Here is a 485,383-nt window from a genome sequence, read left to right as displayed (position 1 = left end):
ATCCCTGGTCAGGGAACTAAGATCCCACATGCCGTGGGGCAACTAAGCCTGCACACCACAACTAGAGAGCCTGAGTGCCACAACTATGGAGCCCACGCACTCTAGAGCCCGCACGCCACAGCAAGAGAGAAGCCCACGCACCACAACGAAGGGCCGCTAAGACCCGACACCCAACACAGGCAGTAAATAAATAAATAAATAAATATTTTTAAAAATAAATAAATAAATATTTTTAAAAGAAAAAAGGTCCTGGGGCCAGAAATTTTAAGAACTGCTGCTAGAGGATATATCCAAGAGAAGAATTGCTAGATTGGATTTTATCTTTGCTAAATATTTCCAAATTCTCCAAAATCATTATCAATTTAAACTCTCATTTGCAGTATATGAGGATGTCCATTGCTCACATCCTTCTCAGAATCCTGGAATTGTTTCAGACTTGAAGTTTTGCTATATCTAATAGGTGCCAAAGTGGTGATTGGGGAGACTATACACTTTCCATGTATTTATTGGCTCTACAGATTTTCTCTTCTTTGAAATTTCTGTTTACACTTTTTGCGCATTCCTCTATTAAGTTGTCTTTTCACATGAACTTTTAGGGACTCTTTACATTTTCCAGGCATGTATCCTAGCTGCTTTCTCTTTTTACACTTTTTAATTTTTAATATTTTTCTTTTATATAATGGATTTTATTAGAGATTACGTAAAGTGCACAATAGTTATGGGTAACATTGATGGAAAACTCCTTCTATAATTAATTTCCCATAGTACCAGTTGATTTATCATTACAAAAAAATCTATTCATGAACTTCCCTTGTTAAAATCTTTCACTGATTTTCATTGTATGACATCTAGGCCACCTGTTGTTGGATACCACTTATCTTTTCAGAATTCATTTCCCAGAATACTCTCCCAAGAAGCACATGGTTTAGTGCAGAATTTCCCAAACATTTTTGGTCACATAACACTCTTTATTTTTAAGTATTATAATGATAAAACACTAGCAGGGGCACAAAATCAAAGGCTCTCGAATTAAGGAGAGAAGTATAACTGATTTAATTATAGTAAAATATTATTGAAATTTGATGTATGATTTTATTTTTTAATTTTTATTTTATATTGGAGTATAGTTGATTTACAATGTTGTGTTAGTTTCAGGCATACAGCTAAGTGATTCAGTTATTCATGTACATATATCCATTCTTTTTCAGATTCTTTTCCCAGATAGGTTATAACAGAATAGTGAGTAGGGTTCCCTATGCCATATAGTAGGTCCTTGTTGATTATCTGTTTTATATATAGTAGTGTGTATATGTTAATCGCAAACTCCTAATTTATTCCTCCCCCCCACGTTTCACCTTTGGTAATCATAAATTTGTTTTTGAAGTCTGTGAGTCTGTTTCTATTTTGTAAATAAGTTCATTTGTATCAATTTTTTTAGATTCCACATACAAGTGATATATGATATTTGTCTTTCTCCTTCTGACTTATTTCACTTAGTATGGTAATCTCTAGGACCATCCACATTGCTGCAAATGGCATTATTTCATTCTTTTTTATGGCTGACTAATATTCCATTGTATATATGTGCCACATCTTCTTTATCCATTCCTCTGTCAATGGACATCTAGGTTGCTTCCATGTCTTAGCTATTGTAAATAGTGCTTCAGTGAACATTGGGGTGCTTATATCTTTTCAAATTATGGTTTTCTCTGGATATATGCCCAGGAATGGGATTGCTGGATCATATGGTAGCTCTGTTTTTAGTTTTTTAAGGAACCTTCATACTGTTCTCCATAGTGGTTGTGCAAATTTACATTCCCACCAACAATGTAGGAGGGTTCCCTTTTCTCCATATCTTCTCCAGCATTTATTACTTATAGACTTTTTGATGATGGCCATTCTGACTGGTGTGAGGTGATACCTCATTGTATTGATAGTTTGTTTGTTTTCCACCATGCAGCTTGCATCTTAGTTCCCCAACCAGGGATTCAACCTGGGCAGCGGCAGTGAAATTGTTGAGTCCTAACCACTGGACCGCCAGGGAATCCCCAACCTCAGTGTAGTTTTGACTTGCATTTCTCTAATAATTAGTGATGTTGAACATCTGTTCATGTGCTTTTTGGCCATCTGTATGTCTTCTTTGGTGAAATAGCTATTTAGATCTTCTGTGCATTTTTGGATTGGATTGTTTGTTTTTTCTGATACAGAGCTGCATGAGCTATTTGTATATTTTGGAGATTAATCCCTTGTCAGTTGCTTCATTTGCAAATATTTTCTCCCATTCTTTGGCTTGTCTTTTCGTTCTGTTTATGGTTTACTTTGCTGTGCAAAAGCTTTTAAGTTTCATTAGGTCCCATTTGTTTATTTTTGTTTTTATTTTCATTACTGTAGGATGTGGATGCAAAAAGATATTGCTGAGATTTATGTCAAAGAGTGTTCTGCCTATGTTTTCCTCTAAAGGTTTTATAGTATCTGGCCTTACATTTAGGTCTTTAATCCATTTTGAGTTTATTTTTGTGTATGGTGTTAGATAATGTTCTAATTTCATTCTTTTACATGTAGCTGTCCAATTTTCCCAGTACCACTTATTGAAGAGGCTGTCTTTTCTCCATTGTATATTCCTGCCTCTTTTGTTGTAGATTAATTGACCAAAGGTGCATGGGTTTATTTCTGAGCTTTCTATCCTGTTCCATTGATCTATAGTTCTGTTTTTGTGCCCATAGCATACTGTCTTGATTACTGTAGCTTTGTAGTATAGTCTGAAGCCAGGGAGCCTGATTCCTCCAGCTCCATTTTTCTTTCTCAGGATTGCTTTGGCTGTTCAGGGACTTTTGTGTTTCCATACATATTTTTAAATTTTTTGTTCTAATTCTGTGAAAAATGCCATTGATAATTTGATAGGTATTGCACTGAATCTTTAGGTTGCCTTGGGTAGTAATAGTCATTTTGACAATATTGATTCTTCCAATCCAAGTACATGGTATATCTTTCCATGTGTTTGTGTCATCTTCAGTTTCTTTCATCAGCGTCTTAATTTTCAGAGTACAGGTCTTTTGCCTCCTTAGGTGGGTTTATTTCTAGGTATTTTATTCTTCTTGATGTGATGGTAAATGGGATTGTTTCCTTAATTTCTCTTTCTGATCTTTCATTGTTAGTGTAAAGGAATGAAAGAGATTTCTGTCTTAATTTTGTATCCTGCAACTTTACCGAATTCATTGATGAGCTCTAGTTTCCTGGTAGCATTCTATGTATGATATCATATTATCTGCAGACAGTGACAGTTTTACCTCTTCTTTTCCTACTTGGATTCCTTTTGTTTCTTTTTCTTCTCTGCTTACCATGGCTAGGACTTCCAAAACTATGCTGAATAAAAGTGGTGAGAGTGGACATCCTTGTCTTGCTCCTGATCTTAGAGGAAATGCTTTCAGCTTTTCACCGTTGAGAATGATGTTAGCTGTGGGTTTGTCACATATGGCCTTTATTATGTTGAGGTAAGGTCCCTCTCTGCCCACTTTCTGGAGGGTTTTTATCATAAATGGGTGTTGAATTTTGTCAAAAGCTTTTTCTGCATCTATTGAGATGATCATATTGTTTTTATTCTTCAATTTGTTAATGTGGTGTATCACACTGATTGATTCGCGGATACTGAAAAATCCTTGCATCACTGGGATAAATCCCACTTTATCATGGTGTCTGATGCTTTTAATGTATTGTTGGATTTGGTTTACTAGTATTTTGTTGAGTATTTTGCATCTATGTTCATCAGTGATATTGGCCTGTAATTTTCTTTTTTTGTGGTATCTTTGTCTGGTTTTGGTATCAGGGTGATGATGGCCTCATAGAATGAGTTTAGGAGTGTTCCTTCCTCTGCAGTTTTTTTGAAGAGTTTCAGGATAGGTGTTAACTCTTCTCTAAATGTTTTATAGAATTCTACTCTGAAGCCATCTGGCCCTGAACTTTTGTTTGTTGGGATTTTTTAAAATCACTGTTTCAATTTCATTACTTGTGAATGGTCTGTTCATATTTTCTATTTCTTCCTGGTTCAGTCATGGAAGGTTGCACCTTTCTAAGAATTTGTCCGTTTCTTCTAGGTTCTCCATTTTATTCCCATATAGTTGCTTGTATTATGATCCTTTGTATTTCTGTGGTGTCAGTTGTAACTTTTTTATTTCTAATTTTATTGATTTGAGCCCTCTCCCTTTTTTTCTTTTTTTTTTTTAACATCTTTATTGGAGTATAATTGCTTTACAATGGTGGGTTAGTTTCTGCTTTATAATAAAGTGAATCAGCTATACATATACATATATCCCTATATCTCCTCCTTCTTTCTTCTCCCTCCCTCCCTCCCTATCCCACCCCTCTAGGTGGTCACAAAGTACTGAGCTGATCTCCCTGTGCTATGCAACTGCTTCCCACTAGCTATCTATTTTACATTTGGTAGTATACATAAGTCCATGCCACTCTCTCACTTCATCCCAGTTTACCCTTCTGCATCCCTATGTCCTGAAGTCCATTCTCTGCATCTGCGTCTTTATTCCTGTCCTGCCCCTAGGTTCTTCAGAACCTTTTTTTTTTTTTTTTTAGATTCTATATATATATGTGATAGCATACGGTATTTGTTTTTCTCTTTCTGACTTACTTCACTCTGTGTCACAGACTCTAGGTCCACCCACCTCACTACAAATAACTCAATTTCATTTCTTATTATGGCTGAGTAACATTCCACTGTATATATGTGCCACATCTTTATCCATTCATTTGTCAATGAACACTTAGGTTGCTTCCATATCCTGGCTATTGTAAATAGAGCTGCAATGAACATTGTAGTACATGACTCTTTTTTTTTTTTTTAAATTTTCTTAACATAAGACAGCTCTTTTTTTAAAAAATTTATTTATTTATTTATTTTTGGCTGTGTTGGGTCTTCATTTCTGTGCATGGGCTTTCTCTAGTTGCGGCAAGCGGGGGCCACTCTTCATTGCGGTGCGCAGGCCTCTCACTATCATGGCCTCTCTTGTTGCAGAGCACAGGCTCCAGATGCGCAGGCTCAGTAGTTGTGGCTCACGGGCCCAGTTGCTCCATGGCATGTGGGATCTTCCCAGACCAGGGCTCGAACCCATGTCCCCTGCATTAGCAGGCAGATTCTCAACCACTGCGCAACCAGGGAAGCCCCCATGACTCTTTTTGAATTATGGTTTTCTCGGGGTATGTGCCCAGTAGTGGGATTGCTGGGTCGTATGGTAGTTCTATTTTAATTTTTTAAGGAACCTCCATACTGTTATCCATAGTGGCTATATCAATTTACATTCCCACCAACAGTGCAAGAGGGTTCCCTTTTCTCCACACCCTCTCCAGCATTTATTGTTTGTAGATTTTTTGATAATGGCCATTCTGACTGGTGTGAGGTGATACCTCACTGTAGTTTTGATTTGCATTTCTCTAATGATTAGTGATGTTGAGCATTCTTTCATGTGTTTGTCAGCAATCTGTATATCTTCTTTGGAGAAATGTCTATTTAGGTCTTCTGCCCATTTTTGGATTGGGTTGTTTTTTTTTTTTGATATTGAGCTGCATGAACTGCTTGTATATTTTGGAGATTAATCCTTTGTCACTTGCTTCATTTGCAAATATTTTCTCCCATTCTGAGGGCTGTCTTTTCATCTTGTTTATGGTTTCCTTTGCTGTGCAAAAGCTTTTAGGTTTCATTAGGTCCCCTTTGTTTATTTTTGTTTTTATTTCCATTTCTCTAGAAGGTGGGTCAAAAAGGATCTTGCTATGATTTATGTCATAGAGTGTTCTGCCTATGTTTTCCTCTAAGAGTTTTATAGTGTCTAGCCTTACATTTAGGTCTTTAATCCATTTTGAGTTTATTTTTGTGTATGGTGTTAGGGAGTGTTCTAATTTCATTCTTTTCCATGTAGCTGTCCAGTTTTCCCAGCACCACTTATTGAAGAGGCTGTCTATTCTCCATTGTATATTCTTTCCTCCTTTATCAAAAATGAGGTGAACATATGTACGTGGGTTTATCTCTGGGCTTTCTATCCTGTTCCATTGATCTATATTTCTGTTTTTGTGCCTGTACCATACTGTCTTGGTTACTGTAGCTTTGTAGTATAGTCTGAAGTCACGGAGCCTGATTCCTCCAGCTCTGTTTTTCTTTCTCAAGATTGCTTTGGCTATTCGGGGTCTTTTGTGTTTCCATACATATTGTGAAATTTTTTGTTCTATTTCTGTGAAAAATGCCATTGGTAGTTTGATAGGGATTGCATTGAATCTGTAGATTGCTTTGGGCAGTACAGTCATTTCACAATGTTGATTCTTCCAATCCAAGAACATGGTATATCTCTCCATCAGTTTGTATCATCTTTGATTTCTTTCATCAGTGTCTTATAGTTTTGTGCATACAGGTCTTTTGTCTCCTTAGGTAGGTTAATTCCTATGTATTTTATTCTTTTTGTTGCAGTGGTAAATGGGAGTATTTCCTTCATTTCTCTTTCAGATTTTTCATCATTAGTGTATAGGAATGCAAGAGATTTCTGTGCATTAATTTTGTATCCTGCTACTTTACCAAATTCATTGATTAGCTACAGTAGTTTTCTGGTAGAATCTTTAGGATTCTCTATGTATAGTATCATGTCATCTGCAAACAGTGACAGTTTTACTTCTTCTTTTCCAATTTGGATTCCTTTTATTTCTTTTTCTTCTCTGATTGCTGTGGCTAAAACTTCCAAAACTATGTTGAATAAGAGTGGTGAGAGTGGACAACCTTGTCTTCTTCCTGATCTTAGAGGAAATGATTTTAGTTTTTCACCATTGAGAACGGTGTTGGCTGTGGGTTTGTCATATATGACCTTTATTATGTTGAGGTGAGTTCCCTCTGCCTACTTTCTGGAGAGTTTTTATCATAAATGGGTGTTGAATTATGTCAAAAGCTTTTTCTGCATCTATTGAGATGATCATATTGTTTTTCTCCTTCAATTTGTTAATATGGTGCATCACATTGATTGATTTGTGTAAATTGAAGAAGGCTTGCATTCCTGGGATAAACCCCACTTTATCATGGTGTTTGATCCTTTTAATGTGCTGTTGGATTCTGTTTGCTAGTATTTTGTTGAGGATTTTTGCATCTATGTTCATCAGTGATATTGGCCTGTAGTTTTCTTTCTTTGTGACATCTTTGTCTGGTTTTGGTATCACGGTGATGGTGGCCTCGTAGAATGAGTTTGGGAGTGTTCCTCCCTCTGCTATATTTTGGAAGAGTTTGAGAAGGATAGGTGTTAGCTCTTCCCTAAATGTTTGATAGAATTCGCCTGTGAAGCCATCTGGTCCTGGGCTTTTGTTTGTTGGAAGATTTTTAATAACAGTCTCAGTTTTAGTGCTTGTGATTGTTCTGTTTATATTTTCTGTTTCTTCCTGGTTCAGTCTTGAAGGTTGTGCTTTTCTAAGAATTTGTCCATTTCTTCCAGGTTGTCCATTTTATTGGCATAGGGTTTCTTTTAGTAATCTCTCATGATCCTTTGTATTTCTGCAGTGTCAGTTGTTACTTCTCCTTTTTCATTTCTAATTCTATTGATTTGAGTCTTCTCCCTTTTTTTCTTGATGAGTCTGGCTAAAGGTTTATCAATTTTTTTTATCTTCTCAAAGAACCAGCTTTTAGTTTTATTGATCTTTGCTGTTGTTTCCTTCATTTCTTTTTCTTTTATTTCTGATCTGATCTTTATAATTTCTTTCCTTCTACTAACTTTAGGGATTTTTTTGTTCTTCTTTCTCTAATTGCTTTAGGTGTAAGGTTAGGTTGTTTATTTGAGATGTTTCTTGTTTCTTGAGTTAGGATTGTATTGCTATGAACTTCCCTCTTAGAACTGCTTTTGCTGTAATCCCATAGGTGTTGAGTCATCGTGTTTTCATTGTCATTTGTTTCTAGGTATTTTTTTATTTCCTCTTTGATTTCTTCAGTGATCCCTTGGTTATGAAGTACTATATTGTTTAGCCTCCATGTGTTTGTATTTTTTACAGTTTTTTTTCTGTAATTGATATCTAGTCTCATAGTGTTGTGGTCAGAAATGATACTTGATACGATTTCAATTTTCTTAAATTTACCACGGCTTGATTTGTGACCCAAGATATGATCTATCCTGCAGAATGTTCCGTGTACACTTGAGAAGAAAGTGTATTCTGTTGTTTTTGAATGGAATGTCCTATAAATATCAATTAAGTCCATCTTGTTTAATGTATCATTTAAAGCTTGTGTTCCTTATTTATTTTCATTTTGGGTGATCTGTCCATTGGTGAAAGTGGGTGTTAAAGTCCCCTACTATGATTGTGTTACTGTTGATTTCCCCTTGTATAGCTGTTAGCATTTGCCTTATGTATTGAGGTGCTACTATGTTGGATGCATAAATATTTACAATTGTTGTATCTTCCTCTTGGATTGATCCCTTGATCATTATGTAGTGTCCTTCTTTGTCTCTTGTAATAGTCTTTATTTTAAAGTGTATTTTGTCTGATATGAGAATTGCTACTCCTGGTTTCTTTTGATTTCCATTTGCATGGAATATCTTTTTCCATCCCCTCACTTTCAGTCTGTATGTGTCCCTAGGTCTGAAGTGGGTCTCTTGTAGACAGCATATATATGGGTCTTGTTTTTGTATCCATTTAGCCAGTCTATGTCTTTTGGTTGGAGCATTTAATCCATTTACATTTAAGGTAATTATGGATATGTATGTTCCTATTACCATTTTCGTAATTGTTTTGGGTTTGTTATTGTAGGTCTTTTCCTTCTCTTGTGTTTCCTGCCTGGAGAAGTTCCTTTAGCATCTGTTGTAAAGCTGGTTTGGTGGTGCTGAATTCTCTTAGCTTTTGCTTGTCTGTAAAGTTTTTAATTTCTCCGTAGAATCTGAATGAGATCCTTGCTGGCTAGAGTAATCTTGGTTGTAGGTTTTTCCCTTTCATTACTTTAAATATGTCCTGCCACTCCCTTCTGGCTTGCAGAGTTCTGCTGAAAGATCAGCTGTTATCCTTATGGGGATTCCCTTGTATGTTATTTGTTGTTTTTCCCTTGCTGCTTTTAATATATTTTCTTTGTATTTAATTTTTGATAGTTTGATTAATATGTGTCTTGGCATGTTTCTCCTTGGATTTATCCTGTATGGTACTGTCTGCGCTTCCTGGACTTGATTAACTATTTCCTTTCCCCTATTAAGGAAGTTTTCAACTATAATCTCTTCAAATATTTTCTCAGTCCCTTTCTTTTTGTCTTCTTCTGGGACCCCTATAATTCGAATATTGGTGTGTTTAATGTTGTCCCAGAGGTCTCTGAGACTGTCCTCAATTCTTTTCATTCTTTTTTCTTTATTCTGCTCTGCAGTAGTTATTTCCACTATTTTATCTTCCAGGTCACTTATCCGTTCTTCTGCCTCAGTTATTCTGCTCTTGATTCCTTCTAGAGAATTTTTAATTTCATTTATTTTGTTGTTCATAATTGTTTGTTTGCTCTTTAGTTCTTCTAGGTCCTTGTTAAAAGTTTCTTGTATTTTCTCCATTCTTTTTCCAAGATTTTGGATCATCTTTACTATCATTACTCTGAATTATTTTCCAGGTAGACTGCCTGTTTCCTCTTCATTTGTTTGTTCTGGTGGGTTTTTACCTTGCTCCTTCATCTGCTGTGTAATTCTCTGTCTTCTCATTTTGCTTAACTTACTGTGTTTGGGGTCTCCTTTTTGCAGGCTGCAGGTTCGTAGTTCCCATTGTTTTTGGTGTCTGCCCTCAGTGGCTAACGTTGGTTCAGTGGGTTGTGTAGGTGGAGGGGACTAGTGCCTGTGTTCTGGTGGATGAGGCTGGATATTGTCTTTCTGGTGGGCAGGTCTGCGTCTGGTGGTGTGTTTTGGGGTGTCTGTGACCTTATTATGATTTTAGGCAGCCTCTCTGCTAATGGGTTGGGTTGCATTCCTGTCTTGCTAGTTATTTGGCATAGGGTGTCCAGCACTGTAGCTTGCTGGTCATTGAGTGGAGCTGGGTCTTAGAGTTGCGATGGAGCTCTGTGGGAGAGCTTTTGCTGTTTGATATTACGTGGAGCTGGGAGGTCTCTGGTGGACCAATGTCCTGATCTCGGTTCTCCCACCTCAGAGGCACAGGCCTGACACCCAGTCGGAGCACCAAGACCCTGTCAGCCACACGGCTCAGAAGAAAAAGGAGAAGGAAGGAAGGAAGGAAGGAAAGGAAGGAAGGAAGGAAGGAAGGAAGAAGGAAAGAAGGAAGGAAAGAGGGAAAGAAAGAAAGAAGGAAGGAAAGAAGGAACGAAGGAAGGAAAGAAGGAAGGAAAGAAGGAACGAAGGAAGGAAAGAAGGAAAGACAGAAGGAAAGAAGGAAAGAAGGGGGCTTCCCTGGTGGCGCAGTGGTTGAGAGTCTGCCTGCCAATGCAGGGGACACGGGTTCGAGCCCTGGTCTGGGAAGATCCCACATGCCACGGAGCAACTGGGCCCGTGAGCCACAGTTGCTGAGCCTGCGCCTCTGGAGCCTGTGCTCCGCAACAAGAGAAGGCCGCGATGGTGAGAGGCCCGCGCACCGCGATGAGGAGTGGTCCCCACTTGCCACAACTGGAGAAAGCCCTCGCACAGAAACAAAGACTCAACACAGTCATAAATAAATAAATAAATAAATAAAAGAACATGAATTTCTAAAAAAAAAGTTTAAAAAAAAAAAAAGAAGGAAGGAAAGAAAGGAAGAAAGGGGAAAGTTATTAAAATAAAAAATTATTATTAAAAATAAAAAAATTGGGCTTCCCTGGTGGCGCAGTGGTTGAGAATCTGCCTGCCAATGCAGGGGACACAGGTTCGAGCCCTGGTCTGGGAAGATCCCACATGCCACGGAGCAACTAGGCCCGTGAGCCACAGCTACTGAGCCTGCGCGTCTGGAGCTTGTGCTCCGTGACAATAGAGGCCGCGACAGTGAGAGGCCCACGCACCGCGATGAAGAGTGGCCCCCGCTTGCTGCAACTAGAGAAAGCCCTCGCACAGAAATGAAGACCCAACACAGCCTAAATAAATAAATAGCGTTCCCTTTAAAAATAAAAATAAAATGAAAATAAAATTAAAAAGTATTTAAAAAAGCAAAAAAAGCAAATAAAAAGAAAGAAAGAAAGAAGAGAGCAACCAAACCGAAAAACAAATCCACCAATGATAACAAGCACTAAAAACTATACTAAAAAAAATAAATGGACAGACAGAACCCTAGGACAAATGGTAAAAGCAAAGCTATACAGACAAAATCACACAAAGAAACATACACATACACACTCACAAAAAGAGAAAAAGGAAAAATATATATATATCGTTGCTCCCAAAGTCCACCGCCTCAATTTTGGGATGATTCATTGTCTCTTCAGGTATTCCACAGCTGCAGGGTACATCAAGTTGATTGTGGAGATTTAATCCACTGTTCCTGAGGCTGCTGGGAGAGATTTCCGATTCTCTTTTTTGTTCGCACAGCTCCTGGGGTTCAGCTTTGGATTTGGCTCCGTCTCTGAATGTAGGTCCCCTGAGGGCATGTGTTCTTCACTCAGACAGGACGGGGTTAAAGCAGTGGCTGATTTGGGGGCTCTGGCTCACTCAGGCGGGGGGGGGAGGGGTACGGAGTGCGGGGCGAGCCTGTGGCTGCAGAGGCTAGCGTGACATTGCACCAGCCTGAGGCGCGCCGTGCGTTCTTTTGGGGAGGTTGTCCCTGGATTACGGGACCCCGGCAGTGGCGGGCTGCACAGGCTCCCGGGAGGGGTGGTGTGGAGAGTGACCTGGGCTTGCACACAGGAGTCTTGGTGGCAGCAGCAGCAGCCTTAGCGTCTCATGCCCGTCTCTGGGGTCCGTGCTGATAGCCGTGGCTCGCACCCGTCTCTGGAGTGCGTTTAGGCAGTGTTCTGAATCCCCTCTCCTCATGCACCCCGAAACAATGGTCTCTTGCCTCTTTGGCAGCTCCAGACTTTTTCCCGGACTCCCTCCCGGCTAGCTGTGGTGCACTGGCCCCTTCAGGCTGTGTTCACGCCGCCAACCCCAGTCCTCTCCCTGCGATCCGACCGAAGCCCAAGCCTCAGCTCCCAGCCCCCGCCCGCCCCAGCGGGTGAGCAGACAAGCCTTTCGGGCTGGTGAGTGCTGGTCGGCACCGATCCTCTGTGTGGGAAGCTCTCCGCTTTGCCCTCTGCACCCCTGTTGCTGCTCTCTCCTCCGTGGCTCCGAAGCTCCCCCCTCTGCCCCCCACAGTCTCCGCCCGTGAAGGGGCTTCCTCGTGTGTGGAAACCTTTCCTCCTTCACAGCTCCCTCCCACTGGTGCAGGTCCCGTCCCTATTCTCTTGTCTCTGTTTTTTCTTTTTTTCTTTTGCCCTATCCAGGTACATGGGGAGTTTCTTGCCTTTTGGGAGGTCTGAGGTCTTCTGCCAGTGTTCAGTAGGTGTTCTGTAGGAGTTGTTCCAGATGTAGATGTATTTCTGATGTATTTGTGGGGAGGAAGGTGATCTCCATGTCTTACTCTTCTGCCATCATGAAGGTCTCCTGTCCCTTTTTCTCTTGATGAGTCTGACTAAAGGTTTATCAATTTTGTTTATCTTTTCAAAGAACCAGTGTTTAGTTTCTTTGATCTTTTCTATTGTTTTCTTCCTCTTTAAATTTTAAATTTTTTACTGAGATATAATTTACATACAATAAAACTTACACATCATAACTGTTTCATTTATGAGTTTTGACAATTGTATAAGCCCACAATATCAACACCCAAAACAAGCTATAACATATTACTGTCACCCCAGAAAGTTCCTCATGCTCCTCCATAGCAGCAACCACCATAGATTAGTCTATTTCATAACTTCACATGAATGGGATCATACAGTTTGTATTCCTTTGTGTCTAGCTTCCTCTCTTACCATGTTTTTAAGATTCATTCATGTGATTATGTGTATCAGTAAATAGTTCATTCCTTTTTATTACTGAGTACAATTTTGTTATACAAATATACCAACATTTGTTTATTCACTCTCCAGCAGATGGACATTTGAGTTGCTTCCAGTTTTCAGCTATTGCAAGTAAAGCTGCTATGAACATTCTTGTCACGTTTTTGTATGTGTGACATATGTTTTCATGTCCTTTGGGTAAAACACCTAGGAATGGAATGAAACACCTTCTAAATGTATGTTTGACCTACACATTTTATCTTCCATACGTTTTAATTCATCTCTCACATTTTTTGTCTCTTTGTACTACATTATATATAATCTCTTTAGATTTATCTCCCAGTGCACTCATTCTTCCTCCAATGGTGTCTACCCAGCTGCTTATCCTATACACCAAGTTTTCATTTCAATACTTTTATTTTCATCTCTAGGATTTCTATTTCATTTATTTTTTAATCTTCTAAGTATTTGTAAATAGTATCGTATTCCTTTATTGTTTAGTCCATATTTTACTGCCTTAATTATTTTAAATATCTTGTATGTGATATTTTTATTATCTTTTGGGGGGTTCTAATCACATTGCTTCTTGTTTCTATTTGTTCTCACTCTTAGTAACTTATTTCTTCATGTGTTTATAATTTTGGTTTGAGTTCATGTTATGAGGTTTATTTGTGGGATTTATGCTGTGGGAGTTATTTTGATCACATATGTATGTGTGTGTGTGTATATATATATATATATATATATATATATATATATATATATATATATATATACACACACATACAGATCTGAATTCTTTTTTTCTACTCAGAGCCCAGAAGCAGACAAATTCTCCTGTCATTCCTCTTTGCCTGGACATCTTTTTTTTCTAGTGGCTAGCCTTTTGAGAGTCCTCCATTTATGCAGAGCCTCAGTTCTACCTCCCCACCATTCATAATTCAAGGCCTTGCCTCTGTCCCTACATGTCAGAAACCCAAACCTCTTGACTACCAAGCTCACCAAATGTTCCAAAGCAGGGTTGGGGCTGGTATCAGCACCACCTCACCACCGTTGGTGTCTGGAAGTTTCTCCTGTGTTCAGGAGCTCAATATCTTAAAGACTACTGGTTATATTCAGTCCCTCAATTTCTAGGTGTTTTCTATTGAGACTTTTTCAGGGTATCTAGTCTGTTAAGATGACAGAAACAGAAGTCCACAAGCTGTTGTTTCCTCCCACCAAAGTCATCAATGAGTAACAGCCACTATTCTGTTTTTCTCCAAGTCAGAGGTCAACTGCTTAGTGCTTAGAAAAGGGATATTATCCAGTTAACAAACAGACATACAGAAACATCTTCCTATCTAAAAAGTTCTTACCTAATCCCTTTATCAGGCTGTAAGAGTTCCTGGATTACTTAAAAAGTTGGTGAATATGGAGAGCTTCCTGGAAACTTGCCCTCTGCACCCCTGGGAACATTCCAGGAAGTTTAATTGGGAATAGGAAATATGGAGGCATTTGAAGTGATCCAGGGCTCTCAAGAAAGTTCTGTGTTCTTACAGTGTAAGGACACTACACTGTAAGTGTGTCCTTACATGTTTGCTTTCTTTTGCTTTGTTTTCAATCAAAGAAGCAGCTGCTCCAAAAATAATTGAATCCTAAACTTAGCAAAAAAGACAAAATTTTCCCAGTGAATCTCATGAGGCAGGATTTGAGAAAGAGTATTATTAATCTAGAGAAATTGCAATTTGCTGAACTTGCTTGTTTAGCAACTGGACTGTAGGTCTGAGGAGAAGACTGTGCCATTTCCCCGTAGTCTCCAGCCCCCATATGAAGTTTTTTCTTTCCTAATTACTGTTTCAAAATCAAAACTTCTGTGTTAAAGGCCTTTTACTGAAAAGCAAATAAGAGAACAACATAAATTAGTGGTCAGAGAGGAATGATTTATTTTAATTGAGTGTAGTTGTGATTTACAATATTAATTTCAGGTATACAACAGTGATTCAGAATTTTTATAGATAATACTCCATTTAAAGTTATTATAAGATATTGGCTATATTCCTTATGCTGTACAATATATCCTTATAGCTTATTTATTTTATACATGGTAGCTTTATACCTCTTAATCCCCTGCCCTGGTCTTGCCCCTCCCTCCTTCCCTTACCCCACTGTAACTACTAGTTTGTTCTCTATATCTGTGAGTCTGTGTCTGTTTTGTTATGTTTGTTCATTTGTTCTATTTTTTAGATTCCACATATAAGTGATAACATACACTTTCTCTGTCTGACTTTTTTCACTAAGCATAATACCCTCCAGATTCATCCATTTTGTTGCAGTGGTATTATTTCATTCTTTTTTATGGCTGAGTAGTATTCCATTGTATATATGTACCACATCTTCTTTATCCATTCATCTGTTGATGGACACTTAGGTTCTTCTGTATCATGGCCATTGTAAATAATGCTGCTACGAACATTGGGGTGCATGTATCTTTTTGAGTTAGTGTTCTAATATATACCCAGGAGTAGAATTTCTGGATCATATGGCAGTTCTATTTTTAGTTTTTTGAGGTGCCTCCATACTGTTTTCCATAGTAGCTGTACCAATTACATTCCCACCAACAGTGTACAAGCGTTCCCTTTAGAGAAGAATGAGTTTTTAAAACCCCAGCCATTTACACAATTCCAGAGAATAAGATCAAGCTACTGATGGCACAAAAAAACAAAAAAACCTGTGACAATGGCTACCCCCGATATGAAGGAAGTAAAATCCCTATGATGACTAAATACTCAGAGTTAGACCTGAAGAATATTCAGGGGTAGGAGATGAAATGGGAGGGAAGAGGGTAATGTCATGAAAAAGAGTCACTAACTACAGAAATACACCAAAGCCCTAATCCATAAGGACTCACAGACTAGACCTTTCAAGCAACATTATGATGCTTTGTTCTTGGCGACCCACCTTCTGTCCCTGCAGCCTTTCTTGCAGTAATTCTCTTTGGTGCCCTTGTCACATACAGCCTCCTGCAGCCACCTCACACCCCCCCATCCCCACCTCCCATACTAGAATACTCTGGTGCCCTCCACCCTCCTGCCGAGCAGAGTGGCTGGGTGAGGTAGGGAGGTGATCTGGGAAGATCCAGCAGCTGCACCAGGAGGCAGATGGAGGTTCCCAGAGGAGAGAGTAGGTGAAAATCTGGAAGGCAGACAGCTCTGCGGTCAAAATGATGGTCTAGCCAAAGAGGGTAGATTCTGAGACTCTGGTCCCTGGGAGGATTGGTGGTGAGGGAAGCCAGGCAAGACTCCAGTTCAAAAGGCAGTAGGGACTAAGAAAGAGCAGAGGAAAGGAACTGAGAGGACCAGGGAGCTGTTAGTTGAAATAGATCCCATAACCAGTGGAGTGATCACAGGGATGGAGACAGGAGTCTACAGGCCAGATCAAGGACTTGGTGTTGCAGATAATTTTGAGATATAAACAAAGGCTCTTCCCATGCATCCTTCTCCTAGCCTTCTTTGTGTCCATTACTCTTCCCTATTCAGCAAGAACAAAGAATCATATTCTTAGCCACTAGCTCCAAAACATGCTCTTAAAATTCATAACAGAAATGAGCTTATTAAAAGCCAAAATATTTTGATTTGTATGAATTGAGCTTTTGAGCGACAAAAGATTGTTTTGGTTCCAGAAGCTTGGCTTTGACTATCAGAATCCAATGGACTGAACACAAAGTTTATAATATAGTCAAAGTTTGTACTATAAACAAGGGAGTTGGAAAGTGCAGGGTGATGATTATGCCATTTTTTTCCTCCCCCAACAGCCACTGCCCCCTCCCCAAGACCAGAGGAAAATCTCACAGATTTGAGGAAAGAAGGTAGTTGGGAAAGGAGAGCAGGGCAGTGAGTAATTGATATGAATTCCTGAGAAAGGCATCTCCACATCCTGCGCATTCCAGCTTCAAACGCATGGTGCTAGAGTGGGAGCCTCTAAGAGAAATCCCAGCTGGGTTTTTAGCAGGACCTGAGAGCACAGGAAACTTCTACCTCTCATCTCAGGGTACAGCCCAGAGACACTGAAAGCCTCTTGGAGAAGCCCATATCCAACATGAGGCTAGAGCGGAGAAGTGACAAAGGCTAAGAGATGCCCATGTAGATGGGCCTGAGCACAGCTTCATAGAGTTCATAGAGACTCAGCACCTCGAGGTGGTGCAGGAAAAGCAGTCAGGGGTTCCCTGGCCTCCCCCTGAAAAGGGCTCAGATGAGCTAAGAGAGGTCCTGGAATGGGGAAGGAGGGCACAGGGCCCTGGAACTAGCAAATGGAGGCCCATTGGCCAGTGTGCAATGATAAGAACCAGCGAGATTGAATTACATTTTGTAGATGCCAGGAAAAGATATGAAGATGGCTATTAAACAGATTCATCCCCTTCACAAAAGCCTGGATAAGAGAGAAGATGTCATCATCCCCAACCCCCAGAGCTTAGATTATCCATGGGAGACAGAGATACCTTGAATTAGCTGAATTAAGTGTTCTGCCACAGAATGGACATGGAATCTCAAGGGCTAAATTAAATTCAGTTGTAGAGAAGTAAAGATACATCTTTTGCACATCTGAACTTTGCAATTGTGAAATTTACACCTGTTAGGCAATCTAGATCCAGAATAACACTGGTTTAATACTGGAGCTCCTGAACTAGTGGTTTAGGGCACCATAAATTTTCTCTAATTAAAGTTTACAGAGTTGAGATATACACCTAACTATATACCAGAATTTAGTATAAAAGCTACGTTTCAGACCAGTGAGGAAAAGATTATTCAATAAGTGGAACTGGTATAACTAGGAACAACTTGGGGAAAAAATTATGCCAAATCCTCATCTTCTTATATGAAAGTAAATTCCATATAGATCAAATATTTAAACTCTAAAAAAGAAACTATAATAACACTTGAAGAAAACTGGGTTTATTTATTTACAATCTTAGAATGGAGAAGACTTTCCTAAGAATGACACAAAACTCAGAAGCATAAAGAAGATTGATAAACTTGACTGCAAAAAAATTTTTAATTTATGTATAATAAAAATTAATAATGAACAAAATCAAAAGACAGTTGGTAAACTTGGAAAACTATTTAAAACCCATACTGTAAACAAAGAGCTAGTTTCCTAAATTTACAAGGAACAAGTATAATCAGTAAAGAAAAAGATGACCAACCAAATAGAACACTGAACAAAGGATAAGAACAGGGAAAGCAAGAAAAGAGATACAAATGACCAATACACATATGAAAAGATGTTAAACCTCATTAATAATTATGGAAATGTAAACCAAAATAACATTTTTTTAATCTTTAAGATTGGCAAAAATCTAGGTTTGCTATTATTGGTGAGGGCATGGAAACCAGACATCTTCATACACCTTTGAATAAGGGTAGTTGCTACACTATGGCAACATGTATCAGATGTTTTAATCCATGTGCTTTTTATTCAGCAATTTCATTTTTAGGAACTTACAGTACAGATATTTCATGGTCTACTTTTTCAAGTATATGTTCATTGCAACGTTGTTTTTAGTAGGAAAATATGGAAATTCTCTTTAAGTAGGGATGTAAGGAAAGATTGTTCAAGGCAGGCCACACCAATGGCAGGAGCCTGGGGGGAACAAGGGGGTCATAGACAATACATTCGACTCACATTGAAGTTCAGTTATATTTCTCGGCTAATGAAATAATCCCTCATCCTTTATTCATACTGTGAAGTTTTGGTATCTTCTTTTTCACTTAATTTAGCCCCAAAATATTTGAGTCCTACTATGTTGTAAACATATTTTATTATGTCTTTCTAATGGAGCTGGACCTTGAGGGACTGGTAAAATTTGACCAGGCAGAAAAGGCAGGAAGGGTGTTATAGGAGGACAAACAAACACAAGGCTGTGGAAGTTTATGGTGGCTTGATGAGCAAAAAACAGCACATGTGAATTACAGGGTGTAGATGGGAGAAACAGTGAAGCCAGAAAATGAGGCTGAAGCCAGACTATGCTGCAGCAACCATTGCTTTTTGGCAAAGGATCGTTATTATTAGATTTGTGTTTAGAAAAACAACTCTGGCAGCCACATGCAGGATGGAATGAAGAGGGAAGGAGGCAAGGAGGCCAGTTAGTTGATTGATGCACTAGGTGATGAGGTCAGAACAAGAACAATAGAAGCCAGAACGGAGAAGGGAGAAAGGAATTGGCAACATTTTAGGTGATGTAGAGGGAATATGGCTACTTATCAGAAATGAGGGTGAAGAGGTTGTCTGAGACAGCATTGACAGGACCTGGGCGTTAATTGGAAGTGGGAGGCAAAGGAGGTGAAAACATTTCCAGTTTCATAGACTATGAAAAGGTGACACTGTTTATCAACAGGAGTCTGGAAAGGAAGGCATTTTAATGGAGGGCTGGAAGACATGCTAAATTCTGGAGGTGTTGGGTTTGAGGAACCTAGGGGGCACCCAGGCACAGATGTCTGATAGATATTTGGAAATACGGTTGGAACCTCCAAAGTGGAAAAAGACCACTCCAGCACAGAGGTAATGCAAGAGGAGAAGAGGGTGAAGATAGAACTTTGGAGAACCCTTGCATTTCAGGGCCGGGTCAAGAAAGGGGAGTCAGCAAAGCAATTGAAGGAGCAACAGTGAGAGAGGGTGGAGAAAAAGTCATGCTCCGGAAGCCACATGTGGAGCCAGCCCTGAATTCGGGACTGCAGGGCAAGCCCTGCAGAGCCCCATAGAAGATCAGCAGAGCAAGCCACCCCCTCAGCCCCATTCTGATTCTCTCCAGCTGCTATATGGTGTTCGAAGTATTGTTCAGCTTTTCACATAAAACCTCTCAAACACTTTCTAAAAAGTAAGTGGTATAATCCCCTTTGTCCCAGGATTCACAAATATGAAAAGATGCAATTTCCCTATGCCACCTGGCAAGTCAAGAGCACTGGAGCTCAGGGTTCTTCAGGCCTTAGTCCAAGAACCCAACAGCCAAAACCTTCCAAGCAAATGAACCAAAGCAACAAGATAAACCAGAGTTGGCAAAAAGTCATGCAGATCAAGTTACATTTCTTTTCCATTTTTATGAGGAAACTTGCTACTCACAAAAATATTGAGTTCCTTTCCTACGTTTTATAGCATGGTGTTCCTGTTTCTTTTAAAATCTTGTAAGAATTTCCCAACAATCCTCATGTTCCTTAAATCCTGACGAAGCCAAGGACATTTCTCAAGGCTGACTTTAGTTAGAATACTGAAGGAATTTCTGGACATTTTACTACTAAATGTTTAAGCCTGTAATTAATCCTAAAGCCCTTCTGATTATCTGTTTGCTCAGAAAAAAATTGATCCTGATTGCAGTGACAGACTCTTAGACATGCCTAGGAATTTATATAAGAAACCAGTGAGTTATTACAAAAATAATTCAGATCTGTATATTGTGACTTAAAGCTGCCAAAACAAACTTAAGATGCAAAGATGTTTTTAATAAAGAGTGTTTAAGAAAACGGCTACACAAGATGTATCCAAAATAAGAATATTTTATTAAATAGTATTTTTTAGAGTAAGAATACAAACCAGGCACTAGAAGTGAGCTCAACAGGTGAAGGAATAGTTTTTTTCCTAAAATAGAGTACTAAGGACTCCGGAGCATAACTTGGAAGAATTATAATAATTTTGTTTTATAAATCCAGTTTTTATATATGTAAAGAAGAGTTCTCACATTTTCACACTGTCAGATATTTTAATAACTTGAAATTTTAATTCTGAATTAATCTAAATGAAAATTGACTTTATTTGGTACCAGCGTGGTAAAATCCACTCTCTTGGTGCCAAGGCAGCTGTGTCTATCCTATAGTGGAAGGAGGACTTTTTCTAATTTGCCCAGAAACTTCATGTAGGCTTCCAATGGTCCTGCTTGCTTCTCCTACAAATGCAAACTATATAGACATGTACAAAGCAGAAAACCAAATCCTATCATCCACTCCCCAGGAAGTACCCACTATTAATATTTGATGTATATGCTTCCAGATGTTTCTTTTTACTGCTCAATTATTATCTGGATAGGTAGATTTTTAAAAGTAGAAACATACCATAGTATTCTTCAACTCATGCTTTTTTTGCTGTTAAGAATATATCAAGAACATATTATCTTTCCCAGCAACCTGTTTTTTTTTCTTTTTTTTTTAAGTTTATTTATTTATTTTTGCCTGTGTTGGGTCTTCGTTGCTGTGTGCGGGCTTTCTCTAGTTGCGGCAAGCGGGGGCTACTCTTCGTTGTGGTGCGTGGGCTTCTCACTGCAGTGGCTTCTCTTGTTGTGGAGCACAGGCTCTAGGTGCGCGGGCTTCAGTAGTTGTGGCACGTGGGCTCAGTAGTTGTGGCTCACAGGCTCTAGAGCGCAGGCTCAGTAGTTGTGGCGCACGGGCTTTGTTGCTCCGCAGCATGTGGGATCTTCCCGGACCAGGGCTCGAACCCATGTCCCCTGCATTGGCAGGCTGATTCTTAACCACTGTGCCACTAGGGAAGCCCCCCCAGCAACCTGTTTACATGAAACACTATACCAGGCATTCTTCTAGAGGCTAGGGATAAAAGTGAAAAGTAAAAAGAAAAGTTCTTGGAAAGCTTACTTTTTAGGAAAGAGAGGAGGGGGCAGAAGATAATAAATTTCAGTGAATAGTATGTACTTGAGGAAAATAGTTAAAGGGATAAAAAGTGGAGATAAAGGCTATTTTATGTAGGGTAGTATGTTGATCAGTGTGCCAGCAGGAAAAGAACTTCACTCTCAGATGATTCAAATGAAGTGGCTGATGAAGGAGCTGTTTACAGAGGCATGGAGAGGGATGCAGGGCAAAAGAGGGAAGGTGATACTATCCCAAGGGCTGAAGTGGCAAAGAAAAGAGTAAACAGGGTCACAGAAGTGCCCAGCACCAGTGGGGACATGGAGGAGGTTCCTCTGGTGTTGTGGGGATACAGCTACTGCTAGAGATACAAGCCTGAAGCAAAGAGGGAGTGGGGAAGAAATACCTTGACCTTTCTCTGGTCCCTTTCTCTGCTGTCCTGCTGGTCTACTCGTTGGCAGAACCCAAAAGGAAGCCAGAAGGCATGGGAGGTGGTGAGAAGTCGTCAGATTTCAAATAATGTGAAGGTAGAGCCAGTAGGTTTTGCTGATTGGTATGGGGAGTGAAGGAAAGCAAAGTACCAGGGATGACACCTACGTTTTTAGCCTGAATTACTGATTGAATAGTTACATTATTGAGATGGAGATGGCTGGGGAAGAAGCTGGTTATGGAAGTTAAAAGTTTCGGTTTTGGACATGTCTGGTTTGAGATGCTTGTTAAAGATACAAGTGGAGATGACTAGTGAGCAGATAGGTGTGTGAGTTGGGAGTTAGAGGAGATATAAATTTGGGATTAATCCACAAATAGATGGCCAATGGGGCTGATCAAGATCACCTGTAAAGGGTATGCTAAATAAGCAAAGAAAGCCAAGGACACTGTCCCTAGGGTCCTCCAACATTTAGAGGTCCAGAGATCAGATGAAGCCAGCAGAGGAGATGGGGAAGTGTCCAGCAAAGTAGAAAGAAACTGGTAAAAGATGGAGAACTGGAACCCAAGTGAAGAGAGATTTTCACAGAAAAAGGAGTAATCAGCCGTATTAAATGCCATTTACCAGGGAGTTTGGCAGCACAGAAGACCCTAGTAACCCTGATGAGAATAGCTGCATTGAAGCAGGAGGGATGAAAGCCTGACTGCAGTGACTTATAGAGAGAATGAGGACGTGAGAACAGCAAATCCAGGCAACTGTTTTGAAGAAATTTTGCGATGAAAACAGCTATAACGGAGGAGAATTTGGAGGAAGAGAAGACATTACACATTTGTATGCTGATGGGAATGATCTCTTAAGGAGGTGGAAATTGACAGTGTAGGAAGGACAGGGCATGACTGCAGAAGAAAAGTTCTCAAGGAGGCAGGACAAGCTGGGCTTCAGGGATGTGGTGCCCAGTGGAGAAGTTGTCCCATATGGGCACAGAGACTGTTGGAATGATGTAATAAGAGGGAAGACAGAGTCAGGCAGAGCTGGACGTAGGAAGGTAAGACAGACCTCTCCTGATTGCTTCTATTTTCTCAGTAAACTCAGAAGCAAAGTCATCAGCTGAGAGTGAAGCTAGGGGAGAAGGTGCTGGAGGGCTGAGAAGAGACTTTGTGAAACGATCCCTCTTGAAGAGAGGAAGCATACCACGGAAGTGTGGTTTGACTGTATGACAGCAGTAACAATAAATCTTAAGTGAGACTAGCCAGCAGAGCAGCATTTCTCCACCTGCTTCCTTTCTCCACAGTCAGCAGCTCAGGCGCAGGTATGGAGTAGGTAGAGAATTGAGTTGTCCTAGGGTTTGGGGATTCTCTTTATAATGGCTACAAGGTAGTTTTATTTTTGTGAGTAAAAGGATTTCAAGTTTTGAATTTGGGAGTCCAGTTATGGTTTATCTATCCATCACATTAAGTGAGCCAAAATGTTTAAGCAATACTAAGTATAACTTAATCTAGGATTCAATTATATTTTTATATTTGGAGACTTTGAAGCAATTTATTTTGAAAGAACATTAGAAATACATAGGGATGATGAGGCCGTTTGTAATGTCATTTGATCATTAGGATTTATACTAAGAAGTAAAGTTTGAAAGCCAGCTTGTGAAGGAGTTTATTAGTCAGTGGCTTACCAACACACCTGTATATATCCCCACATGGGTCTGCAAGTTGGCTGGGTGCAGTCAGGGGGGCCAGGTTCAACCTGAGGCTCTCAGTTGGGCTCAGGTCTGCTCCTCAGGTCTTCTTTCTAAGGCCCAGGCTGAAATGGCTGTATGTTTTTCTCATGGAGATGGCAGAATACAAGAGGTGGGTGCAGAAACCTGCACTGTCTCTTAAGATCTTGGCTCAGAACTGGCACTGTCACCACTGCCCACATTCCATTGGCCAAATGAAGTCACATGGCCAAGCCCAACATCAATAGGGTATGAAAATATTATCCACCCACCTTGGGAAGCCCTTCAAATTTCCATAGCAAAGAACATGGATGTATCTTTTTATTATAGGAGAGAACTGGGAATCATAATCCTGATTCCTGCTGGTAGGATAAGACTTCTTAACATCATTGAGATCTTCAAAGACAGATGACTGGGGTTTCATATGTACGAGGATTTGATATTATACACAATACAATCTATTTGAAACCTCAGAAGCTCTCTGGACTTCTGGGTTCAGAATGATTAGTCAGTGGTCTGAATCCCCATCTATCCCTTTCTTAATCTCCTAAACTGGTATTGAATTGTTGTCAGATGGGTCCCAATGATTTTATATTTATGAATTGAATACAAGCTAGCCGTCAGAAAAACAGCCCTTCCCATCCTAATCTGGTTTGTGCTAGGAAAATTTCCTGCTTTAAGAACCTTAAGGTCTATAAATTTAAAAGAACTGTTTTCTCAGGCAAGCATTTTTTAATACAGATAGAGTTTCAGAATGGGGTCTGTCTGGAAATGGTGGGAGAAGGGGGACTGATAAGGGCTATTGCAAATGACTGACTTAAAATACTGGGCATAAGACAGTAGTGCCCAAAGTCCACTAAGCCATTATCAGATACAGTTCTACCACTGAGTTCTTAAAGATTTAAACAAAAAGAAATGAAAAAGGAAGACAGAAAAAAAAGGTTTTCTTTGAAGTCTCAGAGTTGTTTGCCTCTGCAAACAGAAGTGTTGTTCTTTCCTCTTAGCAAAGTACTTTTCCTACTGATTCAACATTTCATTGCTTTTCTGTCTTCTCAGGACTTGCATGGGGGTCTTGTTCAGTGCTCAGGAATCTTTTTACTTAACTATTTCCAGAGACTTAGATCCTTTCATCTTTGTCCACAATTTCCTTCAGTTTGTTTCTTTTGATTCTGTTATTTGATGCTCTTCAAAGATTGTTGAATCCTTGAAGCCATATTCCAACTCTCTTTAATGTTTTTAAACACATACACACATTCATTTAAAGAAAAGTGAAATGTAGTTTGAAGATCATGATGAATCACTAAACATATTGTTGGGTATTTTGGTCATCTTTCCTTTTCAGTGAGAAATTTTAGCTTCCATGTATTCTGCAGAGGCACTTAACTTACTCGCAATAACCCCTTCAAACCCCTCAGTGCATTACCAAGTGCAAAGCATCTCACTTCTTTTTTGGTCTGAATTTATGAGACAACAGTTCCAGAATCATGCCTTGCATTAAGGCCCCAAAATTCTTCCATGTTATAGTTAGTACGAATCCTGAGGCAGAATCATGGAACAATGCAGTGTTAGGCCAGTCAGGGACAGAAAACCTGTATTTTATGCTCTATCATTATTTAAGCAAATTGCTTGGCTTCTTGAGTTTTAAGAGAAAAAGAAAAGCATAGTCTTGTGGCCATGTTTAGGTCTTTTACCTTTAAGTTATTTACCTTAATTTGATCTTGTTACTACTTTTTACATAAGAAAATAGACAACTGACTATACAGACACATTTTTTAATCCAGTTTATTAACTAGGTATTAAAATTCTCAGTCAAGGCACTGGATTGTCCACCTTTGTTGATTAATTTGAGATGTTTGCCATATTAAGAATTTGCCTAAATAAAATTATTTTACTACCCTAAGCCACCCCAGCTCCCAAATATTACAAAAATGTTTCATTTAATGAGGATTTATTAAGTGTCTTTTTATTTAAGTGAAAAAGAATTATTCCTTCTCTATTATCTCCCTCAGGAAATAATTTCTTTAACGTAGATAGATACATTATATTCAATTAATTCCCAGTATAATATCCTAAGACAGTTTTATTAACCCAGTGGTTATTCAGTTAATAATAATTAAAAGCATTTTTTCAGGCTCAATCACTGATCACTTGGTAATAATTACCTCAAGAGAATAGCAAAATGGAGTCATAAATAATTGTTTGACTTCATCTGGTTTAAATTAATAGTATTTACCATGCCTTTCAATGGTTAAAGACAAGAATAAATGCCTTTGGGGTGAAATTTCATGAAGTGATTAGAGGGAGCAATGCTGACCCTTATTTTATACTATAATAACTTTACAATCTAGTCTCTTCACCAATAATTGTTAATTCCCACTATTTTCCAATCCTTCTGGGCATATTAAAAAAGGAAAGATTGTATATTAAAAGAGACTTCCCTTCTGGCCCCAAATAAGAATCTAAATAAGGAATCTGAGTCTAATTATCCAGCATTACATTAGTCCCCAGAAGAAAAAACATGTTTAATCTTTTCATCTTTTTAGAAGACCTAGAGAAAGCCTCACTTATCGTTGGTATGGAAAACAAATATGTAGTGTGTATTGTTCCATTTCTTTTAAATTTTAGAATTTCAAATAGACCTTACTCTTCTTTTCCGTTTCCTCCCTCCCCTTTTCCCTCGCTTTCCCTCCTCCAAAACATAGTCCCGAAGTCGCCAAATGTGGCAGATTAAGGCAGGCATCTGCCCTCGAAGGAGAGGGCCACAGTGGCCCAGAGCAGGGTGTCAGAGCTCAAATCCAGCAAGACAGTGACCATCCAGGATGGCTGCCCTACGTGGAGGTCAGAGCCGGAGCTGGGTAAGGAACATGTCTGCAAAAGGGCAACCTGGTGTATGTAGCCTGTCAGAGCCCAGACAGGGTGAGGAAGACATCCAGGCATTGGGCTGCCCACCACAGAATGCTGAAGCCCAACCAGGGTAATCAGGTGTCCCTGAGGTGAGGACAGCCCAGGACAAGGCATCTCAACTCGAGTGAAGTGAGTGTCCATGTGGGCAAGAGGGTGGCAGCAGAGATGGGTTACATACTAGGAGATTGATGAAATAAGTAAATAAATTAAGGACATTAAGAGTCAGGTTCCCCATGGTTGGAGAAGGAAGGTACAAATATGAGAAGGAAGAAAACTAGAATGGACCCCATGGTGTTGGACTGGAATTGGAGGTATCAGTGTAAACTCATGATTTTCAATATAAATGGGTATAGAGACATAGAAAAGCATATAAATGCAAATGTTTCTTTATACATGCATGTAAATAAAACCATATTGTTTAAAGATACATTTGCATCTATGTTTGAGATATAGATATAGATGCAGATATAGATATAGATATGTATAGATATACATAGATATAGATATAGGTAAATATAGATATAGATATGGATATAGATATAGATATGGTTATGGATATGGATATAGATATAGGTATGGATATAGATATGGATATGGATATAGATATAGATAGATATAGATATGGTTATGGATATGGATATAGATATAGGTATGGATATGGATATAGATATGGATATGGCTATAGATATAGATATGGATATAGATATGGATATGGATATGCATATAGATATGGATATGGTTATGGTTATGATATATATAGATATAGATATGGATATAGATATAGATATGGATATAGATATAGATATGGCTATAGATATGGATATGGATATATATAGATATGGATATGGATATGCAAATGGATATAGACATGGATATGGATATAGATATTGAGATAGATATGGATGTGGATATGGATATAGATATGGATATGGCTATAGATATAGATATGGATATGGATATGCAAATAGATATAGATATGGATATAGATATAGATATAGATATGGATGTGGATATAGATATAGATATGGATATGGATATGGATATAGATATGGATATAGATATGGATATAGATATAGATATGGTTATTGATATATAGAATTGAATATAGATATGGATATAGATGTAGATATGGATATCTATCTCTTTCCACTGACAGGGCTTGGGAACAGCCACACTCATAGCAATGAACACACCTAACACCCAGATCTTGAGTTATAAGTATGATTTTCCACTAACAGCAACCTAGATTTCTTGGAGAAATGGATGATTCTGGAACTGGGTCAGAGAGAGTATAAGATGAGCCTATAACATCTTATTATATCAGGAAGCAAGGAAGTGCTTCAAGAATGATGGGGAAATGTCAAAAGGACAGAGAAGCCAGCTGGAGGGGGCTGCCACTGGCCAAATCAGGGATAATTTGAGCATGAAAATAAAAATAATAATTATAACCTATTGAATAAAACAGGAAACCGTGACTCCAAACAGATTTAAATCATGAATGAATTAAAAGTTTCGTGAGAAACAGTTTCAAAGTACCAAAGAGAGTAAGAGTAACTTTCAATGGAAAAGCAGATGCCACCTTAACTAGGTGATCAAAGTGAACTTCATTAGCAATGGGACAAATCTAAACTGTACATCACCTGATAGGTGTAGCAAAGAGAATGTTGTGGCAGTCCTACCAAAGATTCATGGCCTGAATATAATCATGAAGAAATGTCAGATGAGCCCAAATTAAAGGATATTGTACAAAACAACTAGCATGTGATTATTAAGTGTCAAGGTTGTGAAAGTCAAAGAAAAACCGACTTCAAGACTGAAGGAGACTAACATGACTGCTAAATACCATGTGTGATTCTGAACCAGATCCTTTTACTATAAAGTACATAATTAGGATATTGGCAAAACTGAAATGGGGGCTGAGGATTAGAAGTTAGCAATGATTCAGTGTTAATTTCCTGATTTTGATGGTTATTCTGTGGTCATGTAGGAGAATGTGCTTGTAGGGAAATGAACACTGAGGTATTTAAGAATGATAAAACATCGGGTGAGCAATGTGCTCTCCAGTTGTTCAGGAAAACAAAAAGTTTTCTGGCCTGCACTGTGCTTACAACTTTTCTAAGTATTTACTACTGTTCCAAATTTTAAAATAAAATATTATATTTATAAAATATAATATTTATTTGAAAAATGAAATAAATCTCATTATTTAATTTGGATTGTTCCCACCTTTTATTTTGTACTCTCATTATTACCCAAAATGCATCTGGAGCTCCTCAAAGGTAAAGACTGCATCTTGATTGGCTTTGTACTGCCAAAGTACCTGGAACACAATAGTGTTGCTGAACTGAGAATGGATACATCTCTGTCACCTTCCTTATTCATAGTTGCAATTGTTACTTTTTCCTGTCAACTTTAATGATGCTTCAGGGAAAATATATTAAAATGGCAATGCCTCTGAGAAATATTTCTCACTTGTCTCTTTTTGCCTCAACACACATCTCATTTAACCCCATCCCACCCCCCAAATAAAATAAAATAAAATAATAGAAATGCATGTCTTAAACAATCAAAGTCTTTATTATGCTTACAACTTAGTCATTTCATTGTTGTTGTTGATGATGATGATGTTGTTGTTTAGATTTTACCTTTAGGCTATTTTTTTCCTACCTTATCCACTTTTTAATATACAGGTCCTATATTTCCCTCAATACAAATTCCGCATAACCCACATTTTTTTTTTTACACACATCATACATTAGGGCCCTTTAACTGACGTTTGTTGGCCACATTCTGAATTTTTTCTTGGCTTCCAAACAAACAATTCGAGCCATGATATGGGGAGCTACCTAAGGCCAGTCAGCCACTTACTTGTCCAACACAGCCATCTTTATGACAGGGCGGTGCTGTAGAAAGAATTTGACCGCTTTATTATATTTTGCCATTAGCATTTTATAAAATGTAGTGGAAAATAGGAAAATGAAATGGTTGATATTGGTGAAAAATATAGGTTTCATAAAAGTAATACTATTGAGATGAAGATGAAAATCAGTGGACATGCCAAAAGCTGTGGATTGCATTCCTATTCAAATGTTTTCATTGAACTTAACCCAAGTGACAGAGTGTTCTATTACAGGGGGAAAAAAGATCAAAATTACAGCACATATCGTATGATATGTTAGAAATACATCTTTAAAGATTGTGTTTAAGTTGGTATAATTAGACTTACCTTATATGTTTGATATGCAATTTTCATTTATGCTTTCAAGAAGGCTTTATATACGAAAGTAGCAGACTTCCTATAGGGTTCATGAGAGAAAAAGTCCACTCCTATCCTAAAAGTCAGATAACTTTTCCAGGGTTTTAATTTCAGCAGCTGTGACTGAGAATGGAGGGACGGTTGAGAGCAATCATGTTGGTGGCCAAGATGATCACCTCCACCCTCAGCAGTGACGCTGGAATTATAGATTCCCCCACCCACCCATAAATCTCATATATGAGTGTCCAGGAGAAATGATCACCTTTTTTTAAGCTGTGGGCTTGGTTAAAGCCAAGATTGTCATAGATTTTATATAAGTTTTTCACTGGGATTCAAAATTCAAACTCAATTCTAAGGACTCTGTCCTACTGTTCTTTTCCTATTTTAACAGAAAATGTCTAGAATGCAGGTCAATTAAACATAGAGAAGGGAGAGGAGTGGAGTGGAAGGAGATGAGGAAGAGGAAGAGAAAGAAGAAAAGAAAGAAAAGGGAACAAGAGAAAAGGAAAGTGGTAATTAAGCAGAGAAAAGAAGGAAATGCTGATAAGAAGGACAACAAAGAAAACAAGACTAGCTCAGAGGGGTTCAGATTTGACTTCATGATCTCTGGTGTCCATAAATCATGGACGCTAGATTCAGAGTGTTCCTTCTAACTTCTCCTCTTTTTCCTCATTATTGTCAAGAGCACGTGGTCAGGACCCCCGTCACGGGGCTCTTATACAACTTCCAAGCCACCAGGTTAGTTAACAAGGGCTATAACACTTGCATTTGCACAGTGCATCCCACTTTCTGTATTTTTTTTTAATTGAAGTATAGTTGATTTACGGTGTTGTGTTAATTTATGCTGTACAACAAAGTTACTCAGTTATACACATATATACATTCTTTTTTTATATTCTTTTGCATTATGGTTTATCCCGGGAAACTGGATATAGTTCCCTGTGCTGTACAGTAGGACCTTGTTGTCTATCCATTCTAAATGTAATAGTTTGCATCTACTAACCCCAAACTCCCAGTCCATGCCTTCCCCAACCCCCTCCCCCTTGGCAACCACAAGTCTGCTCTCTATGTCTGTGAGTCTGTTTCTGTTTTGTAGGCAGGATCATTTGTGCCATATTTTAGATTCCACATATAAGAGATATCATATGGAATTTTTTTCTCTTTCTGACTTATTTCACTTACTGTGATAATCTCTAGTTGCATCCATGTTGCTGCAAATGGCATTATTTCCTTCTTTTTATGTCTGAGTAGTATCCCATTGTATATATGTACCACATCTTCTTTATCCATTCATCTGTTGATGGACATTTAGGTTATTTTCATATCTTGGATCTTGTGAATAGTGCTGCTATGAACATAGGAGTGCATGTATCTTTCCGAATTATAGTTTTGTCCAGATATATGCCCAGGAGTGGAACTGCTGGACCATATGGTAATTCTATTTTTAGTTTCCTGAGGAACCTCCATACTGTTTTCCATAGTGGCTGCACCAACCTACATTCCCACCAACAGTGTAGAAGGGTTCCCTTTTCTCCACAGCCTCTCCAGCATCTGTTATTTGTAGACATTTTAATGATGGCCATTCTGACTGGTGTGAGGTGGTACCTTATTATAGTTTTGATTTACATTTCTCTAATAATTAGCAATGTTGAGCATCTTTTCATGTGCCTATTGGCCATCTGTATTTTTTCTTTGGAGAAATGTCTATTTAGGTCTTCTGCCCATTTTTCGATTGGGTTGTTTTTTTGTTGTTGTTGAGTTGTATGAGCTGTATGTATATTTTGGAAATATACATACATACATAAGCCCTTGTCAGTCGCATCATTTGCAAATATTTTCTCCCATTCTGTAGTTTGTCTTTTCGTTTCGTTTATGGTTTCCTTTGCTGTGCAAAAGCTTGTAAGTTTGATTAGGTCTCATTTGTTTATTTTTGCTTTTATTTCTATTGCCTTGGGAGACTGACCTAAGGAAACATTGGTACTATTTTTTTTTTTTAATTTATTTATTTATTTATTTTTGGCTGTGTTGGGTCTTCGTTCCTGTGTGAGGGCTTTCTCCAGTTGTGGCAAGTGGGGGCCACTCTTCATCGCGGTGCGCGGGCCTCTCACTGTCGTGGCCTCTCTTGTTGCGGAGCACAGGCTCCAGACACGCAGGCTCAGTAGTTGTGGCTCACGGGCGTAGTCGCTCCGCGGCATGTGGGATCTTCCCAGACCAGGGCTCAAACCCGTGTCCCCTGCATTGGCAGGCGGATTCTCAACCACTGCACCACCAGGGAAGCCCCATTGGTACTATTTATGTCCGAGAATGTCTTGCCTATGATCTCTTCTAGGAGGTTTATGGAGTCATGTCTTATGTTTAACTCCAAAACTCAAAACTTCATTTTGAGTTTATTTTTGTGTATGGTGAGAGGGTGTGTTCTAACTTCACTGATTTACAGGCAGCTGTCCAACTTTCCCAGCACCACTTGCTGGGGAGATGGTCTTTTTCCCATTTTATATTCCTGCCTCCTTTGTTGAAGATTAATTGACCATCAGTGTGTGGGTTTATTTCTGGGCTGTCTATTCTGTTCCATTGATCCGTATGTCTGCTTTTGTACCAATACCACACTGTTTTGATTACTGTAGCTTTGCAGTATTGTCTGAGGTCTGGGAGGGTTATGCCTCCTGCTTTGTTCTTTTTCCCCAAGATTGCTTTGGCAGTTCTGGGTCTTTTATGGTTCCATGTAAATTTTTGGATTATTTGTTCTAGTTCTGTGAAAAATGTCATGGGTAATTTGATAGGGTTCACGCTAAATCTGTAGATTGGGGACTTCCGTCATGTCCAGTGGGTAGGACTCCATGCCCCCAATGCAGGGGGCCTGGGTTCGATCCCTGGTCTGGGAGCTGGATCCCGCATGCATGCTGCAACTAAGAGTTCATGTACCGCAACTACAGATCCTGCGTGCCGCAACTGAACATGCTGCAACAAGGATCCCGCATGCAATAACTGAGACCTGGCGCAGCCAAAATAAATAAATAAATAAATATTTTTTAAAAATCTGTAGATTGCTTTGGGTAGTATTGCCATTTTAACAATATTAATTCTTCCAATCCAAGACTGTGGGCTAGCTTTCCATTTCTTTGAATACTCTTTAATTTCCTTTATTAATGTTTTATAGTTCTCAGCATATAGGTCTTTCATCTCCTTAATCAGGTTTATTCCTAGGTTTGGTTTTTTTTTTTTGGTGCAATTTTAAAAGGTACTGGTTTTTTACATTCCCTTTCTGATATTTCATTGTTAGTGTAAAGAAATGCAACCGATTTCTGAATGTTAATCTTGTATCCTGCTACTTTGCTGAATTCATTTATAGCTTTAGTAGTTTTTGTGTGGAGTCCTTAGGGTTTTCTATATATAGTACATGTCATCTGCATATACAATAAGTCACCTACATATGAACCTTCAAGTTGCGAACTTTCAAAGATGTGACTGCATCGCTCATCCAACTTATGGACCAGGGAGTTATAGCGACTTTCAAGAAATATTATTTACGTCACACTTTTCATCAGTAAAGGTGAATGACGAATCAGGAATAAACTTGCAACAATTTTGGATGGACTATAACATCTACAAGGCCATAAAAAACATTGACTTTGCTTGGAGTAAGGTTACGGCCATCACCATGAATGGGGTTTGGAAGAACCTTTGCCCGCAGTTTGTTCACAAGTTTTGTGGATTTGAGAAGGTGGATGAGGAGTCCAAAGAGGTCTTCAACAACTTACTGACCCTCATCGAGAAGCTGGAGCTAGATCTGCAAGAGGACGACTTCATTGAACTCCTTGCTGTGCAACATGAGGAGCTTACTAATGAAGGCCTGATGGAATTGGAGGCCCAGAGAAAGGACAAAGAGAAAGAAAAGGAAGAAGCAACTGAAGAACTGAAGAGATTCATGATGCAGGAAATGGCAAGGGGATTTTCTTTATTTGAGGAGGCACTGTTAGTTTTTGAGGCACAGGGCCTGAACATAGAATGGTACACAAAGGTTGCAGCAGCCATTCAGAATGCAATCCAGTGCTACTGTGTCATCTATGATGAGATAAAAAAGAGCTACTACCCAGACATCACTGGATCTTTTTTTCAAGAGGGTAGATAGAATTGAATCCAGCAAGGAACCAGAACCTGTGCTGACAACGTCAGGTGTGAATGAAATTGCAACTTGCCCTCCGTCTCCTGTTGGTGGTGATCCTTCAGCTCTGCCATGTCCCACCTCCACTTCCTCCTCCAGTCAGTAACTCTTCTTGCCTGTTCACTCGTTGCCAGCCCCTGTATGCCAGCTGTTGTACTGTACTACTGTACTTTTCAAGGTACTGTACTGTAAGATTAAAAATGTTTTCTTTATTTTTTGTGTTTGTTTTTTATGTATTACTTGTGTGAAAAGTATTAGAAACCTATTACATTACAGTACTATATAGCCGATTGTGTTAGCTGGGTAACTAGGCTAACTTTGTTGGACTTACAAACAAATTGGACTTACGAATGCACTCTTGGAACAGAACTCATTCGTATGTAGAGGACTTACTGTAGTGACAATATTACCTCTCCCCTTCCAATTTAGATACCTTTTATTTCTTGTCTGATTGCTGTGGCTAGGACTTCCAACACTGTGTTGAATAGAAGTGGTGAGAGTATGCATCCCACCTTCTGAAGCACCAGCACTTTGGTAAAATTTTTGCTTTGTGGAAGCTGAGACCTGAAAGGATTTATTTTTTTTAAGAAAGGGGTAGGTGCCAGTTGTGAATGTCAGACTTTATCTCAGGTTTTGGCCTTATACTCAAAGCTCTGTTTTTGTGTTTTTCTTCCCATTCCACATTACTTGTGTGTTCAAAGTAAATTCAAAGTAAATAGAAAATCAATAGCCTTGCTTAGTCATAAGTAGAGAAACTATGGTGTTTAGTTTCTATGGCTGTGGTTAGGTAACCCACATAAAATTAGGAAACTAAGCCAATGCATACACCACATACATAAAGACATACACTATATAACACCTCAAAGGTATTTCTAGATGGTGAGATTTTAGACCATTTGTCTGTCTTGTATTTTCTAAATCTTCTACAATGAACATGTATCACTTTCATAAAAAAATTTGAGTCTAATGCAAACACAGGAAACATGTAAGAAATTTTATTTGAATCTCTTAACCTCTGCCCCCTTTCCTCTATACACATGCTAGAAGGTATAGGAGGAATATTCAAATAAATAGCATTGAATGACCGTAAGCAATAATAATAATAACTACTCAGTGAAATTAAGAAAAATTGTATTTACTTCTGAGATTAAAAATATATATGTAGTTTGTTTGATTCTACATTGGCTATACATCAGCTACCAAAGTATTGTTGCCTATTTTAATCTAGAAAAACAATAGCATTTTGCCATCTTCCCTTCCTCAAAGATTCCTGAGCCATAGTAAACTATATGCAGCTCACAAATGAAAAACAACTATTTCTGGAGAAGTGAGTATCAGCCAGCCTCAGGGCACTCTGGATCGTGGAACAACCAAATAAAACTCATCACTGCACTTACTCGGGGGATATTGCTGAGGACTGTGGTTATTATCTTACTATACCCTCTATGAGAAGTTCTCCTGTTCTTCTTAGTATCAGAAATGGCTTTTCTCCTGCTAAGTCAGTTTTGGGCCTATGTCTCTTTTTATATTAGCTGCTGAGCAAATATAACCCAACATGTAGTGAAGAGACATGTAGCAAAGAGCCCATGTAGCCCAACATGAGCAGAGACCCATCCTTACAGCACACACTGCAGGTACTTATATCACTCCTAGCTGCATCTGCATCTTTCCTACCCTCTTAGGGCCTTAGGTACCCCCATCCACTTGCTTTCTATTTTATTTATCTCTTTATATCATGTATATTTTGGTAAATAATCTTAAATCCTTTGGAGGATAAGAAAGGCCATAAATAAATATATGTATGTATTTATTTATACATACATACATATACATTCTTATTGTGAATATGTGAAGCATTGATTTTTGACTGTCAGTTATATTTTTCATACCCTGTCTACCTACTACAGGTAATACTCAACAAGTATCTTAAAATATACTACCCTAAATTCTTGTTATTTATAATCTTTGCAGCCCATAGCCCTTAATATGTCATGAGCAATTAGTGGCAAAGCCATTTCTATCCAAAGTAACTGCTTCAGGATCTGAATTCAACTATATGATCCCCTTGGCCTTGCTGTAGTGATTCACACCTCTTAGAGTGTTAGCAGAATTTTCTAGATTGCCCTCAAGAGGAAATAGAAGTATTTCCTCCCTCAAGGTACTCTTTGACTGTAAAAACATCCATGACTTGTTTCTAGAGTTGGAGATGGGAGAAGAGGGGCAAGAGTAGGAGGGAAACAGGGAGAGAGAATAATTTTGACATAATTTTAACTATCTGATCATAGAAAGACATGTATAACTATTTCCAGTTTTTGAAAAAGAAAATCAGATGCACATTAGGTAATGGTAAAAGTTATACAGCGGTTTACCATATTAGTGAATCAATAAATGTTGACATGGGGGCTGATGGCAGGGAGACCACATTTTCTCAAAATATTCCAAATAGAAACAAACAAACAAAAAAGTGTGTGTGTGAGAAAGAGAGAGAAGGTGAGGCCAGCCAGGGAAAACCAGGACCACAGGAGAGTCAAAATGTGCTTCAATGCAAAGCCCTCCCTTTGATTATAAACAAAATTAGGAAGATCCCCAGCTTGATACTCATGAAAAACATATTTTCTAAGAAAAATATGGTTTTGATTTCTTAAGCTCTGATGATTACTTCTCTGTGGAGCTAACAGTCGGTGAATTTCTTTCTAATCAGTCATCACTTGCAACAAGTATGTTTTCAAAATGCTTTAGCTAACAGGAAATATAAAGTTGTGGTTCCAAAAAAACCCTCTCGAGATGTGGCTTAGGAAAGATTTCAAGGGAAGCTGCAGGTAGTGACATTTTCTTCTACTTCCAAATCATTTAAAGCTGTCATTGTTTTGTTGGTGGTCATGGTGGTGTTTTGGGTGTTTTGGGTTTTTTTTTTGGTGGAGTCCGCCCCTGACATCATGGCTCTAGGACAGGTAATACAGACTGAAGTCTCAAGAGCTTGGCATGCAGATTCCCGAACTTCCACAAACCTTGAACAGGCACAACCAAACCAAACTTCCTAGAATCATAAACAACAGGGTGCAGAGGGAAATTGGGATCCTACAATTCCCAGTCAAAGATATTATTGAAATATTCCAGAAAAATGTCAAAAGTTATTTTATACAAAAATTTCACATCTTGTTCCACTAAGCACAGGATGAAATGAGTTTGGGGTTTCTTTTCAAGTTTTTAAATATTTAGCTGCATTGGGTCTTCCACGTTGCTGCTTGCGGGCTTTCTCTAGTTGCAGTGAACGGGGGCTACTTTTCCTTGCGGTGCTTGGGCTTCTCATTGCGGTGGCTTCTCTTGTTGCAGAGCACGGGCTCTAGGCACGTGGGCTTCAGTAGTTGTGGCACGCGGGCTCAGTAGTTGTGGTTCTCGGGCTCTAGAGCGCAGGCTGAGCAGTTGTGGTGCACAGGCTTAGTTGCTCCACGGCATGTGGGATCTTCCCAGACCAGGGCTCGAACCCGTTTCCCCTGCATTGGCAGGCGGATTCTTAACCACTGCTCCACCAGGGAAGCCCCAGGATGAAATGAGTTTAAGATTCCTCTAGCAATTAGAGGTCATGGGCTGTTTACATAGAGAAGGTGACAGGGTGATTAAGGGGGTAAAACTCGGCCCAGGCACACAGTCCTAGCGACTTCCACCCTCTCTGTAAAGAGGGTTAGCCAACATTTGCTGCACCGTTATTGTGTACCTGGCCCCATTCTAGGCTGGAGGGACACAGAGATCAATAAAACTCTGTCCTCAAGGCCCTAATAGTCTAGAGAAGAAGAGAAGTTACCCAACAATTACTGCAAGAGGCAGTAAACATAGTAATTTAGAAGTCAGATATCTGAGTTTGAATTCTGGCTCTGGCTTGTAGCCTATTAGTGGCTGTGTGACTTTGAGAAAGTTATTTGACTTCTGTGCCTCAGTGTTTCATACACGCACGCACACATGTGCACACACATACACACATATCTACAGATACCCTTGAACAACACAGGTTTGAACTGCACAGATCTCCACTTAAATCCAGTTAAATGGGGATTTTTGTCAATAATAAATACTACAGTACTACACAATCTGTGATTGGCTGATAACTCCTCAGATCCAGAGAAACTGGGGATATGGATGGCAGACTATAAATTACACGTGGATTTTCAACTATGTGGAAGATCAGTGCCCCTAACCCCTGTGTTGTTCAAGGGTCAACTGTACCTACATACACACACATACACACACACACACACGCACACACACACACAAAGCAGTTCCTCTTTCATATGGTGGTTGTGAGAGTTAACATATATTCATCACTTAGAAGATTGCCTTGCCCTTAGTAAGTGCTGCATGTGTTTATTAAATAACTAAATAATAAAATTATAAACAAAGTCCATAAGAGAACCCTGTACGACTCTGAGAATGAAAAAGAGGCATCTCTGCTAGCCAGACAACATCAGGAATGGCCTATCAGAAGATACCGTGCTGGAACAGGTTCTATATGAGACTCAGCAAGAACAAGTCCAAGTTAACCAGAGGGGCAATTGAGAAAAGATGTGCTCCTTACCTCTTCCCCCAGTGTATCCACACAGCAAAGGAAATCAAACTAGAAACAGAGCCAGAGTTCCACCCAATTTATAGAAGAAATTTTCTTGTAGTTCTAGATTTAAAATTCAAGAGGATTTACATTCTATTCCCTAATGTGTTTATGTTTGTTCCAAAATAAAAAATAATAGTTTTTATTTGTCACCATTGAGTAAAATTGATGGTGGGGCAGATGTGCCATGCCCCTCCTTGCTTCCCAGATCAGGTCAGGGGGTGACCTGATCTGGGAAGCAAGTGGCAGAAGCATTAGAAGATATAAAGGCATGAAATTATTAGAAAGGGTGACATATTCAGGGTCAGTATTAGCGGGTAAAACAGCTGGAGTATTGGTGGTTATGGAGTAAGCAGCAGGATAGCCCACACCAGGCTATGCCAGGAGGAAACGCCATAGCAAGTATCCTACAAAAACCTCAGGAACTGCTGTGGGGAATAGGACAAGGGAGCCTGCTAGAGATAACTAAGGACAACCCCCAAAATCCAGATAGATAGACACATATATACTCTGCCCCAGGGCTCTTAATATTGAAAGCCCAGCTAAGATCAGAAGGAAAAATATGACTGAGCAATTTCACCTCAGAGACGACTGTCCCCAAGATGTGACTTCACAAGGTGGTGTTTCTAAGTGGTTTCTAGGTAGTCTTTGTATATGCAGACCCAGAAATGTGGTTTTATCAACACTCTGAGTATGAAGCAGCCTCTCTGACTTTGGCTCGCATTAACCAAACTCACAGAAATATATAAAGTGGGACACTAACTCATCCACTTACAGTGAGAAAAACAACTTTCATCAAAGTAAAAAATAACAGATAATTATTGAGAAAACTATCTACCAAGCACTGACCTAAATACTTTACAAATGTTATCGTATATAATTCTCAAAACAATCTTACAAGGTAGATGTCAGAGAAATTATTAATGCCCGTGGATATCTCTGTGTACATCTACATTTTTCTGCTTCTCTTGCAGCTCTACTGGACAATAGAATGTAAGCAGAAGTGATTGATGTGGGTCACTTCTGAGCAGAGGTAGTTACGTATATGATGTGCTTTCCCCAGGCTCTCTCTTTCCCAAACATGAAGCTGGGAGCAAAGGGTATTGGTGGGCCCACAGACCGGAAGAAGAGGGAGGGAGGTGTTAAGGGGAAGGACATCACAATGAGATCAAGGCTGTTCTCCTTCCTAAATACACATTCTCAAGAACCAAGTCTGGTCTAGATGAGATTCCAGGACCCAAGTGAACAGAGAGAGACAAGAGGCTAGAATGGGCCTGTCGCAGGCTACATGGAGGCGTGCCAAGGGTGAGATTGAAAGAACAACCATTTCAGAGGGGTTGAGAAATGGGGGAGGTTGAGGAAAAAGTTGTAGTCAAAGGGAAAAAAAAGTTCAGTGGTAAAGTACTTCCATGTGATGATGAAGTCTAGGGTATGAACATACCAAGGGTTGGCAGAAGTGGAGAAGTAGAGGCTTAGGGATAGTCAAGGAATGATGATGAAAGGGTCTGGATGGGTCATTGAAATATCAAAATCTTAAAACCAAGACAAGACCTTAGATTTGTGAAATCGCAAATCCATTATTTAATATATATCATACACAAACATAGACATCTGATATACTTGGAATCCTGCCTTATTTTCATTAGTGATTTTCTGCATCATACCCATGTGTCATCCAGACTGGTTTACTTTAAGTCCTATAGGACAGAAGTTTGATATAAAGCTTTAATTCAATATATTGGCCCTTGTTAACAAGAATAAATCATATGCAAACTGACAAATCCTTGGAATGAACTTAATGAATTTATATTTTGATTTTGAGATATGTGATCATGAAGACATGAACTCTGCTCTTGTCTTCAACCAAGTATTTCCTTTTTTATTTTACCAGACAGAATATGGGTGATGTTTCACAGGTGTAATAGAGTCATTCTTTTAAAACATTGTACTTAAATAGCCCAGATTTTTAGTATATTCTATTTTACAAATTTGTTATTTTTTTTCTTTAATTAAAAGTCTCTCAAAAAAAAAAGTCTCTCCCAATACTCTTGGGGTAGATGTATTGGGGAAGAACTGTTACTAACTTGGTAACATATGCTGTTGCAATATTTCCAGAAAACACACCAGTGAAGACTTCTTGGCTTATGTCAGGGAACGGCCAAAAAATTCTATTAATAGTATGACCATCTCCAAGTTACTTGATGAGTTTCCACTTAATCAACTGGGACTCTCTGACTTTTTGTACCTTACTTACGTGAAGAAATATTTATAGACAAAAACTGTCAATACATACAGATGAGGCAAGCAGAACTGTACTAGCAAGGACTCCCTACTTCAAAAAAAAAAGTTCTTCATCACCCTCTGTTGACTCTGAAATTCCTTTTACTGAGGACAAAGCTCATCTTTCAGAAAGAAAGAAAAGACTTAAAATATAATGTATCTCTAAAGGAGGTAATATACTGGCTGAAATTCACAGACTGGATTCTAGAACATTCTTAATATCAGGTTTAATTAACTATAAGAATGTTGAGCTGTTGGGAAGGAAAGAGGCAAAAAATGAAATAAGGTGAAGACTTGTTGGAATTACATTTCCAGATTTATTTTGGCTAATGTTGTTATATACATTTCTCCTTAATTTTTATACTTCTTACCCACTCCTGGCCTCACCTAGCAGCTCAAATTTTTACTTTGCTTTGCACCTATAACACTGACTTAAGCATAGCTTTATTTTTCTATTCTTTTGGTCAAAAACAAAATAAAGTACTTGACGTTTCAAAATACCTTTGACCTTATCCAAAAAATTTCAACAGAGCCTCCAGAAAGCCTTTAAAACTACATCTATTACTTCATGCCTGGGATCATGTGTACTGAAGTATTTGTTAATATTCTCGAACGTCACAGGACTATCTCCACATAGTCTTTGACTGTGAAAGATGCTCTCAGTATAACTAATCCAATTGGCTATTGCAAACATTATTTTCAAGCCTTAAAGTGGACCACAAAATTTACCCTGAGACACAAAGTCAATATATTTTAAAATTCTATAACCCCTTCCCCTACTTTTCTATACAGAAAAAAATTCTTTAATTTTTTTCCCAGAAAATTACAAACTTACCATTTCCTTCTTCCCGTCTCCTCTTAATTATATGGAATTTTCCCATTTTCTTGGACTGAAATTTAATCCTTCAGAATTCCCAGTTTGTCCCACATGGTTGAATGGAATGTTCAGCATTTTTAAAGTAATATGCCTCATTAGGCAAGTAATCAACCAAAACAGACATTTGTGGTAGACTTAAAGTTCTCTAGTTTTAAGTAAACATGTACTCTAAACGTTTTAATAAATCATACTTCTAAATATTCACTATGAGTTTTACATTGAAAATAGACTACCAGAAAAAAACCTCATATAACACCAGTCTCGACACTCCAGCCAATGTTGTTGCAAAAGGCAGTGAGATCTAAGTATGAAGGAGTTAGAATAACTCAGCTGATAGTTGAAATCACTGGGACCATTGTAACTAAAACTTGGCCTTTTATTTAATTAAGCAAATAGTCTGAAGAAATATAAAGTCATTGAAAGAGATAGAGCATGGCTCAGAAATACACAAGCCAAGCACTGTTTGTGGTGTTTGCTAATCCTCCTCCAGGCTAATTAGCTGAAGAAGCCCACGGCAAATCCAAAGAAGGCTAAAGATGATTAAAGGACTCAGAAGGAAAGCCTACAGCAACCTAGGAGGAAAGAATAAAGAAACTGAGGGACTTCCCTGGCAGTCCAGTGGTTAAGACTCCACCCTCCCAATGTAGGGGGCACAGGTTTGATCCCTGGTAGGAGAACTAAGATCCCTCAGGCCGCACAGTGCAGCCTAAAAAAGAAGAGAAAGAAAAGAAATTGAGGTATTCCAGTGAGGAAAGAAAAATTGGGAGGCTGATTTCCAATAAGACTTCAGTTTAAAATGGCTGTTAAACAGGTCAGGGACAGACGGCTCTCCAATAAGACAAAACAGGAAAGGATGTCATGAATGTCAACACAAGGAATTAGACATAAGTCAGACAGAGTCTGACTGTTAAACTTTAGCCCGGATCACCACTGTGAAGAGCGTGTGACACTGAATCCTCCAACACACTCAAGTATCAAGATGGAAACAGGAAAGCAACTGGAAGAGAGGGGAAGAGGAATGGGTTTCTTGACAATAGGTCTTGAGATCAGGAGGGTGTCACACCACACATTATAGAGCAAGACTCCCTGCGAACCCTCTCTAATTCCTCTTTCCCCCGAAATTCCAATCCTTCTGGCAAATTCCACTACTCCGATCATCTCTGAGTCCCTGTGCCCCCTCGGGTCTCTCCTTCCTTCCCACTATCTCTCTCCCCCTTCCTCAGGACACTCCCTCTCTTCCTCCTCGTCTCCCTCTAATTTTCTTTTTCTCCTTCCCAGCCTGTTTGTACTTCCTCCTCTCTCCTTCCCTCCACCCCTCCCTCTCTTTCTCTACCCACCCCACACAAACACCTTTCCCACAGTAGGAAGGGGGGGAACTAAAAGCACTTGTGGTAGAATTTCTTTTTTTTTTTTTAATTTATTTTATTTTATTTATTTATTTATTTTTGGCTGCTTTGGTTCTTCGTTGCTGTGCACGACTTCCTCTAATTGTGGCGAGCGGGGGTTACTCTTCCTTGTGGTGCACGGGCTTCTCATTGCAGTGGCTTCTCTTGTTGCGGAGCACGGGCTCTAGGCACGTGGGCTTCAGTAGTTGTGGCACGTGGGCTCAGTAGTTGTGGCTCGTGGGCTCTAGAGCGCAGGCTCAGTAGTTATGGTGCACGGGCTTAGTTGCTCCACGGCATGTGGGATCTTCCCGGACCAGGGCTCGAACCCATGTCCCCTGCATTGGCAGGTGGATTCTTAACCACTGTGCCACCAGGGAAGCCGTAGAATTTCTTTTTCTTTGTTGATTTTTAATCAAAAATCTCTAGCTTTATTGAATTTATTCAACAGTTAAATGAAAAGAAAACTTATTTATTTACTTCTTTAATGAATATTTATTGACTGCTACTCTCTGGCAGTCATTGTGGTGGTAGGCTCTTGATTTAGCTCACAGCAGTGAGCTAAATCAAGTCTCTGCCCTCAGGAGGTTTACAAGGAATTTGTTTTTTAACGACACACTATAATTTAGGCACACCAAAAGATGGTGGTGTCCTGCTTTTTCTATAAATGATATAAACTTCCTCACAAGCCCACTGCTATGGGCTGAATTGTGTCCCTCCTCCAAATTCAGATGTTGAAGCCCTAACTCCCAATGTGATGGTGTTTGGAGATGGAGCCTTTGGGAGATGGTTGGGTTCAGATGAAATCACGAGAGTGGGGCTCTCGTGATGGGACTAGTGCCCTTGTTAAGAAGAGGGAGAGACACGAGAGCTCGCTTTCTCTGCCATGTGAGGACATAGTGAGAAGGTAGCCATCTGCAATCCAGGAAGAGGATTCTCACCAGGAACCAAATCTGCTGGCACCTTGATCTTGGACTTCCAGCCTCCAGAACAGTGAGAAAATAAACTTGTGTTGTTTAAGCCACCCAGTCTGTGGTGTTTTGTTATGGCAGCCCCAAAAGTTTAATATATCCCCACTCCCACTTTTTGAGGTGGTGGGATGGGATGGGATAAAGGGAGATACAAACTTACCAGTTAAGAATCAATCAGTTACTTTGGTTTAAACAGTCCCAGATAAATACGCAGTCAGTTGAAGTTCAAACTCCCTCTAAGACTTTTCTCTCCTCTCTTGTTCCTCCCTCCTCCCAAGATGGGGAATTAACAGGTAGGGCAGAGATTGCATATCCTTGGGCGCAGCTGAAGGGGGTGGTTGACTCCAGGACTGGGGTTCTCATAGATGTCCCCTGCACCACCTGCTCGTACCCTGCTGCAGACATTTGTGGTCAGATCTTTTGGCAAAGCTGGGGGTCTCGAGGGTCTTTTCCTCTTAACTGGCTCCACCTTATCCCAGGCTGGCTCTCTAAATCCTCTGAGTCTATCTCCACCTCATCTTCCAGCAGCGCCTAAGAGAAGCCTGCACTGGGGTCCTACCCATTGCTACCACAGCCCAAGCAGGCTTCTGGTTTCTCCCTTCATCAGGTCAAGTAGGAACTTCTGGATCCTTCCACATCACATAGAGGCCAAGGGATTCTTGGGACTCTGTATTTAACCCTGTCTATGTTTAAATGCTACCTTCAGCCATTTCTACTTTGCTGCTTGGGTGGTTCCATATTGGATATGGTGATTCTCTTAGAAGTCTTGAAGTTTTTCCAGTCTGTTTCTAGGGAAGCTAGACCCACTGGAACTGGTGATCAGAACTGTACCTGCCTTCATCTATACTCCACATTTCCCTTTCCTATCACTCCATGACATCCTGGCCAGATTGCATCCCTTTCTATTCACTTTTGGTTATTCAAAAATGTATGAAATTTCAATTTCAAACTCTATGTAAATTCTCTCTCCTCCCTAGCCCACCACTCCAAAGAAGGCATGAATTGGAATCTTGACTGCTTGGCCTGAGATGGAGTTGGAGGGAGTCTTGGCTGCAAAACACCCTCTCCTACCTGTCCCAGGCTAGGCTTCTCTCTCTCAAGTGTTGGAATCAGGAAGAAGGGGAAGGAAAGGGGCAGCCGTAGCCATCTCTCTGTTGGCTGCTCTGCTTCTCCAGTGAGCCCTGAGTGTGCATGTCAGTATCCAAAGTCCACCTCTCTGGGAGCACAGGTGAAAATTATCCAGAGCGATCTTCCCATTGGAAGGTTCAGCTCTAGCTGGACGTCTCCCACCCACGCCCTCAGTTATCTCAGTAATATAACCCAAGTCGTGGTGCATAGTCCTGGGCGGGGGGGGGGGAAGTTGTACAGCAAGGTGGCTCAAGAATATTTGCCTTCCGTATGTTCCCTTGTTCCAAGGAATTTCTCACACCCTGGCCATGCCACATAAGGGTGGGCAAGATCACTGTTCCACTGTCACTTCTTCCACATGGCCAGCCAGCTCTCCCTGGCTTCCGTCTTCTCTGCTCTGGTAGGAATGGGATAGCCTAGCAACTCTGCTCTCCAAGCAGAGGTCACCAGGGGTAGACCCTAAAAGCCATTGTCTTGGAGCCTCTTTCTTCATTTGGCAATGGGAGTCAGGAGAAATCCCTCCCCAATATGAAGGGGAGGAATCACCTACTCCCCTCATCTTTTATAGACCAGGGACTGAGTATTAAGGGGCAGGGGGTGTAGGTGGGGACTGATGCCCAGTTCTTCAGACCCTTAGGAAAACTTTGGAGAAAGTGGCAGACCCCAGTTAGTGTTTTGAGCTCTGGACCCTTTTTGTCAAACACAGGGCAATAGAAAAAGTCCCCCTTGCCATCCTGTCATTCTCATAATTGCACTTCCCCTATCATATTGGAATCCCTTTCTTCCTAATTCTTTGAAAACAGATAGACGCACTTCCCCAGATGGGTGAAATGAGTTCTAACCAGCAATCACTGAAATATGTCATGTGAAATTTCAAGGTCCCTTCTAAAGATCCTGTGATTCTATGAAAACAAGGAAAGAAAAAGCAAGTTACATTTATGAAACTAGATAGATGATTAAAACTAATTCATTATCCTTATTTCTGAATGAATTAAAGGGTTTTTTAATCTAAAGTTTATATTTTATTGATCAAATACCTATTTTCTACAAGTTTCCACAATAATCGAACCATTCATTTTCCCTTTCTTCTACTCCAACTTCTGTTCAACTCTATATTTTGATTATTATCTTTACTGAAAAACAGTTCCTATCAATGGATTTGCTACTTGTAATTTTAGATGTGTTTAATCTGAGCAGGATTTGGATTTTATAACTGTTCAATATGAAAAGCTCTGGTGATATCCAAGAATCTTTGCCCTGAAAGATTTTTGGATGTGTGTGATTTAGGTAGTCTACAACTTTAAAGAAAAGGAGAAAAAACAACTTGTTAGAATCTTTGCAGAAGCATCAGTTTAATAGTAAAATGCTGCCTCCTTCTGGATAAATCGTGTTAGGCATAAAAGCTTTTAAAACTGCCTATTTGATACAAGTAAAACAATTTTTAAAGAATTATAATCCTACTTTTTTTCATTAAAAAATAAAATTAGAGGACTAGAGTAAGCCTTGAAAGATTACCTAGATTCTGCCTATGAGAGAGAGTATAAAACATCTAAATTATCTAACCTATAGCACTGGTTTAATTGTGACTTTCTTTCAAAGATCTCTAACAGTAACTGAGAAAGTAGGAGATGGCAGATAAAATTGCAGTTATCATGGTTTCACTTTTATATGAGGCTACCTTACTTAACATGCAGTTGGCATTGTCATTTATTCATGCATACATATTCATCTGCGTGCCTGGAAAAATGTGTGTGTGTGTTAATAAATGCAATGAAATGCCTAGGTGTTCTAGTCTTAATTTTATGCCGGCAGTCATGTGTATTTTGGCAAGCCACTTAATCTCTCTGAGTCCCAGTTTCCTTATCTGTATACTGAGGATAATGGAACCATTGTTATCGACCTCAAAAATACTTTGTGAAGCTCACTGAAATCAACAAAGCACTGTGTGAGGTATTAACTTATTTATTATCGTTAAGGTTTTAACTGGTCACATGCCAGAAGTGAAAGAATAGAACCAGATTTGTGACCAACAAGAAGAAGAATGCTTAATGATGTCCTATGTATTGCATAAACACAGACAGCTAGTTTGGTTACACTCAATCAACTCTCTACTATCTGGAGTAAAAAGCTGAAGAGGAGGTTATAAATAACCTCAGACCACAATCATACAAAAGTCAAATTTACTCTCAATTCTCCAGGGGCAGTTTACCCCCACAGAGCCAAGAGAGCAGGTAGGTCTAACCAAGGTATATCAAGGACCCAGCAGGTAGTTCAGGGGCCAGAGCGAACCCTGTTTGTTCCACCTCATCCCTGAGCCAACATCTCCAACCCTACGTGGAGCCCCAGCCCAGGATGATCAAGGCTGACTGTGCCCTGGTTCTATTAAAGGGACTTTCATGATTCTCCAAAAATCCTTCAACCAAAGTAGTACTAACCAAAATCCAAAGCAGAGACCAAAGGACACTCCAAATATTCTGATCCCTACTCAGCCTTTCACTAGTGGGCATTCTGTGCCTCAATTTTGTCTATAAAATGGGTATAACAATAGTACCTATTTAATTAGGTTGTTGTGAGTTAATACAAGTAGAGCATTCAGAATAGTGTCTGGCACTTAAGCATTCATTATGTTAGCTGCTGCTACTACCACCACCATTATTATATCACACTAATTTGCTTGCCCATGGCACTCATTTATGGGCAAATGATATGTCTCTCTCATAGCTCTTCAATTTTCTGAGACTGAAAATTGTTGATCCTTTAAACCCTTTGGCCATCATTATTTAGAATTTTGTTCCTATACTAGTTACCTCACAATACATATAATACTTCTTTTTACTTATCAGTTACAAAGTAATAAATTATAACTACTGGTGCTATTTAATGACCTAGTAGCCAAACCAAGCAACAATTCTTTGTTGTGCCGCCATACAAGCAGGTGCATCTGGAATAAGAGCTAGGACTTAGGCACGTTTCAAGCTGTTAAACATTTTTTATGGTCAGGAAATATTCCAATTCCATTTCACTCAAAGAGCAGAAGCAGCTATAGTATTCCTAATTCAAAACTCTCTGGTAAATCACTCTAAGAAAAATACTAGAAGGCACCAAAACTGTTTTGATTGAGGACTAAAAATGACATTTGGCCACTAGATGGCATTTAAATTATGTAGCAAGTTTCAGCTCATACTTGATCTATTTAAAATCCTAATTAGTTTGCACTTGGCTCAAGCACTGGCTATTCATATATTTTGACACTGTGGGAACTCTCACGATTTGGCTGAATGGAGGCTTAGGAATATCTACAGCAGGTCCTGCAGCTATGGACATAAAATCATAAAATCCTTTTGAGTTATGAAAAGAGAGAAGTAATTTTAAATTTTTGCCTGAAATCTCCAGAACAGGGTTTTTTGGTTTTTTTTTTTTTTAAAGTAAATTATTGAGGGTAAGATTGAGAGACTGGATAACTTACATCTTTTCAATTCACGGGTGTAACATGAAGTCTTAATAACCACAGAGCAGCATAATTCACAGGCAGCTTGTCTCAGCTAGCCACAGGTACCTCCAAGCCTGGCCTCTAATGTTCTGCTGGGTCCAGCAGCTTAATCCTATCTGCCATTTCCTTTTCAATTAATTCCTAGGAAAGGCCAGCCATAGACTAGTGAAATATCCCAGAGGAGAAAGAAATAGAATCTAATCCTCATTGAATAAAAAGCCTGTTATAAAGAAAGGAGAACAGTCAGGTCAGTTATTTTTTCATCTCCCACAAGGATATTAGTAGAGAAACATTTTAAATTTCAACAATTAGACTTTAAGATAGCCATAAAGATGAAATAAAATATGTACTAAAATAAACTACAAAATAAATGTGTGTATGTTCTTTCCATATAATAGAGGAAACACTTCTGTTTGGGGAGATTTTGCATACAGACACCAAGGTAAGTGATGGTAGTAAGTGATGCTTTCTAGCTCTTCTCCTAGGTTTCAGAAAGTGCCCTGCTGCATTTAAAGCCTTTGGTGCTAAATTAAAGTTGTCCACTAGATGTCCCTAATACATATGAGTTCCTTTAACCGGTGGAACATTTAATCCCATGATAAAATAAAGTACTGACATATTTAATTATATTTGTGATTGAAGAAGTCCTCTTCTAAGGGAAAACCATGCAGTGATCATCTACAAAGTTTAATAATGAATTATTAATTACCTAAAAGAGAATTGAACATATGCTTTTTATCTCCTCTCAAACTCCCCTCAAAAGATGGAAAAGGAAAGTAAAAGTTATAAATCCACAAGGAAATAAAGAAAAATGTAAACAGCAGACCAACTCACATTTTTAGGAAGCTGGCAACCCAATAGCTGAATGTGACTAACCTAGGGAAAAGCTGAAACCAAAGCACCAGCAGAGCAGGGAGCAGTGATTAGCAAGCCTATCCCATCCCAGGATTCTGGAGACTCGGAGATCAAAAGTGCCACTCCCCCTTGCCAGTGGAAAGGCAGGGGCCAGAAATAAATTGAAAATAGAATAGTTTGGGGGGAAACCTACATACTGGTCTGCAAGACTTCCCATCCCCTTTGCCCACTCATTTCCCTGAAAGCTTTCTGACCAGGCCGACTTACCCCCTCCAAAACTAGAGAGCCATAGATCCTCCTGTGCTCTAACAGAGGGCAAGGCTTCCAGAGATTGGCTCACTCCCGCTCACTCCCGCCTTAATCCTCCATGCATCAGGCTTCCCCTTCCCACCAAATCAGCTTTTTCCATCCTCATTCTTATGTACAAACAGACAGCCAAGGATCACCAAACATTTTAGGGAAATCTCCAACATAAGAGACACAGAGCAAGGCAAAAAGGAAAAAAAAAGAAAAAAATTGAAGAAACAGAGACAATGCAGACAACAGAAGAAAATTTCAAAGTAACTAGTGTCCTCTGAAAAAGAAGAAAAACTGTTGGACCCATGACACAAGAATAAAGTGCTACTTAAAAGTTTTTTTAAAGAAGAAAGAAGCAATCAGAGAAAAAGAAAGGGCTTTTGAAAACTAACCCTAACCCTAATTAGGGTATAGTATAATAACCAGAATGAAAACTATTTCAAAAGAAAGGTTAGAAGAGAATTTTAAGGAAACTTCCCATAAAATAAACAAAAAACAAAAAAGGGAAAAAGGATAGGAACATTAGGAGAAAAATCCAGGCTCCCCAACATTAGACTAATAGAAGTTCTGGAAAGAAATGAGAATAAAGCAAAGGGAAAAAATTATTGAATAAATAATAAAAGAACATTCCCTCAAACTTAAAGAAATGAGTTTCCAGATTGAAAGCATCTACTTAATACCCAGCTTACTGAATTAAAAAAAAAAAATCTAAGTTACATCACTGTACAATTTCAGAACATTTGGGATAAAGAAATGATCCTAAAAGCCTTGGAGAAGGGGGGTATAGTATAGTTATATGCATAGAACAGGTAATCAGAACATACTGGAGGGGCTTCCCTGGTGGTGCAGTGGTTAAGAACCCACCTGTCAACGCAGGGGACACAGGTTTGAGCCCTGGTCCAGAAAGATCCCACATGCTGCGGAGCAACTAAGCCCGTGCTGTACAACTACTGAGGCTGCGAGCCACAACTACTGAAGCCCGCGTGCCTAGAGCCCGTGCTAGACAACAAGAGAAGCCACCACACTGAGAAGCCCACGCACCACAACAAAGAGTAGCCCCCGCTCACCGTAACTAGAGAAAGCCCGCACGCAGCAATGAAGACCCAACACAGCCAAAAATAAATGATAATAAATAAAATATTTTTAAAAATCTTATCTATAAAAAAATAAATAAAAAATTAAAAAAAGAACATACTGGAAACCAGAACTCAGAAAAGTAGCAAGGCTGGAGAGATAGATTTCAGAGTCATCATACAAGTATGTGGAAGCTGAGGCAGGTGAGTAGGTGAAAGTTGTCAGGAAGAACACACACAGCCGCCTTCTAAGTCTTGGACCACAAAGCTGAGGTAATAGCAGCTCACTGGGCAGTGGCCAGCCTATGCTTGCTACTAAAATGGGGGAGACCATGCTGAGTCATATTAGATCCTGAGGCAAAAGTGAAAATCAGTAATACTGATCCTGTCTACAGTGTTAAATAGTGTCTCCCCAAAATTTATGTCCACCGGAGCCTCAGAATGTGACCTTATTTGGAAATAGGGTCTTTGCAAATATAATTAGATTAAGATGAGATGAGATCATACTGGATTAGAGTGGGCTCTAAATCCAGTGACTGGCGTCCTTAGAAGATGAGGAAAGACACAGAGACACACGGGGAAGAAGGTCAGGGGGAGATGGAAGCACAGATTGGAGTGGTGCAGCTACAAGCCAAGAAAGTCCAAAGACTTCAGCAATCACCAGAAGCTAGGGGAGAGGCATGAGGTTTCTCCCTGCAAGTGGCCAGCCTCCAGCACCGGGAGACAATACATTTCTGTTAAGCCATCTAGTTTATGGTGCTTTGTTACAGCAGCCCTAGGAAACTGATATGGCTTTATTTAAAATGTTGACATTTTATTATGGATTGCTTGGCATTAATTTTGATTTTTTTTTAAAATACTACATTAAAATACCTTGATAAATGAGTTTTTTGGCACCCCCTTAAATTTTGCCCCTGAAATCCAGGCCCTGGGGCATGTTTTAACTACTTTTTTTGAATTGCTAACACATAACGTTCTCCTCAGTCAGTCATTTTGCAGAGACATATACTATCTATCCAAAGAACAAAGAGTAAAAGCAAGCAAGCATGAATTTTTTTTGAATTTTTGAATTTTACTTTATTTTTTTATACAGCAGGTTCTTATTAGTTATCTATTTTGTACGTATTAGTGTATATATGTCAATCCCAATCTCCCAATTCATCACACCACCACCACCACCCCCGCCATTTTCCCCCCTTGGTGTCCATACGTTTGTTCTGTACCTCTGTGTCTCTATTTCTGCCCTGCAAACCGGTTCATCTGTACCATTTTTCCTGGCTCCACATATATGCGTTAATATATGATATTTGTTTTTCTCTTTCTGACTTACTTCACTCTGTATGACAGAATCTAGATCCATCCACGCCTCTACAAATGACTCAATTTCGTTCCTTTTTATGGCTGAGTAATATTCCATTGTATATATGTACCACATCTTCTTTATCCATTCGTCTGTCGATGGGCATTTAGGATGCTTCCATGACCTGGCTATTGTAAATAGTGCTGCAATGAACATTGGGGTGCATGTGTCTTTTTGAATTATGGTTTTCCCTGGGTATATGCCCAGAGTGGGATTGCTGGGTCATATGGTAATTTTATTTCTAGTTTTTTAAGGAACCTCCATACTGTTCTCCATAGTGGCTGCATCAACTTACATTCCCACCAACAGTGCAAGAGGGTTCCCTTTTCTCCACATCCTCTCCAGCATTTGTTTTTTGTAGATGTTCTGAAGATGCCCATTCTAACTGGTGTGAGGTGATACATCATTGTAGTTTTGATTTGCATTTCTCTAATAATTAGTGATGTTGAGCATATTTTCATGTGCTTTTTGGCCATCTGTATGTCTTCTTTGGAGAAATGTCTATTTAGGTCTTCTGCCCATTTTTTGATTGGGTTGTTTGTTTTTTTTAATATTGAGCTCCATGGACTGTTTATATATTTTGGAGATTAATCCTTTGTCTGTTGATTCGTTTGCAAATATTTTCTCCCATTCTGAGGGCTGTCTTTTCATCTTGTTTGTGGTTTCCTTTACTTTGCGAAAGCTTTTAAGTTTCATTAGGTCCCATTTGTTTATTTTTGTTTTTATTTCCATTACTCTAGGAGGTGGCTTAAAAAAGATCTTGCTGTGATTTATGTCAAAAAGTGTTCTTCCTGTGTTTTCCTCTAAGATATTTATAGTGTCTGGCCTTACATTTAGGTCTCTAATCCATTTTGAGTTTATTTTTGTGTATGGTGTTAGGGAGTGTTCTAATTTCATTCTTTTACATTTAGCTGTCCAATTTTCCCAGCACCACCTATTGAAGAGACTGTCTTTTCTCCATTGTATATCCTTGCCTCCTTTGTCATAGATTAGTTGACCATAGGTGTGTGGGTTTATCTCTGGGCTTTCTATCCTGTTCCATTGATCTATATTTCTGCTTTTGTGGTACCATATTGTCTTGATTACTGTAGCTTTGTAGTATAGTCTGAAGTCAGGGAGTCTGATTCCTCCAGCTCCGTTTTTTTCCCTCAAGACTGTTTTGGCTATTCGGGGTCTTTTGTGTCTCCATACAAATTTTAAGATTTGTTGTTCTAGTTCTGTAAAAAATGCCATTGGTAATTTGATAGGGATTGCATTGAATCTGTAGATTGCTTTGGGTAGTATAGTCATTTTCACAATGTTGATTCTTCCAATGCAAGAACATGGTATATCTCTCCATCTGTTTGTATCATCTTTAATTTCTTTCATTAGTGTCTTATAGTTTTCTGAATACAGGTCTTTTGTCTCCCTAGGTAGGTTTATTCCTAGGTATTTTATTCTTTTTGTTGCAGTGGTAAATGGGAGTATTTCCTTAATTTCTCTTTCAGATTTTTCATCATTAGTGTATAGGAATGCAAGAGATTTCTGTGCAATAATTTTGTATCCTGCAACTTTACCAAATTCATTGATTAGCTCTAGTAGTTTTCTGGTGGCATCTTTAGGATTCTCTGTGTATAGTATCATGTCATCTGCAAACAGTGACAGTTTTACTTCTTCTTTTCCAATTTGTATTCCATTTATTTCTTTTTCTTCTCTGATTGCCATGGCTAGGACTTCCAAAACTATGTTGAATAATAGTGGTAAGAGTGGACATCTTTGTCTTGTTCCTGATCTTAGAGGAAATTCTTTCAGTTTTTCACCATTGAGAATGATGTTTGCTGTGGGTTTCTCATATATGGTCTTTATTATGTTCAGATAGATTCCCTTTATGCCCACTTTCTGGAGAGTTTTTATCATAAATGGGTATTGAATTTTGTCAAAAGCTTTTTCTGCATCTATTGAGATGATCATATGGTTTTTCTTCTTCAGTTTGTTAATATGGTGTATCACATTGATTGATTTGCATATATTGAAGAATCCTTGCATCCCTGGGATAAATCCCACTTGATCATGGTGTATGATCCTTTTAATGTGTTGTTGGATTCTGTTTGCTAGTATTTTGTTGAGGATTTTTGCATCTATATTCATCAGTGATATTGGTCTGTAATTTTCTTTTTTTGTAGTATCTTTGTCTGTTTTGGTATCAGGGTGATGGTGGCCTCATAGAATGAGTTTGGGAGTGTTCCTTCCTCTGCAATTTTTTGGAAGAGTTTGAGAAGGATGGGTGTTAGCTCTTCTCTAAATGTTTGATAGAATTCACCTGTGAAGCCATCTGGTCCTAGACTTTTGTTTGTTGGAAGATTTTTAATCACAGTTTCAATTTCAGTGCTTGTGATTGGTCTGTTCATATTTTCTATTTCTTCCTGGTTCAGTCTTGGCAGGTTGTGCATTTCTAAGAATCTGTCCATTTCTTCCAGGTTGTCCATTTTATTGGCATAGAGTTGCTTGTAGTAATCTCTCATGATCGTTTGTATTTCTGCAGTGTCAGTTGTTACTTCTCCTTTGTCATTTCTAATTCTATTGATTTGAGTCTTCTCCCTTTTTCTCTTGATGAGTCTGGCTAATGGTTTATCAATTTTGTTTATCTTCTCAAAGAACCAGCTTTTAGTTTTATTGATCTTTGCTATTGTTTTTTTCATTTCTATTTCATTTATTTCTGCTCTGATCTTTATCATTTCTTTCCTTCTACTAACTTTGGGGGGTTTTTGTTCTTCTTTCTCTAGTTCCTTTAGGTGTAAGGTTAGATTGTTTATTTGAGATTTTTCTTGTTTCTTGAGATTGTATTGTATTGCTATAAACGTCCCTCTGGAAGGTTGCCTATCACCACTTCATTTAGTTGTTTTTCTGGGGTTTTATGTTGTTCCTTCATCTGGTACAAAGTCCTCTGCCTTTTCATTTTGTCTATCTTTCTGTGAATGTGGTTTTCCTTCCACAGGCTGCAGAATTGTAGTTCTTCTTGCGTCTGCTCAAGCAAGCATGGTTTTTAAATAAAAAGTTGATTTCTTCAACAAGGGATGATTACATGTTTTCCTCCCTCATTGCAGAAATGCAGCCCATCTCTCAGGAGGGACATACAGATATTGGCAGCCTTGTTTAAAAACAGTAAGCACAGTCTGATAATTCCATCTGCTTCCCCTGAGAAAGAAAAATCATTACATGGCAGTTTCAGTGGCCTTGGATCCCATGTAGGGAATTTTACTAATACATTGTATTCACTTTGAGAAAACATCTGAAGGAAAATTCTTTTAGAATTGCATGGGAGAGAGTTGGGTATTGGAGTAAGTGGCAGTTTTAGAACATGGCCCCAAGTCTTTCGACACTCCTTTCATGGACAGGTGATGGTGGGTGGGGGTCCTATGGGCACACTTCTTTTTTTTTTTTTTTTAATTGAAGTATAGTTGATTTACAATGTTGTGTTCATTTCTGCTGTACAGCAAAATGACTTATTAGTTATACACATATATTCATTCTTATATTCTTTTCCATTATGGTTTATCCCAGGAGATTGGTTATAGTTCCCCGTGCTATACAGTAGGACCTTGTTGTCCATGCATTCTAAATGCAATAGTTTGGGCTTCCCTGGTGGCGCAGTGGTTGAGAATCTGCCTGCCAATGCAGGGGACACGGGTTCGAGCCCTGATCTGGGAAGATCCCACATGCCACGGAGCAACTAGGCCCGTGAGCCACAATTACTGAGCCTGCGCGTCTGGAGCCTGTGCTCCGCAACAAGAGAGACCGCAATAGTGAGAGGCCCACGCACCGCAATGAAGAGTAGCCCCCACTTGCCACAACTAGAGAAAGCCCTCGCACAGAAACGAAGACCCAACACAGCCATAAATAAATAAATAATTTTTTAAAAATAAATAAATAAATAAATGCAATAGTTTGCATCTACTAACCCCAGACTCCAAGTCCATCCCCCCCACCCCCCTCCCCCTTGGCAACCACAAGTCTGTTCTCTATATCTGTGAGTCTGTTTCTGTTTCGTACATAGGTTCATTTGTGCTGTATTTTAGATTCCACATATAAGTGACATCATATGGTATTTGCTTTTCTCTTATTTCACTTAGTATGATAATCTCTAGTTGCAAAAAATATGGAATGCTTCACAAATTTGCGTGTCATCCTTGGGCAGGGGCCATGCTAATCTTCTCTGTATTGTTCCAATTTTAGTGTATGTGCTGCTGAAACGAGCACTGGACACACTTCTTGAATCTGGGCAGGCTTATGACTCCTTCAACCAAGAGACTACAGTGGACACAATAGTGAGGCTGGGTCATAAAAGGTAATGCAGCATCAGCCTTACACACTAGAACACTCAAGCTTGGAGCCCTGAGCTGCCATGTAAAAGTCTAACTACCCTGAGAACATTAGCTGTAGGGAAGTCAAGCCACATAAAGAAGAGAAGTGCAGTTACTTCTGTTGGCAGTCCCAGGCCCTGAGGCAGCCCAGCCCAAGGGATGAGACCTGAAACCTCAAGGAGGAGAGGTCCACCATCCCTGCTGTGCCCAGTCTGATTCCTGACCCACAAAACCTGTGAACATAATCAAATGGTTGTTTCAAGATGCTGAATTTGGGTCAATTCATTATGCAGCAAAAGTAACTGCAAGAGAGTATGAGGGTCAAAGACATATCAGTATGAATGGGTAGATACATTATCCAAAAATATTCCAGTCATCTGCAGAATGGAAGTTTACAATACTTTGGAATAAAAGTTTTTCCAAAATAATCTGGAGTAATCTTTGCACTTGTTTTCTATTATAGCTTCAGAGCAATGAAACATATAAAGCCCATCCCTTGCTCATGCTTTCTGTTCAAATTGCTTCTTAATTGTGAAAACCTCTATCTTAGTCATAAGACAGAAGGATAAAGTTAGTCAACCTTGCTGTTCGAACCCCCATTTCAAATTTTATCCCATGAATGCAGATGTGAGTAAACTGCATCCTCAAGCTTCCTAATAAGAGAATGGATTAGCATAACTTCTCAGGTGATAATGCTATTTCATGTCTATATGTTTCACAGTTCTAGCAGTAAAAATGCTAATACTGTTGCTGACATTTTAAAAACTAATATGATCCTTATTTTTGTTTGTATTTTAAAGCCACAAAAAATAAACCCCCAACAATGCTCCTGCTTTTTTTTTTTTTGTCCTTAAAACACAGTATATGATAAGGATAATGATAAAGTCCTATAAATATATAAAATGCTCATTAGAATAAGCAAGCTTTGTGTTTCTACCATCCTGGAATCCAGGTTCTCAACTGATGGTAAGGTACAAGATATACAAGTTGAAGAATTACCACCCTGGAATGTAGAATTAAAAAAAAAAATGTAGTGAGGTGGATGGACATAGAATCTGTCATACAGAGTGAAGTAAGTCAGAAAGAGAAAAACAAATACCATGTGCTAACACATATATATGGAATCTAAAAAAGCGGTACTGATGAACCTAGTGGCAGAGCAGGAATAAAGACGCAGACGTAGAGAATGGACTTGAGGGCACAGGGAGGGAAGGGGAAGCTGGAATAAAGTGAGAGAGTAGCACTGACGTATATATACTACCAAATGTAAAATGGATGGCTAGTGGGAAGCAGCCGCATAGCACAAGGAGATCAGCTCGATGCTTTGTGACGACCTAGACGGATGGGATAGAGAGGGTGGGAGGGAGGCTCAACAGGGAAGAGATATGGGGATATATGTATACATATAGCTGATTCACTTTGTTGTACAGCAGAAACTAACACAACACGGTAAAGCATTTATACTCCAATAAAGATGTGAACTGTATAAAAAACAAATAAATAAGATAAAATTCAGAAAAAGAAAGATGTGAAAAAAAATGTAGAACAGTGCTTCTGTGAATTGTTGAATTCAAGGTAGACATATAGTATTAAACAAATATTATGGGAATAATAGAATTTATCATTTTTTCTATTTTTACTATTCAGCTACCAAATGTCATTGAAATGAATAATTCTTTTTATTTTTCCTCCAACTCTATCGAGATATAATTGGCATATAATATTACATAAGTTTAAGGTGCACAATGTGATGATTTGATACAAATATATATTGCTAAATGTTTACCATAATAAGAGTAGTTAACACATCCTTCACCTCACATACAGTAATTACCATTTTTTGTTGTTGTTATTATGTTGAGAACATTTAAGATCTACTCTTACTGGGAAAACTGGATAAGCACATGCAGAAGAATTTGACCCTTATCTTACACCACTCAAAAAAATTAACTCAAAATGGATTAAAGACTTAAACATAAGACCTGAAACCCTAAAACTCCTAGAAGAAAACATAGCTGAAAAGCTCCTTGTCATTGGTCTTGGCAGCAATTTCCTGGATATAACACCAAAGGCACAAGCAACAAAAGCAAAAATCAATAGGTGGGACTACATCAAATTAAAAAGCTTTTGCACAGCAAAAGGAACAACCAACGAAATGAAAAAGCAACCTACAGAATGGAAGAAAATATTTGCAAACCATATATCTGATAAGTGGTTCCAAAGTACTTAAAGAATTCATACTGAATATAGATGCAAAAATCCTCAACAAAATACTAGCAAACAGAATCCAACAACACATTAAAAGGATCATACACCACGATCAAGTGGGATTTATCCCAGGGATGCAAGGATTCTTCAATATACGCAAATCAATCAATGTGATACACCATATTAACAAATTGAAGAATAAAAACCATATGATCATCTCAAAAAAAAAAAAAAAATTCACATACAACTCAGCAAAAACAACAAAAAACCTTATTAAAAAGTAGGCAGAGGAGTTCAATAGAGTTTTCAAAAACAACATACAAATGGTCAACAGGCACATGATAAGGTGCTCCACACCACTAATCATCAGGGAAATGCAAATCAGAACCACAAGATATCACCTCATTCCTGTTAGAATGGCCATAGTTAAAAGACAAGTGATAACAAGTGTTAGCAAAAGGTGTGAAGAAAAGGGAATCCTTTTGCACTGTTGGTGGGAATGCAAACTGGTGCAGCCACTATGGAAAACAGTATGGAGTTTCCTCAAACAAAAAATAGAACTACCATATGATCCAGCAATCCCACTTCTGGATATATATTCAAAGGAACTGAAATCAGGATCTCATCAAGATATCCACACTCCCATGTTTATTGCTGTATTATTTCACAATAGCCAAGATCTGGAAACAACCTAAGCATCCATCAATTGATGAATGGATGAAGAAAATGTGGTGTATATATAATGGAATACTATTCAGACATGAGAAAGAAGGAAATTCTGCTGTTTGAGACAACTTAGATGAAACTTGAGGGCAGTGTGCTAAGTGAAATAAGTCAGACAGAGTAAAACAAATACTGTATGATCTCACTTATATGTGGAATCTAAAAAAGCCAAACTCAGAAAGCAGAGTCACCAGGAGCTAGGGGGTGGGGGAAATGGGAAAGTACTGGTGAAAGGGTACAAACTTCCAGTTAGAAGATTACCAAGTTCTGGGGATTTAATGCACAGCATGGTGACTATAACTAATAATACTGTATTATATTTGAATGTTGCTAAGAGAGTAGATCCTAAATATTCTCACCACAAAAAAAGAAATGGTAATTATGTAACAGGAGGGAGGTGTTAGCTAACTATGGTGGTAATAATTTTGCAATATATGAATGTATCAAATCAGCACATTGCACACCTTATACAGTGTTGTCAATTACATCTCAATAAAGCTGGGGGAATAAAAAAATCTACTCTCTAAGCAACTTTCAAGTATATAATACAGTATTGTTAACTATAGTCACCATCCTGTACATTACATGCCCAGAATGCATTCCTCTTACAACTGTAGTTTGTACCCTATGACTAATAGCTCCACATTTCTTCTACCAGCCCCTGGTAAACACCATTCTACTGTCTGTTTCTGAGTTTGACTTTTTAAGGTTCTACGTGTGAGATCATACAGTATTTGTCCCTCTTTATTTGACTTATTTCACTTAGCATAATGCCCTCAAGCTTCCGATTATTTTTAAATGATGGAATACAGAGCAGTGTATTTTCTTTCATGAAGGGAACTAAGACATAAACCAAACTTCAGGAGTACCTTTGAATGTTTTAGCAAAATACAAAATATGTTTCCAACCAACTTCTGCAAGTTATTGTTAACCAAGCAGAATAAGACAGACACCAAAGAGAGAAATTGATAATAAGGGAGCATACTTCAGTCAGTTGGCAATAGTGTACTTTAATGAGCTCTATTATTCATTTTAAATTAGATGTTAATTCCTTACTATTATACATAATCACTCAGAGACTATGGAATTGGAAATGGCAGCAGAGGTTCTGCCTCCTATAACACTGGGCAAGGGATTCTCTGGGCTTTAGGTTCCCCAAGTGTAAAGCAAGGATAACAAGAACCACCGGCAGGACTGAGCACAGGGGCCAACACGTTGAGAAGCCTACGGGGTGGCATGTAGTCTGCAATCACTGGTATATTATTTTGTTATTTCACAGGTAGAACCCCTGTGATTGTTTCTTCTGGGGCAGCTAAAGCTACAGGTTTATTCTGTGAAAGACACAACTCATCTGAGGCAATGCATCACAGAGGCATGTGCAGGGATTGATCGAAAAGTGATGTGTTTCTTGAGTTTTATAGAACCTACCTACAGCTATGTTGTTATTTTACGTTGAGTTTTGTATAATTTAGAGCATGTCTCTGTTTGTATATATTTTTTCTCCTCTTTCTGATTCTAAACAGCTCACCACACACTCCGTCCTCTCTCCTATCTCTCCCCTCTCTTTTCTTTCCTTCACTACTCTGTCTCTTACACACTCCTACTTTCACTGAACATCTATGGAAAGAAGTAGGAGGCAGCCTTTAGAAGAGGAAATTTTATATCTAACTATATACATACTATATATCTAACTAATCCCCCCCCCAAAACAAAACACCCTTAAAACAAGAAAATAAACTTTAAAAATTCTTCTATTTCCTTTTATGGTCATTTAAGGGAGAGGCATTTAAAGGAGGAAGGAAAGGCTGGCTCAACTATCACAAAAAAAACCAAAAAACAAAAAAACAGAGGCAGTTAAAGAAATAGAGAAAGCAAAGGGGGGGGGGCGGGGAGAAAGAGAACCCAGGAAGAAAACGAAAATCGTCGAAAGTGGAAAAAGACAAGTGAGGTAGGAAGACAAGAAAAGAGGCAATAAAAGCTCAAGCTCAGCGGGTTCTAAAGACAGCCTTAGTCACGCTGGCCAGAGTACTGGCATAGTGAAAGCAGTGGCCTGAATTCCACCCCTCTCAGGCAAATCACAGAAATCTTGGGTCAATTTCATTGCCTGTAAAAGGTAGACAAAACCTTTGCCCCTTATAAGTTTAAATTCTCATTTTATTTCTGATACCTTTTCACGTTGTCTTTAAGCAGCTTACAAAATGATTAACCACGGCTTCAAGTTCTTTAACAGCTTTTTATACCCAGCCTTTCAAAATGCCACCCCTGGATTATTCAAATGGAAACTAAGTTAAAATCACATAAATCTCATCAAGCCGGACTAGGTACTGCTTATTCCAGCCTCCATACACAAAGTCGTCATTTTATGGATGTCACTCTTCCACTTTACGCACTAAGGGCACACATAAAAACGACAAGCGAAAGCCTTCAAATAAACCCAAATAACAACACATTTTACAGTTCCCTTTTAACAGAACTCCCAGTTCGGAAGATCAACTAGGGTGAGAGGTCGTGTTCACCCTTATTAGGAAACGGGCACAGTTTAAAGGCTTACTTCGAAGTCTTAGGAAATTACAAAAGAGGTTTCCTTTCCAAGAGAGGTTCAGGCCAGGGAAGGAGCAGGCGACCTTCCTACCCACCCCGCCCTGCACTCGACATCAGATTAGGACTAAGCGGTAGGATTCTGCCGCTGACGTCAAAAGAGGCCGGCTGCTGCGAGGGGCGGAGGGAAGGGCGGGCGACGACGCGACTGCGCAAGGGCGGAAGGCCTGCGGCGGACGGAGAAGGCAGGCGAGCTAGATCCGGCAGCTGGCGGAGGGAGCCGCACGACCGCGGTCACGCGAGGGCAGGGCGCGCCGCGCGTGCGCGGGGCGTGGCTCTAGTTATGCAGTTTTTCCCGCATGTGAGCGTCTCTTCCCGGCTGCTCTCGCGGCCTGGCCGGCTCAGGCCTTCCTAGAAATGATGCGGTTGGCGCTCTCCTCCCTCATGAGCGTTGTGAAATCATTACGCCCCCGGAGTCCACGGCAGCCTAGCCAGGTCTTGTACGTGTTCATTGTCCCCGGGCCGAGTGAGGTCAAACTTTGCGGGGGTAGCGGGGCCTGGGGCGGGGCGGGAGTGGGGTCTACACTCCGGGCACTTGTCTCGCGGGGTGTGGGCCCCAGGCTGACGCCGAGTTGGTTGAAGGGCTTTCCAACTGACCACCCACTTCGTTCACTTCCCCCACGGTAGAGCCCTCCGGGAAACCCGCCTCTAGATCTGGGATGGCCCTTTAGCAGCTGGAGAAGGGAGTTACCGCCAGAGTCCTTCCGTAAAAATTGTAAATGCCGTAATAACTATCTGATTAAATTCATTTCCGCAAAGCAGGCAGAATGTTGTGAGGTTCTTTATTGAGAAGGGTGAGTAAAGGGCAAGTGATGCTTGGTCTTCGCATTTAAAAACAGTTCCTGAAACTATTGAGGGGATACAGTGGAGCTTTTCCAGCTTGTCTCTTCCCTGCAGCCACCTATTTCTCCCTGAACTCTCTCAGCCCAGGGAAGAGAGAGACCAGGTTGGGATTTCCGGGTCTACAGATCCAAAGCAGCCTAGAAGGAATCACATGAACAATGCCTAAAACAGACCACCTCCAGATCCTTTTTTAAATTGGAAGCCGAGATGGTCCTGCTGGGACTGAATGAATAAATATACACTAGTGATTAAACGTATGTATAAGACTATGTCTGTTACGTTTCTATTCTGAAAATTAGGTATGCACTAGATATTTTTAAACCTAAAGGCAAAACACTTAGTAACCCAGCAGACATCTCCCACTGATTCATGCTTCCCACCTTAAGGAGTAACTGGATTGCTTTTGAGATTCCAGTGATATGTATGAAAACACTGTACGCTCAAAAGCAATTATATGTCAGCTCTAAGCAGTTGCTCTCAGGATGTAGGATTTAGATACCTCTGAATTGTTTCCTGATTTGTGAATAGAGAAATCTGTGGTAGTTTTAAGGTGTGGCAGAGGAGCGATAGCCGGTTCGGTAGTGTGCATGTGTCGCTGTCACTATGAGGAAACATTTCCCTGAGACAAAACTAGACTATGGCTCCAGTGAGTTTAATGTCACAGTGTATATAATTTAAATCAATCCAAATAACAATTCCTCTAAAGCACCTTATGGTGGGCCTGGAGAAAGCTTGTTCTTTTAGTTACATAGTAAGATAAGTTATTTTCACTGTAACAACAAATGTTACACCGGTCCAGGGAGAAACAGTGTTACAATAGAGCCTTTGGCTGCAGTCATGGAAAGAACACTGGATTGGGAATCAGAAAAACCAGAGTTCTAATGTCACCCTGCCACTCAATCTAAAATCGTCTAAAATCTTTTCGTTTCTCTGGATTTCCCTTTCCTCTCATTTAATGTGGTGTTTGTCACTCTCCTGAATTCTCCTGTTTGCTGGTCAGTCTTTCCTTCTTTGGTCTTAGCACCTTAGCATAACATAGTTTAGTGAGTACTCACTAGAGGTTTGTTGAAATAATTCTTTCCAACTCTACAAAGTTTGGTGTTGAGCCATTTTTATTCTTTGAAACAATACATGTAAGATCTGTTATTAAGAATGCTATTTATTGTCAAAGAATCACTCCATAGATGACTTATTACAGAGGTGTACAGTTACCTTTACAGAGGGTAAATCTTGTGGACACCACCTTAACCAAATAATCAAAATTAGCCAAAAATTGGACAATAATTGGACATCATGTGCCCCTTGCTGTGAAGCCTAGAGAAAGATTCAACATCATCTATGGAGTAGTCCTGGGAAAATATTTAACCTGAATCTAATCATAATCTAATCACTGACAACTCCAAATTAAGGAACATGCTGCAAAATAGTTGACCTGGAATCATGAAAGATATCATAAAAGACAAAACCCTAGGGAATTGTTCTAAATTAAAGAAATGTGACAACTGTATGCAGGGAACTTGATATGAGGCTCATTTTTATTTGATTTGATTATTTTTTAATGAGGCTTATTTATTTTTATTTCATAATGTTCAAAATGGCTAATGTGGTCCTGAGATTCCCAGAAGTTACCTCCTGTTCCCTCTGAGAAAACTAATTAAATGTGTAGGGAGCTTCAGAAAAGGTGATTCTTATTATTCCTAAAAGTTTCTTCTGTGAAAGACCGCTCGTGTTAAACACTTATTGGAAACAGAACACACTACTAAATGAGGTCAGCTACTTCACTGCTCAAAATTATAACTCCATCCTCAAAAGGAAAATGGAATCATATTTAAAATGTCATTTTTAGGGACTTGCTGGCCCTTTCTATTTTTAATTGCCTAGGCCCAGTTAGAGGGAAACAAAGAGTAATAAAAATGAAACTACTAGAAAAGCTTGAGGAAGTAAATGTTCTTAATATTTTTCTTTTATTTTATTATTCTTAATATTATAGCTCTTGATTTTCTTGAGGTAATCACTGCTTTACACCCTGCAGAGGTCCTGAGAGCCTCTAGAAATGAGGGCCTGTTCCTGAGTCCTTCACCTTCCAGCCCCTGCCTACCTCTGCAGACTCATCAATTCCTGGTGTACACACACACTGTATTCTCACACACCAGAACATTCCTTGTGTAAGTCTTCTTTCAATTAAGATAGGTTTAAGATGAAATGAATAAAAGGGAAGTTATCTGTTCACATAACTGAAAATCCCAGGGGTAGCATATAGGATATGACTACAAGGAGGGGCCCATATGAAGTCTTGGATTGGGTTTCTATCTCTGGTCTCTGCTATTTTTCTCTGCTGACTTCATTCTCAAACTGGTTCTCTTCTGCAGCTCCAGGCTTACGTCCTCCTTTCAGCAGTCCCAGCAGGAACAAGCACCTCTCTCCCCTCCCCTGGCCAGGGTACAGCCAAAGCCCCGGTCTTGGCTGTTGTCCTGAACCAGTCACTGGAAGGAAGTGGGGAAGAGGTCAGCCCCACCTCAGCCACCTACAGCGAGAACGGAGAAGTTGTGGGTCCCCCAGGGAAAATGAAAGAAGGGAGACTGAATGCTGGGCAGGCTGAAACAACAGGTGTCCACTGTATTTCTCAACACACGCAGCAATCTCATACCTCCCTGCCCTGGCCCCTGTTTTTCCACTGCCTAAAATGCTCTTCCACGGTTATCCTTCTGACAAATGCCTATGTAGTCTTTAAAAGCCAGATCACACGTCACCTCCTTCTTGCCACCTTCTTTGTCCGTAAAATTACTCCATCCTTGGAACCGTTTCTGTGCCTCATACCTATTTCTATTATTATCAGACTGAATTGGATTTTCTTTAGAACAATTAATTGCAATTATACAAGTAATATATATTCATTATTAAAAAATTTGAAGAGTAATATCACTCAAAGAGTGGCCCTTGGACTGTCACCAAACTCTGAAGTGTTTGTTACGGTCCTCAATAAGTACAGAAATTGGGAGTGAGTCTAAAACTTGTTTTGGCAATTTGACAGAACCTTATGTCTGTTGAATCTAACAATAAACAATTCACGGGACTTCCTGGTGGTGCAGTGGTTAAGAATCCGCCTGCCAATGCAGAGGACATGGGTTCGAGCCCTGGTCCGGGAAGATCCCACATGCCGCGGAGCAACTAAGCCCGTGCTGTACAACTACTGAGCCTGCGCTCTGGAGCCCGCAAGCCACAACTACTGAGCCCGCGTGCCACAACTACTGAAGCCCACACACCACAAGTACTGAAGCCCGTGCGGCTAGAGTCCAGCTCCACAGCAAGAGAAGCCACCGCAATGAGAAGCCTGCGCACCACAATGAAGAGTAGCCCCCGCTCTCTGCAACTAGAGAAAGCCCACGCGCAGCAGCGAAGACCCAATGCAGCCAAAAAAATTAATTAATTAATTAATAATAATAATAATTTGCCTATATTTGCATGGCTATTGAGTGACAGGATTTTTTTTCCCAGTAAGTCAACTCCAGAGCCTCCAATACTTTCAGCCGTTGGGTTCCACTTCCTCCATACTGAGATTATTAAAAGAGATAAAATCATCTAATGTGCTTTAAAGCCTTGCCACTCAGTATAGCTCTTAGACTAGCAGTATCAGCATCACTTGGGAGTTTTTTTGGAAATGGGGCTCTCAGTCTCCACCCAGGTAATTTGTATACATCTTAAAGTTTGAGAAGCACTTCTTAAAGAATATCAGGAAATGTCAACTCTCACTGCACTGGTTTTCTATAACTGCTGTTTAAAATTACAATAAATTTCGTGGCTTAAAGCAACACAAATTTATATTATCTTACAGTTCTGCAAGTGAGAAACCCTAAATCAGTTTCAATGCGCCAAAACCCAGGTGTTGGCAGGGTCACACTCCTTTGATGTGGTCTGTTTGGAAGTCATGCCAATAAGCTCTTCTTACTCTTGAGCTGCTGACTAAAACTAAGACTGGTTGGCCAATTTTTTTGTTTTTTAAGATAATATAGATTGTCTCCTGTTGTGTATGTTTTCAAATTACTGTGTTTAAATGAACTTCTTTTTTTTTTTCTTTTTTTAAAATTTATTTATTTATTTATGGCTGTGTTGGGTCTTCGTTTCTGCGCGAGGGCTTTCTCTAGTTGTGGCAAGCGGGGGCCACTCTTCATCGCGATGCGCAGGCCTCTCACTATCGCGGCCTCTCTTGTTGCGGAGCACAGGCTCCAGACGCGCAGGCTCAGCAATCGTGGCTCACAGGCCGAGTTGCTCCGCAGCATGTGGGATCTTCCCAGACCAGGGATCGAACCCGTGTCCCCTGCATTGGCAGGCAGACTCTCAACCACTGCGCCACCGGGGAAGCCCTTTTTTTTTTCTTTTAATTAATTAATTTATTTTTATATTTTATTTTTGGCTGTGTTGGGTCTTCGTTTCTGTGAGAGGGCTTTCTCCAGTTGCGGCAAGTGGGGGACACTCTTCGTCGCGGTGCGTGGGCCTCTCACTATCGCGGCCTCTCTTGTTGCAGAGCACAAGCTCCAGACGCGCAGGCTCAGTAGTTGTGGCTCACGGGCTTAGTCGCTCCGCAGCATGTGGGATCTTCCCAGACCAGGGCTCGAACCCGTGTCCCCTGCATTGGCAGGCAGATTCTTAACCACTGCGCCACCAGGGAAGCCCTGGTTGGCCAATTTTTGACATGAAGTACCATAAAGAATAAATCCATCCAAGGACCAGCTTGACTGGATTATTTGCAATCAGCTGATATTTACTGAGTAGCTATTTGCAGCCTCATCTTTGGACCTTAATTTCCTTGCTTGAATAAAAGAGATGAGAGTAGATACTAACTTTAATCTAGCTCCAAAAGCAAACCTGTGGTTTTGTTAGCTTTACAGTTCAGTTTATCAAATTGGCACTGGCCTTAACTCTTGGTCACACATGCCCAATTTCTGGAAACACCTCCAAAAACTGTCTCAGAGCTTCGCTCCATACTCAGTCACCAAACGACTTCACTATATTGTTTCTGTGAGCTCCTGTCCCCCCACTGCAACTCTCTGGGTATAGCAATTCCAACAGGCCTCCTGTTCTGCAGTCCAGGCCTATACAGAACAGAGGTTGTGGGCTATTTAAGTAGCCCACTGTGAGGACACAGAATAGAGCAGAAGTGGAAACATGGCTGATCTGCTACAAAGTGCTGCAAAAATAACGGTAAATTGGGACCTGTAGCTCTCCGTTAGGGAGAGAGGGCTGTGGTGATAGGACAGGCACTTGAAGATGGAACTGACTTCTGGATGGAAAGGAGAAGGCAAGACCAGGCTGCCTATGGAAGGCCCTCGGAGAAAAACATGCAATTCAGTCCACAAGTTCTGATTAAGTATCTACCATATACACAGTGTCTATCAGGTTCTGTAGAGAACGCAAATAAATGCAAAAATGGTCCTATTTTTAAGGAGTCAATGAATTCACCCATGAACTAATCAAGTAACAACAATGCATGATAGTATGGAATCATGTGTCAAAATATATACTAAAGGTCGTAAATGCTAGGTCTTGGTTCAAGTTGAGACATAGAGGGGAATAAAGTGAGGTGGTAATGGGGTAAGGAAATGAGTGACAAGGTAAGTTAAGATTGTGGAAAGCCTCAATTGCCGAAAGGTGTTTGATCTTTATCTTTTATCTTCAGCATTTTTTTTTTTTGAGGAAGTGGAAGAAGTAAACTGATATTTCAAGAGCAATTTAGAGATGTCCCAGGATGAACAAGGGATGGGAGAGACTGTAGGCAAGAAGACCATTTAGAAAGCTACTGTGATGGTCCAGGCATGAGATAACAGCAGATATAGTAGAATAGAACAGGCAGATTCAAGAACAATTTCCTTCCTTGAAGGAAGGAACAACAGGACTTAGTGACTAAAATACAATAAAGAAGAAATAACCAAAGATGAGTCTGAGGTTCAAGATGTCTGGATGACCAGAGTCAAAGAATTTTAGACCTGAAAGGGGTCCAATTGGACTCCCTCACTTTAAGAAATGAGAAAACGGTGGTTAAGTGTCAGAACTAGTTCTCTGCAGAGCCAGCAGCAGAATGCCCAGGCCAGTGCTATTATGAGATTTACCAAGCAGTATATGCCTAAGTGTTAATTACATATAAATCACGTTCAGTCCCAACCACTGGACCACCAGGGAATTCCCCAGAATGGCTATTTCTAATGATGAGAGCAACCAGACCAGAATGCATTGTCATATAACTGCCACAGGACTAAATGAAAAAGTCATGTAACTACATGAATAGTTCATGTGTAAAGTCAGACAGTCTCTGATTTCTGCCATAAATAGAAACTTGATGAGCAACTTCTTAAGGTTCTAAGTGCTCCCTGTTGACATTAACCGTAATGACTTATACCTTCTCTGACTGCTGTTTGCACTTACTAGTCACCTTGACATTTGTCTTTGTGTGTACCATTCCCTTTATTAAGAGTGTACCTCCATCTAGGCGGGGGACTTACATTTCATTTGTCCTTAGCCTAAATTACAGTGTTGTGTTATTAAATTCTGCTGGTCTAACCAATTGCTGAAGAAATTAATGAAATTATGCCAATTGTAATTTTAGGATTAAAGAACCTGAACGTTTAAATATTAATGAAAAACATGCTCCCCTGAGAGGCTGCAGAGACTAATGGAATGAGAACTGATTTAAGTATCAGGAATATGATTCTTCAGTAGCCCCCAGGAGGTCACAGATAATTCCATTTTTCTCTTCAGTCATCATCTGAAGCCTGCAGGTCTTGGTAAGTAAAAATGCAACTTTAATTATCATTGATTTCCTTTTAGATATGGGTGAACTCAGGGCCTACTAGTACTAGGACCTCTGTTTGTTGAGAAAGAATATACAAAATATATTATAGACTTACCATTCTATTTTTATTTCGAATGACAACTCAGTCATTTACCTTCTTTTTAAAAAAATTTATTTTATTGAAGTTTAGTTGATTTACAATGTTGTGTTAATTTCTGCTGTAGAGCAAAGTGATTCAGTTATATATATTTTTCATATTCATTTACCTTCTTAATGGAACAGTCCCACTTGTCTGAACTCATTGCTACTAAAGATTTTATGCAATTAAAACATATGCTTTACCCCTCCCAATTCTGGATCCTTTATAACTCTGAATAGGTCTTAGTCGTTCCACATTTTAATGGTGGTGTTTTGGAAGTAGGTACATGGAAAAGCAACTTTCTTCAAAATAACTCAGAAATAATGTAACAACCTTTTCAAACCATGATTTTTCTGGAATTTGATTCTTAAAAGGATAGTCAAAAGTTTTTTTTCAACTCCGGTCCTTAGACAACCTTGTGGAGCAGAGCCACTAGACCCGTTACTTTCCATCTTCTGGATTAGTCATGAATTTTTTCTTTTAAAGTTAAAATTATAAGTATCAATAACATCACAGTTTAGTGAGTTAATGCTAAGCATATAAAATGTCGGCCCACTTCCTCTACCACCGTTGTTGAGCCTGAAGGGAGGAACAGTGAAAATTGTCATGTCTATTGGATATAATTTGGGGTACAGTCAGAAGGGAGTGGGAAATGGGCACAAAGTTGTGGAATAGTTTGGGTGGTTCTGCACTTCTGGAAATGATTGCCAGACACAGGAGGTGTGGGGAACAGGGAGGTCCGCTGGGAAAAGATACCAGGAGTAGAGCAAGTAACCCCTCCTTCTCCCAGAACTTCTCACTCCTATGCTTGTGAACTTTTTTAGATTAATCATAGACCTAGAGATTTAAAAAAAATTATAAAATATATCAAGACATCACCAAATCAGCCTATTGGAGAGGCATGGTGGGAGATCCTCTAAATATTAGAAAAATGTTCCATTAAGAAATTAAAAATAAATTATATTACTCTCCAGTCATTACAAATATAGGTGGTGATTTCACTGAAGCTCAATGTTTCAATGAAGCATATCACCAATTAGGGGTTTTATTCCCCTTTTTATTTTGAAATAATTGAAACTTCCCCCACTGATACTATCTTACACAACCATACTAGATGATCAGAACCAGGAAAATAGCATATCATCAATTAGTTTTTAAAGATTTCAAAGTTTGTTAAAGCATTTTAAATCCCTGCTGAATATTGGAGAGGGAAGTTTCCCTGGAAGCAGCCTAGTCAGAAAGGTGAACATGACATGCAGAGAGGTCAGGTATCTCTATTGGAGCAATGTTTCTCAATCCTGGCTGAACATTCCAATGTCTGGAGGATGGGCAAAATTCAACCACTGGCTGGGCCCACCCCAAATCAATAAAATCAACCCCTACAAGTAAGACTCAGGCATCAGTATGTTTTAAAAAGCTCCTCTGGGGAATTCCCTGGCAGTCCAGTGGTTAGGACTCTGTGCTTTCACTACCTAGGGCCTGGGTTCAATCCCTGATCAGGGAACTAAGATCCCACAAGCCACCGTGGCTCGACCAAAAATAAATAAAAGCTCCTCTGAAGATCCTTATGTGCAGGCAGAGTTCAGAAATACTGATGTAAGGTTGATTTAATGCTTTTTTAAAAATGAGGTTTTTGAATTTTTTTTTTTTTTTTTTTTTGGCTGCATCGGGTCTTAGCTGTGCCACACGGGATCTTTCGTTGTGGCATGCGAGATCTTTCGTTGTGACGCGCAGGTTTCTCTCTAGCTGTGGCGCACAGGCTCCAGAGCGTGAAGGCTCACAGGCTCCGTAGTTACAGCTTGGGCTCTAGAGCACATGGGCTTAGTTGCCCTGCAGCACGTGGGATCTTAGCTCCTCGTCCCCTGCATTGGAAGGCAGATTCTTAACCAGCGGACCACCAGGGAAGTCCCTTGAATATGTTTTGCTTTAGTGACATCACTGACAAATATTTCAATGTATTCAAACTCCCTTTGTTCTATAGATCCAGGCTTCAACTTTCTATAATTAAACTAAGCCTTAAAACTGAGCTATGTAATAGAAAGGCAGTGGGACTTCTCATCCCTGCGTCTCGGAGGTTCAGGCAAGGGACAAAAAATGGCTGGAGTAAATCAAGATCTACTCCTTTTCCTCCCACTCTAGCTTCTAGTAGTCTGGATCAGTATCATTGTTTTTACTTCAATTTTGAGGAAATTTGGAGAACTGCTAATATCACAGAGGGAAAAATATGTACACAAAGGAGATTTTATTTCTCCCATACTACCTAATTGGAGTAACCACGCAGGAATACATAGACCCCAGGCATAATCAAATTACCTCTGTAAAGTCTCGCCCTAAGACTATTTTTGGAAACTAGGGATTTTCCAGATTAGCGAAAGCTGTGGCGTTGTCACTGGCTCAGGCCTGAGTTTCGCAAGCGAAGCTGCTAAAGCAGCCGCCCTCCCAGTCAATACGAATCCCTCGCCTTACTTCGAAACCCCTGTGAACCACACGCTCATCGGGGAGGTTTTTTTTTTTTTTTTTTGAGCCGAAGTAGTTCACATTCCTGTTTTCTAAAAATACTGTAAAGCACCCTTCTCCAGATTCCTTGCGGGTCACTTTAAATTACAAGTTCGTCCGTACACGACATCGGAGTAGCCACTTCCACCCGCCAACGCAGGCGAAGGTCGACCCAACGCCTCCCTTTGTACTCGCCGAAACTACGCCACCTAAATGCGAAAAGTTAGGACAGGAAGAGAGATGGGAGCATAGGGACGCACGTTCTAGACAAGTTGTCAACGCGCAGGGGTTACAGTAAATTTTGCAGACTCGAACTTGGGGATAAGGTATCTTGTAAAGCTATCTTGTTAGCCTCCCTTATTATACTTGTGGTTAAAAATATTACAAACGAGGCGACTTGGGCTTGTTTTAGGAGATAGACCACCTCCTCGACCACTCTGGAGGCCCAGCGGAGAGGGAACCCAGGTCTCCCGAGGGCCCCACCGCTCCCTGGCCAGCACAGGGTTGAGGCGCCGCGGGCGGAGTCGAGGCCTGAAGGGACTAGTTGGCGCACGCCGGAGGGGCGTGGTGACGTCAGGGCGGAAGCGCACGCTGCGTGAAGCGGCCAGAACCCGGCGGTCACGGGAATATCCGTCGCGCCGAGGACGCTGGTTAGTCTCTCTCCGGGTTCCGGCTGCGTTGGGCGTGTGTGCAGCTCGCTGAGACCATGGCGTCCGGGCCTCACCCCACCGCGACCGCTGCCGCCGCCGCCTCCTCGGCCGCCCCGAGTGCGGGCGGCTCCAGCTCCGGCACGACGACCACGACGACGACCACGACGGGAGGGATCCTAATCGGCGACCGCCTGTACTCGGAAGTTTCGCTCACCATCGACCACTCGCTGATACCGGAGGAGCGGCTCTCACCCACCCCGTCCATGCAGGACGGGCTCGACCTGCCCAGCGAGACGGACTTGCGCATCCTGGGCTGCGAGCTTATCCAGGCCGCCGGCATTCTCCTTCGGCTGCCGCAGGTCAGTGCTCCGACCCCGGGCCGACCTGCTGCGCCTCCCTCTCCGCTGCGTCCTGGTACCACCAGGTTCCGGCCGGGTTGGGGTTGTCCCCCTGGGGCTCTCCAGCCGCGGGTCCCAGCCGGATCCCGGGCATGCCGAGAGCGGGAGGGCGCCGGGCGACGGGAGGACGGGGACGGGAGCTGTTGGCGGCGGGGAGGGGGAGGGGAGCGAGCGGCGGCGGCACAAAATGGCGGCGGCGCCTGGTGCGGGCCCGCCTGACCCCTGCGCTTCCGTTCTTCTCTCTTGTCTGCAGGTGGCGATGGCAACGGGGCAGGTGTTGTTTCATCGTTTTTTCTATTCCAAATCTTTCGTCAAGCACAGTTTCGAGGTAAGCAGAGCGGGGGCGGGTGAAAGGGGATTTTTTTTCATCCGGAAATGGGAAGGAGGGCGGAGGTGGTGTCAGCAGCCAGTCTTTCCAGAAAGGGAGTGGTTAGTTTCAGGCTTTTGTACCTAGCTCTCACCCACCGGGAAGTAGGGACTTTTGGAAAGTGTTTCAGAACCAGAAGATGGATCCTGAGCCCAGGTGCCCTGTTATCAAGAATTAGAATTTTCAACCAAATGCAAAATTCCTGTGAGGTTGAGCTTGGCTCTCGATTCACAATTAAGGGGGATTAAGCAATAAAAAGAAAGCATTGCACTAGCATAGGCGGTAAGTCTATGGCCTAGAAATGTCAATTGCGATTTCATTTCGCCAAAGGTCCTAAAGTTCCCAGCTGTGTCCTAAAGTTTCTTCAACAGGATAAGTTCCTTAGACTTTGAGAGGGGTACTTTTTTCTAGCAGTACTCTGTAGTCCCATAATCTAACAACTTTTTATTGGATCATGGTTCTTTCAGATTGTTGCCATGGCTTGTATTAATCTTGCATCAAAAATCGAAGAAGCGCCTAGAAGAATAAGAGATGTGATTAATGTATTTCACTACCTACGCCAGTTAAGAGGAAAAAGGTAAGATTGGCATTACTGAACACAGATCTCTTGATACTACTGTGCTGTGCACAAATCATCAGATCAAAACATTCTTTCCTCTCAAGTTAAAACCGATGCAAGGGAAAACTGACTTTAATTTAGGTGTTAAAATTCACATAGGAACACGCTGGTACTGAATTTGAAAAGTCAATTAACCAGTTATCTAAAGTTTGTAGAGGCAGTTGCGTTTATGGACAATCCTGACAGTGCTGTGAAGCCAGTCCTGTGGTTTAAGATTAAACAAGAAAGGGAATACGTTTGACTCAAGTGTGAGTGTATTCTGTAAGTTATTTTTCCCCTCCTTTCTCTGGAAGACTGAAGGCTGGAAGTGTAAATACTGCAGTTCAAGTTAATACTGTGGCAAAATTTTGTGTAGATTGTTTTTCTACGGGAAGTCCCAGTTAATTCCTTACCACTTGAGGTTGGCTTTTGTTAGAATATTTCTCAACATTGAACTACGATATATCCTATAATACCGGATCTGAAAGGACTGCAGGATGATAAAGTTTGGAGTCAAAGGGATTAAACAGGTATTTTGTTTTGCTCAGATGACAGTTGCAGTGAGTGGGTTGCATTTAGGTAAGGCACATCTATCTGATCTTGTAAGAAAACAGAGACCAAAATAGTGTTGTGTTTTAGGTGTCGTGGATGCCTGCTAACACTTTATGTGTTCGTGTGAGGCAGTACCAAAAAGTTTTAGTTGCAGTGCTTTTGTCTATAGACGATCTCTAGTACATGCTACAGAAGGATATGCTTGGTGTAGATTAGTTGGGTTCACTTTTTAAGGAATTGTGTGTTAGATAAACTTGTACTGAGTTTGAAAGGAAGTTAGTTATAAAAGGATTTTCAGTCGTTTTGGGGTTGGGTAACGGTTAGTACGCAATTAGTATCTTACGTGAGTGGTCTTTATTTGCTGAGTCTGTAAGAGTTGGTAGTAATGGAATTATTCAGAGACAAGCCAGTAGTTATCTTAAAATCTGAAACATGGCTCCCCAGATAGTTTTCACAGCATTTTTCAGTTTTCTACATTCTTTATTCTGCCATCTTTTCTCATTAACCGTAACCATTTCCAGGGATAGACGGATTTTTTTTAGTTTTCATTTAAAAATGTCTTTTAGCTTCTTAGGAATTCCTGAAAATTGGGACGTTTTCAAATTGGTATTTAGCATGGTCTGAGCTAAAACTTATATTTAGATCTAGGTGATTCTTCAGGGTGTTTAAACAAAATGACACTAATAAAAAGGATTTTTATCTTTCGTCAAAGGATTCTGTGTTTGCTTAAAGGAAGTAGTTTTCTGTTAGTATTCTTTGGACCATTGAGCTAATAACTATTATTTAGTATCATCTACTTTGAAATTTTTCTTTGAGTATTCTTCCTTGATTTCAGAGTAGGTCTTCTTAACTATAAAAACCTTGGAATTTAAAACATCTCACGTGATTTGACTGTCGTGTCTGATGTAACAGTGTGGTTTTTTTTTTTTGTTTTTCCTTTTCTTTTGGTCATTATCGCAGAGAAATTGATTGTGTCTCAATCTCAGAAGTCTGATTATAGCATGAAATTTAAAAGGAGTTGTTAATTGCATGGAAGTGTCTTTTTTTTTAAGGCAGGATGTAAAAGTGTTCTATGCATATTACAAGTTTACTCAGACAGGTAGCTTGTATATGTTATTAACTTCAACTCTTTTTTCCCTTGCAACCGACTATACAGCGACCAGCTACATTTACCAAAGCCTGGGTGATGTGGAGTGGTACATAGCGATGAAGCTGTCGTCATGGCAACAGTGAGTGAAGTATCGAAAATCCCCAAGGAGAAGCCAGTGCTCTGAGAATAGGTCACTGGAATCGGGGACTAACAGGTTGGCCACTGGTGAACCATTTAGAAAAACTCCTGTTTCTTGTTATAAGCGTTTGTCTTTGCTGTCCAAGTTATTAGAATGATAGTTTAGTAATGTTTTGTATAGGTTAATGTTATTAGAAAGTACTATCAATATCACACTTTAGTTAGGTAAAGTATGTATCAGTTTGTCTTATTGGTGCTATTTAATTTAGTTTATGAATAGCTTTAAATTGAAGTGTGACCTTGGTAATAACAGAGGCATCGTTTTTGTAGACTTTAGGTCACTGTATTTAAGTTCTGACTACATATTAGAATCACCAGAGGAGCTTTTAGAAAGAACTAATGCCCAAGCCCCATCCTGGATTTTTTTTTTTCTCTCTTCAATTTTTTGTAGTTTGAGAATGGTTTTTTAAGCTCAGAATAAATGGCTGAATTTAAAAAAGTAAGATTGCTTTTTTCCAGTAGTTTCCAATTATAATTTGCTTTTGAGATGTAGCATACTCCCAGCAAATTAAGAATTTTATGTAGTTTTAAGGCACCTACCTTCATACTATAAGGCTTCTCTGAAAGATATAGTTTTAAGGCACCTACCTTCATATTATAAGGCTTCTCTAAAAGACAAATATTCAAAGCCTGGTGCAACCCACTCATTGGTGAATATGGTGTGGTATTTTCAACATGCATATAGATCATGGAGTTGGAAGGGAAGAGATCTTGTCATTTAGTCCAGCCTTCCTCTGCAGTTTATTTTGGTGGCTCTAAAAGTGTTTGTTTGAACACTGCCAAAGAAAGAACATTCTTTTGAGGTAGGAATTACGAATTCCTGTAGGTTGAGTAGCAGTCTGCCTTCTTGTAAACTGATCTCGTTTAAGTATAGTCTCTTAAGGAACTTGTTCTTCATTTTCTTGGTCCTTTGTACCACGTGAGTGAGACAAACCATGTTTGGATCTGCTCCTAAATTTGTTGTTGTGGTTGTATTTCAAGATCATGCCGAAGGAAGGATAGCTATTCTGAGAGACCAGATAATAAACGTCAAATGACCAGAACCCAGAATTTCATACTAAGACTAAAATTTGAAAATTGTTCTTTTCATATAAATTAATCTGAAAAATCTGACCAAGTTAAAAGCAGAGGAGGTAGGTAGAGTTAGGTTTGGGTGTTTTTTGATCATGAAAGTTTTTTTCTGAACAGATGGTTTCTTTTAAAAAGATTTTAAAATGTTAGCTGTTCAAACTTTTATTGGAAAGGAAAGTTTACCTAATTGCGGAGGAAGAAGTTCTAGCAAGGCTTAATTCAATTTGATGTACTTGTTACCATGTAAGGTACTAATTGATACTTTAAAGAAACCATTTGCTTAGGCAGTTTGAATCTTTCCTTACTGCTGTTATATGGGGACACATTTTTCTACTTTTTAAAAAAAATTTTTATATTTATTTATTTATGGCTGTGTTGGGTCTTCGTTTCTGTGCGAGGGCTTTCTCTAGTTGCGGCGAGCGGGGGCCACTCTTCATCGCGGTGCGCGGGCCTCTCACTATCGCGGCCTCTCTTGTTGCGGAGCACAGGCTCCAGACGCGCAGGCTCAGTAGTTGTGGCTCACGGGCTTAGTTGCTCCGCGGCATGTGGGATCTTCCCAGACCAGGGCTTGAACCCGTGTCCCCTGCATTGGCAGGCAGATTCTCAACCGCTGCGCCACCAGGGAAGCCCACATTTTTCTACTTCTGATACAAAATAGTCTTTGTAAGTAGTGTAAATTATATTCATCGCGCCTTCTTTGATTTGTGAGGTAAAACCAGTTCTGAACAAAAAGAACGTATCAGATTTTACACCTACAAAGTTAACTTTGAAGACTACAGGTAATAGTAGGCCTAAGCAATAAGCTGCGTACCTAGTGGAATTATAGTAGATAGTAGTTTGGTTTCCTTAATTGGTTTAATGTTGGGATTTTGACACAAGAAAATGGGAAAGTAAAGATTGTGGCAGAATGGATGGAAAATAATTCGCTTAAGCAGAATTAATGATTAAACCTGATTTGGGATTAATAGCCATAATTCAAGTGTTTAGTTGGTTGATTGCAAGAAAATGAATTTTAACAGAATTTGAAATCAACTCTTAAAGCAAGTTTAGTAAGAGGTATAATGAATTTGTTCAACATAAGTGGGAAAAAATGAGACAAAACTGCTTTTATAATAATTTTATAAGGATTCTAATGGTGCAGTTTACTGTTTGAGTTGCACGTTAAGGGTTAAGGTGATGCACAACTATAACACCAGAGGTATTCTGTCTCCTAATGAATGCCTGATGAAAGGGCCATCAGATAACTAGTCCATCGGTTAGAGTCTTAAGTAGATTTCACTTTTTTTCCAAATTTCCTGTTTTAATATCTGAAAAATCATAAACCTTAAGATCTTTGGAATATGCTTTCATATGTACATTAATTGTTTTCATTTGAGTTAAATTTGATTTTTTTCCAAAGAACAATGAACTTGTAGCCCATTTGTCCTGATAAAAATGGGTTCATTATTATGTTTTTATGTTAGAAATCAGCTCCCTCCCCAGCTGGTGGCCGCATTTCTCACACCTTTCAAAGCTGTTAAGAATAATTGAGTGAAGGCCATTTTAAATACTGTTAACATGCTATTTTCCATCTTGTCAGCTTTGCCAACTTTTGTCTTATATCCAACTTGATAGAAATCGTATAGTATAGAATAACTAAAAATAGTTTAGTTAAGCATTCCAGGTTTATAATTTGAAATAGGAGAAAGAATGGAAAATAAATATGGTAGCTGATTGTTTTTACTCTGGTAGCATATCACTACAGGGTAATGTAGCTTATTTCAGATTCTTTTCTGATCTTCAAATGGATATGTAGGTTTTTGGCTAACATGGGCTTAAATTTTTCTGGATTTGGTGTGCATGGTAAAATGAGTTATAAGTGGAGGCAGTGTTCAGAATGACTGTCTTTAAAATGTTGTGTTCTGCCCAGAGCAAAAACTCTTGAATCTTTTGGCTGAAAATAAATTGAGTATGGGGAAAAGTATTTAATTGTTCTACCCAGATACATACCTTATCAGGTCTTAATAAAAACGTATTTTTTGTTGGTTAGATCTAAGAATGTCTCAAATGAAGGACATTGGGACATTTTATAGGCTTTAAAGTGAAAGTCTAAGTCCTGACTGACTTCTCATTAAGAAACTAGTTTTCAATTTTAAGACTTAAAGATGTTTTAATTGAAAGCATTTTTTCCCAAAGCATTGAACCACTGATATATCGCCTTCTGCATCATAACTTTTGAAGCTATCGTAATTTAGTCTGGCACAGAGACCTTTGAGTACTCTTCTAGTTTCTTCATTATGGTTGGTCTTCCCATCTCTTTCACCATTGCATACTAAAGTTACTACCTAATAATGACAACTCTGACCAAATTTTGGCCTGGTTTTTATTGATCACTTCGAATTTTAAATCTGATTTTTAAAACATTTCTTTGGTAATTGAGCTGAATCTATAGTTTCCAGATTATTTTCTTTAACAGAGATTCTTAGATCAGTTTATTTAAACAAATTGCCCATTTAGGGGAATCTGAATTAGCTACCCACCGTTTTTTTCCAGAATTTTAATTTTGGCCTTAAACTAGCCAAGAGTTGATATTTTATAAAATGAGTAAAATCACTATAATCTTATGAGGTCTTTATAATACATATTTTCAAGAGCACATTAGTTTTGTTCCTGGAGTCTGTGGAGACTAACGAGGTTTGTGGAAATAAATCAGGCTATCACCTAATACATATACCTAAAATATCTGGATGAAAAAAATCAACAAGGATGTATCTAAGAGCATTAGAGTGAATTTTTTTCATTGCAGGGTTTTGTTAGTAAACTAGGAACTGAGTCGAGAAAGTATATATTTAATTAGCATAACTTGGACAGCACAAGATTAATGCTTTTAACTTGTTTGCAGGAGTTTAAAAAGCTGGTTTCTGTTGCCAATAGTTGGTTGGAAGGGAAAATGGAGATGCCACAAGTAAAATTTTTTGGATGTGCAAAACAGTTTTGATTTTATTTCTTACAAACTATAGGACTCCAAGCCCCCTGATCCTTGATCAGAACTACATTAACACCAAAAATCAAGTTATCAAGGCAGAGAGGAGGGTGCTAAAGGAGTTGGGATTTTGTGTTCATGTCAAGCATCCCCATAAGGTGAGTTGTAGAATACAGAAATTAACGTTCGTAAGTATTAGGGGTTTTCTTAAAATTTCATTTTACATGAATTTGTATTTGAGAGTTGGTTTTAAAAAGCAACTTTTTGGATATTGATATTTATCAGTAAAATGGGAGTTGAAAGGACTTGGGTTCAAATCTTTACTCTTTATTTTGTTCTTTTTGTTTCTGAGGTAACCCAGTTTCCATACCTAGAAAACGGAGATTTTTAGATATTAGCCAAGGAATAAATTACACGTGTATCTGCAGAAGTACCTGGCAGTACAGTGCGCTACCCTGTTGCGTGGTGAAATGCTGCGTGTGGCTGCTCACTGTTAGCGTTGTTGAATGTTCTTAGGTTTCTCCAGTGTCTCTTGGCTTCCATATGCTCAACATAAGCTGTAGCACAGTGGTTAAGAGAACAGGTGCTCTGCGGGCAGGACCATCTGTGCATAGAAACTTGTTTCTACCATTAGCTGTGTGACCTCGGCAGATATCTGTTTCTCAGATTCCACATCTCTAAAACTGTAAAATGAGAGTGATGATAATACAGGTCCAGAAAGATCAGAACTGAGGTAAACTCATTTATATGAGTTTTTAAATTTATCACACGTTAGTGTGATAAGCTTCACTGTAGAAATATTAGTGTTTGATTACTTACCCAGTCTGAGTTGTACATAATATGTATCATGCCCATTGTGTAACTTTAAAAACATAGCAGTCTCTAGGGTTTTTGTACCTTGGGAAAGTAAATGAAATAATCAGTTTCTGTCACGTGAAACTTAGATACTGTTCTTAACTGATTTAACTTCCATTTTTTTTCCTGCACAATTTTGGAACATTACGTCTCCGTATGAACTCTAGTAGCATAATAACCTACATTGACTCTCGGGTACATTTTAGTTGGTCTGTATTGTTTATACAGTTTATAGAAGAATTAAAACTTGCACCTAACATTTTCAGTTACTTATGTTCATTGAACTCTGTACTCTGAAAGAACCACCAGTATGCTAAACTGAGTTTTTTTCCCTTGTCCTTCAGATCATTGTTATGTATTTACAAGTCTTAGAATGTGAACGTAATCAAACCCTGGTTCAAACTGCCTGGTAAGTTGCTTTTTTACATTTCTTTCCTAGCCAGGAAAACAGAAGCAGAAATAAAGTAAGTTTCATTTTCCCTTTCCAAAATAATGAGATGAGTTTGTTTTGGTGCTTTTTGTTTTTTTGTTTTTTAATGAAAAGGTAAATAATGCTTATTTCTGCTTCCTGTTTTCTTGGCTTGACTAATTACTTTTAATGGAGAACTCAATTTAACTTTGTTCTTTTTTCTACTCTTTAATTAAAGGGTAGTCCATGATGGTAAGTCATAGAACTCTGCCCTCTGCACTTCAGCCCATGACCTCAGGATGGCCTGATTGGCTGCCCTGCTCTCCAGCCAATCCAGTGCAAGCTCTCATCCGAGATTCACTGAAGTGGTCCATATCCATCTGGCAGCATCTTCTAGTTCTGTCGGGGTGTCAAAAGGATTTGTATATTTGCTTCTAGAAGTAACTCTTCAACATGCCTATGTATTTAATGTATACCTGTAACTATCAAAATGAATAGTTCATTTTTGATAGATTTGTTGTCCAGCCATTATGAATTAAATGATTTTTGTTAGGAGTTTGACTAGATTTCTATTTTTTTTTTGGTATGTATAGCATGAATTCTACCAAAGGAGACGGCAGCTTAAAATGGGCACCATTACCATACTTGATGAATTCATAGCTGCTGGGCTATTGGAGGCAATAGTATTAGAAGAAAGAAGTATTTCATTTTTAAGAGATGTTAATATTAACATAGCACTTTAGAACTTACTTTGTGTGATTTGCAGTGCTGACTTATTTAAAGTTAAAACAAGGAGTTCGTGGTTCAGCCACAACTACTGTCTTAAGACTGTTGATGATGTGCAGTACTTAAGTGATGTAATTCTTATGTTCTGGACTTATGACTGCCATGCTTCTTTTTGGGCTCAATAAATACTAGTAATACTAGAAAAGTCTCATTACTTTTATAAAATGCATGCCATTTTTTAACATATGTTCTATACAACAGATTTTTAGCAGTTTCACGGGTAAGGAATTTTAAGAAATAGTCTTTTAGTTTAACCTTTTGAACTATTTGTAAAATTTCTTCAATACTTTAGGAATTTTGTGGGGAGGGTTCACTAATATAAAAGTCCAGTAATTTATTAACTGAAGTAGTTACTGCTTTTATTTATACTTAGACACAAAAAGGTATGTAAACAAGGCTGTTGTATGTGTTTTTTGCTCTTCACTTCCCAACCTAGGTTTTCTGAAGTAGCTTACTTAGCTTTCTTAATATAATTTGGTGAGTGCTTACTGAAAATGCCTTTTTTACCCCTCTCACAGTATTGAGTTTTTGAAAGAACTTGATTGACACTGCTTTTCATTGTGGATAAAGGAGAGAGATGGTCAGTAATTAATGGCTTGAAGTATTGTTGGAGTGGTTTATTTCTGAAACTAGTCATGTCAGAACTGACTCTCATTGCTTTTCATAGAAATATGTTTTTAAAAAACTTTACGTTCTATTTGGAATAATAAGGAATTATTTTAAAGGACTTTGCTTATATATAGGAGACATGAAGAATGATTCTAGTGTTAAATTCTTATCTCTTACTGATTTTTGAGTTAAGAATTGTTACATGCTAGAATATTGAAGATAATATGAGAAGAAAAAAGAATAAAGTAGATTGAGTCTCCAATTTTATGTAAGCTTCAGAAGAACTGGTTTATTTACATACAAAGCTTATGGTTGAAATATTTTTCAGGAATTATATGAATGACAGTCTTCGAACCAATGTATTTGTTCGATTTCAACCAGAGACTATAGCATGTGCTTGCATCTACCTTGCAGCTAGAGCTCTTCAGGTAGGTTATATATATATAGCCTGATATATATATTCTATAGTCCTGTAGGATAAATCACAAGAAGTATCAGTTCTCCTAATAAAAACAGTGAAAATTTCATCTAAACTATACTTTTTTTATGGTTTAGATTCCATTGCCAACTCGTCCCCATTGGTTTCTTCTTTTTGGTACTACTGAAGAGGAGATCCAGGAAATCTGCATAGAAACGCTCAGGCTTTATACCAGAAAAAAGGTAATTCTGTTTACTAGTGTTTGTGTTAATATTTTGTCAGTGCTAAGAATCTGAACTTCTGTAAAAGAGAAATACTAACTTCACTTTCTTCAACAGCCAAACTATGAATTGCTGGAAAAAGAAGTAGAGAAAAGAAAAGTGGCCTTACAAGAAGCCAAATTAAAAGCAAAGGGATTGAATCCCGATGGAACTCCAGCCCTTTCAACCCTTGGTGGATTTTCTCCAGCCTCTAAACCATGTAAGATTAATTCAGGATTGAAATGACTTGAGTACTGAAGATGTTTGGTTATTAGAAAGCTTTAGCACTTAACAGTTGCATAGAAACAAAGATGTTAAGAGGCTATTACTGTTTTCTCTCATGACAGCCAACTGAGGACTGATACTTGGATGGTATTTGGAGTCACATTTAGAAACAGAATTGGCCCTCTGTAAAATCTAATAGTTAACATGCCTTATTATGTTTTTTTTTTTTTTAACAGCATCACCAAGAGAAGTAAAAGCTGAAGAGAAGTCCCCGATCTCCATTAATGTGAAGACAGTCAAAAAAGAACCTGAGGATAGACAACAGGCTTCCAAAAGCCCTTACAATGGGTGAGTATACTTGAGTTAGAAAAATGGCCTGAGGAATCTTTCTATGTGTTTAATTTCTAACATACTTAGTATGCAACTAAAATATTGTGTGGGTTTTTTTTTGTTTTTTTTTTTTTAAGTGTAAGAAAAGACAGCAAGAGAAGTAGAAATAGCAGAAGTGCAAGTCGATCAAGGTCAAGAACACGATCACGTTCTAGATCACATACTCCAAGAAGACAGTAAGTAAATACTCTCTTAGGGAAAGCAGTCTTATTTGGAGTAAAGGTTCTGGCTTTTTTAAAAAATTGCACATAGACTGTTTTCAAAGTTAGGCTAGATTTAGTCTTTTAATATGAGGTAAATTGTGAGAAATGAGTTTGTAAATATGCTCTGTAGGCATGTGGCTTTTTTGTTTTGTGGTGGTGTATGGCATTCTATTCTGTTTTTGTCCACGTTTTTTGAAGTGTAGGGCCTGGCTGACCACTTAATAATTAATAACCAATAATCAGGTCAGCCATAGCCAAAGAATCTTCACTAATTAGCTTTATAATTAGATGGCTAGCTACTTGTGGCTCTTCAGTGGGTCTTTTGAGCATGTGGGAGATAATTCAGTAAATAGCTATCTAGGGCACTAAAAATTAATTACTCCCCTCGGAATATAGACATATAGTAAATTTGTTCAAGATTTGTCTAATATGTGAACAGGCTGGAGGAGAGGTAGCGAGGGGTGGGGAAATACAATAAAAGTCTTCAGTCTGGCCTGTCACTGACACCATTCGATAGTTTTGTTTTGAACCTGCTGTGATGAGCACCACCAAAACTAATCTGTTCCCAGTAGAAACTGAATCTAAACCTCAAATTTTTATTATCTAAGTTATAATAATAGGCGGAGTCGATCTGGAACATACAGCTCGAGATCAAGAAGCAGGTCCCGCAGTCACAGTGAAAGCCCAAGAAGACATCACAATCATGGTTCTCCTCACCTTAAAGCCAAGCATACCAGAGATGATTTAAAAAGTTCAAATAGACATGGTCATAAAAGGAAAAAGTCTCGTTCTCGATCTCAGAGCAAGTCTCGGGATCACTCAGACGCTGTCAAGAAACACAGGCATGAAAGGGGACACCATAGGGACAGGCGTGAAAGATCTCGCTCCTTTGAGAGGTCTCATAAAGGCAAGCACCATGGTGGCAGTCGCTCAGGACATGGCAGGCACAGGCGCTGACTTTCTTCCTTTGAGCCTGCATCAACTTCTGATTTTGGCTCTCTACAGTGTGATGTATGGACTCATAATTGAAACAAACATTAAAAGCAAACCGATTAGGATTTGATTTCTTAAAATTCTCTAGGTCTCTAGAAACACTGAGGACATTTTCTTCTGGAAAGAACTATGTTTGGTTTTTTTTTTTTTTTTTTTTGCACATAAAATGCCCTAGCAGTATCTAATTGAAAACCTTGGTCAGGTTCAATTGTAATTATTATAGTTGTGTATTGTTTATTGCTATAAGAACTGGAGCGTGGATTCTGTAAAAATGTATCTTATTTTTATACAGATGAAATTGCAGACACTGTTCTATTTAAGTGGTTATTTGTTTAAATGATGGTGAATACTTTCTTAACACTGGTTCGTCTGCATGTGTAAAGATTTTTACAAGGAAATAAAATACAAATCTTGTTTTTCTAAACTGCTTCATACATCTTATTTAAATAAATTATTAAAAAGAAAAATTTTAATAGTAAAATGGCTGTACTGATTTTCTGATAGACCTGTTCTTTCCTCCGTTACATAAAGTTGGAGATTATTAAAATGTAATTCTTACCTGCATTGGGAGCTAGCGTAGAAATATTCTCTCTATATATGGAAAAAGCAAATGGGTGTGGCCCAACAATATAACATTAAATTTTTTATTGTAGCATGAAACTAAGTCAAAACTTGATTTGCACATAAATGGCAGCATAAGGTTATTTTAAGTCTGTTTTAAGTACTGTTGCAAAGGTGAGCAAACCAGAACTTTCAACATGACAGCAAATTAGAGACAACTACTGAGCGTTAACATTTTTCTTGAGGTATTTAATGACGCTTTTTGTCTAAGCTAGGAGAACTAATAAGGTGAGCCGCCCACCCACCGCCCCCCCCCCCCCCCCCCCGCCGGCTGGCTGTTAAAGTCAAGTCTGACCACAAAGAAAGCCAGAAGTCATAGCCAAAAGAATATTTTTAGAATTATTCACATGGAGAGTTATTTCCCCAATATTTTAGAAGTCAATTTAGAGATTGTAAAGGCCATAATAAATAAAATATTGCTTTATAGTTAAAATTTTCCATGAAAATTTTCACCCATCTTGGTTACTTACCTTGTCCACTAGACTTGGCTCCAAATGACTTGTTGCTGTTTCAAAAAATCAAATACATCCACAAAGAGATGAAGATTTACTGCCACTAAGGATGTTTAAAAAGAATAGTTACAGCTTCTGAAGAGAATTCCAAAGATTTCCGAACACATTTCAGCAGTGGCGGGCAGTGGGGCTGGAAAAAGTAGAAAGCCTCACAGGGAGACAAGATTCATTTGGATATAAAAATGTCGGGTATGATAATCAGTTACATTTCTGACTATAAAAACTAAAAACTAACGGCCTAGTATGAATGAGCAACTTCTGGAAGGATAAACAGTTCATTTAGAGTGTTCTTTCTACATGTGCTTTTATGATACAATTGCTGAACTGTAACAGTATTTGTGCAGAGCTTAAACTGCCTCTAAATAGCAAACAGTTTCTTTACAAGACTGGCATGAAGAAAGGCACAGGCAAATGTCAAGGCCCTGTTTAACAAATTAATCCTGAATTCTTAATAGTGTAGAAATTTTTACCTACCCTATCCTTGTTTGGAAATAGTACGCAGGTGAAGGGGTTTTGTGAAGATGGAAGATACGGAGGATACATCTGCGTGTGAGGTGAGGGTTTTATGTTAGACGTTGCTTTGGGATGATAACTTTTCCTTGTGTCCTAATTTTTGTCTTGTGCTGTTACTGAATCAGTTTTCTAGGTTGTCAAGAGCTTGACAACCTTATGCTGCTGTACCCAAATTGAAAAACTTAATTTTCAGATTTTTATTATGGGGAAAGTCGGGTACCCACCTCTTGGCTCCGAAAGTAATGATCAGTTCTAGGTCAGGCAACGTTGTTTATACCTCACCAACTCACCATTCCACCTCCCACCCTTACTTGGAAGAAAATGCCAGACAAATGATTTCATCACGTATTTCAGTCCAAAAGGTAAGGGCTTTTTAAACGTCCATAATATTTCTATTATACTTAAAGTAAGAGTAATGTCTTACTATTCAGATTTCCCTTACTATCTCTCATTTGTTTTTATAATTGGTTCAAACAAGGTCTATATTTGGTTTAAATCACAGATTGTCCATCTTTTTTTTCCCTTGAAATTTAGAGAAATTGGGTCATTTGTCTTGGAATTTTCCGTATTCTGGGTTGGCTGATTGTAACCCTATGGTGTCCCTGAACACATTTTTCTGTTCCTTGTAGATCTCAAGGCTTGGTAACTTTAATTTTTTTACTGAAGTTCAGAAGTCTGGGAACCCAGGCTATGTGTTATTCTGAAAAGTACTAAATTGCGGCCTCATTCACCAGGTATCTCACCAAGTTCCTGATGTTAATACATTACTGCTTGTACCTCAACAGCCTTGTATGTATGCGCCCCATTTGTGTCTGTCCGCTCACCTTTGTTTCCCACTGCAGCTGTAAATCTACATATAAGATATTTAGTATTCATCCTAATGATTCTTAATACAAGCCCTTTCATGGGGAAAGTCGAGTACCCACCTCTTGGCTCCAAAAGTAATGATCAATTCTAGGTCCAGCCTTGATCCCCTTGTGTCCCTTAGAGTAGCCACTCCTGTGGCTGGAAGACACAGCTTGACTTTGTAACCATTTGAACTTTGTCCACTTCTGGAATAAAAGGAACATGGGCTTCCATGTCAGCTCTGCATTCAAGTCATTCCTCTACTAAGGTGATGTGGCAAGTTATTTAACCTCTTGTCTGCAAACTGGCCCTTACCTCCCAGCATTGTGCAGAGTATGTGTGTTAGACATAAGGGGGTTCTATTTTTACCCCTGCAATACAAACAATTCATGTTAGAAAGCACCCAACTACTTAGAGAAGTTTGAATTCTGCATTTCCTATGAACACAGTTCAAAATACAGCTGTTTCAGAATGCTGCCTCACTGAGATTAGCTCTGAATCTGAACAGTACAAGATTTTAATAATTAAAGCATGAAATAAACACCAGCCTCCTTGATTCCAGCTGTCCTTTTGACCCTTCTGCTTTTGCCACCTCTGCTCAGGATAATTCTAACCCAGTTCTAAGGACAGGAAATTCCTACCCTGCCTGGTTCTATGTCATCAAATTCCTTTCCTCTATCAACTATCATCTCAATAGTAGGTGTAGTAGCATTTCTATCTGTATGTCTTTGCCACGGTCCATCAAACAGTTGATGTATTGGAAACGTTAATCCCATGTTGTTCTAATACATAAAACTTGCAGTGGTTACTCATTTCACTCTACAAACCCCTGACTCCAGCTGTATGTGATCTGACCCCTGCCAGCCTCTTCCATCAACCAACCTCTCCTCCTCTTCCTCAAATGTGCACATCTATTCCTGGTCCTTCCCACTTGCTGTCCTCCCTGCTTGGGATGCTTTTCTTCCATATCTTGTGTGATAGGCTTCATCATTCAGGTCCCCTCTCCAGAGTCATCTCTCCAGAAATAAGCCCCTCTTGACAACCCCCATCAACGTTCTACTCCTTGCTAACATTAACTTTTTCATAATGCTTGCCACTATCTGAAATTACCTTATTTTACTTTATCATTGACTCTCTTATTAGAATATAAGCTTCAAGAGAGCAGCAGAAATGTGATTTATTCATTACTGTATGGCCCTTACCTAATCCTACAACAGTGCCTGGCCTGTACTAGGATATGCAATAAATAATGAGGAATGAATGAATTTCATATACACTAATTTGCTGAATGGGACTTTTAAGCCCTCATCTTTCAAGTTTGAGTGCATGTTCTTATTCCAACTGCCCTTCAGTGAATGTGTATATTCCTTTTACCAGGTTCTAGGGTCCTGGAGCTCACAGACAAAAGGGGGCAGATAGATAAACTACAGCCCAGGGGTAGCCAATTGGTGGGCCATGGGCCGAATCTTAGCTTGCCATGGGTATTTGGTTTGTGCAATGTTTGTTTTAGTGAACTAGCTGCTAACATTTTTAAATTGGAAATACATAAAAACCTAGACCTCCAACTTTTTTATAAAAATTAGAATACGTGAGATCTATAATCCCTCAAGGCAACAATTGACTAGCACCAAGCAGCCCTCTGGTTGGGGTGTGCACACTACAGTGCGTTACAGTTCTGTCTACTCCCTCTTAATTGCAACAGCGAAGCAGGTGTCAGTTTGCATTTATCACTGTGTGGACGGTGGTATCTTTCTTGGATCCTACGCCTTTTGCTCACTGATGTTACCTGCCTGAACCTTGCAGTAGACCCCTGACATCTCGAAAGATATCCAAGACCTATATGAATCTCCCCATCTGAATGTGGCGTTGTTTGTATAGGCTCCTGGGTCAGGTGAAAATCAGATTGTTTACTGTGCCCAACATCTCTCCACTAGTTACCCGCAGTATAATGTGGTTTACCTTTTCAAACTGGAATTCCTCACTCGAGCAGCTGTTTCATTGCTGGAGCACTTATAGAAAAATTCCACAAGTGGATTCTTCCTGTTTTTACACAGAGCATATGACACATCAGATCTTTGAACAAAGCACAAGGCACATCATAACGCTAAGCCACCCTGAGGTTCAGTATTCCACCCTAAATTACAAAACTAATTTTCCGCTCAAAATATATTCTTTTCTTGGGCTTTTTCAAATAAACCAAGTTTCATTCTTTGGACAATATCACACACACACGTATGTATATGCACATATATATGGGGGGGTGGTATAGTTGATTTATATTAGTTTCAGGTGTACAACATAGTGATTCACAATTTTTAAAGGTTACGTTCCATTTGTAGTTATTATAAAATATTGGCTATATTCCCTGTGTTGTACAATATATCCTTGTAGCTTATTTTTTTTATACATAATAGTTGGCACTTCTTAATCCCCCACCCGTCTTGCCTCTTCCCCCTTCCCTCTCCCCACTGGTAACCACTAGTTTATTCTCTACATCTGTGAGGCTTTTTTTTTTTTTTTTAAAACATCTTTATTGAAGTATAATTACCTTACAATGGTGTGTTAGCTTCTGCTTTATAACAAAGTGAATCAGTTATACACATACGATATGTTCCCATATCTCTTCCCTCTTGCATCTCCCTCCCTCCCACCCTCCCCATCCCACCCCTCTAGGTGGTCACAAAGCACCGAGCTGATCTCCCTGTGCTATGTGGCTGCTTCCCACTAGCTATCTGTTTTACATTTGGTAGTGTATATATGTCCATGACACTCTCTTACCCTGTCACATCTCACCCCACCCCCTCCCCATATCCTCAAGTCCATTCTCTAGTAGGTCTGTGTCTTTATTCCCGTCTTGCCACTAGGTTCTTCATGGCTTTTTTTTTTTTTTTCCCTTAGATTCCGTATATATGTGTTAGCATACTGTATTTGTTTTTCTCTTTCTGACTTACTTCACTCTGTATGACAGACTCTAACTCCATCCACCTCATTACAAATACCTCCATTTCATTTCTTTTTATGGCTGAGTAATATTCCATTGTATATATGTGCCACATCTTCTTTATCCATTCATCTGTCGATGGACATTTAGGTTGCTTCCATGTCCTGGCTATTGTAAATAGAGCTGCAATGAACATTTTGGTACATGACTCTTTTTGAACTATGGTTTTCTCAGGGTATATGCCCAGTAGTGGGATTGCTGGGTCGTATGGTAGTTCTATTTTTAGTTTTTTAAGGAACCTCCATACTGTTCTCCATAGTGGCTGTATCAATTTACATTCCCACCAACAGGGCAAGAGTGTTCCCTTTCCTCCACACCCTCTCCAGCATTTATTGTTTCTAGATTTTTTGATGATGGCCATTCTGACCGGTGTGAGATGATATCTCATTGTAGTTTTGATTTGCATTTCTCTAATGATTAATGATGTTGAGCATTCTTTCATGTGTCTGTTGGCAATCTGTATATCTTCTTTGGAGAAATGTCTATTTAGGTCTTCTGCCCATTTTTGGATTGGGTTGTTCGTTTTTTTGTTATTGAGCTGCATGAGCTGCTTGTAAATCTTGGAGATTAATCCTTTGTCAGTTGCTTCATTTGCAAATATTTTCTCCCATTCTGAGGGTTGTCTTTTGGTCTTGTTTATGGTTTCCTTTGCTGTGCAAAAGCTTTTAAGTTTCATTAGGTCCCATTTGTTTATTTGTGTTCTTATTTCCATTTCTCTGGGAGCTGGGTCAAAAAGAATCTTGCTGTGATGTATGTCATAGAGTGTTCTGCCTATGTGTTCCTCTAAGTGTGAGGCTTTTTTGTTATACTCACTAGTTTTATTTTTTAGATTCCACATGTAAGTGATATACAGTATTTGTTTTCCTCTAACTTATTTCACTTAGCATAATACCCTCCAAGTCCATCCATGTTGTTGTAAATGGCAAGATTTCATTTTTTTATGGCTGAGTAGTATTCCATTGTGTGTGTGTGTGTGTATATGTGTGTGTGTATATATATATATATATATATATATATATGTCACATCTTCTTTATCCATTCATCTGTTGATGGACACATGTTGCTTCCATGTCTTGGCTATTGTAAATAATGCTGCTGTGAACATGGGTGCATATATCTTTTCGAATTAATGTTTTCATTTTCTTCAGATATATGCCCAGGAGTGGAATTGCTGGATCATGTGGTAGTTCTATTTTCAGGTTTTGAGGAACCTCTATAATGTTTTCTACAGTGGCTGCACCAATTTACATTCCTACCAATACTGTACAAGGGTTCCCTTTTCTCCACATCCTCCTCAGCATTTATTTATGGTCTTTTTGTTGTAGCAGACTACATTTTATACACGATTGAAAGTGAGAGTCAGCAAACTTGAAAACAGTCAAATTGCAAATGTCGTTTCTACCGTAATTGCATATACACCTGATGATAGCTTTCATGATAGGTTTCTACCTAGAGAAATAAGAGTAGCGAAAGTCTTGATGTTCAGGTATGTGGCAGATAACCTGCATATAATTAATACCTGCTTGCAGGATGCTTGCTATCCGGGTGGAGACAGTTTTTTTAAAAGCCAAGTAACATCCAAAGTAATCCTGAGTATATTTTAGGTCCAAGCAAGCAGTACACTGAGGGCTGAGTTCAAGAAGGAAGAGGGACCGCTGTGGCCTAGGCGCCTTGGAAAGTTCATAGAGGATAGGGAGCATGGGCTGGGCCTAGGATGGGAAGGATTTAAAAGGATAAGAAGGAAGAGGCAGTGTAACCTTGAGGCAAGGTTCGAGTTATAGACTCAGGGCAGCTTGGAGTGTGCCCCGAGAGGGCACACTAGGCTTGTTTGCTCTGACAGGAGGGGCTCATTTGGGGCATAATGAACTAATATTGGAGCAGAAATGGTGAGGCTTATGGAGTCAGACTGCCTGGGGTCTACTGTCTAATTTTGCACATACTACTTAACCACTCTAATCTTCCATTTTCCAGCCGTGAATTAGTCGTTGAACCTGCTGTATTCAGATAAGCATTAAAGGAATCGTGCATATAATACACTTAGTGCAGTGTTAGGCTTGTAGTAAGTGTTAAATAAATAATGGTATTGTCATTAACATCATCGGAGGCTTGGGGATGCCAGAATAAGGTGCCTTGTAGACCGGAGAGCCGTTTTAAGCAGATGGGTGGCTATTATTTTCCTAAGATTGCCCTAACAAATTACCACAAACTTGATGACTTAAAACAAATATCTTCCCCCTCACAGTTCTGGAGGCTAGAAGACTGGAATCAATGTGTCGGCAGGACCATGATCCCTCTGAAGATTCTAGGGAAGAATCCTTCCTCGATTCTTCTGGCAATCCTTGGCAATCCTTGGCTTGTAGCTGTGTCACTGCATTCTCTGCCTCCGTCTTCACATGGCCTTTTTCTCTGTATGTGTCTTCTTCTCTTCTTATAAGGACACCAGTCATTAGATTTAGGGCCTACCCTAATCCAGCATGACCTCATCGTAACTAATTACATCTGCAAAGACACTACGTCCAAATAAGGTCACATTCTAAGGTTCTACGTGGACGTGAATTTTGGGGGGGACACTATTCAACTCACTACAGGGACATAAGAAAAAAAATGTTGAAAGAAATTGGAAACATTTTAAAAAACATTTTCATTTTGAAATAAAATTTGGCAAAAATACTACAAAGAATTCCTGTATATCCTTCATTCACCCAGGTTTCCCAAATATTAACATGTTACCACACTTGCTTTACCACTCTCTCCCTCATACACACGTGTGTGTGTATGTGTATGTAATGGATCTTCTGATTATTTATTTATTTATTTATTTATTTATTTATTTATTTATGGCTGTGTTGGGTCTTCATTTCTGTGCGAGGGCTGTCTCCAGTTGCGGCAAGCGGGGGCCACTCTTCATCGCGGTGCGCGGGTCTCTCACTATCGCGGCCTCTCTTGTTGCAGAGCACAGGCTCCAGACGCGCAGGCTCAGCAACTGTGGCTAACGGGCCTAGTCGCTCCGCGGCATGTGGGATCTTCCCAGACCAGGGCTCGAACCCGTGTCCCCTGCATGGCAGGCAGATTCTCAACCACTGCGCCACCAGGGAAGCCCAAGATCTTCTGATATTTTTGAGAGGAAGTTGTTACAGTCACGATGTCCCTTTACCTGTAAGTATCTCAGTGCATACTCCCTTAAAAACAAGGACATTTCTCTTACATAGTCACAATATAACTATCAAAGTCAGGAAATTAACTTAATTGACCCCAAACTATAATCACTGACATTTTTCAGATATTGCCAATTTTCCTGCCAATGTCCTTTTCCTGGTCCAGGATGCGATCTAGAATCACACGATGCCTTTAGTCCTTTCATCTGCAACAGTTCCTCAGTCTGTCTTTCATCACTTTGACATTTTTGTTTGTTTTTTGTTTGGGGGAGATTTGTTTTATTTTTCCCAATATGATAGTTTGATAAATTTCAAATCTTTATGGAAAATTGTAAGAGTAGTACAAGCACTACCCTTATATTCATTACCTAAGATTCATTAATAGTTGATGTTTTGCTACACTTGCTTTGTATCTCTACATATCTATGTGTAGACGCATATTTTTCTTTTTCTTTTCTGAACGATTTGAGTTACTTCACCCCTAAATACCTTAGCATGTAACACCCAAGATCAAGGACATTTGCCTACATAGCCACAATACAACTGTCCTCATGCTCAGGAAATTTAACACTGATATAGTTATATAATACACAGTTTATGTTTGAATTCTCCAGACAGTTGTAGTAATGTCCTGCATAACTGTGGGTTGGTTGTTTGATCCAGGATCCAATCAAAGATTATCTATTGTATTTAGTTGAGTATCTCTTAGGCCACATTAATCTAGAAAATTCTCCGTGATTAGATTCATGTTAAACAGTCTTGGGAAGCATACTACATAGATGATTGCATATTCTCAGTGTGTCACTAAGAGGGCACATGTCAATTCGTCCCACTATTGGTGATGTTAAGTTTGATCACTTGACCGAGGTGGTGTCTACCAGATTTCTTCACTGTAAAGGTATCTTTAATCTGTACTCTGTGGGGTTATACATGAAGACTGAGTGAATTTCCTGTTCCTTGAGAGTTTTTACCAGTGGCTTTAGCATCCATTCGTGGCCTTGGCTGGAAAATGATTTTTCCAATTCTAGCTTGTTTAAACATTTATTCTTCTGAAAAGAAGAGCTTTCCCTTCACCTCTTCAATTTTTTTTTTTTTTCCCTCTGTGTTGGGTCTTTGCTGCTTTACATGGACTTTGTCTAGTTGCGGCGAGCGGGGGCTACTCTTTGTTGTGGTGCGCGAGCTTCTCATTGCGGTGGCTTCTCTTGTTGCGGAGCACGGGCTCTAGGCGCACAGGCTTCAGTAGCTGTGGCACGCTGGCTCAGTAGTTGTGGCTTGTGGGCTCTAGAGCTCAGGCTCAGTAGTTGTGGCTCACGGGCTTAGTTGCTCCGCGGCATGTGGGATCTTCCCAGGCCAGGGCTCGATCCTGTGTCACCCTGCACTGGCAGGCAGATTCTTAACCACTGTACCACCAGGGAAGTCCCTCCACCTCCTTAATTTTTTAAAGTATCTATGGATTCATAGATTTTTAAAATTCAATGTGTTATAATTCATTCCTATCATTATTCATTATGATGTTGAAATCATGCCAAATTAGGCCAGTGGAAGCTCCTTTAAGCCAGCTCCTTTGACCTTTTGATATGCCCCCATTTGTTTTGGGGCGTTACATTATTATTATTATTTTTTAAAATAAATTTATTTATTTTTGGCTGAGTTGGGTCTTTGTTGCTGCGCGCAGGCTTTCTCTAGTTGCGGCAAGTGGGGGCTACTCTTCGTTGCGGTGCATGGGCTTCTCATTGTGGTGGCTTCTCTTGTTGTGGAGCATGGGCTCTAGGCACACCGGCTTCAGTAGTTGAGGCTCACGGGCTCTAGAGCTCAGGCTCAGTAGTTGTGGTGCACGGGCTCTAGAGTGCAGGCTCAGCAATTGTGGCTCATGGGCCTAGTCGCTCCGCGGCATGTGGGATCTTCCCAGACCAGGGCTCGAACTTGTGTCCCCTGCGTTGGCAGGCAGATTCTTAACCGCTGCGCCACCAAGGAAGCCCTACATTACTTTCTTGTACAACAAGATTATCCAGGCTCACCTGGTACTTTCCCTGCTTTCAACCTGGGAATGAGCCACTCCTCTAAGAAGTATAGGTTCCTTTAAGTGAGGGACCAAATTCTGGCTATTGGGGTGTCATTGTTTCTACACCTTTTTGTATGAAACCTCTGATTCCAATCCATCACTATAAGCTTCTTTCCCTCTTTCCCCCCCGGGGTAAAACAGTGGTTTTGTAGGATGTCCCTTAATTGGGTATTGTCCAGTATTTCCTTGTGGTTAGATCTGGGTTTTGATACAACAGAAGTGAGTGTCCTCTCAGTGCACCCTCTTAGGAGGCATATCATGTCGATTTGTCCCATTACTGATGGTGTCAGCTTTGATCATTGTGTTAAGGTAGTGTCTGCCAGTGTTCTCTACTTAAATGTTACAATTTTTACCTTTGTAATTAATCAGATACTTTAAGATCATATATTTTCATCATAATTCTGCCTGCTAACTTTAGCATCCATTGATGATTTTTGCCAGAAACATTTACTGAAAATAATTTTCTGGGACTTCCCTGATGGTCCAGTGGGTAAGACTCCACGCTCCCAATGCAGGGGGCCCGGGTTCGATCCCTGGTCAGGGAGCTAGATCCTGCATGCATACCGCAACTAAGAGTTTGCATGCCACAACTAAGGAGCCCGCCTGCCGCAACTAAAAGATCCTGCGTGCCGCAACTAAGACCCGGCGCAGCCAAAATAAATAAAATAATTTTCTAATTCTATAATACCATCCTTTCTACATGTATCAGAGTCTCACTGGAAGGAAGAGCATTTCTTCATTTGTAAACGGACTAATTTTGTGGGTTGTTAATTCATTACTATCATTATGTATTTTGTTGTTCAAATTATCCCAAATGTGGACAATGGGAACCCCCTTAAGCTTTGAGATGAACATTTTTAAAACTTTTCTTCACATGTGTGATTTACCGAGATTCCACCATTTGTACGTTCTCTGGAAGTGTAAAACAAGTTCTCAGGCTTTCTCATCAGCACTGGCTTTAGAGGGGATGAAGTGACTTTTGCAGGTCAAGATGACTACACTGCCAGTTCTTAGGGCTTCTCATGGCTGCAATTTCCAGAACAACTGTCCTTCAGTCCAGGACAACCTCCCTCCCTCACGGATTATAATATAATAGTTTCCGTACTCTGACAATCTGTTCTTTCCTGACAGGAGCCTTTTAGTTTGCAGTACGAGGTGGTAATAAGTACTAACGCCACTAGAGGTCACTGTTTGGCTGGAGGCGCTGGAAGATCTCACTCTCATCAGCTGACTCGTAAGCCTTATTCTGAACACAATGAGGACTTGTCTGTTTTTCAAAGGAGCAACAGTATCTTTAGACATGTCCACTTAAGCCTCATTTTGGCCCTTAATCAGACTTGAACCCTTGATAACAACTCTAAGAGTATATGCCTTTGCTAAGCTCTGCTGGCAGAAGAATAGACAGCAACCCCAATATATATGTGCACCGAGTTCCAGGTGCCGTTCTATTTCACATATAGTGACTCATTTAGCATCTTTCAAAAACCCTGTGGTGGTGGTGGGGAACCCATGAGGAGGTGACTTCACCCAGCTAGTAAGTGGTTGAGCCAGGATTCAACCCGAAACAGTTTGTACATATACTTACCCACTGTACTGTGTATCCACCTGCACGGCTTTGCTAGAGTCCCATTTTGATCCCATCTTTCCATATCGAGCCTGGAATCACTGGCCTCTTTATAAACTGCTCACATAATGAGATTTGAAATTGTCGAGTCTTTCAGAGCTTGGCAGTGGATGCCGCTCACCTGCTGTGCCCTGGGAGCTCGTCCAGCAGTCGTGCCCTGGCCCACACCTCAGCCCAGCCTGCCTTCGTGGCGGCAAGCTGGCCAGTCTCGGGGTTGCTCCCAGTAACCCTGTGGCCCTGTTCAGTGTCATGCCCAGAGTATCCGAGGCCACCAGCTTTCCCCCACTTGGCCCTTTCTTCCTAGAAGCAGTAGCAGCCTGCTTTGGAAGCTGCTTCAGATTAAGCCCAAAGAAAGATACCTGATAAGGTTTGAGGTCTTTCCTCCTTGGCAGTGGGTGGTGGAAGGGTCATGGGTTCTGGAATTAGACCAGCCTGCATTAGAAACCCGTTGGTCCTGATCAGTGCTGTGTGGCCTTGGATAGAATTGCTTAACTCCTCTGAGCCTGAGTTTCCTCATCTTTGTGTAGACAGTGATAACATTTCCCTGAATGCTGTGAGAATTAATGATATACATAAAGGACACCGGTACAGGGTAGGAGGTACTTGATAGATTTGACTATTATCACTTCCTTAAAGGCACAGCCCAATCCCCACCAATCAGAAAAGCTGAACCTGAGGTCACAGCCTCGGTGGAGCTCTCCTTTTTACCAAACACGGGTGCTTCCTACTGCCTGTGTTATTTCTTGAGCAATGAAAACACTGGCAAGTGTCATCTCTTGTGCCTGGACTAATTCTCCAACTCGATTCCAATCAGAGCTGGGACGGTCCTTTATACAAACTCTAGACACCTTGTCTTAACCAGGGACCCAAAACAGTGCCCAGCACATGACTGTTGATGACAGAAACTAACTGAAGTCAGTTCACAAGTATTTATGGAGTATTTACCAAGTGTCAGGCCATGGGTGAGCCTCTGGGAACAGGGAGGAGATTAAAACCCAGCCCCCCACTGAAGGAGCTCCTGCTAAGGCTAAATTTTTCTGCAAAGGCCTGGAGTAAGTAGTTCGTGCACTTTTCCAAGCATCCGATTCCCAGGGGAGGGCTTTCTTGGTCGAGGCAGTCTGGTTCACTGCGTTTCAAACAGGAGGCAAAAGCGAAGTCCACAGCCCAGAGCCTTTCATCCTGGAGAGCACATAACATGGCCTTTAGTGCCCGAGGCCCCGGGGGCCACTCTGGACCTTACAAGCTGCTCCAACCACCTGCTCCTTAAGACCCGCCAGCAGTCCCTGCTCTCACGGGGGCAAGAGATGGAGAACGAGGAGATGGCCACGCCCTCCTCACCACGAGGGGGCAGTGTTAGACCGCAGGCGGCAGAAAACTCAGTCAGTGATGGGTTCCCTGGTGACTCACTCCGGCAATGTGGTGTCTGCATGATTTGTTCTTGGGTGGAGTGGGAAAAGGAGAGAGAATGGGTCGGAAAAAATGAAACCATCTGTTGAATTCGCAAGTTGCCACAGTCATGAGTTCAACCAATGTTCAAGTGACTCTAAGTATTTTTAGTGCAAAGAAATAAGGTAATTTGAGAATTTCAGAAAACAAGCCCTTTCCAGAAACCCAAATGATAATTGAAGAAATACTATGCATTAGCAAAAGCTTTACTCTTTCCTTTGCAAAGACAAAATGACATTTTTTTTTTTTTCCAGGAAAAGGAAGGCTTTCAGAAGTTAAAAGAAACACAGTTGACTGAGTAAACCCCTCCCCACCCTTTGCAATTGAATAAGGAACCTTCCCTCTTATCTAGGTTCAGAACAGGCAAGCAACCTCGGTGTGGGCACTTCATAAATATTCATCAATGATGAAAATGTCGAGAGTGCAAAGGTTCTGTCATCTCAAGAACCCTACTGAAATGCCAGCAACTGAAGCAGGATCTCCAGTATCCTTGGCAAATCTTGAACAAGAAAAGCCCAGTTCAGCTGGGTATGTGGGAAGAAACCGAACAAGGACAGTGGATTAATCCCTCCCAGAGTCTGGGGTTGTGACTGTCCTTCCAAAGAGCAGAGCAAACTGAAGCCATGGGTAGGATTTTTTAAACAACCACTCCCAAAACATCCAAGCCATTGGGATTCAGTGAGTCCACTTTGTGGAAAAAACCTGCCCTGCTTCCCTGTGCATCGGAGAAGCAGGCTGTGCCTATGAGCACACAACTAATGTCAGAGCAGGGTGTGGCAGTGCATCTGTCATCTTAAACCATCCCGATCACGCTGTATCCCTTCAGCTGAGGGACATTCAGAGAGAACATGGTGAAACCAATACATTGGTATGTTGTCCGGTCAAGGTCTGCTTGTTTTGGCCCGGGGAACACCTGGCCTTGGCCTGCGTGATCTCGATAAACAGAGATGAATGTACCTCAGTAACCATTGCCCAGACTGCCTGGGTTGGTGAAGCCGGCTTCTGGCGGAATTGTGCCAGCGGGGCTTGGAGTCCTTCCATCAGAGAGCTGGGCTCCGTTGGCCCCTACAGAGCCCTCTTTCTGGTTCTCCATTTGCCAGTCGTTGACTCAGGCCAGGGGTAGGGTAGCCACTGCTTGGGTGTGGGCCTGGCTATCTTAGGCCTGGAACGGAACAGCCCTATTTCCTCACACCAGCCCCCCAGGCTCCACCCACCGCCCACACCGCCAGCCCGAGGAGTAGCCTCTGTCCTCTCTCGGCACTAGAGGGGACAAGTGGCTTCCCAGCTGTTCAGGGCTCCCAGGCGCTGGGGGTCTCTGAGGCTAATGCCATGATGTAAGGGGCAGTAGGAGCCGAAGCCCCTCTCATGGACTTGAACCCGCAGCCAGCGTGGTGGCAGCTGGGTGTGCAGGCCAGGCCCTGCGAGAACGATGGCACCGGCCTCAGCTTCAGCCCTCTGACCGCGGCCTCGCATAGGCACCTCTATTTCTAGCGCTCCCCTCCCCTCCCTCCTGCCACCCACCTTGTCAACACTTGCCCTTTCATTCATCCTTCAGAGACTGACCCAGGACCTACATGTGCAAGGCAGACCTTTGCTGAGAGAGGTAGGCTGTGGCTCCCTCCTCACAAATCCAAAAGGCCAGGAAGGAAAAGAGCATTAACTGAGTTCGTGCTTTGTGCCAAAACCTTCAGATGCGGGATCTCTCTTAATCCTGCCTTCTCACCTGAGCAGAAGGTCTCATTATTCCCATAAGAACCCGAGGCCAAGAGCAGGGCCGCTGCCGCCTGACCGCCTGAGCTCAAAGTCCAGCTTTGCTCCTCACTCTGTGTGACCCTGGGCGGGTGATCTGACCTACATGCCCGCCTTGCCAGGAAAATGGGAATCAGGCCGTTGAAAGCACAGAAGGAGTTAACTTATGTAAAAAAGCACCGGGGTCTTCCCTGGTGACGCAGTGGTTAAGAATCCACCTGCCAATGCAGGGCATATGGGTTCGAGCCCTGGTCCGGGAAGATCCCACATGCCACGGAGCAATTAAGCCTATGTGCCACAACTACTGAGCCTGTGCTCTAGAGCCCGTGAGCCACAACTACTGAAGCCCATGCGCCTAGAGCCCGTGCTCCGCAGCAAGAGAAGCCACCGCAATGAGAAGCCCGCGCACCACGATGAAGAGTATCCCCTGCTCGCCACGACTAGAGAAAGCCCGCGTGTAGCGACAAAGACCCAACGCAGCCAAAAAATTAAAATTATAAAAAAAAATAGCGTCGAGAGCAGCAGTGTTAGTTATCATCATACAGTATTAGCTTTATCATCATACAGTATTAGCTTTATATGTTAAAGATGAGAAAACAGAGGCCATGGATCAGGTGTAAAGCACAGATTCTGGTGGGCTCCATGCAAATGCTCCCCCCAATCCCACGCTGTTTCTCCTTGACAGTGTAAAGTGTGGTCCCATCCCAGGGATGGTTAAGTCTTAAAAGAGTGTTAGACCAGTGTGTGGGAGAGAATTTGGAGAACCAGAGGCACCGGAGTCTTATTTGGGCCCTGAAATTGTATCCCTTGAGCTGAAGGCTGCCAGCTGCCAGCGGTGGGCTCATTCCCCATCTCCGCGCAGAAAGGTCCAGCCTGCTCTGGAGAGGGCTGGCCCTGGTTCCTCCCCTCCTCTACTTGGCAGCCGGCTGAGACCACAGGATTCTGACTCTAACATCCTTGTCCCCATCCGTATCCTAAAATCTGAGTTGTTTTTCCTGAAAATATGGCAGAGGTGGAATTTAAACTCAAGCCCTCCTGGCTCCAAAGCCCATGGACTCTCCATTCTTATCTTGGTCAGCTGCCCATAGCTGCCCAGACATCTGTGGCAGACAGACAAATGAGGCCACTGGGATTGACACAGTCGGGACTCGGCCTTCATGCGTGGTGGAGGAAGGGAACAGGAAACCGGGCCAAAGGCCAAGGCTGCTGGGAGCGGAGCGGGGGCAGGCACAAATGCATAACTAAGTTATCCAATCACTCAACTTATAAATCCAATCAGTGGGGAGACCGTACACATTAACCTAACATGCTTAACATGCTACCAGGGGCTCACTTCGGCCCCAAAGCAGAAAAGTATCCAGAGGTGTCTTGGGTCAGGCAAACTATGGTCTCAAGGGTGCAACATTTTCTGGAGCTAGGGCTTCCCTGGTGGCGCAGTGGTTAAGGAATCCGCCTGCCAATGCACAGGTTCGAGCCCTGGTCCGGGAAGATCCCACATGCCGCGGAGCAACTAAGCCCGTGCGCCACAACTACTGAGCCTGCGATCTAGAGCCAGCAAGTCACAACTACTGAGCCCACGTGCCACAACTACTGAAGCCTGTGCGCCTAGAGCCCGAGCTCCGCAAAAAGAGAAGCCACCACAATGAGAAGCCCGCGCACCGCAACGAAGAGTAGCCCCCATTTGCTGCAACTAGAGAAAGCCCGCGTGCAGCAACGAAGACCCAAAGCAGCCAAAAATAAATATATAAATTTATTTAAAAAACCCAAAACAACACATTTTCTGGAGCTTATCTCATGCCCTGAATCGATACTCTCCTAATTAGCTTTGTGATCCTGGCCAAATCTCTCAGCCTCTCTGAACCTCAATTTACTAATACGTAAAGCCAGGCAGATAATCCCTACCTCACAGGGGTTTCCAATGGTTAAATGATTTGACATATGCAAAAAGGCCAGGGGCTGGTATGCAAGAGAGGCTTATGAAATGTGAGTGTTCCTAGCCTGTGTAAGAACCCACATATAATCTCACTTAGTTCCACCAGAGATGAAAGATCTGGAAGAAGGCTTTCTGCACACTTGCTCGAATTTTCACGCCTCATACGGGTAAAGAAGCAAGTCTTTGTGTCACTTCACTGCACTGTGGGTGTCAGAAGCCCTTCTCAGCAAGCCCAGCACCTATGATGGGTTGTCAACTGCCTTCCTGGGTCCCCGAGTCCTCTGTGACATGGCTGCCCACCTGCCGCTCCACTGTCAGTCCATGTTCTTCAGTGTTGTGCTTAGCTTCCTCAAAGCAAGACGATACTTGGCACCAAACTGACAACATTCTTTCCAGTTCTGCCCATCAGCCTGCCTGTTTAGGAGGAGGGGCTGGAGGGAGCCATGGAGGGAAGCCTCCAGAAGTCCAGCAACCTTTCATCCCTGTCCCAATGCCAGGAGGCTAAGTCTAAAAGGAAGCTCCTCTGAAGCCTGGGAAGAGGCCGGGGAGGGGTGTGAAGAGCTGTCTGGAATGTCCAAGGCTCTCAAGGAATCTCTGTCAGATGAGAAGGGAAAAGGAAATGCTTAACCAGGTGAAAGGGCACGAGACTTCAGCTGATAATTCATCATCACTAGAGGATGGCCGTTGAGATTACTAATTCCACAGGTATGGAGGAAAAGGGCTTGTTGACTTTTGGTGCAGTGTTCTCCTCTCCACCATGCAGAGAGGGGGTGATTCAACTCCCAGCACTCGAGGGCGAGGGGTGTGAAGCCAGAATCCCTGGGTTCAAGCTATGGTTCCACTCTCACCAGCATGTGACCTTTCAGACCCCAAATTCCTCATCTGAAAACAGGGGCAGTTGCTACCTGGGGCTGTTGTGAGCAGTCTGCGAGAACACTTCTCATAAAGAGGGAACCCAACTGTTATTGGTCACTTGTTATTGTTAATATGCAAGAGCCCTAATTTCTCTCCAGGCCAACTAGTGCTGTCTCAATATCAGCAAAGAGAAAGGTAGCTATTTATCAAGGCATTTTGTAATCCTTGGGGATTTTAAAAGGCTTTTTAAAGGCTGAAGAAAAGCAGCCAAGTTGCTCTGGTTTCTCCATCTGTTCCTGCATCTTATCTCCATCATCTTGGGGGAAACACGGGGCAGGCCTCCCCGCGGGCCTGGAGGAGCAGCCAGCAGCCGGGTAGCAGCCTGGGGAAGGGCGAGCTCCAACATGCTTCCCACCTTGGGACCAGGGCTGCATTATGCACTTTTGCCCTCATGGGCCACTTCCTCCATTAAAAAATATTTTAACATATATTTTTATGACTGCATTGGTATGAAAATAGATTGAATCAACGCTGGGTTCATTATTACATATTCATCCTTAATTTTTCTGATGATTTTGAGAGGATTGAAATTTAATTGGAAAGAAACTTATTATGGGCTTCCCTGGTGGTGCAGTGGTTAAGAATCCGCCTGCCAATGCAGGGGACACGGGTCCGGGAATATCCCACCTGCCGAGGAGCAACTAAGCCCGTGCGCCGCAACTACTGAGCCTGCGCTCTAGAGCCCGCGATGCACTACTACTGAGCCCACGTGCCACAACTACTGAAGCCCGTGCGCCTAGAGCCCGTGCTCCGCAAAAAGAGGAGCCACCATGATGAGAAGCCCCCCGCTCGCCGCAACTAGAGAAAGCCGCGCACAGCAACGAAGACCCAAAGCAGTCAAAAATAAATAAATAAATTTATTTAAAAAATAAATAAATAAAAGAGAAACGAATTATGAGGAGCGGTTTGGCCACTAGGGGGCAGCACGAGCTCACCAGATGCTTATGGGACCCGGGGTGGCGGGTAAATCGTGGGTGAGGACCGAGCAACTGGACTCCCACCGCTGACTCACAAAGGCCTTTTGCTTCTCCCAGCGCTTCCTCGGAGAGGGCTGTGTTAGCGCCTCTCGGCCCCAGGGAGCAGGCGGGCGGGGCGGGACTTACTGCTCCCCTCGGGGCAGAGAGGCTCACCCTGGGAGGCGCGGGTCGCGCGAGGTCACACGGTGACAGAGATGGGCCGACCAGAATTTCCTGGCTCCTCCTGCGAGACTCTCCCTCGGAGCCTCAGCGGCCTGGGTGCTCCGAAGACCTGAGACTTCGGTGATGCCGGCGGCCCAGCCCAGCCACGTCCCGCATCCCAACACTCGCCGGGGAGCAGCAGCCCCCGTTCCCATCCCGGCGGGGAGCGGGGGAACCCTGCATTGCGACCCAGGCCCTGCCCCCCACCCCAGCCCCACCCCGCGTGCCTTTGTTCACTCGCTCTGCCCGGCCCCCCCGGGAGCCTCGCAGGTGGGACATGTTCCCTCCGCTCCCCCAGAACTGAGTGCGGACATCAAAGGCGCACACAAGGCGTTTGCTGTGCATAGGGTACAGGACGGACTCAGCGCGGCACGGGGGCCGGGGGGCTGGGTGGCCTGGGCCAGGAGGTACAGCAAAAAAGGAAAGACCAGAAACAAAACCAAACAGAACACCAGGCAGGAGACGATCCGATCTCCCAGCAGCTTTTCTGCCTCCGGGGTGGGGGGTGGGGGGCGGGGGGGGGTGTGGACAGCCAGCACATGGCCGGTGGGAACAATAGGCCTTTCTCCCTTCCCACAGCTGAGCACACGTCCAGGAGGAGGGGAGACCCTCTCCTGGAGGCCCCCTCTGCACGGAGCCTGGACCCCAGGGGAAGCTAGTTTACAACGCACATAATTTGCGTTGTATCCTTCGGCAGAGGTGAGGGTGGTGCCTAAACCCATGACATAAATACATGCTTCTCCTGTTGGATGAGCAGAAAAAGATTGCTCTTTTCTTTTCTTTTAAGGGGAAACATGAGATGCCCGCTGACTCTGAAATGGATGTGGCAAAAGGCAACCCTGTTCTCTTTCAGAGACCCCCTGTTTGGTTCAAAGGGGCCAAGAAGGTTCTGGAACCTTGGCAAAGTGGGGCAGGGCCTGAGGCAGGGGGACGAGGCCTTACACAGAGGCCCTGGAAGGGTGGAGTGGGTGAATGGGGGCCCTGGGTGCTCTAGAGGCTCCAGGGACAGAGGTGACATCCACCCACTGAGCAGTGCCTGCCCTCGGGGTCACCACACAGGCAGGAGTCTCTCCCGTCTCGCACACACGGTGACCCCAGCGCTGGTCTGGTTAGGCAGGCCCGACGATGAAGGAGGAATGATAGGCTTGTCACGTGGATGGAGAATAAGTCCCGGTCCAGTTTCTGGTCTCCACAGTTGCACCTCTGACCGCCTCCCCCACGGGACTGGCACGTAGAGGTGACAGTCTAGCCTATCACCTAGATAGGTTGGCAGGAGCAGGACTGAGAAACCTGCTCAGGAAAGGAAAGGGGCCCTCGGCAGAACGCCTGGGTGCGGAGGCTGTGGCTCAGGAGCTTCGTGGCAGGGGGACAGATGTGGCGGTCAAGAGCCACAGGAAAAGCTAATCCAAGGAAGGCTTGCATTTGGGGGTAGCTGTGGCTTTCCCCAAGCCAAGCCAGACTCACCGTATTCAGGAATTCTGTGACAGAGGATGACTGACTTCCAGAACCAAAGAGGACTTCCAGGATGATCTATTCTGATCCCCTCAGATGGCTGCTGGAAGGGGCTTTGGAAGAAATATCATCAAACCCCTACGTGGCCCGAAGGCCCCAGAGCTGCTCAGAGGACAGGAACGGGAAGCCCTGCTTCCCTGATCTATGGCCCAGAGCTCTTGCTGATAGATGACACTACCTCGAAAATGGAAGGTGTAGGTGGCCTACAGGAGTCCTGAGGACCTGGGGTGCCTCTCTGAGGCCCATGGGGCTGAGGGTGCAAAGTGAACCTTAATTTTAAGGCCAGACCAGGGAGGGAGGTGGGCCACCAAAACAGTACAATTTATCCGAGTAGCTGGAGAGCCAAAACACAACCAGCCCGAGATCACGTGACAGGGAAGGACATCTGTGACATGGTGTCTGAGGTTCCCTCCATCTCCAGTGTTCAGAGACCTGCTGTTCTAGGAGCCTGAGGCTCCAGGGAGATCAGAGGGAGCCTGTGTGCCAACGTGAGAGGAGCAGGCCTAAGAGGGCCGTGACGCGTCCTGCTGGGGCTTCCCTGGACCACTGGAGCAGCTCTGAGTCAGCAGCCATTTCTGAGATTGGCACCATCACCCAAGGCCTTTGATGGTGACTCAACGCACTGCCTTCCTCTGGAGAGGTCTCTCAGCCGGAACCTCCCACCTGTGCCTTCCAGGCCCCTCCTCTGCCTTTGGGAGAGCAAAGGGCTGCCTGCTTTCTCCCAGTCTCCCGTCCAGAGGGCTGTCGGAGCCTCCCCGGCCCAGGGCAGGGCTGTGGGCTGGGCAGCGTGCACTGGAACAACGTCAGTTTGGCTTTTTGAGTTAAGCAACCAGATTTCTTCAAATGCTTATTTTGCCAAAGAAAAGAGAAGCATAGGATTTAGATTTGGAAGGCGCTTTAGAGACCGTTCTATTATTTCACCGATGAAGAAACTGAAGTATGGACTAATTATGTGCTCTTCCCAAGATTACACAGAGGTTATTTCCTCGAGGCCACCGTTTTGCCTGGCTAACCAGTAGGCCAGGGTGAGGGGTCCTCTGAGAGATGAACCACAGGCCAGCTCATGTGCCCAGGCCTGTGCGGTGGCAGGCGGAATAATGCCGCCCGCCCTCGCTCCACAGACGTCCACCCTCTAGTCCCGGGAACCTGTGAACATATCACCTTACATGGCAAAAAGGACTCTGCAGGTGTGATTAAGTTAAGGATCTTGAGGTGAAAGATCATTCTGGATTATCTGGGTGATAATCCCACAGACACAAGGATCCTTATACGTGAAAGGAGGCAGGAGAGGCAGAGTCAGAGAGATCGGAAGATGCCCTGCTGCTGGCTTTGAAGATGGGGGAAGGGGCTCCGGTCCAAGGCGCGCAGGCTCTAGAAGCTGGACAAGTAAGGAGATTCCTCCCTGGCACCTCCAGAAGGAATCAGCCCTGCCTGCACCTTGATTTTAGCGCAGAGAAACCCATTTCGGACTTCTGACCTCCAGAACTGTAAAATAATAAATTTGTGTCGCTATACGCCACTAAGTTTGTGGTAATTTGTTATAGCAGCAATGGGTAACTGACACATGTCTCCTTACCCCTCCTTCCCACTGCTATTCAGTCGGTGGTTTTAAAGATTATGTTTGAAAACTAATTTGCCACCCCTTGAGTTCTACTTAATGCGATATAAACATAATTTGGAAGGTTACAGTAAAAATATGAAGTCCCTTTTCTTCAATAATGAGAGTTGTACATACTTGATCAAGTTGGACTCAGTTGGATATAAAAAATAAACAATTTTCCCCCTCATCAGCACCCTTTTAAGCCCTCTCTGTTGAATTATTTCTTCAACTTTTGGGGGTGAAATGTGGGGCGTATCCTAAAGCTTTTTGGGTCACTTTCGGGTATTAAGAAACATCTCATTTTTAGGTATGGGAAGTCCAGTCCAGTCTCCCATCAGAGCTTTAATCTCTCATCTAATAGGAAGCTTTCCCCATCTGAAGCCTGCAGACGTGTGGAGGCAGGCACTGGCACAAAGGTGGTTGGCTTCCTGACTAGTCTCCCACGTGACTTTCCCACTGTCTGCCACTCACTTTGCCGGCTCCTGCTCCTTCAAGGTGGGGAGGCAAGAGGCAGGTCGATTTCACAGACTCGGAAGTGGCAGACGTCCAAATGACTGCTCCTTGCTCAAGGAGCATTTTGGAGCTCTCCAACCACATGGGTCTCCAGCAAAGTGTCCCAACCCTTGGCTCCCACCTACCAAACTCTTCCCTCAGTCCCTCCACCCACTGTGTGCCCGGAAGGAACCCGACTTTCTATCAGAAGTGTTGCACTCCATCTTCTTGGGTGGGGACGCCTGCCAAGTCTCCACTTGACCACAGCGAACATACTTCTTTGCTTCACCCAGCACTGCACCTGCAGGCCACCCTCACTCGGCCCTTCCTCTCCACTCTCCTGTCCCAGGCAGCTCTAGCCAGGGTCTCACCTTTAGATTTTTCCAGGTCAGTTTCAGTGTTACGAAGCATCCTCGGCCAATCTGGCCTGGCACGACCATTGGGTTGTTTGTGGGAGGTAATAGCAGCTGCCGATCCATAGAAGTAGGTGAGGTTGATTATTTCTTCACAACTCTGCTATTAGGTTATCATGAAAGCTCTTTGTCTTTGCACAAGAGACTCACTCAAGGGAAACGTCACGGTGTCGTAGAGGGAAGATTCAAATAAACTACGGGTTTAGCATCAGACAACCAGACTCCTTCGAACCAACTGCTAGCCACGGGACCCTTTAGGGATCAGACCTCTGGTGCCTTTTAGGGTACAGGCTACAGGCCCCTAGATCCACACTCAGTTCACGCAAGTGTGAGGAGAGTCGCAAACACTTGGCCAATCCACATAACTCCAGTCCTGTTAATTTCACAAAAAATAAAATCCATTTTAAACACTCATTATGCTCATTAGCAAAGCCTCTGATATTGTTCAGAGGTAGAGAGAACTGTATATCCTCCTGTGGTAGCTGCCTCTAGAGTGTGCGGAAGGGCACAGTTTAACACACAGTGTCGCCCTGCCTAGTCAGAAGCATTTCAGTGTATGTTACAGACATTATGACAGTCCGGATCCGGTCCTCCTAAACACCTGGGGACACAGGTCAGGCTCTCCCGAGAAGCCTCTTGCACATTCTGTCCCTGTCCTGTGACAGCATGGGGCACAACCACTTCCACTGCTCTGCTTGGACCAGCCAGGAGACAAGATGTCCATCTTCCCTCCTGGGGGGCACCCCACCTTCTCCCAGTGGTTCTCTGGGAACTCCCTCCGCTTGGCTTGAGGTCAAGAGTCATGTTCTCAGCATCCTGACAACTCACGACTCTTGTCTTCCTCATCAAGCCCCTTCCCTCCTCCCCACACCCCGAGGTGATGGGCTCAGGGTCACTGAGCTCCATTTTATGGGTCACTGCTTAGCAAGTTCTGTGTGGATGGTCTTCTGCCCTCCATAGAATGTGGAATGGCCGCATAATACCCCTTGTTCTTGGCTTTAAGGGATCGGCTGAGATTCTGCAGCAAGAGGAAAAGCCCCCCTTAGCATCCTGCCACAGAGCAACAGAATTTGTCTTGTTTTCCTTTTCGCCTCTATTGCTAAGACTAAGTTTAATACCCGTCTGCAGTAACTTCTCCTTGGCCTAGAGTTTGGATACTCCTAGATACATCTCTCCCCCTGCCTCCGTCTCTCCCCCTGCCTCCGTCTCTCCCCCTGCCTCCGTCTCTCCCTCTGCCTCCTTCCCCTGCTTCCCTGCTAATTCATTCACACCTTCTCTCTTCTGCTCCCCCCCGCCCCACACACACTCTCTGCTGTTGTTCTTTTGCCCTTGCTTTGATGATTCTGTTGCTCATTCACTTGCGAAGCTGAGGCAAAGTTATCTAGAAGTAAATGAATCGTTTAAAAAAAAGTATAAAGTTTTACTGCAAGTTTCTCCGTGGATGGTTCTATGAGGCATGAGAAAAACATGAGTGTTTTTCCTGTGAGAAGTTACACCACCAAAGATGCACAGATGGCATTTGTTTCACTACAAGTTACAATGGCCTTTCTCTTTTAATCAGATGATGAAAGATACATTGTGTGACATTGGAGAGACATCTTCTGATCACAAGTTCCACAGAATCTGGACAAACAATGAAGGCAAAAGTTTAATGCAAACATTTCTTATTTGCAAAAGAGACTAATGATGGCTAAAGGAGAAGGAACAAGACACAGGTGCCGAAGAATTTTGAGTGCTCTGGGAGTTGCTCTATAAGAAAAAGAGGGAAATAGACATCCATGCCTCCGAGAGTGTCACAGCGTCATGTCAGGTGTCAAAACAGAGTTATACAGAGTCACTAGAAGGGACAGAGTAGCTCTATGGACTGCAATATCCAACTAAAACCTTCTGAAGTGTATTAATACAAGACAGACTGCACCGATTATGGGAGAGGGAGCAGGGTGGCAGGAGCAAAGAAAGAGAGTAACCAAGGCAAAGGATAGCAGTACCCATCCCTCAGTGCCCAGAAGAGGGGAGGGAGTTTTAGGGCCACAGGCCTATGGCAGGGCTACTCTGATATGAGGGGAGGGGCTGTAGCCAATGGACTCTGGGTAATGTGGATTCAGAGGAATTCAACATTTTTGGTTCATGGTTTCATGATCCCCATCATGAAATGTGCAAATTGGGTTATTTTAGCTTGATGTCCTTCGACATTTAATAAAGAGACTTCTGTTGGGGGCCTGGCTTTCCTTGGGGCTGGGAGAGGATGGGCTGATAGAGTCACAGCATATTAGGGTTCTAGGGAGACTAGTGTACTAGTGGTTCACTGTTCAGTGTAAACGAATACATAGGTCCTCTAGGTCAGCCTCAGTCTCCAGGCCTTGTATTTAGGATGAGGTTATCTCAGGGCTCTGCCTCCCCTTAGAGCAATGGCTCTCAGACTTTCATGGATGCCAGATCACCCAGAGGACCTGTTTTGCTGAGTTCTACTCCCAAGGATCTGATTCAATAGGTCCAGGGTGGAGCCTGGGAATTTATGTTTTCAACAAGCAAGCTCCGAGGTTATACTGAGCTGCGGGTCCAGGGATCACTCTTTAAGAACCACTAAGAACCTTCTTCCCCCTGCCTAGGCTACTCCCCAGATCAACTGAATCCGGATTTCTAGGGGTGGGAGACAGACATCAATATTTTAAAACCTACCTAGGCAGTTCCAAAGATGACCCCACTATCAAGATCTACCATTCCAAGTAAATGATTTCTTAACATAGGCAGACATAAAAACACCATCATTTGGGCAAGAAAGCAGCAATAAAATAACACTGGGGGTATACCTGGGGAATGACAGATAACACCTATTGAAGGCTGACACTGTGCCAGGATTAACTACTTTGCTTCTCACAACAACTATACCCATTTTGTAGATGTATGAAACAGGCGGCCCGTGAGGTTAAGTAATCTGTCCAAGGTCATGCACCTGGTGACAGGGCTGGGCTTTGAACCCAGGCACCCTGGTCTCTGAGCCCCTGCCTGAGGCCTGCACTATAGACCCTGTGTCCTCAGTTCGTGGTAGTTTATTAACAGTCTTGCTCTCTGAGAGCAGAATTTACAGTGAACATGGAATGAGCCCCATCATCTATCAAACTGGGTTAGAATCCGGGACTCAGCACTTAATAGTGATGTAACTTGAGCAAGTCCTTTAGCCCTTCCGAGCTGTTTTTCTCATCTGGAAGATGAGTATAAATGTGCCTCCCTCAGAGTCCAGCAGGGAAGGTTAAAAAAATTTGCCTAGTATTCGACATATATGGTGTCTGGCACACAGCTGAGGTTCAAGAAATGTTTATTCTCTTTCCCTTCTCCATTAGCCATTCCTCTAAATGTCCTCAGAACCCCAAGAGTTTTTCCCAGTTGCTTCCTGAGTAACTTTGCTAATACTCCTTTCCTCACAGCTGGCAGATACCTTTGTACAAATAAATTCTAGGGAAATGAGAAAGTTTTCCTGCGGTATGGAAGGAAGCACAGATGTCAGGCTTTCTTGAACAATGAGTTGAGCACACTTGAATTAAGGAAATCTGTGATACCACTTGAGGGAAAATAAGGAATGACTCATGAGCTGCGGTGTCCCAGCACATCCCAGATCAGTGGCACTGCACCCAGGGTCCGGGCGCTGGGTGAGGCCCCCAGAGCTGCAAGGTGTGCTGCGTGTCAGTTGTTACTAATAAAAAAAAAAAAGTACTGAAGCTTGTGAGTGACTCACTAGAAACAGTAATACATTCGACTAGCTATCTTTCTTGAGTGAAGAGAGAGTGGGAGAGAAAGGAGCAGAGCCAAGATCGCTGGGACTGTACACAACTCTGGGCAGGCCGTTGGTAATCTTGAAAGTGAATGTCACCTGAACAGACAACAAAACTAAAAAAGATAGCAGATAGTGTCGTAGGCAGATTGAAAGAACACTTTGAGGCAACCTAGAATAACTAATTTTTATATCCTCTCACCTCTGGGAAGTTTTGAGGGGATCATAAAAAAAAGATACAAACAAAGATGGTATAAATAAGTCAGGAAAAGAAAAATCTGGTGGTGGTTGGGGAAAAGGGGTCATAGAATGGGAACTAATCCAGAAAAGCTAGGTTAGGAGGGATTCTTGAAATGGAGCAGAAAATGAAGCTCTGAGATTCCTGGCGCTGAAGACAAAAAGAACTGTATGATGCCTTCCGTGGCTTTCACTAATTGATAAAAGAAAGCACAGCCAAACTTTATCTTAGTACTAAAGTCCAAGTGGAAACTATTTGCAAGGGCTTTTTATATTCAGCAACATAATACAGAGAATTATGTACATACAAGCAGTTTTACAGAGAATTTAAAGTTGTTCTTCACCTGACCATTTCTTTTCTTTTTTTTTTTTTTTTAGCTTTTTCTATTTTTTTTTTTTTTTTTTTTTTTTTTTTACAAACCCTTGTGTCGAGGGCTGACTTTCAATAGATCGCAGCGAGGGAGCTGCTCTGCTACGTACGAAACCCCGACCCAGAAGCAGGTCGTCCACGAATGGTTTAGCACCAGGTTCCCCACGAACGTGCGGTGCGTGACGGACGAGGGGGCGGCCGCCTTTCCGGCCGCACCCCGTGTCCCAGGACGAAGGGCTCTCCGCACCGGACCCCGGTCCCGACGCGCGGCGGGGCGCGCCACTGACCATTTCTTAAAATGACATTGGATAAAAGTTTAGGGGTATGATGTTAAACGACCTGAGAACACATCTCTATTGAGTACCAGAGTAATCTAATCCAGGAAGAGAACCTTGTGATTCCAGAGAAGGAAAAGTTTAGAGAATTGCCAAGTACCTTACATATTACCATTGCTGATTGTCTTGGCAACATCTAACTTCCTTTTTAAATGCAAAGATAAACATTATTTGAGAGCAGCATTTAATAGCTCTTTAATAAGAGTGTTTAATGACGAACAATTTGATGTGTATGCAAGATATCGGAAATGCAGTGTGTGGAAGGAAAGAGAAGTACAGTTTTGTATTTCTATTTGGACAAAAGGTGTTGAGGTGAAAGCCATTTGTGTAAATTCCAAACAGATTTTCAAATCTAGAAAAACAAAACCTCCATTGTGGATTAAGTCCTATTTTGAACAAAAGCTGGAATAGCTTGCTTTGGTTTCTGAAGCTAACAACAGCAAAAAGGGGACCTGTTTTGAATTTAAAAGAAGCTGGGGGAGACAGAAGTTAAGGACAAAAGAATCACCATAGTCTTCCTAAATGTATTACTATCATTATCATCATTAAATATATTTGCTTCTTAAGGCTAAAGAGGGCTTTCAGATGGTCAAAATATACTAGATGGTCACTGAATTGTGGCCCAGGACATCCTTCATTACAAATCTTGGCCTAAGGAAGCTTTAGGAGCCCTCAGAGTTTAGGGCAGGGACCTGGGGTTCAGCTCTAGTCACCAGCTGACTTGAAGGCCTGGAGAGCCCCCAGGACCTCCTGGCATCTGGAAAGCCCTCCACAAACCCGGCCGCCGCCTGCAATTTTCCCGCTGCTGGTCGATTGCTGAACAAACACAGGTCGTTTGCAAAAAGTACAAGGTTCAATTTGTCAGAGAGGGAAAACCAGACACCAAAGCACGGGAACACAGGCACGCGGGGCCCACGACGAGCCCAGGCAAGGTCAAGGCCCGCCTGCGGCCGTCACGGCGGCGACGGGACGGGAGGCCTGAACGCTCGCTCGTCCCTCCCGCGGTGGGTGACCCTCGGGCCCCAGCCCGTCAACCACACGTCCCAGCCGGTTGCGGATTCCTGCCCGCGGGGCCTACCTTGCTTCTGACGGGCTGATAACGTCGAAAGTCCCAGCCGGCAGGAGGACCCCCAGTACAAAGCCGCGGCGGGGCCTCTGCCTTCCTCCCGACGCCCGTCTCGGCCCGCGGTGGCGGCAGAGGATGGAGCTTTGGGCCTGGACCGCGCGCTGCCGCCGCCGTGACACCCAGCGAGTCCCTGCATCTTCCTGAGGCTCTGGCTTCCTCATCAGTGAAATGGGGCCAAGCCCAACACTAAGCGTCCTACCCGCATCAGAGGGATGTGAAAATACTCAGAAAATGGGAGCCTTGGTTGTCCTAAGTTAACTCACCTGTGAATCCCATTTCCTTCTTGACAGCCTTCCTAGATTAGAGTTGATTTTGGCCAGTGGGTTTCCTCAGTTTCTCTTCCCTTATATTGATTCTAATTTTAAATGGATCTTTGCTTCCCTCACCTAAAAGAATTATTTGACCTGTGGTTTCATGTTTCTACTCTGATGTTTGTAAGTCCTGTGTCTACATAGGCCTATAGGCCAAGGGCCAGATGTAAGATGTTCTGGACAGGGCCTGTTTTAGAACTACTGTTTTATTTTACTTTTTTTAATTTTTGCTGCACCACAGGGCATGCAGGATGTTAGTTCCCCCACCAGGGATGGAACCCATGCCCCCTGCATTGGGAGCACAGAGTCTTAACCACTGGACCCCCAGGGAAGTCCCCAGAACCACTTATACTCTCTTCTCCAAACATTTAGAATTGGGTTGATGGTGAAAACAATTTCAGGTATTTTAACCTTTGCCTGAGTATTTTTCTTCTTTTTTCTATGTATAAAAATAAGTACATGTAATAGAGCAGGACCCTATGGGGTCTTCCCAGGACAGACCCCTCCCCCATATCCTCTGCTGTAGCTCCTCTCTGAAGTGCCTAGATAATATTATCTGATGCATGTTTCCTAAGTTGTTCCACAGATGCTAAAACCACCACCAGATGGAAGAAATTAACTAGCTGATGATCATGAGCACATAGCCCCCAGACCTACTGGCCTCTAAGGGTTGATTATACTCACCCCTGTGACTCAGCCCTGTTACCTCACCATCAACCAATCAGAGGATTGTGCACGAGCTGATCAAGTACCCTGGGACTCCCCTCCCTCACCTTGTCTTTAAAAATGCTTTGCTGAAACCCATCAGGGAGTTTGGGCTTTTTGAGCACTAGCTGTCCTGGACTCTGTACAGCACTCTGCAATAAATGCTGCACTTTTCTTCACCACAACCTGGTGTCGGTAAATTGGCTTTACTGCACGTGGGCAAGCAGACCCAAGTTTGGTTCAATAACATAGTTGAGATTACTCAACTCCATGTAATTTAACTCATAGATTAACTCTATGTAATTTGGTACGCCCTACATTTTTGATTCAGTATCATAAGTGTTAGTATTTTTCCACATCATTTACAAGTCTGTATGTAAAGATCATTTGTGATGGCTATTTCACCATTTAGTAGGCTATACCATATTTTACTAACTCATTCCCCTGCTATTAGACGTATGAGTGGTTTCCAATGTTCTACTATAATAAATAATACTGAAATGAACATCTTCATAAAGCTTTTTCTGCTGTTTACCTCCTTAGAATAGATTTCCATACGAGGAACTCTGGGTCAATGTTTATGAACAGTTTCAAAAGACTTTTTGATATAATGATGTACAGAAGTAGCACTAAGATACTTTGGAGCAATAGGGATTTCAACGAATAACTATGAAAATACCTGAAAAGAGGACAGAAAGGGAAAGATGGCATGGGGCATCTATATAGAGTTAGGGCCTTATTCTGAATAACATAAATAAATAAATAGATGAAATTTCAAAAATACATGAAATAATTGTATGCTTTAAAGTCTTATCCCTGGATGTTTAACTAGCTTTACTCATAGCCTACACTGAAGTATAAAGTTGGTGGAGTATCTGGCAGGGTGGGTAACAGCTGCTTACTCCCAGTACATTGGGACTTCTCAAGGAGCAGTGTGTCCGCCACAACTGTCACCACAGTTTTGGTGACTACAGAAGTAGACGTGGCGGCTACAGAAGTAGACATGGCGGCTGCAGAAGTAGACGTGGCGGCTGCAGAAGTAGACGTGGCGACTACAGAAGAAGTAGACGTGGTGACTACAGAAGTAGACGTGGTGACTACAGAAGAAGTAGACGTGGTGGCTACAGAAGTAGACGTGGTGACTACAGAGCTGTCCATCTAAACTCCTTCTTGAAGAAACTGAGGCTCAGTGTACCTCATACAGTGGTTCTTAACCCTAGTTGCATATTATAATCATCTAGGGATTTTTAGAAATCCAGGTTCTACCCCCAGGTATTCTGATGCCATTGGTCTGTGGTGGGACCCAAGCCATCTGTATTATTTAACAGTTCCTTAGGTGCTACTAATACGACCTAGGATTGAGAAGCTCTGGTATAGCAGGAAAAATATGGGCTTTAGAGTCACTCATATCTGGGTCAGATCCCAGCTCTGCCATTTATTAGCTGTGTGATTTTCAGTAGGTTAATGACCTTCCTCCTCCTCAGAGTCCTCATTTGTAAATCATAAGATTGTCATGAAGATTAAATGAAATAACATAGGTAAAGTGTGTTTCAAGGTTCCTGGCACACAGTTGACATTCAAAAATGTTGGGTCCTTTAGAATGTACCTAAGGTCTCAAAGCTAGTTAATGGCCAAACTTAAAGGCCAGTCAGAACCATGCAGTGCAACCAGTAGGCACCCACTGAATACTTGTTGATACTCTTTTGATAGGATAATCTTTGAACATGAATATGCATGTTACTGAGAAGTTCAAAATCCATGTTGGGTTGATATTAGAACAATAAGACCTTACCTCATAGAGAGAGATTAATCTCACTTACTAGGCATTAATTTGCATCCAATTTTCAGATCTTCGGCTAAAAAGGAAACATTTTTATTCTGATAAAACAATTGATTATGATTGAACTCCTGCTAGGAAAGAAATACTTTTATAATTACATGAATGTTTGAGAATGTTTATGTAACTCGTGTAATAAGCTAAGGATATATCAGTTAAAATATCCTTTTTAAAAAATTGACATGACAATTTTAAGACCCTTCAAGCAATGAGCTAATACTATTTCCCTTTTCACTAACTTTAGCCTAAAGGTCTTTAGCATAATATTTTTTGTCTCCATCCTATGATAAATGATAGACAGATAGATAGGACTGGATTTAGTTTCAAAAGACCTGGGATTGAGGCGTGGCTCTGCCACTGACTGTGTGTAAACCTTGGATGACCATTTTTCTTTGCCCTTTGCCTTCTCATGAGTAAAATGAAGGCCTTCATGGCATGATCTGGCTTTAGGACAAAGTGCGTGTAGAACTGCGATGCTGACCCAGTAGGACATAGTTATTAAATATTTATTAAGCACCTGCTGTGTGCCCAGCACTATAGTGGGAGGTCCTAGGGGAATTACAAAGCCTTGGGCCTTATGGGGAGTAGCTTGGAGCCTATCTGGAAGAAAATAAATCCCACATATGAGGAACAGCTAGGGGCCACTTTCCACCTAAGAGCTGTGATAAGTCCAGCCAAGTGACTCATGCAGGAAATAACTGGGAACGTGTAAGAGATGACAAACACGGAGAAATGGAAGGGAGCTGAAATTCAATTTCTGCCTCATAGTACTTTATTTCTCTTTGGTCTCAGACACAAAGTCCTGGATGGTGATAACCTGAAACAAAACTGCGTAAAGCTCGATGGAGCCAGGCATTTCCTAACTGCACACTCCAGCCCTTCGTCCACATTCTACATCCCATTACTTTGCGCAGTTTCCAGCAGCCTCTGCAAGCCCCAGGCTTGGCCCCTTTCCTGCTTAGAACTTGTGTGCCTCCTACAGCTCTCGACAGAGCCCATACTGTGTAGCGGCTGCACAAAAGGGCACAGTATGCAAATGGCCGTGTAGGAAGCGTGGCAGCAGGAATGTTTCAGCTGTGCCATCTCACAGATGGCCCCTGGGAGGGCACGTCCCGAGCTGTGAGTCATAACCCTCGGCAGGGGTGAGCCGCTGATGAGGCTGGTGGGCATTTTTGTCTGACCCCATTCTAAGCAACTCCCCGAGTCCTTCAATCACCCATTTGTAACATTCTCTTCCAGAAGCCTGGGTGGGGGAAAAACAACCGTGGCATCCCATATATAGAACCTCAAAAGTAAAGCTGCCTGGATAATGAAGATAGAAGAGGAAGTTTGAGAAACTCACGATGGAAGAGTTTAACAACAGCTGCCTGTGAGAGTGTTGACTTGGAAGCTCTCGGAGCACTGGAAATGATTTCCTTAACAACGGAAGGAAAATTGACCGGGGGGCATGAGTGTTTCATTCATTTTTCAGATGAGCACAGCAGCATTGCCAGGGAAAGAGAACGTCTGCTCGAGTTCCAGGTTTTTGCCTTTGGCTCAGCCATGGACTCCCTGTGTTTTCTTGTGCAAATCATTTCATCTCCCTGGGTCTCAGTTTATCCATCTGTAAAATGACCGGTTGATCCAGGTAAATTGTAAGGTCCTTCCTGACTGGAACATCCTGATTCTAGGCAAGCCATCTTGAAGGTTGCTAAATTTTGCAATGCTTCACCCAGAGAGCTCTAACTTGTGCAAGAGATGAATAAAGCACATTCATTGACTTTCTGACTCAGTGGGCTGGGGCACCTCCACACTGCTGTGCTGTGCTGTGCTGTGCAGGGATGACGGGTCTCTGCCCGAAGGAAGAGAGAGCTATTTTGAGGCTGGGCTGATTGGAGATAAGGTGTCTCCTTTCTTCACTGGGCTCTGGCCCTGACTCACCCAAAGCTCTTGGGCTTAAAGCTTAACCCTTAATGGAGGATGTAAGCCAACCCCTCTGTTTGCCTAGGAAACTGGCGCCCGGTACCCAGCTTCCCGAGCCCCTGCTTTATCAGTGTCCGTTAAAACATTCTTTGACCTCTCCTTGCTTAGAGAGCGTCTTTGAAGAGCAGCCCTTGCTTATAACCTCTCTCCTTGACATCTCTTATTTGCTCTTTCCTGTTATTCCCAGAGTCTTCTGGATTATATAAAGGAGAACGTCTCAGTAATCCTCTTAACAGCAAAGACATCTGGCCGCCCCTGTTGGGTCGGGGGATGGAAGTGTCACAAGATTCTTGAAAGAAGTACTGGGCAAAGCTGCAAAATACTTTTGCACGGAAAAGCCCAGAACATGAATACATGAGTGACACAAAAGATCACTAGAGTTATGCTGCTTTTTTTTTTTTTTTTGAGTTATGCTGCTTTTAGTGCCAACAAAATTAAACTATAAGGCAAAAATTATCCTAATATTTTAATTTAAAAACTTCTTTAAATCAACATATGTTTTAAAAAAGATATGTTATGAAGTGCTTGAGTTTTTTCCGTGTGTGTGTGTGTGTTTTCCATTTATTTCCACTCTTGGTGTGTTATCTCTGATTGATTTGTTTATTTTTTGGCTTGGGTATGTTGAAAGTGCCCTCGTGACACTTGACATGATAGGACTGTGAGGCTGTGGCTTGGGCTGTGCCTGATTTTATTCAGTTGCTTCATTCCTAACAAGCTGGATGCAGATGGAATTGTTAAAAACTGACTCATGTTTCAAAGACACTTGAGAGAGTTCACCTCTTTAAAAGAAATGTGCACCAAAGCCGTTTCTAATGAGAATAATCACCGCTCTGTTTGTTTTGAAAATTAAGGTTTTTGAATTTTAAGTTTTCTTGAAGTAAGAGACAAAATGCAATGTGGAGAACACTGTTCTGGAGAAAGCTATGGAGTCACAATAACCCAAGACCGTGAGAAAATTATATTTACTTTTTTGAAGTTCTCTTTCTTTACCTGTGAAAATAGAATTGTGGGTATGTGTCAAATTCACAGCTGTGGAGCTGGATGGTGGAACAAAAAGAGGCCAGCCTGGGCTCCAGGAGCCTGAGTTCCAATTCAGGCTCTGTCCCTACCAGCTGTGTGACCTTGAAAAGGTCACTTTCGTCTTTGCACTTTGGTTTCCTCATCTATCATATGAGAAGTTTGTACACAGTGGTCTCTGAGTCCCTCTCAATTCTGACAGTTTAGGATTTGAACAATTTATTGTTTGAAAGCAGCTACAAAGAAGAAAAAGAGGTTGGTAGTATTGATTTCAGTTCAAGTTATAAAGCAGTTTGTGCACCTGTGCCATCTTGGGGCTGCGTTAGGCCTTGTGGAAGATATGACTTCAAGCTTTCATTTGCTCAACAAATGCTTATGAGCACCTATTGTGTGCCAGGCACTGTGCTAAGGGTCAGGGATACAGACATGAATAAAACGCAGCACGTGTAGGGAGCTCTCAGTTACACAGAGGAGACAGGCACATGAAAACCCATTTAAAAAATAATAATTTGCCTATTAAATCCATTAGACTCTCAGATTCTTGATTACCAAGTAATATACCAAAGAGACATTTTTCACCCCACCTGCTCAGCTTTTACCTCATGCCTCCTCAGAGTCACTGGGTTGAGGTGAAGCCAGGGCTCCACAGTGATTGTTTTAAAAATTTTATCATGGAAATTTTAAATGTGTGTGTGTGTGTGTGTGTGTGTGTGTGTATGAGAGAGAGAGAGATGGAAAACCTGTATGTAAACATTACTCAGCTTCAATAATTATCAACCTTGTTTAATCTGTACCTTTCCTCAACTCCAGATTACTTTGAAGCAAACCAAAGACATCATATCATTTCATCTGTAGATATTTAAGAATGTACTACTAAAAAAACAATGTTTCTTCTTTAAAGAACATCCTATAATGCTTGCAGTTGTCTGTTTCTTGATCTGCAGGCTGGCAATTTGGGTGTTTTCCCTTTAAAAAAATTCATCAGCCGGACACATATGGTTTGTTTCAGTGTATACATTATACTTCAATAAAAAGGCAAAACAAAACATAACCACAACACCATTACCATACTTCAAAATGTAACAGCAATTCTTTAATACTAGGTCTCTAACTAGTGAGGAACAAGTTTAAGCAATGCGGGAATCCAGCAATAAAGATAGGTGTAGGGCATGATGAGCGGGAGGGTCAACTAACCCGGCCTGGAGTTGGGGTAGGGGACACAGTTGGATGCCTAGAAAGTGCCACGGTCATGGCCCTCACTTCCCTGTCCTGTAGTGGCCACAGGAGATGCACACACAGGCATTCACAGGCATGCGCACGAAAGCGAGTGAGCATGGCCTCAGAGGGTAGAACCTCTGGTAACTGCCTTTTAGTAGACATTTGGAACAGAGGAGAAAGTTCTCAGGGTTAGCTAGGGCCTCCACAGGACTGTGTAGAGATGGTGAAAGATCTCCCTGTCTGCCCACAGAAGGGAAGCCTGGGGCGCTTAGCATTCTCAGAGCTGCTCCAAGCTGGGGGCCCTCAGAGCTGGGCCCAGACCACGTGGGTGGCTCAAGGTTCACCCTGGGCACACCGCCAGCACACACATGTGGCCATCCTGAGTGATGAAGAAGAGGCAAGGAAACGTACCTTTCTCACTGAGCTATTTTCCTTCGGATGTGCCCATACGCTCTATAATTTTTGTCTGGAATCCCTGGAAAGGCTCCCTTCTTGCTCCCCACCCTCAGAAGCTCCGTACATGGTTCAGAAAGAGCCAAGTATTTTGCACCTCCCCTGCCACCACCAATACCACCCCATCCCTTGGATTTTTCAGCCTCTAGTCCTGCCCACGCTGTGGAGGCAGCTCCCTGAGGCTCCTTTCTTCCCTGCTGTCAGACAGTTCCTCAAGGCCCAGCGTCTCTGCCTGGGGCTGCCCCGTGGGCCCACTCTGCGGGGGACCTCTGCAGCCAGCATCCTCAGGAAGGCCGCAGTCAGGGCGCAAACAGTCCCCGCCTCCAGGGTGGCTGGGAAGGCAAGAGAGGATGTTGCAGCCAATGCTCTCACCATGGAAGTAAGCTTTAATAAGCTTGAGTTTCGGGTATTAGTCCTGTTTTACTTTTATTTAAAAACTTTTCTGTTGCAGGAGATTTCCACATTCACAGAGTAGCAGAACACCATGAGTCTCATTCATTCATCACCCAGCTTCCGCAGTTATCAACTCACGGCTGATCCTGTCTCACTTGTATCTCCACCTCTTCTCTCCCTCCCATGTTTCCTTCAACAACTGGATTATTTCAAAGCTAATCTCAGGGAATCTATTTAAATTTTTAAATTTTTAGTCCTTTTTGAGTAGGGTGTATTGGCATGACTCAAATTTTGAAAGTACGAAAGGCTACAAAGAGAAAGGCGCTCCCTCCCTCCTTGCCTCTGCCTCACTGTATTGTGGATTAATGTCCACTGCATTTTGTAGCTCCTCCCAGTAACACACGGAGTTGGGAATTCCCTGGCGGTCCAGTGGTTAGGATTCTGTGCTTTCACTGCCAAGGGCCTGGGTTCAATCCCTGGTCAGGGAGATCCCGAGAAGCGTGGCCAAAAAAACCCCCAGAAATGAAAAACAAAAACACGGAGTCCATTTCTCTACGTTGAATTTGGGCTTGGTTGTGTGAATTGCTTTGGCCAAGGGGACTTTAGCCAACATCACGCAGGTAAAGGCTTGAAAGTGTTTGCACACTGGGCTCACTCTCTTGCTTCTAGGGACTCTGTTGTCATGTGCAGAAGCCCCAGTCTAGCCGACCCACATAAATGTGAGCTGGGTAAAATGGTGATGGTTTTCAGCTACTAAGTTTGGCCTGGGTTGGTGTATAGCACAAGTCAACTGCTACCTTCCCAGCTCTCCCACCCGCCCGGGGAACATTCCTTCCCAGGGGATATAATACTAGCAGCTCGTGCAACCTTCCAAGACAGTCCGTGCATAAACAAGCATGTAAATACATATTCTCCCTGCCCCACTCCCCTCTTTTTTTAAGCAAACAATAACATGCAGTTCCTAACCTAGTCATATTTGTTGGACGTAACTGTATTTTGGAGATCATTTCCTACCAGTGCGCAAGGAGCTTTCTTTACAGCGTGCCATTGTATACACACACCATACATTTCTTAATCAGGCCTTTGTTGATGGCATTTAGATTGTTTCCAGTCTTCTGCTATGAACTCCATCATCGGCACACATGGGAGTATTTCTGGAGGACAAATTCCTAGCTGTGCTCGCAGGGTGCAAGCACAGTGGGGCACCACACGGAACCCAAGCTGTAGGGAAGGACAAGCTTTCTGTTCCTCGGGCTGCCTCTTTTCTGTGGGCCACAGCTGTGCAGCTGCATATCCCCACAGTGTCCCCACCTGTCTCTTCTGCTGACAAGGGCAAACCTGCCAGGAATGAGCCCTCTTGAGTCTGTCCAGCTCACCTGGCCTTCTACCACCCAGGACACCACGGTGAGGGGTGCTCTGCCCCCGCCTCTCTTCCAAGCACTAGAATGTGACAACACTGACATGAGAAGCTTCCGGGGAGTGCACAGCTGTGATTCTGGGGACAGTTCAAACGAGTTCCCGTTTACTGACAGACACTAACAAGGCCAACAAAGGCAAGAGTCCTGGTACAAACAAACCAGTGTCTGGGGCAGCAGGACACAGGGGCCTGTGTAGAATGAATTCTGCCCTGACGGCACCCCCAGGCCATGAACCCCAGGGAGTGTTCGAGCCACAAACCTAAACAAACCAGAGCGGCCTGGGTGTGAAGTGTCCTTGCTGTGCGGAGTAGGGGCTGACACAGAGCAGTGGCGTCCATGCCGTGGACCCAGCAAAGGCCTCACCACCTCCCTGCTCCCCAGCGGGCTCCTCGCTTCCTGTTCCAGTCCCCCAAGACCCACTTCTCAACAGACTGGGCTCAGCTGGATCTCCCTGCTGCCTGGGAGGAAACAAGTTCCCAGAGGAGACTGAATCCCCACCCTGACCCGCTGCCCTCTGCGTGTTGCCCCCGGCGGAGCCGAGGCGGGAGTCGCTGTCTTTCTCTGCCACCCCGCCCCCCTCCCTCTCTCCTGCTTGGTGGAGCTCAGCATCTGCTCTGTTCCTTGTCAACACTTACGTAAACCTCCCCCTTCCTCCCGACTCTGGGCCTCACGGCTGTGCTCGCAGACCCCTGTGGTCGCTGCCGGTTTGGCAGGTGGCCACTATGTTCAGTGCCAGAGGTGGCTGGTCCTCCTCTGCCTGGGTGTGGGGAGAATCCTGGGCTTGGAGCTCCCGGAGTGGGGAGACGGTTCTGTCCACACCTGATAAGACTGACGCCGAGGTGAGGTCAGAGCCGGGCGAGGAGCCGGCTGGCCCGGGGCAGATAACCTGAGGATACTCGGGGTCCTCGGTGGCTCTCAAGAAGGAAAATACCTGCACAAGCAAACAAGCAAACTCCGGGGAACAGGGAGAAAGGAACAGGGCGTGGAAAGACAGCCTGTGAGGGGGACCTGTGGTGCAGCCTTAGGGGTCTCCTAGGGGCCTCCATCTGCCCACACTCATGGTCTTTATCTCCAAAGCTGGAGACACTCCGGAGAATTTTATCTCTCACTTCCTGTATCTCGGATGCTTGAGCTGCAGGAGAGTTGCACATTGCCATGGGTTTTATTTACTCCCTGCCTGGGTCCCTCACGCCTGGAGAGGGTGGGCAAGGTTTCTCTCGATCTTCCTACTTAAAAAATAGATCTTTAATAAATACTTGTTAGTTCATGGCTTAAAAAATCATGACTCTGCTTCTTGGGTGGAATTTAGTTTGGACAATACTAAATGGCTACTATTGATTGAGCAACAGAGGACTGACGTTACCGCATTGAGCCTCTCTGCAGGGTAGGTATGGCCTCCATTTAGTGGGGGAGAAAATGAAGCCACAGAGAGGCTGAAAGGCTTGCCCAAGCTCACACAACTTGCAAAAGGTTGGGCTGGGGTCTGAACCCCAGTCTGCAGGGTTCCAAAATTCAGGCTCCTTTCCCTCAGCACCTGAATGCTGCTCTGAGGTTGAGGGAAAAAACACTCAAGTTGGGAGCAAAACTTCCTCTCCTCCTGCTCACCGCTGTTGGTTTTGGGCCCATGACCAGCCCTTGCACCAGGGCCATCTCTGGGCACCACGTGGAGGGCAGGCATCAGCAGATCACTGTGAATAAGCAGAGAGCAGGGCCTGGTTGACATTTGGCTTTGCACATAGCAGTGGGAGAGTAAATGAGGGCAGACCTCTTTCCCACTCCCCTGGCATGAAGTGGGGCTTGTTCTGGGCTAGTGAGAGGGAGGCTCACACAAATGTTGGCTGAGTATTTCTAAGGTTACTTAAACGGAGCTAAAATGATAATAAAAATAATAAACTGCCAGATTCTTTCCCTTTATTCTAATCCCAAGTCTCTTACAAACTCTGTGCCTGTGGGCAATTTGGGGAAGTTGTATAACCTCCCCGACGCTCATCTCTCCACTTTTATTTTTTGTTAATTTTTTATTTACTTATTTAATTTATTTTAAAAATTTATTTATTCGGCTGTGTCGGGTCTTAGTTGCGGCACTTGGGATCTTCGTTGTGGCATGTGGGATCTTTGTTGTGGCGTGCAGGCTCTAGAGCGCACGGGCTCAGTAGTTGTGACGTGCGGGCTTAGTTGCCCCGTGGCACGTGGGATCCCCACGTGGCACCTGGTTCCCCAACCAGGGATGGAACCCACGTCCCCTGCATTGGAAGGTGGATTCTTTTTTTTTTTTTTTTGGCTGCGTTGGGTCTTCGTTGCTGTGCGCAGGCTTTCTCTAGTTGCTGTGAGTAGGGGCTACTCCTTGTTGTGGAGCACAGGCTCTAGGCGCACGGGCTTCAGTAGTTGTGGCACATGGGCTCAGTAGTTGTGGCTCACGGGCTTAGTTGCTCTGCAGCATGTGGGATCTTCCTGGACCAGGGATCAAACCCGTGGTGTCCCCTGCATTGGCAGGCGGATTCTTAACCACTATGCCACCAGGGAAGTCCCGGAAGGCGGATTCTTAACCACTGGACCACCAGGGAAGCCCCAGAAGGCAGATTCTTAACCACTGTGCCACCAGGGAAGCCCCGGAAGACGGATTCTTAACCACTGGACCACCAGGGAAGCCCCGGAAGGCGGATTCTTAACCACTGGACCACCAGGGAAGCCCCTCTCCACTTTTAAAACAGGATCATAACTGCAGTGTGCTGTAAAACCCAACGCCTTGCACAGCGTTTGGCACAGAGAACAGCCTCAGTAAAGGTTTGATGTTTGTGTGAATGCAATATAGGGACTGTCTTGACTTATTTTGCTTTTCCTGTAGCACCTAGCATGCTCTGGACTTGTGCATGATTAATGAACATTTGTGACTTTGAGGTTGTCTTTATAGTTAAGAATGAGGACAAGTGCCATTAAAAACAAAAAACAAAAAACAAAAAACCCCCCAAAAAACAAACAAACAAAAAATCAGCTCCACTTAAACACAGAGAAACTCCTGTTAAGAGAGCCCGTGATTTGCTGCAGAACCCATGGGGCGTTGTGGTATTGGAATTAATAATAAAGGTCTGTTAATTCTCTGCCTTTGCTCCGGCTGCCTTCCAAGATGTAATGTGGAATCCTGCTGTTTCTGCTCCAGATAAATCATTGATAATCTTCAACCCAGTGAGGGGCAAGTCATGGGGACGTACTCCCGTGTCCACGTTGCTGATGAAATCAGATTTCTTGGAACCCATTTACCAGCGGCTTTGAATTGGCCAGATTGCTTGCTGAGCCTAAAATATTGCACACATGTGGCGACCTTGACTTGGCTGTTTCCATGAATCCTCTCTTCCCTTAAGCCATGGCTGACGTTTCCAAGTCAGATGGCAGGGATCGGGCTTCATCTTTATCTTTCCGCTAATAATTATTGTCCAGATCTGGCCCACTCTCTGTGCACGCTCACTTCCTGGCATTGATTCTGCTCTGATGGGAGCAGAGAGGTTGGGGAGGGGAGAGGGAGGTGGCTGCAGGTGACTTTGAGGGCTGACACCTTCTCTTCTCTTCTTGGTTCCTCCGCTGGGGCTACTTTTGGGTAGCAGAACTTTTTTTCCCCCACCTTCTGTCCACTCATCCATCTGTTCGTTCCTTTGTTTATCCATCCATTTATTTAAAACACATGAACTGAGACCCTGTTGAAGGGAAGCATTGTGGTGGCTGTGAGGGTACACAGAGAGGAGGGGAGATTTGGACTTGGCTTTTGAAGAGCTGAATGCAGGCAGAGAAAAGAGACATGAACCTAAATAGGGCTAACACCCCCAAATGCCAACAGTGGTTACCTCCAGGTAGCACATTTGAGTGGTTTTTAATCTCTTCTTTGTGAGTGTCTGTGTTTCTAATTTTTCCTTCAATAAGCATATATTAGTATTTGTGTAACAAGAGTTATTCAAAAGGTGAGTACGTGGTAAACAGGTGCTAAGTGTACAGGGAGATGCAGATGAAAACACTGGGTAAGTAGAGAGGAGGAAGGTGGTATTTCCAGCCCAGGTGGATTTGAAAAGGCTTTAGAAGAAGGTCATCGTTAAGCTGGGCCTTGAGGCTGGAGGGAGACCTTGCAGTGGTTGTCTGTGGGGTACCCTGCCCAGCACCTCTCCTCTCCTCTCCTCTGACTAGCTCCCCTCTCTGTGGCCTGCAAGGAGTTACCTCTTTCCCAGCTGAACTTGCCCTCATCCCCATGGTATCATGTGGCTGCTTAAGAAACGCCCTTGGGACTTCCCTGGTGGCGCAGTGGTTAAGAATCTGCCTGCCAATGTAGGGAACACAGGTTCAATCCCTGGTCCGGGAAAATCCCACATGCCGCGGAGCAGCTAAGCCCGTGTGCCACAACTACTGAGCCTGCACTCTAGAGCCTGCGAGCCACAACTACTGAAGCCCACATGCCACAACTACTGAAGCCTGCGTGCCTAGAGCCCGTGCTCCGCAACAAGAGAAGCCACCGCGATGAAAAGCCTGCTCACTGCAACGAATACCCAACACAGCCATAAATAAATAAATAAATAAATTTATTAAAAAAAAAAAAAAAAGAAATGCCCTTATCTGAAAGCTTGGGAAGGCCCATCGTGGGGGCAAGCGGGAAAGCTAGAGCACAGATTTCAAAGGTGAGGGTTAGAAGGCCATGCCCTCTGCCCTCTCGTTCTATAGATTCCCTGAGTAAACCAAGAACAGGCAGCTAGATCCCAGGCCTCGCACAATTCCAGCTATGTGACATACTGGCAGCCGCACACGCAAATCATTTTGATCCCTCAACCTCTGCCCCCCACCCCACCCCGGCTTCAACATCTTGTCTGCTCAAGAACAGTGTTCAGAGAATATTGGCTGCCACCCAGCTCAGGCGTTTCTCCTCGGGGAGGGGTCCCTGACCCCAGAAACACGCTCAGTACAGATCGAATGGCCTGACTGTGACTCTCTGGCTGAGATGGGGGCTGTCTGGACGCGTGGGTGGAGGCAGCAAGGTCACGTGGCTTGTTTCTGCTTCATCTCACTCATTTGCTTTAGCAACAGGAGACAGCAGGAGGCCAAGCACCACCCACCACGGCCTCATCCGTCAGTCCCTGGAGAGGCGCAGGGGGCGGAGGCAGCTCTCGGAAGTCAGGAGGCGAGGGTCCTGCCCAGGCTCTCCTGCGCCCTGGCTGGCTGCTCCCAACGACTTACCTCCTCCCTGGGCCCGTTCTAGACAGAATGGGCGCCAAGCACTCTCTGGACGCAGCTCAAGGAGGCGCAGAGGAGCACGGTCCGCTGGGGAGAAGACCGTACTGTTTCTGCTCTCGGTGGCTTTGGCAACTATTTGTCAGCCAGTCTTCTAAGACTTAACTTGTCCCTCGCCACCTGTGATGCAGAAATGTTTGCTGACCAAACAGGAGATTGAACTCCAAGGAGGCCAGCACTTGGCAGTGCCTGGCCTACCAGGATGGATATTTCTTTAGCTGGGGAAGGAGGTAAACCTGGCTTTGGTTCCTAAGCATGAACTTGTAGAAGAAAAGAGATTGAGATAAAAAATAATTATGAGCAGCTCAACTCTACAAATATCTGTAACAAAAAAAATATATAAAAGTAATACCTTTGGCATGGTCTTTGAAATTCTCAGAAAATTGTTACATCCATTCTCGTGTCATGTTCTCATAACCATCCAGAGAGGCAGGCAGAGGAGATAGGATGACCTCCATGCTGCAGTGGAGGACGCTGAGTTCCAGGGAGGCCGAAGATCCCAGGGTTTCTTGGATAATGGCTGAGCCAGATCTGGACCTCTGCCTTCTTCTGGCCTCAGGACCTTTTCCTTAGACATGACCCAGGAGAGCTATTACAAAGCAGAAGCATTCTCCAGCCTTGTTTGTGGTCATGATTCTCGGACTTAACACACATCAGACATCTTTCTGAAGAAGAAAGAAAACAAAGGTGCATTCATCCAACAAACAATTTTACTGTGCATCTCCTATGTGCCAAGCTCTGGGCTAGGCACCAAGGATTCAAAAATGAACAAGGTGTGGTCTCCACTTCGGAGAAGCTCCATCTATTAGGCACTTACTCTTGCTTAATTAAAGCTCCCATTTTGGTGTTGGATGGAATCACCAACCATGAGATCCTCAAAGTAAAACCTCCCACTCTGCAACCACTTTTGTATCCCAACAGAACTCCAGCAGGCTGCAGCTATGATAAGAAAAGGTACGCTTCTCCTAAAATTCCTGGGAGGATAACCAGGAACAGGGAGCAAAGATGAAAGACTTAAGCAAATGTTAAAGCCACCCCTGGCTCTGGGATGGGGCCTGGGCTGCAGGGAGGTGAGAGAGGCCCCTGGCTTGGTCAGGAAGTGCTTCCAGAAAACCAGTGGGAAGCAGCCCGCTGGCCCAAGGCTCAGGGGCTGACAGGGCGTCGGAGAGGCAGCCTTGAGAACAGGTGCAAAGGGATGCCAAAGGAACCTGAAGTCCTTTCTCTGAACATGCACAGCCATTAAAGTCCCATTTCCACAGATGGGGACTTGGGGGCCACACCCCACCTACAGCAAATCACTTTCTGACTTGATGTGTAGAATCTAAAAGGCAGAGGGGGACTTCCCTGGCGGTCCAGTGGTTAAGACTCCGTGCTTTCACTGCAGGAGGCACAGGTTCGATCCCTGGTCGGGGAAACTAAGGATCCCGCATACCATGTGGCAGCTTTGACAATGGGGGACCTGTCACTGCAGCCTAAGGAAAACTGTTTAGCATTTTACCTCTTTCCCTACATTGGGGCCAACCGTGCCTTGTCCTAGGAACAGAAAAAGTGTTCGACAGCTTTTAGACTCTCTTAAAGCAGCTTTTATCTGCTCAGTGACATGGCAGTGTGAGGACACATTTCCACCTGAAGAACCCAAACTTTCCAGGTCTAAATAGGGTTCCAATGATACACTCTTAACTGACAGGAAACAATCTCTACCTTAGATTTCTGCTTTCCTCTGCAGAATTTGTAGCCCAGCACACACTGTGGGTTAACCTCGGCAGCCCCAAAGACACAAGGGAAAGGGATTCAGAAAAACCCCATGGCTGAGTGAGTTGATGATACAAGCAGGGACATCAGAAGGCAAGTTAGGGCTCAGGGGTTTCAGTTGTAATGTATAGGGATGTAACCGTAACACAGGAAAAGAAATTCCTTGCGTTGTTTTGTTTTGTTTTGCTTATTAAGACCACCTCTCCCATCTTTAAAACAGCAAAGAAATGCTATAAGACCTGGACCATTGGTGCAAGTGACAAGCGGAGTTGAATTATCCTCGTGTGATAATCATGCAAAATTAGACCTGGAAAGTGGAAGAGGCCTTAGACATCATCTAACTGACTGATTATTCTTCTGTGAAGAATCTGAAGCCTCCATCATAAAAATAATAAGAGTGGGGACTTCCCTGGTGGTCCAGTGGTTAAGAATCAGTCTTGCAATGCAGGGGATGCCAGTTCAGTCCCTGGTCAGGGAACTAAGATCCCACACGCCACGGGGCAACTAAGGCCGCATGCCACAAGTAGGGAGCCCATGTGCCCTGGAGCCCACGTACCACAACTAGAGAGGGAAAACCCGCATGAAAAGAGAGAGAAAACCTCCACAACTAGAGAGAAGCCCGCGCACCGCAACGAAAGAGCCCGCGTGCCGCAACTAAGACCCAATGCAGCCAAAAATAAATAAATACATACATAAATAAATAAAGAAATATTAAAAATATAGTAAGCCTGGTTACCTACCATTTATTGGCCTCCCACTCGGAACCCAGTGCTTGTGTAAAGAACTTGTACGAGTTTGCTAGGGTGGCTGTAACAAGGTACCACAAACTGGGGGGGCGGGACTTGAACAACAGCAATTTGTCTCGCGGTTCTGGGGGCTACAAGTTTGAGATCAAGGTGTTGGCAGAACTGGTTCCTTCTGAGCGCTGATTGAGAGAAGCCGTTTCATGCCTCTCTCTCCTAGCTTCCGGTGCTTTGCCGGCAATCTCGGGCATTCCTTGGCTTGTGGAAGCATCACCCTGTCCTCTGCTTTCATATTCACCTGGCGTTCTCCCTGAGCACATGCCTGTCTGTGTCCAAATTTCTTTTTTTAAATAAGGACACAGGTCAGATTGAATTAGGGCCCACCCTAATGACCTCATCTTCATTTAACTAACTGTATCTGCAATGACCCTATTTCCATATAACGTTATATTCAGAGGTACTGGGGTTAAAGCTTCGACAAATGAATTTGGCGGGGGGACACAATTCAACCCATAACAGAACTCTACTTACATTGTATCTGGTCCTCAGAGCAAGGCTGCAAGGTTGGCATGGTCCGTATTCTATGGATGGGTCAGGCCCCGCTCGAGAAGTGGGCAGCACCGAGGGGCACAGCCAGGTGGTTGTGAAGAGCTTGCAGTCTGGAGCCAGGCTGCCCGGGTTGGTGGCCCAGCCTCACCTCACGCGAGTTAATGAATGTGGGACATTGTTTCACCTCCCTGTGCCTCAGTGTCTTCATCTGAAGAAACAGGGAGAATATAATTTCAAAACCTTAAAAGTTCTGAATGCCAAACATTATAACTCATTTGGCAGCAAAACCTGATCTGAAATAAACTCATTTGCTAGAGAAACCTGTCCTGAGTTACATGAGGCTACTTTATTTATGCACTATGTACATCTCACTACAGAAATATGAGTACGTTTGATTACAGGATGCTGTCACAGATGCTACAGGATATTATGCAGCCTACAGTACATGCAATGCATTCGTTTTCTCAAGTCCCCAAGTTCTGACACACCAAACACTGCTCGCCTTGAATATTTTTTTGGGGATACATCTTTACTGGAGTATAATTGCTTCACAATGCTGTGTTAGTTTCTGTTGTACAACAAAGCAAATCAGCCATATGCATACATATATCCCCATATCCTCTCCCTCTTGAGCCTACCTCCCACCCCTCTAGGTCGTCACAAAACACCAAGCTGATCTCCCTGTGCTATGCTGCTGCTTCCCACTGGCTATCTAGTTTGCATTTGGTGGTGTATATATGTCGATGCTACTCTCACTTCATCCCAGCTTCCTCCTCCCCACCGTGCCCTCAACTCCATTCTCTATGTCTGTGTCTTTATTCCTGCCCTGCCACTAGGTTCATCAGTACCACTTTTTTTTTTTTTTTTAGATTCCATATATATGCGTTAACATACATAAGATCATACTATACATACATAGTATACAAAAATAACATACATATTTGTTTTTCTCTTTCTGACTCACTTCACTCTGTATGACAGACTCTAGGTCCATCCACCTCACTACAAATAACTCAGTTTCGTTCCTTTTTATGGCTGAGTAATATTCCACTGTATATATGTGCCACATCTTCTTTATCCATTCCTCTGTCAATGGACGTTTAGGTTGCTTCCATGTCCTGGCTATTGTAAATAGTGCTAAAATGAACACTGTGGCACATGTCTCTTTTTGAATTACGGTTTTCTCAGGGTATATGCCCAGTAGTGGGATTTCTGGGTCATATGGTAGTTCTATTTCTAGTTTTTTAAGGAACCTCCATACTGTTCTCCATAGTGGTTGTATCAATTTATATTCCTACCAACAGTGCAGGAGGGTTCCTTTTTCACCACACCCTTTCCAGCATTTATTGTTTCTAGATTTTTTGATAATGGACATTCTGACTGGTGTGAGGTGATACCTCATGGTAGTTTTGATTTGCATTTCTCTAATAATTAGTGATGTTGAGCATCTTTTCATGTGCCTCTTGGCCATCTGTATGTCTTCTTTGGTGAAATGTTTATTTAGGTCATCTGCCCATTTTTGGATTGGGTTGTTTGTTTTTTTGATATTGAGCTCCATGAGCTGTTTGTATATTTTGGAGATTAATCCTTTGGCTGTTGTTTCATTTGCAAATATTTTTTTCCCATTCTGAAGGTTGTCTTTTCGTCTTGTTTATGGTTTCCTGTGCTATGCAAAAGCTTTTAACTTTAATTAGGTCCCATTTGTTTATTTTTGTTTTTATTTTTATTACTCTAGGAGATGGGTCAAAAAAGATCTTGCTGTGGTTTATATCATGTCTATATTATGTCTGCCTACATTTTCCTCTAAGAGTTTTATAGTATCTTGTCTTACGTTTCAGTCTTTAATCCATTTGGAGTTTATTTTTGTGTATGGTGTTAGGTAGTGTTCTAATTTCATTCCTTTACATGTATCTGTCCAGTTTTCCCAGCACCACCTATTGAAGAGGCTGTCTTTTCTCCATTGTATGTTCTTTCCTCCTTTGTTGTAAATTAGGTGACCATATGTGCATGGGTTTATCTCTGGTTTTTCTATCCTGTACCATTGATCTATATTTCTGTTTTTGTGCCAGTACCATACTGTCTTGATTACTGTAGCTTTGTAGTATAGTTTGAAGCTGGGGCATCTGATTCCTCCAGCACCATTTTTCTTTCTCAAGATTGCTTTGGCTTGGGCTTCCCTGGTGGTGCAGTGGATAAGAATCTGCCTACCAATGCAGGGGACATGGGTTTGAGCCCTGGTCTGGGAAGATCCCACATGCCATGGAGCAACTAAGCCTGTGTGCAACCACTACTGAGCCTGCGCTCTAGAGCCCACGAGACACAACTACTGAGTCCAAGTGCCACAACTACTGAAGTCTGCATGCCTAGAGCCCATGCTCCGCAACAAGAGAAGCCACCGCAATGAGAAGCCCACACACCACAACGAAGAGTAGCCCCCACTCGCCGCAACTAGAGAAAGCCCACACGCAGCAACAAAGACCCAATGTGGCCAAAAAAAAAAAAAAATAATAAATAAATAAATTTATTTAAAAAAAAAGATCGCTTTGGCTATTCGGGGTCTTTTGTGTTTCCATACAAATTGTAAAATTTTTTTTTTCTAATTCTGTGAAGAATGCCATTGGTAGTTTGATAGGGATTGCATTGAATCTGTAGATTGCTTTGGGTAGTATAGTCATTTGCACAATATTGATTCTTCCAGTCCAAGAACATGGTATATCTCTCCATCTGTTTATGTCATCTTTGATTTTTGTCATCAGTGTTTTATAGTTTTCTGAGTACAGGTCTTTCGCCTCCTTAGGTAGGTTTATTCTTAGGTATTTTATTCTTTTTGTTGCAATGGTAAATGGGATTTTTTCCTTAATTTCTCTTTCTGATTTTTCCTTGTTAGTGTATAGGAATGCAAGAGATTTCTGTGCATTAATTTTGTATCCTGTAACCTTACCAAATTCACTGATTAGTTCTAGTAGCTTTCTGGTGGCATCTTAGGATTTTCTATGTATAGTATCATGTCATCTGCAAACAGTGACAGTTTTACTTCTTCTTTTCCAATTTGGATTCCTTTTATTTCTTTTTCTTCTCTGATTGCCGTGGCTAGGACTTCCAAAACTATGTTGAATAAAAGTGGCGAGAGTGGACATCCTTGTCTTGTTCCTGATCTTAGTGGAAATGCTTTCAGTTTTTCACCTTTGAGTATGATGTTTGCTGTTGGTTTGTCATATAAGGCCTTTATTATGTTGAGGTAGCTTCCCACTATGCCCACTTTCTGGAGAGTTTTTATAATAACAGGGTGTTTAATTTTGTCAAAAGCTTTTTCTGCATCTATTGAGATGATCATATGTTTTTTATTCCTAAATTTGTTAATATGGTGTATCATATTGATTGATTTGTGTATATTGAAGAATCATTGCATCCCTGGGATAAATCCCACTTGATCATGGTGTATGATCCTTTTAATGTGCTGTTGGATTCTGTTTGCTAGTATTTTTTCAGGATTTTTGCATCTATGTTCATCAGTGATATTGGTCTATAATTTTCTTTTTTTGGTGATATCTTTGTCTGGTTTTGGTATCAGGGTGATGGTGGCTTCATAGAATGAATTTGGGAGTGTTCCTCCCTCTGCAATTTTTTGGAAGAGTTTGAGAAGGATTGGTGCTAGCTCTTCTCTAAATGTTTGATAGAATTCACCTGTGAAGCCGTCTGGTCCTGGACCCTTGTTTGTTGGAAGATTTTTAATTACAGTTTCAATTTCATTACTTGTGATAGGTCTGTTTATATTTTCTAATTCTTTCTGGTTCAGTCTTGGAAAATTGTACCTTTCCAATAATTTGTCCATTTCTTCATGGTTGTCCATTTTATTGGCATATAGTTGTTTGTAGTAGTCTCTTATAATCCTTTGTATTTCTGTGATGTCAGTTGTCATTTCTCCTTTTTCATTTCTCATTTTATTGATTTGCATCCTCTCCCTTTTTTTCTTGATGAGTCTGGCTAAGGCTTTATCAGTTTTGTTTATCTTCTCAAAGAACTAACTTTTAGTTTTATTGATCTTTGCTATTGTTTTCTTCACTTCTATTTCATTTATTTCTGCTCTGTTCTTTATGATTTCTTTCCTTCTACTGACTTTGGGTTTTCTTTGTTCTTCTTCGTACTGTTCCTGTTCACTGAAGAAATCAAAGAGGAAATAAAAAAATACATAGAAACAAATTACAATGAAAACACGATGACCCAAAACCTATGGGATGCAGCAAAATCAGTTCTAAGAGGAAAGTTTATAGCAATTCAGTCTCACCTCAAGAAAAATCTCAAATAAACAATCTAACCCTACACCTAAAGCAACTAGAGAAAGAAGCCTTGAATATTTTGAATTAAGTGATCGTGAACCTATCTATCTATCTATCTATCTATCTATCTATCTATCTATCACAGGTTTGTAATGAGGACTAAATGAGTTAATATTTGCACAGTGCTTAGAACATTACCTGGCACATAGTAAGCACTATGTGCACATATTTTAAATAAAATAATAAAAAAAATAATGACTGTCTTGTTTAAATCACTCAGGTGGTAACCAGGAGAGAAGGTTCTGGCCACTGAGTGCAGGCATGTCTGACACTGGAAGCTGTGCTTTCTGTGTAGCCTGAGCCACCTCTGACACACCAGGGCTGGGACTCATGTCCTTTGGTCCTTAAAACTAGCCTTGTTTATACAGTAAGCTGAAGCACTCTCTACCTTCTGAGAGGATTATTCAGTGAAACCAGGTCTCCTGTTTGTATTAGTTTGGCAGGGTTGCCATAATAAAGTACCACAGACAGGGTGGCTTAAACAACAGAGATTTATTTTCCCACAGTTCTGGAGGCTGGAAGTCTGAGATCAAGGTGTCTGCAGGTTTTTTTTCTGAGGCCCCTCTCTAGCTTACAGATGGCTGCCTTCTCCCTGTGTCCTCACATGGTCTTCCCTCTGTGCGTGCCTGTGTCCTAATCTCCTTTTCTTATAAGGACACCAGTCATGTTGGATTAGGGCTCATTTAAAGACCTTATTTTAACTTAATTACCTCTTTAAAGTCTGTCTCCAAATACGGTCACATTCTGAGGTCCCAGGGATTAGGACTTCAATATATGAATTTGGGGGTATGGATCACAATTCAGCCCCTGCCACTATTTTAAGACACTAGATGAATTACCTCTCACACTAGCTGTACCCCATACACATGCTGGCTCATTCCTGCCCCAGTGTTTTTCAAAGTGTGGTCCAGGATCACCTAGAGTCCAATCATTTGCGCCCTTAATAAAAATAAGGTTGGCCCCCCAGCCTGTGAATCAGAATCTGGGGGAGGGGATTGCAGGCCCCAGGTATGGAGCTTGCTTGTTTTTTACATTTATATAAAGGCTTAGTTTAATTAAAGAGATTCAGGAAAAGTCAGGTAGCATGGTAGCTCCCACCCCATCCCCATCCCCCCTGCAGTCTCCTCCCCCACCTCTGACACCCCACCCCAAAAATGGGTGAAAGAGGAGCTGGAGAGAGAGGGGCAGCCCTATGGGAAGTTGGAGGGGAGAGCACAGTGCATCCTGATGGCTCCTATAGTGTGGGTCACCCTACAGGGCAACATAGAGCCTACTGTCCCACTCAGAGCCTCGGGGTCCCCTTCAGCGCAGACAAGCAGAGCTTTGCAGTGTAGGTGCCAGCAGGGGAGGCCGTCCTCCCAGGCAGTGCCAGGGTGCAGCCTGACCTCGGGCTCCAGTCATTTCCCGTGCGCAGCACCCCTGCCCCTCTCCCCAGCTCCTGGAGACCTGGAAGCTCTCCCTTGCCCCTCAGATTAGCAGAAGACCTGAGCCTTGGATCGTATTTAAGAGACAGCGATGGGGCATTTTCCAGAGCCACATGCTGAAGCAGGGAGCAGAGAGTGAGGTGGTTCCTGCATCCGCTGACTCTGCTCCAAAACATCCAGTGATGTCGTGGGAGGTGGGGTCATGCCGGCTCCCCGTAAGCTGATGTCGGGCGTGGATTTACCATTTGCACGAGCACAGCCGATTAACCACGACCGAACCAACGTGAGCCTCTAGAGTGGGTGTCTGTCTGCTGCAGGTGTGTGTGCACACACCCTGTCCCACACCTGTGTCTGGGTGGCCACCAGCAAAGCAGCGGTGAGCCGGACCCTAACCGGAAAAGGTTTTCCCAGCACCGTGACAACCATCAAAGAGAATGGCGATAATCCATCCTTCACCTTTCTTTGCTGGTTCTGGCTTAGATTCCTCATGTCTTAAAATACTTGCTTGGCTGGCAGTGACTCACCTGGACTGGCATTGAACAGAACAGGCAGGAGGTGCTTTCTTCTGAAGAACCGTCACAAACCTGCACAGCATCTGAGGTCTTTCACGTCACACATTGTTCCTGTCAAAGCGGAGATGTATTTCCTACTCTCTCGTCAAGGTTGGAGCTGCCAAAGAAAGTAAAGTGATTAGGATGTGTCAAACTTTGGCACTTGTCCTAAACAGCGTTTGAAGAAATCAGGTTTATCTGAGAATCTCTACCACATCCTCTACCCAGTGCTACAGCGGCCCCGTTTTCGACAGGGCACTCTCAAAATTGAAAGTTCATAGGTAGAATCAGTCACCTCCGTGTCGGGTCTTCTACTGGCATCTCAGGCAGTGTCAAGCTCTAATTGTTGGGATTTCATGAATTCTGAGTACTTCACTGATTTAAGAACTCTCTGGAAGCTGCTAATTTTGAAACTGCATTGTTTATAAACTTGAATTAATAAAAAGCAGGGTCAAGAGTTTTACTGTCCATTAAACTGTGTTTATTCGTCCTCTCTTGATTCCACCTGAATTCCACAGGCTGTAAATTGTGGTTTATTGGAAGTCAGACCTGGATTCAAATCATAGGTTCACCACTTATTAGCTGTGTGACTTTGGCCAAATTAACAGCACTTCTCTGAATGTTTCCTCGACTGCCAAAGTGGAATTGATACGATCTTCCACACTGCATAGTAGTGAATATTAAAAGAGATCACGAATGTGACAGTTGCCAGCACAGAGTCTGACCCATAGAGGCGCACTCCTTTTCACGTCTCTCCCTTTCCCCCTGCTATTTGAAATGAGCATCATTTCTGGCTCACTAATGTTCTAATATTGGCACATTTCAGTATGTGGTTTTGCTTTTAGAATGTCATAAATAATCCTCCAGGAAAAATTAGAAATTATCAGCAGACAGAGCCCAAGACCAGCAGTCGCTGAAGTCAGGAGAGGTGGTTTGTACGCTCAGACAGAAAGACAGGAGCAAAGAGACTCGGCAGGAGTGAGTAGCAGCAGTTTCCTCTTGAAAGTTTCCTTAAAAATTCTCTGTGAAGTGTGATAAGTCGGGGGCAGCTCCAGGGGCACAGGCAAGGTCCCTGGGAGCCCAGCCATGCCCACACGCGGCCTCCATCCTACACACCATCCCCTGCCATCCACCCCTGGTCAGGTCCAGCTCCAGTCCCCGCTGACTTCTCCAGCTCTTCCCATCAGAACCTCAGGTTTTATTATTTGCTGGGTTTTCCCCTCATTCTTTCATCTCTTTGGTCTCAGCTTCCCACCAAAGAAAGGATGAGTTTGAGCCCCGCTACACCCTTTATTAGTTGGGTTATTATGGATAAATTACTTAGCCTCTTTGAAACTCAGTCTTCCCATCTGTAAATGGGGATCCTACATCGTTAGGTTGTTATAAAGACCAATGTGAATAAAATGCATGTCAAAGTATTTTGTAAAGTGCTGAGAAAAAAAAGAATTCAAATCCCTCTTAGCATGTATACCTCACTGGCACATAGCAGGTGCTCAAAAATATACATTAGGTTACGTTTTGATTACAAATCTTTGCCATGGGAATGCTGTGCAACACTCCAACGCACCAGGGGTTGTCCCAAACAGTCCTCCAAGGGGCCCAAGTGTTCCTAGGTGGTTTCTGCAGAGAATCTGACATTTGCTGTGCGTTCGCCGTGTCCAGGCTCAGGCCTGGGGACAGCTTGTGCAATCTCCAAGGGATCGGTATTAACCAAGATTCCCTCACCACGTGTGTGGCAAATGGAACCACATCAAGACTAATAATGCAGATATTAGTTTGTTACCACCATCTCTTACGCAGAACTTAATCCCAGCAAAGTGCCTTCCCTCCTGTACATTTGGGGAGCCCCTGGGGTAAGATGTCTTACCCGTTCTCACCAACAAATCAATGGCTGGGTGCCAGGTCCCACCCCTTTCCCTGCTCTGCCTCTTCGCCCAGGCAAGACTGCACCGTGGAGAAGATGCCTTTCTCCCTGTTATGCTCATTTCTGGGGTCCCCATTACGGTGAGCTTGTACCTCTGCAAACAATCTGTTAGCTTTTAGAGACAGCTTTGCCCAGGAATCAGACTTGGGGTAGGGCCCAGAATAGATTAGCCACTGTTAACACAGTGTACTCAGACCTACTCCCTTCTTGGACCTGGATGCTTTGCCCCTTGGCGAGCTCACCATGCTGGGCTTCTGGCAGCCACTCCGACCCCTGGGGTTTCCCCACTAGCTCAGCAGATGGGACTGAATCCCAGTGCAGGCTCCAACTACACCAATGAAGAAAGGAAGGCTCAGAGGGGAAAGGAACTTACCCAAGGTCACGCAGCCAACAGGGGGCAGACAGCCAAACCCAGAGCAAAGTCCAAATCCCATGTTCTCTCTGATCCAAATCCCATGATCAAAGTGGCAACGTGACATGCTGTTCTGACCCTGGCGTCCCTACAGCAGGGCACGCTGTGCCGGTCACTGTTTACTGTACGTACTTTTCTCCTCCCCAGAGACTTCAGTCTCTTTCTGCTTGGTTTCTATTTGGATTTATGCTTTCAACATAAAAAGCTGGGGATTCCTTGCCATTTCACCCTCCTTAGCTCCCCCCCATTAGACTCATAATTTATCTCCATGTTATTTGGCTCGTGGTTAAAAGTACCGTGGTGCTTATACAGATGAGAGAACAAGCAGGTCAACCTTAGCCAGTGTTAGCAGATTTGAGAAAAACGCAAACCCCTTGGCTCGGTTCCTGAAGCCCCTACAACTTGGCCACCCTACACCAACCCTCTGCTCCAGCAGAAAGGTCCTGACCCTGAGTTCTCCTCATTCTGTCCCCAGTGTAGCCTGGTGCCTAGAGGGGTGTGGCCTGCGCCCCCATGTGCTCACACTAACACAGCTGTCCCTCCCAGCCCATTCCAATGACCTGGCGTCTGCCCCCCTTCCTCACTGACACTCCAGTTCCCAGCAGGGATCCACACCCAGTCCTGGCCCCAGCCCCCTTGGCCCAGGACCTTGACTTTCTATCGTGGCCTTGCCAAAGCTCTTCTTGGGGAGCTAGATGCCCCTCTTTCCCAAGATGCTGCCAGGGGACCTGCCTCCTATCTAAGCAAACCTTCTCCTGACCCCCATTTCCTCCCTAAGCTTGAACTCTCTCGACTGCCCTAGACTTGGGCTGTACCAGCTCCACTCATCAGATGAGGAAACTCTTTGGGGGGGGGGGGATGCACACCAGCCTGGCCTCCTGAGCCGGCCACTTCCTGGGGTCAGGCGACTTGTCACTTTCTTTGGTGGGCTCCTAATGTACCAGCAGCCACGGTTCTTGGGTGCTCAGTTCATGCAGGGATGAGGGTAGGGGGAACTGAGTCTGCAGTTGGACTTCTTAAATACCCTATTTTATACCACATACCCCCCACCTCACATTCCTGGTCCTCCCATTCTTTCTTTTTCTCCATAGCCCTTATCACCGTTCTGATATCCTATGTGTCCCCCTCTCCAAGTAGAGAAGTGAGCTCCCTGAGACCTAAGGCTGCTTTGCTTGAGCACCTGGCCCATGGTGGGTGCTCAATAACTCTCTGTGGGACCGATGAGTGGAATGCCCGCGGCCTTGGCAGGCAGCACCTGAGCGCACACACCGAGGCGCTGGGAAGACCAGGAGCTCTCGTTTCTCAGCTGTCACAGAGGCCAGCTGCCTCAGGGCTGCCAAAGAGGATTTCCACACCTCCTCCATCTTAGCCGGGGCAATAAAACGTCTACAAGGGCTTCCCAGCACTGCACTGGGTGTGGGAAAGGCAAAGCCTTCCGGCAGCTTCTTAACCTGGCTGGACTCAGCCATCCACCCCGCTGAGAAAGGGATTGTTCCTGCTGCTCCTGCAAGCCCTAGGCCTGTCATACCCCGAGCGCGCCGCGCCGTCTCTCCTTCCCAGATGCGAGCTGTCTTACCCACCTTTACACCCCAGTGCCCGGCACAGTGCAGAGAAGCTATGAAGCGTGTGATAGATATGTGATGAATGCCTGGATTCCACGGGAGAAAGGCAGCCCCTTCTGAATTAATTATGTGACTCAAAATGCCAGGGCAGGATGAGTTTATTTCTCCTTTATTGTGATTAATGATTTTATTTTTCCAAAGAGTTTTTCAATTCTGAGATTTAAGTTTTATATACCGTAAATTTTAAGATATCCCTCCTTTCAAAAAAGATACAGCATAAATTTTAGAGTAAAACTGATGGTTATGTTTTCTCTCCCTAGACCTTAAATATCTCCTTTTACTGAGGGCCGATTTTAAAAAAAAAATAATGTGGAGCGTTTTATGATACTGAAAATAAAAGTCTGTGAGGAAAAGCTGATGTTGTCTTTACTATCTCTCTTGGAATAATTAAACTTCGTATTTATTACAAAAAGCTTTTTTTTAAAAAAACAAAAAACAGGCAACAACTAATTATCCAGTTTCTCTTGGATTTAGGAGAGGGTGATTTACTTTCAAAAGAGGAAATAATACACAGAGAAAAAGTAAGACAGTTGTTGTCACATCCAAAAGAGGAGAGACCAAACAATTTCTAAATGGAACTATTTATGGATACTAAATAGTACTAAGTTTTAAACCAGACTGGACATTTCATTGATTATATTCCTCAAATTCAATGATCAGAAATTAATTTAGTCAGTGTGGTAAGAAAATTTAAGAAGAGAAAAATTCTGCTTTATGATTTTCTTCTTTAATTTATTTTTGGCTGCATTGGGTCTTCGTTGCTGCATGCAGGCTTTCTCTAGCTGCAGCAAGCGGGGGCTACTCTTCGTTGCAGTGTGTGGGCTTCTCACTGTGGTGGCTTCTCGTGTTGTGGAGCATGGGCTCTAGGCTCGTGGGCTTCAGTAGTTGCAATACGCGGGCTCAATAGTTGCGGCACGTGGGCCCTAGAGCACATGGGCTTCAGTAGTTGTGGCTCGCGGGCTCAGTAGTTGTGGCTCATGGGCTCTAGAGCACAGGCTCAGTAGTCGTGGCGCATGGGCTCAGTTGCTCCGTGGCATGTGGGATCTTCCTGGACCAGGGATCGAACCTGTGTCCCCTGCCTTGGCAGGCGGATTCTTAACCATTGCACCTCCAGGGAAGTCCTATGATTTTCAACATTAGTTATCTATGCCGATCACAGTTTATGGATAAGTGTACAGGTGCCAGTTCACTTCATGTTGTGGAAACACTCCATTCGTCCCTGAGAGTTTTAGAAAGTTAAACCCCAGAAGGCAGCGTGGTGTTCCTCTGTTGTGCCTGCCTACATAACAACCAGTACGGCATTTCTGCTAACAGCATCCAGATTGTTTCTGGGGGGAGCCATGCTCCACCCCACTCTCAGTTCCAGAGGTTAGGAATAGTCATGTGACCTAGGCTTGGCCAATCAGGAATTGACTCAGAAGCAGGGACATGAGTAAAGCTGGGCCAATAGGAATCTGATTTGGGATTGTTGCTGGTGCTATTGAAAAAGGTGTGCTTTCCCTTTTGGGATTGCTAACACTTGGAGCTGCTGCCTGAGAGTGAAGCCAACACAAAGGAAAGCAGACAGATGGTAAATTCAACTCACACTGCAACTTGGATGTATCAACAAACGTAATTTCTCTAGCTTACCCATAATCAATCTGGCCCTCCACTGGTTAGTAAGGGTTGAAACCGGTTTAAATCATGGTGCAATCCAATAATTCCAATATCCTCTTTGAGAACATGCTCAGTTTCTCAGATGGCCTCCCCCATCTCCTGCTCCACCAATAAAGATGATGGTGTCTGGCCAGTATTCACCTGTACCCTTCATTATGGCTGACCTTGTTGATAAAATACTGAGATATGCCTGGAGCAGCTGGTAAACAGGTGCTGCCTTGAGTTCCCTAAGCACCTCCCACTGCCCCCTCCCTGGGACTTTTCCCTAAGCTCCCCACAATCCATCAGTGAAAATGTTAATCCTGGACACAGCAGGGCACTCCGTTCAGACTGGTCAATGCCTGAGCCTGTAAGATTTTTAAATGTTTTGGCCATCATCCCTGTAGGGTATATATAGTGGAGGTAGAAAGGGGGACTGTGCTTCTGCATCCTCATGGTGTTGAGAGAAAGGGAACTCCTGGCCTTGCACCCACCCTTGGGTATAGCTGTCCAGTGTCTGCCCATGTCAGGACAAGGTCCACTTTTGGCCTGGACTGGGTGTGCTGCCAGCCTCTGATGTGAAGTCTGTGGATGGCGAGTTTGTAGTCTATCCACAAGTCTGAGGCAGTGCTCCCTGGCTGACGTAGCCTCTTCTTTGTTCTTCCAGGTGCTTCTGACTTCTGGCCATGAATCCCTATCAGTCCTGGTCCCAGGGGTCCACCCTGCAGCCTGTACCACTGAGTCACCCCACCACGGTGATCACCCTGGCAAGCTGGCCACAGACTTGCTGCTACATCTGGGTAGGGTCCAAGCTACACGGGGACCTAGCATAGCTTAAAAAGTCCATTGTGGGCCTCCCTCTGTCAGACCAAAATCAGGCTACCCAGGCTCTCCCTCTCATACTTCTGGAACCGTGGCAGGGGATAGGGTCTTCCCATGCCTGTGGGGCTAATCATTACTTTTCCACCACAGTTGCTCCTCCCAGGCCTCTGGTCTTGTTCTGCTGCTTCTGTCCTTCCACAATCCCCCTTTCTCCCTCTGTCTAGACCTGTCATACATAAAACCCAAGGTTTAGTCTACCAAACCCAGTCCTTGATCTTCTAAAGAGGAAGGTAATGGAACGTAGAGGCTATTTTCTCAAGGTAAGAGCTTGGGTTACAGGGCTCTCATTTTGCTACAAACTCTATTTTTGAATGTCAGAAGCTGAGTGTTACTTTTTCTTTCTCTTTGCATACCTTCTGGAAAGAATCTTCATCCCCTCCTCCAAACTTGAGTAGACTGAATTCATATGCTCTGAAAGGCAAAAGAGAAAAGCACACTAATAACTTCAAAACATAATCCCTATTCCTTCTGACAACATCTTTCAAGCACCCTAACCTAACCATGCCTGAAGCCAGTAGCCCAGTTTAGCAAACCAATGGATTCCATTTTGGGTTTAGCTGGTTAGAGCTGGGTTTCAGTCACTTGCTACTTGGAGTCCTGACTGACGCGGGAATAACAGCAGCTATTTCACATGATTGTGTAGCATTCGGCACAGCTTCACATGCAAGTGGGGCTGGTTAAATGCATTTGATGGTCAGATTGCTGCCATGGCTAGAACCTGACAAGGACAAAGCTGGTTTTGAAGAACTCCTCAAGTCCATTCCTAAACCTTGCAAATGCATTGCTTCCTCTCACGTGGCAGAAGGAAAAGAACAAAGAGAGAGGAATCTTTCCTTTGGGTTATCTGGGGTCAGAATCCCCTCTCCTCCCATTCATCTCTGTGGAGGCTCTACTGAGACCCCATCCTATTCCTCCTTGTTAACCCTTCCTGCTTCTCCTTACCCTTTAAACATGTTTCAGTTTCCCATAGCAAAAAGACAACGACAAAAAACTCACGCCCAGGGACTTCCCTGGCAGTCCAGTGGTTACAACAATGAGCTTCTACTGCAGGGGCTGGGGGTGCGGGGTTCATCCCTGGTTGGGGAACTAAGATCCCGCATGCCCTGCAGCACAGCCCAAACAAACACACAAACGAACAAACAAAAAAACAACTCACGCCCAGTTGTAACTTCCCCTTGCCTGCCAACCAACTCTCCTGCAGCAGTGGGCCATATCTACTACCCCTGCTGCTCCTCTGCCCTGACTCCATTGACTTCTAACCCACTGTGGCTTGGTTTCTGTTCTCACGTCCCCACCGAAACTGGAGTCACACGTGTCAATAACTTCCTCATTGTTGAGATCAACAGGCACATTCCAGGACTAGTGCGCTGAACCTCTCTGTGTCATTTCCCACTCCCAACCACCTCCTGAGCCTGGATAATGTCTTCATTTGGACTGTTTGATGCCACTTTTTTTCCAGTTTTCTTCTCACTTCTCTGCCCCCTCCTCAGGATCCTGATTTGATCCTTAGAAGCTGGTGTGTGTCAGGGTTCAGTTCTCATCCATCCCATGATCTTCTCGGTCTGCCTGCTCTCTCTGGGTCATCTCAGCCCCGCCCCAGCTTCAGTGACTAGCTGTGTCGACCCTTTCCCAGTGGGCATCTCTGGGCTTCTCTCCCATGCTTGGCACCTATGCTCCTGACTGCCTCCTGGATGTCTTCCCTGGAAGTTCCATAGGCACATTAAAATATATATTCAAAATACGCCATCCTCCTCTCAGACCTGTTTCTACTCCTTTACTTGCTATCACAGTAAATGGTATCATCAGCCGTGAAGCTGCACAAAGTACCTGGGAGTCCTGAATTCCTATTTTCCTTTCCCCTTTCCCTGCTTACTGAGGCAGACCCCTTTTACCTGGCAGTATATAATGGGTCTCCCAAAGCAGTGTGGGTAAATGGATGAATGAACTATGGGGGACACAGAAAACCAGGGCTCTAACTTGAGTCTAAAATTTGATGCCGGTTTACCTTTCACAGTTTTTCACTGCTTCTTCCTTAACAAGAGGGACCATCATTGTACCAGATGGTCTTCACCGCTGGTCATCTATGATTCCAGATGACTCCAATCTGTTACCTTAGGCGCTTGACCACCATTCCTTCTTATCCACTTAACCCCATTGCCCCTTCTTGTGCCTGTCCCGCCTAGGAAAAGAGGAGGGAGGCCCCTGTGATAAAGTAGAACTTCAAACGTAAATTGCACCACCTCGCAGAACACATTTCACCCTGATAAGAGGTCCCGATGTATCCCTGCAGCCACCAGGAGTCACAGTGAGGGTTGGGAGGGGAGGAAGGAAAGAGGGAGGGGGAAGGACGGGGCAGTAGGAGGAAAGATAAACAGAGGTCATTTCCTCCTTTCCCTGTCTTGCCAGGTCTCGTAACCCTGTGTGAGTCTTCCCAAGTGCTGCACGCGGGAAAGTACCTTCCCTCTCTTGCAGCCGACTTCTGTCTGGAAATGAGTACCCTGACTGTCTCATGAAAGCCTGTGTGCCTAGCAATTTCGACTTCTCAAAACATTGCATGAATATCTGTTTGAGTGACTTCCAAGTGCAGGCTTTGTGCTAAGCAATGTGCACCTTATCTCATTTAAGCCCTGCGACCTTGGCAGGTAGGTCCTGTTTTTTATCTCCGCTTTGCAGACGAGGAAACTACGGCTTAGAGAGGTTAATTGCTTCACAAGGCTATCCAGCTAGCAGTGTAGTCCTGCAAATCATCAAATCAAACCCAGGTGTGTATCATTCTATGTGTAAGTCTGGGGTGGCCACAGTTACACTGCTTCTGATGTATTCGTGGTTATCTTCCATACCATACATACATTTAGGACATGGTACATCCAGGCGCTAGATAAATGCTCGGTGAAGTAGTGCCTAAACCACGCCAATAAGAGCTGGATCTGGTCCCAGCTGGCAGAATTCAGAAATGCAGCTTTAGGCGGTTCCCAATGCTTCCTTGTACCTCAGTTTCCTCATCTGTAAAAGGGGGGCACGAAGCAAATGCCCTCCAAGGAGCCTGTAGCATTCCGTGGCTCTATTCCAATAGTGCAGTGTCCCCAGCACGCCGCCAGGAATCTGGACGGAGAGCGTGATCAAACGGACAGGACTCTCTGCGGGCGCTCCCCTACCCTACCGCTGACGCATGCGCCCTCGCCCGCCGCCCTGGCGCGGAGCCCGGAGCAACGCGGCCCCTCTCCGCGCATGTGCAAGCCCTGGTGGCCCGACTGCGGGCCCCGGGTGCAGAGACGGCTCCCTCCCCCGGCGCGGCGGAATCAGTGCCCTCGGTAGGGAAGGGGTGATCCTGGCAGGGACGAGCCGGGGCCCACGTGGGATGCGCCTGGCCCTCGTTAGGAAAGGCGACAGCCTCCCCCAAGGCCCTTGGAAAGCTGTTCCCGTGCGGGAGAGGGTGTTCCAGCCTCCGCGCCCTCGCTCTGGACGTGCTGGGCGGCACAGAGAGGCCGTTCTTTCCCAACACAGATGGAAACGCTCCCCTGGCACTGCTGCCTGGGGTGTGGAGGAGGGGAGGGCCCCGCAGCTCCGCCGACTCGGGAAGCCGGGGAGGACTTTCCTCTCAAAAACCATACTGCTGATTAAAATGAAAACGTCTAAGGTCACCGAGGACATTTATCCAACTAGGAGTGGGGAATGGGAGGTGTGAGACATCACCTGATAGTAGAAGCTCCTAAAGGGCAGCTGGCACTGCAGGGAGGCCCACCCTTCATTGCTGCTTAGGGATGAATAACAGAACCTAGACAGCTATTTTTACACTGGCTGAGAGAGAGAGAGAGAGAGACAGGGAGGGAGGGAGAGAGTTGCGGGAGGAGGTGGGAGCAACAGGGGAGAGGACCTAGGGAGAGAGCAAGTGCAGCCTCTTCCCTACTCATCCCGTGATCTTATTCCTCTTCCCAATGCGGATTCCCTCACCGGAAGTTAAGAATTATTTATTACTTTGAAATCAGAAAAGGAAGAAGGACGCTAATCAAAAAGTTCCCTGAACGGTGAAAATAAATGAGATCTCAACATTCTGAAATTGCCCCTGTCGGTCCCCTCAGTCCTTTCTCCCCTTGTTTGCCATCTTTTGAATGCCCAGGTCCGAGGTTATGGATCTGAATTTTCTTTTCCCTGCTCAGGGATCATGGAATGGCCTCTAGGAGGTTTGGGTCAGTGGGCTGGAGGAGACAAGGAAGGGGAGGCCTTCTACCAGAATGCTATTCAGGTCGTCACTGTTTACTGTATGACTTTGTCTTGAAAGGCCTGCTTCTTCAAACGGGGATTTTCAGGCCATGGTAAGTTCTGGGAAGGCAGAAGGATGTCCAGAAAGGGTGGTTGCTTTCAATGTTCAGCTGATACGAGGCAGCCAGAGCCTGTGCCTGTGCTTTCGTCTGTCAGAATAAATATGGTGCCGAACTCACCAGTCCAAGGAGATGTGCTATGGGAGACAGTCGCGAGCTGCGTGGGGAACCACTGCTGACATCAGCTCACTTCACACCGCTCAGGCTACTTTGATTCCATTGAACTTCATTTCGCTGACTCCCCAAGCCCTAACAAATCTGGAAAAAGGAGGCACAGAAAATAATTTCAAAAGTTAAACGAGGCATGAAATGACCCCTGACATTAAAGGGAGGTTGTAGAGGTTCACCATCTTAAGAGTTTGCTTAGGGGAACCTTTTAGAAGTTTTTGTCTGAGAATTATGGTGACCAAAAACAGAACAAAACAAACCCCTTCACGGAGGAGGAAAGGTTACTTGGAGCTCTTTATTTCATTTGGCACTTCGAAGATTCACCAGATCACAGTAAGGGTATAGGGTTGGGGTTGTGTGGGGGGGAGGATGAAGGTGCTTCATCTGTGACTGATGTCTCCCACAAAGAGAAGAAAGTAATCTTTCCCTCTGCAAAGGGAAGCTGGAAGTCAAAGCTGTGGAGAAGCATCCAACCCAGCAGCACCACAGCCTCCCAGGTTCCAGCACAGCTGGGCTCTTAGATATTCGTCCACTTCTTCCAAAGGCAGTTCAAAGAAGATGGTGTTTTATTAAGGAGACAGTATAATTCAGGGGCTCTTTCATAGCAGAAACCACCCCCCCGCCCCGGCCGCCAAACACTCCCATTATCTGTATTCCAGTTCCTTTTTAGCCGAGGTTGAGGGGAGATGCCCCCAAATGATCATTATTATTGTTTGCATGTATGTTTGTTTATGCTGTTTGGCTTTTAAAAACATAGTAGAACTTCTGTATCCAAATGGATAAAGACCCTGAGAGCTTTCAGATCACTAAAAAAAGTGGGAGCACAGCCATCCGTATCCATCCCAGCGGACGATCCTATGCTGGTCCCCTCTCTTCTGTCCCCAGCAGGTTTAACGGTGGTGCCACACAGTATATTCAAGTGTGGGCAAGTTGATCCCTCCCTCCAGTCACCTTTACCGGACTGTCACTCTGTGTCCATAGCAAGTTAACCCAGGCCTGAAGATCAGAAAACCAGGCTCCTGAACAGATTAGGTCTCACAAGAGATTAGTATTAATAATCTGCCTTTGCATATATCCTATCAGCTATCACATTTATTTGTAAGAAATCTAAACTATTCGAACTCAAAATTCAGTGTCTTTTTCCTGTGATATGGTACAGGAGAAAGGGTTCCGGAAGTGGCAACTTAATTTGTATCTAATTTCAGCAAAATAATTGCAGACTGCTTCCAGCCTGAATAAGCAGTGAGGTATAGCTCCCAGTAGTTACTTATTTTAGAAGCACTCCCTCAGGATGAATGCTAGCTATTTTCAGTTGCATGTGGGAAAACCAAGGGCACTGCCAAGCTGTGGCAAGTTGGCATCATGTATGAGCTGTCAACCTCGATACTTAGTTCCACTCAGATTCATTTCTGATTTTCAGTTGGCGTGTAACCTTTTTCTTTATTCAATTTGGGGTCCTGATCACTTCCTTTGTCTGCCTCCCTACCTTCCCATCTATCTCTATCCTCACAGGCAGCTTTGGCTGAATCCATCTAATAATAACAGCACGAATGCCAAGTGGGTTGTACAAAATCCTCAGGGAGAGATGTGAAATGAAGCACATTGTTCTTCAGGGCTCCTGGGGACCAGAGTGTACCCACTGACAAAAACAAACTAATATGCGGTGAAATTATACGTCTTTCCCTATAACTTATGCAGAACGCAATAATGCTGGGATCGCGCCTGAAATAGCTATGGTACCTACGGCAGGCAGCCTCTAAAACAGCCCAAGGATCACCACCTACTAGTATTCACTCCCTGTGTGAACCGTCCTCTCATGTGGGCTGGACCTAGTGACCCTCTAAACAAACAGAAGATGACAAAAGTGACGGGGTGTCACTCCTGAGATTAGATAACGAGAGATGTCTTTTTGTACATCTCTCTCTCTCTCCCTTGGCTCCTCCCTCTCCCTCTCTATCTCTCTATCTCCCTCTGTCTCTCTGCCATAACTGCCATGTCATGAGCTTCCCTATGGATAGGCCCATGTGGTAAGGAACCGATGTCTCCAGCCAGGAGCCAGTGAGGACCTGAGGCCGGCCAACAGCCACGTGAGCGAGCCTGGAGGGGGAGCCTCCCTCAGTGGACCCTTGACATGACCGTAGCCCTGGCTGACACCTTGACTGCAGCCTGTGAGACCCGGAGCCAGAGGACCACTGAACTATGTCCAGACTGCTGACCCACAGAAACTGTGAGATGATACATGACTGTTGTTTTAAGCACCTAAGTTTTGGAGTAACTTGTTATACAATAGAAATACTAATATTAATACTAATATTCCCTTAAGCAGGTAGTTAGGAGCTTCCAGTGACCTCACCAGAGGTCTGTCTCCAGTCTCACCTCCTGCTATAGCCCCCGCCATCACCTCTGGGCCCACTTTTTGGCCACATCTTAGTCCTAGGTATTTTTGTGTCTTTATATGAGCTGTTTCTTCTGCCTGAAATGAGCAGTCTCCTCTTCTCCACATAAATTCCTGCTCACCCCTTGACACCTGGCTCAGATGTGTCTTCTGGAAAACCTTCCTGACCTTCCTAACTCCGCCAGACAGCGCTCCTGTCCCCTGCCTCAGGCTTTGCCTCTGCTTGTGCTTCGTCACTGACGCTGTGCTGTCCTGATTGGCAGACGGGCTAGATTGCAACTCCTGGAAGGCAGGACACTTTTATTCATCTTCCAGTCCCTGTTACCTAGCACAGCACAGTGATAAAACACCATTTCTGGAACAGATCAATGGCTGTTTTGCAGAAGCAAGGATCCTAGGTAGCTAGTTCCACCCCCAGCTGATGCAGAAATTTTACATAGCATCCTCTAAATGTGTGGTAGAAGAATACTTTGATTAATTGGACAATACATGAATTTTAAGCACTCAATCAGCAGATCCAACGCTGTAGCAGCCTGCAGTGTTGTAAGGCTCTCTTGGTCTGCTATCAACTCCTCAGACCTTCAGTTAAGGTCATGGGAGTTGACAGTCCTGTAATCTGAGTTGTTTTCATTTCAACCCATGACCTTTGATATGTTCCAGGCATCACAGACCTTCCTTCCCTTCATTTCTAGAGGAAGCTAGAAAGAAACCATGAAGGAAGGCATCCTTAGGGATAAACCTGGAAGAGGGGTAAATTGTATTTGTATCTCAGTTGTATTTGTATAGCAATCTAGCCCATGAAGAGAGGGCTCATTGCAGGGGAGGTTGTTGGAAGATGGTAGAGGTGTGGAATACGTTGTAAGCCTATCTACTCCGTCACCACGTCCTGACAATTGTGCCTCCTATACAGAATCTTCCCCCTTTCTCTCCTCCGTGGCTCTTCTCCTAGTCTTGAATTCACCTATAACAGCTTCCTAACTGGTCTCATGACGTCCACTTATGACCCTTTCCAAGCTCTTCTTTCCAAACTCTTGTGGCCAGAGCAATCTTTCTAAAATGCACATTTGATCACATCGCCTGTCCACTTTAACACTTCAGTGGCCCCCTGTGAATGGCCTGGCTCGAATCCAGCCTTGTCATGCATGCTGCCCACCTCCCTGTTTGTGCTGTGGTCACACTCGAGTCTTTCACGACCTTGAGGACACAAGTGCCATGCCACAGGGAGATGCACAGACCCGCCTGCCCTGGTTAATCCTGTTCCTTCAGGTTTCATTTCACTCATCAATTCCTTAGAGATTTCCCTGATATCCCTTATTAAATCAAACCCCTTATTATGTACTTGGGGCACCACACATTGCAATGTCATGTTAATTTGCGTGGTTATTTGATCAAGGTCGTCTCCTTTTCTATTGTGTAAGTTCCATGAGGGCAGGGACCATGTCTGTTTTTGCTGACATTGTATTCTTGGTACCTAGTATAACCTGGCAAAGAGTGGGCATTCAATCCATATTTGTTGACTTGAAGTGAGTGAATTATGGGTGCTATTAAGGGTACATGGAGGAAAAGCAGAAATGCAGGAAGAATAAGGACTTAATGGAACCCAGAGCTGGGGCACAGAATGATAATTTGAATGCACGCCATCCTAAAATAGGATGTTGGAGTTTCTTTAGACTAATTGCAAAAGTTGCAGAGTGCACAACATTTATAGTTATATGTAACTTCCCTTCCCCCAGGCCACAGCCGCCTCAGGGAAAACCAAGGATTTCGGGTCAGTTCCCAGAGGTCTTTGGCTCTGCCTTCTGAACACCTCGCAGGCGCCATCCGCTGCTGACCCGCAGCTCCACCCTTCTCCGCTGGGGGCGTAATGACCGCCTTGCTCTGGCTGCCCTGCGGGTGCTTCTGCGCCCTCTCACCACCGCCCCCCACCCCCGGCGGAGAATTGTCCCCCCACCCGCTCCTCTCCCGTAGGCGATTCCCATCCTTCCTCGGCTGTCATATCTCTCAGTAGTTTCGTAGCACGCAAGTCATTTCCTCTTATTTGTTCAGGAATCTTAAATGGAAGCGTCTAGGGCCTGCCAGTTGGTTTCATTTCCCAGTCCGTGTTTCTTCCAGGGCCTGACAGGGCTGGAGGTGGCAACCATTCATCCCACAAACATTTACTGCATCAGAGAGAGAGAGAGAGAGAGGTGAGCAAATGCGGCCCTGGCCCCAGGAACTTGTCATCTTCCGGGGCTCTTTACAGGTACCTTTACCTCTGGATGAGGCATTCAGCTGTCAGACCGTGGCTGAGAATCCATCCTCGCGACACTAATTTTTGCCAGGAGCCAGGAGTTCAAAAGAACGTTAATCTGTTTTTCTTCCAGCTTTCCTTACACAGATGACAATATTATCACTCTCAGCTTTTACAGTGAAGGTCGATACACAGATCACAGGGTCCAAGAGGGCTCCTGAGTCATTTGAGATAATTACCTTTTTTTCTTTTCTAGGTCTTCCATCTCTGTGAATCAGCGATGTGGAAAACCCAGGCCTCAGAAAAATTAAGGGAGGCTTGAAGTGAGCAAGCCAGAGCAGAGTGTTGGCAGGAGCTGAGGGATGCCACGGTGTGTAAATGGGGCAGGGCGTCATCTGAGGGGCTCCGGGTGATGCCCGCCTCCTGTCAGCACCATCGGATCTCTGTGACTTGGGCAGGGATGAAAATGCGGAGCACAGCCAGCGTATCCTAGAGGTGTGTGGTGTCCGGACAGCCCGTGCCAGCCGCGTTTACTGTTCCGAGCCGTTCGAACAAAGCAGCTGTGGGGCTAAGCTCGCTGTGGCGAGAACCCACAACAAACCCAGAAAGGCTCTGCCCTCACCGCCTTCGCTCCCGCAGCGCCGCACTCTTGTCTTTTTAGAGGTGTGAGCCTCGTCACACGGCAGCTGATGCATGAGCTGTCCCTCTGGGCTGTGTGCTCCTCCAGGCGGGCAGGAACCTTGGCCCGGTTTCGTCCGTGTCTCCAGGGCCCGGCGCAGGGTGCGGCATCTAGTAGGTATCTGATGAATAAATGAATGGCTATAGGGACATATAGGAGGCATAAGAGGCCCCTACAGTGGGAATGGGTTCAATAGCACCGTACTGTGTTGGTTCTCTACAGTTTGCAGGACCCAGAGAAGGAATAATTTGTCCTTTCTAGAAAAGGCATGTCTCGTGTGGGGATTTCACAAGGGAAGGTGCCGGCCAGCGGGGGATCAAGGCAGGCAGAGGTAGAGGAAAATGGGGAAAACGACATAGGAAATGATGGTGCTCATCCTAGGGAGACTTCAGAGCATGCCAGGCGGAACCCTGATTCTCCAGGAAACTGACCGAGAGTGCCTGGGAACAGGGCTGGGGGAGGCCCGCTCTCGGGGAGCCGCATCTCAGCCCCCGCAAAGACCCCCAGGCGGACTCCCGCGCTTTCCCACGGCCGTCCACTAGGGGGCAGGCGGAGGCAGGAGAAGAGGGGAGGCGGCAGCCAGCCGGCTCCTGGGCTGGGCGCCTCAGGCCGCAGTGCACCCCGGCTCACATCCAACACACTGGGCTGTTTGTATTACTCAGACAAGGCCCCGCCTCTCTTCCTGCCTGTCGTGGCCTCTGTGATTTTATACGGTGTGGCCTGTGACATGAGATACCACGAGACCATGGTAACCAAAGTACACAGCTCGGTGTGAATGTTAATAAACAGGAAAAAAAAAGTAATCCTTGGTTTTCTTATTTTACTCCCATTTGTGGTTTTTCTATCCCTGTCTCACATATCCTTTATTATCCTGAACAATCAAGATGTACCCGAATTCCACGACTCTTTAAAATGAAAAGATAAATGGGGAAAATATGCCCTGGTCTCCTGTCATGTAGCCTTGAAAGTAGCGACTCATTTCCTCATGTGCGAGTTATCAGTTCCTCTGGATACCCTGCCAACACTCCTCTTGTGTACCAACACATCATCTCAGGGGAAAATTATGTTCTTGATAATTCCCACATGCCTTGAAAAGTCATTTCCTTCTAAGAAACTCCTGATGATGGGAATTCTTAATTGGTTTAAATTTTTCCTAATCCTCAAAGTATTGAATATAAACAGCACAACTGTCTTCCCATATAAATTATCCTCCTATACATATTATCAGGCCCACAGACCTGGGACTCAAATAAGCATGAAGGAATAAACATTTTACCAGGCCAGATCACAGAAATGAAAGTCTTTGTGTAGAAATGAGCATTGCTTCATACAAAATCAGAGAGTTTGAAAGTTGTTTTCCTGCCTGCTGAGAATGTCCGATTAGAAGCCCATCAGTGCTTGATAACATTAATAGAAAGCCTTGCTTTAATGAAGTTAAAGACTCTTTAATGAATTGCATCTTTAATTGTAATGAGAACAAACCAACCATATTACATGAACCATTTTTTTGGAAAATGGTAAAGCCATCTTAAAAGAAATGGTTTTCTAGTGGAATCAGAATTCTTAAGCAAACCTTTCAGGCTGCAGACTTTCTTGAATGGTTCCCTTGATTTCATTCCAACAGCAATCAATATTGGGAAATATAAAGTATGATGGGAAGCTGGGAAATATAAAGTATGATGTCAAGTTACTTTAATGGTATGCAAAATTCTCAAGAATTTTCTAAAAATATGCATTTCCAATGATACCATAGACCAGTTGGTCTAAAATTGTTTGACTTTCAATTAAAAACATAAACAAACAGGATTGGATATATTTGGACACAATGTTGCTGGCGGTTCCAGATTCCATTGTTTAAAGGTATTCCATAAATACCACAAAAAGTGTGGAGAAGGCATCCATCTGATCCGGTATTCAGGCTTACAAAGAAAGTAATTACAGGGCCAGAGACTCGGTGTCAGCCCTCATTCATCTAAATTCTCTTTCTCACATCAACATAGCTTGACCTTGATTTTTTTAGATGCAAGTAAAGGATACTGATGTAATTTGAATAAACCAGTTTTTAAAATTCCCTGAGGAGTCTGGAATCAGAAATGACAGGCTTGATGGACATAAGCTTGAAGGAGTAACCAACTCTTAAGTAATTATGGTGGTTTTAAAACAGTATCTTCCCTTCTTATTGAGCTAAAATTTCATCTTCTTTCTAGGGAACGTTTATTTGTCCTATTCTTTGGAAAATACCCAAACGCTGGTTTCCACCCCTCCCCTCCCTGACATCCCCACCAGGCCCTTGGTGCCTCCGCAGTGGCCTCTGTGGTCAGTGGCCATCTCTGCTGCTAAATGACCTCCAACCTTCCTCGCCTTTCTCTGAGGGCAGGGGCCTCGCTTCTCTTCCTGACAAAGCACTTTCAGTCAACTCCTGGTTTTCTTCATGGTTGATTAAACTGTCTGTGTTTATTCAGGACCCTTCTCCTCTTTCTGTGTCCGGCTGCTGACCTTTCTGTGGGTTCATGGTAGAGGAGAAAGCTCACAGGGCAGTCCATCTGACTGCTTGTTTGCAGCTCTGGTAAAGATTTGGTCCTGGAAAATGTTTAGGCCATTGAAATATTAGTATGTCTTCAAAACATGTGACTTTTTGCCTGGGTAGGTTTCTGAGTTGCTGTTACTGAGTGAGGTCAGAGGCACGTAAACAACACTAGATGCCCTGTGAGTTAGAACTGCTAACATCTCTCTTGAACCTCACTGATGTTGATCATCTTGCCACTAGGCTCCACAGGGCTTCACACGGTCGTGGTTCCTAATAAGAGTAGGTATGGTCTTAATTGCTTGGAAATGGGAAGGAGAGAGAAACTGAAGCACAGAGAGTTTTGTTGAGTGGCCAAAAGGCAAGCCAGAACAGATACCTTAAATCAGAACGCCCTTTACAGAGATTCTTGTCAGCATGATACCTAATCCCCAGCCTGCATCCCTGGTCTGGGGTTCTCAGGCAAGCTCAGCTCCCCCCAGCGGTACCCAGGCTCCGGGCCCAGGTCAAATGCAAGTTCTACCACGTGCAGGCATCACCCCCTTCACCGAACACTAAAACATCTGCTTGCTGTAATGTCTCAAAGTGACATTTTTGTATTTTGCTTATTTGTGTGAATCTTAGGGGCACAGAGACTGTGCCTTCTGTACTTTTACTGCCTGGAAGCATGCAGTGCATACTTTAGTGAAAGGACAGATAAATGAAGGTACAGGTGGACACTATCTGAAGGTCTTCTTTTACGTTCCTTCAGTGCCACCTTACTCACCTGTGCTGACTCTTACCCTCCCTCACCATCTCTCAGAATATACTCGGCTCCCAGCTTGTGCAATCGGCATGGCCTGACTTCTCCCTTTATTTGTTCATCTCAGCTTTATATAAAGCGCTGCCTAGTTATTACTCTCCATCTCATATTGTAAACTCTTAGAGGACAGTGGTTCCATTGAACTCCCTTTGCCAATTAACTTGACTGTAACACAGTGATAGGCTAGATGCTTAACGGACTTCAGAAGACGATGCTTAAAATCAGAGAAGTGGCTCCCTAGAGCTGACCGCTGGTCTTCTTCAAAGTGTTTGATGGTCCAGGACTTGCTGTATGTTCTCGGTCACCATCGAGCCCTCTCTTGTTATGAATCCCCCGTATACATTTTGTTTGGTTTAGCAGCACATGCATTGGTGAGAGCCCAGGAGAATCATTCTCTGAAGGCAAGGTTTCTCAGCAGTGGCTCTTTGACATTTTGGGATAATTCTTTGTCGGGGGGGAGGGTGGGAGGGGGAGCGGGGGGCGGTGCTGGCGTGTGTGTTGCAGGGTGTTTAACAACATTCTTCATCTCTCCCTTACTAGATGCTGGTCGTGTTCCCCAGTTGCGGCAACTAAAACCGTCTCCAGACATTGTCAAATGTCCCTTTTAGTTGGGGTGGGGGCAGACACGCTGCTGGGGACCCACTGTCTAAGGGATAAAAGCTGGAGGGAAACAATGATCATAACCAGGGTTTCTTCCTTTCTTTGGAGGTTTTCTGGGTTTTTTTTAGAAAATATAACCAGTCTGGTGCCCTGGCCTAGCCAGTTTCAGGGAGAGCCTCCCAAAATGCATTTAAATTATACAGTACTTCACCTCTTTGCCTTTTTTTCCCCTTAGGGGCCACTTTTCCCCCCCAACATTACCACTGGGTTGGGCCCTGCTTTCTGTGGCTTAATCCCATCTTGTTTCAGGAATCCCACTGACTTTCAACAAATTCTGAGGGGCACATGACGAGCCTCTAGGAGACGCAGCTGGCCAGAGGTGCTGGGCAGGGCTGCCTGCTGTCCCCAGCCTGGACACCGCCCTGCTGAGGACATGGTGCTTGGGGATCTGCTCCTCTCTTTTGGGAAAAACTAGATTTCTATCTCTTCCTTGGGAATGAATAAGCCACTGGGGGCAATAACTCACACAAAACAAACTCACCAGAAACCAGGCTGCAAACCAGAGCGCGACCGTATTGCCTTAAAATGCTTACCTCCTCAGAGCTCTACCGAGGGTTTGAGCTCTGAATGTGGGCAGCGTGGATGTGGTCCAGAGTGCGTGCAGGGCCCCCAGGCCACGGGCTCCAGGCCCTGGCTGGGTACCTGGCCCCTTCTGTCTGTCTCAGCTGCCCAGGGATGACCCTTGTGGGCTGACGGGGGAGGGAGGGAGGAGGCTGGGATCTGAGAGGACAGTGAGAGCTGAAAGATGTGCACAATCTTTAGACATCATTTACAGCTTCTGCTTCATTACAGGCCGAGTGCCAGTTACCCCTCCTGCGCAGACACCTTCCCAGTAGACACCGTACCTTCCATTATCGGGAGGCCTGGGAAACAGCAATAGCTGTGATGGATGTGGGATCAGGACAGAGGGACTTGGATGATCTCATGAGATACTCTCTTCGGGCTGTGGGAAAGCCTGATGAAATAGCCCTGCTTCTGAGGAAAGCTCATCTCCCTAGAGAAGGGAACAGTCCCCACTGCCCTGGGGGAGCTGATCACTCGTCAAAGGGGGCCGATGGCCCCTGCAGGCTCTGGTTTTTCTGATCCCCATCTCCCTCCTTCCCTTGAGGACCATCTTCCTCTGTCATCATATACTTTACTCAAGGGTCTGGCCACTGTGTTTGCTAACACCGGGTCTCTCAGGAGTGACCTTTGGCATTCTGTGCACAGCTTTCAGAACCCAGGCATCAGTAGGGGTTTTTCCTGAGTGGAGCTGCAGCCTCATGGCTGCCCTGAGCGATAACCCTGGGTCAGGTGTGTTCTCCAGGCTTGTCACTTGGCCATATCCTGTGGGATGTCTTCTCCTTGACTGTGGTCTGATTTTGATAGACATTTCGGCTAAGTGGACAAGGAATGCCTTTGTGAAGTTCGTATGTCTCCTAATAGAGGGGCAGGGAAAAAAATAAAAGAACACCGCGGTCCCCATGTTTTTAACCAAGGAAAGCAGAAAGCCACCTCTTTTTCCACGCCATCCAGGTACCTGGTGCTGTCTTTGGAGCCTTGTCCATCAGAGGCTCTCTCCAGCTTGGGCTCTGGTGGGAGTGCAGCTCCACGGGACTGGCGGTAGGTCCTCAGCGTGTGGAAATGCATCAGCTCGACCCACTTTTCTGTCACAAACCAAGTGGGGCAATAAGCGAACCACATCAAGAGCCCTTTTTGCCGCTTGAGTCATTCTCACTCCCATTGCTGGGCCTTTGTTGGAGTCCTTTGTCACTTTTGAAAATGTTATTTCTTAGGAAGTAAAAGAACAGTATGGCCATGGTTAGTGTTGCTGGTAAGTTCCGTTACTTGAGGCACATTTACTATAATAGAAAAATGTGAATCTGACCAGTGTGTTACAAAGCTGGTTACTACCACAACCGTCAGCTTTGTCCCCACGGCACCTGCACTTCAAAAGCATGGTCTTCAAAAGCCATTGTGTTAGGGAAACGGGATGAACAGTGCTGTGCGACGCTGACTTCTGTTCAAAAGGAAAGAGAAGAGAATGAAAAAAAGTCGTGTGGTTGCAACAGGGCTCTCTGCAAGTGTTGTTTCCACACTGGTCTGGTTCGTTGGTCAGGGATCTTGGTCAGGGATGCTCTGTATTTTCTCTGTGTATCTAGTTCGCATGACTGCTTGTTCAGCCCTGTCTCAGTCAATATTCTTCGTGCTCATTTAGGTTAAATGTGCCTTTTCTTCCTTACAGGTGTCTCTGCCTCTCAGAGGCTTTCACACTTGGTGTGAGCATCCTCTACAGACATGAAAAGATGTGAGGTCCCGGATCCCTAGGATCAACATGGAGCAGCTTTCTGGATCACTACTTTTACTCACAGACTTTTGGGAAACGTTGTTTTATATGAGATAGTGATCTACCAATGGAGTTCTGTGCTCAGTTTGCGTACATTTTAAAGATAATGCACGATGCTTCAGAAACATTTCGTGCTGGTAGCAGATGCCATAAGCCACACCCCCAAGACTCCTGAAGTGGGTAGTATTATGGGTTGAATTGTGTCTCTCCGAATATGTTGAAGTTCTAACTCCTAGGACCTCAGAATATGAACTTATTTGGCAATAGGGTATTGCAGATGTAGTTCCTTAGGTGGGCCCCTAATCCAGTGTGACGGGCGTCCTTATAAAAAGCAGAAATTAGACACAGACATGCACACGGGATAAGACTGTGTGAACGTGGAGGCAGAGATGGGGGTGATGTGTCTACCAGGCAAGGATGCCAAAGGTTGCCAGCAAACCCCCAGAAGCTAGGGGGAGGACTGGAACAGATCCTTCCTCACAGCCTCAGAAGGAACTAACCCTGCTGACACGTTGATTTCAAACTTCTGGCCTCTGGAATCGTGAGACAACATATTTCTGTTGTTGAAGCCCATGGTACTTCGTTACAGGAGCTCTGAGCAAACTAATCCAAGGGGTCAGTCTTTTCTCTTGCTGGAGGTGCTTCATGGGCGGAGTTTGAGATCCCCTGAACCTTGCCATTTAGGGTTGGACAGACCCAGCTTTGGATTCTGGCCATGCCATCTACAAGTCATGTGGCCTTGGGCACAGATCCAAAAGTCCCATGGTGAGGATTTACTTATTTTTAAAATTTAAAAATTTTTTATAAATTTATTTGTTTTATTTATTTATTTTTGGCTGCGTTGGGTCTTCGTTGCTGCACACAGGCTTTCTCTAGTTGCGGTGCGTGGGCTTCATTGCGGTGGCGTCTCTTGTTGCGGAGCACAGGCTCTAGGTGCGTGGGCTTCAGTACTTGTGGCACGTGGGCTCGGTAGTTGTGGCTCGCAGCTCTAGAGCGCAGGCTCAGTAGTTGTGACGCACGGGCTTAGTTGCTCCGCGGCATGTGGGATCTTCCCAGACCGGGTCTCGAACCCGTGTCCCCTGCATTGGCAGGCAGATTCTTAACCACTGTGCCACCAGGGGAGCCCCTCCATTGTGAGGATTTAAATGAGAGGCTGAGTGTGATAATACCAGACACGGGACCTGGTAACCTGGTGGGTTCTCGGTAGATATTACTCCTGTTTCCTTTTTCCCTTCCGACCTTCTTGTCCCTAGAAGTCATTTTGTCAGAGAGACAGGAGCTCAGGAGCCCTGGAGAGGTAAGATGACATCCTCAGTCACACCATGAGCTGGTGCAAGGCTGGATATCAAATCCAGGCCACCCGACTCCACACCTGTGCTGTGGTTCCCTATGATGTCGTCTTTGGGGGGCTCCCCACCCCCTGTTATAAAAATTCTCTGCACGTTGTCTCCCACAGACAGTTGCAAAGGTGATGAAATAGGTGAGACTCTAGGCCCTGGATGCTCTTTGTACCGTCTAGTGAGAAGTTTCTGCTATGGGTTCTTGCACTGTCCAGAAAGACTTCTTAACAGAAGAAATGCCTGCTACTTTATTGCTTACTTTGTTCTCCTTTTTACATACTCTTTAAAAAAATTTTTTTAGTTGAAGTATAGTTGTACAATATTAGATAAGTTACAGGTGTACACTATAGTGATTCACAATTTTTAAAGGTTATACTTCATTTACAGTTATTATAAAATATTTGCTATAGTCCCCGTGTTGTGCAGTATATCCCTGTAGCTTAGTTTATACCTAATAGTTTGTACCTCTTAATCCCCGACCCCTATATTGTCCCTCCTTCCCTCTCCCCACTGGTAACCACTAGTTTGTTCTCTATATCTGTGAGTCTGCTTCTTTTTTTTTGGTTATATTCACCAGTTTGTTGTAGTTTTTAGATTCCACATATAAGTGATATACAGTATTTGTCTTTCTCTGACTTATTTCACTTGAGCATAATGCCCTCCAAGCTCACTCATGTTGCTGCAAATGGCAAAATTTCATTCTCTTAATGGTTTTAATGGTTGAGTAGTATTCCACTGTATATATATACCACATCTTCTTTATCCATTTATCTGTTGATGGACACTTAGGTTGCTTCTGTATCTTGGCAGTTATAAATAATGCTGCTATGAACAATGGGGTGCATGTATCTTTTCGAGTTAGTGTTTTGTTGTTTTTTTTTTGGATATATACCCGGGAGTGGAATTTCTGGGTCATATGGCAGTTCTGTTTTTAATTTTTGAGAAACTTCCATACCGTTTTCCATAGTGGGTGCACCAATTTACATTCCCATCAACAGTGTATGAGGGTTCTTAACATGTTAGCACAAAGTAATTATTCCTCATGAAAAGATTATATTTTGTTCAAAAGTGTTTTCCATTACAGGAAAAAAGGGCTTGGGCCTTTTAAGAAGAAACCAGTTATAAAGTCGGAGGGCTGATCAAGGTCGTAACAACTGTGGAGGCCTGTCCTGCAGGAACACAGCCGGGTCCATAGTAATAAGCCATTGATAAGCAAGGGATTAAATTAGTTGGTGGTGACTAATTTCAGACGCAAAGTGGCTTGAGTTACATCTTCCTGATAGAGGAGCGTATTGGGGAAAAATCAGTTTGCAGATTTAGGAAGGTTGCTTAAGTTATGACTCAGTATCGATAAAGATCAAGGGTTTGGAGTCAAACCTGCACAGCTCTCACCCTCTGCAGGAAAGCTGGACACCCTCCGGAGGAAGCTACAGTCCCCTTCCCCAGAACATGCCCAGGGCACCTCTCCACACAGTGCTGCCGACAATTGCAGGGGGTACAGGTTTCCTCCTTCCACTCACTCTTAGGCCCCCCAACCTTGGGTTAAGAGCCATCACCCTCTCCCTTTTTGGCCTCTTAAAAAAAAGCTAAGTGCTAGGTTAAAGGAGAGTTTATGATTTCTTTTCTATTTCATGCTAGAGCTGACTTGGGAAAAAAATTGTGTGGCCTGGAGTGAAGGATACTTGTTGGTATAGTAGTGCTGATGAAAGAAACTAAAAATCAAGGTTTACTGAATGAAGAGAACAGAAGAGTTGGGAAGCTGTGGCTGGGTTTCAGGCTGACAGTGTGTGGTCCTGGGGCTTTGAGTCAGTGGCTGAGCCTCTTTCAGCCTCAGTTTCCCTGCCTGCACCCATGGAAGTAACAGTGCACACCTCACAGCTGCCTTGTGAGCAATAGATGGGACAATATCCTCGATCTTAATGCACCGTGTAAACTGTCGTACGAATAGAAGGTGATATTAATATGAAAAATAAAGTTAGTGACAAAAATGCCTAAGCATTTATATTTTTTAGAACTTTGTTCTGAAGTTTGAGGATTTTAATACACTCTAATAAAAAGTATATTTCATGAAAAAAAATAATGGGTCCTGTTCTATCCCATGTTTGAATTTCTATATCTCATGGAAAACCTAACCTGGAAGTTGCAAACCAGCTCCCAAATGTGTTATTTCACTTGCTGGGTGTTAAACAAGTTTTGTTTCGTTCATTTTTTAATCAGTTGCCAACATTTAAAACTAGAAGTTTTCTTATATAAAACAAAAACAAAACCTAGATTTCAGCTGCTTTTGGGGAAACAGAAGCTGAATTACTGGCGCAGCTGTCTGGGATTTCCCATGACTTACCGCTCCCGACCTTGGGTTGTTTGCTACCTCAGGCCAGCCATACCCAAGGCACCCCCATCTCCCTGGTATCATTTTCCCAGTAGTAGGACTAGAGTATCAAATAGCAACTCGATTTGAAAAATCAAACCTGTAAAGAGACAGCAAGTTCTATAAGGATGCTCAAACAGGGGCTGTCTGGTCTCCTACCTTTAGCTGGGTCTACGTGGGTCAGGTTGGGCGAATGTGGCCGGCGTGGACAGAATTCCTTTCTCATAAAGTGAGCACAGGATCCCTGTGAGGATTAAGTTAGATGACATATGTAAACACCTTGCAAGAATCAACGCTTGGTAAATGAGAGCTCTGAGCAGGGCATCAGGGCATCACAAAGATTCTGACGGATAATCTGCTGTTCAAACTCCAGAAGTGATGGCCACAGTCAGGCAGTGGCCGAGCACCTGGGAGGATCAGGCTGAGGAATAAGGTGCCCCCTGAAACCACAGTTTCTGAGAACAAGGATGCAGGCCCCCAGACTCACACAAGAAGACCAGGGATCCAAGGTGGAAACAGACCCTTGGTGTAACACAAATGCCCTTTGCCTTTGGCAAATCACTTCTATGTCACCAGGAGTGTTAGAAAGCTCAGGAGATGTCAAGGGCCACACACAGCAGATTTGATGTGTACCTGCTTCTACTCCAAAGAAATATTAACCAGTGACAGCTCGGTGCCTTTGCCCTAAGCACTCACTTCCAGTGCAAATGCACAACTGACTTCCTGCAGAGAGCCAGTGACCAGGAGCCTGAAAATCCATAGGGCAGCCTGGGCATCTCCTGGGTGGGAGGGAGGCAGCTACTATGACCCTGACTGGCGTTACCTTGGAAGGTATCGCCAATCCCTAGAAGTCATGCCCAGGAATGATCTCCCCACTTTCTTCTCCCTGCCGTGGATTCCTCCCAAGTCTGTTTTATAGGAAGTTGCCTTTCTTCTATTTCTTCTGAGCAGAAGGGGATCATCCCTGGGTTGAGCAAAAGATGAGTAAGTGATTAGTGGCTGCCGTAAAAGGATCTCGTAAAGCATTTATGTTGTCACACAAAAAGGATCTGGTGTTTACACATCTGTCTTTTCAGTTCATTTGTGGCAGGTAGAAGGCTGCCAAAGTCATTTTATGACGCCAGGGGTAAGGCTCGCTTTAGGAAATGGGGTAGCCAAGGATCTGGTGCTTCCCCACACTGTTTCCTCCTTCATCTCATGACCTGACAAAAGCAGCTCTCTGAGTCACACACTGAGTGGCCTACTATTGAGGAAATAATCTATTTGCTATGGTAAACTAGGGATGTCCCTTAGAAAGAAAATCAGGGCTTTTCTTGGGTGGGTCCTGCCCTGGAGTGGGACAAATGATGCAGCAATGAGCCCCACATTGCGGATGTTGACGTGAATAGGGGTGCATTTTTCACAGGAAAATACAAGGTCATCTCAGTTCAAGCTGTAATCAAGGCAGAGCTTCTGAACCAGGGTGGGAGGGTCCCCAGGGAGCCTGGATTCAGGGAAATCTGGGTTGGAGTGCTTCTTGGTAGCCACAGGCACTCAAGATCCCTGGGGAGATCCACCCTCCACCCCACCCCCCCCAAGGGAGGCTGTCTGCTCTGCCAAAAGCCTGAATTTCCTAAAATGGCTCCAGTATCCAAGGAATCCCTGGACAGACACTTTCCAGATGGACTTTGGCTGCTGACTATTAACAGTCTCTACTATTCCCCACATCTGCTTCTAGGAGATCTCACTGGCTCTGCTCCCTCAATCAGTAGAGATGAGGACACCTCACCCCTATAAATCTTGAGATTGGTGGCTTCTTATTGCGTTTTAGCCCTGCATTCACACACACACACACACACACACACACACACACACACACACACGCTAAGATTATCTCCTTGATCTCTGGGCCATCAACTCTGGGCAGAGCCACTTGGACAATGGTTACTCCCTCAAATCTGAAGAACTGTACCCCTTAGCCAATGTTTACAATAAAAAATCCTGCCGTTTAATATAAGCTTATTCTCTGTCTGAAATGTACAGAAATGTAATGGTCTCACGTGTGAAAGGGTGATGATCAGAGCTTGTCTGCTGGACCGGACAAAACTGAACCTGAGCATTTCTTGAGGTTTCTTCCATTCCTAGAATCTCATGATTCTGAGATCCTTCCAAATATACACACTCAAAGTGAGTTTTTCTAAAAACAAATTGGATCTCACACAAAATTAGTAACAACTGAACCAAGTACAGAATCTTACTTGGTTCTGGCCCCAGGAGGAACTTGATCATTTACATTTTAGGTGAAAACTCTTCTCCCCTTTAAATACTGCATAAAAATGGCAAGATTCTCGACTGAATAGTAATGTTACCGTAGCAAACAAAGGGGAAACTATGAAAATCTGACACAGAAATACGTGGCCTGTTATTCCAAAAAAAGTAAATGCAACAAAAAGAAGAAAGTTGGCCTCATCCTCCGTCCCAAAGCACCACGCAGCCCATGCCAGCCACCAGCACAGCCCTCTGGTCCTCTCCCACCAGGCAGGCCCCTGTCTTTGCTCAGGTCTTCCCAAGCCTTCAGTGCTTCCGGTCCCACTTTGAAGTCAGGGGTTTCCTCGTCTGTATTCACAGCGTGAATTCACAGTGTGAATTCTCCTTTCAGAGGACTTCTGAAGGCCGCCTGCCTTCCAGGCCAGCGGGAGTTCATCTCTCTGTCTCAGGTTCCCAGACCTTCATCTCTCCGTCTCAGGTTCCCAGCCCTTCGTATGAGGAGACAACTCTCAACACCGCTGGCTTATCTTCCCTTGTGTAGTTTGTATACGTGTCTGTCTCCTCTGCTGGGATTAGACTTCCGGAAGGCAGAGACGCAATCCTATCTGTGGGCCTTTACACAAGTAGACACATCTGATACATTTTAATGACGTTTAAGTGAATTGAAGAAGGGTGACAACACCTCCACTCTAGATTTCTCTGTATATACCACAGACTACCTGGAATGTCATATGAGAGTGGGGGTGACTTAGCAGATGTTGTCAGGGTTTCTCAACCTTGGCACAAGTGACGCCTGGGCCGGATCGCTCTTGGGTGTGGGGACTGTCCTGTGCATTGCAGCGTGTTTAGCGGCATCCCTGGCCTCCAACCTCCAGATGCCAGTAGCGTTCCCCCTCCTCTCAAGTTGTGACAACCACAAACACCTGCAGACATTGTCAATGTCCCTTGGGGTCAGAATGGCCCCAGTTTAGAACCACTGATGTAGGTGATTCCCGAAGGAGAGGGAGTCTTCCTGAGAGGAAGTATAAGACACCTTGCCCAGTGGGGAGCCTGCCCAGACCTGCTCCCTACTCCTATAATCATCCTTGTTTTAATACAACAGCAGAAGGCAGCTATTTATAGCTTCTGGCCAAATATTTTACTCTGACAGGCTGTCACTGACAGGTTGCCAAACACTGGAATTTTCTTAAGTGGGGTGTGGAAAGAGAGAACAGGGTAAGGCCCATCCTCTGTGAAATACGAATATCTTTTTTTGGGAGGTTGTCGTCTTGGAGACAGCACAACAGCTACTAAGAGGTGCCTGGGGTCATGCCAGGAAGACTGAACAGGCAAAAAATAACAACAACAAAAGCTGAAATGAAAGATGTCTTTTCTCAGCAGGATGTGGGGAACCATCACTCTTAATAAATCAACACATACAAACTCAGGGAAGGTGTTCACCTATTTTGGCACAAGCCACAGAGCTGTGGGTGGAGATGGCTGGAATATTTTCGGTGTGCGGGGAGGTAACCCCACGGGTCATCCCTTTGGCCTCCAGATGCTGGGGCCACCCATCAGCCAGGCGGCAGCCCACAGGCAGGCGGAACTGTGACGAAGTGCGTTGGCTCAAACATGGCAAACAGCGTTCGGTGTTGGCACAAACCACCACCCTCGCTTTTCTTTTACGCTATGACACTTTTTCATGTCGGGGAGCTGAGTCTGAGTGAGGCCCCAGTGGCCGTGAAGGACTCAAGGTCCAGGGCCCGGGAGAACTGCGGGATTGTCTTTTTCCTCGCTGAGGCATTAAAGATTGGTTTGTGAAGCAGTGACTGAGGCATTACACATTAATGGCTGCACAGGGACTTTGATTCCATGTATCTCACGCTGACGTAGAAACTGGAGCTGTTATATAAGGTGTTGACTCGTCGCCCTTTCCCGCAAGCCCCCCTCATCACATCATGTACCTCCCGGGGCCTGGGGGTGGGGAGAGTTGGGGGGTGGCGAGAGGGGGAGCGAGGCCTGCAGAGCTGTAGGGGCGGGACAGCTGAGGAAAGGTCTGAGGTTTGGGGCAGCGCATCTTAGCACAGCTGCTGAGAGGACGTCTGCCTGCAATAGTGATAACCACCTGACTGCTCTCACCTTTGATTTCTGTGGGCTGCATTCAGATGTGGGGAGCCAGCTGGGGGCCTCTGATGAGAAAATCAAAGATTGGAGGCAACAAGCAGGTTGTTGATACCACACGGTCCTCTCTGACACCGAAAGAGAAACTCTGCTGTCCTGGCAAGAGATGCAGTCGGACTTGGCAAGGCCCTGTTGCATCAGGAGCAAACATGGGAACGAGGGCAAGAATGACATGAACTACAGTTTCTGCCCTGATGCACAGGTGCTGAAGGAAGATTTTGCACTTCTAAGGACAAGTCTGCAAAATAGGTATTGAAGGGGACGTGGGATCTGGGTGAGCGCGAGGTGGCCACACCCTGGATGCGGGGACCCTCTGACCAGGACTGAGGGGCCCAGCGGAGAAGGAGGCTACGGGCACAAGTCAGTTCCGGGGTGACAGTCCGCCCTGGATAGCCCTGCAGACTCTTGGCCTGCTCTCAGTCCCTCAGCCTTGCCCCCCAGATGGGGCTGAGGGGCTCCCCTGGAGCAGCCCGGGGGAGGGCAGATCTGGCCAGGACAGACATTGTCTTCCTCGGGAAAGCAGCCCGGTGACTCACGTGTTCCAGGCAGGGAGCGCTGCACGTCTAGACTTAATTCTTGCTGTGATGCATCCAGGCTGCCTCCACACAGTTAGCAAAGTCCCTCCGGTCGGGCCTCATGGGGCCACACCCAGCACTTAGTTACCCCAAAGCACACTAAGCAGACAAAGCCCTGGAAAATGGGAGGAAAAGATTGGAAATAATTTCATATTTCAGAAAAAACTATTGAAGTGTTCATCATGGGAAAAATCAGAACGTTGTTAATGTCTTTACACATCGTATGGCCGGGCAGTTTCTCAATTCTGCGTGTGCTGGGGCCACTGTAACCCCTCCTGCTCCCCCCGTCCTGCTCTGACCCTGGCCCCTGACGATGAGGCCACCCTCCCCAGCTCGGCAAGAGGCCTGGAACAAACGGCCACCTCCCCAGTCCCCTCCCAGGTGCTGGAAGGTCTTTCTAGGGAGGTGTTGGGATCTTGCCGCAGCCCTGCAGATGTGAAGATCCTGTAGTCTTTTCTAGAACGTGCCCTTGAAGGCAGACGTTGACCCTGGCAGCCAGTGCAGGACCCTTCTCCCCACCTTGTGCCCCAACACCCACTTCCCAAGGGAGCAGTTAATTAACTACAGTCCTGATCACCAGAGGGAATATCTTACTCAACAGCATCCCACGGTGATTCTCCTAATAAGAGAAACAATGGGAATCTGAGACCAGGGCTGCTGCCCTCTTCCCAGAAAGGGCAGAGCTGCCATTTGCTGACCACCCTTCTGTCCCAATGGGCCCTCCTTCCCCTTTATGACACTCTCCCATCCTAGGAACACCTCCCTGACCCTGTGACTTTTTGTGTCCCCCAAGTGCAATGAATCTTTGTCACCTTGCTTCTGTGCCTGAGATTTACCCGCCCTCTTTTCCTTCTGTCACTGCCTGGCTGAATGATGGGGTATCTGACAGGGGAATCTGGTCTCTTCTTCCTGTTCCCAAGTACAAGATGCACCTTCAGGGTTGATGACCTTGTTCATCCCCCGGGATGAGGAGTAACTCCCATCAGCTGTCAGGGAAAGACAAGGCTGGGAGATATTGCCCTAAGGGGGAGAGCTCTTGGGGAGAGCCAGCCTCCTAAAGTTAGCGCATGTCCTGATCCGTGTTCAGTATCTCTCCAGCAAAGCCAGGCGACAATATCTTTTGGCTCCTGTGTTCCGCATTGGCTCGGCAGGCGGAGGAGGGGGCTCCAGCCAAGCAGAAGGCAGCATGCGGGTCCCGGCTTTGGCCTCTGTCAAGACTCCTTCCGGTCTCCTTGCTCCCTGGTTGCTTTTAATCAGTCAAAGCCCAGTGTTCCAGATGAGAAAGGAGTGGGGAGGGGAAGAGGCTAAAACTCTGTTCAAGTTAAAGTGGGATTTATTGTAATTGGTTGTTCATACTGACTTCCAGCACAGTGCCTCATACATTGTGGCTCAAATTTAGTATTTCTCATCCATGTCTCATCAAAGCCTGACAGTCCCTGGGTCTCTTTACATTTCCACAGAACCCTACTTTGGTGGGAGCGTGGCAGGGCGGGGAGGCAGGGGCTCAGTCGGGTAAGCGACTCTGGGCTCAGAGATTAACGCTGGTTAAGTATTAGTGTACTTCCCCTGCCAGGTAAAGTGGTATGGTAGATAATTTTTGGTTTGGGCTGGCTGTGCCCTGAGTCACCTCTGGGAATTACTTCTTCCACATACGGGAAGCTGTTAGTCGAGGTGCCTGCCTGTCCCTGGCCCAAGGTCAGGCACTCGAATTTTTTGAGGTCAGTCAGATCTGCCTTCCCTGGAATCCTAAATTGGAGCAAAGTCATCAAAAGACAGAATCCAGTTGGAGCTCATTCCTTATTCACAGCAGTGTACCCAGGTGACACTGGTGAGGGGGTCTTGTGTCTTAGACTCTTGATTCTGTGCTGCTTCCTGCCCATGAAGTTCCTCAGTTCCTGTCCATTTTGTCCGGTTTCTGAGCCTGGTTTCCTAGCCATTGAGAAATTAGCTGTTTTTCCAGTAAATTCCCTTTTTGGTGTAGATTAGCCAGGGTTGGTTTCTGTTGCTTACACCCAAGGAGCCCTAATTCACACACACAATGAACCTGGGTTTCTGAACATCCCTTAAGTCACACTTGGTTTCAGAATGTTGCCCCAAAGTTGAAGCCAGGGAAGTCTTTTCATTTACCCAGACTCCGTAGTAATCATCTCCCAGCATCCATCTCTTTAGTTGCCAAGCCCATGCTGGTTATTAGCTGACTATGGTTTCTAACCTGCCTTTTGGTTTCTTGAAGTATTCTTTTGCTCAGTTCAGACTGGGCCAAATCTTTCCACCCTGTACCTGGGGAACAGACTTGCTTCCCATGTGTTCTGCTGCTTGATGCTCCTCAAACACACACTAGGGAAATGCAAACTGGGACAATATTTTTGCAAACCAAATTGCAAAACCATAATCAAGAGCTTTTAAAACATTCTTTCTTTCTGAACTAGTAATTCAACTAATTGAGGACTTTATCCTAAGAAAATTTTCAGAGAAGCAGAAAGATGACTAAGCATATTTATTACATTATTATTTTGTAGTAGCCAAAACTTGAAGACAACTTAAATGTCTAGGAGCAGGGAAATAAACAATGGTCTGTTCATATGATAATATGTGATACACCCATTCAAAATCATAGTTTTGTGGAATATTTAATACTGTGAGGAAACTCACACTATCTTGTGTACCAGGTGTAAAAAAACCAGGACACCAACCTGTAAGTACGGAATCAACTCAATCCATTTTATTCAAATTGGGAAGGACTGCACCAACATATTAGCAGAGGTTATCTCTTTATGGTTTAGTAGGAAACCCTCTGAGGTAAGAACTATGTCTTACTTAAAGTTATAGCTCTAATTCCTAGCTCAGGTCCAGTCATATAGCTTGCCTGGTGAAGTAATGAGAAAGTTTCTTTTTATTTTTCCATAATTTTCATTTCTTTTACATAATGAATGTGCATTCATGTAGAATCAGAAAAAAACCATTTTAGGCAATAAAGCTTCAGTGCATGAGGTTTACTGAAATCCTATTCATGCTTTAGGGTGCATATGGCAGTTTTAATATTTGATTGCTCCTTCTTAAGAGAGGTGGGGTCTGTGTCCCCTCCCTTGAAGTGGGACTGCTTCAACCAATGGGCATAGTGGCAATGACGCTCTGTGACTTCTGAGGCTGTCATAAAAAGCCGTGCAGTTTCTGCCACATTCGCTGAGGGTACTTGACGCTGCTGCCCTGAAGTGCAGTGTAAGAGCTCAACCACCCGAAGGCTGCCATTTTGGAGAGGCCATCTAGGGTGCTCTGGTCGGCCTTCCAGCTGCACCTGTCCTTCGTTCCAGGTGCCAGGCACATGAGTGAAGAGCCACCTTGGAAGTGGATGCTTCCAGCCCCCTGCTGTTTGAGTCACTGCTAGCCAACTGGGCTCCAGACACTATGGAGCAGAGACAGGCTGTCCAAATTGTGTCTCATCCAAACTCCTGACCCACAGATTTCCTGAGCATGATAAAATGGTGATTGTTTTATGCCACTAAGTTTGAAGTGGTTAGAGAGCAGTAGATACAAAAACAGTTCTCCTTAAACTCCCTCTTTGTGAAGCCTTTCCTGTCCTTCCCATAATTCCATGTCCTAAATTGAAATTAGTCATTCTTGTTTTCCAAAGCCCTTCTCTATACCTATATCGAAGTACTGACTCATCTTGCCTTTGGCTTTCTCCGGATGATGAGTTCCTTAAGGGAAGCAACTGTGTGAGTCACTTTTGCATCCTCAGGCCAGTGTCCAGCCCATGGAATCTAATTGATGGTCCTTCTATTCCTTTTTCTATTAGTATAATGCACAAGAGAGACAGGAATTGACAGAGAAGCCAAATTTGGTGTGTGCATCAGGCTTTCATGGAGTTCTGGCTATCTCCATGCTTCTGGGCTGCAACTCAGTGGGGCAATGGGATGCACTGGGATGGCACTATGCCTGTAAACCATCCCAATTCTTAGTTTACTCGGGCTGCCATAACAACGGGGTGGCTTAAACCACAGAAACTTATTTTCTCACAGTTCTGGAGGCTAAAAGTCCAAGAACGAGGCGTTGGCAGGTTTGGCTTCTTCTGAGGCCCCTCTCCTTGGCTTGCAGACGGCAAGTCTTCTCACTGTGTCCTCACATGGTCTTTCCTCCATGCATGCACATCCCTGGTGTCTCCTCCTCTTCTTATAAGGATACAGTCCTATTGAATTAGGGTCCCACCCTTATGTCCCCATTTATCTTTACCTCTTTAGAGGCCCTGTCTCCAAATCCTGTTATAATTGAAATTGGTGCTTCAACATATGAATTTAGGGGTGGGGAGAACACAATTCAGTCCATAACACAGTGGATTCTTAGTTATTGTTTACACTCCCTGTAGTTGTAGATGTCAGTGAAAAGAATGAATGAGCTCAGTGATCTACATTCTACCCACAGATACTTTCCTGACTGTAAGTTCAGGCTTACGCTGTTCTTGCTCCCATATCCCTTTACATGATGGCCTGCTTAGGGGATAGACGTCTGTGATAACTTGCCCTTCTCCACAGCCAATGGCAAGGTCTGATCTCAGGTAGCTTTTGTTTGTTTGCTTGTTTTCTGTTTGGTGCCCAAGGAAACCTCAGACAAATCTTCAGTATAAGACAGTGCTGACTGCAAAGGGACGCACGACATGTCACTGTGTACAAGTGGGTGCTCTTCTGTTGCAACCTGGTCAGTTTACAATAGCTGAATAAACAGCATCTAAAAAGGGGCTTGGGAGGGAAGCAGTCTGAGGATGATTTAAGGACATGCAGGAATGCCGGGAGCTAGGGTGACTGGCAGCTAGTCTTTAGAACTTTTCTTCGCATATTAATTCCTAGCAATGTCTTTTTTTGTCAATCTCTGTTTTATTGTTTTATATCACATTCCAAAAATGAGAGAGAGAGAGAGAGAGAGAGAGAGAACACAATCTTCTACTGAGTTGAGTTGGACTTGGAACTATTTTACATCCATATCTGTGAGCTACAGGTGCTGAATAAGGCCTGGAGCAAATATTCAAGGTCATACACTTGCCCTTTGCAATTCAAATTAAAGCGCACCTACCTTGCAATTTTTGCCCTTGTTTTCAGCTGGTCTTTGTCATACTACCTCACTGTCACACCAACCCTCTCCCCACCCCTCCTCCCACCTCACATTCACCTCTTAAGGAATGAGAAAACGTTTCTTGTTCTGATTCACGCTATCACTAACGCATGCTCCACAAGAATCAATCAGCTTTCATTTTCACATAATGTAGCATGTTTACACAATTACCAACCACCCTGGCTGCATGGAGTGTTCTAATATTATAAAGTTCTTTATGTGAAAATCAGTTCTGAAATACATTTTTATCTGCCAGTTGAAATTGGTAAGAATTTTGTTCCAGTCTGTAAGAAGGCTTTATCCCTGCTCAGTACTATAAAGCTCTCAAGATTTTATCTTTCTTGAATTATCTAAAGGTAGGAAGAGATTCAATTTGCTAAGAGTCCTTGTTTTTGACACAAAGACAAATATCTGCTCCTGAGCTATACTTCACAAAGCAATGATTCATTTTAAAAACCTCTCAGGATCATGAATTCTCCAGATAGAAAAAATGAACCTAAGTCTTGCTTTCTTCATTAATTTTAGTATGTCCTCTCTCTGCTGCTTCACTTTAGAAAAGAGGTATAATTACTATCTCTATGAGTCAGACTCGTAGCCCAGCACCTGTTAGAAAATTAAAAAATATTTTCCCCACATCACACTACAAAGTGAGGCCATTGTTCTCATGCAGTTGCTGATGTTCATTCATTTGCCAAAATGACTGTATTGGAGGCTTTAAAAGCCATAGTGATAATGAAAAACAATGACTAGAGACTATTCCAAATGCCAATACATAAAGATAGTAACATGAACTTGATAAACTCTGATTTTCATTCTTTTTAAATTATTCGTAGATCAATAAGGGAGAGTCTGTTTCTCCCAGGCATGACGTAGCAGCAGATGCAGGCAGTTCAGAGTTGTCTTCTTAAACCATACCCCAGGTAGTTACTTAGGCGTTAGGTATGGAATTCAGTCAATGCTAATTACAGAAGGAGACTCAATGTGTGTGAATATGTTATTGACGTAAGAGATTAAGGGACAATTGTAAGTAAGGAAAACTGATGTCATGACATAAAAACTATCCAGCTCAGGAAGGAGCAGAGTATAATAAAAAATCTTTACACAGTCCATTTCTTGCCTAAATGCTGTATAAAGAGATAAAGGTCAAAATACTCTTGTTCTTTGGATAACAAATGTAGTGTTTGATCCCAATGCCAAACAAAGACCACTTAGATCATCACTTCTTTCAACTCTGCCATGCTTTTCATGACTTCAAAGGGTGTTTCTGTACAGACTAACTTGGAATTTACTTTGAATGAGAAATGCATGCTGCACAGTCACAGATTGTTTGGGGTAAGCAGGAGAGCTCTGCTAACACTGTCACCCAGCCCAGCGTACAGGTAGCATGTCCAGGCCTTTGCCATGTGCACTGTGGGGGAAAAGCAAATGAGACGGTGCATGCCCTTGGCCAATGGTGATAGTAAGTGAAACAGAGTTTGGAAATGCCTCCAAAGTGAGGGATGCTGTTACTAATTTTTGTCTTAATCTAGGCTTTTTTGATTAAAAGTATTTTTTATATTCTTCTTTTCCTGAAGCCATGAATCTATACTGAATGAATTAGTGGAGAATTCATTCAACAGGAAATATGTAACTTATGTTCTTCACCTCTTAAAGAAATTTCTTTTTTGATCCATTTCTTTGTAAATAATTATGAGTTCGACAGTTTATTAATGACACAGTCATTGGAGCTCCTGGGGTTCATTCAAAATGTGTTGGAGAATTGTTTAGAAGCGATTTGAAATCAGGTAACCAATGCTTTGTGGTCAAACACTGACTTGCTATCTGCAGAAAAGCAGGTTTTCATCTTCCTCTCTAAAATTTTTTACAGTATTTAATGCAAGAAATTAACTATCTGGTACAGATGTTTCTTAATTTATCACCTCAGCATAATGATTGGCACAAAGAACGTAATAAATGTTTGTTGAATGAATGAATGAAGTATGGATAATTAAAAAGTATGGATAATTTTACTTAAAAATCAGCATTTCTTTTCAGGATTAATTTTAGAGAGCAATGTTTGTTCTAATTTGCTATGGACTAAAAATAACCAAAAAAATCAAAATAAATAAAATATATCCTGGGTATTTTCCAAACAGAAAAATATATTCTACATTAAACACTGTGTGGATTTGCTTCTCCCAGAAGCAGATGACTGAGGAAATTTCTAGCTTTGACTGCTTGTATTACAAAAAAAGAGAAAGGTGGTCATTGGAATAATGGTAAATGAGGCCACTTTTGTTTCCATCCTTTGGTCCCCAGACCTCTGTATTCTTCTGACACAGTGCTTTATAGAGGTCTTCAATTCAGCACATATACTGCGGTGGGGGGGGAGATGTCCCCCCATCTCCACAGAATATTTACTGCCTTTAGTTTGCTGAACTAGATATGCTAAAAGATTTACCCAGTGAAAACAACCAGAATGCTAGACAAAATAACAAAGAAAACACTTTTTAAAGGCATCAACAGATGGCACAGAAGTAAGGAATCTGCAGAAATCAAAAACAAGACAGAAGTAGCGACTTTGGGAGAGGAGAACCAAAGCCAGCTCTCTCAGTATTTCTGCCAAAACCTGGAAACCTTGAACTTTTTGGAAAATGTTTGATAGTGGAGGGGAGGAGATGAAGCCTTGGGCCCATGCAAATTGGAAGTTTTATAGGAGACTCTCAGATAAAGCTGGAATCTCAAAGGGCTTTACCTTCAGTTCAAAGGATGAGTAAAAAATAACCTGCTATGCAGGAGACAGCCATGCATCTGATTTGATCTTTATGCTGGAGGAGAGTGGGATGAATTCTCACCTGAGAATCTGTACCTGCACCCTGGCCCTCACGTGACTTTTTGTATGAATTTATTTCATCTGCATCTGAAAAACTGAAAGAAGAGAATTTTAATATAAGTGCTCCAAGAATGTTTGTATAATCAAGAGCAAATGCAAATCTTTTATGGAAGAATGCAATCTCTACCCAGGTCTCAAAGAATTCCTATAGATAAAGTTCCAAGGAACTTAAGCTCACATAAAAACACACATAGGCATATTCTGCCATTCCCCCCCCCCACCCCACACAAGAAAATAAAGCACCATGAGTGAGAACCAGCAGAAACAGGCAGAAAAATCAGATCTGTAAAGATGATCAGACACAATATAAAATAAGCATGTTTGGTATGTTTAAAGAAATGAAAAGTTTGTGAACAAGGAATAAGAGAATTTTTAAAAACAAATCTAGCAGATTGGAGAAAAATTGAATAAAGCTTTTAGAAATGGAAAACTGCTTTATGCAGAAAGATTATGAGGCCAAATGGAGGAAAGTCTGAGATGCAAGAAGAAATGGTGAGCAAAGAAATTGATGAACATTGACTACATATAACAATAATAGTCATGTCTAATTTGTGAGGTTAAACAAACAAGATAGAATTCAAATATGGTCAAAATATAATATAAATTGGAACACCGTGAAAGTTGTAGTTATAATATTCTAAGGTACCTGTATTGTTTGGGTGAAGCATCAAGAGATTAAGTAAGCATGTTAAAATGTCTGGGTAACTCCTGGGACTTCCCTGGTGGTCCAGTGGTAAAGAATCTGCCTTCCAATGCAGGGGACGTGGGTTTGATCCCTGGTCGAGGAACTAAGATCCCACATGCCACGGGGGAACTAAGCCTGTGCACCACAACTACTGAGCTCGCACGCCTCAGCAAGACAGCCCGCATGCTGCAAACTGCAGAACCTGAGAGCTCTGGAGCCTGCGCACCACAACTAGAGAGAGAAAACCCACACGCCACAAGTAGAGAGAAGCCTGCATGACACAATGAAGACCCGACGCAGCCAAAAAGTAAAAAATAAAATAAATAAAATAAAATAAAATATTAAAAAAAAATGTCTGGGTAACTCCTAAAAATTGTTGTAGAGAGAGTTACTTCCAAAGGAATAGAAGTAGGGTGTGATGGTGGGAATAAGAAAAAGAAACGAAAAAAGAAAATCTATTCAGAAGATGGCAGGTAGGAAAAAAAGAGAGAGAGAGAATGGAAAGCACATAATAAGATGGTAGAAATACATCAAAGGAAGAAGAGCAAAGACAGAGTCTTAAGATACTTTGCTCCAAAACAAAACAATGGGTGTCCATACACACTCTAAAATGTTCATTCACTCTATAATTTCATACTGTTAACAATGAAAAAAGGGCATAAGTGACTTTTGAGAACAAAAGGTTTTAATTTCAAGTATCTCAAGTACAGTAGTAGTTCAGCATATCAGAGACCATTCAGCTTATCAGAGACCAATGTTTCCCATAACAGGGCTTTTAATGGGATATTGGAAGGGGCTGCATCAAGGCCTTCTGTTTTATATTAGCTTTATTTAAAGTTAAAAGAAACTTTAACTTTTGAAGATCTATGTCTCAAAAATGGACTTTTATAGACAATTTTTAGGAGCACTTTTATGATTACTAAATTTAGAACATGTTTTTATTCTTATAAATTTTGACCTTTGTCTTTTTAAAATTTATTTATTTATTTATTTATTTTTTGGCTGTGTTGGGTCTTCGTTTCTGTGCGAGGGCTTCCTCTAGCTGCGGCAAGCAGGGGCCACTCTTCATTGCGGTGCACGGGCCTCTCACTATTGTGGCCTCTCTTATTGCGGAGCACAGGCTCCAGACGCGCAGGCTCAGTAGTTGTGGCTCATGGGCCTAGTTGCTCTGCGGCATGTGGGATCCTCCCAGACCAGGGCTCGAACCCGTGTCCCCTGCATTAGAAGGCAGATTCTCAACCACTGCACCACCAGGGAAGCCCTTGACCTTTGTCTTTATCTGGAGAGTTTTACCTTGTGAACAGCTGTATAATTTGTTATTTCTCTCTCCTTCTGTACCAGTCTTAATACTCTTTTCTCCTTTGTCTGTATTTAGAAGAAACTTTTTTAAGGCTATAGCTAGGACACCATATTCTAGAAATAAATCAGGAAGCACAGGACCTAAAGACTTAATATAGAAAATGACATATTTTAAAAAAAGGAATGTGAGGCCTATTATATTTTGCTTCTACAGGATGCTAAATCACTTCCTAGAGGGGCCTCATAAGATTGTGCACTAGATCTTTTCTTAGGTCTGTTTTGTTATTTCCTATATGCTACTTTCTTCCCTTTGTTCTGTAATGCTTTTTTCATAGCTTCTAAGCTGTTCCTTCCTTCCTTCCTTCTTTCCTTCCTTCCTTTTCTGCCTTCCTTCTTGATTGCCCACTCTCAAATGAAGCTAGATCTTTATTTCAACAGATAGGTTACAGAGACATCTCTCAAGTTTGCTCTGGTATGAGGGTAACATCCCTTCTCAGAGACAAAACTTGGGAGCGGGGGGGAAGGTGATGTACCTGGTCCCTGGTCCAGTTTTCAGCTTACAGTACCTATTTGCCAGTCCAGGTTTTGTCACTTCCTAGCTGTGTGACTTGGGTGAGTTACTTAACCTCTCTATGCCTCAGTATTATCATCTGTAAAAGGAAGCTAATAAATATGTCAACCTCATAGGGTTTCTGGGAGCATTAAATGAAATACTTTTAAAGCCCTTAGTATTGTACATTGCCCATGATAAACAATAAATATCTGCTATTATCATTTTCTTTATTATTGCTACTGCTACTGCTACTACTACTACTACTACTACTACTACTACTACTACTACTAGTACTAAACTGTTGTTGTTACTGCTGCTACTACGACTCCTACAAGTACCATCAGGTGTATTTCTCTACCCGGGCTGCTCAGCCTCTCTTATGCTGATCCACTGCTATTTGAGAGAATCCCACTTCCTAGGGTATAGCGCATCACTGCCCATCTCTCCCTCCTCACCACCACTCACACAAGATTCCTCTTTTTCTTTTAGGAATGGCCATCTCAGAATGTTCCCAGCAAAGTAGCTTGGGTGCCTTGAGGGGCAGCACCCATGTGGCACAGCAACGGGGGGCCAGGCTCTTGCTGTGACTTGGTTGTCTGTGTGCTGTGCGTATGTGACCTTTCCTTTTCCATCACAGGGCTTTTAATGGATATTGGAAGGGGTTGCATCAAGGCCTGTTAGATGCCATGCCATTTTACACTGGAAATCTACTTTCTGCTTTTAAACCAGGGACACAAATTGTGGGCATAAGCCTGATGCCTGTGAAGACCTCCCCTTTCACCAGGCAAGGAGGACTCCATGCTTTTTTATTCATGCCCTTTTGGTAATGAACGAAAACCCCTCAATCTAACCTGCAATGAGGCCCTGATCCTAACCTGTGTTAACTAAAGGAGTATAATAGCCTCATTTTTACACACATTTAGATAAGTTAGAAGATCTGAGGTAAATTATTCCCTCAGGAGTACTAGGACTAAATCCAAAGGCAGCTAAGGAAAACTGCTGAGACAACATTCTTATCATATTTTCAGGAAAGTTCAGAACCTTTACAAGAAGAGCTGTCCTGAAACTCATGATATTACATTTAGAGTAAGGTTTGTATTAAACTTTTAATGACTGAGTTTCAATACTGTATGAATATACAATTTCTTCATTAAAAGTTTAGCTGCTTTTACACTAAGGAAGGTCAGAAGAGGCGTAAACAACAAAAATAAATAAATGGACAGTACATAAAGATGTTGTGGTTGAAATACAGTCAGGATTATATACTCAGTCAGGTCACATGCCCTCAGACCCGGACAGATGCTTACCCTTTCTGGTGTCTTTCCAACAGCTGTCCCAATCCTGGAGGGGTTGGGATGGTTGCAGAGACTCTGGGTATCTGGGGGCCATTGATAATTGAAGAGTGCACCTATTAAGTTAGTATTAGAAACATTTGGGACATCAGTAACTAAAGTAGGAATAGCAATATAGATTCTATATACATATGCTACTGAAATGCATTATTACCAGTTTAAAACATCAAATTACAGATGTTTTGACAAACATTTTCAAGGGTCTTTAATACATAAGCAAAATAAGCTCTCATATTGGTTGTATGACTATATTTGATCATAAATAATAAAATCAAAACATGGAAAAATATCTCTTTCCATTAAATAGGGCCATCTTTCCCTACCAATATACTGTGTCCAGGGCACAAATGGTAAAAACAAGTATAATCTCTTTTCCCCAAGTTAATGTAATGTAGATATCAAGAATTTGATAACATTAACAATTATTGGCTCAGAGTTCCAACCATGTAGTTACAAAGAATTTAAGCCCTCCCTGACCCCAAACTTGATCTTTGTGTCTCACATTTCTCTTCACTGCTTCTCCTACTGCTGCCAGCTGGATATTGAAGGAGAACTTTTTCTTCTTGGTGATGGCAGGTCTGCCTTACACTGCATAAAGTGGATGCGCTTGGTCGGTTCTGGGGTCTCTCCGGTTAACAGTATATTAAGAGTTCCACGGGGACATGGTCACAGAGAACCACAAGGACCCCCCCCTGATGCTGCACTCAGAAATTTCCTCTTCTGTGATCTGGGCTCATGACCAGAAGAGGCAGGAGGTGGCTCTCAGGTCCTCTCCTTGACATTGGGAACTCTTGGGTGGAGGCAGGCCCAGGGAGGGAAGCCCAGCCTCTGTCTCGGATCTGAGGTCTGGGAGTCCAACCCTCTGACCTGAGGTACCCTACTAAGTTATGCCCAGAAGGTCTAATGCTTCAATGCAAACAAGATTCTGGTTGACTTGACTTGCTAAGTTAGAACAGGGGCCTTTAACATGGAGTATGTGTACCCCAGGGGTACTTGAAGGGGTTGATGATCTTAAGTTCATAGAGCTTCCTGGATTTCCCTAACTTATAAATATTCCTGTTGAAATAAAGTGTCATGCTAGAAACGATATCTTAGTCCATGCTAGGATTTTCTGAGTTCACATACAAGTAGACTGTAGCCATGGGAATTAGACAATTTTGGACTGATGGGTCTCTTTTTTTTAGGCCTTGGCTTTGTCAAAGTATGCATTTGGAGGACAGTCTCATGAAAGCAAGGCGAAAATAACACTAGTAAGAAAGGCTGACTGTTAAAAATTCCCCTTCCTGCAGTGCATTTAAATATAAGCAGCTCTTTTCAGGTCTTCTTTTTAAAATAAATAAATAAATAAATAAATAAATAAATAAATAAATAAATAATTTTTATTTATTTATGGCTGTGTTGGCTGTGTTGGGTCTTCGTTGCTATGCGCGGGCTTTCTCTAGTTGAGGCAAGTGGGGGCTACTCTTCGTTGCAGTGCGTGTGCTTCTCATTGTGGTGGCTTCTCTTGCTGCGGAGCACGGTCTTTAGGCATGTGGGCTCAGTAGTTGTGGCTCGAGGGCTCTAGAGCGCAGGCTCAGTAGTTGTGGCACACGGGCTTAGTTGCTCCGCGGCATGTGGGATCTTCCCGGGCCAGGGCTCAAACCCATATTCCCTGCACTGGCAGGCAGATTCTTAACCACTGCACCACCAGGGAAGCCTCTCAGGTCTTCTTGATATTTGTCCCCAGGACACTTCCTTATCTGGAAAGAAAAGAAACTTTAAATAGCAAAGCAGTATAGGTTAGTGTCACTAATTATTTTAAATGTAATTAGAACGTTTTCTTAGACTATCAAAATTTTGTAGATATACTAGATAAACTTTCTATGACATCTTTCCACTTGGCACTTATTCTATGAAGTAGTTAAAACAATTTTTTACCAGATACTGTTTCAAATGTTTATTATAATACAGTAAAATCCTCACCTTATTTCATCATAAAATGTTTACTATTTTCTACATCCTACTAATAAAAAGTAAATAAGATCCTATGTACAGATCAATTATTTTTGACTGCATCTAACTTCTTTTTCATTAAATGTAAAGAGAAACATTAGATATTGATTCATGGTATCAAGAAATGCATTGTCAGCAAAACAACTTTTATACTTATTTGTCAAAAATTATAATATATTTATGATATTTTTAATAGTAGTATATTAATAACTGTAGTAACAGATCAATCCAGAAGAACTTTGTAAAGTTATGTACATGCTTTTGTAGTAATTTAATATGATAGGAGAGCAATACAAGGTTTACAATTATAAAAATATATTAAAGTAACAGTTTTAGTTTTAAATGTCCATATTTATAATATACTGGTTATCATTACAATATCCTTTGCAACTATTTAAATTTATGATGAAATGTTTTAGATGTCAACCTAAAAATGTGCAAGAGGTACATATTTAAAAAAATTTTTTTTTCAGGGTACATTGGCAAAAATATTGACAAACAATTCTGGAGGGAACATGTGTATTAAGTCCTTACCTAATCACTGCTATTAAATAAGGTAGTGGATTCTTTTCTCCCTAACTTCACCTCTTCTCACTAACCTCTGTTCTATACTGAGTACCATGTGCCCCTTGGAAGAATAAAAAGATTCTAACTTTGAGATCCCATGAGATCCCAGCTTAAACCTCAACCATTTAAAAAGTCTAGTAATAGAAAATGGAAACCTGGCTGCCCTGGGTTTTAAGAAATTCCGCTTTAAACGAAAGAAGTAGTCACTTGAATCTTGACAGTAACTTTTATTCCCTAGAAATTTAAGGTTCCAGATAGGAAATTACAACTGTAGAACCCACTCACTTTAAGAAGGCAGAAGGCAGAAGGTGTCTCTTTAGATTAATGTGTTAGACCACATCAAGCTCACTTGGGAGAAAGGTGGATGTATCTTTCCTTGGTGCCCAATGCAAAGCCAGATGTTCGTATTTTTCAGAAAACAAATATATTTCCAATGCTAAGTCATATGAAAGCCTCTACTTCAAAGTGCTTCAATATTCTAAATTATATGTCTGTCTAATTCTTGGGTTTGAATTATTATTATTTATGAGAATTAATAGTAATAACAAATAACCATACAAGTTAAATAACAGCAGTATGTTAATAAAAAGTATTCAAAACTTTATAATGGCAAATGAATTCAATCCCTTTCACTATTTTCTGAATTCAAAAAGATTAGAGAATATGGCCACCCTGTGGTATAATGAGATGAGCTGACTTAATGCTCACAGACAAGTGAGCATAGTGCCTTACTGTGTTAAATACAGATTTTGAAATTGAGAATCTGAATCAAATTCTCATTCAGTTCTACCTTTAAAATAAACTGATCTAAGTGTAATACTGCAAGTTACTGTTTTATATTTAAGTGATTGGGAACTACTTTCAGGGAGAATAATGATACTCTAATATTTCCTTCATAATTCTAACAACTTATCTAAGTATTCTATGTTTCACAGGCCTCAAAAGACAACCAGCATTGTCAAATTTTCTTTTGGGAATCAGATATCCAAATATATATCATTATGAGATTAAAATGTAAGGTTATTCAATGACTTGCCAATGGTCAAAATGAAAGTATTTCTATTGGATTTTTTTTTTTTTTAAATAACAAATCTCTAGTTCTTTTCAGGCTCAGAAATTTGGGTGATGATATAAGCTATTTATGAATATTGGCTGAATATTGATTTCTTTTAATTCACTAGTTTTCCTGGAGAGTTACAGATTCACAGTCAATAGGCAAAGAAGTAGAATTGAGTGCACTGGAAGCTGAGATGTTGAATGGGTCCACACGATGTGGGTGGCGGTGGTCTCAGATTAGGCATAGGGAACCGAGTATGGCGAGGCAATTTCCATCTAACACTAACGCACAGCTCTTAGAGGTGGAATATGCCAGGGGCAATGGCACCACTGTGAGCAGTGATTCTCATACTTTAACATGTATACGAACCACCTGAGGGCCTCATTAAAATCTGATTTCATGCAGCAGGTTTGGGTGTGAGGCCTGATATTCTGCATTTCTAACAAGCTCCCAGGAGACACTGATCCTGCTGAGGCACTTTGAGTAGCAAAAATTTAGAGCACTGATACTGTTCTTCCAGTGTAGAAATGAGATGTGTGGCCAAGAGTTGGAGGCCCAGGCTCTCTTGTCAAGTCAGCTGTTAAGCAACTATAAGAATGGAAAATTATTCAACATTTAAGGGACCTATTATCTCCTTCTGTAAAATTACAGGTCTGGACCAGATGATGTGTCAGGTCCCTTCAGAACTATGAAATTTAAGGACTTTAAGATAATCCTTATTTTTATTTTGGCTGCTATCTTCTGTATTTTCCCTCATAAATGGTTAGCAAAAATCGGAAAGAAGTTTATTGCATTGTAACACTCCCAAAGCTCACCACTGAGTTGTGCTTTGCATTCTTTGAGCCAAGATGATAGCTATTTTTAATGTCAATTTCCACATTCTTCTCTCATAATTCTTAGAACACTATTCAGATTTGTAGTTTGCTTTAAGGAGAATTCTTATGAATACTGAATCTGTGGGTTATTTATCTGTTGCCCAAATGAAAAAGTAGTTCCTATTATTTCACATTTTCAGAGAAGCTGTAATATTCTTAAATAAAGGGTAATCCTTTAATTGGAACCAATTTCATACACTGCACCCCTGCTAAGTGGCAATGGCTGGTAATGGTTTCAAAGTGCATTTAACAGGGAACAAATTCTTTCCCTTCTCTGAATAGAATTTGAGTCAGCTGCTTCCTGTTTATTCCCATTATCAGCATCTTTATTCAGAACTTCATTAACTCTTGTTTGGACTACTTTACAAATCTACCGATTGGTGTTCCACCTCCAGCCTTTTCACTCTATAATTATTCCAATACCCCTGCCAGAGCTATGTTCCCAAATTTCAACAAAGTGCATGCCACTTCTCAGTCAAAATCCTGCTACGGGCTCTTATTCAACACCTCCAAGCTCTGGGGTCAACCTACCTTTTTCAGGTTCCCACTACTTCCCTTCACCAAGTATTTTCTACATATCTATGACTCTGTTTATACATGTCCTCTACCTGGTATACCTTCTTCTATAAAACCCTCCTCCCTTCTTCAAGACCTATTGTAAATTCCAATTCTTGCTTAAAGTGGTCCCTGATTCTTCCATCAAAAAGTTGAACTCATATAACACCTTGTTTTTGATTCTTTTCCCAACACCTGCTGCCCTATATTATAATCTCTGCATACACTTCCTCACTGCCCTCTATTATACAATTCTTGGGCATCTGTAGTACATCTTAATTATCGTTGTAACTTTTACAGTGCTTTTTCAATTCTCCATATCTGTTGAAGAAATGAGTGAATATATAATATAGCCTAAGTATTAATCTATGGGTCAAGATGCTCAGAAGCTTAAAATTATTCATTAGTCTTATCTAGTGTTTATTTTGGGCAAATTACTTAACCTCTGTGACCTAGTATTCATATAAATATATATATATAAATATATATATATATATATATATATATATATATATATATATATATGAGGGTAAGGGATTTTTAGTACATTTTTTACTCACTTAATGGATATAAAGCATTATACTATATAAATGCTAGAGCAGAGAGAAAACTTTCAATTTTCTGGATCATGGTAAATATTGCCATAGGATATGTGTGTTTCAGATTCAACTATTGTTAAAATTTTTTATCTGTTAATTCAGAATATACAAAGATGATATAATTTATATTTCACATTCTAAAGATACAACACAATTACACTGGCTTTACAATTTATTATTACACAGGGTTAATATTTTCAAAAGAAAAAGTAGCATTTCTTCCTTAAGATACCACAGACACTGCCTTAGGAATGCTTCCATTATTGTCTATCATGGTTTGGGATCATTAAAGGTGCCCTGCGCAAGCTACAGTATACATTAATTATTTTCTTAAAACATGAAAGTAAAAAAATCCATAATTATTATGGGATTTGTGAACTTTGGACACACACCAAATTGATTTCCTGTGCTCAGTAAGAGTCAACATGATGGTTCGGAATTTTCAGCTACAGAGAATTAACCCTTTTAGGATACTAGGTTGATCTATAAGTGCAATATTATAATAATCATAAGAACTTTAAAAGATAAAGCTTGAGAAAACTTGTTGCATAATCAAAAAGAAATTAGCTATAACTAATCTGTAATATTACAAAAACTTTTAGACTAATAGAACATTAAAAGATCTTAGCTAACATAATTTTCAATATTAATTTCTCTTCTAGTCGATTCTATTGCCAGAAAATATAACTTTTAAGTAGTTCTGACTAACTATAGTCATTTAATTCAATAAACTTTTAAAAAATACTGCTTGAGAAATCTATGTTAACTATAGAAAAATTCCCCCATCTTTGTCTACCAATCTAAGTTTAAGAAACAAATAGTATTATAATTTCCTAAGGAATATTTTCTATGATATTCTTTTCTTTTGACACCTATAAATTCTTCCATTGAAGTCATGGAAAATGTATGTCTATAGGGAAATTAAAACTATTAGACTTAATATCCATTATATGCATTTGAGAGCCCTATTTTGCCATAATATTCACTGGTTTCTTAACATTCCTGATACTCTTTCATGACAGGAGTTAATCAGTGCAAAAATCAAGGAAAGTTTGAATGTGTTCTTAACCCTCAGGTTACATACTCTAATGCTATTCTCTTTTCTAAGTGTCTTTCTTCAAAAGATATAAGCACACAACCTAGACTGCTTCAGATGGTCTAGGTTGAAATAAATGTAAATATTGTCTCTATGTTTATCCATGGAATTACCTCTCTGACATACGTGTAGAATATAATACAGCCTGACTGCAGATCATGATTCTATTCTCAGAGTGACTATTTACCAAATTACTCATTGTAAAGTAAGAGTGTAACAACAAACTGAGAAACCAGGTTTTGCATGGATGGTCTCTATATCACTTTAGAAAAGCTTATGGGTGACGTTCTTTACAAATTTAAATATGTTCATAATTTAGAAAAAATGTATCCCCATGGTTCCTGAAGAGAGAACTGAAATTGCAAGATTGTGGAAAAGCATGTATAATAATGATAACAAAGACTGTTGCCCAAAATATTCTCCTGTGCTTTTACTAGAGTTTCCACTAGCTTTTGCCATCCACCTTATGTCATGAGTATTTGTAATCTGAACATGCAAACACCAGATCAAAAACACTGAGGTCTGGTGGAGTAGTCTCCAGAGTGTGGCACGAGTACTGCTGGCATTATACAAGATAATTTTAGGGGGTATATTAACAACATTTTGTATTTTAATAGATACATATTTATCTTAAAGTATATTAAACTCATTACTTTATAGTTATTCCTCCTTGGGTCAAGCTTCCTTTTTATATAAATTTAAGTTTAAAAATTGAGTGCATTTAAAGAAAATATTAGGTAACCACAGTGTAGATGCTTCTGACAAAAGTCATGATGGAGGTTTGGGACTCTCTGGTAAGCAGAAAAGTGAGGTGGAAAGGTTGGGTTCAGGTAATAGTGGTTCTAGCTCAGTCACTAACTAGCTGTCCCACCTTAGGCAAGTTAGAATTCTTTGAGCATCTGTTCTTTATTTGTAAAGAGACTGTTGCTCTTTCCCTCTAAGAAGCCGGCTGAGGCCGCTTGTACAGCCATGGCCAAGATTAAGCCCCGAGACCTTGGAGGCAAGAAGGAGGAGCTGCTGAAACAACTGGAGGACCTGAAGGTGGCGCTGTCTCAGCAGGGCGTCGCTAAAGTGACAAGAGGAGCGGCTTCTAAACTCTCCAAGGTCCGAGGTGTTAGCAAATCCATCGCCCGTGTTCTCACCGTCATCAACCAGACTCGGAAGGAGAACCTCAGGAAACTATATAAGGGCAAGAAGTATAAACCCCTGGATCTGTGCCATGTGACGCCGGCTGAACAAGCCCGAAGGGAACCTGAAGGCCAAGAGGCAGCTGCGGAAGGAGCCACACCCACCGTGGAAGTGCGGGATCAAGGCCTGAGCATCCAGGCGTCAATAACACACGACTAACTGGCAAAAAAAAAAAAAGAGAGAGATTGTTGGGGTTGGCCTCTAAGATCCACTCCAGCACCACCATTAGATGACGTTATGTTCTCTTGTCAAACGCATTATAGTACTCCAATCTCTGTAAAACAAAAGCAAGCATTGTTAAGACTTTAGACACGATGTGCTCACTTAAACTAGTCAGGGAAGTTCGTGGAGCTAATGTGGAATTTTTTGAGGTTAAAACACCCTAGATTAGATCAATCCTTTGAAAGATTGGATATAAACTTGATTTTGCTTAGTAACTTTACTTTTTTTGCACATGGGAGGGATTCCAAGTACCTTTGGATTCTCTCATCTATATGGTGGCCAAATAGCAGAGAGTTTTATGTGCCATATTTCACATGTGTTAGTATCATTCTAATCTGGGAGTAAGAAGCCTGGATATCTATGATGCAGTCAGATGAAGGATTTGAGTAAAATCAGTCATGGAAGAAAAATACACTATTATTAGATGGATAAAATGATAAATAAATACTAGAGTAAGGTAAAGAGTTGTGTTTTAAGAAACGGGAGGAGCCTGAAGCTTTACGATTACGTAAAATAGCTGGTCTGGTTTCTGGTTTTAATTTTTCACTCTGAAAATAGAAAACATGTTAACAAGATGCCCATTTTCAGGGGTAATACAATTTGAATCCCAAATTAGCACTACATGCATCTACTAAACTGTCTTGAATTAGTTCTCTACACAATGGCTCCAGAATACTAGTTAAAACCAAAATCTGACCTGGAATACCAAAAAGCATTCAATGCAGAAAATCTCTACCAAGTAATATTTTCATGGCCAGGCTCCTTGTTATCAAAAATAATCTCTATAGTTTGAGAAATAAACCACCTTTTTCTTGAATTGGAGTTTCTGTCCCTTTTTCTAGAGGGTCCCCAGACTGCCTTCCTGAAGATTACCTATCATTACTTCTGACCACACTTAAAAAGAAATTAGATTAACCAATTAGATTGTGAGGTGAAAAAGAGGAACTTTTATGATGAACTTTGTGAATATTTGAATAAGCATTTTGAAAATTATCAAATTAAGGATTAAGTCCTTTCATTTTCTATTTGGAATACTAATTACATCTATTTAACCTATTCAGTTCAACATACAAATGAACAAACACCAACAAAACCAATAAAATCTATTATTATTATTATTATTTTGTGGAAGTAGATCTGCTTGTAATGTTGCAAAAAAAGTAGAAAAGATGCTATGGGTGAAAAATTTTACCTATGATCTCTAAAAGGGCATATTCATAGAACACATCGAAACACACAATACATAAATATAGAAATTGGCCCTCTGGAATACCAACAACTTCATTATCTGCTGCAGTTTCAAAGGCCTCTAGGAAAATGTGGTTTCACAATTGGTTAGCTTTTCCAACTGTCTTGTTAAAAATATCTGTAAGTATGCATTCTTAAGCTGTGGTGATAACTTGATCTTCTTCATCCTCGTACAGTGAGTTTCTGGACTCTGGGAAAGACAGGCATGCTGTGTGGAGCTGCTCCTGACTTTGGCTCCATCACTGCTGACTCAGTCTCCTCTGCAGAATGACAGCCAGTCTCTGCCGGGTCTCACTGACTGAAGACGGTCGACCCCCCCGGGGAGGGTGTGGCTGGGGGAATGTGGGCAAACCTGAGCTGCTGACCCCGCTGGGCTGAGTTGAGGCTGGGGAAGTGGTGGGTTTCGACACTCCGTGCAGGCCGGGGATTTTGATTCTCTTTTCGGAGTTCAGTCTTGCGAGCCGCCTCTCTCCCTGACTGCTGCTAGCTGCAACAGAGGAGGTTAGGCTGCCCTGGCTGAGGGAGCATGGTGACAGGGGTAACCGTCCGCCGCGCTTCCTGAGCTCCAGGAGCTGTTCTCTGGCTTGACTCAAAGCCTCCGTCAGTTCAAAGCGTTCTTCACACTCTCTACGCACTGTTTCCTGAAGAAAAGTGTTCTGCAATGAGAAAAAGGAAAGAAAAAGCAGCCCTAGCTTTAAACAGTGTACATACGGATAGTTACTGGCAATGTAAATTGAGAACTGAACTGGAAATCAGAGGTCTATGTTCTTTGACAGGGACAAATAAGTCAAAAATGCAAATGACCTGTGAAGCTGGAAAGAACTTTAAGAGAACATTAGGTTCAACCCTCACAGTTTGCAGAAGAGGAACCAAGAGTCAGGGTCACTCAGATGATAGTGGTGGAGTTGGTACTAGAACCCAGAACGTCCAATGCCTACTTCAGTGGGGTTTCAACTCCTCTGTGCCTGAGACAGTCTGTCCTGCACATGTGACGTCTGTAGTTAATACCTATAGTGCAATTAAGTATGTTATTTTATTTATTTATTTATTTTAAATACATTTATTTATTTATTAATTTTTTGGCTGCGTTGGGTCTTCGTTGCTGTGCGCGGGCTTTCTCTAGTTGTGGCAAGCGGGGGCTTGTGGAGCATGGGCTCTAGGCGCACAGGCTTCAGTAGTTGCAGCACGCGGGCTCAGTAGTTGTGGCTCGCGGGCTCTAGAGCACAGGCTCAGTAGTTGTGGCACACGGCCTTAGTTGCTCTGCGGCATGTAGGATCTTCCCAGGTCAGGGCTCGAACCCGTGTCTCCTGCATTGGCAGGCGGATTCTTACCACTGCGCCACCAGGGAAGTCCCAAGTATGTTATTTTATAATGAAGGGAAACTGCAGTACATGACAGATAAAAATTGCTCGAATTATAAAATTGAAAGAATAAAATATATCAGCTCTAGCATTTAGATAATAAAATCAGTAATTTTATGTGATGCTTTCTCAGTAGAACTTAAATATACTAATGATCTGCTCTTTTGTAAGATATATATTGAAATAAAGAACAAAATCTGCTTTGAACTCCACTCAGCAATCATGTATCAAGTTACTAGAAGCTGTAGTGGATACAGTTCCTGCCCTCAAGAAGTTTGCAGCATCATAAGTTTGAGCAGAGCTGCTTTTTATGTCCCCAGCATTGGTTGGAGCCAAGGGTGGAAGCTATGAGGGTTAAGAGAAGGAAGAGTTTTTTAATAGCCAGAGCTGTCCAAGGATACTCTGACGGGTTGAATCTCACTTGACTGGGAGGTTTGGGAGCAAATTTAAGCTTCAAGCGTGTGACTAGACTAGAGATCATTACAACTTCTTCAAATGATGAGACTCTACATTTCTAGTTGAAGAATGATAGCCATCTTTCATCTATGGAATTCATCAAAATTACTTCAAGCCCCGTGGTAAGAATTAGGTCTTGGATTTCCCTAATGTCCTGACATTCATGTCTGCAGGATGTCAAAAAAGAGATTGAAAAGTAAACACTTCAGAATGGTATCCAAATAAGTAAACACAATTCAAGTGATCGTGCTATAGGATTCTTCAGCTGAAAATGACTTTCCATCAGGTTAGCTTGTTTGTAAAAACAGCCAAGGCATTCCCAAGTCTGAGGCTCAGCGGAAGGCATCCTCCTAAGGGCTTACTGACTAATCTGCTGTCAGTGGAACTACATAACAAAACATCAGGGAAAGTAGCATCTTCCTGTATTTGAGTTTCTTGTGATTACGGTCAGAGCTCCATCCGATTCCAAATTTGGTAATTCAAATTGCAGAGCATGGAGCAATTTCAGATTAACAGTTGTACACTAATATTCTATAAAATCAGTGGCATGTCTGGGTCAAACAAAGCCTCATCATTTACATATATTAGTAACAGACATATATGAGCCACATAGTCACATCTGTTTTCAAATCATGGGGATTAATTACTTGCTTCCAGTTATTCTTATTCTTATTATTTTGGAGGAACAGGAGACCAAGGATGGTGTTTGTGGCTGTATCAGCTGGTTCTCATTAACTCTTCCTGAAATACTTGTTAAAAAGGCAGGAGAGGGAGGGCTAGAGAAGAGGTTAATAAAGTGCCTTGTTAGGTGTCATCTCATTTCTTGCTCCCAACAATTATATTTGACAAAGAAAGACACTGAAGATCACACTGGTATGTAACTTGCTGAGAGTAACCCAGCTTTGAAATGGTGGGGCCCCTGCCTGCCTCCAGAGCCTGGCTCCAAGCTGCCTATTCCTAAATTAATTGCCTAATTAATTATATCAAGCATGCAGGAGCCATTTTGTTCCAGAACATTGAAGCAATAAAAAACAGTAAGACATCACATCTGGTTTTGCCCAACTTTTCTAAACTTAAACTAAACTTTCTTTTAAAAGGAAAAAGCATCAATGCATTTTGTTCCCTGTCTACTAGTAGAGTAAGCAGGCAAAATGTATTGAAGTGATTAGATTTACAGGGCTTTAAATAAGTTAGTATAAAAACTCTCCTGATTAAGAAAGCCATGGGAAAGAGTTAACGTTATGTGAATATATAAAAGAAAAAAATTATAGAAGTTAACAGTGCGGTCAATAAATGGGTGACATGAATAAAAGGTACACAAATATGGAAGGATAAAATGATGGATGATGTAATGACAACGGCTCTCATTAAAAGAAAAATAAAATTCAATCCATTTACTAAAATTAAATTCAGGGACTTCCCTGGTGGCTCAGTGGTTAAGAATCCGCCTGCCAATGCAGGGGACACGGGTTTGAGCCCTAGTCCAGGAAGATCCCATATGTCACGGAGCAACTAAGCCCGTGTGCCGCAACTACTGAGCCTGCGTGCCTAGACCCCGTGCTCCGCGACAAGAGAAGCCACCGCAAGGAGAAGCACGCGCACCGCAACAAAGAGTAGCCCCTGCTCACCGCAACTAGAGAAAGCCCGCATGCAGCAACGAGGACCCAATGCAGCCAAAAATAAATAAATAAATAAATAATTAACTAATTAAATTCAAGTCTCAAAGGAAAGGAGTAGTGCTCTATGGAAAACATCCATAAAGCAAGTCATTTAAAAGCTATTTCGGGCAAGTGACACTACACTGAAGGAGGAAATGAAAAGGTGGAGCGAACCCAAAGATGTCCCCATAACAAGTACAGTGGGAGCACCCACTCTACCTGTCAGCTCCATATTGAATTTTGGAAGGGCTGCTGACCATCTTGGTCTGGGGCCCACTGCTCTGGAATTCATCCTTCTTCAAGGCTATTAGTTTCCAGAACAAAGGACAAATTCTCTTTCTTCTATTATTCCCCAAACCAGGAGAACCTCTAAACTGAGAACAGGATCCAAAGATAGGACTTCTATTTTTATCTTTGTCATAAACACTATGAAATCTCAGATGAGTCTCACAATATCTGTATATCCTCTGCCACCATTAATTCCTCCTTTAAAATTTGGATTATAACTCAGTTTTGTACAACATGTAGTTCAGATGTTAGAATTTATTCAATCATGGAATAAACAAATGGAAATGGAACACATCCAGTTTAGGGGACTGCTATTTCAGAGGTGGAGTGTGTGTGACAAGGCATGACAAGAGCACACGTGGATGTGGCCAGAGTCAGGGAGACACATTAGTGGAAAATTCCATCATATGTGGAAAAGAATCATTCACTCATGGTTAGATTGCTTTCAGCAATTTAGGCAAAATGTTTGTCTTTTGGGGTTGTTGATCTTTTTGTAAGGTTGTGTTGCTGCAGAATTTTAATAGGTGTTTTCACTGAACAACATAGGAAAATGTCTAAGATGGAATATGTTCAGTAAGACTGAAAATCATGGGCAAACATGAGTATAATCAGTGAAGCTATAGCATTCTAAATGTTTTAGGTAAAAGTATCTTGGCCATATTTTAGCATGGTAAAATAGTGTTATCACTGGATTGCAACTAGACTGTAAGTCAAAATGGAAAGGGAGGCATGAGTCAGGTGAAGAGGGGCAGTGAGTACAAATTCCTGGCAGTGAGAGAGGGAGAGTCACGTCTCGGGACAACACATGGCTTAGTGTGACTCAAGGGCAGAGTGCAGAATGGGAGGAGAGACCAGGAGAAACCAGGCAGGGAGGAGTAAGCAGGATGAGATCAAGGACGACTTTGACAACCTGCAAACATTAGAGTTTTAACTTAATTCTGAGGGCCATATGGAGTCATTGAAAGGTTTATTTCAAGCAGGGGGCTGGCATTGTCAAATCTGCAATAAAGGAAGATCGCTTTGTCAGCTCAGTAGAAAGTAGCCCTGAGTGGGGCAGGATGGGAGGCAGGGAGGATAGGAGCCCAGTTTTCATGGAGGAGGTCCCTATCCCGAGTGGCCCTTGGTTAGGGCGGTCTAGGAGAGGGGGAGCTAGCATTCCTGGGTCCTTAGCCTCTGCCAATTGGTTGAGAGCATTATCTATAGATATGTCTACAACATTTTCAGATGAAGGCCACTTTGAATGGACTTAAAACATGGCTTAATTGCACTCCCACTGGGAAAGTAAATTTCGAAATGAAAATATAAATTAGCTCACCATCTGTTTGAAATTTCTAATATTAAAAAATGGCCAATTTCCCCCACTTTTTGCAGTGTAAGAGTGGTTTATTTTTATGTTTGTTTTCATTTTTACCCTTAGAGACAGCTGGATTGCTTTCAATTCCAAAAACATGGAAGAAGCAAGAGAAGGCTTTGCTGGGTAACTTGATCATTCTGAAGGTGAGAATTCCATTTGTGATGGCAATCAGCTGTATTTGGCATAATTTGGGGGGAACACACCAGGAAAGCAAGTCCTCAGTGAAAAAGAAGCACAGATGGGTGTCTTTGTTCATGCTTTATTATACCCAGTTAGGTCTGAACCAGTCAGGCGTTGATCAGATTACAGTTTCCACCAACCCAAACTAGATCTATCCTAGGCTGGCCAACTGGGTGGGGAGCTGAGGCGAAAGGAGACTGTGGAAAAGGTGTGGAAACCAGAAAGATGAGTAGGAGTTAGCAAAGGACATGCCCAAACTTCCATTTAAGGCTTCTGTTCAACTAATCTGATCGGCCCCAAACACTGCTGAAAAACAGTGGAAATGGCCCTTTGGAAAGGCATGAAGGAGAATCTGAATACATTTCCAGGAAAGAAGCAAAACGGATGTCAGGCAGGTTGTTCTTAAAACTGTATTTCTATGCTTGCAAACATAATGGACACTGTGAAATAACTATGGCAGACTTCAAACCAGAAGTAGAAACAGAGGGCAATACTCCCTTGGACTGATAGGCTTCAAGAGCGGATTTTCAGGATGGAGAGGAAGAGCCCATGAAGACACAGTGTTCAGAATTCACTTTCTAAGTCAGTAAGCCAACTTTAATTGAGAATTAATTAGTATTAATTAACTACAACAAAAAAACAATTTCTCCGCATTTTTTTTTCATTCTGTCAAATTTCTGTCATCTATACTCTGCATCAGGGCTGACTCTCCAATATGTGAAAGACAGTCTTGCCTGGATCTGCCTCTCCACGACTGGAGATCCTCAATCTGAGCCCCCTACCCCTGCCAACCAACCCTAGGAATAGCCCCTCCGCACCTACACCCCGTCCTCTCCTGTTCCCTGTGGAGCCAGAAGTTAGAGAACCTCCCATTTACCCCTTTACTCTTTGGAAAAGACTCAGATGTTCTCTTTATTCAGGCCCAAATTGAGAGCTACTCATTTTTTAATTTACTAACTTTGGTTTCTCATAAACAGAGTTACCAGAGAAATGTGTAGCATATTCTCTATATCAAATAAATATAGAAATACAGTAAATGCATATCTTAAAACTAGGCAAATCCCTCTTGCAGAAAAGCTATTTATGTTTTCAAATGTATGTATTCCTAAATTTTAATTAGACCCATCCTTACTAGATGTATTAGTAAACTTTCCTAAGGAAATAGGTTTTCTTTTTTTAAAATAGGCTTTACATTTGTAAAATATTCAGAACACCAAAAAATTTAAAAGTCATCCATAATCCCCCCAATTTTAAAAAGCTATAAGAAGTGAAACCTCTGCCCATCTCTTCTTATCCCCCCGGTGGTAACCACTGTAAATAGTTTGGGGAAGATTCTTCCTTCACTTTTTCCTGTCATTTCTCTATGTATGTGATCCTATAGAGAAACATATATACTCTCCTTTTTTGTTTTTTAAACACAAACAGATCCAAGATGCCAAGAGATGGTCAGGTGAACCAACAGAAACAACAAAAACAGCTGTTGTAAAGAAAGAAAGCAAATACACATCTACAATGCGTTAGCCACAATTCTGACATCCAAAAAGCTCAGTAAAGAAAAATGTGTCTAACTTGTAACATTTGGTAATAAAATCTGACTGGACTGATAATCTTGTTATTTCACTCAGTGGGGCCATTCCTGTGTTTCACTGCAGAAATATTAATGTCACTGCATGGAAGAGGCTACCCTAGATCTCCAGGGGCATATGCATTTTGCTAACTTTCTAAAATTCAAAATTGAATTCCAAAACCTATCTGAAATCAAAGTTCTTGTACAGGAGATTGTGAGCCTAAGTTGCATGCTCCGTTCCTTAGACACTTTCTTTCCTAGAGTCCTTGCTAGTCTCCTCCAGTTTTCCTCCTGCCTCACTAGCTATTCCCTCTCTGTCACCATTGCCGAGTCTCCTCCTCCTCCCAGCCTCTCAGAGTTGGAGCGTTCTCAACCCTCTTCTCTGTTACCTCATGCCCTGGGTGATCTCATTCAGCCCCAAGGCTTAAGTATCAGCTACACATGGACGTCTCCGAAATCAGCATTTCTAGTCAGTCTTCCCCTGAACATACCGCCCATTCAACACCTCCATTTGGATATCTAACAGACATATTAAGGTTAACATGTCCCAAATCAAATCCTTGATATTCCTCCCCAGTTGTATTCCTTGACTAGTGTTTCCCATCTCAGTAAACGGCACTTTCACTCTCAGTTGTTGAGATTCCAAACTCTGGAGTTATCCTTGACCCTTCCTACTCTTTCACATCATCCAACCCATCTCCAACTTCTGTTGCCTCCATCTAGGAGATATATACCAAATCTGGCCACTTGTCACCTCCTTTACCACGATGACCATCAATGCTTTTCTAGACCTTTTCAAGGACCTTGTAATAGGTCTTTCTGCTTTCATTTTTGCCCCCCCCCCCCACCTCGCAACCTATTTTCCACAAAGCAGTCAGAGTTATTCTCTAAAAATAAGTCAGATCATGTCACTCTCTTGTTCAAAATTCCCAGGTAGCTTTTCATCACACTTAGAAAAAAATCTAAAGTCTTTACTGCCTTCAAAGACTCCACATGAACTGGCCCTTCCAACCTTGCTTTCTACCACATCCTCCTTGCTTACTAAGCTCCAGCAATGTTTGCTGACTTCCTTGTGGTTTCTTGAAGGTTCCCAGGATGTTCCTAGCCACAGGGCCTTTACACTTCCTGTTTGCTCTGCCTGGAATGTTCTTTTCCTCACTTCAGGTCTGCTTGAATATTATCTCCTCAGAGAGTCCTCTGACTACCCCATCTAATACAGCACCTCTCCCTCAGAAAGTATGCCTTTACCCAAATTAATATTTCTTCTTAGCATCTATTAAAAACCAACTATTTACATGTTAAATGAGTGCATAAACAACTGCATTAGACCTATAATGAAAAAGGATATATATGTATATTATGTATATATATATATATATGTATATATATAAATAACTGAATCACTTTGCTGTACACCAGAAACTAACACATTGTAAATCAACTCTACTTCAATAAAAAAATAAGATTAAAAAAAACAAAAACAGCTGCATTAGGCACACAGATGTACACCCAAGCTTGCCTCTGGGATTCTGTGGGTTCATGGAGGAGCTCTCCTTTTGTTCAGACTTGAAGAATAAACAGAAGTGTGTCAGGCACCTGTTACTGAAATTTAAGCTAGAATCTGCTTTGTCTTAATTTTTAAATTTCTCATAATCTTAAAAAATATCTCATTAAGCTTCATATTCTGTTGTTTATTTGCTTTACTTATAACTTTCCTGGTTTTTCTTCTATAACCTTGTCCTTTATCCTTTCCTCTGCTGCCCTGTCTATCAGGTCCTCTTTATAATTTACTCCTTTCCATTATTTTAAATTATTTTTTAAAATTAAGGTAATATATTAAGCATAGTTAAGAATTAAAATACTATAAAATTATAATGAAATAAAGTATTCCTTCACACTTACAAGTTCTGCCTCCCAGGAAAAACCATTTTCAGGTTTTTAAGCTGTTTCTTATGATATTTATCTCCATAGTCCTAAATAATATCATTATACAGCTATCTCATGGTTTTCAGTTTTGAAGTCGTTATCTACTGATTTCATAGAATGAAAGATGAGGATTTAACTTCCTATTTCAACTCATAACAGTTGTTTCTCTTCCCCCCATTAGGAGATGTTTCTGCTCCTTTGGGAGAAGCTTCTATCACAATTTTATTGGAAAATCTTCCCAATTTCTATAGCAATTTTCAGTCAAATCTATATTCCACCTTATATGATTATAGTATATAAATATTATGTACATCTTAGCCATGCAGTGTACTATGATTACATTTTCTTTCTTGCAAAGTTTCCTTCTAGAGTTTATTAATATCCCGTTACTTATCTGCTTAATTTTCTAGGTGTTGATAACTAATTTTTCACCAAACCTACTTACAGAAGTGTAAATATCCTCTCAACATGTTTAAGCACTCCATGTAATCTATCAGTTCTCTTTTTTCTCAGTGACATACTTCTAAAAACCCTCCATTCTTCTGCTGAACTCAACCTGGTTATTCTCTAAATCTGTTGCACTGCTGTCATCCTTGGATTTCTTCCCACCATCATCCTGGGGAATCCCTCTACCTCTCTCCTGTGCTGGAACGCTCATTTCCTGATTCCTGTGTCTTCTCCCTTCTTAGTTTACTCCCTCTTTGTGGTGTCGTATATCTTCTAACAGCTTCCTGAGAAAGGCTGCAAGGGAAGTACCGTTTTTGAGAACTTTAATGTCTGAAAATATCCTTGACACTTGCGTTTAATTGATCATTTAGCAGGATATAGAATCCTAGGTTGGAAAAAATTTTCATTCAGAATTTGGAAGCCATTGGCTTCTAGTTTCTACTGCTGTTGTAAAGATGCCGTTTTGATTTCTAATCCTTTTTAAGTGACCCCTCTTTTTTTCCTGAACGCTTTTAAGTACTTATGTTTGTCCTTAAGGTAATGACATTTCATGATGAAGTGCTTTGGTGTGTTTGCTTTGCCATCCATCATGCTGAGTGGACCCTTTCAATATAGAAATGCCCTTCAGTACTTTGAAAAATTATTGGATTAGTTCCTGGATAGTTTTCTCCCTTCCATTTTCTCTGTTCTCTCTTTCTGGAACTCCTATTAATGAGGTATTAGATATCCTGGCTTGATCTTCTAATTTTCTTTTCTTCTCTCCATCTCTTTGCATTTTCCTTCTACTTTCTGGGTGACTTCTTCATCTTTATCATCTAAGCCAAATATTAAATTTTTTATTTCAGTGCTTGTACTTTAATACTCATTCCTGTTCTTTTTTTTTTTTAATAGCCTTCTGTTCATGTTTCATGGATACAATATCTTCTCTTTTCTCTCTAAGGATATTAACTGTGCCCTTTTTTGAAGCTCACTTTCGCTTCCCACATTGTTTTGTATCTGTCTCCTATGAGTTCTTTTTTTGCTTATTTGTTTGATCCTGACTTCTGCCTTTCATGTTAGAGGTGCTCCTCAAATGATTGGCGATTCTTGGCTTTTTGGGTTTAAAAATGAGTCTTCAAAATGTTACTGGAAGCTCTGTGTGCCTGCATAAGGGCTTATTTACCGGTATATGTCTCAGTGGGTAGATTGGACATGGATATAACTTTTACTTAAGAATATACAAACAGCTCACGCAGCTCAATATCAGAAAAACAAACAACCCAATCAAAAAATGGGTGGAAGACCTAAATAGAAATTTCTCCAAAGAAGACATACAGATGGCCAAGAGGCACATGAAAAGATGCTCAACATCACTAATTATTAGAGAAATGCAAATCAAAACTACAATGAGGTATCACCTCACACCGGTCAGAATGGCCATCATCAAAAAATCTACAAACAATAAATGCTGGAGAGGGTGTGGAGAAAAGGGACCCCTCTTGCACTGTTGGTGGGAATGTACACTGATACAACCACTATGGAGAAGAGTAAGGAGGTTCCTTTAAAAACTAAAAATAGAACTACCATATGACCCAGCAATCCCACTTCTGGGCATATACCCAGAGAAAACCATAATTCAAAAAGACACATGCACCCCAGTGTTCATTGCAGCACTATTTACAATAGCCAGGACATAGAAGCAACCTAAATGTCCATCAACAGAGGAATGGATAAGGAAGATGTGGTGTATGTATACAATGGAATATTACTCAGCCATTAAAAGGAATGAAATTGGGTCATTTGTAGAGACGTGGATGGACCTAGAGACTGTCATACAGAGTGAAGTACGTCAGAAAGAGAAAAACAAATATTGTATATTAATGCATATTATGTGGAATCTAGAAAAATGGTATAGATGACCTTATTTGCAAAACAGAAATAGAGACACAGACGTAGAGAACAAACGTATGGATGCCAAGGGGGATGGGGGGGTGGAGTGAACTGGGGATTGACATATATACACTATTGATACTATGTATAAAATGGATAACTAATGAGAACCTACTGTATAGCACAGGGAACTCTACTCAGTGCTCTGTGGTGACCTACTAAATGGGAAGGAAATCCAAAAAAGAGGGAATATATGTATACGTATAGCTGATTCACTTTGCTGTACAGTAGAAACTAACATAACATTGAAAAGCAACTACACTCCAATAAAAAAAAAAAACTTTTAATTAAAAGACCCCAGTTGTCAGTATCCAGAGGTCTTTTCTTTTGAGCGAGCTCATTTCGCCACAGAGGGCTCCTCCAATTTCCTGGATGTTGATAGATAAGCCTGGTTGTCTGTTTTGGGAAGTGAGTGGGCTACAGGGACTGGGAGGTCTCACCCTATAATACACAGACCTTCAATCCAGCTCTTGCCTTATCTCATATTCTGCTGCTGTGTATCCTCAAGACCGAAGCCTCTTGCATTCAGTTTTTCTAGAGTGTAAACCTTTGGTATCCTGCCAGGATGGTAGGTGGGGGCCACTTGGGGGGTTAGAGAGGGCATCTAAGCATCTATTTGCTCCTTTTACAATCATTCAAACAGCCCTGTTTTCAGATCCACTCTTCTCTCCCTCTTTCAGAGATATCTGGTGTCCTCAATTTCTGAGCCTTTCCAGTGTCATGTCACGTGATCGGGTTTGCTCCTTTTAGGATTCCGCATACTCCCACACTCTCCACAGGCCTTAGGTTTCAATAGCCATAGCCTGCTGATTACCTCTCATCCATACCTTACTTTCCATTTTCCAAAATTTAGTCAACGTCTTTTTCATCTAGTGTCACCTCCTTTCTTGTTCTTTTTTCCTTATGGATTTATTCACTTTTTATTAATTTACCCTCCTTTTAGTGGTGTTTGGGGATGGAAGCAGAGATAAACATATGCATTCAATTCTCCATGTTTAACCAAGAGCACTCCCTCCTATTTTTGAATCTTTCATTTTCATCAAATAGCTGCAGGAAGTAGTAGAATTTAAAACTTCTGCCCCTTATTTTTCCTTATCTATATTTTAAGACAACAAAAATATTGAACTCTCTGTACTGGCTTTCCTTTGATAGTTGTACATGAACTGTTTTTTCAGATTTACCACATTCTTCCTCTGGATCACAAGGCCCCTAATATCAGGGTCACACTGTCTTGATAGGACTCATACAGAGCTAGTAGGAAGGAAAACTGGCAGCAAGAAGCATGTGATCTATTTTAACTTGACTTTAAATGATAATGTCCTGTTCTCTAACATATTATGTTTCTTTTCTGACTTCCTACTTTTTTTTTTTTTAATGTTCCAATTTTTATGTCTGTGTCTTCACCCTATATAGAATTTCAGGAGCCCCTTTTTCACATTTACATTTCCCATACAGTTTTACTTCCCATTTTCTTTCTTCTTATTGACCTGCACCTTTTGTTGCCTCACCTTCTTGACCCTTGTCTCTGTGGCAGCTCTCCACTAATCCCTGCTCCATGCAGGAATGTCCATTTTGCCCTTTAGAGGCTATGGCTTTCCTCCTATCCTTGAGAACTTTATACAATTAAAAACAAAGTTCTATCTATTCTCTGGCCTCTTGAATGAGAGCAGGGCTTTCCTCCCCTTAATTAGCTTCCTTATTAGACCATTAATTTATCTTCTTTCTAATGGGAATTTGTTCTCCACTTAAATGAAGCTTTTTTTCCTCCAGAACCTGAGAAATTTCAAGTGTCTGGAATGCATGGTCACAAAAATGTAGTGCTTTTCACTCTACCTGTTAACAACCTTGATTCTTTCTGGCTCATAACTCCTATCACTTTTATTAGCTCATTTCCTATTTTTATAAGAATATTCTGGACTTTAGCATTCTTAACCAGCAAAGCAGCCTTAATTATTTACTCTTACAGTTCAGTCGTAATTATTTAACTTCTAATGGAAAGTCTGCCCTCAGGCATGTCCTTAGGTAACTACTTTTGCACTGATCTCTTTCTATTCCCCAATCGATCATTTATATACCAACTCAGTGTCTTGTATCTTTCAAAAGTCTGCATTTAAAAAAATAAAACTTTATCTCTAAGTGGCTTCCTTTTACAACAAACAAGCAGGAAGAACTCCAAATGTAGCTCCTCTTGTGTGAAAAAGATATTTGCTCTCCACTTTTAGCCTAGCTTTTCTTGCCAAAATTACCTCCAGAGGCCCTGAGATTGGCAGCCTCTAAAATGGCTCCCAGTTATCCCTGCCCTCCTGCTATTCACAGCCTTGTGCAATCCCTTTGTGTTGAGTGTGGGCTGGACTTGTTGTTTCATCTCTAATGAATAGAATGCAGCAAAAGCAGTGGGATGCCACTTCTGAGATTAGGTTACAAAAAGACTGTGGCTTCTATCTTGGGCACCTTCTGTTGCACGCTGTCATTCTCACTCGCTTGTTCTGAGGGAAGCTAGCTGCCACGTTGTAGGCTCTTCTTTGGAGAGGTTCATGTTGGAAGGAACTGAGTGGGGACCTCTGACCAACAGCCAGCGTTGAACTGAGGCTCTCAGCCCAACAGCCATGAGGAAATAAATCCTGCTGACAACTACACAAGTGAGCTTGGAAGCCAACGCTCCCCCAGTTGAGCCTTTAGATGAGACTGCAGCCCCTGACACCCTAACACCAACCTCATGAGAGGCCTTGAGCCAGAGGCATCCAGCTAAGCCCCACATTCAGATCCCTGACACTCAGAAACTATGAGATAATAAATGTTGTTTGAAGTACTGATTTTGATGACAATTTGTTATGCAACAATAGAAAACTAATGCAAGTCCTTATGGCCAATTTTTTAGCTTTTAGTCTGTGCTTTTTATATGATAAGTTTCTTTTTAGGCCATTCTTTCCTCTGGATGTCAATTTAATTGCTCACATAATATTTTCTGTAAATTCCTCTTTGAAAGCAGGGAATGGCAGTTTCCAGTCTTGTTCATAATTGCATATTGATGACTAGCACAGTGCCTGGCACTTGAATAGTTGCCTATTATATATTTACTGGATTTGACCCTTCAGTCTTTTTCTACATGTCCTAGTTTATAAGTTACTCATCACTTTCCATATTGCCATTTTTTTGGGGGATTTAAGAGTTAGAAAACCTGCTGGTCTAGTAACTTGGAGTTTTTTCTCCTTTAATCTGCTGTCCCTCCTCCTCTTGAACTTCAACACTGCTGTCTCATTTGAAGCATCACCTCTCTCCTTCTCCAGCAGAGCTGAATCCATGTGTGCTCGCTCTTGCCACTCCTGCCTGGACTGGTGGAGCAGCTCCCTTTTTCAAGGGAGGCTGTGCTGCTGTGTTCCAACAGGAGACACTCAATCACGTAACACCCTAACCATCTGGTGGAGTAAGCACTAGTGTGTTTGTTGTTATTCTAAAAGTGAGAGAGAGAGAGAGTGTGTGTGTGTGTGTGTGTGTGTGTCCTGGAGATGTTGAGTGCCAAGCCTGAGGTCACTTTGAAATTTGGAAGCAGAATAACTAGAATTCTGGTATCCTAAAAGAGGAAGCATAGAGATTCATGGAGATGAAGTTTGGAGAGTCAAATCTTGGAGGTTCAAATTTGAATCTTCGCTCCACCATGTTGTGTGACCTTACAAATTATTCAAATATCTTGAGTCAGTTCCTCATCTGTAACATGGAAATAATTCCTACTCTATAGGGTTTTAGGCGTTATTCTTGATCCAGTATTCTGTTAATTCTACATTTTAACTTAAAATTTCTTTGCAATAGGTTCACTTCATAATTATAATGATAGCATAAACTTTTAATTTGGGTTGATAATTTAAATACAGGAAGAAAACATGGTATATTTGTTAACAATCAATATTACTACTAGCACTTTCCTTTTATTCTTTTATTAAGATGCCAATAAAACCAAAAAAAATTATCACTAACATTCAGAATCTTCCTCCATTTGCCTTTATTTGCTATACTGTCATAAATGGGATCAAATATTCTAATGTGACAATATTCTAATCCTTGGCTATTGGAAAATTGCCCCACTGTCTTAATAAGTTTGGGCTGCTATAACAAAATGCCAGAGGCTGTGTGGTTCAAACAACAAACATTATTTCTCACAGTTTGGGAGGCTGCGAAGTTCAAGAACAAGGTGCCAGCAGATTTGGTGTCTGGTGAGGGCTTGCTTCCTGATTTCAAGATGACCATCCTCTTGCTGTGTCTTCACATGGTGGAAGGGGTGAGGAAGTTTTCTTTCATAAGGGCACTAACCCCATTCAGGAAATTAGTTCATCTCTCAAGACATAATCACCTCCCACAGACCCACCTCCACATATTATCACGCTGGGGATTAGGTTTCAACATATGAATTTGGGGGGACACACAAACATTCATTCCACAGCATCCACCATTTCTAAACTGCTCAGCAATTCAGAAATAAGATTTTCTTAGGAAAAAATTTCAAATCAAAATAAGTCTACTCCGGTTTAAATAAAAACACTGCTGAAATAATCATGCATACATAGGAAAGAAGACCAATACATGTAAATTATCTTATAACTTTAGATTGACAGAAAAATAAAACCCTAAAGAACAATTGTTTTTAAAATATATTGTCCAAAATATTAACTTAAGCAGCAAGTACTCTAAAAGTTTCATTGGCAAAGATTTAATGTCACAACAAATAAGACATAAATATATAAAGATTTCTAATCTTAGAGGTTTTAAATGGTCATTTGCAACACAGTAGAACTGGCTGAGGAAACCTTAGAGATTATGTAGTTAAATGTGTTATTCATTTTACAGAAAAGGAAGCCAGGTCCAGAGAGGTTAAGTGCCTGCCTGGTTAAGGACAGAGCCAGGATATGACCCCAGATCTCTGATTAATAGTCCAGGACTCTTTGCATGACACCAAGCTACCTTTCCTGTTTTGTTTGTTGAAAGAACATGCACTCTTTCACTAATTGCAATGGTACCATCACCTGCTTCTTACCTCTTCCTGGGACTGGTTGAATTGCTGTATCAGTTGTGCTTGTGCCAGCATTACTCTTTCCAGTTCATCTGACTTCTGTTTCATTTCCTTCCTCAAGTCCTCTGAAACTGAATCATTACTGTCAATTTCCTTCTTCAAGCGTGATTCAAATTCTGCAACCAAATTTTTAAGGTTTTCGATTTCTTTCTCCTTTAACTCAGATTCTTCAGTATATTGAATATGGGATTCATGGAGTTTTTCTTCAAGAGCAGCCACTTTCAGCCTTAGATCTTTAGTAGCGCCTTCAATTAAGTCAGATATCTGTAAGATAAATCTTGCATTAGTTTGTGGGTGATAGTCTCTAGGTATCCACAGAATTCTTGTGGTTTTAAGAGGCTTATTCTAAATAACTGGTGTTCTGATCTGATGAAAACAAATCCTATGACATATATAGGCCTTCAAGATTTTAAAAGTTAGGACTAAAATTTTATTTTTATCAACTAAAATGGAATTGCATTAATCACTTGGGCATACTTGGAAATACATAAATCTCTGTGGCTGAACTGAGCTACCAAGGACAGCTCAAGTCTTGATCAAGTGCCTGTCTGGACTCACTTTAGGGTGGCTTTGGGATCTAGAAATGCCTGATGTTTGGGGATGCATGTAGGAGAGCACCACAGCTATAGTCTACTCAAACCATACCAGTTAAGTTTTCCTTTGATATATATTTTTTCTTTCTTGAATATGATGACTGGAGGTACCCTAGATACTACACCTTCTATAGCAGCCCTGCCCAACAGAACTTTCTATGATGATAGAAATATTCTGCGCTGTCCTATATGGTAGCCACTAGCCACATGTGACTATTGATAGTGGTGTGCTGGTAAATGTTTAACAATGGACTCACACATATACACACACAAAAGCCAGATTTACATCTAATTTCCATGGTGTGAATACTCTCACCATGGCCAATTCCAAGCTATGAAGGTGATATCACTGGTCGCTGAGCTGGGAAGAAATGCACAAATAGGCTCTTGCTTGTTAGTATGGGCTCTTGTGCATTTGAAACGTGGTGAACATGAGTGAGGAACTCAATTTTCAATTTTATTTAATTTTAATTAATTGAAACTTAAGTAGACACATAAGTTACCATATTAGACAGTGCAGTTCTAGAGGATACCAGAATACTTAGAAAATATACTGCTTCTGAAGGTGGTACCTCTAGACAAAGAGAGGAAAGAATAACTTGAGAAACTTCTCCTCAGAGTCATGAAATTCTTTAGAAGGGAAAAGACTACTTATTTTTTTCTCCTTAAAAAGCAAAACAAATAACAGAAAACAGACCAGGAAGAGCAAAGCTCCTTCTGATGAAACATATCCTTATTATTTATGCTATGGATATTGTCACATAAATATTAGTACAAGAAATCAGCCCATGAAGAATCTGGAAAACATTCATAGACCAAAGTTCCAAGGATTTTGTGAACCATTACTTAAGAGTTATGCATCCAAAATTTGTTTCAAATGTTAAATTTACATTAAGAATAACGTTTACAAGAAATCTATTTACCACACTTAGTAATTTTATAAATTAAATTAATATTCCATTTTCTTCAATTAATCCAGGAAGGAAGAGGGCCACTGCTAGGTCTGAACAGTAGTTTCCTTCATCCAGAGGAGAGCTGACACTGAAACAGAGCAGGTTATCCTGAGGAGAGGAGGCTCACATAGCCACAAACATGTTTTGATTTTTTTAAAAGGGAGTCAACATTTAAAAAATCAAGGGACCTCCCTGGTGGCACAGTGGTCAAGAATCCACCTGCCAATGCAGGGGACACGGGTTTGAGCCCTGGTCCAGGAAGATCCCACATGCCGCGGAGCAACTAAGCCCATGCGCCGCAACTACTGAGCCTGCGCTCTAGAGCCCATAAGCCACAGCTACTGAGCCTGTGTGCCACAACTACTGAAACCTGCGCACCTAGAGCCTGTGCTCCGCAACAAGAGAAGCCACGGCAATGAGAAGCCTGCACACCACAATGAAGAGTGGCCCCTGCTCACCGCAACTAGAGAAAGCCCACGCACAGCAATGAAGACCCAATGCAGCCAAAAATAAATAAGTAAATAAAGCTGAATAATATTCCTTTGAAAAAAATAAAAAATCAAGAGAATTCACTCACAAAATCTGGACTTATGATTTCTCTTGAAAGACTGTAGCCCTGGTAAGTTGGGGCCTGCCTTTCAGCATTCTCCTGCTGATGGTCCTGAGCCGCCTGGGGACTGCAACAGCAGTCACAAGGTTAGGGGGAAAGGGGGGTGGGGGGCAGGAGCCAGGAAGCAAGAGGCCTGTCTAGGATAGAATCTGTCCAGAAGGGGAGGGGCCTAAGGTGAGCCAGGCTACAAGTTCCCAGCGCATGCTCCATTGTCCCAATAGGAGTTCACTTACAAAACACAAATTCAGAGATAAAATTACTATTTTCAAAATTAAAAAAAAATTTTTTTTTTGATGTGGACCATTTTTAAAGTTTTTATTGAATTTGTTACAATATTGCTTCTGTTTTATGTTTTGATTTTTTGGCCCCAAGGCATGTGGGATCTTAGCTCCCTGACCAGGGATCCAACTTACATTGGAAGTTAAACCCCCTGCATTGGAAGGGGGAGTCTTAACCACTGGACCACCAGGGAAGTCCCCCCAGAGGTAAAATTATTAAGAATTTCAAGACAGCATTTGCAGAGTGTTAAACCTGAAAGGGCTTTTTGAGTGTGGGGACCTGTGGTGCTACACTCACGTGGCTGGCCCTGCCTGTCGTTCCCAGTGAGCTACTGAAAAGGCTGTACCATACCCTCTATACACCAAAGTAGAAGCCAGTAAGTCTCATTTAAGGCTAATTTACATAGACTCTTAATGAGTTTATTCAAAAATATGACTTCATCACTGGGTCTTGGTTAATACACACACACACACACACACACACACACACACACACACACATTCTACTCTCAGGTCTTATGAAAACAAGGGAACATTAACGAAACCTTGTATTATGTTTAGGACACATTGTTTAAGAAATTATGGGGACTTCCCTGGTGGCGCAGTGGTTAAGAATTCGCCTGCCAATGCATGGGACACGGGTTCGATTCCTGGTCTGGGAAGATCCCACATGCCACGGAGCAACTAAGCCCGTGCACCACAACTACTAAGCCTGCACTCTAGAGCCCGTGAGCCACAACTACTGAGCCCGCGAGCCACAACAACTAAAGCCCGTGTGCCTAGAGCCCGTGCTCTGCAACAAGAAAAGCCACCGCAATGAGAAGCCCACGCACCGCAATGAAGAGTAGCCCCTGCTCACCGCAACTAGAGAAAGCCTGCGTGCAGCAACGAAGACCCAACGCAGCCAAAAATAAATAAATAAATAAAATAAAGTTAAAATGATACTTTAAAAAAAAGGAATTATGGAGGTGTGATTACATTTAAAAAATATTTCCCTTCATTCAAAAATATTTAGAGTTGAAAATATTTGCAGTTAAAGGGGATAGGCTTTAATTGTTGGTAAAATTTTAATTATGTGAAACACCTCATTATCTTTTGTTGGATACTTGAGGTATTGGAACATCTAACCATGCTAATTATTGGCTATATAATTTATGCTGTTTTAAAAATAAGTTTATTTTAGTAGGAAAAAATACCATACATAGCTGGATTGTATGCTTATATTATTTATCTCAGTCATTCATTCTGGAGAATAGCCAAACCAGTCTATCTACCTAAAACTAAGGCACAATGACCATGAGAAAATCTACGGGAGTTATAAATATAGTGGTGTCCTTAGGAGGAAATAACCAACATCTACAGTTTCAAACCCATTAAGTAATGATGAACATCATAATGACAGACCTTCATTTGTAGTTCTTCTTGTTCTTTCTTATACTTTTGGATTATTTCTTGGTGTTTTTCCTTTTCAATATCGAGTTCCAGTTTAACTTCTTTAAAGAGAAGAGCTTGCTCCTGAAATTCAACTAAATGTTGGGCTCTTTCCTTGGCGAGTTCAGCTTCAATCTAGAAAATAGCATTTAACACACAAATAAAGCCATTTTATCTTCAGATAAGTAAATTAAGCCTATTTTCAGACTCATATTTTTTCTCCCAGTTTTATTCAGATATAATTGACATACAGTGCTGTATAAGTTTAAGGTATAAGTTTAAGGTATAAGTTTGAGCATAAAGATTTGACTTCCATATATCCTGAAGTTATTATCACAATAAGTTTACTGAACATCCAGCATCTCATATAGATACAAAATTAAAGAAATAGTTTTTTTTTCTTATGATGAGAACTCAGGATCTAATCATTTTAAAAATTCTAATCCTAATATTAGTTTTTAAATTCTAATGTTTAAAAAATATCTGACTGAGAACTCGGGCCAGAAAAGTTGACCTTAGGTCAAATAGTGTTACATCTTCTAAGACCATCAAAACCTGTAAAATGAGTAGAGAAGTTAGTACAATATATTATAACAGTTTTCAGAAATACTAAAAGCTTAATCTTCTGTACATTTATGGTGTAAACTCAGTCCTTGCCAGCAACCCCATAAGGAAAAAAAAAAAGATTTTGAGGCTCTTACACTAAGTTCTGCTGAAAACTAAGAGTGGATACAAGGTATAAATGTCGATTTTTTAAAATGGTCCTTTCTTGATAGAGATCAGACAGTTTTGGGGTCAAAGATTATCATTTTAATGCGACTGAGGCCAGAAGGCTGATTGAAGGAAAACATAGTCAGTGATGCCCGTATCCAGATTTTGACTCACATAGAATCACAGTGCTGGAAGGGAACTTAGAAATCCCCTAGTTCATTTTCTCAAGCTTCCATGAATTGTGGAAGAATAAACAAAGGCTTTGGATTGAGTTTAAATCCTGGCTCTAAATCCTGGCTCTGCCACTCTAGTTGTGTGATCTTAAATTGTGACTGTAACCTCTCCTGATGTGGTTATAACTAATTCCCTTGGGGGTCGTTATGAGGATTAAATGAGATCAAACATCTGTGTAAAGCTCTTGCACAAGCAGGAATTCAATAGTCAGTGGAGATTACTTCTACACCCTGACTTCAGTCTCTACCATGGAATTTGCACCAAATCATTGTCTGCTCTGTGCCTCAACACCACCAGAAACCATAATTCACTCCTTCCCCAGCAGGCGTTTCCATTTTCAGACAGCGCTCAGCATTAGGAAGTTTTTCCTTTAGTTGAGCCAACATCTCTCTCCCCGTGGTTTTTAACCATTGGTTTTGGCTCTGTCTACTGGAGCAAGAGAACAAATCTATGAGTCCTGGAGTCATTTAGGCCTGGGAGACTATATAGTGGAGTAGAGAAGGGATCCCAGTGACAGGCCGGCTCGAGATTTACATTGTGCCATGATTATAAATTCTAAGAGGGAGTAAATGCCAGATAACTTGGGAGAAAAACCGTCAAACATGACTTTCTGTGACTGTGATTCTCAGGCCACTAAGAGGAGAAGGAGAGAGGTCAACCTGAATTTCTCAAGGGGATACCGAAACTAGGGTACCAGGAAACAGAAAGTTTGCTAAGAAAGTTTGCAGGAAGCCATTTAAATTACATAAAGTCCACATAGAAGACTAGCCCCAGTGTGGGGTCTGTGGGATTTATTGCACTGGGTATAGGACTGATCATTTGCCTCAAGGCAAAACAATTATGTTTATACTCAATGCACGGAGTTATTTTGGCTCTCTCAAAATAAATTTCTGGATTGTTTGGGGGAAAGGATACCGATAATCATTTAGGAACATGATAGAACTGTTCAGATGTGTTGCTAGCAGATTACAAAAGACAAGGAGAGCCTGAGGGCCCTCAGAAAAAAGAGCAGATGTTCTGAATTGCAGGTACTTGTGTTCACTTGCCTCCTGGTAGCCATTTAGATACATCACAGGTGTCTCAAAGAAACTGTCTGAACCAGAGATCTTGATACAATCCCCTCCCCACCTGTTCCTTCCTCAATGCTCCCCATCTCAGGACACAGTACCGTCACCCATCGAGTTATTCAGGTCAGTAACTGGGGTAATCACCTTTCATACTTCTGTCTCCCTTACCCTCCACACCTAATCCAGCACCAAGTCCTGTTCATTTTGCCTCCAAAGATGCATCGAATCCATCCATTTCTCTACACCTCTACTTCCACCACCCTAGTTGTGGTCACCACCACCTCCTGAGTGGCCTCCTTACTTCTATTCCTGCCTCTCTCCAACACCTGATACACAGCAGTGTTCTTCACAAACTATAAATTGGATTATTTTATTCCTTCTTAGTGGTTTTTCAATGCATTAGTGTAAAATCCAAACTCCCAAACATGATCTTCTACAGGACCACCATCAGCCCATATGACACCTTTGTGTAAATCAACAAAGCATGTCTTCCTTAGATGAACACAGCCTTGGGGAGGGCACAAGACTTGGTGAGCAGAGCCCAGGCCGGATTCCAGCTCCCTTCTCTCCCTTGGCCTGTGCTATTAGTCACGATGCAACCTGAACACCATGTATGGCAGCCCTGGACTTCTCCAACCTGACTTTTACTGCTTTTCCCATTTGATTACTGTGCTCCAGCCACACTGGAATAGATAAGTCAGAAACACATGAAAGGAGGAAATCAAATGCAAAACATTCGGAAAACTTCAAGAGTTAATAGCCCACAAGATACCATGACACTACTTAAAAAAAAGAGTAAACAAACATTTTTTGAGAAACTCAAGAAAAATTTGTGCTGAGGTACTAAAATATCAAGTGTTCAAAAAAGTTTCCTTGTGTGGTTAGTTGGTAGAGCCAAAGAGTTATTTTAGGATAAAAAGACATATTTCAAAATATGGATACAAATTAAGAGAACAAGGATGTACATAAACTATGTGGGACAGGACAAACTAAATTCGATGACAGAAGGACTTGAGAAGAACTTTTAAAAACAGAAGTTCTTTAAATTTATTATGGGGAAGAGGCCATTTAGCAAATCAGCAGAGTCCCTTGATGAAGAGGAAACAAAGGAAGCGTTCAGGGAAGGAAAGGGAGTGGCTGACTGGTTGAATGAGAAGAATGTTCGGTTCTACCTGAGTCAGGAAGAAAGGAGATCTTCTTGCCCCTGAACTGTTCCTTGGAGTGAACTAGTGTAGGTAAGGGGAAGGGGAAAAAGGAAGGAATAGATGGAGGGTGGGAAAGAAAAAGCACTGTAGATAAAAAGGAGAAGAGTGATTTACTATTACTGATTTGATTTTTAATTTGCACAACCTAAGAAAGAGAAGCAAAGTGATGAGCTTCAGGTGGGATTTCTAAACATTTAAGGAAGCTGCAGTGGGAAGCCAAAAGCCATCTGAATGTGTTGACTCCGTAGCACAGACAGATGACACTACTGGTTCCTTCATGATCTGAAGAGTCTGAACAAAGTGATGAGCCCACAAACAATGATTTGCTTAAGCTGGTATACTGTCATTGAAAAGATGGATTCATACCAAATTGTCATGTTTACGTTTTTGACATGTTGATAAGAGCTGTTTGTTTAAAATATCTCAGATGGCAGGACTTATGTTTATGCAAAATAAATGAATTAGGTGATGGTGCATACATATATTATGAACTGCTTTATACAATAACTAATAGTACTTTTGAAAATCATGAAAAAATTCTAATCTCTAAAAAACAGCATGAATAATATATGAGTTCAAGAGTTACACAAAGTAAAATCAATTATTGTCTGTGTACACATTCCAGATTTTAATTCATCCATATCTTCCTCTAGCTCAAACTCTTTCTCCTCCCTGAAGGCCTTCTGATGACTCCAGAGCATTCTGAGTATGTTGTTTTTTAATTCCTTTTGTATTTGTTGTTGAAATGCATAATTAGAGTTTTATAATATTTGTGTCTAATACTAGTGTGCAAAATGCTATCTTTTCACTAATTATTTTCCAAGTGAGATCTTTGTGGTTGATTTTGATATCACTTTCTAACTTTTCATGGAGCCAAACACCAAATATAATCACTTATTACTTTGATGATCCCTTTAAAACCAAGGGAGTTTCCGACGTCAAAGTAGAAATCAAACCACTTGTTTATATTTGATGTACATATATCATTAAAGAAAATATATCTCCTAAAAATAAATTATTATACTATTTTCTAAAAGTTTAAAAACAAATACTGGTTGAAAACTAATACTTCAGATTATTTCTAAATTAACCACTGAATAAATATATTATAAAAGTAGATGACTATTCAAATAGTAGGCTTTGTATTGTAGTAAAAAAATACGAATGCTAAGGAGTCAGACTATGCACTGAAGTCCTGCCAAGAACTGAGTAAACTGAGGGCGGAAGGAGAGACTGTTCACCAAGTAACTTAAACAGGCTAGGTGGTATGGTACAGGGCCCTTTTCATCTACTAACTCATTTAATTCTTACAACAACCCTGGAAAGAACATACAATAATTATTATTCCCACTGTCTACAGTAAGAAATAGTCTCAGAGAAATTAAGTGCCTTCACCAAGATCTTAGAGCTACTATGAGGTGGAGAGGGCTGCACACTCAGGTGTCTCTGGTGGACTCCATAGCTCAGCGTGGTGAGTTTTTCCACACAGCTGTCTCCCTACACATCTACATGGCATAGTGGTTAAGGGCATGGACTTCGTATTTATTTAGTTTCAAAATATTGGGGGATTTTTTTCCAGATAACTTTCTGTTAATGAATTCTAATTTGATTCCATTGTGGTTAGAGAAAATACTTTGTATGACTTGAATCCTTTTAAATTTATTGAGACATATTTACTCCCAGTGTATGATCTACTTTAATAAATGTCCCATGCGCACTTGAGAAGAATGTGTATTCTGCTGTTAAATGGAGAATTCTATACATATCAATTAGGTCATATTTGGTAATAGTGTTTACTGTATCTCTTCAAAATAAATTATTATACTATTTTCCATAGTTTATATCCTTAATGAGTTTTCTGGATATTTTTCTATCAATTATTGAGAGAGGGCTATTGACATCTCTGACTCTAATTATAGGTTTGTCTATTTCTCCTTGCAGTTCTATCATTTTTTGCTTAATTTTTAAGTTCTGTTACTAGGTGAAAAACCATTTAGGATTATTATGTCTTCTTGGTGAACCAATCCCTTTATCATTATGAAATGACCTTCTTTATCTTTGGTAATATTCTAAACATTCTGATTTCTTTCTCTGAAATCTATTTTGATTGTAATGTAACTACCTTAGCTTCTTTTGATTTGTTCTAGCATATCTTTTTTCCGTCCATTACTTTTAACCTATTTTTAAAAATATTTCTTTATATAAAAGTACATTTCTTATAGGCAACATATAGTAGAGTCTTGCATTTTTATCCAACATGAAAATCTCTGTCTTTTAATGGGGGTATTTAGACTAGGGCTTGGCAAACCGTGGTCCACAGACTAAATTCAGCCATGCCCATTTATTTGCAAATCATCTATGGCTGCTTTTAAGCTACAATAGTGGAGTGCAGTGGTTGCAACAGAGGCTGTATGTTCCACAAACCAAAAGTATTTTATTTACTAACTGGACCTTTATAGAAAAAGTTTGCTGACCCTGGTTTAGACCATTTATATTTCATTTGATTATTGATATGATTAGCTTTAAATCTATCTTGCTGTGCATTTTCTATTTGGCCCATCTCATTTTTTTCCCCTCTTTTTCTGTCTTCTTTTGGATTATTTTTTAAATTCAATTTTATCTCCTTTGCTGGTTTATTAGCTGTAACTCTTTGTTTTTCTATTTTTGTGGTTGGTTTAGAGTTTATAGAATATATTTTTAACTTATTGCAATCTATCTTCTTGTGATATATCACTTCATATATTGTATAAGAATCTAAATATTCTCACCACCACTACCAAAACAACAAAGGTAATTATGTAACGTGAAGGATATGTTAACTAACCCTATTGTAGTAATTATTTTGCAACATACATATGTGTGTGTCAGATCATCATGTTGTACATACTGAACTTACAGTGTCACATGTCAATTATATCTCTATAAGGCTGGAGGAAAAAGGGGGCTGTGATGGTTGGTTGATGGATAAAACTAAAATGAAAGGACCCCTTCTTCCTTTCCTTAGATCTCCTGCCATTGTTCCGTACTCACCAACCCCAACCAAAAGTCAGAGGGTCCAGGAACTATTACTTTCATCCATTCAATTCAGGCTTTGGGGATAGAAAGCAGGGTTTCAAGGGTGTAGAGTGGCCAGAGGGGGGCAAATGAAAGGAATCTGGCTCAACCCATGAGGCAGATGGAGAAATCCTCAGAGAAGGGTAATCTGCCAGGAAGGTACCCCCAGAAGGGTCCACTGTATTTCCCAGCTCATTGTCAGTTTGCCTACCCATTGCCCTATCTCTTGGCCCATCTTTTAACTGGAAACTTCAGGGGATATTTGTTATTTTCTTTTTTTTTTTTTCTAGGGATTCATTCTTCCCCTATTGTCAGTCAATATGGTTGAGTGGGAATCTGTCCTGCAAGGGTGAGCATGTGACCCAGGTCCGAATGAATCAACATGCCCAGTCTTGCCAGCTGTGGTGATTGGTCCAAGACTAAGCACATGATTCAGTTAGAATCTGACAGCCACAGTGAGTTTTTTGCTAAGAATGCAGAAAAGAGATGGGAGGAGCTACTGTTCCCTTTTTGCCATCAGGAGGGACAACTCTGAGTCTGAAAATGAAACCAATCTGGCAGAAAACCAGCTTGACAGCCCTGAATCCAGCTGTGCCTAAAGGTAGCCCACCACTGAACTTTGCAGTTACGAGAGCCAATAAATTATATTTTCACTTAAAAGAAGAAAAAAAAGAATTTCACAATAGTATACTTCCATCTCTCCCTTCCCAGCTATTGTGATATTGTTGTCATATATTTTGCTTCTACATGTTATAAATCTCATATTAGATTATTAATATTTTTGTTTAAATAGTCCATTATAATTTAAAGAAATTTAAATGATAAAAATATCATATTTATCCATATTGTTACCAATTCTGGTGTCCTACATTCCTTTGTATAGATCCATATTTCCATCTGGTATAATTTTCCTTCTGAATAAAGGACTTCTTTTAACATTTCTTATAGTGTGGGTGTGCTAGTGATACATTTTTTCTGTTTTTTTCATTCAGAAAAGATCTTTATTTCACCCTCATGTTTGAAAAATATTTTCACTTTGTATAGAATTCTAAGTTGACAGCTCCCACCACCACCCCCTCACCCCTGCCCCACCCTCCTTCTTTCAATACTTTCGGTCCCACTGTCTTCTTGCTTATATTGTTTATGATAAAAAAAAAAAATCTGCTCTCATCCTTATCTTTGTTCCTCATATATGTCTTTTATTCTCTGATTGCTTTTAAGATTTTCTTTTTATTAATATTTTTGAGCAATTGGATTATAATGCTTGAGGTGTGCTGAGCTTCTTGAATATGCTTGAGGTTTGCTGAGCTTCTTGAATCTGTGGGTTTATAATTTTCATCAAATTTTGGGTTTTTTAGCTGTTATTTCTTCAAATATTTTTTCTGTCCTCTCTTTCCTGTCCTTTGAGGAGTCCAGTTATACATATATTAGGCCACTTGAATTTGTCTCACAGCTCACTGATGCCCTTTTTTTGTTCTGAGTCTCTTTTCTATTTTATTTCATTGCATAGTTTCTATTGCTGTGTCTTCAGTTTAACTAATCTCTTCTTCTGGAATGTTTAATCTGCCATTAGTCCCATCCAGTATACTTTTCATCTCAGACAATTGTAGTTTTCATCTCTATAAATTCAGTTTAGGTCTTTTTTATATCGTCCACATCTCTGCTTAACATGGTCAATTTTTCCTCTAGTTTTTGGACATACGGAATACAGTTATCATAACTGTTTTAATGTCCTTGCCTGTTAATTCTAACATCTGTGCCTTTCTGAGTCAATTTTTATTTGTTGATTTTTCTTCTCATTATGAGTCCTATTTTCCTGTTTCCATGCAGGGCAATTTTTGATTGGATGCTAGACATTGTGAATTTTATCTCGTTAAATGCTGGATATTTTTGTATTCTTATAAATATTCTTGAACTCTCTTCTGGGATGTAGTTAAGTTTCTTGGAATCAGCTTGATTTTTTAAAATGCCTTCCTTTTAAAATTTGTTGAGCAGGACCAGCTCAGCATTTAGTCTAGGGCTAATTATTCCCTACTACTGATGCAAGACCCTTCTGAGAACTCTACCTAGTACCCTATGAATTATAGGTTTTCCAGTCTGGCTGGTGAGAACAGGCATTATTATTGGCCTTGTGTAAGCATTTGGTACTCTTATCTCTGATCCTTTCAGATGGTCTCCCTTGCTCTGGGTAGTTTCCCCATTTATATGCACTGAGCATACATATAATTAATGGGGATTCTTTGTAGACATCTAATATTCTTTCTCTGTGCAGCTGTCTCCTGAGAACACTATCCTGTGAATTCTAGCCACTTAGATTCCCTGGACTCTTCATAAGGTCTCCTCAACTCAGAGAATCTGCCAAACTCCACCTGGATTCCCACTCCCTGTACCATGGCCTTAAATTTATTTCAAGGCACTAAGTTAGGGCAATCACAGGGGTTATCTTGTTTGTCTCTTATCTCCAAGAATCACTGTCTTTCATTGCCTGATGTCCAGTGTCTTGAAGCCATTGTTTCTATCTTTTCTCCAGTGTTTTAGTTGTTTCAGGAAGGAGGGTAAATCTGGTTCCTGTTAGTCCACCTAAGCCAAATACAGACATTTTGGACTTTGTATTAGCTCTCATTTTTGAAGGGGGTGAGGGTGTTGTATCAGTTCTCATTTCCTGGCTATATAACCATGGCAAATTACCTAACTTCTCTAAGCTTTATTTTTTTCCATGTGCAAATGGGAATAATAATGTTAGAATGATTAAAATTATATTGATGAAAAGCATTTAGCACAAGGCTTGGCATATAGTAAACACTCTAATAATAGAGACTATTTTTATTATGTAGATTAAGGGTTTAAATCAGATGATCTTTGCAGGCTATTCCAGACCTAAAATTTTATGATTTTATTAATTCAATTTTGAAAATTACATGGCATAATTTTAAAAATTAAAGTGTACCATCAATATTCATTTTAACCATACATTAATTACATATAAATGAAAACTGATATTTTTTAAATGACAACTTTATCTCTGTCAAATTGTATTTTACAAGTTGTCTTTTTTAATTCCATTAACAGTACACTGAGGTACATTAGGAATTATTAGGCCATTTGGCTCTTCCATTTTAAAGAAGAATTTGAGTTTTTTTTGCCTCACGCTTCAATGCTGGAATTATTTCTTGAAGTAAACTTTTTCTCCCTGAGTTTTCACTATCAATCCATTTGCTTAGTCAGGAAGTAAGGTTTTGTTTGTTTTAACTACTGGTTTCTCAAAACACTATGTACTGTTTAAAATGAGGTCAGTAATATAATTCTAAGATGTTCCATAATGTGATATCTTAGTAATAATCTAAGAAAATATTTGGTTGGAATTTGTTTATGACACTATAAAGTGATAGTCAATAGGTGACTATCACTTATTGTAAGCAGTCTGGCTGTGGGAAATTTTTTAATTACAACACTTTAACTGAAAAGTAACAACACTGCATTTGGAACCAATTTAAAACGTTCAGCATGCACATTAATTTGCTTTCTTCACATCAAAGCAATACTTGAAATAAACAAAAATCCATGATAATTAGTAAATACTCAGTTATTTTAAAATGTGCCATCCTTGTTGCATAGCAACTATTGATTCTATTATGTGCTTTTTACATACTCTAAAATAATTAAGCAAGGGCATAAATTGCTATCTACTTTTTTTGACTGTTAAAAGCATTTAATTATGAAGTTTATCCTAATATGTGTATTATACATTTGTAAAGGGAACATTTCATTCCTATGCAAAGACACAATGACCCAAGAAAGAGATGACAATGTCATATTAGCGATTCTCCTTTCTCATGAGGACTTTCAGGGAACTTTTAATTCATAGTCTCAATAACTAAGCGTAATTATCATTCGTTGGCTTTACTGGTCTGGATCTTGATTTACTGCTAAGCTAAATTATAAGATTTATTAACAAAAAGTCATGTCCTCTCAAAAGAATGAAATGTCCATTTATATTAAAGAAAATTACACAGGCCAAAATACATCTATGATATAATTAATTTATTAGAAAGATATCATGGTTTTAATAAGAACTTAGAGAATCTCACATATGTTTATTTTCATCAACAAATTAACTTAGCATAAAGCAAGAACATATAGTTTTATATGGTCAGATGCTAACACTAACTTGGTCTGCATGCTGTGTTAGCACCTCAGGGATAGGGCACAGTAAGCAGCAGTACTAGAGTGGATCATGAATGCAGAGACTTCTTTTCCAGTGGATTATATCTGAAGGTCATTGGTGGGGTGTGACCAAAGAGATGAGGAACTTCTACATAAGCAAAGGCAGGAAAGTTCATTTTGTCAATCTAAGAGGAGCTCAGGAGTTTGAGGGAAAGGAAGGATCTGTGAATCTTCATCTGCATTTCACTAATTCCATCAGTGAAATTTCTTTTATTTTTTCAAAGATTTATTTATTTTTTATTTATTTATTTTATTTCTTTTTGGCTGCGTCGGGTCTTAGTTGCGGCACGCAGGATCTTTTTTGAGGCATGCGGGATATTCATTGTGGTGTGCGGGCTTCTCTCTAGTTGTGGCACGCAGGTTTTCTCTTCTCTAGTTGTGGTGCGTAGGCTCCAGGGGGCATGGGCTCTGTAGTTGTGGTGCACAGGCTCCAGAGCGTGTGGGCTCTGTAGTTTGCGGCAAGCGGGCTCTACTTGAGGCATGTGAGCTCAGTAGTTGTGGCATGTGGGCTTAGTTGCCCCGCAGCACGTGGGATCTTAGTTCCCTGACCAGGGATCAAACCCGCATCCCCCTGCATTGTAAGGTGGATTCTTGACCACCAGGGAAGTATCCATCAGTGAAATTTCTGACTCAAAAGATGGGATGTTTATAATATCTCTTTATACGTATTGCCAAGCTGCCCTCCAAAAGGGTGTGTAATTTCCAGTCCCTTAAAGAGTAAGAATGAAAGACTATCTCACTAGACCTTCACCACAAGACAAAGTTGAAGCAGTAAAAAATAATCTCTCCTTGCTTTAATTTGAATTTTTTTGATTGCTAGATAGGTGGATCATCTTTTCATATTTTTAAACATGGATTGGTAAGGGTAGGGGAAGTGAATAAGGATAGACTAACCAACTGAGTACACCAAGGCTAAAAAAAATAGAAGGAATTAAAGAAGTGTGGGCTTTAGAGAAGGAGAAGAAAAAGCCTATGCTGGAGGTTCAGAGTCAAGATGATGGTGTGGGAAGATGCAGAGTTCGCATCTCCCCTCAACTAGGGTGCCTGCCGGATGCTGGTGGGGGACCCTGACGCCCAGGGAGATGGGAAGAATGCCCAAGCACACCGGTAGGATGTGGGGAGACTGAGGGGGGAGGAGAAGTGGAGCCTGGACAGGACCGGCGCCCCTGAGGGGTGACTGAGAGGCAGGAGAGGGAGGGGTTCCCATGCCTGGAGGGACCCTCAGGGGCTCAGATCAGAGGGGGAGCGGGCCCAGCATTTCCCCTGCCCAATCAGCCACGGAAGTCTGCCCGGCTCTCGGGCTGGGTCCTACACCCTCAGTGGTCCCCTCTGGGCCAGGTTGGTCCTGGGGGCATAGGAGGAAGGCCAGGAGAGAACAGGAGAGGCAGTCGAGAGGGGCCCTCCAGGACCAGAGGAACAGGAAATGAGCAGAGGACGTTTGCCCCGCCCACTCGGGCACTGGGAGCCAGCTGAGCTCCCAGACTGGTCCCACGCCCTCCAAAGCACCCTCCAGGACTCATGGGTCCTGGGGGCATAGGAAGGAGGGTGGGGAGATCAGGAGAGGCAGGTGGGAGGGGACCTCCAGACTGGAGGAACAGTAGAGGAGCAGAGGGCATTTGCACCACCCACTGGAGCCCAGGAAGCCTGCTGGGCTCCCAGATGGGGCCCCCCCACCCTCTGAGACCAGAGGCAGGAGGCATGCCTGGGCCCCTTCTGTTCTGTTGAGACTAAGTCCCCCTTCCCACAACCCCCCCACCCACCTGCCACCTTTTCTGGCCCTTTGGGTCCTAAGCATAGGGCCCGCCCACTGCCCAAACTTCACCCCTGCTTAGGCCCCGCCCTCCACAGCCAAGGCTTTTCCACTTTTTTTTTCCCTCCTCCTCTTTTTTTACTATTGTGGTTCTGTTTTACCTTCCAGTTGTTGTTTCATTTATATTTTTATTTTTATATTTTTTTCTAACATAGCTGTTAGTTTCCTATTCTAATTTCAGTTTTTACTTTGTTATTGTTCTCCTTTTTTTTTTTTTTTTTGCTGCCCTGAATGGCTTGCAGGATCATGGTTCACGAGCCAGGAGTCGGGCCTGAGCTCCCGTGGTGGGAGCCCCGAGTCCGAACCACTGGACTAAAAGAGAACCTCAGACCCCAGGGAATATTCATCGGAGTAAGGTCTCCCAGAGGTCCTCATCGCAGCACCAAGACCCAGCTCTACCCAACAGCCTAGAAACTGCAGTGTTGGAAGCCACAGGCCAAACAACCAGTAAGAAAGGAACACAATCCCATTCATTAAAAAAAAGGAAAAAAAGTGAGACAGCAAAAAAATATGTCATAGAAGAAGGAGCAAGGTAAAAACCTACAAGACCGAATAAATGAAGAGGAAATAGGCAATCTACCCGAAAAAGAATTCAGAGTAATGATAGTAAAGACGATCCAGAATCTCAGAAATAGAACGGAGGCACAGATAGAGAAAATACAAGAAATGTTTAACAAAGATCTAGAAGAACTAAAGAACAAACAAACAAAGATGAACAACAAAATAACTGAAATGAAAAATACACCAGAAGGAATCAATAACAGAATAACTGAGGCAGAAGAACGAATACTTGTGCTGGAAGACAAAATGGTGGAAATAACTGCCGAGGAGCAGAATAAAGAAAAAAAAAAGATAAGAATTGAAGACAATCGCAGAGACTTCTGGGACAACACTATGTGTACCAACATTCAAATTATAGGGGTCCCAGAAGAAGAAGAGAAAAAGAAACGGTCTGAGAAAATATAAGAAGAGATTATAGAGCATAACTTCCCTAACATGGGAAAGGAAAGAGTCACCCAAGTCAGGAAGCACAGAGAGTCCCATACAGGATAAACCCTAGGAGAAACACACCAAGACACATATTAATCAAACTAACAAAAATTAAATTCAAAGAAAAAATATTAAAAGCAGCAAGTGAAAAGCAAAAAATAACATACAAAGGAATCTCCATAAGGTTATCAGCTGATTTTTCAGGAGAAACTCTGCAGGCCACAAGGGAGTGGCAGGATATACTTAAAGTGATGAAAGAGAAAAACCTACAACCATACCCAGCAAGGATCTCATTCAGATTTGACAGAGAAATCAAAAGCTTTACAGACAGGCAAAAGCTAAGAGAATTCAGGACCACCAAACCAGCTTTACAACAAAGGCTATAAAGAAACTTCTCTAGGCTGGAAACACAAGAGAAGAAAAAGACCCACAAAAACAAACCCCAAACAATTAAGAAAATGGTAATAGGAACATACATATCGACAATAACCTTGAATGCAAATGGATTAAATGCCCCAACCAAAAGACACAGACTGGCTGAATGAATACAGAAACAAGACCCATATATATGCTGTCTACAAGAAACCCACTTCAGACCTAGGGACACATACAGACTGAAAGTGAAGGGATGGAAAAAGATATTCCATGCAAATGGAAATCAAAAGAAAGCTGGAGTAGCAATACTCGTATCAGATAAAATAGACTTTAAAATAAAGACTGTTACAAGAGATAAGGAAGGACACTACATAATGATCAAGGGATCAACCCAAGAAGAAGATATAACAATTGTAAATGTTTATGCACCCAACATAGGAGCACCTCAATACATAAGGCAAATGCTAACAACCATAAAAGGAGAAATCGATGGTAACACAATAATAGTAGGGGACTTTAACACCCCACTTACACCAATGGACAGATCATCCAAACAGAAAATAAATGAGGAAACGCAAGCTTTAAATGACACAATAGACCAGATAGATTTAATTGACATTTATAGAACATTCTACCCGAAAGTGGAAGAATACACTTTCTTCTCAAGTGTACACAGAACATTCTCCAGGATAGATCACATCTTGGGTCACAAATCAAGCTTCGGAAAATTTAACAAAATTGAAATTGTACCAAGCATCTTTTCTGACCACAACATTATGGGATTGGAAATCAATTACAGGAAAAAACCTGTAAAAACCACAAATACATGGAGGCTAAACAGTGAGCTACTAAGTAACTAAGAGATCACTGGAGAAATCAAAGAAGAAATAAAAAAATACATAGAAAGAAATGACAACAAAAACACAATAACCCAAAACCTATGGACACAGCAAAAGCAGTTCTAAGAGGGAAGTTTATAGCAATTCAATCTCACCTCAAGGCACAAGACAAATCTCAAATAAATAATCTAACCCTACACCAAAAGCAAATAGAGAAAGAAGAACAAAGAAAACCCAAAGTCAGTAGAAGGAAAGAAATCATAAAAATCAGAGCAGAAATAAATGAAACAGAAACAAAGAAAACAATAGCAAAGATCAATAAAACTAAAAGCTGGCTCCTTGAGAAGATAAACAAAACTGATATAGCCTTAGCCAGACTCATCAAGAAAAAAAGGGAGAGGACGCAAATCAATAAAATTAGAAATGAAAAAGGAGAAATGACAACTGACATCATAGAAATACAAAGGATTATAAGAGACTACTACAAACAACTATATGCCAATAAAATGGACAACCTTGAAAAAATGGACAAATTCTTGGAAAGGTACAATTTTCCAAGACTGAACCAGGAAGAATTAGAAAATATAAAGAGACCTATCTCAAGTAATGAAATTGAAACTGTAATTAAAAATCTTCCAACAAACAAAAGTCCAGGACCAGATGGCTCCACAGGTGAATTCTATCAAACATTTAGAGAAGAGCTAACACCCATCCTTCTCAAACTCTTCCAAAAAATTGCAGAGGAAGGAACACTCCCAAACTCATTCTATGAGGCCACCATCACCCTGATACCAAAACCAGACAAAGATATCACATAAAAAAGAACATTACAGACCAATATCACTGATGAACATAGATGCAAAAATCATGAACAAAACACTAGCAAACAGAATCCAACAACACATTAAAAGGATCATACACCATGATCAAGTGGGATTTATCCCAGGGTTGCAAGGATTCTTCAATATACGCAAATCAATCAATGTGATACACCATATTAACAAATTTAGGAATAAAAAAACATATGATCATCTCAATAGATGCAGAAAAATCTTTTGACAAAATTCAACACCGATTCATGATAAAAACTCTCCAGAAAATGGGCATAGAGGGAAGCTACCTCAACATAATAGAGGCCATGTTATGACTAACCCACAGCAAACGTCATTCTCAATGGTGAAAAACTGAAAGCATTTCCACTAAGATCAGGAACAAGACAAGGATGTGCACTCTTGCCGCTCTTATTCAACATAGTTTTGGAAGTCCTAGCTACGGCAATCAGAGAAGAAAAAGAAATAAAAGGAATCCAAATTAGAAAAGAAGAAGTAAAACTGTCACTATTTGCAGATGACATGATACTACTATACATAGAAAATCCTAAAGATGTCACCGGAAAACTACTAGAACTAATCAATGAATTTGGTAAGGTTGCAGGATACAAAATTAATGCACAGTAATCTGTGGCGCTCCTATACACTAACAAGGAAAAAGCAGAAAGAGAAATTAAGGAAACAATCCCATTTACCATTGCAACAAAAAGAACAAAATACCTAGGAATAAACCTACCTAAGGAGGCAAAAAACTTGTACTCAGAAAACTATAAAACATTGATGAAAGAAATCAAAGATGACATAAACAGATGGAGAGATATACCATGTTCTTGGATTGGAAGAATCAATATTGTGAAATGACTATACTACCCAAAGCAATCTACAGATTCAATGCAATCCCTATCAAACTACCAATGGCATTCTTCACAGAATTAGAACAAAAAGTTTACTATTCGTGTGGAAACACAAAAGACTCCGAATAGCCAAAGCAATCTTGAGAAAGAAAAACGGAGCTGGAGGAATCAGGCTTCCTGACTTCAAGCTATACTACAAAGCTACAGTAATCAAGACAGTATGGTACTGGCACAAAAACTGAAATATAGATCAATGGTACAAGATAGAATGCCCTGAGATAAACACACACACATATGGTCACTTAATTTATGACAAAGGAGGCAAGAACATACAATGGAGAAAAGACAGCCTCTTCAATAAGTGGTGCTGGGAAAGCTGGACAGCTACATGTAAAAGAATGAAATTAGAACACCACCTAACACCATATACAAAACTAAACCCGAAATGGATTAAAGACTTAAATGTAAGACCATACACTATAAAACTCTTAGAGGAAAACATAGGAAAAACACTCTTTGACATAAACCACAGCAAGATCTTTTTTGACCCACCTCCTAGAGTAATGGGAATAAAAACAAACATAAACAAATGGGAACTAATTAAACTTAAAAGCTTTTGCACAGCAAAGGAAACCATAAACAAGATGAAAAGAGAACCCTCAGAATGGGAGAAAATATTTGCAAATGAAACAACAGACAAAGGATTAATCTCCAAAATATACGAACAGCTCATGGAGCTCAATATCGAAAAAACAAACAACCCAATCCAAAAATGGGCGGAAGACCTAAATAGACATTTCACCAAAGAAGACATATAGATGGCCAAGAGGCACATGGAAAGATGCTCAACATCACTAATTATTAGAGAAATGCAAATCAAAACTGCAGTGAGGTATCACCTCACACTGGTCAGAACGGCCATTATCAAAAAATCTAGAAAATAGGGTGTGGTGAAAAAGGAACCCTCCTGCACTGTTGGTGGGAATGTAAATTGATACAACCACTATAGAGAACAGTATGGAGGTTCCTTAAAAAACTAAAAATAGAATTACCATATGACCCAGCAATCCCACTGCTGGGCATATACCCTGAGAAAACCATAATTCAAAAAGAGACATGTACCACAATGTTCACTGCAGTACTATTTACAATAGCCAGGACATGGAACCAAGTCAGAAAGAGAAAACACAAATACCGTATGCTAACGCATATATATGGAATCTAAAAAAAAAAAAAAAAAGATACTTATGAACCTAGTGGCAGGGCAGGAATAAAGACGTAGACATAGAGAGTGGACTTGAGGATATGGGGGGGAGGGAGGGGGAAGCTGGGGTGTAGTGAGAGTAGCATCGACATATATACACTACCGAATGTAAAATAATTAGCTAGTGGGAAGCAGCAGCATAGCACAGGGAGATCAGCTTGGTGCTTTGTGATGACCTAGAGAGGTGGGATGGGGGGGGAGGGAGGCTTAGGGGGGAGGGGGTGTGGGGACGTATGTGTGCATGTGGCTGATTCACTTTGTTGTACGACAGAGACTAACACAGTATTGTGAAACAATTATACTGCAATAAAGATCTATAATAAAAAGAAGCCTATGCTATAAAATAAAACAGAAGAATGAGACACTTAGAGCAACTTTAGTCCATATTCTCACATTTTAATTGTTGCCCATATGGAACTGTTGCTATAGAGATCATTTTTGTTATAGCTTGAATGTGCTGTCCCCAAAGGATAAGGGAAGGGGGATTGATTTATAGAGGGCCAGACTGGTTGAGTGTGGCCAACTGTGTGAAGACTGGAAATGAAAGTGACAAATTTAATTAACCTGAGCCAGCAACAATACCTAAAGGATTTCATCTGTGGATGGCAGAGTGGGGAATTCCAGGTGGAGACATTAGTTTGAAGGTGGCCACCAACTGTTGCTTGAGGTTACAAGTTATAAGGTCTAGTCACCAAGGAGAAGCATCTGATGATAACCAAATAGGTTGTTGGGACTTCAGTCAAACAATCTGAATTTCAGTAGCCAGCTCTAGTTCTAGATGCACATGTAAGACATAATCAGAAAACCAAGACAGAAGGCTAGAGCTAGGATTAGGTACTGGTGGGGGAAAAGAAACAGCTTGGAAGGTTTCAGCACAGTATGCATGATAAAGCCAAGGGATCAATCAAAAAGTATGAGAAGTTTATGACAGGGAGATGATGTCTATAGCCTCAATGACTAGAGCTGTGCAAGGCCTGAGAAGGCAGGGGCCAACAATTTTAATAGTATGATTTGTATTCTCTAAAATTATGAAAGCAATACACACTCATTGTTGAAAGTTTGAAAAATATAGAAAAGTCCAAAGACAAAAGTCAATGCAATTTTTTCATACTCTAAAAGCAAACATCTTCTTTGTAAATAGTGAACTAAATACTTATTCAATTTTATTTGCCAAAAGTTTATAACTGAATAATTTTAAGTCATTGTTCATTCTCTTGTATTATCTTCTTAAAAGCAGAGAAATCATAAGAATGAATTAATATTCCCTGCTTTTAAGGATGTAGTCAAATGCAGATTCCATCATTTTATGGGGAAAAGGGTAAATATTTAAAAGTAAAAATTATGCTTTTACATAAGAACTAACAGCTATCTTAATCTTATAAGATTTCAAATTCTCTTCTTATGTTTTAACTTCCTACTTGTCTAATATTTTGCAAAAAACATATATTGTAAGCACGTTTGGTCTAGGAAATTCCAGAAAGAATCAAAGGTGTGCATAGAAGCAAAGAAACCTATCTGAAGTAGTCTGGCAAATGGACAGAATTTTTGAAAAACAAATAAGACACATGCTGCTGAAAGCCACATTATTGTTACCTTCTCCCTCCAGTTATCACCGTCCAGCAGCTTCTGTCTAAGGGTTTCCTGCAACTGCTCAATGCTTTTCTGATGTGAAATCAGCATCGATTCCCTGAAAACCATAAACACAACAAATGAGTCAAGACACACCCTTAACACCCTTCTTAAATTACAGTTCGTGCCTCAGGGATTATTTCACAATTCGGTCTGTTTATTCTTCTCTTTAGAAATATATATATACATATGTGTGTGTGTGTACTGCTACTACATACTATTTTAACTGTTGTTAACAGCAATTTAAAAACACTGGCAACAAGGTAAGTATTTTCTCAGGCTTAATTTTTGCTTAATAAGTAATATTATTATTTTTGCATGAAATAGTAACAACATATGTGTAGTCACAAATATAATAAAATACTATACATTGTGGTTCTAAAGTTTATGACTAAATTCTAACACTAGGTAATATTTTGTTTCTTTAAAAGAGGAAAATGTGCTGGGATATGACACAAAATCAGCACGTTTGTGGTTCCTGCTAGACTTATTTTTCTTTTATTTATCTCAAGTGCTAGTAGGAACAGACTGAATTAAGTAGAGGGTAATATCTAAGATGTGGTATAGTACAAAACATACTAGAAAATAGGAGAGAAAACACAAAGAACATTTTAATATTTTAATCCACGTAATTGGATCTTTTTTTAATAAATTATTTATTTATCTATCTTTGGCTGTGTTGGGTCTTCACTGCTGCACGTGAGCTTTCTCTAGTTGTGGCTAGTGGGGGCTACTCTTCGTTGTGGTGCGCGGGCTTCTCATTGCGGTTGCGGAGCAACCGCTCTAGGTGTGCAGGCTTCAGTAGTTGTGGCACGCAGGCTCAGTAGTTGTGGCACACGAGATTAGTTGCTCCGCAGCATGTGGCATCTTCCCATGTCCCCTGCATTGGCAGGTGGATTCTTAACCACTGTGCCACCAGAGAAGTCCCCACGTAATTGGGTCTTAAAGCTAAGTTTGTGACCCTCTGGGTAGAAGTAAGTGTGGGAGATTCATGAGAACGTTTCTCCAGGGGCCCTGAAGTTAAGACTTTAAATATCACAAGTAGTGGCAAAAGTATGCCTGTTGATCAGGGAGTCCCTCCACCCCCTTCTATAATCATCATAACCCTTCTTATTTTCTGTGTAGGTGATTCTTTTCCATTGCTTATTCCTCTTTCTAATCCCTTTGTTTTCCATCATCACCCTCTTCCCTTTAGTTCTGACCCCTTTTCTCAAACTTGTGACTTTCATTTATAACTGCCTGTTAGACATCTCCACCCTGATAAGCCATCAACACCAAAGATTCCACACATCAAAAAACAAATTCATCATCATCTCCAACGGTCTTGCCTTTCCTTTTGACTTCTGAAACCTTCAACAGTCACAATCTGTAGCCTGAAATCCCTGAGTCATCTCTGACTTTTCCTTCTTCTTGTTCTACCACATCCATTCAGTAACAAGTTCTATGTATTCTGCTCCTTGGTGCACCTCGAACTATTTCCTCCCTTCCTTTATGACTACTAACAGTTAAGGTTCTTGACTTTATTTCCCACCAAGAGTATTGTAATAGACTGTCAATCTATCTTGATCTCTATTCTCATCTCACTCTTACAGTATTATTAAACATTTTTTAATAAAAATAGTGCCTACATTTCTAGGCTAGAAAATGTTAAGGTCATGAACATAAAGACACATCAACTTGGTAGCCAGGATTATGAATATTATTTGAGGGAAAATGATTGAAAAGAACAAAACTCCCCAGACTTTTTTTTCAGAACTGTGTCAGACTAGGTACTTTGACAACTTTCCTATTGAAAATAAGTAAAGTTTTTTTTTCACTTATAAAAAAAATCTTAAAATTCATCAGTGATCTGGACAAAAAGTTAGGAAGATGCAGGAAACACAAATCAAGAGAAAGGACAGAAAAAGGTTATCAGTGGAAAACTAGTGAAATTTGAATAAAGTCTATAGGTTAGTTAATTGTATTATATCCATATTAATTTCTTAGTTTTTACATATGTTCCATGGTTATGAAAAATGGACGAGAGGGAAACAAATTCTCTGTACTGTCTCTGTAACTTTTCTTTAAATACAAAATTATTCCAAACTAATGGTTTAAAAAAATGGAGTAAAAGGAAGAACCCCAACAGTAAGTAGAGCATTGAAGCCAACTCTCACCTTGAAGGTACTTTCCAAATCTGATGTACTTGAGCATTAAATTTCACAGCCATGAAGGGCACTGGAGTCAGGAGAGAAAGGAAGAGCTTGAGAGGAAACTCACCTGCATGAAACTGCATCTCAAAGAGTGACACATGCAGTATGCATTTTTGTCATACTGTATGTCAGAATATGAAATTCTCACCCAGTATGTGTAAAATACAAATAACATCCCCTCTCAAGGAACAAAAAAGAAATTTCCGGCTTTGAAGTTTGGTGCTAGGTAGAGGGGAAAATACAAATCTCCCACAAGAATTTATAAACACATGCCAATCCCAGTGCAGGTTTGTATCCTGAATTCACACTACCTGAGTGGTCCAAAAAGCTTCATATTGAGGAGATATCTTACAACGGTGTTAGGATAACCTTGCCTCCAGCTGCCTAGTAGGAAGAACACCAATATGTTTGGGAGAAACCTATCTTCAACTTGAAACTCAGAGAATTCCTACAGATAAAAATTCAAGACCTATGAGACCATAATTTTAAGAATCCCCAAAATTTTTTTTTTTAAAGCTAGTAAGAGGAAGAATGAGCAGACACAAATGATAGCATAATCAAAGCCACAAATTCTAAAGTATTTTCAGATATTGAATATAAATAAGGATGTACAATATGTTGGAAGAAATGAAAGATTAATTTAAATGACTAATGAAATCTGAAACGAAACAATCAAACTTGTAGAAATGAAGCATATAATAACTGAGATGAAAAACTCAGTAGATGGTCCGATAGCAGATTATTCACAGCTAAAAATGAAGTAATAAACTGAAAGGGAGATTCAAAGAAATTATACAGGGTGCAGTACATGATGTCAAAAATATGTAAAATATAAAAGAGGTTGGGGGTTTCCCTGGTGGCACAGTGGTTGAGAATCTGCCTGCCAATGCAGGGGACACGGGTTCGAGCCCTGGTCTGGGAAGATCCCACATGCCGCGGAGCAACTAGGCCCGTGAGCCACAATTACTGAGCCTGTGCGTCTGGAGCCTGTGCTCGGCAACAACAGAGGGTGCGATAATGAGAGGCCCGTGCACCACGATGAAGAGTGGCCCCCACCTGCCACAACTAGAGAAAGCCCTCGCACAGAAACGAAGACCCAACACAGCCATACATACATACATAAATAAATAAATAAATAAATAAATAAATAAACCCAAAGTTTAAAAAAAAAAACACACAAAGATATTTATAAGGCTGTGATTTAAAAAAAAAAAAAAAAAAAGAGGTTTATATATGGAGGACAGAGTGAAAAGATCTAATATTTCTCTATTTACCATTTCAGAAGCAAATGAGAGAGAAAGGGAGAGGAAGGACATTACAGATTGATGAAAAATACCAACCCATAAATCTAGGAAGCCCAAAGGATTCCAAGCAAGATAAATAAAAATAAATCTCATATCTGGCACCTGGTAGTGAAAATGAAGAATATTGGAGTTAAAAGAGATTTTAAAAGACGGTGGAGAGGAAATAAAACATACTGTCTTCAAAGGAACTCAAACATATTGAAAGCTTATTCTCCAATAGAAAGAAGGAAGGCCAAAACCAGCAAAATAATATATTAAAAATCCCATGAGAAAATAACCATCAATCTGAAGTTGGGTACCCAGCAAAACTATCTTTCAGAAAGAGGCCGAAATAAAATATGCTCAGAAAAATAAAATCTGAGTGTTTACTGCCAGCTAAACGACTTCTAAAAAATATGCTTTGCAGGAAGGATTATGATCTCAGAAGGAAGGTCAGACGATCAAGAAACAATGGTGAGCAAAGGGACTGGCAAACACACAGGCAGGGAGGGCTTCTTGGGCGTGTGATCAAGACAGCTGTACAGGGCCCATGTTCTGAAGGGGGCCCAGGGTTTCAGATTTAATGCTCTGTGGTCACCACTGAGAAATTCTTAATAACTTTATCTTTGAGTCTGTGTTTTGTAAGTGAGGTCTAATGGGACAGTCACGCACATGCTGGGGCCTTGGAACCTCGGCTCACACAGAGTCCTACCTTTCGCCACCTCCCTGTCTCCCCAGGATGGTTCTCAACCTTTTGCTCCCTGACCCTTGCCTAGCATCTGCTGTCATCCTCTGCTTCAGTGGGCACAGGCATGGGGAATGTTGGGTCTGCCATGTGTGTCCTTTTGGCTGAGTCTGGGGCAGGGCCTTGGGTGCCCGTGAGAGCGTGCATCCACGCTACGATTTCTCCATGCCGAAGGGAGCACAAGACTCAATAGCAAACAAACAAAAACAGACCCTGACAAGTTGAGAGAAAGACGGTGAAGGAAAGGAAAAAGCTTCTTTCTTTTTCTGAAGGGGCTCCACGTTTTCATTTTACACTGGGCCTGAAAATTATGTAGCCAGCCCTGTATGTAAGTACTTGTAAATAAATATCATCTGTATAAAATATTAGTTTTGACTGTGTGTAATCAGTGGGGCTAACAAAAGGATAGAACTAGAAAACTAGACAAAAATGTAGAATATAGGATGGCAACTATCAGGGCTCCAGTGTTATTCAAGAGAAGTTTGAGATATTCAAGAGAAATCTGCATTATTCAAGAGAAGTTTGAGATATTAATTTTAGACTTCATTAAGCATGCATGGTAAAATCTCAGAAGTAACCACTAAAAGAATAGAATATGCCATTAGAAGAAGATGCACTAAGAAAATAAAAGAAACTCCAACAATATTGCCCCCGCCCAAGGCCCAAAAGGAGAAAAGAGTGTAGAAAAAGAGAGAGAAATATTGATAGAAAACTTAAAATAACAATCATAATAATGGCAAATAAACTAAACTCATGAGTTAAGAGAAACAGGCTTGATAAAAGCAAGCCCTAACCCTAACCCTAACCCTACATATTGGGTTAAGTAAAATATATTAATTAAGATAACTTTTACCTGTTTATTTTTACTCTTCTAATATGGCAATTAAAATTTTTAAAGTGACATATGTGGCTCACATTATACGTCTACTGAACAGCACTGTCATAATCCATATTCTCTGAAAACAAAGAAACGTCAGTAACAAAAGATAAATATCTCCATGTATTTGGAACTTTTAAGAAATGTGTTTCTTAATAACTCTTGGGTCAAATGAAAAATCATAACTGATACTTCAAAATACTTAGAATTGAACAATAATGAAATTTCTACACATCAAAATTTATGAAATATAGCTAAGCAGAAAAGATAAGTAAATTGTGGTATACTTCAGAATATAATACAGATGAAGAAATGAATAATTTTCAGCTACATGTAACATCATGGACAAAAATCCCAGGGACATAATCTTGAGCACAAAGAAAAAATCACTGAGTAATATATATAGTATAATTTTATTTCTATGTAGAAAAAATATATGCAAAATCTAATTTATTTTTAGGAATACAAACATACGTGGTAAAATTACAGAGTGAAGCAAAGGAATAACAGGTGTTTTCTGTTGGTCTTTGTGGATGCTCTTTATCAGTTTGAGGAAGTTCCCATCTCATCCTAGTTTGCTGAGAACTACAAAATGCAGGTTGGTGGTTACCTCTGAGCAAGGATGCCATGTGGTGGAATAAGGAGAAGCACCAAGGGACTTCAACGCTAATGGTAAGGCTCTTTTTCCTAAACTGAGCGTTCATTGTATTGTAGTTCTTCATACTTTATACCTATCTAAACCTTTTATGTAACTACTCAGTATTTATAAAAACAATTAATGTTAAAGCCTGAGCATAGAGTAGAATGGGCATCTGGAGAAAAGAGAATTAAAGGCAAAGACCAAGGAGAGGGAAATGGCAAGTGAGCAGCAGGGTGGAGTTTACTGCCCACTATGCACACTATGGACAAGGCAGTACCTGGAGAGACAGAGGTGAATGAGGGCACGGTCCCTGTCCAAATGGTGCTCAAAAGCCAGCAATGTTGTAAAAGGAAGATTTATCTTTTAAAATGTGAGGCGGACCTAGCAGGTTCTGATGCTTGCTCAGCAGTCTCTAGGCTGGAGAAAGGAAGTGAAGCAGAAGGAACAAAGAATGAGGACAGTAAAAGTGGGATTACATTAAAACCTCAATTCTGGGCTTTCCTGGTGGCGCAGTGGTTGGGAGTCAGCCTGCCAATGCAGGGGATACGGGTTCGATCCCTGGCCCGGGAAGATCCCACATGACGCGGAGCAACTAAGCCCATGAGCCACAACTGCTGAGCCCGCGTGCCACAACTACTGAAGCCCACGTGCCTAGAGCCCACGCTCAGCAGCATGAGAGGTCACCGCAATGAGAGGCCCGCGCACTGCAGCGAAGAGTAGCCCCCACTCGCCGCAACTAGAGAAAGCCCACGCGGAGCAACGAAGACCCAAAGCAGCCAAAAATAAATAAATAAATACATTAAACAAACAAAAAACCTCAATTCTGGCTTTCTTCCAAATATTTGGCCATTCCTGTCTCCTTTGCAGACTCATCTTTCTCTGCTGTCAATTACATGTTTGGTGTTCCTTAGCACTTTGTTCTGAGGCCTCTTTTTTCTCTCTCTACTCTTTCTCTAAGTGATCATATCCATGCCTATGGTTAAAATGCAATAGTTGCTGACAACTCCCAGATTTTATCTCCAGCTCACATCTATTCTCTGAGTATCTGACTCATGTTTCCAACTCTCACCTGACTGCTCTACTTTTATATTTCAGAGTCATCCAAAACTCAACATGTCTGTAATCCCAGAGGCTAACAAGGTCAGTTTATTTTTTGCTCATGATATATGTCATCTGCTGCTTTGCTTTGCATGTTTTGTTCCAGGATGTAGCCCAAGGAGCAGTTCTTACCTGGGAATGCTGCTTTTGTGATAGAAAAGAAAAATTTCGAAAACATAGGATCTGTTAAAGTTTCTGCTCAGAATCAGTGCATGTCACTCCTCTCCCATTTCAATGGCAAGAACAAATCAAATGGCCAAGTCTGATGTGAATCAGGTGTGGATAGTATAGTCCTCTCACCAGGAGGTGCACAGTTAAGTCACCTGGCATCAGGTGGAGACCATTGCAACTCTGAAATCCTACTGGAAATGACTGTGAGGATTTCTACCCTGGAGGTAGAGAACATTCCTTGCTTAGATTGTGGTTCTTTCACTTGGGAGTGATTTCTCAATCCATTTTTCTCCGTACCTCCTGGCTTTCCTCTCTGAGATGTAATTTTTTTTTTTTTCATCATACAGCCTTGCCACATCAGAAGAGGGTGTTAGAAATTCTGCCCTGTTGAGAGACAGCTTTCTCAACTTCTTTCCTATCCATAGAAGATTTGGAGGAGAAATGGTTCCAAGAGAATTAAAAAAAAAAAAAAAAAGATTTATTGAGAAATAATTGAAAACAGTAAACTACATGCTTAAAGTATACACTTGGATGAGTTTTGACATATGTATAAACATATGTGTGTGAAACCATCACTAGAATCAAAATAATGATATATCTATCATCTCCCAAGGTTTCCCTATGCCCTTTTTAAATCCCTCACTCCTGCCCTCTCGCCCCCAGCAATCAAGAGTTTGCTTTCTGTCATTAGACATTAGTTTGCACTTTCAGAATTCTATAAAAATTCTCTATATATCATACAATATATTCTTTTTTGTGTGTTTGGCATTTTTCATTTAGCATAATTCCTTTTAGATTTGTCCATGTTGTACCATGAATCAATAGTTCATTATTATTATTTTTTGCTGAGTAGTATTTCATCACATGGATATACCACAATTTGTTTATCCATTCACCTGCTGATGGACATTTAGGTTGTTTCACAGGTTTTGGCTATCACAAATATAGCTATTAATATCTGTGTACAAGTATTTGTATGGATATGTCCCTTCATTTCTCTTGGGTAAATACCTAGGAGTGAAATGGCTAAGTAGCAAGGTAAGTGTATGTTAAACTTTTTAAGAAACCTCCATACTGTTTTCCAAAGAGTTGTACTGTTTTACATTCCAACTAGCAGAGTATGAGAGTTCCAGTTTCTCCACATCTTGCCAACAATTGGTATGTTCAGGCTTTTTAATTTTAGCCATTCTAAAAGTGTGTGCTTGTGGGACTTCCCAGGCAGTGCAGTGGTTAAGATTCCATGCTTCCACAGCAGGGGGCATGGGTTCCATCCCTCGTCGGGGAACTAAGATCCCACGTGCCGTGAGGTGTGGCCAAAAAAAAAAAAAATCAATTAAAAAAATAGTAGTGTGTGGTCGTATCTCATTATGGTTTTAATTTGCATTTCCCTATTGACTAATGATGTTGAACATCTTTTTATGTGCTTATTGGCCATCTGTATATCTTTGGTGAAGCGTCTGTTCAAATCTTTTGCTCATTTTTCATTGGGTTGTTTATGGTCATCTGAGTTTCTTAAGTTCTTTATATATTCTGAAGACAAGTCCTTTATGACATATATATTGTGCAAATCTATGACGATGGCTTGTCTTCATTCGCTAAACAGTGCCTTTCAAAGAACAGAAGTTTTAACTTTGATGAAGTCCAATTTATCAGGGTTTTTTTCTTTTATGGATTGGGCTTTTGGGGTTGAATCTAAGAAATCTTTGCCTAATCCAAGGTCACAAAGATATGTCTCCTGTTTTCTCCCATAAGTTTTATAATTTTAGGTTTTATATTTAGATCTAGGATCTATTTTGAATTAATCTCTATATATACATTTCACAGTATGAATCAAAGTTCATTTTTTGCATATGGATATACAATTGTTTCAGCACCAATGGTGAAAAAAACTATGTGTTTCCAATGAACTGCTTTGGCACCCATGTAGAAAATCAATTAACCATACATGTGTGCCTATTTCTGGATTCTCTATTCTGTTCCATTGATCTATTTGTCTATCTTGAGATTAATACCACACTGCCTTGATTATTTGTAGCTTTACAATAAATCTTGAAGTTAGGTAGTGACTTTGATCTTTTGGCTCCTCAAAGTTTTTTCAAAGTTGTTTTGATTATTCTAGGTCCTTTGCGTTTCCATATGAATTTTAAAATTAGCTTGTTAATTTGTACAAAAATGTTTGCTGGAGGTTTGATTGTGATTGCATTGAATCTATAAATCAATTTGGGGATAACTGTTAACAATATTGAGGCTTCTGTTCCATGAACATTGTATATCTCTCCATTTATTTAGATCCTCTTAATTTATCTCAGCAATGTTATGTAGTTTTCAATGTACAGGTCTGGCACATTATTTGTCAGATTCATCCCTAAGTATTTCATGTGTTTTGAAATATTTTGATAAATACTGCTTTTTAAATTTTGATTGTTCTGTGCAAATATATAGAAGTTAATTTGGGGTTTGGATGTTGACTTTTTTCCCTGCAACCTTTTGCCAAACTCACGTATTAGTTCTAGTAACTCCTTTTGTAGATTCCATGGGGTTTTCTATGTTAGTGAGCATATCATCTGTGAATAAAACATTTTATTTCTTCCTTTCCAGTCTGATGCCTTTTATTTCTTTTTCTTGCCTGACTGTACTGACTAAAACTTTCAGCACAATGTTGAACAGAACTGATGACAGCAGGTGTTTTTTTCTTGATCTTGATCTTAGGAGGAGAGTATGTAGTCTCTCACTATTATGATGTTATCTGTCAGTTTTCTTAGATGCCCAGTATCAATCTGAAAAAGTTTTCCTCTATTTCTACTTTGCTGAGATTTTTTTAAAAATTAGGAATGAACGTTCTGTTTTGCCAACTGCCTGTTTTGTTTCTATTGACATAATCCTTGAGTTTTTCTTTTTTACTTTTTGAATAACAATAATTGATTTTTGAATGTTAAACCGATCTTACATTCTTGGGATAAATTCCACACATTCATGATTTCTTTCCTTTTTTATGTTGCTGGGTTCAATTTGCTAAAATTTTGTTTAGAAGTTTTGCATCTGTGCTCATGAGGGATGTTGGTCTGTTAATTTGCTTGTAATGCTTTTGTCAGATTTTGGTATCAGGGTAATACTGGCCTCATGAAGTAAGTTAAGAACTATTCCTTCCTCTTTCATTTTCTGGAAGAGTTTAAGTAGAATTAATACTATTTCTTCCTTAAATGCTTGATAAAATTCACCAGTGAAACCTTCTGGGCCTGAAGTTTTCTTTGTGGGAAAAATTTAAACTATAAATTCAGGTCATCTATTCATATTACTGAACCTGGGTAGTTTATATTCCAAAAAAATGTATCCATTTTTCAGAGTTGTCAAAATTAATGGCATAGTCAAGCAAATGGCTTTGTGGCACCATTTTTCCAACAGCATTTGCTCACTTTGTGTCTCTGTGACATTTTGGTAAGTCTCGCAATATTTCAAAATTTTCATGATTATTATTTTGTAATGATGATTTGTGATCAGTGATCTTTGATGTTACTCACTGAAGACTCAGATGGTGGGTAGCATTTTTTAGCAATAAAGTATTTTTGAATTAAAAAAATTAATGGCATAAAGTTGTTTATAATATTCCTCTATTAATGTATTAATATCTGAAGAATGTAATGTCACCACTCTCATTTCTGATGTTGGTAAATTTTTGTCTTCTCTCTCTTTTCTTGATGAGTCTGACTTGAGGTTTATTAATGCTATTGATCTCCTCAAAGAAACTGATTGTTTAATTGATATTCTATATTGTTTTACTGTTTTCTATGTCATTGATTTCTGCTCTGATCTTTATTATTTACCTTCTTATGCTTATCTTGGGTTCTGTTTGCTCTTCTTTTTCTAACTTCTTAAGGTGGAAGCTGACCTTTTTTCTTTTTTCACATAGACATTTATTGCCATAAATTTTCTCCCTGAAGTTTTGCTTTAGAGATGTTCCACACATTTTGATGTCTTCATTCCCATTTAGTTAAAAAATCTTTGTAATTTCCCCTTTGATATTTTCTTTGACCCATATCTCATTTAGAATTGTGTTATAGTTCACAAATATTTGGGGGATTTTACAGATACTTTTCTGTTATTTAATTCTAAGTTAATTACATTGTGACCAGAGAATACACTTTGTATGATTTGAGTCCTTTTAAATTTTCTTTGGTTTTGTTTTATAGCCAAATTATATGGTCTATCTTGGTGAATATTTTGTATGCTCTTGGAGAAAAAAAAATGTGTATTCTGCTGCTGTTGGGTGGAATGTTGTATAAATGTCAATTAGGTTAAGTTAATTGATTGTAAAGTTCAAGTCTTCTATAGCCTTACTAATTTTTCTGTGTACTTGTTTTATCTATTGTTAAGAGAGAGCTATTGACATCTCTAACGATAATTGTGAATTTGTCTACTTCTCCTTGTAGTTCTATCAGTTTTTGCTTCACATATTTTTAAGCTCTGTATTAGAGGCACAAACATTTAGGATTGTCATGTCCTTCTGATGAACTGGTCTATTTATCATTATGAAATGAATTTATTTATTCCTGGTAATAGTCTTTGTTCTAAAATCTACCTTGCTTGATATTAATAAACACATTCTAGCTTCTTTTGATTAGTGTCAGCATGATTTTTCTATTCTTTTACTTTTAGCCTTTTGTATCTTTACTTTTCAAATACATTTCCTGTAGGCAGTATATGGCCGAATCTTACTTTTTTATACAATCTGAAAATCTCTGTCTTTTAATTAGAATGTATAGACAATTTACATTTAATTGAATTATGATACAGTTAGACTTAAATCCATCATCTTGCCTATTTGCCCCATCTGTTGTTTCCATGGCCTTCTTTCTCTGCCTTCTTTTGGATTTTGCATATGGCTTATGATTTACTTTCATCTGCTTTGTTGGCATATTAGCTATAACTCTTTGTTTAGTTTATTTAATGGTTGCTCTAGGGTTGATAATAGCTAATTTTAACTTGTCAGAGTTGTGGTAGGCTAAATAATTGCCTTCAAAGATATCCATGTCCTAATCCCCACAATCTGTAAATATGGCAAAAGGGACTTTGCAGATGTGATTACATTAAGGATCTTGAGATAAGGAGATTATCCTGGTTCATCTGGATGTGCCTTAAGTATAATTATCAAGGTCTTTATGAGAGAGAGGCAAGAAGGTTAATGTGGCGGTGGCGGGGGGGTGGAGGGGGGAAGGTGGTGATGTGACAATGGAAGCATAGATTAGATTTATGAGGCCAGGATCCAAGGAATGCCAGCAGCTTCTAAAAGCTGGAAGAAGCAAGGAATGGGTTCTCCCCTGGAGGCTCCAGAAAGAGCCAGCCCTATTGACATCTTGATTTTAGCCCCTTAACACTCATTTGGTCTTCTGACCCCCAAAACTGTATAAATTTGTGTTGTTTTAAGCCACTAAGTTTGTGGTAATTGTTATAGCAGAGATAGAAAACGATGCTGGTTTACCTTCAAATGTTATTACACAACTTTCAGGTATAAGAGTAGAATCTTATAATAGTAAACTTGATAAAATAAGGAGCAACAGTCAAGGCAAATAAAGTAGCACTTCACTTGGTTTTCAAAATACCAGTACCATAGAATGGATGTGGCTCGCTATGTGCTTGTTAGAAGTGGCTAGGCAGCAGAGTCCTGGCAATTTGATCCACTTTATTTCTTAAGCCAGGTTTCCTATTTGAAAAGAGGTCTTACTGATTAGAAAATTCCAATGAGCATTTTCATACGGGTGCCTGTGAGTACATTAGAAGTTACCTTTACTATAAAATGGATGGTACTGAATATTTGAGATGCTCAAATTTTAGTCTCCCTGGAGACAGTTATAATTTTGATATCAACAAAAGTAGAATCCATTCCATATACATTCCTCTGATGGACCCAGTACAAAACACTGCTGTTATATGTATCCCTTTAGAATAAAAACTGTGAAAGTCTAGCAGATTATAGAAGCCAAAATATAGTAAGCCAAGGTTCAAACAATGTTAATGAAGTGATAATCATTCACTGAATTGACAGAGTCATAAAGTTCCTTATGACATTTCCACAGAATATAAGGTGTTTTGAGTGAACTGTTATAAAATTTATGAACTTGTGTTTGTGATGATAATTTTGCTTGACATTAAAGCTACAGAAATTAGAACTTTCATATCTCATTGATTCCTGCTGAGCCTCTGTTCTCTACTCTTCAGTGCAATTCTTTAATGAGACAAGGCAGAAAGAATGATTATACATGATGTTACAAACACACTGTCCTTGATTACCATGGAATGGGCACTGCGTAATGTATACAGAGATGATTATATGTGTGAAAAAGATAATCTTGATTCCAAAAATAAAAATCACACTATATAGTAAACTCAAGAAAGAGCTTGCACATTATTCAGGAATGTAAAACCATCTTAAGACATTGATAAAGAAAAAGCAGTCTTGCCTTGAAAGAAACTATAAAGGATCAACTTTGACTCTAGTGAGCCTTTCTGAGAGAAATTTAGAGGATTTCTAGAAACAAAATATTGTTAGAGGCATATTCATATTTTAAAAAGCTGAAAATGTGCACCTGTTTTTGAATATCATACAGATATCCAATTTCCTCTTTACAGCCAGTTCTAGAGGTATTCATGCTTTAGAATAATAAGAAACAACACAGATTCAGGTCCTATATTTGGATTTTAGTAAGAATCTGATAGAGAAGATCATCACTAGAGTCCAGGAGTTTGAATTGATTTTTGGCAAGTCAGAAGCTGATTTGCTACCAGACAATGAGAGCTTCCGAGTTTTAAATCCTGTGATCAGTGGTTTAACTGGGGTTAAATTCATTCTTACTCATCCATACATCCATCCAGCAAATATTTATTGAGTACCCAACTATGTGTCAGGCACTAGGGATAGTCTCTAGGGATATGGTCATTCTTTCTTGCCACTCATTGGAAATATATTAATGCAATTTCCTAATTTTTAGAAGATCCTGAGTGGTAAATGACTATCTAAAGTGACATAATTCACAAGAGGTAAAGCTGGTTCAAGCTTGTACCAGCCTAGGGCTCTCTACCCTGTAATTTCATCAGATTTTTTAAAAAAATAACATTTTTGGAGTTGGCACAATAGGCAAATTAGGATCTACTCACAATTAAGAGTATTTATTTTAAAAAAAACATTAACTTTTAAATTCTTAGACCAAAAAGAAAATGAGAATCTAATTTCTTACATACATGCAAAAATCTAATTCCCTTAATTGTAGTTAAAAACGTAACTGCAAACAAATGTCAAACCATAATGCCAAATGACAGCTTTAAATTCTGTTTCACAAGTTGTTCTTTTAGAGATGTCTTCACATTGTCAATCAAAGAGATAATTTTGATTTTGCCACAACTCCTGCCACTGTTAAAAGCAGTGTCTGTGATATCATAAGAAGTTTGGCAAGTCTCTTGTTCTGAGAGTTGTTGATAGACAGGAAATCAGAGAAAGAGGTATGTCTTGGGAAAAATACCTGATAAGGTTTGTTATTTTAGAATGATATTACTTAGACCACTTCATTCCATAACACTCTAAACTAACAGAATTGCATCCAAAATAAATCACTCCATGGACTAATCTTTACAACTCTAAGAGTAAAGCAGATAACACTGAATTCAACAGATATTTACTGAATATCTACATCACCAAAGCAGGGTATAAAAGATATGTTGCTTTAAGAGGTTAGCAACCTAAATGAAGATGAAAGAAAGGAAATTAATACTTTCTGGGCACCTACAACCTACCAGGCATGATACTAGATGCTTTAATCTTCACAAGAAGGTAGCTATTATTAATATGCCCATTTTACAGATAAGGAAAATGACCCTTAAAGTGGTTAAGCCAGTTGTCCAAACTTGACACTGGATTTAAACCTATGTTTGCCTAACTAAGTCCATTCTTTTTATACTAAGCCACACTACCACGAGGTAACAGAACCCTTGAAACCTTGTCCACATCCCTTTTTATATTCTACACTTCTTATTGCTTCTAGCCTTCATGAAAGTATGACAAGCCTCATCAAAGTAACTAAACACCAAGTTTCTCTTCTTATAGAATGTGTTGTGAAATGTTTTTATTCTACTTTTGTTCTGAAGATATAGCTCCACTTCTAACTTTGCTAAGGCACTAGAGAAAGGAAGACAAAAGTCACCATCTTATATTTATTAAATGAATGGAAGAATCCTGAAAGAGTGGAGAGGTGGGGTAAGAAGGCAAGAGGAGGGGAAGAAGGGGTACTGTGGGATTTTCTGCTTTCTGCAGGGCTGGGAGTCCCCTGAAGACTCAGTGTTACAACATGATTGAGAAAGAGAAGCTGACAGAACTGATCCCTTCAAGACAAATGCTAAGGGAACTGTGTAAACTGTAGTGGAGGGAACACAGTTTATAAAGCTAGATACAACGGAGCTTGATTTCTGTCTTTGCCAGTTATGTAGCCCTGGGCAAGACATTTAACCTTGCTTAACCTCAGTTTCTTCAAGTGTAAAATGTGGAAAATGATACCTGCTTCACAAGAGAGGGTCACGGCTCTGCTAGCCAGGGCCTTTGTGCAAATTTGAAAATGGCTTGCCCTCTGGGTTGGTGAATTAGAAAAAGTGCTCCCTCTGGGTGGGGGCCGACCCAGGTACATAGAGCTTGGTGAGGAAGGAATGGCATGCTTATGCAAGAGAAATAAGCCCCTTCCTCTGTGGCAAGTGGTGAGGAGAGCAGAGTTCAGGCTGGTTTTCAGGCCCCTGACCCTTTCTGATGAGCACCACACAATGATGCATCTCACTCAGGGCAGTGTGAAGACAAGATCATGTCCACAGAAGCACCAAGAGGGCTCCCCACGACTGTGAAACCTGGGGATGGTGTGTGAGAGAGCTTGAGAGCGAGAAAGCAGGGAGGAGAGAAGAAAGGAAGCAGGGAGAAGGGGAAGAGAGAGCCTGAAGAAACAGGTATGTTTGACCATGGGGTTGTGTCATATACAGAACAGGAAATTCCATGAACCTCCTGAAATAATTTGCTAGATTTTATGTACATTTCTCTGAGGTGAGGGTTTAGAGCTGTCAATTAAAGAAGAAAAAACAAAGAGAAAGAGAAGAGGATGAGGAAATTGAAAAAGAAGTTAATGTTGTGGGTGTAGGAGGGGGAATAAAATCATTCCCTATAGCCTCAAAGGTATGCTTCAGGGGGACAGGGAGAAATTAAGTAAATTTCACTTAAGAGAGGTAAAGAGCTAGCTGATAGAGACACAGACAGATAACTGCTTATTTCACAGAACAATTTACACATAAGCCACTTGCCCCCAACTTCGATCACAATGAAGCTTTTCCTCCAACGACATTCTTCACTAATCCTGTCATATTACTGGCAAGTAAATCATAATAAGTATTTTTCTATATTTTTTCTTGGAATTCACCAAGATAGGGCCAACACAGCTCTTGGGGAGGAACACATAGGGTGCGGACTATTACAAACAGCTGTGTGTCTCAGCAGTACGGTTTTAGGCCACACGTTACTGCATAAATGAATTTCTCTGAGCGTTATACGTGGGCAGTCTCCAAGCTTAAACACATATGCCCTTCTAAAATGTATTTGTAAGTTGGTTATAGGAAATTCCCAACATTTTACTATAGAAATAATTTTCCATAAAAAAGGAATTAGGCCTGCAGGCCAGCCCACAAAACCCTATTTAATCCACAATACTTCTGAAGTGGTATCACAAATTCATAGTTCTGGGTAGAGTTCTGGCCCTGGCCGAAGACACCCTGTAGCCCAGAAGCATGAGAGCTGAGGGCTCTCTTTACACAGAATTTTTTAAATAGCCACCCTTTTCTCTGGCACTATCCCTGTGCCCTGCCCCGCTCCTCCCCATCCAGCAAGGAGACCCCTCTCTCCAGGCCCGGTGTGCCTGTGACCAAGCTGGCCAGGCCTTCTCTACCCCCAGCATCCAGGATCCTGAAGGACCTACTTCTCTTCCTTCCAGTGGAGTCTCTTCTCCTAAGAGAGCTTCCTCAGCTGAGTGCGGGGGAGAAAGCAATGCATAACTAATTAGATTTGTGCTAATGTATGAGTTATTTCCTAGTCACTAACTCCTTTCCTGCTCCAAATTCAGAAGTTCTGCCAGTTTTTTTTCCTAGGGTCGATTCTGGCTTTTCATATCTTTTTTTCCTCCTCTTCTGAAACTACATACATTCTAAGCCTCGCATTTTCCACAGTGGTCCCAATGGAAGCACGGGCAAGTGGCTCTGCCATGGGGAGGGGTGGGGGAGGAGGGGCAGTGTGCGGAGGCTGCCTGAATTTGCAAAGCCCACGCTGGCACCTTGAGTGAGTTGGGCTTTGGCCTTTGGAGAGCACATCTGGCAGCCTGGTTGGTTGCTGTCCTTCCACAGCAGTGGTTTGGGACCTTGTTGTGCAGCAGATTCCCAGGCACCGCCCGGTCCTACTGAACTAGAATCTCTGCTGGTCTCATCATGCAACTCTATTTTAAGTTTTTTCCTGAGCCCAGCTTCTTTTTTTCTGGAAGGACTTTCACATCTCCAACTGCTTAAGGACACCTCTATTTAGAGATCCCATTGGTGCTTCAAATCAAAGCTCCTAGAGCAAATTTGCTCAGCTGAGAGACAGTTTACTGAAGGAAAGAAAGTAGAGGGAGGAAAGCCAAGTTCATGCATGAACCTTAAGGAATGTCTGCTGTCAGGTGATGGCAGGAGGGAAGAGCAAAGAACCAAAACAGAGAGAGGAAAGGGGCAGGATAACAGGTTGCCCCTGAAGCCAAAGGAAGACAAAGTTTTAAGGCAGGTTTAGACAATAACGTCAAAGCCTCCGAAAGGTCACTTGTTCTTCAGGATGTCTTTTTAACCTGGCTCTCATATCTCCCTCTGGCTCAACATGGAGTAAGCCCTGGCTGTTTGCTCTCATTCACTTGGTACAGACATTCAAATAACCCAACAGAAACTGGCAGAGGGTGAGAGCTAAAGATTTTCACTTTTCTCATGTCTCTTAGGCTTAGCTATGCACAAAACCCTCTGATGAATATCAGAACAGTAAATGACCTGACTTGCCCCCACTGCCCGTTGCCAATTCCTTCTCCACCCAGCAGCTAGAACCATCTTTCCACAGTGTCGGTACTTGCTTAAATCCCTCCAATGGTTTCTTTTCATTGCACTGAAACTAATACCCAAACTCCTACGGGCCTGTGAGGCCCTGAATGACTTGACCTTCACCTTCGCCCCTCACATTTGCTAGGCCTTGCATCATACTGCCACTTCCAAGAACTTACCAAGCTCATTTTTTACTTGTAGAACTCTTCCCTGGCCCTTGGCGTGGGAACCTCTTACTTGTCTTCCTTTATGTACCATTTTGGAAGTTACTTTTACAACCACCCTTTCCAAAGCAGGTATCCCTTCTATGAGTCTCTACTACAATACCCCTTCACTTAATTTATATCTGTTATCACAATCTAGAATTATTCTGGTTAGTTCTCTACTTTTTTTTTTTTGTTTCTTTAACTGTCTGTCTCTCCTAGAATGTAAACTTCATGAGGACAGGGATGTTTCAGATTCACCATTGTATCCCCAGGGTACGTAGTACCTGGCACATAGTAAATGCTCAACAAATAACTGTTAACTGACTGAATTACCCAAAGTAAGTCATTCATTGACTCAACAAATATTTATTGAGTGAATACATCTGCCAGATTCTGAGGATACAATAGAAGACAAGGCAGGCAAAATCTGAAAGCGGCCTTGGACAAAGAAAAAAAAAAACAATGCTTATATCTAGGAGTAATCCTATGATAATATGATAAAATGTGCTTGCAGCCCAATAAGTTAATTTTTATTATGTGACAGACATCATGTCAGTAAACTTGGTGCCACCAAATGACTAAGTAATACCATGCCTGCTTTTGGATAGACTAAAGTATAGAGAGAAAAGAAAGAAAAAGGGCAAGGATGTAAGAGGAAAAAAAGAGGGGGGTAGAGGGGAGAAGAGAGGAGGAAGTAGTCCAGTGATGTCTCTGTTCTCTGAAAACTTAAAGAAATTATCTTTACCACTTATTATAGAAGGTAAGATTAGAATCATACTAAATTTTTTAAAAATATGGCAAATATAGTGTGCTATTTCAAAGCAATCAATCCCCTAAGAAAGCTCTATATTTATTCGAATGATGTTATTAATCCTCAAAACATTCATGAAACTGCTGTCTTCAAATTGCTGCCAGAGATAATTTATTAAGCATAGAAAAAAGGAAAACATTTTACTTATTTTTAATCCCCAATGATATTTCCCAGATTGATTTCCCATCATTCTCCTTGAACTTGCTTTCACTGGACCTACTGAGATTGTTTTAAAAATCAAATTCATTCCTAAAGGTCAAAGATTCATCATACTAAGGATATTCTAAAACATGCACACTTAAGCCAATCCTCAAAAAAGAGTTCCAGAAATGTTTGAACAAAGATAGGATCTTCTCAATGACCAGTATGAAGGAGACAGAATTTACCTGGATAAACAGCTAGATCTAATTAATCTGACATCACTGGAAATGCGGTATTCTGTACCTTTTATATACATAGAGTATACAGCTGATTTTAATCATTCTGACTCAGTCATCATTATGGCCAACAATTATTAACCCATATTATAAATATAAGGGCTCTCAAGATTACTGATGTGTGTAAGGCTGTTTGTCTCTATTGTATATTGGGCCAAACTGCAATTCTTTTAAAGTTTTTTGTTGGTACTTATAGTTTTTCTTTCTTCTTATGCATGGTCAATCTTTCAGCTGCCATTCCTTCTTGTTATTAGTAAGACTGGCTCTTGCCAATTTCCTGCTTATAAAATTACTGCTTCTAATATGCTATGGGCTTATCAGTGACACAACAGTGGAATGGCAGACGTGGGGGTGGGATGAAGAGTCACGGAACTACAAGATACAACCTCTTAGCGAGAGGCAGGTTATTGGTGTGGCAGGGTGAGGAAGAAATGGTGGATGGCAATAAGCTCTGCAATTGTTCATCTTACTAAACCAAAGAGAAGTAAATGTATATCATCCCGGGGGGGACCAGAGACAAGCCTTGTTTCTCTGTGAACTAGACAGACCTCTGACTAGCCTGGAGTAGAGACAGATGTGATCTAGGGCATAGTGTTGGTGGTTAGAACCTAATTCTAAGCTGCCTGCTACCCACTTCTGTGGCCCCACTCCCAGACTCCTCTGGGAGCAAATAGTTGCCCTTAAAAAGAATGAAAAAAAGATTATAAATGTTCTAAATTAGAAAGCAGTCAAATACTCATAAAATAAAATGAATAAAATAAAACTAGGGCACCTGCTGGACGCTGGGGGGGGGGGCGGACCTTGACGCCCAAGGAGATGGAAGGAACCCCCGAGCGGCCGGGTAGGATGTAGGGGCCAGTGAGGGGGGAGGAGAAGTGGAGATTGGACAGGACCAGCACCCCTGAGGGGTGGCTGGGAGAGGGGAGGGGTTCCCATGCCTGGAGGGACCCTAGGGGGCGTGGAGGATCAGGGGAGGTGCAGTGGGTGTTTCCCCCACCCACTTGGGCCCCAGGAAGCCTGCTGGGGTCCCAGGCCAGGTCCTCCAACTTCTGGGGCCCCCTCTGGCTGTGTTGGTCCTGGGCGGGAGGGGAAGAAGAGGAGAAGTGGATGGGGAGGGGCTCTCCAGGATTGGAGGATCAGGGGGGAGTGCACCTAGCATTTCCCCTACCCACTCGGGCTCCAGGGAGCCTGCTGGACTCCCAAGCCTGGTCCTCTGCCCTCTGAGGCCCCCTCTGGCCGTGTGGGTCCTAGAGGTGTAGGATGGAGGAAGCAGGGGGAAAGAGGACGAGAGGTGGACAGGGGGGCCCTCCAGGACCGGAGGATCAGGGGAAGCACAGCAGGTGTTTCCCCGCACACTCGGGCCCCAGGAAGCCTGTTGGGCTTCTGGTCTGGTCCCTGCATTCCAGGGCCCCTTCTGCCCACGTGGGTCCTAGGGGCATGGTGGGCAGGAAGAAGAAGAGAGGCCAATGGGAAGGGACCCTCCAGGATCAGAGGGAATGCAACTAGCATTTCCCCTGCACACTTGGGCCTGGGGAGCCTGCTGGGGTCCCGGACCTGGTCCTCCACCCTCCAAGGCCAGAGGCACTCCTGGGTCCCTCCTGCCACACTGAGCAAAAGCCCCACTCCCCCCAGGGCCTTTTCTGGCCCTGTGGGTCCTAAACATAGGCCCCACCCACTGCCTAAACCCCATCCCTGCATAAGCCCCATCCTCCACAGCCAAGGACTTTTCTTTTTTTTTTTAATCCTCCTCTTTTTTGCCACTGTAGTTCTGTTTTACCTCCAGGTTGTTGTTTCATCTATATTTTAATTTTTTAAATTTTTTCTAACATATCTGTTAGTTATCTAATATTATTTTATCTTTTACTCTTTGTTATTGTTCTGTTCCTTTCCTTCTTTTCTTTTTTTTTTTTTTGGCTGCCCATGCAGCTTGCAGGATCTTGGTTCACGAGCCGGGGGTCAGGCCTGAGCTCCTGTAGTGGGAGCTCCAAGTCTGAACCACGGGAATAAAAGAGAACCTCAGACCCCAGGGAATATTCATCGGAGTGAGGTGTCCTGGAGGTTCTCATCTCGGCACCAACACCCAGCTCTACCCAACAGCCTACAAACTCCAGTGCTGGAAGCCTCAGGACAAACAACCAGTAAGACAGGAACACAATCCCACCCATTAAAAAAAGAAAAATGAGAGGACAAAAAAATACGTCACAGAAAAAGGAGCAAGGTAAAAACCTACAAGACCAAATAAATGAAGAGGAAATAGGCAATCTACCTGATAAAGAATTCAGAGTAATGATAGTAAACATGATGCAGAAACTAGGAGATAGAATGGAGGCACGGATTGAGAAGATACAAGAAATATTTAACAAAGATCTAGAAGAACTAAAGAACAAACAAACAGAGATGAACAACACAGTAACCAAAATGAAAAATACACTACAAGGAATCAATAACAGAATAACTGAGGCAGAAGAACAAATAAGTGAGCTGTAAGACAGAATGGTGGAAATAACTGCCAAGGAGCAGAATAAAGAAAAAAGAATGAAAAGAATTGAAGACAATCTCAGAGACCTCTGGGACAACACTAAATGCACCAATATTCGAATTATAGGGGTCCCAAAAGAAGAAGAGAAAAAGAAAGGTCTGAGAAAATATTTGAAGAGGTTAGAGTGGAAAACTTCCCTAACATGGGAAAGGAAATAGTCACCCAAGTCCAGGAATCACAGAGAGTCCCACACAGGATAAACCCAAGGAGAAACACACCAAGACACATGTTAATCAAACTAACAAAAATTAAATTCAAAGAAAAAATATTAAAAGCAGCAAGGGAAAAGCAAAAAATAACATACAAAGGAATCCTTATAAGGTTATCAGCTGATTTTTCAGCAGAAACTCTAAAGGCCACAAGGGAGTGGCAGGATATACTTAAAGTGATGAAAGAGGAAAACCAACAACCAAGATTAATCTACCCAGCAAGGATCTCATTCAGATTCGATGGAGAAATCAAGAGCTTTACAGACAGGCAAAAGCTAAGAGAATTCAGGACCACCAAACCAGCTTTACAATAAAAGCTAAAGAAACTTCTCTAGGCGGGAAACACAAGAGAAGAAAAAGACCCACAAAAACAAACCCCAAACAATTAAGAAAACGGAAATAGGAACATACATATCGACAATAAACTTGAATGTAAATGGATTAAATGCTCCAATCAAAAGACACAGACTGGCTGAATGGATACAGAAAGAAGACCCATATATATGTTGTCTACAAGAGACCCACTTCAGACCTAGGGACACATACAGACTGAAAGTGAAGGGATGGAAAAAGATATTCCATGCAAATGGAAATCAAAAGAAAGCTGGCGTAGCAATACTCGTATCAGATAAAATAGACTTTAAAATAAAGACTGTTACAAGAGATAAGGAAGGACACTACATAATGATCAAGGGATCAATCCAAGAAGAAGATATAACAACTATAAATATTTATGCACTCAACATAGGAGCACCTCAATACATAAGGCAAATGCTAACAACCATAAAAGGGGAAATTGACAGTAACACAATAATAGTAGGAGACTTTAACACCCCACTTATACCAAGGGACAGATCATCCAAACAGAAAATAAATGAGGAAATGCAAGCTTTAAATGACACAGTAGACCAGATAGATTTAATTGATATTTATAGAACATTCCACCAGAAAGTGGCAGAATACACTTTCTTCTCAAGTGCACACAGAACATTCTCCAGGAGAGATCACATCTTGGGTCACAAATCAAGCATCGGAAAATTTAAGAAAACTGAAATCGTATCAAGCATCTTTTCTGACCACAACGCTATGAGATTAGAAATCAATTACAGGAAAAAAACCTGTAAAAAACACAAATACATGGAGGCTAAGCAGTGTGCTACTAAATAACCAAGAGATCACTGAAGAAATCAAAGAAGAAATAAAAAAATACAAAGAAACAAATGACAATGAAAACACAACAACCCAAAACCTATGGGATGCAGCAAAAGCAGTTCTAAGAGGGAATTTTATAGAAATTCAATTTCACCTCAAGAAACAAGAAAAATCTCAAATAAACAACATAACCTTACACCTAAAGCAACTAGAGAAAGAAGAACAAAGAAAAACCAAAGTCAATTGAAGGGAAGAAATCATAAAAATCAGAGCAGAAATAAATGAAATAGAAACGAAGAAAACAACAGCAAAGATCAATAAAAGTAAAAGCTGGCTCTTTGAGAAGATAAACAAAATTGATAAACCTTTAGCCAGACTCATCAAGAAAAAAAGGGAGAAGACTCAAATCAATAGAATTAGAAATGAAAAAGGAGAAGTAACAACTGACACTGCAGAAATACAAAGGATTTTAAGAGACTACTACAAACAACTATATGCCAATAAAATGGACAACCTCGAAGAAGTGGACAAATTCTTGGAAAGGTACAATTTTCCAAGACTGAACCAGGAAGAATTAGAAAATATGAAGAGACCTATCTCAAATAATGAAATTGAAACTGTAATTAAAAATATTCCAACAAACAAAAGTCCAGGACCAGATGGTTTCACAGGCGAATTCTATCAAATATTTAGAGAAGAGCTAACACCCATCCTTCTCAAACTCTTCCAAAACATTGCAGAGGGAGGAACATCCCCAAATTCGTTCTACGAGGCCACCATCACCCTGATACCAAAACCAGACAAAGATATCACAAAAAAAGAAAATTACAGACCAATATCACTGATTAACATAAATGCAAAATTCCTCAACAAAATACTAGCAAAAAGAATCCAACAACACCTTAAAAGGATTGTACACCATGATCGGGTGGGATTTATCCCAGGGATGGAAGGATTCTTCAATATACATAAATCAATCAGTGTGATATACCATATTAACAAATTAAGGAATAAAAACCATATGATCATTTTAATAGACGCAGAAAAAGCTTTTGACAAAATTCAACACCGATTCACGATAAAAACTCCAGAAAATGGGCATAGAGGGAACCTACCTCAACATAATAGAGGCCATCCACATATGACAAACCCACAGCAAACATCATTCTCAATGGTGAAAAACTGAAAGCATTTCCACTAAGATCAGTAACAAGACAAGGATGTCCAGTCTCGCAAGACAAGGATGTCCACACTCGCCACTCTTATTCAAGATAGTTTTGGAAGTTTTAGCCATGGCAATCAGAGAAGAAAAAGAAATAAAAGGAATACAAATTGGAAAAGAAGAAGTAAAATTATTACTGTTTGCAGATGACATGATACTATACACAGAAAATCCTAAAGATGCCACCAGAAAGCTACTGAAACTAATCAATGAATTTGGTAAGGTTGCAGGATACAAAATTAATGCACAGAAATCTGTGGTGCTCCTATACACTAACAAGGAAAAATCAGAAAGAGAAATTAAGGAAACAACCCCATTTACCATTGCAACAAAAAGAATAAAATAACTAGGAATAAACCTACCTAAGGAGGCAAAAGACCTGTACTCAGAAAACTTTAAGATACTGATGAAAGAAATCAAAGATGACATAAACAGATGGAGAAATATACCATGTTCCTGGATTGGAAGAATCAACATTGTGAAAATGACTATACTACCCAAAGCAAACTACAGATTCAATGCAATCCCTATCAAATTACCAATGGCTTTCTTCACAGAATTACAACAAAAAAGTTCATAATTTGTATGGAAACACAAAAGACCCTGAATAGCCAAAGCAATCTTGAGAAAGAAAAACGGAACTGGAGGAATCAGGCTCCCCGACTTCAAACTATACTACAAACCTACAGTAATCAAGACAGTATGGTACTGGCAAAACAGAAAACAGAAAACAGAAATATAGAGCAATGGTACAGGATAGAAAGCCCAGAGATAAACCCATGCACATATGGTCACCTAATTTATGATGAAGGAGGCAAGAACATACAATGGAGAAAAGACAGCCTCTTTAATAAGTAGTGCTGGGAAAACTGGACAGCTACATGTAAAAGAATGAAATTAGAGCACAACCTAACACCATACACAAAAGTAAACTCAAAATGGATTAAATAACTAAATGTAAGACCGAACACTATAAAACTCTTAGAGGAAAACATAGGAAAAACACTCTTTGACATAAATCGCAGCAAGATCTTTTATGACCCACCTCCTACAGTAATGAAAATAAAAACAAAAATAAGCAAACAGGACCTAATTAAACTTAAAAGCTTTTGCACAGCAAAGGAAACCATAAACAAGACGAAAAGAAAACCTTCAGAATGGGAGAAAATATTTGCAAACGAAGCAATGGACAAAGGATTAATCTCCAAAATATACAAACAGCTCATGGAGCTCAATATCAAGAAAACAAACAACCCAATCAAAAACATGGGTGGAAGACCTAAATAGACATTTCACCAAAGAAGACATACAGATGGCCAAGAGGCACATGAAAAGATGCTCAAAATCACTAATTATTAGAGAAATGCAAATCAAAACTACAATGAGGTATCACCTAACACAAGTCAGAATGGCCATCATCAAAAAAATCTACAAACAATAAATGCTGGAGAGGGTGTGGAGAAAAGGGAACCCTCTTGCACTGTTGGTGGGAATGTAAATTGATACAGGCACTGTGAAGAACAGTATGGAGGTTCCTTAAAAAACTAAAAATAGAACTACCATATGATCCAGCAATCCCGCTACTGGGCATATACCCTGAGAAAACCACAATTCAAAAAGACACAGGGTACCCCAATGTTCATTGCAGCACTATTTACAATAGCCAGGACATGGAAACAACCTAAATGTCCATCCACAGATGGATAAAGGAGATGTGGTACATATACATAATGGAATATTACTCAGCCATAAAAAGAAATGAAATTGGGTCATTTGTAGAGATGTGGATGGTCTAGAGTTTGTCATACAGAGTGAAGTAAGTCAGAAAGAGAAAAACAAATATCGTATATTGACGCATATATGTGGAATCTAGAAAAATGGTACAGATGAACCTATTTGCAGGGCAGGAATAGAGACGTAGACGTAGAGAACGGACATGTGGACACAGAGGGGGAAGAGGAGGGTGGGATGAACTGGGAGATTAGGATTGACATATATACACTACCATGCATAAAAAATAGCTAGCTAGTGGGAACATGCTATAAAGCACAGGAAGCGCAGCTCGGTGCTCTGTGACGGGTGCTCCGTGATGGGTGTGATGGGGGAGGGAGTGGGAGGGAGGTCCAAGAGGGAGGGGATATAGGTATACATATAGCTGATTCACTTCATTGTACAGCAGAAACTAAGACAACATTGTAAAACAATTCTACTCCAATGAAAAGAATATGATAGAAGAATGAAAAACAAATAGCCAATTGTGCCTTCTATACACAGAGAATAATACAAGACAAAAATTCTTGCCCTTATGGAACTTCTGTTCTTATGGAATATAACAGTTATATCAATAAATGTAAATGGCATAATATGTCCCCTTAAAGACTCCTAGATTTAATAAAAACCAACAAACCCCCAAAATTTGTGCTATATATCAATATGAATTGAAAACAAAAGGACTCAGAAAGAATAAAAGACATATCAGGCAAATTAAAACAAAAAGAAAGAAAGCAGGGTTGAGATACTAAGTACAGATAAGTTTAATTTAAAGACAAATTAACTGAGCAAAAATATCTAGATTGTGTGGAGGAATATGCTTCTTAGTGTCCTTGATACTAACGCAACACCAGAGGTATCTTTGCTTGTGGAGTGTCCCCAATAACAGGTATTGACAAATAACAAAGACAGAAGAAAAGTAGGAGCTAATAAAAGGAAAAAGTGACATAAAAAGATGTTTTTCTATTGGAAAATGGTAGAATCCACCAATTACTGGCTGAGGTAAAGCTCAGCAGTATAAGTACCACACATGATCTTTTTGATTCTTTTCAACAAAAATCTAACACCAAATGCCATGTGGGTTCCATCTCTACTTGCACTAACTGTGTGATGTTAAGCAAGTCATTTAACCAATTTGGGATTCAGTTTAATCACTTGTAAAATGAGGTGGTGGGATGCGATGACCTTTCAGGTGAAATATATCTTTAATCCTGTGATTTCACTGTTATCAAAATATATAGGACCTTGATGTTTCAAATATATATGGAATACTGACTTAAACATAAAATACATTTGGAAGAAATTATTCTTGACTGTACCTTTCACTTTTCAATGTTACAACCTCTTGTTTTGTCTGATTCAGAAGAGTTTTGGTTATTTCCAGTTCATTTTCTGCAAGATTAATTCTTCTTTTTAAGTTAGCTTCTTGCCTTTCTTTTGCAGTCAGTTCTTCCTGTAAAGTTTTATATATTTGTTGACAAGTCATTAAAGAGTCTTCCTTTTCTTTAAGCAATCTGGTGTGCCTAAAATGGAATAAGAAAAGAAAACAACCAATATGCATTAAATACTATATTTTTATGTTTATCAAAGATATATAAATATCTCATTTAAAACTAAAGAGTATAACTTTAATTTTTAAAATAAGAATGTTATGTAAATGAATAGTTCTGCGATTTAAAATTTTTCCCATACAGGCAAAGGCAAAATCAATGAATAGTTTCAATATATTATAAACTTGAATTAGGTATTGTCTATGTAAACAATACAATAAGAAAAGCTAAGTACATTTTAAATGTTATTTAAAATATGGTTTCAAATTCAATTACTAAAACTATTAAATAAAAAATTTGCAGTGTATACCGTGACTCAGAAATAATGGATTCGAACTTCAGTTTTCTAAGTTCTCTTTGACACTCATCAGCTTCATTAGATTTATTCCTAAAATAATACAAAAGAGGTTCAAATATTTTATTTCAAAATAGTTGAAGTGTAATTTTTTTCCCTTTTTTAAAAACAGGTTTTTCCTTTATTACTTTTCCTATCTTCATATTCTATTTGTGGTTACATATGCAGATTTCCTTGAAATTAGAAATATATAGTCAAAGGGTTTTTGTTTGCCAAAAAATAACCTAATCTGTTAGTCCAATTATATGTGCTTTTCCATATCATTATTTTACTCATCCATAAAAAAATTTCTTAGCATCTTCATATTATTATTTCTTTAAAGAAATAAATATTCAGTCCACTTCTATAATGGCCAAGTAATCTCCTATCAGACTGATCTGCATTTAAATAAAATGTCTAAGCTTTAGACAACATTTAAAAAGCAAACAAAAGAAAATACCCCTATGTGAAAGTGACCAAAAGCAGGAAGATTCTGGAGGAACGTTGACACTGAGAATGAGGTGACAGCCATGGGGTCAGGGTTTTTTGTTGTTTTTTTTTTTAATGATTTTAAACCTGAGGGCAGGCCCCAGTCTGCACCATACAGAACCAAAATTCTGATAGAAAACTGGTAGAAAACTCACAGTCATTCTGGCTTGAAGAACTACAAGACAGTGTTTGGGGACAACCACAGCTGCAGGAAAGTGAAAAGTGAACCCCAAATGGGAGTGAGCCAGTGGGAGGGAATCCCAAATACTGCATATAAACTCTGCCCATATGTCTGGCTGAGCCCTGAACTACAGGTGCCCTGGGCAGACTCCAAGCTGCCTAGTTAAAGATGAAAGAACTGAACTGAGATTTGAGCTGTTGCCATAGAGACAGAGTTTGCATTTTGAGGCCAACCAAATTAATTGCCTGCTTAAAGCAACACCACTCCTACCACCACCACCACCACCAACAGTATTTAGAGAAATATAACAGAATCTAGAATTTCCATAACATAACATTCACAATGTCCAGAATATAAAAAAATTACTCAACATAGGAAGACACAGAAAAGCATGACCTATGCTAAAGAGAAAAGACAGTTAATAGGGACTGACTCTGAGATGACCCGGATACTGAAATTAGCAGACAAGGATTTCTGAAGGCACAGTTATAACTTGCTCAAAGACATAAAGGAAAATCTACTTTAACTCGTGAAAAGATAAAAAACCTCAGCAGAGTAATAGAAACCATTAAAAAGAACGAAATGGAAATTCTAAAACTGAAATAGACGTTTGTCTTGATCTTATATGATTGGGTTTTGTAACAATACTCAAAAAGTTAACATATTAAGAAAGATTAATATTCCAGTTTGTTTGTATAGACTTCTCATTAATAATTCATTATATGAATGTACCTTAAAATAGCTTTGAAAGCTATTTTAATAAGTTTATAAATGTACAAAAAATGTTAGATTCTTAATGGGTTTGCCCTACTTGCAGAATAACTTTAATTCCTAATAAACAATAATTTATTTATATCATGAATATGAACAGCATTTATTTTTATTAATTTATTTTTTTTTCTAGCTTACAATGATAAAATTGTAAGCTACAGAAAATTACGTAAACAATTATATAACGAATTATTACAAGGAAGAAACTCTTGCAACTACCATCCAGGTAAAAAAATAAAACCTAATCAGCTAGCCTAGAAGCTTCATGTCCTGGGCCTAATAATAGCCAACTCCTTCCTCCCTAAATTGATCATTCTCATGAATTTTATGGTAATCACTGATTTTCTTTGGAGTTGTATTGCCCAAGTTTTATCCCTAAACACTATACTTTAGTTCTACTTTTTCTTTTATGAAAAAATGTTTTTTAAAACATGTTGTTTCCTTTATTATCCACTTTTTGTAAAATAGCTTTAAGTATTATACTAACATACAGTAAACTGCCCACAATTTGACAGATTTGACATACAAGCCCATGAAACCATCACTGTAATCAAGCAGCACATGAGCATACTTAGAGCCTAGATACTGGTCTCTAATACCATTCCCATTCAAAGGAACAAGGACTCCTCAGAGAAATGGGTGATTCCAAGGCTGGGGCAGAGTAGCTATACCTGAAACAGTTTGTTATACCGAAAGTAAGGAAGTGCTTATAAAAGAGGACGGGATCATGTTCCAACGTCATTAAGAGCCAGCCGGAAGTGGCCCCCAGTGGCTAAGCTTAGAACAATTTGTGTGCCAAAATAATTAAGTACAATAATGAATTATACGCCATTGAACAAAACAGGAGTTCATGAATCCATACCAATAAGGAAATAAATAATGGGAAGAAGGGAGGCTCCTATCTAAAGTAGAATGCTGAGGGCTTACTAATAAATGGTCAGGGAGACTTGGAGTTGGAAAAATCATCATCTAGCAATGACTGTCATAAAGATTAGGTGAGGCAAAAACCATTAATGGATGCTGTATCTAGGGATAAGTGTTGATGAAAAGCAGAGCATGTGTATGTACCTAAAGTGTCTCTTATAGACTGCTTACTGGTTGAAAGGGAACAAAACCCCTCAGTAATAATACAGTGGAAAAACTGAGCAATACCTTGACCAGGTGATCAAAATTAACATCACCAGTGAGAGGCAGATGATCACGTGCCTCCAGATGTGGTGCTCTGAGAAGTGCTCGTTCTCACCTATGTGGCTTTCTGGCTGAGAGTACATATCCTTAATCCAATCAAGAGGAAACCAGAAAAATACAAAATGAAAAAATTTTTATTTAAAAAAGTATGAGGGGTTCTGCATTCTTCAAAAATGTCCATGTCATAAAAAGACAAAGACGGACTGGAAATATTCCAGATTTAAGGAGGCTAAAGAGACATACCAAGTAGGCTGACCCTACCTAGACTATGTGCTAGAGGAGAAAATGCTATAAAGGCCCACTCAGAAAATTAGAATATGGATGCTAGATTAGAATATTATTAATGTAATTATTGTATGTAAAATTATAACATTGATTACCCTCCTGGTTCTATGAAGTATCACTGTCCTGAGGAAAGGCAGGCTAAACTATTGAGAAGTAAAGGGTCGTGTTGTATGTAACTTATCCTCAAATGGTGCAGGAAAATTTGTGTGTGGGTTTCAGGGGGAGAGAGAGAGAGAGAGAAAAGGTTGAGGGGACAGGGGTAGGGGTAAGGGAAAAAAACAAATGGGTTAAAACATTAATAATAGGGGCTTCCCTGGTGGCGCAGTGGTTGAGAATCTGCCTGCCAATGCAGGGGACACGGGTTCGAGCCCTGGTCTGGGAAGATCCCACATGCCGCGGAGCAACTGGGCCTGTGAGCCACAACTATTGAGCCTGCGCGTCTGGAGCCTGTGCTCCGCAACAAGAGAGGCCGCGATAGTGAGAGGCCCGCGCACCGCGATGAAGAGTGGCCCCCGCTCGCCGCAACTGGAGAAAGCCCTCGCACAGAAACGAAGACCCAACACAGCCAAAAATAAATAAATAAATAAATAAATAATTAAAAAACAAAAAAAAAACCACATTAATAATAGATGAATCTGGGTAAAGCCTATTTGTGCGCTCTTTGTACTATCATCATGTTTACAAATTTTTGTAAGTTTGTAAGTTTTGTAATTATTTCCAAGTAAAACATTAGAAAATAAAGAATAAGGAAAAGAGTAACATGCCATTAAAAAGTGAGCAAAGGTTGTACTCAGGTGAGTCACAAAGGAAAGAATACAAAGAGCCAAAGATGCAGGGGTACAATTTTTCATCAAACTAGGATTTTTTTTTTTTCTTAGTTATACTACCCAGTATTAGCTAGGAAGTGGAGAAATAGGTATTTACAAACACTACTGAGATTATAAGTCAATAAAATCTTATTGCAAGGTAGAGTCATTATGAATTAAAAGTCTTAAAAATATGCAAGTTTGAGTCTAGCAAAAATTATCCTAAGGAAATAACTGCATGTGACTAGAAAGATTTATCTCTATGAATTTCAAAATACCTTGCTTATAAAAGTGAAAAATTTGGAAATTTTAAAATACAGGGGATTAGAAAATAAGTTATGATTCATCCACAGATTAGAATACTACATAGCTATTTGATAACTATAAATATATCACGTAATGACATGGGAAAATATCCAGGATATATTACTAAGTGAAAATATGTTTAAAATATGCATGACTTAGAAAAATGGACTATAAGGATATCAAAATATAAAGACGATGTTCTTTTTTGTGGATTTCTGTATTTGCCAAGTTTTATACATTTACTTTTAAATCAAACAACAACGTTCCTTTTAGAAATGCTTTGAGATTCAGCAGCCCCAGCCACAACTTTCACTCTATGTTCAGACTCTTATACACACTTTTCCAAATCTAGAGTCAGGGACAGCAGAACACCTTTAAGTGGTTATTTTACTATGTGGACAATAAATTTTGGCTGCAATTTAAAAAAAAAAAAGCTCCCTGGGCAGTCTACCACCCCAAGAACTCCCCTCACTATGGTCATCTCCCACCCCCATGCCGGTTAAGCCACTCTTTTTATGGTCTGCCCTTCACTGCCCAACTGTTATCTTCCCCTTCATTAGGATGGGAGGAATTGGAAGGAATAGAAAGAATGCCTACATCTCTTTAAACATTGCATTCCTTCTTTTACCCTCAGCAAATAGTGTTAATCCTTTCTCTTCAACTGCTCTGAATAAGCCTTCAGAAAGGCCCCTGCTGCTCCTGCCAATCAAAGCAAAGGAAATAAGATAGAGTAGTTGGATATTTTCCTCTAATGTGAAAGGCAAGGGTCATACCATTCCACTTCTTTATGTGAAATAGCCATTCTTAAACTGCCTCCTTGATATTTCTACTTTGCTGTCCAAAAGGCATCTCAAATCTAACAGATCAAAAGCATTGTTTTGTATTTCTCTCACCCCCATATCTATTTCTTTTACAGATTTTCCCACTTCATTAAATGGCACCAACACATAATGATACTAATAGGTAACACCTTATATATCTCACACGAACCTCAAACCAGCCCTTACTCAGTCCTTGTTACAGTTGAGGAAACTGAAAACAGAGAGGTAAGTAACATGCCCAAGGTGACATACTGCTAAGTAGTACTGCCCCAGCAGTCTGGATTTGGCTTCCAGGCTGTTAGTCACTATACTCTACTGCCTCTCAACTGTCTACCTGATGCTGAAAAGCCCCAAACCCCATCCTTTATTATTTCCTTTCTTTTCCAGTCCTGTTCCTCCCTGGCCACATCTACTCCATCGGTAAATCCTGTGAGAGTGACCCCCGGCATATATTTCTCTCCATCTCCACAATATAGCCTTACACTAAACCAGCCACTTCTCACTTGCATGAACGCTGGGCCTCCCACCTAGTCTCCCTGATCGCTCCTGTACTCCCACTTCAGTCCATTCTCCATGCAGCAGCCATGCCAACCTTTTAAAACAAATCAAACCAGTTCACTCTATTGCCAAACCCTCCAATAGTTTCCCTCTGCCCTCTGCATAAATCCAGAATCCTCACTGGGCTTTGGACACACTGGTATATTCATTTCTTATTGCTGCTGTAACAAATTACCACAAATGTAGGGGTTTAAAACAACACAAATTTATTATCTTACATTTCTAAGGTAAGAAGTCCTAAAATCAAGATGTCTTGAGGGCTGTGTTCCCCCTGGAAGCTGTAGAGGAGAATCTGTTTTCCTCCCTTTTCTAGCTTCTAGAGACAACATGCATTCTTTGGCTTGTGGCCCCTTCTTCCATCTTCAAATCACATCACTCCAACCTCTGCTTCCATCCTCACATCCACTTTTGTGACTTTGACCCTCTTGCTTTCATCTTATAAGGACCTTTGCAGTGATAACACTGAGTCTGCCTGAATAATCCAACATAATCTCCCAAGCTCTATATCCCTAATTTAAACACGTGCAAAATCCCTTTTGCCACATAGGATAATGTACTCACAGATTTCAGGGATTAGGACATGAAAGTCTTTGGAAGCCGTTATTCCTTCTACCACAACTGGCCTTCATGTTTCTTTAACTTGTAAAACTCACTCCCAAGAATTTTTTGTCCTTGATCTCTCTGCTTCCAGATGTTAGGTTATTAGCTCCTTTCTGTTACTCAGATCTTAACTCAGAGGTCATCTGCCCAGGGATGCCACTCTGTCAAAAGGATACCACTCTTCCCCAACACTCACATTCTTTTATGCCTGTTTTATATTTTTGCAGCACTTAACGTTACCTGGAATTACCTATTGTGGCTTGTCAATCTTGTTACTTCAGTATCTAGTGCTTGTACACAAAAGAGTCATGGCACATAACTGCCTCTCCATGAGCATTTTGTATTGAATGAGTCAATGAAGGAAACCTAGCCTGTTAAATCTAGGATCATGTGAAAGTGTATCTGTACTCTGACACTGGATTGCCCAGGCCACCTGCTTTCTAGGCAAAAAATTCTCATGAATGATGACAGAAGAGGAAAATCAGGAGAACATTATATCTTAGAAGGCAATAATAATGTTCCAAGAACATCTCAACTGTGCAAAATGTTGCTGTTATTCGGTCAAGAGCTTTATAAATAAGAAATTTATGCTGGTTATGGCTGACTATTGCTTACAATTATTAGTTAAATGTGGAGGAGGTGGCTGCTAATAACATTAAAGTGTAAGTAGGTTACAAAGGTCCCCAAATTAGAAAGTATATTTCATATCACCACTTTAGACATATTCACTAGTAATTGATAAATTATAAGTCATTTAAAGTGAATTTTGTTCTTTTCATTACATATGTGAAAATGAATATATTCACACTGTAAGCTATTTAAGCAATATATAAGTATATAGAGTAAAATAAGAGTCTCTATACACCCCTGACTCTCACTTCCAGAAGGAACTGTTGTAATCCTACCAATCATTTATTCAATGAATTTGAATCCATATATATTTGTATGTACATTCATATACATTTTTAACATGAATGGAATCATTTTTCTGGAGTCATATTTTTAATCTCTAAAATTCCTAATAGCTTTTTTTTTGGTAACAGCCTGTTCTTCTTTAATGGTTACAATCCTGGACATACTTTGAAGTATATCCTAACTTTAAAAATTTATCTTAACATCTTCTGTTTGCTATTTAACAATTTCTCTAGGTGTTAAAGCTTTTCTGTGTGAATTCAGAGCCATGTGAACAAGGTTGGGGGAAGGTTTTTCTCACATACCTGGTAATCTTTGGTTGGGTGTTCATCCTAAGCCTAAGATTCTGGTTTATTGTCTGCTTTGCTGTTTATTGTTGCCCTAGATTGTTTCTGAAGGTTGTGATGAAGGGGCAGAGTATGGTGGGGGCACTGGAGGTTTGTCTTGGGATGTAGGGACAGTGGCCTCTGGGATTCAGTAGCTGGCAGGCTCCCCAGCTCCAGTCCCCACACTCATTGCTTTATTCTGGGTGCAGATGCCTTGCAAATGCTGCTTCACACAGGACCTGTTGATTGGGGGTGGGGTGGGGCTGGTGAGGGGCCAGTGGCTTAAATGTTCCAAATATGATTCCTCAGAGTGGGCTTCATTGGATCATCTGGATCAGAATCATGTGTGTGTGGGGGGGGCGGGGGGAGTGCATTACAAATGCAGATTGCTCAGGGACACCCCAAACCCAAATTTAAAGCCAGAATGTCTGTGGGAATGGAGCCCAGAAACTGATCCTGGGATTGGGTCTGTGAGGGAGGTCATACTGTAATACACAGTTTCAGTAAACTACCCAGGATTCTTCTGCAGATTGGAGTTTGAGAACCACTGTTCTGATGATTTGCCTTATCCCACTCCCTTCTCTTTGTGTTAACTGATTCCAAGTAAAGTCCTGCCCGTCACATGCCCACCACACAATTGGTTTTCCTCTAGTTTATTCCTCTGCAGAGTTGACCCTTTTTATTATCCTTTCTATGTATTCTCTTTCAGGAATTCCTAAAAATTTCTCACCCTCTATAGCAGCCTTTCTTATTAGTCTTATTTACTTATCTTATCCTATATACATATATATAAAATAAAAGTGTTATTTCCTAGTTCTTTCTCCCTTTCTCTCTCTCTCTCTCTACATAAATATTTAAAAGTAATAAAGTTGCATTTCACAGCATCCATATTTTTCATTACTTCAGGAGGGTCTTCCCTAAATTAATCTAGATATTATGACACAAATAAATTTGTAGAAAATGTCATCAATTTTCAGAGCATCACTAACACTCTACCTCTAGTAAAAATTACTAGTTACCTTCTGGACATGTACTATAGCTGTCTTCCTGGCCATCAGAGCCCCATTATCATCTGTCCTCAGGGTAAATCCTGCCTGACCTCAGCTAACTGTGGTAGTCCTGTTCCCCTTGCCAATGATTCATTTAGGAGAGGGTACGTAAAGGGTTCTAGCCAAGAGATGTAAGGAGAGGGCTGTTTGGTGGCTTTTGAGAAATTTTTATCTCACTTCTAAGGAGACACCAGAAAAACAGGCCCTTCCTGCCTCTGGGGTGGTTACATTTGGATGTGGTACCTGGAATTGCAGCCATGTCATAATCATAGGGGACTTAGCCTTGGGGTGAAGCCAGTGCTGAGGGCAGCAGAATAGAGACAGAAAGAACATCAAGATCCTTGGTGATATTGTTGAGTCACTGGATTGACTAAACCTGAAACCACTCTACCTCTGTTACTTATAGCTCAAAGAATCCTAAGTGATAAAATCTCTATTTTCAAATATACAACAAGTTCTTATAAACTTTGGAAAATATTTTCTTATAAATCTTAGGAAAAAAAGAACCCGAAGTTCATCCATTTAAAAACTGCCTTTTCCCCTTAAGTAAAAACCCACAAAACTTATATCCAAACATTTAAAAATCTTTAAACAAAACAATTATCCTAAGCTGGATGGGTGAAACTCATTCCTCACCCCAGCCCCCACAAAGAGTGAGGATTAAAATTTTTAAAAAAATATGATTTCACACCACCTTCCAATTTCTGGAAGTTCAAACAGGTTTGGGTATATAGAGCAAATCTCCAATTTATTAAGAAATTGCATGTCAAAAATTTTGAGTGAATTATCTTGACTCCAAACTGAATTTATCATAAAACAATAGCCAAGTTGCAAATTTGGTTTTAACCTATAAATAAAATAGTACTTACATACTACTGGGGACTTCCTGAGCTCTGAGTACGCTGAGCAGTGCCAGGCTCTGATCCTACACGCCTGCCCTACTCAACTTCATCCTAGTAGCGAAGGAGGGTAGACGGAGTAGAGATGGAAGAGCTAGGTACAGGCAGCACAGAGAAAGGTCTCCAGCAGCTGAGACCATTTAACTGGCTCTATCTTTCATCAAGTTTTCTAAAAGTGGATGCTCTGCCCATTTTCTCATTTTAAGAAGTTCTCACACAGGTAGGAAGCACCAGTTTTATTATAAACTGAAACAACAGCATCAGTATTTCTACAATTCTACAGTGATTTCCTCCAGGTAATTCATTTGATGGACTTTACTGAGTGGTATTTTCTCCCTCCAACTCCAATCTACTCTGACTCTTATTTCTCAGCACTCATATTATAAATTATATTAAAAATTAACAAAAATATCACAAAGCATGTATTAATATTAAATGGGCTGTGGCCTGATGAGGCAGGCCCTCCGCATGAGACATTCATGAGGTCAAAGCCCTCCCTGATGTAACTAGAGGGTGGGGATTAATGATTTTCTGGCAATTCCCATCTTACTTCTTTTTTACATGTATCTTCTCATCAGAAAGTTCTTGCTGGGTGCAGTGAGTCATGCTAGGACCTCTTGCCCACTTATTCCTTCAACCCCAACTAACATACACAGACGGTTGAACTATTATTTACTGAACTGTTGACCACAGTGTTATAAAGCATGAATATTTGTTTTTTCTTGGATTTTGAAAATAAATTATTTTGCTACAAATAATCAAAGTATACATTAATTTGATAGAGTATTTTGGGAATTTGTTCTTCCTTGTGTTGTTAAGAATTTTGTTGAACACATTGTTCTTAGGAATAGTCCATGGTCAACACAACATTTGGTTGCTAAGAATTTTGAGTATTTATATTTCTTATGAGGTTCATCCTTCTAAAATATAGGAACTGAAAACCAAAGCTACCAGATTACACACCACAAAGTAAAAGAATTTATTTACTTTTCAAAGATTATATAAATTCTATTTCGGTGTTATAATTATAGATGTACTATATTTATACTATCATTTTTGAAATTTCTGAAATAAAATCATTTTTAAAAGAAATAGAGAGGGCAGACAGCAGAAGCAAGAAGAACTACAATCCTGCAGCCTGTGGAACAAAAACCACATTCACAGAAAGACAGACAAGATGAAAAGGCAGAGGGCTATGTACCAGATGAAGGAACAAGATAAAACCCCAGAAAAACAACTAAATGAAGGGAGATAGGCAACCTTCCAGAAAAAGAATTCAGAATAATGATAGTGAACATGATCCAGGACCTCAGAAAAAGAATGGAGGCAAAGATCGAGAAGATGCAAGAAACGTTTAACAAAGACCTAGAAGAATTAAAGAACAAACAAACAGAGATGAACAATACAATAACTGAAATGAAAACTACACTAGAAGGAATCAATAGCAGAATAACTGAGGCAGAAGAACGGATAAGTGACCTGGAAGACAGAATGGTGGAATTCACTGCTGCGGAACAGAATAAAGAAAAAAGAATGAAAAGAAATGAAGACAGCCTAAGAGGCCTCTGGGACAACATTAAACGCAACAACATTCGCATTATAGGGGTCCCAGAAGGAGAAGAGAGAGAGAAAGGAGAAGAGAAAATATTTGAAGAGATTATAGTCAAAAACTTCCCTAACATGGGAAAGAAAATAGCCACCCAACTCTAGGAAGCGCAGCGAGTCCCATACAGGATAAACCCAAGGAGAAACACGCCGAGACACATAGTAATCAAATTGGCAAAAATTAAGGACAAAGAAAAATTATTGAAAGCAGCAAGGGAGAAATGACAAATAACATACAAGGGAACTCCCATAAGGTTAACAGCTGACTTCTCAGCAGAAATGCTACAAGCCAGAAGGGAGTGGCATGATATACTTAAAGTGATGAAAGGGAAGAACCTACAACCAAGGTTACTCTACCCGGCAAGGATCTCATTCAGATTCGATGGAGAAATCAAAAACTTTATAGACAAGCAAAAGCTAAGAGAATTCAGCACCACCAAACCAGCTCTACAACAAATGCTAAAGGAACTTCTCTAAGTGGGAAACACAAGAGAAGAAAAGGACCTACAAAAACAAACCCAAAACGATTAAGAAAATGGTCATAGGAACATACATATCGATAATTACTTTAAACGTGAATAGATTAAATGCTCCAACCAAAAGACACGGGCTTGCTGAATGGATACAAAAACAAGACCCATATATATGCTGTCTACAAGAGACCCACTTCAGACCTAGGGACACATGGACTGAAAGTGAGGGGATGGAAAAAGATATTCCATGCAAATGGAAATCAAAAGAAACCTGGAGTAGCAATACTCATATCAGATAAAACAGACTTTAAAATAAAGAATGTTACAAGAGACAAGGAAGGACACTACATAATGATCAAGGGATCAATCCAAGAAGAAGATGTAACAATTATAAATATATATGCACCCAACATAGGAGCACCTCAATACATAAGGCAACTGCTAACAGCTATAAAAGAGGAAGTCAACAGTAACACAATAATAGTGGGGGACTTTAACACCTCACTTACACCAATGGACAGATCATCCAAAATGAAAATAAATAAGGAAACAGAAGCTTTAAATGACACAATAGACCAGATAGATTTAATTGATATTTATAGGACAGTCCATCCAAAAACAGCAGATTACATGTTCTTCTCAAGTGCGCAAGGAACATTCTCCAGGATAGATCATATCTTAGGTCACAAATCAAGCCTCAGTAAATTTAAGAAATTTGAAATCATATCAAGCATCTTTTCTGACCACAACGCTATGAGATTAGAAATGAATTATAGGGAAGAGAACATAAAAAACACTAACAAATGGAGGCTAAACAATACATTACTAAATAACCAAGAGATCACTGAAGAAATCAAAGGGGAAATCAAAAAATACCTAGAGACAAATGGCAACAAAAACACGACGATCCAAAACCTATGGCATGCAGCAAAAGCAGTTCTAAGAGGGAAGTTTATAGCTATACAAGCCTAACTCAAGAAACAAGAAAAATCTCAAATAAACAATCTAACCTTACACCTAAAGGAACTAGAAAAAGAAGAACAAACAAAACCCAAAGTTAGCACAAGGAAAGAAATCATAAAGATCAGAGCAGAAATAAATGAAATAGAAACAAAGAAAACAATGGCAAAGATCAATAAAACTAAAAGCTGGTTCTTTGAGAAGATAAACAAAATTGATAAACCATTGGCCAGACTCATCAAGAAGAACAGGGAGAGGACTCATATCAATAAAATTAGAAATGAAAAAGGAGAAGTTACAACAGACACCGCAGAAATACAAACCATCCTAAGAGACTACTACAAACAACTCTATGTCAATAAAATGGACAACCTGGAAGAAATGGACAAATTCTTTGAAAGGTATAATCTTCCAAGACTGAACCAGGAAGAAATAGAAAATGTGAACAGACCAATCACAAGGAATGAAATTGAAACTGTGATTAAAAATCTTCCAACAAACAAAAGTCCAGGACCAGATGGCTCCACAGGTGAATTCTATCAAACATTTAGAGAAGACCTAACACCCATCCTTCTCAAACTTTTCCAAAAAATTGTGGAGGAAGGAACACTCCCAAACTCATTCTATGAGGCCACCATCACCCTGATACCAAAACCAGACAAAGATACTACAAAAGGAGAAAATTACAGACCAATATCACTGATGAATATGATGCAAAAATCCTCAACAAAATACTAGCAAACAGAATCCAACAACACATTAAAAGGATTATACACCATGATCAAGTGGGATTTATCCCAGGGATGCAAGGATTCTTCAATATACGCAAATCAATCAATGTGATACACCATATTAACAAATCGAAGAATAAAAACCACATGATCATCTCAATAGATGCAGAAAAAGCTTTTGACAAAATTCAACACTCACTTATGATAAAAACTCTCCAGAAAGTGGGCATAGAGGGAACCTACCTCAACATAAAGGCCATATACGACAAACCCACAGCAAACATCATTCTCAATGGTGAACAACTGGAAGCATTTCCTCTAAGATCAGGAACAAGACAAGGAGGTCCACTCTCACCACTATTATTCAACATAGTTTTGAAAGTCCTAGCCTTGGCAATCAGAGAAGAAAAAGAAATAAAAGGAATCCAAATTGGAAAAGAAGTAAAACTGTCACTGTTTTCAGATGACGTGATACTATACATAGAGAATCCTAAAGATGCCACCAGAAAACTACTAGAGCTAATCAATGAATTTGGTAAAGTTGCAGGATTCAAAATTAATGCTCAGAAATCTCTGGCATTCCTATACACTAATTATGAAAAATCTGAAAGAGAAATTAAGGAAACACTCCCATTTACCATTGCAACAAGAAGAAGAAAATACCTAGGAATAAACCTACCTAGGGAGACCAAAGACCTGTATGCAGAAAACTATAAGACACTGATGAAAGAAATTAAAGATGATACCAACAGATGGAGAGATATACCATGTTCTTGGATTGGAAGAATCAATATTGTGAAAATGACTGTACTACCCAAAGCAATCTACAGATTCAATGCAATCCCTATCAAATTACCAATGGCATTTTTTACAGAACTAGAACCAAAAAATCTTAAAATTTGTATGGAGACACAAAAGACCCTGAATAGCCAAAGCAGTCTTGAGGGAATAAAATGGAGCTGGAGGAATCAGACTCCCTGACTTCAGACTATACTACAAAGCTACAGTAATCAAGACAATATGGTACTGGCACAAAAACAGAAACAGAGACCAATGGAACAAGATAGAAAGCCCAGAGATAAACCCACGCACCTGTGGTCAACTAATCTATGACAAAGGAGGCAAGGATATACAATGCAGAAAAGACAGTCTCTTCAATAAGTGGTGCTGGGGAAACTGGACAGCTACATGTGAAAGAATGAAATTAGAACACTCCCTAACACCATACACAAAAATAAACTCAAAATGGATTAGAGACCTAAATGTAAGACCAGACACTATAAAACTCTTAGAGGAAAACATAGGAAGAACACTCTTTGACATAAATCACAGCAAGATCTTTTTTGATTCACCTCCTAGAGTAATGGAAATAAAAACAAAAATAAACAAATGGGACCTAATGAAACTTAAAAGCTTTTGCACAGGGGCTTCCCTGGTGGCACAGTGGTTGAGGGTCTGCCTGCCAGTGCAGGGGACACGGGTTTGGGCCCTGGTCTGGGAGGATCCCACATGCCGCGGAGCAACTGGGCCCGTGAGCCACAACTGCTGAGCCTGCGCGTCTGGAGCTTGTGCTCCGCAGCAAGAGAGGCCGCAACACTGAGAGGCCCGTGCACCGCGATGAAGAGTGGCCCCCGCACGCCGCAAGTCGAAGAAGCCCTCGCACAGAAACAAAGACCCAATGCAGCCAAAAATAAAATAATTAATTAATTAATTAAAAGAAAAAAAAATTAAAATAGAAAGCTTTTGCACAGCAAAGGAAACCATAAACAAGACAATAAATATATAAATAAATAAAAGAAATAGTACTCTGGATATTTTACAAGGGCATTTTCTTATCATTTGTTTTCCAATATTTTCTTTCTTACTTATATAAGGCATAAGCACTCCAGATCTTCAAAGATACTCAACTGTCTTTTTGAACCTAAAATTGATTATTTATTTATTTATTATACAGCAGGTTCTTATTAGTTATCTATTTTATACATATTAGTGTATATATGTCAATCCCAATAATCTTATGAAACATCTTCAATGCTGTTTCTTCCGGACAGATAATAAAGAGATAATAAGACAAAAAGTTCAGAGAATATTAAGTTACTACATTTGAATAATCAGGGAAAGCTTTAATACCTGGATAGGTAAGTTTCTTACTGAGATAAAAAAACATTTCATATATTTAAAAATATTTACAGGTCCTTCAATATAGGCCAGAAAAGTAGCTGAGAAAAATTGCAGTAGACCATACCAACACATCCAAATTACTGCCCAGAGTCACAGAGAACACATGAGGGTCTTTCTAAATTCTTACAGGTTGTTTAATGTTTACCATCTTACATGAGCTTTTCTTTGTAGTTGTCCATCTCAGTCACTGCCTTCTGAAGTTTTAGCCCAAGTGCTTCAACTTGACACTGTAAATCTGGAATGACATAATGTGTTCTTCTGATTAGTACATCTTAAGTGTCCAGATATTTTCATAGAGTAAACCACATTCTTTTAGCATTGCCACTCACCTCCTGAAGAATAATGCAGCTGTTTATTCCACTTTGCTTGGATGACCATATGTAGCTCGTCTCTACTCTGAAATCCCACAGAATTAATAGGTTTTGACAGACTCAATTTATTGGCCTCTTTCTGCCCCCAACATCATGCTAATTTTCAAACAGCTAATAGGCTAAATTTTACTGATGTTTTCAAAGGAAATTTATGTAGCTGGCACACATATGAATTTTTTATCATATGGCTCACTTCTGAAACACTTGACTGCCTGAGCTAGCTCTTGTGGCCTGGAACTTAGAAGTATTGCTAAGGCCTCCCAGTAGAACTGAAATAGATAAACCATGTGCAAGGCTTCCAGTAAAGAATCTGTTAACTCTGGGTAGTGTCTAATAGGCATTTTAATGACTTTCAAGCCAGGAAAATACAAGCAGGCAATTGGCTTCCACAGAGTCTTGAACTGAGGAATTCAAGTAGTGTTTGAGAAAGATTATTCAGGCAGCCACATCTCACACGTGTGGATGCAGAACTGAAACTAAAGCAGAAAGAACATATGGCTTGAATGATCTGAGACCCACCATTAGCCTGTGTATGTGAACTAAGATCTGAACCCCAGCCCCAATAACAGCCCTTGTTGGTACTCTTTTTGGGAAAAGGTGGAAAACATATTTACACAGGTGGATTAACTGACTTCTATGAAGAAAATAATTTTAAACATTGGAATTTATTAAATTTCCATGTTACATCTGTTCAGGTGTTTTAATAACATATTTTTAATAGTAAACTTTAAAATCTTTTAAAAAAATTTTTTGATAGATCTTTATTGGAGTATAATTGCTTCACAATACTGTGTTAGTTGATGTTGCACAACAAAGTGAATCAGCCATATGCATATACATGTCCTCATATCCCCTCCTTCTTGAGCCTCCCTCCCATCCTCCCTATCCCACCCCTCTAGGTCATCGCAAAGCACCGAGCTGATCTCCCTGTGCTATGCTGCTGCTTCCCACCAGCCAACTTTTACATTTGGTAGTGTATATATGTCGATGCTACTCTCACTTCGCCCCAGCTTCGCCCTCCCACCCCATGTCCTCAAGTCCATTTTCTGTGTCTACCTCTTTATTGCTGCCCTGCAACTAGGTTCATCAATACCACTCTTTTTTTTTTTTTTTTTTTAGATTCCATATATATGCGTTAGCATATGGTATTTGTTTTTCTCTTTCTGACTTACTTCACTCTGTATGACAGACTCTAGGTCCACCCACCTCACTACAAATAACTCAATTTCGTTTCTTTTTTTGGCTGAGTAATATTCCATTGTATATACATGCCACATCTTCTTTATCCATTCATCTGTCGATGGACATTTAGGTTGGTTCCATGTCCTGGCTATTGTAAATAGTGCTGCAATGAACATTGTGGTACATGCCTCTTTTTGAATTATGGTTTTCTCAGGGTATATGCCCAGTAGTGGGATTGCTGGGTCATATGGCAGTTCTATATTTAGTTTTTTAAGGAACCTCCATAGTGGTTGTATCAATTTACATTCCCACCAACAGTGCAGGAGGGTTCCCTTTTCACCACACCCTTTCCAGCATTTATTGTTTCTAGATTTTTTGATAATGGCCATTCTGACTGGTATGAGGTGATACCTCATTGTAGTTTTGATTTGCATTTCTCTAATAATTAGTGATGTTGAGCATCTTTTCATGTGCCTCTTGGCCATCTGTATGTCTTCATTGGTGAAATGTCTATTTAAGTCTTCCACCCATTTTTTAACTGGATTGTTTGTTTTTTGATATTGAGCTCCATGAGTTATTTGTATATTTTGGAGATTAATCCTTTGTCTGTTGTTTCATCTGCAAATATTTTCTCCCACTCTGAGGGTTGTCTTTTTGTCTTGTTTATGGTTTCCTTTGCTGTGCAAAAGCTTTTAAGTTTAATTAGGTCCCATTTTTTAATTTTTGTTTTTATTTTTATTACTCTAGGAGGTGGGTCAAAAAAGATCTTGCTGTGGTTTATGTCAAAGAGTGTTTTTCCTATGTTTTCCTCTAAGAGTTTTATAGTGTATTGTCTTACACTTAAGTCTTTAATCCATTTTGAGTTTATTTTTGGGTATGGTGTTAGGTAGTGTTCTAATTTCATTCTTTTACATGTAGCTGTCCAGTTTTCCCAGCATCACTTATTGAAGAGGCTGTCTTTTCTCCAGTGTATGTTCTTGCCTCCTTTGTCATAAATTAGGTGACCATATGTTCATGCGTTTATCTCTGGGCACTCTATCTTGTACCATTGATTTATATTTTTGTTTTTGTGCCAGTACCATACTCTCTTGATTACTGTAGCTTTGTGGTACAGTTTGAAGTCGGGGAGCCTGATTCCTCCAACTTCGTTTTTCTTTCTCAAGATTGCTTTGGCTATTCAGGGTCTTTTGTGTTTCCATATGAATTGTAAGATTTTTTGTTCTAATTCTGTGAAGAATGCCATTGGTAGTTTGACAGGGATTGCACTGAATCTGTAGCTTGCTTTGGGTACTATAGTCATTTTCACAATGTTGATTCTTCCAATACAAGAACATGGTATATTTCTCCATCTGTTTATGTCATCTTTAATTTCTTTCATCAGTGTCTTATAGTTTTCTGAGTACAGGTCTTTTGCCTCCTTAGGTAGGCTTATTCCTAGGTATTTTGTTCTTTTTGTTACAGTGGTAAATGGGAGTGTTTCCTTAATTTCTCTTTCTGATTTTTTGTTGTTGGTGTATAGGAATGCCAGAGATTTCTGTGCATTAATTTTGTACCTTGCAACCTTACTAAACATCAGTGATATTGGTCTATAATTTTCTTTCTTTGTGATATCTTTTTCTGGTTTTGTTATCAGGGTGATGGTGGCTTCGTAGAATGAATTTGGGAGTTAAACTTTAAAAACTTTATGCATCCATACAAATATATAAAATGTCTATACGTATCTTCAGTCTACCTTCTTAACTTTGTTTCGTGAAAATGAGCCAGTTCCTTAAATCAGAAAATAAATTCACTCTAAACAAATGTTTTAATTAGAATTTACTAGATATTGGTATAAATCTTTATGTTTATTCAGCATGTTCACATATATTAATGTTATCCCTCAAATTGCTACATAAGTGCAAACAGCCCCATTTTTCAGATGATGAGAAATGAGATTTTCTTTGATTCTCTTGCCTAGTATCTTACAGTGAATAAATGAATTAGCCAGCAGTCAAACTGACAAGATTTTAAACTCGGGTAAGGGGATTTATTTGAGAGAATGGCTCCTTGAATAAATAAATAATTCAATATGGACTTACTTGATAGATAATATTTGTATGGTACATCTTTTTCACTTATCAAGTGATATCATTATATGAGAGAACAGATAAAATAACGTACACATAGAGAATTTAGTTTTGAGGGTAACCATTTGAAACAAGGCAATCTCTAATGAATGTTGCATAATGTGTTGCTTTGTTATTAAGTACATGTGGGCTTGCAGAGGGTTCTATTCACACAGGCACAGCTAAAACATTCCTGCCCATCCTCTGAAAAATAAGGAGGGAAGGAAGTTGAGGTTTGTTGATGGTATACTATTCCAGGCACTGTGCAGGGTGCTTTCTCCTATTTCATTTAATTCATAGTCACAACTATCATGAAAAACAGATACACATTTTATTTTTACTAGAAGGCTCTAAGAATCAGAGTAATTAACTAACTTATCAAAGGTCACAGAGCTAGTTAGAAGTGATCCCGTGATTCAAACTGAGGTTGGCTTCATCCCCAAAACTTTATCTTTCTAACTCTCTTACACTGACTGTCGAAAATATAAAAGCTACAAGGAGATATGAAAATGTGGTTAGTGTGGCCATATATTTGTTTAGTATATCCTAGAATATTTAAAGAGGTATAGTTAAGACAAATGAAAAGTATTATTTACTACTGCATAAAATATGTAGTGAATTAGTCTAATGTCTAATTCCAAGAGGTGGTTTAGATTTTAGAAAGTTTAAAAATTAATATAATTAACGAAAGATATTAAGACAAATATGGTATCCTTGTGACTGACTTAATAACACTGACATCAGAGAGAACAATTATGCCTTTCTGTTAAATGTCCCTTGGTGCTTTTGTCAGGATATAATCCTAAACTAGATGAAGCATGGATCTGAGCCCACATGATAAATTCTATGTTATTACTTCTAAATGCAGCTATTGTTAAGAGGAAGAACTGATTATCTTAAAAATAAACTCCAAAGAATTGGTACCTGATATGAGAATTTTATGCTATTAATTCTCAATTACCTAATAACTGGTAGAATAGTAGACAGTAAAAACGGTAGCTAATTCAAAACCCATTTTTACAGCATTGTGAAGTATTCTTAGGATCACATTTGAATATACTTGTGCATCAAAGTTCCAGAATTTACTAGATTTAAAGGAAAATAAACTACACAATCATGACCCAACTCAAGAAAGGAAAAGCTATTATACTTTCCAGTATTATTCTCTCTACATACCCACCTAAATCTCCCTTTCTCCCTATTTCAAGATAAACATAGATCCTTAGTCTTTAAATCACAGTACCCAATGAGTAGGGAAGCCAGTTCCTTCAGATTATTCACTATGTATTTACAGCATCTCTAAGTAAAAACAGGGAAAGCAAATCAATGTTTTACTTTAAAACACAGAAACCTCTGGAGGTTGTTGTGTGGAAATATAAGTAATGTCAACAAATAAATCATTTTACTTAAGGAGAGAAGATACCACGTAGAATCGAGAAAAATAGATTCATTATGAATAATCCATAATGTAAACAGCCCACCAGTGTATAGTTAGAAGCTGGTTAATATATTTTCATAGCTTTTTTTTTTTTTTACCTTTGAATATATTTTCTGTAATAAAGAAGTACTAAGAATTATTTTTAAAATACATAGGACATATCTTTACTGTTCTGAATGAGGTGTAAGCATGTTATTGGTTTATTATTGGTTCTGATAGACCAGTGGGGTCCTTTTGTTTCTGGAAGCAGAGTGCCCAGTTCCTGTCCTTAATAAATAAAGGCATATAGTTAGGCTAAGCAGCAGAGAGATTAAGCCACCTGCATAAGACAGCTCCTTCAGTTCCTGATGCAAGGAGTTCTTAAATAAGTGTATTGTTCTGTGTAGTCCTTCTCTATAGTTAAATAAATTCAACTTCAATTTTCTGTCATTCAGCATGACATTGGATTATGAGGCAAAAGGCCCTGAATGCCTACAAAAAGAAAGGAAGCATTGGCTTTAAACACCGTGCAGATGTAAGGCGGAACCCATGGAAACAATCCAAAATTTACAACAGCAAATTCTACTATAATGTGACTGCGTTCTTTGCAGATATTAAATAAGAAGCAAATGATTTGAAATGAAGACAAAAAGGAGCTCTTAGCCTCTCTTCATATGAAGCCAGCTGCTTGCTGGATAGCATTACATAGGCATCAGATTTGGGGTAATTAGTCATTTAAGAGAATCCTGTTATTCCAAAAGGTTTCTAGGGTCTACAAATACAAAAGGTATTCATAGTTAGCTATTTTATAGCAGGATATAAAACTTTACAGTCACTTGGAGGGTATATTAAGTTAGTATACTGTTTGAGAAAACAATAAACAAAATCTTTATAGTGGAAAGATATTTCAAGCTTAAAACTTTCTGGATAAAGAAAACACCAAAAAATTTAAAAAAAAAAAATCTGATTCAAAGTGCAATATGAAAGAAAATGATTCCAGGTTCAAGCAGCAGAATGGAGGAACAAGCAGGCAGGAGAACTGGCACCCAGAAATCCAGATCCAGGAGAATTTTTTTAATGAAAAGGTGAAGGCTACATATATATTTAAAATGGTACAGATAATTGATGAAAAGGAAAAACAAAAGCTCACTGCTCTTTTAATACACTCCTAAGACAGGGTAACATAGAGGTGGAGTGCAAGAACTCTAAAGCCAGACTGCCTAACTTCAAAGCCTGGCTCTGCTTCCTCCTAACTAACTGACTTTAGGTATTTCAGTTTCCTAATCTATAAAATGGTTATTACAGCATAGGATTGTTCTGGGAATTAAGTTACTTAATATATGTAAAGAGGAGAACAGTGCCAGGCACACATAACTACTGGTTATCATCACTGGGGGTGGTAATAAGGCCACCCCCCCTCCCCCCACTTCTGTTCTGAATCTCATCACTTCTTGCCTGAGGACCTCATTCTTGCGGTTGGGCCTGGTGTCATCAGTGGTTATCTTTGTATGGGGAAGAGTAAAAATGAAGGTTTTAACTACATATTTAAAAATAAATCTACAGAGTAACTATGACAAAATGTTAAAACTTGTAAAATACAGGTGATGGACCCACACACATTTGTTATATTATTCTCCGTATTTTTCAGTGTTTGACTATTTTATAGATGTATTGTTTAGGGAGGGGTCTTGCTTGTACAGATCAAGTATAGTATGTTCTGTACTAAGGAGTCTAATCAACTCAGTTCTGTGTGTCCAGGGTACAAAAGAACACAAGGGGAATAGAACTTGGTGGGGGTGGGGGATGAGGTTGAAACTGTAAAAACAAGTTATCTGATTTTGTGAATAGGGAGCAGAGAAATTCAGTCGCAGTTGAAGGGGGATATGGTAATGAGGAAGGTTCTTTATTTTGTTTTTGGTTTTGTTTTAAGATATCAGGACATATTTATTTGCATTTAATTAGAGAGTGCCCACACTTGTGAATTTAATGTATGCCTTCTAACCTGTACCTATGTGTGAAAAAATAGTACTTTTTGCAGGTGTTTTAAAAAACTACACAAATGATGTGAAGCTATAAATCTCATTTTAAGTCTTACTTTTTTCACTACATTGTTTTTGAGACCTATCCATATAGCTATATGTAGATATGATTTATTCCTTTCTGACTGATATGTAATATTTAATCGTGTGCACATACCACATTTTACTGATCTAGTCCAATAGTGATGAAAACTAGGTTGCTTACAACTTAGTATCACAACAAATAATCCTGCAATAAAAGCTTTTTACCAGAGGTGGGATCAAGATGGCAGAGTAGAAGGACCCTGAGCACTCGGGCAGGAGCAGAACAAGTTCCACAGTGGACACTACCGTCGCCAGCATGGCCGTGAGAACACACACTTGGGGAGGAGTGGAACCAGCTCAGCAGTGTGACTCAAGCCCTCCAGCCCTGACCCAGCTTCTAACCAAGGCGTGCATACCAGGGAAAAAGTGGAACCAGCTCAGAAGTGCAGCCCAAATCCTTCAGGCCACAGCCATGCCCCCAACTAAGTTGGAGACTGCCATCACATGAGGGAGAAGCTGAACTCCCTCGGGGCTCTTGCTCCAGCCCATGGGGCCCTGGCCCAACCCCTGATAGGGCGCTGACTTCCATGGAGCCTAGGAAGAGCCCTGGCTCGCACCTGGTTCTAGTTCCAGCCCCTCCGAATCCAGCCCTACCTGGCACCACAGTGACAGCTGCCAATGCACCCTGGGGGAAGATCTGGCCTGTGCTCACTTCAGACCCAGCTCTCCTAGCAGAGCCACTGGGCACATGCATACTACATAGGGACACTTCCACATAGCAACATGCCTTCAAGACCAGGATAGGTAAATGGTTCACCTAATCTCATAGAAAAAAAAAAACAGAGAAAATTAAACAGAATGAGAAGACAGAGGAATATGTTTCAAATGAAAGAACAAGATAAAACCCCTGAAAAACCCTAAAGAAACAGAGATAAATAATTACCTGGTAAAGAGTTCAAAGCAATAGTAATAAGAACGCTAACTGAACTTCAGAAAAAAAAATAGACGAACACAATGAGAACTTCAACAAAGAAGTAGAGAATATAAAAAAGAGCCAGTCAGAGCTGAAGAATACAATAACTAAAGTGAAAAATATACTAGAAGGAATTAACAGCAAGATTATGTGATACAGAATGCATAAGTGGTCTGAAAGACAGAACAGTGGAAATTGCCCAATCAGAACAGCAGAAAGAAAAACAAAATTTTAAAAATGAGAATAGTTTAAGGGACCTCTAGGACAACATCAAGTGTACTAACATTTGCAGTATAGGGGTCACAGAAGGAGAAGAGAGAGAGAGAAAGGGGTAGAAAATGTATTTGATGAAATTATGGTGGAAAACTTCTCTAACCTGAAGAAGGAAACAGATATCCAAGTATAAAAAGCACAGAGAACCCCATACAATATGAACCCAAAGAGACCCACAATAAGATATATCATAATTAAAATGGCAAAAGTTAAAGAGAGAATTTTAAAGGCAGCAAGAGAAAAACAAAGAGTCACATACAAGGGAACACCCATAAGTTTACCAGCTGATTTTTCAGCAGAAACTTTGCAGTCCAGAAAGGAGTGGCATGATATATTTAAAGTGCTGAAAATAAAAAACCTAAAACCTAGGATACACTACCCAGAAAGTTTATCATTCAGAATTAGAGAGATAAAGAGCTTCCCAGACAAGCAAAAACTAAGAGTTCATCAATACTAAACAGACCTTACAAGAAATGTTAAAGGGTCTTCTTTAGGTAAAAAAGAAAAGGCTACAACCAGAAATAAGAAAACCTAGGAAGGGAAAAATCCCACTGGTAAAGGCAAATAGATAGTAAAGGCAGTGGACCAACTACTTAAATAAGCTAGTATGAATGATAAAAGATAAAAATTGTAAAATCAACTAAAACTGCAATAAATAGCTAAGGGATAGGCATGGAAATGTAAAATATGACATCAAAAAAACAAACTGGGGAGGGGGAGGGAGTAAAAATTGTAGATCTTTTAGAATGTGTTTGAACTTAAATGACTATCAGCTTAAAACAAGTAGATACAGGTCAATATATATAAACTCCATGGTAACCACAAATCAAAAAACCTACAATAGATACACAAAAATTAGAGAGAAAGAAACACAAACATAACACTAAAGAAAATCATCAAACCACAAAGGGAAGAGACTAAGAGAAGAACAGAGAAGAACTACAAAAACGTCTGGAAAACAAGTAACAAAATGGCAATAAGTACATACCTATCAATAATCACTTTAAATGTCAATGGACTAAATGCCCCAATCAAAACACATAGGGTGGCTAACTGGATTAAACACAAGACCCATATATGCTGCCTAAAAGAGACTCACTTCAGAGATAAAAACACACACAGACTGAAAGGGAGGGGATGAAAAAAGATATTTCATACAAATGGAAACCATAAGAAAGTGGGGGTAGGAATACTCGTAACAGACAAAGTAGACTTTAAAACAAAGTCTACAGGGACTTCTCTGGTGGTCCAGTGGTTATGACTCCATGCTTCCACTGCAGGGGGTGTGGGTTCAATCCCTGGTTGGGGAAATAAGATCTCACATGCCACACAGTGTGGCCAAAAAACAAAACAAAACACAAAAACAAACCCAAAGTCTACAATAAAAGACAAAAAGGGGCATTATATAATGATATAGATCAGCACAAGAAGAGAATATAACATTTGTAAACATATATGCACCTAATATAGAAGCACCTAAATATATAAAGCAAATATTAACAGGTATAAAGGGAAAAATTGACTGTAAAACAAAAATACTAGGGGACTTTAACACCCCACTTATATCAATGGACAGATCATCCAGACAGAAAATCAATAAGGAAACACTGGCCTTAAATGACACAGAAGACCAGCTGGACTTAACAGATATCTATAGGACATTCCATCCCAAAACAGAAGAATACACATTCTTTTCAAGTGCACATGGAATGTTCTCCAGGATAGATCTCATACTATGACACAAAACAAGTCTCAATAAATTAAGGAAGATAGAAATTATATCAAGCATCTTTTCTGACCACAACAGTACGAAATTAGAAATAAGTAACAGGAAGAAAAATGGAAAAAACACAAACATTGGAGACTAAACAACATGCTACTAAAAAACCAAGGATTCAACAAAGGAATCAAAGAGGAAATCAGAAAATACCTAAGACAAATGAAAATTAAAAACACAACTTTCCAAAATCTAGGGGATGCAGCAAAAGCAGTTCCAAGAGGAAAGTTTAGAGTGATACAGGCCCACCTCAAGAAATAAGACAAATCTCAAATGAACAACACAACCTACCATTTAAAAGAATTAGAAAAAGAACAAACAAAACCCAAAGTCAGCAGAAAAAAAGGAAATAAATAAAGCTCAGAGTGGAAATAAACAAAATAGAAAACAAAATAGAAAAGATTGATGAACACAAGAGTTATTTTTTGAAAGGCAAACAAAATTGATAAGCCTTTAGCCAGGCTCATTAAAAAAAAAAAAAAGAGGACTCAATATTAGAAATGAAGAGAAGTTACAACTGATATCACAGAAATACAAACAAGAGAAAGAGAATACTACGAACAGTTATATGCCAACAAATTGGGACAACCTAGAAGAAATGAATAAATTCCCAGGAGCATACAAGACTGAATCAGGAAGAAATAGATAACCTGAACAGACCTATTACTAGTATTGAAATTGAATAAGTAATCAAAAAACTTCCAGCAAACAAAAGTCCATAATCAGCAGGTTCACAAGGCAATTCTACCAAACATATAAAGAAGAGTTAATAGCTGTCCTTCTCAAACTATTCCAAAAGATTGAGGAGGAGGGAAAACTCCCAAACTAATTTTATAAGGCCACTATTACGCTGATACCAAAACCAAACAAAGATACTACAAAAAAAGAGAATTACACACCAATATCTCTGATGAATATAGATGCAAATGTCCTCAACAAAGTATTAGCAAAGTGAATTCAACAATACATAAAAAGGATCACACATCATGATCATGGGATTTAACCCAGGGATGCAAGGATGGTCCAATATCTGTAAATTAATCTATGTGAAATTGTGATATACATCAACAACATAAAGGACGAAAATGACACGATCATCTCAACAAATTCAGAAAGAGCATTTGACAATATTCTACATTAATTCATAATAAAAGTTCTCATCAAAGTTGTTATAGACAGAACATACCTTAACATAGTAAGGGCCATTTATGACAAACCCAAGCTAACATTATAGTTAATGGTGAAAAGCTGAAAACTTTTCTTCTAAGATCAGGAACAAGACTAGGATGCTCATTCTTGCCATTTCTATTTAACATGGTATGGGAAGTCCTAGCCACAGCAATCAGATGATAAAAAATAAATAAATAAAAGGAATCCAAATTGGAAAGGAAAAAGTAAAATTGTCACTATTTGCAGATGACATGATATTATATACAGAAAATCCTAAAGTATCCATCAAAAAAGCTATTAGAACTAATAAATGATTCAGTAAAATTGCAGGATATAAGATTAATATACAGTAATCTGTTGCTTTTCTATACACTGATAATGAACTATCAGGAAGAAAAATTAAGAAAACAATCCATTTGCAATTGCATCAAAAAGAATAAAATACCTAGGAATAAATTTAACCAAGGAGGTGAAAGACCAATACTCTGCAAACTATAAGACATTGTTGAAGGACACTGAAGATGATACAAATAATGGAAAGATATCCTGTGTTCATGGATTGGAAGAATTAATATTGTTAAAATGTCCATACTACTCAAAGAAATCTACAGATTTAATGTAATCCCTGTCAAAATACTCATGACATTTTCCACAGAACTGGAACAAATAATCCTAAAATTTGTATGGAATCACAAAAGACCCCGAATAGCCAAAGCAATGTTCAGAAAAAAGAACAAAGGTGGAGGTACCATGATCCTTGACTTTGGAGTATGCTGCAAAGCTACAGTAATCAAAACAGTATGGTACTGGCACAAAAACAGACACATAGATCAATGGAACCAAATAGAGAGCTCAGAAATAAACCCATGCACATATGGTCAATGAATCTATGACCAAGGAGAAAAGAATATACAATGGGGAAAAGTCAGTCTCTTCAACAAGTAGTATTGGGAAAACTAGAAAGCTACAGGTAAAATAATGAAATTAGAACATTTTCTCATACCACATACAAAAATAAACTCAAAATGAATTAAAGATATAAATGTAAGATCAGAAACCATAAAACTCCTAGAAGAAAACAGGCAGTACACTCTTTGACATAGGTCTTAGAGTTTTGTTTTGTTTTGTTTTGTTTTGGATCCGTCTCCTTGGGCAAAGGAAACAAAAGCAAAAATAAACAAATGGGACATAATAAAACTTAAAACATTTTGCACAGCAAAGGAAACCATCAACCAAATGAAAAGGCAACCTACCTACTGAATGGGAGAAGATATTTGCAAAAGATATGTCTGATAAGGGGTTAATATCCAAAACATACAAAGAACTAATATAACTCAATATTAAAACAAACAAATAACATGATTAAAAAATGGGCAGAAAACCTGAATAGGCATTTTTCTAAAGAAGACATACAGTTGGCCCACAGACACATGAAAAGATGCTCAACATCACTAATTATCAGGGAAATGCAAATCAAACAAATGAGATATCACCTCACAACTGTCAGTATGTCTATTGTCAAAATGACAAAAAATGTTAAGTGTTGATGAGGATGTGTTGAAAAGGGAACCCTCGCGCACTGTTGGTGTGAATGTAAACTGGTACAGCCACTATGGAAAACAGTATGGAAGTTCCTTAAAAACAGAAAAATAGAACTGCCATATGATCCAGCAATTCCACTCCTGGGTATATATCCAAAGAAAACAAAATACTAATTTGAAAAAAATATATGCACCCTAATGTTCATAGCAGCATTATTTACAATAGCCAAGATACGGAAGCAACCTAAGTGCCCATCAATAGATGAATGTATAAAGAAGAAGTGGTATATATATATATACAATGAAATATTAGCCATAGAAAAGAATGAAATTTTGCCATTTGCAACAGCATGGATTGAGCTGGAGGGTATTACGCTTAGTGAAATAAGTCAGACAGAGAAAGACAAATACTGTATGTTATCACTTATATGTGGAATCTAAAAAATAAAACAAATGAACAAATAATAAAACAGAAACAGACTCACAGATACAAAGAACAAACTATTGGTTACCAGTTGGAAGAGGTGTGAAGGGAGGGACAAAATGGGGGAAGGAGATAAAACTACTAGGTACAAAGTAAATTAGATGGGAATAAGACACAGCACAGGGAATATAGTCAATATTTTATAATAACTTTAAATGGAGTATATTCTATAAAAATACAGAATCACTCTGTTGTACACTTGAAACTAATATAATATTGTAAGTCAACTGTACTTCAATTAAAAATAAATAAATAAATAATTTTTAAAAAGCTTTTAACCCATCTTCTTGTGTACTTACAGGGGAGTTTTTCTGTAGTATAATCCCTGGAGCGAACTCATGAGGTCATAGGGATACACATACTTAAATAATGCCAAATGGTTCCCAGGATGGAGGCACCAGCTTACACCATCAGCTCACTGAATGAAGGTTCTTGCTTTCCTGATACTTACTAGAAGAGGTATTAAAAAAAATCTATTTTTTAGGGTGCAAAGGTAGTGTCTCATTGTTGGTTTAGTTTGCAGTTCTCTGCTTACTACTGAAGCTGATCATCTCATTTCATACTTCTCAGTCATTCATATTTCCCTTTTCATGATTTGCCTTTTCCCCAGTCTCTTTTCTATCCATTTCAATAGTTTTCTTCTTCATCCTCTGCAGAAATAGCACTTTTCAAGGTTATGAATGACTCTATGTTGGCAATTCCAAAATTTAATTCTCTGTTATTATCTAATTCAAACTTTCAGCAGCGTTTGACACAATTGTTTACTTTTTTTTGCTTTATTTATTTATTTATTTTTAACATCTTTATTGGAGTATAATTGCTTTACAAGGGTGTGTTAGTTTCTGCTGTATAAAAAAGTGAATCAGCTATACATATACATACATCCCCATATCTCCTCCCTCTTGCGTCTCCTTCCCACCCCTCTAGGTAGACAAAAAGCACCGAGCTGATCTCCCTGTGCTATGCGGCTGCTTCCCACTAGCTATCTATTTTACATTTGGTAGTGTATATATAAGTCCATGCCACTCTCTCACTTTGTCCCAGCTTACCCTTCCCCCTCCCCATGTCCTCAAGTCCATTCTCTATGTCTTCGTCTTTATTCCTGTCCTGGCCCTAGGTTCTTCAGAACCTTTTTTTTTTTTTTTAGATTCCATATATATGTGTTAGCATACTGTATTTGTTTTTCTCTTTCTGACTTACTTCACTCTGTATGACAGACGCTAGGTCCATCCATCTCACTACAAATAACTCAATTTCGTTTCTTTTTATGGCTGAGTAATATTCCATTGTATATATATGCCACATCTTCTTTATCCATTCATCTGTCGATGGGCACTTAGGTTGCTTCCATGTCCTGGCTATTGTAAACAGAGCTGCAATGAACATTGTGGTACATGTCCCTTTTTGAATTATGGTTTTCTCAGGGTATATGCCCAAGAGTGGGATTGCTGGGTCATATGGTAGTTCTATTTTTAGGTTTTTAAGGAACCTCCATACTGTTCTCTATAGCGGCTGTATCAATTTACATTCCCATCAACAGTGCAAGAGGGTTCCCTTTTCCCCACACCCTCTCCAGCATTTATTGTTTGTATATTTTTTGATGATGGCCATTCTGACTTGTGTGAGGTGATACCTCATTGTAGTTTTGATTTGCATTTCTCTAATGATTAGTGATGTTGAGCATTCTTTCATGTGTTTGTTGGCAATCTGTATATCTTCTTTGGAGAAATGTCTATTTAGCTCTTCTGCCCATTTTTGGATTGGGTTGTTTGTTTTCTTGACATTGAGCTGAATGAGCTGCTTGTAAATTTTGGAGATTAATCCTTTGTCAGTTGCTTCATTTGCAAATATTTTCTCCCATTCTGAGGGTGGTCTTTTCGTCTTGTTTATGGTTTCCTTTGCTGTGCAAAAGCTTTGAAGTTTCATTAGGTCCCATTTCTTTATTTTTGTTTTTATTTCCATTTCTCTAGGAAGTGGGTCAAAAAGGATCTTGCTGTGATTTATGTCATGGAGTGTTTACTTTTTTGAAACACTCCTCTGGTTTCCTTTACACTATACTCTTTTGTTTCCTCCACCCTTGTTCACTTTTGCATTGGCTACTTCTTCTCAGTCTCTACTGATGATTCTCATTCTTAGGTACACTCTAAATATTAGAAATCACCAGAGGTTCAGTCCTTAGCCCTTTTCTCTACCTGCATTTCCTCCCTAGTTGATCTCATCTAGTCTCATAGCTTTTTTTTTTAATTTTATTTATTTATTTATTTATTTTTAATTTATGGCTATGTTGGGTCTTCGTTTCTGTGCGAGGGCTTTCTCTAGTTGTGGCAAGTGGGGGCCACTCTTCATCGCTGTGCGCGGGCCTCTCACCATCGCGGCCTCCCTTGTTGCGGAGCACGGGCTCCAGACACGCAGGCTCAGCAATTGTGGCTCACGGGCCCAGCCGCTCCGCGGCACGTGGGATCCTCCCAGACCAGGGCTCGAACCCGTGTCCCCTGCATTAGCAGGCAGACTCTCAACCACTGCGCCACCAGGGAAGCCCTAGTCTCATAGCTTTGAATAGCATTTATATTCACGTCTTCCATCATCATCATCATCAGCGTCATCATCGTCATCACCATCACAGATAGTAAGTGTTGAGTATTTACTATGTGCCAGACACTACATTCTAAGTGCATTACATTCATTCAATCTTCCCAATGTAAACTAACTAGAATGTAAGTTCCATGAGAGTGGGAACCTTATCTTTTATACTCATAGTGTCTGAGACAAGGAAGGTGCTCAACAAATTACTGTTGAAAGAATGAATGAAATTTTGGAAATACTAGAAATAAGAATTCCAGCAAATAAACTTTTAAAATTATTTACCTAAGATTAAAGTGGATGGAACTGAAAGAGTTGTGCAGTTTTCATTGGTAACACCTAATATGTATCTTGGCATTAAAAGGCAAGTTTCTTATAAATATGTTATTTTATTTCAATTGTTATTTTATTTCTTATTGACTACCTACTCTGTTTAGGTAGGATCCATGCTAGCTAGATTCAGCGTACAAATATCAATAAGATATATTTCCTTGTCCTTAGAGAAATTATAATCAAGTGCCTCATTTTCCTTCATGAATGATAGATTATGTTTTAAATTACAAATCAATAACTCCTTTAAACTTAAACCTGTTTTACTTTTCTACAATTTTAAATGATTTTATTTAGTTATGTTGTTAGTTAATTATGTGGCTGAAGTTGTGGGATTTCTGATCAGACATAACTGATGTGAATGAACACAATCAGTATTTTGCATTTAGATGTCATCTATATGTATAAATTATTGTACCACAGTTTGATGAGCTTAGCGCTTCACAAAAGTAATATATCACTTAATTTTTTAAATGAGCATTAACAGAGAAAACCTTTACAGATGTAAGAATGTATATCAATAATAGAAGAAAGTTCTTTAATGAGTATTCAACTATATCAATTGCAAATTAACATATTTTAACTTAAGCAAACATTTCATAAAGCTCAGATGGTGAATACAGCCACTTGGAAAGTTCATTTCATTTTAGGGTTTATATTTCAGAGGTTTAATTCACATCTATTCTGAAACAAGTATACTTGAAGTACATTAACATTTTCTGCATAATGCCAGAAGGGACTGAAATAACATTTGGAGATTTTTATAAATCAGATGATAGAACAGGTGTGGCTATACAGCTAATAAGTTATAATTTGGTCCAGATGTAGTTATATTAAAATCAGAAAATTATTTATCTGGGTCTGTGTGGGGAGGGGAGAGTGGATTAAATCAAGCTAAGGAGATAATCAGATATTTAAAATTTGGAAATAAATTTTCTTCTAATACTAAGGATCAAGAATTTGCTTCAGAATGCAAAAAAGATGCTTCTAAACCTCCACTGTATTTTTTTATTCTGAAGATTAAAACCAGCCAAATATAATATAAAGATAATTGTCACTAATGGGGGCTTATAAAATATTACAAATCATGGATGGATAAGATAGAAGGAGTCTTAAATTCTAAAAATCATTTAACCACTCTTTCTCAACTGGCAATCCTCATGATTTAGAAACTTCTGAATACAATAGAACATTACTTTGTTTTCTGATAAATTTGTACAAATAAGTAAATTCACAAAATTATATATATCTCATTATTTTATGTATGTACAATTTTATATATGTATTTATATATTATTTTATATATAAAATAATGAGATTTTTCAAGACTGAAATATATTAGTAATAGATATGGATAGCCTAGAGTGAAGTAAGTGGGAAGGGACAGGGACTTATATTGAACAGAATATTAGCTGAAAACATGTATGGGATTAAAAAAGAAAAAGACAGGGTTAATAATAAAGTAAATGAATAAATGGAACATAGAGAAGTTTAGATCTAAAAATATTTAAGAGATTTTCAAATAGAGTCACATAATCATATAAGCATCAACTTTCTTTAATCAATTAGTGTGTTTTACAATCAGAATGCTTACAGAGATTCCTGTGTGCAGCACTGATTCTGTGCAAACTGGGAAGGAGATGGAGTGCATCTTCAGCCACACAGAGTACTGATTCTTTTTGCTGCTCCCTTTCTCCTTGTTGTGCTGGGATGGCAGCAAAATAGGCAAAGGGCAAGAATTTCTTCCAAATAATGCTTTCATGCTACAAAACTACTTTGTGCTAATTGCATTTAAAAATTCTACCATGGGGACTTCCCTCGCAGTCCGGTGGTTAAGATTCTGTGCTCCCAATGCAGGGGGCACAGGTTCAATCCCCGGTTGGGGAACTAAGATCCCGCATGCCACACAGTGCATACCACATGGGCACGGCCAAAAATAAAATAAAAATAAAATAAAATGCCATTCTACTGTCTCTGGGTAGTTATTAAAAAAAATAAAAAGTCTACCACACAATTACATAACTTAAAGGTAGCAAGCATAAAACCAAAAACATTTTATAACTTTAAGAATGATCTGAAGGCAACACTAACACATATGTGAAAAGATTTAGCTATGGGGATGTTTATTGCAATATTTTAACAGAAAAGAGTATAAACAATTGTCCAAAACTAAGACATGATGAAAAGTTATGATTCATCCACATTCAGAATATTATGAATATTTTTAACATGGAAAGATTTCATAATGGAAGAAATGGAGGAGGTGGATATTATAAAACTCTATTATTCCACTCATCAAAATACATATTTTCAAAACAGAAAGTCTAGGAGGATACACATCAAATGTTTATAAAACTATGCGAATGTTGGAATTTCCTAATCAATAGTGAGCATGGCTTATTTTGGTAATAGAGAACAAAAGAATCATATTAAAGTGGCCTAACACTGAACAACATAATATACATATACCCATCTTACAACCTATTTCATAAACTTTCGAGCATTTGTGTAACCCACCGCCAGGTGTCTACTATTCTCTGGACCTCTTCTGCCTTCCCCTTATAGAAACTTGTTTTTACTACCAGTACTGGAAGTACCTGGTATAGTAGCTTTCTCTGAAGTATAAGTTAATATAACAATGTGTATGCTTTGATGCTCACAAGCAGTGGAGTTCAAGCAGTTAAGAGCCCAAGCTTTGGCAGCATAGTTCTGGACTCAGGTTCCAATTCTGCTGATTAGGGGCTGTTGCCTTGGGCAAATGACTTAACTCCTTTAAGCCCCAGTAATCTCATTTGTAAATTGGAGATAATAAAAGGGCTTAGCCCAGGAGGATTATAATAAAGGGGTACACAGTGGCTTCACTGTGTTTGACATGTGGTTAATGCCTTGTGAATGTTAGCTATTATTTAGACTGTAGTAGGAAAGCTACTTTACTTCATAGGAATGACTTTTTTTTTTTTAAGTGATGTAAGGACAGCATTAGTGATTAGCTAGTAGGAAAGAGATGCCGGTAAGAAGTGAGACATTGAACACGGGGCAGGGAAGGGGGATGGATCATTTATTTCTCATTCAGATAGTGTTGCTATTACTCATGGCCCATAAATGTGGATGATTTGTAAATGTCTATGAACAGCAGGTGTGCTGTGTGCCTGGGTGAATCCATGTGTGAAAGAGTGGCTGTGAGTGTTGTCAGGAGTGTGTTCATATGGGTGTTAGGGATAGGGCAGAGGATCGCTCCCTCCTCTCACTGCTCGGCTGAAGCTTTCCTGAGAATGCAGCATGCTTAGTGTAGAAGCTATGTATAATACAGAAGATCTGCTCCTAATCAAGCCTAGACTTCATGATATAGGTGTCTAATTAATAATGCTGAATGACCAAATCAATTGACTGGTGACTGAATGGGCAGAAGACGACTTAGAAAGAGGACTGCATCACATTACGCTACAAGTACAGAATTGAAGAAAGAATAAATGGGGCAAGGAGTGGCCAAGATGGTGCAGTAGGAAAACCCTGAGGTCACCTCCTACCCATGGGCACACCAAAATTACAACTGTTTACAGAGTAATTATCTATAAGAATGACCTGAAGACTAACAGAAAAGATTTTCCACAACTAAAGATATAAAGAAGGAACTAGAATGAGACAAATAGGAGGGGCAGAGAAACAATATAGCCAAGACCCACACTCTCTGGTAGGTGATCCATAAATGGGGGGATAATAATAATTGTGGAGTTTCTCCCCAAGGAACAGGGGGTCCAAGACACAAACCAGGCTCCCTAGCCTGGGAGGGCCACACCAGGAAGACAAGCCCCAGAACATCTGGTTTTGGAGGCCAGTGCGGCTTGTGTATGGAAGAGCTGGATGGCTCAAGGAAATGGAGACTCCCCTCTTAAAGGGTGCATGCAAAATCACACATGTCCTGAGTCCCAGCATAGAGCCAGTAGCTTGAAAGAAGCCTGGGTCAGACCTACTTGCTCATCTTAGAGAGCCTCCCAGAGATACAGGAGACAACTGGGGCTTCCCCTGGGGATGGAGATGCTGGAAACAGCCATTCTGGGGAGCTTGTTCTACCAGCAGGACTCTGGCAAGCACCATTTGGAGTCCTCCCTGTAGACTATTAGTACTGGGGGCTTACCCACACACCAGCAAGCTGACACCAGCCCTGGGATCCTCATGCCTGGCAGCCAGCTGCCCTGGGACCCAGCTCTGTCCACCACTGTGTCAGTGGCCAGCTCCACCTACCAGTGCACCCACAGTAGTCATCCCCGCCACAACAGAAGGCCCACACAGCCCACATAAGAGCATGTATACAGAATATAGCTCTCATGACCAGACGGGAGTGTGCCTGCTGGGCCCCATAGGACATCTCCTACATTAGGCCACTTCTAGATCGGAAGATGTAATCAACCTACCTAATACATAGAAATAAACATAGATAATTAGGCAAAATTAGTAGACAGAGGAATATGTTTCAAACAGAGGAAGAAAAAACTGAGAAAAAAAGACCTAAATGAAGTAGAGATAAGAAATCTACCCATAAAACAGTTCAAGGTAACAATCACAAAGAAGCTCAAGGAACTTGGGAGAATGGATGAACTCATGGCAAGTTCACCAAAGAGTTAGAAAATATAAAGAAGAACCAAACAGAGCTGAAGAATAATATAATTGAAATAAAAAAATATATTAGAAGGAATCAACAATAGATTAGATGATACAGAAGAACAGATCACTGATCTGGAAGTCAGAGAAGTGGAAATCACCCAAACTAAACAGAAAAAATAAAAACCACTTTTTTAATGAGAATAGTTTAAGAGACCTCTGGACAACAGCAAGTATACTAACATTTGCATTATAGGCATCCCAGAAGGAGAAGACAGAGAGAGAAAGGAGCAGAAAACTTATTTGAAGAAATAATAGCTAAAAATTTTCATAACCTGGGAAAGGAAAAAGACATCTAGGTCCAGGAAGCACAGAAAGGGCCAAACAGTATCAATCCAAAGAAGTCCACACCAAGGCACATTATAATTAAAATGGCAAAAATTAAAGATAAGAGAGAATCATAAAAGCAAAAAGAGAAAAGCAACTAGTTACATACAAGGGAACTCCCATAAGACCATTGGCTAACTTTTTAGCAGAAACTTTGTAGGCCAGAAGGGAGTGGCACAATATATTCAAAGTGCTGAAAGAAAAAACTCACTATTCCAGGAGGAGGAGGAGGAGGAGGAGGAGGGGGAGGGGGGAAGAAGAGGAGGAGAAGAAGAAGACGAAGAAAATTACAGGCTAATATTACAAATGAGTATAGAAGCAAAAATCCTCAACAAAACATTCACACACTGAATTCAACAATATATTAAGAGGACCATACACTATAATCAAGTCGGATTTATCCCAGGGATGCACAAATGGTTCAATATCTGCAAATCAATCAGTATTATAAACCACATTAACATTGATAGATACATGGATAAAGAAGGTATGGTATATATATACAATAGAATATTCCTCAGCCCTAAAATATATGAAATCTTGCCATTTGCAACAACAAGGATGGTCTTAGGGGGTATTATGCTAAGTAAAATAAGTCAGACAAAGACAAATATGCATGATTTCACTGATATGTGGAATGTAAAAAACAAAACAAACAAAATGAAAACAGACTCATAGAGAACAAATGGGTAGTTGCCAGAGGGAAGGGGTAGGGGGTGGTGAAATAGGTGAAGGGGATTAAGAGGTATAGATCTCCAGTTATATAATAAATAAGTCACATGGATATAATATACAGCATTAGGAAGATGGTCCAAAATATTGTAATAACTTTATATGGGGACAGATGGTTACTAGACATTGTGGTGATCGTTTCATAATGTCTGCAATTGTCAAATCATTATGTCATTCACCTGAAACTAACACAATATTGTAAGTCAGCTATATTTCAATAATGAAGAAAGAATGAATGGTCCGAATCTTTCTGAGAGAGGGAGACTTAGGAATTGAGGCAAAGGACAGAGTCCACAGGATTAAAAAAAAAAAAGATGTATAAAATTTAACCCAAGGACCTGAGGGGGATGGTGCAGTTAAGGAGAAGTCAGAGAAAGTGGTAAGGCTAAGACTTAGCCTTAAAAGAGAAAAACCATGCCGGAGGGGAAGAATGAGGAGAGGAAGAAGGTTGCAATGGCACAGGTGAAACATGACTAGATAATAAACCAGAATTACCGCTATCTCAAAGGTGAGAAAGAAGTCTCAGAGAAGAGATAACCACCCTAAGGAGTGGATGCTTAAGATCACTGTAGAACATTCTAAGATTCAAACATTTGTAAAACGGAGAAAATATGTAAAACAGAGATAATCTTTATAGGAAAGCTCAAAGTTGGAAGCAAATGAAAAATAAAGGAAACAAAGATAATCTTATAAGACTCCAGTGATCAAAGATGAAGTGGCTTCTACAGGAGACCCTTGTTACTCTCCATATTCCAGTCGTGACCTGGTTTTACATAAGGACTCTCTGAGTTCTAGTTAAGACCATTTGGTTTGCAACTGGTCTAGAGTCCCTAGGATAACCAAGCAGCCCACAGTATCCCAATATCAAGCTAGCCTCTTTTAAGAGCTGTTGGAATATCCTATGATAAACCATAATGGAAAAGAATTTGTAAAAGAGTATAAATATAACCTCCTTCCCTACCTCTACTCCTACTTCTTTCTCTTTGAGAAAACCTGTTTTTGAAATAAAGAATTTTTTTTCTTTAAAAAAAAAAAAGAGCTGTTGGCTTTAGTAAAACTAAGGATCACTGCAAACCTCCTTGGTTTTCTGTTTGTAAAATCAGCACTTCTTTTTTTGGAAGCCAAGGTTACATTATTCCTTCTGGAGGAGTTCAAGGCTTCAAAAGGAATCATAGGGCTGGTCAATTCACCACAGTGAACTCCCTTTGAAAATCATGCCTGGCAGGTAAGGTCAGAGTGGAACTCTGTTCAGAGACTCTTCCATCTGCCATGCAATAGATGACTCCTGAATTAATCACAGCCACTCCCTTCCTCAGCATCCTGTTCTGAGAGCAGGCAAACTGTTGTTACAACTAACCAATGCTGACTGTAAAATAAATTAGTGGAGGCAAAGGGACATTTGGGTAAACAAATTAAAATTCATAGTTTTCCTTGGTCATTAAAGGAGCATTTAAGGAAATTCTACTACTTTTATCCTAAATATAATCATTTGGTTTGCTATTATACCAGAAAAACCACTTTAGAATGGTGGTTTAATATTTTCTATATGTGTAGTTCTTTTGTGCTCCTACATTTTATCTGTTGATTCTCCTAACACTCCAAGGTAGTTAAGGAAAGCTATTATATTCCCATTTTATAGATGAAGTAACTGAGTCAAAGAAATTGATAATATATCCAGAAGTCCTGTAAAAGGCATAAACTTGCCAGAAAGTGGAAGTGTTTGACTCCTGGATCAGTATTTTTTTTTAAATGAACCATATCACTCACTTTGATTTCTTTCACTTTGAGGAGCTACTAATTAAGGAATGCAGTACTTACACATTCCACAACATGGATAAAACTCAAAAACATTATGGTAAGTCAAAGAAGCCAGACAAGAAAGATCACGTTATATGATTCTATTTACATGAAATGTCCAGAACAGGCAAATCTATAGAGAAAGAAAGTAAATTAATTATTGGTGGGGAGGGGCAGGAGGGCAAAGGAAATGACTATTAATGACTAGGATGTTTCTTTTGGGGATGACAGAAATGCTCTAAAATTAGATCATGGTGATGGTCATACAATTCTATAAATATCCTAAAACCCACTGGGTTGTACTCTTAAAATGCATAAATTTTATGATATTTAAAATATTTCTCAATAAGGCTATTTTTAAAACGTTCAAATAGGATGGTAAAACATTACGTGCAAAATAATTAATATTTATGTATTATTTATTATACCAAAGAGCTTCCTGAAAGAAAAAAAATCCATCCAAAAGTGTTTTCACTAGGAATAAATATGAAACTTGGTCAAATAAATTTTAGGAAGAACGTTAATGCTAAAGTGATTTTTCTGAACTGTGTCTTCCAATATTTGTGACTGCTGACAAAAAGTAAAGGACACTCTTTTCTATCAGGTGGAAGGAAAATCATTTGAGTGGACGGGTTTGTGGGTCACAATGACCTCTAAGAGGAGTACTATCAATTGAGATAAATTATGCATTTTGGAAGTTATATTAGTGTGAGCTAAACATAAAATTACAAAAGTTATGTAAATAAATCTTTAAAAGAGAACCAAGAATTTAGCCTCTAAAATTTCATTTTATAGGTTACTTTCCTATGAAAAAGATGAAACTTTGGCATTAATAGTTAGGCTGCTAATTAGTGTCTATGATACACTCTTAAACCACTATTAAATATATGGACTAGAATTATGATATTACTTAAATTTTCAAGCATCTATGTCTCAAAAGACAAAAGGGAAATGTGGGCAAAACGAAGTTAAAATTTTTATGTAGAAAAGTAACAATCATAAAGACTATATTCTTGAATCAAAGTTGAAATTGTTCAGTGGTGATTTAAAAGAAAAAAGTATCAATGTAGAAATACAAATATTTATGTAATATTGGAAACAAGCAAAAGGCATCAGAGTTAGGATAAGAATTACAGCCTATGAGAGCCCGAAAGGGCCTCCGAGGTCTTAGTCGAACCCATTAGTTACTTAGATGTGGACACACACTCATCAGGGCTAAATGGCATGTCAGAGCCACCTGGCTAATGTATAGAGGGTCATCATCTTCTGATTCTTGGCCTAGCATGATTTCAATTAAGACCACATTGGTGGGGAACGTGGGTGGGGGGTTGAGGCTGGAAGACACAACAGAGAAATAGTTTAAAATGGAGAAAGGTAAATTTATTCGAAAAGTAGGAGGTATGAGATTATGAAATAATAGAACTTTAAATTTTGTTTATAAGTAAACCAATAATGATATAGTATTCAGCACAGGTTTAAAAATTCAGAACATAAAAAATGTTTCATGTTAGTTAAAAGTATGACATGTTAACTCATTTATTAAGAGAGAGAACGTAAGAGAGAATAAGGAACAACTAACAGCATAAATAATAACAAGCCACAGTACAGAAGTTCAAGTGAGATGAATTAAGAGATTGCAGGATACAGGGGAAATAGATAGTAAAGCATTTGAATACTCTGAAAGAAAAAACAGGGGACAGAAGGTGGGACAGAGAATTAGGCTAGGAAAACAGAAGGGGAGATGTTCAACTAGGACTAGAAAAGAAGCCTTATTGTGATGCTTATCACTTAAAGCTGGTTCTGCAACTGTGGAAGAAAGAATATAAACAATGCAAATGCTTAGAATTGGACTTAAGATTATTAATTATAAAAAGCCATTTACAAAGCTCATATTGAAAAGTCAATTTAAATACTTTCTATTGTATGCTTTGAACAAATATGTTTCTTCAAACACGACACAGGGAGAGTCAAGAGATGAGTATTATCAGTCTGCCCTTATTTTCATTTGCCCAAAGAAAATCTAAAATGCTATGCCCATTATGTTAATCCAGTGATTTATCTTGGGAGAAGATATTCATTGTGATGCATGGTTTTTCCTCTTCTCAAATAATTGACATGATTTTGAAAAGATATTAATAAGCTGGAAAAGCTATCGATGATAATTATTGAGATAACAGAAAATCTTAAGCACATTAATTGGCTAGTAATAGATAAATTAGGCATGCATTTAAAAGAAAGCCGACTAAGAAGCAAGATTGTTGAAGTTCATGAAAATTATAAAAGTAAATGTCATAAGATGGTAAAGAAAGTAAAAGTAAAGTAATATGAATGGCAACAAAATTTGAGCTAGAGAAATTTATAGCATATTCTTAATATAGAGGACAAAAAAAAAAAAAAGGCTGTTAAGAATGGCTAAAATTAAGAGTGTTGGCACATGTAACCAGTATGGAGCCAGGAGGTCAGACATCCAATGAAGACCTGTGAACAGGTGGAGAGCACCTGCACACCAGAAGTCAAAGTGAAGTCGAGGCCAGCTGGCTGGCATGCGGTTAATGCTGAATAAATATTTGCTGATAAATGAAGTTATTCTCAGGATATGGTCAGCCCAGCATCAACATATATAGGAACAGATGAGTTGTGGTAAGAGGCTGGTTCAATGGATAGTGGGTAGAGATAAAGGCAGATTATAACAAATAGAAAATAGGTACTGAGAGGAGGGGAGCAGAGGGGCTGGCCTGGACCACTGGAGGTGGGAACACCTCTGAAAGTCCCCAATAGACCCTAGAGGGGAGAAGAAAGTGTACCAAGTATGGAAATACAACACTGCCAAGACCTGAGATGGAAACTTTGCTGTCTTTCCTGCACTTGTAGTTCTATAGCTTTCCTAAACCACTGTAACCACTTGTGTAAAATGAATTGGAGAGAAACAATACATTGGTGCAATCAGTTCTCCAGAGGATACTTGTGGATAAAGTAAGAGGCACATTAATAAACATTTTTCTAAATGGTCTGACATTTCTACTGAGAACTTGACATGGGAATAAGATTGTTGTGGGGTAAAACAACAAAAACAACAACAACAAAACCTGGTGCCCTCATGGATAGGTTCACAGGAAGTGGTACTTGTCATCTTGAATTAAGAGAAACTTTAATGATCCTGTCCACTCTGACCTACCAATTTTCAATGGTTTCAACCAAGAGAGAGGTGACAGATAGCTTTTTAAGATAGTTTCTTTCTCTACTAACACAGTTTGTATATTGCCACCCATGGAGTGAATCTATTCAACACCAGCAGCAGAAACCCTAATTTAGTTTTGAAATTATGTGCCATTTTGCTCTGCAATTACACTGTCCTTTAGATGAATCTGTATTACATCTATAACTACCCAATCTCTACATGTAGAACTGAATAGATCAGCTGCACTTTATGCAGCTGATCTATTTGTAACACCCATTTATGATAAAAACTCTACAGAAAGTGGGCATAGAGGGAACCCATTTCAACACAATAAAAGCCATATATGACAAACCCACAGCAAACATCATTCTCGATAGTGAAAAACTGAAAGCATTTCCTCTGAGATCAGAACAAGACAAGGATGTGCACTCTCACCACTATTATTCAACATAGTTTTGGAAGTCTTAGCCATGGCAATCAGAGAAGAAAAAGAAATAAAAGGAATCCAAATTGGAAAGGGAGAAGGAAAATTATCACTGTCTGCAGATGACATGATACTATACATAGAAAACCCTAAAGATGCTACCAGAAAACGACTAGAGTTCATCAATGAATTTGCTAAAGTTGCAGCATATAAAATTAATACACAGAAATCTCTTGCACTCCTATACACTAACAATGAAAGATCAGAAAGAGAAATCAAGGAAACAATCTCATTTACCATCTCATCAAAAAAAATAAAATACTGAGGAATAAACCTACCTAAGGAGGCAAAAGACCTATACTCAGAAAAATATAAGATACTGATGAAAGAAATAAAAGATGACACAAACAGATGCAGAGATATACCATGTTCTTGGATTGGAAGAATCAACATTGTGAAAATGACTATACTACTCAAAGCAATCTACAGATTCAATGCAATCCCTATCAAATTAGCAATGGCATTTTTCACAGAATTAGAACAAAAAATTTTACAATTTGTATGAAAACACAAAAGACCATGCATAGCCAAAGCAATCTTAAGAAAGAAAAATGGAGCTGGAGGAATCAGGCTCCCTGACTTCAGACTATACTACAAAGCTACAATAATCAAGATAGTGTAGTACTGGCACAAAAACAGAAATATAGATCAATGGAACAGTATAGAAAGCCCAGAGATAAACCCACGCACCTATGGACACCTAATCTATGACAAAAGAGGCAAGAATATACAATGGAGAAAAACAGTCTCTTCAATAAGTGGTTCTGGGAAAACTGGACAGCTACATGTAAAAGAATGAAATTAGAACACACCCTAGGATTTAGGATTAAAGACCTAAATGTAAGGCTGGATACTATAAAACTCTTAGAGGAAAACATAGACAGAAGACTCTCTGACATAATTTGCAGCAAGATCTTTTTCAATCTACCTCCTAGAGTAATGAAAATAAAAACAAAAATAAACAAATGGGACTTAATTAAACTTAAAAGCTTTTGCACAGCAATGGAAACCATAAACAAGACAAAAAGACAACCCTCAGAATGGGAGAAAATATTTGCAGATGAAACAACAAAGGATTAATCTTCAAAATATACAAACAGCTCATGGTGCTCAATATCAAAAAAACAAACAATCCAGTTAAAAAATGGGCAGAAGACCTAAACAGACATTTCACCAAGGAAGACATACAGATGGCCAAGAGGCACATGAAAAGATGCTCAACATCACTAATTATTAGAGAAATGAAAATCAAAACTACAATGAGGTATCAACTCACGCCAGTCATAATGGCCATCATCAAAAAAATCTACAAACAATAAATACTAGGGAGGGTGTGGAGAAAAGGGAACCCTCCTACACTGTTGGTGGGAAGGTAAACTGGTACAGCCACTAAGGAGAATGTTATGGAGGTTCCTTAAAAAACTAAAAATAGAGCTACCATATGATCCAGCAATCCCACTACTGGGCATATACCCAGAGAAGAACATAATTCAAAAAAACACATGCACCCCAATGTTCATTGCAGCACTATTTACAATAGCCAGGACATGGAAGCAACCTAAGTGTCCATCAACAGAGGAATGGGTAAAGAAGACGTGGTACATATATACAATGGAATATTACTCAGCCATAAAAAAGAACAAAATAATGCCATTTGCAGCAATATGGATGGACCTAGAGACTGTCATACTGAGCGAAGTAAGTCAGACACAGAAAGACAAATATCATATGATATCACTTATATGTGGAATCTAAAAAAAGGGTACAAATAAACTTATTTACAAAACAGAAATAGAGTTACAGATGTAGAAAACAAACATGGTTACTGGGGGGTAAGGAGGAGGAGGGATAAATTGGAAGATTGGATTTGACACATACACACTACTGTATATAAAATAGATAACTAATAAGGCCCTAATGTATAGCACAGGGAACTCTACTCAATGATCTGTAATGGCCTATATGTGAAAAGAATCTAAAAATGAGGGGATATATGTGTATGTATAACAGATTCACTTTGCTGTACACCTGAAATTAACACAACATTGTAAGTCAACTATCCCCCAAAAATATTTTTAAAAAACTCTAAATAATGTTCCAAGTGATGGTATATGATAATTTATTACCCATTTCATTAGAGTTGGGAATAAATTATTCCTAATCACTCACTATTAAAAATATGATCGTTGCATGTAAATAATGTTCTTCTGCAGTTTTCTAAACATAAATTCACAAAGAGATTACTTGATCACAAATATTTTTATGGGTTAGAGAAATATAATAACAATTTTTTATCACCAAAGGAAGGGAAACTTTATCACTAAAGTCTTTGTACTAATTTAAAAGGAGGTAAATGTTTTATTTTTGTTTAGTTATTAGTAATTCAATGTTTCTTGCTTGTTTACCAAATTTCCTGTGTTAATTATCTGTTTCTGTTTTTCAACCATTTGCCTGCTTGGGGTCTTGGAGTTTTCTCACACAGTTGAATAAATTCTTTATATGGTATGGATAGTAACCCTTTGCATACCATATATGATACAAATATTTTTTTGTCCATCTTCTATTTTTAGGTTTGGCAGTTTTTGAATTCAGAGATTATATTTTTTTATAGGCAAAATCTGTTAATATTACTCTTTGCAATTTCTGAAGTGCTGCTTTATACCTCTGCGATTAGGGTAAGTTCTGTATTTTTTTTTGGTGCTAGTTTTTCCTGTTATTTTTTTCCTATTTAATTCGAGGTTTATTTGGGTGTATTTTGGGTTATTTTGTTTTAGTTACTCTTACACCACTTATTATATAATTTTGCTTTTCCCATTTGTTAATGATCCTTATATTAAAATAGATTCTACTTCTGTATTTGCTATTCTGTTCTAAAAATAACATTGCCATTTTTACAGCTTCTACACACTCCTATAATAACATATTCAAAATATGCTAGAGCTAGGCAGCCAAACGTGGTTCTTACTTTCCAGACTATTTAAAAAATATGTTTTTTCCAAGATCTGACATGACAGCAATTGACACCAAGCAGCAGAAGCAGTAGAGAATTCATTCCAAGATCAATCTGTGTTCAGGACCATAGGAGGAGGTAGGGGATCATGCAGGGTGTCCAGTGCTTTAAGGACACAGCAGCTGTACCCTCCCAGATGGTTCTTGTGGCATGATTTTGGCTGTGTTTCTGGCAGTTCTAGCTTCACGGTTTTCTAACCATCTTCTAGGCCTGATTCTTCCACCTTCTCAAAGATTCTGAATATCTAAATAATATCCCTTCAGTAAATTTATTTGATGATTAGAGCTAGTTTCTGGTACTTGCAACTAAGAAACCTCACTAATGCTTAATCTATTCTGTTCTGTTGTATTCTATTCTATTCTATTTATTATATATATTTTTTACAAAGAGACGTTTTATTAGCATTGTTACAGCAACGCGTCCCAGGAGCGGACGGATCCTCAGCGCACAGCCCACTGAGCTACGAGCGAGGAGTCAGAGGGAAACAATTATTGTACACAGTGCAGACAAAGGATCATCCCAAGCCTCAAACAGAAGACGTAAAATCACTTTACAAAAAAGTAAATAAAAATAACACCCATTTTTCTATTTTAAAAAGTGCCATCTCTCGAGTGGCAGAGGATGGAAAGCCCCAGGACCCGGCGACCCAGTAGCCCTGATGCTCGAGGGGCTGGCCCCGCCCTGTTTTCTAAAGCTTAATATAAGCGTCCCAGATCGTCATCTTTCATACTCCTTCTCTACAATTTTCGTTCCTACTAATTTCTCCAGTGCATCAGCCTCACAGCTACCAGCCTTCATCAAAACGTTAAGACCAGAGACTCCCTTTGTAAGGCTTAAATCTGAGTAAAGAGTGAAGAGACAAAACACCAAATCTTAAAAAGCCAAAGGATAGTGGAGCCAGTGCCAATGCACTTCTTTTAAATTAAGCCATTTCTTTCTTTTTTTCTTTCTTTTTTACTCTGCTACAATGTGAACATGCTTTTTCCTATTTTCCTTATTCTTATTGTTAAGCTAGTACCAAATTTTCCTCATCATAGGAACCACCTTGAGCACTTATTAAAAGTAGAGAGTCTTAGAATCTCGGAGATACTCAGTATGTTCCGACTGATATGCAAGAATGTACATTTTCAATAGGTTCCTTTATTATCCCCACACATGCATTTCCACAGTCCCAGATGTTCTTGTGGTCAGGCAATTTTGGAAAACACTGTCCTAGCTTTAATTCCTAGAAAACTTGCTAGGCCAATGGTCCATTCTTGTGAGAGGGGTAAAGTCCACCACCTCTTTTTTTTTTTTAAAGGAAAAGGAGTTCAGTGTTTTCATATGCCTTTTTGGAATTGACAGAAATGATTAATGAGTTAACAGGCTTTGTCCCAACAGAGACCTGGGTTTGAATCTCAGCAATGTGACCATGGCCTACATCTCTATGTCTGATAGGAAGAATAAAAGCTTTCACATTAGAATACTGTGAGGATTAGATAAGGGAAAATTAGTCAAATGCTTAGTGCTAGTCAAATGACTGACACAGAGAGAGTTCCTAGTTAGTGAAAATGTTTTCCCTTTCTTCTCATTGTCTTTATTCCCATAAATCACTTTTTTTTTCAAACATAGAAAGGTAGTTACTTGACTTAACCCTTAACTACCTGTTACATGCAATATAAGATATGTTCCCTAATGTCTCACTGTTCTTTTAAGAAACTAAAACATTCAAGGAAATGGCTTATCTTAGAAACCAGATGAAAATGATGAAATAAAAGAGAAATAAGAATAATAATCTTTGGGGCAAATTGCATTTTTGGGAAAGTTATGTATAACTGTGAAATGTATTTTTTAGCAAATCTGTTCTAAATTTGTTCTTCTCTCTGAAGTCTAAAATAACAGCACGGCATAGTAAGAGTTTTATTTTACTTATAACTTCATTAATTTTTTAAATGAGTAATACAGTCAAGTGGTTCAAAATATTTTTTAAAGTATCAAATATACAGTTGAAATTGTTACACTGATATTCATAATATAAATAGGTCTATAATAGTCTTTTCTTTTAATATCTTTGTCTTGATTTTGGTAACAGGGTTACCCTCGCCTTGTAGGGTGAGTTGGGAAATATTTCCAATTTTTGGTTGTTTAGAAAATATTGTGTAAAATTAGGATCCTCTGTTCCTTGAAAGTTGGTAGAACTTGCTTGTTAAATAATCTAGCCCTTTCCTGGTGAGAAGATATTGCTGCAATTTCTTGAATAGTTATAGGAACATTTAATTTTTCTGAGTAAGTCTTGGTAAGATATATTTTTCTAATAATATGTCCATTTCATCTAAGATTTCAAAATTGTTGGCAAAAGTTGTTGGCAGTATTCACTTTTCTTTTTACTTTTTATCTATAGTCACTGTTTCTGTTTCAAGCCTTATATTTTTCATTTGTATCTTCTCTCTTCCTATGATCAAACTTGCTAGAGGTTTATCTATTTTATTTTATTTTTTTATCATTGTTTTGTTTTATTGATCTTCTTTATCATATTTTTGTTTTCTATTTCACTGACTGCTGCTTTTATTTTTATTGTATTTTTTCTTCTACGTTCTTTGAGTTTATTCCCTCCTTCTGATGTAAGTATTTAAAGCTATAGATCTCCCTCAAAGCACCACTTTGGCTACATCCCACAAGTTTTTGATGCATAGTGTTTTTTAATACCATTCAATTCCAGATATTTTATATTCATTATAATTTCTGCTTAAACCCCAAAGTTATTTAGCAGTGTGTTTTTGTAAAATTGTGAATGGTACAAGGATGCCCACTATCCCTATTCTAGTCAAAACTGTATATGAAGTCCTAGCCAGTATACATGTCATGAACCAACTGAGTGATCCAACTGAATAATCCTGAGGTCCAATGAAAAAAGAAAAAAGAAAAAGAAAAAAGAAAAAACGAGAGATAGGGAAATCTAACAAGCTTCTAGGTAAATGAATGAGTTATCTTTAAAGGAAAAAGAATAAGAGCTGTAGGTAGACTTCTCATTTGCAACACTGAAAGCTAGAAGTCAAAGCACTAGCATAAACAGTCTACTGAGAGAAAAGAACTCAAGTATTCTACACCTAGCTAAGTTAGCAATACATCCATCAAGTTGAGAATTATATTTTATTTTGAATTTCTAAGGAACATTTACAAAACTTGATCACGTACTCAACATAAAGAAAAGCTTAACAAATTCAAAGAGGTATTATGTCACATTATTTAATTAGAATATCCCTAAGTTAAATAAATAATAAAAAGTAACTCCCTTGCAAAACAAATTAGAAACTAAGAAATATATTCCTAGATAACCCTTTAACCTAAGAAAAAATAAGAAATACAGAGTATTTAGATAGCATTGAAAAAGAAAATAATATTAAAAGCTATGAGATACAAAGTTTACTCAAACAAAAATTTATACTTTGAAAGCCTCTATTATTAAACAAAAAAGATGAGAAATAAAAGAACTTAGTAGTCCTTTCAGAAGTCTAAAAAATGAAAACAAAAAACAAAAAGAAACCAGGAAGAAAAAATTAATAAACATAGAAGTCAAAGGTAATGTCATGGAAAATAAAAGTAGTAGAAAGCATTAAAAAACCAAACAAAAACCCAGAAGCTAGTTCTTTGAAAGCCTGATAAATAATAAGAGATAAATAAAAGTAGATACCATTAAAAATCAGAAATCAGGTATCACCACAGATAGAGGAGATATTTTAAAAATAAGAGTATTACATGCCATATTATGGATACAAATCTGAAATCTTAGAGAAAAATGAATGATTTCCTGTCAAAATATAAATAATGAAAACTGAGCTCAGAAGAACTGAAGATTTAAATAGTCAAATTACTACAGAAAACTCTGGAAACATTAAATAATTACCATTTAAAGAGGCACCAGAATCAGATGAGTTCATAATTGAATTTTACTTAATAATACTGGGTTCACATTCAAGTTTTATCTAACCTTTAAAAAACAGACAATCAAATGTTATTAAACCTATTTATTAACATCATTTACTTTTAACACAAAACTCTAATTAGTGCCCCTTAATAAAGAAAAATTATAGACCAATCTCATTTATAAATGTAGGTACTGAACTTATAAATAAAATATAACCATGTAGAAAATGATATGTAAAAAAGTAGTATCAGGAAATTTAGTAATATGAATCCATTTTACCAGTTGGTTAAAGGAGAAAAAACATGCTTAACATCAATAGATGCTGAAAAGGCATATAACAAAATCCAAAAGCATTTCTAATAAAACATTTAAGTAAAGTTGGAATAGAAGGAAAATATTTGATTAAAAATAAACAATATTGGGGCTTCCCTGGTGGCACAGTGGTTGAGAATCTGCCTGCTAATGCAGGGGACACGGGTTCGAGCCCTGGTCTGGGAAGATCCCACATGCTGCGGAGCAACTAGGCCCGTGAGCCACAACTACTGAGCCTGCGCGTCTGAAGCCTGTGCTCTACAACAAGAGAGGCCACGATAGTGAGAGGCCCGCGCACTGCGATGAAGAGTGGCCTCCGCTTGCCACAACTAGAGAAAGCCCTCGCACAGAAACGAAGACCCAACACAGCCAAAAATAAATAAATTTAAAAAAAAAAAATGAGTTCTTTGCATTGTCCATAAGAACAAATCTTCTAAAAAAAAAAAAAAAAAAAAACCACCAATATTTACCAAAAACCAAACATCAAATATAATTCCAAGTGGAAAAACACCGAATGATTTCAATTAAAATCAGGAAGTAGACAAGGATGATCACTGTCACCATAATTATTTAACACAGTTTCAGAGGTTCAAATGGATTTAATAAGATATGAACAAGACAAGAAATAAGATAAAATATATAAACATTGGAAAAGAATAGATGAACTCTTTTTGGGGGGCATTGGGGCTGGTCATATAAATGCACAGCTAGAAAATCCAAGAGACACTAAATAAAAACTACTAGAAGTAATATGAGAATTTTGTAAATTTAATGGATATGAGACAAATATATAAAAATCAATAGCCTTTTTTCATCTATCAATACCAGGACATTGAGATAGAGCAAATAGTTCATTCACAGTAGATGCAAATATGATAGTCATAAATTTTAAAAGAATGGCAAAGAAACATTCAAATAAAACTATAAAATTATATTAAAGAACATAAAACAACATAAGGACATACCATATCCTTGAATGAATAAACTTTTATAATATTAAAAAGACTTAGTATCACTAAAAATGTCAATTCTCTAAAAATTAGTGTAAATATAATGTAATCCCAATTAGAATCCCTGTTAATATCAGAATTTAATGATATTATCTTAAAGTTTATGTGGAAGAATACCTGCTGTGAATATGTAATACAAATATACAGACTGGAAGAGAAAAACTTTACTAGATATCTATCAGAGTCTTTGGATTAGAGGTAAATAAATGATCTTAAAGTTCAAATCAAAGAATAACTGCCTTCAAATATATATTTAAAAAGTAAGAACAAAGGAGAGAGAATAAACTTTACCAGCTATGAGAATATACTGTTAAGTCAAATGAATATGATATTAATGGTACATCTAATAAATTAGTGGAACAAAAAAGAGAATACAATAATAGATACTAGCATTTGTGAAATTTTGACATATGACAGGTAGTAGGTTTATTTAGTGGGAGAAGGATGGATTATTTAATACATAATACTGATACAACTGGCTATGTATTTGGAAAGAATAAAACTGGAGCCCCAAATCTCACATCATATAAAAAATAAATTCCATATATGCTACTGACTTAAATGAAAGAAAAACCAAGAGACCATATGTATAATCTAGGAATGGAATGGACTGTTTTAACCAAGACTAACCAGAAACAATAAAAGACATTAATTTGATGATACCCAAAAGAAAAACTTTGATATGGTGCAATTTACTGTGAAAAGTCAATAGACAAATTATACATTAGAAAAAAATTGAATAGAGAAGATAATTACTTTACTATACAAACTGCTCTTAAAAGTTGTTAAGGAAAATTCTAGTAATACAATAGAACATTGGCAAAATCTATGAATAGGTAATTCACAAGAGAAAAATTAAAATATATGATTTTAAAGTTTGTATCTAGTTTCATATTGCTTCTAAATTCATGTGACAACTTCTCTTCTCTTTCAGAATCAGTTCCTCTCCAGATTTCTCTAGTCTGTGGTGTGCTCCCATCATTAAAGACTTCCAAGCAAAGAAGTTAAGAGCCCTCTGTGACTTCTTTCTCGCCCTTGTCTACTCAGCCAGGTGTTTACCTCTCTATTTCTGGGTAGTTCTCTCAACCCTGATTCTATTTGAACCTTCCCAGTGTGGCCATGGAGAGGGCCAAGGAGACATAGTGGGATAAGCATGAGTCTTGGAGTCCAACTAGGTTTGCTTTCACTCCCTGCCATTTACCAGCTATGTGGGAACAAGTATGTTACCTCTCTGGACCTTCATTCTCTCCTCTGTAAGATGGGATAATTATACCTGCTATTCATGATCATTGTGAGAAGTGACAGAAGTAATTTACGTACAGTGCTAACATGGTTTCTAGCACACATTAGGACCTAAAAAATGTTAGTTCTCTACCCTACTTCAGTTTCTTATGGTTAGTCTAGGGACTGGGTTACCAGCAAAGATATTTTCTAAATGGCTACCTGACTCCAATTTCTTGATATTTGGAACACCTCCATACGTTGATAGTAGCTTAATTTTGCTAAAACACTGCTTGTGTTATATCATTCTCCTGATTACCAATTTTCAAAGATTCCTCATTGCCTTCAGGAAAAAGTACAAATCCCATAACATATTCATTGTTCTAAGGTAAAAATTTTAAAGCCTTGCCCAAGGTTTCCAAAACATAATTTTTAACCTTTTCATTTGGGAAAATGAAGGAATGCCTAAAATTTTGGAATCACCTTATATAACAGCATATGCTATATTTTCCTTCAGTATTCTAAACCACCATCCACTGGGAATAATGATATACAAAAGAAAATTCTACTTTGTTTTCCTGAAATCTCACTTTGTACTTGAAATGTCTTTAATATATTCACTTAATACTTGCCACTCTAAATGGCAGAATAGGAATGGATGATAGCAAACATTTATCACAGAAACAGTTATTGGCATTGTTATTAATAATTAGGCATATTTACAACACAAACTAGTTAAAACAAGATTTTGTTGCGATCATGAGAGAAATTAAAATTTAGACATTACTTTTTTATGTCTAGTTGCTAACAACAGCAAAAAAATAATTCTTTTACCTAGTACTTCCTTTTGCAAGTCATGGCATCTGGTTTGCAAGTTTACTTCCTGTTTTTTGGATGTCTCAATTTGCTGAGATCTCAATATGGCTGCATCTGACAACCATTTCAGATTTTTCATTTCCTCTTCAAGGCATACATTATTTCTCTGGGACACTGTCAAACTTTTATTTAGCATCTTTATTTCTGTAAAGAAAATTCAAAGTTTACAAATAGATAACACTGGATCATAAAACATTTCTTAAAAAATGATTATTTTCTTTTAGAAAATGAATAGTTGAAAGCCAACATGACTTCTCTGAGAGTATAGTGACACCTAACCAAAAAGTTAAGTTTTAATTTAGTAGTTATTCTGAAAAAGAAATGAAAAAAGGATTGTATTGCTAAATGATGCATGAAACCTTTTAGTAGTTTTTTTAAGCCTTTAAATTGTATTAAATGGCAATCCTTCCTGCTTTTTAAATACTCACGTGAATGAATAAAATAATATCCATGTAATGTTCTGGGTTTTATTGAAATTAAATTGTTTTCTTGGCAACATGATTCAGAAAAGTAAATTTAAATGTGCTAGCATGAGCTGGTTAGGAAGTATTTCTAGGAGATAACTAGGACATATTCTATACGAATTATGAAGAAAGGTGGTAGGGGTGGAGAGAAATAAAAGGATATAGTATCTAAAACTAATAAATTTATGGGCAGAAAGTATTAGCTAATATATCTTAATGGTTCTAATAACACTCTGTCCCCTCAAAAGAAGAGCAGAATTTCATCATAGCAATCAATTCTCATTATTCTATCCACTTAGATTAAGTTTAATAAAAATATGCCTTCACAGCATTATGTAGATTTAAATGTGCTAATTTTATATAATTTTGTGAGAAATGCATGGAACATTTTATCCTTCAGAATGATAATTATCAAGGTCTCCCTTGCTTAGTGTTTTCAGCACTGCTGCCTTAAGCCACCATTAAAATATACAAACACACATGCAATAATAATAAAAATACTATAAAATTTGTACAACCACAATTAACTGAACTGATGAAGATGTGATCTACATGAAAATCTGGACAGTCTGCTTTTTCAGAGAGCTCACTTGGCATTTCTTCCTTGCTTAGCTCATCCTGGACTATGTGATGGATTTAGCGTGTTATTGGGTGTCAAAGGAGGTTGGCTTGGTTTACTGGTCTTGCAGCCATCACAGCAGAAATAGTAGCCGCATGGGCCAGCGAAGACCAGAAGTAGACATCCATGGGACAGACATGGCTGCAGAGGCAATATGGCCAGTAAATGGTTACAGGAGGGCTTCCCTGGTGGCGCAGTGGTTGAGAATCTGCCTGCCAATGCAGGGGACACGGGTTCGAGCCCTGGTCTGGGAAGATCCCACATGCCGCGGAGCAACTGGGCCCGTGAGCCACAATTGTTGAGCCTGCGCGTCTGGAGCCTGTGCTCCACAACAAGAGAGGCCGCGATAGTGAGAGGCCCACGCACCGCGATGAAGACTCAATTAAGAGTGGCCCCCGCTTGCCGCAACTGGAGAAAGCCCTCGCACAGAAATGAAGACCCAACACAGCCATAAATTAATTAATTAATTAATTAAATTTAAAAAAAAATAGTTACAGGAGAAGTAAAGCAGGACGCTGAACAGAGCACAGAGAAGAGAACATGCCCCAAGGGATGGTGATGAGTAGGATCAGGAATGTGGTCTAAGCAGAGAAAAGCAAAATGCCTTTCTGTGGGAAGAAAGTACATCTGGAAGAAAAAGTGGCATTTAAGGTAGACCTAGGGCATGAACACAAGGGGTCTTGGCACCATCTTCACCTTTAATTCCTACTCAAAATGGAAAACCTAGAGAAATAATTTGTCAGGGATCAAATAAGCGGGGGTCTACTATATTCCAATGGTTCCTTTATATGGGAATCTTTTCCCCTTGGAATAGCTATATGCTTCTAAAATTTTATGGATATGTTCCCATTTGTGTGAGGAAAAGTACTAACACAGTAGTACATAGAATTTTTTTTTTTTTAAATTACACTATACTAGGTGTGCTTTATTTATTTATTAATGGCTGTGTTGGATCTTCGTTTCTGTGCGAGGGCTTTCGCTAGTTGTGGCAAGCGGGGGCCACTCTTCATCACGGTGCGCGGGCCTCTCACTATCGCGGCCTCTCCTGTTGCGGAGCACAGGCTCCAGACGCGCAGGCTCAGTAATTGTGGCTCACGGGCCCATTTGCTCCGTGGCATGTGGGATCTTCCCAGACCAGGGCTCGAACCCGTGTCTCCTGCATTGGCAGGCAGATTCTCAACCACTGCGCCACCAGGGAAGCCCAGAATTTTTTTTTTAATGTAGTTAAAGAAAACAAGGAGGTTGCAATTTTTCTTCAGGCCTAAAAAGTCTTCCCGGGTAATTTTTCTAGCCATAATGGTAGCTTCTTATGGCTGAATAAACTGTACCATACCGTAACCATATCTGTCTATGATTAAGTCAGAATGACATTGCAGAGGAGTGCACACATGCTGTGACCTATTTATCGTTTGCCAGAATGGTACTGCTTAGGTTCACAGGCTGACTCTCTTAGTGTACACTACTATCTGTCTCTAAAATAACTCCTTGTGTCAATGTGACTTTCTATCTGACATTAAAAGAATAAGAATTTGCAATACAAATTCATTTGTGAAACATATTCTAACACATGGAAAAGTACAGTAAGATTTTTAACAGGAGGTTTCTAACATGGAAATAGGAGAGTAAACTCAATGGGGGTCAATTAACTCACCCTTGGCAAATTATACATCCCCTGTACCTATGGCAATCCTGGTGTCAAATACTTAATCCTACTTTCATCATTAATACAACTTCGTAATTGTCACTTATGTGTCCCAATTTGGGTTCATAAATTATGATCAACCTATTCTGGTCATTGTACCCACCATACACTTTCCCTGTCTTTGCACCGCCCCATGAAGAAGGTCCTCCTAGCCTCATACGTTGGACCTACCACAGCTCTTAGGCTACCTCTGCCTGGAAATCTTTCCTGACCAGATCTGTAACTTGCGCCAATTACACCATTTCTATGGCACTGATCATATGCATACATGTGACCTACTATTAGACTGTAAGTTATTTTAGGCCAGAGGTAATATCTCATTCATTTTTTATTCCTCCCATAATTTCTGCCACAACATTCTAGAATTAATAGAAGCTCAATAAATAGCTACTAAATGAGTAAAGGCATTATTGCACAAAGCTTCTAATATACCACTAGTTGAAAATCCTAAATATGTGTTTATCTTAACTCTCCCTTCACTTCAGAGGCAAGCATTTTGAGCCCCAAATTATTTAATGTAAGACTTGATAAGGCAGTAAATACACACATCTAAAAGAAGGAAACATTTTTAATAGGATAAGCAAATAGGCCTATTCTATCCCCAATTTCATCAATTTTATGAAAAATGTGGACTACATTTCTAAGCCTAATTCAGAACTTGAATTTTAAAAGTTCAAGAGCTATTCGGTCAATAGTTATTTTAAGAGTGGAAGCAAATTGATTCTATGCTTGCTAAAATATTCTGCCTTGGTAAAAACATTTTTTTCTGAAATTTCTTCTACTAAAATAGCTATGCTCTGATTTGAGAAAACCTAATCTATGAAAAGTTAGACTTAAAAATATTGATTACATAAAGTGATAACCACTAGTTAGAAGAATAGGAAATACTTCATTTGTATCTTCTACTTAATATTCAGCATACTTTGTCAGCAAGAAAATATTAAACAATGCCTTTTTCTAGAAACTTCCTTCCTATTTTGGACTTTGATTTTAAATGTAAATTAATTTTAATGTGAAAATCTTTCAAAGTATCTGAATAATGTGTGCAGTATATACGGGGTTTACTACATTTATTAGTTTGCTAGGGCTGCCATAACAGAGTATCACAGACTGGGTGGCTTAATCAATAGAAATTCATTTCTCACAGTTCTGTTGGCTAGACGTCTGAGATCAAGGTGTCAGGGTTGGTTTCTTCTGAGGGTCATAAAGGACAGATCTGTTCCAGGCCTCTCTACTTGGCCTGTAGATGGCCGCCTTCTCCCTGTGTCTTCACATTGTCTTCTCTCTGTGTGTGTCTGTTTCTAAACTTCCTCTTCTTGTAAGGATACCAGTTATTTTGGATTAGAGCCCACCCGTTTAAATTTAATTGTTTCTTTAAGAACCCTAACTCCAAATATAGTTATATTCCAAGGTACCAGGGAGTTAGGACTTCAACATACGAATTTGAGAGAGACACATTTCAGCCCATAATGCTGTATTTTAGAATAATTATTGGCATTTATGTTGTGATTATAAATATGCAAAAATAGGTGAGCATGTGGAGTATAGAAGATAAAATGGAAAACTGAAAACAACTGTGTTAGTATAGATGAATTAGGAGTTTATTTTACTTCTTATAAAAATGTTTCAAGTTTTATTTTACGTCAACTTTTCAAATGAAGAACTATGCCGTGCAGAATCAACTCACACCATAAGGAAAAATCCATGTGATCACAAATAAAATCTAGTATAGAAAAAAAGTATGCTATTTAAAATGTTTGTAATATTGTCAAAGTTTATAGCCGATAGATGTTTTTAGCTTTTAAAGTAAGTGTGACAGAATTTGCTAGCTGATGCAAGTATAATTATTAGTATTAATCTCATACAATTTATTTGTCTTGATAAAATTTTTCTGTTGTTCTTAGTCCTGTTAGCTTAGTCAATGAACTTAAAATTATGTTACATCATTAAGTTTTTAGGAAGCCTCTATAACCTTATTACCAAGGCATACTGATATAAAATAATATTAAAAAACTCTGAAACACTAGATTTATTATTTAATGAAGGGATCATAAAACACTATATAGGTTTTTTTAAAAAAAACTATTTTGAAATACTTAGAGATTTACAGGAAGTTGTAAAGAAATGTATAGGAAGGTCCTGTGTTGCTTTTATTCCTCCTCTCCCCATGTTGACATTTTGTATAACTACAGTACTCTATCAAAATGAAGAAACTGCTCTTGGTATAATCCACAGAGCTAATTCAGATTTCACCAGTTATACACACCTTTCTGTGTGTGTGTGTGTGTGTGTGTGTGCATAGCTCTATGCAATTTTATCACATATGTAGCTTTGTATAACTACCAACATGACCAAAACATAGGATTATTCTATCACCACAAACCTACCTCCTGCTACCCCTTTATAGCCACACCTACTCCTATCCCCACCACTATCCCTAATCCCTGGCAACAACTAATCTGTTTTCCTTCTCTATGATTTTGTTATTTCAAGAATGCTACATAAATAGACTTATATAATATGTAACCTTTTTGAGGCTGGATTTTTTTCACGCAGCATAGTCCCTTGAGCATGTATTAATAATCTGTACCTTTTTTATTGCTGAGTAGTACCCCAGTTTGTTCTTCATTCACTGAAGGACATTTGGGTTGTTTCCAATTTTGGTTATTATGAATAAAGCTGCTATGAACGTGTATGTACAGGTATCTGCATGAACTTAGGTTTTCACTTCTTTGGGACAAATGCCTAAAAGTGCAACAGCTGGGTCATGTGGTAAGTGCCTTTTTAGTTTTAGAGGAAACTGAAAAATTATTTTCTAGAATGGCTGTACCATGTTACATTCCCACCAGCAATATTGATTTGGTTTCTCTGATCCTTGCCAACACTTGCTTTGCTCAATTAAAATTTTAGACATTGTAGTAGATATATAGTAGTATCTCATTATGGTTTTAATTTGCATTTCCCTAATGACTAATGATATTGAACATTTTTTTCTTGTGCTTATTTGCCACCTGTATATCCTCTTTGATGAAATTTCTGCTCATTTATTTTGCCCATTTTCCAATTGCACTATTTTTTTGATGTAGAGCTTTGAGAGTTTATAAAAAATAGATTCTAGATACAAGCCCTTTGTCAGATATGTGCTTTGCAAATATTTTCTCCCAGTCTGTAACTTGCCTTTCCATCCTTTTAACAGGGTCTTTCGCAGAGGCAAAGTTTTTAATTTTGCTGTGGTCCAATTTATCAATTTTTCCTTTTATGTATCATGCTTTTAAGTTCAAGTCTAAGAATCCTAGGTTACAAAGATTTTCTTTTTTTCCTAAAAGTTTAATAATTTTATATTTTACATTTAAGTCTATGATCCATTTTAAGTTAAATTTTTTATAAGGTGTGAGGTTTGGATCAAAGTTTTTGATATCCAGCACCACTTGTTGAAAAGGCTAGGCTATCCTCTACTGAATTGCTGTGCACCCTTGTCAAAAATGAGTTGGGCTGTATAAAACATATAAGCTACAAGGATATGTTGTAAAATACAGGGAATATAATGAACATTTTATAATAACTATAAATGGAATATAACCTTTAAATATTGTGAATCACTATGTTGTACACCTGAAACTTATAAAATATTGTACATCAACTATACCTCAATAAAAAAAAAAACCCAGTTGGGCATATTCGTGTGGGTCTAAATAAATATATATACATATATATTTAATTTTAACATTTAATTGTGAAATAATTGACATTCATCACTGTATAAGTTTAAGGGGTACACCATGATGGTCTAATTTACATAGAGTGTGAAATGATTACCACAATAGGTTTAGTAATACCCATAATTTCATATAGATACAATAAAAAGAAAAAAAATTCTCCTTGTGATGAGAACTCTCAGGATTTACTCTCTTAACAACTTTCCTATATCTCATAGAGCAGTGTTAACTATAGTCATCATGTTGTACATTATGTCCCTAGTAATTATTTATCTTATAACTGGAAGTTTGTACATTTTGACAACCTTACTCCAACTCCCCCTCTCCCTCCCCACCTCCACCTCTGATAGCCACAAATCTGATCTCTTTTTCTATGAGTCTGGTGTATAGTTTTTCTTGTTTGTTTATTTATTTATTTATTTGTTTATTTATTTAGATTCTAAATACAAGGAGATCATACAGTATTCGTCTTTCTCTGACTTATTGGGGTGGCCAAAAAGTTCATTTGGAATTTTCCATAAGCTGTAACGGAAAAACCCGAATGAAATTTTTGGCCATCCCAATGTTTCACTTAGCATAACATCTTCAAGGTCAATTCATGTTGTCCCAAATGGTAGGATTTCCGTTTTTATGGCTGAATAATATTCCATTGTATATATATACACACACACACACACCCCCATTCACCCATTAATGGATACAGGTTGTTTCCATGTCTTGGCTATTGTAAATAATGCCACTATGAACATGGGGGTACAGATATATTTTGGAGTTAGTGTTAATAAACTCAGGTAAAAGCTTAATTGAATAGTCAAGACAACAAACTAGAAATAAGAAACAGTAACAAAATAAAAGGGTGTCATTATAACTGACATTAAGCCCTAATAATTTTTGTAAATAGGAAATAAACCAAAATAAAATTATAACATTTTAACAGTTTTAAAGTATAATAAGTTCATTTCACCATTTATACCAGCATTGTCCAATAGAAATACAATGCAAGCCACATATATACATTAAAAATTTCTAGTAGCCACATTAAAAATGTAAAAAGAAACATGTAAAATTAATTTTAACAGTGTAATTTAATTCCACATATCCAAAATACTACCATTTCTAAGACAGGCTAGAGCCACATTCAAAGTGCTCAATAGCTCTGTGTGGCTGGTGGCTACCATATTGGACAATGTAGGTCTATATACTTCCTAGGCTTTTGGTCATCTTTTTGTGTAGGTGTGATAGTTACTCAAGCTTTACAAGAATTAACCTTCAAAAGCATTACACTCTATTTTCTCTGAATCTAAATTTAAGATAAAGATTATTTACTTAAAATTTTATATTGTGAAATTGGCATGTTTATATATTTACTAGAACTGCTGCTAATTTTAAAGTGTGCTCAAATTGATCAGAGATTATAAAAAGGCAAGTATCAGCATATTTGTAGTTTTGCATATACTGGTACATGTTTGTATATATGTACCCTGAGGCTTCGATTGTGCCGATAACATTTAGTAAGAAGAAATTTTTTAAAAAGAGGGGGAAAAACCCTTACAATAATATAGCTTCACTTTCACACACCCCAATTGTTATGGTCACTAAGCTCTTGCCTGGAAATTAAATATACTGTTCTTGTGTATGTATTTCCATCTCCGAGCTTCTGCAATCACCACTGTGTAACTTCCAAACAAAGCCCTCACACTTCTGATATAAAAGCGATATGATTTATTATAATGGTAAATGTTAAAGTTAAGGTTTGAAAACTACCTCCTGTCTTCTCATGTTAGATAAAATGTAATACTACTTGATTCTTCAATACCACTTTTAGGAATTAACTATGTTAAAGAAAAAAATGGGACAACATCATAGAGATTCATGAGTAAAGATGTTCACTGAAACCTTATTTATAAAAGCAAAAACTATGATCAACCTAAATGTCCACAAATAGAAAGCCAGTTAAATAAGTTAAGATACATTCCTACAATGAGATGTTATGTCAACATAGTTTATACAGTTAGTTGGCATGACTGTATATTTCCATGATATATTATTAAGTATATATATCTATGTGGTGAAAATAAAGATTAGAAAGTTCTATATCAAAATGTTAACAGCAGATATCTTTGTGTAATGAGATTGTAGATGATGTTCACTTCCTTCCTTGTTCTTTTTCTGTATTTTCTATGTGTTAACATTGAGGCTATTTTATGTTTATAGTCAGAAAAATCCTTAAAGGCATTTGAATTTGAAGGAAAAAAAAGCATCATCAAGTTTTGCATTTCCCTCCTTAAAGTTCAAAAAATAAGTTTCAAACAAGCTTTAAAAATCAGATTGAGAATTTTACTACTGATAGTAACCCATAGCTTCAGGCAGACATAACTCATAAACAAAGCCTCTCCTTTCTCCTTACTCTCTCTCCCTAGATATAGAAGTAATAAGTGAGCATTATCAAAAACATTTAGAAAATACTCAGAGGTTTTAAAAGGAACATAAAAATTATCAGATTTAATCTGGGTTAAAATTTGGGTGTCCTTTATTTCCATTTAAATTCTACAATGTTCACTGAGCACCTACACTGTGACAGGCAAAATTCTCTCAAAACACTAGGAAGACAGCATTCAGCAAAGCCATCAAAATTCCTGTCCTCCTGAAGATTATAGCCTAGTGTGAGGAGTCTGGCAGTAAACACATAAATCAGTAAATGGATAAGAATATTTCTGACAGTGATAAATGTTATTAAAAATGAAGCAGAAAAATAGGATAGAGAAGTGTAAGGGAAGACTACTTTAACTAGGATGGCCAGCAAAGATCTCTCTGAAGAGGTGACATCTGAAACAAGACGTAAGTCATAAGAAAGGGCAGCTACTTGTTCTGGGAGATCCTTAGCTTTCTTTTTCTTTCATTTTCTAACATGCTTTCTTTTTCTAACATTTAACTATAAAAAATTTAAAATATACAGAAAAGTTGGAAGAACTGTACTGTGAACTCAAATATACACACCACCTAGATTCTCCAATTAACATTTTACTATATTTGCTTTATAACATAGCTATTCCTCTATCCATCTTACATATTTTTGCATTTCAAGATAAGTCAATATATTTGACTCCCTAAATACTTCAGCAGGCACATTGTTAATTAGTGTTCAATATAGATTTCTATTCTTTTTTTTTTAATAATTAGGTCAGTTTTCTTTTTTTTTTTTTTAATTAATTAATTTATTTATTTATGGCTGTGTTGGGTCTTTGTTTCTGTGCGAGGGCTTTCTCTAGTTGTGGCAAGCGGGGGCCACTCTTCATCACGGTGTGCGGGCCTCTGTCGCGGCCTCTCTTGTTGTGGAGCACAGGCTCCAGATGCGCAGGCTCAGTAATTGTGGCTCACGGGCCTAGCTGCTCTGCAGCATGTGGGATCTTCCCAGACCAGGGCTCGAACCCGTGTCCCCTGCATTGGCAGGCAGATTCTCAACCACTGCGCCACCAGGGAAGCCCCTAGATTTCTATTTTTTGAGTGAAATATACCCACAAAGAAATGCATAAATCTCAAATGTACCAATAGATGAGTTTTGAAAAATCCATCACTGTGTAACCCAAACCTCTATCAAAGTAGAGAGCATTACTATCACCAAAGAAAGTGCCCTCATGCCCCCTTTCCAGTCAATCCTCCCCTCTGAGGTAACTTCTGTTTTGTTTTTTTTTTTCCCACTATAGATTAGTTTTGCCTATTCTAGAACATCATATAAATGGAATCTTACAATGTGCATTATTTGTGTAAGGTTACTTTCAGGCAGCGTAATATTTTTGATGTTTATCCAAGTTACTGCATTACTGTAGTTCATTCTATATTCCACTGTTTATTCAGCCGTTTTTTTTGATAATCCATCCTACTGATGTACTTCTGGGCTTTTACCAACTTAAGGCTATTTTGAATAAAGCTTGAATAAAGTTGCTGAATATTTTTATGGACATATGTTTTCATTTGGGGGAGATGGTAAATTCCAAAGAGAAGAATTTCAGAGACATCAGACAGATGTATCTTTAGTTTTATTAAAAAAACTGTCAGATCCTTTTTCAAAGTGGCTGTAACATTTTATACTCTCACCAATTTGTTTGAGAGTTCCAGTTGCCCTCCTTCCTCACCAAAATTTGCTGTTGTCATTTTTTTTCATTTTAGCCAACCTAGTGTGTATGTACTGGTATCTCACTGTGGTTTCAATCTGCATTTCCCTATGACTCATAATGCTGAGCACCTTTTCATGTCCTTATTGGTCATTTGTGTATCTTTCCTTGTAAAGTGTCTATTCAAATCTTTTGGCCATTTTTGGTTGGATCACTTGTCCTTTTACTATTGACTTGTAGGTGTTCTTTATGTAACTCGGACAGCAGTCCTTTGTCACAGATTTTTTGAATATTTTCTCTGTCTGTGTCTTACCTATTCATTTTCTTAACGGCATCTTTTGATGAGCGTAAGTTTTTAACTTGATTAAGTCTAATTCATCAATTTTTGTTCTTTTGTTATTCTTACTTCTGTGTACTATCCAAGAAACCTTCATTTACTATCAATTCATGAAGATATTTTCCTGTTTCTTCTTTTATTGTTTTAGCTTTTATATTTAGCTCTGATTAATCCTGAATTAATTTTTATGGAGTTAAGGAGTCAAGGTATATTTTCCTATATGGCTATTCAGTTGTTCCAGCACAGTTGGTTGAAAGACTTTCTTTTTCCCATGGAATTGTTTTGGTGCCTTGTCAAAAGTGAAATGATCATTATCAACAGGGGTCATTTACAAGGCTATTTTGTTCCATTGATCTATTGTTGATCCATATGCCAGTATTACACTGACTTGACTACTGTGATTTTATAATAAATCTTAGAGTCAGATGATGTTAATTCTCCATTATTATTAGCTTTTTGTATTTTTTTTAGTGGTTGCTCTAGGGATTATACATCCTTAATTTCTTAGTCTACATAGAATGAATGTTGCACCATGTCACATAAAATACAAAAAGCGTGCAACCATATGGATCTATTACCCCATCCCCCTGTCCTTTATGCTCTAGCTGTCATATGTTAAATCAACATACTTTATAACCTCCACCATATGATATTATAATTCTTACTTTAAATGAGCATAGACAGTTTTTCAATTCAAAGGAAAAAATAGTTTCATATTTACTGATATTTATTACTTATGGTACATTTTAACCCTTCCCTGGGGCTCTGTTCACTTTTTTCAGTGTTTATCTCTCTTCTTCAAATTGAATAATTTCTAATGATCTATCTTAAAGTTCATTGATTCTTTCTTTGGTAATCACAATATGCTATAAAAGTCTATCCAGTAAATTTTTATTTTAGATATTGTATTTTTTAATTCTTGACTTTCCAATTTTTAATAGTTTCTTGCTGAGATTTTCTCTCTTTTCATTCATTATTAGCTTATTTTCCTCTATGTCATTGAACATAGTTAACAGCTGATTTGAAATCCTAGTCAGCTAATGATATCATCTGGCCCACCTCAGGGTTGGTCTCTATTGACTGTCTACTCTTTTGAGTAGAAGCCATTTTCCTGTTTCTTCCCAGTTCAAGTAGTTTTGGATTGTATCCTAAACATTGCGGATGTTATGTTATGGAGACACTGGATTCTGTTATGTTCCTCTGGAGTATTGATATTTTTTCATTTTTTTGGTATTGCTTTGTTTTAACAGGTAGTTAACTTGGCTGAACTCAAATACTAAAGACTGTTTCCCCTAGGGTAGGTAGCAGGTAATGTCAATTGCTTTAGCCTTAGATGAGCTACTTAAGAGTCTTCCCTGTACACACATATTCTAGGGATAAGCCAGAGATTTGGGAAGAGTTTATATGCAAAATTTGAGCTCTCACTTTCTCTTTTCAAGGATATCCTCTCACTTCTCAAAGCTGGGGCTGCCTTGATTTCTGTCCTCCAGTCTTAAAGCCAAAAAGACTATAGATTTCTATCAAAGTTCTAGCTTCCCTGCTTGGAATAGATTGTACCCTGCCCTCAATCTAATAGCCATAAAAAAAACACCAAAACAAACAACAACAACAAACAGGGAATTCACCCAGTGCCATCCCCTTCTTTCAATTAAAAAAATAATAGATTTCTTTAGTTCAGTTTTAGGTTCATAGTAAAATTAAGCAGAAAGTACAGAGAATTCCCAGATACTCCCTGCCCCCCACACATGCATAGCTTCCCCCACCATCAACATCCTGCACCACAGTGGTACATTTTTTACAATTAATGAGCCTACATTGGCACATCATTACCATCCCAAATCTATAACTTACATTAAGGGTACACTCTTGGCGTTGTATATTCTATGGGTTTTGGCAAAATGTATAAGGACACCTATCCACCACTATACTATACAAAATAGTTTCACTGCCCTAAAATACTCCATGCTCTACCTATTCATCTTTCCTTCCTACCCTAGCAACCACTGACCTCTTTACTATTTCCATAGTTTTGCCTTTTCCAGAATGTCGTATATTACAGTTGGAATAATCCAGTACATAGCCGTTTTAGATTGGCTTTTTTCAAATAGTAATAGGCCTTCTTTCAATTTTTCTTATGCTCCCTCCATGTGCTTGGTCTTGGTCACTCTCCAGTGTTTTTAGGTAGTTACTTTGTCCAGAATTTATAGTTGTTAACTGTGGGAAATCTGATCTAATTAGAGCTACTCAGCCATTAACAGAAAAGAAGTTTTAAAATACAAATTTGTACATTTAACAGGAATAACCAGACTTCTGGTCACAGTTCAAGATTGATGTATCAGAGCTTATCTTAGATCAGGCCTATAATTATTAAATTTCAGGGATGAAATAGATCTTAATGGTCATCTAGTATACTAACAAATAACAGGTTTAAAATTAATCATAATTCCCATCACATAAAATGAAGTATCATTATTTCATTACTTATGATATACCATTTACCAAAAAAAGGACGATTATGTTCTAAATATATATAACAAACCTGTCAAGGCTGTTTCACTTATGGACTTAATTTGTAGAAAAACTTCTCCTTTCAGTGAAGTCCAGTTTTGAAAATTATCATATAGTTCATTTTTAATACTGGTTAGCTCCCTTTTACTAAAAGTAAGTAATGAAAGAGTCTTATTCCAGAGATACTTGTATTCTGTCAATCTCTGACTGTAAAGAAGTAAGGAAAAGTTAGGATTTTTAAAAATGGCAAGCATAATAAAAAATATGTATTTGAAAAAAGGTTTTCTTTGAAAAATGGTTTTAGAGTGACCATACAATCTACTGTTTAAATGGAGACAGTTATGAAAGTAAAAGTAGGTGCTATCTGCATTTTGCTGAGATAACATACAAACTGGGGTTATCCCAGGAAGACTGAGGTATATGGTCACCCCAACTCATTTCCATTGTGTTATAATATTTTAACTATAATTAAAGATAGCTAACTACTTTCATACACATTTTTCTATTAATCTTTTAAAATTAATTTAACAGCAAACATTTAGTGAAGGAAATTCAGTCAGAAGTGACTTAGTCAGGACTTCCCTGGTGGCGCAGTGGTTAAGAATCCGCCTGCCAGTTCAGGGGACACAGGTTTGATCCCTGGTCTGGGAAGATCCCACATGCCACAGAGCAACTAAGCCTGTGTGCCACAACTACAGAGCCTGTGCTCTAGAGCCCACAAGCCACAACTACTGAGCCCACGTGCCACAACTACTGAAGCCCGCGCGCCTAGAGCCCGTGCTCCGCAACAAGAGAAACCACCGTAATGAGAAGCCCGAAAACCGCAATGAAGAGTAGCCCCCGCTCGCCACAACTAGAGAAAGCCCGCCTGCAGCAATGAAGACCTAATGCAGCCAAAAAAAATAAATAAAATAAATTTTAAAAATTAAAAAGTGACTTAGTCACTGAGCCTAAAAGAGAATCTCAGATTTGTAGACAGCATTCTTCCTGTGCTATAGTCCTACAGGCAGTGTAAAACCTGGGGTAATAATAAATGAAACCTTTTTAAGTGACTGATCCAGTGCTTTTCCTACATCAAATGCCACAGCTCAAAGTAACCACATGTTTTTTACCATCTCAATGATTTTTATTACTTCAGATGTCCTGGGTATCATTTACCTAATAATCAAGCAAGATGCAGACAAGGATATGAGTGTTATCAGCAAAAAGATGATGACTGAAGCCATGGGAGTTAATTATTTGGTTAATATTTATCTACCTAAGTAGACTAAGATCTATTATGCAGAGACTGTATCTGTCTTGTTCATCAGAGTCTCCCTTGCACCTAGCACAGTACCTACCACATAGTATGTACTCAACACATATTGATGAATGAATGAATGAATGAGTGAAAAAAACAGATCACTCTGTTGGAGGAATAAAGAAGTAAGAAATACTGAGGATAAAATACTGTACAACACTAATATTTATGGGAATAAATCAGAAAAGAAACCCTCAAAGGAGATGACAGAGGAGCAACCAGTGAGTTAGAAGAAAAGCCAAAAAGATAACATCGGAAAAGCCAGGGGATAAGAGAATTTAAAGTAGAGAGTAGTGGTCAGTGCCTAAGGCCTCAGACAGAGGCTGAACAGAGTCCATTACATCCGGTATTAAGGAGGTCTTTGGTGACCTCAGAGAGAGGCTTCAGGTAGGAAAAGACTGAGCAGTAAAGCAGAAGTGAGAAAATAGTTATGTGGTACCAGCAATCAAGAACCTTGATTGAGGCAGCAAGGAGAGAAAACGGAAGATACACAGTAGAATGGTTTGTTAGGATGGGAGACACCTGAGTGTTTACAGAGCTGAGCAGACAGTATGAGTGTAGTCACAGAGGCTAAAAAACACAGGCAAGAGATGTGATCATTTCTTGTGCAAAGAGCTAGAAAGAAAGGACAGATGTAAAACAAAGGCTGAAAGATTAGCCTTTGCCGGGAAGAAGAAGGGTGGTGTCATTCTGTGTGGTTAATTAATAAGGTCCACCTGAGTGACCAAAAGCCACAGGGAATCCTCAATCAGCATGCAGACCAGGGAGCTAAGAGAGATGTTGATTTCAAAAAAAAAAAAAAAATCAAAGAAAGGGGTGGGGGTGAGGGAGGGATGGATTGGGAGGTTGAGGTTAGCAGATGCAAACTATTACATATAGAATGGATAAACAACAAGGTCCTACTGTATAGCACAGGAACTATATTCAATATCCTGAGATAAACCATAATGGAAAAGAATATAAAAATGAATGTATATAACATGTATAACTGAATCACTTTGCTGTACAGCAGAAATTAACACAACATTGTAAATCAACTATACTTCAATTAAAAAAAAGCCAAAAAAAAAATCAAATAAAGAGTCCAACAGATAACTAAAGCAAAGGGGAGCAATGGTGAGGATGGGAAGTTTGAATGCGAAGCCAGGAAGTGGTAAGACAGAGACAAGAACTATGAACTAAGTCAAGGTTAAAGGCCTAATGGGCCCAATGTAAGGCAGCTGCTGGGAGCAAGTCATGTACATGGGGGTCAAGGCCTAAAGGGATATTTAATAGAAGAAAGACCAGATACGGATGCATGTGCTTCTGTAGGGAAAAAAGGCAGGAAACAGAAAAATCAAGCCTCTTAGCGAAGAGCAGATCCATCACATTTTGTGCGGCCTAGATCTTATATGATTGGTGTGGATAGAGGGATGGCTTTCTTGTAAAAGATGACTACAAAATTAGGTTTAAAAATGTGCACTTATAGATTGAGAAAAATCATTACAAATAAAATTGTAAAAGTTAATAAATCTCATCAATATCACAAAATACAGAAAAACAATGTAACTTTTTAATAAGTAACAGCTCTACAATACTTTTTTTGTCTACAATTTTTGGCTACATGCTTTACAAGCACTTTTCATATGAGAACCATTTTATAATAATACTTTGTGTGGAGAGAATATAAAAATTATACAGCCTTTCATCTAGCAAGGCCATTAGTTTTATTATCCGTGGTAGTTTAGAAAGATTCTTTTAGCTTCACAGCCCATTATTGGTAATATCATGTAAATATTAAGCATTGTCAAATTTGGGAAAATCCTTATAAAAATTTTTCATATATGATAAAATTTTTGGCATTTCAAGTTTTCTTGGAAAATGACATCTTAAATTGTCTTTGAAATGATGAAACTCATGAACCAGCTTATCTCAGATGTCCTTGAAGTGGTATACTATGATATTTATGTTATATTCAGTGATGTCAGCAGCTTTGGTCAAATCAGCAAGAAACTTAAATCTTTCTCCAATGTATTCAAATAATTAACTCCTCTTCATTGAATGGATTACAAAATAATCCAAGAGATTTTATTGAAAATGTATCTCATATGATGTAATCTGAAAAAATGTTATAATTTGTTTTTTATGACAGAATAATTTCTATTGTTTAAATTGTTCATCTTTATTGCTTTTACTCCATTAATTCAAAAAAATTCATACACATCCCTATTTTTAGTCTGCAATGTCTTGCTTGTGTAATTGAAGCAGTCTAAAATGTCTTTCCAAATGGCAGTTATAATGTATATTCCCAAAACAACTTTCTCAGATTCCCCAAATGCCAGTGACTACTCCAAAGGCATACTGACATCAGAAGTAGGAGAAGGGAAATCAGAGTGCAAAGAGACAGAATTTTTACAATTATAATTTAAAACCGTCTTACTTTTGCCAGGGGCCCTCCCAGAAGCTTGGAAGGGGGTCCTGAGTGCGGGGTTCTGAAACTTAAGTATCATTTGACTCACAGGAAATACACCTGTGTTGATAACTTTAACTCTCTTTGTGAAATACAAGGCAAGACACACAGCTGGTGAGAGATGAGTAGCACAAAGAATTTTAAGCAGAATATTGAGGATTTAGAATAGTATTGAAGAAATTGAGGGCCTGGTGTTTAACAACCTGTAAGTGGGTATAAAAACTGAGGGTTTTAAGGGTAAATAAGCAGAGGTAAAAGTAGCTGGAGTATTGGTAAACTCCTCTATGCAGAAACATACTCTATGAAGAAAATCCTAAAGAATACACACACACACACACACACACACACACACACACACACACAAATACTAGAATAAATGGGTTCATCAAGATCACAGGATACATAAACCATGTGCAAAAACCAATCTGTTTACTAGCAATGATGAATCCCAAAAATAAAGTTAAGAAAAAAATCCCACTGGTCATAACATCAAAAAGAATAAAATATTTAGAAATAAACTTAATAAAAGGAGTGCAAGACTTGTATACTAAAAACAAAACATTTCTGAGAGAACTAAAGATCTCAGTGGAAAGATATATGGATTCTTGGATTGAAAAATTCAACATTTTAAAAATGGCAATTCTCCCCAAATTGATCTATAGGTTTAATGCCATACCTATCAAAATCCCAGTAGGCTATTTTTTCAGAAATTGACAAGACTTTCCTAAAATTTATATGGAAATACAAGGTTCCCAGAATAGCCAAAACAATCTTGAAAACAAAGAAATGTTAAGGGCTTACATTTCTTGATCTCAAAATTCACTAAAAATTATAATATTCAAGAGAGTGTGGTACTGACATTAAGAATAGATATACATCAATAGATGAATAAAATAGAATAGAGAGTCCAAAAATAATTCCTTCCATTCATGGTGAATTGATTTTAGGTAAAGGGACCAAGGCAACTCAATAGGGAAAGAATAGTCTTTTTAACAAACGGTGCTGGAATAACTGAATATTCACATTAAAAAAAAGATGAATTTAGATCCTTACTTTACATCATTCACAAGAGTTAAAATGGATCACAGACCTAAATGTAAGAGCTAAAACTATAAAACCTTTAGAAGAAACTACTGGAAAATATCTTTGTGACCTTTGGTTAGGCAGAGTTCTTAGATACATTACCAGAAGCACAATCCCTAAAAGAAAACATTGATTAAACTGTATTTCACTAAAAATAATAACTTTTGTTCTTCGAAAAGACACAATTAAAAAAACGAAAAGACTTGCCACAGACTGGGAGAAAATATTTGCAAATCATATTTCAAATAAAAGACTCGTACCCAGAACATACAAAGAACTCTTATAATCTGATAACAAGAAAACAAACCAATGAAAAATAGAAAAAAATATTTTAATAGATATTTCACCAAATAACCATAAAAATGGTTCATAAGCACATGAAAAGATGTTCAACACCATTAGTCATTTGGGAAACACAAATCAAAGCACAATGAGGTACCATTTCACAGCCTCTAGAATGGCTACTATAAAAAAAAAGACAAGACAATAAGAAATGTTGTCAAGAACACAGTGAAAGTAGAATCCTCATTCCTGGTAGGAATGTAAAATAGTGCAGCCACTTTGCAAAAGAGTTTTGCAGTTTCTTAAAGGTTAAATATCAATTTACCATATGATTCAGTAATTCTACACTTAGGTATCTACTCAAAAGAAATGAAACGTACATCCACACAAAGACTTACATGTGAATGTTTATAGCAGCATTATTCATAAGTGCCAACAAGCAGAAACAATCCAAATGTCCTTCAATTAATAAATGCATAAATAAAATGTATGTTCAGACAATGGAACACTATTTAGCAATAAAAAGGAACAAAGTACTGATGCATGATACAACATGGATAAACATCAAAAACATTATTGAAAGATGTCAGATATAAAAGACCACATATTGTAGGATTCCATATATTTGAATTGTCCAGAGAAATACAAATCTATAGAAACAGAAAGAAGATAAGCAATTGCCTAGGAATGGTGGTGAAGACAGAGATTGCAAATGGCATGAGGATCTTCTCAGGATGACTCAAATGTTCTAATATTGGATGTGGTAATAGTTGCACAACTCAGTAAGTTTACTAAAAATCATTACATTGTCTACTTAAAAGGGGTGGATTTTGTAGTATGTAACTTATATCTCACTAAAGTTGTTTAAAAAAGACATGAGCTGATTATGGGATCAAGGCTAGAAAACAAAGGCCAGGAAATGGTTGGGAAAATCAGAAAACAAAAAACAAAAAACAAAACTAGAAGCCATAATGTGGCTGAAGAGTTGGTGTGAAAGTGAGAGATTTGGGGAGCTGGCTTGAAAATTTCAGAGATGACAGAGTCTGGATTTACAAACAAGAAAAATTAAAGGATAACTATATTTCAAATAATTTATGAAAGCTTCACAATAGGAATCCTATAAAAGTAAGCACTACCAAAATATTTCAAATATGGACTGATTTGGAATATTGGAGTTATACACAACTTTACATAAAGTGAAGTATACCTATATTCCATATTGTTTTTTAGTATCTATTTTATAGGTTTTCAAAAGTTAATTTCCATTCTCAAAAGACACTTTATTCTGAATAGCAGTTGTGCTGAGCCAACTGAGGCATACCACAGCTACTCCTCATCACCCCCTTGCGAGAGACAGGTTGGAAATGAGGTCAGGGAAAATACAAAGCATGAAGAACACTTTGCTGGAGGCTAGGTGATTAAGCCCTATTGCAATTAAACAAATGAGAGAATAATTTTAAAAGAGCAAAGTGACTCAAAGACATAGTGCATTGACCTCTTGAAAGTTCCTTTTGGACTCCATAAATAAAGATGATTACATCTGAGTAGCTAAAGCTCAAGCTTCTTTTCTTTACCACTTTAAGAGAGAAGATTATAAGCTCCTTTTCTTTATCCACAGCAAACTCGAAGTTTTACGTTCTGGTAGGTATTTTTTTTAAATAATCAGTAAACTAGTTTAAAATGAGCTTTTTGTAATGCAACAAAATCACTGAACTCTACAACTTTTGGTTTGATTTTATTTTCACCAGACTGCCTTTTCCCATGCAATGTACCTACTAGTGAGAGTATTAATAAAACCTGTAATTATTTTTATTCATCTGTCACAAACTTTTATTTATACTGTCTAGTTAAATGGTTACTTCTAAAATTTCTAGTAAGTGTTACTTTTTTATATAAATCAGATCCCAAAACTCCCAATTTGTGGTCTTTTATCTAAAAGTAAACAAAAATCACAGATCTTTTGGAAACATTTGAAAAAATAAGCAGTAAAAGTATAATGCAAAATGATGACAAAATTACAACACAGAATAAAAATAACATTTAAATGTGTATAAATTTCCTCAAGAATTTAAAATACTACAAATTACATGTAAAATGTGAATAATAAAGACTGACTTTATCAGTCCATAATATCCTGAAGCAGCATTAATTGTCTAATCTAGTCCTAGTCTAACCTTTAAAATTTAGTCAATCCTGCCATCCATAATGGCATATCTGGATAAAATAAATGGGACTTCCCGAGTGGACCTGAGCCAAAGCTATTGTTGGGGCCAAGATTGAATACTGATGGTCCTGACTAAAATGGAGAGTTGGGGTCACCTGGGTGATATCCTGCTGGTTCAATACTAGATTTCTAGGAAAGGACAGAGAAGATTTCTGATGACAAAAATTGTCATCTGTTTTGTGAGTAGACTCATTCATTCATTCAAAAATTATTTATTTAGCATCAGTTATGTGCAAGGCATTAATGAAAGGTTAGATGGCTAACAGGTTATCACCAGATATTGCATAAAAAAATTATTAGCCCAGATAATTTTTTTAACAGAACAATATTCCCAATAATAATAAGTAGATTGGAAAACATAAGAACATTAAAAGTATTTACCCTGCATATTTTTTTTAGTCATCCTGAACCTGTGTCTATTTATAATGTTCATTTAACTTATTTCCCTTTTCTAAGAGCTAAAAGTTACTCAATTTAAAAATTAATCATTCTTTCTGATATTCTCAATATATTCAATTCCATTTTTAAAAAGTACTTCCTATTTTCTTTAGAACATTGGGCTTTACCTTTAGTTATTATAAAGCCTTCAAAGATTATATAAAAGCAGATTTAACACCATTTATATTGGAAATTTCTAAATTTAGGAGGTCTATTACTATCCAATTAGAAAGTTTCCCCATTCTATTCTTTTCATGTCACTGGACTGTCAGTCAGGAGATCAAGTATACCAAGAAATACTGGCCAAGAGGAAAATGAATTAGTTATTGTGCTTTCATTCTAAATGTCACTGCAAAATCAGAACAACGTGTTTGCCTAATTTAAATGTTATTGGCAAAACTATTTAGCTGAGATAATAGTTTAAAAAAAAGTGAAGTGTTTCCATTTTTTTCAACAACACTATAATATTAAACTATATAAATATAGAAACTATATTACTAAAACGTGTTTGAATGTTTATAAAGTTAGTATTAAATGAGTGTATATTTTCAATACTATAATTTTCAATTCTTTAAAGATAATCTTACCTGAAGATTTGTGATTGTCTTTGTTTAATTTTTAACTCATGTTGCAACTGACTCAATTCTTTCTGTACTCTCTGAAAATCATTTTGGTGACTTTTAAACTGCATGCTTGCATCTCGAATTCTAAAAATATAAACAAATAACAACCATTATAAGCCTAAATATTTCCTCATGAGTACTTTATCAAAATTTAAATCCACTTTTTTCATTGCAGCACTATTTACAATAGCCAGGACATGGAAGCAAACTAAATGTCCATCAACAGAGGTATGGATAAAGAAGATGTGGTACATATATACAATGGAATATTACTCAGCCATAAAAAGAACAAAATAATGCCATTTGCAGCAACATGGATGGACCTAGAGATTGTCATACTGAGTGAAGTAAGTCAGACACAGAAAAGACAAATATCATATGATACTGCTTATATGTGGAATCTAAAAAAAGGGTACAAATGAACGTAGTTACAAAACAGAAGTAGAGTCACAGATGTATCAATAGAAAACAAACTTATGGTTACCAGCAGATAAGGAAGGGGAGGGATAAACTGGGAGATTGGGATTGACATATACACACTACTACATATAAAATAGATAATTAATAAGAACCTACTGTACAGCACAGGGAGCTCTACTCAGTACTCTGTAATGGGCTATGGGAAAAAAATCTAAAAATAGAGTGGATATATGTATATGTATAACTGATTCACTTTGCTGTACACCTGAAACTAACACAACATAGTAAATCAACTATATTCCAATAAAATTTTTTTAAAATTTGAAATCCATTTTTAATAAAAATAAAAGAAAACTATGGGGGGGGGACCTTCAAGATGGCAGAGAAGTAAGACGTGGAGATCACCTTCCTCCCCACAATTACATCAAAAATACATCTACATGAATTGGGCGATTGGGATTGACATGTATACACTGATATGTATAAAATTGATGACTAATAAAAACCTGCAGTATAAAAAAACAAACAAAACAACTAATACTAAAGTTTCATTGGGTTATTTGTATGGAAATATGTTAATATAAATGTTTCAGACATTACATGAAATTTCTAAAAATCTTATATGTTCTGGTATAATGTTATAAGTCATAATTCTAGTTATTACTTTAAAATGTATATCTCAGCAATAACTAAATTTCCTTGTCAATTGCATCATTATGAACTTTCATCAAGCCTTTAACCGTGGTCACTTTTAAGTGTTTTGTCATTTACAGACAGTTCTGGGTGTACTCTGATGCTTTTGCAAATATGTTCCTATAAAAGGGTTTTATCTTCAAGGAATTCATGGAAAAGACTCTGACAAGTACAGGTTTCTGGTAACTGATTGTACTGCTGAACTGAATGAATAAGCATTTTCAGAACTCTAATGAAAAACTGATGAACTCATAAAAGTGCTAACAAAAGATCAAGATGAAAAAAAAAATTAATTACATGGGACTGAGTGAACTGATGAGGATGATTATAATTTTTGTGACTTTCTGTTTGAATTAAAAAAAAAATCCCACAAGGACTCAGAAGCAAAGAATATACAAATCAATTTTCACTGCAAAGTAAAGGGGCTGTTACAGTGGAGGACTACTGGACTGAATATCAATATTATGACATAGTATGAGTGTGTTTCGTGTTTGGTAACTGCAATCATTGTTGCTTTTGTTGTGGTCATCCATTTACAATGCTTGGTGTCAGTCTATTTATCTCTTGTAAAAATAAAATACAGTGTATGTGTGTGAAAAAAAAATACATCTACATGTGGAACAACTCTTACAGAACACCTACTGAATGCTGGCAGAAGACCTCAGACTTCCCAAAAGGCAAGAAAATCCCCACGTACCTGGGTAGGGCAAAAGAAAACAGAAAACACAGAGACAAAAGAATAGGGACAGGACCTGCACCTCTGGGAGGGAGCTGTAAAAGAGGAAAAGTTTCCACACACTAGGAAGCCCCTTCACTGGTAGAGATGGGAGGTGGGCAGGGGGGAAGCTTTGGAGCCATGGAGGAGAGCACAGCAACAGGGGTGCAGAGGGCAAAGTGGAGAGATTCCTGCACAGAGGATCAGTGCCGACCAGCATTCACCAGCCTGAGACAATTTTCTCCTCACCCGCCGGGGCGGGTGGGGGCTGGGAGCTGAGGCTTGGGCTTCGGACGTCAGATCCCAGGGAGAGGACTGGGGTTGGCTGCGTGAAGACAGACTGAAGGGGGCTAGTGCGCTAAAACTAGCTGGGAGGGAGTCAGGGAAAAAGTCTGGACCTGCCGAAGAGGAAAGAGACTATTGTTTCGGAGTGTGTGAGGAGAGGGGATTCCTTACATATGTGCCCACAGGAGACAGAGCACCACCTAAGCAAGCTCCAGAGATGGGCATGAGCTGTGGCTAGCAGCTCAGACCACAGAGACAGGCATGAAATGCTAACGCTGCTGCCGCTGCCACCGAGAATCCTATGTGCAAACACAGGTCACTACCCATACCACCCCCCAACCCCACAGGAGCCTGTGCAGCACACCACTGCCACTGTCCCCGGATCCAGGGACAACTTCCCCGGGAGAACACACAGAGCACATCAGGCTGTTGTAATGTCATGCTGGCCTCTGCCACTGCAGGCTCCCGCCGCTGCAGGCTCCCATCGCATTCCAATTATGACTACCATACCCCTCCCTCTCCCCGGCCTGAGACAGCAAAAGAGCCCTAATCAGCCGCTGCTTTAACCCCCTCCTGTCTGGGTGGGGAACAGACGCCTGAGGGAGACCTACACACAGAGGTGGGGCCAAAACCAAAGCTGAACCCCAGGAGCTGTGCGAACAAAGAAGAGAAAGGGAAATCTCTCCCAGCAGCCTCAGGAGCAGCAGATTACATTCCCACAATCAACTAGATGAACCCTGCATCTGTGGAATACCTGAATAGACAATGAATATTCCCAAAATTGAGGCAGTGGACTTTGGGAGCAACTGTAGACTAGGGGTTTGCTGTCTGCGACTGATTTGTTTCTGATTTTTATGTTTATCTTAGTTTAGTTTTTAGTGCTTGCTATCACTGGTGGATTTGTTTACTGGTTTGGTTGCTCTCTTTTTTTATTTTATTATTTCTTTATTTTATAATTTTTTAAATTTTATTATTTTTTTTTCTTCCCTTTTTTTTTTCCTTTTCTTCTGAGCCATGTGGCTGACAGGGTCTTGGTGCTCTGGCTGGGTGTGAAGCCTGAGCCTCCGAGGTGGGAGAGCCAAGTCCAGGACGTTGGACCACCAGAGAGATGCCCCAGCTCCACATAATACCAATCGGCGAGAGCTCTCCCAGAGATCTCCGTCTCAATGCTAAGACCCAGCTCCACCCAACGGCCAGCAAGCTCCAGTGCTGGATGCCCCATGCCAAACAACTAGCAAGACAGGAACACAACCCCACCCATCAGCAGAGAGGCTGCCTAAAATCACACTAAGTTCACAGACACCCCAAAACACAAAACCGGACACAGCCTGCCCACCAGAAAGACAAGATCCAGCCCCACCCACCAGAACACAGGCACCAGGCCCCACCACCAGAAAGCCTACACAAGCCACTGAACCAACCTCACCCACTGGGGGCAGACACCAAAAACAACGGGAGCTATGAACTTGCAGCCTGCGAAAAGGAGATCCCAAACACAGTAAGTTAAACAAAATGAGAAGACAGAGAAATATGCAGCAGATGAAGGAGCAAGGTAAAAACCCACCAGACCTAACAAATGAAGAGGAAATAGGCAGTCTACCTGAAAAAGAATTCAGAGTAATGATAGTAAAGATGATCCAAAATCTTGGAAATAGAATGGAAAAAATACAAGAAACGTTTAACAAGGACTTAGAAGAACTAAAGAGCAAACAACAATGATGAACACCACAATAAATGAAATTAAAAATTCTTTACAGGGAATCAATAGCAGAAAAACTGAGGCAGAAGAATGGATAAGTGACCTGGAAGATAAAATAGTGGAAATAAACACCGAAGAGCAGAATAAATAAAAAAGAATGAAAAGAATTGAGGGCAGTCTCAGAGACCTCTGGGACAACATTAAACATGCCAACATTCAAATTATAGGGGTCCCAGAAGAAGACCTGGGTCTGATAAAATATTTGAAGAGATTATAGTTGAAAATTTCCCTAATATGGGAAAGGAAATAGTCAATCAAGTCCAGGAAGCAAAGAGAGTCCCACACAGGATAAATTCAAGGAGAAACATGCCAAGACACATATTAATCAAACGATCAAAAATTAAATACAAAGGAAAAACATTAAAAGCAGCAAGGGAAAAGCAACAAATAAAATACAAGGGAATCCCCATAAGGTTAACAGCTGATCTTTCAGCAGAAACTCTGCAAGCCAGAAGGGAGTGGCAGGATATACTTAAAGTGATGAAGGAGAAAAACCTACAACCAAGATTACTCTACCCAGCAAGGATCTCATTCAGATGTGACAGAGAAATTAAAACCTTTACAGACAAGCAAAAGCTGAGAGAGTTCAGCACCACCAAACCAGCTTTACAACAAATGCTAAATGAACTTTGCTAGGCAGGAAACACAAGAGAAGGAAAAGACCTACAAAAACAAATCCAAAACAATTATGAAAATGGTAATAGGAACATACATATCGATAATTACCTTAAATGCAAATGGATTAAATGCTCCAATGAAAAGACACAGACTGACTGAATGGATACAAAAACAAGACCCATATATATGCTGTCTACAAGAGACCCACTTCAGACCTAGGGACACATACAGACTGAAAGTGAGGGGATGGAAAAAGATATTCCATGCAAATGGAAATCAAAAGAAAGCTGGAGTAGCAATTCTCATATTAGACAAAATAGACTTTAAAATAAAATTACAAGAAACAAAGAAGGACACTACATAATGATCAAGGGATCAATCCAAGAAGAAGATATAACGATTGTAAATATTTATGCACCCAACATAGGAGCACCTCAATATATATGGCAAATGCTCACAACCACAAAAGGGGAAATCAACAGTAACACAGTAATAGTAGGGGACTTTAACACCCCACTTTTGCCAATGGACAAAAAATCCAAAATGAAAATAAATAAGGAAACACAAGCTTTAAATAACACATTAGACAAGATGGACTTAATTAATATTTATAGGACATTCCATCCAAAAACAACAAAATACACTTTCTTCTCAAATGCTCATGGAACATTCTCCAGGGTAGATCATATTGTGGGTCACAAATCAAGCCTCAGTGAATTTAAGAAACTTCAAATTGTATCAAGTACCTTTTCCAACCACAATGCTATGAGACAGGAAAAAAACTGTAAAAAATACAAACACTTGGAAGCTAAATGATACGCTACTAAATAACCAAGATATCACTGAAGAAATCAAAAAATACCTAGAAACAAATGACAATGAAAACACAATGACCCAAAACCTATGGGATGCAGCAAAAGCAGTTCTAAGAGGGAAGTTTACAGCAATACAATCTTACCTCAAGAAAGAAGAAACATCTCAAGTAACCTAACCTTACACCTAAAGCAATTAGAGAAAGAACAACAAAAAAACCCCAAAGTTAGCAGAAGGAAAGAAATCATAAAGATCAGATCAGAAATAAATGAAAAAGAAATGAAAGAAACAATAGCAAAGATCAATAAAACTAAAAGTTGGTTCCTTGAGAAGATAAACAAAACTGATAAACCATTAGCCAGACTCATCAAGAAAAAAAGAGAGAAGACTCAAATCAACTGAATTAGAAATGAAAAAGGAGAAGTAACAAATGACACTGAAGAAATACAGAAGATCATGAGAGATTACTACAAGCAACTATATGCCAATCAAATGGACAACCTGGAAGAAATGGACAAATTCTTAGAAAAGCACAACCTTCCAAGACTAAACCAGGAAGAAATAGAAAATATGAACAACTAATCACAAGTAATGCAATTGAAACTGTGATTAAAATTCTTCCAACAGACAAAAGCCCAGGATCAGATGGCTTCACAGGTGAATTCTATCAAACATTTAGAGAACAGCTAACACCTATCCTTCTCAAACTCTTACAAAATATAGCAGAGGGTGGAACACTCCCAAATTCATTCTATGAGGCCACCATCACCCTGATACCAAAACCAGACAAAGATGTCACAAAAAAAGAAAACTACAGGTCAATATCACTGATGAACATAGATGCAAAAATCCTCAATAAAATACTAGCAAATAGAATCCAACAGCACATTAAAAGCATCATACACCATGATCAAGTGGGATTTATCCCAGGAATGCAAGGATTCTTCAATACACACAAATCAATCAATCAATGTGATACACCATATTAACAAATTGAAGGATAAAAACCATATGATCATCTCAATAGATGCAAAAAAGCTTTCAACAAAATTCAACACCCATTTATGATGAAACTCTCCAGAAAGTAGTCACAGAGGGAACTTACCTCAACATAATAAAGGCCATATATGACAAACCCACAGCCAACATCATTCTCAATGGTGAAAAACTGAAACCATTTCCACTAAGATCAGGAACAAGAAAAGGCTGCTCACTCTCACCACTGTTATTTAACATACTTTTGGAAGTTTTAGCCACAGCAATCAGAGAAGAAAAAGAAATAAAAGGAATCCAAATCAGAAAAGAAGAAGTAAAGCTGTCACTGTTTGCAGAGGACATGACACTATATATAGAGAATCCTAAAGACGCTACCAGAAAACTACTAGAGCTAATAAATGAATTTGGTAAAGTAGCAGGATACAAAATTAATGCACAGAAATCTCTTGCATTCCTATACACCAATGATGAAAAATGTGAAAGAGAAATTAAGGAAACACTCCCATTTACCATTGCAACAAAAAGAATAAAATACCTAGGAATAAACCTACCTAGGGAGACAAAAGACCTGTATGCAGAAAACTATAAGACACTGATGAAAGAAATTAAAGAAGATAAAAACAGATAGCGAAATATACCATGTTCTTGGATTGGAAGAATCAACATTGTGAAAATGACTATACTACCCAAGCAATCTACAGATTCCATGCAATCCCTATCAAACTACCGATGGCAGTTTTCACAGAATTAGAACAAAAAATTTCAAAATTTGTATGGAAACACAAAAGACCCCAAATAGCCAAAGCAAACTTGAGAAAGAAAAATGGAGCTGGAGGAATCAGGCTCCCTGACTTCAGACTATACTACAAAGCTACAGTAATCAAGACAGTATGGTACTAGCACAAAAACAGAAATATAGATCAATGGAACAGGATAGAAAGTCCAGATATAAACCCACGCACCTATGGTCACCTTATCTTTGATAAAAGAGGCAAGAATATACAATGGAGAAAAGACAACCTCTTCAATAAGTGGCGCTGGGAAAACTGGGCAGCTACAAGTAAAAGAATGAAATTAGAACACTTCGGAACACCATACACAAAAAATAAACTCAAAATGGATTAAAGTCCTAAATGTAAGGCCACACACTATAAAACTCTTAGAGGAAAACATAGGCAGAACACTGTGTGACATAAATTACAGCAAGATCCTTTCTGACCCACCTCCTAGAGAAATGGAAATAAAAACAAAAATAAACAAATGGGACCTAATGAAACTTAAAAGCTTTTGCACAGCAAAGGAAACCATAAAGAAGAGGAAAAGACAACCCTTCAGAATGGGAGAAAATATTTGCAAAGGATTAATCTCCAAAATATACAAGCAGCTCATGCAGCTCAATATCATAAATCAAACAACCCAATCCAAAAATGGGCAGAAGACCTAAATAGACATTTCTCCAAAGAAGATATACAGATTGCCAACAAGCACATGAAAGGATGCTCAACATCACTAATCATTAGAGAAATGCAAATCAAAACCACAATGAGGCCATCCTCTCACCAGTCAGGATGGCCATCATCAAAAAATCTACAAACAATAAATGCTGGAGAGGGTGAGGAGAAAAGGGAACCCTCTTGCACTGTTGGTGGGAATGTAAATTGATACAGCCACTATGGAGAACAGTATGGAGGTTCCTTAAAAAACTAAAAATAGAACTACCATAAGACCCAGCAATACCACCACTGGGCATATACCCTGAGAAAACCATAAACCAAAAAGAGACATCTACCACAGTGTTCATTGCAGCACTATTTACAATAGCCAGGACACGGAAGCAATCTAAGTGTCCATCGACAGATGAATGGATAAAGATGTGGCACATATATACAATGGAATATTACTCAGCCATAAAAAGAAATGAAATTGAGTTATTTGTACTGAGTTGGATGGACCGAGAGTCTGTCATACAGAGTGAAGTAAGTCAGAAAGAGAAAAACAAATACCGTATGCTAACACATATATATGAAATCTTTAAAAAAAAATGGTTCTGATGAACCTAGGGGCAGGACAGTAATAAAGATGCAGACGTACAGAATGGACTTGAGGACACGGGGAGGGGGAAGGGTAAGCTGGGACGAAGTGAGAGAGTAACATTGACATATATACATTACAAAATGTAAAATAGATAGCTAGTGGGAAGCAGCTGCATAACACAGGGAGATCAGCTTGGTGCTTTGTGACCACCTAGAGGGGTGGGATAGGGAGGGTGGGAGGGAGGCGCAAGAGGGAGGGGATATGGGGATATATGTATACATGTAGCTGATTCACTTTGTTATACAGCAGAAACTAACACAACATTTTAAAGCAACTATACTCCAATAAAGATGTTAAAAAAAAACAAGAAAAAAAACTATGCTTCTCTTATATGCTAAATGAATGTACAGAAAAAAGTACAGAGAGACACATACCAAATAGCCATTTTCCCTGGGGAGAAGAGTGGAACTCTCAGGCAGGGAAAAGGCAACAAATATTGAAGGGAAGCATAAATTTATATCTTTTGTATTGTTTGAATTTTTGCAATGAATGTGTATTTTTACTTGTAATACTAATTAAAATGTACCTGAACAAATAATTTAACTTTTATCAAAGTAATACATGTACATAACTTAAAATGTCAAATATTTCTAAAAGTTATATGAAAAAATAGTAACCATTTGATTTTACCCCAATTCTCACTGCCCAAAATAACTACTTTCAACTTTTTTTCTTCTAGTATTTAACTCTGTATTATTAAATAACATGCTTATACTGTTATTTCTTAAATTTCATTTTAGATATTGTCTAGTGAATAAATCAGTTAAATCTGGTTCTGCTACTTAATATAACTGAGACCTGAATATGATGACTTAGATATACAAAGGTATCAATATATTATCTTGCATAAAACAAATGTATTGGTAGCCAGTCCAATGCTGATATGATAGCTTTAGAGTGTCATCAGGGCCCCAGGATCCTTCCAACTCTGTGGTCTACTATCTTTGGTGTGTGTCCATTATTCTCATGGTCTATGATAATGGCAGAAATGCCAACTATCACTTTCCCATTCCAGACCATCAGCAGTAGAAGACTCCTCTGTCCCTTTCAAGGAGATTTCCTGGAAGTACCACTGTATACTTCTGCTGAACCTAGATACCTGGCTGTACCTAGCTGCAAGTTAAGCTGAGAAATGTAGTCTTTTAACTGGAAAGATTAACCCCCAGATATATCCATAGTTCTATTTCTAAGGAAAAAAGAAGAATGTATGTTGGGATAAGTACCTTGCAGTCTCTAACACAATTGTAATAAGAATTAACCCTCCTATACATATCTACACATCTATACAGACATACACACACACACGCACACACATGCACACACACAGAGCCTTCCTCCCCTCATCCTCCCAATATAGTTAAATCAATCTTTTTATCCAGTGTTGATATTATTCACTATGGGCTACATGTTATGCCATGATCACATTTCTTTTTTTGTACAACTTTTTGTTGTCCCTGGATTAAAAAACATCTCTTTTTCTTCCTTCTTAGTTTTTTTGTGTGCCTATCACTTCTTCTGAATCTTACAGAGGTGTAATCCTCCTCTCTCGATACTTTCAGCACAGCAAATAATCCTTCCATATCATTTCTTTTCCAGAGGCAGCCTTCCTAGAGCTCTCCACCCCCCTGCTCTAGTCTCATTATGCTCTGGTTTGACTATACAACTGTCATTCTGGGACTTTCCTTCCTTATCATTTCAGCTTCCTTTCATGTCAGATCTCCTGTATCCTGGTTCTAAAGTCTTCCTCCTCCTTGGTTTACTCCTTTTGGTGGAGTAAATCCTCCAAGAGCTTTTTGTGCATGAGAGGTAAATCTGAGACCTTGATAATCTGAAAATATCTTTATTTGATCTCAGACTGAAGAGTTTGGCTGGATGTAGAATCATAGATGAGGAAAGTAATCTTCATCAGAAAATTAGGGCTTTGTTCTACTGTTTCCTAACTCTTAATGTTGCTTCTGAGAAGTCCAATGACATTCTAAGTCCTACTGCTTTGTGTGGTACATGGTAGGTGCTCCCCACCCTGTCTCCACCCCAGTTCAGAAGGTTTAAAAGTTTCTCTTTTCACTTTGTATTCTTAAATTTGATCACAATATATCTTCATGTTAGTCTTTTGTCATTCTCTGTACTGGGCGCATGGTGAATAATTCCTTTGGAAATGGAAGTCTTTGAATTCCAGGAATTTTTCCCTAGGAAGAGGAGAAAGATTCCTTCCCCTCCATTTTCTCTGTTTTCTTTCTGGAGCATCTTTCTATTTTTTTGAATGTGGGGCTTCCCAGAGAGATCTTCTAATTTTCTTACCCTTTCTTTGCCATCATACCACTTTTGACATTTTGTTCTACTTTCATTATCTTCCATCCTGCCTATGAAATTTTTAATTTCTGCTATCATATTTTAATTACCAAGAATTCTTATTCTCCAAAAGGTCCTCTTTTTACTGCACCTTGTTTTTGTTTCATTGATACCATTTATTCTGTTTATTTTTTTGAGGTTATCAATTATAATGTGTTTTTAAAGTTTTCTTCAGCTCACTGCATTGTTTCTGTTTCCTTTGGGTTTGTTTTTTTCTTTCTTTACTTTTTGTCTTTCACATGTGAGGCATCTCTCAAAAGTCTGGAGATCCTTTATTGTCTATTCATATTTAAGAATGAGGCACTTAAAAGGATATTTGGTCCAGTTTCTACAAGTTAATGATGACAAAGGGAGAAAAGGAGGGAGAGAATTTTCAAGATAAAAGAGAAGACAAGTGACAGTCAAATGGGATACATGGACCTTGTACAGAATCAGATTCAAACAAATAAACTGTAAAAAAATATACTTCTTTTTCAAGAATTGAGGAAATTTGATTATGGACTGGGAATTAGATAATACTGAGGAACTGTTGCTAATTTAGGGCTAATAATACTGTTGTTATATAAGAAAATGGCATGTCAAACTGAAGTAGGGACTTCCCTGGTGGCGCAGTGGTTAAGAATCCACCTGCCAATGCAGGGGACACGGGTTCAAGCCCTGGTCTGGGAAGATCCCACATGCCATGGAGCAACTAAGCCTGTGCGCCACAACTACTGAGCTTGTGCTCAAGAGCCCGTGAGCCACAACTACTGAGCCTGCGAGCCACAAGTACTGAAGCCCACGTGCCTAGAGCCTGTGCTCCACAACAAAGAGAAGACACCACAATGAGAAGCCCGTGCACCGCAATGAAGGGTAGCCCCCGCTCTCACAACTAGAGAAGGCCCATGAGCAGCAACAAAGACCCAGCGCAGCCAAAAATAAATAAATACATTTATTTAAAAAAAAAAAACAAACTGAAGTAAGCAGGGATGAAAACAGTATGGAGTCTTGGATCTGCCTTGAATTACTTCAGCAAACAAGAATAGGAACTGATGAAACACATATAACAAAAACTTGGTAATTTTTGAATCTGTGTAAATGGGTATTTATTATACTATGTTCTGTTTAGAAAAATGAATGAATGAGGTACTGAAATGCTGTCTGTAAGCTTGTGCGTGTGTGTGCGTGTGTGTGTGTGTGTGTGTGTGTGTGTACAGCAGTTGTTAAATGATGGGCTTCACTGTGGGGAAATCAGGTGAGGAACTAGCTGTTTTGATAGTACCTGTGCCATCTGCCCGAGTCAGGGAAGAGTAATTATCAGCCTTTGGGAAGTTAGACTGGGAAGAAGTTCTGAAAAGCCTAAATGCACCTTTAAAATATTTTTCATGAATCGTACTATTTCCAGTCCCACTTTGTACCCTGAAAGTATTTCTCTAAGCATACTAAGAGGAAAAAAATCAGCTGAATTTGTTTTCAGGAGTCACACCTTTAAAAAATATTTAACAGAGGAATGTAGAAAAAAGGTTAAGAAAATATATACTGGACAGATGCTTTAAAACAATAAAAGATATATATTAATGCTAATAACTAGCAAGACATTAAATGGAACAACACTTTTATTTTGATAAAAAGCCCAATTTACCACGAAAAATACTAATTATGAGCCTTTGTATACTCAAAACGTAGCCTCAAATTATATAAAGGAAAAATCTGTTAAAAATCCAATAAGAACAAATTAATAATCATAATAAAAGGTATTAACACATTTCTCACAGAAATGGTCACAATGACATGAAAAATAGGTAAAGATACTGAGGATTTGAATAACATAATTAACAAGCTTAACGTATGGCCATAATCGGAACTTATATCTAATAATCGTTTCTTCCAAACACATGGTATAACCACAAAAATTGACCACGTAATCAGCCACAACTGACATTTTAATATATTCATAAAAAGAAAAATATATTACACCCACATTCATTGTCCACAATAAAATAACATGAAAATCGACAACAAACGGTAGTCAAAAACCACATACATGGAAACTTCGACATACATCTGATAAACCTTGGGCCAAAGAGGAAATAGAAGTCGAGTTATAAGCTATTTAGAAATAAATGGTAATGGAAGCTCTATTTATCATAGTATTTAGAAGAAAATTTATAGCTTTAAATATTTACTTTAAAAAAAACAATGAATGTGTACTCTGAATGTCACAATCCAGGAGGAAAGCACAAATGACAAAAAACAATGAATGTTCAGAAGCAAGGCAACCCCAGTAGCAATGAGCACACCCAAAGCCAATATCTTGGTTTCTAAATACTATTCTCCAGTAAAAGACATCAGGAGATCTTAGAGAACTGGTTGATTCCAGGGGTGGGGCAGGAAAAATTTAAGATGAGCCTAGAACATTTTATGATGCCAGAAAGTAAGGAAGAGTTCAAAGGAAGACAGAGGCATGTTGAAAGGGCACAGCTGCCACCTCAAAGAGCTCCTAATGGCCAAACTGGAACAACTGAGCAACAAAATAAATAACTGTAGTATTGGATTATAACCCACAAAATAAAAGTGAATGAGTCCATACTGACATTAACAAATAACTGAATAGTTAAACAAATGGGAGAGAAGGAACAGCTGTTCCTTACAGAGAAATTCCAGTTAATAAACATAGAAGGAATGAGAAAAAGAAAAAATTGTTAGAAGAGCACAGTAATAACTGTTGCAAGCAAAATCTATGCTAAAAAGTAGGTGAAAGTTTGAGGAGAAACAGAATATTTGAATATTCTCAAAGTTTCTACCCCAAGATATTTATTAATTGTAAAGGGAAAAATAATAATTTTACAGTGGAGAAACCTGGCATACATCACCTTAGCCAAGTGATCAAGGTTTAACATCATCTGTATCAAGACATATTGACATCACATACACTCTGACATGATACACTGAGAAGGACATATCACTTCTGTGGTATTCTTGCCAAAAATGAACATCTCTATAAAATTATGGGTAAACATCAAACAAACCCAAATTGAGGGGATTCTACAAAATAACTGACCAGTTCTCTTCAAAAACCTCGAGTCATGAAAGACAAAGAAAGATTGAGGAACTGTCACAGATCAAAGGAGACTAAAAAGATATGAGGTCTAAATGCAATCAGTGATCCCAGATTGAATCCTGGACTGGAAAAAAAAAAAGATGTCAGTGAAAAAACTGATAAAATCAAATAAAGTCTGTAGGTTAGTTAACAGTATTATACCAATGTTAATTTCTTAGTTTTTATAATTGTACCATAGTTATGAAAGTTGTTAGCATTAGGGGAAGCTGGGTATATGGGAACTCTCCGTACTCTTTTTGCAACTTTCTATAAATCTAAAATTATTTCAAAATAAAAAGTTTAAAAAATCACTTGTACATATTTAATGAATAATTTGTACATGTCAAATGTATCTGTTATAAACTATGGTGTAAAAAGGTGGGTATACTTTAAATTTTGGAAGTTATGCATTTTTATATAGCAAAAATAAAAGAAAACACCTTCATGGTCAACATTAGAGAAACCTTAAGTAACCTATATTCCTATGGAATACCATATATATATATATATAAAAAGAATGAAGTAGATCTCTATGTCCTGGCATGGAAAGAATACTAAGACCTAAAAAGAAGAAAAAAGAAAAGCAAGTTGTAATTTACAGATCAACAAGAGTTTTCAAACACTCCTACTGGGAATGTAAATTAACACAACTACTTTGAATAAATAGTAGGATCTACTAAGCCTGGCCATATGCATAATGCCATGACCCAGAATTTCCACACCTGGTACATACCCAACAGAAGAATGTACTCAAATATGTACCAAAGACAGGCACACAAATGTTCATGGCAGCACTGATTTTAATAGCCCCAAATTGGAAACAGCCAAATGCTCAACCACAGTAGAATAGATAAACCCATTGTGGTATATTCATACCATGGAAAACTGAACAGCAATAAGAGTGAACGAACAGCAGCTACCCATAGCAAGATGAATGCTTCTTGCAAACATAATGCTAAGTGAAGTAAACCAGACAAAAGAATACGCACCATATGATTCCATTTACATAAAGTTCAAAAATAGGCAAAATTAATCTATGGTGTTATAATTCAAGATAGTAATTTCCTTTGGGTGGGTGACAGTAAGATAAGTACAAGAGAGCTTCTAGGGGGATGTTAATCTTCAGTTTCATGATCTGGATGCTGATTAATGGGAAATTCACTTTGTGAAATTTAATGTAGTTGTACATGTATTATTTGTGTATTTTTCTCTTATATATGTTATACTTCAATAAAAATTTATAAAAATAAAAATTAAATAAAATTAGAATTAAAAAAAACACCTAGACAGTCTCATTACATGTAAGTACATCTAAGGTTGATAAATAGGGAAAAAAGTCCAGAAATATTAGAAGGATTTTAACCTTATATAGTACATTGTGGGGTTAAATGAAATTTGTATTAAACATTCCTTAATAAGACATGAGGAATACAGCCAATCTTTTGTGATACTTGTAAATGGAAGAAGGAGGCAAGATGGCGGAATAGGAGGATGCAGAATTTGTCACCCCTCACAAGTATATCAAGAATACATCTATAAATGGAACACTTCTCACAGAGCACCTGCTGAGCATTAGGGGAAGACTTCGGACACCTAAAAGCACAAGAAAAATCCCCTCACAACTCGGTAGGACGAAAGAAAGAAGAAAAAAAAGAAAAGAGGAGTCAAAAAAGGGACCAGCAACCCTGGTGGGAAGCTGAAGGTGAGGGGAGGTGCCCGCACTCAGAAAATCCCTCACGGTGGGGAAGTCAGCTGGGACAGAAGGAGACCTTCAGGGGATCAAAGGAGAATGCAGTGGATGGCCTGTGGAAGGCAGGACAAAGTAAGAACTGCGTGCATAGTCTACGCTGCAGCTCTGCACACCCCAGCCTGAGTCGTGAGTCACCTGTTGCTGAGGGGGGCTGGGTGCTGGAAAGTGGGGTTTGGAGTGTGGACGCAGGGAGGGGACAGCTGTTGGCTGTATAAAGACAGCCTGAAGCTACAGGAATAAGGGACTGCACAACCGGGGAAGTTTGTGGAAAAAAGCCCAGAACACCATAGAAGCAAGGCATCATTGTTGAGTGGTGCCCAAGGGGCGGGGCCGCTATTACAACCCCTTTCCCCACCCGCCAGCTTCTTCGGCCTCCATGGGGACTGGAAAGGGCTCCCATCTGGGTAGTTCGCCTATCCCTCAAGCCAAGGCTTCCTCCGCCCGCATAGGCTCTGGGGTCCTGAGTGCCCCTGCATGAGATGGAAATCTGCCAATGCTGGTGGGGGCTGAGTACTAAAGTGAGAGGTTAAGAGAGAGGATCTGGGGAGATGAATGCTATTGGCTGTGTGAATACAACAGAGGGGACGGGAGTGAGGGGCTCCATGGCTGGGAATGCCCCTAGAGGAAGCGTGATCTGCCGAGGAAACGAGGCACCATTGTTGAGAGGTGTGCAAGGGGTGGGGCTGCCACTGCCCCCCACACGCCAGCCCTTTCCTCTGTGGGCACTGGGAGGGACTCCCACCAGACCGAGCATGCCACAGTCTGTTGCAATTGCCTGCTGGTCCCTGCCGCCACAGGCAACTTGCACACACCCCAGTTGTGGCTGCTGTACCCCTCCCCAGGCGGAAGGAGTAAGTGTGCCCTAATCAGCCACTGCTTTCGCTCCCTCTCACCTGGGCAGGGAACAGACGCCTGAGAGTGATGCACATGCAGAGATGGGCCCAAAACCAAAGCTGAGCCCCAGGGGCAGGGAGACTAAGAAAAAGGAATGGAAATCTTTCCGTGAAGGTGCACAAGCTGCTGACTAAATCCCTGAGATCGGCTTGGTAAATCCTGCGTCTGAGGAATACCTGAATAGACAATGAGTGTTCCCACAATTGAAATTGGTCTAGCCTTAGCAGCAGTGGACTTTGGGGACAAGTACACGTGGGAGTTGGGGCAGGGCATTGTCTGAGCTGGTCCCACAGTGCCCAGAGCCAATCCCCACCTCCCCAGGAGGCCCTCCAATACCTCTAGGTAGGTCTTTGGACTCTGCAGGCCAGAAGGGAGTAGCAGGACATATTTTAAGTGATGAAAGGGAAAAACCTACAACCAAGATTACTCTACCCAGCAGGGATCTCATTCAGATTCAACGGAGAAATCAAAAGCTTTACAGAGAAGCAAAAGCTAAGAGAATTCAGCACCACCAAACCAGCATTATAACAAATGCTAAAGGAACTTCTCTAGGTGGGAAACACAAGAGAAGAAAAAGACCTACAAAAAAAAAACCCAAAACAATTAAGAAAATGGTAATAGGAACATACATATCAATTATTACCTTAAATGCAAATGGATTAAATGCTCCAACCAAAAGACAGAAACTGGCTGAATGGATACAAAAACAAGACCCATATATATGCTGTCTATAAGAGACCCACTTCAGACCTAGGGACACATACAGACTGAAAGTGAGGGGATGGAAAAAGATATTCCATGCAAATGGAAATCAAAAGAAAGCTGGAGTAGCAATTCTCATATCAGACAAAATAGACTTTAAAATAAAGACTATTACAAGAGACAAGGAGGGACACTACATAATGATCAAGGGATCAATCCAAGAAGATATAACAATTGTAAATATTTATGCACCCAACATAGGAGCACCTCAATACATAAGGCAAATGCTAACAGCCATAAAAAGGGAAATTGACAGTAACACAATAATGGTGGACTTTAACACCCCACCTACACCAATGGACAGATCATCCAGACAGAAAATAAATACGGAAACAGAAGATTTCAATGACACATTAGACCAGACAATTAATATTTATAGGACATTCCATCTGAAAGCAACAGAAAATACTTTCTTCTCAAGTGCACGCAGAACATTTTCCAAGGTAGATCACATCTTGATTCACAAAACAAGCCTCAGTAAATTTAAGAAAATTGAAATCATATCAAGCATCTTTTCTGACCACAACGCTCTGAGATTAGAAATCAATTACAGGAAAAAAACTGTAAAAAACACAAACACATGGAGGCTAAACAATACGCTACTAAATAACCAGGAGATCACTAAAGAAATCAAAAAATACCTAGAAACAAATGACAATGAAAACATGATAACCCAAGACCTATGGGATGCAGCAAAAGCAGTTCTAAGAGGGATGTTTATAGCAATACAATCTTACCTCAAGAAACAAGAAATATCTCAAATAAACAACATAACCTTACACCTAAAGCAACTAGAGAAAGAAGAATGAACAAAACGCAAAACTAGTAGAAGGAAAGAAATCATAAAAATCAGAGGAGAAATAAATGAAATAGAAATGGAGAAAACAATAGCAAAGATCAATAAAACTAAAAGTTGGATCTTTGAAAAGATAAACAAAATTGATAAACCGTTAGCCAGACTCATCAAGAAAAAAAGGGAGAGGACTCAAATAAATAAAATAGAAATCAAAGAGAAGTTACAACTGACACTGTAGAAATACAAAGGATCGTAAGAGACTACTACAAGCACCTATATGCCAATAAAATGGAAAACCTGGAAGAAATGGACAAATTCTTAGAAAAGTACAACCTGCCAAGACTGAACCAGGAAGAAACAGAAAATATGAACAGACCAATCACAAGTAATGAAATTGAACCTACGATTAAAAATCTTCCAACAAACAAAAGCCCAGGACCAGGTGGCTTCACAGGTGAATTCTATCAAACATTTAGAGAAGAACTAACACCTATCCTTCTCATACTCTTCCAAAAAATTGCACCGGGGGACTTCCCTGGTGGTGCAGTGGTTAAGAATCCGCCTGCCGATGGAGGGGACACGGGTTCGATCCCACATGCAGCAGAGCAACTAAGCCTGTGTGCCACAACTACTGAGCCTGTGCTCTAGAGCCCACAAGCCACAACTACTGAGCCCATGTGCCACAACTACTGAAGCCCGTGCACCTAGAGCCTCTGCTCCACAAAAAGAGAAGTCACAGCAATGAGAAGCCTGCACAATACAATGAAGAGTAGCCCCACTCACTGCAACTAGAGAAAACCCGTGTGCAGCAATGAAGACCCAACACAGCCAAAAATAAATAAATAAATAAATAAATTTATTAAAAAAAAAAAAAAGAACTATACTCTTTTAAAAAAAAAAAAAATTGCAGCAGGAGGAACACTCTCAAACTCATTCTACAAGGTCACCATCACCCTGATACCAAAACCAGACAAACATACTACAAGAAAAGAAACTTACAGGCCAATATCACTGATGAACATACATGCAAAAATCCTCAACAAAATACTAGCAAACCAAATCCAACAACACATTAAAAGGATCATACACCATGATCAAGTGGGATTTATCCCAGAGATGCAAAGATTCTTCAATATATGCAAATCAATCAAAGTGATACACCATATTAACAAATTGAAGAATAAAAACCATATCATCATCTCAATAGATACAGAAAAAGCTTTTAACAAAATTCAACACCAATTTATGATAAAAACTCTCCAGAAAGTGGGCACAGAGGGAACCTACCTCAACATAATAAAGCCTATATATGAAAAACCCACAGCAAACATTATTCTCAATGGTGAAAAACTGAAAGCATTTCCTCTAAGATCAGGAACAAGACAAGGGTGTCCACTCTCACCACTATTATTCAACATGGTTTTGGAAGTCCTAGCCACGGTAATCAGAGAAGGAAAAGAAATTAAAGGGATCCAAATCAGAAAAGAAGTAAAACTGTCACTGTTTGCAGATGACATACTATACATAGAAAATCCTAAAGATGCCACCAGAAAACTACTAGAGCTAATCAATGAATTTAGTAAAGCCACAGGATACAAAATTAATACACAGAAATCTCTTGCATTCCTATACACTAACAACAAAAGATCAGAAAAAGAAATCAAGGAAATAATCCCATTTACCGTTGCAACAAAAAGAATAAAATACCTAGGAATAAACATACCTAAGGAGACGAAAGAACTGTACACAGAAAACTATAAGATAATGATGAAAGGAATAAAAGATGACACAAACAGATGGTGAGATATACCATGTTCTTGGATTGGAAGAATCAATCTTGCGAAAATGACTATACTACTCAAAGCAATCTACAGATTCAATGCAATCCCTATCAAATTACCAATGGCATTTTTCACAGCATTAGAACAAAAAATTTTACAACTTCTATGGAAACACAAAAGACCATGCATAGCCAAAGCAATTTTGAGAAAGAAAAATGGAGCTGGAGTAATCAGGCTCCCCAACTTCAGACTATACTACAAAGCTACAGTAATCAAGACAGTATGGTACTAGCACAAAAACAGAAATATAGATCAATGGAACAGGATAGAAAGTCCAGATATAAACCCATGCACCTATGGACCCTTAATCTATGACAAAGGAGGCAAGAATACACAATGGAGAAAAGACAGTCTCTTCAATAAGTGGTGCTGGGAAAACTGGACAGCTACATGTAAAAGAATGAAATTAGAACACTCCCTAACACCATACACAAAAATAAACTCAAAATGGATTAGACACGTAAATGTAAGACCAGACACTATAAAACTCTTAGAGGAAAACACAGGCAGAACACTCTTATGACATAAATCACAGCAAGATCTTTTTGGACCCATCTCCTAGAGTAATGAGAATAAAAACAAAAATAAACAAAGGGAACCTAACTAAACGTAAAAGCTTTTACACAGCAAAGGAAATCATAAACAAGATGAAAAGACAACCCTCAGAATGGGAGAAAGTATTCGCAAATGAAGCAACTGACAAAGGATTAATCTCCAAAATATACAAACAGCTCGTGCAGCTCAATATCAAAAAAGCAAACAACGCAATCAAAAAATGGGTGGAAGACCTAGACATTTCTCCAAAGAAGATATACAGATTGCCAACAAACACATGCAAGGACGCTCAACATCACTAATCATTAGAGAAATGCAAATCAAAACTACAATGAGGGGACTTCCCTGGTGGTCCAGTGGTGAAGAATCCACCACCTTCCAATGCAGGGGACGCCAGTTTGACCCCTGGTCAGGGAACTAAGATCCTGCATGCCATGGGGCAACTAAGCCCACGCGCCACAACTGCGGAGCTCGCACACCTCAATGAGAGAGCCTGGTGCTGCAACTACAGAGCCCATGTGCTCTGAAGCCGGCATGCTCTGGAGCCCATGCACCACAACTAGAGAGAGAAAAACCCACACGCTACAACTAGAGAGAAGCCCGTGCACCGCAACAAAAGATCCTGCATGTCTCAACGAATAGAACCCGTGTGCCGCAACTAAGACCCAATGCAGCCAAAGAAAAATAATAATAATAATAATAAAGAAAAAAAAAACCTACAATGAGGTATCACCTCACACCGGTCAGAATGGCCATCATCAAAAAGTCTACAAACAATAAATGCTGGAGAGGGTGTGGAGAAAAGGGAACCCTCATGCACTCTTGGTGGGAATGTAAATTGATACATCCACTATGGAGAACAGTATGGAGGTTCCTTAGAAAACTAAAATTGAACTACCATATGACCCAGCAATCCCATTACTGGGCATATACCCAGAGAAAACCATAATTCAAAAAGACACGTGCACCCCAATGTTCATTGAAGCACTATTTACAATAGCCAAGACATGGAAGCAACCTAAACGTCCATTGACAGAGGAATGGATAAAGACGATGTGGTACATATATACAATGGAATATTACATAGCCATAAAAAGGAACAAAACTGGGTCATTTGTAGAGACATGGATGGACCTAGAGACTGTCATACAGAGTGAAGTAAGTCCGAAAGAGAAAAACAAATATTGTATATTAATGCATATATATGGAATCTAGAACAATGGTATAGATGATCTTATTTGCAAAGCAGAAGTAGACACACAGACATAGAGAACAAATGTATGGATACCAAGGGGAAAGGGGGTGGGTGGAAGGGATTGAGGGATTTTGATTGACACATATACACTATTGATACTCTGTATAAAATAGATAACTAATGAGAACATACTGTACAGCACAGGGAACTCTACTCGATGCTCTGTGGTGACCTAAATGGGAAGGACATCCAAAAAAGAGGGGAAATATGTATACGTATAGCAGATTCACTTTGCTGTGCAGTAGAAACTAACACAACATTGTAAAGCAACTATACTCCAATAAAAGTTTTTTAAAAAGTCAAATTACTATGTAGTACACCTAAAGCTAGCATAATATGATACATTAACCATATTTCAATAAAAATTAAAAATAAATAAATTAAAATTTTTAATTTTTTATTGCAGTATACTTGATTTATAATATTGTGTTAGTTTTAGGTGTACAGCATATTGATTCAGTATTTTTGCAAATTATATTCCATTATAGGTTATTACGAGATAATGGGTATAATTACCTATGCTATATAGTATATCCTTTAAATTAAAATTTTAAAAAATAAAACTGACTGGAGCTATCGCCAGTGCTACCACTTAAAAAAAAAACTGTTAGTGGAGTGTAACCTTTAAAAATTGTATAAAAATAAAATTCTTTTAAAAAGCCCACTCCAATTATTAAGATTTACCCAGAAAAGAATTCTAAGCCTGTTTTTTAACAAAACATTTTTCTTTTTATAATTAAAAAAAAAACAACACACATTAAAACCCTTTCCAAGGTCACTTATTTTGATATATTCCCCAAATGAATGTTACATATAAATAGCATCTCAAGCCCTCTGACAACACTCCCTGAGAAGTTAGGTCACATTAGTTCACTCTGTTCTGGCTTTGCTAACTCCACTTCTTTCAAATCAAACTGATACGGTTAAAAATGACATGCCTGAAAGGTCCTTATGTTCACTTCTACTGTATATATTATATTATATCAACTTTATGAAATAAATAATTCACAAAATATTGCAATCCAATATGCACTGTGCAAGCACACGGTTTTCTCTAAGAGTCATAATTCTGCACAGAATTTGAACACCATGTTGACTGACATGAGGACATGCTGTTGTCTAGTCAGAGGGTGTTCCAAAAACAGTGGGACTAACAGCATGTTCTAGCAGACAGAGTCCTGTACTGGAATTAGATGACTTGTATTATAACCCTCTTGCCAACGCAACCATGAGAACAACACATTTATTACTGTTATCTATTTCCCAGTTTTTCCCTTAGCCAACTTGATCAAAATGGATTGTGGTAAGAATCACAGAGTTGTAAAACAAATTTGGGAAAGGTATTATTGTCTCTTCTTAATTATTTTCATTTGGATCATCTATTGACATTATTCGTAATGAAAATATTCTAAAGGAAAATACTTTAAAATGTCCTCTTAACTTCCCTCCACTCTGTAGTCAAACACTTTAGAAAAGACAACCAGAAAGCTGATCGTGTCATTGGGTATTTTACCACCTGAAACCTAAACTCTTTTTTGTTAAGCTCCTGGTTCTAAGGATTCATTTATTTTTAGTCTTTCCATCAAACTGGTTTTGCAGCAATCTGAGATGACAGGTAGAAGTTCAGGGTCTGAAAAAAATAAAGTGGGGGATTTTCAGGATTGTATCCTACCAAGATCTGACAGGCAAAGGCATCTAACTATCAAGGGGAAAATTAGAACTGCAACAAAGAAATCAATCAAAACAAGATAGTACTTCAAGGGTTCTTGGGAAATGGATTTTAGACATTGACATACGACTGCCAAGAAGTGGCTTCTGTAACCACTTTTTTGGAATCAATCACTACCTAAATGCATCCAGAAAATTAAATTACCTTTCTAGAAAATAAAGAATGGGGGTGGGAAGTCCACGTATACAGGTAGATAAATCACTCAGGATTCAATAAAACTAGAAAGAATTCTTATTTCGCAGAGAAAAGTCATAAGTACTTTGTGAAACTCCAGAGGCAGAACCCAAACTTCTTTACCTATTATCAGGACCTATGGCAACTTCAAAAATGTCAACAGGAGATTGCACAGGACCAGAAATGTCACTAACATACAAGTGTATAGAACAGTAGCAATATTTAAGACAAAATTATTTGTGAATACAAACACTTAATTTCCTCTTGAGTGGCATTCTATTGGTTTTATTTTAAAAATTAGCATGATACTTATATCTATCTTCCTACAAAAGTTCTAACTTAGTTACTAAAATATATTATTTTGCTAAAGTAGTTTTAAATTTATCCTGAAGAGTCATTACCCTGTACAATGTACTCCTTTAGTTTGACTCCTTCTAAAACGTGCTTGCCCTATTGAGTTAAGGATCAGGAATATTTAGCTTTGCTAACAGATAGGGGTTTCAAAAGTCTAACATTAATAAGCCATCGCTTGACTTTGATACACATTCATATTCATTCCCTCCTCTCTCTTCTCCCCTCTGTCTCTGTCCCTCCCCACCCTCTCCCAATAAGGCAAGAGAATGGTACCTTGCATTGGACTGAATCTACATTGCTTGTTAAATTAACCTCATTTAATTAACTTCATTTGAGCTTTATTCAGTCTTTGATTATTCACTTATTTCCCCCCGGTCTCTTTAATATGTAGAGAGTCTATTAAAATAATAGATCTTCCCTTGATTAAATACGATAATGTTAAGCTTTACTAGTGCAGAAGCAGAAGTTAAAACCCTTAACCCTGACTTAATAGAAAACCAAGCACACAATTCTGTATTTTAGGGTTGATATATATATAGTTCATAAAATGGAGGCAAAATGTTTTACTGTATTTTTCTTGAAAGTAAAGAAATAAAAGACAATTTAGAGAAAAACTGAAATCTCCATTGTTTTAAAGTGCTCTTAATAAAATCACGTTGTTTATATAAAATACTGTCTTAAATATTGCTACCATCACTTTAAAGTACTCTGAATAAAGATTACCTTACTTATTCTTTAATGCAAGAACTTATGTTTCTTACTTCCCTAATTGTTCTCTCCTGAGAGTTCTAGTAGCATAGTAGGCATTGATAAATATTCTTCTATTGATTAACTCTAAAGGATGAAAAAGCATATAAAATCCTTGGATATCCTCTCTTTTTCATGTAGTAGTTACCTACTATTTTGTCCACCTAACATATTCCTTTTCTTTTGGGAATCATCAATGCTTCCTTCTACCCCACTCTTACAGATCCAACCATTCATATGACTGCCACAGACAGAAGTTTCCATGTTCTATGACCCAACCCCAGTGGCTTAGTGGACGAAACACCTGCCCCAAACTGGGTCACAGCTCTTATCCAGGATTATTTTCTTGGGACTACAGAAAACAGCAGACAGTCCCTCTCAGGCGGCAGTAGATGTAAGAAGTAAAACTTAGGCATTGTGGGCAACAATTTTTCCTTTAGGTAAAGAAAGCCAATCAGCAGTTTAAGAGAATAAAGGCAAAATGCAAAGAAAAGCAGAAATTAAAGACAAAAAAAGGAAAATATTAGGGCTGGTCATGTCCTTTGTTCAGGTTATTCCTGAAGCCTAGCTTCATAGCCCCTTCCACTGTTCAAATTTTTCCTTGAAATCTGTGATCTATTAAACACTTCCTGCCTACGCCAGTTCAAGCTAGATTTTAGTCCTTACAACCAAGAGTCCTAACTAATAGTGTTTGAAGACTGAATGCTTTCTACCAGTCCTTAAGAATGAAAAACATATAGTTAAAGAAGACAATAAATGGGCAATTCAGAGAAAAGAAATATTCTGAGTAAAAAAAAACCCCCAAAAATGTATATCACTAAAATTCAGAGAAATGGAAACTGAATAATATTTTAATCTAATAAATTAACAAAGCTTTAACAAAAATGAGCATATCCAATATTGGCAAGTTACAATGAAACAGCATTCTCTTACATCATTTGTGGAAGAATAAATTTTTATAAACTGTTTTTATAATATATTTTGAAACTATGCATTAAGAAGCTTAAAAGTATTCATATTCTTTGACCCAGGAATTCCACTGCTCGGATCTAGCCCTAATACAGAAAACGTTTTTCTTTGCTTTGGCTTTGAAGAAAGCCAACCACCAAGTAATCTGCAGTAGCAAAATTCTGAGAGTAATACAAATGCTTGGTAAGAAAGTGATTTATTAATTTATTCAATGCAGTATTAGTCATTAGAAATAATTTTATAGTCGGTGTGTGTAATAACACAGAAAAATGCTTATATTATGGTACTGGATTTTTAAAAATCAGAATATCAGATTGCAAAATTAAATGTTTTTAAAACTACATATAGGGCTTCCCTGGTGGCGCAGTGGTTGAGAATCTGCCTGCCATGCAGGGGACACGGGTTCGAGCCCTGGTCTGGGAAGATCCCACATGCCGCGGAGCAACTGGGCCCATGAGCCACAACTATTGAGCCTGCGCATCTGGAGCCTGTGCTCTGCAACAAGAGAGGCCGCGATGAAGAGTGGCCCCCGCTCGCCGCAACTAGAGAAAGCCCTCACACAGAAACGAAAACCCAACACAGCCAAAAATAAATAAATAAATTTATTTAAAAAAAAAAACTATATATATAAACAAAATAAATCAGGCATGTCTTTGACTATGAACGTTTTTATAATATAAGCTAGATATTATTTAATAGGTTAACAGGGAACATAATTTGCATTCTGAAGACTGATTTTACTGAAAAGTTGATGTCTACAGGTATTAGCACCTTGTGTGAAGGGATAAAAGCTGTTGTTCTCCAAATGCAGGAACACACGGCTACTCTGTGTAAGGGGTTGGCTGTTGAGTTGGCTGCCTCCTTTCTTTACTGTTGGTGGTTCTGATGCACAATTCCTAGAAACCCAATTTCAGTACAGTTATACAGGCTGTTCAGGATGTTCTCAGTGATATTTAAGTATATGTTTGTCCCTTAGTTAAACTATATTTATTATTTTTATCCTGCAATAGTAAAATATCTATAGAAGATTTTTAAACTTTTATTAAAATTCTTATAGAAAAACAGTGTTTTGAAAACAAAACAAAACAAAACAAAAAACAGTGTTTTGATTGTGAAATTCTCAGCTTCTAAATCTCTTTTTCTCATTGAAATATATTTTTTTAAATGTGATTTTTAAAGTTTTGGGGGGTAATACAATGAACACATTTTAAAAGAAGAAACTGACTCTAAAAGTTAATATCAGCTATTATAGGAAGTAAAATTAAGGTAATCTTTTTATCTACTTTCTACTTTCTTTTTTTGGTGGGGAGGGTTGGCACGCTGCATGCCTCACGGGATCTTAGTTCCCTGACCAGGGATGGAACCCGTGCCCCCTGCAGTGGAAGCGCAGAGTCCTAACCACTGGACCGCCGGGGAAGTCCCTACTTTCTACTTTCCAAATATTCCATAATGTGTACAGAAAAAATAAGACAGTTAATTTTTGCTAAAGAATAGATACTAGATCAGCAAATCATCTACAAATTAACATTTGAAATAATGAAAAAAATGAGTACATCTGAAACACAGTATGATAACCCATTTATTAATGTGCCCCAAAATATCATTAGATTACATCAGTTGTTTTAAACACTAGTCTAACATCTATTTTTCTTTGAAGAGGTTCAAGGGAGCTGTACGTAAGCTTCTAGAAATAACATATACAACTATAAGATGTTCAAAGAATCATTAAAATTTAAGGTTTCCTTTTCTTCCCACTTTTAGGTTTGAAATAGTAACCTTGGTTCAATAAAAGGAAAAGAGAGGATGTGACAGCTTCAGGTCACTATTTGTATCTCGTGATAAAACTGTGATTACACTAGGGAGAAAAAAGAAAGATGAAAGTCATTCACTTTAAACTATGTATTACATGCCCACGATGTGCATGATACCACACCAGACACCATTTATTTATTTGGATATAAAGGAATGGTACCTGTCCTCGAGGGACTCATGGTTAGATGTGGCAGAGAGCAAAAAAGAAGGTAGTTACATTCCAGTGCTATAAAAATGGTAAAGGAAAAAGGCAGATGAGAGGAGGCAGAGAAAGGCAAGTAACCAGCTGCTCTTTCTGTGTCCTGGAAAGCATGAAGAACTTTCTGATTAGAGAAGTCTCTCTGATTTCATCATAAATGCTGTTGTAAACAGGCAAGGAGGGAGGGTAGAGGAAAAGAGGGAGGAGGTCCGCCAAGCGTAATGGAGGGAAGAAATGAAGATTTGTTAGAAAGACTTAATTTCCTTCTCAAAATATTTAATGATCATCAAAAAAAATGTTATTGTGGTTACTCCCAAATCAAAGGTCATTCAAAGAAGTTCATTAATACTGCAGTGACATTTTAAATGCGTGCAAAATCTTTTTAACAAGCTATTACATGCTCTTCATTTCACCATTCAAAGAGAATAAGAAAAATAGGAAAAAAAAATTTAAGTAGTATTTATTTAAAATTCAACTTATTGCCTGCCATATTCTGAGGAAATAAAGTTAGGAAATATTCTCCAACTGAAAATTATTAAATCACATAACAATATAATAGCCAAAATATTCTTGCAGTTAAGAAAACTATTTTACTTTTGGCCAGTTTTTCTGCTATCATTGTTTTACTAAATATTTTCTAACTCAAATCCTACAACCTTAAATTGAAAGTTTCCTAATGGCAATGCCAGTAGGAAATGTAATGTGACTTTTTTCGATCATCATATAATGGTACTGTGGCCTCAAATTCATTTTAAGCAGATGCTTATAAGGTTCACAAAAGACACCTCAGCTACAGGGTTGGCTAGGAACATTGTTACACTAGTTTCTTTGTAAAGGGTTCAGCTATAGACAGAACAGAGAACTAAGCTGGTGTGAGGACTTGCCCGGGTTCTGCTGTGAACAATCTTACATTTGCCTAATTTAGAAGCTGCAAACCAGTTCCTGAACATGTTTTATTTGACTTGCAGAGTGGGTTTTTTTCTTTTTTTTTTTTAATGAGCACCAGTTGAAAATTTGAGGGATTTTACATAAAGATCCAGATTCTCTGCTTTTTCTGTAAAAATCAAGTAATTCAGAAACAGTGGCCCACATTTCTATCTCCTGGAGCAGCTGCCTCATTTAATGAGCCTGCACTTTTCCAATCACTGTAGTTCACATCCAGCCTGTTTTGTTCACTTACTCTGGATACCTGTTTTGCTCCATAGGAATTTGATTTGCCATTCTGCCTACTTCTAAAATGAGCCCAACTGAATGAGCATTTGGCTACTTCAAATATTTTTCCTCTGAAAATTACAAAAGGTGGTTGCCTGCCATTCACCTGAGGAATTCCGTAGAATAAATGAACTCTATTTTTATTTTTAAAAACAAAAAAGTATATATCTATCTCTATCTATCTAGAGAGAAAGAGAGGAAGAGAAAGAGAGAGAGAGAGACAATGGTAAAACAATAGAGAAAAATCTAAATTTATACTGACAGTTACCAAGATATTAAAACTTGAAGGCAAGGAGAAACCATGACTGCTCCAAAACTGCAGTGGTTCCTTAACTGAAAGACTAGCTGATATCTACCATACTGACAGCAATTTGGTTCAACCACAGCTGGCAAGAATAGGCCTTTTTCATCTCCTTTCCCTTTAAACAATAAAAACAATAACAACTGCAGCAAGAAGTAACCCAGCACCAACTATACAAAAGGCCCATGCAACATGCTTTACAGATGTTCTGACTGCAATCTTTTGGGGTTTAGCTCCAGCTTCTCAATTTCCTTTCAGTTCCAATCAAGGGATTTTCACCAGATATTTAGCAGTTTCTTCACCAGATCAAATGTTTCATTAACCCTTATTTTCATGTTGTCAAGGTGTGTTCTACAGTAAGCCCCCACCACAATTATAATGGTTTCATAGTAAACTAAGATTAGAAAAAACAGATTTCTTTACTGTAAGACTTCTCACAGCTTTTACTATGCTAATGTGTAAAGAGAATCACCAAGAAAGGATAAATGTAGAGAATCTAAACTTAAAATTTGACCATAGAATACTTTTTCAGTAACATTTCTCAGGAATCCCTTGGAACACACTTTGAGCGTGTTCTATTTTCAGTATTAATTTAATAATCATTCTAAGTGGTTACTTTTATTTAAAGTGATGTTCATTTCAATAGGGTACCAGAACATATCAGCAAAAGGCAGAAAGTCGAGCAGATAGCAGCTACTCCCAACAAGAAAAGAGATTCTTCTTTTCCTATTGAGTCCTGAAGAGGACTCACATCTGGCCACATAAGCTGTCCCCTTCACAGGGACTCCTGCCCAGGATGTATTCTGCCCCATTAAAGGCTTCCTTTCCCTACGTACTATTTCAGGGGTGGTCTGAGGCTCTGCTCTCCAAGCTTTCTTGATAATCAAACTGGTTTCCAGTTCTGGATCCTTTGTTTCACCTCTAAATTCACCCTTGGCCCACTGTTTTCAACTTGGGAGACTCCTTGAGAAGGCCAATGTGCCCAATCCTGTCCTCCACCTGCAGGGGGCAATTGGGGCATGTTCCCTACCCCAAAACTAAGTTTCTTCCTCAGACCTAGACACTTTCTTTGATTTTGAGAGAAGAGCTATAGGACCGTATCTAAATATGCCATTCCTGAGATTGGTTCAAGATGGCAGAGTAGAAGGACATGCTCTCACTCCCTCTTTCGAGAATACCGGAATCACAACTAACTGCTGAACAATCATTGACAGAAAGACACTGGAACTCACCAAAAAAGATACCCCACATGCAAAGACAAAAGAGAAGCTGCAATGAGACGGTAGGAGGGGTGCTATCACAATAAAATCAAATCCCATAACTGCTGGATGGGTGACTCACAAACTGGAGAACACTTATACCACAGAAGTCCACCCACTGGAGTGAAGGTTCTGAGCCCCACATCAGGCTTCCCAACCTGGGGGTCTGGCAATGGGAGGAGGAATTCCTAGAGAATCAGACTTTGAAGGCTAACGGGATTTGATTGCAGGACTTCGGCAGGACTGGGGGAAACAGCGACTCCACTCTGAAAGGACACACACAAAGTAGTGTGTGCACTGGGACCCAGGGGAAGGAGCAGTGACCCCACAGAAGACTGAACCAGACCTACCTGCTAGTGTTGGAGGGTCTCCTGCGGAGGCAGGGGGCAACTGTGGCTCACCAAGTGACAAGGACACTGGCAGCAGAAGTTCTGGGAAGTACTCCTAGGAGTGAGCCCTCCCAGAGACCACCATTAGCCCCACCAAAGAGCCCAGGTAGGCTCCCGTGTTGGGTCGCCTCAGGTCAAACAACCAACAGGGAGGGAACCCAGCCAAACCCATCAGCAGACAAGCAGATTAAAGTTTTACTGAGCTCTACCCACCACCAGTCCCTCCTATCAGGAAACTTCCACAAGCCTCTTAGATAGCCTCATCCACCAGAGGGCAGACAGCAGAAGCAAGAAGAACCATAATCCTGCAGCCTGTGGAACAAAAACCACATTCACAGAAAGATAGACAAGATGAAAAGACAGAGGGCTATGTATCAGATGAAAGAACAAGATATAACCCCAGAAAAACAACTAAATGAAATGGAGATAGGCAACCTTCCACAAAAAGAATTCAGAATAATGATAGTGAAGGTGATCCAGGACCTCGGGGGAAAAAAATTGGAGGCAAAGATGGAGAAGATGCAAGAAAATGTTCAACAAAGATCTAGAAGAATTAAAGAACAAACAAACAGAGATAAACAATACAATAACTGAAAGGAAAAGTACACTAGAAGGAATCAATAGCAGAATAACTGAGGCAAAAGAACGGATAAGTGACCTGGAAGACAGAATGGTTGAATTCACTGCTGCAGAACAGAATAAAGAAAAAAGAATGAAAGGAAATGAAGACAGCCTAAGAGGCCTCTGGGACAACATTAAATACAACAATATTCGCATTATAGGGGCCCCAGAAGGAGAAGAGAGAGAGAAAGGACCCGAGAAAATATTTGAAGAGATTGTAGTTGAAAACTTCCCTAACATGGGAAAGGAAACAGCCACCCAAGTCCAGGAAGCACAGAGAGTCCCATACAGGATAAACCCAAGGAGAAACACTCTGAGAAACATAGTAATCAAATCGGCAAAAATTAAAGACAAAGAAAAATTATTGAAAGCAGCAAGGGAAAAACAAATAACATACAAGGGAACTCCCATAAGGTTAACAGCTGATTTCTCAGCAGAAACTCTACAAGCCAGAAGGGAGTGGCATGATATACTTAAAGTGATGAAAGGGAAGAACCTACAACCAAGATTACTCTACCCAGCAAGGATCTCACTCAGATTTGGTGGAGAAATCAAAAGCTTTACAGACAAGCAAAAGCTAAGAGAATCCAGCACCACCAAACCAGCTCTACAACAAATGATAAATGAAATTCTCTAAGTGGGAAACACAAGAGAAGAAAAGGACCTACAAAAACAAACCCAAACCAATTAAGAAAATGGTAATAGGAACATACATATCAACAATTACCTTAAACGTGAATGGATTAAATGCTCCAGCCAAAAGACACAGGCTTGCAGAATGGATACAAAAACAAGACCCATATATATGCTGTCTATAAGAGACCCACTTCAGACCTAGTGACACATACAGACTGAAAGTGAGGGGATGGAAAAGATATTTCATGCAAATGGAAATCAAAAGAAAGCTGGAGTAGCAATACTCATATCAGATAAAATACACTTTAAAATAAAGAATGCTACAAGAGACAAGGAAAGACACTACATAATGATCAAGGGATGAATCCAAGAAGAAGATATAACAATTATAAATATATATGCACCCAACATAGGAGCACCTCAATACATAAGGCAACTGCTAACAGCTAAAAAAGAGGAAATCAACAGTACCACAATAATAGTGGGGGACTGTAACACCTCACTTACACCAGTGGACAGATCGTCCAAACAGAAAATTAAGAAGGAAACATAAGCTTTAAATACACAATAGACCAGATAGATTTAATTGATATTTATAGGACATTCCATCCAAAAACAGCAGATTACACTTTCTTCTGAAGTGCACATGGAACATTCTCCAGGACAGATCACATCTTGGTCACAAATCAAGCCTCAGTAAATTTAAGAAAATTGAAATCATATCAAGCATCTTTTCTGACCACAACGCTATGAGATTAGAAATCAATTACAGGGAAAAAAACATAAAAAACACAAACACATGGAGGCTAAACAACTAAATAACCAAGAGATCACTGAAGAAATCAAAGAGGAAATCAAAAAATACCTAGAGACAAATGACAATGAAAACACGACAATCCAAAACCTATGGGATGCAGCAAAAGAAGTTCTAAGAGGGAAGTTTCTAGCTATACAAGCCTACCTCAAGAAACAAGAAAAATCTCAAATAAACAATCTAACGTTACACCTGAAGGAACTAGAGAAAAACAACAAACAAAACGCAAACTTAGCAGAAGGAAAGAAATCATAAAGATCGGAGTAGAAATAAATGAAAAAGAAACAAAGAAAACAATAGCAAAGAGCAATAAAACTAAAAGCTGGTTCTTTGAGAAGATACACAAAATTGATAAACCATTAGCCAGACTCATCAAGAAAAATAGGGAGAGGACAAAAATCAATAAAATTAGAAATGAAAAAGGAGAAGCTACAACTGACACCGCAGAAATACAAAGCATCCTAAGAGACTACTACAAGCAACTCTAGGCCAATAAAATGGACAACCTGGAAGAAATGGACAAATTCTTAGAAAGGTATAACCTTCCAAGACTGAACCAGGAAGAAACAGAAAATGTGAACAGACCAATCACAAGTAATGAAATTGAAACTGTGACTAAAAATCTTCCAACAAACAAAAGTCCAGGACCAGATGGCTTCACAGGTGAATTCTATCAAACATTTAGAGAAGAGCTAAGACCCATCCTTCTCAAACTCTTCCAAAAAATTGCAGAGGAAGGAACACTCCCAAACTCATTCTATGAAGCCACCATTATCCTGATACCAAAACCAGACAAAGATACTACAAAAAAAGAAAATTACAGACCAACATCACTGATGAATATAGATGCAAAAATCCTCAACAAAATACTAGCAAACAGAATCCAACAACACATTAAAAGGATCATACACCATGATCAAGTGGGATTTACTGTAAGGATTCTTCAATATATGCAAATCAATCAATTTGACACACCATATTAACAAATTGAAGAAGAAAAACCATATGATCATCTCAATAGATGCAGAAAAAGCTTTTGACAAAATTCAACACCAGTTTATGATAAAAACTCTCCAGAAAGTGGGCACAGAGGGAACCTACTTCAACATAATAAAGGCCATATATGACAAACCCACAGCAAACATCATTCTCAATGGTGAAAAACTGAAAGCATTTCCTCTAAGATCAGGAACAAGACAAGGATGCCCACTCTCACCACTATTATTCAGCATAGTTTTTGAAGTCCTAGTCATGGCAATCAGAGAAGAAAAAGAAATAAAAGGAATACAAATTGGAAAAGAAGAAGTAAAACTGTCACTGTTTGCAGATGACATGATACTATACATAGAGAATCCTGAAGATGCCACTAGAAAACTACTAGAGCTAATCAATGAATTTGGTAAATTGCAGGATACAAAATTAATGCACAGAAATCTCTTCCATTCCTATACACTAATGATGAAAATTCTGAAAGAGAAATTAAGGAAACACTCCCATTTACCACTGCAACGAAAAGAATAAAATACTGAGGAATAAACCTACCTAGGGAGACAAAAGACCTGTATGCAGAAAACTATAAGACACTGATGAAAGAAATTAAAGATGATACCAACAGATGGAGAGATATACCACATTCTTGGATTGGAAGAATCAATATTGTGAAAATGACTATACTACCCAAAGCAATCTACAGATTCAATGCAATCCCTATCAAATTACCAATGGCATTTTATACGGAACTAGAACATAAAATCTTAAAGTTCATGTAATTCAAAAAGACACATGCACTCCAATGTTCACTGCAGCACTATTTACAGTAGCCAGGTCATGGAAGCAACCTAAATGCCCATCGACAGACGAATGGATAAAGAAAATGTGGTACATATATACAATGGAATATTACTCAGCCATAAAAAGGAACCAAACTGGGTCATTTGTAGAGACGTGGATGCATCTAGAGACTGTCATACAGAGTGAAGTAAGTCAGAAAGAGAAAAACAAATATTGTATATTAACGCATATAGATGGAACCTAGAAAATGGTACCGATGAACCGGTTTGCAGGGCAGAAATTGAGACACAGAAGTAGAGAAAAAACATATGGACACCAAGTGGGGAAAGCGGCGGGGGTTGGGAGTTGTGGTGTGATGAATTGGGAGATTGGGATTGACATGTATACGGTGATGTGTATAAAATGGATGACTAATAAGGAAAGAAAAAAAAAAGTAAAAATACACTCCCCTCCAAATAAAAAGAACCACATAGCTGATCCAATCAATTCCCAGAACAGTGAGAGATAATAATAAATGATTGTCATTAAGTACAGTTAGTGTGAATTAGTTCCTGTAAAAAAATGATCAATTCTTGGACTCTGGCAAAAAAATAAAATAAAATAAAATAAATAAAATAAAGATGCTGTTCCTATAAGTTTGGTGAAGTTGAATGTTAATATTTTTCTTGTTAAAGATCAGTAAGGCCAATCCAAAAGATACGTGAAGTGAGCTAATGCAGAGTATATTCTCATACCCACAACTTGTCACGTTGTCAAATCCACAAAATCTGATCTATCTGATCTTCAGATATTTCCCAAGCAGCCCACAGCATGAACTTCAAGATCCATGGATAAAAATTATAGCCAAGGAAGGTTTTTCCAATGCCATTCCTTCATCAGGATCTTGAAGACAGAAACTACATTATTTCTTTTAGACTTCTCCACTCTCCAAAATATAGAATCTGAAACCTCCCCTGATAGCAAAGGCATAGTTAGAATTCCTGAGCCCCTCAATAACAGAGATTCTCCTATGTATCTTGACCTAACAAGGATCCAGTGTCCCACAAAGGGCTCTATTGAGAAACAGAAGCCAGCTAAGGGAGACCTCTTGAAAGTTTTTGGGTAGTTCCTTCACTGCAAACAGGAAGCTATCATTAGTAGGCCTGAGGTGCTTCAAACAAGCTGACCATCAAACCAGGCTAAATCTTAGCAATAATTCTCTCCACTCAGTCTCACCTATTCATTTATTCATTCATCAAAGAACTTCAGTTAATTTAGAAGACTGGTTGGTTGGCCAACCTGCACTAAAGGTAAGTACTATAACAGCAGGCATGCACAGAATTTTTTGTGAGCACAGAGGAGGATTCACAAGGAAGTTAGAATGGTAAAGGATGAGTTAGGGTCAGTATGGAGCAGAGGAGGGCATAATAAGCAAGTAATTTCAGAAGGGCATTAGCCAAAGCAGAGAAGCTTGAGAAAAACTGGCATATTCTGGTTAATTCTTAGTGGTTCCCATGGAGTGAAAACAATTAAGGGCAAACTGAAGATCATGTGAGCCATGTTATGGAATGTACACTTTTCCCTCAGTGCTATGGGGCCCCTGGGGGATTTGAGGCAGGACTCAGATTTGCCTTTTAGAAAGATTGCTCTGCCAGAAGTCACCTAAAAAACTTCCAAAGAGACTTAGGCTCAGGAGTATTTGAGGGGACGAACCACCTCCTCTTATCAGTATATCCTCCAATTGAGTCCTCTCCTTTAGAATCTTGTTTCTCCTATACAGCTCAACTTATAGATGCTCTCATTGATTGATAGCATCAGTCAGTGCTTATTCCACTTCACAACTCCTGCCACATGATTTCCCCACTTAGAGACTTGAACTCCTGCCCTCATGCCTTTCTCCTCTCTCCTCCTCTCTTTCCTGCTTGTTAGGACACCAGTTCTGACTCCAGGCCTGAGTTCAACAGCCTTGCACAACTCTCTGCACCAATTCATTCTTGTTGCTGAATTTTTTATGCTCCATTAATAAATAGGCTTCTATCTTGGTTTCTTGTAATCTTTTCTTCTATTGGTAACCCCAACTAAGACTAGATCCTTAATATCCTCTTTCCAGGCCAGGATCACAGTCCTACAATTCAGTTTCTCTAATTGTCACTGACTGAGTGATTAAATCAACTTTTGGATTCCCCAACATGAGCCCTGCTATCTGTTGGGGAAACTTATTAGTTATTAGTACTTTGCCTTGAACTCCTCATGTTAATTTTTATCCAACACATCAACTTAGAAATTCAAGGGATGTGTGTGGAAGGAGAGGAAGTAGTAAAAGTCTATACCTATACAGTACATAAGGCTGAGGCTGTTTTCCTTAGCACCTGTTCTAGCCAATGGATGAGCGTAATTCCAGGTCCCAGCCCCTTCTAGTAAGCTATATGCTTGTCATAAGAAATCAAGCCAACCTTCACTTGAGCTCAGGAAGGTGATAACTGCCATTTATTCTAACTGTTCTCTCAGATGATAACCTAGCTCCTCAGACCGATCCTCACTGACACCTAAGTCTTACGTTGTCTGCCATAAAATAATCATGTTATACTTCCCCTTTGCTACCCTTTAAGTGTTTCTTTCCCTTATCCAGATTTAAAAGATTCATAAATGCTTCAATTCTTCCACTCTTAGAAACTAGGTAGGACTTCCCTGGTGGTGCAGTGGTTAAGAATCTGCCTACCAATGCAGGGGACATGGGTTCAAGCCCTGGTCCAGGAAGATCCCACATGCTGTGGAACAACTAAGCCTGTGCACCACAACTACTGAGCCTGCGCTCTAGAGCCCACGAGCCACAACTACTGAAGCCTGTACACTAGAGCCCGTGCTTTGCAACAAGAGAAGCCACCGCAATGAGAAGCCTGCGCACCACAACAAAGAGTAGCCCCCGCTCGCTGCAACTAGAGAAAGCCTGTACTCAGCACCACAATGCAGCCATAAATAAATTAATTAATAAAAAAAAAAGAAACTAGATAGTATTGGGCCTATGCTATAGGATTCATAATTTATTGAATATGGAATCATGTAATCCAGAAGACAAAAGCAGATACTTTTTCTTACCCTTTAGTAATTATTTCTCAAAATTAAAATTCTCCTGAACAAAGCTGGTGGTATAGTGTTCCTTGATTTCAGACTATATTACAAAGCTATAGTCGAAACAGTATGGTACTGGCACAGAAACAGACACATAGATCAATGGAACAGAATTGAGAGCTCAGAAATAAACCCATAAATATAGGGACAATTAATTTACAACAAGGGAGCAAAGAACATACAATGGAGAAAGGATAGTCTCTTCAATAAATGATGTTGAGAAAACTGGACAGACACATGCAAAAGAATGAAATTAGACTACTGTCTTACACCATACACAAAAAATAACTCAAAATGGATAAAAGACTTGAACGTAAAACGTGAAACCATAAAACTCCTAGAAGAAAACATAGTGGTAACCTCATTGCATTGGTCTTAGCCATGTTTTTGTGGATCTGTCTCCAAAGACAAGGGAAACAAAAGTAAAAATAAACAGATGAGATCACATTAAACTAAAAAGCTTCTGCACAGTGAAACCATTATCAAAATGAAAAAACAACCTATGGACTGAGAGAAAATATTTGCAAACCATATATCCAATAAGGAATTAATATCCAAACTATACAAGAAACTCATACAATTCAATATCAAAAAAACAAATAACCTGATTTATAAATGGACAAAGGACTTGAACAGACACTTTTCCAAAGAAGACATACAAATAGCTAATAATATATGAAAAGGTGCTCAATATCACTAATCATTGGGGAAATGCAAATCAAGATATCACCTCTGCTGACTGAAAAAAAATGCACAACGTGAGAGCTGTGAGTTTAGTTTTATTTGGGGCAAAATGAGGACTATAGCCTGGGAGACAGCATTTCAGATAGCTCTGAGAAACTGCTCCAAAGAGGTAGGGGGGAAGGTCATTGTGTATGTGATGTTGGTGAAGGGGGAGTACATGCAATCAAGCACATATTTTTTGCAGAAGGTTTTTGCTAGTCTCATGAAGGTTACTGCTAGTCACAAGGAGCAGACGTCACCATGAAGGATTTTAGTGCTTTTCTAGGTATGAGGAGATGCAAGAATAGGGCTCATAAAGTCATCTCCTGAAAATATCTAACTATCTGAAGACTTACTCTGCCAGTTTTTCTCAGAGCACAGAGTGCCTCATTCCTGATCTCCACCCTGAACTCCTTTCAGGGGGTGTTGAAGGTCAGCAACTGCAGCGGCTCATAATTTGATTCTTGTAGAGGTAGATGGCAAGTGCCAATTTGTAGGTGACAGGGCCCCCTCATGGCCATAAATTCGACCATGGTTTGGGAGGCATTACATGACCATTTCAAGTGCCAATTTGTAGGTGACACTTCACACCTGTTACAATGGCTAATTATCAAAAAGACAAGGAATAACAGATGTTGGAGAGGATGTGGAGAAAGTGGAACCTTCCTATTCTTTGGTGGGACTGTAAATTTGTGCAGCCACTATGGAAAACAGAATGGAGATTCCTCAAAAAATTAAGAAAACAACTACCATGTGACCCAGCTATTCCACTTCTGGATATTTATCCGAAGGACACAAAAACACTAATTCAAAAAGATATATGCACCCCTATGTTCACTGTAGTATTACAGTAGCCAAGATATGGAAACAACCTAAGTGTCCACTGATGGATAAACAGATAAAGGAGCTGTGGTATGTAGACACAATGGAATACTACTCAGCCACTAAAAGAATGAAATCCTGCCATTTGTGACAACATGGATGGACTCTGAGGGTATTATGCTAAGTGAAATAAGTCAGCCAAAGACAAATACTTACGATTTCACTCATATGTGGATTATAAAACAAAATAAACAAACAAAACAAAAACAAACTCATAGATACAGAGAACAGATTAGTGGTTACCAGAGGGGAAAGAGGTTGAGGGGTGGGCAAAATGAGTGAAGGGGGTCAATTGTATGGCGATGGATGGTAACTAGATTTGTGGTGATGATCACTGTAGTGTATACAGATGTCGAATTATAATGCTGTATACCTGAAACTTGTAAAATAAAAAAAATTCTCCTAGAGTGTCATAGTAAAAACAAGCATAACGATGCTTATCTAGCTTCCCATAAACACTGCTGTCATCTTTGATTAAAAAAAAAACAACACAACTTTTAGAAAATAACTGCCCATGTCCAAGGTTGCTGCCTCTTTTCTTATCCACCCTCTGTCAAAGTAATGCTCTATCAGGGGTAGGCTGATAGTGCTGATCTCAATCAACAGCATAGAGACACTGCAGAGTTGCCTGGTAAATATAATGCAATATTGCAATTTAATTGACTCCAAATATACTAACAGGGAATTTCTGATAGTTGGAACAAAAGACTGGGCTGAAGTTTGTCTGCATTATTTTTGATGGAAATATTAATTTAATAACCACTTACAAACTTCAGAAAAATACTTAAGTATGAACTGTTTACATTTAGAAATAATTAAAAAGTTTAACATTAGGTTTAAGGGTTATTAAATCAAATCGGTGAAGTATTAAATCACATAGTGCTTTGTCATCCTGGTTTTATTACTTATATATACATCAATGAATTAAAACTATATACTAAAATTTCTCTCATTTAGATATTTAGTAATTTAGATTGCTCTTGGCAAACTGCTGAATTTTGAGGTCAATTACCACTTGTGAGATTTTACTTCTCTCAATTTTGGCATTTAAATAAATGAGTTAGTTCAGTATGCTACTTTATATGTTGCTATTTTATTGATAGTAAAACGTTTATTTTTCAAAATCATATTTTCCTACAGTTCAGAAAACTTTTATAACAATGACAATAATAACAACAAAAATAATAATTAACTCTACTGAGTGCCAGACACTGTGCTTAATAATTTACATGAAACATCACAATATTCCTATGAGATTAATTCATAACCAGCCCCATTTGACAGGTAAAGGAATGAAGAGGCAGAGTGGTAAGCAAGCTGAACGAGGCCACACAACCAGCAAGGATGGAGCCAGGATTTGAACCCAGGCAGCCTAACTCTCATCCTGCTGCTAACGTGGAATTGACCATACTTTGCTCTGATCTTGTACATTTGATTATTTATTTGCATATCACTTTAGAAGATGAATTTTTATATGCATATTGTACTTTGACTTCTGTCTTGATTGAATTGATACTTAATGGGGACTGACAGGAATCGAGGAGTAGGAAATGGCCTTATTAAGAAAGGGAAGTGAGCAGCAGCTAAAAATGTTATGCGCATGAAGTTAAGCAGAAGATTAACTTTACACATATTCCCAAATATACATTTTTTTGTTAAATCCCCACACAAAACCCAGGAGTTCACAGAGGGAAAGAGTTCACTGGTAATTCTCACGAACCTTTGTTTCATGGGCATAAAATGTTTTCAGAATCAACCCCAGTTAGTCTCTGTCTTTCAGCACGGTAAGAATTTGGCATGCTGCTCCTTTCCTCCTTAGAGAGAAATCCAAATGCTTGCCAAAGCGCTTAATATTCTAGCTTCCACAGCAAATCTCTTTCATCTCCTTCTAACTCCCTCCAAATTGGCTTCAGATTTGGGCAAAAGAAAGAAAGGCACTGGAGGAAAGAGGCATAAGGGGGGTTGCTGGTGTTGCTATTTTTTTCTACTGCAACAAACAAAACGTGTTTATAATTATGTGAAACATATTTTTTTAGTATAATTCTTGCTATCAACCCTAGAAAGCTCTCGAGCTGCAGCTCCCCTCTCACAACAGCGTAAAACCCCAGGCCAATATTATAGTGTAAATGAGGTACTAAATGATTGGCTTCTAACTCATTGACAATTTTGAGTTTTACTTTCTATAGCTAACTTCTTTTTTCCTCTAAAAGTGATAGGAAATAGAGAAAATTATAACCTATTCTTCTAGATATAAAGATATGAGTGAATAAAATATCTAGCCAAAGAAAACAAGATTAATAAAGAAATCTAGGATTTAACATTTACAAGAAGATAAGCTTTCCATTTCAGAAAATAAGAGCTCTAAAACAGGTTATACTAACGTTTCTTTTTTCAGAGGCATAAACATAATATGTTTTTCTGCTCATATTCTAATTAGCTTTTCATTAAGTTAAAAAAAAAAAAAGGAAAAAAAGACAGGCTTGTGTTTGGAATGTGACGCTGGTGAGAAAGACCTGAAAACACTGGATAAAGTCTGACACAGAACAATGGTGACAAATATTCCAAGAATATTCTGCCTTTAGCAGACACAACTTAAAAAGAAATAAAAGACAGCAAAAGGCTAAAAGCAAAAGATTAAAGAAAGAGAAAACAAATAAATCTAAGCAAAAGGAAAGGAGCAATAGGACACAGCACATTTAATTAGCTATCCCTTTCCTCAGATTAGCAGCCCCCCAGATCTGCTGGATATTCTAACTAGGCATTTTCAATCTTTATATTTTTGTTTCTCTCTCTGTGCCTCTCCAAAATCTTCTGACTTAATATCAAAAGAAAGCTATTAACCTCATTTCACAAAATTACTTATTTTACAAAACCAAGGTTATTAACAAAAGGATAAGGACAACATAAATCACAGATCTATGCACGGCTCAGTGAGAGTGTTGTGAATTTGGCACTAGTTTTTTTCTTGGCCATACTGTATTTCCAGTCTAAGCCTAGGTCTGGGATATATTCTGCTGTTAAGATTGGCCATACATACTACCTTGCCTCCCTATTCCCTGATTGTATCATTATGTTCACTGTTATCACAACTCTATTTGCATGTTAATGACAGAACATGGACTGAACAACTCTGTTGAGTTTGTCAAAATAATAACAGAATGATGCAAAGTATATACAAATGAATATTCATATGTCTTTCTTAAGATATACCACCAGGAAAAAATTAGAAAACGATGAGTCATTCATGAATAAATGAGTGAACAAGTCAACCTAAATCTTTATCTACAGATATTTTTCAAATGGCAAGGGGAGGGTCAGAAGAATTACCCTGATTCCAGCACCTTACCACAATAATTATGTTCCATTTAAAATTTTAAAAAAATTTGCAGTAGATAAAAATGATTCTAAGTTAGATCAACATTAGGATTATAACTCATATAAATTATATGAGTTGCTATTTGAGTGCTCTCCCCTGAGCAATAACCAGGGGACTTTCATTAATATACCAATAAAGCAGAATATAGAAAGTATCATTCAAATATTTTTCAATAGAGAAATCGGAATTCAAAGCTACCATTCTGATGGCCACACAAAACATCTAAAAAATAATCCTAATATTTATGAATACATATTTTTAATTATGAAGTCTTGTCCCCTGAAAAAAAAATCTATATCATTTTACTAACATATAATTTGAAAAAGAATGTTCTCCATGAAAATAAATGTGATTTTCTTTTACCTTTATCTTGTGTACAACATGAGTCTTTGAACACAAAGGGTCCTGACGAAAAAAAAAGCTTTAAAAAAATGTTTAGTTCATCTACATAATTACTGACACATGAAAAATGTATAATTATTACAAAGTAAAATTTTTTTTCTTGTTCTCTGAGCCTTGATTAAAAGCTAATACCACATTTAAATATGCATTTTCCTTCTTCCAAGCTTCCTTGCAACTCTCCATCCCCAATTTGGATAAGGAAAATGTCATAAATCATTTTCCATTTTTCCTTTCTCTCTGTTTCTCTGCTCCCCTTTCTGAACTCAGGCACAGGTATTCCACAAGATGCTGGCTGGTAGCAGGTAAAATACAACCCTCCTTTTCTGAGAGCAGATGATGACAAAACCCAGGAGTAATCATATACAGGTGACAAAACTCAGTATAAAAACTCATGTCCTTAACAGAAAAATGGAATATAAATTCTAGGAAATTGTTATGATTAAATATTTTAAATCATATTGAAAGAAGTGCTTTCCAATGTGTCATTGACATTCATCTGAAACCATGAAGAAGCAAAGCGAGAACATCTTTCATAGCAATCTAAGCATTTATCTGGGCACAAATATCAGAGGATTCAGCATGAGTGAGGTTGCCTGCTGAGAACAGAAACTGAAATGCCAGGAGGCATATTAAAAGCCAGTGTAAATGATGCAATTCATAGCAGACAGCCATCTAGAGGCCTACATGCATTTACTGTTAACAGAAAACAAAGGTGGCAGCAAGAGATATGTTCCATTTCTCCATCCTTGACATGAGTATCATTTATAATACAGAACAACGCATAAGCTTGAGTACTTTCCAGGAGGTGTGTAAACATTTCTTTGTTATGGACAGTGGTAAAATCAAAATGAAATGTAATATGAAAACCTTGGCTTCATGATTAATATCATGCATTTCAATCACTCAGCAAACTAGCAAACACCTCCCATGCACCCACCACTAGGTGCTAGGTCCTATGCGTAATATAGGGGAAGATAAAGACAGTTACTGCCCTCAAGGATTTTGACATATTAAAAAGGCAAGACTTAAGAACAAACACCAACGAAAATACAAAATAAGACAGTACCTATTCAACTGCTAAATGGTTTGCTTGAAAATGTAAGTGCTATATTATATCAAAAAGATTATTATGGGCTGGAGTAAACAGAGGTAACATGATAAAAAAGAAAGATCTTGAAGAATCAAAATAATCTAAGCAAAAAGAAAGAAATGAAATGGGTAGTTTATTTTGGCTTGGGAAAAAATATGTGCAAACACACAAATGAGAATGGCCTCAGAAAGTTTTATATTAATTCATATCTGTATCAAAATTACAGACTTTTTACATATGCAAATAAGTTATTTTCCCAAGATTAATCATAAGTCCTAGGATAGTTCCAGTTTAAGCTTATTATCCAAGAATAATTACTGAGGGAAGGAAAACCTAAATTGCAAATGACAAACTGCTGAAGGCTCACTGTGGACAACTCTGAAAGTGACCTAGTCATAGCACTGCCTCCATAATATTGTGCAATTTACCTCTAGGAACTTGACTGGGTTCCCATAGTAGATATTGAAGAAAAACCCCCTTCTCCTTCTGATTCTAGCAGAGGGAATGGAAAATGAATATGCCAGAGCACTTTGTTCTTAACAAGACCTGCACTCAGGGGAAACCAGCCAACCAGAACCTAACCTGCTGAGGTATTATCAGAGGCCTTGCTAAGGGAGATACCCAACTCTGGCTCACTCCAGCCATCCTGTCCCAAATAAGGGCTGGGGATGGAAGGTGGGCAGGGGTGGAGGTGGGAAACCTTATGAAGTTCACAGGACAAAGGCTCACTACAAGACTGAGACTTAATTACAGGACTACAGATCACTTCCCTTCCCTCAACACCTCACCACTACATTACTAAAGGCCTATTGAGAGCAGTTCCTTTTACCTTGTACATTATGTCCAGCCATCAAGAAAAAATTGTAAGGCATACCAAAAGGCAAAAAAACACAATTTGAGGATACAGAGCAAGCATCAGAACCAGGCATGGCAGGGATATTGGAATTATCAGACTGTGAATTTAAAACAACTATGATTAATATACTAAGGTTAATATGCTTGAAGGTACAAAGTAGAATGCAAGAGCAGATGGGCAATGAAAGAGAGATGGAAATCCTAAGAAAAACCTAAAAAGAAATGTTAGTGACAAAAAAAACTATAACAGAGATGAAGAACACTTTTGATGGGCTTATTAGTAGACAGTACAGTTAAGGAAAGGATCTCTAAGTTATCAGTATATCAGTATATACTTGATATATCAATAGAATACTTGAACCTAAAAAAGCAAAGAGAACTAAGATGGAAAAAAACAGAAAAGAATATGCAAGTATTGTGGGACAACCATAAAAGGTATAACACATGCATACTGGGAATAAGAGAAGAAGAAAAAGAGAAGGAACAAAAGAAATATTTGAAAAATAATGACTGAGAATTTCCCCAGATTCATGTCAGATACCAAAGCACAGATCCAGGAACCTCAGAGAACACCATACAGGGTAAGTGAAAACAAACAAACAAACAAATAAAAAATAAACAAACAAAAAAAACCCCACAATGCATACTCAGGCACATCACCTCCAAACTAAAGAAAATCAAACATAAATTTAAAAATCCTGAAAGAGGCCAGAGGGCAGAAACACTTATCTATATAGGAACAAAGATAAGATTTACATGTGACTTCTGCTCAGAAACCTTTGTGAACAAGAAGAGAGTAGATAAATATTCAAAGTGTTAAGAGAAAAAAACCCACCAACCTAGAATTCTGTATGCTGTGAAACTATCCTTCAAAGGTGAAGGAGAAATGAAGGCTTTCCAAACAAACGTTGAGGAAATTTGTGGCCAGTAGACTTGCCTTGCAAGAAATATTTTAAAAGTTTTTTAGAGAGAAGGCAAATAATATAGGTGAGAAACTAGGATCTACATAAAGACAGGAAGAGCATCAAAGAAGGAATAAGTTAAGGTTAAAAAAAAAACTTATGTTTTTCTTATTCTTAATTCATCTAACAGGTCACAGTTTGCTCAAAATGATAATAGCAACAATGTATTTGATTATGAATGCTTATGTATATAACTTATCAGTATATATATGCTTATGTACATATAAGTGAAATGAATAACAGCAATGATACAAGGGATCGGAGGAAGAAATCAGGATTATTTTGTTATTATAAGGTACACATAATACTACTGATGAAGTGGTATAGTGTTACTTGAAAGTGAACTTGGATTAGCTGTAAATATATATTGCAAACCCTAAGGCAACCACTGAAAACGTAAAAAAAAGAAGTAGAATTGATATGTCAAAAAGAGGAAAGAAAAGAGCATAATATAAAATGTTCAGTTAAAAACACAAAAGATAGGAAAAGAGTAGAAGATAAAAAAAAAAGAGCAAAGAGCAAGGGCAATAAGTAGAAAGCAGTACAAATATGGCAGAAATTAATTCAACTATATCAATAATCACTTTGAATGGGAAAGGTCTAAGTACACCAATTAAAAGACAGATAATCAGAGTGGATCCAAAAAACAAAAAAATAAAAATGAATCAACTATATGTTGTCTATAAGAAACCTACTTTAAATATAAAGACACATGCAGATTAAAGGATTAAAAATAAACAAATGAGACAACATGAAGCTAAAAAGCTTTTACACAGTGAAGGAAACTATCAACAAAACAAAAAGGCCACCTACTGAATAGGAGAAGACATTTGCAAACAATATATCTGATAAACGGTTAATATCCAAAATATACCAAGAACAAACAACCCAATTAAAAAATGGGCAGAGTACCCAAAAAGACATTTTTCCAAAGAAGATCTACAGATAGCCAACAGACACAATAAAAGGCACTTGACATCACTAATCATCAGGGAAATGCAAATCAAAACCACAATGAGATATCACTTCACACCTGTCAGAATGACTATTATTCAAAAAGAGAACAAATAACAAATGTTGGCAAGGTTTTGCAGAAAAAGGAACCCTTGTACACTGTTGGTAGGAATGTAAATTGGTGCAGCCACTATGGAAAACAGTATGGAAGTTCCTCAAGAAATTAAAAATAGGAGTACCATATGATCCAGCAATTCCACTCCTGGGCATATATCTGAAGAAAACAAGAACACTAATTCAAAAAGATACATGAACCCTAATGTTCATAGCAACATTATTTACAATAGCTAAGATGTGGGAGCAATATAAGTGCCCATTAATAGACAAATGGATAAAGAAGATGTGAGATACACACAAAATGCACAATGAAATATTTCTTAATTTCTCTTTTTGATAGTTTGTCGTTAGCGTATGGAAATGCAACAAATTTCTGCATGTTAATTTTGTAACCTACAAATTTACTGAATTCATTTATTATTTCTAACAGTTTTTCTGATGGCTTCTTTAGAATTTTTTACATATAGTATGTCATCTGCAAACAATGACAGTTTTATTTCTTCCTTTCCAATTAGGATTCTTTTCATTTCTTTTTCTTGTCTGACTACGTTGCCTAGGATTTCCAATACTATGTTGAATAAAAGTGGTGAGAGTGGGCATTCTTGTTTTGTTCCTGATCTTAGAGGAAATGCTTTCAGCTTTTCACTGTTGAGTATGATGTGAACCGTGGGTTTGTCACATATAGCCTTTATTATGTTGAGGTATGTTACCTCTATACCCACTTTGGTGAGAGTTTTTATCATAAATGATTGTTAAGTTTTGTCAAAAGTTTTTCCTTTATCTATGGAGATGATCATATGATTTTTACTCTTTGCTTTGTTAATATGGTGTATCATATTGATTTGTGAATATTGAACAATCCTTGCATCCCTGGGATAAATCCCACTTGACTGTGGTGTGTGATCCTTTTAACGTATTGTTGAATTTGGTTTGCTAATATTTTGTTGAGGATTTTTGCATCTATGTCCATGAGTGATATTGGTCTTTAATGCTCTTTTTTTTTTTTTTGGTGGTATTTTTGTCTGGTTTTGGTATCAGAGTGATGATGCTAGCCTCATAGTATGAGTTCAGAAGCATTTCTTCCTCTTCAGTTTTTGGAAATAGTTTGAGAAAAATAGGTGTTAACTCTTCTTTAAATGTCTATTAGAATTCACCTGTGAAGATACCTGGTCCTGGACTTTTGTTTGTTGGGAGTTTTTTCATTTTGTTTTGTTTTTTTACTGATTCAATTTCATTGCTGGAAATCGGTATGTCCATATTTTCTGTTTCTTCCTGATGTAGCCTGGGGACATTGTACATTTCCAGGAATTTATCCATTTCTTCTAGGTTGTCCAATTTATTGGTATATAATTGTTCATAGTAATCTCTTATGATCTTTTCTTATTCTATGTTGCTTGTAACTTCTCTTTCATTTCTGATTTTATTGATTGGGTCCTCTCTCTTTTTTTTCTTGATGAGTCTGGCTAAAGTCTTGTCAACTTTGCTTATCTTTTCAAAGAACCAGCTCTTAGTGTCATTAATCTTTTCTATTGCTATTTTCAGTCTCTATTTCATTTATTTCCACTCTGACCTTTATTACTTCTTTCCTTCTACTAACTTTGTGTTTTTTCTTCTTTTTCTAGTTCCTTTAGGTGCAAGATTAGATTGGTTAACACTGTAATTGTTTCCTGAGGTAGCCCTGTAATGCTATAAACTTCCTTCTAAGAACTGCTTTTACTGCGTCCCATAAATTTTGGATTGTTTTGTTTCCATTTTCATTTTTGTCCAGGCATTTTCTGATTGCCTTTGGATTTTTTCAATCGCCCATTGTTTATTTAGTAGCATATTTTTTAGCCTCCCTGTATTTGTGTTTTTTGCAGTTTTTTTTCTTGTATTTAATTTCTAGTCTCACACCTTTGTAGTCAGAAAAGATGCCGGATATTTCAACCTTCTTAAATGTATTGAGACTTGTTTTGTGGCCTAGCATGTGATCCATCCTGGAGAGTATTCCATGTGCAGCTGTTTTTGGATAGAATGTTCTGTATATGCCTATTAACAAGATTTGAAATAATGTGTCATTTAAGGCCAGTGTTTCCTTATTAATTTTCTGTCTGGATGATCTGTCCATTATATAAGTGGGGTGTTAAAGTCCCCTACGATTATTGTATTACTGTCTATTTCTCCCTTTATGTTTGTTAATATTTGGCTTTATGTATTTAGGTGCTCCCATGTTGGGTGCATATATATTTACAATCGTTATTTCTTCTTCTTGGATTGATCCCTTGATCATTAGGTAATGTCCTTCTTTGTCTCTTATTATAGTCTTTGTTTTGAAGTCTCTTTTGTCCAATATAAGCATTGCTACCCCACCATTCTTTTCATTTCCATTTCCATGGAATATCTTTTTCCATCCTCTCACTTTCAGTTTGTTTCTTTGGGTTTGAAGTGAGTCTCTTGTAGGCAACATATGTATGAGTCTTTTTTTTTTTTTTTAATCTATTCAGCCACCCTATGTCTTTTGATTATTTAGTCCATTTACATTTAAAGTAATTATTGATAGGTATGTACCTCTTATCATTTTGTTAATTGTTTTCTGGTTGTTTTTGTAGTTCTTTTTGTTCCTTTCTTCTTCTTATGCTGTCTTCCCTTTTGATATGACGACTACCTTTAGTGTTAGGTTTGCATTCATTTCTTTTGTGTGTGTGCTTCCATTATAAGTTTTTGTTTTATGGTTACTCTGAGGTTATACAAATATAACAACCTATATTTACAGGTGACTATTTTAACTTGAAACTCTCTTAAGTTTCAACACATTCTAACAAACCTCCCTCCCCCCATATTTAATGTTTTTGATGTCACGTTTTACATCTTTTTATTTTGTGTATCCCTTAAATACTTATTGTAGATACAGATGGTTTTACTTGTTTTATCTTTTAGCCTTCCTATAGTTTTATAATTGATTGATCCATTACATTTACTGTATGTTTGCCTTTACCAATGAGAGTTTTCCTTTCATAATTTTCGTATTCCTAGTTGTAGTCTTTTCTTTTCCACTTAAAGAAGTCCTCTTAACATTTCTTGTAAGGCCAGTTTAGTGGTGCTGAACTCTTTTAGCTTTTGCTTGTCTGTAAAACTCTTTATCTCTCCTTCAATTCTGAATGATAAACTTGCTGGATAGAGTATTCTTTGTTGTAGGATTTTTTTCCTTTTAGCACTTTGAATATATCATGTCACTCCCTTCTGGCCTGCAAATTTTCTGCTGAGAAGTTAGCTGGTGGTCTTACAGGAGTTCCCTTGTAGGTAATAGCTTTTCTCTTGCTGCTTTTAAGATCCTTTCTGTAATTTTTGCTATTTTTTTTTTAATAATTTTTTTTAAAAATTTTTATTTATTTATTTATTTATTTATTTATTTATTTATTTATTTATTTATTTATTTATTTATGGCTGTGTTGGGTCTTCGTTTCTGTGTGAGGGCTTTCTCTAGTTGCGGCAAGTGGGGGCCACTCTTCATCGCGGTGCGCGGGCCTCTCACTATCGTGGCCTCTCCCGTTGCGGAGCACAGGCTCCAGACGCGCAGGCTCAGCAATTGTGGCTCACGGGCTTAGTCGCTCCGCGGCATGTGGGATCTTCCCAGACCAGGGCTCGAACCCGTGTCCCCTGCATTGGCAGGCAGATTCTCAACCACTGCGCCACCAGGGAAGCCCAATTTTTGCTATTTTAATTAAAGTGTCTTGGTGCAGACCTCTTTGGGTTCATCTTGTTTGGGACTCTCTGTCCTTCCTGGAATTTAATGTCTGTTTCCTCCCCCAGGTTAGGGAAGTTTTCAGCTATTATTTCTTCAAATAAATTATCTGCCCTTTTCTCTCTCTTCTTCTGGGACTCCTATAATTTGTATGTTATTAAGATTAATGTTGTCTCTGAGGTTTCTTAAACTATCCTTATTTTTTAAAACTCTTTTCTCTTTTTCCTGTTCAGCTTGGGTGATTTCCACTTTTCTATCTTCCATATCATGGGCCAGTTCCTCTGCATCTTCTAATCTACTGTTGATTCCTTCTAGTATATATATTTTTTATTTCAGTTATTGTATTCTACAGTTCTATTTGGTTCTTTTTTATAGTTTCTAACTCTTTATAAATTCTCTCTTTATAAATTCTTTTTTATAGTTTCTAACTCTTTATAAATTCTCACTGTGTCTATCCATTCTTCTCCTGAGTTCGATAAGCATCTTTATGATCATTACCTTGAACTCTTTATTGGGTAGACTGCTTATCTCCATTTCATTGGTGCATTTTCTGAGGTTTTGTCTTGTTCCTTCATTTGGAACATATTCCTCTGTCTCTTCATTTTGCCCAATTCTCTGTTTATTTCTATGCATTAGGTAGGTCAGTTATATGTCCCGGTCTTGGAGAAGTGGCCTTATGTAGGAGACTTCCTATGGGGCCCAGCAGCACACCCCCTCTAATCACCAGAGGTATATGTTATAGGGATATTACCTATGGGAACTACATGCACCCTTCTGTTGTGGTGGGGCCAACTACTGTGGGCACATTGGTAGGTGGGGCTTGCCCCCAGCCCGGCTAGCTGCAAGGCCCTGCCTTGTGTGGTGGCTGTGGTCCACTGGTGGGTGGGGAAGGCTCCCCACACAGCTGGCTTTGTGGCCCAACAGCACGTGGTTGCTGGGGGCTAACTGGTTCATGAAGCCAGCTCCTTCCATGGCTATTTGTGCATCTTGGTGGCACATGGCAGCTGCCGACCCACTGGTAGGCAGGGCTGGCTCCCTGTGCATCTGGCTGGCCCAGGGGCATGCAGCTGCTGCAGGCCTGCTGATGGGCAGGGCAAGCCCCCAGCACTAATCGGCTAGAGAGAGAACTCCAAAATGGTGCTTCCCAGCACCACTGTCATCACAGTAGGATGAGCTGCCCAAAATGGCTGCTGCCAGTGTCTCCAACACCAGGGGGAGTCCTGCCTCTCTATGAGGGTCTCCAAAATCAGCAAGTGGGTCTGATCCAGGCTCCTTTCAAGCTATTGCCTCTGCACTGGTACTTGGAGCACGTGAGATTTTGCACCTGCACTTTAAAGGGTGGAGTCTCCATTTCCTATATCCGTCTGGCTCTCCCGAATTTAAGCCCTGCTTGTTTTCAAAGCCAGACATTCTGGGGGCTCATCTTCCCAGTGCAGGACCCCCAGGCTGGGGAGCCCAACATGAGGCTCAGGACCCCTTGCTCCTCAGGCAGGACCTCTGCAATTGTGATATCTCTCTCATTTTTGGGTTGCTGACCCAAGGGTGTGGTTCTTCACTATAACTGCATCTCTACCCCTCCTACTCATCCTGTTGTAGTTCATTCTTTATCTCTTTAGTTGTCGAACATCTTTTCTGCTACTCTTTGGGTCATCTCATAAATAGTTGTTCTGTAAACAGTTGTAATTTTGGTGTGTCTGTGAGAGCAGGTGAGTTCAGAGTCTTCCTACTCCACCATTTTGGGGAAGCTCCCAAGACATAACAATTCTTAACATGTAGGTGCTAACAACAGAGCACCAAAGTACCTGAGACAAAAAGTTATAGAACTGTAACGGGAAATAGATGCATCCACTATTATAGTTGCAGATTTCAACACCCCTCCATCAGAAATGAATAGATCCAGTAGACAGAAAATCAGTAAGGAAATAGTTGAACTCAGTAACACCATCACAACTATATAATTGATATCTGTAGACAACTTCATCCAACAGGAGCAGAATACACATTCTTCTCAAGATCAATGGAACATTCATCAAGATACACTACATTCTGGACCATAAAACACATCTTAACAAATGTAAAAGAATATAAATCATACACGAGTGTAGAGTCTGCTCTAAGGCTACAAGAAATTAAACTAGAAATAACAGAAAAATGTCTGGAAAATCCCCCAAAATGTGAAGATTAAATTACACACTTCTAAATAACATGAGTCCAAAAAGAAATCTCAAAAGAAATGTAAGGATATTTCAAACTAAATGAAATGAAAACATACCTTATCAAAATTTGTGGGATGAAGCAAAAGCAGTGTTTAGAAGCAAATTTATAGTATTGAATGCATATATTAGAAAATAAGAAAGATCTACTAACCAATAATCTAATCTTCTAACTTAGAAAACTAGAAAAAGAAGAGAAAATTAAATCCTAAGTAAACAGAAGAAAAGAATTAATAATTAGAGCAGAAACGAAATTAAAAACAGAAGATCACTTGAGAAAATCAATGAAACCAAAAGCTGTTTCTTTGATAACAATCAACAAAATCAATAAGTCTCTAACTAGGCTAACTATGAAAAAAAGAGAGAGGACACAAATTACTAATAGCAGAAATGAAAGAGACTTCACTACAGATAACATAAAAAAAGTAAAAGGATAATAAAGGAATACTATGAATAACTCTATGCCCACAAATTTGATAACCTAGGTGAAACAGACCAATTCTTTGAAAGAACTGTCAAAACTCACACAAGAATAAACAGACAATCTGGATAGGACTATACCTAGATAAGAAATTGTATCAATAATTAACAGCCTTCCAAAAGAGAAACAACAAGGCCCAGATGGGTTCTTTGGTGAATTCTAACAAATATTTAAGAAATAAATTATACCAATTCTTCATGATCTCTTTCAGAGGATAGAAGCAAAGGGAATACTTCGTAGTTCATTTGACAAGGCCAGCATTACCCTAATACCAAAATCAGACAAAACATTACAAGAAAAGAAAACTACAGAGTAACATTTCTCATGAACACAGATGCAAAATTTTTCAAAAAATTATTAGCACATTGAATCCAAAAAAGTTTTAAAATATATAGACCACAGCCAAGTAGGATATATCCCAGGTATACAAGGTTCATTCAACATTTGAAAATCAGTTAATGTAATCCATCACATCAATAGCCTCAAAAAGAAAAATCACATAATCATATCAATAGATGCAGAAAAAAACATTTCACAAATCCAACAACGATTCATGGTAAAAATTCATAGTAAACTAGGAATAGAGGGAAACTTTCTCAACTTAATAAAGACGATCCACACAAAAAAACTATAACTAAATCATACTTAATGGTGAGAAACTGAAGATTTCCTTCTAATATCAGGTACAAGGCAAGGATATCACCTCTCATCACTCCTTTTCAACATCATATTGAAGTCTTTGTTAATGCAATAAGGCAAAAGAAGGAACTAAAAGGTATACAGATTGGAAAGGGAGACATGAAATTGTCTTTGTTCTCAGATGACATGATCGCCTATGTAGAAAATCTGGAACTACTAAGCGATTATAGCAAGGTGACAGGATGCAAAGTTAATATACAAAAGTAAATCACTTTCCTGTATACCATGAACACATGCAATTTAAAATTAAAAAACACATTACCATTTACCTTAGCACCCCTCAAAATGAAATACTTAGGTATAAATCTAACAAGATACGTACAAGATCTATATGAGGAAAACTACAAAACTCTGATGAAAGAAATCAAAGAAGAATTAAATAAATTAAGAGATATTCCACGTTTATGAATAGGAAGACAATATTGTCAAGGTGTCAGTTTTCCCCAACTTGATGTATATAGATTCAATTCAATGTCAAAGTACCACAAGTTAATTTATAGATATCAATAAACTGATACTGAGATTTATATGGAGAAACAAAAGACCCAGAATAGCCAACACAGTACTGAAGGCAGAATAAAGTTGAAAGAGATACTACCTGACTTCCCGGACTTACTATAAAACTATAATAATCAAGATAGTGTGGTACTGGTGAAAGAATAGATAAATAGATTAATGGAACAAAATAGAGAGTCCAGAAGTAGAACTACATAAATATGGATAACTGATATTTCTTTTTTTGGGGGGGTGGGGGGGAGGCCATGCCACACGGCCTGTGGGATCCTAATTCCCAGACCAGGGATCAAATCCCGGCCTCTGGCAGTGAAAGCACCGAGTCCCAACCACTGGACTGCCAGGGAATTCCCTATGGTCAACGGATCTTTGACAAAGGAGCAAAGGCAATACAATGGAGCAAAGACAGTCTCTTCAAGACATGGTGCTGGAACAAGATGTTCACTTGCAAAAAATGAATGGAGACACAGACCTTAACACCCTTTACAAAAATTAACTCAAATGAATCATAGACCTGACATAAAATACAAAACTATAAAAATCCTAGAAGATAACATAGGAGAAAACCTAGATGACCTTGGGTACAGCAGTGGCTTTTTAGATACAACACTAAAGGCAAGATTCATAAAAGAAACAACTGATAAGTTAGACTTCATTAAATTTAAAAACTTCTGCAAAAGGCAATATCTAGATAATTAGAAGAAAAACCATAGAATGGGAGAAAATATTTGCAAAAGACACGTCTGATAAAGGTCTGTTATCCAAAATATACAAAGAACTCTTTAAACTCAACAATGAGAAAACAAACAACCCAATTAAAAAATGGACCACAGACCTTAATAGACACCCCACCAAAGAACTTATGGCAAATGAGCATATGAAAAGATGCCCCACATCATATGTCATCAGTGCAAATTAAACAAAAATGAGATGGCCTATTAGAACGCCAAAATACAGAACACTGACAACACCAAGAGCCAGTGATGATGTAGAGCAACAGGAGCTGTCATACATTGCTGATGGGAATGCAGGCACTTTGGAAGACAGTTTGGCAGTTTCTTACAAAACTAAATATACTCTTATCATATGATCCAGCAATCATGCTCCTTGATACCTACATACGAATATTTATAGCAGCCTTATTCATAATTGCCAAAACTTGGAAGCAACTAAGACTTCCTTCAGTAGGTAAATGGATAAACTGTGGTACATCCAGACAATGGAATATTATTCAGCACTAAAAGAAACCATGAAAAGACATGGAGGAACCTTAAATGAATATTACTAAGTGCAAGAAGCCAATCTGAAAAGGCTACATACTGTATGATTCCAACAATATGACATTCTGGAAAAGGTAAAACTATGGACTCAAGAGAAAGATCAGTGGTGGCTGGGGGGAGGGGTAGATGAACAGGTAGAAGACAGAAAATTTTTAGGGCAGTGTAACTATTCTGTATGATACAACAGATGGATATACATCATTATACATTGCCAAACCTACAGAATACAACACCAAAAGGGAACCCTAAGAAAAACTACGGACTTTGGGCAATTATGATATGTAAATATAGGTTGATCCTTGGAAAAAATAAATGTACACTTCTGGTGAGTGATGTTGATAATGGGGCAAGCTATGCATGTGTGGAAGAAGAGAGGATATGGGAAGTCTTGGTACCTCCCTATTAATTTTGTTGTGAACCTAAAACTGCTTTAAAAAATAAAGTCTCAAAGAATAATTCTTAATAACATCCATTTGACTCTCATAAAGTTCCCAATTTGGATATGAATTTTATGGTCCTCTTACTTATAATGTGCTGTCTCAGCAGAGAATTATACTACTTGACATCCTTTCATTTAATAAAGGTTGTTTTGTTTTAAACACCATTGAGAAGAACCTTTGCCAAGATATATCCTTGATTCTGACTTTTATAAAAATATGTAAATTTCTAAATTATCTGGGATGTACCACCACAAGATTGATCCAAATGCCTATGAGCATATGAAAGTATAGAAGCTACCATTTTAGGGGATTTCATTGTTAGAAACCAAATTAAACCTGATTCATAGCCTTCCCTAATGAAATAACATCTTCAATCCACAATCAACATCATCATCGATGAACATTTGTTGGGCATCTACTATATGCAGGGCAGTATTCAGGGTGGATAGGGTTGGGTGGGGAAAGGGTGACACACAAAACATAAGACATGGTCTTGATTCTCCTGCAGTATAATCTATTGGTTGCTGTTTATCCACCCATCTGTCCATCCATCTCATCCATCCCAACCACCCATCCATCCATGCATTCATCCATCCATTCATCTGCTATCATAAAAGAGTACATGCTAGGTACCAAATAAGTGAGGTAGGTAGCAAGTTTATTTACCAGGGATTGCATCTGGTTACATACAACAGAAAACAGACTACAGTATACTAACCATATAGTGGTTAATTGTTCTCATATAACAAGAAGTCTGGGGAGAGGCATTTCAGGGACAGTAGAAGGGTACTAAGATGTCATCAATGACCCAGACTCCTTCTGTCTTTCTTAGAATGTCATGCTCACCCTCCTCACAGTAACCTCACCATTATAGAAGGCTGATCTGCCTCCAGCCTGTCCTCTGAATTTCAGGTAGGAAGAATAAAAAGGAAACCACAAAGGGGAGGAGGAGTGCAAAATTTCCCACAAACCCCCAGCAGATTTTCACTTACATCTAATTGATAGTATGTTCATAGAAAGTCCCCCTTAATTGCAAGTGAGGCTGGGAAAGTGAGTGTCTAGCCTTTTCAGCATCTACAGAGAAAGGTCAGCTCTACTGCTTACAAGAATCAAAGAGTGGAGAAATTTTCCAACACAGGAAGTCACTATACACTTTTCATATCTGCTTATAAATTAATCAAATCAAAAAAATATTTGGGAGTGTTACTATATGCTAGACACTCTGTTAGGTGCTGGGGATAGATAAAGCAAAGAATAAGACTGGTTTTCACAGAACTCACATTAAAGCCAGAAATGCAAATGTTAAACAAATAACTGTAAGTATGAAGAGCACTATAAAAATGGAAAACAAAGAATATCATGGAGCTCCATCAGGGGTCAGGGAATTCCTGAGGACATGGCATTTTAGCTGAGACCTGCAAAAGGAAATAGAAGAAAGTGGAAGGGGGAAGAATCCCCAGGAGAAAGTGCAGTACATTCAAAGGGTATGGTTGAGAGTATGGTACATCTTAGGAACTGAAAAAAAAAAAAGTCTAGGATGACTGGAACAAAGCAGGTGAGGCTGGGGTGTAACCAAGGGCCACAGATCATATAGAGTCTCAAACCATAAAGAGGATTTTGGACTTTATTCTAAGGAAAATGCAAACCTGTGGCAGGTACAGTGGTAGAGTGTAATGGTCAGATATGTATTTTGACACAACCATCTTGGGTACAGACTAAAGAACAGATTCATTCAGGTCATGTAGGGAGACTACTGTAGATGTCCAAACAGAGAATGGACCAGGATGGTGGCTGTATGGATTGAGAAACATATAGACAGATTGAAGAGATATTCATGAAGAAGGTGATAAAATAGGAAAAATCAAGGAATACCCAGGAATGATAATAATCATAATCTGTTATATAAGTAATTTATGTATTTTATTAAATGCACATATATATAAACACTTCACAACAACTCTATTTAATACTCAGAATAACCTTGTGATATAGGTAGCAGCATTACTCCCATTTTACAGACTAGGAAACTGAAGCAAGTCCATAACATGAATAACCTGTGGAGCCAAGATTCAAACCCAGTCAATCTGATTACAGAACCCAGATTCTCAACACTACCTTAAATGCTGCATAGTAATAATGGGGGAAACATTTCCTGGCATTAAGAAGACAAGAGTAGCAGATGTGGATAGAAGATGACCAGTTCATCTTGGGGCACTGCTGAAGCCTGTGATGCAGCCAGGTAGAAATGTTGATTGGAGAGTTGAATAGATTAGCCTGGAGCTCAGAGGATAAGTTAGAAGTAAGAGTGGAGAGTCACAAGCCCACAACACAAAGAGAGTAACTGAGGCCTTGGGATTGGATAAGAGCAGCTGGAAACTGAAGAGAAAATGTAGAATCAAAATAGGAAACAGCAGGTCTCCAATGACAGTGTCTTCATGGCATCGCTTGCCATAGCCATATTTGTCTGGTTTCTTCAACTAACCCAAATAGTGATGTTACAGAAAAGACAACGAATTTAATCAACTGTGTGAGCACTGTTATTGAATCTTTTTATTTGCGTATCCATCTATAAAATGGATATAACAGGAGTTTCTAATCATACCTCACTCAATGAGTTAATTCAGTTTTCTCCAATTTGAAAGTGTTCCCATTTAGAAATATGTAAATAGTGAAGAATCTAAGAAGAAACAAAAATGCACACTTTGGGCTTCCCTGGTGGTGCAGTGGTTGAGAGTCTGCCTGCCAATGCAGGGGACACGGGTTCGAGCCCTGGTCTGGGAAGATCCCACATGCCGCGGAGCAACTGGGCCCGTGAGCCACAATTACTGAGCCTGCGCATCTGGAGCCTGTGCTCCGCAACAAGAGAGGCCGCGATAGTGAGAGGGTCGCGCACCGCGATGAAGAGTGGCCCCCGCTCGCCGCAACTAGAGAAAGCCCTCGCACAGAAACGAAGACCCAACACAGCCATAAATAAAAAATAAATAAAAATAAATAAAAATTAAAAAAAAAATGCACACTGTTTGAAGATGCATTAATTCGAACCCACAACAAATAAATATCATTCTATTCCTAAGCTAAAATAACATGTCCTGACTTGTTTGTTCAGGCCTGGTGGTGAGGCAGTAAGGAGCTGGGTGGAAAGGTGAGGATAGAAAGAAAACTAACGGAAAGGTAAGCAGGGCTGGGTGGTTTGGAATGGTCTTGCTGCCTCCAGTGTTAGCGGGCAGCTACCTAGCGCCTGATAGGATTGGCTTCAATAGGGCACATAGTGCAGGTTCACTAGGGCCTCACTGCCCTCCTGAATTACTTCCGTAGAGCTCTCATAGATTTCTTCTAGTGCTAAGTCAGCCTTGCTTAAATAAATAAACGTAAAAAAGAAATAAATAAAATCCACCTCCCCAAACCCTTCTTCCAATCCTACTCCTACAAAAAGCCTTTCAGAAATCCCTAAAAGCTCAGGTAGAAGGATTTGCAGGAAAGCTGCACTTAACTGTTGACCCTCAGGATTTACATATTCCGTTTCTTGGATTTTATCCAACAGCTCCCTCTGTTTTTCCCCTATGTTGTTAATTTTATTATGTCCTTTTAAAACACCTCACACCCTTTTTGGAAAGAAGGGGGTATGATAAATAAAAGTAACAATTAAGCTCTAAAGTTATGCTTTCTACAAAATCTCTACTCCACCAAGCAGAAAACACAGGGTATGAACCTAATCAAAGTTGGGCTAGGCATTTTAAACCCCCCAATAAAACTGAAATTAATTGTCATGATAGAGCTGAGATCAGGATATTTCCTAGATACAAGAACTTCCCTTGTGATATTGGGCAATGTTTAGATATCCAACGTAGGTGGGAATGTGATGCTATCTATGGTGGGGGGGAGGGGGCGGGGGACTGTATGCTATTAACCTTAGTTAAAAAACACAGAAAGGAAAAAAAAAGGAAGGGGAGGGAAGTGAAAAGAACTGAATTCCTACGAGGCACAGAGTAATGTATATATCATCCCAGTGAAGTAGCTATGTCTCTGACCATTTTATAGATGAAAAATCAAAAGTACAAAAAGAGGGAATCCCCTGGCGCTCCAACGGTTAGGACTCAGTGCTTTCACTACCAAGGGCCCAGGTTCAGTCCTTGGTCGGGGAACTAAGATCCCACAAGCCCCACATTGCGACCAGAAAAAAAAAAAAAAAAAAAAGCTATATGTTAAAAGTACAGAAAGATTACGAGGCAAGGTCATGGGGCTAAGCAATAGCAGAGCCTCTACTGTTTATACTATACCATACACTGCTCCCCTTCATTTATTCTTATAATCCCACTAGGATTTAGTCCAATACAAACTGTATTTTATATTATAATGATAACTAATTTTAAGTAAAGGGAAATTCAAGGGGGAAAGATAAATAGAAGGAATACTGAGTGTCTGGGACAGAAACTCTAAAGCAGGGGTCCCCAACCCTGGGGACTGGTACCGGTCTGTGGCCTGTTAGGAACCGGGCCACACAGCAGGAGGTGAGTGGCAGGAGAGCGAGTGAAGCTTCATCTGCCGCTCCCCATCACTCCCCATCACTTGCATTACCACCTAAACCATCCCCCCATCTTCCCCCCCAACCCCGCCCGTGGAAAAATTGTCTTCCACCAAACTGGTCCTGGGTGCCAAAAATGTTGGGGACCGCTGCTCTGCGGTGTTGATTAAAAAGCTTGAGGGATAAAAAGACCTCCTTTAAAAACACAAAGCAGAAAAAATGTACTTTATTTTGGTAACCATGTTGCTATAGCAACAACATAATGATACACAGAAGAGCTTTCAAAGTTATACTGGTAATAAAAGATATACATGAATACATAGGTCTATCAATGTTGTTGAGTAAATATCAATCTCCATAACCTTGCCAGATCTAGTAATGAGAAACCCATGTAAATATTATTTATATCAATAGTAAAAACCAGCTGTCAACTTCTAGTATTTACTGTTTGTATGTGTCCACAAGGAAAAGGAATAATGGAAAACAGTATGCTCTATACCTAAGTACTTTGGTCTGGAGCACAATTAGTGCTGGTACAGGAGAAAAATGAAAAGATAATAAAAGGATTAGCTGGTCTTAGAGCTACATGGTATGAATAAAACCTTTTTAGGCTTCTCAAAGTTTAAGTAATGCATAGTACAAATATCAATATAATAAATTCATATCCTTACATCTAGAATAAGAGAAACATGATATAAACATCTAGGTTTAAATTATTTGCTACTAACACCCTGTGTCTATTGGAGTCATTTTTCAGTGGCCTGAAAAAGAACCAATGCTCTTCCAAACGGTACTCAACCTTTTTTTTCCTGCCTTCCCTATGTTCATATGCCCAATCACACTCTCATCAGTAACAGCTTTTATTTCACTGCAGAGATTCCCACTTGGCCCCAAAAGGCAAATCAGAATCTTAGGAGAGAGGTGAAGGTTTGAGAAAGCCCCTAGATATTTGAAATGAATGCCTAGGAAGTATGCCCAAACCATGAGAGCTATAGTTCTGCATCAGTTCTTTGTTCTATAAAATCTTGATTATTCAAAATTCAGTTGTCCCAAACATTTTTAACATGTATGCCTCTTACACTACTTTCATAGACAACAGAGAGTACTGTACAAGTAAAAAAGCTGAGCCTGAATAAGACGTGTGCAAAAGACAAGACCTTTAAAAAAGGGAGCCCTTGATAGATTTCTTTTCTTGAGATAACTATTTTTTTCCCCCTCTTAAGGAACTAAAGTAAACAGCCATGTGTTATTTTCTGGAGGGAAATGTAATGTCCAGAGAGGCAGGCCCTGCTAGTGTCTTCTTCCTTACAACAGACCCTGTTATTTCAGGAAGCAATGAGCCAACTCCCTGAAGTCAGTTCCCCAGACTCCCCTGCAGTTGTGGGAAAGCTTTTGACCTCCTGTCACTGGCATTTCCCCTGACTGCTTCCCCTTTCATATTTCTGCCTAGAAATGTACTTTTGACAGTGCAGAAGCCATCTTGAGATCATGAGGAGATCAGCATGAGACTGAAGGCCTACTCACTGAGAAAGACAGAATGAGAGATGGAAAAGGGCTGGATCCCTGGTGACATTCTGAGCTGCCTACACCCCTTATTTTTGATTCAAGAAACAAATAAAACCTTGTTCATTTAAGCCACTTGCTCCAGAATGCATTCCTAACTGACATAACTGGTCTATGAGGGAGGTAGTTTTGGCAGAGGAAGATAATGACTTACAAAATCTGCCTTGTTTGCCCCATTATCCTCTACTCCAGCCAGGTACATCTATTTCCTCCAATTGTCTTCATTTATAAACTTGTAGACGCTCTGTTAATTTGATCCCAAACTGTGGACTCAATCTGGCTCTCTGAACCCTTGGTATGTAGCTATGCCCCTTCCTTGGGCTGACTGGTCTGGATTTGACTTCTACAGCTCACCTGATTTGTGAGAATGACCAATTATGATCAACAGAACTCTTAAGTCTAGCTCCTCATGGACAGGCCTATCCTTCCGCTGCTTAAATTTGCATGCACCATCTCAATTTGGCATAAGCAAACGAGAAATCAAAAAGGAAATATTTAGCAGGCATGTAGAGATGCATATATCTAACTACTAACTTTTGTGAGCTACCTACTAACATTGTGAAAATTTAATTAATTACTTGAAAAAAATGTTCTTAGTTACTCAAAGCAATATTTAAGTTGACTAAAAAATCAACACAAGGTCACAACCAAGATGGAGTAGCACTGCTTCAGGACTTGAGAAATGCCAAGGCAATGAGATCCCTGAGTTTGCTTATTGTCTCCCATACATCCCACAGAGTGCTACAGAAGTTTCCAACCCAGAACCACCAACAGCCACAGACAAAAAAAAAAAAAAAAAATTAAGAAAAGTCTGATCTACTTAGCTGATCAGGGAAAGCCTGACTAAACAATAGAAAACAATCTTGGTAATAGCTGCCTTCTCTCACCAAATATCAACTGTAAAACTGTACCCCCCCCCCACCTCACGGTTTAAGGGCAGACACAACTGAGCAGAGAGTTGATCTTCCACACCACCAGAGCCCTGCCCCATAGATGCAGGTGGTGCACTCCAGGTCACCTGGCCGGTATAGTATCAGTGGGGTAAGCTGAGGGTCGATCTTCCATTCCCCTCTGTAGAAGCAAGATATGCTCCCATTCCCCCAGACGGTAGTGTCAGTGGGGCCAACGGGGAGCTGAGCCTCCACCCCAACCCTGCACCAATGAATCTGAACAAAGCGGTACAAGTTGTTAGTAGTAAGCACTCACTTTCCTTACACTCCTTGTGTCAGTGAGGCCCAGTGGGGAACTAAACCCAACTGGCAGCAAAGAGACCAAAGGAAGCAGTGAAAAACAGGACTGGTGGCACTCTTATTCTGACTCCCTACCCATATCCTGTGTCAGAAGCCTCCAACCGCACCCAGTATCAGTGAGGTAGAAAAAGGTAGTGAGACAGAGTAGTCAACACCATGCTTCCCTTCCTCTGATGCCAGTGGGACATGCAGGGAGCTGAGCCTCTACTCCTAGCTGGCATCAACGAGGCAGAATCAGGGCTGGTTGGCACCCTACTTCTCCCATCCTTTGGTGTCTGTGGGGCACAGAGAGAAGCTAAGCTTCTGCCCCCACCCTGCTGCAAAAAAGCAGTATGAGACAGCTCTCTGGTTCCCTCCTCCCTGGTGACAGTGAGTTCAGTGGTGAACTGATCTTATATCCCCATGCAGAGACACAAGGCTGTGCAAGTTGTTGACCTACTTTTGCCAGAAAGGTGTGAATGGGGCCAAGGGCAATATGTTAACTTCAACTTCACCAGTCTGATACAAGGCAGTGTGAGTCAAAACCCAACTTTTGCTAAAGTAGTGTCACTGGACCTAGCAGGAAGCTGAACAAACATACCCATTTGGCTTTCACGCTTTATCTCAACAAGGGGAATATGTGCTAAAAAATAAAAAACAAGATTGAATAGGATCCAGAGTCTCACAGTATAACCTCCAGAATAATCAAGGCTCAATGGAAAATCACTCATCATGGAACCAGGAAAATCATAATGTTCATGAGAAAAGATAATCAACAGACCCAACACTGAGATGAATCAGATGTTGGAACTATCTGACAAGGATTATAAAGCAGCCATCATAAAAATTCTTTTAAAAGCAATTAAAAATTCTCTTGAAATGAAAAAAAAGAAAATCTCAAAATTTCAAACAGAAATGATAGAACTGAAAGATATTAATAACTGAAAAAAAAAAGAAAAAAACCTCACTGGATGGGCTCAGCAGCAGAGTTTAAGGACAGAAGATAGAATCAGTGAATGTTAGGATAGATCAACAGAATTCACCAATCTGAACAAGAATGAAAACAGACAGAAAAAATAATTAACAGAGTCTCAGAGGCCTGTGTGACAATAACAAAAAAGCTAGCATTCATATGATCAGAGTTTGAGAAGGAGAGGAGAGAGAGGAAGTAGGATTAAATAATATTCAAAGAAATAATGGTTGAAAACTTGTAATCATGGCAAGAGATATAAACCTACAGATTCAACAAGCTGTAGGGAAGATCCCATTCTATCCTAATAGAATAAACCCAAAGAAATCCATGTTAAGACAGATCATAATTGAATTATGATAAATTATGCATCTATATTGCAATAACTAGAGCAACCACTTAGAAACCTATACAAATCAATATACTTAAAACACTATACGTCAAGATATAATCCTAAAAATACTCAACAAACCAATCTGAAGGTAAGAAAGAGAAACAGAAGAGAACCAGAAGAAACAAACTGAACACAAATAAAACGGCATGTGTAAACCCTAACATATCAACAATTACCTAAATATATATGTAAATCTAAATACACCAATTAAGAGACAGGCAGAGTGGATTAAAAAAAAAGACATACTTTAATAATATGCTGTCTATAAGACCCACTTCAAATTCAATGACATCGGTAGGTTGAGAGTAAAATGGAAAAAATATACCATGTAAACAGTTTTTTTTTTAAAAAGCAGGGGTCGCTATATTAACATCAGACAAAGTAGACTTCAGAGCAAAAAATTTTACTAGAGACAAAGAAGAATATTACATAATGATAAAAGGATCAATCCACCAGGAAGACATAACAATCCTAAATATGTTCACACCAAACAAAACAGCTACAAAATGTGTGAAGCAAAAATTATATTACTCAAAGAGAAACAGACAATCCACAATTAGAGCTGGAGACTTCCAATACTCCACTCTTAGCAACTGACAGAATCATTAGACAGAAGATCAGCAAGGAAATGAAAGAACTCAAAACCATCAACCACCAGGTTTTAATTGCCATATTTAGAAAACTTCACCCAACAACAGCAGTATACACATTTTTTTTTCAAGTACCCATGGAACAGTCACCAAAGCAAGTGCCTATCTTTGGCCATAAAACAAGTTTCAGGGCTTCCCTGGTGGCGCAGTGGTTGAGAATCTGCCTGCCAATGCAGGGGACACAGGTTCGAGCCCTGGTCTGGGAAGATCCCACATGCCGCGGAGCAACTAGACCCGTGAGCCACAACTACTGAGCCTGCACGTCTGGAGCTTGTGCTCCGCAACAAGAGAGGCCGCGACAGTGAGAGGCCCACGCACCACGATGAAGAGTGGCCCCCGCTTGCCGCAACTAGAGAAAGCCCACGCACAGAAACAAAGACCCAATACAGCCAAAAATAAATAAATAAATAAATAAAATTTTAAAAAATAAAACAAACAAGTTTCAACAAAAATTTAAAAGTTGAAATCATACAGAGTATGTTCCCTGACCATAATGGAATCAAACTAGAAATCATTAACAGAAAGATGACAGGAAAGTCTACAAACACTTGGAAACTAAACAGCACACTTCTAAATAATCTGTGTGTCAAAGGAAAACTCTCAAAGGAAATGTTAAGAATTATACACAAACACACAGAACTGAATGAAAATGAAAATACAACATATCAGAATATGTACAGCACAACTAAAGCAGTGAAGAGAGTAAATTTATGAGTGAAATTTTCTAATATCCAAAGAAAAATATACTTGGGCTTCTGTCAGGGGAAGGGGAAAAGCAAATATTCTAAATATGCCAGAGCTTTCTATTATGTTTAACAAGACCTGCCCTCAGGAGAAACTATTTTACCTGAACTTAACCTGCTGGGATATTATCAGAGCCTAACTAACCTGGCAAAGGGAAAAACCCAGCCCTAGCCCAGCTCTAGAAATCCTGTCCCACCTAAGGTCAGGGGGGTGGGGATGGAAGATATGGCAACTGAGAAATATCTGTGTTCACAGTCCACAGGCAAAGGCTCACTACAAGACTGAGACGTAATCATAGGACTGTAGAACACTTCTCCTCCCTCGACACTACCACCACATTACTAAAGGCCTATATACTGCAATTCATTTTACCAGTATTTCATGTTCACCTATCAACAAAAACTTACAGTGTATACTAAAAGGCAAAAAAACAGTTTGAAGAGACTAAACAAGCATCAAAACCAGAGTGAGATATGGCAGGAATGTTGGAATTATCAGACCAGAATTTTTTTAAAATTATGATTAATATGAAAAGGGATTTAATAGAAAAAGCAGACAATATGCAAGAACAGATGGATAATGTAAGCAGAGACATGGAACTTCAAAGAAAGAATCAAAAAATGCTAGAGATAAAAAAACACTGTAACAGAAATGAATAATGCCTTCGATTGGCTGATTAATAGACTAGACATCACTGAGGAAAGAATCTCTGTGCTGGAGGATATGACAATAGAACTGAAAAGATGCTGAAACTGAAAAGCAAAGAAAAAATTTAAAAAACAGAGTAGAATATCCAAGAACTTTGGGACAACTATAAAAAGTATAACGTATACATAATAGGAGTATCAGAAGGAGAAGAAATAGAGAAAGGAAAAGAAGAAATATTTGAAACAATGATTGACAATTTCCTCCAAATTAATGTCAGACACCAAACAACAGATCCAGGAACTTCAGAGAACACCAAGCAGGATAAATGCCAACTAAGACTTAACATCTCCAAACTACAGAAAATCAAGGATAAACTCCAGAAAGAAATGAAAGGATAAAAACACTTTACCTATGGAGGAACAAAGAGAAAACATATCCAACTTCTCCAAAGAAATCATGAAAGCAAAAAATAGTGGAGTGAAATATTTAAAGTTTGAGAGAGAAAACAACCATCAACCTAGAATTCTGTACCCTGAGAAATTATCCTTCCAAGGTAAAGGAGAAATAAGACTTTCTCAGGCAAACAAAAATTGAAGAAATTTGCTGCCTGTAGATCTGCTTTGAAAGAAATTTTAAAAGAAGTTCTTCAGAAAGAAGGAAAACAATATAGGACAGAAATTCAGATCAACATAAAGAAAAAGAGCATAAGAGAAGGAATAAGTGAAGGCAAAATAAAAACTTTTCCTTATTCTTAATTGGTCTAATAGGTAACAGTTTATTCAAACTAATAGGAGCAACAATGTATTTGATTACCTATGAGATATCTATATCTATATCTATATCTATATAGATATTTATGTGTGCTTACTTATAAGTAAAATGCATGGCAGCAGTGATACAAAGGATGGGAGGGAAGAATTAGGAATATTTTGTTATTATAAGGCACTTGCACTATCCATGAAGCAGTGAAGTGCTATTTAAAAGTAGACTTGGATTAGTTTTAAAAATATATTGCAAACTCTAAGGCAACACCTTAAAACAGTGAGAAAAAGAAGTATAACTGATATTTTAAGAAAGAGAAATGAAATTGTATTAAGTGCTGTCAAATCCACAAAAGGCAGAAAAAAAGTGTGGAAGACAAAAATAAGAACAAAGAAAAAGGGCAGCAAATAGAAAACAATAACCAAAAAATGGTAGATGTTGATCCAATAATATCAGTCATTACTTTGAATATCAATGGTCTAAATACACCAATTAAAAAACTGAGACTGTCAGAATAGATCAAAAAGCAAGACCCAACTATAATGCTATCTTCAAGAAACACACTTTAAATATAAAGACACATACAGACTAAAAATAAAGGGGTGGAGAAAGATATATCATGTTAACACTAATCAAAAGAAAATGAGAGTATATTAGTTTCAGACAGAGAAGACTTCAAAGCAAGGAAAGTTATCAGAAATAAAGAGGGGGGGCTTCCCTGGTGGCACAGTGGTTGAGAATTTGCCTGCCAATGCAGAGGACACGGGTTCAAGCCCTGGTCTGGGAAGATCCCACATGCTGCGGAGCAACTAGGCCCGTGAGCAACAACTACTGAGCCTGCGCGTCTGGAGCTTGTGCTCCGCAACAAGAGAGGCCGCGACAGTGAGAGGCCCGCACACCGCGATGAAGAGTGGCCCCCGCTCACCGCAACTAGAGAAAGCCCTCGCACAGAAACGAAGACCCAACACAGCCAAAAATAAATTAATTAATTAAAAAAAAAAAAAGACTGCATTGCTTTAAAAAAAAAAAAAGAAATAAAGAGGGGTATTATATAACGATAAAGGGGTCAATGCTCTAAGAAGAGATAATAATCCTTAACAAGACAGCCTAACAATAGAGCATCAAAATATGTAAGGCAAAAGTTGATAGAGCTGCAAGAAGAAACAGATTAATTCACTATTACAGTTGGAGACTTTAACACCCTTTTATCAAAAATGGACAGATCCAGGAGGCAGAAAATCAGTGAGGACATAGTTGAACTCAACAGCATCATCAATCAACTGATATAACTGACATCTATGGATGACTTCACCCAACAACAGCAGTGTAATACATTCTTCTCAAGTTCACATGAAACATTCACCAAGATAGACCACATTCTGGATCATAAAACACATCCTAACATATTTAAAGGAATAAAAATCATACAATGTCTGCATTTAGACAGCAATGAAATTAAACTAGAAATTAAACAGGAAGAGCTGGGAAATCCCAAAATACTTGGAGATTAAACAACACACTTCTGATTAACAGGTGTGTCAAAGAAGAAATCACAGAGAAATTTTAAAATACTTTGAGATAAATGAAAGTGAAAATACAACGTATTGAAATTTGTGGGATGTAGCAAAGCAGTGCTTACAGGGAAATTTATGGCATTGAAAACATTTAGTTGAAAAGAGGAAAGATCTAAAATCAATAATTTAAGCTTCCACCTTAGGAAACTAGAAAAAGAAGAGCAAATTAAATACAAAGTAAGCAGAAGAAAAGAAATAATAATAATTAGAGCAGAAATCAATGAAACTGAAATAGGAAATCAATAGAGAAAAATCAATAAAACCAAAAGCTGGTTCTTTAAAAAGATCAATAAAATTGATAATCTTCAGGTAAGGTGAACAAAGAAGAAGAGAGAAGATACAAATTGCTAGTATCAGAAATTAAGAGGAGTCATCACTAGAGATCCTTCAAAAAACTAAAAACAAAATTACCATATGATCCAGCAATTCCACTCCTGGGTATATATCCAAAGAAAACAAAAACATTAACTCAAAAAGATATATACACCCCAATGTTCATAGCAGCATTATTTACAATAGCCAAAATATGAAAGCAACCTAAGTGTCCATCAAGAGATGAATGGATAAAGAAGATGTGGTGTATATATATACAATGGAATACTACTCAGCCATAAAAAAAGAATGAAATCTTTCCATTTGTAACAACATGGATGGACTTGGAGGGCATTATGCTAAATGACATAAGTTAGACAGAAAGATGAACACTGTATGATATCACTTATATGTGGAAAAATAAAACAAACTAATACAACAAAATCAAAACAGACTCATAGAGAATAAACTAGTGGTTACCAGTGGGGAGAGAAAAGGGGGAAGGGGCAATATAAGAGTAGGGGACTCAGAGGTACAAACTATTATGTATAAAATAAACTACAAGGATATACTGTACAACACAGGGAATACAGCCAATATTTTCTAATAACTATAAATGGAGTGTAACTTTAAAAATTTAGAACCACTATGTTGTACACCTGTAACATATAATATTATACATCAACTATACTTCAACAGAAAAAAAGTATAAAAAAATTTTTTAAAGAAATACTATGAATAACTCTAGGCCCACAAATTTGATCACCAAGATAAAATGAATCAACTCCTTAAAAGAAATGCCAAAACTCACACAAGAATAAATAGACAATCTGAACATAACTGTATCTATAAAAGAAATATCATCAACAATTAATAAACTTCCAAAACAGAAAGCACCAGGCCCAGATGGATTCACTGATAAATTCCACCAAATTTTTAAATTTCCACCATTTTTTTAAGGAAAAAATTATACCAATTCTCTCTTCCAAAAGATTGAAGCGAAGAGAATATTTCCCAACTCATTCAATGAGGCCAGTATTACCCTAATACCAAACCAGACAAAAATTCAAGAAAAGAAAACTACACATAAATACCTTCATGAACATAGATGTAAAACTTCTCAACAAAATATTAGCGAATCAAATTTTAAAATATATTTTAAAAATTATGCACCACAACCAAATGGGATTTATTCCAGGTATCAAGCCTGGTTCAACATTCAAAAATTGATTAATGTAATCCATCACATCAACAGGCTAAAGAAGAAAAGTCACATGATCATATCAATAGATGAAGAAAAAAATTTTGACAAAATCCAACATTCATTCATGTTAAAAACTGTCAGCAGGGACTTCCCTGGCAGTCCAGTGGTTAAGAATCCGCCTTCCAATGCAGGGGACATGGGTTCGATCCCTGGTGGGGGAACTAAGATCCCACATGCCGTGGGGCAACTAAGCCCGCGTGCTCTAGAGCCTGCGCACCACAACTAGAGAGAGGCCCACGCACTGCAATGAAAGAACCCACATGCTGCAACTAAGACCCAATGCAGCCAAATAAATAAAATAAATAATACTAAAAAAAAAAAAAACTGTCAGCAAACTAGGAATAGAGAGAAACTTCCTTAGTTTTATAAAGAACATTTAGGGAATTCCCTGGAGGTCCAGTGGTTAGGACTCTGCACTTCCACTGCAGGGGGCACGGGTTCAATCCCTAGTCAGGGAACTAACATCCCACATGCCACACAGAGCGGCAAATAAATAAATAAAAGAAATTTACAAAAAATCTACAGTTCATATCATATTTAACGGTGAAAAACTTGAAGGTTTCCTGCTAAGATCAAGAACAAAACAAGGATGTCCCCTCTCACCACTGCTATTTAACACTGTATCTGAAGTCCTAACTAATGCAATAAGACAAGAAAAAAAAACAAAGGTATACAGATTGGGAAAGAAGAAATAAAACTGTCTTTGTTCACTGATGACATGATCACCTATACAGAAAACCTGAAAGAATGAACAAAGAAACAAAGAATCAACAAAGAAACTTGGAACTAACAAGTGCTTATAGCAAGGTTGCAAGATAGAAGGTTAATTACACAAAAGTCAGTAACTTTCCTATATACCGTGAACATATGGAATTCGAAATTAAAACTCATTACCATTTACATTAGTGCCTCCCAAAAATGTAGGTATAAATGTACAAACTCTAATGAAATATGTATAAGAACTATATGAGGAAAACTATAAAACTCATATGGACAAAAACAAAGAAGAACTAAATAAATGAAGAGATATTCCATGTTTGTGGATAGTTAAGATTCAATATTGTCAAGACATCAATTCTTCCCAACTTGATCTATAGATTTAATTCAATCCCAAACAAAAATCTCAATAAGTTATTTTGTGGATATGGACAAACAAATTCAGAAGTTTATATGGAGAGGCAAAAGACCCAGAATAGACAACTCAATATTGAAGGAAAAGAACAAAGTTGAAGGACTGATACTGCCTGGCTTCAAGACTTACTATAAGGCTACAATATTCAATATACTGAGATTTTGTTGGAAGACATATAGATTAATGGAACAGAATAGAGTCCAGAAATAGAACCAAATAAATATAGTCAACTGATCTTTGACAGAGGAGCAAAGGCAACGCAATGGAGCAAAGACATGTGGAGATGGAGACAACCAGACAACATCTACATGCAAAGAAAACAAAAAGGAATCTAGACACACGTCATACACACTTTACAAAAATTAACTCAGATGAATCATAGACCTAATGTAAAATACAAAACTGTAAAACTCCTTTAAGACAACATAGGAGAAAACCTAGATGACCTCGGGTACAGCAGTGACTTTTTAGATACAACACCAAAGGCAAGATTCATGAAAGAAACAATAAGCAGGACTTCATTAAATTTTAAAACTTCTGCTCTACAAAAGAGAATGTCAAGAGAAATGGAAGACAAGCCACATACTGGGAGAAAATGTTTGCAAAAGACATCTGATAAAGGACTATTATTCAAAATATACAAAGAATTTCTAAAACTCAACAATAAGAAAACAAACTATCTGATTTAAAATGGACAAAAGACCTGAATGAACACCTCAGCGAGGAAGATATACAGATAACAAGCATATTAAAAGATGCTCAACCTCATATGTCATCAAGGAAATGTAAATTAAAACAACAATGAGACACTACTACACACCTATTAGAATGGCCAAAACCCAAAACACCAACAACACCAAAGTGTGGTGAGAATTTGGTAACAGGAACTCTCAATTATTGCTGCAGGGAACACAAAATGATAGAGCCACTTTGGAACACAATTTGGTAGATTCTCACAAATTATACATACTTTTACTATATGATTCAGCAATCACAGTCTTTGGTATTTACCCAAAGGAGCTGAAAATGTGTTCACACAAAAACCTGCACATGGATATTTACAGCAGCTTTATTCATAACTTCCAAAACTTGGAAGCAACCCAGGTGTCCTTCAGTTGGTGAGTAGATAAATAAACTGAGGTTCATCCAGATTATGGGATATTATTCAGTGCTAAAAAGAAACGAGCTATCAAGCCATGAAAAGACGTGGAGTAAATTTAAATGCATATTACTAACTGAAAGAAGCTAATCTGAAAAAGCTACACACTATATGATTCCAACACACTATATGATTCCATATGACATTCTGCAAAAGGCAAAACTATGGAGACAACAAATAGAACATTGATTGTCCGTCCTTAGAGGGGAGGGAGGGACAAACAGGTAGAACAGAAAACAGAGGATTTCTAGGGCAGCGTATCTATTCTGTATAATACTACAATGGTGGATACATGGCATTACACATTTGTCAAAACCCATAGAATGTACAGCGCCAAGAGTGAACCCAAATGTAAGCTATGGATTTGGGGTGATAATGATGTGCCAAGGTAGGCTCATTGACTATAACAAATGTTTCACTGTGATGTGGGATGTATACAGTGGGGGAAGTTGTAGGTGTGTAGGGGCAGCGGGTATATGGGAACTCTCTGTACATTCCACTAGATTTTGCTGTTATCCTAAAACTGCTCTAAAAATTAAAGTTTATTGATTTTTTTAAGTCAGTTACCAAAGAGAAGGGGGAGGGGCAAATTACAGTTATGGGATTAAGAGATACAAACTACTATGTATAAAATAGATAAGCAACAAAGAATACAGCACAGGGAATTATAGCCATTATCTTATAATAACTTTGAATGGAGTATAACCTGTAAAAATACTGAATCACTACGCTGTACATCTGAAATTAATATAATATTATAAATCAAATATACTTCAATAAAAAAGCCAGTATAAAACATTTGTGAAGTGTAAGGTTACAAAATATAATTTTAAAAATCAAGTGTTAGAAACGGGCATCATCAGAAAATCTACGAACAGCAAATGCTAGAGAGGGTGTGGAGAAAAGGGAACCCTCTTGCACTGTTGGTGGGAATGTAAACTGATACAGCCACTATGGAGAACAGTATGGAGATTCCTTAAAAAACTAAAACTAGAACTACCATATGACCCAGCAATCCCACTCCTGAGCATATACCCAGAGAAAAACATAATTCAAAAAGACACATGCACCCCAGTGTTCACTGCAGCACTATTTACAATAGCCAGGTCATGGAAGCAACCTAAATGCCCATCGACAGACAAATGGATAAAGAAGATGTGGTATATATATACAATGGAATATTACTCAGCCATAAAAAGGAACAAAATTGGGTCATTTGTAGAGACGTGGATGGACCTAGAGATGGTCATACAGAGTGAAGTTAAGTCCGAAAGAGGAAAACAAATATCGTATATTAATGTATATATGTGGAATCTAGAAAAATGGTAGAGATGAACCAGTTTGCAAGGTAGAAATAGAGACACAGATGTAGAGAACAAACGTATGGACACCAGGGTGGGGAAAGCAGGTGGGGAGTGTGGGTGGGATGAACTGGGAGATTGGGATTGACATATAGACACTAATATGTATAAAATAGATAACTAATAAGAACCTGCTGTATAAAAATAAATAAATTTTTTAAAAAAATCAAGTGTTAGAAAAGTTAAAGTAGGTCAAGAAAAATATTCTATACTAAAACATATGTAATCCAAAAAGAGAGGTCTTAAAAATCCCATCAACCTAACTTTGAAATAGATAGAAATAGACAAACCCACACTCATTTTGGAAGATTTTAATATTCCCCTATGATTTGCCAAGTGAAATAGGCAAGAATAAGCAAAGACATACAGATTTTGAATAGCACAATTAACCAGTGCACTTTAATGGATCTATTAAAAAGTTATATCCCTAATACAAAGAACATGCCTCATTTTCTTTTTTTTCTTTTTTTTTTACCTTATCAAAATAGGTAAGAAGCGGATTTATTTAGAGAAATAGACACTCCACAGACAGTGTGGGCCATCTCAGAAGGTGAGAGGCCCTGAAACACGGGGTGGTTAGTTTTTAGGGACTGGGTAATTTCATAGGCTAATGAGTGTTAAGGATTATTCCAACTATTTTGGGGAAGGGGAGGGAATTTCCAGGAATTGGGCCACTGCCCACTTTTTGGCCTTTTATGGTTAGCCTTAGAACTGTCATGGCACTGGTGGGTATGTTATTTAGCATGCTAATGTATTACAAAGAGCATATAATGAGGCTCAAGGTTCACTGGAAGTCGAGTCTTCTGGCATCTTGGACCTAGTTGAGAACATGCCTCATTTTCAAGTAGTTATGGAGTAGTTCCAAAAACTCACTGTTTTTTAAACTCTCAGTAAGTTCTTCTAAATAAGTCACATTCTCTGTCCACGGTGGAATAAAAAATAGACATAAATAAAAAGATAGCAAAAAAAAAAGGCATCCACTTAGAAAACTTAAAAAATGTTCTGCCAAGAGTCTTAGATTAAAAAGGAAATAAAAACTGAACTCCCATCGTATTTAAAAGTAAATAAAAATAAACCACTATTATCAAAATTTTGTTGTGAAAACTTATTACCACAAGGAAACTTAATAACTTTAAATGTAACTACTAGGAAAAGAGACTGAAAAATTAGCCAAGGCTTTGGTGAGGTAACTAGTAAGAAAACTAGAAAATTTTTAAAGGATAATAAATAAATAAAAATAAGAGTATAAATTAATGAAATAGTAAAGAAACAGATTTGATCAATTAAGCTAAAATCTGGTTCTTTGAAAAGGTCAATAAAATAGACAAATCTATTTCTTTTCTTAGGGAAAAAAAGTTTCCTCTCCCCTCTCTTTATCCTGTCTCTCTCTTAATCAAACACAAATAATCATGCCAAGAAAAGATAAAGGGGGTCATAACAGATACAGAGGAAAATTTTTAAATAAAAGGATACCACATATTACTAACTAACAAGAAACTTGAAATGTAAGTTAAATACTTGTTTTTCTAGGAAAATATCAATTTCTAAAATTGACTCAGGAAGAGGTAAAATCCACAAATAAACCAATAAGTACAGAGGACACCTAATGAGTCATCAAAATTCTACTTCCCTGGGCTTCCCTGGCGGCGCAGTGGTTGAGAATCTGCCTGCCAATGCAGGGGACACGGGTTCGAGCCCTGGTCCGGGAAGATCCCACATGCCGCGGAGCAACTCGGCCCGTGAGCCACAATTACTGAGCCTGCGCGTCTGGAGCCTGTGCTCCATAACAAGAGAGGCCACGAGAGTGAGAGGCCCGCGCACTGCGATGAAGAGTGGCCCCCGCTTGCCGCAACTAGAGAAAGCCCTCGCACAGAAACGAAGACACAACACAGCCAAAAATTAATTAATTAATTAATTAAAAAAAAAAAATTCTACTTCCCAAAAAAGATACAAGCACACTCTTTATGAAGGATATCTGTCAAAGCTGCAAGGAACAGGCAACTCATGTGTTATTCAACATGTCTGGTGTACACAAAAGGTGAAAGGCTTCTTAGCGTTTTTCAAGAGGCTAGTTTAAGCCAGTATTTATACTATAAAACAAGACCTCACCTGTGAATACGGATGCAAAAATCTATGCAAAACATTAGCAAATTAATCCAGCACCATATTAAATATAAATAATTTTCATAAAATTTCTGACACATAACTAGTAATATGGATAATTATTTTAGTGGTACAAAGACATTTTATTTTAATAATTATATCTTTATTTTTAACCTTCTATTTATGGCAAGTGATAATGTTTTCCCACTTACTTTTCTTACAGAAAATTCCCTTTAAACACATATATTAAATGGAGCATTTATGGAAAAATAGTACGGAGTGCTCATAGCTGTAAGCAAATGCATAAAATTTAGGGAACTCTGAAATACACACCATAATCCAAATGGCTTTATACCAAAAATGTAAGTATAGCTTAATATTAGAAAATATATTAGGAGAAAGTGATGTCAACAACATGGTAGAGTGAATATATAGGTAAGTGAAGATAAGATGTTACCTAAAAAAGGACTATTTTATTTATGAGACATTTTATACAAACTTCATGATAACCACAAAACATAAATCTAGAGCAGAGACATGAAATATAAAAAAAGAGGTAACTGAGAAAAACATCATAGAAAACCACTAAACCAAAATGGCAGGCAGAATCACAAGGAAAAAGAAATAATGGAGAAATAGAGCAACCGGAAAACAAGATAAAATGGCAGTATTAAGTCTTCATCTATCAATAATCACCCTAAATGTAAATGGATTGAATTCACTAATCAAAAGACACAGAGTGGCTGGACTGATTAAAAAGCAAGACTCAACTGTATGCTGCCTCCAAGAAACTCACCTCAGCTCTAAAGACAAACATGGGCTCAGAGTGAAAGAATGGAAGATGATACTCCAAGCAAATGGCAGCCAAAAGAAAGTGGGTATAGACATATTCACATCAGACAAAACAGACTTCAAGCCAAAAAAGTTAACATGAGACAATAATGGACAGTATATAATGATAAAGGGATAATTCATCAAGGAGACATAACAGTTATTAATATATATGCACCTAATCTAGGAGCACCAAAATATATAAAACACTTATTAGCAGACCTAGGGGGAGAAACTGATAGCAACCCAGTAATAGTAGGGAACTTTAACACTCCACTTACATCAATAAATAGATCATCTAGACAGAAAGTCAACAAGGAAACACTGGCCTTATGTGAAACATTAGACCAGATGGATGTGATAGATTTGTACAGAAAATTCCATTCCAATGCAGCAGAATACACATTTTCTTTCAAGTGTGCATGAAACTTTCTGAAGAATAGACTATATGTTGGGACATAAAACAAGTCTCAATAAATTTAAAGACTGAAATCATATGAATCATCCTTCCCAATCACAATGGTATGAAAACAGAAATCAACTACAAGAAGAAAGCTGGAAAAGTCACAAATGTGTGAGGCTGAACAACGTGGTACTTAACAACTATTGGTTCAATGAAGAAATGAAAGAAGAAATAAAAAATTACCTGAAGACAAATGAAAATAAGAATACAAAATACCAAAATCTATGGAATGCAACAAAAGCAGTTCTAAGAGGGAAGTTTATAGCAATACAGGCTTACCTCAAGAAACAAGGAAAGTCTCAATGAAACAAGAACAATATTAAACAATCTAACCATACATGTAAAGGAACTAGAAAAAGAAGAACAAATAAAGTCCGAAGTCAGTAGAAGGAAGGAAATAATAAAGATCAGAGAGGAAATAAATGAAATAGAGACTAAAAACACAATAGAAAAGATCAATGAAACTAAGGTCTGGTTCTTTGCAAAGATAAACAAAACTGACAAACCTTTAGCTAGACTAACTAAGAAAAAAGAGAGAGAGGAGGCTCTGTTAATAAAATCAATAAAATCAGAAACAAAAGAGAAGAAATAACAATGGATACCACAAAAATACAAAGGGTTATAATAAAATATAATGAACAGCTATATGCCAAAAATTGGACAACCTAGAAATGGACAAATTCTTAGAATCATACAACTTTCCAAGACTGAGTCATGAAGAAATAGAAAATCTGAATAGACCAATCACTAGTACAGAGATGGAAACAGTAATCCAAAAGTTCCCATGAAACAAAAGTCCACCAGAAGACCAGAGGGCCTCACAGGTAAATTCTACTAAATATTCAAAGAAGATTTAATATCTATCCCTCTCAAACTACTCCAAAAAACTTGAAGGGGAAGGAAGACTTCCTAACTCATTTTTATGAGGTCAACATCACTGTGATACAAAAACCAGACAATGACCACACACACACACACACACAAAATTACAGGCCAATATCTCTGATGAACATAGATGCAAAAATCCTCAACAAAATATTAGATTAATAAAACAATAGATTAAAAGTATAATAACCTTGATCAAGTAGGATTTATTCCAGGGATGCAGGGATGCTTCAACTTCCACAAATCAATCAACGTGATACATCACTATAACAAAGTGAAGGATAAAAACCATGATCTCATCTCATAGATGCAGAAAAAGCATTTGACAAGATTCAACACCCATTTATGATAGAAACTCTCAATAAAGTTAGTATAGAAGGAATGTACCTCAACATAATAAAGGCCATATATGACAAACCCACAGCTAACATCATACCCAATGGTGAAAAACTGAAAGCTATCCCTCTAAAATCACGAACAAGACAAGGATATGCACTCTCACCACTCTTATTCAACATAATACTGGAAGTTTTAACCAGAGAAATCATGCAAGAAAAATAAGTAAAAAGCAACCAAATTGAAAATGAAGAAATAAAATTGTCACTATTTGCAGATGATATGATTTTAGATATAGAAAACCCTAAAGACTCCACAAAAAAAACTATTAGAAATAATAAATGAGTAAAATTCCAGGGTACAAAATCAACATACAAAAATCGGTTGGGTTTCTATACACTAATAATGAGTAGGCAGAAAGAGAAATTAAGAAAATTCTATTTACAACTGCATCAAAAAGAATAAAACACCCAGAAATAAATTTAACCAAGGAGGTGAAAGACCTGAAAACTCTAAGACATTGTTGTAAGAAACTGAAGAAGACACAAATAAATGGAAAGATATTCCATGCTCATGGACTGAAAGAATTAACATTGTTAAAATGTCCATATTACCTAAAGTAATCTACAGATTCAACGCAATCCCCATCAAAGTCCCAAAGACATTGTTCACCAAAGTAAAACAAAAAATTCTAAAATGTATATGGAACCACAAAAGGATTGCCAAAGCAATCCTGAGGAAAAAAGAATAAAGCTGGAGGTATCACACTCCCTGATTTCAAACAATATTTCAAAGCCATAGTAATCAAAATAGCATGGTATTGACAGAAAAAGATACATAGATCAATGGAACAGAATTGAGAGCCCAGAAATAAACCCATGCATATAGGGACAATTAATTTACAACAAAGAAGATAGAAAAGCATTTGTTAAAATTCAATTCCTGATTAAAATATTAACCTTAAGGATCTAGAAAAAAAGGGAAATTCCTTTGATAAAAGTCATCTTTAAGAAACCTATAGCCAACACCCAATTTAACATAGAAACACACTAGATGGGTTCACATTAAATCAGAAACAAGACAATGATGCACTCTACAAGTTTACTGTTCAATACTGTTCTAAAGGTCTAATCCAAGTTAATGAGACAAAAAGGACAGGGAGTGGGGAACTATTAGAAGTTTAAAGGTAAGACAGTTACTATTTGCATATAATGTGATTGTCTTATGTATGTGTACTTGTGTATACATAAAATGAATATATGTAATATATTCAAGAAAATCAACTGAAAAACAAATACAAGTAATAAAAGAATTCAGTAAGTGAGCCAGTTACAAAGTCAATATATGAAAATCAATAGCATTCAGAAAAATTTAAAAATCTAATGAACAAAAAGATCCCATCCCCAATAGCAACAAAAGTTACATGTCCAGGAATTAAACTAATATGGAATGTACAAGAAAATTCTAAAATTTTATTGAGGGATTTAAACAAAGCCTGAATAAATGGGGGAAAAATACCATGTTCCAGGATAAAAAGACTGAAGATTATAAAGATGTAAATTCTTAAGATGTCAAATTGCTCTAGAAAGCAAATGCAACTCCAATCTAAATCATAATATAGAATGTTTTATGGAATCTGATAAGCTGATTCTAATTCATCTAGAAAATATGTTAGAAAAGCCAGGATAACATGAAAAGCAAAACAAACAGTTGCCCTACAAAATATCAAAACATATAAAGCAAAAGTAGTTAAAAGTGTGTTGCTGACCCACTCCTATACACTGGATATTTGTGTCCCCCCAAAACTCTTAAGTTGAAATCTATTGCCCAATGTGATGATATTTGGAGGTGGGGCCTTTGGGAGGTGATTAGGTCCTAAGGATGAAGCTCTCATGAATGGGATTAGTGTCCTTGTAAAAGAGACTCCAGAGAGCTCCCTTGCCTTCTCTGCCATATGAGGACACAGCAAGAAGACAGCTGTCTATGAACCAGGAAGGGGCTCTCACCAGGTAACAAATATGCTAGCACTTTGATCCTAGGCTTCCCAGCCTCCAGAACTGTGAGAAATAAATAATACTGTTATAAGTCACCCAGTCTACTACTTTGTTATAGCAGCCCAAATGGACTAAGACACCCAGTGATAGATAATAGATCAATAGCATAAAACAGAGTCCAGAATAAGACTATAATAGGTGGCATTTCAAATCAAGTGAGAAAGGATGAAGAATTTAAAGAATGATATTGGGACAACAATAAATAAATAAACAAATAAATAAATATTTATAAAACAACAACAAAAAAACCCATGAAATTATAAATCTAACTCATAAACAGATTAAAAGCCTTACCAAAACAACAACACTATAAAAGTTTTAAACTTATGTTGTTTTTCAACTTGCTTGAATCTAGGTTAGCACAAGCCAGAGTAAGTTTCTGTTGTTTGCAACCAAAAGGACTTGACACAGAACCCTTACCAGAATTTGGCATATTTTTAAAAAATTGATACAGAAAAAAAATACAATAAACAATAAGATAAGCAACCATGAGAAAATATTAGCAATATGTAAGCCAAGTATGAGTCCATATTATATTAAAAACTGCTATATATAAACAAAAAATACAAATAATACTGTAGAAAACTGGATAATATATATGAACAAGTAATTCATTGATGAAATATAAATATCTAATAAACATATGAAAATAAGTTCAACCTCACTAGCAATAAAGAAACACAAATTAAATAACAATGAAGTAACATTTTTTCTGAAGAAAAAAGTGAAAATTTGAGAAAAATTAAGAAGACTCCAGTATTAACAAGATGTAAGGAAATGACCACTTTATAAACTATTGGCCAAATATAAATTAACCCTATCTTCTCAAAGGACAATCTGGTTTAATGTCCATCAAAATTTTAAATTGGTATTTACTTTCTTTTCAGCAATTCCACTTCTAGGAATTTATCCTATGGAAAACATATGTACACAAGAATATAAATAAAACTACTATGTGTAATCATAAATACTGGAATAATCTAAATGTTGAAAAGAGAAATGGTTAAGTAAATTATAGCATATTCTTAGTAAGGAAGACTTTGCAGCAGTTAAGAACAAGATAGATCTATATGCATTAACATGGAACAATTTCCAGCATATAAAATTAAGTGGCAAAAGTCACAGACCAATATATTTATTATATTACTTATATTAAAAATGAGTCTATTAAAAAATAGTTTTAAAACTACATGGTATATATAAACATTACATATATTTAAAAGATATATCTATAATAAAGCTTAAGGCAAAATGAAGGATCTAGAAAGATATATACCAAACCATTAAAAGTGTTTTTTTATTTTTTTATCTCCAGTGAGAAAAAAGCAATCAGAAGGATAAAAAAGGACTTTCTTGCCTTTTCTTCTATATATCAATACTTCTTTTATTTCATATGTTTATGTATTATTTATATAATACAATATATTATTCAAGAAAGTGGAAGTAACACCAAACAAAAGAATCTGACAGGCAAAAACCCTCCAAATTTAAAATTTTAAACTAAATATTTTAAATTTTTAATGTTTCCACTCAAACTTTATTAAATACTTTACTATTCAGACTTGAAATTCAAGAAAATATAACAAAATTTTCTTAGCAAAGGACTAAGAATTGACATTTAATGTAATTATTTAAATTTGTAATAAAATTTAATAGAAGTACTTAATCCTAAGAGATTTAAGAAAGTTTCTACTTTATAAGGACAAGCTTTCATTATATTCATTAGTTCATAGTTTACTAACATCAACTGTCGATATTTTAAATGGAGACATATTCATTCAAAGGAAAAGCCATGAAACAACAGCAAAAACTCTTTTGTAGAAGTGTTTGTATAAGCTCAGTGAGGTGTCTTTAGGCAGACTAACTTGCTGATTAGACTCAACAGCATTAGGAAACCAATCTTTAATTTTATTCCAGTTTCAGTGATTTAGAATCATGTGTCAATTTTAATGTTTTGGCCTCCTTTTCATAACATGAAAGCCTTATTCTACAAATCTAAATATTCAAGCACATTTAAAAACAAATGTTAGATATCAAAACTACCAAAATTCACCTGATTTTTGATAGACAAATCTTCCTAATGATAAAATTAAGATATATATCTGGGGAAAAGTTAAATCAACCCATCTCAACTTATAGTTACTGAATCAATTGGTTTCTAATTATTGATAGAAATATACACCTATGTATATAGGAATGCTCAAATTATATTTAAGAAGTATATTTAGTAATCAGTAATAATTAATAAACAAACTCAAATGTATTAAGGTGTAAATTATACTTTATGCAGAGAAATTCTAGAAAAACAAAGTCAAGTCTATATTCTGTACTTTTCTTCCAAACTAAATAAATGACAGAAAAGAATAATATATTCTAACCTTTCCATTTTGGATTCATTGTCAATTCTGTACTGTTCAAAATCTTGGCTAAGAGACTGTAGCATTTCTTGAAGGCTCTTTTCACGTTCTACACTTCCTTGATAAAATTTCATCTCTTTTTCCATCGCTTTCACTTTTTCTTCCATAGCCTTAAACTCATGAAGAATTAGATAGCTGACTCCACAGTACTTACACACTTTTTCTTCAGGAGACATCTAGAAAATAGACATTTACTGAAATGATATTTTTTTAATTCTAAAACATAACGTTCAACTGAAAATGTTATTGTAACCATGTTGGTTAAATGAAATGTATACTGTGCTATGCCATGGAGTAATAATTGCAACATTGCATACATCTGGATAAAATTTTAAAAACTGGCATGATATCGACTGACACAAAATCTTGGAATTAGAATAGGGTTGTTCAGAGTAATAATTTCTCCATGATATCTCTGAGAAAGATTTACTCTCGAAATATTTTCCATAAAAAAAACTAAAAATGATGAAAACATCTTTACAATTCTTATTTTAAGATGAGTTTTCCACGATGGGGGAATAAATCACTGGCCTTTCACTGCCAACTGCACTGTGATCCTGGAGATGCTTCTTAGCTTCTTCAGATCTCATTTCCCTCATTTATAAAATTATGGCATTGGGCCAAATGAACTCTAAGTTCCTGTTCAGTTTTTTAACATTTTAAGATTTTTATAGAATTTAACATTCTGTCATAAAACCAGAAATAGGAGAAAAACTTTGAACCTAATCTCTTCTGCCTAAATCAGATAGTACTTTTCCCCTCAGGTAGGTATGATTATACCTATTTTACACTTAAGGAAATGGGGACTACTGAAGTTAGATAAACAGCTGCTAAGTAAAGAAGTCGGCATTAAACCCAAGTCTATATTAAAATCAGCACTTATGCCTGTAACCATTTGCATCATATTTATCTACCATGTGAATGTCAGCTAAATCCTCTTACTTCCTTCAGATAAAACGCTTACATATCTTTGGCCAGATAGGGACAGTGAAAAATGGAATTTTAGCAAAGTCAAGAGAGAGGTAATTCTTTTTTCTGTCTCAAGTATATAAATATTCTTCAAGTAGCCTCTACTTGTCTTGCTATTCACAAAGATAAGACACAGCTTTGTTTAATATTTGCTCCAGGGCACTAAAACTAAAGCAAAACTTAGATTATACAAGGAATGCTTACTCTTTTTTTTTTTTTAATTTTTTTTTTAATTAACTAATTAATTTATTTATTTATTTTTGGCTGTGTTGGGTCTTCATTTCTGTGCGAGGGCTTTTCTAGTTGTGGCAAGTCGGGGGCCACTCTTCGTCATGGTGCGTGGGCCTCTCACTGTCGTGGCCTCTCTTGTTGCGGAGCACAGGCTCCAGACGCGCAGGCTCAGTAGTTGTGGCTCACGGGCCCAGTTGCTCCGCGGCATGTGGGATCTTCCCAGACCAGGGCTGGAACCCACGTCCCCTTCATTGGCAGGCAGATTCTCAACCACTGCGCCACCAGGGAAGCCCGGAATGCTTACTCTTAATGCAACCTCCCTTAGGACTGTAGAAACTGCTCCTATGACTGAGTGATGCCACCATATCTGCCTATCAATGCCATCCACCATCTGTGCCTATCCATGCCATTATACAAGAGATGGTTGAAACAAACTAATAATAATTTTTGAGAGGGCAGACAGCAGAAGCAAGAAGAAGTACAATCCTGCAGCCTGTGGAACAAAAACCACATTCACAGAAAGATAGACAAGATGGAAAGGCAGAGGGCTATGTACCACATGAAGGAACAAAATAAAACCCCAGAAAAACAACTAAATGAAGTGGAGATAGGCAACCTTCCAGAAAAAGATTACAGAATAATGATAGTGCAGATGATACAGAACCTCGGAAAAAGAGTGGAGGCAAAGATCGAGAAGATGCAAGAAATGTTTAAGAAAGAGCTAGGAGAATTAAAGAACAAACACCTAGAAGAATTAAAGAACAAACAAACAGAGATAAACAATACAATAACTGAAATGAAAAATACACTAGAAGGAATCAATAGCAGAATAACTGAGGCATAAGCACAGATAAGTGACCTGGAAGACAGAATGGTGGAATTCATTGCCACGGAACAGAATAAAGAAAAAAGAATGAAAAGAAATGAAGACAGCCTAAGAGACCTCTGGGACAACATTAAACGTAATAACATTCGCATTATAGGGGTCCCAGAAGGAGAAGAGAGGGAGAAAGGACCCGAGAAAATATTTTATGAGATTATAGTCTAAAACTTCCCTAACATGGGAAAGGAAACAGCCACCCAAGTCCAGGAAGCGCAGAGAGTCCCAGGCACGATAAACCCAAGGAGAAACACACCGAGACACATAGTAATCAAACTGACAAAAATTAAACACAAAGAAAAATTATTGAAAGCAACAAGGGAAAAATGACAAATAACATACAAGGGAACTCCCATAGGTTAATAGCTGATTTCTCAGCAGAAACACTCGAAGCCAGAAGGGAGTGGCATGATACATTTAAAGTGATGAAAGGGAAGAACCTATAACCAAGATTACCCAGCAAGGATCTCATTCAGATTCTACAGAGAAATCAAAAGCTTTACAGACAAGTAAAAGCTAAGAGAATTCTGCACCACCAAACCATCTCTACAACAAATACTAAAGGAACTTCTCTAACTGGGAAACACAAGAGAAGAAAAGGACCTACAAAAACAAACCCAAACCAATTAAGAAAATGGTAATAGGAACATACATATCGATAATTACCTTAAACGTGAATGGATTAAATGCTCCAATCAAAAGACACAAGCTTGCTGAATGGATACAAAAACAAGACCCATATATATGCTGTCTACAAGAGACCCACTTCAGACCTAGGAACACATACAGACTGAAAGTGAGGGGATGGAAAAAGACATTCCATGCAAATGGAAATCAAAAGAAAGCTGGAGTAGCAATACTCATCAGGTAAAATAGATTTTAAAATAAAGGATGTTATAAGAGACAAGGAAGGACACTACATAATGATCAAGGGATCAATCCAAGAAGAAGCTGTAACAATTATAAATATATATGCACTCAACATAGGAGCACCTCAATACATAAGGCAACTGCTAACAGCTAAAAAAGAGGAAATCAACACTACCACAATAATAGTGGAGGACTTTACCACCTCACTTACACCAATGGACAGATCATCCAAACAGAAACTTAATAAGGAAACACAAGCTTTAAATGACACAATAGACCAGGTAGATTTTATTGATATTTATAGGACATTCCATCCAAAAACAGCAGATTACACTTTCTTCTGAAGTGCACACAGAACACTCTCCAGGATAGATCACATCTTGGTCAGAAATCAAGCCTCAGTAAATTTAAGAAAATTGAAATCATATCAAGCATCTTCTCTGACCACAACGCTATGAGATTAGAAATCAATTACAGGGAGAAAAACATAAAAAACACAAACACATGAAGGCTAAACAATACGTTACTAAATAACCAAGAGATCACTGAAGAAATCAAAGAGGAAATCAAAAAATACCTAGAGACAAATGGCAACGAAAACACGATGATCCAAAACCTATGGGATGCAGCAAAAGCAGTTCTAAGAGGGAAGTTGATAGCAATACAAGCCTACCTCAAGGAACAAGAAAAATCTCAAATAAACAATCTAACCTTACACCTAAAGGAACTAGAGAAAGAACAAACAAAACCTAAAGTTAGTAGAAGGAAAGAAATCATAAAGATCAGAGCAGAAATAAATGAAATAGAAACAAAGAAAACAATAGCAAAGATCAATAAAACTAAAAGCTGGTTCTTTGAGAAGATAAACAAAATTGATAAACCTTTAGCCAGACTCATCAGGAAAAAGAGGGAGAAGACTCAAATCAATAAAACTAGAAAAGAAAAAGGAGAAGTTACAACGGACACTGCAGAAATACAAAGCATCATAAGAGACTACTACAAGCAACTCTATACCAATAAAATGTATAACCTGGAAGAAATGGACAAATTCTCAGGAAGGTATAACCTTCCAAGAGAGAATCAGGAAGAAATATAAAATATGAACACATCAATCACAAGTAATGAAATTGAAACTGTGATTAAAAATCTTCCAACAAACAAAAGTCCAGGACCTGATGGCTTCACAGGTGAATTCTATCAAACATTTAGAGAAAAGCTAAGACCCATCCTTCTCAAACTCTTCCTAAAAATTGCAGAGGAAGGAACACTCCCAAACTCATTCTATGAGGCCACCATCACCCTGATACCAAAACCAGACAAAGATACTGCAAAAAAAGAAAATTACAGACCAATATCACTGATGAATATAGATGCAAAAATCCTCAACAGAATACTAGCAAGCAGAGTCCAACAACACATTAAAAGGATTATACACCATGATCAAGTGGGATTTATCCCAGGGATGCAAGGATTCTTCAATATATGCAAATCAATCAATGTGATACACCAAATTAACAAATTGAAGAAGAAAAACCACATTATCATCTCAATAGATGCAGAAAAAGCTTTTGACAAAATTCAACACTCACTTATGATAAAAACTCTCCAGAAAGTGGGCATAGAGGGAACCTACCTCAACATAATAAAGGCCATATATGACAAACCCACAGCAAACATCATTGTTAATGGTGGAAAAACTGAAAGCATTTCCTCTAAGATCAGGAAGAAGACAAGGATGTCCACTCTTGCCACTATTATTCAACATAGTTTTGGAAGTCCTAGCCACAGCAATCAGAGAAGAAAAAGAAATAAAAGGAATACAAATTTGAAAAGAAGTAAAACTGTCACTGTTTGCAGGTGACATGATACTATACATAGAGAATCCTAAAGATGCCACCAGAAAACTACTAGAGCTAATCAATGAATTTGGTAAAGTAGCAGGATACAAAATTAATGCACAGAAATCTCTTGCATTCCTATACACCAATGATGAAAAATCTGAAAGAGAAATTAAGGAAACACTCCCATTTACCACTGCAACAAAAAGAATAAAATACCTAGGAATAAACCTACCTAGGGAGACAAAAGAGCTGTATGCAGAAAACTATAAGACACTGATGAAAGAAATTAAAGATGATACCAACAGATGGAGAGATATACCATGTTCTTGGATTGGAAGAATCAATATTGTCAAAATGACTATACTACCCAAAGCAATCTACAGATTCAATGCAATCCCTATCAAATTCCAATGGCATTTTTCACAGAACTAGAACAAAAAAAATCTTAAAATTTGTATGGAGACACAGAAGACCCCGAATAGCCAAAGCAGCCTTGACGGAAAAAAACAGAGCTGGAGGAATCAGGCTCCCGGACTTCAGACTATACTACAAAGCTACAGTAATCAAGACAGTATGGTACTGGCACAAAAACGGAAATATAGATGAATGGAACAGGATAGAAAGCCCAGAGGGATAGATAGAAAGCCCACGCACCTGTGGTCACCTAATCTATGACAAAGGAGGCAAAGATATACAATGGAGAAAAGACAGTCTCATCAGTAAGTGGTGCTGGGAAAACTGGACAGCTACATGTAAAGGAATGAAATTAGAACACTCCCTAACACCATACACAAAAAGAAACTCAAAGTGGATTAGAGACCTAAATGTAAGACCGGACACTATAAAACTCTTAGAGGAAAACACAGGAAGAACACTCTTTGACATAAATCACAGCAAGATCTTTTTTGATCCACCTCGTAGAGTAATGGAAATAAAAACAAAAATAAACAAATGGGACCTAATTAAACTTCAAAGCTTTTGCAAAGGAAACTACAAACAAGACGAAAAGATAACCCTCAGAATGGGAGAAAATATTTGCAAATGAATCAACGGACAAAGGATTAATCTCCAAAATATATAAACAGCTCATGCAGATCAATATTAAAAAAACAAACAACCCAATCCAAAAATGGACAGAAGACCTAAATAGACATTTCTCCAAAGAAGACATACAGATGGCCAAGAAGCAAATGAAAAGCTGCTCAACATCATTAATTATTAGAGAAATGCAAATCAAAACTACAATGAGGTATCACCTGACACCAGTTAGAATGGGCATGATCAGAAAATCTACGACAACAAATGCTGGAGAGGGTGTGGATAAAAGGGAACCCTCTTGCACTGTTGGTGGGAATATAAATTGATACAGCCACTATGGGGAACAGTATGGAGGGTCCTTAAAAAACTAAAAATAGAATTATCATATGACCCAGCAATTCCACTACTGGGCATATACCCAGAGAAAACCATAATTCAAAAGGACACATGCACCACAACGTTCATTGCAGCACTATTTACAATAGCCAGGTCATGGAAGCAACCTAAATGCCCATCAACAAACAAATGGATAAAGAAGTTGTGGTACATATATACAATGGAACGTTACTCAGCCATAAAAAGGAACGAAATTGGGTCATTTTTAGAGACGTGGATGGATCTGGAGACTGTCATACAGAGTAAGTCAGCAAGAGAAAAACAAATATCGTATATTAACGCATGTATGTGGAACCTAGAAAAATGGTACAGATGAACCGGTTTGCAGGGCAGAAATAGAGACACTGATGTAGTGAACAAACGTTTGGACACCAAGGGGAGAAAGTGGCGGGGGGTGGGGGGTGTGATGAATTGGGAGATTGGGATTAACGTATGGATAACTAATAAGAATCTGCTGCATAAAAAAATAAAATAAAATTTAAAAAAAATGTTTTATACAGTAACATTTTTCTCATTTAAACTTAAATAATAAAAAATTCAAATTAAGAACCATAATATAATACTACGGGATACAGATGAATGACTATATCAATCACCTAACTGTCACTGACACCAAATTTACAGATTTATATAACAAGTTTGAAAGAAATCATAAAGATAACCTGGTTCAAGCTCTGGATGGGTTCATTGAGACTATTCCAAGCTAGATAAGTTGTTATCCAGACTCTATTTCAGCATCCCAAGTGATGGGAAACTACTTTGTAAAGCAGCCTGTTCCATCCTCTGATGCTTTTGTCTATGAGGAAATTCTTTCTTTTGCTGACCCCAAATCTTCCTCCCTGCAGCATCCACAGGTCCTAGACCACCTGGCAACCATGAGGAATAACCCAGGCCTTATTCTAATATTTAAAGACAGCTATTAGGAACACTCTGTATCTGCTAATTCTCCAGGTCAACACTTCCAATTTCTTCAGCTGTTTCCCATATGACATGGTTTTGAATTTCTTCCTCATTCTAGATAATTTTCTCTGAACTCCTTCCAGTGTTTTATATCTGTTTCAAGGTATGGTGCCCAGAATTGAATACTTCAGCAGTCTCACTAAAGCAGAATAAGAGAGGACTCAAACTTTCCTCATTATAATATCTCATTAATAATACCATTAGTAACATCATCTTACGCAACCTTAGATCACAATGGTCTTTTGTATTTTTGGCAATTATATGTTGCTATTATATACTATAACTGGCTTTTATGTTAAATAAAGCCCCTATTTAAAAACACACTGCACTGTAAAACCATGTCTCATTATACTGAATATACCAATCCATTCCTTCCCACTTATTTCCCCTTTTGTAGAGAATCCACCTTCCACAGTCCTGGCTGCTCTGTGTGGTTATATGACTAAAACCCCCTCCACCCATCCACCCTACCATGGTTGAGTGGTGGATGAGGGCTGGACATAAGACCTAGAAGAACCAAGCCCTGAGCTGGGATGAGCCAGCTAGGCCTGTAAGTGTTGAAGACCAGGCAATTTGGACACCTTTAGGGTGGCCATAATAAAGAAGGGTCACGTGCAATGTAAAGAGTAAGCCACATTATTGGGATGAGAGAGAAGAATGAGCAGATACACAGAGAGAAGATGAGAAAAAGACATTGTGGATCCAGAGTAAGAGAGGAAAAAATGGAACCAGTCAGTGTCTCATACTCAGTGAACTTCCAATTCCTTACTTCAGTCCCTGATGAGACCTAGTTGCCCTACTTGCCCTTCGGGATCCATGCCCAATCTTCCTCCACTATTCTCTCTTTTTCCCCTAAAGCTACCTATTCCTTACAAGCAATAACCCTCATTCTATTATGTGAGCATTTGGCTTTTCAGATGCAAGTGCAGAACAAGAAATATAACTGCAAATATAAATAAATAAAATATAGTTTTTATGTATATATACACATACATATGTATGTTTTAAACTCAGACTTTAGTGACTTCAGTACCCAGAAAATTCTAAGTTTTGTATCTTCTGCAAAATTGATCCTTGCAAGTTGTTTTATCCATCTAATTTGTTGATAAAAAATGTTGAATATGACAAAGTTGAGGCTATGGCATGTCATATCTGCTTGGTTGATACTAATCCACTACTCTGCACATTACAGATACAGTGCTTCAGCTAGTTATTAAACTATACAATTATTTGTGTAACCAGTTTGTATTTATTCATATTGTCTTTAGGAATAGTAAGACAAACTTAGTCAAATGCCTTCATAAAGTCCATATATTATATGTCAACTACAGTTCCTGGATCTAGTGACTTTACACAAAATGGAATGGCAAGGCCTACGTGCTGGTTCTCTTCAAGAACATAAAGTTGGCTGAAGGGTTATTATTTTCTCTAATATCTCCTCACAAATCACCTTTTTTCTTTTTATAAATATATTTATTTTATTTATTTATTTTTGGCTGTGTTGGGTCTTCATTGCTGTGCACGGGCTTTCTCTAATTGTGGTGAGTGGGGGCTACTCTTCGTTGCGGTGTGCGGGCTTCTCATTGCAGTGGCTTCTCTTGTTGCGGAGCACGGGCTCTAGGCACACAGGCTTCAGTAGTTACAGCACACGGGCTCAGTAGTTGTGGCTCACAGGCTCCAGAGCACAGGCTCAGTAGTTGTGGCACACGGGCTTAGTTGCTCCATGGCATGCGGGATCTTCCCGGACCAGGGCTCGAAACTGTGTCCCCTGCATTGGCAGGTGGATTCTCAACCACTGCACCACCAGGGAAGCCCACAAATCACCCTTTAATATTATATTCTAGAATCCTGTCTGGGAGTTCACTGGTTGTAATTTATGGTCATTCTATACATGGAATGGTATTTGTACATTATCCTCTTACTCTCTACGCATTCTCAAAGATCATCAAGAGTGGCTCTGCAATCCCACTGAAAGGTACTATCAGTCCCCAGGAATATAATTCATCCAGGTCAAGAGACCTGAACTAATGCAGAGCATATGGGTATTTTCTTACAATCCCTTTGCCCATCATGAGTTTTGGTTCCTTCTCATCAATTTGAAAATTATATTCTTACTCTAAGGAAATTTCATCCTTAACCTATTAATCACAGTTCTTTCCCTGCTCCTGGGAAAGTGCCGTATCCTTATTCTAAACAAAACTCTTGCTGGATGGAGCTTATGTGCAGCCTGATGTACAAAATACAAACAGTATAAACTTCACAATTGTGAAAGCTATCAAAATGTTATTACACCATAGCAATCATGGTGGGGAAAGCTGAAAATAAGTGAAATATACATTTTGTAGAACGGGTCTTCTAGAAGTTCAGCAAAGGAAGCCAAAACATGATACTCATTATGATCTAGGAAACAAGACAAATTATAAAGTAATAGGTCCATAAGAGTAGACTCTATACTTCACTTAGCACAACCTGAATCACTGTGTAAAACAAATATATTGAACAAAAGTTTTCAATGCTATTAAATTGTAAATAGTTTTCTGTAAGTAAAACTGCAACAGGAAAATATAATAACGCTTTCAAATTCTTTGTATCTACATAGGCTAATTACTTAGGACATTTCTGTGAAACTTGAGAAGATATGAAATACTAAAATTATGTTCCCAGATGAGGTAAGTAAAACTTAGATGTTTTTTGTGAAATATAATGTGTGCTTCATTCTTATAACTTGGTGTTATATCACCTCGTTGTGTAAGTAAAATAAGAACATGCTGTCATTCTTGAGAAAAGAGCTATCATTAGCAGGATGCTTTTGCTTTTTACAAGATGCACTTTGGAGGAGGCATCAACAAATGCAGTATATTAAACAAATGCAGAGCCATTTAAAAATAAATTGTAAAATAAACTTCTCAAATGTAGTATCTGTACTTTTAAAATTATAGTTATTTAATATAAAAATGATGCAAATTTTTTAAAAGGTTAAATTAGGCTTCAGATCCTTTTCAAAACTCCTGCCTGTGCTTCAAGTGGAAAAAGCACTCAGTAACCTCCTGCTGCGCAAGTGAAGCATTCTCTGATCCAAAAATTGTTCTTCCTTCCTTTCCCCACCCATCCCATGCTTTTTGTGCTTGCGTAAGGAGGAAAGAAACAGAGAAACTATTCCACTGCTGTAAAAATGACAGCAGTATAAAATGTTAACCTTTCTAAGAAGTTTTACATTAAAAAAAATATGCCTTTACTCAAAACAATGAGTGTCTAGCTAGTGAATTTCATTCAGGTTGGGAGAAACCTTTTGAGACAGGACAGTGGACCTTCTGAGTCATTAGCAACACAGACCACCTGACCATTTCATAAGGCCATCAAGACCCTTCCTTTCAATAAGTCAACTGGCTGCACCACCAATTTAAAAATCAATTTGGTAAAGACCATCTACCCAAAACCCCTAAACCTACATTTCCAGCAATACGGGTTTTTTTAGATACAGACAGTATTCTTCTCAAATTTATATGAAAAGGCAAAGGAACTAGAAAAGCTAAAACTGTCTTGAAAAAGAAGGATAAAGTGGGATAAGCATTTTACCTGATTTCAAGCCATACTATTATACACTAATCAACACTATGTGGTATTTGTCAAAGGATAGACGCATAGATCAATGGAATAGAATAGAGAACCCAGAAATAGATCTATATAAATATGCCAAACTGATTTTTGGCAGAGGTGTAAAAGCAATTCAGTAAAGGAAAAATAGCCTTCTCAGCAAATGGTCCTGGAACAATTAGATATCCATAGGTTTAAAAAAAAAAAAAAAAAGGACCTCAACCTAAACCTCACACCCCATACAAAAATTAACTTACAGTGGGTCAAGGACTAAAATGTAAAACATAAAAATTTGATTTCAGAAGAAAAAAGCTTAGGAGGAAATCCTCAGGATCTAAACTAGGCAAACAGTCTTTACACTTGATACCAAAAACATGAACCATAAAAGAAAATATTGATAACCTGAATTGCACCAAAATTTAAAATTTTGCCCTGTAAAGAGGATGAAATGACAAGCTACAGACTGGGAAAAAATATTTGCAAGCCACATATCTGACAAAGGACTAGTATCTAGATTATGTAAAGAATTCTCAAAACTCAACAGTTTAAAAAAAATCCAATCAGAAAATGGTCAAAAGATATGAAGAGACATCTCACCTAAAAGTATACACAGATGACGGGACTTCCCTGGTGACACAGTGGTTAAGAATCCACCTGCCAATGCAGGGGACATGGGTTCAATCCCTGGTTCGGGAAGATCCCACATGCCACGGAGCAACTAAGCCCATGCACCACAACTACTGAGCCTGTGCTCTAGAGCCTGCGAGCCACAAATACTGAGCTCATGTGCCACAACTACTGAAGCCCATGTGCCTAGAGCCCAGGCTCCACAACAAAAGAAGCCACTGCAGTGAGAAGCCCATGCATGGCAACTAGAGAAAAGCCCGTGCGCAGCAGCAACGAAACCCCAATGCAACCAAAAAGTTAAAAACTTTTTTAATTAAAAATTTAAAAAAAAAAGATACACAGATGCCAAATAAGCACATGAAGAGATATTCAATATCACTAGCCATTAGGAAAATGCAAGTTAAAACTTTAATGAGCTATCACTTCACACCTATCAGAAAGGTTATAATAAAATCTATTGACAGTGGTACAATATATTTAAAGTTATAAGAGAGAAAAACCTACAACGAAGAATACTCTACCCAGCAAGATTCTCATTCAGATTTGATGGAGAGATCAAAAGCTTTACAGACAAGCAAAAGCTAAAAGAGTTCAGCACTACCAAACCAGCTTTACAAGAAATGTTAACAGGATTTCCATAAGCAAAAAAAAAAAAAGGCCACAACTAGAAACATGAAAATTACAACAGGAAAAAGCTCAGGCAAACACATAGTAAATATAGGAAATCAACCAGGCACAAAGCTAGTAGGAAGGTTAAAAGACAAAAGTAATAAAATCATCTATACCCACAATAAGCAGTTAAGGGATACACAAAACAATCAGATGCAAAATACTATGTCAAAAAGAATAATCGTGAGGGGAGCAGAGTACAAATGCAAGGTTGTTAAAATACATTTGAAATTAAGAGATCAACAACTTAAAACAATCAAATATATATATATATATATATATATATAGCTATATATAAATCTCATGGTAACCACAAACCAAAAATCTATGATACACACACAAAAAAGAAAAAGGAATCCAAACATAGCACTAAAGACAGTCATCAAGTCACAAGAGGAAAGAACAAAAGAAGAAGAAAGGAACAAAAAAGACCTTAAAAAAATTAACAAAATGGCAATAAGAACATACATATCAATAATTACTTTAAATGTAAATAGACTAAATGCTCCAATCAAAAGACACGGAGTGGCTGAATGGAAACAAAAACAAGACCCGTATATATGCTGCCTACAAGAGACTCACTTCAGATCTAAAGACACACACAGACAGAAAATGAAGGGATGGAAAAAGGTATTCATTGCAAACAGAAATCACAAGAAAGCCAGGGTAGAAATACTTGCATCAGACAAATAGACTTTAAAACAAAGAATGTTACAAGAGGCAAAGAAGGACATTACATAGTGATCAAGGGCTTAATCCAAGAAGATGTAACAATCGCAAATATACAAGCACTTAACATAGGAGCATCTAAATACATAAAGCAAATACTAACAGATATAAAGGGAGAAGTTGACAGTAATACAATAATAGTAGGGGACTTTAACACCCCATTTACATCAATGGACAGATCATCCAAACAGAAAATTAATAAGGAAACACTGGCCTTAATGACACACTAGACCAGATGAACTTAATAGATATACATAGAACATTCCATCAAAAAGCAGCAGAATACACATTCTTTTCAAATGCACGTGGAATATTCTCCAGGATAGTTCATGTACAAGGCCACAAAACAAGCCTTGGTAAATTTAAGAAAACTGAAATCCTATCAAGCATCTTTTCCAACCACAATGCTATGAGACTAGGAATCAACTACAAGAAAAAAAAACCGTAAAAAACACTAACATGTGGAGGCTAAACAATATGCCACTAAACAAGCAATGGTTCACTGAAGAAATCAAAGAAGAAATAAAAAAAATACATGGAGACAAAAGAAAATGAAAACACAACAATCCAAAATCTACAGGATGCAGTAAAAAAGCAGTTCTAAGAGGGAAGTTTATAGTGATACAAGTTTACCTCAGGAAACAAGAAAAATCTCAAATAAACAATCTAACATTACACCTAAGGGAACTAGAAAAAGAAAAACAAACAAAACCCAAAGTTAGTGGAAGGAAAGAAATCATAAAGATCAGAGCAGAAACAAATTAAATAGAGACTTTAAAAAGCAATAGAAAAGATCAATAAAGCTAAGTGCTGGTTCTTTGACAAGATAAACAAAATTGATAAACCTTCAGCCAGACTCACCAAGAAAAAAAGAGAAAGGACCCAAATCAATAAAATCAGAAATGAAAAAGAAGTTACAACAGACACCATAGAAATACAAAGGACCATCAGAGACTACTAAGAACAACTGTATGCCAATACAATGGACAACCTAGAAGAAATGGACAAATTCCTAGAAATGTACAATCTCCAAAGAATGAACCAGGAAAAAATAAAAAATATGAACAGACCAACTACCAGTAATGAGACTGAATCAGTTTTTTAAAACTCTCAAAAAATGAAAGTCCAGGACCAGATAGCTTCACAGGTGAATTCTACCAAACATTTAGAGAAGAGTTAACACCTATCCTTCTCAAACTATTCCAAAAAATTGCAGAGGAACGAATGCTTCCAAATTCATTCTATGAGCCCAGCATAACCTTGATACTAAACCAAGACAAATATCACAAACAAAAAAAGAACACAGATGCAAAAATGCTCAACCAAATATTAGCAAACTGAATCAAACAATACATTAAAAGGATCATATACCATGATCAAGTGGGATTTATCCCAGGGTTGCAAGGATTTTTCAATACCTGCAAATCAATCAATGTAATACACCACATTAACAAATTGAAGAATAAGAACCATATGATCATCTCAATAGATGCAGAAAAAGCTTTTGACAAAATCCAACACCATTTATGGTAAAAACTCTCCAGAAAGCGGGCATAGAGGGAACATACCTCAACATAATAAAGGCCATATACGACAAACCTACAGCTAACATCATACTCAATGGTGAAAAGCGGAAAGCATTTCCTCTAAGATCAGGAAGACAAAGATGCTCACTCTCACCATTTTTGTTCAACATAGTATTGGAAGTCTTAGCCATGGCTATTAGATAAGAAAAAGAAATAAAAGGAATTCTAATTGGAATGGAAGAAGTAAAACTGTCATGGCTTGCAGATGACATGATACTATACATAGAAAATCCTAACGATGCCACGAAAAAATTACTAGAGCTCATCAATGAATCTGGTAAAGTTGCAGGATACAAAATGAATGCGCAGAAATCTGTTGCATTTCTATACACTAACAATAAACTATCAGAAAGAGAAATTAAGAAAACATTCACATCAAAAAGAATAAAATACCTAGGAATAAACCTACCCAAAGAGGTAAGGAAAACTATAAAACACTGATAAAAGAAACTGACAATGACACAAACAGATGGAAAGATATACTGTGTTCATGGACTAGAAGAACTAATATTGTTAAAATGACCATACTACCAAAGGAAATCTGCAGAGTCAATGTAATCTCTATTAAAATACCAATGGCATTTTTCACAGAACTAGAACAAATAATTTTAAAATTTGTATGGAAATACAAAAGACCCCCAATAGTCAGAACAATGTTAAGAAAGAACAGAGCTGGAAGTATCATGCTCCCTGACTTCAGACTATAATACAAAGCTACAGTAATCAAAACAGTATGACGCTGGCACAAAAACAGAAAAAACAGACACACAGATCACTGGAGCAGAACAGAGAGCCAGAAATAAACTAACACACCTATGGTCAATTAATCTACGACAAAGGAGACAACAATATATAATGGAGAAAAGATAGTCTCTTCAATAAGGGGTGCTGGGAAAACTGGACAGCTACATGTAGAAATGAAACTAGATCATTTTCTAACATCATATACAAAAATAAACTCAAAATGGATTAAAGACCTAAATGTAAGACCAGAAATCATAAAACTCCTAGAAGAAAACAGGTGGAACTCTCTTTGACATAAATTACAACAATATTTTTTTGACCTTTCTCCTGAAGCAAAGGAAATAAAAGCAAAAATAAGCAAATGGGACATAATCAAACCTTTTGCACAGCAAAGGAAACCTTTGACAAAACAAAAAGACAATCTACTGAATGGGAAAAATATTTGCAAATGATAATATTGATAAGGGGTTAATAATCAAAATATAAACAGCTCACACAACTCAATATCAAAAAAAAACCCAAATAACTCAATTTAAAAATGGACATAAGACTTGAATAAACCTTTTCCCATGGACAACAGGCACATGAAAAGATGCTCAACATTGTTAACCATTAGAGAAATGCAAATGAAAAACCACAAGGAGATATCATCTCACACTTGTCAGCATGGCTATCATCAAAAAGAACTCAACAAATGTGGGTGGGGATGCAGAGAAGAAAAAACCCTCATACACTGTTGGTGGGAATGTAAATTGGTGCAGCCACTGTGGCAAATGGTATGGAAGTTTCTCAAAAAAACTAAAAATAGAACTACCATATTATCTAGCAATTCCACTCCTGGGTGCATATCCAAAAGAAATGAAAACACTAATTCAAAAAGATACATGCACCCCAATGTTCATAGCAGCATTACTTACAATAGCCACAAGATATGGAAACAACTTAAGTGTCCATCAACAGATGAATGGATGAAGAAGATGTGAATGGAATACTACTCAGCCTTTAAAAAGAATGAAATTTCGCCATCTGCGACGACATGGATGGACTTGGCAGGTATTATGCTAAGTGAAGTAAGTCAGACAAAGACAAATATTGTATGAAATCACTTATATGAGGAATCTAAAAAATACAACAAACTAGTGAATATACCAAAAAGGAAAAATAATCACAGATAAAGAGAACAATCCAGTGGTTACCAGTGGGTAGAGGGAAAGGAAGACAGGCAAGATAGGGGTAGGGGATTAAGAGGTACAAACTACTATGTATAAAATAAAGAAGCCACAAGGATATATTATACAGCACAGGGAATATAGCCAATATTTTACTGTAAATGGAGTATAACCTCTAAAAATTGTGAATCTGTTGTACACCTGAAATTATATAATTTTGTACATTGACTATACCTCAATAAAAAAATTTTTTTTAACTAATGACAACATCAACGCTAAAGATGCAGAGAAACTGGATCACTCATACACTGCTGGTGAGGATGTAAAATGTTATAGCCCTCTGGAAAAGTTTGGCAGTGTTTTAGAAAACTGAACATGGAACTACCAAACAACCTAGCAATTGTACTTGGGCATTTATCACAGGAAAATAAAAACATATGTTCACATTAAAACCTATACACGAATATTTATAGCAGCTTTATGCATAATAGCCAAAAACTGGAAAAAACTCAGATGTTCTTCAACAGGTTAAACAAATTGTACTACATTCATACCATGGAATGCTACTCAGCAATAAAAAGGAATAAACTACAGATAAACACAACAACAACATGTATAAAACTCCAGAGAATTACAGCTGAGAGAAAAAAAGTAATCTCAAAGACTACATATTGCATGATTCCATTTTTATAACATTCTTGAAATGACAAAATTATTGGAGACCAGATCAATGGTTCCCAGGGGTCATAAATTGGAAGAGGGAAAGTGGAGGTAAAAGGGGAGGCTGAGGTGAATGCAGCTATAAAAGGGTAACATGAGGAATCTTTGTTGTGACAGAATCCTTAACTGTGTAAATGTCAATATCCTGGTTGTGCTATTGTAGTATAGTTTTGCCAGGTGTTACCACTGGAGGAAGCTGGGGAAAGGGTACATGAGATCTCTTGGTATCATTCCTCACAACTGCTTGTGAGTCTACAATGATCTCAAAATAAAATGTTTGATTTAAAAATAATAAAATACTGTAGGGGACTTTAACATCCCACTTTTCATCAAAGGATAGATCATCCAGAGAATCAACAAGGAAACACAGGCCTTAAATGATACATTAGACCAGATGGCCTTAATTGATATTTATAGAGCATTCCATCCAAAAGCAGCAGAATACACATTCTTCTCAAGTGCACATGGAACATTCTCCAAGACTGACCACATGCTGGGCCACAAAGCAGGCCTTGGTAAATTTAAGAAAACTGAAATCATATCAAGCACCTTTTCCAACCACAACACTATGAGATTAGGAATAAACTACAAGAAAAAAACACTGTAAAAAACACAAACATGTGGAGGCTAAACAATATGCTACTAAACAACCAATGGATCACTGAAGAAATCAAAGAGGAAATAAAAAAATACCTAGAACAAATGAAAATGAAAGCACAACGACAAAACCTATGGGATACAGCAAAAGCAGTTCTAAGAGGGAAGTTGATAGCAATAAAATCTTACCTCAGGAAACAAGAAAAATCTCAAATAAACGACCTAACCTTACACCTGAAGCAATGAGAGAAAGAAGAAGAAACAAAACCTAAAGTTAGTAGAAGGAAAGAAATCATAAAGATCAGAGCAGAAATAAATGAAATAGAGACAAAGAAAACAACAACAAAGATCAATGAAACTAAAAGCTGGTTCTTTGAAAAGATAAACAAAATGATAAACCTTTAGCAAGACTCATCAAGAAAAAAAAGGGAGAGGACACAAATCAGTAAAATTAGAAATGAAAAAGGAGAAGTTACAACTGACACCACAGAAATAAAAAGTATAATAAGAAACTACAAGCAACTGTATGCAAATAAAATGGACAACCTGGAAGAAATGGACAAATTCTTAGAAAGGTACAAGCTCCCAAGACTGAACCAGGAAGAAATAGAAAATATGAAGACACCAATCACAAGTAATGAAATTGAAACTGTGATTAAAAAACTCCCAACAAACAAAAGTCCAGGACCTGATGGCTTCACAGGTGAATTCTATCAAATATTTAGAAAAAAGCTAACAACTAGCCTTCTGAAACCGTTCCAAAAAATTGTAGAGGAAGGAACACTCCCATACTCATTCTATGAGGCCACCATCACCCTGATTACAAAACCAGACAAAGATACCACAAAAAAAGAAATTACAGGCCAATATCACTGATGAACATAGATGCAAAAATCCTCAACAAAATACTAGCAATCTGAATCCAACAATACATTAAAAAGATCATACACCATGATCAAGTGGGATTTATCCCAGGGATGCAAGGATTTTTCAATATCTGCAAATCAATCAGTGTGATACACCACATTAACAAATTGAAGAATAAAAACCATATGATCATCTCAATTGATGCAGAAAAGGCTTCTGACAAAATTCAACACCCATTTATGATAAAAACTCTCCAGAAAGTGGGCATAAAGGGAACATACCTTAACATAATAAAGGCCATATATGACAAACCTACAGCTAACATCATAGTCAACGGTGAAAGGCTGAAAACATTTCCTCTAAGATCAGGAACAAGACAAGGATGTCCACTCTTGTCACTATTATTCAACAGTTTTGGAAGTCCTAGCCATGGCAAACAGAGAAGAAAAAGAAATAAAAGGAATCCAAACTGGAAAAGAAGTTAAACTGTCACTATTTGCCGATGACATGATACTATACATAGAAAATCCTAAAGATGCTACCAGAAAACTACTAGAGCTCATCAATGAATCTGGTAAAGTTGCAGGTTACAAAATTAATACACAGAAATGTTGCATTCCTATACACTAACAACAAAAGATCAGAAGGAGAAACTCAAGAAACAATCCCATTTACCATCGTATCAAAAAGAATAAAATACCAAGGAATAAAGCTACCTAAGGGAGACAAAAGACCTGTATTCAGAAAACTATAACAATATAAGATGCTGATGAAAGAAATCGAAGATGACACAAACAGATGGAAAGATATACCATGTTCTTGGATTGGAAGAATCAATATTGTCAAAATGACTATACTATCCAAGGCAATCTACAGATTCAATGCAATCCCTACCAAATTACCAATGGCATTTTTCACAGAACTAGAACAAAAAATCTTAAAATTTGTATGGAGAAATGAGAGACTCCAAATAGCCAAAGCAATCTTGAGAGAGAAAAATGGAGCTGGAGGAATCAGGCTCCCTAACTTCAGGCTATACTACAAAGCTATAGTCATCAAAACAGTATGGTACTGGCACAAAAATAGAAATATAGATCAGTGGAACAGGACAGAACACCAAGAAACAAACCCCTGCACCTATGGTCAATGAATCTACAACAAAGGAGGCAAGACTATACAATGGAGGAAAGACAGTCTCTTCAATAAATGGTGCTGGGAAAACTGGACAGCCACATGGAAAAAAATGAAATTAGAACATTCTTTAACACCATACACATAAATAAACTCTAAATGGCTTAAAGACCTAAATGTGAGACTGGAGATTATAAAACTCTTAGAGGAGAACATAGGCAGAACACTCTCTGACATAAATCACAGCAATATCTTTTTCGATCCATCTCCCAGAATAATGGAAATAAAAATAAAAATAAACAAATGGGACCTAATTAAACTCAAAAGCTTTTGTACAGCAAAGGAAATCACAAACAAAACAAAAAGAAAACCCACAGAATGGGAGAAAATATTTGTAAATGATGTGACTGACAAGGGATTAGTCTTCAAAATTTACAAACAGCTCATGCAGCTTAATATCATCAAAGCAAACAACCCAATCAAAAAATGGGCAGAAGACCTAAATAGACATTTCTCCAAAGAAGACATACAGATGGCCAAGAAGCACATGAAAAGATGTTCAACATCACTAATTATTAGAGAAATGCAAATCAAAACTACGAGATATCCCCTCACATCAGTCAAAATGGCTATCATCAAAAAATTCACACACAACAAATGCTGGAGAGGGTGTGGAGAGAAGGGAACCCTCCTACACTGTTGGTGGGAATGTAAATTGGTACAACCACTATGGAGAACAGTATGGAGGTTCCTTAAAAAACTAAAAATAGATCTACCATATGATTCTGCAATCCCACTCCTGGGCAAACATCTGGAGAAAAACATGGTTCTAAAGGATACACGCACCCAATTGTTCATTGAAGCACTGTTTACAATAGCCAAGACATGCAAGCAACCTAAATGCCCATTGACAGAGGAATGGATAAAGAAGATGTGGTACATATATACAATGGAATATTATTCAGCCATTAAAAAGAATGAAATAATTCCCTTTGCAGCAACATGGATGGACCTAGAGACTGTCATAGTGAGTAAAGTAAGTCAGGCAGAGAAAGCGAGATATCTTATATCGGTTATATGCAGAATCTAAAAAGAAATGATACAAATGAACTTATTTACAAAACAGACACAGACTCACAGACTTAGAGAAGAACTTTTGGTTACCAGTGGGGAAGGTTAGGGGGAAGGGATAGTTAGGGAGTGTGGGATTAACATGTACACACTGCTATATTTAAAATGGATAACAACAAGGACTTACTGTATAACACAAGGAACTCTGCTCAGTATTATGTAACAACATAAATGGGAAAAGAATTTGAAAAAGAATAGATACATGTATATGTATCACTGAAAAAAAAATAATGTTGACAATAAAGATAATGGTTTAAAGCTCTATCTATCTATCTATCTATCTATCTATCTATATATGTAAATCTGGGACTAAAATACCAGAGATTAATCCATAAAGAAATTTTATTGAGCAATTTTAAGAAATGTTGTTTTCATACACAAATTATACATGACACACCTATGTTTCTTTTGTCATTAGTTTCAAAAGCACAATTGCTTAAAAAGACAACACATATACCCGCACACACATCACTACTTTTCCAGGATGCTAGCGCTAATGTTTCTAAGACAATTTTCTCTTTTTTCTCTACTTTAACTGAACACAAAATCTGACCCTAGCCACAGTGGCCCAAAATGACCTGGAAAATTAAGTTTATTTTTTCTGGCAATGACAATCTGTGCTTGGAAATATAAAACTGTTATTCTGAATAAATTTCAAAGTTCCAAAGTACTAAAATTACTTTACTGAAACAGGACAAAATGAGCTGTTACTGGTAGGGAAAGGGATTGTTATCCCAGAAAGCACAGTGTGCTCTCCAGCCCTTGCACTGCCACTTCTGTTTTGTAAAATAAATAACTCCGGTCTCTTTATTTTACTTTGTGTCCTGTGGTAATAAATATCTCCTGAAGCTGAAATCCTATTACAAGTGCTCATTTTGTCACCATTTAAAAAAACAAGAGATCAGTTCTACTTTTGCAAAATAACTGATTTTTCCACTGATTTGTTGAGGTTGTTCTGACTTCTGTATATGTCTTCTAGCAAAAACAGCAAAAAGGAAAGTTATTCATTGCTTTTTTTCTAAAAAGAGGAGTCCATATGCCTCTGAGATAGGTGGACATTCAAGAGCGGAAGAGATATAGAATTATTACTTTGCTGATCTATAAATGCTGTTTTAGTTTTAAACTGTGGCAATAAAACCCCAAACACAGAACCATACTATCATTACAGGTACATTCTGCTTTCAGAATGCTAGATGAAAATTCTAGCAAAGCTACTGCTTATCGGAGGTCAGAGACAGGTAGGAGTCAGCTCAGTCTAGAGAGTAGATTTACAGATATGATCTAAGTACATATAGAAGTAAGCTGTGGAGTCTAGCAGCAAAGGGGATAAGTATGGTCTTGCCGTCCAGCCCATGGGCCTGTTTTACATTTTCTGCCAGTTGGGGAAATGGGAACCTGAAACATGTTTTATGCTCAATCAAAAATTGCGATAAAAAGCAAAAAGATTAGGGAGTGATAGTCAAAAGATTATCTTATTCTTTCTTCCCTAAGATTCCCTAAGATGAGACCAGGCAGGAAGGGGTGGGGGGGGCATGATTTAACAATCTTCGCTTTCTAATCAGGCAACAGACTCTCTAACTAGAGCTTATTATCATCAGCATTCTTCTCCACACTTTTCCTTTGGTGGCCATCTCCCCCCGCCCCACACACACACATTTACTTTTTCTTGCAACTCTTTCTACTGCTACCTATTTTACTATTAGCAGTACAGTGTAGTACAGCCATTTTCATTTCCTTTATCACATATCTTTCATCAACCATCCCATTTCCATATCATACAGCAAAAGTACAGAAAGAAAGAAAGAAAGAGGAAACACTCCCCTTACCTTCCCTTCCTTGATTTCTACACTAACCTTCCTTGACTACACACAGAAAAAAAGGAAACACAGCAGGGCCTTCTCTAGAAAGAATAGCCAGCATAAAAACTAACATAAAAAGTTAACAAAAGAACAAGAAAAAAAAAAAAGCCTTTGAAAGACCTCTCTGTCACTGTACACTGATCCACCCACCTCATGTCTTTTTCTATCCAATAAAGAACTGTAGCACAATTTCCAAGCCATTATTAAACACAAAGATTTGTTTTATCTTAATAATGAAATAGGGACTTCCCTGGTGGCGCAGTGGTTAAGAATCCACTTGCCAATGCAGGGGACACGGGTTCAAGCCCTGGTCCGGGAAGATCCCACATGCCGTGGAGCAACTAAGCCCATGCGCCACAACTACTGAGCCTACGCTCTAGAGCCTGCAAGCCACAACTACTGAGCCCGTGAGCCACAACTACTGAAGCCCACGCACCTAGAGCCCGTGCTCCACAGCAAGAGAAGCCACTGCAATGAGAAGCCTGCACACCGCAATGAAGAGTAGCCCCCGGGCTTCCCTGGTGGCGCAGTGGTTGAGAGTCTGCCTGCCAATGCAGGGGACACGGGTTCGAGCCCTGGTCTGGGAAGATCCCACATGCCGCGGAGCAACTAGGCCCGTGAGCCACAACTACCGAGCCTGCACGTCTGGAGCCTGTGCTCCGCAACAAGAGAGGCCGCGATAATGAGAGGCCTGTGCACCGCGATGAAGAGTGGCCCCCACTTGCCGCAACTAGAGAAAGCCCTCGCACAGAAACGAAGACCCAGCACAGCTATAAATTAATTAATTAATTAATTAATTAAAAAAAAAAAAGAAATGGTTAGAAAATGTGTTTAAAAAAAAAAAAAAAGAGTAGCCCCCGCTCGCCACAACTAGAGAAATCTCGTGCGCGGCAATGAAGACCCAACGCAGCCAAAAATAAATAAATTTTAAAAATAATAATAATAATAATGAAATGGTTGTAACCTGAAGTACTCCTATTACTATTATAAGCTATATATCTATCTAACATGATTGTGTATAGAATGATGTACGCAAGCTGACTAAATAGATATACTGGCTGATCACTAGACAATTTAACCAGTTACATTACGGACAATCTAGAGGAATCAAATATAGGTAAGAAGTTATGGAAAACAAGTAACTGACATGCTCAGACCAAGCTTTAATAGGCTGTGGGATGCATGTACATATTTTTGGTTGCTTTATCATCAAGTACCCAAAACAGTGTCTGGCACATTATAGGCACTTGATAAATATTTGTTGTACAAATGTATCTAACTTAGGTCTGAAAAAGTGCAAAGCGGCACTTTATACTCTAAACATTTAGCAGGCCAAGGGCTACTATCAGCTCACTTGTCCAGGACCTTAGGCAACTGAGCTGCTCCTGGCCTCCTCACCTCTCTGCACTATATGGACAGCTGCCTGCCATTCGAGCTTTAAGAATATAACCATATTTATAAAATGCTTGGTTTTAGCATTTTTAAACAATTTACTTAAACATTAAAAAAAAAACGCATTCTTCAAGTCATAAAACCTCTGTTAAAATAAATATATACTCTTTCACGCATTTGAAACACTTATGTTGTTAAACATTCTCTAACCTGGCCAGTTTCTTCTCACCAGTAAGCTTTTGTTCTCTAGGCCCAGAATGCCCTATTCCCTGTCTGTCTCTAGAAATATTTAGCTTTCAAGGGCCAATTCCAGTTCTATCTCCTGCATAAAGATCCTCCCTTGACCATCCTAATACTCAGGGATTCCTCTCCCCACCTTCTCCATTTTCAGAGAAGATACTATCTTATGTGACATTTAAATCAAACAGTATCTTTTAAAGGGTTTTTTTTTTTTTCATGTCATTATATATCTGCTTCCTGACAGATGACTGGTATCTGAGTATGGGTATTGTTTCTTGCAGATTGTTTTGTTTTGTTTCTTTTAATCTCTACCACACCAGGCTAGTACACGGAAGTAACTCAGTTGAGGGAGAGATAGGACACTCCATGTCTTCAAACACATCTAGGCACCATTTCTCAGGTAAGCATAGCAGAGCTGAGTTCCCTCTGTGCTTACTCTCTCATACTTAAAAGGTGAAGCAAATTAAATGCAATGGTTTAAAAGGTCTTTTCTGGTAACTGGACTTCCCTTCCAGTTCCTGCTAGATTGCCATTTACATAAATCTAAAGGACATGCAGTAGAAGTAAGCATCAAGTTAAATCAATGGCATGATTAATGTTAACAGGCAGCCCAAAACAACATGCACAAAGGATAAAAGCATATCTGAGAGCTGACTGCAATTTTTAATTAAAAACTAACGACTGGTGATTAATTAAGAGCTGACTATAGATTTACTTTAAAAACTGAATGATTAATGACAGTTAAGGTTTGAGGTTTTAATTCATAATTTGTCAATCAGTTTCAAAGAGATATATTTTTAATTATGCTGTTAGCAATGTATGCATTGCCAAACTAAACATGGGAGAAATGCTTTTGCCTGAGGACAGCTATAAATTAACAGGGAGGAAAGTGGCATAGCAACGGTGAAAAAGAATTGATTGTTAACCAGATTAAATGAGTTGATATCTATGTAAGGCCTTAAAACATGGTAAAATAAGAATTAAGGTGAAACTGAAACAGACCCTTATAGAGAGACACACTTAAAATTTTTGCATCATAAAAAGTTACAAACTAATTATAATTTCTGTAGTGGTTTACTACTAATTATTTGTTTTGCAAATATAGAATAAATATCACTTAAAATTTTAAACAGACCCATTTATGTCCGTTGGTTTTTTTTTTTTTTAATTAGTTTTTTTTTGTTTGTTTGTTTTCTGAAAAGCTGCTAGAAAAATATCTAAATATAGTATTTGGCCATTGCTGGAGCCCTCTTTTCACAAGAGCTCCACAAACACCTGGTCAAATACCATGCCGGAATTATATACCTGTCTTCTTTCACAGGTCGAACATTCTTTGCACTGAATTCTACAGTTTTGACCATTACAATTACTCCCTTCCCTACCCCACCAATTCACTGCAGATCCTCTGGCTAAAATAAATATAAAACCTCTGAATTCAGTCTCCCATGTTTTAGAATTATCTGTTAAAATGCTCCTAATGTTGTGCTGTAATAACATAATATCATACCTTTTGGATTTCTTCAGGTAATGCATGCATGGGAATGTGACGACCCGTAATTCTCAGGATATACTGAGGGAGCTCTGAAGTAAAATAATCTAAAAACATTGATGGTGATAGTCAGAATTAAAACAATGTGAAGAAAATTCAAATTAAAAGAAATAAATTCCTAGGAGTATTTGGGGATCAAGGGTGATAACTGTTTCAACAGATGTTTGTTTCATCAACTCAATGTTCAAAGGTACAAATGGGTTTTTTTCAGTTAGTTACGAGGCCAATAGAACAGGAAAGATCTCGAGAGAGACTACTGGATTAGAGAGAATACTTTCTCTCTTTGGAACTTTACAGTCTAACTGTAACTTCTGTGGTGGTTTACTACTAGTTATTTGCTTTGCACATACAGAATAAGGATAACAAAATTGTAAACAGATCGATTTATTTCATTTAAAAGAAAGTTTTTTTTTTCTGAAAAGCTGCTAGAAAAAATATCTAAATAGAGTATTTTAGTTCAGCAGATAAGAAAAGCAATTGTGACATGAATGCTGGTTTGAATGATGAAGTACAGAAAAGGATATTTAGAGTTACCAGGTTAAGTATGATATGCAGGCATTGAACAGAAGAGTCAACAAAGCATGAGAAGCCAAGTGCCAATTTTACCACAGATGGACATTTATATAATTTTTATGCAGATGTTTTACTTTTAGTAGATTTTCATTTTCTAATAAAACAATTCAAGACAAAACTCTATCACTACTTTCATAAAACCACACAAGATGAATGAAGGGGCACTTTGGGTTCTTTTTTGTAAATCTTTCCCAAATATGGAGAAAGAATAGACAGTCCAGTTTCAGGAGTGAGAGATATGTATATATAGAAAGAGAGAGAGAGAGAGAGACAGAGGAGTAGTGAAGGGGGACAGCAGAGTAAGATGATACAGGCACAATTCCATAGCAGGAAAGAAGGCCTGAGGGCCAGGAGTTGTAGACAAGGAACAATCTAGAAGTTCAGGAAAAAAAATGTCTTATCTTTCTCATGGGAGTAGGGAACTAGTGAAGGCTGCCTGAGGTGGTTTACTTTTGATCAGGACAAGATTTTGACAAAGAGAGACTGAAGAGGCATAGTACTCTATCAGAGACAGTAACCCCAGCAACATAGCAAGGTGCCAGGAAAATTGTAGTTGACAAAAATTCCTGTACAGGCAGTATTTTTTTTAATTGTGCAAGTATTGGTGGAAGAGAGGATTTCCCATCCCCTGTGGTAGCACAGAGTTCCACGTTTTAATGAGCTGCTGTTTAAAACAAATAGCTAGTGGGCTGTCTTCTGACATCAACATAATGTGTTTCTGCGTGCGGGGATGGGGGGTAAAGTTAACTGATGTAGTTAACATAGGCCCACATGGCCAAGTACATAATCATCTGATGTTTGGCAGACTGTCATGGTGATGTGGCAAGAGCTCATTCCTCACAGAAAGCTCATTATTCTCATTTCTGCCATTTTACAATGGGCTCACCATCGGTAAAATAAGATGGCATCATCTTAATTAAACTCTATTGGGAGCAGAATTTTTCCTAAAATTACCAACTAAATCTCCTTTTTAAATTTCATGCATAAATTCATTTGAGAGCATGGATCTAGAGACACTATAAACAAGGTATAGTAGAACAGTATCGTTATTCTAAATCTATTCCAATTTTGTGGCCTTACTATACAGAGTGGGAAAAATTGGTGGGTCTGATTATTGAGGAAAAATTAAAAATAAAATATCCTGCCAATCCAGAAAATCTCTCCATGATGCAGAGAGAAAACAATTTTATTACTGAATAAGCATTTAACTAGACTGTGATGCACAGCACAGCTAATCTGCTAATGAGATTACAAAGACAGAAGGAAATCCCACTCTTTTTATACAGCCACACTCCATTACATACAATGTTCTCAAGATAAATGATAACTTGTCCTCAACACAGCTTGTTATACTCTCTTTCATAGTTTGTTTTAAATTCAACTGGTAATTGAAGTAGCCACCTGTGCTAGCTAAGAGCGTTTGTTCTAAGGAATACATATCTCTATGACAAAGCAGGTGGTTACTAGAAGTACGAAACTCTCAAGGTAATATGGAGATAGGGGCCTTATCTTCCTTGATGTTTACATTTTAAAGAAATGGCTCCCAGGTGCTCCAGAAGAACATTCTGGGTCTTTAAAATATGTGCATACATATTAAAGGAATAGAGGAAGCCCTCACAAATAAGAGGTTTCCCAAGAAAGGGAGAGGAGAGGTCTCTTTCCCTTTAGGCAAGAGGGAAATTTTTAATTTACTCTTGCATTGTTTTGCGTTTTTTATCAAAAGAGACTCTTTTATTCTCTCACATTACACACTTTGTAGACTGCCCTTAGACAGGAGGTAAGGTGATAACCGGCAGCAGCCGCGTTAGGTATTTGTGAACGTCCTCTCTGACAGGATCACGAGGCAGATGTCAAAAATACAGACACGTCCCCGATTGCCTTCCTGACACCAGTGTCACGTTGGGCCATTAACTCACGTTCAGCTCTCAGGCCCTTCCCTAAAGAACTATTCCCTTGGTGTGAATCACCCACAGATGAGTAGGTCAGGGTCAGGTGAAGCGGAAGTTCACGTCCTAAGACTTTCTAAAGCGGCGGGATTTTCCAAACAGAAACCAACTGCAAGTCCAGCCAAAACGGCTGCAAGCGTTTTGAAATCTGTCCCTTTCTAACCCCGTTCCATCGGGACCTGCGGTGGCAGTTAGAGGAGAAGGAGGAGGAGGAGGAGGAGGAGGAGAGTGCAGGGTGAGGCCGAGCCGCGCACTCGCGGGGAGAAGAGGGCGTCGGGCCCGGCGGGCTTGCGGAGACACGACAGGGGCTGCAGCTGGGGTCAGAGGGTAGGCGCCGGGCCCATCCCCTGGGCGCGAGACCACGCCTCGGCTTTCCGGCCCTCTCCCCGGGTGCCAGCACGCCTCCGCTCCGGAACTGCTCCCGGGAACCGGGTCATCCCAGGGCTCAAGGAAGCCTTCCATTGTCTCTCACCTAGACTTCAATTCTGCCGGGTACGAAAGGGCTTTCCCGGTCTCCCAGGAGACCGTGCTGCACGTCGGCCTGACGTCAGGGCGCGATGACGTCACGCCCACGCCGCTCCCCAACGCAGAAGCGGGGCTCCCGGGCGCCGCCCGGGGTCCCGAGTGCTGCGCGGAAACGGGAAATCTCGTGGCGGGGCTCGGAGAAAGGGCTGGGCTTACGCTGGGGGCTGTGAGAGGGAGGCAATGGGTGAGAAGGGCGAGGCAGGGGAGGGCGGGCTGGAGTCGTGGGGGCGACTGCTGGGATGGAGGGAGACGTTCCCAGCCATGCGGCGGGTTGGAGAGACGCTGGTTGAGGTGGAGGCCAAAGTCCGTCTACCTCTCACGTCAGGCCCCAGAGTCCTTGTGGCGGACGCAGCAGTGGGCAATTATTGTTCTTGAGCAGAAAGAAGAGAGATGCCTGTAGAGGCCATGGGTATAAAGGGAAGCTCTGGTCTCAGTCATTGCAGGGAGGGCAAGTTAATTGGGAAGGTGTTAGTAAAATTTTCATACTAGTCCAAAAGTAGTCAAGATGAAGGGCTTAGTTCAAAAGATATCTTGAGACCCGCTAGTCCACAATTTATAGAAGGCTGCCCACCCTTACACGTGACTTACTTTCCTTTCGTCGTTCAAATGAAAGTGTTTATGGATGACCTACTACGTAATAAGCAACTGCATACCAGGCTGGGGTGATGCTCAGTGACTGAATCCATGCAGGGAACTCGTTCATAGTCCAGATCTGTCCTTTGAGGATTTTATGAGGTCCGAAATGCAGCTCTTCCAAGAAATAGAACATTCGCAGCTTGCTAGCCGGTTACGAGACTTACTACTATTGAATGAAATAAGGTTGAGTAAATACAAAAAAAATACAAAATACACTTAACCTGATTGATATTTTTGCCCCAACGCCTACCAGTGACTTTCTGTTTCCACTCCCTAAAAGAGAGCATCTTTCTTCATTTGAAAAAGATAAGCAATAATTAGAGGATGGAAGAGAGGATTAAGGGAAGCAGAGGTCAGCCAATGAAGTGGTCAAGTACAGCATGTTTATGAGAAATGCAAAGAACTTTCAGAGCTTTTCATCCTCAGCATGTTTCTTTGAGGGACAATGAAGTAGGACTGTTCTCATTTTGTAACAATGGGGGTTTAGGTTAGGGGGTTTAGCATCCACATCCATGGGGTGCTTTATCTGGAACAGGAATTGCATACCTAAAGCAAGATCACTCTTCCGAGCTAGTTTGGCTATTGTATGATTATTAGCATTAATAATATTTATTGAGTACTTTGTACATAAGGAAACACTTTAAGGATGAGAAGATCCAGCTGCAAGGCTGTAATTCATTGGTCTCATTTCACCTGTGCTTATTCATCTCTACAGTGACAATGAGACCGATTTTCCTTCCACTGTAAATGTCCCTTAGACTTTCACACTGTCCAATAAGATAGGCACTTGTGACTACTTAATTTGGTTAAAATGAAATAAAATTTGGAATTCCATTCCTTTATTGCACTAGCCACATTTCAAGTCCTCAGTAGTCACATGTTGCTACCACAAGAGACAGCACATATATAGAACATTTTCATCATCAAAGAAAGTTCTGTTGAACACTGGTAGACCCAGTAAGAATTTACAGGATAAACAGAGTTGATAAATTGTGAAGAACAGACCTTGTTAGAAGAGTAGCAATGAAAAGTTGTATTCCTGAACACCACAGACCCACCCCTACCCTCACTCCATATAAGGAACCAGCTCGCCCCCCACACCCCCTCCACTCCACCCCCGCAGGGAGCAAGCAAGAGAACCTGTTACTTGTTTTCGCTCCCTAGTGCTGCAGCAGGATTCCCAGTAAAGCCTTGCCTGGAAGGAAAAAAAAAAAAAGATGAAGATGAAGAGTTGTAACAGGGTTTTACAAAACAGGTTTTTAAAAAAGTTAAAAAAAAAAAAAAAAGTAATCCAAAAAGCCTCTTCCCATTGTTGGTGTGTGTTTTTTCTTGACTCTTGGTTGGTCTCAGTCTCTCCCTTTACCTCTCCAGGTTTTTTTTCCTTGTCCCTTTTGTTTTTCTAGTCCTTTTCCCCACCCCATTACTGGCCATACTGGAACTGAAGTAGAATTTAAAGCATTTCCATCATTGGACATACTGAATGAAGTTTTGTTTTATCCTCAAATTTTAAATTAGGTAAGTTTCACTTTTTACTGTGACTTTTAAAAATAATCAGTGAGAACCAAATTGAGTTCCTTTTAACCTCTTCTGTGACCCTTTATTATGATTTTTCTCCTGTGGGTCAATGACCCCGAGAGGAAAAAAAAAAAAAATACTCCCTAGTTTTGGAAGTAGAGTCTCTGTAAAGTGATAAACTAGGGCTTTCCACGTGGTCCGCACACCTATGTGTTGTAGCATTAACATTTGTGAGAACACAGCGTCTATGCTTCTGTTATGAATTTGAATTTACCTAAGATATTTATCCAGCAAGGCATTGTCATTCATCCCATTCATTCTGGTAAGTAATATTATGCCCCCTCCTCTCCTCTCCCTGTCCCCACATGAAGAGCATTTGGGAGAATAGGTACTTTGTCTGCAAGTCTGATACAAAGACCAGGAAGTCTACCCAAGATTGCTTATTTTAAAGTGAGCTCAAAACTGTACAAAGGGAGCATGACAAAATTACAGTTAGCCCAACTTTATTTTTATCCTGTGAATCAGAACACAGTACAACACAACACTGAGATCCTCAAAAGTTTGAAAAAAATTGTTGCAGACGGGCTTCCCAGATTGGAAGCAACAATGGCTTTCACAGCTATTTCTGGGTTCCATCCGATGCAAGTGCAGAATTTTTTAAAAGCTAACATTTACTGGGCTCATTCCTGGCATTTCATACACAATGTCTCATTTATGGAGAATCCTTCCAAACATAACTCAGTCAGATCCTATTTATTGTTTACTCTCACTCAAATGATGGAAGTGGCCAAGGGCATGACCCAACACTTGAGCACTAAAGTATACTTGGACCAAATATGAGTGTAAGCAGAAGCACCTGTGACTCCTGTATTGGGTTAGCTGACTCTGCCAGCCAGCCAGTACCCACGGGGCCTCAGCCTGCTATGGATGTCACATGTAAATACCCAAGAAGTATTTAATTCTGGAAATGTAACTTTGTGTTATACTTACTTTTTTCATAACTTTTCCCATACAGCTTCATTTAAAAAAAAAAAAGTCAGCTACAAGTGACCACCTGCTTTTTGTACTTAGCACATTTTATTCCCACCAAAATGTGGATAGGATTTTCTTTTGTTTTTTTTTAACTGCTAATCAATAGTTAAGACTCCTTTGTAAAACTGCTTTGTCTACTTTGAACCCCAAATAACTCTGGTCTAGAGGTGGCTTGAACACAAAATACTATTTGTGGGTTTAGACTCTATATTTTTGAATCCATCACATGTGCAGTGTAAACTAGAGTACCTAATAAAATGAAGGTCACAATGTTTAAATAGCGCTTCTCTCTAGGAGTTCAAATGTTTTGTCATCTGTGCAGAAATAAATTGTGTACTGAACTCTTTTTAGCCCTGAGAATATGATTATTGAACAAAATTTCCAATGAGACAAGTTAGGCCTTAAAGCAATAAACATCTACTTTCAAATATTAAAAGTCAAGCTCAACAGTGAAACCTTTGATGATCATAAATGTATTCTTTTGTAGCCTGTTCACTACTGGTAAGAGCTTTACCCAAAAATGTACTGTGTGCCAAATATAGTTTAATATTTGTCAAATGAATATGTTTATTTTTAATTGAGATATAACGGACATATAACATTATATCACTTCCAGGTATCCAGCAGAATGATTCAATGTTTGTTTATATTGTAAAATAATCACAAGTCTAGTTAACATCCATCACCACACATACAAATTTTTCTTCTTGTGATGAGAGCTTTTAAGATCTACTCTCTTAGCATCTTTCAAATATACAATACAGCAAGATGCTGAACATTACATCCCTAGGACTTATTTATTTTCATGAATATATTTAAAAGCACAAAAAGAATAAAGCTCTAACGGTAGTGACTTAAAACTCTTATAATGCATTTGATGCTCAAAAATATGGCACTGATAGTTCTTTAAACCTTAGCATCCAGTATCTAGCCTATAACAAATGTTAATGAATTCAAAGACTGAACATAGACAACTGCCTTATGCATTTAAAAAACAACTTTTTAAAGAACTTGCTTGTTTAATGAAATTATTACTTGTTTCTGAGATTTCCATAAGATTCTAATGAAGCATCTAAGAGCCTAACATTTGTTTTGATAAGTGATTGGCAGAAGTGATTTCATTCTACTTTTGTAGAGATGAAGTTCATGATTCTGTACCTATAATTTTAGGTAGCTATGGAATTTATAAGAATCGAATTAGGGCAATTTTCCTGTCATTTTGTTATATCTCTATTAATAGAATATTTTAATACCATTAAATAAGGAGTTGTGAATCATCTTAAAGATATTTTCTTATGAACTAAAATCAAACATTATTATCAGATCTATCAAACAGCTGATTTTTTTTTTTTTTTTTTTTTTGGCTGCACCATGCAGGATCTTAGTTCCCGGAACCTGTGCCCCGTGCAATGGAAGCGCAGAGTCCTAACCACTGGACCATCAGGGAACTCCCTATCAAACAGGTGAAAAAAGATTAAAGTAATGATAGTAGCCCTGGTTTGCAAGGGTGTAGAGCAACTAGCACTCTTATACACTGCTTTTAGGGTGAAAAAATTAATGTATTTTAATACATTATGTTTTAAACACCTTGAAATGTTCAAAACTATTATAGTGGACACCTAATTCCCCCTTCTTCCTTTTGTTCAGGAATCCAGACCTCATCACCCTCCCCTCCCCTCCCTCCATCCCTAAGCACACGTGAATCAGCCCAACTCCAGGAATGAGCTCAGATTAGGTCAGTTCTACTGGCCACTTCCCCTTTACCAGTTATTTAAATCAGGAATGGGCCTATGACCCAGTTCTCCAAGAGAAGGCTGCTGGAAGCTTCTGGGAGAGTTCTTTGTTATTCGCACATATATTTAGTGTTCATCACAGTCTTGTTTATAATGTTTAAAAATCTGAAATACCAAAATGAAATAAATTGACTTATCAAACAAGAAGATTGTGCATCTGTTTAAAATGATGATGTAGTTTACTGGTGATGAATGTCCCAGTGAATTCTATTCTTTTTTCCTATGAAAAAAAAGTTACAAATAGTGTTATAAATTTTTAAAACGTATTCTACATAGCATTCTAAATATACATTTTGTTAATTATTACTATCAATGTATATTCTGTTAGAATATCAAGGTACCTCACAGAATCAACAGAAGAGCTAAATAACCAAGCTTCAAGAAAGCAGGAAACAGGACTGCTTTGAGAACTCTGGAACTCTAAGAAGTCATGGAAAGTCTCAGCCCTTTGAATCTACCACTTACTGAAAGTTGGTTCCTTTCTCTTTTACAGTCTCTGCATGTGGCAGGGCAGGGGTGGCTGACAGTCCAGTTTTGACACCAAGAGGAAAAGGGGCTTCTATTCCCAACCTCCAGTTAGAAAAATGCCAGGAAATGACTGTTTAGCACACCTTGATTACACACCGATTCCTTGACCAAATCACTGAAGCCAGGAGGAGACAGGTACCTGCCTCCTGACCAACTGTGGTGACCAGGGAGGCAAGGCCACACATGATGACACCTCCCTTTCTAATTACATGTCTAGAAGAGTAAGGCAGAAGCAGAAACCGAGGAGAAGGGGCAGTTCTGTCCCAGAAGACAGGAAGAGTGCTAGGCAGATAAAATAAACGTTCGTACATACACAAGTGAGAATCTGAGTTAGCTGGGAGAACATTTTAAAATTAAACAGCGAATCTTGCTATCTTTCCACATGTGGTAAATTGAGAGGTGAACATGTGTCTGTTGAAAGAGCTTTCTGGGAGTTTGTGATAGGTATCCTAACCCCGGAGAAGCCCCTCTTATATAATGGTGTGTTACTTGTGTAAAAGTGTGTGTGTAACTAGGCACCACAGGCCCAAGGGTAATAATAGGGAAATAAAGCATAGATCCACCAAATCAAACTTTAAATAAATAAAATAAGTTAATGTGGAATTTCGAGAGCTTAGACAACTGGAGTGTTTTTGTGTGTTAAACTGTCTTGGTGTTAATATTTTTGTTTTGCCCTCCAAACTTGATTTATCTACAAATCAACAAATATTTGAATTATATAAACAGATATCTGAGTGAAAAAAACATTTTTCCCGCACATTATCTTGAGAATGAACTTGGATTATGGCGTCCTGTGAAGTCACTTTTTTTTCTTTTTAATGTCTTTGGGACTCTTGAGTCAACATGTAATAGAGGGCTCTCCAGTTACTACGCCATTAAAATCAGGCACCTCTTCTTTTAAAATAAAACACTGGCAAGAACGCTTCTAGGAGGAATGACAGTTTGCACAGCATCACGACTCTGTTACTAATTCCTGCGCAGAGTGCACAAAATTTGCGTCCCAAAGCCACCGTCCTTGCTCTGATTCCTTCCTGTGTTAGCATGTCACACGAACCGCACCTGTGTGCCCTGACTCTTAATGTAAAGCTTCCGTTGGAAAGTTTCCCCGGAACGACTGCTTATTGATAGAGCAGCTCTGGTTCCCAGTTCGTTTAATACATCCTGTCTGAGCGGGTTTTATTACCGAATGTTACCCAGGTTCCGATAACAAGGAGACGCCGTGTCCTCTCCGGTGAACTCACTCCCCGTCCCAGAAATATAGCGTGACTCCTCTCCCCGCTGCGGTTGTAAAAGTGGAAACCGGGCGCCGCCCTCCTGCACCTGTGCTCCTGCCCCGCGATGGCGGCGGCGGCTGCTGCCGGCGAGGCTGGGAGGGCGGACCGCGGCACGAAGTGCGTGCGGCCGCCGGGCGGCGGGTCACGCAACCCCGCGGCCCCGCCCCCGCCGGTTGCGCTCGCCGCTTCCGCGCTCACCCGGGCTTCCTGGCCGGCCAAGTGCCCGGCTCGCGTGCCGACCCGGCCGCCTAAGCCCGCGAAGAATCCGGTTCCGCCCGGCCCCCGCCGCAGACTTGAGCCCGAGCGGCTGATGCGCTCATTTTAAGGCCGAAAAGTGCCCAGCTCCGCTGCTGTAAAGCAAACAGCACGGGCGGCGGGACGAGGGCGAAGGGGAACGCGGGCGAGGAATCGGTTTTGCCCCGCGGACACTTGTCGGCTTCCTGAGCTGCCCCGGCGCTTGTTCGCTGCCTGCCTTGCCCGGGAGCTCGGTCGCGAGCCACAGCAGCCTCGCGCCCTACCGGTGTTGCGCCACGGGACAGGGACGCCCGGGAAGGGGGTCGCGCGCCCCCCTCCCCCATCGCCCCACCGCAGCCCCGCCTGCCGGGAACCCGGGGCGCACGTGAGGCTAGTGGCGTTGCCGGGCGACTGACCACGTTGACCCGGAGCTTTCTCACTCCGAGGGGGTTGGCAGCTGTGCGTCAGGGGGCGGTGAGGGACAAGGCCGAGGCTGAAAAGAACGAAGGCCACCGCCTAGGAGGTCAGGTTATTTGTTGACGTCCGGAGTCCGTCTTTCTGCAGCCTGAGAACGGCGGCGTGGTGACAAGCAGGCTTGGTCTCCAAGGAGCGGCGAGGCACGTCTGCACGAAGGCTCCAGGGTGGGCACGCCGACGGCCCCAGCGCCTCTCACGCTACGCCGCGTGCCGCCGAGGCTGCGCGTGTCGTGACGAGCGGCGATGAGCTCAGTCAGTTACCACAGCGTCAGGGCTGGGAAGTGCAGCCTGTCACGCACTCCGGCCTCTGCGGCGTGCCGGCCCTGACCCGGCGGCTTGGCCGCGCCGGCTCTGGCAGAGGGAGCTGGGGGTGAATCAGCCCCTTCCAGGGGCTAGAAAAGGCGACGTGCACAGTTAGGGGGTGGATTCCATGAGCAAACCCGTTTGCGAGGCGCACACTGATAATGACCTCTGTGAATCGGTGTTTTATACTTTGCCCAGTAGGTAACTGTCTAAAAACCACTCTAACACGGAACTTAAAGGTCGTTAAAATGTGCCTTTAATTTGCTTATACTACTTCGTTCGACAGGAGGTGCACAGGGTTTGCATATGCGTGTATGAAATTCAATTTACACAGTCAAGTCTGGAGGCATGGTTTGGCAAGAGGGATAATTGTGAATTCAGTGCGAGAGTCAGGGTACAAACAGTATGATTACTTAAAAGGACAAATGAACTGAAAAAAAAAAATTGACCATGACACGAGGAAGCCATTACATTCATCTTTTCATGGTCTTGAACATCTTGTACCAACTCAGCTATAACACACAGCAGAAACTTATAATTAGACACAGAAAGCGCAAGTATTTAGCTGCACCAGGCAAACATAAAAAATAAAAATAAGCTTTATGTTATAGACACATGATTGACATCCATAACATAAGAGAGGTATATCTTTAAATTTTTTTGTATTTCAGTCATTTCCTTAGGATACATGTGACTCACTGGTAGGTATGCCACTATGAAACAAATAGGATTAATCACAAAATGCAGAAAAATCTCTGCTCTGAATTTTAAATATCTGTTATGAGAAAAATTTTTTTAACAGATTTCAGTGTTCGTATGATGCAAGTTCAGTAAGGAAATAGGGACTTGAACCTAAGTGCCTAGCAAACTGCATCAAATGAATGTTTTGAATGAAGTAAAGAATGAGTGAATGAATGAATATGTAGGCAGTCCTCTGATGGTTAAAGCTGTGAACTAAAATGTCTTGAGTAATGCAGCCCTGCCACTGACTCATGTGGGATCCTGGTATGATGGAAATAATGCTTACAGCATACCTACTTCACCAGAGGTGTGGGGAGGACTATTCCTTACTCCCCAAAGGTGCTTTGAGATCTTTGGAGGAAGGTGATACATTCAAATATTATAAATAATACACTGCAGTTATGACGGCCCATATATAAAATTAGAAAAGTATAAAATAATGTTTAAATACAACTGTGCCACCAATTTTTGTTTGTTTGTACTTTGTCTATCAAGTACTGAACTACAGTGTGGGAGGCTGCATCCTTACATAATCTATTTGGTTTATAGACGTTTTACTGTCAGTTGACAAATAGCTCATGAAGTGCAATGGAAGTTTTATGTTTATTTATTTATTTTTGGCTGCACCGAGTAGCTTGTGGGATCCTAGTTCCCAGACCAGGGATAGAACCCGGGCCCTCAGCAGTGAAACCACAGAGTCCTAACCACTGGACCACCAGGGAATTCCCTGCAATGGAAGTTTTAAATAATTGATATTTGAGTAGTATTTGTGGTGATGGTATTTTATAAGAGAGCTGAGACCTCTGGCCTATGAAGTGCCTAGAAGAAAACTTATTTTTGATGACTTTCTAATTTGATCTGTGGAATCTTGAAAGCAAGAGACCGTCTTGGTGTATTTTCCTGATGCTCAGTGACTGAAAGTCTAGGATTAGAGATTTACTTAATCAACATATTAAGGGACCTACTGTGTGTCAGGCATTGTTATAGATGTTGGGGATAGAGCAGTAAACAGACAAAACTGATTGATTACTTAATGTTTAAATGTTTTTGCCTCTATTTAAATGCAAACCACCTTAGGAATAGTAATACAGTACGTACATCTTTGTGTAAATGTAAAATTAGCTCCTCATCTCAGCTTTTAGAAGATATCTCCTGAGAGGGAAAGGAAGTCACTACAGAGTGGTAAGTGGTTTTAACTTGAATCAGAAGGCAGATACCATACTTAATCAGCCTCTTCTATTTAGAAAATCGTAAGACGAAATCACTCAGTATTGCCTGTCTTCCATTATTCTTCATTTCAAAGTTGCCCACATCTTTCTTAATGCCCTCTGCTATCATTGTAAGGCTCTGCATACCCTTTCTGCCCAGCCGCCATACACTTCTGTGGTTTGTTAACTGCATAATGGTGCCTGGCAGAGGAGGTGGGGAGGCTTTGAACTCCAGCCCCTAGCTTCACCCCCTAAGATATATGCCATCCACCTGAGGAAGGGGTGACTTCTTAAAAATTTGAACAAAGCACCATAGGGTGCAGGGGCTCTCTTTGTTCTTCAGAGTTCTCAGGCACCTAGCTCCCATCTGCCCCTTGACATGTATTTTCATACTGTATTTAATAGCACTTTTCTGTTATGAGTCACAAGACAGGGAGCACTGGGGGATGGGGAGAAGCCAAGGCTGAAGGAGAAATGAACTAGCCCCTGTCAGCTTCCAGGATGTCCAATTAATATCTAGATCAATGAGGACTTCCCTGGTGGCGCAGTGGTTAAGAATCCGCCTGCCAATGCAGGGTGACACAGGATCGAGCCCTGGCCTGGGAAGATCCCACATGCCGCGGAGCAACTAAGCCCAAGCGCCACAACTACTGAAGCCCGCACGTCTAGAGTCCGTGCTCCCAACAAGGGAAGCCACCACAATGAGAAACCCGTGTACCGCAACGAAGAGTAGCCCCCACTCACCGCAACTAGAGAAAGCCCACGCGCAGCAACGAAGACCCAACGCAGCCAAAAATAAATAAATTTATTTTAAAAAAAAATCTGGATCAATGAAGGCTAGCCAAGGCATGGTGCTGTGTGAATGTTCTGCAGCAAAAGTGAAACAATGCTGGAGCAACAACCTGCCTTTTCCGTTTTAGCAAACTGGAAGACCTGTCAACTCACAACAGGTTGCTCAGTACTGCATTGCAACCAGAGAACATGATACCATCAGACAACATGGCTCAACCTTTTGGTTGAGCTTATTTGTAGGATTTGATGTCAGATGATTTGATAGAGGATGTATGTCCTGCTGAATCCTGAGGACAGCCTTGGTATTAAAGCCTTTTCCTTTTCCCGTTGCTAACTTCTCTGTGGTCTGTTGATGTTAATTCATGTTGCAAAAAATGAGTGGTAGAGACTGCAGTCAAGATGTAGTGACCTGATTAGTCCAAACTCCTGCAGGGGAGACGTGCAAATAGATAAGCCCCAACAGGACCTGAAGAACCATGTGGTTTTGAAATCCTGGGTGGATGGGCCCCACCCTGTATACACCTTAAATCTCCTGGTGATCTGAAGGTATAATTATTGCTCAACAACTCAGGGGATGAGTTAATTAGATCTTTGTATGATTTGATTATAATAAACTTACTAAAACGTGCAAATGTGTGCATAAGATAGATATATTTTTAAAACATGGAATTAATATCATATAAGAGCATAAAAATGATCCAACTGCATTAGCATCTTTTAAAATATAGTCTCTTTCTAATAATAGTTAAGCAGATAGTTTTGTAGTTTAACATATAGGACTAAGGCAAATGCAACATATGAAGGAATGTGTTTACTCAGCACTACACAATTTATCATTTCACTTATCAAGTAAAGATTCCTATGGTATTTCTTAAATTAATTAATGATTATTATCTACAAAATCCTTTAGAGAGTATTGCTTTCAGCTTTATGTAGTTTCAAAGTGGAGAAACAGATGAAAGATTCTATAAACCTTATACCTACCAAAGATAAGAATTAAAGCAATTGTGGAACTTTACAGATAGAAGACACCTGGTAAATATAGTTTATTATTATAAGCTGATTAATATAATTCCCTACTTGAGACAATAAATGTAGCACGCAATAGATTGTCTCCTGTTTGATGACAGAGACTGCTTGTTGTTGATATTTGCATCGCCCTAGTACCACCCAATAAATGGTGATGATTGAATGAATCAATTAATGAATGAGTATGAGAGAAAACCCGTAAGAAGTATCCTCCATGGACTTCACTCTAATCCCTAGGCCCTCCCAGTTTCTCTCTTGCTGAGTGCCTTCCCAGGTTATTGATGCCTTACGTGAGCAATCAGGAAAAAGGAAGCAATGCAGATGGGAGGCTAGCTGTGGTCAGATGCCTCTGAAATGAACGAAATATTTGCAGATGTTTCAACAAGTGGAGGGGTTGGGCTGAGTCTAGGCCACAGGAAACAACTTCCACACCTTGGGGCTAGTACAATAAAGGTATCATCACTCACCAGCACAGGATTCTGTTGGAAACTTGAAAAGGCACTCAGGGTTGGAATGCTGCATGAATCCAGACTTGCCTCAGGAATGCCACAAGTGATCAGAATTAAGTATAGAAATTAATGTGATTTGTAAAAATAGCAGTAAGGATCATGGTTATCTGGGAATCAAATCCTTTAATCACTTTGGACAGAACTAATGAAACTAGAAGAAACCATCACTGATTTTGAGAGTCTCCTTCTAAATTAGTTGGCCTTTGGCTTTTGGAGAGCAAAGTTCAAATTCCAGTTCCTGTCTGACAGGAAAATAAGTCAGACACAAAGTAGACAGATAGTCTTTTAGACTCCAAACTGAAACAGCAGGGCATAAAGGAGATCTGAGTCTTGAAGAACATTTGTGTTTGGAATTGCTGAATTCATTCACCTACTGTGGTATTTTTCACTGTGCCTTTCGAGGCTGTTCACTTTAGATTTATGATATTTGTCTTTGTTGACAAATCTGTGCAAATGTAAATAAGGAGTTTTATATTTTCTAATGGAAAATTTTGAAATTCTACTATGTTCTGTGCATGTTCTCTTCTGGAGCATGTTAACTCTCTAGCTGTGTAGTGGACAATGGGGCACATGATTATAAGTATCAATTGCTTGGTAAGAAAGTAATAAGATACAAAGGCATCTTAAAAAGCTCAGAACTAGGTGCAGCCGTTTATTGGCTTTGTGCCCTGGTCATATTACTACCCGAGCCTATTTTCTCATCTCTAATATGGTAACAATTGGAGGATCATTTTGGTTTTGGCTCAGAGGGCAAGGAAGAGACTATTTTCTAAAACAATTTTCTGAACGCTTGGCAACATTGGATTTGTTCCGTAAAATCCTAAACTTTTAAAGTGAGAAGACCTTATAGTAGCATAGCTGTAGACGCTTTACTAATAGAGTTAAGCTTTTTATCACCCCCAAATGAAAGTTTTTTGAAAAATTATAAAGAATAAAAGAAAATGCTGGCACTATTGACTGGGATATTTGGGGGGTAGAGCAAAATTAATTAACCCTAACGTTATTAGAGAATTATACATGTGTTGCTATTCTAAGTGAATTGCCCTTTCAGAATATTGGAATTCAATATACAAAGACTAGATGCCAATGCTGGCAGAAAATCCTTTCATCTTTAAAAAAAAAAAAAAACTGTATATGAGATTTGCTGCAACTTCCTATTATAGAAGTAGATCAATAGAGCAAAGAAGAAATCTAAATGGCATCAAGACACCAAATTCCTCATTTTATGGGTGAGGAAACAAATTCAGAGAGGATAATTTATTAAATAATAATAATAATAATAATAATATTATTATTATTATTATTACAGGTGCTATGCAAGGCACCAGTCTTGCTTCTGGGCATTCAGCAGTGAACCAAACAGATGTGGTTTCTTGCCTTGAATCATACAGTTAATGGAGGAGCTGGAACCAGAAATAAGTCTGTGGATTTCTAATTAAAAGAGCTTGCATTGATCAAGTACTGACTCTGGACCAGACCCTAAGTGTTTCACCTACATTAACGCTTGAAATCTTCACTAACTTATAGTAGGGTGGAATGTGTCTTCCCACTCCTGTCGTCTCCTCCTGTGTGGAGGGAGCTCCATAAATGTAATAATCCTGGCTCCTCTCTCGACATCTGAGTTTGGAAAGAGTAACAGCCCTTGAGTAGCCCAGCATCTTCTCTTCTTTAGGACTGAGCTGTCCTGAAGGGAATGTTTGTTCTTCTTTGCTCTTGCAGGCCCAATGATGAACAGGGCAGAAGGAAGCCTTTTTAGGTGTTGTGAGTGGGGAGAGAAGTCTCATACTGGGGTTTTAAATGAGGAAGATAACTGTCAGATATCAGATTTCTCATCAATAAAATCTCTGTCTGTATGTATGCAAGAGAGAAGCATTTCATAAAAATAAGAGCAAGTAAGCAAGTGTTTACTGTTGTATTTGAACCATCCCAAACCAGCCAAGTTCTCTCCATGGTGCATATCTGTGCCTCATGTTCTGACCTCACCTGCCACAGCATCCAGGAAATAGTGTCTTAAAATATCAATATAACCTTCTGGGATCGTGTGGCCCAAGCAGCAGAGCAGCTTGCACAGCAGCCTGGACCTGTTGCAGGTGATACATAAAATTAACCATCATACCTTCTAAACAGATTTGGTCCAATTTCCTCAATTTCTAAAACTGTGAGTTTGCAGTTGGCCTTTTTTTGGGAGACAGAGTGGCCAGATGATAGGAACTTGGGATTTATAGAATTAGAAGACTTAGATTTGAGTCTACCCTGGGTAAGTCTCTCTAACTTTGAACCTCTGTTTTTCCTCTAGATGACAACACAGATTGCCTTACTGAGCTCACATGGTTGTTTGAGGCCCAAAGAGGAAAATGAATGTGTAAGTGCTTTGTAAACTGTAAAGAACTATAAAAAATGTTAGTTGTTTTGCAGGCTTAAAGGGCAATCTTTTAAATCATAGTTCTTATTTTTGCTATGGATTTTTAAGCTTAATTTATACAAAGGTGGTTGTATGGTTTGGTGGTTCACAGTGGACTAGAGAGTTATTATTTAAAGTCTGAGAACCACTCTCCAGCTAAGCTCTCCCCTCTTCCAACCAACATTGTGTACTTAATGTAATTAACAAATAAAAACCTCTCTTCCATTGCTGTCTAAATTTTTACCATTAGTCTTTTGCATTACATAATGCCTCTCTCGGTGACTCCCTTTGAATTTTGAGCAGGTTTGTAAAATACTTGCCCAGTAAGAAGAAGCAGCAGTACACATAAGAACTGGAGTAGAGTTGGGAAGGATAAAAGACAGGCTGCAGGCAGGTGAAAGGTGCAGAAGAGTCTGGGCTATAAATGTCAACCAAAAGTACTGATAAGGAAACAGGAGGAAGCAGAAGGTCACCAGGAGCAAGGGAACGTGGTTTCAAAGTGGCACCTTTAACACAAATTGTTTTAAGGCTGGCTCCCTCTGATCAATCTACCATATCTCAACCTGGAAGTCAGAAGAAACAGATTCCAATCCTGCCTCAGTGACCATCTAGCTGGGTAACGTTGGGTATGTAACTTTGCCTGCTGGGGTCTCATTGTCATTATCTGTAAAATGAAAGTTTTAGACAAATATTCTCTAAAGCCACTTCCACAACAAATATTCTATAATTCTAGCAAAGAGCCCATAAGTTTCCTCCTCTTTCAACATTTAAGTCTTATCTTCCTCCAGGGGAAAAATTATCTTAGAAATGTGATAAGAAGTAGGGATATGTGTGTGTTTGTGTAGACACCAATGGTAAAGTTACATCAGAACATCATAAGCCAGAGAGAAACATTTCATAAAAAATGAAAACAAAGAGTAATTAAGCAATTGTACACTATCATACTTGAACCATTTCTCTTATAAGCAAAGGAACTTCCCAAGAAGTTGTTCCAATTATAGTTGTATTCAGACGTGATCACTGTCCAGTTAAAAAACTGTTGAGCCTTACAAACAATACTTGGAATATTAAAGAAAACACACCAGCATTTAAAGCAGGCCACCAGCGTAAAAACATAGTCACTAAGAGAACAAATGAATAAAATATGTACAATAGTTGTTAAATCCTCGAAACAATACATTTTTCTCCTGAGTATAGAGGACAGACTCTCCATGTTTTTCTGCATGGTGATAATTCTGTTCACTGCATAGTAGGTTTAAGCAAAAGGAACTACAGAAAGAGGCCAGCTATATGACCTCAGGCATTAAAAACAAAATGGTTTAGGAAGGGGGATTCACTGATTCAGTATCAATCATTATGAGAATCTGGTGGAATCAAAGGCATTCCTGTGTCTTTCATGTACTTAAATAAAATATTAATTACTTAGGCTTCTATTAAATACAATTCTACTCTCAGAACCAACAAAAAGATAGCAATACTATTGTCATTTTTCTAGTTTATATAGATGACCTATCTCAAGCACTCTTTTCTGTTAAACCTGACTATGTCTTCCAGAACTAAGGACAGCGAGCATTACTAGAAGGCTAGAGACAGGAGACCAGAGAAAATTAAGGAGTCTGGGGAGGGAAGATAGTACACAAGAAAGACCTTGATCTTTGAACTGAGACTTGGGCTCAAACCCTGGTTCCACTAAGTCTAAGCACTTAACTTCTCCAGGTTTGATTTTTCTCATCTGTAAAATGGGGCTAATATCTGCCTTGCAGTTGTGAGAAATAATAATACCACATGCGAAGCACCTAACAGGTAGTCAGTACACAGGAGATGTTACCATTGTTCCTTTGTAAATTATGTCTCAGTAGAGCAAATAACTCTGTCCTCCCTGTTTTAAATTTGAAAGCATGTTCCTCCCAGGTCTTAACTCCTATGAAACTACACTGTTTCAGAAAAGTTTTGTAGTTTCCTTGAAACTACCTGGGAAAATAATAATGGTCTTCAGAATAGAATCTACCTTCTGACATTAAAAAAAAAAGGAAAAAGAAAGGGAAAAAAGGAGGAGGAAGGAAAGGAGGAGAAGGATTTAAAAAAAAAAAACTATAAGAAATCAAAAGAAGAAAATTAGCAGAAGCAAAAAGGAAAAGGAAAGAGGAGACCCAGGTCTTGCACTGGCATTTAGCCATATTCAAAGGTTACTTAAGTCCTCTGAATGGTTCTCATGAAAATCCCAAGGCTTCTCTTGCTTGACTCACCCAATCATAATAGTCCTTTGAGCTGAAATACGTTTTTCCTAGATTTTTTCCAGACTGTCTATTTCTATTCATCCTTTAAGGTTCTTACTGAATCTCACTGGGGGTCCAACATATGTAAAGTACACATCTTACTAGGTGCTTTATTTGAGTTACCTCATTTACAAGGGACAGTAGCCTTGAAAGGTGGGTAGTATCACTGCTTTATACAAGGCAGCAATGAGAAATTGTCACCTAGCCAGAAAAAGAGTCAAGCCAGGAATGGATCCCAGGACTGTAAGATCCAAAAACCTTCATTTTGTTCCTTTCCATCACAATGCGCATACCCCTGATTCTCTTCATCAGAATTAATGGGCCCTTCCTCCCCTCTTTCAGCACTTGGCTTATCCTTTAATCATTGCAATTATTTCACTCCATTTTGTGTTTTAATTTATTATTTTAATTCTCTCTTCTGCCAGTTCTATTCCATTTATCAAACATTTGTTGGGCATCATCTATGGGTAAAATATTGGATTATATCCAGGCTCTAAGAAGACTAAATTTTTGTTTTGTTTTGGTTTTGTATTATTATTACCTTGTTTTTTGAATTGTGGTTAAAAACACATAACATAAAATTTACCATCTTAACCATTTTAAAATGTATAGTTCAGTAGTGTTAACTATACTTACTTTGTTGTGCACCTGTAAATTATCTTATTAATATCTGTAATCCCCATAGAGCCTAGCATGTATTTGCTGGATGTCAGGACTTTGTCACCCAATTCCCAAACTGCCAATCCCAAAATCTCATTGTTCCTGAGTCCATTGTGCCCAAAGAAATCCTAGGTAACCCTATTGGCAAGGATAGAGTTAATATTTCTAAGACAAATTCTTTTAAATACTTCCTACCTAAGAGCTGTCATACATCCGAGGTCTCTAATTTTATTTACTCATTTTCAAAATAGGTTATAAATTCACATGGTTCAAAATTCAACAAGTATAAAAGTGTACAGGAAGAATTCTCCAACTCACTCCCCAGCCATCCAATTTCCCTCCCTGGTGGCAACCTTTATTATCCTTATTATTTTTTGCATATACAAGCAAAAACACACACTCACACAAACATTTCCTCTGTCCTACCTTGTACACAAACTGTAGCATATTATTCACACTTGCTTTTTTCACTTAATATATCTTGAAAGTCATTCCATTTAGTACATTCAGTTTTTACATTTTATGGTCCTATATAATATATTAATAAATTCCCTATTGATCAACATTTAAGCGTTTTGGGGGGCCAGTCTTTTGCTAGTAAAACATGACTGCAATGAACAGCATCTACCTATATCATTTTGCAAATGTGCAAGGATATCTGTCAGATAAATTTCTAGGCTTGGAATTACTTGGTCAAGATGTGTACATTTGTGGTTTTAGCAGACATTGCTGGAAATTTTTACATTGCCACTTCCCTGCTCCACTCCCTAGCAGTTGAGAATTGTTGCAGTATAATGACAGACGTTACTTACTGACAATGGCAGTGCTTGTTCTCCATGTTAACAGTGTGGAGGCAGAAAAAATAGAATCATCATACCCCCCAGCTACTTTGGTCAGTATTTCTGATTTATGAAAGAGAGAATCCGCTTGACCAGGCTTGTTGTGTCCAGCCTAGCCTCAAGGTCTCCCAGAGTCACTAGCCCAGGGTTATTTACCAGCCTTGGGTCGCATGCTCAACTAGAATTCAGTCTTGTGGCTCAGGGTCAGCCTGATGAGCCCGGGGCTGCTTCTCCAGCAGGGGTTATGGACAGAGCAGGATTCCTTCAGAAGGAGTCTCAGCAGGCAGATACTGGGATTAGGACATCTATAGGGTGACTGTAATTCCAGTTTTCCCAGGATGGTCCCAAGTTAGGTCTGTGGTCTGGCATCATTACCAGCAGTGCTCCCTTTCATGCTCAAAAATGTCCCAATTTGGACTAAAACTTACTAATATTGCATAAGGTAGGGCAGTGCTATTCATATTATGGTGTAAGGAGCCCTGGGGTTTGTAAAGGTGCCTGGGGAGAGACTTTCAGAGGGAAAGGGAGACACCAAGCAGGTGGGATTTGGGACCCATTGCCACTGTCTAATGTGACTAAGAGTTTAAGCTTATAATAACTAAGCACATTCTACCTGAGTTAGATGGTTCTCAGAACTTTTAAATCATTTGTCCCCTTTCTACTGACACATGTGTACTATTGGGCATTTTCTCCACCAGAATAGATCACTGAAAACCTCTTGAGGCAGTAATCCCTTGACCTTCACAGATATAATATCTGCACTTACCTAGTCATTTGACAGTGCAGATGGGGCCCAGCCTTAAACTAATGGATCACTTGTGGCTTTTAACAGGAGCTTCCTCAGCAGTACTTTCACCCCATGCAGAGTCAGAACGTGGAGGTTGGTCTAGGTGAAAGAATGGGCAAGAATGACATTTTGAGTTCAGTTCAAAGATGCTGCACTTTGATTTATTTCCAAAGCAGCATGTAAGCAGTGCAAAGGATAGACATGAGGTAAGGCAGATGCAGCTGTCCATGGCCTCCTTTGTTTTTCACAGAGACATCATAAATTTGGTGGTCTCAGAAGCCTGAAGAGAGTGAGATGTCTGGGAGGTCAGGGGAGCCCAGAAGTGTGGACTCACTATCTTTCATACCTCCACACACATTAACAACCAGAAAAAAATTTATGCTACCATATAAGGCAAAAATGTAGTTACTCAGTAAGCTGTTTCATTCAGGCTAATGTCCAGATTCCAGACCTTGAAATGCTTGCTGTGCCCAGCCTGGGGCAGTCACTCCTTATCTACACCTGGGCGGCAGGGTGTAGGAGTTTTCCACTTATTTTGTAGGCAGGCCCGGCCTTGGTCTACCACAAACATATTTAGCCTTTAAGTTCTCAAACAAACTCTTAGCCTTCTCCTGAATTAACACAGGCTAAAGGACATCTGTGTTGATTCTGATCATCTATCTCTGTGGGCAAGGCTTTCCATTTTGTTAATCACTGTGCCTCATCTCTTGCTGATTACTCTTGATTGCAAAAGCCCAGCTCTTCAATTGCTGCCTGATTCTCTTTGTCCTTCAGAACTATTCCTTCTGGGAAGCAACTCAGCCCTTGTACACATGCAACTCTCATCATTTTCTCATTTAAAATGTTTATTCTCTCCACTTTGGTTTCCATCACAGCCATATGTGTCTTCTTACCAGCTCTTCCAACAGTCCCATGGCCTTTGTACTTTCTGGACAAAACAGAGTCAAGAGGGTTCATAAAGTAATCCCATATATAGGCACGATCACAGCAAACATGGCAGTGACTAAAAAATGGCCACTGACAACTGGTAATGTCATTAGTCTATACCACGCTAGACAGATGAAATTTTCCTGTGGAGCATAGTTTTGTTTAAATCTATGAAAGTACATTGGTTTAAGATTCTTAAATAAAGCAGTTTCCTTTCCTCTTTCTCCCTGTTTCACTTCTTTTCTTCCCTTTCTCAACCTCTCAACCAAACAAAGTTTAAGATCAATTTGTAGAGTCCAAAGAAGCTCATTATGGCTTGAATGACAGAAGGAAAATGGGTAGAATGGCCAGTGAAACAGGGAGGCTGCAAAAGTAAAAAAGGAAGAAGGGTGGAGCAGATCACTGCTAACTTGAATCTCCTAGATGTCCATAAAGTTAGAATTTAATTTGTATCAGTTTGTAAAAACAAACACAAGTCCAGCTCCACCCTGCCAGCCCCTCCCAGCAGGGGAGGATCATATTATAGGAGGGATTATACTAAGAGAAGATTATATTTTCCACACACCAATATTAGGCTTGGCTTTCTGACTTGCTTTGACTAATGTGAGTAGAAGGGACATGTGACACTTCTAGCAGAGCTTTAAAAGCTATTGCATGGTTCTGCCACTGCTTTTCTCTCTGCTGTAAAATGACCAATGTGTCACAGGTAGGGATTACTCCTTCAGTCCAAGCCCTGAAATAAAGATGACGTGGAACAGAACATGAATGAGAAATTAAATCAGAAAACAACGTTCGTTGTTGTAAACCACTAAAATATCAAGATCATGTGTTATTGCACCATAATGTAGCTTGGCCTGACTGATAAGACATTCATTCCAGAAGGCAGAGAGAGCAGTAGTAGGGATGTGTGGGAGGGGAAATACAAGTCAAGTAGATTGTGGCACAACGAGACAGGAAATTTAGGTGCCAGTCAGATATCAAGAAAACCTCCAAGGGGAACAATATAGGCTCTCACAGGAAGATCCAGGATGAGAGGAACCAAATGGAGCAAACCTACACGATGACTTTCCTTCAGGAGATAGGAGGGGAGAAAAAGGACACAAAATTCAGAATGCACAAAAGAGCAAAAGTACCTTAGTTGTCTGTAGAGTAGAAATGAAATAGTCTTTTGGGGATAGGACTAAGAGAAACTTCAAGCCCTTTCTTTCCTCTGGGCCAAGTTTGACTGCCTGTGGTATGATTGAAAGCCCCAGGTGGAATTCTTAATGTATCCCACACAATCTCCATGAGGCAGGGTACCATTTCAGAGAAGACATGGGAGCTGTAGTAGTTCAGGTCCAGCCTACTGCCTGGGCCCAATTCCTATGGTTAGATGCAAACTGTGGAGGCAGCAGGGGTCCCAGGCCCTGGATTGGTATATAGCTTTTTAAGGCAGTTTTCTACTTTTCTATATTCTTCATTTCATATGGGTTTTGGATCCAATTGATCTTGAAAGCCAGGATTCTAATTTTCTCTCTGGAGCTGAGAGAAGTTGTGTTTAGAGATGAGTTTTTCCCTATACGTTGAGGATTGTTGTATGAGATCATCATTGTTGTATGCACTGTTAACCTTGTTGCCAGGATGGATAACTCCTGCCTGGACCAGGTACAGAGTACGAGGTCACAGTCACACATACAGCCTAGGTCTCTGGGTTGCAGGAGGGCAATGGTTCCCTCGAAATGTGGTTCTCAGAGCATCAGCATTACCTGGACACTTGTTGGAATGCAAATTCTTGGGCCTCATCCAACACCTACTGAATTTAAGACCCTGGGAGTGGCGCCCAGCAATTTGTGCTTTAACAAGCCCTCCAGGGGATTCTGATGCACACTTAAATTTGAGAACCACTGCATTAGGGGCATCAGTCTGAATAACAAACATGTGTCTCTTTCTCAAGGCAAGTCTTAGTAGCCCCAGGCTTAGAGTCAGGGATCAACTCCACACCCTCCTCTGAGCTTATTAAATGATCATCCACTCCAGGTTGCCAGCAGGGCTCACTATCTTCATAGTGCATCTCAAAGTGGAGGAGGTGATGGATAGGGTTCAGGCCTCCTTGTAGTGCTGTATTGAGCACCTTAGCTGGCCCCTCTTGGGCCGATCCAGCTTGAATCTAGGTCATCTTTGGGAGCCATAGACAAATACAACTTTCACTAATCTCTTGTCTCCCTTCACATAATGTCCACGTAAGACTGAAGAGGCCGCTGATGAAATCCACCCTGTGAGGTCAATATTATCTCCATTTCCTCACAAGAAAACAGTGCTGTGGAAACTTAAACAACTTGCCACAATCATAAGGTTAGTAAGTGACAGAGTTGGGATTTAAATCCAGTCAAACATCAGAATAAACTGGGAAATCGTTTGGAACATTCCCAGATGAACACTTAGAATCCTGCTCTGAAAAATACTATCTACATTGATTTCACAGCAAATGTCAAAATTGTCCTCCTCTTGTATTAACCTGCCATCACCAGTCATTTGCTTTCCAAAATGAAGCAGTTGACTCAAACATTAATAAATGAAGATATAATTCTAACTTCAAGATGGATGTATTGTTATTTCTCTTAAACTATTTGCTCTGTAAAATTTCCTCCAAACTTAAGGGCAAGGGATGCCGACCTCCCCTGAACTCCAAGCTCTACACAGCTCCCCTGGGATGTCTAATAGTCACCTCACGCTGAACATGCACAAACAGAACTCTTCATTACTCTTCCCCAAACTCTTCCTCCCCTGGTCCTCCCTATCTCAGTAAACACACCATAGTGGTCAAGCCGAAATTTTAAGAGCCATTTTCCACTCCTCCCTTTCCCCTTTCTCCTGTATCTATCTACCTCATCAGCAAGTCCTGGTAGTTCTACTTCCAAAATGTATTTTAAATCTATACACTTTTCCATCACTACTGCTACCACCTAGTCCAAGCCGTCATCATCTCTCACCTGGACTACTGATTCACCTCCCAACTAGACTTCCTGTATTTACCATCCCACCTCCTAAAATCTGTTTTCCACACATACTCTGAGTAAGCTTTTAAAAGAATACTGGCTCTTGTCACCCTCAAGTGTAAGCCCTCCAGAGGTTTCCCATGGCACTTAAAATAAAATCCAAATTCCTTCCCATGGCCCACAAAGGCCCCACTGGATCCAGCCCCTGATGATTCCCTGACCTCACCTCCTCCACACTCACTCTTGCTCACCTCTCCTCTGCCCCTCTGGCTGCCTTTCTTTTCTTCAGCAGGACAGCCTCTGGGGCTCATTGCTGCCACAGGGTAGCAATGCTGTTCCCTCTACATGCAGACTTCTTTCTTGGGACCTTGAATTGACTGTCCAGGATATCAGCTTTTAGCTCTCAGAGCAAATGTCATTTCCTAATAAAAACCATCCCTAATGACCCTATTTAAAGCAGTGCATCTCTACCCCATCATAGTACCCATTTATTGCTTTCACAGTGAGGGAATCAGAACATGCACCTCTAAATACACTGCTTAGGCCATATTTATTATATTGAGCTGAAGGCAATTGAAAAACAGCAGATGCAAGAAGGGCTCTCTGCCCTTCCCCATTTCTACCTAAAAGCAGGGCATAAATTTCCAGTGAAAAAGATGCCATCCTGGTACCAGAAAGAACAAAACATTCTTATCTGGAGATGAGGAGTTGATACCAAGATGAATCTTCACAAACAGATATTATTAAAATAACCCGTCTCTTCCGTTAGGTACCCCCATATATTTCCTAGTCACTTTCCCACAATTTACCACGCCTAGAAGCCCAAACCCCTTTCCTTTCTCGAGTTACTTCTCCACAATTTATCACCCTTTGTTAAAATGGTATACAGGCCCCCAAGTCTAACTGCTTCTTTAGGGTTTTCACCTCTTTCCTATGAAGCCCCTGTGCCATGTGAAATTATTAACATCAGATAAAATGTGTATGTTAATAATTTCTGCTGTTTAATCTGTCATTTGTCAGCTTAATTTGCAGGTCCTAGCAACAGATTGTATGAAAGTAGAGGAAAAGTTTTTCCTCCCCTGTGATAGCACTTACCTATCAAAATTTATATTGCTTTTCCTTTTATTTACTGTTTTGTTTAATGTCATCCCCCCTAAAATGTAAGCTCAATGAAGGTAAGAAATTATTTGTTCTGTTTACCACCATATCTATAGGCCTAGCACGTAGTCGTTGTTCAATAAATATTTGTTGAACAACTGAATTTGTACAGAGGGGATATAGTTTAAGCCCCAAGGAGAGTGACGTATTTGAGAGAGAATACCGATGGAAAAACCCCACTAACTGACCACCATTGATAGAACTCTTTGTTTCAGGTCCTGAACACAAGCCAAGCTACCACCTTAATGGAGCATTTACTAAATGCTCAGGCAACAGATCTTTTAGTTTAAAGATAAAGGAAAGCATAATGTGTGAAATAAAAATTTCACTCATGGACTTGACAGAATATTGAATAGAAGAATAGAGAAAACCAAAATTAAAAAATAATAAAGTTAGCACCCTCTCAGTGACCCATGGGAAAATATCACCCAGTTTAATACAGAGGAGAGAGGTTACACCAGGAAGTTCTAGGCAGACAAGAAGAACAGCCAAGTTGCATCCTTTTGAAATGCCTGACTTTGAGGACAAATTTAATTTAAATAAGTAGTACATGATTTGAAGTTAGGATCAAAGACCACTGCACAGAACAGAAAAGGGAAACAAGAGTGCAAGTAAAATTTTCTTTTGAGCCATGCAGGCTGATAGATGTTTCAAGAGACTGGACAAGATCTACTGCTTTTAAAGAGTTTCAGTGTTTTCTCTTGTGGCTTCTTTCCCAGAGAGGAGTTAATCCTGACAACTACACTGCTGTCTTATTCCTCTTCATTCTGCCATTCACCATGGAGCACCTGCCCTCCAAATTCTACCTTGTATGGAGAGGAAAGTAGACAGTATTTTTTGGAAGTATGGTTTTCACAGTTCCACCTTGAATCATTGTGTTTCTATTCTGTTCTATTCTATTCTATTCTATATTATTTCATACTATATTATTTCATATTATATTATTTCATATTATACTAAGCTAGCGTTTGCTTTTGAATGAAGAAGTCGTGGATCTTTAATCAGAATGTTGCCAGCTCCAATGTCATAAAAATTGTAATATGTACTAAGTTTGGCCTAGATGGGCTTCCACCTCTGTTTTTTAATATGTTTCTCTCCCATCTGTCTAGAACTTGAAAACACACACACAAAAAAAAAAAAAAAAAAAGAGAGAAAGGAAGACAACTGTGAAGATTTGAAGGGAGGCAAAGTGAACAGCCAGGAAAGAGCGTTGTAAGGCATACAGTAAGAATCTAAAAGTAGAACAAATATCAAAGAACAAAAGCCTGATTTTAAAAAGCAGTTTTAGCATAGAATCCTGGGGGGAGAAAAGGGATGGGGCAGCAGGGGGGATGTGGTCAGGGAGAAAGAGCAGGAAAGAGAGTCAGGGAGAGACAGACACAGAGAGGAGACAGAGAGAAATTAGACAGTAAACCGTGTTCTGTTCAACAATGGATTCAAACTAACTCAAGTTTGAAGCAGGGGCATTTGCTGAGTTGACAGTGATAGCAGCCCCCCAAAAACAGTGGGTTTGCCCAGGTACATCACAGTCTCTGATGGCCCATGATGGCCTCTTCAGGTTTCATGTGCCTCCTGACCCTTCGCATGAAGAGCCTGCTGTGGCTGATCTGATGTGTTGCTACTAGAATAAGAAATTAATAGAAATTTATGTAGTGTATTATGCTACAGTGATATGTCTCCTCCTGTGATCACTAGTTTATTAGCCAAGAAGTACCTATAAAGTGTTTGTGTAGGGAAATACCAAAGCAGAAAACGAACTGATTCTTTTAAAACATGAACTTCTTAAAATATAAAAGATGTTACATACACACACACACACACACACACACACACACACACACACACACCCCTTCTTTTATATACTGAGAGCGTCATAAAATGACGTAAATATAGAGACTGTTCTAAATAATCATTTCTGCTTTAAGCTAGTATAGGAAATACGTTTTTGTGATTCTTTCTAAAAATTGGTTTTAAAAAAAGGAATGTCACAAGGGAAATTATAACTGGAAAATTATGCGAAAAAATAAATCTGATGAGAAGTTCTCCCCTTGTCAGAATAGGCCTGGGATAAGAGGAAATGAATTTGAAGAGATTTTTAATTGCATCATCTCTTTCTCTCTAATCCATTTGCACATCATTTGATGTCACTAATGTCAGTTTATTAGCAGTGTGGTGGAATTAGTATCAAACAGCCCTATATTCAAATTCCAGTTCTAGTAGGCCCTTGCTGGGTGAGTCACATAATCTCTCCAAGGCAAGTTTTTTTCATCTATAAAATGGGGACCATAGGATTGTGGTAAGGATAGTATAAGATATGCAGTGCACAGTCCTAGTAATTATTACTAATTACATTCATTTGATAAATATTTATCATGTGCCTTCGGTATGGTAGGCATTGTTCTAGGTGCTAGGGGTAGGAGTCAGGGCTGCCTGTGGGATTATACAAATTGTGTACAAAGCAAATCCACAGGCCACCATTTACCTCACCAACCAAAGGAACAGTGTACCTGTGAGCTAGGAATATACAACCTTGGGAGCCATACTTTGTTGCCCTAACAGTGGAAAATAAAATGGGTAAATCTTACACTCTCATGAAAGGAATAATATTTATTATTATGGCTTCACACTGTATAAAATCCCTATTGTTCACCATAAGAGTAGCTATTTAGTAAGCCAATAAGTGCTATTTAAGCAGTTACCAAATATTCAGTGCTATGCTAGGTGGAGTAGGCAATGTAGAAGTAAGAGGGTTTGCCTTATTTCTCAATTAAGCCGTTTCAACTCCAGTTGAGGAGTCAAGATACACAAAATGGGGACAAAATATATTTAAGTGCTAATTTGCATGGTGTAATTAAGTAAGGCAGCTCTCACTTTGCTTGGGCGTATAGGACGTAAAAATGACTATGTAAGCTGAAGCCGTGCCAAGTGATCTTCATAATCAATAGGAAATATTATGATTATTCCAAGACCTTTAAAATTTTTTGTGAAAACATTAAAACTCCTCTTAAGGCCAGTTATAAATGAATAGGGAGAAGAAAAAAAGTAGTAAACACAGATATTCAGTAAACTATAAAGCATTAGAAACATTGAGGATTAAAGTATTTTACTTCCTTGTAAAAAACATACCAAGAGCAGTTTCAGCAGTACTTACTGTCTTATCGTACAACTTACAATACATCTTTTCCTTGCTTTGGCAAAATTGTCATATTTCTTTCTAAGTCTGGATCAGCTTCCAACATTTTATCCTTTGCGTGTTCAATGTTGTGACATGTCTCCAAGAGCTTCCTTAATATGAAGTATTTTACTGGATTCACTTCCTCTGGGACCTCGTCATCCTTTTCATCACAACCACTTTCCTCTTTAATGTCATTCTTTTGCCTTCACTAAGTGCTTCTTGCTGCATACGTAGAGACCCTCACGCTGGAGCAGTGACAACATTGCCACAGTCAGCTCTTTCTTCTATAACCCCAATCCCCGTTCGGATTTCAATTCCAGCTTTATCTCTTTTTGTACTTCGCTGTACTTTCATCATTGTTGGTCAATTCATTCTTTTGATTGACCATTTCTGTACCATGTCACAGAGGTTTATCGCTGGGAGACAAGGAAGCAGTGCAACTGCACACTTTGCTATCTGTGTGATAGCAAACAGATCTGGGTGAACTGAATAACAGATGCGAGGTGACCATACAGACTTTGGAGGAAGTGATGTGATTAGTCATGGATCATGGTGCGCATCTGTTATTTACATAGTGATTTGTGTGCTGAAGTGCTAGGAGCGAAGTTTGTACTTTATGCAGTTACTCACAGTTAATATACCACGTAGCATGCTAACTAAAATGAACTGTGTTATTGGGGCCCTGGTGTTATGTAATTAAAGTGTGGTACTGAAACTCACGCATGTCAGAACCATGTAGAGGACTGCCTATTCTACATCATCGTTCTTAGTTTTTAGCATATATTAATGCAAAAATATGTGCTCATGATAGAAAGCTATCTCATATGTTATAACTGAACTGGATTAAACATGGAAGGATAATAAGGGTAATACATCAAAGTGAAGTGTTAAACATGTACCTTAACATAACATAAATAAAGCTAATAAAAACCTCTACTAAATCACAGATTAGTACGCCTAGTACGGAGCAGTATGGCACTAGAGGCCAGAGTTCAGTGGCTTCTGGTGTTTCTCACTCTCTATTCCATCTTTCTTTCCCTTCTATTTTTGCCTTTTTGTTTTTCTTTTCTTCCAGTGAAGCTCAGATACAATTAAATGTAATATATTTTATTAAAAATAGCAACACGGAACCTAATTTGTATAAAAATATGTCTCTATCTCCCTCCTCCTTTTTTACCCTTCTAATCTATCCTATCTGAGTATAAGCACCCAGATGATGTTTTTCTGCTCATAATAATGATGATATCATTATGAAGTAGTGGGAAATGAGATGATTTTTTTCATGTTCATATTTGTACTGTGTTCATTGTTTGAATTCTTCATGACAAGCATTGATGAACATGTTAATGTTTATGAAAGCAGTAGTGATTTTCCTCAAAATTGAAACAATAAAATTTGAAAGCATTTTTAAAATAATTGAAGGAGGGACTTCCCTGGCAGTCCAGTGGTTAAGACTCTGCCTTCCAATGCAGGAGGTGCAGGTTTGAACCCTGGTCGAGGAGCTAAGATCCCACATGCTGTGGGGTGTGGCCAAAAACTAAAATAAATAAAATAATTGAAGGAAATCTTTTAGAATTTTCCTAATTGACCAAGCAAATTTCCTCAGAATTTTTCTGAGGAAGGCACAATTTGGCATTTTGAATGGAAAAATAGGTCCTTGATCTTTTCCTCTACACTCATTTTATGAGCTTGATTATTCTTAAAAGGAACTGACAATAGCCATGGGTCTTCCTATAAAACAATCAACTTCTTATTCTTTAAATTAACCCTCACTCTCTGCTCTGCTAAAAGTAATTCCTCTACTGTGAAGAACAATTTTTTTGTTGTTGATGAAATTGTAAGCTCCATGAGCGCTTACAACCATATCTTCTTCATTCTTGCACATAGGCACTGAATAAACATTTGTGGGTATAAAATTTTTTTAATTTTTTTCTTAAAATATAAAATTAAATTAAAGAGTAAATTATACTCTTTAATTTTTTTCTTAAAATATAAAATTAAATTAAAGAGTAAATTATACTCTTTGCTATGTTAAGAGTAAAGAGCTAGTTTAAAAGTCTGCCTGAAATTTTGGTTTGTTTTGTTTTCAAACTCAGAGCTTTCAAGTTCAGGACTATCAGCCTTCCTAGACTATACAGAGAGGCTGCAGATTCTAGGAAAACACTCAGGTTTACATTCAAATATTAAGTAATCATCAATAGTAAGTGAAAATGAGAGAGAAGCCATCCAAGTCTAAAAGTTTTGTATTCCTTTAAATTTTGCTTCAAATAACACTTTCTTATAGTAAAACATATTAGTGTTTATTACACTGATGTAAAATAGCTGCATGCTTCTAGCAAGCTATTTTTCCCCAAACCCTAGTTGACAAATGGGCTTTGTGCTTTTTTCCTTGATTGAATGGATCAATTAAAAAAAAAAAAAAAGAACAAACACCTAGTTACACTGTACTCTCAGCCTTGCTATGGATATAATCAGGGTTGAGTTTTTTGACCTGTTTCTCTTCTTTACATTACCTCCTGGGGAATTCCCTGGTGGCCTAGTGATTAGGATTCTGGGCTTTCACTGCTGTGGCCCGGGTTCAGTCCTGCAAGCTGCATGCTGTGGCCAAATAACAAACAAACAAACAAACAAGACAAATACATTACCTCCTGGGAGTTCTGCTTCTCTATTAGCCTCAGTTTCTATTGTTACAAAGGGTAGTTCCAAACCTCTCTCCTGTCCTACCATGTTACCCCCAAAGCCTCTTTAATTTTATATTTCTAGTTGTTTATATGTCTCATGATCCCCTAAGAGTTAGTATCTTGATAGAATTTTCTCCCATCTTAGTCACCAAGGCCACTCCCAGAATGGCCTCTAACTCTGAAACTTGAGAGTTCCTCACAACAGTGTTTCTCCTCTGGTTGTTCTGATTTGCCTCAATCCATTCTGTTCTGTGTTTGTGATACTTACTTTCCTTCATTTCCACCACTGCTGACTGAATCCTAATCCTCTTTATCCCTGGATTGTCCACAGCCTCCACCCAGAGCTCCTGACCCCAATCCATTCTGCATCCGGCAGGCAGAATAGACTTTCAGCCACCCTTTCCATCTTTGTTCTGCCCATTGGAATCTATAGCAATTCCCTAAAATTAACTGTGTTTTATCAGCTTCCATTTAAGAACTTCCATTATTTACCTCCTTTTCTTATCAAATTATGCTACTTTCTTGTCAAGAACTGAGCATTTATAATCAAATTATGTTGCTTCCCTGTGGGAAACCTCATTTCACTCCAGACTCCTTACCAAGGCCTAATAAGTGTCTGCCTATCTTTCTGACCTTGTTTCCTACCGCACTTGCCACAGCTCACTCTGCTTTAGTTCGCTCGTTTCTTCTGTTCCTTCCTGCCCAGAGCCCTTTGCGCTAGCTTTTCCCTCTGACTTGAAAGCTCTCTGCCCAGATCATTGCATGACTGGCTTCTTCTCATCATTTGGGACTCAGTGCAACTGCTATCTCCTCAGAGAAGTCTTCCCTGACCATTCTGTCTAATGTGCATTCACAGTTGCTACTGTCACATCTCTTAGTTTTATTTTATTCATAGTACTTTATATTATTTTTTACTTGTTTATTACCTGTCTGTGCCACTGGAAAAAACAGTCCACAAGAAACCATACCTTGGCTCTCTTGTTTGCTGCTGTATCTACAGGGCCTAGACAAGTGCCTAGCACACAGTTAGAGCTCAAGAAATATTTTTTGAGTGAATGATAGTGACATGATTTTTACTCCCTGATTAAGTCAAGCCATACTCTGTGCTGTATTGTATTGTATTTGTATTAACAAATTATTAATCATGTGTTTTCTTTATTCTATTCCCCTCTACTGAATTCGCCTTCCTGTTCCTTCTTATGAATTTGTATTAATCACTTCCTTCAAGATTTAGCACAAATGCCTCTTGCAAAACCCTTCTCAAATTCTTCCTGCCATGAGCATTCTATTACTTCTCCCCCACAGATGCACCACGTCGTTTTCATGATATTATCTTGTGCTTTAAAAAAAAATCAGTGTTGCTTTATAACTATAATTTTTTTTTCTTTTTGAAGTCATCTAAAATTGTTTGCTTACTGAGAGAAGGTGTAGTTAAGTGATGGAAGTTTTGAACTGGGAGTCCTGGAGAACAATTCCAGACTTTGAACAGGCCATTTCCCACATCTGTAAAATGGAAGAGTTAATCTAGACCAGAGGTTGCAAAATGGCAGCCCACAGGTTGAATAAGGCCCACAGATGTGTTTCATCTGGCCTTAGGAAAATTCAAAATAGTTGGCAATGTTTAAAAATTGGGAAATTTTTGGAAAACTTGGAATTCTACCCTCTCTGAAAAAAAAATCAACAGATCGGGCAACAAGAAGCCTATATTTCTGCATGGCAGCAAATCCATCGAGAAACAAAGTAACTGTCCCTTAACACAGGGCAGGAATTCTCTGATATGACATGGTGCCCTAGTGACCTGGGCACTCCACTTGTTTATGCTAACTCTCCATTAGAGTTTGAATATATAACCCCAAGACTGTATCACCTCTGGGGTCCCTTCTAACTCTATGATGCTGGATAAATATGTCTTATCTCTCTACCCAGACTTAAAGTTCTTGAAGGACAGTGCCTGGTTCTTTTTCTTTGCTTATGCAGATTATAGTGCTGGGCACAAAGATGCCTAAAAGTTTTAGATGCCTAAAAGTTGTTTGTTGAGGGACTTCCCTGGCAGTCCAGTGGTTAATACTCCATGCTCCCATTGCAGGGGCCGTCGGTTCGATCCATGGTTGGGGAACTAAGATCCCACGTGCTGTGTGGTGTGGCCAAAAAAAAAAAAAAAATTGTTTGTTGAACATTAAATTTAGTTATATACACAAATATGCAATAAAGAAACAGATACTACCTAATAAAAAATTTATTACAAATGTTTGTTTGGCTTTTATAAAGAAAGACATCCTATCAAATGCAATTAAAATACTGACACAGAGTTTGTGTGATATGGAAATTTTAACTCTAGACAGATACCAACCAGATGAAGTTTCATTTAGGCAGGAGAAAAGAAATGTAGTCCCTCAGTCTCCTTTCTCTGTATGTAACTCCCACTAATGGTTCATTGTAGTTATGCGGCCGTATCAAGAGCAGACTGTACTTAAGAGATGGAAAAATATTGCTATTTGCCCTCCCAAGTAACAATCATGTGTTCAACAGCTGGGACTTGCTGAGACCCTCATTTGTTATAATGCCAATTATTACCTTTGCTGTGTTCCCACAAAACCACAAAATATTTGGCATGGTACAAGACCACCATATTTAATAAATCCCTTTATTCTTTTTGCAACAATCTGTTAACTCTTAATGGGAACACATCACACTAAAACATTTTCCATGGATTAACAGCAACAGCTAAAAGATTCCACACCGAAGTTGGGCCATACTTGGTACACTGAGGTGAATGGAAGTCTCAGGTCTGTAACTGAGAGCAGATTTAGCACCAGCGTTGTCAAAGACTACAGTCTGAACACTTTCTTCTCCATTTTTCCATTTTCTACTATAAAGAGTACTCATAGATAACATAAATATTTCATTTGAGAAAAGACTACGTTCCTCAAAAACTGTCTATGGCAACAAAGGACATAGTTGATACTATGCCTTTCATATTAATACCAGAATAAATATTTTTTATAAAGTTTGAATAACCGTAATATTTGAAAAACATTTTAGAAATTTACATTTATTTGGAACATTATATTCTAAAGAATTAAAAGACAAATAAGTTAATCTAATTAAAAATGTCAGCACGTAATTTGGACAGTTTTAACCTCTAACTTTTTTATCATGTGTGCAGGGACTGAGCTGGTGTGTTCTTTTATACTATCTATGAAAAAATGGCTTAGTAAATAAATGACAGTATAAATAATATCTGAAAGAAAGCATTTACTTATCAAAGAAAATAATTTGTCTTCTAACACTTGAGATTTCTTTTACTTATAAAACATTCTATTCAAAGTGTAGGCAAGACCAGAACTTCTTGGATACACTAATCATTTTTATCTATTAACTAAATCTAGGTCTGAACTGCCAGCACTTGTTAGTCATTTTTCTGGTTACTGTATGTACTTGAAAGTAATAAAGCTGCATTTCCTTCAAAATGGCCCAGTTGGTCCAGATTAGTGAGTTTTTCTATATGTATTTATATTTGGGTTTGGATAATTTTCATCTTCCATTGATGTCTAAACCACTGCAAATTAAAGAAATCTAGTTGTACCAACAGTGAAAAGTAGAGTAGAAGAAATCTTTCTGCAAGCTGTGTGATTTTAACCTTGCTGAACCTTAGTTTCCTTGCTTATGGAATGGGGGTGATAATAGTATCTGTTTCCTAGAGATATTAAGAGGTTAATAGAGATAAGGCAAGCATTCTCTTAGTAAATAAGGTCCATGTTATCATGATCATTCCTAATATATGTTGAAGATCCTGTGTAATAAATTATGCATCTTCCATATTTTTAAATTTTATTTTATTTGCATCTTCTAATTTATACTGCATTATTCCCATTATTCCCATTTTGCAGATAAAGCCACTGAGACTCAGAGAATTAAGAAACAGATCACACATGTTGAAGAACATCCTCCTAACGGCTTCTGCTTGTAAACTGACTGTGAACAAGGCACTATTTTGCTACAAAAGCAATCTTAGAAATTAACCAGCACAGAGTCAATGGTCAACGGTGAGTAGTGACTGCAGTTCTGAAACTGGTTTTCATATATGCTTTGTAGGAGCAACCTCAGTATTTTGAGGTTGTACCCTGTGCAGGCGATATGAATCATCAGCTACCCATCCACTCCTCCACACTCTGACGCTCTCCATTACGAATTGAATCCTAAGAAATTCCTATCTCATTACTCCCCAAGGGTTTTCAGCCACAGTCATCTCTGACTTGTATTTTCACCCTCCTAGTTAATTGCTTTCTTAGACTCTTCTATTACGCTAGTTGATGTCTACCTCAGCAAATAACTTTGCATCATTATAGAGGAACAAGATAGTGTCTGGATTGCAGATTGGTTTAGAAATGCTGCATTTTCCAATTCATACCACTCCATGACCCAGTAACCTGCTGGAGGACATGGCCCTGAGGACAGAGGTGACTCTCCATGAAACATTGTTTCCCTAGATTCTTTTTCCCGACTACCTGAAGTAGGTTAATGGAAGGAGAGGCATGTTTGTGGTGGTGGTAACAGTGGTGGTGGTGCTGGTGGTAGAGTTGGTGTTGGTAACAGGTGGTGATACTAGTGATGGTGGAAAGAATCTGTTCAACTACATCGGCACCTCACCCAGAAAATATTTGTATGGATGTAGGAATTCATTCTACTTTGATAAATTTGAACTTATCTTGTCAATGTTTCATAGTTTATCAGGAGCGTGTGACGTTAAAATTGAAAGTTCCCAAATATACAGTATCTCTATTTTCCTCAAGTGGCATAGGTCTTCATATGTTTGGTTATGTTTTTTTTCCTTTAAAATTTAAAATATCTTTTACCACTTGCCTAAAATAAATGCATTTAACATAAGGCCAGGAGTAAAATGAAACCACATCATATGGATTCAGGTAACTTCTCAATTCTTGGGAATTCTAGGTGTGGTACCTGTGCTAACCGGACCGTCAGCTCCCAAATGGATTCTAAGTATTTTATGGAGAAATGCAATATTATGCTTGTCATGTTGAGTAACTGAACTATTTAGAAGAAACTCCAAAAGATACTTTATATCAACAAAGTATCTCTAGATGTGTTTCTAGATCACAAGCTGCGCACCTAGGAGCAAAAGGTGTTATAATGAGCTCGATCTCAGCCTTAGAAGAAGCAGACAGAAGAGTAGATTAGGACCACACCCTGTGAAAAAGCCTTAGGACAGCCTCAAAAAGCACATAAAAGAACACGAGTGAAGCTTGGGCAGGGTGTAGAACAAAATTTCCTGGGCTCTTTTATGGCTCTGTCTGTTCTTGTAGTCTATGACCTCAGGGCTCTGCAGCCTCCTTCCTGGGTCTGTCAAATGGAGGAATGCAACTCCAGGACGTGGAGACAGCCTGAGCTATGCACTATAAAACTCAAATCCTTTGCTCTAGGGGTGGTTAAAAGAACAAAATTATTATAATTACTAGGCGTAACTTTACATCACTAGTCACTCTAGTCACTCTACATCAAATCTTCCCCTAAATGTGCACCCTGGATCTGCACATCTGTTACCAAGAAAAGAAGGTGACTGCAGGAATAGGAAAAGACTTCTGCTGAAATGCTGGATTTTACACTGTTTTCTAGAACCTGTCTTAATAATCACCTGCAGAGCTACAATTTTGGCAATACGAGCTGGCGACCTAACCTAACGTCACTGTATCTTGGATTGTTGGAGTGTCTCCCCACGTGCCCAAACCTGCCTCATTCTCTTCCTGCTTTCCTCTGTGCTTCATCAACACTGCCCACTTCTTTCAACCACCCGGGTCTCCATGTGCACAGCCCAATACAGCAGCCACGAGCCAGCGTGGCCACTGAGCATAAGTAATGAAGCCAGTCTGAAGTAAGTGTAAAATACACACCGGATTTCCAAGACTTAGCACGAGAAAAAGTAAAATATCTCATTAACAATTTTTCATATTGCTTTCAGGTTGAAATGAGAATAATTTGGACATATTGACCTAAATAAAACATGATTAAAATTAGCTTTAGCTGTTTCTTTTTCCTATTTTTGAATGTGGCTACTAGAAAGTTAAAAATTACAAATGGGGCTTGCCTTTTTGGCTCACATTATATTTCTATTCTATAGTGGTCTAAATAGTTTCCAGTCCTTTGCTTTAGCAAGCTCTATTTAAGAAAAAAACATCTCCTTTGACAATAGCCTCTAAAAATGTTTAATCTTTTTATATAAATATCAAATAGTTTCAAATGGAATATCAACTAAATTCAGCATTTTTAACTCTTTAAAAGAATGAATTTATGTATCCAAAGCAAAGCCAGTTGTACTGGAAATTCAAATCTATTAAGCTGTAGGTCAGATAATGGGACAAGCAGTGGTACTAATCCTTTTTTGTGTCATGGACCCATATTGTTCATTGAGCAAGTATTTATCATGTGCCTACTGTATTCAAGACTATGTCAGGCTCTGGAATTACAGCTGATAAGCCTGAGGAAAGTTCTAGACCCTCTCCCCAGAAAAAAAAGCATATATATATATATTTATATATGCATTTAATTTTAGGCTCTTGTGAATCTTCTGAAGCCCATCCATGAATCCTAAATTAATAATTTCTAAATTTGAGAACAGAGCATGGGCTTCAGGGCCAGACAGATCTGGGCTTGACTACTGGTTCCACTAGTTATTGAGGTGACCTTGGGCTGTAATTTATCTTCTGTAAGTCCTAGTTTCCTCATCTATAAGATGGGGAGACTTGAAACAAATAGTGGGGTATGAGAAGGATTAACATTGAGATATATAAAGGCCTTCCTTGCATAGTCCTTCTTAAGCACCTGAGTAGATGCTTAACAGATCATAACTATTATTTCTCATCTTCCCTTATGTGAGGAAGTGGCTCAAAAGAGTAAGTTAGAGGATGGATTCTTTAAGTCTGAATCTTCCTTTCTATGTCAAGTTCTTAAGTTATATAGTAGCCCTAGAGGTTAGTTTCTGAAACAAAAATAAGAGTTTGGTTCTGCAACCAAGCCATGACCTTTCAAATAAGTTGTCCAAAAATGGTGTGTGAGTGTTCTGGGGTCATATGACTGTACAGAACTGAGAACACATCTTCCCACACCTTGAGAGATACTATGTGGTATGTGCATACGTTTTTCTGTGGTTTGAAAACAAACAAATTTGTGTCTGCAAATCTTACAGATGGGTTTCTGTTTGGGGCGTGTTATTTTGTTTGTTGGTTTTTTTAGAAAACTGTCATTTTATATATATGTATACAGATATAGATATATATCTCTTACAGGCAGTCTGAAGGCAGCTTCCAGCAGGCACAAGCAAACTTTGGAATGTAAGTGGCCCTAAATGAATAAGAACTTGGGCTAAGAAGCCAAATGCCATGCTATTCCTATACTTCTTGTCCTTCCAGTGCCACACTCTGGAATGATCCATCCTCCAAATTATTAAGTGAAAGGTAGAGTGACTCACCAACTACCAGGCGATGAGGGTAAGTCAGTCTTGTCATAATTTTACAGACTCCTCTTTCCACTCACGAAAACAAGTTATGTGTGGTATTTATGTACATCTGTGTTGCTGGGCATTTTCCAAGTGCCTCTTGGAGAACACTAAACAGGAAATTGATGCCACAGGGCAAATATTCATTCTCCCATCCTCTCTCACAAAAACAAGTACAGATTTGCTGTGGCTAGACTGACTTCCTGCAGTGTGCTGTTGCTTATTCGATTTTACACTAGAAGGAAAAAAACCCCACACATTCTCTGTTTCAATTTAGCGCATGTTGAAAATGGCTAAAATGCATACACAAAAAAGCTTCCCTCATGAGAGCACTGAAGTCTAGAATTCAATGCTTTATAAAATCACAAAATTCAAAGGTTAGTGATTGTTCTTCATGCCTGCTGATGAAAGTCAATTTGTATCACATTAGACACATCAGATTTGGTTTAAACAGCATGTGCTCTAGTTTTCAAATGGAAAAACTTTAAGCATTTGGCCACTCACTGCAGCTTTTCATGTAGGGATAGTATCTCTTTCTAAACTTTTGCAGTGGTCCTTGGTTAGTGGCCTCCACAGCATGCATTGCTCCCTACTCACTTCCTTATCAGCCCGGAAAATGTTTGGGGATTCATGAGGCTCTGGAAAAACTTAATCTTCTTCCAGCCCCAGGAATAGAGGATGTGACTCAGGTTAAACTATTCAATGCATTCTGTCCCCCAGCCACAGAGATTTGTTCAAAGGGGACATGTGACCTAAGCTCATCCAATCAAAGTGAATCTTGAGGCATTTTCTGGGAAAAAGTCATTCTCTTTTTCCTGGTAAACAAGAACACTGAAGCAATTGGCAGTCATCTTAGGGTCATAATGGGGACTAACCTTGAAATAAAGCAAATAAGATGGAGGGCAGAACAGAGAAACTGAATTAAACTGGGTCCCAGATGTCATCATTTTACTGCTGGAGTAAGCTTGACCTGAAGATCTATCTCTAGACCATTTAACGATATAAACCATTAAACCCCCATGTTGTTTATACTAGCTTGATTCAGTTTTTCTGTAATTTGCAACCAAAGCTTCATAAGTGCCATACCTATCTGTTAGAAAATATTTATAAAAGAAAGGGAAAAGGATAAAGAAGGAATCTAATGGGCTACTTTTAAGGTTAATTTCATAACCAAGTATAAAAGAGCAAGACCAATAAGGAAAAGAAGAGTGATTGCTACTGAGAACAGGTTGAGGAAAAAATGTCTCACAACGATGAGTAGCCACCATAGCAATGTGGGATGGGAGACAAGTCAATCCATGTACCCCTCCCTGGGCCCAGGCGGGAGGTAAGGGTTTAGCAGCAAAAAGGCTCTACCCTGAGGGTAAGGCCCTCTCCATCAGCTCCTGGATTAAACTACTTAGCAACATATGCAGTTTGCAGTTTCAGCGTCATTTGACCTCCATCCTCTTAGTTGGTCCTTACCACCTCCCTCTGAATAATTATATTTTATTATTATGTCCCATTTTATTGATGGAGAAACTGAGGTCCAGAGACTCCAAGTTACATGTATAATAAACAAGCAGTA

The 485,383-nt window shown here is 39.3% G+C and overlaps 2 protein-coding genes, 3 long non-coding RNA genes, 1 other non-coding gene and 1 pseudogene across 8 annotated transcripts; 3 read left to right on the top strand and 4 right to left on the bottom strand.

The window, feature by feature from the left end:
* Positions 1-56,436: 56,436 nt before the first annotated feature.
* On the bottom strand, positions 56,437-56,543 carry LOC137766892 (U6 spliceosomal RNA). Its single transcript, XR_011074420.1, has one exon. It is a non-coding gene; the product is annotated as a U6 spliceosomal RNA (small nuclear RNA).
* A 5,987-nt stretch (positions 56,544-62,530) lies between these two features.
* On the top strand, positions 62,531-85,896 carry CCNL1 (cyclin L1). Of its 3 annotated transcripts, XM_068546149.1 has the most exons (11): positions 72,872-73,447; positions 73,740-73,814; positions 74,321-74,430; positions 80,362-80,482; positions 81,524-81,588; positions 83,312-83,411; positions 83,539-83,643; positions 83,740-83,881; positions 84,123-84,234; positions 84,354-84,452; positions 85,088-85,896. In XM_068546149.1, the coding sequence occupies exons 1-11, from the start codon at positions 73,145-73,147 to the stop codon at positions 85,434-85,436; spliced, it is 1,581 nt and encodes a 526-aa protein (XP_068402250.1). In that variant the 5' UTR covers positions 72,872-73,144; the 3' UTR covers positions 85,437-85,896. The 3 variants fall into 3 exon arrangements, 2 of the variants coding, with proteins under 2 accessions (XP_068402250.1, XP_068402251.1); XR_011074281.1 differs by lacking the exons at positions 83,740-83,881; positions 84,123-84,234; positions 84,354-84,452; positions 85,088-85,896 and adding exons at positions 62,531-62,611; positions 69,618-69,795 and having other exon boundaries at positions 72,851-73,447; positions 81,827-83,411; XM_068546150.1 differs by lacking the exons at positions 72,872-73,447; positions 73,740-73,814; positions 74,321-74,430 and adding an exon at positions 75,823-76,232.
* A 63,891-nt stretch (positions 85,897-149,787) lies between these two features.
* Positions 149,788-169,661, bottom strand: LOC137766793 (uncharacterized). Its single transcript, XR_011074368.1, has 3 exons — positions 169,465-169,661; positions 165,259-165,343; positions 149,788-149,865 (listed from the first exon to the last, which is right to left on the bottom strand). It is a non-coding gene; the product is annotated as an uncharacterized lncRNA (long non-coding RNA).
* Positions 169,662-189,655: 19,994 nt separating this feature from the next.
* LOC137766232 (large ribosomal subunit protein uL29-like) lies at positions 189,656-190,004 on the top strand (annotated as a pseudogene).
* A 1,223-nt stretch (positions 190,005-191,227) lies between these two features.
* Positions 191,228-453,252, bottom strand: LEKR1 (leucine, glutamate and lysine rich 1). The gene is made up of 16 exons (XM_068546148.1): positions 452,620-453,252; positions 451,305-451,553; positions 448,134-448,188; positions 447,011-447,159; positions 443,272-443,360; positions 417,486-417,700; positions 333,619-333,738; positions 325,287-325,462; positions 311,756-311,941; positions 274,175-274,256; positions 258,857-258,934; positions 258,316-258,519; positions 230,488-230,581; positions 211,411-211,572; positions 207,537-207,836; positions 191,228-192,000 (listed from the first exon to the last, which is right to left on the bottom strand). Exons 5-16 carry the CDS (start codon positions 443,299-443,301, stop codon positions 191,584-191,586), a joined length of 2,064 nt encoding a protein of 687 aa, XP_068402249.1. The 5' UTR covers positions 443,302-443,360; positions 447,011-447,159; positions 448,134-448,188; positions 451,305-451,553; positions 452,620-453,252; the 3' UTR covers positions 191,228-191,583.
* Positions 448,410-451,464, top strand: LOC137766234 (uncharacterized). Its single transcript, XR_011074280.1, has 3 exons — positions 448,410-448,508; positions 450,918-451,003; positions 451,188-451,464. It is a non-coding gene; the product is annotated as an uncharacterized lncRNA (long non-coding RNA).
* A 12,113-nt stretch (positions 453,253-465,365) lies between the features above and the next one.
* LOC137766688 (uncharacterized) lies at positions 465,366-473,663 on the bottom strand. The gene is made up of 2 exons (XR_011074360.1): positions 473,622-473,663; positions 465,366-465,489 (listed from the first exon to the last, which is right to left on the bottom strand). It is a non-coding gene; the product is annotated as an uncharacterized lncRNA (long non-coding RNA).
* Between the last annotated feature and the right edge of the window lie 11,720 nt (positions 473,664-485,383).

The sequence above is a fragment of the Eschrichtius robustus genome, chromosome 6 (assembly GCF_028021215.1).
Source record: "Eschrichtius robustus isolate mEscRob2 chromosome 6, mEscRob2.pri, whole genome shotgun sequence".
NCBI classification, from domain to species: domain Eukaryota; kingdom Metazoa; phylum Chordata; class Mammalia; order Artiodactyla; family Eschrichtiidae; genus Eschrichtius; species Eschrichtius robustus.
This window is presented reverse-complemented; position numbering and strand designations above follow the sequence as displayed.

Bases quoted from the DNA above. Each gene is read 5' to 3' on its own strand.
- LEKR1 (XM_068546148.1), bottom strand. From the start codon at position 443,301: ATGCATGCATTACCTGAAGAAATCCAAAAG. The intron at 417,701-443,271 runs GTATGATATTAT...TCTATTTTCTAG, and splicing joins TACCTGAAGAAATCCAAAAG to ATGTCTCCTGAAGAAAAAGT. The intron at 258,935-274,174 runs GTAAGATGGTAA...GTATTATTTTAG, and splicing joins AACTACAAAGAAAAGCTCAT to GAATAAATCTAATGAAGCTG.
- CCNL1 (XM_068546149.1), top strand. From the start codon at position 73,145: ATGGCGTCCGGGCCTCACCCCACCGCGACCGCTGCCGCCGCCGCCTCC. The intron at 81,589-83,311 runs GTAAGTTGCTTT...AATATTTTTCAG, and splicing joins ACCCTGGTTCAAACTGCCTG to GAATTATATGAATGACAGTC. The intron at 84,453-85,087 runs GTAAGTAAATAC...TTATTATCTAAG, and splicing joins TCACATACTCCAAGAAGACA to TTATAATAATAGGCGGAGTC.